Source organism: Choloepus didactylus, chromosome 1 (assembly GCF_015220235.1).
Source record: "Choloepus didactylus isolate mChoDid1 chromosome 1, mChoDid1.pri, whole genome shotgun sequence".
NCBI lineage: Eukaryota > Metazoa > Chordata > Mammalia > Pilosa > Megalonychidae > Choloepus > Choloepus didactylus.
This window is the reverse complement of record NC_051307.1, coordinates 239390474-239894435: the sequence shown is the minus strand read 5'-3', so window position 1 is coordinate 239894435 and position 503962 is coordinate 239390474. Positions and strand designations below refer to the sequence as shown.

The following is a 503962-nucleotide window of genomic DNA, read 5'->3' as shown; positions in this document are numbered from 1 at the left end:
CAATTAGAAGTTGGCCAAGTGACAGTCAGAATTCAAGTCTGACTCCAAATTGACTATTCTTTCTGCTCTATTACACTGCCTCATCACACAAAAAATTTCCTATGATCCTGTGCAGTTTATTTCTTCCCCCTAAGAAGCAACTTCCCATGATCAACATCCTCCCTGACAGAATCAGAAACCATTCTTGTGGCTGAATGTAATTAGATACATACTTCTGTCATCTTGACCTGTCCCTGTTTAATTCCCTTGAAATTACAAACAGAGATTTGCAACCCCAACTGCGTATTAGAATTACCTGGGGAGCTTTTAAAAACTAAAGATGCCCATCCTACGACCAGAGATTCAGATTCACTTGTTCTTGGATGGGGCTTAGACACTGGCATTTAGAAAGCCTCCCCAGGTATTTCTAATGTATGCAGGCAGAGCTGAGGACCAGTAATACACCAGGGTGCTGGGCCATGAAGCAAGGGAATAATAGCAAAGCTTCTCTGTGCACCTTGTTTATGTTTTGCTTTTTTAATAAAAATATCCTTATTGGTTTTTCTGATAATGCATGATCACTGTCAAAACAAACAAAAAAAGGAGAGAGACAGAGAGAGAAAATAAACACCTTCCCATAGTCTCATCCCTCAGAAACTACCATTATTCATAGTTGGGAGTATATACTTTCACATGATTTCAGACCTCTATAAAGTTAACTTTTTAAATATGGAAAAAGATTTAAAACATACATATTTTTGAAGTAATTTTCTGGAACCTGCTTTTTTCAATGAATAATGGGTAGCTTTTCATGTCAATAAATAAAGCATTAAGTTTTTCCTTTTTAATAGCTTACTTAGCACCATATTTTATTTGGACAATCCCCTATTGTGTACTTTTATTTCCAGCAAGGTGCTATTGTAAAAAATGCTGCAGCAAACCTTTATCTATACACATTTTTCATACTTGTGTTTTCTTTCTTAAGCTAAATTCCTAAAATTATATTTGTTGGATCAGAGATGAGGCCATGTATAATTCTGACGGATGTTGCCAAATTACCTACTAGAAAAACTGCATTAATTTATACTCCCAAATCAGTGGACCAAGAGAATATCCTTGGCACCTGTTCATGTCTCACTCAAGTACAGGACTCATTTAAACTCCTAATTCATCAAAAAAAAATTCATGGGCCAGTAATCATGTGGCACCAAACAGGGTAAACACAAATAGACATCTGTCCAATGTTATAATTAAACTGTGAAATGCCAAAGATAAAGAGAGAATTCTGACTGCCTCAGGAGAGAAGCAACATGTCACATACAGGGATCCTCAGTAAGATTAAATGCTGATTTCTCACTGGAAACCATGGAGGGAAGAAAGCAGTGGGATGACATATTTAAAGTGCTGAAAGCAAAAAATTGCCAACTAAGAATTCTATACCCAACAAAACTGTCTTTCAAAAATGAGGGCGGGATTAAGACATTCCCAGGCAAACAAAAACTGAGGAGCTTCGTCACCACTGGACTGCTGCTACAAAAAATTACTAGAGAGAGTTCTGCAGGTTGAAAGGAAAGGACACTAGGCAATTGGCTGAAGCCACAAGAAGAAACAAGTATCTCTGGTAAAGATAATGATGTGTGTAAATATAAATACCAGTATTAGTGTATGTTTGATTTTTATCTCCACTTTTTACTTCCGAGATGATCTAAGAGGCAAATGCATAACATGAAAAGATAATTCAATGGTTTTGGACTCAATGGATAGATATGTAATTTGTGACAAAAACTACATAAAGGTAAGGGGATGGAGGGCTATAGGAACATAGTTTGTATATGCTATTGAAGTTAAGTTGGTATCAAAGCATTTAAGCCCCATGGTGGCCACAAAGAAAATATCAGAGAATATGCAAACTCAGAGAGATAGAAAGCAGAGTAGAGTCTACCAGGGGTCCAGGGCACAGGAAATGGGGAGTTAATGCAAAATGATGTAAGGGTTTCTGTTCAGCATGAAAGGAAAGTTATCACAATGCATAGGGGTGAGGGTACTGTAACATTGTGGATGTGATTAATCCCACTGAATGGCTCATTTGAGAGGAGTTGGAACAGACATAAGAAAAAATTGGAATATAGGATGTATGCTTTAAATCAACATTAAATTTCTTGAACTTGATAACTGCACTTAAGGCGATTATATAACTGAACCTTTTTGTTCATAGGAAATGTACATGGAAGTATTCTGTGTTCAAGGAGTATGATGTGTGCAACCTGCTCTCAAATGTTTAGAAAATAGAAAGATGATGGAGAGACAGACAGATAGATAGAATGATACAGCAAAGGTGGCAGAATGTCAAAATTAGTGGATTGGAATATCTGAGAGTATGTTGGAGTTCTCCGTATGGGGTTTGCATTATTTTTGCAACTGTCCTGTAGGTTCAAAAGTATTTCAAAGTGGTTAAAAAAACAAAACAAAACAAAACAACTAATTGTAATTAAAGTATCTTTTCTGGTTACAATGCTATCACTCAATGATGTCAACTCACATAGGATCCCAGGGTGACTATCTGTCCTTCCAAACTAAGATGAGAAGGTTATTAACTAGGAGGTAGAGAAAATGCAGACTTGGCAGGTGTATTTCACAGACATATCACATCCAACAACTAGTCTCCAATCCTTTAAATCTCGGTTTAAAAGCCAGTCCCTTGGATGACCCTACTGAGGGGGTATTCTCTAAAAATTACTGTTTCCTACTTTCATTGCGTCTTTCTCATTTTGTAATTACATATTCAATGTTTTCTTTACCCATAAGCTCTGTAAGAGCAGGAAACTTGTCTGTCTGGCTCACCACTGTGTTTCCTGTACCCAGTGCCTGGGATATGGTAGGGCACTCAATAAATGCTGAACATCCATAGCACTAATTTCAAGTCCCTTGTGCCTTCAGCTGTGTCATGCAATCTTGCAATTCCATCCTATGCTCAGGATTTGGCTACCCTTCTCAGAAGGGTCAAAAAATAAGTATCTACATTTTCCTTTTTAACGGCTTATTAGGAAAACCATGCTTTATTTGGCTAATCTCCATCAATGTATATTTACTCCTAGCACTGGGATCTTTTCCATTGTTTTCTGCATCAATGGGGGGGTGGGTGGTGGGTGGGTAGGACAGTCCTAAAGGTCTGTCGAGGAAAGCCAAAAATCAGTATTTGGAAAACCACTGCCCTGGGGGCACACCAAACCACCCTCAAAATTCCTACTCCCTAAAGTTGCTCAGGGACAGAGTAATCCAACAACCCCTGCCCTTAATTTCTGTGTGATGCTTCTGAGTCCTGGATTACTGCAGCAAGGGTTCTCAAAACCATTGCCCTCCTACAGATGAAGAACTCTGTCATCTCGGATCATCCCCCATCAAGCAAACTGCTAAGCAATTCTTTGCCAAAATCAACTCTCCTTCAGAGAGTAAGATTTCTTCTGGGCACTTCAGTAATCTTAGCTCTGTTGATATTTACAAGGGCCAGTCCTAGTCCTTTAGGAGGATCTTACCTTTATTTCCCAAATTTAAACAAAACAATCTTCCATGTTTTCCACCTGAAGAATAGGGAGAGGGCATTGTCCTATCTGTTGTATAAATAAGATGTTAAGCTGACTTATAGTTTCATGTTTCAAATTCCTAAACCAGTTTTGTGGGATTTTCTCTCTCATACATCCAGGACTCTTGCCCAAGCCTTTTGATTACCATCACAAGCACATATAATTTTTCGGTGACTTGCCAATGGACAACTGGGTGTGTTTCCTGGGAGTTTTTTTGTGTTTATTGAAGGGTAATCAGGAAGCCCCGTGACTACCACGGAGCAGGATTGAGGGAGGAGAAAGGGATACAGAACCCTAATAAAGAAATACTTGAAAAGTTCACATTAATGGTCATACATCAAGAATAAAAAACATTCATATCTATTTCATATCCTTAGTGCATTGATTTCTAGCCCAGTGCCCCCTCATTTTATCACCTCAATGTAATTGTTCATAAAATACTAAACACTTAGCTTTTTTGGTTCTGTTTTCAACAGAGAAAACTTTGTTTTTAATAGAGAAACCTTTGTTCTTAATGTGAATGTTTTTCTTAATATTTTTCTGTATTACTTAAAAATTTTTACACTGATATTTCATTTTTATAATGAAACTAAAGCTAAAATAAATAACATTATTAAAAAAACATTCTGGGTACTCCTACAACTCAATAACCAAAAGACAAACAGCCCAATTTTAAAATGGGTAAATGACTTCAATAGACATTTCTCAAAGAAGACATACAAATAGCCAAAAAATACATGAAAACAGGCTCAATATCATTAGCCATGAGGGAAGTGCAAACCCAAACCACAACGAGACACCACTTCATACCCACAAGGATGGATATTATTTTAAAAATGGAAAATCTTGTTATGGAGAGTATGTACAGTAAAAGGAACCTTAGTACATTGCCAGTGGGAACGTCAAATGGTTCAAACACTGTGGAAAACAGGTTGGTAGTTCCTCAAAAAGTCAAACATAGAACTACCAATGACCCCACAATCTGACTTCTAGTATATCCAAAAGAAGTGAAAGCAGGAACTCAGACAGATATTTGTACACCAATGTCATGGAAGCATTATTCACAATAGCCAAAAGGTGGAAGCAACCAAAATGTTCATTAATAGATGAATGGATAAACAAAATGTGGACTATATAATCAATGAAATATTATTCAGTGATAAAAAGGAATGAAGTTCTAATATAAGCTACTACATGGATGAACCTTCATGATCTCATGCTGAGTGAAGTAAGTTATATACAAAGACACAGATATTGTATGATATCACTTACGAGAGCTAGAATATGCAAATTGATAGAGACAGAAAGCACATAAACACACTCTAGAACTTTTGCTGCTGGATAAGGGAGTCTCTCTGTCCAAATCCCTGCTGCCCTCCCCCACCCCCGAGCTGGAACGGTGCCTGGAACAGAACAGGTGCTCCACGACCCTTGTTGAGTAACGGGGTCTGGGGCACACCCTGTAGAAGGTAGTTGGGGGTTACTGCTGGATTGGAGGAGGATGTGGGAGAGAGCATGACGTAACCCATCATAATAGGGAAGGGAAAGTTCTGGTAACAGGTGGTGGTGAGGGTAGCTCAAGATTGTGAATATGATAAACCCACTGAATTGTGTGCTTGGGAGGATTGGGATGGGAACATTTTTAATGTCTATATGTTACCACAATTTAAGAGAGAAAGACTAAAGAGAAAATAACTAAATGCAATACATGATCCTGGACTAGAATAAGGGAGTAGAAAATGTCCAAAAGGAAATTATTTTTCCTTTTCATTCATATGGGACTGTGAAAAAATTAGAAGATAGACGTAAGCCTTATAATAATAATAAATTTCCTACACTTGATAACTATACCTGTGTTGATCTGAAGCTGTATATACCCCAGAAAACATGTTCTTAAATTTAATCCATTCCTGTGGGTGTGAACTCATTGTAGGGAGGACATTTTGATGAGGCTACTTTGGTTAAGTTGTGGCCCACTTCAATCAGGATGGGTCTGAATCCTATTACTGGAGTCCTTTATAAGAGAATGGAATTCAGACAAAGAAAGAGAAAGCCACAGAAGAAGCTGAAAGCAAAGGAACCCAGAGGAGAACAGGGAGACCAGCAGACACCGCCATGTGCCTTACCATGTGGCAGAGGAGCCAAGGATCACCAGCAGCCGGTCTTCAGGAAGAAAGCATCACCCTGATGATGCCTTGACTTGAACATTTTCCTGACCTCAAACTGTAAGTGAAAAAATTCCCACTGTTTAAGCCAACCCATTTCATGGTATTTGCTTTGAGCAGCCTTGAAATTAACAATACCTAAGGAGGTTACATAAGTGAATATCCTTGTTCTTCGCAAAAGTACGTGGAAGGGGCACAGATGCAGCTGCATCTCTTCAAGGTGAGGGACCACAGCAGCTGCTCCGGGCCCTGCATGCTGCTGATGCTGGCAAACATTACTGCATTCTAGGCTCACCATAATTCTGTGGGATGCTGATATTAGCTTATTTTTACCAAACTAAACTGCAGTTAGACTAATTTTCTTGCCCTAAATTACATACATGGAATGTGGCAAGATGGAGTGGTGAGGTATGGAATTAGTTACTCCTCTAGGGCAGCTGGTAAATAGCCAGGAACTGTATGGAACAGCCGTTCGGGGATTTCTGTGACCAGTCACGCATCCTACACCAGTCTGGAATGGGTGAAATGGCTGAGATCGCAGTGAAGACCTGTAAGTTTCCCTGGCCAGGGGACTGGCGCCCCTGCCTCCCAAGGCGTGGCAGACTGTCTTGGAGCTGGTTCCCCGAGGGAAAAGAAACAATCTGCACTGGGAGCAGGGAGGGAGTCTCAACCGGGCCCCAACTGCAGAATTAACAAATTTGGACTGCTGAAAAAAAAAATTTTCCAAGCACAGACGAAACAAGAGCAGGCACAAAAGGAACCAAGAGGAATCGGTCTGGCAGAGAGGAGGCAGGGCTAACAACAACAGCAAAAAAAAAAAAAAAAAAAAAAATAGAGAGAGAGAGAGACTTTTGGAGCTGGAGGTGTTCAGAATACTGGAAAAGGGCTGGGCTCCAAGAAAATGGGGCACATAGAAATGGGTACCAACTCGGGCTGTCATTTGCAAACCCGGGAAGCTGTGGTCCGGCTCTGAAAAGGAATTTTTTTTTCTTCTTTTCTTGCTCTCGACTCTGTATCTTTTTACTCTTCAATAGCCTGTCAGAGCTCCTGCTTCAGGACTGCCCCAGGCAAGGGTGGAATTAAAGTTGTCTGAGAGTAACTATTCAGATGAAAGAGATAATAGACAAAAGGGTGTATACTTAAATAGTCTATACTGGCACTGACAAAACTTGGGGGCTGGGGAAAGGCCTTAAAAAGGGATTTTTTTTTCTTTTTTCTTTTTCTTTTTTTGAAATAACTATTCTACGTAGCTCATTACATAAACCCTCAGATATTTGCAGTTGGCTGCTGGACCCAGGCAAGGGCCAAGCTAAGACAGGTCTGAGAGACAAAGCAATGAGTCTAGTGGAGGAGACAATTCCCTAAAGGGCATAACTTCCCCCAAAAAAGGTGGGATGGGGCCCAGCTTAAGTGGCAGCCCTCCTTCAGAGAACTCAGACCCCAGGGACTGAAAAACAGAAACCAGCTTGAGTCAGCCATGCCCCCTGCACAGACAGGGTCTGCGGAGAATTAAAGGCACCTGTGGCTCTCCTTACACTGGTGGGGAGCGGTGGGCTGACAAGCACCACCTGCTGGACAGAATTGGGAAAGCACTGAGTCTAGAGGCTTCACAGGAGGGTCTGACAACCTTCGGGGTCTCATTCTCAGGAAACTTCACACCCTCCTCTTGAGACCTGGGCCTGTATAGACTGGGAAAATCTGATTGGGATTGATCATATCTGAGGAGACCCTCTCACAAAAAGGTTACATAGATGTAGGGCAAAAACCAGAAAAGCCAGACATGAAAAGTTCTGATCAACTAAACATTAGCTATGTTAGAGGTCTAGAATAAGATGAACGGAATACCAAAGAACAGAATACAGAACAAAGCCAACCAACAAGAAAATCCTAGGCAAAAGAGTGAAAATGAGCTCCAGAATAAACTAATCACGAAAATCAGATGCCTAGACAGCTAAAAATAATGAGCCACAAAAATATGGACCAGCCAAAGGAACAAACTAACACTTCAACAGAGATATAGGAATTGAAACAACTTATTAAAGATGCTCAAACAAACATGCTAAATCAATTCAAAAATCAAATCAATGAGCTGAAGGAAGATATGGCAAAAGAGATGAAGGATATAAAGAAGACATTGGGTGAATATAAGGAAGAACTCAAAAGTCTGAAAAAACAAATGGCAGAACTTATGGGAATGAAAGGCACAATAGAAGAGATGAAAAACACAATGGAGACTTACAACAGTAGATTTGAAGAGGCAGAAGAAAGAATCAGTGAACTTGTGCCAGTTTGAATATATTATGTCCTCAGGAAAAGCCATGATCTTTTAATCCAATCTCATGGGATATTGGGATTAGGTTGTTTTCATGGAGATGTGACCCACCCAACTATGAGTGACAACTTTTGGTTAGGGTGTGACCTCTGATTGAATGTTTCCTGCCCATTCAGCCTGGGTCTTGATTAGTTCACTGGGGTCTCATAAAAATAAGCTTAGATAGAAGGAGCTCAGAGCTACAGCCAAGAGAGACATTGTGGAGACAGCCACTGAAAGCAGACTTCTGCTGACACTTTGTTCCAGAGAAGCTAAAAGAGGACAAGACACCCCAAGAGCAACATTTTGAAGAATGCACAGCAGCTGAGAGTGGAGCTGGAACACAACCTGGAATCAGCAGATGCCAGCCACGTGCCTTCCCAGCTAACAGAGGTTTTCCAGACACCATTGGCCTTCCTTCGGTGAAGGTATACATGTGTTGATACCTTAATTTGGACATTTTCATGGCCTTCAGACTGTAAATTTGTAGCCAAATAAACCCCCTTTATAAAAGCCAATCCATTTCTGGTATTTGGCAAAACGGCAGCATTAGAAGACCTACTTGAGAGTGCCAACTGCTGGTAGACAGGGAAACTGCACTCCAGCAAGCTGTACTCAAGAACATCACCTGCTGGTAGAATTGGGAAATTGCATTCCAGAAAGCTGTACCTCAGGAGCACCACCTGCTGGTAGAATTGGGAAAATGCACTGCAGCAAACCAAATTATATTTAAATGCTCAATTAATTCTACCCTTCCCAAAATAACCCTATCAATGCCCCAAAGCTAGCAGAAAATTACAAAGCACTTGAAGGATATAGAAGATATGGACAAGCCAAACGAACAAATTAAAAAGCTAGAAGAGACACAAAATTTGGATCAATTAATCAAAGAAGTACACACAGATATCAATATTATGGCTCAGGATATAAAGGACATGAAGAAGACCCTAGAAGAGAATAAAGAAGAATTCACAAGAGTAAACAAAAAAAAATAGCATATCTTATGGAAATAAAAGATACTGTTGATCAAATTAAAAATATTATTGAGACACATAACACCAGATTTGAAGGAGAGGAACAAATTAGCAACCTGGAAGATAGGTGATGGGAAGTGAAAGCACAAAAGAATGAACGGTGAAAAAAAATCGAAAACTTGAAATGGATCGCATTTGATGGACAACACGAAGCACACAAATATAAGAATCACTAGTGTCCCAGAAAGAGAAGAGAAGAGTAAAGGGCTAGGAAGAGTATTCAAATAAATTGTTGGGGAAAACTTCCCAACCCTTCTAAACAACATAAATATCCAAATTAAAGATGCCCAATGAATTCCAAATGAAGAATATATACAAACAAATCTACTCCGAGACATAAACTGATTAGATTGTCAAACGCTGAAGAGGAGAGACTACTGAAAGCGGCAAGAGAGAAGCGATTTACCACATACAAGGGAAATAACATAAGACTAAGAACTGACTACTCAGTGGATACTATGGAGGTGAGAAAGCAATGATATAATATATTTAGGATTCTGAAAGAGAAAAATTGACAGCCAAGAATTCTTTATCCAACAGAGCTCTCCTTCAAAAATTGAGGGAGAATTTAAAACTTTCACAGACAAACACTGAGAGAATTTCTTAACAAGAGAACTGCCCTGCAAGAAATACTAAGGGGATCTCTAACAGCTGAGAAAAAAAGAAAGGAGAGAGAGGTCTGGAGAAGAGCACAGAACTGAAGGGTATTACTAAGGGTAACTTAAAGGAAAAAAGAGAGGGGGTGGGAAACAGATATAACAACTAAAAACCAAAGGATAAGATGGCTGGTTCAAGAATTCCCTTCACAGTAATAACTTTGAATGTGAATGGATTAAACTCTCCAATTAAAAGATGCAGACTGGTAGAATGGATTTAAAAAAATATGACCCAGCAATATGCTATTTGCAAGAGATTCATCTTAGACCCTGTGACACAAAGAGACTGAAAGTGAAAGCATAGGAAAAAATATTCCATGCAAACTGCAACCTAAAGAAAGCTGGGGTAGCTATACTAATATTGGACAAAATAGACTTTAAATACAAAGATGTCATAAGAGATAAAGAAGGACACCATGTATTAATAAAAGGGATAATTCACCAAGAAGAAATAACAATTATAAATGTTTATGCACCCAGTCAAGGAGCTCCAAAATACATGAGACAAACAATGGCTTAACTGAAGGGAGCAACAGACATGTCTACAATAATAATGGAACACTTCAATACAACACTCTCTTCTATAGCTAGAACTAGACAGAGAACCAATAAGGAAATTGAGAACCTAAACAATATGATAGATGAATTAGACTTAATAGGCATATCTAGATTGTTACATCCCAAAGTACCAGGATACACATTCTTCTCTACTGTTCATGGAACGTTTTCCAGATAGATCATATGTTGGGGCACAAAACAAGTCTTAATAAATTTAAAAAGACTGAAATTATTCAAAGCAGATTCTCTGACCATGATGGAATGCAACTAGAAATCAACAGCCACCAAAGAAACAGATCTTTCACAAATAGATAGAGGTTAAATAATACACTCCTATACAACCAGTGGGTCAAAGAAGAAATTGCAAGAGAAATTGGTAAATATTTAGAGATGAATGCAAATGAGAATACAACATATCAAAACCTGTGGGATTCAACAAAGGCAGTGCTGAGAGGTAAATTTATAGCTCTCAATGCATATATCAAAAAGCAAGGAAGAGCTAAAACTAAAGACCTAACTGAACAACTGAAGAGGCTAGAGAATGATCAGCAAACTAACCCTAAAGCAAGTAGACAAAAAGAAATAACAAAGATTAAAGCAGAAATAAATGAGCTGGAGAACAAAAAAACAATAGAGAGAATAAATAAAACCAAAAATTGGTTCTTTGAGAAGACCAACAAGATTGACAGACCCTTAGCTAGACTGACAAAGTCAAAAAGAGAGAGGACCCGAATAAGCAGAATCAGAAATGAGAAGAGGATAGTTACTACAAATCCTTAAGAAATAAAATAAATCATAAGAGGATACTATGAACAACTGTATGCCAACAAGCTAGACAATTTAGAAGAAAAGGACAACTTCCTGGAAGCACATGAACAACCTAGACCAACCCAGAAGACCTCAACAAACCAATCACAAGAAGAGATCCAATCAGTCATCAAAAAATCTACCTTTTAGGTCTGGGCCCTGGGCCCCTCCCTCATCTCCCTGTTTTGTAAAACCAAGCTGCAGATCAGACCATGCCTTATGTTGCTGCCCCCTTCCTTCCCCCCCACTTTATATGCCACATTTTCGTGCCACTTTCTTAGTTCTTCCCCATTACTGCTCCCCTTCCTTCCCCCACTTCACGTGCCATAACTTTACTCCCTCCCTCCTCACCTCTCCTGTTTAAATGTACAAACCAGGCATTACCAAAGTTACAAGATAAACTGTGTAAACTCCTTTTGGCCAAAGCTCACATACCTTACATATCTAAGACACTGTGTAACCTCCTGATTGGCAGAAAGCCCTATAAAAAGAAATCCCACCACCTGAATGTGTGGTTTTCCCTCCAAGCAGACCTTTTCTGCTGATTAGGGTCACCCTGAGGCTTCTCTTATTAAACTTTATTGTTGCCTGCCATTTGGCTTTCTTGCCTATCTTTCAAACCAAACTACCTTACACTTTCTACAAATAAAACTTATAGGATGCAGCAAAGGTAGTGCTGAGGGGGAAATTTATTGCCCTAAATGCCTATATTAAAAGAGAAGAAAGAGCAAAAATTGAGGAATTAGCTGCTCACCTGGAGGAACTAGAGAAAGGACAGCAAACTAACCCCAGAGCAAACACAAGGAAAGAAATAACAAAGATTAGAGCAGAATCAATGAAATTGAGTACAGGAAAACAATAGAGAGAATCAACAAAACCAAAAGTTGGTTCTTTGAGAAAACGAATAAAATTGATGGATTCTTATCTGGGCTAACAGAGAGAGAGAGAGAGAGAGAGAGAGAGAGAGAGAGAGAGAGAGAGAGGGAGAGAGAGAGAAATGTAAATACAATCAGGTAGAGGCGGGGCAAGATGGTGGACTGGTGAGGTGTATGTTTTAGTTACTCCTCCAGGAAAGTAGGTAGAAAGCCAGGAACTGCGTGGACTGGACACCACAGAGCAATCTGACTTTGGGCATACTTCATACAACACTCATGAAAATGTGGAACTGCTTAGATCAGCGAAATCTGTAAGTTTTTGCGGCCAGGGGACCCGCGCCCCTCCCTGCCAGGCTCAGTCCCATGGGAGGAGGGGCTGTCAGCTCTGGGAAGGAGAAGGGAGAACTGCAGTGGCAGCCCTTATCGGAAACTCATTCTACTGATCCAAACTCCAACCATAGATAGACTGAGACCAGACACCAGAGAATCTGAGAGCAGCCAGCCCAGCAGAGAGGAGACAGGCATGGAAAAAAAAAGCACGAAAAACTCCAAAATAAAAGCGGAGGATTTTTGGAGTTCTGGTGAACATAGAAAGGGGAAGGGCAGAGCTCAGGCCCTCAGGCTCATATGCAAATCCCGAAGAAAAGCTGATCTCTCTGCCCTGTGGACCTTTCCTTAACGGCCCTAATTGCTTTGTCTCTTAGCATTTCAATAACCCATTAGATCTGTGAGGAGGGCCCTTTTTTTTTTTTTTTTTAATCCTTTTTTCTTTTACTAAAACAATTACTCTAAGAAGCCCAATACAGAAAGCTTCAAAGACTTGCAATTTGGGCAGGTCAAGACAAGAGCAGAACTAAGAGAGCTCTGAGACAAAAGGCAATAATCCAGTGGCTGAGAAATTTCACTAAACACCACAACTTCCCAAGAAAAGGGGGGTGTCCGCTCACAGCCACCATCCTGGTGGACAGGAAACACTCCTGCCCATCACCAGCCCCATAGCCCAGAGCTGCCCCACACAACCCAGTGTGACGGAAGTGCTTCAAATAACAGGCACACACCACAAAACTGGGCGTGGACATTAGCCTTCCCTGCAACCTCAGCTGATTGTCCCAGAGTTGGGAAGGTAGAGCAGTGTGAATTAACAAAGCCCCATTCAGCCATCATTTCAGCAGACTGGGAGCCTCCCTACACAGCCCAGCAGCCCAGAACCGCCCTGGGGGGACGGCACTCACCTGTGACATAGCACAGTCCTCCCTCAACAGAGGACCAGGGGGTGCACGGCCTGGAAGAGGGACCCATTTGCAAGTCTCAGGAGCCATACGCCAATACCAAGGACTTGTGGGTCAGTGGCAGAGACAAACTGTGGCAGGACTGAACTGAAGGATTAGACTATTGCAGCAGCTTTAAAACTCCAGGATCACCGGGGAGACTTGATTGTTAGAGCCACCCCCACTCCCTGACTGCCCAGAAACACGCCCCACATACAAGGCGGGCAACACCAACTACACACGCAAGCTTGGTACACCAATTAGACCCCACAAGACTCACTCCCCCACTCACCGCAAAGGCAAAGCAGGGGAGAACTGGCTTGTGGAGAACAGGTGGCTCGTGGACACCACCTGCTGGTTAGTTAGAGAAAGTGTACTCCACGAAGCTGTAGAGCTGATAAATTAGAGATAAGGACTTCAATTGGTCTACACATCCTAAAAGAACCCTATCAAGTTCAGCTAATGCCAAGAAGCCAAAAACAACAGAAAATTCTAAAGCATATGAAAAAACCAGACGATATGGATAACCCAAGCCCAAGCACCCAAATCAAAAGATCAGAGGAGACACAGCACCTAGAGCAGCTACTCAAAGTACTAAAGATGAACAATGAGACCATAGTACAGAATACAAAGGATATCAAGAAGTCCCTAGAAGAGCATAAAGAAGACATTGCAAGACTCAATAAAAAAATAGATGATCTTATGGAAATTAAAGAAACTGTTGACCAAATTAAAAAGATTCTGGACACTCATAGTACAAGACTAGAGGAAGTTGAACAACGAATCAGTGACCTGGAAGATGACAGAATGGAAAATGAAAGCATAAAAGAAAGAATGGGGAGAAAAATTGAAAAAATCGAAACGGACCTCAGGGATATGATAGATGATATAAAACATCCTAATATAAGACTCATTGGTGTTCCAGAAGGAGAAGAAAAGGGTAAAGGTCTAGGAAGAGTATTCAAAGAAATTGTTGGGGAAAACTTCCCAAATCTTCTAAACAACATAAATACACAAATCATAAATGCTCAGCGAACTCCAAATAGAATAAATCCAAATAAACCCACTCCGAGACATATTCTGATCACACTGTCAAACACAGAAGAGAAGGAGCAAGTTCTGAAAGCAGCAAGAGAAAAGCAATTCACCACATACAAAGGAAACAGCATAAGACTAAGTAGTGACGACTCAGCAGCCACCATGGAGGCAAGAACGCAGTGGCATGATATATTTAAAATTCTGAGTGAGAAAAATTTCCAGCCAAGAATACTTTATCCAGCAAAGCTCTCCTTCAAATTTGAGGGAGAGCTTAAATTTTTCACAGACAAACAAATGCTGAGAGAATTTGCTAAAAAGAGACCTGCCCTACTGGAGATACTAAAGGGAGCCCTACAGACAGAGAAACAAAGAAAGGACAGAGAGACTTGGAGAAAGGTTCAGTACTAAAGAGGTTCCGTATGGGTACAATAAAGGATATTAATAGAGAGAGGGGAAAAATATATATGACAAACATAAACCAAAGGATAAGATGGCTGATTCAAGAAATGCCTTCACGCTTATAACGTTGAATGTAAATGGATTAAACTCCCCAATTAAAAGATATAGATTCACAGAATGGATCAAAAAAAATGAACCATCAATATGTTGCATACAAGAGACTCATCTTAGACACAGGGACACAAAGAAATTGAAAGTGAAAGGATGGAAAAACATATTTCATGCAAGCTACAGCCAAAAGAAAGCAGGTGTAGCAATATTAATCTCAGATAAAATAGACTTTAAATGCAGGGATGTTTTGACAGACAAAGAAGGCCACTACATACTAATAAAAGGGGCAATTCAACAAGAAGAAATAACAATCGTAAATGTCTATGCACCCAATCAAGGGGCCACAAAATACATGAGAGAAACACTGGCAAAACTAAAGGAAGCAATTGATGTTTCCACAATAATTGTGGGAGACTTCAACACATCACTCTCTCCTATAGATAGATCAACCAGACAGAGGACCAATAAGGAAACTCAAAATCCTAAACAATCTGATAAATGAATTAGATTTAACAGACATATACAGAACATTACATCCCAAATCACCAGGATACACATACTTTTCTAGTGCTCAAAGAACTTTCTCCAGAATAGATCATATGCTGGGACATAAAACAAGCCTCAGTAAATTTAAAAAGATTGAAATAATTCAAAGCACATTCTCTGACAACGATGGAATACAATTAGAAGTCAATAACCATCAGAGACTTAGAAAATTCACAAATACCTGGAGGTTAAACAATACACTCCTAAACAATCAGTGGGTTAAAGAAGAAATAGCAAGAGAAATTGCTAAATATATAGAGATGAATGAAAATGAGAACACAACATACCAAAACCTATGGGATGCAGCAAAAGCAGTGCTGAGGGGGAAATTTATAGCACTAAACGCATGTATTAAAAAGGAAGAAAGAGCCAAAATCAAAGAACTAATGGATCAACTGAAGAAGCTAGAAAATGAACAGCAAACCAATCCTAAACCAAGTACAAGAAAAGAAATAACAAGGATTAAAGCAGAAATAAATGACATAGAGAACAAAAAAAACAATAGAGAGGATAAATATCACCAAAAGTTGGTTCTTTGAGAAGATCAACAAGATTGACAAGCCCCTAGCTAGACTGACAAAATCAAAAAGAGAGAAGACCCATATAAACAAAATAATGAATGAAAAAGGTGACATAACTGCAGATCCTGAAGAAATTTAAAAAATTATAAGAGGATACTATGAACAACTGTATGGCAACAAACTGGATAATGTAGAGGAAATGGACAATTTCCTGGAAACATATGAACAACCTAGACTGACCAGAGAAGAAACAGAAGACCTCAACCAACCCATCACAAGCAAAGAGATCCAATCAGTCATCAAAAATCTTCCCACAAATAAATGCCCAGGGCCAGATGGCTTCATAGGGGAATTCTACCAAACTTTCCAGAAAGAACTGACACCAATCTTACTCAATCTCTTTCAAAACATTGAAGAAAATGGAACACTACCTAACTCATTTTATGAAGCTATCATCAATCTAATACCAAAACCAGGCAAAGATGCTACAAAAACGGAAAACTACCGGCCAATCTCCCTAATGAATATAGATGCAAAAATCCTCAACAAAATACTTGCAAATCGAATCCAAAGACACATTAAAAAAATCATACACCATGACCAAGTGGGGTTCATTCCAGGCATGCAAGGATGGTTCAACATAAGAAAATCAATCAATGTATTACAACACATTAAAAATACAAAAGGGAAAAATCAAATGATCATCTCAATAGATGCTGAAAAAGTATTTGACAAAATCCAACATCCATTTTTGATAAAAACACTTCAAAAGGTAGGAATTGAAGGAAACTTCCTCAACATGATAAGAGCATATATGAAAAACCCACAGTCAGCATAGTACTCAATGGTGAGAGACTGAAAGCCTTCCCTCTAAGATCAGGAACAAGACAAGGATGTCCACTGTCACCACTGCTATTCAACATTGTGCTGGAAGTGCTAGCCAGGGCAATCCGGCAAGACAAAGAAATAAAAGGCATCCAAATTGGAAAAGAAGAAGTAAAACTGTCATTGTTTGCAGATGATATGATCTTATATCTGGAAAACCCTGAGAAATCGACGATACAGCTACTAGAGCTAATAAACAAATTTAGCAAAGTAGCGGGATACAAGATTAATGCACATAAGTCAGTAATGTTTCTATATGCTAGAAATGAACAAACTGAAGAGACACTCAAGAAAAAGATACCGTTTTCAATAGCAACTAAAAAAATCAAGTACCTAGGAATAAACTTAACCAAAGATGTAAAAGACCTATACAAAGAAAACTACGTAACTCTACTAAAAGAAATAGAAGGGGACCTTAAAAGATGGAAAAATATTCCATGTTCATGGATAGGAAGGCTAAATGTCATTAAGATGTCAATTCTACCCAAACTCATCTACAGATTCAATGCAATCCCAATCAAAATTCCAACAACCTACTTTGCAGACTTGGAAAAGCTAGTTATCAAATTTATTTGGAAAGGGAAGATGCCTCGAATTGCTAAAGACACTCTAAAAAGGAAAAACGAAGTGGGAGGACTTACACTCCCTGACTTTGAAGCTTATTATAAAGCCACAGTTGTCAAAACAGCATGGTACTGGCACAAAGATAGACATATAGATCAATGGAATCGAATTGAGAATTCAGAGATAGACCCTCAGATCTATGGCTGACTGATCTTTGATAAGGCCCCCAAAGTCACTGAACTGAGTCATAATGGTCTATTCAACAAATGGGGCTGGGAGAGTTGGATATCCATATCCAAAAGAATGAAAGACGACCCCTACCTCACACCCTACACAAAAATTAACTCAAAATGGACGAAAGATCTCAATATAAAAGAAAGTACCATAAAACTCCTAGAAGATAATGTAGGAAAACATCTTCAAGACCTTGTATTAGGCGGCCGCTTCCTAGACTTTACACCCAAAGCACAAGCAACAAAAGAAAAAATAGATAAATGGGAACTCCTCAAGCTTAGAAGTTTCTGCACCTCAAAGGAATTTCTCAAAAAGGTAAAGAGGCAGCCAACTGAATGGGAAAAAATTTTTGGAAACCATGTATCTGACAAAAGACTGATATCTTGCATATACAAAGAAATCCTACAACTCAATGACAATAGTACAGACAGCCCAATTATAAAATGGGCAAAAGATATGAAAAGACAGTTCTCTGAAGAGGAAATACAAATGGCCAAGAAACACATGAAAAAATGTTCAGCTTCACTAGCTATTAGAGAGATGCAAATTAAGACCACAATGAGATACCATCTAACACCGGTTAGAATGGCTGCCATTAAACAAACAGGAAACTACAAATGCTGGAGGGGATGTGGAGAAATTGGAACTCTTATTCATTGTTGGTGGGACTGTATAATGGTTCAGCCACTCTGGAAGTCAGTCTGGCAGTTCCTTAGAAAACTAGAAATACAGTTACCATTCGATCCAGCGATTGCACTTCACGGTATATACCCGGAAGATTGGAAAGCAGTGACACGAACAGATATCTGCACGCCAATGTTCATAGCAGCATTATTCACAATTGCCAAGAGATGGAAACAACCCAAATGTCCTTCAACAGATGAATGGATAAATAAAATGTGGTATATACACACGATGGAATACTACACGGCAGTAAGAAGGAACGACCTCGTGAAACATATGACAACATGGATGAACCTTGAAGACATAATGCTGAGCGAAATAAGCCAGGCACAAAAAGAGAAATATTATATGCTACCACTAATGTGAACTTTGAAAAATGTAAAACAAATGGTTTATAATGTAGAATGTAGGGGAACTAGCAATAGAGAGCAACTAAGGAAGGGGGAACAGTAATCCAAGAAGAACAGATATGCTATTTAACGTTCTGGGGATGCCCAGGAATGACTATGGTCTGTTAATTTCTGATGGATATAGTAGGAACAAGTTCACAGAAATGTTGCTATATTAGGTAACTTTCTTGGGGTAAAGTAGGAACAGGTTGGAAGTAAAGCAGTTATCTTAGGTTAGTTGTCTTTTTCTCACTCCCTTGTTATGGTCTCTTTGAAATGTTCTTTTATTGTATGTTTTTCTTTTTTGTTTTCTTTTTTTTTTTTTTCTTTTTAATTTTTTTTTCCATACAGTTGATTTAAAAAGGAAAAAAGGGTAAAAAAAAAAAAAAGAGAAGGAAAAAAGGAAAAAAAGATGTAGTGCCCCCTTGAGGAGCCTGTGGAGAATGCAGGGGTATTGGCCTATCCCACCTCAATGGTTGCTAACATGACCACAGACATAGGGAACTGGTGGTTTGATGGGTTGAGCCCTCTACCACTGGACATGCCCTTGGGAAGACGGCTGCTGCAAAGGAGAGGCTAGGCCTCCCTATAATTGTGCCTAAGAGCCTCCTCCCGAATGCCTCTTTGTTGCTCAGATGTGGCCCTCTCTCTCTAGCTAAGCCAACTTGAAAGGTGAAATCACTGCCCTGCCCCCCTACGTGGGATCAGACACCCAGGGGAGTGAATGTCCCTGGCAACGTGGAATATGACTCCCAGGGAGAAATCTAGACCTGGCATCGTGGGACGGAGAACATCTTCTTGACCAAAAGGGGGATGTGAAAGGAAATGAAATAAGCTTCAGTAGCAGAGAGATTCCAAAAGGAGCCGAGAGGTCACTCTGGTGGGCACTCTTACGCACAATTTAGACAACCCTTTTTAGGTTCTAAAGAATTGGGGTAGCTGGTGGTGGATACCTGAAACTATCAAACTACAACCCAGAACCCATGAATGTCGAAGACAATTGTATAAAAATGTAGCTTATGAGGGGTGACAATGGGATTGGGAAAACCATAAGGAGCACACTCCCCTTTGTCTAGTTTATGGATGGATGAGTAGAAAAATAGGGGAAGGAAACAAACACAGACAGACAAAGGTACCCAGTGTTCTTTTTTACTTCAATTGCTCTTTTTCACTTTAATTATTATTCTTATTATTTTTGTGTGTGTGCTAATGAAGGTGTCAGGGATTGATTTAGGTGATGAATGTACAACTACGTAATGGTACTGTGAACAATCGAATGTACGATTTGTTTTGTATGACTGCATGGTATGTGAATATATCTCAATAAAATGAAGATTAAAAAAAAAAATACAATCAGAAATGGGAAAGGGGACATAATTACTGACCCCGCAGAAATAAAGGAGATAATGAGAAGAAACTACGAGTAACTATATGCTAATAAATTACACAACTTAGAAAAAATGGACAACTTCCTAGAAAAGCATAAATAACCAACACTGACTTGAGAAGAAATAGACAACCTCAACAATGATGATGACTAAATGTACAAATATAAAAATGTTTTTACATGTGGGAGAACAAATGAATGTCAACCTTGCAAGGTGTTGAAAAATGGACTGTATTGGGGAAAAAATGTAAACAATGCAAACTGGACTCTACGGTTAACAGTAACATTGTAATATGCTTCCATTAAATGTAACAGAGGCAATATATCAAAGCTAAATGTCTATGAGAGGGGAATATAAAGGAGGGGAAGGGATTCTTGGTAGTGGTGTAGTTGTCTGACATTATTGTATCGTAAATTTTTTTATCTTTTTATTATTTAAAAAAATTTTTTTAAGTAATGAATACATTCAAGTGCTGATTGTGGTGATGAATGTTAAACTTTACGATGATACTGTGAACAACTGATTATATACTATGGATGATTGTATGGTATTTGAATGTATCTCTATAAAATTGCAGGGAAAAATATAAACAGAGACACAAGTGCTGAAGAAAACATGGAGAGAGGGATGTACCTATTTACTGTTGGTGGGGAAATAGAATGGTGTAGCCTATCCGGAAGACAGTATGGTGATTCCATAAGATGCTAAGTATGAGGGTACCATAACATACTGCAACTTCATTATGGGGTATATACTTGGAAGATCTGAGAACAGGGACATGAATGGACATTTGCATTCTGGTATTTATGGCGGCAGTATTCACAATTTGCAATGGATGGAGGTGGCCTAAAGGTACATTGACTAATGAAAAGAATGGTGAACTGTGGTGTATGCATACAATAGAATATTGAGCAGCTGCAAGAAGGAATGAAGCTGTGAGGCACGCAACTAGGTGAATGAATCTTGAGGACAGCATTTTGAGTGAAGCACACCAGAAACAAAAAGACAAACATTATAATTCCTAACTAATGTGGACTAACTATAATGTGTAAACTCTGAGAAATGAATCTTAGAGCACAGCTTACCAGGGGAACAGTTATTGTAACGGTCCCTAGATTGTAAGCTCTTACAGCAGTCACATCTATTCCTGAGTTGTAATGGCTATATCCAAATTCTGAGATGCTGAGCTCTTTGTGTATAACGTGGTCGGGCTCTGGAAATTTTGGTATCTGTATGATACCTGAAACTGAGCTAGAGCTTGGCAGCTATGAATGTCAGTATTACCTCATACAGCAACTCTTAAAAAAGCTGAAAGAGTGCAGACTTCAATTAGAGATATGAATGAAGCAGATTTGGTTAGGACTAAGCTATCAGGCCAAAGGGTAAAGGACATTACAGGCTATGTTTTCAAACTTCAAATTCTGTATGAGACCAAGGAAATAGATGTTTATTCGGTACAGGATCCATATTTTCTGCAGCACACTAAATAATTTAACTTGTACCATCAGTTTATTCAAACACCGTAATTACATGGAACTTTGAAAAGGAAGTGAGATCTGGTAGGTTTGTACAGGTTAGTGAAAAATCCCAATACATCCCAAAGTAATTTGGGCAGAGAATAAAAATGTATTTGCAGGACCCATCCCCCGCTGAAGAACTGGGGAAAAATGCAGAAATGTTGGATTTCCCCACCTGGGTTGTTACTGATATTCTCACAAACAATGAGAACTAACAACTTAGTAGGCCAAGCCCTCATCTTGGGACTTGCCCTTATGAAGCTTGTTACTGTAAAGGAGAGGCTAAGCCTACTTATAATTGTGCCTAAGAGTCAGCCCCAGAGAAACTCTTTGTCGCTCAGATGTGGCCCCCTCTCTCTCTCTAGCTAAGCCAACTCAGCAAGTGAACTCACTGCCCATCCCCCTATGTGGGACATGACTCCCAGGGGTATAAATCTTCTGGCAATGTGGGACATGACTCCTGGGGATGAGCCTGGACATGGCATTGTGGGACTGAGAAAATCTTCTTGACCAAAAGGGGGAAGAGAAATGAAACCAAATAAAGTGTCAGTGGCTGAGAGATTTCAAATGGAGTCGAAAGGTCACTCTGGAAGGCATCCTTATATACTATATAGATATCCCTTTTTAGTTTTTAGTGTATTGGAACAGCTAGAAGGAAATACCTGAAACTGTTGAACTGCAACCCAGTAGCCTTGATTCTTGAAGACAACTGCATAACTATGTAGCTTACACAGTGTGACTCTGTGACTGTGAAAACCTTGTGGCTCACACTCCCTTTATCCAGTGTATGGACAGATGAGTAGAAAAATGGGGACAAAAAGTAAACGAAAAATAGGGTGGGATGCAGGGGTAGAATGCTTTGGGTGTTCTTTTTTACTTTTATTTTTATTCTTATTTTTATTCTTTTTGGAGTATGGAAAATGTTAAAAAATTGGAGTGATGAATGAATGCACAACTATATGATGGTACTGTGAACAGCTGACTGTACACTGCGGGTGACTGTATGGTATACGTCAATATAACTCAATAAAACTGAATTTTAAAAAAAAGTACATGAAGCACTGAGTGTTTAAGGAGCATGAAATTAGTTTGAAAATATTTCAACATAAAAAGTTTAATAAAAAAAAAGAAATCCAGGGTTGAAAGAAAAGGGATTGAGAATGAAGCTAGTTGCTTGCATTTGCTACCCACCTTCCCACCTTTAAGCAAACTAGCTTTCAAAACTCTCCAAGAGACAAGATCCTGGTTAAAAGAATATCACAACACACCCTACCTATTACCTTTACTTAGCACCATTTAATGTAAGTATTAAAGAACAACTCTTTTTGTTAACTCAAAATAGGAAACATCATAGTCTCTTAAGAGCAAGACATTTAATACATTCACAGATTTCAAATAAAAACATTTAAAAACATATATTATTCATGCTACAGGTTTTCAATCTTCCTTGGACAACACACACAAAAAACACAGTACTCAAACTGAATGTTTTAACAAGAGGAACATGAAAATCTCATTTTGACACAAAGACAGGTTAAAAAAAAAGCCCAAAATTGAACTAATCAACTACCAGCAGACTTCCTTAAATTCCCCACCCTACCCCACATTGGAACCTATACAGCTGCCTTCTTCACCAACACATGAAACTCTCTGCTTCCACATTTCTTCTTCCCTACCCAACATTTCAGACCCCAAATAGATATTTAGAGGTGTGTCATGGAATGAGAACTACTTCAATATGCTTAAAAACAAAAAACAAAAACAAACAAACAAACAAACAAACACAACTTATTTGGTGAGTGTTAAAAGGGAGGGAAAAACATTAGGTAAAACTTAAAAAAAATAAAGTGTTCTGGGAAAACTTGAGGAGTTTGTTTCATTCCCTTTACTCTGATTTCAGAGCATAGGAATTATGCCTATAGGTAATACTCTATTAATTATAAAAGGAAGACTGTACTAAGGTTTATTAAGAGCTTACAATAACATGGAAAAATATTTAAGTTATGAAGTTAAATGAAAAAGTAGAATACAAAACTGTATATACAGTATGATCTCAGTTATGTAAAAACCAGCCAACCAAAGTACGCCCTAAAAAAAGGCTGTAAGAAAATAATTTGAAATGTTAATAGTGGTTGTATTTAAGTAATAGGTCTACAGTGATCTTTTTTCTTCCTTTTATTTTTCTATCTTTCCCACATTTTTCTCCACCAGGGGATTAAAAAACAAAACAAAACAAAACAAAACAAAACAAAAAAACTATTAGTTACAAAAAAGAAAGTCTGATGGAAGTATTGAATTTGAGTTAATGAATTTAAGTCCGGCCTATAAGAGAGGCCTTGCACATTTATAAAACTATAGATGATTCCAGCCTATCCCATGAATCCACTGTGTTAGGAGTAACTTGCCAGAGGTTAGAGTGCTTCAACTAAGTGTAAAGTGTCACCAGAGCCTGCCTGATGAAAAATGTTGGAACTAAATGGAAATGTCATGGTTTTACAAAAAGGAAGAGAAATAACAAACTCGATAAAAATTTATTTACAATACAGTAGCTCCTTAACACTGGAATTAAACATGAGGACTGATATGCAGATGTCACTTAACCAAAAAAAAACAAAAAGCTATTATCACAATAACTACAGAAAACTAGTCCCAGTTTAGAAACAGAAATAAAACAATGCTGTACAAAAGTGGACAGAGAAAAGCACAAAGTTTAGAAAATTATAAAAAGTGGTTTCTATAAAAATGGTTCCCTTTCAAACATTTGTTTACTGTACATACGTTAAGTCCAAAAAAAAAAGCAATACTTCCAAATACTTTCTACCAAAGCATCCACTGGTTTGTTCATTCAACCAACACTGGACAGTAGGCTCATAATATGCGAGGCACTGGGGTCTTAAGATGAAAAAGGCTTGTCCCTGCCTCAAGGACGTCTGTCTTCCCAAAGCGGTGAGGCAGACACATGTCCAACCACAATACAGGACAAAAAAGCAGATGCCACTGCTTTCTTTATAATTAAGAATTTGCTGCAATTCTCATTGAATTACTTACACACTTTCCTGACCTACTAGGAGACAAAAATGCAACTATTTTCTCTTTATAAATACTTCTAAAAAAGGCAGGTATTAAATTCATTTTGTGATATCTGCCCCTCAACATCACAATACCTAGTGAAGTCAGTTAGCTTTCTTTTAAGCAATGGAGCACACTGTACTCCAAGAATGAGACAACTTGAAACCAAGAATAAGTGACCAGTCCCATATCTAGATCAAGACTAATGAGTACCATCAAAAAAGGTGAGACTCAGGAATACAAACTTTACTTAAAATGTTCAGTATCTTCTTCCATCCGCTGATTTTCAATATGTTCCTGTGTCAGCCGCTCCAGATCTTTCCTCACGTTTGGGTGATCTTCTAGATCTTCATAGAGTGATCTGACGATGTCCAGTCTCCTATAATTCTCAGGCTTGACCAGGCTTCGGACAACCTGGAGGCATCGCTCTTTCAAGGTATATACTGTAAAGGCAGAAAACCACAAACCAGCAGCAGACTCAGGCCTTTGATGAACAAGAGGCTTTGTGAACCATGGCAATTACATTTACTACAGATGGACCTGGCTTTGGGGGAAAAAAGTGAGAGCATATGTTGTGGCAGTGTACTGTGTCAATGCCCCCAGTGGATATTCATGCCCTGGTACCAGGCTGTGGCTGTGATTTGCTTTAATTAACTGAATGTCAATGAAGAGACACTGTGGCCATTCTGGGTCAAAGCTTTAAGACAGTTTGGCGGCTTCCACTTTTACACTCTCAAGACCCTAGTGAACTCTCCTAGTTCACTAGAGGGAAAGGCCCTGAAATTACATGGAAAGAGAGGCCCAGCACCCAGCCAACCTGCCAGCAGAAGGCAGCCATACCAATGAGCACTGATGAGCAAAATAACCACCTTGCTGAGCTCAGCCCAAACTGCAAATAAAATGGCTATGGTTAGTTTGGGTGTGGTTGTCACAAGCAAGAGATAACCAAAACAGTGTGTAATTGGGTTTTGGGGGTAACTTACCTCCTCTTTAAGGGCACTGAACTTACTCTTTAAGGTCTCTTATAAGGCAAAATTTACCCAATTTAACTTACCAATGCTCCATATCCACTTCTTTATAACGGTCTCTATGTGCACATATTAGTCTGAACCCTATGAAGTTGTAGGTATTTGTAGGAGTTTTTACCCCCAAAACATCAGTCTCTTAGAGCTGAATCTAATAAAATCATTTGAGTTTCAAACAAATAGTAAACTAGGATGGTAATTTTTAATACTGCAAGTTTTTTTAAAAACCCTAATTGGTTCTGTGAGTTCAACTGGCTTAAACAACATTAAAAATCATATAAGTAAGTCATGATATCTAATTCTCTATACTTTGTTTTTTCCTGGGATTGTTTGAGCATAATTCTGTTCTAAGCCCATGGAAACAAAAAGCATTTGTAATTCTACAACCAGATATTTTAATGTAGCCCACCTCAGAAGGGGCCAAAGAGTTTTTGAGACACCACATATCTGTTCAATATAGAACATACAATTAACATTACTTCCATTTTAAAGACAGAGGAGAACAGGACACAGAAAGGTTGGATACCTTATCCGGCATTAGGCAAAAATCAGTAAGGACTTGGCTTCTTCAACTGACCTATGATTTACTTATTACAATAAAAAACCTTATCTTTTTAAATGTTAAGATTCAACATTGGTACCTGGGAGTGTGATGTTGGCAAAAATAGGCTGTCCATCAACATTGAGAGACGGCACAAATAATTCAGTTTGGTTAACCAGAAGCCCATCATATGTCCCTGCATCTCTGAAGAGCCAAAGGTGACCTGTTAAGATAAGCAGAGGCTAAGCAGCTGCATTTGTCTCTGTCAGGACATTGACTTCCTCCATCTCCCCTGACTTACATGAAATTCTTGACTCATTCTGCTTAGATATTATAGAAAACACTTCCAATAACATATCATTGTATTCCCACAACAGATTCATTTACAGATGAGAAAACAGGTCTGAAAAAACCAAGTGACTTGCTCAAGGCAACAAGACAGTTAGAAGAGCATGTACTTTTGGCTCCAAATCCCATGCCCTTTCTGTTACCATGATGGAAAAGCAAAGTCTGTGTAAAGTACATGATTACAAATAACTCCAAACATGGCAAACTACAAGACAAAAGGCCACAGACTCCTTAAGTCTGTGCTTCTCAAAAATGATGAGCTGCCAGATGTGGCCTCTCTCTCTCTCAGCCCACTCGGCACGTTAACTCATTGCCTCCCCCCTGCATGGGACATGACTTCCAGGGGTGTAAATCTCTCTGGCAACATGGAACATGACTCCTGGGGATGAGCTTAGATGTGGCATTGTGGGATTGAGAAAATCTTCTTGACCAAAAGGGGGAAGAGAAATGAAACAAAATAAGTTTCAGTGGCTGAGAGATTTCAAATGGAGTCAAGAGGTCATTCTGGAGGTTATTCTTATGCGTTATATAGATACTCCTTTTTAGTTTTTAGTGTATTGGAACAGCTAGAAGGAACTACCTGAAACTGTTGAACTGCAACCCAGTAGCATTGATTCTTGAAGATGAATGTATAACTATGTAGCTTAGAATGTATAACTATGTAGCTTACACAGTGTGACTGTGTGATTGTGAAAGCCTTGTGGCTCACACTCCCTTTAGTCAGTGTATGGAAGATGAGTAGAAAAATGGGAACAAAAATTAAATGAATAATGGGGGGGATGGGATGTTTTGGGTGTTCTTTTTTACTTTTATTTTTATTCTTTTTGGAGTACGGAAAATGTTCAAAAATTGATTGTGGTATAAGGAAATAAATGAAACTATGATACTGTAACTCATAAAATATTTGGAGATTTCCTATATAACTACTTGTTAAATCATACTTTGAAACATTTTACCTTTTTGCATATGTTATATTTCACAACAGGGAAATAACTGAAACTGTGGAAAGGTAACCTATAATATTCTTTGAAATTTGCTAACTACTTGTTAAATTGCACTTGGAAAGTTATCACTTCTATGTATATATGTTATATTCTACAAAAATATGATTAAAATTGATTGTGGTGATGAATGCACAACTACATTATGGTACTGTGGACAACTGACTGTACACTGTGGATGATTGTAGGGTATATGAAGATATCTCAATAAAACTGAATTGTGGGGGAAAAAAATGAGGAGCTGCAAAAACATCATGTTGAGAGAAAGAAGCCAGTCAGAGAAGAGTACAGGCATTCTACAGAATATAGGTATATTCTACAGTATGAGATATAAAAAAGAGTGGTCACCTCTTAACAGTGCTGAATTGTCGGTGAATGTGATGGAAAGGGGAAATTTAGAATCATTGTATGTCACTATAAGGAAAGATGGAGGTTAAAACACAGGAATGTATAACACAGTGAATCTTGTGGTGGATGATGACTGTGATTAACAGTACAAACATAAAAAGACTATTTCATGAACTAGCAAATGTACGCTATTATAAGGAGTCAATAATAGAGGGGTATATGAGAGAAAATGTATCTATTGCAAACTATGGGCTACAGTTAACAGTAATATCTGAATAGTCTTTCATCAACAGTAACAAATGTACCACATCAATACTATGGGTTAATAATAGGGAGGAATAAGGGGTATGGGATATTTTGGATTTTTTTTTTATTTCTTTTATTGGAGTAATGAAAATGTTCTAAAATTGATTGTGGTGATGAATGCACAACTATGTGATGACACTGTGAGCCACTGATTGTATACTTTGGATAGACTGTATAGCGTATGAATATATCTCAATAAAATTGCATTAAAAAAAAGCGTGGTCACCTCTGAGAGGGAGGGTATTGAGCAGAAAGGGGCAGGAGGAAACTCTCTGGGGCGAGGGAAATATCCTGATCTATAACTTGATCTAGGTGTTGCTAATTTGTCAAAACTCATCAAACCCTAAAATCTGTTCATTTTATTGTATGTAAATTATACCTGAATTTAAAAAACAAATACATCACAGCAAAAACAAAAAACAAAAAATGGAGGGGAAGAAGCAAATCCCCAGACCTAAGAAGAAGGAGGTTATCCTAGAATATAGCACATATTCCTGGCGCATAAACTTACTTGAAGATTTGGTGGGAAAATTTAAGAAACGTAAACTAATAAGTAAAGTATTTTTATATTAAATCAGTCACAGATAAATTCTCAGGTAGAATACAAAATTCACATACTTCTTAGATAAAATACAAATTGATTCCTGGAAGTATTGGGCTCCTCCTCATCTTATATTAGGGAAAGTTTGGTGTGAAAGTTTGAGAAGCATTAGCTTAAGTAAACCACCCTAAAGGAGAAAAAGTTGTGAAAATTAAATGAGACCAGGGCTACTCTCTGCCTGCAAGCCGTGGGAGGACTACCGTCTCCACCTTAGGTTAAGGCCAAGTTACCCTTCACCTGGGTTATTACAAAGCTTCCTGATTCTTTACCAGCAGTCTTCCCCCTCCAACCCACTTTGCAACCTGGGTGAGATTTTCAATGTGTAAAACTGACAATGTCATTCCCCTGTTTAAAAACTTTCAATGGCTTCAATTTCCTTAGGCGCCAAATCACCTTTGAGGCTTCCTCTCCTCCCCCTCTTCAATGCTCCAGGTCTCTGCCCACGCTGTTCCCTCCTCCTAGACAACAATTCGCTCCTATCTTGGGTTGCTAGCTCCTATTCATCCTACAGGTCTCAGCTCCCTTTCCTCCTCTAGGAAGCTTTCCTTAATTGAAACCACACACCCACACGCACACACCCCTCACTGAACCAGGTGCCTGCTCCAAGCTCCCACAGCCCGCCGCGCTTCGTCCCTATCGCAGCAATTACGACACTGTTTCGTTGTTGTCTGTTTATGCATTTGTCAGTGTCCCCACTGGGCTGTGTTCTCCTGGAAAGCAGGGACCCCATGCAGACCTGTCACTCTGGAGACATCAGAGAATGTGACATCCTCCCATTCACGGGCTGAACAAATGGGCATTAGGGATGAAGCACTTCTTTTAGGGGTAAATACGAGTGTAAGGGAAAGGTTAAAAAACAAAAAAGCCTTCAAATGCAAATTATTCAGTGTTACGATGAATGCTTACTCGCAGTGTCATCTTGGGTCTGTTGCAACCTCTCTGGGCCGCATTCCCTCATCCGTGAAATGGGAATAACCATAACAGCACCTGCCTCCCGGGACGGTGGAGATCGTGCCGGCGTTATCAGCAGGCCTAACGCGTTCAGCAGTTTGGCACAGCGCCTGGCACAGCGCTCAGCGCCGGCCCGGACAGGGCATCCTCGGCCCGCCTACCTCGGTAGCTGTGGATGCGGCGGCCCGTGCCCGGAGGCAGCGTCGGGTAGGGCTGCGGCTCGCCGTCGAAGTTGAGCCACATGGGCAGCACGACGCGGGGACTCCGGTTGCAGAAGATGACCTGGGACGGCTCGCGCGAGTTCACCGAGCGCAGCACCGGCCGCGGCCGCCCGGCCTCCATCTCTTCCTCGGCGTCGGACTCCTCCGGGTCGGACTCTTCCGGGCCGGACTCCTCGGCGCCCGACTCCTCCCGGCCGAACTCTTCAGGGCCGTACTCTTCTGCGCCCGACTCCTCGGCGCCCGCTTCGGCCTCGTCCACGTTCCCCGCCTTCCGGGGCATTACTTCAGGGAGCCTAGACAACCAGGGTCTTGTCGCCTCGGGATTCGCCGGCCTAACGCGGGGCGGGGCGGGCGGGGCGTGCGTGCGCGCCCCCGGGCATGCGTGCGTACGTATCATCGCAAGCTCCTGTGGCGGAGTGCACGCCCACGCCAGAGATGGCCGGCTTGAGACTGTGCGCTTGCGCAGGTGGGTCCACTAGCGGACGTCGGCACCAGGCCGCCCTGTACGGTGTTTTCTCGGTGAGTTTTTAGCACAGAGGTTCCTTTGCTTCGTTTACTCTCGAAAGACCCTCACGGTTTTTGCCATATTGGCTCTACCATCTGCACTATTATTTATTGAATGATTTTCTCCTTAATCAAGTTTCGTCCCCATTTTGGTTAACAAAATTCAAAATGTACAGAAGAGTATAATTAAGTAAGTTTCCATTCCACTCTAATTCCCCAGCTATCTAGTAAGAGTCACTGGAAGCAATAAATATTACGAGTATTTTGTGTCTCCTTTCAAAGGTATTCCATGCACACACAAGCAATTAAATGTTTAAAAGGAAATGTTATATCACTATCATAAATGAAGATTCAGTATCATGTGCCATAGAAGATTACGGTGGAACTAAATTTGAAAACAAACAAACAAACAAACAAAAAAACAGCCATTAAATTTTATCTACCGTCTGGTTAAGGGCTCTGATTGAGCCTGCTCTTTCTTGGCTCAAAAGGGTTTGCCTAATGTTAGATATTAAAGAACTTCTGATACCAAACAGAGATTTTCTCCTGGTCATAATCAAAAGGATTAAAGGAAACTGAACAGGGAATAACTTTACTTTTCACATTGCAGTCTATATGCCTCTGAAATTCAATCCCATAACATAGGTGAAAAACACTATTACCCCAACAATCGTGTTGAGTGCCAGCCAGCCATGAGACTAAGCTATTGGAATCACACCTGCCGGAGATCTTATCCAAGCTCTAGTTTCAGATATGTAATGTTGGGCAAGAATTCTTTAAATTCTGTCTTTATTTCCCCCTTTTTTTTTTTTAATTGACATTCAAAAAAAAAGTACTAATTGGTACCATGGATTGAGTGGAAAAGAAGAGCATTCAGTGCCTAGTATAAAAGTAAACACTCAGGAAATAGCAGCAGCTGCTACTATTACAAAAAAAAACGCAGTCCCTGCCCTCAAAATACTCACAGGTTACTGGGCAAGAATACAGGACATGTTATAGTACAGTGAGATACTGGTTGTAATAGGGCAGGTGGAAGGTGAGTACCTAGACCTGAATCCGGTAAGGCTTCCCAGGAGGGTTTCTATCTGAGAGGGACTGAGGGAAGACTAAGTTTTCCTGCCCCATCTCCCTCCATGTACATATCCAGCAAGGATATCATGTCAGGGGTCATGTCCATGAGGAGAAGGGGTGGATTCCGCAGTAGGCACTGACTACTCAATCCAGCTTGCTTCCCATTTATCTTATCCCTCTGAGATCAGGCTTCTTACAAACTGACCGCTTGCTGAAAATTCACCTGGTGGTCCATGCAAATATGCTTATCCCCACAGACCAGCATTATGACCCCAACATTTAAACAAGATGGCAGAGGAGAAGAGAGGGAATAGGTACGGTGTCAGGTACGGTGCTAAATTTGAGATTATTGCATAATTCAGTAATGGTCCCTGCCTTCATAGAGCTTAAATAAGAGGGGAATGCAATGATCAATCACACAAAGTTGCAACTGTTACTAGTACAACAAAGGAGACACACAGTGCTATGGAAGGCTGGAGATCTGGTAGTCAAGGAAGATGGTACACAATTCTGCGTAATTAAATGTTCAGTAATGTGGAATAGACTCTAAACAGGTAAGAAGCTCTGAAAAAGCAAGGTTTGGAGGGTTTCATGTTAGTCAGTGATGAACTTCAAAGAGAAAGGAAAAAATTTTTACCACAGGCCAGGCACTGCGCTAAGCATTCCACATGCATCAAGCTATATCCATTTGACAGCTAATGAAACTGAAGGGTATATAAGGGTGTGAAGAGGTCAGAGGAGTGCTGGACCTAAGAGGTTCATCATCTAGTGCCTTGGGGAAAAATGATGGTATGAGTGAAGCTAAGGAGACAGACATATCCATAAAGCACCAACACCCTGAACCTAAGTAATTTTGTTTTGGGCTTTCCTTTGAGGGTGCATGATATGAAGAGATGGAGTATCTTGGTGACCTCCAGAGGACTGAGTAACCAGCAGTGACGCTGGACCTCCAGCTACACTGAACATTGACAACATGGAACCATTTGTGATGGAATACCCCAGAAAAAGATAGGACTTCCTGTTATTCAAATTACAATGGCTCAGAGCCATCATAATTTGCAGGATTCATGCAAAAATGTCCTCATTTGCACTCCCAGGCTAGTGAAGTGAAAGATATCAGTTTAGTATTACAGAAATGTCTACATCCCTAAAATAAGACCAGTTGTTTAGAAAAACCCAAGCCTTAAGATTGACATTGCATCACTGGAAATGTTTACAAAGACCATTTAAGAGTAAGGAAAAATGTTTCCGATATACTAAGTAAAAGTAAAACCACAGTTTAGATTCTTCTTACAGTACACTTTCCACTATACAAAAATAAACATGTAGAGAGGCTAGATGAACCTGAAAGTTTTAAGACATCTGGTGATTTATTCCCCTTCTACTTTTGCCTTGTCTAAATTATCTTTAACGAGGATGTATTTGTCCTGTTTATATTTTGATCAACTATACAAAGAATAAATAATAAAAATTAATAAAGCAAACTAATGTTTTTTGCATTTTTAAAAAAAAAGAAAACAAAAATGATGAGGCTGAACTCCCCTTTAACTTCCACTCTGATCCCGTTTCCCTCCTTCCTCCCCAGAGGAAACAACTATCATGAATTTGATGTGTGTATCCAGGCCATTTTTTGTCTAACTATATTTTTAAATTTACATATAGTAGAATTGACTGTTCTTGGTGTATAGAGCTGAGTTTTCACAAATGCATGCAGTCTTGTAACCATCACAAACGAGATACAGAATATTCCATCACTCCTAAATACTCCTTTGTGGTCAAACCTTGCCCCCACCCTTAAGCCCTGACAATCACTGATCTGTGCTCTGTTCCTATAGTTTTGCCTTTTCCAGGTCATATAAATGGAATCATATAATATGTAGCCTTTTGAGTCTGGTTTCTTTCACTTAGCATAAGGCATTTGAGAATCATCCACATTGTAGTATGTATCAGTAGCTCATTCCTTTTTATTGCTAAGTAGTATTCCACTATCCACTCACCAACTAAAGGACATTTGGATTGTTACCAGTTTTCAGTGATTATGAATACTCCAATATAAACATTTGTGTACAGGTTTCTGTGTGAACATAAGGTTTCATTTCTCTTGGGTAAATACCTAGAAGTTAAGATCACTGAGTTATACGGTAAGTGTATTAAGTACATGAGAAATTGCTAAAACCTTTCCAGAGTTGCTGTATCATTTTGTATTCTCATAAGCAATGTATGAGTATTCCAGCTGCTTTACTTCCTTGTCTGCACTTGGTATTATGAGGTTCTGTTTTGTTTTTTTTTCAGGCACGCTAATAAGCGTATAATGCTATTTCATTGAGGTTTTGATTTGCATTTTCCTAATGATTAATCATGTTGAGCTTGTTTGCCAACCGTTTATCTTCTTTTAAGTGTTTGTTCAAATCTTTTGTCCATTTTTTAAATTGGGTTGTCTTATTGTTGACTTTCAGAGATCTTTATATATTTATCCAGGCCAATTTTCAATGCTTTGCAAACACGTGTGTACACATAATCTATAGGTAGTGATGTACTGCTTTTATATTTTGTAAAGAAACAAAACCCAAACAAAAAACTAGATTTCCAACTACAATAAAATTTTAGTCTGTGATAACTTTTCTTATTTAAAGCTGAAACTACATTGCTCCAGTGTGGTATGTTCTTGTGTTTTCCTGAGGTTTTGCTGTTAATGTCATTTTGGTGTCCTCTGGGTTGCTTGTAAACATAATGGCTAGACTATAAGATCCTTGAGAGTAGACACCACATGTGTTTCTCACCATTTTTTCTCTAGCACATTACACATAGTGGACATACAATGTATTTAATAAGCAAATCATTTGGCAACATGTTTGTCAAAACCAAACTGAATTATTTTTTCTTTATTAAATTGGAGCATTTTACCCTTTTAAAAGATATTAATAAAATCTGTTTTCACCCTATAATGCCCTTATTTTACATGTTTACTCTTAAAGCAAACTGGGTTTGTCACGTTTAATGAGTTCAGATTTGAGGATAAAACGTATACTCAATTCAAAACGATGTGGAAATATAGAAATTCTGTGAACTATTCTAGAAACTTTTCTATTAAGTCTGGAAATAGTTTCACAATCAAATTACTTTTTTAAAATGGTACAGTTGGGGGACAAAGATCCTTAACACTGGATGGATGCAAATCACAGTGTACCACCAACTCCTCATTTGTTCTCAGCAACCCCAAAGGTGTCAAAAGCAACTTTGCCCCAGATTTTGTTCTGATTTGTGATTTTGCCCCAAATTCTCTTCTGATCCGGGACAATGGATGCCACTTAGCTAAACCTGACAAATAATTGTCCTTTTGCTCTCTCAAGTATTCAGTGAGATCCAAGGAGAGGCAAATAGAGGACCAGTGTGTCCAGAATACAGAAAACTGACTTTGGAGACCTGGAATGGCTCTACACTGACCTGGGAATGAGATCTGGGTTTTAGTTTTGACTTTGCTACCAGCTAGCCGGGTGGCCTGGGTAGGCCACGCAACCCATTTTGGCTTGTTTCTTGACTCCTAAAATGGTAGGGGTAGACTAGATCATCTCTAAAATTCCTTCCCACCCTAAACCCTTGTGAGTTTAACTTCTAGCCAATCATAATCTTTTGACAACTTGGTGTCCAGGGTGGTTTTTCTTTAGAAAATAAACCTTTGAGCCTTCTGTCAACCTGCTTTTCTTGTATAATCCACTGACACCCACACTGACTTTAGAAATCAGCCATATTTTTGTACTGTTAGTAATGGTACCAATTGTCCGCAAACTGCCAAAGCAACTCTACTAAATCACATTTTCCAGAAGCAAGTGGGGGCAAACCTTTTTACACGCAACAGTATAAAAACTGAGAACAGATACTGATAAGGAGCCTAGCAAAAACCGACAGGCCTTTCTATTCCATTTAGTGTAGGCTGTGAAAGCATACTTTAGCTTCATGAAATAAACACGCGTAGTTCAAAGTACTAAGTAATAAGGATAAGATATAGCCAAAATGATCAGTTGTCTATTTCTTCCTGATTCTGAAATCTAGTTTAAGCTTCCTTTTTTTTTTCTTAAATTAACCAAAGTTTGTATTTTATTTAGATATCCTTAGTTTTAACTAATGTCCTTTTTCTCTTCCAAGATCTCATCCAGGATACCACATTACATTTAGTTGTCATGTCTTCTTAAGCTCCTCTTGACTGTGACAGTTTCTCAGATTTTCTTTGTTTTTGATGTCCTTGACAGTTTCAAGAAGTTTTTACCTGGTCAGATATTTTGTAGGATCCTCCTCTATTGGAATTCAAAAAAAAGAAAAACAGTTTTATTCATACTCCATACAATCCATCTAAAGTGTAGTGGCTTTCAGTATAATCACAGAGTTGTGCTTTCATCACCACAATCAATTTCAGACCATTTTCACTGCTCCAAAAATAAAATAAAAACCCTATACCCCTTATACATCTCTATCATTGACACTTAGCATTGGTATGGTACCTTTGTTACAAGTGATGAATGAATATTAAAATGTTACTGTTAACTATAGTACATAGTTTGCGTTAGGTGTATTTTTTCCCATATTCTACCCCATTATTAACACCTTTAATAGTGACGTACATTTGCTCTAGCTCATGGAAGAACATTTTTATATTTGTATTATTAACCACATTCATCATCCACAGCAGGGTTCACGGTTACACAGTGAACGTGTTTCATCCTCTAGCTTTTCTTCTAGTGACATACACAACCCTAAACTTCCATTTCCCACTCAATTCACACTCATAATTCAGTACTGTTAACTCACAATAACGTGCTGCCATCACCTCTATCCCCTTTCAAACATTTATAATCGACCTTATTAAACATTCTGCACAAATTAAGCATCTGGTCTCCATTCTCTACCCTTGTTCTATCTGGTAACCTATACTCTAGGTATTAAGTCCATGAGTTTGCTCATTATAATTAGTTCCTATCAGTGAGATCATACAAATTTGTTCTTTTGTGTGGTTTACTTCACTTAACATAATGTCCTTCACTTAACATAACATAATGTTGTCACATGCATTAGGACTCATTTCTTCTGACAACTGAATAGTATTCCATTGTACCTACATGCCACATTTTGTTTACCCATTCATTGGTTGATGGACATTTGACTTGTTTGTGGATAATAGGTTATTGTGAATAATGCCACTAAGAACATCAGTGTGCCTGCTTTCAGCTCTTCTGAGTATACACCTAGTAGCATGATTGCCAGACCATATGGCAGTTCTATACTTAGCTTCTGAGAAACCACCAAACTGTCTTCTGCAGCAGCTATACCATTTTACATTCCCACCAACAGTGAATAAGTGTTCCTATTTCTCCACATCCTCTCCAACACTTGCAGTTTTGTTAACAGTGGCCATTCTAACAGGTATGAAATGGTATCTTACTGTGGTTTTGATTTGCATTTCCCTAATAGCTAGTGATGTTGACCATCTTTTCATGTGTTTCAGTCATTTATATTCCTCTTGGAAAACTATATATTCAAGTTTTTTGCCCATTACTTAATTGAGTTGTCTTTTTATTGTTGAGTTGTAGGATTTCTTTATAAATTCTGGATATTAAACCCTTATCAGATATGTGGTTTCCAAATATTTTCTCCCATTGAGTAGGCTACCTTTTCACTTTCTTGACAAAATTCTTTGAAGCCTAAAAGTATCCAGTTTTGAGGAGGTCCTGTTTGTCTATTTTTTCTTTCATTGCTTGTGCTTTGGGTGTGAAGTCTAAGAAACCTCTGTCTACCACAAGATCTTGAAGATGCTTTCCTATATTTTCTTCTAGGAGTTTTATATTCCTGGCTCTTATATTTAGGTCTCTGATCCATTTTGAGTCAATTTTTGCATATGGTGTGAGATAAGAGTCTGCTTTCATTCTTTTGTATATGAATATCCAGTTCTCCCAGCACCATTTGTTGAAGAGACTGTTTTGTCCCAGTTGAGTAGACATAGCAGCCTTGTCAAAAATTAATTGATCAAGCTTCAGACAATTACTGCAAATTGCCATGGTTATGCCAAGCCCCAACCAACAGTATTCTCGAAAACTCTAAAGAAAACCCAGGGCTCTATCTAAGACTCTGTAAAATTTTTACTTATTATGTTTATTTTTCAGAAATTAAAACCTTCAGATTGTCCCTATGCCAGATAAGCCCTGAAAGTTAGAGGTACCAGTCTTTCCCAGAACATCAACCAGTTGCACTCCCCTACCCCGTAACGCTGATGCCCCTTTTCAACATAAAGAAGTAAGAATGGTCATTGCCCAAATATCCCTAAAGATTGAAAGAAGGATCAAATGAGAAGTTACGATTCAACAAATGACTACTGAATCATTATATAGATATTTCTTTTTAGTTTCTAACATATTAGAACAGAAGGAAAACCTGAAATTGTGGAACTGTAACCCATACTATACTTTGAAATTTGCACTATAACTACATGTCAAACTGTACTTGTTAATTTATCACTTTACTGCATATAGGTTATATTTCACATAAAAAAAATGTTTAAAAAATTGACCATAGATTTCAGGGTCTATTTCTGAACTCTCACTTTGAGTCCACTGATCAGTATGTCCATCTTTAGGCCAGTACCATGCTGTTTTGACCCACTATAGCTTTGTAATATGCTTTGAAGTCAAGAAATGTGAGTCCTCCAACTTCACTCTTCTTTTTCAAGATGTTTGTGGCTGATCAGGGCCCCTTTCCTTCCAAATACATTTGATAATTGGCTTTTCTATTTCAGTAAAGTAGGCTGTTGGAATTTTGATTGGGAATGCATTGAATTTGGGTAGAACTGTCATCTTAACACTGTTTAGTCTTCCAATCCATGAACATGGAATGCCTTCCATTTATTTAGGTCTTCTTTGATTTCTTTTAGCAATGCTTTGTAGTTTTCTGAGTACAGATCTTTTACATCCTTAGTTAAATTTATTCCTAGATATTTGATTCTTTCGGTTGCTATTATAAATGGAATTTTTTTCTAGATTTCCTTCTCAGATTGCTCATTACTAGCATAAAGGAACACTACTGATTTTGCATATTGATCTTGTCTAAGCTTACTTTTTAAAGGAGATTGAAAACTGCATCATTATCAAAAAATATGTGTAATATTAAGTATATTACTGATGCATAATAGATCACTGGTTCATACCCTTTTAAGCCTTTCAGTAGATATCTGAATTAAACTAAATTATAGGGCAGAAATATTTCCAAACATAAGGGAATGAGGAGGTTCCCTTGAAGGCTGTTATGGATGTCTGAGAGAAGATTTTTTGCTATTTAGCTCATTTTCCATTCACATTAGAAAACAGGAAGAGTCCTTCAGAATTATCCTTCACTAGACACCATTAAAATTTCATGAGGAAAAGGAAGCATAATGTGGATAATTTCCCCATGTTATCTAACTTAGAAGGAGGAAAAAGAACTCAATCCCCTTTTTCAGCTGGTGAGGTGACAGAACAATTTAAATTCCAACAATCTGGGTTCACTTAAAACCTCTCTGAAATTCAGTCTCCTGACAGCTCAACTTAAAATACCTACCCTATCAATCTCCTATCAATCTCCTTATAACAAACTCCTATAGGGTTTGTTATAAGGACTAAACATTATAAAGTTAAAGAAGAAAATGATTCAGTGAAGGTAGATTAAAATGTAAAATGTAACTTTATCCATGAGGGTGAATTGTTAGTACTTGAGAACTATAAGTAAATTCAAGAAATGACATCTCAGTGACAATATAAATGGTGGTTTAGCACAATACTATTTATGGACTGCAAAAAGCAGGGAGCAGAGATGTGTGACTTGAAAGTAAAAACTCAAATAAAGCCTTTCAGAAGGCTGCTGCTTTTGGCTCCAGAACCATCTCCAATGCAAAGATAGCTGGAGGAAGTGCTAGAGTTGAATACTTAGCGAGATTTTCAGAAAATATAAAAATCAGTGAAATCTTTAGAGAAAGAAAGCTAGGAAAAGTGAAACTAAACAGCAGAGACAATCAAGGCAAATGTTTGCCAGACACAGCAAGAAAAATCCATCAAGCAAAAGGAATGATGGTGAGGAGGCAAATAGGTATGTAATTGCTTCAAGTATCTAATGTGAGTATAGTGAAGCAACACTGGATTAGGAAGGAGAAAGTATGATTCAGGTCTAGTTATGCTGTATTCAAAAGTAGAATGATTGGAGCAGTCTGAGTCTGGTAGGTCTGGGTTCAAACCCCAGCACCTTCACTTACTTTGCCTCCCTAAAGTTGTTTCCTCACTATTACATGGAGATAATACCTAACTCATAGGACTTCTTTGAGGATTAAACGAAATAAAGTATGTAGAGCTCTTGGCACATCGTAACACTCAACAAACTATAGACAATACTAGCTACATACCCTTGAGAGAGCCAGGGCTTCATCTCACTAAAGGGTGATAACAAAGCACTCTGATATTTTAAAGCACCATGCAAGATAGTTACCACTACTAGAAGAGGCTGGGTTCACCAGCTTCCCACACCAAATGCTACCTGTTGCTCTTTACAACCAGCAGGTTAGGAAAGTGGTATTACTTAGGCTACCAATTTTTTTTTTTTTTAAGAAACATTCATTACTTTGATACCAGTGAATTAACATACTAATATCCATAGGACCATACATTTTTTTTTCAGCATTTTCACATGTAATCCCATGAAAAGAAGGGTTTTTCCTGCCTGTAAGGGTTACTTCACTTTTGCCCTATCACAGACCTTGCATAAGGCAGGAACTCAATAAGTATCTGTTAAAGTGACTAAAAAGCACCTGACAACCTAAAACTGGAACTTTAAAACCATTTATTTCCTTTGCCTCCATTGTAATGTCTTACATTTGTTAAGTGAAGACATTACTTAAAATGATCTTCCAAAAGTCTAAATAGGGGTTGTGTAAAGATATGAAATGTAAAAAGCCTGAGCTTTACAAGTCAGTTCAATTCCTATTTACTACCTGCCTTAAGCAAGGCACCCACCCACCTGAGCAGTACACGAAAAGGCTTCATGTTTATTTAGGATGTATACACTGAATCAGAGAATAATTCATGACAATCAGTCCAGAGCTAAAGTGTCGTGGTAGGACACCCCCTTTCAATGTGAACAAGTTAGGGTGCTCAGTCTAGACATTCCTGAAGATGGAGAAAGAGATTAAGTAAGAGGAAGGGAGTAGCAACAAACAAGATAAGATTTAACAAAGGTCTATGAATACTGAAACTTTATATAAATACATATATATTTTTAGATGCTGGGGTGATAGAATAGCTGGAAGGAGGTAAATGACATGGTGGAACTGTATCCTGTAACATCCTTGAAATTTGCTCTATAGCTACTCGTTGAATTGTGCTTTGAAAGTCTTCACCTTTTTGTATATACCCTATATTGCATAATAAGGAAAGAACTCAAACTGTGTAACTCTAATCCATAACAATTTTTGAAATTACTTACATAACCTCTTGTTGAGCAGTACATTGAAAGTTAACACCTTTCTGTATGCATGTTATATTTCACGATAATGGAAATAGCTGAAGTTGTGGAACTGTGACCCATGATATTCTTTAAAATTTGCTAACTACTTGTTAAATCATACTTGGAAAGTTATCACTGTTACGTATATATATTAAAGTTCACAGTAAAAAAATGCATTAGAAAAGATTAATGCTACCTGAACCTTAAAAAAAAAAAAAAAACACACACACAAAACAAAACTAAGTCTGCCATGTGTCATGGTTAAATTATGTGGATGCTGGTATTTCAATAGACTGTAAGCATGATGCGTGATTCAACTCTGTATCTTTTATTAAAATATAACATGCCTACACAGTAAGCACTTGGTAAATGTCTGCTGAATGCCCAAATGATTCCCAGGATGAATTAGTCAGCTAGAAGTCCAAACATGGGGGATTGGGCTGGATATCCACCAAAGCTTTGAATCAAACAGCTACATCTGAAAGTTTTACGTCAGAATAATAATTCCACAAGAAAGATTTCTGTGGAATAGGTGAGTTCCATCTCTGGCTCCTCCCCCACCACAATCACAGCAGTCAGGTAAGGTTGAGGAGTTTATTAGGGAAATATGAGTAGCAAAGACACCCCAGGTGACAGAAAGAAAATCCTGAAAAATTCCCTTCAAGCCAAGTGGGGGACTGACCTTGACCTCCCCAAAAGAACAAGAAACTGGCAGGTTCCCAACATTTGCCAAGGCATATCTCAGCCAGGATTGCCTCCCACTCCCCACCAAAAGTGGAGAGAAGACCAAGACTGTTTATAGGAGCAATGCAAAGGAATGGCAAGCTATAAGGAAAGTCTGAGAGCAACAGAGAGTTGGGGAGGACCTTAACAAAGAGTCCCAGGCTTTTGACTCTGAGCGCCTAAAATACCTTAACAAATAGTTCTATAAAATATCTAATGTTATTTCCAGTGGTTCCCGTGGACTTCTTCCCACATGCCACATCACTCCCCAGATGTACATGGCAAAGCCCAAAGGGCACATTTTTGAGAAAAGAAAAACAAGAATAAGCCCTGTAGCTCTGGAAGGAGAGAAGAAGTTGCTGAGGCTGCTGTGGCCTTTCCCACGTGGGCCTGTGTTCTGTAAAGCAACTTCCCAGCAGCAGCACGGCATAGCTCTAGGTGAGGGTCTCACCTTTAGTCACCTGTCAAAGGAAAGTGAAAATTTAGATAAATTAAAAGGATGAGAGGGCCTAAAAGAAATATCATTTTAAATGGTAGGCAGTGGGGAATGGTGGAAAAGAACATGGCTCTGGAGCCACAGACACCTGGTTCAAACCCAGGTGAGGTACTAAACTTCTTTAAGCCTGTTTTCATATATACCATCTCTTCCCGGGTCGTTTCAGCAATAAGTTGAAATGTGCGTTCTCCCTTGGACAGCCTTTGCCTAGCTTCATAATGAAGCATCTTACTGATCATACTCACCCGGGCTTCAATGTACTCTATTCTCCGTTCAAGGGCAGTCAATTTCTCATTTAGTGTTGCAAGTCTTGAACGACAAGACATATCTGGTAAAAGAAGACTGATGTTCAGGATTAATGTCACTCCAAACAAACAGACACACACATGCACCTTAAACCAAAGATGAAGAACTGACTTACCATGCAGAGTACAAATGGGGGGAGGGCAAAATATGGGAGAGAAGAGGAGAAGATCAGAAGTATCTTAGAAACACAGTTGTTAAGAGTGGGCCTGTTGAACTTCCTACCAAGTGTAGTAGGCAGAATAGCTGCCCCCCCCCCCCCCAAAGATGTCCACATCCTAATCCCCTAGAATCTGTGAATATGTACCTTACATGGCAAAAGGGACTTTGAAAATGGGTCCAATCCTAACACACAAGTCCTTAAAAGTGGAAGAGAAAGGCAGAGGAAGGGGATCAGAAAGATAAAATGGAAGAAGAGATTTGAGCAGGACAGGAACTCAACCTTCTTGCTAGCTTGGGAGATGGAGGAAGGGGATCATGAGACAAGGAATGCAGTGATCTTTAAAATCTGGGAGTGGTCCTCAGCTGACAGCTAGCAGGGATCTCAGTTCTTTAACTGCAATCAACTGAATTCAGTCAACATCCAAACAGCAAGGAAACAGATTCCCCCCAGAGTCTCCAGAAAGGAATGCATTCCTGCCAACACCTTGATTTTAGCCCAATGAACCCGTCAGACTTCTGACCTACAGAACTTAAAATAATAAATGAATGTTGTTTAGGCTTCTAAATTTGTGGTAATGTGCTATGACGGCAACAGAAAACTAATACACAAGGCTGTGCAGATGGCCATTTGCTAACAGGCAAACTAAGAGTTGCAAGAGAGGGAAAATGATCTTGATAGGGAGGAATAAGTAGAAACTAAGAAAGCAGCAGAAAATACACGGGGTAGGCGAGGTGTCAATGTGACTAGGCTCAGGGAAGCCATGTCATCACTGTTGCTCAAGGAGGGTACTGAATGTTTCATCAACATCTGCATAGGCCTTTTAGAACTAAAGAAAACGGAGAATGTCAAATACCCTGTGGAACCCACATTCCATCTGTGAAAAACAGCTTAAATTCCTTTTCTTCCTGTACTTTTTCCAAACTTCTTTCACCAACTCACCCAAAACAAAACCTAAAGTTCCCCTAAAAGCACCTTTCCTTGGCAAACTTCTCTAAAAGACTACCCGACTATCTTCTCCAATTACTGTCAACATACATGAGAAAAATGTGCCTAAACATGCTGTTTCCTACTACCTCCTCCAACATTGTTTTTCATTCATATCTCAATAACCTTCCCATTTTAAGTCTAAAATACTCCACTCTCCAAGACTCTCTCACTCAATGATTTAAACACTTAGCTAACAACCTTTCTTTTCATCTCTTCCCTGGCTGTTATGCAAAAGTTTTATCATCCATTTTGACAAATCTTCCTACACACCGATCTCACCTCAACTTTCATTTCAGCATCTCCAATTCTTACTCATCTCGCCTGTCTAAACATCTACCTTTCAAGACCCAGTTCAAACTGCACCTTTTCCAGATGGATAAAACTCTCCCTCTTCTGCATTTACCTCAACATTTATGGATGAATTTCTAATCTGTAAGTTATTTATGTACTTGATCTTTTGGTTATCACCAAACCCTTTGGATAAAGATTCAACAAACAAGAATGTTCATTACAATTACTTATGGTAATAAAAAACTAAAAATAAATTTCCTTCATTAGAGGAATGGTTTGATTAAATATGGCACATCAATGATGAACTATTAAAACACACCATTAAAAATTACAACTTTGAAGACTACTTAATAGAAAATGTTCTGCTACAAAATCAAGTGATATTTATCTACTTGTAAATTTTTTATAATTTATTTACATGTCCATCTACACTAGAATAAGTTAATCAAAGGCAGCTATTGCCACTTATTAATCTTCATAACTTTAGCATCTCACCTGGCACATAGATGTCTCTTGTAAAAATGATGGATTCTGGTATGTTAGTGAAACAAAATATTGTCTTTAGTGTGACTCTACTTGTTTTTAAGTGAGGCCTAGATAAGCTGAAGGGCCATCTTGGGCCACTGATAAGACAAATTAGGAGCAGAGCTGAGTGCAAAACTCAGTTCCCTCATTGCCCAGGATGGTACATTTTCCAATTACACTGTCGCACAGCACCCTTCTACCATCCATCAGTGCCTCTGGGGTCATACTTTATTCCCCACATCTCTTAGAATTTGCTTACAGCTCAACTTTTTCAATTTCCAGTTCATTTTCTTTTCATTTCCACGTTACTGATTCTTCCCCCTCATCAATCTTAACTGCTACTCTTCATTCTTTTTTAAAATAGCTTTATTGATACATAGTTTATATACTATAAAGTTCAAGTTTCTAGTATATTCACAAAGTTGCGCAACCATCATCATAATCTAATGTTAGAACATTTTCATTATCCCCCCAAAACCTGTACCCCCTTTAGTAGTCATGCCCCATTTAACCTCCCCTACCCCCTGGCAAACACTAATCTACTTTCTTTCTCTATGAACTTGCCTATTTTGGACATTCCTCATTATATTCTTTTTAATCTTATTTTCTTATCTGCTAGTGCTGCTTCCTCTAATTCCCAGGTATAGTTTAAGTATGTGCCCCTCAGCACTACTCCCCTTTCCAGGGTACACTGCCACTTTCTGCCAGGACTGCCCAATAGGAACAAATCTCTTTTTGGTTTTTAGAAACTCAAAGGCACATAGCATATATCTTAGGCTATTCATTAAGAGCTTGACTATTATCACTGTCAACCCGTCCTTTTCCATAAAAGGAGACTTGCCAAAATTATGGGCATGTATGTGTGCATGGGGGAGGAGAGTTCCTTCTTGGGTAGCTAGCTATTCTGCTATAGCTCTGTCAATCTGGTAATGAATCAGAATCCAAGGACAATACTATGCTAATGGCCTACACAGTTAGGCACTGTTGAGAAATATAAAATGTTCAACTCCAGAAACCTGGGTCATATTTCAAATCCCATTAAGTACATACTGGTTCAAATAAAACATTAGGAAAGCATTCAGCAGCTGGGAAAATCTGAAATCAGAGTGCATTTATGTGTACACTATCTCCAGACTTTAACTAAAAATACCAATCCTTGTCAGGATTCTTGATGTTGTATATACCTCATCACTGCTGACAAATGCCAGATGCAGACAGTTCCTTCTCTGAACGGCACATAACCCTGACACTACAAAAATCAAACCTTTCCCTTGAATTTTTTTTGCAGGTTTTATTTCTCCAACAAGGTTCTACATTTCTTAGGAGCAGGTACTATGACCATTTATTCTTATTTATTTCTTTCTCACATCATTTGACACACAGCTGGGGTCACAACAGGAATGCTATATTTGTTGGCTAAGTAAGTATAGACACTGATTTTTAAATAGCCATATTCTCTATTTTTTTTTCTTTATACTTCTTTGTACATTCGGAATCTTATGCAGTGAACATGTATTCACTTCAGAATCAGGAAAAAAAAAAGTATAAAAATAAGCTATATTTTGAGATGATCTACTTTTGGAAACTTCACCAATTCCAAGGCACAGAGCAGACCTATTGTTAGGGTGTTGTCACTGCATTTTAATCTGTGTGTCCTTAGGTTCAGGTGGTCTTCCAACTCTGAAAGAGAAAACCACAAAGAGATGGTAACTCTATTCTCACCAGCTGGAACCACAGCATAAAAGCTGTTCAGAAAGTCATTACATTAGCTATCTTGGGAAAAAAGTTCCATTTCCAGAGCACATGGTCTATGAAGATTCTCTGTGGTCAGGGTAGGCATTGCAGGACTGCTGCGATTTTCAAAGAGCTCCAAGTTGCCCCTCAAAAAAAACCCTTCTGAATCTTTGCACCACAAAATCATATTGTCATAAGCTCAACATAAGCCCCACAGATATATACATCAAAACTGAGGAGTCATGCTATGAGCTTGGAGTGGGAAGATACATCCCACACACCCTCATCCTCAATCATCCAATGCCAAGACAGTGCACTCAGGTCTATCTTTATGATTCATCCAAATTTTCATCCTGTTGGTCTTTGTTAAAACTCTTGTATCATGATATTGTCAATCTTCAGGAGTTTGCCTCAGTAACACCTAAACTGCTAAGTCAAATGGCTTTAACTTTTAATACTGCTTCATAATTGCTCGTATAATTAATTGTTCTTTGCTCTAAAAAAACTAAATTCACCTCCTAAAATCTTCATAAACCACCTAGTAATTTTTCCATATATTAGGCCATTATTATTACTTTAAGGGAAGCCTAAGGTAAGGGAAGCCATTTCTTCTGGCTCCTAAGGATAGGAATTCTGTGTGTCTATTTCCTCAGTCTAGGACTTATTAGAAATCCCAAATAAAAAGTCTTCTCCATCTGATCACAAAATGTGACTCACACATCTGATCTAAAAATCTCAGAGCAGGTATTTTCTTGCTTATAAAATAAGGAAAGGGACATCTATCCTGTACAATTTTCAGTTAGTCCCTAGAATTATAAACTGTAGATTTAGTGGGTGTGATATGACAAGAAGACATATGTCAAAGATAAATGTATGTGAACTAAAAATTTATTAATACAATTCTATGCTCAGAAGTGAAGTTATTACATTATCCAGGATCCAAATTTGGGGGACTGAAATGCTAACTCACTTTTAAATTTTGAAAAGCAGCCCAAGCTTTAGAAATCTTACTGATTGAAAATGGCATTCTTAATATTTTGCTTGGATATTCTGTGTGTATGTATCAGAAATTAACACCTACCAGATAAATGAAGCCTTTAAATCTGTTTTTTTTTAAAAAAGTTAAAAGCATCAGTGATTTTTCTAAGTACTTTGACTGCCTCTCTAGATTAAACCGAAGTCTAAAAGCTCTGTTCCTGTCATCAGTCCATCGTTTCCCTAGCATGGAATATTTTGGTTTCTTTTATCTAGCCCTTCCTCTGAGAGAATGTTATAAGTAAAGGATGCAGTGAAGAACTCTCTAGGAAAGTAGGAGAAACCAATGATAAGAACCAACATTAAAACCATTCGCACAGAACATAAATAAGTCAGTATTTTTTTAAATGCATTCCGTTCTTTAAAACCAATTAGTCTAATCTCTTTGAACTTGGGTCTCTGGACTCCAAACCACTTACTTTTTCCACTAAACCATACAACCTTATTATATTCCTCAAAAAAATTCTGGATACATGAGAGCCATGCTTTCTTGACTACCATTCCCTACTACAGTTCAACCTCTATAGCACTTTGTGTGTGTGCGCGTGTCTACATGTATCCCTAATATACACATCTATACTATTCTCTTCTTTAATAAAGATGGATCATTACCTTCATCCACCATTCCCTAGTAAGGAAATCTACCATACTAAGACCCATCAAGATTATAGTCCTGTACATCTTGTACATAACTATTTTTACACAAAAAACAATGGTCTGCTTTGTTCTGAAGTTGTCTTCAAGATTAGAAACTACTTGGAAGGAAATGTTTCTTATTCTGCGTCCCATACACTGCCTGAGAGAGCCTTGTAATTTCTCTTGCTGATGCCTTCCGACAACTTGTTCTGTCACCTTTATACTCCTTAGGGTTCATCAGTCTTCTAGCTAGAAAATAATTCATTTAAAAAAAATTATATATCAGTTTTCCCTATTTAATCTTAATTGTTTAATGTTCAATTAATGGAACCAAAGAATATTAGCTGGAAAAAGAAAACTAGATGTCACTCCCACACCTTGCAATTACATTTTAAAAAGTCTACTGGGAACTAAATTCTCTTAAAGAAATCCTTAGAGAACATGGAGTAGGATTCTGTTACAGGCTTGCTCTCAAGAAGGGTATTGAAAAGTGCAGAAAATCTTTACGACTGTCACAAGCAGGACATACCTAGGAAAGATTTTGGCACAGTTATCTCTATGCTCATGTCACCTGACCTGTCTTGGCTCTAAGGCACGGGCTAGAAGCAGACAAAACACCTACTTTATGCTATATGCTATACAGTAGCAATACAGAGAAGATTTCCATAGCCCTACAACGATCGGGACTTGACCTAACTCTCTCACCTCAACTCCTACCACTTTCGGCAAATTCACGGGAGACAGGAAGGAAGGAACCGACAGAAGAGTGGCTGTAGGGGCGACTAAAGGAAATGCGGAAACAACACACAGGGCGCAAAGGGGTTCCGTCTTGACCCTGAATGATATGGCAACCATCAAGAGTCTTTAAGCAAGAGAGTGACACGGTCAAGTCCGAGTTTGGAAGGCGCACTCGGAGTGCAAAGTGGGAACTGGAATGGAAGCGGGGACACAAAGGAGGTAGGAAAAGAAAGGACGCAGAGAATGGATAAGGCTGCCGCCTGAGACACCTGTCTGGGAAAAAGGAAGGAGTTGGTCGTGGATCCAGTGAGGCCGCTGAGCTCAGCTTGGGACAGGATCACCCCACCGAGACCGTCCAGAGGAGTCTAGGGATCAGGGCGGGAGGAGTAAAGTGGGGCCTGAAGGAGCAAGCGAAAAACAGCTAGAGTCGAGAGCTCCCTGAGAGCACTCGCAAAGCTTCTCCTCAGCGTCCCCGCCAAATCGCCTCGGAGGCCTCCCTTCTCCCCCGGCTCGCCCACTGACCGAACGAGTTGAGGAAGTCTGCGATTTTCTTGATACTGCTGGTGATGACCTCAATGTACTCCCGGTTTGCCCAATCCTGGTGAATCTCGCGTTGCACCGGATCCTCCTGGCCCGCCATGGCGGCCGCTTAACGGGGAATGACTGCGCAGGCGCCCCGTCCCTACAGGCCGCCAGTGCGCCTGCGCCGCCAGCCCACACCCATCCCTTGACTCCCACGGACTCCACGACCATTGTGGTGCGTCTGCGCGGTGTCATGTCCTCCTCCGCTGCGTTTTTGCTCTTCTCCCACGCTCCAGCGAACAGATGCCGCAACTCAGGCCGGGAGAGTGGAATACGAACGCGTGCGAGCCACTCGGACAGCAGCCGTTAATGTCGTTAGAAGGCGCGTGGGCTCGTGTCACCTCCTCCCTCATCTGCTCCATACTAAGGTGGCGCAATGTGTCAGCAAGGACATGGGCACAGCAGTTTAAAGCACATTAAATACAAGTCATTTTAAAAATGACTTCGATAACGCAACATGACATCCCACCTTGCATATATCAAATGAACAAAACGTGTTTTTTAAAGATAATAATCAGTGATGGAGAGGTGTGGTGAAATTGGTAGGATCATAAATGGCTGATCACACAGTCCTTTCAGAAGGAAATTTGATAACTGATAGCAAGAGCTTTAAAAAATTTCAAACCATTTGACATATCGTTAATAAAATCATTGAAAAGGAAAAAAACAAAACCTGTTTAAGCACAAAGGTGCTCTTGGTAGAATTATCAAAACAAAACAATCTCCAAAAATTGGGGGATGGCTCAACAAAGGTATAGCCACTTAAGGCAACACTATGCAGTCACTTAAATGCTAATTATGGAGAGTATGGCAATGTGAAAACATGATAAATTGAAGGGAAAAACAAAATTTTCTTTAATTGCTGCTTGAGGAAAAGATACACCAAAAATGTCAATATCTGATTTGTTAAAATAGTGGAAATACAAATAACTTTATTTTTGTTTCAAGAAATATTTACAGTCTGATTTGTGCTCTAAAAGCCTTTATAAAAAAGTCACTGAAGTGTCAGATTACTTCCAGCAGTGCCTGAGAAGAAACCATTACTAACAGCCCTTTACTTGAGTAGAAGATTTTACAACCTATAAAGATGCTTTTGTAGATGTTACCTTACTGGATCCTCACAAACCCTGTGGGGAGAAGTCAGGAAGAGGTTATGTTATCATCATTTTAGAGATGAGAAAACTGAAACTCAAGGTTACACAGCCAATCAAGTGATGGGTCTTTACTGGCTGATACCAGACCCCATTATCTTTCTCTCTCTCTCTCTCTCTCTCTGTCTCTTGCTATTAATCTTTATATGATTGTTTTCTGGAGAGCACATTCATTTCCAAAGCTAAATTCATGACCAGTACCATAAGGCCACATGAAGAGGAAACAGTTTTGTTATTTCATGAAGAGAGATTCCATACCTTGAAATCTTTTTTTCAGGGTATTAGTAAGAAGGTCTATTCATGCAGAGCAAAAATAATAATTATAAGCAAAGGCCAAAATTTTAGGGACATGAAATTTGCACATACTGTCTTCACATTTAATTTCATGTTGACATGATTAAGTAGATATATCCAGATATATCTAGCCAAGCAAGTAGTAATCCCAATATATTGAGAGAGGTGTGCTAACTTTGGGTCAAAACATTTTGTTAAGTTTGGTTTGTGGGAAGGTGGTTGAGATATTGCTTCACAGCTTGTGTTTTCTGGAAAACTTGAAGAAATAAAGCATGAAAAGGCCTAAGAATCCTCTCTTTCCTCTCCTGGTTCTTCTGCTTTTCACCTTCTTCCTCTGTTTCCTCTTCTGCTCCCTCCTCGGTATTTTCTTCAGTCTCTTTTGTCCATACCTTTCCCTCTTGTTCATTCTTCTCTTGGAATATGAGGAGATTGTCCCCATCTTCAACGTCCTCTTTTTGTGCCTTATTTTCTCCACATTCTTCACCTTTCCTCTGTTCCTTCTGAGGTGCTCTGTGCCTCTCCTGCTATATCACAACTGGGAAGGAGAGATGCTTCCTTGGGTGATTTCGCCACCTTTATCTCATAAATTGAGAGTGTTTGAGAATTTTCTTGAGAATAATAGTTTACATATCAATATCTTTTAACTGTTCAAATTATGTGTATCTTAATCCCTCATTTTATGTTTACAACAACCCAGACTCCATTACCTTTTCACTGTACCACACTGAAAATAGGTTAATGTCCGTCCAAGCTCTCCTATGTATTCACATAAATCATTTCTAAAGTAAGTAATTGATATTGACAACTATGGAGCCCTAGGCATCTTTGACGACTCCCTTCCATTTGAGACCCTGCTTTATAACAGATGCTGTTGAAGTAGGCTCACGTGCCTCAGAGAAGTCACACCTACTTTTCCTTTAAAGGAAGACCATCTTGGTTTCAAATCCCAAATCAAATCCCAAATCTACTAGAGATGAGTCATTTCACCCCTCTGAACTTCGCTTCCTTCAAGTGCATTATTAAGATAAAATATCATGGGTTAGGACCAAATGTCCTTCAACAGATGAGTGGATAAATAAAATGTGGTATATACACACGATGGAATACTATGCGGCAGTAAGAAGGAACGATCTCGTGAAACATATGACAACATGGATGAACCTTGAAGACATAATGCTGAGCGAAATAAGCCAGGCACAAAAAGAGAAATATTATATGCTACCACTAATGTGAACTTTGAAAAATGTAAAACAAATGGTTTATAATGTAGAATGTAGGGGAACTAGCAATAGACAGCAATTAAGGAAGGGGGAACAATAATCCAAGAAGAACAGATAAGCTATTTAACGTTCTGGGGATGCCCAGGAATGACTATGGTCTGTTAATTTCTGATGGATATAGTAGGAGCAAGTTCACAGAAATGTTGCTATATTAGGTAACTTTCTTGGGGTAAAGTAGGAACATGTTGGAAGTTAAGCAGTTATCTTAGGTTAGTTGTCTTTTTCTTACTCCCTTGTTATGGTCTCTTTGAGATGTTCTTTTATTGTATGTTTGTTTTCTTTTTAACTTTTTTTTCATACAGTTGATTTAAAAAAGAAGGGAAAGTGAAAAAAAAAAAAAAAGAAAGAAAAGAAAAACAAGGAAAAAAAAAAAGATGTAGTGCCCCCTTGAGGAGCCTGTGGAGAATGCAGGGGCATTCGCCTACCCCACCTCCATGGTTGCTAACATGACCACAGACATAGGGGACTGGTGGTTTGATGGGTTGAGCCCTCTACCATAAGTTTTACCCTTGGGAAGACGGTTGCTGCAAAGGAGAGGCTAGGCCTCCCTATGGTTGTGCCTAAGAGTCTCCTCCTGAATGCCTCTTTGTTGCTCAGATGTGGCCCTCTCTCTCTGGCTAAGCCAACTGGAAAGGTGAAATCACTGCCCTCCCCCCTACGTGGGATCAGACACCCAGGGGAGTGAATCTCCCTGGCAACGTGGAATATGACTCCCGGGGAGGAATGTAGACCCGGCATCGTGGGACGGAGAACATCTTCTTGACCAAAAGGGGGATGTGAAAGGAAATGAAATAAGCTTCAGTGGCAGAGAGATTCCAAAACGAGCCGAGAGATCACTCTGGTGGGCACTCTTACGCACACTTTAGACAACCCTTTTTAGGTTCTAAAGAATTGGGGTAGCTGGTGGTGGATACCTGAAACTATCAAACTACAACCCAGAACCCATGAATCTCGAAGACAGTTGTATAAAAATGTAGCTTATGAGGGGTGACAATGGGATTGGGAATGCCATAAGGACCAAACTCCACTTTGTCTAGTTTATGGATGGATGTGTAGAAAAGTTGGGGAAGGAAACAAACAGACAAAGGTACCCAGTGTTCTTTTTTACTTCAATTGCTCTTTTTCACTCTAATTATTATTCTTGTTATTTTTGTGTGTGTGCTAATGAAGGTGTCAGGGATTGATTTAGGTGATGAATGTACAACTATGTAATGGTACTGTAAACAATCGAAAGTACAATTTGTTTTGTATGACTGCATGGTATGTGAATATATCTCAATAAAATGATGATTAAAAAAAAAAAAAGAAGGGAAAGTTAAAAAAAAAAAAAAAAAAGAAAAACAAGGAAAAAAAAAGATGTAGTGCCCCCTTGAGGAGCCTGTGGAGAATGCAGGGGTATTCGCCTACCCCACCTCCATGGTTGCTAACATGACCACAGATATAGGGGACTGGTGGTTTGATGGGTTGAGCCCTCTACCACAGGTTTTACCCTTGGGAAGACGGTTGCTGCAAAGGAGAAGCTAGGCCTCCCTATGGTTGTGCCTAAGAGCCTCCTCCCGAATGCCTCTTTGTTGCTCAGATGTGGCCCTGTCTCTCTAGCTAAGCCAACTTGAAAGGTGAAATCACTGCCCTCCCCCCTACGTGGGATCAGACACCCAGGGGAGTGAATCTCCCTGGCAACGTGGAATATGACTCCCGGGGAGGAATGTAGACCTGGCATCGTGGGACGGAGAACATCTTCTTGACCAAAAGGGGGATGTGAAAGGTAATGAAATAAGCTTCAGTGGCAGAGAGATTCCAAAAGGAGCCGAGAGGTCACTCTGGTGGGCACTCTTATGCACACTATAGACAACCCTTTTTAGGTTCTAAAGAATTGGGGTAGCTGGTGGTGGATACCTGAAACTATCAAACTACAACCCAGAACCCATGAATCTCAAAGACAGTTGTATAAAAATGTAGCTTAAGAGGGGTGACAATGGGATTGGGAAAGCCATAAGGACCACACTCCACTTTGTCTAGTTTATGGATGGATGAGTAGAAAAATAGGGGAAGGAAACAAACAGACAAAGGTACCCAGTGTTCTTTTTTACTTCAATTGCTCTTTTTCACTCTAATTATTATTCTTGTTATTTTTGTGTGTGTGCTAATGAAGGTGTCAGGGATTGATTTGGGTGATGAATGTACCACTATGTAATGGTACTGTAAACAATCGAAAGTACGATTTGTTTTGTATGACTGCGTGGTATGTGAATATATCTCAATAAAATGAAGATTAAAAAAAAAATTTTAAAAAAAATATCATGGGTTAGGATTGTTGGGAGGATTATGCAAGTAAGGCTAAGTAAAAAGAACAGCACCTGGTTCCTACATAAGCATGTACTCAAGATGAGTTTACATTTTCTTCTTTGCAGAAAGAAGAAAATTAAATAAACCTATAGCTATCCAACAATTTCTAATCATACAATGTTGTTTTGGAGACTCACTAAAAAACAAAACAAAACAAAAAAACATATGCAATAAAAACTCCTGTACTGCTTGCTTTTTAAATAATAGGTATCTCTTTTATTCAAGGGGAAAATAAAAATAAACTTACTGGGTACAGAAGTTTCATAATTAAAAAATCATTTGTATCTCTTCCAAGTCTCATCATTCTGCTTCCCTCTCTCCACTTTCTGATTTCCCCTCTAACTTCTTTCCACTTACCTCTCCTTCTGCAGGGCACGCATACATGCACAGTGAGCATCTGACAATTCTTCACAAGCTCCTCAAGACTATCTGGTCTTCCAGGCCAGGATCTCAGCCAGACTCCATCCCTGGACTCCCAGTCTCTCACCTTCAGCTTCACTCAAAGAGCGAGACAAAAGGAGACGGCCCTTATTTTTGCTGTGTTCTATAGCTTGCAGAGTACAAAGCATTTCTGGGTGTATAATGGAAGAGCCGGTAAGTCATTACTTAATTCCTCCCACAAATATTGCACACTGCCAGGCACTGGGGCTACGAAGGTGAACTGGTTAAACATCCTTTCTTCCTTCGGTGAACCAGGATAATTGTTTGAAATGATGCTTAATGGGTTGTCAAATCATTCTTTCACTATGGTGAAGGTGTCACTTTTTCAACCTTTTACGGATGAGGCAGGACCGTCCTTTTTGAGATTTAATAGAAGGCAGAGTTTTTGGTCAGGAAATAAAGGTAAGATTTGTGTATTTTTCTTCTTGCTCTTGACGGCCCGGGCGTTTAAGTTCTGTCTACTTGCATTGAGATCTTTCTAAAACAGCAGCAAAACCTTCGGGGCCTGAGTAACTTGGCTGAGCATCCACTGAGCAGGGTGTAGTGTTATCTCCAGGTCTCGTGACTTTAAAATTCAGGTTCCTGACCACGGAATTTGAAGTGGGCGTGCCAGTCTTCTGTTCCATGTGTTGGAACGGATGCTGAGATTGAGATTTGATTTAAGGCACGCAGGTAGGGAGGGGTGGTAGGGAGAAAGGGGAACCGGAGGATGAGATTCGAACCCGCTCTCCTGAAGGCTGAGTCCCGGACCAGACGTTCCCGGGAGGAGGGGGTGGGGAGGCCAGCCCCGAAGCCCCTCAGCGGGGAGTCCTCGAGCCCACCCCCACCCCGCCCCCGCCGCGGCTCGGGGCTCCCCCGAGATCTGGGTCACAAAAGCGGTTGCCAGGCGCCCGGTGGAGAAAAGATGCGGCCCGGGAAGAGCGGCCGCCACTCTGGAGCGTGTGGCCCGCGGAGTTCAGGTGAGCCCCCGGCCCGGGCTCCCACCGCCACCTCCGCCTCGGCCACAGCCGTCTGGCCCCCGCCCCCGGGTAGGGATCCCCGGGGGACAAGCCCCTTTCCCGGCTGGGAGGGGGAGCCTCCCCCACTCCCGGCAGCTCCGGCCCCTCCGGCCCTCCGTTCACAGTGAGGACCTCAGCTGCACTTTGGCGCTGTCTTTCCCTTTCTCAGGTGGGGAAGTCAAGGGACGGGAATTCTTGGAACGGGAGGAACAGTGTGAAGAGGGAGCCTGTTTGGCCAGAATGAGGCGTCCCCTATCTGGGAGCTATTAGAGCAGCTTGAAAAGACTTCCTAGGTTCAACCCCTCCTGCAGTGGATGACATCTTTATTTAAACCTTGTGTGAACTGGTGGAAAGACCCTGGAGTCAGGATCCCTTTCATTTTGCGACAGTTCCGCCGGGTATGTGTGCTGGCTGGACCTTTGATAAGGCCTTTCACCTATTATGGCCCTATTTCTTCATAGGAGATGAGTTGGGAAAAGGAGCCTGGAATTAAATACTTTTTGGTCATATGCCGGAAGAGTTAAGACCGCCCCTTCCCCCCCCCAATCCATGGTGGTGTACCAGAGTAGCCCTGATCTTGGATATAAGCTCTTAGGGTCATGATATCAAGTATGAGAAACCTTTCAGTCTTTTTGGAATAGAAAACTGTCCCTTGGATGTCAGGCATTTCTCATCCTAAGGCAGCCCAGACATATCAGTATTTGAGGTGCCTGCACAGATCATGAGAAACAAAGTAGTTGGAGAAAATCCACAAACCTCCATTATACTAAAAATTGTCAGAGGAGGGCTTCTAGTTTGAAGTGTCACCAATGGTGCTTTTTTAAAAATCAACTCTAAGGTCTCACAAACTATGGTGGAGGTATCAACTTTTCATAGCATTTATGGGGCAGTTACTAGATAGGATGGGATGAGACCTGCCACTGTTACCTTCTATGGGAGAAGAGAGAAGGGGCAGAGCAATACACTTGGCTGGAAAGAAAAGGGATCTCCTATGTCCCTTAACATAATAGGTAGATGCTGAAAACATGTTAGCTTCTACTGAATTCAGAAAAATGCTTTGTATACTAGCAATTTTGAAATATAATGACAGATAAACCGAATCCTATTGGATAAATTCTACATTAGCAATATCCTCCAAGCCTCTGAAAGGTTATCTTCAAAGGAAAAATAAAATTGAGGTCTTAAAGATATGGTGGGTCTCCCATAAATAAAACAAACAAAAAAACAGAAACACCTAGAAGATAGAAAAAATAATTTAAAAGACTGGCCTTTGGAAATGTTTTTTCCCTCCCACCCTGGTGTAATTTTTCTGAGGGTGGTACATAGGTAGCCCAAGGCTCTGAAAGAGAGTTACTCCCTTGGGTCAGAAAATGAGACTTTTAGGGTCAAGAAAAAACTGTTTCCATAGTTAAGAACATTGAAAGTTACAGTCCCTTAAAAAGGGACAGCATAAGATATTCTCAAACTAGACAGTGTATAAGAATCCCCTGGAAGGCTGGATTAAATGCAGATTGTTGGACTCTACCCCCAGAGATTCTGATTTGGAAGGTCTGAGGTGAGTTACAAATATTTGCATTTCTAGCAAGTTCCCAGATGCTAATGAAGCTGTTAGTCCAGGGATCATACTTTGAGAACCACTGGTATATAAAGAAAAGTATATGGGATTTAGAGTCATAAATATTTGGTAAAGCATAGCCTTTCTGAGCTTCTAACCACAAATAATAAGTTTTCATCATGAAGTCCCAGCAGCCCCTGCCACTTGAGAGGAGTATATATTCTGTCTTCAGCAGTTAACAACACAGCATAGCTTTAAAGGTGGACTGGGATATTCCATTTCAGACAAACCCATTTCCTTATCTGTAAAATGGGTTAAAACCTACCTTCAGAGGCTTATAATAAGGTTTAATAAACTTTTAGCAGAAATAGCATCTCTTACTGCCCTTTATAGAATTACTAACACCCTAAAACCCATTGGAGTAGTCCAAGGGAACCACAGAGTAAGTTTAAGTAATTAATGAAACAAAGGTGTGAATTTGAGTGGTCATGCCCTCACTAAAAGCATGCCAGGGAAATCCCATTGTTCTGATTCTTCTTCTTTAGGACTGTCAATGGCGGGATACCAGCTCTGGTCACCATGGACCCCACTGGATGAGAGTTTCCAATGGCTGCGACACACAACACCTACACCTTCTTCCAAGCACCCCTTTAGGGCCTCCCCCGGCTTCCCACATACCCCTTCTGACCTTGAAGTGCAGCTGTGCTTTCAAGAGGTCACTCTAGTCCTAGACAGCCCATTCCTGGAAACTGGGGTGAGTCCCAAGTTACCCTGCCACACGTCAGAGCTCCGAACTTTGAACAACAAGAAAGGGCTGGTAAGGAAACCCCAGCCTGTCCGCCTCAATGGAGTGGATTCTGTCTTTGGCAGGGTTATCACGGCTCAGCCACCAAAGTGGACTGGGACCTTCAGAGTTTCAGACAAGTCAGCCTTTTGCAAAATCATTAGCCAGGAGCACCAATGGCCCACTGGACTTAAGGAGCCTCAGATTCAGATGACAGTGACTATGTGCAAACAAATGCTGCGCTCAATCCTCTTGCTATATGCAACATACAAGAAATGCACCTTTGCCTTGCAACACTCCAGGTAAAAGTCTGATTCCTAGTTCCTCATACCATGTCCTTTGGTATATACCCAAAGCTTACAGAAAAATGTTCATGTGAACGGAACTGTGACATCACCCCAACCATCTTGCTTTTCTGTCAAACAGCGACAATTCAGGAGCCCCTTCCTTTCCTTCCCCTCCAAAACAGGGCCAGTGACACAGAGCAAGGAAGAACATTTCCACTGTAAAGTTGAACAACCATTTAAAAGAGTCAAACTAGCATTTGACATGTACATGTGATAAAGAGCCATTAAATAAACCATATAAACCAATGAACCTAGTGTGACTTTTCTTAAATGCCTAAGACCACAATCATTTGGGGTTGGGGGGTGGGGGTGGGGGAGGATATGAGGGAAGGGGATATATGGATTTCTAAGTACCAGACGATAAAAATCTATATGCGAGTCAAGGATTAATTTTAAAAACAAACCAAAAAAAAACTCAAAACAACCAACATAACCAGCTATACCCTAATAACACTACAAAGTACAAGCGTGGGTATAAGTATTAACACATACTAAACAATATTCACAGCCTGGCAAGAAAGAACTTGGTAGCAGCACTGAAACTGGGCTTTCTGGCAGAAGACAGAATTTCCCATTTTAACTAAAGTATACTCCTAAATGTTCTATTTCTAATAAACTACAATTAATTTTTTAGTACTCTAATAACTACATTATAGGTATAACTCATAGAATAATGTTGAAATACACCTTATATAAACACAAAGTCAACATGAGTTTGATACTGCCTTTTTTCCCCAATACCAACATAATGACCATAAAAAAAAAAAAGGGAACCCAAACAAATATTCCTTGTTGCTTCCTTTGGGCACTGACAACAAATTCAAGTCATTCCTTCAGGAAGCTCTCAAAGAGCTTATCTCAAATAAAAATAGTCCTAACAAAAGGAAACATGATTTTAATAGGTAGAATTGATGTGTTGGCACCTGTCCCCATTATTTCCGTGCATAACTCCAAATTCAGTTCCATCTAATCCTTGAATAATGAAAGAAATACAGTAGGAGGAATGAGATAGCTGAGGCAGAACATAAAAGGGAATTTATTTGTAAAACTGGTACAAGCTTAAATTCTAGAATAATTCAAATAGTTTCGAAATTAGCTCCCAAGCCTATGTCACAGACTCAGCCAAACAGTTTCTACTCTGCAGCCTAGTGCTGCCATGTTCACCCAAGCAGATAAGTAATCCTACAGTGGAATCTTTGGCCAGGGTCTTTGATGGTTGTTAGACAATCCATGAAATCCACAATTAAGTTGACTCAATAAAACCCTCTCTTTAAAAATAAAATAGGATGCTTCCAGTCAGAAAGGCAGATAGCAGATTTTAAAGCATAAATGGTAACAAGTTGGCAGAGAGGTGGAGGTGGCGTCAAAGGTCTCTCTAAGGTCTAATCAGAGTTGTCATCACCCTCATCACTGTCTTGCTCCTTTTCTCCATCACTTTCGTCATCTTCCTCACCATCCTAAGGGCAAAGAATAACTAAGTTCAATATTCTGGATCTTGCTCTGGGTGATCCTATGAATTGTGATTCTGCTTCCATAGGATATACAACCATACTAATTATCAATGATAGGTTTTAAACAATTCATTTTTAAAATGAATCAGAGGCTCCCCATTCTTCTTGACATCATGACCTCGAAGCCAAGTCCATGAAGAGAGGCTTTTTAAAAGAAAATTCTAGTAACATATATACAACCTAAAATATCTATCATTAGTATATCTACACCAGCTCTCTTTCACATACTATCTGCATTGTGTATTTTTTTCCATCCCTCACTTTCAGTCTACTTGTATCTTTGAGTCTACTTGTAAGGTGAGTTTCTTGCAAATAGCATATAGTTGGGTTATGCTTTTTTATCCATTGTGCCAATCTCTGCTTTTTGACTGGAGTGTTTAATCCATTCACATTCACAATAACTACTGACAATGCAGGACTTTCTTCTGCCATTTTGCTTTTTGGTCTTTGTAAGTCTTATACCTTCTTTTTTGTCCCCCAATTCCTCCATTAATGCCTACATTTATATTTATTTGATTTTTTGTATGGTACCAGTTTGAGTTCTTTCTCATTTTTTTCTGTCTATATATTTTTTCCATTAGAGAAATTGTAGGTATACAGAAAAATCATGTAGAAAATAGTTTCTATATACCATCTTATTATTAACACTTTGCATGAGTGGGTACCTTTATCACAATTCATGAAAAAACATTTTTATAATTGTACTATTAACTATAGTCCATTGTTTACAATAGAGTACACTGTTTGTGTTGTTTTGATATTGACTTATGATGCCATTGTATAACTGAACTTAATTTGTATGATTTTTAAATAAGCAATGGCCCTCCGGGTCTACTGCATATGTGTGACACAGGAACAAAATAGGCATTCAATATAGAATTAAATGTTTGTTAAATTTAAAATAGCCGTGTATCTTAACAGGAAACCAGCATAAAATTCGATCTGGTCTAAAACTCTAAACTGGGAGGTTTGCTTAGGAGAAAGTACCAAACTAAGGGTATTGTCTGAGTTAAATACTTATGGGAACAAGGTGGAGGTATACTATACAAATAAAAAGAGGACATGTAACAAAAGGATTTTTCTTACTAACTGATATTTCTACATCACCTTCAAATCACATTACAGAAAGGCTCCACAGCAGGGATTCCGAAATATCAGCTTCTTAGTGTCCATAACCCACCTAAATTGTAGCAAAATTTTAAAGTACACATATTTTTCTTTAGTTTTCTTTAAATTCTCAAAAGAATCTATACCCCATAAAAGAATAAGGACCCCCAACTCTTATTATATTCCTCATTGGTGGCAGCTTTTGACTCTGTGCTTTGGTGAAAGCATTTCTATTTTTATATGTTCCAAGAAGTTCAAATGGTTTAACTTTTGATGTCTTTTTTCCTCTCTCTAAAATGGTTTCAGAAATGAATTCAGGGAAAACAGGAGACTAAATGGAAGGGAATTTTTAACTCTATAATATATGCCACAACTTGAGATACTCAAGAGTGATTAAAAGATTGTTGCTTTTTCTATGTCCCACAGAATTTATATAAGCACAGAAGCTTTTTTGGAGGGAATAGAGATGATTATAAACATAAGCAGGGTAAGTTCTGCACTTTTCATCAACTCGAATAATTAACAAAAAGTAACCATCATGACTACATCTGGTGCCTTTTGCAGATATACCTCCTTTTCTTTGCTCTTGGAAACCTGGGATGATGTATCGTCCTCACTCTCATCTGCTGTGCTCTCCTGGGAATTCTGGGACATAATCTCTTCACCCTATATGTGGACCAAGGCAAACCGTGGGTTATAATGGACACTTTTGAATCTCCAAGGGGAGAAGGAAAGAATAGTTACTTGCCATAGAAATGGGAGAGGCAAAGTAGAGAAAGGCTTGGTTTACAGGCAACCCAAAGGAAGATATACTAGTCATTCAAACTTAGCCAAACATGGACACAGACTTGTAACCCAACATCTAGAGAAGTGATACTCAGCCCAAGGTTTCTGAGATGCAATATGCAGTTCTCCAAAAGGTCCATCTTTGTATTCTAATATCAGATTTTGTAAGGTCAGATTGTTACTGGTGACTTTTTGGGTTAACGTGGGATACAGTTCTAAAATTTTCCAAATACCTTAAGGTATAAGAACACCCAGACACCACTTATGCATGGCTATATAGAGGCTGCTTGGCTCTACCACTTACTTGTTGAATGACTTTAGAAAACTTACTTAACCTCTCTGAGCTTCAATTTTCTCACGGAAACAACAGTATCTACCTTGTAAGGTTGATGTGAAGGAAGGAAGCTAATTCTCTGTGTTGCTTTTTTTGATATATAACATAACATTTTAAGCATGAATGAGAAGGGCTTGGGCCCTCCTGGAAAAACACTATACCTCCAAAGCAATATAAAAACAACATAACATTTCAGCCTAAAGTCAGACAATTGAAAGACCTTAGAAATGTTCATTTGTTGTAATTAGAGAATAATTTCAGGAAAAAGACAGACTGGTTTTCTACATGTTTGTCCATATAGAAAAATGTTGTTACGAATCTACCTTCAGTAGGACTTAAAGGCAACCCTCTGGCTATGGAGGTGGTATGGATTGATCTGGCGCCTCTACCTCTAAGGCCCTGTTTATATCAGTGGCATGCTTTGGTGTCTTCGCTGCCTAGGATGACAGATGCAGCCTATCGTAAGGGCCCATAAGCAATGCATCCAACTTTAAGGGCTAAAGGGTCAGAGCTGTTATCTTAGATCACCTAAGCCTTCTCTTACACACTGTCCAATGCTCTTACAAAGAATGATAGTGAGGCATTATCACTGACTGGGTCCAGGCTTACCTGCAAGTCCCGATTTTTGAGATTACCCAGCCAGAAAGCCTCTCGGCAATTGTTGAGGATTAGCATGGCTTTCACTCTGCAAACAAGCAGCTCCAGGGTCTTTTTGAGCAAAGGAACATGTTTGGTGAGTCTCATGTCCTGGTGAATCTGAATGGAAACAAATGAATGCAACTCATCAAAGTTTATCGTCATGCTTTTACATTTCTTGTACAGAAATTTTTGAATTCCTGACACCCTGAGCATTCATTAAGAGCTAATAAGCCTTCAGATACAAGGATGGCTCTGATTTTAAAAATGGAAACTAACAACATTGGTGAGGATATGGAAAAATAGGAACTCATACATTATTGGTGGGAATGTAAAACGGTGCTATGGAAAACAGTTTAGTGGTTCCTCAAAAAGTTAAACATATAATTACCATATGACCCAGAAATTCTACTCCTAGGTATATACTCCAAAGAATTGAAAGCAGAGACTCAAAAGTACTTGTATACAAATGTTCATACAGCATTATTCACAATAGCCAAATGGTGGAAGCAAATCAAATGCCAATCAATGGATGAATGGATAAACAAAATGTGGCATACCCATACAATGGAATACTATTCAGCCATCAAAAGAAATGAAGTTCTGATACATGCTACAATCTGGATGAATCTTAAAAACATCATGCTAAGTGAAATAAATAAGAGACAAAAGGACAACTATTGTTTGATTCCACTTATATGAAATATCTAGAATAAGCACATTCACAGAGACAGAGAATAGATGAGAGGTTACTGGGGACTGGGGGTGGGGAGTATGGACGTTATTATTTAATGGATGCAGACTTTCTGTTTTGGGTGATGAAAAGTTTTAGTAACAAATGGTGGTGATGGTAACACAACACTGTGAATATAAGTAATGCTACTAAATCATATACTTTTAAAAATGGTTAAAATGGCATGCATATATATATATATATATATATATATATATATATATCCATAATAATTTTTTTAAAAAGGGCATAAGCCCTGACAGTATGTGCCAGAGATATGTTCATCAAACTGCAGTGGTCTGGCAGAATATTCCAAGGATAATGGCAGCTGTCTTTCAAACCTAAAAAATAAAAAAGCCTACACATACTACCAACAACTCTAACTTCCTCTTTATAACCTCTTCTTGACCAATTAATTTACCTAAAATATTCTTGAATATATTTATGTTGATATTAAACAACAGAGAGTAGCCCTCTTTAGCTGCGAGAGTCCTTAAATTCCATTGTTCAGCATCTTCTAAACTTAGAACTAGGGAAGGAAGTGAACATTAGGAACTGGATAGAAAGATCATTTCTCTTGCTAATGTCTGCAGAACCTGTGGTTCTGTGTTCCTTCAGACATGACAAAGACTTTTAATTTCTCTCAACCAAGCTGCCAGTCTTACTCCTTGCATGCCTCTACCTGCTCCCTTGTCCTGACTACCTTGAAACCAATCTTGCAACTGTGGGACTAGAGAAAAACAATTCTGACTACAGAAAGAAAATGGGGAAAAAGACAACTACAGATCCTATTCTAAATATCAAACTCACCCCATTTCACCCTCTCCTGTCCTTCTCCCCTGGCTACCCACGCGTCTGACAGGTCCTAAATGGGTAGTTCCTTATCTCCCTCCTCCTCTCTCCCAGCCCTTACAGCCTCCAGGAGAACTAATTACTGCAAGGGAAAACATTCTGAACCTAATCACAACCTCAGTAAATCTCTTACCCCTCTCAGTGATCAATCCCCCATAGTACCTTCCAATGCTTCCTCGAACCCACTCCCAGCCCTTAAAAAGCTGTTATCTTTTGTTTAGACAGTGAGTTCTACTCTCTCTCCCCTACTACAGCACTCTAAAGTCATTCTTGCCTGTTTAATATCTGGGGCAGTTTTTTCTTTGACAGACAATAGTGACAATGGTTCATCAACTATAAAGCTTCAAGCAGGAAGCAGATCAAGATGATGGAGTAAGAAGCTTCAGGGCTCCATCACCCATCAGAAGCTTTGAATAACCACCAAGAACTGACAAAAATATCTTTCTTAAAGCTCCAAAAAACAGTTAAAGGACTGCAGTTAACAGTGAGAGTGCCAAGTCAAGAAAAAGGCATCTTAATATCTGGCTCCACTGACCTGGCCCATGCTTCCCATTCAGATCTCTGATCTTGGTTCTGTAGGGAACAGATAAATCCTCATACACACACTGGGAGTATGCATATTTGACCTAATCTGTCTGGTGGTCGCCTGAGGGACTTGCCACCCCAAAACTTGCCCTGTGTGTAGAAGGTGGCTCACAGAGCTCTCCTACAGAATGCTGTGGGACAGCAATCAAGTCATGCTGCCTGGTGCAAGAGATTACTGGCTGTAGGACACACAGTGCAATACCCTGGACTGTGAGGAAACTGTTTCCTCAGGAAGAGAAGACATTCATATCTGTGTAAAGGAGAGAATTCCTAGGACTGCATGCATGCCAAAGACACAATGCATATGCAGAAAGGACCAAGGAGTTCCATACACTTTGGCCTCGAGCCTATCTCTAAACCCACCGTATGAATAAACTCTGGAAAGCACTCACAACAGGTCAATCTGCAAAGACTGGGAAAGTGTTTTACTTTTTTTGTTTTGTTTTGTTTTGTTAGCTCCTGGCATTCAAGGGAAGCTCTGCTGTAAAACTAGATGGATACAAGCTTGAAGAACAGATGCCTCAGTCTAAATTCCAGTAATAACACATTAAAATATCAAAATGTCCAGGTTTCAACAAAAATTACAAAACATATAAAGAAACAGGATGCAATGGCACAGGCTAAGGAGATTAAAAGATTAGAAACCATCAATAAGGAGGATCAGACCTGGGACATTCTAGACAAAGACTTTTTTTTAAATGGTCCTAAGAATGCTCAAAGAGCTAAAGGAAAACATGGACAAAGAACTAAAGGAAATCAGGAAAAGAACAGATGAACACATAGAGACATAAGGCATGAAAATTATGAAAAGGAACCAAACAGAGCTGAAGACCATAGTAACAGCAATTAAAACTTCCCTAGAGGGGTTCAACAGCAGGTGGGAGCTGGCAGAAGCTTCAAGTGGACAAGTCCTTTAATGCTGAAGAGTTCTCACAAGAGACAGATGTGTTTCTTGACAAGTAGTAAAGTTTAAATAGCACTAAAGATAGCTCCTTTCAGAACCACTTCTTGTCTCCAGCAGAGTCATTCTTACATAATATTCCTCCCACCCAGAGTACTTCATGGCAGTAATACATCCCCCAGTATTCTGTATCTCTCACCAAAGAAGAGCTCCTATGGCTCTTCTTCCTATGGCTAAAGAGTTTGAGGCAAATTATAGATGCAGAAATTCCCCTCTAGATGATTGCCCAATCTCCATCAGCAATGAAGAATCTGACCATTCTGAATAAACTACCTTTGGACAGACTCAGCACCAGATAAAATCAAGAAGGGTTAAAAAAGGAAGAAGTAATTGGAGACTGAGCAAACAGGAGAGCTGGTGACATGACCTGCTTTCTCTCTTACCTTGGAGTGTCCACACAGGTGATGTAGGAGCCTTGTGTCCAATTGGAGGGTTTCCAGTAAGCTCAGAACATCTTCCTATAACCAACAAAATTCATAAATGATATAAGAAATGCCTTCATTTCATTTTAGATGTAAGATACCCTTGTAACCAAGGGCTTTAAAGAGGATAAATTCTGCAGGTTCTAGCCAAGTATCAATAATAATTTTAATTTGGCCTTCAAATAGGAGAAGTGCTGTCATTCTCAACCCTCCCACCTTTCTCCCTTGTACAATGAAAAAATGTAAATCTCAGTATTAAAAAAGGTCTGGAGTTTAGTTTTAACTAGGCTTTCATGCCTCAGTTTTCCCATCTGCAGTTTAGGATAAAATGTCCCCCTCCCCTTTTCTCTCTCAGGATTATGAGGGACAAATTTCACAGAATTCAACTTGCTAAATATGTGTAAGAAAGCATGGTCATCTGTTTCCATCCTATTTTACTACTCCAGCCCTGGGTCCTGCTTGGCTAAGAAATTCACAACTTTCTATTAGAACAGTTAAGAGTTCTGTGGTACAAATGAGTTCTTTTTTTGTTATTCCTGAGAGTAGACTTAGAGAAGCACAAAGGAATAAGCAAATGAGACACTGATACATGAGGCCATGGGAGTACAGCAGCACAATAAAATCCAGTTAAAAGAAAAAACCACACTCAGATTGGGAGTAGATGAAGGAAGAGTGGGTCTGAGTTCAAACCACTTTAGAATATTCAGTCCTATTTGAGCATCTCTGACTATAGCTCAAGTGGATGAGAGGAGTCCAAGTAGAACTGTGGCCTAACAGCCCCCACCCCAGCCCAGGATTCATCATGAACACATTTGCTGGGCAACGATTCAGATGATGTCCTTGCTTTCTGGCTCTCAGCTCTTACCCGGTGTTTTCTAAAGCTGAAGTCTAGGAGCGGCATACACTGCTTCAGAAATGTTTCTACAAATTGACGCCCATACTGAAAGAGAGGAGACACACTGGTCATCTCTAGCTGAGCTCTTTCAACACAGCATCACCCAACCTGGGAGGTTTATTTTCTTGTTTTATATATAAACAATAAATTATGAGGGATCCAAAAGATTAATTTGGTGAAATAATGCAAAAATCAAATGTGCCTGCTAATGAAGCCCCAGAATTTGGCAGACTTACCTACCTCAGACACAGTCAATGGACAGGGGCTGAGCTGCTTAGTTAAAAGTGACAGCACAGAGGAGCAGAGGGCAACCCTAGCTCCCAGAGGACAATTTACTCCCCAGAGGAAGGAGTGATTAAGGAGGAAGAGAGCGACCAGGAGGTAACAATAACAAGGCACCACCCACTTGGAAGGAAACATCAGGAGTGGGGAAGAAGCATTCTCCCCTAATAGTCCCTCGCTCCTAACTCATTGGCTCTACTATCAAATCTAGAACTAACTGGGGCAATCCCCATGGAAAAGAAGCTCAGCCACTATCAGGATATCAGTTCCCATATTCAGGAGGCTGCCACCAGGCTTTAAAAGAAGGATCATTCACTCTTCCTTCTTCCCGGTTGCCTGGGAAGGTATAGCAGAGACGGTGACTACTGCCCTAAAAAGTCACTCCTCCTAGTTCTAAGACTGTGGCCAAGAGTTTCAAACTCATAGGAAAATTGGCTTCTTCAGTCCTCCAATCAGTGTGGGAAAATCATATCCACTGCCTTCCCTAAATTACCACCTGAAAGTACTGATACTGGAGACTCTGCACGGTACTGAGGAATTCATCTCAGCTGAGGCACTCTCCTATATATCCACGGGAAGAATAAATAATAAAGAGGGCCCAGTAAATCTCTCACCTTCAAACATACATGCAGAACAGGCCGACTATCAAACACCTGGAGGCATGAAAGACAAGAAACTAAAGCTGAGGTCTGCTCTTTTGAGCACCCCAGCTTCTTTCCCGTTGCAAGCACAGGTCTGGGCACTGCCGAGAATTCTAAAATGAAGAAGGCAGGCACCATCCCTGTTAAAGAAGCTGAATCTACTGGAGAGAGATGTCAATAGTTAAATTAATTACCAAAATGAATAAAGTAATCACCATAACTGAAGTTCATGGAAAGGAAGAGGGGAGCAAAGGGGAAGAAGAATTGATTCCAACTGGGGATGCTGAGAAGATGCCACAGTAGGGGTCCTAAACCTTGATCTGTAGCCTCAAGAATGAGTGGATAAGAGAGGTAGTAAGAAGAGAGAATGACATTCTAGGCTGGGACAACAGGCTGAGCAAAATCATGCAGTGGGTGAGAGTGCAGAGTGTGTTTGAGGTATAAAGAAGACATTCGGGGTTGGGAAAGGGAGATAGCGGAGCAAATGCTCAGATCACAGAGGACCCAAAGAAAGGTGAGAGGATGTGGAGGAAGACACATTCAATAAGTATGTGGCACAGGTGGGAAGGAGGAAGGAAGAGAAAAAGACATTGCCTAGGGAGAGAAGAAGGGGTTATCTAGGATGGGTTAGGGGGACAAGGAAAGAAGGAGGAAAGGAGGATGGAAGGGTGAGGAGGAGGAATAGTCAATTTTAGATCCCAGGACCTTTGCTTTCTGCAGTTAGCCCATTAGATGGGACAAGAAGCCTCCATACGCACTTTTATCAGGTTGATGAGGATACTGAAGTCTCGAACAGCCATATTCCAATGGAGGAGCTTCTCTTCATGAACCTGGGGCAACCAAATATACAGACACCCCTGAATAACAGCCAAATACTCCTCTCATTGTGTTTCTCACTAATAGTTCTTGAACTGCATAGCTATTTAGAGATTTGAGCCAATTATACTTCCAAAGAGATGTGGCAACCAGTGAAAAAACAAGATGACTCGGACGACTGCAGCTGTGTGGAAATGGTAGTGTACCTTATAAAGACCTTCTAAAAAGATTATTCCTCTTCACTAATTCCAAGCAAGTAAAAGCCTCTACATCATACCCACTAGCCATTAAAACTCTGAGGCTTCTATGATTCTCTATGCTAGCCCTTGTTCTCAACAACGTAGCCCAGTTCTGGTCAGCAGGTGGCCAACATCCAGCTCCACAGCATCTCAAGCAGGCTTGCTCACTCACACCAGCTCACAAACAGCCAACTGCCAACCGTGTCAGGCTGCAACCAAAGACATTTTTCTCAGGGCTGGAATAGTCCAAGCTTTACCCTAGGCAGGAGCCTGAGAAAACAGAGCCAAATCCTCACCTCCAACTACAGGGAAGGGAAATTAAACCAGGAGCTTGCTGAAAAAATCCTGGATCTCAGTAACTCAACAGAAACAGCTTAGGAGAAACCCTGGACCCAGGAAATAGCAGAATCAGCAGCCTCCAAATAATCCAGAGTCTACTTCCTGGGATGGGAGCATTTGACCCACCTGCTGTGAGTCTGCTGCTGTGCCAGCCTGAATACTTTTCACTGTCTTCTCTAGTTCAGCCATCATCACATGGAAGAAAATGACAAACGTGTGCCTAGAAAAGGGGGAAGCATGCACGCCCACATAACAGTGAACTGGTTATAGAAAACCTCTTGGGAAGAAGCCAGGGAACCAAAAGTAATTTCCTTCCCCACCTCTCTAAATGTACTTTCACAAGGGTCCACTGTAAGAGGATCAGGGAGTGGAAAGGATTCAGAAATGAGCCCAAGAAGATGATCCGTGAAACAATGGCATTAACCCTAAAAAGGGACGTAGCATGGTGGTACAGAAAGAACAGTGAAGTGGTGGTGAGATCTGAGTGAGTCCTAGGTCCATATTTATTTTATTGCCTGTGTAAGGTTGGGCAAGTTACCTCTCTGACAATCATTTTTCCTCATCAGTAAAATAGGGGTAATGATCCCTTCCACAGGGATCAAATGAAATAAAGAATGTAAAAGTGCTTTATAAATTATAAAAACTATACAAGTGTGAGATGACTACTGATATTATGAGACTCAAAACCCAGTAAGTGAGATTCATATGATTAGATACAACAACTACCTTGTCTTCCTAAAGGTGGTTAAAATACTCGAAGAATCATTTCAAGTTTAAAGGATGATAGTTAACGAGAGAAGTTTGGTGACTAGATGGTCAATGCCTCTGAAGACTCTAATCCTGAAAACTCATTACTCAACAAGGTCCTCTCAGATGGGTTGACCGAGAGCCCCTTGGAAAGAGTGCATAGTAGGCACTCAATGAATATGTGTTGAATGAATGACTAACTATCATGTGAGGAGACTTCATGGTATTTCACAGAAATATCAGAATTAGATGAGGAGTAAAATAATTATTTGGAACCCCACACTAGACAATGTGATTCTATCTTAGGGAAAGAACTGGAAGAGAGCATTCTTTTACCTGGTCAGTGTGGGAAATGTGGAGGAAGATGCATCTTTAGGAGAATTTATCAGTTCTGGGACACCGATACCTGCAATCTCCTCTATGGCCTTCAGAACACTGTCTGTGTGCCCCAGGTAGATGCTGCAGTGACAGTCATAAGAGAATGAACACATTGCAGGATCCCCTAAGTCAAGATTTCTTTATTGAGATGCTCCCAGGCATTAAAATTTAAAACTCCTAGACTTATTTTTAATAAAATAACAAGGATTCCAAATGGAGTCAGGAGATAAAGTAAATGATTTCTTAATTGGAAAAACAGTTAAGACACCTTGGAGGGGAGGGATATGTCTTGGAATGGAAGGCAATAAATAAATATTTGATTCATTGATTAACAAGGTAGGATACAACTACAGACTCTTCCACTTCCTTTATTATTTGATTTAATAATAAGGAATAGTTGATAGTAAAAACAGAACTAGAGGATCTTAAGAACCACATATTCTATATTCTGTTCATTTCAAACCTACTTCTTTGCTTTCAAGTTCCCCCTAACCTAGGTTAGAAGATCCTGGTTAGAGGGATCCTACAGTGGCAAAATGGAAAAAGGCTATTTGGCTTCTGGGAAGAAACCAAGTATCTCACCAAAGTAAAGAACGGAGTTGGTCATTACAGATGTTACTCTTCTCTTTCTCCCCACCTCGCCATACCCGACAGAGGAACTGTCTGGCCAGGGATGCTGTTGGAGAAACAAGACGAGAGCTTATGTATGGGAAATGCATGCCACTCTTGTCTTTCAGGCTTTTGAGGATGATTACTGATCAAAATTATTAGACTTTTAAACTTACTTTGAAGTTTCTGGTCTTATGGAAAAAGTTTAAAAAGCTATCATGTGCTCCTGTTTCACTGGCCCTTCTGCCAGAAATAAACCCATCTGTCTAAGACTCAATGTATCCCACCCCCACACCACACCCCATCCTGTAACACACTAAAATCCACACAGAAAAGGAATGCTGTTGACAATGGAAAATCAATCCTGTTCCTTGTGGACAGGCCAGTAAGCAGTGGCTACCTCATAGAGACCAACCCTTCCCTTTTAATCAATAGGGAATAATAAAGGTTTGTTTTGCATTTTCTTCTTGCTTTCTATTTGTGCTGCCAACTAGTATATATAGTCAGTAAGTTGCATTCCAAGAGCTGTGACAAAAGATGGCTATAGGAAGAGGTCAGGGAAAGAGCCAGGCCTTCCTTTATACTTGCCCCTGATTTCTCCTTTTACTTCCATTTTATTAACCTTATTTAAAAAAGAGGGGGAAGGACATGAATACATTTAAGCAAAACAGAAAATTATCAGGCCAGCTGAGCTAACCAAACCCAGACTAAGTAATATCAGCTGAAATCACTTCATAACTCCTTCTGAGAAAGTGTCCTTGGTTTACACCAAGAGGGCATGTCAAAGGCTATGTGGGATTTACATGTAAAAATGCACAAAGTCCTGGGAATCCCCAAGTTTATAAGCTTGGGGTTTTAATCCTATTCACGAAGAGAAGAAAGAGGATCTGGGCTCATTACCAATTTTCTCCCTTTTCTGAGGAGCAGCAGTAGATTTCTCCGAAATGATCATCAAAAGTCTGATAAGATAAAGAGCACACTGGAAAGTGGGAATGCTAGAATGGAAATTCTGCAAGTAATGGAAGCTCTGGCTGTAAGGAAATAAGAAAAGAAAGAAAAAGAACAATAGCATGACAAGGATTATGAATATATCTATATCAACACAAATTGCTGAAAACCCCTTTAAATCTCTGATGGACTAACGACAACCCTCCTCATTTTCTGATGCTTTAATAGCCACTTTGTTTCAAATACCTTGGCAAAAGAGAGCTCAGTGGATGGCAGGCTGGCCTTAAAGCACTAGTCTAGGTCATGCCTCGTGTGTAATCCTGGAAAAATTATGTGCTTTTTAAGACCTCAGCCAACAAACTGAGAATAATACTTAAATTCTGGATTCACAGAGACACAGTGAAAGGAAAGGATAATATAAGGCAGAGAAACTTAGCAGGGTTTTTTTTCTTTTAATGCAATTTTATTGAAATATATTCACACACCATACAATCATCCAAAGTGTACAATTCTCACAGCACCATCACATAGTTGTGCACCCACCATGACAAACAATTTTTGAACATTTTCGTTACTTCAAAAAATAAAAATAAGAATAAAAATAAAAGTAAAAAATAACACCCAAAACACACCCCCCAAACACACCTATTCATCTACTCCCTGTCCCCATTTTTCCACTCATCTGTTCCTATACTGGGTAAAGGGAGTGTGAGCCACAAGGCCCTCACAATTACAGTCATACCATAAAAGCTATACAGTCACACAATCATCTTCAAGAACCAAGGATACTGGATTCAGCAGTGCTTTTAAGAAATGTAACATATATGATCAGTTGTCAATGCACTGAAGTAACAGGAAATAGGGAGTCACAATTAATCCAAAATTATAGTTGAATTAAAAAATAGAGCCAGCTGCTGATACACCAGCAAAGAGGAGGTCAAACAAATTAAAAGCACCATGTTGAAAATGCAATAAAGTCCTCCTACCTATAGGTGGTAATGATAAGCATTGATTGCTGGCCCAATAATAGCCTAGGCTACCAGGAGAGGTACAAGAAAGACCAAGTTACTCTGGCTACAGCTGGGATGGGAGACTGGGAGCTGTGTCCCTTAGACCTCTTGCCTACCACCCTCCCCCACTGCCAAGCCCTTAGACTAGGCTCCTCTTCTTCCAAGACAGGGGGAAGGAGATAGGTAATCAGTGATAACTAGCCGCTGCCTAATTATCCAACCCTGCTGGAAGGCAAAGAGATCCTGATAATCAAGAGTTGGTCAGTGTTTTCATTATCTTACCAGCAAAGGGCAGACTTCTTGGGCTGAAGGATACATGAAGATCTAGTATGATTTGTTCAAGCGTTTCTAATACTTCAGTATTTATCTAGACAAATAGGTCAGAAAGCTCATATATTGAGAAAAAGTAGCTGAAAATATAAATTTCCCTCACATCTAGTTAGACACACACAAGTTATCTCCAAGAAATCTTGCCAACCATGTTTCTAGGAGTTCCTTGGAATAACACACTGGGATGTGTGGGCTTATTCACCTGAGCATTTCCTCCAAGGGCTGTTGTTCTCCCAGCTCCAGTCTGCTAGCAAGCACCTCAAGGGCTGAAGAGAGTAAATTATGATTTTCAGGATGAAGAAATCCACTCCTAAGGGGAAGTCAGGGTGAGATGGTTTGGCTTAGTATCAGGAAGATTGCTAGGACAGCAGTTGAGGGTCCTGGCCTCCAATCTGTACCATCAGTAAGTCAAGAGAGGAAAAAAGAGAAGCAAACAAAGTACTCAAGTGCCAAATTCAGTCATAGCTCTGAGTGTCAGATTATAGGTTGAAAAGCCACCATAATAGTCTTAAGGAACTAACAGCCCTCACAGGTTTATTTTCAGGGAAAAAGAGACTCTTCTTTATTTTATATTTTAGAGACCAGCCTCAGTCTTCTCCCAAAAAGCAGGAATAATATTTAGGTCCAGTGATAATTCTGTCAAATTGCTAAATCAATGCCCAGCCAATAGGAGGTACTCAATAAAGAACTTATTCCTTTTTCTATATTAATTATTCAAGCCTTAACAATCCTATCTTTGGATTATCTTTCACACTGTCCCTTCCTTTCCAAGCCCAGGACATTACCTAGGACAGGCCCTTATCATTACATGCTTAGACCATGGCAACACCTTTTGGTCTTCTTGCATCCCTTTCCAATCTGTCTAGCACACCACTGCCAAAGGACTTTTCCTGAAAACACTGCTTTCATTACATCATGGCTGTGGTCATGAAACTCCAGAATTGCTCCCCTAGACAACATTCTAACTCTTATGCCTGGCATTCAAGGCCCAGCACAATCTGATGCCTCCTATCTTCTACTCCTCTAGAAACATATTCCACATTACCAATAACTATTACTATTACTATTAGTCTGGTTTGGGGTCTTCTCTTTTGTTTTTTTTTTTTTTGTTTTTACAGTTTTATTGAGGTATAAATGCTGTACAATAAACCACAAGTATTTCAAATGTTTGATTTGTTCTGTTTGACTTCTGTATAAACCCATGAAACCATCACTGCAATGAAGATAATGAACATATCCATTACCCCCCAAAGTTTCCTCATATCCCTTTGTATTCCATTTTATCCTCCATCCCCATACCCCCAATCCTAGGTAAACCACTGATCTGTTTTCTGTCACTACAAGATTAGTTTGCATTTTCTAGAATTTCATATAGACGGAATCAAATAATACATACTCTTTTGATCTGGCTGTTTACATAATTCTTTTCAGATTTATCTATGTTCTTGCATATAGTATCTCACAATATTGGCTATAATATAATCTGTTTATCCATTCACTGGTTGACGGTCATTTGAGTTGTTACCAGTTCGGGACTATTACAAATATAGCTGCTATAAACATTTGTGTGTGAGTCTTTGTGTGGACATATGCTTCATTTCTCTCGGATAAATAAATACCTAGAAGTAGAATGCCTTGGTCACAGGAAACTGCCAAACTGTTTTCCAAAGTGGTTATACCATTTTACAGTGCCAGCTGCAGTGTATGAGAGTTCTAATTGCTCCACATCATTGTCAACACTTGGTATGGTAAGTCTTTTTAATTTAGCCAATTTGGTGGATGTGTTGTACTATCTCATTGTGGTTTTAATTTGCCTTTCCCTATTAACTAATACTATTGAGCATCTTTTCGTGTGTTTATTTGCCCATGTATAGATCTCCTTTGATGAAATGTTGTTCTAATTTTTTATCAGGTATTGTTTTCAAGTACTGAGAATACAACACTGACCAGTCTTTGCCTTCATGGAGCTCACCATCTAGCAAGGAAGACAGATGAACAAGTAATTATGGTAAGATGAGTGTTATACAAGAGGATACAAGAGTGTTAGGAGAGAACTGGGCATCAGGGAGGCAAGAAGGAAAAAGGAAACATGGTCTACTGGTCAGAGAAGAAGACCCTGAGGAAATGAAGTTTAAATCCAGATATCAAGAATGAGTTTGAAAAGGCTAGGGATCATGCATTTTGGGGAGAAAAGGCTTTTGGAGAGTCCTTCCAAGTAGAAGGGTGAAGCCTTCCAGGTGAAGATTATATAGGATGCTGAAATTAATTCACTATGCCAGGGTGACAGAGTGCAAGTCAATGAGTAGAATAAGCAGAGACAGACAGAAGAAGGCCTTAGAAGCTATGTGAAGGGGTTTGAACTCAAGAAAAAAGTAAGGGCAACTGGAAACCAAAGTTGGGAAAGGGTAAGAATGGATTCATGTTAGGAAGCTCAATCTGACTGGTGTGTCAAGACTTGACTGAGGGAGGATCAGTGGAGGCAGAGAGACCAACTGTGAAACTAATCAGTCCAGGAGGGAGATGCTGGAAATCTGGAAGCAGTGGAGGAGAGGAACAGATGGCTATCTGGATGTTATCTAAGAGATAAAACCAACAGGATTTGGTGATTGGATGTGGCTGAGAAACTGTAGAGAGAAGAAGGAGGGGCAAACAAAGTATAACTCCTTGGTTTCTGGCTTGGACAACTGGTCGTGCCATTTACTGAGCTAGGGAAAGCTGAAGGAGCATAACAAAGATGATATGCTCTGTTTTGGATGTGATGAGTCTGGGGGTGTTAATGACACATGTAATGGGGGTGTTGAGTAGGCAGTTGAAGATAATTGCCTGTAGCTCAGAAGATAAAATTTAACATAAATTTAAGCTTGGTTAACATTGCCCAAAAAAACTGTGTAATGAGAACAGAGGGGCAAGGACCTAGCCCTGAGAAACCTGAGCATTTAAGAGACACACCTCCACATGTCTATTTTTGTCTATGTTGTGCCTGCCAATCCTGTTCTTCACCTTTCTAAAGGCCATCCAGCCTTCAAGGGCCCTAAGCAGTCCTATTGCCTCCATGAAGGTATCCCTAAATACCCCAGCTCACGCTGTGTCCAGCTCCTTATCAGTTAATCTGGAACTGATTTACAACTTGTTTGGTAATGACATCTTAAGTAACAGTTCCGCACTGTTATTATAGAAAGCTTGCTAAAGCAAAGCGGGCTAAGAATCAGATGGTCATATTTGTTACAAGTTAGCTAATACTAAGCCACCTAATTTACCAAATGAATTAATAATACCAGCTCCATGAGTCCCAGAGAGGCCAAGATCAAATGAAGCGATACAGATAAAAACACTCAAATAAATAAAGCCCCATATTTATGTAGTTTTGGGGGCTTTTTTCTTCTTTTCTAACTCTCAGTGCCTTGGTGACTAACAGTCAAGTAAAAGCAAGTACATACTCATTTATCTCTGCCTATTGTACCTCCCAAATACTTACCAAGCAAAAAGTCCATGAAAAATCTGCAGTAGCCTCTGATAGCAGGAAGACATTATATGGTACTCCCGAACTTTTGTTCCTGATCCATCAACTACACCATGATTCTCAGCAACCAGGCACTAAAAGGGAAAAATACCCTGAGGACAGCTGCTTTAGCAATTGCCCTCATTTTCCTTCAATTTCTCTTAGCCAAAAATGAAAGCTCTTGCTCACTTAGTGATTTCTAAGATTCTACAAAGAAAATAAGATAGGCTTCTGACCTGAAAATAGTTATGAATATTCTCCAGATGGTTACACATTGGGGTCAGCAGTTGAATGATACAGTGAGCAATGTCTTGGGCAGATCTCTGACGGAGATGTGAGAATCCAACATTCCGGCTCCCTTTACTCTACAATAAATTCAGAGTTACTCAGGAAGGAACTGCTGCATAGCTTCTCTGAAACTAAAAGTTTGTTATGGAGTTTAGCCTAAGGACTATATTCTGATACCAGAGAGATAAAAAGAATCTTGCTACATCTTCAAATAACAGAAAGATTGGCTTCTGTTAGAATAAGAAATGTTGGATTGAGAAATATAGACTCACAATAACTAATAAGATAAAGCTCCAACACAATCAGAAATTTAGATTGACAAGACTGTAGAGCAAATAGTACAGAGAAGAAGTGAGTAAATGGACATATTAATGTTCAAATGTTTACTCTTAGATTTTCACATTTTGGTGTTTGCCTCATCTAACTGCTTTACAGCTGCTCTGTATACGCACATCTGAGGGTCTCGCCTTTTCCCAACAGCCGACCACCATACTGAGGCTTGGGCCCAGGTTTACTTTGGCAAGCTGTTAAAACCAAAACTGAAGCAAGGAACGTGACTGAGGAATGCTCAGGGTATTTGGAAATATGTTCCTTGTTGTGGCCTTTTTGTTTTCTCTGTTACAGAGTTCCTTTCTAAAGCAAGTTAAATAGGTCTGGCAATGGTGCTGCCACTGTGTTACCCAAAGACAATGCCACAGAAAGTAACAACTTAACAACTTAAACCTTGTTTCCAAACCTTTTAAACCTAGCTTCTACGCTTCTGCCTCTACTAACCTTGAAGAAGGGGACTCTCCTGGCAGCAGAAGGTGTCAGCATATTCTCCAGCTTCTGGGAGAGATCTTCCAGCAGGAAAAGAAGCTCAGGAGGGCCAAGTTGTACAACTTCTCTGGCCTGTCCCATGAAGGAAGGAGGGAATAATTACAAGTATGACAAATCATCTCTTTTTGGGGAACAACTCATGTCCACTCTTCCCAATGGATGAAGAATCTGACCCTTAAAACAACAACAAAAAACCACAGGAAAACTTCCTCCACCTCATATAAAGGATTGCTGTTATACTCTGTCCGTTAATCAAAAAGTCAAGCATTTCCAAAGTAAAACAAATTTTCAAATATCAAGTTAGGAATCCAAGGCAGTATAGTTTTAGAAGTCATAATTTTTCTTTAGAAATAAATTTTTCTGTATGTCTTTCTAGCTGTGGAACCAAGACGCATTTTCTAAACACCCTTGGTTAAAAAGTGACCACTTCAGGAAAATTTTGCTTTTCTCTATTCATTAAATACTCCATTCATATTTTCTTTCCCCTAATGCTTTGCTACTATTAACTTTGGCAGGATCCCTGTAACTATATTACACAACCAGGCACAATGGGTCAAATACAGTTTCTTACTTCAAACTGTTCACTCAATAAACATTCTGTCTGTATTCTGAAGGAGTTTACATTTTTTTTTAAACTATCAGGTAAAAATCCATGCTGTTTCTCATTTTTTTTTTTAACTTGGAGAAATTCTACTCTCTGTTGAAATTCCATATCAAAAGTCACTTGTTCCATGAAATTCACCACCTACTTCGTTACAAATATTCTCTCATAGAGTTTCACTGTTACTTGATTTCAGAACATCAACATAGCAGGTACTGCTAGTTATATATGTTTACTTCCTCTATTGGATTCCTTTATTATTAGAAGGCAAGCATCATGCTGTATGTACTACTGAATCAACAGTGTCTAGATTAGTGGCAAAAACAAAGAAGTCCTCAGTAACTGTCTGTTGGATGCTGAACAAAAGTCACAAAAAATAGAAAATAGCATTGATCTCTATAAATCAGAACAGTACTGCTCTATAAAAGTAATCTAAATAGCTTACCTCTAGTAATTTACAGGTAAGGATTAACATAGTCTTTTATAACATCAAACACTATAAAACACATGAACTATAAACATCAAGATGATTAGGATGATTATTCATCATTACTTTCACAAAAAAGGCTTCTGAAACCAGTTTCCAACTTCTCTGTTACAGAGTTCTTTTTGAAATATGAATAGGTTTGAGGAACATTTTTAAAGAAGAATAGTTTCTGGAATTCCAGCTTTGTCACTTACTTCAGTGTGCATTTCAGTATCTAAAGTGGACTTGGTCACAAGTCCACAATGTAGAATGGAGAAAACCTCAATGTCCAGCTCCCGGAAAAAAGCATGATAATTCTGTAGTGACACAGATATCTTTTCTTCTTTCCCTGTGAACCCCTGAGGGGAAAGTAGCAGCAGTCAACAGAAAAAATAAGTATTCTATATAAGTTCTACTTTTTAATGATGATTTCAAAGTCAAAATATGCATTCATTTTATACAAAAAGTTACATTTACATCAGATCACCAAACTCTCCAAATATTCCTGAGAGAGAACACCCTAATCTAATATGGGGATATTGGTCATGAGACCCTTAGTGGGTTTTTACTTAGGGATGAACTACTAGGCAAAGGAGGGCATTAGGGTGTGGTGGAGAAAAACATTAGCTTAGAGGCCAAAAAGATCAGACATCAACTTTACACCAAAGGCACAAGCAACAAAAGAAAAAAAAGATAAATGGAACTTCATCAAAACTAAAAATGATTCTACATTCAAGGACTTTATCATTTAAAAAGACAACCAGGAGGCGGGGCAAGATGGCAGACTGGTGAGCTGTAAGTTTTAGTTACTCCTCCAGGAAAGTAGGTAAAAAGCCAGGAACTGCGTGGACTGGACACCACAGAGCAATCTGTCTTTGGGCATACTTCATACAACACTCATGAAAACGTGGAACTGCTGAGATCAGCGAAATCTGTAAGTTTTTGCGGCCAGAGGACCCGCGCCCCTCCCTGCCACGCTCAGTCCTGGGGGAGGAGGGGCTGTCAGCTCCGGGAAGGAGAAGGGAGAACTGCAGTGGCTGCTCTTATCGAAAACTCATTCTACTGATTCAAACTCCAACCATAGATAGACTGAGACCAGACACCAGAGACTCTGAGAGCAGCCAGCCCAGCATAGAGGAGCTGGCTATGAGGAGACAGGCATAGAAAAAAAACAACACGAAAAACTCCAAAATAAAAGCAGAGGATTTTTGGAGTTCTGGTGAACACAGAAAGGGGAAGGGCGGAGCTCAGGCCTTGAGGCGCATATGCAAATCCCGAAGCAAAGCTGATCTCTCTGCCCTGTGCACCTTTCCTTAATGGCCCTGGTTGCTTTGTCTATTAGCATTTCAATAACCCATTAGATCTCTGAGGAGGGCCGTTTTTTTTTTTTTTTTTTTTTAATCATTTTTGCTTTTTCTAAAACAATTACTCTAAGAAGCTCAATACAGAAAGCTTCAAAGAATTGCAATTTGGGCACGTCAAGTCAAGAGCAGAACTAGGAGAGCTCTGAGACAAAAGGCAATAATCCAGTGGCTGAGAAAATTCACTAAACAACACAACTTCCCAAGAAAAGGGGGGTGTCCGCTCACAGCCACCATCCTGGTGGACAGGAAACACTCCTGCCCATCGCCAGCCCCATAGCCCAGAGCTGACCCAGACAACCCAGTGTGACGGAAGTGCTTCAAATAACAGGCACACACCACAAAACTGGGCGTGGACATTAGCCTTCCCTGCAACCTCAGCTGAATGTCCCAGAGCTGGGAAGGTGGAGCAGTGTGAATTAACAAAGCCCCATTCACCCATCATTTGAGCAGACTGGGAGCCTCCCTACACAGCCCAGCAGCCCAGAACTGCCCTGGGGGGACGGCACTCACCTGTGACATAGCACAGTCATCCCTCAACAGAGGACCCGGGGTGCACAGCCTGGAAGAGGGGCCCACTTGCAAGTCTCAGGAGCCATACGCCAATACCAAAGACTTGTGGGTCAGTGGCAGAGACAAACTGTGGCAGGACTGAACTGAAGGATTAGACTATTGCAGCAGCTTTAAAACTCTAGAATCATCAGGGAGATTTGATTGTTAGGGCCACCCCCCCTCCCCGACTGCCCAGAAACACGCCCCACATACAGGGCAGGCAACACCAACTACACACGCAAGCTTGGTACACCAATTGGGCCCCACAAGACTCACTCCCTCACTCACCAAAAAGGCTAAGCAGGGGAGATCTGGCTTGTGGAGAACAAGTGGCTCGTGGACGCCACCTGCTGGTTAGTTAGAGAAAGTGTACTCCACGAAGCTGTAGATCTGATAAATTAGAGATAAGGACTTCAATAGGTCTACAAACCCTAAAAGAACCCTATCAAGTTCAGCAAATGCCACGAGGCCAAAAACAACAGAAAATTATAAAGCATATGAAAAAACCAGACGATATGGATAACCCAAGCCCAAGCACCCAAATCAAAAGACCAGAAGAGACACAGCACCTAGAGCAGCTACTCAAAGAACTAAAGATGAACAATGAGACCATAGTACGGGATATGAAGGAAATCAAGAAGACCCTAGAAGAGCATAAAGAAGACATTGCAAGACTAAATAAAAAAATGGATGATCTTATGGAAATTAAAAAAACTGTTGACCAAATTAAAAAGATTCTGGACACTCATAGTACAAGACTAGAGGAAGTTGAACAACGAATCAGTGACCTGGAAGATGACAGAATGGAAAATGAAAGCATAAAAGAAAGAATGGGGAAAAAAATTGAAAAACTCGAAATGGACCTCAGGGATATGATAGATAATATGAAACGTCCGAATATAAGACTCATTGGTGTCCCAGAAGGGGAAGAAAAGGGTAAAGGTCTAGGAAGAGTATTCAAAGAAATTGTTGGGGAAAACTTCCCAAATCTTCTAAACAACATAAATACACAAATCACAAATGCTCAGCGAACTCCAAATAGAATAAATCCAAAAAAACCCACTCCGAGACATATACTGATCACACTGTCAAACATAGAAGAGAAGGAGCAAGTTCTGAAAGCAGCAAGAGAAAAGCAATTCACCACATACAAAGGAAACAGCATAAGACTAAGTAGTGACTACTCAGCAGCCACCATGGAGGCAAGAAGGCAGTGGCACGATATATTTAAAATTCTGAGTGAGAGGAATTTCCAGCCAAGAATACTTTATCCAGCAAAGCTCTCCTTCAAATTTGAGGGAGAGCTTAAATTTTTCACAGACAAACAAATGCTGAGAGAATTTGCTAACAAGAGACCTGCCCTACTGGAGATACTAAAGGGAGCCCTACAGACAGAGAAACAAAGACAGGACAGAGAGACTTGGAGAAAGGTTCAGTACTAAAGAGATTCGGTACGGGTACAATAAAGGATATTAATAGAGAGAGGGAAAAATATGGCAAACATAACCCAAAGGATAAGATGGCCGATTCAAGAAATGCCTTCACAGTTTTAACGTTGAATGTAAATGGATTAAACTCCCCAATTAAAAGATATAGATTCGCAGAATGGATCAAAAAAAATGAACCATCAATATGTTGCATACAAGAGACTCATCTTAGACACAGGGACACAAAGAAACTGAAAGTGAAAGGATGGAAAAAAATATTTCATGCAAGCTACAGCCAAAAGAAAGCAGGTGTAGCAATATTAATCTCAGATAAAATAGACTTCAAATGCAGGGATGTTTTGAGAGACAAAGAAGGCCACTACATACTAATAAAAGGGGCAATTCAGCAAGAAGAAATAACAATCGTAAATGTCTACGCACCCAATCAAGGTGCCACAAAATACATGAGAGAAACACTGGCAAAACTAAAGGAAGCAATTGATGTTTCCACAATAATTGTGGGAGACTTCAACACATCACTCTCTCCTATAGATAGATCAACCAGACAGAAGACCAATAAGGAAACTGAAAACCTAAACAGTCTGATAAATGAATTAGATTTAACAGACATATACAGGACATTACATCCCAAATCACCAGGATACACATACTTTTCTAGTGCTCACGGAACTTTCTCCAGAATAGATCATATGCTGGGACATAAAACAAGCCTCAATAAATTTAAAAAGATTGAAATTATTCAAAGCACATTCTCTGACCACAATGGAATACAATTACAAGTCAATAACCATCAGAGACTTAGAAAATTCACAAATACCTGGAGGTTAAACAACACACTCCTAAACAATCAGTGGGTTAAAGAAGAAATAGCAAGAGAAATTGCTAAATATATAGAGACGAATGAAAATGAGAACACAACATACCAAAACCTATGGGATGCAGCAAAAGCAGTGCTAAGGGGGAAATTTATAGCACTAAACGCATATATTAAAAAGGAAGAAAGAGCCAAAATCAAAGAACTAATGGATCAACTGAAGAAGCTAGAAAATGAACAGCAAACCAATCCTAAACCAAGTAGAAGAAAAGAAATAACAAGGATTAAAGCAGAAATAAATGACATAGAAAACAAAAAAACAATAGAGAGGATAAATATCACCAAAAGTTGGTTCTTTGAGAAGATCAACAAGATTGACAAGCCCCTAGCTAGACTGACAAAATCAAAAAGAGAGAAGACCCATATAAACAAAATAATGAATGAAAAAGGTGACATAACTGCAGATCCTGAAGAAATTAAAAAAATTATAAGAGGATATTATGAACAACTGTATGGCAACGAACTGGATAATGTAGAAGAAATGGACAATTTCCTGGAAACATATGAACAACCTAGACTGACCAGAGAAGAAATAGAAGACCTCAACCAACCCATCACAAGCAAAGAGATCCAATCAGTCATCAAAAAGCTTCCCACAAATAAATGCCCAGGGCCAGATGGCTTCACAGGGGAATTCTACCAAACTTTCCAGAAAGAACTGACACCAATCTTACTCAAACTCTTTCAAAACATTGAAGAAAATGGAACACTACCTAACTCATTTTATGAAGCTAACATCAATCTAATACCAAAACCAGGCAAAGATGCTACAAAAAAGGAAAACTACCGGCCAATCTCCCTAATGAATATAGATGCAAAAATCCTCAACAAAATACTTGCAAATCGAATCCAAAGACACATTAAAAAAATCATACACCATGACCAAGTGGGGTTCATTCCAGGCATGCAAGGATGGTTCAACATAAGAAAATCAATCAATGTATTACAACACATTAAAAACTCGAAAGGGAAAAATCAATTGATCATCTCAATAGATGCTGAAAAAGCATTTGACAAAATCCAACATCTGTTTTTGATAAAAACACTTCAAAAGGTAGGAATTGAAGGAAACTTCCTCAACATGATAAAGAGCATATATGAAAAACCCACAGCCAGCATAGTACTCAATGGTGAGAGACTGAAAGCCTTCCCTCTAAGATCAGGAACAAGACAAGGATGCCCACTGTCACCACTGTTATTCAACATTGTGCTGGAAGTGCTAGCCAGGGCAATCCGGCAAGACAAAGAAATAAAAGGCATCCAAATTGGAAAAGAAGAAGTAAAACTGTCATTGTTTGCAGATGATATGATCTTATATCTAGAAAACCCTGAGAAATCGACGATACAGCTACTAGAGCTAATAAACAAATTTAGCAAAGTAGCAGGATACAAGATTAATGCACATAAGTCAGTAATGTTTCTATATGCTAGAAATGAACAAACTGAAGAGACACTCAAGAAAAAGATACCATTTTCAATAGCAACTAAAAAAATCAAGTACCTAGGAATAAACTTAACCAAAGATGTAAAAGACCTATACAAAGAAAACTACATAACTCTACTAAAGAAATAGAAGGGGACCTTAAAAGATGGAAAAATATTCCATGTTCATGGATAGGAAGGCTAAATGTCATTAAGATGTCAATTCTACCCAAACTCATCTACAGATTCAATGCAATCCCAATCAAAATTCCAACAACCTACTTTGCAGACTTGGAAAAGCTAGTTATCAAATTTATTTGGAAAGGGAAGATGCCTCGAATTGCTAAAGACACTCTAAAAAAGAAAAACGAAGTGGGAGGACTTACACTGCCTGACTTTGAAGCTTATTATAAAGCCACAGTTGCCAAAACAGCATGGTACTGGCACAAAGATAGACATATAGATCAATGGAATCGAATTGAGAATTCGGAGATAGATCCTCAGATCTATGGCCGACTGATCTTTGATAAGGCCCCCAAAGTCACCGAACTGAGTCATAATGGTCTTTTCAACAAATGGGGCTGGGAGAGTTGGATATCCATATCCAAAAGAATGAAAGAGGACCCCTACCTCACCCCCTACACAAAAATTAACTCAAAATGGACCAAAGATCTCAATATAAAAGAAAGTACCATAAAACTCCTAGAAGATAATGTAGGAAAACATCTTCAAGACCTTGTATTAGGCGGCCACTTCCTAGACTTTACACCCAAAGCACAAGCAACAAAAGAGAAAATAGATAAATGGGAACTCCTCAAGCTTAGAAGTTTCTGCACCTCAAAGGAATTTCTCAAAAAGGTAAAGAGGCAGCCAACTCAATGGGAAAAAATTTTTGGAAACCATGTATCTGACAAAAGACTGATATCTTGCATATATAAAGAAATCCTACAACTCAATGACAATAGTACAGTCGGCCCAATTATAAAATGGGCAAAAGATATGAAAAGACAGTTCTCTGAAGAGGAAATACAAATGGCCAAGAAACACATGAAAAAATGTTCAGCTTCACTAGCTATTAGAGAGATGCAAATTAAGACCACAATGAGATACCATCTAACACCGATTAGAATGGCTGCCATTAAACAAACAGGAAACTACAAATGCTGGAGGGGATGTGGAGAAACTGGAACTCTTATTCATTGTTGGTGGGACTGTATAATGGTTCAGCCACTCTGGAAGTCAGTCTGGCAGTTCCTTAGAAAACTAGAGATAGAGTTACCATTCGATCCAGCGATTGTACTTCTTGGTATATACCCGGAAGGTCGGAAAGCAGTGACACGAACAGATATCTGCACGCCAATGTTCATAGCAGCATTATTCACAATTGCCAAGAGATGGAAACAACCCAAATGTCCTTCAACAGATGAGTGGCTAAATAAAATGTGGTATATACACACGATGGAATACTACGCGGCAGTAAGAAGGAACGATCTCGTGAAACATATGACAACATGGATGAACCTTGAAGACATTATGCTGAGTGAAATAAGCCAGGCACTAAAAGAGAAATATTATATGCTACCACTAATGTGAACTTTGAAAAATGTAAAACAAATGGTTTATAATGTAGAATGTAGGGGAACTAGCGATAGAGAGCAATTAAGCAAGGGGGAACAATAATCCAAGAAGAACAGATAAGCTATTTAACGTTCTGGGGATGCCCAGGAATGACTATGGTCTGTTAATTTCTGATGGATATAGTAGGAGCAAGTTCACAGAAATGTTGCTATATTAGGTAACTTTCTTGGGGTAAAGTAGGAACATGTTGGAAGTTAAGCAGTTATCTTAGGTTAGTTGTCTTTTTCTTACTCCCTTGTTATGGTCTCTTTAAAATGTTCTTTTATTGTATGTTTGTTTTCTTTTTAACTTTTTTTTCATACAGTTGATTTAAAAAAGAAGGGAAAGTTAAGGAAAAAAAAAAAAAAAAACAAGGAAAAAAAAAAAAGATGCAGTGCCCCCTTGAGGAGCCTGTGGAGAATGCAGGGGTATTCGCCTACCCCACCTCCATGGTTGCTAACATGACCACAGACATAGGGGACTGGTGGTTTGATGGGCTGAGCCCTCTACCACAGGTTTTACCCTTGGGAAGATGGTTGCTGCAAAGGAGAGGCTAGGCCTCCCTATGGTTGTGCCTGAGAGCCTCCTCCCGAATGCCTCTTTGTTGCTCAGATGTGGCCCTGTCTCTCTAGCTAAGCCAACTTGAAAGGTGAAATCACTGCCCTCCCCCCTACGTGGGATCAGACACACAGGGGAGTGAATCTCCCTGGCAACGTGGAATATGACTCCCGGGGAGGAATGTAGACCTGGCATCGTGGGACGGAGAACATCTTCTTGACCAAAAGGGGGATGTGAAAGGAAATGAAATAAGCTTCAGTGGCAGAGAGAATCCAAAAGGAGCCGAGAGGTCACTCTGGTGGGCACTCTTACGCACACTTTAGACAACCCTTTTTAGGTTCTAAAGAATTGGGGTAGCTGGTGGTGGATACCTGAAACTATCAAACTACAACCCAGAACCCTTGAATCTCGAAGACAGTTGTATAAAAATGTAGCTTATGAGGGGTGACAAGGGGATTGGGAAAGCCATAAGGACCACACTCCACTTTGTCTAGTTTATGGATGGATGAGTAGAAAAATAGGGGAAGGAAACAAACAGACAAAGGTACCCAGTGTTCTTTTTTACTTCAATTGCTCTTTTTCACTCTAATTATTATTCTTGTTATTCTTGTGTGTGTGCTAATGAAGGTGTCAGGGATTGATTTGGGTGATGAATGTACAACTATGTAATGGTACTGTGAACAATCGAAAGTACGATTTGTTTTGTATGACTGCGTGGTATATGAATATATCTCAATAAAATGAAGATTAAAAAAAAAAAAAAAAAAAAAAAGACATAATGCTGAGCAAAATAAGCCAGGCACAAAAAGAGAGATATTGTATGTTACCACTAATGTGAATTCTGTGAAAAATGTACAATGTTTTATACTGTAGAATGTAGGGGACCTAGAGATACCAATTAGTGGAGGGGGAATGATAATCTAATAAGAACAGATAAACTATGGAGGGTAATCTCAATGTTATGGGAATGCTCAGGAATGATTATGGTTTGTAAACTTTCTTGGATATAGTAAGATCATGTTGGAAGCAACAGAGTTATTTTAGGTTTTTTTTTTCTCTTATTCCTTTGTTTTCTTAGGGGCTGTTAATTTTCTTGGGGTATGGTAGGAACATGTTGGAAGCAATGTAGTTATTTTAGATTATTTGTTTTTCTTACTCCTCTGTTTGGACATGGTTTATTAATTTTCTTGGGGTATGGTAGGAACATATTGGAAGCAAAGTAGTTATTTTAGGTTATTTGTTTTCCTTAATCCATTGCTTTGTTTGAAATGTTGTGGGGTTTTTTTGGTTGTTGTTTGCCTGTTTGTTTTTAATTTTTTGATAAACAAAGTTAAAAAATTGAAAAAAAATCAGTAGAAAAATGGGAGTAAAAACTAAATGACAAATAGGGTGGGATGGGGGGATGGTTTGGGTATTCTCTTTTCACTTTTATTTTTTATTCTTATTCTGATTCTTTCTGATGTAAGGAAAATGTTCAGAAATAGATTGTGGTGATGAACGCATAACTATATGATCATACTGTGAACAGTTGATTGTATACCATGGATGACTGTATGGTTTGTGAATATATTTCAATAAAACTGAATTAAAAAAAAAAAAAAAAAAAAAAAAAAGACAAACAACCCAATTAAAATTGAGCAAAGGCTTGAATAGACATTTCTCCAAAGAAGAGATACAAATGGCCAGATAGCACATGAAAAGATGCTCAACATCACTAGCTATTAGGGAAATGCAAATCAAAACCACAATGAGACATCATTTCACATCCACTAGAATGGCTACTATTAAAAAAAAAACAAAAAGTATAAGTGGTGAGAGAATGTGGAGAGATAGGAACACATACATTGCTGGTTGCAATGTAACATGGTGCAGCCGCTGTGGAAGACCAACAGTTCCTCAGGAAGCTAAGTATAGAATTCCCATATGACCCACAACCCAGCAATCCCACTACTTAGAATATATCTAGAAGAACTGAAAGCAGGGACTTCAACAGATATTTGCACATCGATGTTCACAGTGGCATCATTTACAACAACCAAAAGATGGAAGCAACACAAGTGTCCATCAACCAATGAATGAATAAACAAAATGTGGTATATACATAAAATTGAATATTATTCATCATAAAAGGGAATGAAGTACTGATGCATGTGACAACTTGGATGTATCTTGAGGATAGCATGCTGAATAAAATAAGCCAGATAGATGGAAAACATCTTCTTGATCAAAAGGAGGACATGAAATGAAATGAAATTAGTGGCTGAGAGATTCCAAAAGGAGCCGAGAGGTCACTCTGGTGGGCAGTCTTATGCACAATATAGACAACCCTTTTTAGGTTCGAATGAATTGGAATAGCTAGCAGTAAATACCTGAAACTATCAAACTACAACCCAGAACCCTTGAATCTTGAAGATGATTGTATAACAATGTAGCTTATGAGGGATGACAATGTGATTGGGAAAGCCATGTGGATCACATTCCCCTTTGTCCAGTGTATGGATGGATGAGTAGAAAAATGAGGGCCAAAAAAAGAAAAACCTAAAGGAAGAATGGGGGAACAATTTGGGTGTTCTGTTTTTACTCTTGTTTTTTTTAATTCTTGCCTTCACTTTTTATGGTACAAGGAAAATGTTAAAAAAAAATTTATCAGAATGATGAATGAACAACTATATGATGGTAATGTGATCAATGGATTATATACTTTGGATGACTGTATGGTATGTGAATAAAGCTTAATGAAAAAAAATAAGTAAGGGCTTCCCAAGATGAAGCAAACACTGCAACTTGAAATGGGGTCTATTGGTACTCAAAATAAAGGATCCTGACAAAGTAGAAATTAAAAAAAAAAAAAAGACAAATACTGTATCATCTCACTGATATGAACTAAATATAATAAGCAAATTAACAGATTCGGAATCTAGATTATAGGTTTCCAGGGGGGTAGACTGTATTTAGAGAATGGGAAGTTGATGCTTAATTTGTACTGAATTTCTGTCTAGGTTGATTGTATAGATTTGGAAATGGATGGTGGTGATGGTACCAAAATATTGTAATTAACAGCAATGAATTATATAGGTGAACGTGGTTAAAAGGGGAAGCTTTAGGTCATATATGTTACTAGAATAAAAATTAAAAGATAAAACATAGGATGGTATAACACAATGAACCCTATTATAGACAATGGAGTATAGTTAATAGTATAAGAATGTTCTTCCTTGAATTATAACAAATGGATGACACTAACACAAGGTGTTAATAAAAAGTGGCATATGCGAAAAATATACCTAACGTAAACTATGGACAATAATTAATAATATTTTAATAATCTAACATCAATTGTAACAAAGGTAATTACCATTAAAAAAAATAGTTCAAGTATAAAAACGTGCTGTTATCAGTTGTAACAAATGTTCCATATCAGTGCAAGGTGCTGGTGGTGGGGAAATGTATGGGAATCCTGTATTTTATGCATGATTGTTTTGCAGACCCACAACTTCTCAAATTAAAAAAAAAATTAATTATTCTAATATAAGGAAATAATTTTCATTTAGAGAAAATCTTTAAAAGCTGCCTACCAGAAAATAGGTTGAAACAAGACAGGTAGTCATTGCAGATGTTAGTTTTTGCCAAAAAATTATAAACACAATCTTGGGAGGACTGCAATAGCTTCAGCATTTTACATTACTCTAATAATTCTTAGTGTGATCTTGCCTTACAAAGTTGTTTCTCATTGAAGAACACAAGTTTCCTTCCACACAGGTGTGAAAAGTAACTTTTTCAATAAAGAATTATTATAAATACAATAAAAAAGAAAGTGCAAAGAAAACCTATGGGATTGGAGAAAGTATTTGGAAATCATATATCTGATAAGGGCTTAATATCCATAACATATAAAGAAATTCTACAACTCAACAACAAAAAGACAAACAACTGAATTAAAAACTGGACCAAGGATATAAAAAGACATTTCTCCAAAGAAAATATTCAAATGGCTAATAAGTATATGAAAACATCTTCAACATCATTAGCCATTAGAGTATTGCAAGGAAAAACTACGAGACACCACTTCATACCCACTAGAATGGCTATTACATTAAAAAGTGAAAATAATAATTTTGGCAAGGATGTAGAAAAACAGGAACCCTTATACATTGTTGGTGGGAATGTAAAACGGTGTAGCTGTTGTGGAAAACAGTTTGGTAGTTCTGCAAAAACTTAAACAAAGAATTACCATGTGACCTAGCAATTCTACTCCTAGGCATATACTCCAAAGAATTGAAAGCAGGGACTCAGACAGGTATTTGTATACTGATATTCATCACAGCATTATGCACAATAGCCAAAAGGTAGAAGGAACCCAAGTGTCCAAAAAAGCAAAGTGAACCACTGTTATCAAACACTAGAAACTGTAATGGGCATTTCACATATCTAGATTCATCACGAAGCTGATAATCTGGGATTGGAGGGGAAAAAAGCTAAAACAAGAGTATTTAAAACCATGCCCTAAGACAGAAATTGATAACTGCTATAAGAGAGAATTAAATGTAATGCAGGGTGCAAAAAGGTAGTAAAACAGACAAGAAAATAATTAGAGAAAACAATTAACAATGTATGGTAGTGATAAGGATGGAAACAAGAGATTTGGAGCTTAATCCCAACTTTGCTACTGACAGGCTCACTCCAACATCTAGGAGAATTCATTGGCCTCTCCATTCTCTATTTTTTCCTCTGTAAAATGAAGAAATAATGCTGCCCTCTATTCATCTCACTGGGTTGTCACACACCTTCATGGATATCCATCATCCCAATACCTTTTCCATCTGGCTTCTATCCGATGGTGTAGGGTCGCCTTCTGAACTACCTTCCTTTGAAAGTGTGTCAGGGGAGGATAATTTGCTGTCATCGGCTTTTCGTTTCCTTCCTGCTTATATTTAAAAAAGAAAAGTGACTAAAGTAAACAATAATCATGTATGCCAAATATCCCTGCCCTAACAAAACAACCTGCCAAAAACTGCCTTGAGGTCAAAGCAATAATTGTATTATTCTAAACTATAGTTCATTTATAACCATGCCAAAGAAAGGGTTTGATTATATAATTTCTCCAATTACTGATACCTTAATACATGTGGCCTTTTAAGTTAATTCACTGTGGCTCATATGGAAACAAAGAAAGAATGTACTCACCACCTTTCTTTCCTGTTTGGCTGATTTTTGCTGAAGCAGCAGTGCTGGTAGGAGGTGTTACATCTAAAGTTTCCAAGTCAAAATTTGCAAGGGGAGGAACATAGTTTGGGATGACTGAAACAGAGAGCAGACAGAAGTTCAACATATACCAACTGTATCCTACCACCAGACTAGGAATGCATTCACCCAACTGGCTAAAACATAGTTTCCAAAAACATTAAGCCTGGCTTAATCCTGTAAGAGACATTTAAGTCATTTGACACTAGTTATTTTGACATAGCAAAATGGCCAGCGATAACTTACAGGGATATCATATTAACTGATTATGATCAATCAACATAAACCATTTAAATAATGATATAAAATATTCAGGGAGATAAGGACCAAAAATAAAGTAACTTACATTTAAAATCTAAAGATACTAACAATATTTCAACACATAGCAGCTTGTTTCATACAGAATTATTTGAATCAAGCACCAGTATCTTAAAGCAACCAGTTTATTTAATGGTCAGAAGGTACTAAGAGAATTTTCATCTTTACTTGTGGTTCATAACTATGTTGAAGAACGCAAAGGTCACTGAGAATGTGACCTCCAAAGAAGTAAATTAACTTCAAAACAGCCCAACCAACACTGTATATTTTTATTTTTCTTAAGCAGCAGGATCTCTTGGAGGTAATAATAGGAGGAAAATGAACACTCTTTTTTCTTTTTTAATTTTGTTCAGTATATTTTCTTTGTTCAGTATATTTTTCTTGACTCAGATGAGGAGACAGACATCAATGAGACCAGTTTAAAAGCAAAGTTCTTTATCTCCTCACCGCTGTACTAGCAGGACCACTAGTACAGGATACTTCCCTTACCTGCCAAGTACTCTTCCAGGATCTTCTGTAGTTCCATGATGTGCTTTAACCGGGTGAGCACCTTCCCCTTCATCTCAGGCGATGTTTGCTGGCAGAAGGCATTCACAATCTGCAAAAGTACAATTACATTCTCCTATCTTGAACTGTTCAGATTTTAACTTTGTTTACATTATTCATCCATTCATCTTCTTTTAGAAGATGCCATTCAGTGGCAAGATCCCTGAGTTTAGTCCATACTGTAGAAGTGTTCTCAGCAGGGTGGTGTAGAGCTAAAAGCCCTGGACCTCAATATAGGAGAGCGGACTTTTAATCCTAGTTATCTTATTACCAGTTATATAGGCAGAATAGCACAGTGGCTAGAGAGCACACACATTGGTCAAATGAGTCCTATTCTGCTACTTATTAGTTGTGTGACCTTGGCCAAGTCTTTAACCTCTCTGGGCCTTTATTTCTTCACCTACAAAATGGGAATGTAGTTGTTGCATGGATTAAATAGTGTAAATAAAGAAATTAGCACCGCACTTGGCACAGTGTAAGTGCTTGATAAATTTTAGTGACTCTGAACTCTGTTCCTAAAATTCTGTATGTGTAAAGTAAGGATAATAATATCCATTCTGCCTATATGATAATATAATTGTGAGGATTGAATGAGATAATTCAAGAAAACAAACATTCTCTAATATACATGAGAGAATTTTCTTTTCCCCATGCATGTCTTTATTTTATTACTCATCTAATCATACACTGGATAAAGGGGGTCAGTCACAAGGTTTTCACAATCACACTGTCACAAGATAAAAACTATATCTTTATATAATCATTATCAAAGATCATGACTACTGGATTACAGTTCAACAGATTCAAGAATTTTCTTATGGCTATTCTAATACACTAAAAACCGAAAGAATATCTATGTTATACATAAGAATAAGCTCTAGAATGGCCTCTTGACTCTATTTTAAATCTCTTAGCCACTGAAACCTTGTTTTGTTTCATTTCTTTCCCCCTTCTGGTCAAGAAGGCATTCTCAATCCCACGATGCCAAGGCCAGGTTCATCCCTGGGAGTCATGCCCCACGTTACCAGGGAGACGTACACCCCTGGAAGTCATGTCCCACGTAAGCGGGAGAGTACTGAGTTTATTTGCAGAGTTTGGCTTAGAGAAAGAGAGAAGCCACATCGGAGCAACAAAAGAGGCTGTCTGTGGGTGACTCTTAGGCATAATTATAATTAGGCTTAGCTTTGCCATTACAGAAATAAGTTTCATAAGGGCAAGCCTCAAGATCAAGGGCTTGGCTTATTAAATTGGGAGTCCTTAATGCTTGAGGGAATATGAGGAATTCCCCAGGGAGAAAAGTTTAATAATTCCACATTTCTTCTCCAGTCCCTCAAGGGACATTGCAAATACTTTATATTTTCTGCCCAAGATACTCTGGAATGTATCAAGGTATAACATTAACCTGTACAGAATAACAGGATCTCATTCCCTATCCTAGGTTCCATATAATTAGGTTGTTCAAACAAACTGACCAGACAGGTTAAATTAGGTAGTGTGCTATAGAAAACTTAAAGTTTGGACAAAATAAACATCTCTTCCTTTCATTTCACACAGAAGTTGAAGTTTTAAAATACATAACATCATCCTTTACCCTGTATTCCAATTTACCTTAGTCCTAACCAGATCAGCTTAATTCATATTTCTAATTGAAGTCTGATCTCATTTTCAGCTGCGTTAACAGCTGCTGTATGGAGTAAGGTTGACTTTTAGAGCTGCAGGACTCTAACTCCGAGTCTTAGGTGTTACACAGTTACCCAAAGTTCCAGGGAACTACTAGGTTCTACACAAAGAGCACAGCACAGCATCTTGGAATTTAGAAATAACAGCTAAAGCGCAGGAACAGATGCAACTGTTGTATGAGTTTACAATCTAGGTCCTAATTTTCTTATAAGCATTTTCTAAATGAAGCTATTTTCAGAAATATAAATATTTGACCAATGACTTATATTGGGGTCATCAGCCACCAACCATAGCAGAAGTTTGGTCCTGTCTCACCTGTATACAATTACTAGGATTATGTTAATTACCAGGTAGGACATAATTTATATTCTTGCCTTGCTTCTCTCTTAAAAAATAAAAATAAAAAAGTTTTATTCACACACCATATAATCCATCTCAAGTGTACAATCAATGGCTTATTGATTTTAGTAAATTCAGTTATACATTCACTACTATAGTCAATATGAGAACATTCTCATTTCTTCCAAAGGAAAAAACCCATGCCCCTTACATCCCCCTATTTTTTATATTTAGCTTTGGAATAGTGCCTTTGTTACCATTAATGAAAGAGCATTACAATGTTACTGTTACTATAGACTTTAGTTTACATTAATTGTATTTTTTTCCATATAACATCCAATCATTAATGCCTTGTGATGGTGGCATACGTTTGTTCATGTAAGAATGCTCTTATATTTATACAATTAACCATCATCATTGTCCACTCTGGGTTTCGCTAAGTTATACGATTCCAGTTTTTATCCTCTAGCTTTCCTTCTGGTGACATACCTGACTCTAGCTTTCCTCTTTCAACCGTACTCCCACTCAGCTTTGTTAGTTATACTTACAATATTGTGCTATTCATTTCTGAACCTTTACAATGAACCTTATTAAACATTCTGTACTCCTCAATCATCAATTGCCCAATCTCTGCCATGGGAGTATTTTGAAAAGAAGTGAGATATAAAGGTAAGATGTTACCATTATTGTCATTATTATCATTAAGCACAGATATGTTTTGAAGGAAAGGGGAGACTTCCATTCACTTGATTTTACTGAATTGAAACATTAAGTATGTGTTAGGATAAGCAGTATTTCCACAGTGAAGGTGAGGAGGTTATTCCAGGTGGCAGTGAGAAAACGATGAGCAAAGGCTTGGAGGTAGTAAAGCAGGGTCAGTATAAAGTGAATAGTATTTGGATTTGGCCACTTCAAAAGGTACATATGATGGGGAAAGGCAGAATGTAGCAGCTGGAGAAACAAACAGGGGTCAGTGCTTTGTGGAGACATTTTAGGGAGTCTTATGGGAATCAAGGTAATAGCTTTTTTTCAGAGAGGAACCAAACACACCAGGTGAAATGTCTCATTAACTCTGCTGACCTCTCGGAACCAGTTGAGAGTAAGAAATATGAGTGAACACACGAACGACTGCTCTTTAACAGACATAGACTGCATTCTCTCTCCAGGCTCCAGGTCAGTGAGAAATATAGGACAATCTGAAAGAGAATAACAAACATTTCCAATTTCCTATAGTTCAAGCCAAGGGAACCTGGATACTGCCCCTGGAGTGAGCGTTCCTTGCCACTTACTTTCTCCTTTAACTAATATTTGAGGGTCAAGCTTTGATTAGTCTCAAAAATATTTCCATACTATGCAGCAGTCAACAAATATAATTAAGTTTTTGCAACAGTTTTAGTGGCAAGGACTAGAAAGCAACATGGTACTATGATAACAATGGGTTTGTTAACATGATGGCATTCTATATGTTGCTTTGTCTTTGGAATTCCCTCATTACCACTATACTACTCTCTCTGAAGTTAGAATATTCTTTCCCATGTGTAAATGTACTGGTCTGCCCCTTCCCTAAGTTAGCAAAGAAAGGTTACAAAGAAGGAAGGATCCCATACCTAATAAACCATCAATCTCCTCCAGGCTTCCATTATGCTGCTTCTCCACACAGAGTCTCAGTAGCCGGAAACAGGAAGCCAAGCACAATGGAGACACCAATCTGGGAAGGAAAAATTCATTTCTTTATACTTTATAAACATAAAAGCATATAAAGCAAATCATGTTTATAAGAAGCCTAACCTTATAGTTAAGGAGCTCTTCCCAAAATAAATACAAATGGCAGGGGATTTAATGGATGATAGACAAATAAGTAATGAAACAAATTGGAGGCAGTTCTATTACGCCTTCTAGTAAGTGGAGTTAATGTCCATATGTTAGGAGAAGTGGAAGTAAGATGGAAGGAGGGAGTGAGTGACAGAGGTAGCCAAGGATGTTCAGGGGAGGTAGAAGGTTCAACAGAAAGCAATGGGTAAGGAATAGGAAGGAAAAGAGCCTCACAGAACATGTGGGCTGTCATGAGGCAATAAAAATCGCAACCTCAGGATCCAAAAAAATCGTAAGTACTCTGCCTCATACTCTCTAACCCTTTCTTTACTCATGGTCCCCACAGATTGAAAGTACTGTGGAATTCCCTATGAATACTCCAAACAATAATAAAGGTTTTAGAAAAGAAAAACTGCACTGACTTTTGGTCTGATTCCTGTGAAGTCATTCTGCCCCCATCTTCTGCAAAGTCCTGAGAGAACAACAGTGGCAGGAGGTTGATGGCGATCCCATCACGACTATTGTATTCTTCCAGTCCATAGAGAGCTTTCACAGGAAACGGATAGTCACTGTGGAGAGAACCCAGAATCTGATGCTCCAGCTCAGGGGCAAGCAAGGCTATAGGGGAAACCATCTGAACAAAGCAATCTCATTCACTGTGGGAAGAAATTTAAAAATGGGATTTGAAAGAACAAGTGGGGAACCTTTTAGCAATCTGGAAATGGAGGTGCAGAGGCATTGGGATTGGGAAGAAAGAAGCTATGGAGCTGGGCTGGATGTGGCTGAAACCAAGACATTCTGAAGTTTGTACCAGCTACTGACATAATTGGCATAATGTCTTCACAAGTACATAAAATCAAGCCAGTGGGTAAAAAGTACTTACCCTTCTGGAATAACATCAAGGTCCACCACAAAGGCATCTTGGAAATTGTTAAACACAGTCTGCCCAACCCATTCCTTCAGGAAGCAAACACACAAAACAGGCAGTGTAGCCTAGGGTATACTTGTTGACAGGCCCTAGACAAATTACTTTTAATCTTTCTAAGCCTCAGTTTCCTCGTTTCTCAAAAGGAAAGCAGCAGTGATACATAGTTCATTATTATGAAGTGGAAATGTGATAATGCATGAAAAGTGCTTAGCACAGTGCGTGGCAAAGACTAGGCTCTCAAATGGTGGCTATCAACATCATCATCACCACCACCACCATCATCATCATCATCAACATCACTATTATTACTGTTATTATGTGAAGGAGGCCTCATAAGAGAGCCCTAAGACAGGATGGGGCAGAAGAGCCTTCTAAACTACAATTTGGGAGACTTCACAGAATGATTCCTCTATTTCTACAATGCAACAGAAGGCAAGACTTGACGAGTGTGTACTGAAGCAGCTCTTGTGCTTCACTGACTTACGAGAAAAGGTACTTGGCCTTACCTGGGCTTTTGGAGCCAGTTTTCCTCCTTGGATCAGGTTGGCAAATTCATCATAATAAAGCGCACAGGCCTGAGGAGACTGCTCGCTGCAAGAGTGAACCAACTGCAGCAAGGAGGTCACCTGGAATAATAAAAAGAAAGAATGTTTCAACTCTGGGGTGGTCATCCCTTCCTAAACTTCATTCACCCTATTTAGTAGTTTTTCCTTTTCCAACTTCACTGGCAATGCTCTTATTACCTCTCACCTGAGGTTTTCCTTAGGCTCCTGACCAGTCTATTTCCAATCTTGTTGCTTTTCCAATTCATCAGACATATGCAGCCAAATTAATTTTTTAAAATTCAGTTTTATTGAGATATATTCACATACCATACAATCATCCACAGTGTATAATCAATTGTTCACAGTACCATCATATGGTTGTGCATTCATCACCATAATTTTTAAACATTTTCATTACACCAAAAAAATACAAGTGAAAAAGAACACGGCAAACATCCCACTCCCATGACCCCTTTTATTAATTTAATTTTTGTCCCCATTTTTCTACTCATCTTTCCATACACTGGATAAAGGGAGTATGAGCCACAAGGCTTTCACAATCACATGGTCACATCATGTAAGCTACTTAGTTATACAATCGTCTTCAAGAATCAAGGCTACTGGATTGCAGTTCAATAGCTCCGAGTATTTCCTTCTAGCTATTCCAATATCCTAAGAACTACAAATGGATATTTATAGAATGCAGCCAGATTAATTCTTCTAGAGCAAATCTTTGGTTTTGCCACTTCCATGCTAAGAAACCCTTACTGACTAGCTCTGTCTATAGAATTAAATCAGGTGGACTTCTGAGAAGATGGCGTAGTAGTTGAGGCAAACAGGCCTCTCCTCTGTGAAAGTAACTAGAGAGGGGCTGGAGGACACCCAGGACATAATTTCAGAGTGTGACTGGCCATAGAGGGTCCCCCACAGTATGTGGAAGGGACATCAAAAAAATACAAGAGAGACAGAGCCTCAAGGGACGGGGTAAGTTTGTTCCGGTCAGGACCGTCCCCTGGACCAGCAGCAGCCAGATGGCTACTGGGCTAGGGAGTGAGCAGCAGCTCTACACTCCTGCACACCTACCTTGCCAATAAGCTCAGGAGGTAATCCTCCAAAGCCAGATGCCCTCCTGTAAGGGAACCCAGGAGGAGCAGCATTTGCTCTCCCCTGACTGAAGTCCAGGGGTGTACACTGGTGAGAGGCTGGGAAAATCAACAACCCAACAGTTAGGAGCCCCTCCCACATCCCAAAGACTTGCCGGCACACAGCAGGCAGGGAGTGGAGCACATTTGAGCTGTAGGGTGCCCTTGAGCAAATTCCCTGCATAACTGCTCAAGACCCACATCACAGCCCGAGGGCGGGCAGCCCACAGAGCACATGGAGAACCAGTATAGTGATTGGTTCCCCAGCCGGTATGGACTCTGCCCATGGCCCCAGAGAAGTTGGAGGAAGATGAGCTTGAGAGGTGGTAGGATTGGGAAACAGCACTCCAGCAAGCTATAGCTCTCCCAGTTATACACAAAAGCTCAAATAATCCTGCATTTCCCAAAATAATCTTATCAAGACAAGCAAATGCCCCGAGATCAACAGAAAATCACAAAGCACCTAAAGAATCTAGAAGATATGGACAAGCCAAATGAACAAATTAAAATGTGGGAAAAGACAAAATTTGGAGCAATTAATTAAATGCAAACAAATCTCCAAAATAACTTTAACAAAATGGCTAAAAACAAAAAGGAAATCAAGAAGACTCTAGAAGAGCGTAAAGAATAATTTGAAAGAGTAAATTTAAAAAACAGCAGACCTTACGGAAATAAAAGATCAAATTAAAAGTATACTAGAGACACATAACAGCAGATTTGAAGAGGCAGAAAGAATAGGTGAACTACAGGACAGGGTAATAGAATGTGAATGCACAAAAGAACAAATGGTGAAAAAAACTGAAAAATGTGAAATGGATCTCAGGGAAATGATGGCCAACATGAAGCGAACAAACATAAGAATCATTGGTGTCCCAGAAGGAGAAGAGAAGGGTAAAGGGCTAGGAAAAGAATTTTAAGACATAGTTGGGGAAAGCTTCCCAACCCTGCTAAACAACATAAATAGACAAATCAAAGATGCCCAGTGAACTCCAAATAGAATAAGTCCAAATAAACCTACTCTGAGACATATACTGGTTAGATTGCCAATGCTGAAGAGAAGGAGAAATTTCCGGAAGCAGCAAGAGAGAAGTGATTCACCACATACAAGGGAAACAACATAAGACTAAGTACTGACTACTCAGTGGGCACCATGGAGGTGAGAAGACACCAATATGACATGTTTAAGATTCTGAAGGAGAAAAATTGCCAGCCAGGAATTCTTTATCCAGCAAAGCTCTCCTTCAAAATTGAAGGAGAGTTTAAAATTTTCCGAGACAAACAAATGCTCAGAGAATCTGTTAACAAGAGACCTGCCCTGCAAGAAGTACTAAAATGGGCTCTTCCAGCTGAGAAAAAAAGAAAGGAGAAGGGCACAGAACTGAAGAGTATTAATAAGGGTAATTTAAAGAAAGAGAGGGAAAAAAAATAGCTCTAATAACTAAAAACCAAAGATAAGATGGCTGGTTCAAGAACTCCCTTCACAGTAATAAAATTGAATGTGAATGTAATAAACTCTCCAATTAAAAGATACAGACTGGTAGAATGGGTTAAAAAGTATGACCAATCAATATGCTATTTATAAGAGACTCATCTTAGACCCTGTGACACAAAGAGACTGAAAGCTAAAGGATGGAAAAAAATATTCTGTGCAAAATGCAACCAAAAGAAAGCTGGGGTAGCTATATTAATATTGGGCAAAATAGACTTTAAATGCAAAGATACCATAAGAGACACAGAAGGACACTATATATTAACAAAAGGGACAATTTACCAAGAAGAAATAACAACTATAAATGTTTATGCACCCAATCAAGGACCTCCAAAATACATGAGACAAACATTGGCTAAACTAAAGGGAGCAATAGACACATCTACAATAATAGTGGGAGACTTCAATACACCACTCTCTTCTAAAGATAAAGCAACTATACAGAGGACCAATAAGGAAACTGAGAAGCTAAACAATATGATAAATGAATTAGACTTAACAGACATATATAGATCATTACATCTCAAAGTACCAGGATACATATTCTTCTCTAGTGCCCATGGAATGTTCTCCAGGATAGATCATATGCTGGGGCACAAAACAAGTCTTAATAAATTTTTAAAAATTGAAATTATTCAAAGCACATTCTCTGACCATAATGGAATGCAACCTAGAAATCAATAACCACACAAGAACCAGATCTTTCACAAATATATGGAGGTTAAATAAAATACTCCTCAACAACGGTGGGTCAAAGAAGAAATTGCAAGAGAAATTGGTAAATATCTAGAGATGAATGAAAACGAGAACACAACATATCAAAACCTGTGAGACGCTGAAAAGGCGGTGCTGAGAGGGAAATTTATTGCTCTAAATGCATATATCAAAAAGCAAGAGAGAGCAAAAACCAAAGACCTAACTGAACAACTGAAGAGGCTAGAGAATGATCAGCAAACTAATCCTAAAGGAAGTAGAAAAAAAGAAGTAACAAAAATTAAAGCAAAAATAAATGAGCTGGAAAACAAAAAAACAATAGAGAGAATATAAATAAAACCAAAAGTTGGTTCTTTGAGAAGATCAATGAGATTAAGAGACCCTTAGCTAGACTGACAAACTCAAAAAGAGAGAAGACCGAAATAAACAGAATCAGAAATGAGAAGAGGATAATTACTATGGATCCCGAAGGAATTTTTAAAAAAATCCTAAGAGGATGCCAACAAGCTAGACAATTTATAGGAAATGGAAAATTTCCTGGAAACACATGAACAACCTAGACTGACCCAAGAAGAAACAGAAGACCTCAACAAACCAATCACAAGAGATCCAATCAGTCATCAAAAATCTACCTACAAGTAAAAGCCCAGGACCAGATTGCTTCATAGGGGAATTTTACCAAGCTTTCCAGAAAGAATTGACACCATTACTGCTCAAACTCTTTCAAAAAATTTAAGAAAACAGAACTTTACCTAACTCATTCTATGAAGCTAATATCATTCTGATACCAAAACCGGAAAAAGACATTACAAAAAAGGAAAACTATAGGTCAATGTCTGTAATGAATATAGATGCAAACATCCTAAACAAAATACTTGCCAATCAAATCCAACGGCACATTAAAAGAATTATACACCACGACCAAGTGGGGTTCATTCCTGGCATGCAAGGGTGGTTCAACATAAGAAAATCAATTAATGTAATTCAACACATTAACAAAGAGAAAGGGAAAAATCAAATGATCATTTTGATAGACACTGAAAAAGCATTTGACAAAATTCAACATCGCTTTTTGATAAAAACATTTCAAAAGGTAGAAATTGAGAGAACCTTCCCCAATATGTTAAAGGGCATATGTGTAAAACCTACAACTAACATAATACTCAACGGTGAGAGGCTGAAAGCATCCCCCTAAGATCAGGGACGAGACAAGGATGCCCACTATCATCTCTGTTATTCAACACTGTGCTAGAGGTTCTAGCCAGAGCAATTCGCAAAGACAAAGAAATAAAAGGTATCCAAACTGGAAAGGAAGAAGTTAATCTGTCATTATTTGCAGATGATATGATCTTATATTTGGAAAATTCTGACAAGTCAATGACAAAGCTACTTGAGCAAATACAAAAATTCAGCAGTGGCAGCATATAAGATTAATGCACCTAAGTCAGTAATCTTCCTTTACACTAGTAATGACCTAACTGAAGAGGCAATAAAAAAAAAAATTCCATTCACGATAGCAACTAAATAAATCAAGTACCTGGGAATAAACATAACTAAGGACATAAAAGACCTCTACACAGAAAATTACAAAATTTTACTAAAAGAAATAAAAAAGGATCTAAATAGATGGAAAAATATTCCTTGCTCATGGATAGGAAGACTATAAAATGTCAATTCTATCCAAACTGATCTACAGAGTCAATGCAATTCCAATCAAAATTCCAACAACCTACTTTGTAGACTTGCAAAAGTCAGTTATCAAATTTATTTGGAAGGGAAAGGGACCTTGAATTGCCAAAAACATCTGAAAAAGAAGAACAAAGTGGGAAGATTTTCACTTCCAGACTTTGGAGGCTACTATAAAGTCAGAGTGGTCAAAACAGCATGATATTGGCACAATGATAGACACACTGATCAATGGAATGAAATTGAGGGTTCGGAAACAGACGCCCGGATATACGGTCGCCTGATTTTTGATAAGGCCCCCAAATCCAGAACTGGGACAGAACAGTCTCTTCAAGAAATGAGGCTGGGAGAATTAGATAGCCATAACCAAAAGAATGAAAGAGGACCGCTTTCTCGGACCCGTACAAAAATTAACCCAAACTGGATCAAAGACCTCAAAATAAGAGAGAGCACAATAAAACTCTTAGAAGACAATATAGGGAAATATCTTCAAGACCTAGCAATATGAGGTAGCTTCTTACATTCTATACCCAAAGCAGAAGAAACGAAAGAAAAAATAGTTACATGGGAACTCCTCAATATCAAAAGCTTCTGTACCTCAAAAAACCTTGTCAAAATGGTAAAGAGGCAGCCAACTCAATGAGAGAAAATATTTGGAAATCATATATCTGATAAGAGACTGATATCCTGCATATATAAAGAAATCCTACAACTCAACAATAGTACAAGCAGTCCAATTATAAAATGAGCAAAAGAAATGAAAAGGTTATTTTTATGAAGAGGCAATACAAATGGCTAAAAAACACATGAAAAAATGTTCATATTCACTAGCTATTAGGGAAATGCAAATCAAAACCACAATGAGATACTATCTCACACCAATAAGAATGGCTGCCATTAAACAAACAGGAAACAATAAATGCTGGAGTGGATGCGGAGAAATTGGAACTTTTCTTCATTGCTGGTAGAAATGTATAATGGTACAGATGCTGAGGAAGACAGTTTGGCAGTTTCTCAGAAAACTAGATACTGAATTACCCTACAATCTGGCAATTTTCCACTTCTTGGTATATACCCAAAAGATTTTAAAGTGGTGACACGAACAGACATATAGACACTGATGTTCATAGCAGCACTGTTCTCAATTGCCAAGAGATGGAACAATCCAAGTGTCCTTCAACAGATGAGTGGATAAACAAAATGTGGTATTTAATATGATGGAATACTATGCAGCAGTAAGAAGGAATAAGGTCCTGAAACATATGGCAACATGGATGAACCTTGAAGATATAATTCTGAGTGAAATAAGTCAGACACAGAAGGAGAGATATTGTATGTTACCACTTCTATGAACTCCCTGAACAATGTAATATCAATGTCTTATAATGTAAAATATTAGGGACTGTTCCAGTTTGCTAATGCTGTTGTTACACAAAACACCAGAGATGGATTGCCTTTCATAAAGGGGGTTTATTTGGTTTCAAAGTTACAGTCTTATGGCCATGAAAATATCCAAACAAAGGCACCAACAGTAGGGTACCTTTACTGAAGAACACCGATGGCATCTGGAAAACCTCTGTTAGCTGGGAAGGCACGTGGCTGGTGTTTGCTTACTCCTAGGTTGTGTTTCAAAATGGCATTCTCCAAAATGTCAGCGTCAGCTTTCAATGACCATTTTCAAAACGTGTCTCTCAGCTGCAGCAGCGAGCTCCTTCTGTCTAAGCTCTTATAGGGCTCCAGTGATTTAATTAAGAACCATGCTGAATGGTTGGGGTCATACCTCCATGGAAATAATCCAAAGGTATTACCCCACAGATGGGTGGGTCACATCTCCATGGAAACAACCTAATCCAAAGATTCCAACCTAATCAACACCAATATGCCTGCCTCCACAAGACTGCATTGAAGAACATGGTGCTTTAGGGGACATAATATATCCAAACTAGCACAGGGATCTAGTAATGGACAGAAGCTAGTGATGTGGAAAGATAATCTAATATGTTCAGGTATGTTAATGATGGTGAATTCAAAGGTATGGGAAAGAATAAGGGTGATGACTGTTTGCTAATGGGATAATAAGCATCAGAGCTGTATCTAGAACGAATAGGATTGAAAGGGGTTGTCTAAAGGCATGCATCCCACAGATCAGCACTACAAATACAGATAGATAGGTGCTTGTATGCTATACTTCTAAAGTATGACGCACGTACAGAGAGTTGACAACAGAATGGTATACGGGAAAAATCTACCTATAGCATCCTAGGAACCATGATTAACAGGAATACCATACTTATACCACACATATACTAAGGACAAATAATTAAGGGCTGAAAAGAGCTACAAGGTGTTTTGGGTCATGAGAATTGTTTAAAATGGAGAATGATGAGGATTTTACAACTAAGTGATGTAATGTGAGATATGGATGGATTATCATGTACAGAATATACGCTATGAGAATTTAGGAACTCCCTTACTTTATAAGTCAAGCCCTCGATTGCGACGCTTGCTCAGGTGAAACTTATGGTTGTAAAGGGGAGGCTAAGCCCACCTATAATTATGCCTAAGGGTCACCTCCAGAGAACCTCTTTTGTTGCTCAGATGTGAACTTTCTCTCTCTAAGCCTAACTCTGCAAATAAGCCTAATTCTGCGGATGACCCTGGCATCTTTGACCAAAAAGGGGAAAAGAAAGTCAAAAAAATAAGGTTTCAGTGGCTGAGAGAATTCAAATAAAGTCAAGAGTATGTCCTGGAAGTTACAACTATGCAAGGCTTACCTAGAATTGCCAAGTGACTACAGTATGATAAGCACAAGTCAACAGTAATCCAGAAAACCCTAAAGAATACCCGGACCCCTATATGAGACTCTATAAAAGTTTCACTCACTAAATTTATTCTTCAGAAACTAAAATCCTTCAGAGAACTCCTATGCCAGGTAAGTTGCAAAACCCTAAAGCAAGAGTCTCTTCAAGAAAATCAACCAGATGTGTCCCCTTTTTGCATAAAATCAACATCCCTTTTCAACATGAACAGGTTAGGGTGGTCACTGCCTAGGCATCCCCGAAGTCTGGGAAAGTGATTAAACCAGAGGAAGGGGTAGCAACAAACAAGATGGAATTTAACAAAGGATTATGAATAGTGAATCTCTATATAATTTTCTTTTTCTTAGTTCCTCGGGTATTAGAAGAGCTAGAAGGAAAGAATTGAAATGGCGGAACATTAACCCATAGCATCCTTTGAAATTTGTTCTACAGCTACTTCTTAAATTTTAATTTGAAAATTATCACTTTTTGTATATATATTTCACAATAAGGCAATAATTGAAACTATGGTGCTGTAACTCATAACATTTTTGGAAATTTCCTATATAACTACTTGTTAAATCATACTTTGAGAGATATTATCCTCTTGTTTATATGCTATATTTCATAATAAGGAAATAACTGAAACTGTGGAACTGTAACCCATAACACTCTTAGGAATTTGCAAACTACTCATTAAATTGCACTTTGAAAATTATCACTTCTATGTGTATATATGCATATATTCTATTGTACAATAAAAAGTATGATAAAAAAAGAATTAAATCAAAATATCTTGCTTGACATTCAAGGCCCTCTGTTTCCTATCTCCAAACTAGTTTTATTGCCAACATCCAATTATGTGCCCCTATGCCCTAGCCAACCTGCTATTCTTTCAACATGGCACAGCTTTCTTGCTCTCTAGGAATTTAATTAGGGAGATTGGAAAGATACAGAAATAAATGCAACCCAAGTCAATAGGTTCTAAGTGCCAAAAGAATGTAAAAACCACAAAAGCTATGAGTTCAGGAAAACATATATTTTTTAAAAAGAAGCATTCTTTCTGGTGAACTGACAGTAAAAGCAGCAATTCCTCAGTTACTCATAAATGTACTGACTATATTGTAAGAACTCACCTGTGTACATTGTTCATTGTTCAGGTCTGTTCTCCCTTGAGTAAAACTGGAAGATCCACTACTAAAAAGAATTTTTTAGTTTCAATTATGTAATATTTTGTAATAATCAGCAACAAGTGTTAAGAATCCTGCCTTCCCTGGGGCAAGGAAATAAAAGCAGACAAAGGCATAGGGGAGTATGTATTTAGGCCATGCAAAATGCAGACTAGAGCAGATGATGGCTTTCTTACATGATTTTTAAGGGCATTTTAAATTAGTAATAATAATAACAACAAGCACTTATTTAGTGCTTAACACATGCTGGGGACTGATCTAAGCATTTAATGCTCTCATTAAACCTATGAAGTAAGTACTATTAACCTTATTTTTCAGATATGGGACTACAAAGACACAGAGAGGTAAAGTAACTTGCTAAAGGTCATTCAGCTAATAAATACGAGAGTCAGGATTTGACAGAGGCAAGAAACATGACTTCAGAGCATGAGCTCTTAACTAACACACTGTGTGGCCTCTACAGATGACTAACACTGATTCTTAGGAAGCCTCCTTAGGTCTCAGGAGTTCCAGACAAATTGATTCCAAGGAGCGTGAACTGAATTCCAATATCATTTTGCAATAGCAACATCTTATCAAGCCCCAAACCTGATGCTTCTTTAGATGCTACAACTGAGGCATCAAAGTGCAAGGAGTAAAAAAAAAAAAAACCTGTAAGGAAGACCTTATTTGTATCAAAGATAATATAACAGAAAGGAACAACAAAGCTATGGAGAAACCTGCATGGTCTAGTGCCCACGACAGGAGACGATGCAAAAAAAATGCATCCCAGGAGGGTCAGCATTCCCCTTAATGGGTATACTTCTAGAACTTCATCTCTTGACAATCTCTAGTTTTTAAACATCATACTGTACTGACTATGATCACAATTCTGTGAAAATTATATGTGGAATACAGTAAAGATTAGAGGGGAACACAGAAAAGTATCAACCCATATTTGCTCATCTCTCTTATAGTTTTAATATCTCCTATTATAATGTTGTCTATGTAACACAATACTTTTTTTTTCAAGGCAGCAACTTGATTAATTTACTGTAGCCACCAAGTCAGAACCTGCATGCTTACCTGTCTACTGCCATGATGCTCACCATGGTGACAGCACCAATAATGCCAATGAGCTTGTACTTGAATATGGTGCTTGAGAGCTGCTTTCGTATCACCAGATGCATGTCATCCTGCAGTAAGACAACAATGGAGAAAGATGAAGAGGCTGGATGGCACGGTAAAAGTGCCTAAGGATACTGGAGCCAAAAAAAACTAGAAAAGGAAGGGGTCTATCATTTACTAATTGTGCATGACTTTGGCAAGTCATTTTATTTTTCTAAGTCTCAATTTTCTCGTCTAGAAAATGGGAAAGGTTGCAAGGATTAGAGACAAATTATAAAAAAATTCCCAGTACAGTGCCTGGTAAATGGTACACATTCGACAGTAATTGCTATTATTATTATCATTATATGGTGGTTGCTTTAAAAGAATATGAGAATTATAATGCTGTTGACTGCTCAAGTTAAAATAATGAAGTAGCTGATGTGAAGTGATCTCTAAAATATACTGCTAAATGAAAAAAACAAGATGTAGAACAAAAGAGGGAGAAAAGGGAGGGGTGGAATATTGGTAAATACACATTCATAAATGCTCAGAATATCTCAGAAGGCTACAAACTAATACTATTGATTCCATGTAGGGAGTAGAACCAGAAGGGTAGAGGACTTAGAGGGAGGAAGACTTATTTTTCACTCTATACCCTTCTGTACTTTTTTACTTGGATACCATGTACCATATGTATATTACCTAGTCAAAATCTTTTTAAAAAATTAAGAAAGGATGGCTGCTGTTCAAAGTCACAGTCCAGAATGGATGACCACAGGTGGGAGTGAAGATACAAAAGAGCTGTGATTTATGATTCCAACTTAATTTCTCTTATTTTAGTTCTTTTGCCTGGCCTTTTCAGTGAATGGTATTCACATATGAAAGCAAGCCCAGATGAAGTTCACATTAGATACAGACATTCCTTGGGGAACAAGAGAATTCTCTATGTCCCCACAGCATTCAGTCCAGAACCTGAATGGCTTTTCTTACTCAGTTTTGTGGTTAGCTGATGGCAGACCCATCTCTGCCCTAATAAATAAAGCTCCTTGAGGACAGAAAAAATCAAATATACCTAGCATCCCTGTGCCTGGCCTAAAGTAAGCAATTAATAAATGTTTGTGATAAGAAAATATGAATAAATGCTGGGACTTTGGCTATGTTTTCTATTTCTACTACTACACAAGCTGCAGTGATTTTGTTCAGCAAATTTTAAGTAAAGAGGTTCAAAAAGTTCTTACCCAACATACTGCCTCTTACCTCAATGTGACTGCTAGCTGCATGCTTTTTGCTAAATGCCAGTGTGCTGAGAATATAGAAGAGTTTTCGTATTTGCTGAGGAGACAATTTATCCAGATAATCTAAAATGCCCTGGGAGAAAAAATGTCAATAATACGGTGAGCAACTAATATTTTTATCTTCAAATCAAAAAAGTAATATCCTTATAAGAAATATATACACAGATAACTGGGAATCTGTTCCCCAAAAGCTCAAGTTCCCTAAAGCTATGCTCAGAGTAGAACCTAAAGGCTTTCTGTTCTGGACAGAAGCTGAGGGGGCTCTTATACTTTCTAAATCTACCAAAGAGTAGGAACCATAACCAGGAAAGATAAAGTTTGCCCTCTTCACTCTGAATCATAATCCTGGGCTTTAATCATTTCTTGCTTAGTCATCCTAACATATCTCCCAGTTTTTCCTTTTCTTTATCTCCACCTTTCCCTTTGTCTCAGTGAAAACAATATTCCATTAAGGGTTATGTCTCTGACACCATTCCTTACCACCTCAGCCCTCCCCAGCTGCTATTCCATGAATTACTTATCCTTTCTCCACAGATCTGGAAAGAGTCACAAGTGGACTATTTGTTTTTGGACCTTGAGCAATGTACTTAGTTTTTATGAGCTTCAGCTTTCTCATTTCTAAAATGGGGATAATAGCTATATTGCCTCTCAAAATTAGACTGAAGATGAAGATATATATTTAAACTATTAGTTAATTAATTTAAATTTTTTTTCTACTTCTTACTCTCCACTGAATCCTTCCTCTCAGCCCACAAAGAATCTCAAACCTCCCTATTTAAAAAATATTTTCCTTCCAGTCTGCTTCTCCCTCAAGCTACCTTTCTCACACTCTCCTCCTCAAGGTTTCTTGACAATCCATCTACGCTCTCAAGTTTCTACTTCCTCAAGTTACTGCTCTCTGGCTTCCAACCTTATTCAATTAAAACAGTTCTGCCAGATGAACTCACTGCCCACCCTCCTACGTGGGACCTGACTCCCAGGGGTGTAAATCTCCCTGGCAATGCCGGATATGACTCCCGGGGATGAATCTGGACCCGACATCGTGGAATTGAGAACATCTTCTTAACCACAAGGGGGATGCGAAATGAAACAAAATAAAGTTTCAGCGGCTGAGAGATTCCAAATGGAGTAGAGCAGTCACTCTGGTGGGCATTCTTATGCACTATATAGATAACCCTTTTTAGGATATAATGCATTGGAATAGCTATCAAACTGCAAAGCAACGGCCTTGACTCTTGAAGATGATTGTATAGCAATGTAGCTTACAAGGGTGACAGTGTGAATATGAAAGCCTTGTGGATCACACTCCCTTTATCCAGTGTATGGGATGGATGAGTAGAAAAATGGGGACAAAAACTAAATGAAAAATAGGGTGGGATGGGGGGGATGATGTGGGTGTTCTTTTTTACTTTTATTTTTTATTCTTCTTTTCTGGTACCAGGAAAGTGTTCAAAAAATAGACTGGGGTGATGAATGCACAACTATATGACGATACTGTGGACAGCTGATTGTACACTTTGGATGACTGTATGGTATGTGAATATATCTCAATAAAATTGAATTAAAAAAAAAAAAACTGTTCTGCCAGAGGTTACCAGGGGCATACTAACTGCCAAAGCCACCAATTGCATCTTCTCCATCTTCATCCTCTATAGCATCTAACACTTTAGACAAATTCCTCATTACTGAAACTCTTTCTTAGACTGTTGCTTCCCAACATTCTTCCAATTCCTATTATTTATATTCTAGTTTTCTCATTTTCCTTCCATGGAAACTTTGCTCCTCTCTGCCTCTTCAACCTTAGTGTCCTCAACATTTCTGTGCTCTTCTAGGCTTCTGTGTTCTGCTTCAAAATCTGCCTCAGCTAAGTTCATACCTGTAATGTTTATGAACACCCAACCTAAATCTTCTATCCAATGTATCCACTGGGCTCCAAACCTAAATTCCCAACTGTCTGCTTACCATCCACACACATGGATGTCCCAAACTAAATTCATATTTCCTCCCGAAGATGCACTCCCTTCTGGTCTCCTCAGTAAATGCCCCAACCACTCACTTAGTTTCCCCAAATGGAAAACTTGGACCTAGTTTTCCTCTTCCTCACTATACTTTTATCTTGTCACTCACAAGACGTTATTTCAACACCATTTTGTCTCTTAAGTCATTATTTCCTCTCCATCCCCAATACTCTTTTAGATTCTTATCCTTACTTCCTTGGACCATTTCAGTGGTCTCCAATCCATCTACCACATGGCCGACAGAGTTATCTTTCAAAGCCCACCCTTGATTATATCAAATACCTCTTAAAATCCTGTAATAGCCCCCTACTGTCTATACAATAATGTTCAAACTCTTTAGCATAGTCTTTGAGATGCTTCACAATCTGGCACTGTTTTATGCCTCTCCAGACTATCCTCCTACCACACATCACCCGTACATCCTGCTCTCCAACCGTACATCCTGCTCTCCAACCCGTACATCTGCTTGTTATGCCTCAGGCACCCCATGGATTTGGGTGCCAATTTACTTCTGTTCAAACTGACCTCTGTCTAGAATGCAATTTCACTTTCTCTAGCCAAATCATTCCTATTCTTCAAGCATGACTCAAATGTTATCCCCTCTTTGAAGACTTCTTCAGTTCCCCAAGAAGAATTAATTATTCTTGCTTTGGTGTACCTATAGCACTTCCTTCATTAGAGAATTCATCATGTGGTATTTATAGTGACTTGCTATGTACCTTACTCTCTATCATCAAAGGCAAGGACTGGTATTCATAACCACAGAACCCAGAATAGAGCCTGGCACATAGTTAGGTATAAAGTGTTGGCAGAATGAAAATACATAGCTATAGATGAGTTATATTTTGTATTACTTGTCCATCACCTTACCTCCTTCCCATCTCCCCACCAAATATAGCACTTGATATATATAGAACACACAATAAATGATTGCTAACTAGCAGATATCAGATATTTCTCAGATATACGCAAGAAAAAAAATGATTCAATATATGTCAGTGGAGGAAACAGATACCTTCACAAAGACAGCATTCAGCCGCATAGCAGACAGGTTTAGAACTACCAATTCTAGGAGGACATCCAATGCAGTATCAACTTCAGCATCATTCCCACTGCAGATATGAGACACTAGAGCACCAACCACTTCCTACAGTAGGAAGAGTCCATAGGACAGTGTGAAGCAAAAATATGGTATGGCTATTTTACAGGGGATCAGCCTGAGGCCATTACAATCTCTATTTTGCTAAAACCACAACCAACCCTATCCATCATCTAATTCTACTATCAGGTTTTTTTCAGTAACGTTGGCTTCAGGAGGCTTGGTATTATGCCAGTGTAACTACACTAAACACTGAGTCTTGACTTATTATCAATGAATACTATCTAAGCGCTCCTGATTTTGCTCCTTGACATAGTCTTTCTCTCCCCCCGCCCCCCACATAGGTTAAATTTTACCCCTTAAATTGTGGTTGTACTTACCTGTTGAAATTTCTTGAAAAGATGATGTTCAAGGAGCTAAGGATTTTAAAGGTTTTCTCTAAATAGTACAGGTTAGAATTATACATTTCCAAGCAAACATGGGTCATGATAGTGCTGCTAAGACAGAGAGGGCTCAAAAACATGTCTTAAACACCATTCTCCCTTTCCTTTAGACTGCTGCTCCATAACAGTCATATGATCTTTCTCAATTGCAGCAGTTAGCTCATGCCAACTGTGTCTACTGCTTTGCTTTAATTTTTTTTTTTCACTTTGTCTTCATTTCTTCTGGATATGTGCTATTAAATTTTGCATCTTGTGAACATCAGATTAGGGTTGGGCCTTTGGAATAAGTCCTCAAGCATTTCTCCTTAATTTGTCTTTCCCCACACTTCTTTCTAGAGAGCAATTTCAGCAGCTGATTATTTGCAGCTATATTTCAAAACTATCATTCCTGTACTACCAAAACCACCTGATAACCCCAGCCCTTTAAGCCAGAGTTTTTGAAGTAGCCTGAATCTGGACCTTAATTAGACTCCAAGAATATTAAAGCTCAGATCACAGAGTTAGATCCTCTAATCCATTCTCTTCATTGTATCGAGGCTAGGGCTAGAAATGAGTTTTTCCAAGCCCCAGTTCAAAGCTCTTTCCATTTCAATGCCACCAACCAGTAATTCATTTCAAATTGCATTTCTTTCCTTCTCCCGTCCCCTCTTTGCCCATATTTCAACATACCTGCTGGCAGTAAGTGTCAAAAAACTTAAATGTGTATTTGTAGAGGAGACTGCCAAAAGAAATCACACTCTGGTCTAGGGAATGCAGCAAAGTCTGAGCCAACAACAGAATGGATGGACAAATATCCTTCAGAACCTATTAAGAGAAAAAGAAGAGATGGAAAAGAAGCTGAGGGAGAAACAGTACAGCACTTAAGATTTGCTCACCCTTTTGGGATGTCAGAGTTCTCCTCTCCAACTTTCATTTAATTTCAAGGACCTTAATCTCTGTTTTTGTCAGAATAATCCTACATCACTCTGAATTTTCTCTTAGGATCATTGTGATTCAATGTATGCATAAGAACTGAACTTGAACCTCAAAGAAGTTAAATTATATGCCTAATGGCACTGTTGCTATCTGCTCAAACTTGGACTAGAACCCAGATCTTCTGAATCCCAGTTTTTCACTCAATCATACTGCTTCCCTATGGACAGACTGGGCCTACTCTGCCATGGTTATAATTTGAAATCAGTATTTAAGGTTTAATCCCAACTAAAATAATTTATTTCTTAAAAAGATTGAGACAAGAACTGATCACGTTCTACCAATAATGCAACAGATGGAGGCCAATGGACCCAGGATAAACAACCAGTTATTATGTCCACCTTCTTTACTGGTATCAACATAAAAAAAAAAAAAATCTATTAAGCACTCATCTGGATATGTTTTATTGGGGAAAACACAATGGAAAATTATATATGGTTTCTGCCCTCTGGAAAATTACAGCCAAAAACATTTATCATCACCAGAGGTAAGCAAAGAAAGGACTTCAAGATTAAATAATACAAACATTAAACCTATTTCTAAATATAAAATCTTAAGCACCCAACTACATATTCTTAGTTCCTACTCCATTTTGAAATATACTAAGCTCCCTTGTCAAACATCAAACCCAGCAAAGGTATTGTCAAGATTCCCACACAGAAGAAATGGAAATGTTCTCATATCGATTGTGGTGGTGAATGCATAACTACGTGATTATACTGGGAACCATTGATTGTACACTTAGAATGGATTGTCTAGTGTGTGAATAAAACTGTTTAAAAAATAAACAAGGATATAAGTACTGGAGAAGATGTGGAGAGAGAGAAATATACTTATTCACCATTGGTGGGGAAGTAAATGGTGTAGCTCTTCAGGAGGGCGGTATGGGGGCTAAGTATGATCCTGCAACCCCATTATTAGACAAAGACTTCGAAGAATTGAAAGCAGGGACACTAACAGGCATTTGCACACTGGTGTTTATGGTGGCATTATTCACACTTTGCAATGGATAGAGGTGGCCTAAGGGTACATCGACTGATGAACGGAAGGGCAAACCATGGAGTACACACATGACTGAAAACTGAGAGGCTGCAGGAAGAAATGAAGTCATGTGGCATGCAACTAGGTGAATGAACCCTGAGGACATTATGTTGAATGAAGTAAGCCAGGAGCAAGGGGACAGATAATGTATGGTCTCACTGATGTAAACTAACTATAATAAGCAAATTCTGAGAACTGAATTTGAGTGCATAGGGTATCAGGGGATAGAAAGTGAGCAGGGATTGGGCAATCAATAATCAAGGGGTATAGAATGTTCAAATAAGGCTCATTGTAATGGTTCCTAGATCGTAAGCTCTTACAGCAGTCACATCTATTTCCGAGTTTTAACTGTTATTTCTAAATTCTGAGATGCTGTATTCTTTGCCTATAATCTAGTAATTCCCTGTAACACTAGGTATCTGTGTGACTACAGTTCTGAAAGTCAACATTATTCCATACAGCAACTGTTAAAGAAGCTGAATAAGAGATCAGACTCCAATTAGAGATATGAATGAGGAATTCCTGATATTCACTCAGGCACTAGGGACTCAGTTTAATAAGCCAAACCCAAGAACTTGAGGCTTGCCCTTATGAAACTTATTTCTGTAATGGCAAAGCTAGGTCTGCATGCAATTATACCTAAGAGTCACCCCCAGAGAGCCTCTTTTCTTGTTCAGATGTGGCCTCTCTCTTTAAGCCAACTCTGCAAATAAACTCACTACACTCTCTGCTACATGGGACTTGATTCCCAGGGATGTAACTCTCCCTGGCAATGCAGAACATGACTCCCAGGGATGAGCCTGGCCCTGGCATCGTGGGCTTGAGAATGCCTTCTTAACCAAAAGGGGAAAAAGAAATGAAACACGATAAAATTTCAGTGACAAAGAGATTTCAAATAGAGTCGAGAGGTCATTTGGGTGGTTACTCTTAAGCAAACTTTAGCCAGATATTGCAAACCAACACAGTATGCCAAGCCCCAATCAACAGTATTCTTGAAAACCCTAGGGAGTGCCCTGGGCTCTTACCTTAGTCTCTATAAAAGTTTTTCTTAGTAAATGTATTTTTTCAGAACCTTAAGGCCTCCAGATTGATCCTGAGCCAGACAGGCTCTGAAACCCAGAGGTACCAGTCTCTCTAAGAACATCAACTAGTTTCATTCCTCTACCCCATAAGGTCAACACCCCTTTCCAGCAGAAAGAAGTTAAAATAGTTTTGCCCAGATAGCTCCGAAGATTGAAAGAAAGATCAAATGAGAAGGAGGAGATGTGAGAAAATAGGATTTAAAAAATGACTTTGACTACTGATCCATTATATAACTATTTCTTTTTGGAGTCTAGTACTTTAAAATAGCCAGAAAGAAATACCTGAATTTGTTAACTGTAATTCAGTAACCCTGATCTTTGATAACGACTGTATAACTATATAGCAAAAATAAAATAAAATAAAATAAAAATGTGTTTCCCACACTTGTATGAATCCATTTCTGGATGTTTTGTTGTATTCCACTGATCTATATATCTATCTCTGACAATACTACACTGTCTCAGTTAACCTACCTCTGTTGAAAGTCTTAAAATTGTGTAGAGTATAATACTAGTGGTCAATAAGGAGGGATAAGGGCTAGGGGATGTTTGGGGTCTTCTTTTTTCTTTTCATTTCTTTTTCTGGAGCAATGAAAATGTTCTAAAAAGGATCATGTGATGAATATACAAATATGTGATGATACTGTAGCCACTGATTGTATATTTTGGATGGATTGTACAATGTGTGAACATATCTCAATAAAATTACATTTAAAAAAAAGATTCCCACAAAAGGTAGAAAATGTTAAAATGGCTTCTATCTAATTTTCAAACTAATGTTGTTTGATTTTTGGACACTTACCGAGGAAAGAATATAGAATGTACTCTGTAGTAGCTGTTCTTGAATGCAGCCGGATCGAACCTTATTTCTTAGCACCCTCTCAATGGACTTTTTTGTCTGAGTGTTGGTGCTATAGATGACGAGAAGCATTGCCACATCCAAAGTCTATTGTCAATAAAATGCCAAAAATAGGAAAATAGTTTAATGAATGAGTACATTTACTGCAACAAAACAGCAGCTCTCAACTTTTTCCCATTAAAATACAGAATGAATGATTCTCATTAGCTCAACATACTCCCATGGAAGTGACTACATTTTTTACAAAACCCAGAAATATTCTTCAGAGAAATAAGGTGCCACCACTATTAACCAGTTGTCTCTTACTCAAGAATACAAGTAAAAAATTAAATCATTACAGAAATAACTTTGAATAACGCCACATTTATTTAAAGAAATAAAAGATTAAATCACTGGGCAACTTCAGCATATTTTCATTATTATTAAGGAAAATTACTTTGTGAAAAGTTGGAGAGACTATAAATACTCATCATTATGGGAAAGTTTAAATAAAGTATGATAGAGCCAATTTTGGAGTACTATACAGCCATTAAAAAGAATGAGCTAGACCTTTACTTTCTGATAGGAAAAGGGATCCATGACATATTATTAAATGAAAAGAAAGCAACCCGCAAAACAATAATCATAGTAAGATTCAACTTTGGAAGAACAGTATACATATGTGTAGGTATAAGAATGAGCATGCCTACACACACACACATACACACAATGTGTATATGAACAGAAAAGAGCCTGGAAGAATGAATATCCCTGAGGAATGGCACAGAGAGTGGAAAGAAATTTTATCTTTTTAATTTACATATTCCTTACAGGATTTTCCCAATTAGCTTGTATTACCTATACTGGAAAAGTATAAGTTAAAAAGTCAAGCAGAACACTTGTCATCCCTTCATTAAAGGCCCTGCTCATTTAGACAACAAAATCAAGAATCACTGTAATAAAATAGAATACAGCCATTAAAAACAACATAGAAGATTATGCAAAAACATGCAAAATGTTAATGACATATGTCAAGAGAAAAAATAAAAGCACAAAATTGTATTTATGTAGTGATTACAAATCTGTAAAAACAAGTATGCAGGTAGCCAGTTGTTATGCAAATATAAAAAATTGTGTTAAGACTATTTTGATTTTTTTCTTACAAAATTTAGTGATTTTTTTGTTTTATTGAATTTCAAAAAAATTTTCAAAATAGCCATCCAACAACTGGATAGCCCAACTAATAAAAATCCTACAAAACAAATTCCAAGTAAACAAAAATTCTTAAAGGGAACCAATCAGTACATAGGAAATTCAATCACCTGGCTTCTTTACAGAAAAAGATATTTCTAAAAGCTAAAGAAGAATAGATTCCGTCCCATCCCCTCAACAGTAGACGGACTGATTCCCTCTGGTAGGTCTACATGGGCAAAGTAAAGTAAAAATGTTATTATCTTGAACATTCAGCACAGGTGGGGAAAAAGGCAAAGGGACAAAGAGAGGCATTCTGACTCATTACCAAGGTGAAGTTCTTTACTTCATCAGACCTGGTTTCTTTGACTGTGACTTGGTATAACTGTTTGGAATGTTAATATTTCCCCTGATGGATAGTTTAGGCTTATGTTATTCCAGAATAAATGAGTAAGGGCAGACCATCTGGCAAGTCACCACCTCAGATCATTTTCCCCAAATAGCTAACGTTTATTAGAGAAGCTACAGAATGAACAGGAGGGAAGACAGGAGGGAGAGAGAGAAAGCAAGCAAGAAGGCAAACTAGGAAAAATTACTAATTTCAAATCTGCAATAGTTAAAAGTTTAGTACATGAACATTACCTTGTGATCAGATCCCGAGGCAGTGTTTTCAATTGCCTGGAAAAACAAGGATCACAAAAATATTAGAACACATCATGGAACACTTTGCCTTATTGAGTATGCCCTGTTCTCTTATTTTAGAGCCAATCCGCCCATCTGGTAACCATCACCTATCATTTCTACTTGAATGATTTTCAAGAATTTTATTTCAATCTACCTTTACTTATATACCTGCCACTAATGGCCACCCATATCCTCCTTAATACTCAAAGATGCAAAAATCTCACTCACCTTAATCCATGCTTCTGAAATGGTTTTCTCGTATCTAACAGCTGACTTTATAACATCAAAGAGGAGAATAACACTGTCCAGATTGCTTTTTTCTTGATTTGAAGAACTACAAGTAGCAGGGGGAAAAATGAGTCTTCCACTTATAGAGAGAAAACTTGTAAGATCTGGGTTCCTGCTTATTAGCCACATGCCCTGGAACAAATCACCACCTCATTTGTAAAATGACTAACAAACTTGTACTCTGTGAAAAATATGAACAGCTGAGAAAATATATATTAAAAAGACTCAAAACAACTACACAGTATTATATGAATTTAATATATCCACTATTATTTGTAGTTGTCATTATTAAGCTCTAACTTTCCTGGCTTCAGAGTGAATGTCAGAAAATCTTTGTCTATTTGAAAAAGGAGTGACAACTATTAATAAGCTCTATACCTTATTTTTCCTTTACTTTTCAACTTGCTTTGGGAAGCCTGCAGCTGTGATGGCAAAATACAATGCTGCAAATCCAACTTCTCTCGAAGCTCAGATATTACCTGCAGAAAGAAAATATTAGCTACATGTTCTGTTCATTCATGATAGACAGACACAGTACATTCTCTCAAAAGCAGAACCAAAACAACTCCTGAATGACCAAGGAAGAGGAATTATTAAACATTGGATAAGGCATTTGAAAAAGAATTTGTGCAAATAGCTGATGCAAGTATAGTGTATCACACCTTTCATAATTCCAAATATTCCTTGAGATACTACACAGAAATAGCAAATGTAACCTGTAGTAGCTCATATAAAACAATAAATCTGACTAGTAGCTCCACTCTCTCTGAGTGCTATCTGGATTAGTCAGCATTATCAATTAGTCTGGAGATGGAGAAGAGCAGTTGGGACCTATTAATTTAAATAATTTATACTGATGAATCTTTAGGTTTCTCTATTTTGGGCTGCTAAGTTTCACAAGGGCACCACTGCCATCCTCTGTATGCTCTAGGATCTAATGGCCTACAAGTGTTGGTGGAAAATAACAGGATACCTCAACTGCATCTGTGGTTGTTAAGGCATGAAGGATGAACTTGATTATCACTGGTAAATCTTCCAGTCTAACAGCTGACAGCTTACCCATCACCAACTGGCGGACCTAAAAATGAGAAGAATGAAAACCTTAAATATTTCCATGTCAGTACCTCAGTCTCCTCCTGACTTGTAAGGAAAAAAATTAGAAAAATCACTTTTCTCATGTACTTTTCCCACTAGTAATTTAGAAAGAAAAACACCTCATTTTATTTTTTCCCAAATTACAAGCTTTCAACTGTTAACATCACAGCTTCTTAAAAAACTGACAGGTGATTTTTGTAAAACAGTTGTTGTTAACTTCTTTTCAAGTCTAAATTGTCCACTGGTAGAGGAAGGTATAAAAAATTGTTATTCCGATGGAGAATAGTTTGCAAATATTCAGGCATTAAAAATTTCCTCTGAAAAGTTACTACTTAAAAACAGACCAGTGAATCTATTATGGTATGGCATATGAAATTCATCAAAACAAAAAGTGCATATATCAAATATATCATTCAGTACAGATTCAAAATGAAATTTTCATTACATACAATCTCTTCCAAAGGTTTTCACTAACTGACTTTGGTTCCAAGAGGTTAGAAAGCTGGCTCTTTCTGGAGAGCACTCTTTCCTACCTTAGACAGAAGCTTTGGGTCCAGTTGGAGGCTGGAAAGGACATCCAGGATTGGGACAGTGAGTGGGGTACTCGTCATTAATAGGTCACTATGAATGGTGGAAACAGAAAAAAAGTTGTGCAAGTTTTAACAGAGCTGGGCAGATAACTCAAGAATCTTGCTTATTAGAGTAGGGGAAGGAAGGATATACTTAGTTCCCATTAAATTATTGTTTATAGTATGTTTAATTCCCAATTGTTTTGGTTGCAAAAAATAATACATGCTCATTATAAAAAATTCAAATGACAAATAAATAAAAATAAGAAGCACCTCCCAACGTTGATGGTTAGATTCATGTGTCAACTTGGCCAGGTGATGGCACCCAGTTGTCTGGTCAAGCAAGCACTGGCCTATCTGATGCTGCGAGGACACTTTGTGGACTTAAATCATCAGTACACTGGTTGCATCTACAGCTGATTACATCTAAGTCAGTTACAGGGAATGTATTCCAAAATGAGAGACATTTACTCTAATCAGTTGAAGGCTTTTAAGGGGAAGGTGACGACTTCAGCAGTCAGAAGAGAGAACTTTTCGTCTCCACTTCAGTCAAATCAGCCTCTCCTGGGAAATTCATGGAAGACTTTCATCAGAGTGTCAACTTGCAGCCCTGCCCTATGGAATTTGGGCTCAAGAGCGTCCCCACAGTTGAGACATTTTTATAAAATCTCATACTATGTACAGTAAAAAATAAATAAATAAATAAATTTGAATTAAATTCAATTTAATTGAACTAAATTAATTAAATTAATTGAAGAGAGTGGAGCCGAGAACATGGTGGTCTCCCCAAAGCTTGGAGAGAGCAGGGCCACTGCATAAGTCCTTGGAGCGGGTGGGACTGCTGCTCTCTCAAGCCCTGAGGATAAAACACCTTTCTGCAGATGACTCTCAGACTTTGAAATCTACTGAAGTTTGCCCTGCAGTTTTCCAGAACTGTTCGAGGGCTTTGACCCGTTTTCCTTCCAATTTCTCCCTATGGAAATGTGAATGTTTATCCTATGACTGTTCCTCCTTTGTATATGAGAAGCAGATAACTTGTTCTAAGTTTCAAGGTCCACAGCAGGAGAGGAATTTTGCCTTAGGAAAAACCACATATGTACCTGGTTTTGATGAAACTGTTTTTGTTACTGAACTGATTCACGGCTTTTGTGATATTGTCATGGAATGAATGTATTTGTATATGGAAAGAACATGTTTTTTGGGGTCCCAAGGGTGGAGTGTGCTAGTTTGAATCTGTTATGTACCTCATAAAAGGCCATGTTTTCTTAATCCATCCCTGTTGGGGCAGACCTATTATTGGGTAGGAGCTTTTGATTAGGTTGTTTCCATGGAGATGTGACCACCCAATTCAAAGTGGGTTTTAATGCTTTATTGGAGTCCTTTAAGAGAGCTCATGGAGAAAGAGCTTAGAAAGAAAATGCCTTTGGAGAAGCAAGAAGAACCCACAGAATCTGAGACAGCCATTTTGAAACCAGGGCCCAGAGAGAAGGATCAGCAGTCGTCACCATGTGCCTTCCCATGTGACAGAGGAACCCCAGATGCCAATAGCCTTTCCTCAAAGAATGTATCTTCTTGTTGATGGCTGAATTTAGAAATTTTCAAGTCCTTAGAATTGTAACTTGTAACTTAATAAATCCACATTCAAAAAGCTACCCCATTTCAGGTATATTGCATTTTTGCTGCTTTAGCAAACCGAAAAGATTCTGGTACCATTAGAAGTGGGGTGCTATGATTTGCAAATACCAAAAATTCTGGAACAGCTTTATAAATGGATAAGGGGAATATTCTGGAAGAACTGTACGGAGCTTGACAAGAAAGGTCTACACTGCTTTGAAGAGAATGTTGGCAGAAATTTGGTAATTCCAAATTACCCCTTTGGAATTCAGGATATGAATGAGGATAGCCTTTGACAGTAGTTCTAAATCTTAAGTGGATCATATGACCTTCTGAGAATTTAATGAAAGTTCTGAATTCTTTTTGCAGAAAAATGTATACTACACATACAATTTCAGAGGGTTATAAATCCCATGAAGCTTCAGCACACAACTGCCTACTTCGCCCATTAAAATCCTGGTACTATTGAAAAAGAAGTTCTAAAAGAATAAGGTCCCACCAACCAGTCCAAGTTTGCACACTGCCATAAGGATAAACCCTGGGCCAAAAGGTGAAACAGCGTATTTTTTAACACACAACCCCCTCCCGTCTCCCTATTCATTATATCTTCCTACTTTCATGACATCTTATTTTTCCTAACTCCAGTACCCAAAATCTTGTCAAACCTTGGGAAGGATCTGATAATAAATATCTACACTGATTTAAAAATTTAAAAAAAAAAATTTTTAATAAGGGAGGAATTAAGACATTCCCAAACAAACAAAACCTGAAGGACTTCTCACCACTAGACCACCCCTACAAGAAATGCTAAACAGAGTTCTGCAGGTTGAAAGGAAAGGACACTAAACAAGTGACAAAAGCCAAAGAAAGAAATAAAGACCTCAGTTAAGAAAATGACATGGGTAAATATAACATGAGCTATATTGTACTTTTGATTTGTAAATCCACTTTTTACTTCCTACAGAATCTAAGAGGCAAATGCATAAAATATAATGATAAATCAATGGTCATGGACTCTTAATGTTTAAACATGTAATGTGTGAAAAAAACTACATAAAGGTGGGGGACAGATGGGTACAGGAACATAGTTGATGTACTCTACTGAAGTTGTTAAGTTGGGATCAAAGCAAACAAGACTGCTGTAGACAAAGGATGTTAAATTTAACCTGCATGGTAACCACAAAGAAGATATTAGGGAACATGCAAACTCATAGACACAGAAGGTAGAATACAGGTTGCGGGGTGGGGGGGGGGGGTGGCAATAGGGAGTTAATGCAAAACGAATGTAGGGTTTCTGTTGAGAGTGAAGTGAAAATTATAATAATGGATGGTGGAAAAGGTACTGCAACACTATGAATGTTTAGTAATTAATCCCACTGAATGGTATGCTTGAGAAGAGTTGGGATGGGAAGATTTATATTGTATATGTATCCACAATTTAAAACAAAATAAAGAAACTAAATGTAATGCATGATACTGGATGGGATTTAAGAATGGAGGAGAAATGGATCAAAAGGACATTATTAGGACATATGAAAACTTTGGAATTTAGAATGTAAGCTTTATATCAATGTTAAATTTCTTGAACTTGATAACTACACTTAAGATGATTATATAAGTAAATATCTTTACTCAAAGGAAATGCACATGGAATTATTTTGTGTTCAAGGAGTATGACGTGTTCAACCTGCTCTAAAATGTTCAGAAAATAGATTGATGATAGAATGATATATCAAAGGTGGCAAAATGTTAAAATTAGTAGATCTGAGTATTTGGGGTATATGTAGGATTTCTCTGTATGGTGGAGTTTGTATACGTTTTGACATTATTTCAAAATAAAATGTTAAGAGAAAAAAAAAGGAAAAGCAGGAATTAGGCTCTACTCAAAGGGAGTAGTGTGCCCCAAAGCACAAAGGCAAGAAATCACTGGACTTTTCAGGAGATAGCTTTGCAGACAACTTTAGAAAGGGAAAATTTTTAAACTGAAGTGTTTTTTGTGTATTTTTTTTTAACTACTTCTAGGACATGTAAGAAATTGCATTTAGACAGAAACACTATTAGCTAGAGATAGAGTCCACTTCTTGATTACTGCCCTACCAATTACTAATTTTTAGGTGAATGGGAGTAAGCGATGGATCTCGGCAACAGGTCTGATACAGGGATGTGCATTAGAATCAATCATCTGGAGACCCAAAGACTGTATTTTAACAAGCTATACAAATGATTTTGAGGTGCAGCCAGAATTGAGGACCCTTACCTAGGTTGGAGGATGCACAAATGAAACAAAGGTATCATGTTCAAGTTCTCCATAAAACAAACTTATACACATAATCCTAAATCAGACTTCATGTCTACAACATGAAGAAACTAGATGGTCTAATCAAGTATCTACCCATTAATACAAAAACAAGTCAAATTCCATGACCTACTCTTATTAGGTTTTTCCACAAAATAGTCAACTACTAAGAGAGGACTGTGGGAAGGTGGAGCCTGAAGTTCAAGGAATCTATCCCTCCACCAAAACAACTACTGAACTGGCAGGAACTGTCTGAATCAACTATTTTGGAAGACTGGAGTCTAGTGGAACACTGTGCAGGATCAAGGGTAAATCAGGAGGCAGAGGCTGGCAAATTGTGTAAAATATAGATGGATTTCACCTTCCATCTGTAGCTACCACCCTCCAAACTCCAACCATTTGGCAGGCAGCAGTGGGGACTGCAGCTGATGCCTGAGTGGGCTATAAAGACATGTCAAATCCAGGGTGTGCTCTAATCACCAATCAGAGCTTTTGATCCTTTTGATCGCCTACTCCAGATCACTAGTGGGCTGACTCTGAGGGCAGCCACTGTTCCATCCTACCTAAGGCAAAAGCAGCACAGAGTCTTCACACGGCAGTACTTTTTTTTCCCCTTCCCTTTTTATCCTTTCATTTCTCCATTTGGGAGAAAAATAGTTTGGAAAAGTCACAAATTCATGGCTGCAGCCCTCAGTCCAAAGAGAATGGGATTTCCAGTTATAACAAATTATACTCAGAACGTCCAGTGCTCAACAAAAAATTACAAAAACACAATGAAATAGGAAATTATGGCCCATTAACAGGAAAAACAAATTTGCCAGAAACCATCCGTCAGGAAGCTCATACACTGGAACTATTAATCAAAGACTTTAAGTCAACTGTCTGTTCAATAAACTATAGGAACCCATATATAAAGAATAAAGGAAATAAGGAAACCATTGGCTGAAGAAAACAAAGAAATGGAAATTATAAAAAAGAACCAAACAGAAATTTTGAAGCGGCAAAGGAGAATAATTGAAATAAAAAATTCATTAGATTCAGTGGCAGAGAGATTCCAAAAGGAGCCGAGAGGTCACTCTGGTGGGCACTCTTACACAATTTAGACAATCCTTTTTAGGTTCTAATGAATTGGGGTAGCTGGTGGTAGATACCTGAAACTATCAAACTACAACCCAGAACCCATGAATCTTGAAGACAGTTATATAAAAATGTAGTTTATGAGGGGTGACAATGGAATTGGGAAAGCCATAAGGACCACACTCCCCTTTGTCTAGTTTATGGATGCATGAGTAGAAAAATAGGGGAAGGAAACAAACAAACAAACAGACAAAGGCACTCAGTGTTCTTTTTTACTTTAATTGCTCTTTTTCACTTTAATTATTATACTTGTTATTTTTGTGTGTGTGCTAATGAAGGTGTCAGGGATTGATTTAGGTGATGAATGTACAACTATGTAATGGTACTGTGAACAATCGAATGTACGATTTGTTTTGTATGACTGCATGGTATGTGAATATATCTCAATAAAATGAAGATAAAAAAAAATTATGACAAAAAAAAAATTTCATTAGACAGATTCAATACCAGATTTGAACAGGATTAAAAAATGATCATTGAACTTGAACAGAAGATAAATGAAACTATCCAGTGTGAGGAACAGAAAAAGACAGAAGAAAAATGAACAGAGCCTGATGGACCTGTGGGATATCATAAAGCATAAAAACATACGTTATCATTCAAGTCTCAGAAGGACAAGAGAGAAAAAAACAAGAAGAAAAAATATTTGAAGAAATAATGGCTGAAAACTTCCCAAATCTCATGAATGATGTGAATATACATATCCAGGAGGTTCAATTGACTCAAAGAAGGTAAACTCTAAGAAACCTATACTGAGCCACATCATAGCAAAATTGTCACAATTCAAGGACAAAGAGATAATTTTGAAAGCAGCAAGGGAGAAGCAACCTGTCACAAACAAGGGATTCCCAATAACATTAACAGAGGATTTCTCACCAAAACTCATAGAGGCCAGAAGACAGTGAAGGATGCTTAAAGAATAAACTGCCAACCAAGAATTCTGAACCCAGCAAAATTATCCTTCAAAAATGAAGGAGAGTTCCGGGAGGCGGGGCAAGATGGCGGACTGGTAAGCTGTATGTTTTAGTTACTCCTCCAGTAAAGTAGGTAGAAAGCCAGGAACTGCGTGGACTGGACACCACAGAGCAATCTGACTTTGGGCATACTTCATACAACACTCATGAAAACGTGGAACTGCTGAGATCAGCGAAATCTGTAAGTTTTTGTGGCCAGGGGACCCACACCCCTCCCTGCCAGGCTCAGTCCCGTGGGAGGAGGGGCTGTCAGCTCCAGGAAGGAGAAGGGAGAACTGCAGTGGCAGCTCTTATCGGAAACTCATTCTACTGATCCAAACTCCAACCATAGATAGACTGAGACCAGACTCCAGAGACTCTGAGAGCAACCAGCCCAGCAGAGAGGAGACAGGCATAGGAAACAAACAGCACAAAAACTCCAAAATAAAAGTGGAGGATTTTTGGAGTTCTTGCGAACATAGAAAGGGGAAGGGCAGAGCTCAGGCCCTGAGGCTCATATGCAAATCCCGAAGAAAAGCTGATCTCTCTGCCCTGTGGACCTTTCCTTAATAGCCCTAATTGCTTTGTCTCTTACCATTTCAATAACCCATTAGATCTGTGAGGAGGGCCCTTTATTTTTTTCTTTTTTAATCCTTTTTTCTTTTTCTAAAACAATTACTCTAAGAAGCCCAATAAAGAAAGCTTCAAAGACTTGCAATTTGGGCAGCTCAAGACAAGAGCAGAACTAAGAGAGCTCTGAAACAAAAGGCAATAATCCAGTGGCTGAGAAAAGTCACTAAACACCACAACTTCCCAAGAAAAGGGGGGTGTCTGCTCACAGCCATTATCCTGGTGGACAGGAAACACTCCTGCCCATCGCCAGCCCCATAGCCCAGAGCTGCCCCAGACAGCCCAGTGTGACAGAAGCGCTTCAAATAACAGGCACACACCACAAAACTGGGCGTGGACATTAGCCTTCCCTGCAACCTCAGCTGAATGTCCCAGAGTTGGGAAGGTGGAGCAGTGTGAATTAACAAAGCCCCATTTAGCCATCAGTTCAGCAGACTGGGAGCCTCCCTACACAGCCCAGCAGCCCAGAACCACCCTGGGGGGACGGCACTCACCTGTGACATAGCACAGTCATCCCTCAACAGAAGACCAGGGGGTGCACGGCCTGGAAGAGGGGCCCACTTGCAAGTCTCAGGAGCCATACTCCAATACCAAGGACTTGTGGGTCAGTGGCAGAGACAAACTGTGGCAAGATTGAACTGAAGGATTAGACTATTGCAGCAGCTTTAAAACTCCAGGATCACCAGGGAGATTTGATTGTTAGAGCCACCCCCCTCCCTGACTGCCCAGAAACACGCCCCATATACAGGGAGGGCAACACCAACTACACACGCAAGTTTGGTACAGCAATTGGACCCCACAAGGCTCACTCCCCCACTCACCACAAAGGCAAAGCAGGGGAGAACTGGCTTGTGGAGAACAGGTGGCTCGTGGACGCCACCTGCGTTAGTTAGAGAAAGTGTACTCCACGAAGCTGTAGATCTGATAAATTAGACATAAGGACTTCAATTGGTCTGCAAATCCTAAAAGAACCCTATCAAGTTCAGCAAATGCCAAGAGGCCAAAAACAACAGAAAATTCTAAAGCATATGAAAAAACCAGACGATATGGATAACCCAAGCCCAAGCACCCAAATCAAAATACCAGAAGAGACACAGCACCTAGAGCAGCTACTCAAAGAACTAAAGATGAACAATAAGACCATAGTACGGGAGATAAAGGAAATCAAGAAGACCCTAGAAGAGCATAAAGAAGACATTGCAAGACTAAATAAAAAATGGATGATCTTATGGAAATTAAAGAAACTGCTGACCAAATTAAAAAGATTCTGGACACTCATAGTACAAGACTAGAGGAAGTTGAACAACGAATCAGTGACCTGGAAGATGACAGAATGGAAAATGAAAGCATAAAAGAAAGAATGGGGAAAAAAATCGAAAAAATCGAAACGGACTTCAGGGATATGATAGATTATATAAAACGTCCGAATATAAGACTCATTGGTGTTCCAGAAGGGGAAGAAAAGGGTAAAGGTCTAGGAAGAGTATTGAAAGAAATTGTTGGGGAACACTTCCCAAATCTTCTAAACAACAAAATACACAAATCATAAATGCTCAGCGAACTCCATATAGAATAAATCCAAATAAACCCACCCCGAGACATATTCTGATCACACTTTTAAACACGGAAGAGAAATAGCAAGTTCTGAAAGCAGCAAGAGAAAAGCAATTCACCACATACAAAGGAAACAGCATAAGACTAAGTGGTGATTACTCAGCAGCCACCATGGAGGCGAGAAGGCAGTGGCATGATATATATAAAATTCTGAGAGAGAAAAATTTCCAACCAAGAATTCTTTATCCAGCAAAGCTCTCCTTCAAATTAAAGGAGAGCTTAAATTTTTCACAGACAAACAAATGCTGAGAGAATTTGCTAAAAAGAGACCTGCCCTACTGGAGATACTAAAGGGAGCCATACAGACAGAGAAACAAAGAAAGGACAGAGAGACTTGGAGAAAGGTTCAGCACTAAAGAGGTTCGGTATGGGTACAATAAAGGATATTAATAGAGAGAGGGGAAAAATATATATGACAAACATAAATCAAAGGATAAGATGGCCGATTCAAGAAATGCCTTCACGGTTATAACGTTGAATGTAAATGGATTAAATTCCCCAATTAAAAGATATAGATTTGCAGAATGGATCAAAAAAAATGAACCATCAATATGTTGCATACAAGAGACTCATCTTAGACACAGGGACACAAAGAAATTGAAAGTGAAAGGATGGAAAGAAATATTTCATGCAAGCTACAGCCAAAAGAAAGCAGGTGTAGCAATATTAAACTCAGATAAAATAGACTTTAAATGCAGGGATGTTTTGAGAGACAAAGAACGCCACTACATACTAATAAAAGGGGCAATTCAACAAGAAGAAATAACAATCATAAATGTCTATGCACCCAATCAAGGTGCCACAAAATACATGAGAGAAACACTGGCAAAACTAAAGGAAGCAATCGATGTTTCCACAATAATTGTGGGAGACCTCAACACATCACTCTCTCCTATAGATACATCAACCAGACAGAAGACCAATAAGGAAATTGAAAACCTAAACAATCTGATAAATGAATTAAATTTAACAGACATATACAGGACATTACATCCCAAATCACCAGGATACACATACTTTTCTAGTGCTCATGGACAATGGCATCAGGAAAGCCATAAGCACCACACTCCACTTTGTCTAGTTTATGGATGGAAGAGTAGAAAAATAGGGGAAGGAAACAAACAGACAAAGGTACCCAGTGTTCTTTTTTACTTCAATTGCTCTTTTTCACTCTAAATATTATTCTTGTTATTTTTGTGTGTGTGCTAATGAAGGTGTCAGGGATTGATTTAGGTGATGAATCTACAACTATGTAATGGTACTGTGAACAATCGAAAGTACGATTTGTTTTCTATGACTGTGTGGTATGTGAATATATCTCAATAAAATGAAGATTAAAAAAAAAAAAAAAAAGTACCATAAAACTCCTAGAAGATAATGTAGGAAAACATCTTCAAGACCTTGTATTAGGCGACCACTTCCTAGACTTTACACCCAAGGCACAAGCAACAAAAGAAAAGATAGATAAATGGGAACTCCTCAAGCTTAGAAGTTTCTGCACCTCAAAGGAATTTCTCAAAAAGGTAAAGAGGCAGCCAACTCAATGGGAAAAAATTTTTGGAAACCATGTATCTGACAAAAGACTGATATCTTGCATATATAAAGAAATCCTACAACTCAATGACAATAGTACAGACAGCCCAATTATAAAATGGGCAAAAGATATGAAAAGACAGTTCTCTGAAGAGGAAATACAAATGGCCAAGAAACACATGAAAAAATGTTCAGCTTCACTAGCTATTAGAGAGATGCAAATTAAGACCACAATGAGATACCATCTAACACCGATTAGAATGGCTGCCATTAAACAAACAGGAAACTACAAATGCTGGAGGGGATGTGGAGAAATTGGAACTCTTATTCATTGTTGGTGGGACTGTATAATGGTTCAGCCACTCTGGAAGTCAGTCTGGCAGTTCCTTAGAAAACTAGAGATAGAGTTACCATTCGATCCAGCGATTGTACTTCTTGGTATATACCCGGAAGGTCGGAAAGCAGTGACACGAACAGATATCTGCACGCCAATGTTCATAGCAGCATTATTCACAATTGCCAAGAGATGGAAACAACCCAAATGTCCTTCAACAGATGAGTGGCTAAATAAAATGTGGTATATACACACGATGGAATACTACGCGGCAGTAAGAAGGAATGATCTCGTGAAACATATGACAACATGGATGAACCTTGAAGACATAATGCTGAGTGAAATAAGCCAGGCACTAAAAGAGAAATATTATATGCTACCACTAATGTGAACTTTGAAAAATGTAAAACAAATGGTTTATAATGTAGAATGTAGGGGAACTAGCGATAGAGAGCAATTAAGCAAGGGGGAACAATAATCCAAGAAGAACAGATAAGCTATTTAACGTCCTGGGGATGCCCAGGAATGACTATGGTCTCTTAATTTCTGATGGATATAGTAGGAACAAGTTCACAGAAATGTTGTTATATCAGGTAACTTTCTTGGGGTAAAGTAGGAACAGGTTGGAAGTAAAGCAGTTATCTTAGGTTAGTTGTCTTTTTCTTACTCCCTTGTTATGGTCTCCTTGAAATGTTCTTTTATTCTATTTTTTTTTTCTTCATACACTTGATTTAAAAAAGAAAAAAAAAGTTAAAAAAAAAAAAGGGGGGGGGAATATGTAGTGCCCACTTGAGGAGTCTGTGGAGAATGCAGGGGTATTGGCCTACCCCACCTCAATGGTTGCTAACATTACCACAGACATAGGGGACTAGTGGTTTGATGGGTTGAGCCCTCTACCATAGGATTTACCCTTGGGAAGACGGCTGCTGCAAAGGAGAGGCTAGGCCTCCCTATAATTGTGCCTAAGAGCCTCCTCCCGAATGCCTCTTCGTTGCTCAGATGTGGCCCTCTCTCTCTAGCTAAGCCAACTTGAAAGGTGAAATCACTGCCCTCCCCCCTAAGTGGGATCAGACACCCAGGGGAGTGAATCTCCCTGGCAACGTGGAATATGACTCCCAGGGAGAAATCTAGACCTAGCATTGTGGGACGGAGAACATCTTCTTGACCAAAAGGGGGATGTGAAAGGAAATGAAATAAGCTTCAGTGGCAGAGAGATTCCAAAAGGAGCCGAGAGGTCACTCTGGTGGGCACTCTTACGCACAATTTAGACAACCCTTTATAGGTTCTAAAGAATTGGGGTAGCTGGTGGTAGATACCTGAAACTATCAAACTACAACCCAGAACCCATGAATCTCGAAGACAGTTGTATAAAAATGTAGCTTATGAGGGGTGACAATGGGATTGGGAAAGCCATAAGGACCACACTCCATTTTGTCTAGTTTATGGATGGATGAGTAGAAAAATAGGGGAAGAAAACAAACAGACAAAGGTACCCAGTGTTCTTTTTTACTTCAATTGCTCTTTTTCACTCTAATTATTATTCTTGTTATTTTTGTGTGTGTGCTAATGAAGGTGTCAGGGATTGATTTACGTGATGAATGTACAACTATGTAATGGTACTGTAAACAATCGAAAGTACGATTTGTTTTGTATGACTGCGTGGTATGTGAATATATCTCAATAAAATGATGATTAAAAAAAAAAAAAAAAAAGAATTGGGGTGGCTGGTGGTGGATACCTGAAACTATCAAACTACAACCCAGAACCCATGAATCTCGAAGACAATTGTATAAAAATGTAGCTTATGAGGGGTGACAATGGGATTGGGAAAGCCATAAGGACCACACTCCACTTTGTCTGGTTTATGGATGGATGAGTAGAAAAATAGGGGAAGGAAACAAACAAACAGACAAAGGTACCCAGTGTTCTTTTTTACTTTAATTGTTCTTTTTCATTTTAATTATTATTCTTGTTATTTTTGTGTGTGTGCTAATGAAGGTGTCAGGGATTGATTTAGGTGATGAATGTACAACTATGTAATGGTACTGTGAACAATCGAATGTACGATTTGTTTTGTATGACTGCGTGGTATGTGAATATATCTCAATAAAATGATTATTAAAAAAAAAAAAAAAATGAAGAAGACGTGGAATATGACTTCTGGGGAGGAATCTGGATCTGGCATCATGGGATGGAGAACATGTTCTTGACCAAGAGGGGGATGTGAAATGAAATGAAATAAGTTTCAGTGGCTGAGAGATTCCAAAAGGAGCCAAGAGGTCACTCTGGTGAGCACTCTTACACATAATATAGATAACCCTTTACAGGTTCTAATGAATTAGAATAGCTAGCAGTAAATACCTGAAACTATCAAACTACAACCCAGAACCCTTGAATCTTGAAGACAATTATAAATGTAGCTTCTGAGGGGTGACAATGTGATTGGGAAAGCCATGTGGATCACACTCCCCTTTGTCCAGTGTATGGATGGATGAGTAGAAAAACAGGGGCAAAAAATAAAATAAAATAAAGCACCCAGTGATCTTTTCTACTTTAATTGTTCTTTTTCACTTTAATTTTTGTTCTTATTACTTTTGTGTGTGTGGTAATGAAGTTGTTCAAAAATTGATTTTAGTGATGGACACACAGCTGTATAGTGGTGCTGTGAACAACTGATTGTGCGCTTTGACTATATGGTGTGTGAATATATCTCAATAAAATTGAATTATTAAAAAAAAAATGAAGGAGACAGGACGAGGGGCAAGATGGTGGCATGGAGAGGTGTGGAATTTAGTTAGTCCCCTGGAGCAACTAATAAACAATCAGGAACAACTAGTAAATAATCTGGAACAACTGCTGGGGGACAACTATGACTGTCCACACATCATAAACCAACCTGGAATGGGTGGAATGGCTGAGATCGCAGCATAAAAACTGTAAGTAAAAACTGCGGAACTGCACCAGGAGCCCCCTCCCCCCAGGCAGACTGACCTGCAAGACCTCACTGTAGGAGAAAGCAGCAAGAGAGAAGAGATTCACCACATACAAGGGAAACAACATAAAACTAAGTAGTGACTACTTAGCGGCCACCATGGAGACAAGAAGGCTGTGGTATGACATATTTAAAATTCTGAAAGAGAAAAATTGCCAACCAAGAATTCTTTATCCAGCAAAGCTCTCCTTCAAATTTGAGGGAGAGCTTAAAATCTTCACAGACAAACAAACGCTAAGAGAATTTGCAAACAAGAGACCTGCCCTACAAGAGATACTAAAGGGAACCTTATGGCAGAGAAACAAAGAAAGGAGAGACAGGTATGGAGAAGGGTTCAGAACTGAAGAGATTTATTTCCTTTAACGTATCCTTTAGTAAGGGTGCGTTAACGGAAATAGAGAGAGCGCAGGAAAAAATATATCTGACAAACAAAAACCAAAGGATAGGATGGTTAATTCAAGAAATGCCTTTACAGTAATAACACTGAATGTGAATGGATTACATTCTCCAATTAAAAGATACAGATTGGCAGAATGGATTAAAAAATATAAACCATCAATATGTCACTTACAAGAGACTCATCTTAGACCCAGAGACACAAAGAAATAGAAAGTAAAAAGATGGAAAAAAATATTCCACATAAGCTACAGCCAAAAGAAAGCAGGAGTAGCAATATCAATCTCAGATAAAATAGACTTTAAATGCAAGGATGTTACAAGAGATAAAGAAGGTCACTATATACTAATAAAAGGGACAATTCAACAAGAAATAACAATCGTAAATGTCTATGCACCCAATCAAGGTGCCCCAAAATACATGAGACAAACATTGGCAAAACTGAAGGAAGCAATAGATATTTCCACAATAACTGTGGGAGACTTCAATACATCACTCTCTCCTATAGATAGATCAACCAGACACAGGACCAATAAGGAAACTGAAAACCTAAACAATCTGATCAATGAATTTGAGTTAACAGACATACATAGAACATTACATCCCAAATCACCAGGATACACATTCTTCTCTAGTGATCACAGAACTTTCTCCAGAAGAGATCATATGCTGGGCCATAAAACAAGCCTCAATAAATTTACAAAGATTGAAAGTATTCAAAGCACATTTTCTGATTGCAATGGAATACAATTAGAAGTCAATAACCATCAGAGACTTAGAAAAGTCACAAATATCTGGAGGTTAAATAACACACACCTAAACAATCAGTGGGTTAAAGAAGAAATAGCAAGAGAGATTGCTAAATATATAGAGACGAATGAAAACTTATGGGATGCAGCAAAGGCAGTACTGAGGGAGAAATTTATAGCTCTAAATGCATACATTAAAAAGGAAGAAAAAATTAAAATCAAAGAACTAATGGAACAACAGAAGACACTAGAAAATGAACAGCAAACTAATCCTAAACCAATTGGAAGAAAAGAAATAACAAGGATTAAAGCAGAAATAAATGACATAGAGAACAAAAAAAAAAGAGAGAATAAATAACTCCAAAAGTTGGTTCTTTGAGAAGATCAACAAGATTGACAAGCCCCTAACAGACTGACAAAATCAAAAAGAGAGAAGACCCAAATAAACAAAATAATAAAGGAGAGAGGTGACACTACTGAGGATCTCGAAGAAATAAATAATAAGGGGATACTATGAACAACTATATGCCAACAAACTAGATAATGTAGAGGAAATGGACAATTTCCTGGAAACACATGAACAACCTAGACTGACCAGCGAAGAAACAAAAGGCCTCAACCAACCAATCACAAGCAAAGAGATCCAATCAGTCATCAGAAAGCTTCCCACAAATAAATGCCTAGGGCCAGATGGCTTCACAGGGGAATTCTACCAAACTTTCCAAAAAGAACTGACACCAATCTTACTTAAACTCTTTCAAAACATTGAAGAAAATGGAACACTTCCTAACTCATTTTATGAAGTTAACATCACTCTAATACCAAAACTAGGTAAAGATGCTACAAGAAAGGAAAACTGTAGGCCAATCTCCCTAATGAACATAGATGCAAAAATTCTCAACAAAATACTTGCAAATCTAATAAAGACACATTAAAAGAATCATACACCATGACCAAGTGAAGTCCATCCCAGGCATGCAAGGATGGTTCAACATAAGAAAATCAATCAATGTAATACAACACATTAACAAATCAAAAGGGAAAATCAAATAATCATCTCAATAGATGCTGCAAAGCATTCGACAAAATCCAGCAACCTTTTTTGATAAAAACACTTCAAAAGGTAGGAATTGAAGGAAACTTCCTCAATATGATAAAGAGCATGTATGAAAAACCCACAGCCAGCATAGTACTCAGTGGCGAGAGACTGAAAGCCTTTCCTCTAAGATCAGGAACGAGACAAGAATGCCCAAGGTCACCACTGTTATTCAGCATTGTGCTGTAAGTGCTAGCCAGAGCAATATGGCAAAACAAAGAAATAAAAAGGTATCCAAATTGGAAAGGAAGAAGTAAAACTGTCATTATGTACAGATGATATGATCTTTCGTCTGGAAAATGCTGAGAAATCAGCAACACAGCTACTTGAGCCTAATAAATTTAGCAAAGTAGCAGGATACAAGATTAATGCACAGAAGTCAGTAATGTTCCTACACACTAGAAATGACCTAACTGAAAAGACAATCAAGAAAAAGATACCATTCTCAATAGCAACTAAAAAAAATCAAGTACTTAGGAATAAACTTAACCAAGGATGTAAAAGACCTACACATAGAAAACTACATAATTTTACTAAAAGAAACAGAAGGGGACCTAAAAAGATGGAAAAAATAATCCTTGTTCATGGATAGGAAGGCTAAATGTCATTAAGATGTCAATTCTACCCAAACTCATCTACAGATTCAATGAAATTCCTACCAAAATTCCAACAATCTACTTTGTAGACTTGGAAAAGCTAGTTATCAAATTTATTTGGAAGGGGAAGATGCCTCAAATTGCTAAAAACATTCTAAAAAAGAAAAACAAAGCAGGGGGACTTACACTCCATGAGTCTGAAGCTTATTACAAAGCCACAGTAGTCAAAACAGCATGGTACTGTCACAAAGATAGACATATTGATCAATGGAATTCAATTGAGAATTCAGAGCTAGACCCCCAGATCTACGGTCAACTGGTCTTTGATAAGGCCCCCAAAATCACTGAACTGGGACATAACAGTCTATTCAACAAATGGGGCTCAGAAAGCTGGATATCTATATCCAAACGAATGAAAGAGGACCCCTACCTCACACCCTATACAAAAATTAACCCAAAATGGTTTAAAGACCTCAATATAAGAGACAGTACCATAAAACTTCTAGAAGATAATGTAAGAAAACATCTTCAAGACCTTGTATTAGGATGTCACTTCCTAGACTTTAAACCCAAAGCACAAGCAACAAAAGAAAAAATAGATAAATGGGAACTCAAACTTAAAAGCTCCTGTACCTCAAAAGAATTTGTCAAAAACGTGCAGAGGCAGCCAACTCAATGGGAAAAAATATTTGGAAACCATCTGACAAAAGACTGATATCTTGCATATATAAAGAAATCCTACAACTCAAGGACAATAGTACAGACAACCCAATTAAAAATGGGCAAAAGATATGAAAAGACAGTTCTCTGTAGAGGAAATATGAATGGCCAAAAAACACATAAAAAAATGTTCAGCTTCAGTAGCTATTAGGAAGATGTAAATTAAGTCCACAATGAGACATCATCTCACACCAGTTAGACTGGCTGCCATTAAATAAACAGAAAACTACAAATGCTGGAGAGGATGTGGAGAAATCGGAACTCTTATTCATTGTTGATGGAACTGTATAATGGTTCAGCCACTCCGGAAGACATTCTGGTGGTTCCTTAGAAAACTAGATATAGAGTTACCCTTCAATCCAGCAATTGCACTTCTTGGTATATACCCAGAAGATCTGAAAGCAGTGACATGAACAGATACCTGCACACCAATGTTCACAGCAGTAATATACACAACTGCCACGAGGTGGAAAGAAACCAAATGTCCTTCAACAATTGAGTAGATAAACAACATGTGCTATATACACATGATGGAATACTACACAGCAGTAAGAAGAAACAATATCGTGAAACATATGACAACATGGATGAACCTTGAAGATATAATGCTGAGCAAAACAAGCCAGGCACAAAAAGAGAAATACTGTATGCTACCACTAATGTGAACACTGTGAAAAATGTAAAATAAATTGTTTATATTGTAGAACATAGGGGACCTAGAGACAGATAGCAAATAGTGAAGGGGGAACGATAATCTAATAAGAACAGGTAAGTTATGGAGGGTAAACTTAATGTTCTGAGAATTTTCAGGAATGTCTATGGTTTGTTAATTTCAGGCGGGGTATGACAGGAACAAGTTTGCTGAAATGTAGTTATTTTAGGTTGTTTTTCTTATTCCTTTGTTAGGTTATAGTCTATTTTCTTGGGGTAGGGTAGGAACATGTTGGAAACAATACAGTTATTTTAGGTTATTTGTTTTTTCTTATTCCTTTATTTTGGTTTAGTTTGAAATGTTGTTTTTTTACTGTTTATTTTTTAATTTTTTGATTAAGTTAAAAAAAAACAATGAGTGTGAAAAAAAGTAAATGAACATGGGTAGAGAAGGGGAATGGAATGTTTTAGCTACTCTTTTTTATTCTAATTTTATTTTATTTTTTGGAGTAATGAAAATGTTCAAAGATTGATTGTGGTGATCAATGCATAACTATGAACAAATGATTATACACTTTGAAGGATTGCATGTTATGCAAATATATCTTCATAAAAATGCAATAAAAAAAGGAATATAGTACAGAAACATTAATTTTTTAGTACTCTCCATGGTTCCTTCCCATCGAATTCTATTTAATTAGTAACATTCGATTTCTTATGTTCCAACATGGATTCTGACAAATACCAAAAAAAAAAAGGGAGAAATTAAGAAATTTCCAGATAAACAAAAGCTGAAAAAGTTCATTACCAGAAGCCTTGTACACAAAAAATGCTAAAGAGAGTCCTTCAAGCTGAAATAAAAGGATATTTGATGCAATAAGAAGAGATAAAGAACATTGGGAAAGGTAACTTCAAAGGTAAATATAAAATCCTGTTTTATTGTATTTTTGCCTTGAAATTGCTTTCCCCCCCAGATGACATAAAAGGCAAATGTTCAAAAAAATATTTAAAATATATGTTAATGGACATACAATATATAAAGATGCAATCTGAGGAATTAACAATATAAAGGGTGAGGGATAGAGAGATATAGGAGTAGAGCATTTGTATACTACTGATACTATTGTTGGTACTAGTCAAACTAGGTTGTTATTAGTTTAAGATAATAACGGTAATCACAAAGATGACCACTAAGAACCTAACTAAGAAATACAGAGAAAAGGAAAGAAGGGTATGCTACAGAGCAACTAAATACAAAAAAAAGCAGTCATGGAGTAATTGAGGAACAAAAAACATACAAGACATACAGAAAACTAATAGCTAAATGGCGAAAGGAAATCCTGCCTTCTCAATTATTACCTTAAATGTCAATGAGTAAAAGTCCCCTGTTAAAAGGCAAAGATGGGCAGAAAGGATTAAAAAAAGCATGCTCCTAGAAGTAAATAACTGAAACTATCAAACTCCAATCCAGTAGCCTTGACTCTCAAAGACGACTGTATAAAAATGTAGTTTACAATAGTGACAGTGTGTTTGTGAAAACTTTGTGGATCACACTCCCTTTATCCAGTGTATGGATGGATGAGTAGAAAAATGGGGACAAAAACTAAATGAAAAATAGGGTGGGATGGGGGAATGATTTGGGTGTCCTTATTTACTTTTTTAAAAAATTATTATTCTTTTCTTATTCTTTCTGGTATAAGGAAAATGTTCAAAAATAGATTGGGGTGATGAATGCATGTAACTATAAGATGGTACTATGAACAGCTGATTGTACACCATGGATGATTCTATGGTATGTGAATATATCTCAATAAAACTGAATTAAATTTAAAAAATTAAAATTAAAATTAAAAATGCAAAAAAAAAAAAGCATGTTCCATCTGTGTGTTATTCTACAAGAGACTCATGTCAGGTACAAAGACACAAAAAGATTAAAAGCAAAAAGGCAGAAAAAAGTATTCCATATAAACAGTAATCAAGAAACCTGGAGTGGCTATATTATTATCAGACAAAATAGACGTTAAGTTAAGGAAGATTTCAAGAGAGAAAGAAGATTATATGTTGATAAAAGGTTCAATCCAGCAAGAAAATAACAATTATAAACTTACATGCACCTCACAACAGAGCCCCAAAATATTTGAAGCAAAAACTGATAAACTGAAGGGAGAAATAGACAGTTCTACAGTAATAGAGACTTCAACACACCACTTTTAATAATAAAATAATAAATAGAACCTCTAAATGGAAGATCAATAAGGAAATAGAGGATTCGAATGACACTATTAACCACTTAGCCCTAATGGACATAAGTAGAATATGCCACCCAACTACAGGAGAATAGATATCCTTCTCAAGTGCACATGGAACATATTCTAACATAGACCACAAATTGGGCCAGAAATCAAATCTTAATAAATCTAAAAATATTTAAATCATCAAAGTTTCTTCTTGGACTACAAGGAACAAAGCTAGAACTCAATAACAGAAGGAAAACTGGAAAATTTACAAATAAGTGGAAATTAAACAGAATACTCCTTAACAACCAATGGGTCAAAGAAGAAATCACAAAGGAAATTAAGAAATATCTTAAGACTAATGAAAACAAAAATACAACAAATTAAAACTTATGAGATGTAGCTAAGGCAGTGCATTCATCAAAGAGAAATGTATTGATCTAAATGCCTACATTAATAAAGAAGGAAGATTACAAATCAATAACTTAACTTCACACCTAAAGAAATTAGAACAAGAAAAGCAAACTAAGTCCAAAGTTAATAGAAAGAAGGAAATTGTAAGATTAGAGCAGAGATAAAAGAAACAGAGAATAGAAAAATAAGAGATGACCAATAAAACCTAAAGTCAGGTTTTTAAAAAGAACAACAAAATAGGCAAATCTTTGGGCAGACTAATAAAAGAAAAAGAGAGACAGAACACAAATAACTAAAATCAGGAATGAAAGTGGTAACATTACTACTGATCTTACAGAAATTTAAAAAATTATAAGAGGGTACCATGAACAATTATATATCAACAAATTAAAAAACCCAAATGGAAATGGACAAATTTCTAGAAACACAGAAATTACCTAATCTGTTACAAAAAGAAGTAGAAAATCTCAACAGATCTATAAAAGTAGAGACTGAATCAGTAATCAAGAATCTACCACAAAAAAAAAGACAAAGACTGAGTGATTTCACTGCTGAATTCTAACGAACATTTAAAGATTTAACACCAATCCTCAAACTCTTTCAAAAAGCAGAAGAGGAGGGATTACTTCTTAACTCATTCTACAAGGCTAGCTTTACCCTGATACCAAAACTAGACAAAGACAGCACAAGAAAAGAAAATTGTAGACCTATATCCTTTATGAATAAAGATGCTAAAAATCCCAAACAAAATACTGGTAAACGGAATCCAAAAGTATATTAAAGGATTATACATTATGAATAAATGAGATTTATTCTGGGAATGCAAGAATGGCTCAACATAGGAAAATCAATCTATGTAGTACACCACATAAATACAATGAAGGAAAAAAAACACATGGTCATCTCAATGATGCAGAAAAACCATGTGACAAAACCCAAAAGTGTTCATGATAAACACACTCAGGAAACTAAGAAGAGAAAGGAACTTTCTTAACATGATAAAGAGCATTTATGAAAAACCCACAGTAAACATCATACTCAATGGTGAAAAACTGAAAGTACCCCTGCCAAGATCAGGAACCAAACAAGGATGCCCACTGTTACTACTGCTTTTCAACATTGTACTGGAAGTTCTAGTCAGAGCAATAGGAAAGAGAAAGAAATAAAAGGCATCCAAATTGGATAGGAAAAAAGTCAAATTATCCCTACTGACAGATAACATGATCCTATATATTAGAAAATATCAAAGAATCCACAAGAAAGCTACTAGAACTAATAAGCGAATTCAGCAAAGTGGCAGGGTAGAAAATCAACAAAAGAAGTCAGCTGGGTTTCTGTAAACCAGTAATGAACAATCTGAAAAGGAAATCAAGAAAACAATTCCATTTACAACAGCATCTAAAAGAGTAAAATACCTAGGAAATAAATGTAACCAAAAAGGTGGAAGTTTGTACACTGAAGACTATAGAAGATTACTCAAAGAAATTCAAGAAGACCTAAAGAAATGGAAAGACAACTGTGTTCGTGGTTTGGAAGACTTAACATTGTTAAGATGTCAATACTGCCTAACTGATCTGCATATGCAATGTAATCGCTATCGAAATTCCAGCAGCACTTTTTTTTTTCAGAAACAGAAAAGCTGATCCTCAAATTCATACGGAATTGCAAGGGGCCCCAAATAGCCAAAACAATCTTGAAGAAGAAGAACAAAGTTAGAGAACTCAAACTTCCTGACTTCAAAACTTTCCACAAAGCTACAGTAATTAAAACAGTGTGGTACTGGCATAGACCAATGGAATAAAATCAAGAGTCCAGAGATTATTCCACACATCTGTGGCCAGCTGATTATCAATAAGGGTGCCAAAGTCCATTCAATGAGATAAATACTATCTTCAACAAATGGTGCTGGGACAACTGGAAATACACATGCAAAAGAATGGATGTGGACCCCCACTTTTCACCAAATTAAAAAAAATTAATTCAAAATGGATCAAGAACCTAAACATAGAGCTAATACTATAAAACTCTTAGAAAAAAACATAGGGAAATACCTTCAGGAACTTTTTGTAGACAATCGATTTTTAGATTTCACACCAAAAGCACAAGCAACAAAAGAAAAAGATAGATAAAATTGACTTCATCAAAATTTCAAAATTAGTGCATTGAAGGACATTATCAAGAAAGTGAAAAGACAACCTACAGAATCGGAAAAAATATTTGGAAACCATATATCTGATAAGGGTTTAATACCCAGAATATATAGAGAACTCCTACAACTCAACAACAAAAAGACAACAACCCAATTGAAAATTGTGCCGAAGATTTGAATAGACATGTCTCCAAAGAAGATATTCAAATGGCCAATAAGGATATGAAAACATGTTCAATATCAACAACCACTAGAGAAATGCAAATTAAAACTACAAACTAGCACTTCAAGCCTACTAGGGTTGCTATTATCAAAAAAATCTTTAAAAAACATGTTGACAAGATTGCAGAGAAATAGGAACCCTCGTACACTGTTGGTGGGAATGTGAAATAGTGCAGCTGCTATGGCAGTTTGGCAGTTCCTCAGAAAGTTATACACAGAATTACCATGTGACCTGGCAATTTCACTCCTAGGTATATACTCCAATGAACTGAAAGCAGGGACTCAGACAGATATTTGTATATCGATGTTCATCACAGCATTATTCAAAACATCCACAATGTGGAAGCAACACAAGTGTCCATCAACAGAATAACAGACAAACAAAATGTAGTATATACATATAATGGGAAAATTATTCAGCCGTGAAAAGAAATGAAGTGCTGCTACATGCAACAACATGGTTCAAACTTGAAGACATCATGTTAATTGAAATACGCTAGACACAAAAGGGCAAACATTATATGATTTCTTTTACATGAAATACTTAGCATAAGTAAATTTAGAGAGACAGAAAGCAGAAAGGTGGTTACCAGGGATGGGGGGAGGAGGGAGTGGGGAGTTATTACTAAATGAGTATCAGTTTTGGTTTGAGATGATGAAAATAGTTTGAAAATAGATAGCAGTGAAAGTTACACAATATTGTCAATGTCCCTTAATGTCAAAGAATTATCCCCTTAAAATGGGTAAAATAATTATGGTTATGTATATTTTACTACAGTTAAAAATTTTTTAAAAGTAAAAAAAGAATTAAAACTAAAAAAAAATAGTCAACTACTGCTATGTTTCATGCTGCAGTAACAAAGCTCCCAGGGCACAGTAGTAGTCAGGATGGCTACTGGGGGCTCACGCACCTGAGTTCTTTCCCCACCTCAGCATGCTGGGAATCCCCTAGAATCTCAGGCAGGCTGGTGATGAAGTCATGCTGCATGGGCACTGGCGCAATACTGATCAGCTGCATGAATTTGCTGGTGAGGTCCTGCAGTGGATGAAACTATGATCATTGCAGCACATTACCCAAGACAGAGACTTACTATGTGAACTATAGAGCTAAAATTATTATGTGTACAATATAACAAATAAGAGTATACTCAAGCTCAAAGCTTACATTCATAGGTAAATGGCCCAGAAAATTTCATCCATGGGATGGTATGCAGAAAAAAAATTAAGGTGGTTGTTATATTATCAGTCGGCTATATACATTATTTCATTCAGTCTTCACTACCTTATAGAGGGTTTGAAAATGTGACATGAGTTGCTCAAGAATACAGTTAATAAATGGCAGAATTTCAACACAGATGAGGCCCCAAAACTCATGTTCTTCCAAATAAAGATTGAGCCTTGAAATGTCTGCCAAAAATTAGTAGAATGATTGTAAGAAGTCCTGAAAAGAAATGGGTCTCACCAAAATTCATATTCTCCCAAATAAAGATTTAGCCTTGAAATATCTGCCAAAAATTAGTAGAATGATTATAAGAAGTCCTGAAAAGAAATGGGTCTCAAGCACTAGGCCTTAAACAAATTCAACTTTACCAAGATGCTTAATTAAAAATCACATAACTGCAAAAACTTCTTGAAATTTTCCTCAATACATAATTAAATCAAAACATTTGCACTAAATTAGAATGGCTTGGAATTTCATTGCTTTTGAAAAATAAAACATGGTAATCTCCATACTTTGAAAAACTAATAATTTCTTTCTGTTTATTTAAGAAATGATATCTAGTCATCATAATCAGATAAACTTTTTTTCAGGAAATGTGAAGGGTGAACAATCCATGATTCTCAAATTACAAAAGCTGAAAAAGCTAATGGATAGCTGGAAAAATGTGCATCTTCTGTTAGAAAAAGAAAAAAGAGAACATCTGCAAATTCCAAAAGTTTGGTTCTTAAGTATGGAGAACAAACTCTCTAAATTCAAGAGAAAGATAAAGCCACAAAGCCTACCTTGCCATCCACAATTTTGTCAAGCCATTTTAGTTGACTGATAATTAGTCGAGGCATGTTGAGTCCATCACTATTCTCGCTGAAATGTTAGGATGAGAAGGTAAGGAACTGAGTCTTTCTGACTTACATAACAGCAAGTATTAATACTGCACAAAATATTCAGCCATTAAATTAACATTTACTGAACACTTACTGTGTGTGGGACAGACCCTGTGCCAGACACACAGACAACACACACACACAAAAAAGGGCATGACATGCTTGTATATGTTGAGAAAGACGTCTGAAAGAAGACACAGTAAACAGTAGCTACATCTGGGGAAAAGGTTTAGGGAAAGAAGGAAAAGCTGGATACTTGCATTAATAAACTTAAACAATTTGAAAAAGACGAATTTTTTAAAAAAGGACTATAACTTACTAATGTGTTAAGTGCTGAAAAAGATACTCCTATGGAAACAGAGATGGTCAGATTAGATTATTTTCAGGAAAATACTGAACACCACTTGTGGATCAAGAAATGTTGGCTCAGTTATAATTATTCCCCACCAAAACAGTCTCTCCACTCCTCCCAACTTCCTGTCTAAGGTTTTGGACCACCTCCAGTTCCTTTTCTTAGTAACATTTTTAGTCCCTATCTACTGCAGCCCATTTAACTGTGGAAGAACACTTAACAAGGACATAAGCATTTAGTGTGAGCCATTCATGAATACCTAAAATAAAATATTCAAGTTTATTGTTATAAACAGGCCTGAGAAAATACATATTTAAAAGGAGAAAATAAAAATATCCTACAAAGTTCTGATCCATGCTACAACATAGACGAACCTTGAAAACATCATGTTGAGTGAAATATGCCAGGCACAAAAGGACAAATATTGCATCTCACTTACATGAAATAATTAGAATATATAAATTGAGAGAGTCAGAAATTAGAATACAGAGGCAGACATGGGGGTGGGGAACAGGGAGTTAATACTTAATTGGTAAGGAGTTTCTGTTTGGGGTGATGGGAAAGTTCTGGTAATGGATGACGGCGATGATAGCACAAAATTGTAAATGTAATTAATACCACTGAATTGAATACTTGACAGTGGTCAAAATGGGAAATTTTATGTTGCACGTTGCCAAAATAAAAATTTAAAAAAAACATAGAACTCTACAACACAAAGTGTAAAGCCTAATATACAGTATAGACCATAGTTACTAATACACAATACAGTTAATAATATTGGCTCATCAGTTGTTACAGAGGTACCACCCTAATGCAAATCTGTTAATAATAGGGAAAATTGTGTGTGTGTGTGTGTGTGTGTGTGTGTATGGGTATACGGGAACTCTATACTTTCTGCATGATTTTTCTGTAATCCTACAACTGCTCTAATAAAAAAAAAAGTAAGCTACAATCCTGGCATCCCAGAGATGTCCATTAATTAATATGCATGTTTGTATACATTTGTGCATTTTTTTAAAACAAAATACTCAGCTGAAGTGTAAATATTGATTTATAATCTGATTTTTTTCAATTACTGAATGGTATTAAATAGTCTCCTTTATAATTTTTATTGTCTACATGATATTCCATTATGTGTATGTACCTAGTTTACATAACAATCCCCTACTGTTGGACATCTGAGTTGTTTATAATTTTTTGTTATTTTAAACAGTAATTTTATAGCTCTTTCTTTTCATTCACAGTCATTACCTTAGAAAAAATTAATAAGGGACATGGCATCAAGAATTAAAGGGCATGCAAAAACATAAGGCTTTTGATTCATACAATGCATTGCCCTTCAGAATGGTTGAAACAATTTATATGTTCATCAGCAATGTATAAGCATGTCTGTTCATTACACTCTCAACAAGGGAGACCCTTAGAGAGGAAAAAATGTGTCTCATGGTTTTAAATTTGTCTTTGATTTCTAACAAAATTTTTTAATTGCCACTCATATTTCTTTGTGAATTGCCTGTGACTTGTCTATTTTTTTTTTTGACATAGCTATTTCTTAAAGTTATGTACTGTTTTCTAAAAATAGGTAGCATACATACCTTACAAAATTCAAAAAGGAAAGAACAGTATTCAGAGAATACCTGACTCCAGCCAATTGGCTCCCCTCCTTAGAGACAATTACCACTGCCAGTTTATTGTGTATCTTTGCAGGGATAGTGCATGCATATACAAGCATAAGCAATACTTACTTTGAACAACAATTCTACCTATTTATTTTTATGTAGTCTTAGCAATGAATGAGATTTCAAAGACAGATACCCCAGTAAAATTTTAATAGTCAGTCGCTTAAGAACCTGGACTCATGATAAATAAGACCTTCAGAGAAACCAATAATGTTTCAGAGTAGCCATTTGAGAGGAAAAATTAAGTATGCCAGGGTACTTTGCGCATTCCTGAATATCTCCACTTACTTTTCAAAAAGAAATTCTGGCAACTTTTCAAATAATATTTTGATAACAGCAGGCTGAAAAAGGAAACACAGGGAGTTAGGAGATAGTCTCAAAATACACAACAGAAATACATAATTACCCAGAATTCCCTCAAACAAGGGCTCTTGGAAGACTCTGCTATAATTGAAATCCTCTTATTTTTAAGCATGGCCACATGAATCTATATTTTGAATATAAGCTGTTGAACTGCAAAGAACTGCGAATAATTTATCTTCTGGAAAAATCTGCAAAATGTTCATCAAGGCAAAATTAAAATAATCAGACAATTGAAAATATTATTAAATATGATGACAACAGTTAATCCATGAAATACTAACGTTAAAAGATTATCAAATAGTTTGCAAGAGAAGTATTTCTCTTCAGAGGAAAAGAGGGCTCTCAGACTTTAACTAAACTGTATTCAAGATTTCCAGTGAAAAGAAAAAGATTAAGAGAGTTGGAAGAACTGTGGAGTGAGGCAGGGAGAAGAGGAAAAATAGAGTACAGGGGAAGAGGGAGATTTTCATCGTCTATATCTTTGTAAAAGAGATATTTAAAACAAGTTAATGTATGATATATTCAATAAGTTATAAAAGAGAAATTGGAGGAGAAAAAGGGAAAATCAAGTTACACAAACAACTAAAAAGTCAAATGGGAGGTGATTCAAATGTGAATATGGCAGAGAAATACAAAGTACTCAAAGCACACAGGATGCAGCTTTAAGAAACAGGAACCAGAATGGGAAGTTATTGCTTAATGGACATAAAGATTCTCTTGAGATGAAAAAGCTTTGGTAATAGATGGTGGTAAAGATAGCACACATGGTAAATAATTAACACCACTGAATAGTACACTTAAAAATGGTTAATATGGCAAATTTTATGTTTTTCACATATGTTTATGTTACCACAATAAAATTTAAAAAAGGAAAAGGAAAAGAAACAGATATCAGATGCCAAGGGAATAAATGGGACTATTAGATATGTTGGGTTACTCAGCACAGTTCAAAGACAAAGATATTGCCTGACCAGACTTATTTCAGCAATAGGACAAGAGGAAAGCTGTTGCAAACCCAAACTCTCCAATTAACCCAGCTCTATCCTGTGCTCCAGCCATTTATACTTGGGCATACACCACAAATCACATCCATCACGTGTTCACAGAAAACATGGTACAGTCTTACCTGTAATAGGTCAATCCCCAGAAGCAATTTGATGAGGCTCTTAGAGTAAGGTGTGCCCATGCTACAAAAAAAAAAGAGGTATTTTTTTCTATTGTGTTTTCCTTAATGTTTTTTATCTCCCCTTCTCCGTAATATTGGTTAAACATATATTCATTAAAAAGAAACTATTTTGTCAGATAAGAAATAAAGAACATGAAAAGATGGTTCCTAAACTAAGAGAGAAGTAGACGACTGAAATTCTATCAAAGTGGATGAGATACATTCTAGAAAACACTCTGGTTCTCAGCTTATTAAGCAGAATCTTAATAGTTTTAAGGTTCAGTTTGAACTCTGAGGAATAGAGAGCAATCTCTCAAAAGTGAAATTCCAAAAAATTGCATTCTACCCCCTCCCCACACCATCGCCAGCAATCCAGCAGTGTAACCGACTGAATATCAGCACAGCTCTGTGGCTCCTCTCCACACCTGGCCTCCTCATCCTGCAGCCGTTCACAAGACAAAAGGCAGTTCCTGAAACAGTCTTGGTCTTCAATGTAAGACTCCAGGCCACTAATAAATTCTTCTATTATCTTAATAAGGAGATTTAAAAAAAAAGGTCAGGGGAAGAATAAAATGTTTAACATTTGCAGCTAAAAATTGTTCTATCCCACTCAAGACTATGCCCATGTCTTTAAATTCCCAGTAACAGAGTGCTACTGGAAAAAGCAATAGTTCCAGGGAGAAAATACATACTTTGGGATAAGAAGGATGTTTCCTCAGCATCTGAAACAGCTTCTTTTGGAAAACTATCTGATCCACAGCTGTTAAGAAAGAAGAACAGGTGCTCAACAGAGACTTTAAAGTCTCCTACCATAGTTTTCTTTCCCTTATGACCTAAGTTTTTTATCTGATGAAACCAATACAGAGGTTTTCAATCTAATTTCAGAGCTGAATCTTTTAAACCCACAGCAAAAGAAACATGGCTTTGATAGAGGCTAGCCACTAAGTATTCTAAAAATGACCTTACATAACTTTAACAGGATGGAATACTCTATGCTCCAAAAAAGGGCATTATTAGGCTTTCTAACTTTTCTTCTGAAATTATTCTGATACAGATCTAATTGCTTTCTGGGTATTAATTTATTTTTTTCACAAGACAGCACAAAGGAATACTAATATAACAACATTTTTTTCCAAAGAATGAATGGAAGTACTTAACATGCATTAAACAGGACTCAAGATGGATGGTCCTTATTTCTAATCATCACTGCCTCTCTAATCCATGATTCAGTCCTGAGCCTTTTCACTAAACCCAGAGAATAGATTTAGATTAGACTATTACCTAGTTTTGGTAATGGAGAGTGGTAGTGATAGCACAATATTTTAACACCACTAAACTGTATACTTGAAAATGGTTAAAATGGGAAATCTGATGTTGCATATATTTTACCACAATAAAATTATTAAAAAAAAAAATTACCTAGTTGATTCTGACTCGCTCCTGTTTTAAGAATAATTCCTGATGTCTTAAGAAGCTCTACGAAAACACTGTCATTTTCTTCAATTTCATTATGAACATGTGATTTCTTTGTCTTTTTGGAAAGTGGTTGCTTCTTAGCTTCTAAAAAGACAAAATTTTTCTAGAATGTGACAAATAGTAAAGCAAAGATTAAAATATAAACCCAAGAATAATAACCCTAAGAGAATTGATGCTGTAATGAAATAAACAATCTCTAACAGTGGTCATCAATGACGTCTTTCAAATGAATAAATGAATGAATGAAACTATCAAGATACAGAATTATTTTCACCTATTGAGTTTTCATTTGAAGAATTCAAAATGTGCCACATGTAACAAGGATAATAATCATGGAGATGTTTTCCACCCAAATTCTAAAGCAGCCAGTGTCTCAGAAGCTGTTGTTTGCAAATCACTGCATTGGAATCCCTGGGAAGCTTATTAAAATGCATATTCCCAGGCCACATCCCAGAGCTAATGAATCAAAATCTCTGGGGTGAGGCCTGGGAGTCTAAATTTTAACAAACTCTCCAGGTAATAATGCTGATGCACACACCATAATTTGAGAACTGGTGAACTGAATGTAAGGGTAGAAAGAATGAGATTCTCCTACGTCATATCTTTGAATGCAAAGCATCATCCAAAAGCTTTCAAGCATGATAAGCGATAAAATGCAATAAAAAAAGAGATACTTCTTCTTGACCAAAAGGGGGATGCAAAATGAGATGAAATAGTTTCAGTGGCTGAGAGATTTCAAATGGAGTCGAGAGGTCACTCTGGTGGACATTCTTATGCACTATATAGATAACACGTCTTGGGTTTTAATGTATTGGAATAGCTAGAAGTAAATACCTGAAACTACCAAACTCCAACCCAGCAGTCTGGACTCCTGAAGACAATTATATAATAATGTAGATTACAAGGGGTGACAGTGTGATTGTGAAGACCTTGTGGATCACACCCCCTTTATCTAGTGTATGGATTGAGTAGAAAAATGGGGATAAAAACTAAAAGGACAAATGGGGTGGGATGGGGGGGATGATTCGGGTGTTCTTTTATCACTTTTATTTTTTATTCTTGTTCTGGTTCTTTCTGATGTAAGGAAAATGTTCAGAGATAGATTGTGGTGATGAACACATAACTATGTTATCATACTGTGGACAGTGCATTGTATACCATGGATGATTGTATGGTGTGTGAATGTATTTCAATAAAACTGAATTGAATAAAAAAAAAAAAAGAGAGAGAGAGATACTTGAAACCAAGTATGAAACCTACTCTTCTCTGTTAATGATGCAATTCTGTTTTCCCTTCTCCAATTCCTCTTCTGCTCCCTAATAAAGTCTTAAGCAGAATGAAACAAAGACCACTGCCTTCCTTTAAAAAAAAAATTCAGGCATAGCCAGAACAAAAAAATTCAATTTACCCTTCACTGTCCAAATATCCCAAATCCCTTCCAGTAAATTTAATTCAGAAGTCTTTTCTCTCTTGAGAACAGTATTTCCAAAGAATGACATTTACTTATAATGACCTCCTAATTTATTTTTCTTCAGCTTCAAAATTTCTTCCAGTTTCTCTATGTTCTACAATATCTTCAGCAATAGATTGTTAGAGCTTCAGTATTTCCTTCTCTAAATCAAGCCTATTCCAAACATGGTTTTGGCCCGGAAATTTTGATCATTCTGAAAGCTATATAAGACTCAACAAACATTTCCATCAATACCAAATGTATCTGGCCAAGAGCCAGACTCAAATTCCTAGAACCTAATAAGAACTTCAATAAATAAGATACAACTGCCTTAATAGAGTACACGAGTGCAATGGTTGGAAAGGACTACCAACCCCTTCTCTTTTGAACTATTGGGGCCCTTATCAACAAAGCACATTCTCTTGTGGTCACTGAGTTTCCATGGTTTCTTTGCTTCTGGTGTGTTTGTTTTGACAGGATGTTTCGTAATACACTATTATCATAGTACTTATATATATATATATATATATTTTTTTTTTTTTTTTTGAGCAGGTAGAGGGACCATAAATTTTTTTAAGGGGAGGGACTATTGTATCTTTATGCACTGACACCTAGATAACAGACACTAGATAAGGTGTGAATACTAATCCCTCTTATAGATGTGGAAACTGAGGCTCAGAAAAACTATTGGCATGTCCAAAGTCATACGTGGAATAAAGGACAGAAACTTAATCCCAAATCTCCTGATACTGGATTCTGTGTACCCTTTCCATTAAACAATGGTGACTCCCAGCACTTGAAAAGTAGGAAATTCATATTTCATTAAGTGCCTAAAACATTTGCTACAGGAAAGACACTAGACACTTACTGGAAGCATCTTCTACCAGGTTCTCTTTATCATCAGATTTTGACAGTCTTCTTTTGGAAACCATTTTGACCAAAGTTTTCTGCAGTCAAATTACTTCCTAGAGCAAAATCAGAGGACAGGAGTTACTCTCCAGAAACTAGATAAATTGAGAGAAGCTATAGCTCAAAGAAAACTGCTCTATCCAAAAGCAGAGGGGTTCTAGTCTTTACATTAATGCTATCTAAATCCAGGTGCTAAGCAAGTTTCAACTCATATCTGGTCAACAATCCCTTGCTTTTAAGATTTACCTGTTTTCCTAGCTGCCTCTTTAGTCAAACCACTTCCCTGTTGCCGAAGGATAAAGCCAACAGTTCTTAATCTAACATTTAAGATCCTTCATCATCTAGCCCCAATCTACCTTAATTCAATACTGTATGTCAGGGACTATGCTAGGTGCTGCGACTACAATTGTAAGCAAGAGAGACATGACCCCTGCCTTCAGGGAGTTTATAATACAGCAATGAATAGTCTCAATGTCATTACTTAACAACACTTGTGTAAGTGCTATAAAAGAAAAGTACATGGTGCTGTAAGGGCTTATATAAGGAAATTTAGTCTAAGTTAGGGTTGGAAGCAATGAAGAAAAGCAGGGACAATTTCTCAGGTATAATTTCCCTGAGGGTTGAATAGAAGTTAACAAGTAGAAGAGCAGTCCAGGTAGGGATGAATTCACACTGAAACAGGAAGGGGCTTGTAGAAGTAAAAATGAGATTGACAATGGAGCAGGTGTGGGTGATGAACCACGGGGCTTTCTAGTCTATCTTGTATGCTAGAAGTTTCCCGGTCTCAGGGCCTTTGCACAACTTTGTTCTTTTCACCTGAAATGCACTTATCTGCCTGCCTGGAAAATCCTACAGATTCTTAGTGTCTTGGTCAAATGTCATCTTCCTTCAAAAATTTACCTCCTATGCCTAAGGGAGTTTGCTACTCCAGACCCCCTGCTCCAAAGAATATATACAAAGGCCCTTATCACATCACACTAGACTGTGGAGCTCCTTGAGGGCGGGAACCAAGCCTCACTTATCTCCGTATCCCAAGTGTCCAGCACAGAATCTGGTATAAAGAAAATTTCTGATTTATGTATGATTTTTCCGTAAACCTACAAGGAAGGAAGGGAGGGAGGGAGGGAAGAAGGAAAAGAGGGAAGGAAAGGAAAGGAAATTTCCGAGAATAGTTACTGAATGTGAATGGCTGGTAGGCAGATAAAACACTAATTGCTAACACTGAGCACCTATATACACCAAGAACTGTTTTTAGTGCTTTATATTTAATAATTAATTTTTTCCTCACTAAACTTTTTGAAGTAGGTACCATTATTATTCTCATATTTAGTTGCAGAGCTGAGACTAACTCGAGCAGTCTGGCTCCAGAATCTGCACTCCCATTCATCACTTATACTCTTGATTATAATAGCTTCCAATAATAGTTAACATTTACGATGTCCCGGACACAGTGCTAGGCTTTTTCCATTGCCTCGTTTAATCTTCACAACCATTATCAGCAGCTGGAAAAACGAAGGCTCCAAAGTTACCCGATTTAAGTCTGGTCCGTTTGACTTCAGGACACTTCACCGGCCTGCTATACACTCTCGCTTAAAAGGAAACCTAAAAGCCAGGGAGATGAGGTCGACTGCCTGGACCAGGTCAGCCGGGAAGGGACTAGGGATAAAAGCCCTTCTCATTTGTAATTTTAACGACGCAGGGAGGGGACCTCAGGGGATTATCCCACGAGAGGGCAGACGAGGAAGCCCAGGTTCGGGGTGCGGAGACCCAGAGGGAAAGGCCGGGGTCAGCCCGGGCCTAGAGACCAGGCGGCAGGGACACGAAGCCTTGAGAGAACACCACTGTTGCACTCACCGGCCCCGAGGCTGCAGCCACCTCTAGCTCCCGAGTTTCCCGCCCGCAGCGACGCCGCTGTGTTGCCACCGAGGCGCGCCGCGCGGTGACGTCAAGTGCCCGCGCCGGAAGTGGGCGGCTGGGTGGCTCAGCTGGAAGGGGTGTGCGAGACTGGTGGCCGCTTCTAGGTCCCGCGCCTGCCAGGCTGGAGGGCGTGAAAAGGCGCGCAATCGGACCTAAAGAGGAGGCCCCGCATCCTGGGAAGGAGAAGTGCGGCCGATCCCCGGCCAGGGCTTTCTCTCAGGGAAGATGGCGGGGCCGGAGCTGCTGCTTGACTCCAACATCCGTCTCTGGGTGGTCCTGCCCATCGTTATCATCACCTTCTTCGTGGGCATGATCCGCCACTATGTGTCCATCCTTCTGCAGAGCGACAAGAAACTCACCCAGGAGCAAGTGTCGACAGGTCAGCGCCACTCCTCTCTCCCGCCGACCTCACTCCCCCGTGACCTTGGACAAGAAAGTGCAGAGGTTATGTCAGTTTGCCTGGGTTCGCATCTCGCTCCGCCACTGGCTGAGTTACTTGCCTCTAGTTACGCTCTCTGTTTCACTTTTGTCGTTTGTAAAATAGGGATGATAATAGGACCTGCCTCATAAAAACTGGCATGGGGATTAAAATAGATGAGGTCTGTAAAAAGCCTGTATCACAGGCCCTGGGACTAGTTAAGTGCTCAGAAAATTGTTTTTAATATTGTTAAGCTTGTCGCCAGCCCTCAGTGGGCTTATGTATGAACTATCCCGTTCCACCCTTTCGCTGGGAGGGGTACATGCTGAGCAGTACAGGTGCGTGACTTCTTTAGTCTTTGTAACATTCAGACAGGGTGACTAGAACCCCCGCCTTTTTTTTTTTTTTTTTTTTTTTTTAACCATAATGCTGTAAAGGTCAGCTCCGATGCTGTGTAACAAAGCGCTTTGCAAACTGTAAAAAAACCAAAAGGATGTGAGGAGTTGTAATTATCATTTTCACTCCTTGGACATGTTTCATTATAGTATTTATCTGAGGAGACAGGAAATTCGATATGATTTTAGGTGGCACGTAGACATAAGGCCCCCTCCCCCGCCCCGTATTAAGATAAATAACAATTTTATGTCAATCTTTTCTGAAAAGAGGCTGTCACAGGTATGTCTTTTAACACCTCCCTAACGTTTATTAATCTCCCACTTTAACAAAGCCAGAAGCCACAGGCTCATAACTTTCCGCAAGCAGCAGTTTCTAGCTAGAATTCAATAACATTTTGTTTTTATTGTATTTATTTTAACAAGTTGCTTTCTATTTGTGGCAAGTAATACTGGTTACCATTTGCTAGTAACTTCTTTTTCATCTTTTTTATTACAGAAATTGTAGGTTTGCTATTTGCTGGTAATTTGATGATTCCTTTTAAAGCTTAGATAAGTAGAAAAAGAATTGACCAAAAAAAAGTGAACAGTAGAAGTGCTAGGTGTCTAACACAAAAGTCATAACCATGGAATGAGAATGACTGAAGCTTGGGAAGAACTGCTTTATCGTTTTCAGTTGTGCTTCCCAATTATGCTGAGAATAATAATAATTTATTAAATCACTTTTAGTAATTTATTTTTATTATTTATTAAGCACTTATTTTATTAACATTTATTAAGCACTTATTCCTTGCCAATCACTATGCTAAGCACTTATATTCATTAACTTATTTAAAACTCACAGCACTGAGGAAGGCACTATTGTCTGATTTTATAGAAATTGCGACTTGAAGAGGTTCCATGACTATCCCATGTTCACATGTGGTGACATTCAAGACTTGAAGCCAAATCATCTGGTTCCCATATCCCAGGGCTTTTTCCACTACACCGCAGTGAGCATGAGTTTCAGAACTGATCTGAGCCAGCCCCCTGGAGCTAACCTTAAGAAGTCCATTCATCACAGAAAAGTAGATTATAGACTGATGCAAACTGGAGAGAGCTCAGACATTCAGCATTTATTGGCTCCAATAAATTTTCTCATTTCATCCTCACTGTAACACTGTAAGGTAGATATTCCTAAACCCATTTTTATAGGTGAAGAAAAAGAAGCCCAGAGGAAGTTAAGTAGCCTCCCTAAAGTAACTTTAATGGTAAAATACTGAGTCTATACTTGAACCAAGAATCCTCTTACCCAGAATTTTTGCTGGCATGGGTTCTCTGCCACAATTTTCTGCCCCTGGTTCACTATGTGGTTTTAGAGTAAGGGTTCTGAATGATACCAAAAGCTCCCTTTTCTAACCCAAAATGAAATTCACAGTTTGGTACAGTCTATACAGAAAAAAAAATTTTTTTAGGCAATAAAATTTTCTAGCTGCAACAATCAGGAGAAATCAAAGGAAAGTAATTTATAATAAGATAATTTGTATTTTGTAAGTACTTGTCCACAACTGTTCTAGAAGGCATAAATCAGAAGTCAGATACGTGCACCTAGATATAAAATCACCATAATTGGGACAAGTTCAGTTGTAAGAAGATACAAATGTGTTAGCTACTTAAATATCACAGAAGGCAGTACATTCATGGATGTACTTTTCCTAAATGGTGGAATACTCTTAATAAAGTTCTGGAAAAAAACCAACGTGCAATTTTCTTATTTTTACTGGAATGTCGCATGCCTAGAAATTCAGCATATATAAAAGCTGTGAAAGAGAATCAAATGGAATTAGGTTTGAGGCTCAGATAATTAAAAACAATTTGGTAGAATAGTTAAAAGTAGTATGGGGCATGGAACTATTCTTTGCATTGTGCAACTGTCCCCATCGTTGAGGGACACCCAGCATCCCTAATGCCTAACAAATGACAGTCATGGATTCTTTTTCCCTTCTCCCCATCATTTTGACAATTTAAAAAAGCTCCACAGATATACATAAGGCCCCTAGAGGGCAGTATTACCTCCAGGGAGAATCAATCCTTTAGAGAAAACATGACTAGTCATAATTGCTCCATCTCTTATGCAAGATAGTTAGATCACGTGATTTCCCTATACCCTGCTGGCTCTGGCATGGCGTGGCTCTGCCTGCATCAGTTGTTTGAGCTCTGGTAGAATGTCAATGTAGATGATTCTGAACCTACCTAAGTCCAAGACAAAAGTTTTTTGTTTTTTTTTTTTTAGTTGCAAAACATTCCTCTTACCATATAAATTCCCACTAGTCTGCATGATCACAAAATGGGACATTTGGTTTCTTAAATTATTAAGCTTTTACTGCTTCAAAACTTACTAAAATTTTTCTAGAATGTATTAAACCAAAAGTAAAAACTAAATAAAATATATTAGACCACATTTGACTAGAATGTATATTAAAGTGATTATCAAACTTGAATAATTATACTGACTCTTGGAAAGGTAAAAAACCGTTACAGATCATTAGGCATATGGAACTTGGGTTGAGAAATACTGACTTTAAAAGCTAAAGTTTTATTCTAAGCAAGTGTCTTTTAGTGGCAAATTACCACTGGCAAAGGAGCTTTCTCTTTAACCAGTACAAGGATATTTTAGATATCTGTAGGAATGAAAACACAAAATTAACAATTATCGAATACATAGGGAAAATAACAGTTACCATTGCTCTAGTACTTAGGGTATTCTGGGTATAATGGTCATTATATTAAATATCAATAAAGACCTCCACTTAAAATCCTTTAGTATTTTCTTTTTATTCTTGAGATAAAGATCAGAGTCCACTGGAGCCCATGGGGTCTTGTATAGCCTGGGCTCCTGCCTCCCTCTCAAGCCTCATTTTCCACCATCCTTTGAGTAGTTCTTTTTCTTCCATCCATGTTGGCCATTTCTCAGGTCTTCAGAGACCTAGTGCCTGGTCTTGCCATAGGCATTTTGCCATGTTCTTCCCTTCCACCACTTTGCCAAGGTAATTCCCACTCATCCCTAAGATTCCGACTTAATCATATGTCATCTTCAAAGGTTTCTCCGAGATTTTCTCACAGACTCAGTCAAATCCCCCTGATACACACTCCCATATCATCATCCATCTCTCCTTCCCAGGATGTAGTTGAATTTTACATTGACTCCTCTGGTTATTTGATTGCCATCTTTCTTCCCCACTAGACTTCAGCCTTCCTGAAATACTTTCTTTTTGGTCACTGATGTTCATACAGCACTCAGATGCTAAATTTTTTTTGTGCAGTGAAGGAATAAATCTGTTGTGCAGAATATGAATGGAGGCTTAGAGCATTTAAGCAAATTGCCCAAGACCGTGTAGCTAATAGGTAGCAGAGCCGATTTTAAGCCATCTGTCCAACTCGGAGCTTAAACTTTTACCCATTATTCTAGACTCAGTGCTTCTTAAACTGTCAGCAAAGAAGGCCTAGTTTTTTGTTTGTTTGTTTGTTTCTAATCTGTTACAGACCAGTGCTTTTGTAAAATATTTTGATCACACATTTGGATGTTGTGACAATGTCAAATTACTGTAAAAGTCTCAGCCCTTACTCTCAATGTCTGTACTCATCACAGATCAGCATATTGGTATGTAAGTCACACTTTGCCTACCTGTAGACTAGGAAGAGAACATATGACATGTCAGCCTGGTAGGCCTGTGGATATAGTACTTGGCTGTACAGCACAGTGAGGGCAGGAGGGAGATGAGAGAGAACTCTGTGAAGGCACAGGCATCAGAAAAAGTTTCATGGGGAAGGTGGGGCTTGAAGAGGGTGTTCAAGCATGATGGGTTAAAATTAGTAAAGGAGAGGGACATAGAACATTCCCAGAATATGGAGAAGCCAGAATGCACAGGGTGGCAATGGGACACTAAGTGTGCTAACTGCTTAGAGCAAGGTGGCTTGTACTGAGGAGCAGAGAGAGAGAAAAGGTAAAGCAGTTAGTTGTGTTCTTTTCTGTCTACAACTTCTTTTTTCATGTTTCAAGAAGAATTTCCATTAATTTAAGTGGATTTTTCCACCATTAAAATAACTTTTGCAAACCTAGAAAAAAATTAATATTTTGATCTCTGTTCTGTTTGACATTTATATCTTAGCAACATCCACCTGTTGGATAGCACTCTGTTGTCTTTAATGATCAGTTATGTTCTAATATCACCAAATCATTTCATTTATTAATTCAATGAATGTTTATTGAGAACTCATTAATAGTCTGAATTCTGGGTGGAATTTTTATTTGTTGCCTGTCAGAGAACAATCCTGTCAAGTCCTGTACTTATTTCTCCATGGGTTTTAAAAAGTTCCTTCTTTTACTCTCACCCTGCCCCACTCCTCTTACCCCTAAATCTCCTGCGCAGTCTCCAACTGCTACTCTTTTCACTCACAGAAAGTTCCTTCTTGGCTAATTATTATGTAAGTAAAAGCTGAACATACTGTCCCAAATGTGCCTTCCTCATAAATCTTTATTTGTTCAGAAACGTAGCCACTTATGAAAAACACACTTTTTAAAACCTGATTGTTGGGTTAAATATATTGTATGTATTAGTTTAATGGTTACCTGTATTTGGAAAAGTTTCCACACAGGCCCGTTGCCAAATAGGCCCTCTCTTGTGTTTAAATCGGTCTTCTACTTATTCTCTCATTTTCTTCTCGTGTTTCACTTTTTTTTTAAAAATCTCATTTGTCTTGGTTGTATTTTTCAGTCAAGTCCTAATTCGAAGCAGAGTCCTCAGGGAAAATGGAAAATACATTCCCAAGCAGGTACTCATTTATCTTCATTAAAAGCTCCATGATTCATCATTGAGAGCAGTAGATATCTAAATGTTTTATAAGGGGACTCTTTGGGAAAAGCTGAAGGTTGGCAACTCAGTAATTAAACTGTGGCCTGCTGGTGTTTGCTGTCATTGTGACCTTGCCCTTCTTAGAAAATTGTTTTTAAATGTGACTCAGCTAAGCCGAGAGGTCACTCTGGTGGGCACTCTTATGCGCAATTTAGACAACCCTTTTTAGGTTCTGAAGAATTGGGGTAGCTGGTGGTGGATACCTGAAACTATCAAACTACAACCCAGAACCCATGAATCTCGAAGACAATTGTATAAAAGTGTAGCTTATGAGGGGTGACAATGGGATTGGGAAAACCATAAGGACCACACTCCACTTTGTCTAGTTTATGGATGGATGAGTAGAAAAATAGGGGAAGGAAACAAACAAACAAACAGACAAAGGTACCCAGTGTTCTTTTTTACTTCAATTGCTCTTTTTCACTTTAATTATTATTCTTATTTTTGTGTGTGTGCTAATGAAGGTGTCAGAGATTGATTCAGGTGATGAATGTACAACTATGTAATAGTACTGTGAACAATCGAATGTACGATTTGTTTTGTATGACTGCGTGGTATGTGAATATATCTCAATAAAATGAAGATTAAAAAAAAAAAAATGTGACTCAGCTAGAGTGTCAGGTCAGCCGCCAAGTAGTCTGACAGTTCTGAGAGTAACAGCATATTCCAAGGGCCTTCTGACTAAATCTCTGGAGAATAATGTGATAATTTGCTATGCCACAGTTCTAAGACTTAAAAAGATTTTTTTCTTTAACTAGTCCTTCTTGACACGAAAATATTACTTCAACAACTCAGAGGATGGATTTTTCAAAAAAACTAAAAGGAAGGTAGTGCCACCTTCTCCTATGACTGGTATGTTTTTATGTTTATTCCTTTCTCTTATCATTAAGGAAAATTTTTAACATGGGTTTTGTTTGTTTGCTTTGGGGAGGTAGGCAGTGTTTTATTAAAATGTTAAGTTGTAGAAGGTAATAGTCTAAGGGACCCTAGAGATCATCTAGTACAGTAATATATGGTAGTGGATTCTCTTTTTCAAATAAATCGTCTGGGAACCCCAATATATAAAAGTGGATAAAAAGAGAGCTCTCTGGTGAGAGAGTGGTGGGGAAGCCAGATTCTTGTCCCTGGGTCGCTCCCCTTTGCTCTTCCTCAAGATCTGGGTGGAACACAGTTAGAAAAGCATTCCAGTCCCACCTTCCACCCATTGCCTGAATCCTCTTCCTGACAGATGGCCGCCCAGCTTCTTTGAATAATAAGGACATCACTCCTTCCCAAGACCAGCCAGTTCTTTGTCAGACATGATTGCTTGACCCAACCTACAACTTTTGCTCTAACAGTTTTCTTATTTCCACTGATCCCAATTGTGTGAAAAATATAGCATGCTTAAAAGTCAAACAAAATAATTTATTATTCTGTGTTGAACATCCTTTCGTTTTAGTACTCTTTTCTTTAGGTGACATAACCAGCTAATTAATAAACCCATTCAGAAGATACTGAAGTTAATTTTAAAAGTTTTTTTGTTGTTTTTTTTTTAGAAAACCTGCAAGAAGCAAAGGACAAATATGAGAGGATACTTGACTTCACTGATAATCCATAGAATGCAAATTAAAGCAAATGTTCTTTTCAGCCCATTTAAATGGCAGAGATTGAGTGATTGGTCAGAACTATTACTGGCAAGGTCATAGGAAGTTAGATCCTCTCACTGTTGGTGGAAGTGCCAACAGGGCGAGCCTTTTGAGGGACAGTCGGACAGTATCTATCAATTTTAAATGTATAAATCCTTTGATCCAGAATTCTACTTCTAGGAATTTCTCTTACAGAAAAAAACATAAACATGCAGAGATTTATATACAGGTCAGTTTTGGGCAGCATTGTTTATTGACCAAAAAAAAATTGGAAACAATCTATAGTTCCACCCAAAAATGATTGGTACAGTCTGTCTGGTGGTGGCCTGAGGGACTCCCTGCTTGGCATTTGCCCTGCACATAGAAGAGCTTTCCAACAGAACACTGTGGAAGGACAGTCAAGTCATGCTCTCTGGGGCAAGAGACATACAATGCAGTGCCTAGGACCCTGAGAAAACTGTTTCCTAAGGAAGAGGGACATTCATATCAGTGTAAATGGGGAATTCCTAGGGCCACCAGTGCATGCCCAAGATAAGGAGAAGTGAAGAAAAGAAGCGGGAGGCCCCTACACTTTGGCTTGCAGCTATTCTCTAAGCTCTTTGTATGGAGAAGCTCTGAAGAAGGGCACTCTCACACAAGTCAATCTGCAAAGATGGGAGAAAGCATTTTCTTTTTTCCTTTTTTTTTTTTTTTGGCTAGTTCCTGGCATTCAAGGAAAGCTCTGTCATAACACTAGCTGAATACAAGTTTAAGGAAAAGATGTCTCTGTCGAAATTCCAGTGATACATTAAAATATCAAAAGGTACAGGTTTCAACAAAAGGTTACAGAAGGACGTACAAAGAAACAGGAAACAATGGCCCAGGCAAAGGGGAAGATTAAAATATTAGAAACTATCAACGAGGAGGCCCAGATCTGGACATACCAGACAAAGACCTTTTTAAAATGGTCCTAATTATGCTCAAAGAGCTAAAGGAAAACATGGACGAAAAGGAAAGTGATTGGGGCAGCCACGCAGTAGAATCCTGTGCAGGCATTGAAAAGAATGAGAGAGATTTTATACTAACATAGAAATACCATCCACAGTATATTAATCTTTTTAAAAAAAACATGAAACAAAATAGTAAGCACAGTATTCCTGTATTGTGTATATATTGAAAAATGGGAAGAGATACAACAAATAGTCAAAAGTGTTTAGAGATTGGGCCCAGAAGTGGCTACGTCATATGTCGTTTGAATTTTTTACAGCAAACTTACATTACTTTAATGTTCAAATAAATTGAACATTGACAGAAAATCAGGAGGAAGTCCCTGTGCACAGAGGTAAAATCCAATGTTCTCTTGTGTTTTTGTCTTAGATCCCACTATGCTCACAGACATGATGAAAGGGAATGTAACAAATGTTCTCCCTATGATTCTTATTGGCGGTTGGATCAATATGACATTCTCAGGCTTTGTCACAAGTAAGTTACAGACCCAGCAAACTTCATGTTTTCTTCATCTGTGCTCCTTTCCTATGTCCCTATTCAGAGAAATCTGAGTGCTACTGAGGGAGTATCACAGAACCTGTGTTCTCTAGTGGACACTGATGACATTCATAGAACAAAAAAATTTCATATGCTATCATTATGAGGCTCTTACCACAAACTGATCCTAAACTCATGATTTGGGCACTTTTTGACTAATAGAGACTCAAACAATTGACCTATTTTGCATCTGAAACTAATTTGTTGAACAAGCTGAATAGGATAAAAGGAAGTTTATTTCTCTTTTGACTTCATTTGCTAGTGTTAGGATGAGTTTGTTTGCCTGTTTGTTAATAAGATTATTTAGTTTGGTTTTAATCAGTTTGGATTCTTAGTAATAATCTACATTACTGTTTCTTTGTGTATATGTATTCCACAGTGGAATAGTGAAAGTTTTTTCTAGATTTTGGGTCACAGCTGAGTTTGAGTGCCTGCTTCCTCAGCAGTAGAGCAGCTGGTATTTTTCAAGGAAACTATAATAGAGTGACATTTTGACTGTTTTTTCCTTCGGAAGTTGCCACAAATTTCCTTGTGAAAATCCTTTTCCAAAAGCTGTGTGGAATAGAGTTCCCACCTCCTCTGGGAAAGAATTTGTGCATTCACACTTAAGCTATTCTAAAAATAAAAAAGCTCAGAGCAGTTGTGAACTTTTTCTTTCTTCTCTGCAGCCAAGGTACCATTTCCACTAACCCTCCGGTTTAAGCCTATGCTACAGCAAGGAATCGAACTACTCACATTAGATGCATCCTGGTAAGAACTTTCTTTTATTTAATAAAAACATAAACCAAAATCTAAAACCAGTCTCTCTTTCCAGTTACCAAACTCCACTGGAATAGGTTTTTATTTTTTTTTTTTTCATCAAAAACCCACTCAAAATGCCACAGGTGGATTATAGCAACTTTTACATGATTCAATAGTCTTGCCAAATAAGAGAATGTGTCAGTCTCTTTTTGCTAGCTTCTTGGCACTTAGAAGTGCAGGGATGGGTATGCCAACCCCTCAAAAAAGTTAAAAGGAACTCTGGCCAGGCAAACCTTTTAGCAATACCCTGCAGCTTATGGGAGAGGATGTTTTTAATATTTTTTCCAAAATACATTACTGCTAATAGTAACTGTTCCAGTTTGCTAATGCTGCCTTTATGCAAAATACCAGAAATGTATTGGCTTTGTGTGTGTGTGTGTGTGTTTTGTATTGGCTTTTATAAAGGGGATTTATTTGGTTACAAAGTTACAGTCTTAAGGCCATAAAGTATCCAAGATAAGGCATCAACAATAGGGTACCTTCACTGGAGAGAGGCCATTGGCATCCGGAAAATCTCTGTTAACTGAGAAGGCAAGTGGCTGGCATCTGCTTGCTCCTAGGTTGCATTTCAGAATGGCATTCTCCAAAATGTCAGCTTCAACTTTCAAAGGTCGTCTTCAAAATGTCTCTCTAAGCTGCTCTCCAAAATGTCACTCACAGCTGCTCTGCGTTCCCTGTTTGTCAGCTCTTTTATAAGGCTCCAGTGATTCAGTTAAGACCCATCCTGAGTGGGTGGGGCAGTACCTACATGGAAATTATCCAATCAAAGGTCTTACCCACAGTTGATTGAGTCACATCTCCATGGAAACACTCAATCAATAGGTTCCAACCTATTCAACACTAAAATACATCTGCACCCACAAGATTGCATCAAAGAATATGACATTTTGGGGGAGATAATACATCCAGATCAGTATGGTAACATTAAACATTTTCATTGGTACTAATCACTATGCTAGGGGTTTTCAATATATCATCTCATTCTATCTTCATAGCAACCCTGTGGAGTAGGTAGAAGAATTGAGATTTGAACACAGAGCCTGTCCAAATCCAGCACTTGTGACTTATTTTCTACTCAATTTTTTTAGCAGAGTAATAAAACCCAAAATCCAAAAAGCTATTTGAAAACACTGTTCCAGTACCTGGAACCCAGTAGAGCTTCTTCATGGGGTCTCTCCAGACTGTTTAATCTATGGCTTCCCAAAGAAGGGCAGGTAAAGAAAGCCAGCCAAGAAGAGAAGATGCTAATGGGGGATGGCAGATACCAGTGGTATTCTTGACTCCCATCCTTGGTTTGAGCAGAGCAGTTTCTGGTTATTTGGGAGGGGCAAAACAGACTAGACGTTGAGAGAGTCTTGGCTGTGAACCAACTATTCCACTCAAGGAAGAGAGCTATACTTTATAAAAGTAGCATATATGTTATATCACAACCTTCCAGTAACATTCGGGTTAAACAAAAATTTCATGGGCTTAAGAAAAGCTTATTTGTCTTTTGTCACCATCTGGATAGGTACATGACTAACATGCTCTCCCTTGGACAAAAGGGAGACTGGAGCCTGAGTATACAGTTAGCGTCAGTTATATATAGATCAGCAGCCTCAGGGACAAGGAGGTCATTTTCTTCCCTGCAACCTAATGGAGTAACCAGAATAAACACCTCCTGTTCTGTGACCCAAGTATTAGAGTGAAATGTTGGTTCTTACCATTTATGGATCATTTCTCATATTCCTTTTACTTTTTATTATATTTTGTGAGGGCAGAGTGGGAAACCTAAGCTAAGAGAAGGCTGGGTGATAAAGTTCAAAACCTGAGTGACTTTCCTAATAGCCACAGATTTCAGTAGTGCAAGTATTTCCTGAGCGCTGTTTCTATTTTACACACTTCTGTATTGTTTGCATTTGTCATATCTAACAAGCATGTTTTGAAAACCCATTATGTAGAAAGGAAAATTAAAATAAACAAAGCTTACATTCCCTGATAAAAGGAAGCACACCAGTTGTGAGTTTGATTCCTGTTACTGAATGCAGAAGAATTTATTACATAGTTATAAGTGGCAGTTTGCCTACAGAGAGCCACAGCTATTTGCAAGGCTGCCTTAATAATATGTATTTCTTCTTTGGTTGTGCTTTGGAGGAACATAGCCTATCCTGGATGATTTCTTTATATATGCTGAACAACTTTGGGTGGTAGACGTGTGAACTACATTAACTTCTGAAATAATGAGCTATTCTATTTCACTTTTGTTTTGCTAGGGTGAGTTCTGCATCCTGGTACTTTCTCAATGTATTTGGCCTTCGGAGCATTTACTCTTTGATTCTGGGCCAAGATAATGGTAAGAAGCGTGTTAGATTTAATTAATGAATACCACTTGTTCTCCTCAATAAATGAGTCATCCATGCCAGGGCCAGTAAAATCATGTAGGTTGTGCAGTTTGTCAGCATACTAAAATACAATACCTCATTCCTTACAGTTATTATTATGCTTCTGGGGTATTCTGAAAGATATTAAAAATTCCTGGGTTCAACCTGAAGATCTGAATTCTTCTTTGCAATTGCTGAGACAATACTGGGTTCCCCAAAGTCTGATCCCTCATGTGAGGGTTCCAGCCCCAGCATAGTAAGCCAAACACCTGAAGCTTAAAGAAAGACGGTCTGGTTTGATCAGTTCGTTCATTGATTAGATGAAAGATGCACCCTCATCAGTTGATGAGACTTGAAAACGTGAACATTCCATGGTCCCATACCACAAAATGGGGGAGAAGTGAGTTAAAACTGGTCAAAGAAGAGGGGAAAGGGTAGAATTAGTCAGAATGGATCTCTTGTTTAGAGTTCTTGCCAGTACTGATCCCAGCCCTCTTATTTAATGGCTGGGACCTCAGACAAGTTACATAACATCTAAGCCTCTGTTTGCTTCTCTGTAAATTTGGGACCTTAATAGCTAACTTGCAGAGCTGTTCTTAGAAGTAGATGAGGTGGAATATATAAAGCACTTAATAAAGTACCTGGATTAGTAACTGGTGTCTGTTAATGTTGTTTGAAATGGAAATAAAGTTTAGAATTTCCTTTAGTTATCTTTAGTCTGCTATTATCATCCTCACTTTTCAGCAGAGGTAAAGTGACTTGCCCAGGATCTCTTAGCCAGCGAGTGACAGGTCCAGTCAGTGAATCTGTCCTAGAGCTGGGTGACTGTAAGCCTCTTTAAGGACTGTAAGCCTCTTGAAGTATCTTCCCCATGGGTACTCGGGTGCTTGCAGAGCACTGGCACTCACATAGGTCTTTCTTGTGATGCAGCCGCTGACCAGTCACGAATGATGCAGGAGCAGATGACAGGAGCGGCCATGGCCATGCCGGCTGACACCAACAAAGCTTTCAAGGTAGGCTCAGAGCTCCCTCCAGAGCTCAAGGGCAGGCTTGGAAAGGGATTATCAGAGAGCAACTTTAAACATGGGTGCCCTGAACTGAGGGATTTAAATTGAATTTCAATCATTTGAATTTAAGTTTACCAAAAAGGTATTTTAATGGACATGTCTCTTGCTTCTGTCACAGAATCATCTACTAAGTAAATTGGAGATTCTTGGTACCTTTATTGGTTTTCTAAATGCTCACCCAAATTTAATCCACACTTTAAAGGGAACTGGAAAAATAGTCTAATCAGAAAAATCAGGTAAACGTTTGGAATATTTTGAACTTTTTTGGAATGTGTAGACATCAGCCAGGAATTGCATTTCTAAAAAATCAATTCTTAGAGGCTTTTCACAAAATGCACCTGAAATTTATAAAATCCTGGGTAATTTTTTGTTGTTCAGAAAATCTCACTAATTTTTCGTGATAAAAACACTCACCAAACTAGGACTAGACAGGAACTTCCTAAAAATGTAAAGGGCGTCTATGAAAAACTCACAGGTAGTATCATACTTAATGATGGGAAGTGTCTGCTATAGAGTACAGGATTTTATTTTGTTTTTGTTTTTGTTTTTTGTGATTATAGAAGTACTCCAGAATTAGATAATGGTGATAGTTGCAAGCTTTGTGAATATACCAAAAACTACTGATTTGTACAGTTCAAAAGGGTGAATTTTATGGCACATGAATTATATCTCAAAAAAAAAAAAAAAAAATACACCCACAAACCAATAGCTGTATTGTACATGAAATTTTATAAAGTGTTTTTAAAAATTACTAATTAAAGGCAAAAGTAGACAGCCCTATTGGAATATTTGAGAAGTGTAATTTCTTTGAAAATTAGGCAGACTTATTTTTGCTTAATATATTCATAGCTTACATGCTAATGATTACATGCCAAAATAATTTTACATTGTATACTATCAAATCTTTTTCCCAGTGAGGAAATCATTAAGAATATCAAATTACGGGATGCCCACAAACTGTAATAAAATGCCCTTAGGTATTCAGGCATGAAGTTAGAGGAAATGTTCTTAGCCACCTTGAAGATATGCCTGGCCATATCCTCGTTTGACCCTCTACAACCTAAACGAGATGCCAACTCTCTTCATGAAAGGGCTCAGAATCATGAGGCACCAATTTGTCAATTGCACCTCCCTTAAGAACAGGGTCTAATGTTTGCCTTCCCAGCACTTAGCCCAGTTCCAGCACAAAGCTGGTGCCTCCTAACCATGAGCTGATTGAATGAGAGGCAATATATCAGCAATATATTATACAGCTTCAGCACTGGGACTTTGGAGCCAGAGAGACCTAAACTTAAATCTCTGGTCTATTATTGCTAGCTCAATAGCCATGAACAAATTATCTGACCAGCCTTGGCCTTTATCTCCTTATCTGTAAATTGGAGGGCCGAGAGACTGACAGGGGAATAACACACCAAACTCATAGGATTAAATGAGCTGATACACTTAAAGCGCTTAACCCAGCTCCTGGCCCAGACGAGGTGCCCACTAGAGGTCAGCCATTGATGTTAGTAACCAGCCCTCCCCTCCCTGCCCTGGTGTCCTCTTCCTTTGCAGACAGAGTGGGAAGCTTTGGAGCTGACAGATCATCAGTGGGCCCTAGACGATGTCGAAGAGGAGCTCATGGCCAAAGACCTCCACTTTGAAGGCATGTTCAAAAAGGAATTACAGACCTCTATTTTTTGAAGACCGAGCAGGGATTAGCCGTTTCAGGAACTTGGAGTAGTGCTTAACCTTGTAACTTTCATTTGGCCTGGAGCCTCCCAGAATAAAAAGGAGGATGCATGAGCTGGCGGGCGTGCGGCAAGGATCGTTCTTATCTGAGCTGGGTTCCCCTTTAATGTCTGAAGCTAGAGGAAATGAGGAGTGTGTGCTGGGAAAGAGCTACTTAAAGTTTCCTTCCGGTGACTAGTAATGAAAGTCAGGGAAAGGGGGAAAATGCAAGCTAGTGATACTATATAAAAACTTAGCAAAAATTCAATCTATGGAGGAAGAATTGTCAAGTATAACTAGTTATTTTGTGCAGTCAGCCTGACTTCTAATCACAGTAAATTTCAGTTTTCTTGGGATCCAAACACCCTGCATTTTTACCTTTAGTGTTTTGTGTGTGTTATTATTTTTATAGCTTTCTTTACAGAAGAAATTTTCATTATCAAACATTTTCATTACCAAACATTTAGAAAGTATGGATGAGCAAATTGAACCTTTCTGTATTGTTCATTTTGAGCCTGTAGAATGACATAGAAGGCAAGTATGTCAAAACTTTATTCAAATAAACTCTTTTCAGAGTGAATACCCAGGGCCAGGACAGACTTAGCAAACCTACTATATCTCTTGATACTGTCCAGTGAAAATCAGTGACCCCGAGACACTGCTGGACTCTCCTTTGCCTTTGGGATCATCAACGACAGGTTAAATAATGTAGGCTCTTGATTTGGAGTTCAGAATATATCAACTCCATTGAAAAAGCAATGGTTCCTTATATGGCTACTCAGTTGAACTAAAGAGCTCATTTCACAGTTATTCTGGATAAGGACAGAGTTTGCACATCATTGTAAAGACAGGAGAGAGAGAAGTTGCTGGCAGACACAAAGATTAGGGTTGCCCAGGAATAATTCTGTCTGGATTGTGTCCCAGGGAAGTTGCAGGGTGCCGTTTCTGTACCAAGAGGTGAATGTAATTTGCATGTTGAACACTGTAATCAAGAACAAACAACTCTTGACTCTACAGATTAAACCATCCTGTGGCCTCTTCTTTACCTGTGGAATGTTGCCTCTGTGGTCACTAAGAGTCTTATGCCAGCAATTATGAGTGTCTGTCATGGACCAGTGCTGGAGAGTCTAGGATGAAAGAGATGTGATCCCTGCCCTCAAGGAACTAGTGAGAGAGATGCACATAAAAAATTGGTGGTTCTTAACCTCTTTTTGAATCATGGCACCTCTTTGAGAATTTGTTGAAATCTCTGACCCTTCCCTCCAGGGGAAGAACCCAGATTTCCTGGATAATCCCAGGGGCATCAACAGACCCTTTAAAGCCTATTCATAGTGACCCATGGGCCTGAGTTAAGAAACTCTGTCCTTTGAAGATAATTTAAAAATAGCTGTTTAAACAAAATATTAAAGAAGCCCACAGCAGGAAATGGCAGGGGGAGAGGATTCACTGGAGAGCTAACTTTTGACTTGGTGTAGAAAGGCATTCCAAGCAGAAGGAACAGAATCAGCAAAGGCCCAAAGAGTAGAGCATCCATAATTCATTTTTCCCAGAGGAAGTGGGGAATGGTAAGGAATATACTAGAAAGGTCCACATTGGTGGTTCAGTGGCGTTACTCTTGTTCCCTCAGAGTATCCTCAGAGCACTGCAGTCTGCCTCATGAAGTTTGTCCTTTTTCCCTTGTAGCAAAGTTGGGTGGTGAAAATTTATGAGACTTTTCCAACCCATATTATTGGTAGTAAATGCGCATGTCCTTGACACCAGCAAGAAAAAGAGAAAAACCAAGTGCTCTTCCCAGAACCAGCACACAATTTCAGGGAGCAGTACCTCTAAATACAATTCTTGGAGTTCGGTTTGCACCAGGCTACTAAGTGAGCATTTTACCTTTTCCAGCAACCTGGACTTATCACCTGAAACCCATTATCTCAGTCTTAAGCGTCCACTTACTGATCATGGTATGGAAAGTACCATGCTTAAAAAGTTAAATATTGGCAGTGAACTGCACAACACAGCTCAGGGAGAAAAATAATGACAGATTTGAGGACAGTAGGTATTATCTATACATAGTGGCAAAAGCCAACATGACTCCTCTGGTCTGTGAGGAAGGTGATGGGCATGTTCGTATGTGAAAGAGATGGAGGACTACTAACTTAGGAATATTGCAGTTGCAGGTGACAGAAACTGAACTCAACCTGGCTTACACAAGAAAAGGGGGTGAAGGGGAAGAATGTCACTTTGCTCTATAATAATAGGCGTTAGGCACAGGTGGATCCAGGGCCTCAAATGATGTCATCAAGACTCAAATGCTTTCTCCAGTCGGCTTTCTTCTATTCTCAGGCAGTCTGTTTTATCATGAAGACACCAGCTTAGTTACCCCAGTGAAAAGAAAACACCTCTTTCTTAACAGTTCTTACAGAAGTCAAGATTACATCTAATCGGGTCATGTGCAAGTTTCAGGAACTGTTTACCCCACCTAAACTACAAGGACTAAAGGTGGAAGAGGATTGGGTCCCCAAAGGAAAACTGGGGTGCTATTGCCAGAAAAGAGTGGCATGGGTACCAAGCAAGAAAAAACAATGTTTTCTACCCTTTAATCACCCAGACTATTTGGAATGTTCCCAAAAGGTGGTACTGCCCCTGTCCTAGTAGGAACTCAGTCTGTAAACATCAGATTTTTTACAGTGTGTCCAGTGCCATGCTAGATATTTTCAGATCTTTCTACTCAATCAACATTTATTGACCAACTGCCTACCCTGTGCCAGGAACTGTGTACAAGTGCATTCCTAGACCTTAAAAGCTCAGCCTGGTGGTGACCCGGCAGTGACCTCAGGGTGACCTGAGGGAGGCTGAAAAATGCCTGTCCTAGTTTGCTAATGCTGCAGAATGCAAAACACCAGAGATGGATAAGCTTTTATAAAACGGGGGTTTATTTCACTACACAATTACAGTCTTAAGGCCACAAAGTGTCCAAGGTAACATATCAGCAATCGGGTACCCTCACCAGACGATGGCCAATGGCCTCCGGAAAACCTCTGCTAGCTAGGAAGGCAGCTGGCATCTGCTCCAAAGCTCCGGCCTCAAAACGGCTTTCTCCCAGGACGTTCCTCTCTAGCAAGCTTGCTCCTCTTCAAAACATCACTCCCAGCTGCACTCTCTTCCTCCCCCCGAGTCAGCTCATTTATGTAGCTCCACCGATCAAGGCCCACCCTGAATGGGCGGGGCCACACCTCCATGAGAACATCTCATCAGAATCATTGCCCACAGCTGGGTGGGGCACATTCCAAGCAAATCCAACCATCACCAAAACGCCTGCCCCACACAAAACCACAAAGATAATGGCATTTGGGGAACACAATACACTCAAACCGGCACATTCCACCCCCTGAACCCCAAAATGACATTATCTTTCCAAATACAAAATATATTCATTCCATCACAATATCACAAAAACTTAAATCATTTCAGTAACAAAAGTTAAGTACAAAATCCCATCAAAATCAGTTTAGGCTTGGTCAGTTCTAAGGCATAATTCCCCTCTAGCTGTGGATCTGTGAACCTAGAACAAGTTATGTGCTTCCAATATACAAAGGAGAGACATTCATAGGATAAACATTTCCATTGCCATAAGGAGAAACAGTAAGGAAAACAGGGTTAACAGGAGCAAAACAGTTCCTAAAACCTGCAGGACAAACTCCATTAGATTTCAAAGTCCGAGAGTCATTTACAGAACAATGTTGCATCCTTGGGGCTTGAGAGAGCGGGAGCCTAACCCTTCCTAAGGGCCTTTTCAGCAGCCCTTTCCTCTCCAAACACTTAGGTGAGTGCTCCAATATATCCACACATTGGGGAGACCACCTTCTCGGCCCCACCCTCCTCAAACATCAGGGCAGCTCCCGGATTCCCTTCCATCTCCAGGGCACACGCTCAACCCCTTCAGAACAGTGTGGTGGCAGCCAGGCTCTCCCCGATTCCCTGGGAATGTGCTCCACCCTCTTTGGGGCTTGGGGTGGCAGGACATTTCCTGAGCAACAAGGCGGAAAGCCCGCCCTCGACCTCCAGGGCAAACTCACCCTTTCCCTGTGTGTGGGCTGCTCCGCTCTCTCAGCCCTAGACCTCCTGACTCCAGACCTCAACCTCCATGGCTCTGTCTTTGAAGAGATTTTTCCTTTAATTTTTTCCTTGTCTGTCTCCTCCAGTCCAGACCGGCAATGGCGCTGTCTATAAAGATCTCGCAAAAATTCTGTTGGCTTTGCATGAAGCATGCAGGGGTCAAAGCCATCAGACAATAGGACTTTCCACAAATCCTTTCTGGATAATTCCATCTCCAATCCTGGCTTGTACTGAAATGGCGGCTGGGTTCCATGTTTGGTTACATCCTCACGTTGGGCTGTAGCTTCTGGGATTCCACCCCCTGGAAGCTCGTAATTTTCCAAGCCATCAGCTTCTGGTTTCTTGGAACCCAAGAGTTCAGTTCTAAGTTTATCTCTCTCTGCTCGCATTTTACTATAAGCTGCAAGGAGAAGCCAGGGTATATCTTCCACACATAGTCTGGAGATCTCCTCAGCTAAGTATTCCAGGTTGTCACTTTTAAATTCTTCCTTCAATCTGACACCAGGACTCAATTTTGCCAAATTCTCTGCCACTTTAAAACAAGGAACGCCTTTCTTCCAGTTTGCAACAACACATTCATCATTTCTGCTCAAGTCCTCATCAGAAGTATCTTTAGACTCCATATTTCCATAAACAGTCTCTTTAAAGCAGTTTTGGCCTTTTCTATCAAGCTCGTCCCAATTCTTCCAGAATCTTCCCCTTATCCATTTAAAAAGCTGTTCCAACATGTTTGGTATTTGCAAACTCAGCAGCAAAAGCACCCCACTCTCGGTACCAAAATCTGTCCTAGTTTGCTAATGCTGCAGAATGCAAAACACCAGAGATGGATAAGCTTTTATAAAACGGGGGTTTATTTCACTACACAATTACAGTCTTAAGGCCACAAAGTGTCCAAGGTAACACATCAGCAATCGGGTACCCTCACCGGAGGATGGCCAATGGCCTCCGGAAAACCTCTGCTAGCTAGGAAGGCAGCTGGCATCTGCTCCAAAGCTCCGGCCTCAAAACGGCTTTCTCCCAGGACGTTCCTCTCCAGCAAGCTTGCTTCTCTTCAAAACATCACTCCCAGCTGCACTCTCTTTCCTCTTTGAGTCGGCTCATTTATATAGCTCCACCTATCAAGGCCCACCCTGAATGGGCGGGGCCACACCTCCATGAGAACATCTCATCAGAATCATTGCCCACAGCTGGGTGGGGCACATTCCAAGCAAATCCAACCATCACCAAAACGCCTGCCCCACACAAAACCACAAAGATAATGGCATTTGGGGGACACAATACACTCAAACCGGCACAATGCCTAACCAGCCTGGGGGTCAGGGAAGGCTTCCTAGCAGAAGTGTCACCTCAAATGAGGGGTGAAGGATTAAAAGGAATTAGCCAGGGAGATATACAAAGAAAAACTATTCCAGGCAGAGCCTATAGTGCATATAAGATCCCAAAGCAAAGGAAGTGGTGTTTTCAAGGATCTAAAACAAGACACGCATGAAGTGTAGAGAGTAAAAATACATGATGAACATTAGGTTGTACACTTTAAACGGGTAAATGGTATGTGAACTGTATCATAATCAAGTTGTTATTCTGAAAAAAAGATATGATGAGGCATCAGGAGGGCAGAGGTGCTTGTAAGTTGTCCTTCAAGAGACTGAACTTGATCCTGACAGCCACACAGCAGGGAGCCCTTGGGAGGGACTGATGTGAAGAGATTTGCTGCTATGTGGAGAGTGGAATAGAGGAAGCAAAAGAGGGTATGGAAGTGTGGGAGTGAGAGTGAGAGATGGCAGTGAGACCAGAGGATGGAGCTGAGGGCCATTTAGATAATTAGCTCCTGCTGTATTGAACTAATTCACTGTGTGGCTTTGCATAAAACATTTCCCTTCTCTGGGCCTCTGTCTCTCCATCTGTCAAAAAGGGATTGTATGCTGCAGCCACTTTGGAAAACAGTATGACTCAGCAACTCCACTTCTAGGTATATACCCAAGAGAATTGAAAACACCCATACAAAAACTGGTACATGAATGTTCATAGCAGCATTATTCATAATAGTCCATCAGTAGACAAATGGATTAACAGAATGTGCTCTATGCATACAATGGAATATTATTCCACCATAAAAATGAAGTTCTACATGCTGCAACATGGATGAACCTTGAAGTCATTAAGCTAAGTGAAAAGAAGCCAGCCACCAAAGACCACATATTATATGATCCCATTTTTTATGATAGGTCCCAGAATAGGGACAGAATGAAGATGAGTGGTGGCCTAGGGCTGAGGGGAAGAGAAAGTGGGGAATGACTGCTAATGGGTACAGGCTTTCTTTGGAGGTCAATAAAAATTTTCCAAAGTTGAACGTGGTGATAGTTGCACAATTCTGTGAATATGCTAAAAATTATAAAAACTGAATAGTACACTTTAAATGGATAAATTTTGTGGTCTGTGAATTAATAAAGCTGTCAGGGGGTGGGGTGTTCAGACTTAAGAGTTCATGGGAGCCAGCCATGAATGTCAAGATCTGCCACATTCAAGGCTATGAGAGGCTCTTGTAGGCTGTTCAGTCTGCAGATGGAGAAGATCAAGGAGACACCTGGGACTGCTGAGTGCAGAGGAGTCTGGGAGTCAGTGATGGGTTCCTGAGCCTCTCTGTGCCTTATCTCACCCTTCCTCCCCTCCTGCTAGCCTTGCTCTCACCCTGGCCCCACCACCCCATCTCCCTTCCAGGTCCCCTGGCTCCTCTTCCTCACAGGAGCAGCCTGGGAAGATGAGCAGGGGGTCAGAAACCTGGCCTCTGGAACAGTGCCCCTTCCAAGATGGGCAAATACCTAAGAAATAAAAAACTTCATTTCTGTAATCAGCTCAACAAAATGGTTGAGCCATCCCTGTGCAAACTTTTCCTTTCTCCTGTTCCTCTGTGAATCTCTTTCATTTCTATTTGTATGGAAAACGTGTCTCCATATGAGTAGAGAGAATAGAATAATGAACTCCCATGTACCCATTGCCCTACTTCAATAATTATCAATATTTTGCCAATCTTCTTTCATAAAACTCCCAAATTCATTTTTTTTTTTTTTGGCTGGGTTATTTTAAAAGTAAGTCCAAGATATATCATTTCAAACAAATATTTCTGTAGGTATCTGTAACAAAGATTTTTTAAAACATAATTCACATTACCATTATCTCATAATAGAGACACAATTATTCTTTAATATTTTCTAAAACCCAATCCATGTTCAGATTTCCCCAGTTGTCTTAAAACGTCTTTTTACAGTTGGTTTGTTTGAATGAGGATTCCAACAAGGTCCCCACATGACATTTGGTTGCTATGTCTTCTTAAATCCCTTTAATAACAACTTCCCCTTGTTCAGTTTGCTAATGCTGCCTTATGCAAAATAAAAATTGGCTTTTATAAAGTGGGTTTATTTGGTTACAAAGTTACAGTCTTAAGAGCATGCAAACAAAAGTAGGGTACCTTCAATGAAGAACACCGATGGCGTCTGGAAAACCTCTGTTAACTGGGAAGGCACGTGGCTGGCATCTGCTTGCTCCTAGGTTGCGTTTCAAAATGGCATTCTCCAAAACTTCTCTCTGAACTACAGCTGTTCTGAAGGCCTTCTGTTTGTGAGCTTTTATAGGGCTCCAGTTAACTAATCAAGACCCACGCTGAATGGGTGGGGCCATACCTCTGTGGAAATAATCTAATCAAAGGTATTACCCACAGTTGGATGGGTCATCCTAATCCAAAGAAACAGCCTAATCCAAAGATTCCAACCTAATGGACACTAACACGTAGATACGTCTGCCCCCAAAAGATTGCATTAAGGAACATGGCTGTTTTGGGGAACATAATATATCCAAACAGGCATACCTCTCCCCCTTTTTTCTCAAGCCATATTTGTTGAAGAAACCATGTTGTTTGCCCTGTAGAATGCTGTGAATCTTTTTGAAAGTATTCTTATCTGAGGGAGGAATCAAATTTCAAATTGTTTTTCACCTCAAGAAAAGACTAAGGAAGATGAATTAGTGATAGATGCCTAGGAGACTAAGCAAATGAAAAACCAGGCAATACTTACCCCAGAAAAAACAAAATACCTAGGAAATGAATTATAATCGCAGTACACTTCATGAATCAGCTTGAATAATTGTTTCATGGTTCCAATATTATAAATCCAGAATAATGATACAAACAAAAATGGTAGAGGAAAATGTGGAAAGCAATGCAAGAACTAAATTTTCATATTCCTTAGTTGTCATCAATAGTTAATGTCTAAAACTGAAAAACAATTTCCAAATAGTATTATAAGTCTGATGCTTAGAAAATAGATGTAAATACCAGAAGAAATAGCTTAGAAGAGTTGAAAATGATTGCCTCTAGAAAGGCAGAATTGGGAGTGAGAGGAATTGGGTCAGGGACTGTTGATTTTAAAATATGTATCAGAATTATGAATGAAAAATAACTTTTTTTAAAAAAAGCTTGGTGGCTGCTAGAAGCTGAGATAGAATGGGTTAAGACTCCGGGAACACTGGAGACTCAATTTAGCGGGTTTGGTGAAAGAGTGTAATTCCACGTGCACCCGTCAGAATCCAGGGCAGCAGACAGAGCCCAGAAAAGCTTCTCCAGGCTGCACCATCTCCCACCTGTTCTGCCTTTTGTTTATTTGCTCGAGCCTGCCTGAGAGACCCGGCCAGAATGAAAATGCCAGCTAATTGTCCTGGGCATTGTCTGAACAGAATTCTTCATTGCCAGTCACATCACTTTTGCCATTTCCTCCTTTGTCCCTTTTGTTGGGAGATTCCAAAGTACTTTTCGGTATGAGTTCCTAACAATTCTCAACTATGTTGTCCTGAAGTCTCTTCAACAAAGAGATCCAAGTTGGAGGGCTTTATTTTCATAGACTCTGTTAACTCCTAACACAGCAAGGGCCACCTGAAAAGCCTGGGGTTTTCTTCTCCCCTTCCCCCCACCCCTCTCTGAGATTTTTCCAAAGGGACAGGATGGTGCCATCATTGTTAATAAGGACACTGGCTCTAGATAACACTTGTGGCTTGGCCTCTTATTTTGCTCCATGACCTTGAACAAATTACTTAACCATTTTGGTCTTCAGCTTCCCAGCTGTAAAATGGAAAGCATAAAAAAAAAAAAAAAATTGTTGCGAAGACTTAAAAAGAATAATGCATGTGAGGTATAGCATAATTCCTGGAAGACGGTGCTTGGTAAACAGGAGCTATGGACATACACTTGGAATCACTGTCCATATACCCCCACCATCCAAGAGCCTCCAGGATGATTCTGGAGCTCCTTTGGGAGCCAGGATACTCCCTACCTACACCTGGCACCCCATATTCCCCACTTACATCACTGCCTCTCCCAGCCAGTCTCCTCTTTCTGAAGGATCAGCTTTCCTCTTGGTCACTGGTCAAAGGGATCATAATCTCTCTCACCTTTATCTGGCATCTCAGAAGCCCTGCCAATCAGAGGTTTGGAAACGTGACGGGATTAGGGCTCCTGGCTCCAAAGAGGGCAGCCAGTGAGCAGCCGGGTGGCCCTGTGTGGCTGGGTGCGGAGGAATACTAGGCCAGTGAGACTTTGGGCGGGGGGAGTGGGTTGTCCTAGCACACATACGCCCGCCGTCCTCAGAGGAAACTGAGGAAGGGAACAAGACCGGTTCTGAGCAGTTCTGAAGGAATCTCAGCATCTCCAAGAGGAGGTTCACCAGAGAGTTCAGAGGAGGCAGTGAGAGGAGGGACCTGGAGTCCTCAGCTTCTGTAGTGGGTTCCTAGGCTAACCGTCCCACCAAGACTGCCCACAGGAGGAAAGAGGTGGGTTCCCCAAAGGGAGACAGGATGCTACAGGAAGGGGAATGGCTCTTGGACACCCCCCCAATCTAATTATCTATTATATATAAAATGAGGATCCAGATAACTCCCCACAAGTTTAGAACAACCAGCTAGATCTAACCAGATGAAATCAACAATAAACAAAGGTAAAATTTTACACCAAGTGTCAAGAAACCAGTTTTACAGAGAGACATGGGAAAGGCCTGGTGGATCAAGCTTGGGCAACAAAGTGATGTGGCTGCCGGAAACATTATTTCAGCATGAGGTCGTATTAATGGTGGAGTACCATTTAGGACGTGGAAGGTGAACATTCCGCTCTATTTCCAACTCTCTCAATTCCAAGAGCCATACTTTTTAAGGGGGGCACTGATGAGCTGGTAAGAAGAAAACAGGACAATAGTATGAGCCCAGAATCCTGTCCTACAGGGATAGGCTGAAAGAACTGGGAGTGTTTGGCCTGGAGGGAGAAGACTGGAGAAATGAGAGCTGTCTTTACAATTCTGAAGGGGCTCCCATGGCGAAAACATTAGAGCAGGTCAGATGATACAGTGAAATGGAAAAGCCCACACCCTCAACCCAAGTCTGAAAAGCTGAATCCAGCCCCATCATTTTCTAGCTATTAGAGACTGAGTACTTCAAACTGCAACACATCAGACAAAGCCAACGGCTGATTTTTGCTTTTCTGTGAGAACCCCTGGGAGGGAGATTGCAGTTCAACCAGAGGAAGAATTTTCTTTGTTTTTCTTTCATTTTGTTGGGGTTTTTAAATGATAGTTATCATCCTTACCTCTGGTCACAAAAGAAATACATGGCTATGTAGAATATTGGGAAACAAAAGCCAAATTAGATAAAAATCACATAATCATTATTAGCCTAATATTTATGTGTAGACTATATATATTTTTAACAAAAATGGGGGTCATTCAAATAATTATCTGAGTAAGAATATCAGCATGGAAGGATGTAAATAACTGGCATATAAAGCTATTTATCACACTATTGTTTCTTGTATGGGAAAAAAAAAAAGCAATAAACTACCTGATTATCCATCAGTTGGGGAATGTTTGAGTAAATGACGTTACAGCCACACCATGCAATCCTATGCAGCTGGTTGAAAGAAGAGGTGGAGCTACTATATATTGCCTTCAAAATGTTTCCAATATAACACTTAAAAATGATAAAAATGGAATATTTTGTTACATATATATATGCTGCCATAATAAAAATTTAAATTAAAAAATAACTAGAAAAAATGTTTTCAATGTAAATTACTTAAAAACATTATAAAAATATAATGTTATTCCATTTTCATAATAGAATCACATTTTATAGTACATGCACATGCATATTTTTATAAGCAAAGGAATGGTACATCTGAGGGGCAAAATCAGAGAGGCTAAGAGTAAGACAATAAACTTATTCTTCATACATTTCTGTGTTGTTTGAATTGGGACAATGAGTGTGTATATTCTTTTATTATACCTGGAATTCTTTTATTAAAAATTTCATTGTGATAACATATATACAACATTAAACTTTCTCATTTAACCACTTTCAAGTGTACAATCCAGAGGCATTAATTACATTCACCATGTTATGCTACCATCACCACCATCCAACACCAAAACTTTTCCATCACCCCAAACAAAAACTCTGTACCAATTAAACATTAATTAATCATTCCCCACCCCAACCCTGGTAACCTGTACACTAGGTTATGTCTTTATGAATTTGCAGCATATATTATAAGACGAATGACAAATTAAAAAAAAACTAGTAACAGTCTATCTTGGACATTTTCTCCAGGCCATTGAAGATTCTACATCATTTTTAATGACCACATGTATTTCTTAATGAACTGAACCTATTGATGGACTTTTAGTCTGTCAGGAGGAGCTTTCCAAAGGGAGCATTTTGACATTTTGTCTATGAGACCTGAAAATGTGCAACTCATAGATCTAACCGTGCCCCAGTTAGGAAATTACCTGATGGGTACACCAGTGCACAAAGATACCTTTGCAAGAAAGGTCCCTGCCCCCATTGTGCCTGCAAGCAAAAGGCTGGAAGCAACCTAAATGTCCAACCACAGGGACCTGATAAATAAAAAGTATGGTTCGCCCACACGCTGGAATTTTCTACAGAGGATGCAAGAAATGAGGCAGATCTGTACATATTGTCGTGAAAAACGTGCCAGGATATGTTGCAAAGTTGAAGGGAAAAAAAAGGCAAGTTACAGAACAGTATGATCTCATTTCTATTTAAGATGTCTCTGCGACAGTGCATTGAAGGAAAAAAAAAAAAATCCGAATGAGTATATAAGAAGCAAGCTCCCCATCCCACCAGTATGCCGAGTCTGGCTGCGCGGTTTTCGGTGATGCTGGAGAAGGGATTTCCACATCAGCTAGGAGGTGACTTTCGGTTCCTCGCTGGCCCTGAGACTGAGAGAGGAGAGGTCAGGACCGAGAGAGGCGTCCTCCTCTAAAGGGAAAGGGTTAAGCGGGGATGGCGCTCCCGTGGGCGGGCTCGGCGATCGGCAGCGCCGGGCTCTGTTAGCCAAGCCTGAGCATCTCAGGAGGATGCGGCGAGGCGAGCGGCTACAGGGACGCGCGCAAGGTGAACGCGGGGGCTGCAGGCGCGGCGCCCAGGTGAGGAGCTGGCCGGGGGAGGGGGCGATGGCGTGGCCGGGGCAGGGAGCGTGGCCTGCAGCCCCCCTCGTGGGCGCGGGCGGCAGAACCCGCACGGCGCTCACCCCCACCCGGGACACTGCGGGAAGGCGCGGAGCCAGGGGAGAGGAGACCGAGGAGGAAGGTAACCGGAGATGGGCAAGCTCGCGGAGGCTCCTGCGGAAACCCTCGCCCTGCCACCAGGTCTGCCTCTCCCCAGCCCCTGACACCGGGAGCTCCCCTCCCCCAAGTCTCTCCAGCAGTGGGGGTGCACGACTGTGCGAGCCCCTTCCTTGTCCGCAGATGCCCACATCTCTGGGGTGCCCACATCTCTTGGATTGGGGGTGGTGAGCAGATGACATACGCTCATCGTTGAAGGCCCAACTCAACTGTCTACTATGCAAAGCCTTCTGGATCCCCTGTGCAAAATGAGCTACTCTGGGCGTCCACAAGCTCTAGTATGGCTTGTGGCTGTGTGACCTTGGGCAAGTTACTCAGCCTCTCTGAACCTTGGTTTTCTCCCCTGTGAAACGGGTATAACCACACCTGCTTGTATCCAAAAGACTGAATGAGATAAAGAACATGCAGCTAAGGTTAGCACAGGAGACTAACAGGGTAAGAGCCCAACACAGGAGCGTTATTGTTAACTAATATCTGTTAGGGACCTCTCAGTCCTCTCCTCTCAGCTTGTCTCCACTCCCAACCCTGGAGCTGAGACCTCTTTATAGGTGCCCACCCCGAGCCTGGGCCAGGAGCAGAGAGTGAGGCTCAGTGAATGTTTGAGAAGTGAACTAACTATACAGAGCTTTAAGGCAGAGTCTAACCTCAGGGTTCCAGGTGGGATAAAGGGGTCTGTGTACCCCCTGAAATTGTCTACAACCTTTGGTGAGCCCAGGGATTTTCCTGGAAAGAGCATCTAGAGTTTTCACCAGATTTTCAAGGTATCTGTGAGCCACCAAGGGTTAGGAGCCAAGGAGCTCTGCTTCCCAGAGAGGAAAGGAGCAGGGCCTCTGCCCCCAAACACACCAGGGCCTCAGTTGTCACAGCTGTTGTACCCCCTCCCCTGGCTGACCAGCCCATGCCTGCCTCCCTGACCCAGCTAAGGACCCTCAGGTATAGGAAACTTTAAGGAGAATTCCACTGGGGCCAAGCACATGCAGGGGGCTGGAGATACAAAATGAAATGATACAGCCCAAGGCCGGTGGAGGAGGCAGGAGACTGTGACTGTCACAAGGGCAACCAGTGCCCAGGGGGGTTCAGGGAAGGAAGGTGTCCTGGAAGAGGTGATGTCTAAGCTGAAACAAGCCACCAGCATATCTTACCTGGTTGCCTGCACTAGCCTCTCCCCTCTTTTAAAAACTCTAATTAGGCCTTGGCACTCACATGCTTAACCTCTCCAGTGGCCTTCTGTGGCCCTTAGAATAAACTTCAAGTGTTTTATTGTCACCTTAAAGAGGCCCTCCTAGCACCCCCTGTATAAAGTAGCCCCTCATCTCTCTATTCTTAACCCTGTTTTTTTTCTTCATAGCTCACCTTATCTAAAATTATTTATTGTCCATCTCTTACCTAGATCACTAGCTCCATGAGGGCAGTTATCTTGTCAGTCTTGTTCACTGCTTTATCCCCGGTATTTGGCACTTAGTAAGTACTAAAAAAAGTATTTGTTGAAATACTTAAAGGGAATTGGCAGTGGGGGGAGCAGGGGTGGTCTGGACAAAGGGAAAAATGAAAGAGTTCTAACATTTATTAAGCTTCTGTTATGGGCCGGGCTCTATGTATCTATCTGTTTTGTTATTTAAGCCTTACAAGAGTCCTCCTTCAGTTAGGTACTCGTATAATTCCCATTTCACAGATGGGAAAAACCATGGTACAGAGAGAAAAAGTAACTCACCTAAGAAATAGGAATATTGGGATTCACATCTGAGTCCCTCCTTAAAGACAGGCACACATTCCTCTCCGTCTCCACCTCACTGATATTTGAGCTGGCTCTTCAAGAATAGGATTTCAATCCCTGAAGAAGAGAGAGGGCTGAGGGAACAGCAGAAGCAAAGGCATGGGGCATTGGATAGTCTAGTGGGTGTTAGAGGATAAGTGAGCAGCCTGGTATGATCTTGGAGGGCCGGGAGAAGAGTTATATTCTCTGCCAAGGGCAATGGAGAACCATTGAAGGTTTTGAAACAGGGCGAGTGGCATGATATGCAGTTTTAAAAGGTCACTATGTGCAGCATGGAGAGGTTGAATAGAAGGGGAGTGGGGGAACAGAGGAGAAGCTGCTGCCTTGTGTCACTCTTCTTTCTCACCAGCCCCCTTGGGGCAGCCATTGGACCACCACCACTACCTCCCCCAACCCTCACATGTCATCCCCTTCTCCTTTTTTTAGGTTCATCCAATGAGGACTGGAAGTTGAGGGCTCTAGGCCCAGGCATCGGAGTGGACCATGGCCCCCAGCCCCAGATGTGCCCTCCTGCTGCTGTTGCTGCTGCCACCCCTGGGAGCTGGCCCTGCCCTGGACAGGGGCCTTCCCATGCCACTGGAGGATGCAGAACCACATCTGATCTCAGGAGCCCACCCCAAGGGCCCTATGGGCAAAGAGCCCCAGGCCCGCGAGTTCTTCTGGGAGAACCCCAGAGATGAGAGCCCCTGGAACTCAGATGGCCCCCAGGCCCCTGCTGAAGAGCTGCCCGAGAGGCCCACAGATGCTCCCCTCGGCCCAGCCCTGCATGGGCCCAGAGCAGCCCAGGGGGCTCAGAGAGAAGGACTCCCAGTAACCGATGACCTCCAGATGGCCCAAGGGCCAAACTCCCAGGGTTGGACAGGGCCTCCTGACTCACAGGAGCCCCTGACACACAAAGCACTGGCTCCCAACCCTGTGGGCTCCCCCCAACTCACTTTTATCCCCACAACTTCTGGACTCCAACTCAGAGTAGCCACAGTTCCTCCTTCCCCAGAGGAGCCTGGAGGCCAAGTGGGGCAGAGACCACCTAGAGAAGAGTATCTTATGAGTGAGGCCAACACCAGGGTCCTAAAGACTTCCCCCTTGGACCACCAGGGCCCTCCCCACATTCTTGGGCCCCACTGGGGCATTGGCAGGAGGCCAATGCTGGGTGGGGATGAGAACTTCCAGGAGGTGGCACGAGGCCCTCTTTTCACCCAGCAGGATCCAGCAGTCCCTGGTGTTGGCTTGGTGGCCCCAGCTGAAGTGGCATCCTCTCAGGAGCCTGGGTTCCAGCCAGACCTGGCATTGGCCAGAAGCCTCCCTCCTGCTGAGGAGCTGCCACTTGAGCCCCACAAGAAGGCTGGAGCTCAGGAGACCTGGGATGTCAGCTTTCCGGGTCCCCCACCCAAGCAGACTGACCTCCCTGATGCTAGTGGATCACCAGGACCCAAGCCCTCAGGTCCTCCAGCCTCAGAGTCTCCTGAGGGGCAGCTCAAGCCAGGTGGGTATCAACATGAGAATGCTGAGCTGGGCTGGGAGGCAGCAGTGTTCCAGGGCAGCTGGATGTTCCAGTTTTCTCTGTGTGACCTCTGGTCCTTCTGGGGCCCATTTTCTTCATTCTAGCAAATGAGGGTGATTGTGCCTCCCTCCTAGGAATCAGATTTCAGGAAACTTCTGGAAGGCCAGGCAAGGTGATGACTGCTTTTGTCATTTCAGAGATAGCAGCAATGAATGAAGCAGACCCCATCTCCCCCCAGCGAGTGAGAGGGGCAGTGGAGGCCCCAGGCAGCCCCAAGTCCCCTACCCCTGGCCCCTCGGACCCTGGCCCACCTACAAACAGAACAGAGAGCCCTGTGGGGGCCCTGAAGCCAGGTGAGGGCATGGCTGGGGTGCTGGGGAGAGAGAGTACTCTGTCCAATAACTAAGAGCCTGTGTGAGGTGAATATATTTCGGGGGAGGTGAGTGAATAGGGACAAAACATCTTCTGGGAAGAATTGGCCAGGACTTCCTTCCAACAACTTGGGGTAATAAACTAAGACTGGGGACTCTGGGAGAAATCATTTGCCCTTTGGGGGATAGAATGTTCTTATATGTGACATGGGTGCATTTAATGCAGTGATTCTGCACTTCTGCTAATCACCGAGGAACTTTTTAAAAATTCCAATGCTTAGGCCCTTTCAAGAGATATTCTGATTGGTTGGTCTCCAGGTGATTCTCAAGTGCAGCCCATGTTGAGACCTGCTGGTATACCACTTTCCTATTAGCATTAATAAAAACGAAAGCTCACAGCCATTTAGCATTTAACGGGTGTGGGGCACTATGCTAAACACTCAGTCCTCACCACAACCCAAAGATGCTGGGGTTACCATCCCCATTTTGCAGATGTACTTAGAAACATGAAGTAACTTGCCCTCCACCACCACACAACTAGAAAATGATGGAAAATCAAAAGCACTTTTCAAAGGGCTATTTTAATATTGTTATTATTGCAGATGAAGTGGAGGAGTGGCCGGGGCGCCCCCAAAGCCATCCCCCAGCACCCCCAGTCCAGGCCCCCTCGACATCCCGGCGGGGCCTTATTCGGGTCACCACGCAGCGAGCCCTGGGCCAGCCGCCCCCTCCGGAGCCCTCGGCCAGCTCCATGGTGTCAGCCCCAGCTTCCAGCCCCCCTGCCAACGCTACCGCACCCCCTCTGCGGTGGGGACCCCTGCGGCGGATACTGAGCTTTTCCTGGGAGCTGCACGTCTACGGGGTGGGGGTGCTCTTCTTGCTGCCCGTGTTGTTGGCGCTGGCCACTCTGTCAGCCGCCCCGGCGGGGCCCCCGCTGGCACTGGTGGCGGCTGTGCTGGTGCTGGTGGCTTCTGGGCTGCGATCCGCCTACATGCTAGCAGACCCGTACGGCTCGCAGGCGAGGCTGGGCGTGCGTGTCGGCCTGGTGCTCTACAACCTGCCCTTCCCCTTGCTGCTCACGGCGCTGGCGGCCCTGACCCTGCTCGGCCTGGGCGCAGGGCTGCCCCAGCCACTGCAGAACCCGCTCCTATTGGGAGCGCTGGCGTCGGCGCACGGCTTGGGGCTGCTGGCAGCCGATCTGCTGTCCGCGAGGCCTGTGTTCAACCTCCTGACGCAAGGCTTATCGTGCGCCTGGGGCGCGACCGTGGCTCTGGGCACGCTCTGCCTGTGCCGTCGCCGCCTGCTGGACGGGCCGCGGGGCTGGGACATTAGTCCGGGACCGCGGCTGCTGGCTGTGGCGGGGGCGCTGGGGCTGCTGGCCAGCGGCTTGCAGCTAGCCGCCGCGCTCTGGCTGTACCCGGGTCCCGGCCGGGTGGGCCGTTTCTCGTGGGCCTGGTGGGGCGTCCACTTCTGGCTGCGCCTGCTGGAGCTGACATGGGCGCTTGCCCTGGCGCTGGCGGCTGTCACCGCCGCGCGACCCAGGCCGCCTACGGAACATGCTTGCTGGGCCAAGCTGCTGCGCTTGGCGTGCCCCGCGCCGTCGGGCAAGAGCGAGGTGCCCGAGCGCCCTAATAACTGCTATGCGGGGCCCAGCGGCGTGGGCACAGACACCTTGGACATCAGCAAGAGCCTCATCCGCAATCCCGCGGAGGGTGGGCCGCCTGCCACGCCCAATTCAGGCGCCTGGGGTTCGGCTGCGTCGTTGGGCCGCGGTCCCCAGAGTGCTCCGGGGTTGTCCTGCAGCAGCGTGGGGCCGGCGCCGTCGCTGAGCGAGTTGGATCTGCGGCCACCATCGCCCATCAACCTGAGCCGTAGCATTGACGCCGCGCTCTTCCGAGAGCACTTGGTGCAAGACAGCGTGTTCCGGCGCTGCGGCCTGCGCGGCCTGGCCTCCCCGCCGCCTGGGGATGCTCTGCGGCTGCGCCGAGGCAGCCATCCGGACGCAGAGCCCGACGGCGCGGGCTCCTCGCTACTCCGCGGCCGCTGCCGGTCGCTCAGTGACGTGCGCGTACGCGGGCCTGTCCCACAGCACGTAGTGGAAGAGCCTGACAGGGCGGCGGCCGGGGTGGCTTCGGGCAGCTCCCTGGACAGCTTCTCCCGGGGTTCGCTCAAGATCAGCTGGAACCCGTGGCGCCACGGGCTGTCGTCGGTGGACAGCCTGCCACTGGACGAGCTGCCCAGCACAGTGCAGCTACTGCCTGCCCCCTCCCCTGCCCGTCCCGGAGAACCCCAGGGCGACGTCCAGCCGCGCTGCAAGCCGGGGGACTCCCGCAGCGCCTCCAGTGATACCATCGAGCTCTGAGGACCAAGACCCCGCCTTCGCTGGCCGTTTGGACGGCCTGCTCGGCCATATGAGGGTTTGGAAAACTGGCATTCCTGGACCGCCACCTGACTGCAGCCCCTGGAAATAGGCGGCAATGAACCCATCCCCCCACCCGTTTTTTGGTTGTTTTTTTTTTTAAACATATCTCTATTTTTTTCAGCCGGTATTTTGCACAGAGGCTGCCACATGCGTGGAATACAGGGTGAATGTGCATGGATTTGGGTATGGAGGATGGGGACCAGGTGCCCCAAAACACCACTCCAGGTGGAGAGATGAGGCTCGCTTGTTCAGACTGACTGTCCTCTTTGTGCCAAAGAAATAAACCCTTAGGACTTGGCTCATGCCACCCTCTGGCCACGCCAGGATCCTGTACTCCACAGCAAGAGAAGTAGGAGCTTCCCAACCCCCCAGGAATTCTAAGTCTTGTGTATGGCGAAGGGGGAGGACGTGCAGAGGAAAGGGCACTTGAACTTTGGAGACTTTAGTAATAACGGCTACCAATACTACTGAATGTCTACCATCTGTTGTGCATTGTTTTCAGCTCTTCACATATCTCATTTAATTCTCATATTAAGGCTGAGTAGAAAGCATTATGATTCCCATTTTACAGATAAGAGTGAAATTCAGAGGTGAAAGTCATTTGTCATGGGTCCTTTGGCCAATGGCGGAGCTGGTATTGAACTCAGAAAGCTTAGCTTCTAAGCCTAGCTCCTCCTAACCCTACTTCAGGGTCAAGTCTCCTCTATCTTCCCTCTACTCCCCCATCAGGGGAGTTTTCAATTGCCTAAGGTTCTAGGAGGTTTCTACACAGCTCTCCGGGAGTGGGGAAGGGTGGGAGCCTCTCAGTAGCTTAGCCAACCCACATGGTGAGGGCAGGTATTAAGACTGAAGCATCTCCTTTTTCCAAGACCTTTATTTCCTGAGATGAATAAATAAATCCATGGCTGAGGGGAGGGTGAGTATGGAATAGGAGCTGGCAGCAAGCGGCAGGCAAGAGGGGGCTGCCATGGCCCCAACCCTACCCAGACCCCCCTCATCCTGGGCAGGGACCAAAGCTCAATAGTAGCCACCATAAGGAGAATCTTAATTTTTAAAATTTCACACATTGGGAAGCCTGCCTAATGCCCCCAGGCTGAGATCCCAGGGCATCCACCCTCAGGAATACTTTTTTACCCCAGAAGCCTTGCCTGCCCAGGCCTGGGTCCCTGGGTTGCTCTGCAGGGTGGGTGGGTGGGGTACTCACCCCACTCTCAAAAAATACATCAAGCTGCCCCTAGTGTCCAGGCAGGAAAGAAGCCCGGCCTCTGGGGGCAGCCAGGGTGGGAGGAGGTCCTGCAGGGGGCAGCAGGGATTATCTGCCCTTGATGAAGCCCTCCAGCACACGGTCGCTGCGCTCTGACAGCCAGTAGCCAGTCATAGCAGCCACGGCCCCAATGAAGATGGCAGTGAAGACCAAGTCGCCCTTTGCAGCCAGCGTGGCCAGTGCGCAGATGATGACACCAAAGAACATCTGCTGCAGCACCACCAGCTCATCCTCTGTCATCTCCGAGAAAAAGCCCGCCGACTCTGCAGAGGAGCAGAAGACGCAGCCTGTCACTCCTACTCATGTTCTTGGCAGTTCCCAAGCTTCCCCAGGGCACCCACGCATCTTGTCACCCTGGCTGCCAGGCAGCATGCCAGGCACATGATGTCCTTTACTGCACAGAACAACTCCACATGGGGCAGTTATTGCCCCTGCCTCGCCAGATGGAAACTGAGGCTCAGAGAGGTGAAGGGGCTTGCTACAGCCCCCGAGGTGAGTCAGAGGCAGGGCATGTATGACACAGATAAGTCTAGCTCCAGAGCCACAGTGCCTGGATTCAGATCCCAGCTCTGCAACCTGCTTGCAACAGGGCCCTAAGCAACTTAAGTTGCTTCACCTCTCTTAGCTTTCTCATATGTAAAATGGGGATGAGAAAACTGCCTACTGCATCGACTTGTAGGAACTCAATTAGTTAATACATATGAAGGGCCTGGAACAGTGTGTGACACAGCAGAGCCATGGAAGTGTTCACTAGTGCCACTGCTGTCATAATCATTCGTCTCACCACCCCCAGCTGCCTACGACAAGCTCAGCTGACCAGGGAAAGGACAGAGGAGACAGACTGGGAGAGGGAGAGTGATATGACACCAAGTCCAATTCTCTTTCACACCTGGGAAGGTGTGAGGCTGCCAAAAGTCGGCCTGCAGTCAGCACCCCTCATTGCAGGGCTGGGCGGGGGTGGGGCCTGTCACCTCTGCTAGCTGGAGACAGGGCTCTTCTGGCCTCCCCCTCTATGAAGACCCCCGTTTCCCAGAAGGTGTCTGGGGGCCAGGATGGGGCTCACCTGGGATCTGCTCCTTCACGCAGATGCCCTCAATCTGTTTGTAGCCCTCAGCACAGACGCAGTGATAACTGCCCTCCGTGTTCTCGCACTGCTCGTTCTCTCCCGGACACACCTCTGTCTCACACTCATCCACATCTTGAGGGAGGAGAAGGGGTCAGATCCCTGACTGTTAAGTCCCACAGCCCAGCCCCCTGACTCCATCTTGCTCACAATGTTACCCAGGCCACATTCTACCCATCCTTCCCCCACCGGGCCCACCTCACAGCCCCTTCTTGTGGTGGTGCATGCCTGTGCCCCATCTGCAGGAGACTCACCGAGACACTTGGAGCCCACCTGCTGGTAGCCAGGGCTACACTTCTTACAGCGGCCCGGCCCTGCCCCCATGCAGCCCAGGCAGGCCTTGGCACAGTCTGGAGGCAGGAGAAGGGAGAAGAGTGTGAGGGCTGCCCTAAGCCTGAAGAGCCAGGCTCCAGAAAAGGAGGTCCAGAGGTGCTCTGGAGCCTAGAGGGTAGAAGTCTGTGGGAACAGGTGTGGAGGAGTTCCTCCTGTCCTCCCCACCTCCCCTCCTGTGCAGAAACGGACACTGACCTCGACACTCATAGGAGCCCTCCGTGTTCACGCAGAACTGGTCAGCTCTGCAGTTGGCTCGCTCTGTGCCACACTCATCAATGTCTGCAGAGAGGCGGCCAGGGTGAGGATTTCAACCCCTATTTTACCAACTGGGAAGCTGAGCCCAGAGCAGAAGGGGAATGGATTTGCCCAGAATTCAGTGGTGTGGCAGAGACAGTAAACCATCCACCAACACAGAAGTAGAGTTGCAGCAGGACTCAGGGCAGCCCAGGTAGTGATTACAGTTCCAACCTGCCTTGAAGCTAAGTGGCCATGTGATTGGGCTGTGGCCAAAAGGATATAAAGAGAAATGAGGTGTTCTGCTTTTAACTTAGCCTTAAAACAATGAACTTAGACTCTTCCATGCTCTGTTTCCCTTCTCACTTCCTGAGGCCTGGAGCATGGATAGGGAGGTGCCCTTGGCCCTACCTCAACCATGCAGACAACACCCAAGGGGATGACTGAGCAGTAAGATAGAAGGAACCTGGATTCCTGTACAACTGTGGCAAGCGAAGCTTCCCTGCCAGACTGAACCACTCACTTTGGGGCTGTGATATGAGAAAAAAATAAAGCTCTATATCCTTTAAACCACAGTCTTATGGGGATCTTCTGTTACAGCAGTTTCGCCTTTACCTCAGCTTATAGAGGTGGCTAAGGAGGAAGAAAACCTACCCGTGATCTCAAAGTTCAGTATTCTCATTCCCCTGGCTAATCCTTCCTCAATTTTCAAGAGTTGGCCCAATGACACCTTCCCCAAGAAACCTTATCTGTTTCCCACCACCACCACCACCACCATTGAGCAAGATCAGGTACATCTCCCACTGTACACAGATCAGTCTGTACCATCCGTGTCTGGCTAATTTTCTGCCTTCACAATCAGAACTCTGGGAAGATGGGGACTGTGTTGGTCTGGCACAGGCTACAAGTGTTGAGTGAATGGTGGACTAAACCCAGCCCTGGCCCACCCTCCCCAGACTAGGGTAGCACCCCACTCACCTACACACTTGAGGTGATGCAGGGCCCAGCCCTTTTTGCACTGCAGACAGTTTGATTCCTCAGGTCCTGAGCAGCGGGCACAGGGGCCAAAACAGGCTGGGTGGGAAGGAAGCTACATGAGGACCGGCAGGTGGGTACCCCAGCTACCCCCACCCAGCACCACGCCTCTTAGCTACCTACCCGAACATACCAGATGGCTGGCGTTGCGCTCCGCCTCAAAGTAGCCAAGGCCACACTGGTCGCAGGCCTCACCCCCATAGCCAGCTTGGCAGTCACAGCGCCCGCTGCCCCCTCGTGTCCCTTCCCCTTCACACTGCCCGTGGCCACCACAGGGCCTCTCTGTGCCCCCAGGACAGGCTGTGGGCAGACACCACGGAGTGAGATCTTATATACAGCTTTGTTCTGAGAGAATATTTTTCCCTTATCATTAAACCTTTTGGAAAGGAAACTTCATTTTAATGACAACATAATATTGTCATAGAACTGTACAAAATTTAGTTAACCAATCCCCTATTGTGGAACAATTAGGTTATTTACAAATCTTTTCTTTCATAAAGACTGAGCTGACCATCTTTATCTGCATCTTCAGGAGAGATTTCTTCTAAATGGGGCTGGCAGTAACTTCAGCTCCTGCCTCGTCCTAGGACTGTATGTGGGGATGGGTGGTGGCAGCACCTGCCCCTTCCTAGGAAGGTTACCTTTGTCCACGGAATGGGGCCTGGTCTGATCCAGGCTTGGGAAATGAGGGGTCAGGGGTGCAGGGTGCTGTCCATCATCTCCCTAATAAAAGATAATAATCACAGCCGTATCTGACTCAATCTGCCCCTGGGTCTTTTTTCAAGGCCTTTCCCAACCTTGCTCATCTCACAAGCCTTGTGAGACACGTGAGAAGTGAGGTCCAAGGAGATTATCTGAGCAGCTGCAGTCACACAGCCAGCTAGGGGAAGACCCAAGACTGACTGATCCCTGGCCTAAGCATTCCCCTGACATCCCCCAAGAGGAACTTGGAAAACTCACGAAGGCAGGAGGGCCCAAAGGTGCCTGGGGAGCAGCAGAGCTTCAGGGAATCTGAGCAGAGCCACTGGAAGAGGTCCGGGGCTTCCTGCTGCCTGAGGCAGGGACAGGCGGGGAGGTGGGGGGAGACAGTGTCAGGACTACTATCCCTACCCTGGTCTCCCACAGAATCTGAGATTCAACCCATCTGGGGTGCACGACTCTCAAGGCCAAGGCAGAGTGGTAAACAGGTGCAGTGGGAGTTTGAGTGCCCCAGCAAGTCTTCAGAAGATCTGGGTTTTGAATAAAGAGCTAAGCCCAGATGTGATCCCCAGCAAGCAACCCCTTGCCCCTCGGCCAAGCCAAGGCCTTACCACCAGGCCCTGCCTGTGTCCCTTCCCAGGGAGGGCCCCCACACCACTCACTTGTGAAACCACCAGGTCTCCACCAGCTCCTCACTCAGCTCCAGCAGGCGGTGGCACTCGAAGTCCGACTTGCTGCACACGCCCTCCAGCACCTCTACCAGGCGGGTCTCACTGACCAGACAAGGTGGGGTAGTGGGAACCACGCTGTAGCCCCCTGCCGCCCTCCTCAAGTCTCCTCTCCCACCCCTCATTATGCCTGTGACAATGCCAAGGGAGAGGCCATGGAACATAGAGGAAGGGAGTTAGACCTGTGTTTGAATCTACTAGTGTGACCTTGGGCAAGTCACTTAACCTCTCTGAACCTCTTGTTTTCTCATCTGTAAAATGGGGACAATACCTCCTCTGCAGGTTTACTGCAAGATACCTCAGTTCCTGCATGAGCACAATGGAATATAATAGCCTTGTTGGATAGATGTGATTAAAACATATCATTCAACAAGTGTTGGCATAATGTGGAGAAATTGCAATCCTCAAGCATTGCTGGTGGGAATGTAAAATAGTGCAGCTGCTTTGGAAAAGAAGTTTGGCAGTTCCTCAATAAGTTAAACATAAAATTCCCATATGACTCAGCAATTCCACTCCTGGTTATATAGCCAAAAGATCTGAAAACAGGTGTTCAAACAAATCCTGTACACAACTGTTCATAGCAGTACTAATCACAACACCCGAAAGGTGGAAACAACCCAAATGTCCATCAACTGATGAAAGGATAAATAAAAATGTGGTCTATTCATACAATGGAATACTACTCAGTCATAAAAATGAATGAAGTTTTAATACAGATGAACCTTGAAACCATTATACCAAGTGAAATAAGCCAAACACAAAAGGCCACATATTGTATAATTCCATTTATATGAAATACCAGAGTTGGCAAATCCATCGAGACAGAAAGTAGATTAGTGGTTGCCAGGAGCTGAGGAAAGGGAAGAATGGGGGAGTGATTGCTTAATGGTACAGAGTTTCCTTTTGGGGTGACGAAAATGTACTGGAACCATATAGTGGTAATGGTTGCACAACACTGTAAATGTACTAAATGTCTCTAATGGCAAGTTTATGTTATGTGTTATTTTATAACATTAAAATAAATATATATGTATATTTCATGTATTACATTCATATATTTAAGGGGTCTGGCACAGTGCCTGACATATAGGAGGAGGTAACAAAACAAATAAACAAATGGGAGTTGTCATAAAACTAGAAGTTCCCTTAGGGTTATTTTGCTTAATGCCCTTATTCCCAAATGTGGAAACTGAGGCCCACCGAGGGAAAGGAAAATGACAGATGTCACATAATAACAAAGCCTTTTATATCTAGTGGTCATCACAGTTTAATCCTTACCACAATCCTGTGAAATAGGGAAAGAAGGTACTAAAACCCCTATTTTCTAGGTGAGAAAACTGAGGCTCAGAGAGGTTAAGTGACCTGCCTGGGGTCACAAAGCTGGTGGATGGCTGGGTTAGAAATGGCCACCAAGTCGGTGTAACTTCAAGGCTTTGCTGATTCCTTCTGCTCAACTTGACTTCTAAAAGTTGGAGGGTACAGGCCTCTTCTTGCTCAACTCTCTACATAGTCTCATCCAGCCCCACAGCTTTAAAAATCTGACTATATGCTAATGACTGACTGCCAAATTTCTATCTCCACTTTGTTGTACTTCTCCCCTGAACTCCACAATACTAAATCTAACTCCACTTGGACATATAATGGACATCTCAATCCAACATGGTCCAAACAAATTCCTGATTCTCCTCCTACCACAAGCCTTTTCCTTCCCTAGTCTTACCCAATCTCAGAAAATAGCCCCACTATTCAGCCAGTTGCTTAGGCCCAAAACCTAGAGGCATCTCTTATTCTCCTTTTTCTCTCTAATCCCATAATAAATCCATCAAGTCCTATTGGCTCTACTTGCAAAATATACTCAGAATTAGACCCCTTCTTGCCATGTCCACCACTTGCTACCAGGCTAGCTCATGCTGCCTTCATACCTAGCAACTGGTCTCCCTGTTTCCTCCACTCTGGTTCCCTATATTCCGTTGAGCACATAGTAGTAGGGGTGATCTTTTAAAGACACAAATAAGACCACATCACTCCCCTGCTCAAAACCATCCGATGGCTTCCCACTACACCCAGAAGAAGATCTAAACTCTTTTCCATGGCCTTCAAGGACAACTTGATTTGGCCTGGGCCTTTGCCTTTACCTTCTACCACTCTCCCTTTTGATCACTTGCTCTAGCCACTTCTCAAATATGCCAAGTTCAGTTTCTTTGCTTAAATCCCTTCCCTGACTGTCATACAGCTTGCTTTTTCATTTCAGGTCTCTGTTCAAATGTCATAAACTTCAGAGAGATCTTCCCTTGAATATCTTAGCTAAAACACTACACCTCCCCACCATTCTGTAGCCCCTTACCCTGATTTACTGTTCTTCACCTGATAAATCATTTATTTACTTTTTCACTGTTTGTCTCCCTACTAGAAATGTAGCTTCCATGAAGATATGATTTTGTTTACCTTGTTCACTGCTGTACAAGAGATGTTTAGTAAATATTTGCTGAATAAGTAAGTGCTCCCCAAGAGTTCCCAGCCCCCACCAGTCAAGATTGGGAGGTAGGGTATACAACAACCCCTGCACCCAACCAGCCCCCTTACCTGTCTTTGTATTTGGACAACTTCTCTTCCTCCCACGCAGTGTTTCCACCTCCAAAGTTGTCCCGGATGGTTCTCTCCAAGCCCTGGAATCATAGAAAATTAGTAATAAGCAAAAATCCAATGTCTAGCACACTGTAACAGTTCACACTCTTTACTGTCACTCCGTTACTGACCAGGAACTTGAGGCACAGAGAGGCGATCTGCCCAAGGCCATATAGCTAATAAGTAGCCAAGCTGGGTCTTGAGTCCAAGCAGATTTGCATCCCAGAATTCCCCATTCTCAACAGCTGTGCTCTAGTAGCTGGGCCCCCCTTCCCATGAGGCTGCTGGTAGACCTACCTTGTTGAAGCTGTCGACCAGCCCCCGGCAGATATGACAGGGATGAGGCTCAGGCTGAGGAGAAAACTGAGGAGGTGGAGAGGGCTGGGGCCGGACGGGGCTTGGGAGACTCAAGAAGAGGCTAAGGCCCCAGAGAACAGCTAGTACCAGGCCCGTCAGGGGCCGAGGATCCATCTTTTCCCAGGCTGCGGACCTGTGAATAGAGGGCATGGGGAGAGTTTACTGGAAAAACTGGGCCCCAGCTGAGAAATGAAAGGGTCAGTTCTTTAGTGCCATGGGCACAGAGCACAGGGCTGCGTTAGAAAAACAGGGGGGACCAGACTGGAGTGCCAGGGGTGGGGTGAGGTTGCGGGGGAGGAAAAAAGCTTAATATACAATTCCAAGAGGGAAATGCTATCTACGTTACCGTGGGGGAGGTGGCCTGGATACCTGGCTTTAGCGGGCTGGGAGTCAGCCCATGGTTTTCGGGTCTGAATATGGGTTATTAAGAGCCGGGTCAGCGGTATTAAGGAGAAAGGGTCAGATTCCAAGCGTTGAGGGAGGAGGCCGGATGGGCGGTCTTAGGGGGAGGAGCCCAGAACCCTGTTCTTGGGGGGAGGAGCCCGGATCCGGATGTGGAAAGTGGGGGTTAGGTTCGGGACCTCCGCCCGCGGGCCGACGGGGGAGCGTCCAGACCCGCGTAAGCCGCGGAGTGGAAGAGACGACCGCCCCCAGCCCGCGGGCGCCGACAGCTTCAGCCTCCTCAACGCCACCGCGGCCACCGCCTGCGTAGAACGTGCCCCCCGCCCCTCGCCAGTGCCTCTGTTCGGGGGCGGAGTCGACGTGCCAACCAATAGCAGCAAGCCATGGTGCTATTGCGTCACCCCACGCCAACCAACCAGAGGCTGAGCCGGGTTGCACCTGTCCCGGCGTTTAAAGGGTCGTGGTGGTACAGGACGCGGACGGTAAACTTGGCTGCGTCTTTGCCGAGACGTATGTAGAAGCCACGGATAGAAAAATAGTTTCTGCCTTTATTCAAGTCCCGTCCCCCGCCCCAGGTCCCATCCCGCATCCCGGCCGGAAGCAGCTGTCCAGGGCGGGCTGAAGAGCCCGGGACACGTGCTCTGCCCTCTCCCCGAGCCGCCCCGTGCGGGATGCGCGGGGCCCCTCCAGAGCTCCTAAGAAGTCGGGCAGCTGCGAGGGCAGCGAGAAAACGGGCACCGTGCGGAAGAGGGCGGGCACAGCGTCCAGCTGGAGCAGCCTGTCAAAGCAGGCCCCGACGTAGCGGCCCGGCGCCCGGCCCTGCAAGAAGTCGGGCAGCACGCAGTTGAGCGACGCGGCGAAGGCGTCGTGCGGGGCGTGCGCCCGGGGCCCGGAGCCCCAGTCCTGCAGCCACTCGCGGCATAGTGCCACTGCCCCGGGCGAGAAGAGCAGGACCACCACGCCACCCTCCTGCAAGGTTTGGCGCCGCTGTGCGTGGAACCAGGCCAGGGGCCCCTGCGCGCTCAGTTCACGACGGCTCCACAAGTCCACGGCCACGCGCAGCGGCAGCTGGCATAGCGCCGACGCCAAGGCGCCCACCAGGCACTCGAAGCCAGCGTCGTCAGCAGAGTAGAGGAGCAGAACCCGGCGGGCCCTGGCAGCCGCTGCAGGAGGAAGGGTATGGGGAAAGGTGAGATGGCCCAAGGCTCGGCCCGCTCGGGGCGGCCCCCCCTTTCAAGGCGCTCGCGCACACTCACCCCCCGAGCGGACGTCCTCCTTCAAGAGCCGCAACCACCCTGTCAGGGGAGAGGGGCGGAAGCAGCCTGTGACGGCAGCCGCCGCCCCCTCCTGGGGAACTCCCTGGCCCACTCTGGTCCTGCCCCTGGGAGTGGTGGTCCTAGGGGGAGACTACGGGGAGCCCTCACCTTTCACGTTGTCCTTGTTGAAAAGGAAAAAGAGGAGAAGCGCAGCGGCACAGAGGAGGCAGGCCAGCCACACCAGGGCCCAGCGCTGGTGGGTATCTGGGAGAACCGGGAGAAGACAAAGTTAAAGACCTCACGCTTTCATCCTACTTCAATGAGAAGAAAAATCAAGGTCAGAGCCAGGAGAGAAACACAGATCCATCTACTAGGGTTACATTGGATGAGTGACTTTACTTTCTGTCCCAGTTGCCACCTCTATAACATTGGAATAATAATGGTACCTACTTCATAGGGTTGTTGTGAGAACAAAATACATGAACGTACATAAAGCAATTCACACTGTGCCTAGCAGAGTAAGTGCTCAAATGTCAGCTGATATTATTTCCACTGCCCTGTAAGCCTAGAGTTGCTAGGCACTTGATGTCGCTCTCCATGATGACTGGAAAAGCCTCTAGCTGGTGTCCCTACTTTTTTTTTTTCTTTCCTCCAATCCATTCACCACGTGGCAGCTCCAGAAATCATTAAAAAAATATAAATTAGATTGCAGCCCTCCCTTTATCAAAGCCCTTCAGGAAGCTCTTGCTACTCTTAACATAAAATCCAAATTCCCTATGACTCCCAAGTCCCTGCATGCCCCCCCACACAAATACACACACATCATCATGTGACAGGGGACTTTCCAAACCACCACCACCCCCAGCCACATTGGCTACCCTGGAGTTCCTCAAAAATTATATCTCCGCCCATTTGACCTAGCTCAGCCTTCAGAGTTCAGCTCAAACCTTTCCCTGAACCCTTCACCCAGGTCCCCATTACACCATTCACAGTATTGGACACTCTTACTTTATAATGCTTTGATAGCTCAAGTTCAGGTACATGATTGGGTAAAGTCTCTAGGACGGGAGTAAGGGCAGGAATTGGTGATCCTTGCAATCTCTCATCCCTGTTGTTTGAATGAATGAAGGAATGACCCTCTGGTTTAATCTCAGCCTAGGGAAGGACAAGGCTATTGTGTGGGCTGCCCCCAGGGGTGGTCCCTGCCAGAAGCCCAACTTCTGCTACAGAGAGGAAGGGCAGTTCTTACAGTACTCACATTTTTCCATGGGGCAGGCCCACAGTGCTCCCTGGCCATCATCCCACAGCTGTAAGACACAGACAACAATGAACAGAGCCCCCCGCTTGGTGTTCAATATCCACCAAGTTCTGGCCAGCCTGATCTCCTAATTCCCAACCTCTACTATGCTCATTTCTCCCACAAGGCAAATTCCTGCAAGCTGCTCTGCCTTTGCTTATGCTGTACCCACTGCCTAGAATGTGCCTTCCTCCATGCCAAATCTGGCCCACCTGAAGAGACCCTTCCATGATGCTCTCCCTGGACCCCAATACTTAACACTTGTGGGTGTGATTATTTACTGGCCTCTAGCCTTCAGTGAGCTCCTTGAGGGCAGGAACTATGCTTATTCTACCCATACCTCCCCTGGGATGGACACAAAAGCAGCACAAGCAGACAGCAGGTCAATGGTGGGTAGAGGGACAGTGAGGAGGCCCCTGCCCAGAAAGAGTGAGAGTTTCCCTGGTGCCTTCCAGTGTGCCAGGTACAAGGAGAGGCTGAGAGAGGCCAAGGGCAGGGTTTTACAACTATGGCCCTTGGGCCTTAGGGCAGGACTCTCCTGCCACCTACTCACCTGCACACACTGGCCTGACTGCAGATCCTGCAGTAGCTGCTCTCCAAGGCGAGCTGCCCTCTGCCAAGCCAAGGGGGAGGGACTGTCACCTGGGGTGGCTGTCTGTAGAGACCACTGGACTCACCCCACCGCCCCCACAGACCAGCACAGGGCCTGGCACAGAGGAGGGGGAAAGTGGTATGGATATTTGAGGCCAGGTTTGAGATGGAACTAGACAGGTCTGTGGAATAGGGTCTCCAGCCCTCACCGTGGAAGCCTTGCTGGGCAGTGGGGTGCAGCCACTCAGTTCCAAGGCACACAGTGATCTGTTGTCCTGGGGGCCTCGTGTCTCCACCAGCACCATGTCATCTCTGAGGGGCCCCAGAGAGTCTGGAAGGAGAGAGAGTCCACTCTGAGTCAGTCTCAGCCTTCCCCTGAGGCTGCTGCTTGCCCACCCCCTCATGCCTTGACTTTCACCCCCAGGACCTAAACCTCCAGGGTTCAAACCTACTGCAGTGGCCCTGCCCCAGCTTTCTCTTAGGCCCCACTCACCAGCCCACAAACACTCTTGCAACTCCAACTTTTCCCAGCTGCTGACCTGCTCAGAAAGGAACCAGGGTTAGGGGTACTGGGAAAATCAAGAGCCAAGGCCAGAAAGAAGAGACAGGCAAGAGGAGGCCCTAGAGTTGGGGGTTCTGTGCTCTGGACTGACCAGGCAGATCTGGGTCAAAGGCTGGGTAAATAGGAAAGTCACTTCACCTTTCTCAGCCTTGTAAGATCATGTGTGCTAAAGGGCCTTATGTTCCTAAAGCTCTTGACATGTCCTTCAAAGCACTTTACACATTCCGGTCTCATCTAACCCCACCTTCTCAAAGAGGCCTCACCTGAACACCCCACTTAGAATTACAACCCCAATCCTCCCTTGTCCTTCCCCACCTTTACCCATAGTATCTATATGCAATTGTAACCTACTGTATAATTTACTTATTTGTTATGTTTATTGTCCATTGTCTGTCTTTCTCCATTAGAACATACACTCTGTGAAGATGGGGACATTTGTTGGTTTGTTCACTGACGTATCTAACCCCAGTGCCTAAAACAGTGCTGGCACATAATAGATGCTCAAAAAATTTTTGTTGAATAAATAAATATCTTTACAAATGCCCTTTGAAGTTGGAGAACAACCCATTCTGCTGGTGGGGAAACAGGATAATAATAGCAATAATATAAGGAGCTAACATTTATTGAGCATTTAGTCTGTGCCAGACCCTAAGGTGATGCACTTCTCTTATTCAAGCCCCACAACCATTCTGTAAGGTAATCATTATCATCTCCATTAAACAGATGAAGAGACTGATGTTTAGAGAGGTGATGTGATTTGCCCAGGATCCCTCCCATCACTGCTAAAATAAAAGGTGGAACTCGAAAAAGAGGAATCCCCTAGCCACTTTGTTCTGGGGGTCGTCAAGGGGATGAAGTAGTTCCAGAAGACAGTGACTGGTCTGGGGATCCGCGCAGGGTCCCTCTCACCTGGACACAGAGGTTGGGGTGGCCCTTCAGCAAAGGGAACTCGTGGGCCCTCTGCGGAAAGAGAGAAGGGGATGGGTGGGGTCAAGAAGGAAGGTCCCTACTCCTACCCCACCCCGAGCGCCACTTGCCGCCTCGCTCACGTTCACAGTGACGTTCTCCGAGGCCAGTGGCGGGACCAGCGGCTGGCAGGGGCCCCCGCCCGGCGCCTGCCAGCACAGCGCCGCCTCGGCGGGCAGCGGACAAGGCGCGTCCAGCCGCCAACCCTGCGGGGGAAGCAGCCGCAGCCGGGCGGCGCGCCACAGGTTCTGGTGCGCGCGCGGGTCTGCGGGGAGAGGAAGCGGGTCACTGCGAGCGGGGTAGCCGGCCGCCCGCACTGCCCACATCCCCGGGCCCCGGACCAGGACCGCTCACCCTCCTTGAAGGGGCAGATGCTCGTCCTGACGGAGTCGGTCTCCAGGGGCCACACCTGGGAAGGAAACAGGGCTCTGCTCAGGTCAGTTCAACCCAGCCACCCTCCTTGAGCATCTTCCTGCGTGCCAGGCCCTCCGCTAGGCACTAGGGAAGCATTCATTCAACCGACATTTCAAAAGCCCTTGCCAAATCGTGGGATTGAGAACATCTTGACCAAAGGGGGGGATGCGAAATGAAATGAAATAAAGCTTCAGTGGCTAAGAGATTTCAAATGGAGTCGAGAGGTCACTCTGGTGGCCATTCTTACGCACTACATAGATAACACTTTTTAGATTTTAATGTATGGGAATAGCTAGAAGTAAATACCTGAAACTACTAAATTCTAACCCAGTGCCTTGACTCTTGAAGACAATTATATAACAATATAGATTACAAGGGGTGACAGTGCAATTGAAAACCTTGTGGATAGCACTCCCTTTATCCAGTGTATGGATGGATGAATAGAAAAATGGGGACAAAAACTAAGGGAAAAATAGGGTGGGATGGGGGGGTGATTTGGGTATTCTTTCTTATTTTTATTTTTTATTCTGATTCTGATTCTTTCTGGTGTAAGGAAAATGTTCAGAAATAGATTGTGGTGATGAATGCATAACTGTGTGATGGTGCTATGAACAGTTGATTGTACCCATGGATGATTGTATGGTATGTGAATATATCTCAATAAAACTGAATTAAAAAAAAAAAAAAAAAGACCTTGCCAAGCAGTCTTTTTGCTCTTTGCAAGGCATACATGTATTCTTCCAGCAAACCCCTAATAGGCATCTATGCCAAGCCCTGGCAACTTCTTCATTCAACAAATTTTTTATGACTACCTACTATGTGTCTTAACACTATGCTAGGCACTAGGGACATTCAATAATTCATTCATTCCATAATCACTCTGTGAACACTTACTATGTGCTGCGTACTGTGCCAGGTGCCAGGGAGACATTCTTTTATTCTTTCAATAGACTTTTTAAAGAACACCTATTATATGCTGTATTAAGCACTAGAGATAATACATTAACTTATTTACCAAACCTTTAATTAAGAGCACTTACTATGTGGCACACATTGTGCTTGGCCACGAGAACATTAAAATCACAGCAAACATTTCATGAGCATCAGTCATGTGTCCTATTTCTGTCCTAGGCAGTAGAGATTCATTCATTCATTCATTCATTCACTCATTCATTCAACAAGCACTTGATTAGCACTCACTATGAGCTAGGCACTGTGCAAGGCTCTGGGAGAATTATCAAGTTTGAATTAGATATGATTTTCTTGCCCTCAAGAAACTAACAGTTGTAGTAAGGATAAAACATGTAGATAAATTAACAAATCGATCACTCATTCCAGAAATACATATTGAGCATCTGTTGTGTGAAAGAAGGAATGAGACAGGTGCCCAGATAAAAATGGAAATGATAAATGAACAAGGAAGGACAGAATAAGTGCAAGGGGAATTTGGAGATAGGAGAGGCCAGGCAGTTGGGAGAAAGTTTTGGGAAAGAGGTGACATTTGAGCTTGGAGAATTTGCTGTGAGGAGAAGAGGCAAGGGCATTCCAGGTGGTAGGAACCACCTGAACAAAGGCATAAGGTGGGTGTACCCTGGTGAGTAACTCCATTTGGGTGTAACAAAGTTGGGGTGAAGGGGAATCAAGGGGAAAACGGAAAGGAAAAGGTTCAATTAGGGGGCAGAGCATGGGGCCTGGGCCAAGGAAGCATTGAGAAAGGAGATGGGGTCAGGAGATTATCGAAACAGTCCAGAGGAGAATTTATAGAAGCTCAAACTGGACCAGGATGGAAGCGAGGGGGAAAGAGAAGGAGAGACCAATTAAATGTGCATTCCAAGGGAGAAGGAAGCACCAACATACATAAACCTGTGTGTGGCACGTTTCCTTGCAACAGCTTTAGGAGGCTGGTGCTATTAATATTCTCATTTTACAGGTGAGGAAACAGACTCAGAGAGGTGAAGTGACTTGCCCACATTCACACAGCTGGCAAATGGCAAGAGCCAGGATTCAAATCAGCCTGAGTCTAAAACAGTCTAGAACACACACTACCCTCCAGGGGAGCACAAAGAGGAGACTGGAGGAATAGGAAAAGACTTCAAGGAGGAGGTGACATCTGAACAGGGTCATGAAGCATAAGTAGGAGTCCTGTGGATGGAGAATCAGTAAGCGCATTCTAGGTATGTAACAGGCAGAGGCTGTGGGAAAGCAGGTGTCAAGAAAGGGCCAGCCACCCCAGGGAGCCAGAGTTTAAACATCAAAGAGGAGAGTGGGGAATGGTGAGACCAGGAAGGTGGGAGCCACCATCCTCACCAACTACCCGATCCCCTTTCCCTGGAGCCCAGATGGACTCTGTTCTTACCAGAATACAGAGGCAGGGTACCAAATCTGTGTGGTTCAAGGTAATAGTCTGCGGCCCAGTCTGTAAGACAAGAGGAGAAGGAAAGAAGTTGGAAAGGTTAAGGAGGAGGAGAAACAGGGCTGGCTGCCAAATTTAAAGAAACCAAGCAGGCAGAGTAATGACTTCCTGCGGCTTGTCACCCGATATCAGCAATGTCCCTATCAATATTCCTTTGCCTTGGGCATGTGTCTTTTTCAAGGATCTCTTTTGATAATGCACATAAATCCTTAGCATGGGCATCAGCCTAGAGTAAAACGAACTTGGAGAGGGAGAGGCCTCACCAGGTTTCTGTGCCACCAGGGTTTCTGGGTGTCGGAGTCCTGGTTCCAGTACATGGAGAGGCCAAAGCGCTGCTCTTCAGAGACATCCAGCACGAGGTGCACATCATCACCGTCTGCAGATACGTTGAGCCAGGGTAGGGCTGGTGGGGGAGGCAGAGGGATAGGGGGCCAACTCTGACTTCCTTCTCCTCTTCTGCACACCCAAGCGTGGGCCACACCTACTGACTGACCCTTTAGTGTTTACCCAAAACACCTGCTGAGAAGCCCTTGGAGGGCAGAGCCTGTATCCCCATCTCAGAGGAGACTTTGTCTCCAGCAGCTGGCTCTGGGTTGAGACCATTGAGGCTCCAGTATTTGGGGGGACAACTGTTCTCCCTGCTTCTCTCTCTGCAGCCAGAAGGATCTTTTTACCAGAGTGAGAAAATCATTTTCCTTCTCGGCTTAGAACCCTCAGATGGCTTTCCATATTACTCCCAGTAAAAGCCAGAGTCCTTAAAATGGCTCATAAGGTCCTACTCAAGCAGACTGGCATGATCTCTCTGACCCATCTCCTAGTACTCTTGGCCTAATTACTCTGCTGCAAACACACTGGCCTTCTTACTATTACTCAAACAGAGCAGACACACTCCAACCTCAGGCCCTTTGCACTGGCTGCTCCCTCTGCATGGAATCCTCTTCCTCCTGATACACAGATGACTCCTCCCTCACCTCCTTCAGGGCTGTGCTCACTGCAATGAGGCCATCCCTGACCCCCTGTGACCTCCAAACTCCTACCTCCCTTCCCTGCGTATTCTCCATATTGTACCTCTTACATCTCCTTGGGCTTATTATGTGTCCTCCCTCACCCAACCCCAAACCCCACACCCAGCTAGAATGTCAGCTCCATGAGAGCAGGTATTTTTGTTCATTTTGTTTATTGATTATCTCTCGTGCCTAGGGATATGCTTGGCACACAGTAATTACTCAATATTTTTTGAATAAATGAATTAATTTCTACTGAATGAAGAAATAAAAGGTATGATGTGTATCTGTGTCCTCAAAACTCTGGTGCTGAGTTAGTCTTTAATGGATTACCAAAGAAGCAAGTCAAGTTTAAGAAATCAAAATAGAAAATGAAAAAGAAATAATTTGATAGTTAAAAATCAAAATGTTTGTATCTTCTTCTGGGTGATAGCTATGCATATATATACATATGTAAAAATTAATCAAACTGGATATTTAAAATTAGTACACTTTGTACTATATGTATGTTATACCACAATAAAAATGAAAAAAGATTTTTAGGAACAAAAACAAAATCCAAATAGCGATCATGGGAAAAGTATGAGAACTTTGACTTTCTTAGCTCTTATTTTATGGTTTAAGATTATTTTTAATTTTGATATATGGGGGTACCATAATCTTGACAATGCTTTGGGCCTCTAGCTATCCTGTTATTAGGCAGTATTTGTTACAAGGAGTGAGGGATTCATCTTAATATCACCAGTGCCTGGCACAGAGTAGTGGCTACTGTAGCTCATGTCGGATGGATGGATGGATGGATGGATGGATGGATGGATGAATGTGCCCCACAAACTTCTGGGATGTGGCAGCCCAGACCTGGAGCAGACTCTAAGGGTCCCTCACACTCCAGACCCTGCCCCTCCCTCCTCCCAGCCCCGTTGGCTCTAGCCCCTACCCCAGCAGCTCTGGATGCTGTCCCGGACTTCGAGCCCCCTGCAGTCTGGAGAGAAATCACAGAAAAGCCTCCAGTGGGGCTGGGTGCCAAGAAAGGGGGAGGGGAGCAACACAACCATAGGGCTCCCTGTCCCCTAAATACCACCCTCATCTCTCCATTGCTCAAATTACATTCCCCAGAGGCTGGTAAGGATGTGCAAGGGACTGACTCTTGGGAGGTCTTGAGCCCAGACCCTTGCCTGAGAATAGATGGGACTAGGAAGGGGGTGAGAGCTGCAGGGGAGTAGCCAGAAGGGAAAGAGATTAGGGTTGCCAGGACGTGGGGCCCTGGAGGCTCTGAGGCCGCTTACCAGGCAGCTGCTGTGTGACGTTGAGCCCCTTCTGGTACCTTGGCTGAGTGTAGGACCAGATTCGCACCTCACCCCCGAGGGCAGCCTCGAAGCAGTCAAATACTATAGAACCCTGTGAGGAGAGGGGTGGGGGAAGACTGGTGGTGTGGGGCTCAGAATCCAGGCCAAAAGCTGTGGACCACTCTGCCAGCCTCTCCCATTCCCCTCAACTGGTGATATAGTTATATTGTACGGCCCAAAGTCAATCATTCAAGTTTCCTTCAAGGGTCCGCAATTCTAAAGGAAACACTCTCAATAGGGGTGTCAGCAGGGGAGGGATAAGTGTTCTAGCTATTTGAGACCCTGCCACCACTCGTGCTACCCTGGAACACCTGGCCAAAGCTAAGGTGATCAGACAGCCTAATGCAAATGCAGGGCACCCCACCTCACAGAGCTTGTTCTCACATCCTGTGCCTCAGGGGTTCTCACAAGTGCCTTGTGAGGTGCGCCAAGCAGAACTCTCCAATTTTCCAGATGAGAAGATGCTGGCTGGGGGGTTGGAGGGGAAGTCAAACGACTTGAGTGATTTGGCCCCAGTGGAGACAAACCTTCCAATTGTGTGCAGCCCCCTGAGGCAGGGAGAAGCCCCAACACCCTGAGCTGTAGGGCATCTGGTACAACCACAGTATGGTGGTATGGAAGGAAGGGCATCAGTCCAGAAGCCAGAGAAGTGGACCCAGCCCACAGACCTTCCCTCTCTGAGCCTCAGTTTCTTAATCTAGAAAATGGAGGTAATAATAATGCCTGGTTCATGGCGTAGCTTTAAGGATTACAAAAGAAAAGAAAAATTAAATTTACTGATGCTCTTTAGTGCTGGACATTATACCAGGTGTTTTACATGTATCAACTCATTTAATTCTCACAATGGCTGTAAAATGTAGGACTATTCTTACAACCCCACTTTACAGACAGGAGAACTGAGGCCCAAAGGGCTGAAAGGGCTTGCCCACAGTCACATGGCAGAAATAGGACTTAGATAATGAAGGTATCAATTTTCTGTATATATATTTCACAATAAAAAAAAATTTTAAAAAGATAATAAATGTGAAAGCACTTTAGAGATTTCATATTTAGAAGGTGGTTGTGATAATGATGATGATGATGATGATGATGATTTTGCATACCACAGGCTGACTAGGCTGTACGAGGGCAGCAGGCACTTGCACCTCCAGTAGGACACAGCGGGCCTTAGGGTAGGCCTGGAAGGAGAGCACGACTTGGGCCTGGAGAGAAGCTGTGAGCAACAGGCAAGGGTTGGGTCAGTCCCAGGGGCAGCATGGCAAGGCCCTGGCCAGGGGCAGTTGGGTCAGCCGAGTTCTCCTCACCATTCCTGGGCTCCCCAGGCTCTGAGTCAGCTGCTCCCCCAATCGTTTCTTCATCTTCAGGCTCTTTCCCGTGCCCTGGAAGGACCCAAGAGCAAGATCCCGGTCAGGCCCTCTTCTTCAGGCTGACTTTGTACTTGGCTTTCTTCAAGTACATCCAGTGCTGAGAAGCAGAGGCCAGGCCCAGGGTCTGGCAGGTGGACATGGGGACCAGACTGGCCTGGGAGGTCCTGAGGCCAGTGTCCTCCGGGAGAACACCAAGTATACCCAGTGCTGCCTGACAGGTGGTCCCCAGGCCCAACCCAGACATGCTCAGGTGCGCATACGCACAGCCACAGGATGACTTTTGCTCACCATGCACAGCCAAGCGGACAGCCACACGCACACAGAGGTCACAATCGTTCTCCTGATGGCATCTCAGGACCAGCTCTGTCTGAAGGTGCATAGGCACCAGCACGGGGCCTGGAGCGGGCACGATGCTCCCCGGCAGGCAGAACACATCGTCACCTGTGTGAGAAGGGTGGGGTGGCAGCTGAACCCAGAGTTTGGCTGCACCTGCCACCTCCATGGGGCCAAGGAGCTTTGGGCTCTTCCTGGGCTGGGGGTAGAGTGTGGTGAGAGCATGGAAGGAACTGGAATAGCTCCCCTCCCTTCAAAAACCTATTGAGAAGTTCCTTTCTCAATAAAAGTAGGGATACTCACCCCAGAGGTGGCAGGAGAGGCCCTGGGAGGAAGAAAAAGGAGAATCAGGATGTATGTCCCCAAATCCAACTATCTTTCTCTGCCTGAGACCCCCACCCATCTCCTTCCAGGGTTCCCTACTCTAAGCCCCTCCCCGAAGGCCGACCAGGCTCTCATCCTCTCCCCATTCTTCTCTTCCCCCATCAGCACCAGACAGACCAGCCAGGGCGGTTTTGGCAGTGGCGTGGCGGCAGTGACAGGAGCCAACCAAGGGCCCTGATGGGCCTCAGACTGAACCCTGAAACCTCCCCAACCCTCCCAAGGCCCCAGACTCACCGGAGAGCAGCGGGCAGTGTCCTGAGGCCCCTCAAGCCTCTCCAGAGAGAGGACCCCAGGGCTGCGGCCCAGTGCCAAGGACAGCAGGAACCAGGGCACAGGTATCTTCCAGGCGCCAGGTGGCACCCAGGCCTGAAGCCCTGTCCTGCCCCCCCCAAAGGGGGGGCAAGACACCCCAACCCTGCCCCCACTCAGCCCTGTGCCTGTGGGCAGCAGGGGCCAGAATCCCTCCCCAGCCCCGGGATCCCCGCCTTGGAGGGTTTGCGCACTCCCCACTCCCAGGAGTCCTGCCTCCCGTTCCAGTCCCAGCCAGAGTGCTTTCGTTTTGGCTCCCGGCAGGCAGCTGGCTGTTCCCGCCCCCACCCTGTCCCTCCCACCAACACTAGGCTTGGGAGCCAGCCTCCTTGGACAAGGGTGGTGGCCTCACCTCCTCCTTATTTCTCTCTCCTCCTCCTCCTTCTCTGCTGACACCTGGCTGGGAGGGGCACCTGGAGAAGGTAGCAGCAGCCTCATGGCTGAGTAAGGAAGTCCTTATACACCCTGGGAAACCCCAAGGAGGAGGGTTTGAACTGAAAGCACCCCGGGGCCTGGGCAATCTTGGGCCACTTCCACTTCCTACATGACTCCTAGACACAGGCCAAGGGATCCTGAGGCCCATCAGTCCCCCCCTTACTGAGCACTCCAGTTCCTTCCTTTCTCTCTCTCTCTCTCTCTCTCTCTCACACACACACACACACACACACATAGGACTTCAGTTAACCCTTGTGGGACAGGACTGGGAAAAGCAGGAGCAAGTGGGCTTTTTGCCACAGCCTGACCTAGGCTCAAGTGTGCTATGGAGGAAAGGAGCCCAGGTCCTGGAGCCAGGCAGACAGGCATCCCATTCGTGTTTTTGTGGTGGGCTGATGGCATGACAATGGACACTCCATCCTTCTGAACTTCGGTTTTCTCCTCTCTTCTCTTGGAAGAATAACTGTAGCATTAAAGAAGATTCCCAGGTCCTCCTGCATTTTTGGAGGCATTACTTGCAAGAATGTGAGCGGTGCAGATGTGGGTGTGGACATGGAGGAATTGAAAAGCAACAGTCATCTTTCTGGAATTAGATACAAAACAAACCCCAGAGCTGACCTGTCACCCCACTCAGTATCACAGCCGCACCAGAAAAGCACATCATGTTTCATAGGTTTATCCAGCATATTTGCTTTTATTTCATCACCCTGGCTTTTGGTCTCCACTGTCCCACCTTTGTTTCCTACATAACCAGGGTCAAAGCCTATTTTCCTGAGTTCAGAGTCCCCTCTTCTTCCCTGACTGAGCAGGGTCAGGGCCTGGGAGAGAAGGATTCCTGGCCCCCAAGGAGGATTTTTCCCAACTCTCTGATCCAAGCCCTTTTCAGAACTGATACACCTCCTGCCTCCCCTATCCCTGTCCCAACCAGTCCAGCCTGGACTGGAACTTTCGCAAACTGCTGTCTGTCTGGAATTTTGGAGAGAGAAAGTGAGATTCCCCTCTCCCCACAAGGTCTGGGGTTAGAGGAGCTCTCAGTAAAAGAGTGAATTTCTCCCAGGAGCCGTGAGAGGCACGGTCAGTGTGAGGAAGAAGTGGGACAGAAGCATAGGGACAATGTGGGGGTTCAGCTGGGATGGGGAGGGAGGTGCTCTGCTCCTGGGGTTGGAGGCAAGGAATAAGGCTTTCAATCAGTAGTCCTCAGGGGGCACGCCAAGGATTCCAGGGTAGGAAGCTCATTCCCGGGTTCCAGCGAGCGCCCTTTCGCGCTGCGGGCTCCAAACATCCGACGCTGCGGTGGAGCTCTGCTCAGCCTTGGTTTGCAGGTCTGGAGGCCTCCCGTTCCAGCTGGCGGCATAGGGCCAGGCGACCCCGAAGGCACGGCTGGGCCCCGAGGCCGCCCCAGTTCGTGGCTCCAGCCGAGGGCCGCGCATCCAGTGCCCGCAGCAGGCGCGGCAGGTCGCGCAGCAGGCGGTAGCGCGGCAGGGCGCGCAGCGACGGGGGGATGTCGCCCTTGGCGCAGAGGCTGTTGAAGTAGGCCAGGAGCAGCAGCGGGCGCGGGGCGGCGCGCAGCAGGGCGCACAGGGGAGCAGCACGGCGGTCAGGGCCGCGGGCTGGGCCGGAGCGGCTCCACAGCAGCAGCACGGTGCCCCGCTCCCGCGCCACGCGCGCCCGCGCCGCCCACAGCCAGGGCAACGGACCCACGCGCGCCACTCGCGTCCCCTCCCACAGGTCTACGATCACGTCGCGCCCGCCGCCCAGCGCGGTGCGCAGCAGTTCAGCCAGAGCTCCCACCAGGCGTCGCTGTGCTTCTGACTCCGCTGCGTGCAGGAGCAGCACCGGTCGTGCACGGTCCGCGTCTGGGGGCGGGGGCAACATATGCACAGGGTGGGGAGCCAAGGAACAGCCCAGCCCAACCCTCCCTGGCCCCGGGGCTACCTCGTAGGGTGTCCCCCAGCCCCTTTTCTGCACTGGGAGTAGGTTCCCAGGGCTGCTATAGTCCATACGGTGCAGTGCCTTTGGACTAACTAGATAAAGGTACCACTTCCTGAGGAAGGGCCAGAATGCCAGGTTGGGCAAGTGCAGTGCAGGCTAGATTTCAGCCCCACTTGCCCCTTGCCCAGAGTACTGGTACAATGAGCAACCTGCACAGAGGGATCTTTGCCCCTCCCTAACCATTTCTGCACTAGGAGGCCTGAGGCTCACCCCTTTGGGTAGCAAAGAGTGGGTACAGTGGCAGAGACATGGCCCTTTGGGAAGGGAGCCAGGTCAGGGAGGACAACTACACGAGGAGTTGGGCAGATCTGAATCCCCAGATTACCCCCAGGTGAGCTTACCTGACAGTAGGCGCCGGCGTGTGAGTACCAGAACAATACCCAGTAGGGTGGTGAGGGCAAGCAGTGCCAGGATCAAAAGCCCCAGGCGTCTATGAGTGACTGAGTCAAGCAGGGTGAGGCCAAGCCTTGCTCCTCAGTGCCCATCCTCCCTCTCACCCCTCCCACCTCCCAAGTACTCACCATCTGGACACAAGATGTGCTTCCAGGCAAACTGGACATCTGACCGCCACACCTGAGGGCACAGAGCCCCCCCAGCCCTGTGAGCCCGGGCATCCCCCACCTCCCAGGGGAGCTGAATGAGGGATGGTGATAGAGAAGGGAAGTCCCCACTGGGTGAGGAACTGTTCTAGCATAGTTTGCGTCTGTTCCAGCTCAAGACCTGGCAGAGAACAGGTCAGGGTTTGCAAACTCGGTTGTATCGAGGCCAAACTCATAAGGTAAATTCACAGACTTGGCCACGGTGACTGTGAGGACCTGGAGAACACAGGGCTGGACAGAAGCCCTCGGACACCACTGAGCTCTAGCCAATTGTCACCATGCTGGAGTGTGGGCCCAGTGCTCCAGGTTTTCTGCTTTCTCAAGAGAAGCCAGAAATCCAGTTTGTTTATTTGTTTGTTTAAAATATGTCCCAATATTTAAATGGTCACAACCGGTTCCAATTTCAGACACTGTGTTGGCTAAAGCAAACATCTTTACAGACTGGATTCACTCTGTGTATCACCTGTGGGATAGGTACTAGGAGAGTAGGTGTAGGAGGATAGGATTTCTTACCTGGACACAGCTTCCTGGCCTCAAGAAGGGAATAATGAGGTCTAGTGTCACTGGGCTCGAGCCCTGGGTCTGTAGGAGCAAAGAGCAGAATGAAAGTCCCCAAAGAGACAAATCTGGCTATGTCTGGCCTACGTCTTTGCCCATGCTGTTCCTACCACCTCACGCCTCCCTCCAAATCCTACCCAGCCTTAAGCCCAAGGGCCACTTCTGACAAGAAGCCTTCCCCGACCCCTCTAGTTCTCACAGGTCTTTTCCAGATCTCAGCTCCTGCTGCACAGCCACTCCTATTAGGCAGGCAAACAGGCACTACTCTGTGTCAAACCCTGAGAAAAACAGGCTGATACACACATCATCCCTACCCTCCAGCAGCTTCCAAATCAGGGATGATAATTACATGCTCCCTCCCTTCAGTGTTCTGCACAACTGAAGAGGTATCTTGTCCACCAGAAAGAATACAAATTATAGAGTCACGAGACCTAGGTTTATGCTTAACCATGGCTTTTGTCATTCCTAGCTGTGTGATCTTTACCGGGAGATAGATTACTTCGCCTCCCTAAGCCCCAGTTTCATTTGCATATGGGGGATAATCATCCTTATTTTACTGGGTTATTGAGAGCATCAAATGGGAATATGGACATGAAAGACTTTTATAATAAACAGTGCTCTGTATATTCATTTATTCTATTAGAAAGTGAACTCCTTAAGGGCAGATACCATGTCATATACTTTTCTATCTCCTAGGGCCTGATGCAGGGCACACACATAATAGGCACTCAATAAATGCAGACTGAATTGAACAGAATTGGCTGCCATCTGTCAACAGACAGGATGTAGTTCTGCCCTGTGTTGCGGGAGCTGGTTAGGGAGCTGACTATAGTCTCCGTCATTCGGGGACACCCCCATCCCACCCACTGTCCCTCCCATCTCCGAGCTTGTTAACAGGTACTGAGGTAGTGGTTTTCAAATTATGGCTGTCATGAGAAAAAAGGAGGTTTTCCCCCCAGCTCATAGAAACAATTAAGTAAATGGATTCAGCTTTCTCAATTTTAGGTTATCCCATATGACTTTGTCTTAAACCTGTCTGCTTGGGTGCCCTCATAGAATGCAAACAAATTTGAAAGCGACCAGTAAGCATTCAGAAAGAACTGTAAGGAGCTAGCCAGCTTGGTGCTATGGTTTTGCAGTTGTCTTTGATTGTGGTTTTTATATCAGAAACGTAGAAGAGAGTCTGCTGGTGAAATTGTTCTTAGTTCACACAACAAAGTTAAATCTGTCAATAGCTTACAGTTTTCTACAAAGAGCACTTCAGCTCCCAGAGGCTGTGCCTCCTGAGAGTCAGAAAACTTCTGCATGGTGTGTTCTGAAGACAGGAGGGTGGTGGTAGAGGACAGCTGGGTTCAAGGGAATGCATCCATATAAAATGTGGGTAGGCCAGGGAACAGCCAATGTGGGAGAGCCAGTCCCTTGTCTCTGTTTATCCCAGTAAATTCAGGAACTGAAAAATTTAGAAATCACTCCATTGAAGATCCACAACTGACAGAGAAGCCACTTGAAGAAAGGCTGATCAAATAATGTATTAATGAGATGAGAGGAGTCAGAGATTTGCTTGCCTCTACCTGCCCAAGCTCTGTCTCAATGCGGTGACAAGGATTTGGGGGCTGTGCTCTGAGCAAGAGGGCCTGGTGGGGATCAAGCTGTGGGTAGGCCATACCTGGCTAACACTGTACACGGGGGACACCACACTGTCCTGTCCCGAGCCTGGGTTACTCCAAGCAGCACTAAAGGTGGCATGTGTCCTCGAGGAGAAGTGAAGGATCAGCTGCTGGGCCTGAGTATCCATGCTCACGTTCCAGGATGTGGCTGCCAGGGGAATGGGAGAGGGCACCATGTGAGAGGCTGTTTGTGAGAGGTGACAGGAGTTGGGCTGCAGTTAACGGTGAATCAGGGCAGGGCTATGGGTTGGCTGTCACAGTTGAATGAGTGTGAAATGGTGGGAGGGGATCCCATCCAGGGTCACTTATCAGCTTACCAGTCCTGTGGGGACACTCAATATGGCTGCTGTTTCCAAAAGAGAACTGAGAAATACAGGATAGGAAGTCAGCATGAGCTGAGTAGTGGGGAAGCAAACACCAGGCATTACCCATTACCCTTTACCCATCCCTCCTCTCCCATGTTTGCACCTTGAAGCAGAGTTGGGGATGCAAGTCCACCTTCTCCAAAACGTACCACTATGGTAAGAGACAGAAGTTAATCAGAAATTCTCTGGGCCCAGGCCTGCCCACACAGATCCTGGAAAGGCCTGTCTCACCCCCTCTGACTCTCGAGCCGTGGCATTGGGGATGTCTTCGCAGAGGGAGTGCCAGCCCTGCCTCTGGCAGAGGGAGGCCTTCAGCTTCAGTGGGCAGTGTAGTTTCAGGGCCATAATCATCTGATCGTGCTGGCTGTAGTCGGTAAAGTGCATTGACTTCCAGAACTCCAAGACATCTAGGCAGGCAGCAAGGTCAGAGGGTAAGGCCCAGGGAAGCCCCCACCCTGCTTCAGCTCCACCTTGCCACCCCATCCCCAGGAGAGATGTTTGTGAATGTGCCCAGCACAGTTCCTGGTCTGTCTGGGTACTCAACAAATGAGCGCCCCTTTCCCAGCCCCCTTTTACTACCTTTTGTACCCAGCTGTCTGCTCTCATTCCTAGGTCTCCACTCTGGCCAGCTCCTTGCTGCTCCCCAAACTCAAAATCTCCACATCTCTGCTTAGGCTCCTCCTACAACCAGGAATGCCATCCTCCTTCCTTCTTTCTATCTAAATCCTGTCCATTTTCTGAGCCCCAGTTCAGGTGCCATCTCCTCTAAGAGACTTTTTTGGTTGCCCACTCAGCCTTGTGATCTCCCTTTCCTGAATTCATGTCCTAGCCCTTAATGACAACCCTGCCCTGTACCGTAGAATTTGTGCTATTCATTTTTATGTTCGAGTTTTGTGTCGTCTTTCCAACTTGAGGACAATGTGCATACAACACTGTAGAGGTTATAACCACTTTCGCATATAATATTTAATTCAAGCCTCACAAACAGTTGTAAGTAAGACAGGGCAAGTATCATTATTCCCATTTTCCAGAAGGAAACTGAGGCTCATGGAAGAATAAGTGGCAGAGCTGGGACATGAACTCAAATCTTCTAGCCCATATTCTTAAGATACCCTACTGTGCCTCATATTTCTGAACCTTTCACCAAACCTAGAACAATGTTAAGTACTCTCTGACTTATTGGCAGGCTGACTGGTAGACATGGTGGCTAAGTCATTGCTCTTTTTCCCCACTGGCTCCAGGGAAAGTGCCTGCAGGCCTTCTGGGGGCTTCCTCCAATGCTGTGTGAAGTGTATGTGTGTGTGAGAGAGAAAAGAGAGGTGGGGAAGGGGGAGAAGGGAAAGAGAGAGAGAGAGAGGGAGAGAGGGAGAAAATGAGAGAGAGAGAGAAGGGTAGGAGGAAAGGAGACAGAGAGAGAGGTGAGCATGGACAAGCATCCATCTGAGCAACACTCACAGGCTTCAGGCCAGCCATTGAAGGGGCATTTTTTGTGTCTTACAGTGTCTTCTTGCAGGTAGAATGCCTGGGGGGCGGGACAGGGAGAGTCAATGGAGTTGCTTTTCTAAATCACTCAGACCTGAACCTCATTCTGGCTTTACCTTACCCTGATGTAAGCTGTCTGAACTGGAAGGGCATTGCAAATGGGGGGAGTGGGGGGGGGGTGCAGGGTGTGGGGAAGGGTGGGTGGTTCTGGACATTTGGAGAAGGAACTCCAGAATATATGAGAGATAAGCAAGTGAGGGGCTGACAGCCCTTCTCTCTTGGGAGGAAAAACCATCCCTAGAAAGAGGGCAATCATGAGGTCCACACTTCTCACCTGTAGGCTTCTCTGGCCTCCACTCTCAGCCATTCCAGGTACCCAGTGCCTTTGTTGACCCCTCACCCTCAACTGCCCAAATCCTGCACTGCTGTCCACCCTGGAAGTTGCTCAGTGCTCCAGATCTCTGCCTATACCCTTCCTTTCCTCTCCTCCCAGGTGACAAGCTTGATCCCCACCAGGCCCTCTTGACCCTTCTGTCTAGTCCAAAGAAGTCTTAATACTAGGCATCTCAAACTTGTAAAGAAAGAAGGAGGGTTGTTATAGAGGGTTAAGGAAAGACTCTGTGGGGGGCATATGGACAAGTGGGGGCAGTGGCCATATACCCCCGCCTTGACTTCCCAGAACTCACAGTGAAGGCAGCTGTCTATTCTGCCTAGGTGAGTCAAGACCAGGTCTGGGCCAGGGAAAGCCTGGGTGTGGGTGGGGCTGAGGTTGGAGTCACCTCAGGGATGTCCTGTTCTCAGCATGACCCTTTTATCTCTGACTCAGCCACCAAACTGGTATCAGTCTTCTCAATTGTCTCAGTAATCCCCAGTCCTTTTAAAATCTGACTTACTGGAGATATGATTGTCTACCTGCAGAATCTGGGGGGTCCAAAGAGGAACGCCATTAACAGCCCATACCTCTGCTCACCTCTATGCACAGACAGGGTAGAAGGAATTCATAAGGCAGGTCTACAGTATGGCCCCCAGATACAATTTCCTGTTGATGAAGCAGCGAAAGGAGAGAAGAGATACTTAAGAAAGGGCATGGGCACCCTGGACAAAGGCAGGAGGAAGCTGGGGCCTTGGCAAATACACCTTACTTTTCTTCTTAAATGAGACTTATTTCTTCACCAAGGATTTTCCTCGCAGAGAACTCTGCTCTGTAGTCTGACCATTTGCTGCTGGTGTCTCAATAAATAGGAATGGGGGAAGGAGATAGCAGGGGAAGGAGGTATTGCCAGGCAGTGTTCTAGATCCTAGAACCATTAATTCAATTAATTAAATGGCAGCATCTCAATGATCTTGTAAGGCATGATCACCATTTTATAGATGACGAGAGCTGAGGGTCTTGGGGGTACACCATCAGTGTCTAAAAATGGCACCAGCTGTATACAGGGGCATCTGTGACAAATGGGGTTTGGGGTGGGATGTTTAGGGCCTAGGCTGGGAGAATGGGGTACATCATGAGGGGCAGGAACAAAGGCTCAAAGGGAGGGAGAGAGAAGGGTAACAGGACAACTGTGAAAACTTTGTCATTTTCCCAGGGAAGACAACCTCTTGGGGGAATGAAAAGGCTTCTTAATGTATCTTGAATCACGTAGAGGGTCCCTCTCATTGAGAATAAATACCATATTCATTTCTCTGCTAGTCATTCATGACAAGGTCTTGGACAATTACCTTCCCCATCTGGGCCTCAGTCTCCCCATCTGCATAATAGATAGGCAGCTTTTGCTCCAGCATTGTGTGGTCTGGCTTTTTGCGGGTGATGGCCTCCATACCTGGGCATCGAAGGGGCTGCTCAGGTCTTCGCACTCCAGTGCCCACTGGTGACAAAGACGCACGCTAACCTCAGGGCCTGGAGGAATGGTCACCCGAATGGTCCGGGATTCACGCAGCAAATCAAAGGAGAACTCAGGCCCTGGAGACAAGAGGGACCTGGTGGCTTTGCCTCATGCCCTCAGCACCTTAGCTTAGCACAGGCACCACTACTTGGCTGAGTCATCTCCTGTCACACTTCATACTTACCTCTGAGCCTTTGTGAGTCCAGCCTGGGGAGGTGACCTTCCACTGCCTGTAGCTCCAAAGGTTGGGTCCTTTTTGAGCGCAGCCCCGTGCGGGAGATGTCTGGGGAGGGGATGTAGATTTGATGGTCCTTCTCAGACAGGCAACGGCTACACAGTAGCTTTCTCTGTAGGCAGAGAACAAGGTTGGCCTTAGACCAGCAATCAGGAAATCTGGCTTCTATTTCTGCCTCTGGAACCCAGGACACCACAGACAAGTTGCTCGACTTCTTCTGGCTTCAGTTTCCCTAACTGAGTAATGGACAGGATAGTCTACTTCATCTCCACACTGTCCATTTCTCTCACATAGCTGAAGAACAAAATGGGAGGCCAGAAAGGGAAGGGGTATAGGGCACAGCTGGAACTGGCAAGGAGCATACCTGAGCAGATGTTGGCATCTTGTGTCTCCTACAGAACACGAGCTTGTGAGACTTTCTGGATTTCTGCAGCAGGAAGTGAAACCATCTCCACTGAAGGCCTGCGCAGGGGAGGAGAACACACTTACTATCCAGTCCCTCTTTGCCCCCTCCCCTCGCTGGAGGTGTGCCCCAATATTAGACGGTAAGTCATTTAGATTAAGGAGGGTAATGATGTCAAAGATTAAGCTTCTTTAGTTCTGAAAAATTACAATACAATTTTTAAAAAGGATTAATTTCTTGAATAGAGAAAAAGCTATATATGCATAGATGTTCACTGTAGCATTATCTGTAATAGTGCAAAACTAAGAAAATTAGAAACTGCCAGTTCTTTACCAGCATGTGGGCATACAGTTTGTAGCAGACACTGAGCTAGGAAGTGAAAATGTAGTTTGAAGGAAGGTGCTACTTTATAAAGAAAAGGTAATAATAGTAAATTCATAGAACACAAAGTTTTTAACCCCAAGAAATGTTACCAGTTTAAAAGAGAAATACCTTCACAAAATGAAACAATTGAAATCATAAATATCAGTTCTTGCATGTTTTTTAAAAATCAAATAGGATGTTCTAGGTCCCTGTTGAAGTTGACAACAGGAAGACAAACATCTGCTCCAGTCTGACGAGTCCCACTTGTCCTAGACTAGGTAGTCCCCCAACACTTACATCTCCACTGAGAACGGCCCAAAGGGCTGGTTCTCATTCCTGAAGGATCTGACACCAGTTGGAGGCATAAACAGCAGGGCCAGGGCCAGGCCAGAGTACACCAAGGCTTTGTGGAGAGGAGGACCAACCAGATACAGCAAGGAATATGGGCAGACCTTCCTGTGAAAGATGGAAGGGAAATCAAATGATAGGGTACAACGAGGTCCCTCCGTCTCAGACAAAGTTGGATTTCAGGCAGAGCTCTGCCACATACATCCTGAAAGTGTGACCTTGGGCAAATGTCAGCACCCTTCTAAGCCTCTGCTTCCTTATTCATAAAGTGGAGATGTTGTAGAGATCAAGAAAGATAATGTATGGGAAAATGCTTTGTAAAGTAGAAAGCACCATAAAATTACCACCATACATTACTGATAGAGATGAGGGACCTGTCAAGGAGGGAACAACACTTAAGGAGTGCCTGGAGATTCGAAACAAATCAGAAACAATACAGTCTTTATCATACGGTCATTTTCTATGACACTGCTATCCTTAGAAACTGAGGCTGAGGTTCAGTAAACTGCCCGAGGTCACATGTGGAGTCCTGGACAAATCCGGGTTTGTCCTGATTCCAAACCCTGTACTTTTCCTTGACACTATGCCACTTCCCAGGTTGGCATTTAAAAATTAGAATGGAAGTCTCCCTGGGGCTCTGGAACAAAGGAGGTGGGGGGTAGAGCAGGGAATGAGACTCACCAGTGAAATTATGGTCCTAAAGGTACAGGGTCCAGCAGGGAAAAAAAAGAAGAGGCATTATTAGTAAGGCCTTCCATCCATTGGGAGCATACTCCCTACGGTCTTTGCCTCAGAACACCTACTTCTGAGGTCCATAAGCTAACAGCCATCCACTTGGGCACTTTCTTCCCAGCTCCACCCTTCCCAGAACCTTGGCCACCCCATCAAGACTATTTACAGGACTCACTGAGGCTGCCACCAGAGCATGGGGACTTGGGAGGTAGGAAAGGACAGGCAGGAGAGTGAGGAACTTTAGCAGCCTGTGCCAGGTAGGCGTCCCCGCCTGGCAGCGGCACCTTACCATGTGGGAGCTCAGCAGACAGCGGGTGCTCCAGCGGGGCAGGTAGAGGCAGCCAGTACTGGCAGAGGCAGAAAAACCGATGAGCAGCAGGAGGGGAGGCAGGAGCAGAGCTGTCGGTCTGAAGCTCCCCATGGGCTTCGGTGGGATCAGGGCGCCCAGAACATGGCTGCACGTCCTGAAGGTGGGCGACAGGGCCCTGCTGTGCAGCAGCAGGGAACGCTGTGCCAGGTGCCAGTGGGAACCCTTGCCTCGGCCTGCCCCTACCCCGCCCTGCCCCAAAGCTCCTCCTCCATCCTAACCAGCCGGCCAGGTGACATTCCTTTTCCTCCAAGCAGAGGGACTGAGGGACTCTTGCTCCCCACAAAACTCTACAACTCCTAACTGAAAGTCCAGGGGCTCCTGCTATGGCAGAGAAGTAACAGGAAAGGAGTCAGCTTCAGCTTGGGGGTATGAGAGGCGGCACCCATTTCTTAACTCCTCCTATTCGTGAAACTCCTGCAGATCTGACCCACCCACTAACACACCCTTGGACTTTGATCTCTCCTGGACATGTGCTTCATCCCTTCATGTAGAGATATTAAGCACAATTCTGCCTGCACTGGGTGCTGGGGATAGAGGTAACTGAGGCATCATTTAGACGTAGACAGACATAAAACAAGCACTATAGGACATACATAAACCGCACATTTGCCCATACCCTGGCTCCCCACCTGGCTGACTCTCAGGATCATAGCCCAGTTTTCTGTCTCTACCCACTAGCCATTTCCAGCTACCCTGGACAAAAGACTCCAGGCCAAAGAAAGGCCTCCAGCTTCAAGGATGCACTAATCAGTACAGCCTGCCCAGGAGGCCCCAGAGCTCATAGCCAAGCCCTGGAGCAGAGAGGGGGCCCCACGCACTGACCTGATTTCCTGTGGTTTCCGGTGCTGGAGAAAGGCTGACGAGGCTCCAACCTTTGTGGGGACCCTCCCCATCATCACACAGCTTCCTCCTGCTTATGGAGCATTTGAGCTTCTTCAAGCCTTCACCTTGGTGACACAGTGGCAAGAAAGTTCGGGGCATACCTACTGGGTTAAGGCACCTTGAGATTGTTATTGTCCCTTTGCAGCTCAATGTGGACTACCTTTCAGTAGCCTGACCACAGCCTTCTTTAGGCCAATTCTAGTTCCTAGGTCCACTGTCTGAAGGCCCAATCCTATCCATTATTCTAAAAATACCCTCTAGCTTTTGAGTTCCTTGAAAGATAAGAACACTTTCTCAATCTTTATGTTTCCCCGATGCCTAGCAGTGCATGTCATGAAATAGGTGCTCTGTAGTTGAATAAATGCTACTTTCATCTAAGTAGCAGTTTATCTATTTCATATTTCACAAAGGACTTTTATATTTGATCCTCCTAACCACCTTGTGAGACAGGTGAGAATTACTGTTTTCATTTCATAGAGAGAGAAATAGGGAAGCAGAAAGTGATTTGGTCAAGGTCAAAGAGACATCTAAGAAGTCACTAGCCCAGGAAGCTCCATTTCTGCCAGTCCCTCCCAGTTCATCCCTCTTTCTACCACCCTTATGGTCTCCCTGCCCACTGCCTCATCTAACTTCTGCTCCTGGGAACCTAAAAGGCTCAGCTGGACAGAGTACTGCCTTTTGGCTCTGAAGCCCATCATTGTAAACAAATCAAAGAAGAAAGAGTCTGGATGGACTAAGGATGGGTTAGGGGGTTGTTCAAGTTTGCTAATGCTGCCATTACGCAAAATACCAGAAATGGATTGGCTTTTATAAAGGGGGTTTATTTGGTTACAAAGTTACAGTCCTAAGGCCATAAAAGTGTCCAAACTAGGCATGAAGAACAGTGTACTCTTCACTGAAGAACTGCCAATGACATCCAAAAAACCTCTGTCAGCTGGGAAGGCACGTGGCTGGCATCTGTTCCAGGGTTCTGGTTTCAAAATGGCTTTCTCCCAGGATATTTCTCTCTAAGCATCTGGGGGTGTTCTCTTAGTTTCTCCCAGGAAAACTCTGGAGTAACAAAAGTCTGATTTCAATGGCTGTCTCCAAAATGTCTCTCTCAGCGGCAGCACGTTCTTGGTTCTTTCTCCCAGGAAGTTTCTCTCCAAGCACCTGGGGGTCCTGTCTTAGCATATCTCCGGGCAAACTCTGGGCTTCATCTCTTAGCTAAATGTCCTTGTGTCTGCATCTCCCAGCACTTCTAAGCATCTGCATCAGCAAGCATCTGGGCCTGGAACTCTTTTTAAAGGACTCCAGTAAACTAATCAAGACCCATGATGAATGGGTGGAGCCATACCTCCATGGAAATAATCTAATCAAAAGTATCACCTACAGTAGGGTGAGTCACATCACCAAGGAAACAACCTATTCCGAATATCCCACAAGATTGGATTAAAACATGTCTTTTGGAGGGACATAATATATCCAAACCAGCACAGGGGCCTTCCCCCAAATTTTCACCTAACCTATAGTGGTTTAGATCTACATAAATAATGAGTTCTGTCTAATGACAGGGGTGTGAAATGAGAGATCTGGTTACATTCTAGAACAGTTCTCCTTCTTGACCCCTTGTATCTTCTGATCTGACTGTCACAGTGAAAATATTTGGTTACTTGCTCTCTGACCTGGCTAAGGTTGGCAGGAGAGGCAGAAAAGAAATGGAGGTGAAGAAAGAAAAGGAGAAGAGAAGAGAAAAGCAAAAAGAAGAGAAGAGAAGAGAAGAGAAGGGGAGAGGAGAGCACACAGAAAAGGAAAAGGAAAAAAGATGAAGAGAAAAGTGGGAAAGAAGAGAGAACAGACAAGAAGGCCTGCATTTTATTAATTGTCTTGCTGGTTTCCTTATTTATTGTGGAGCCTGTTCCATAAGGAATTATGGTTAAAAGCACAACTTGGGGAAGGGAAGGGGATGAGATCATTACTGAACTCCTACTATCAGGCTCTAGGCCATGTGTTTTGCCCACTATATCTCTTTTAATTAGTACACTACTTGACATCAGTCTTATTACCCCATTTTACAGACTATGAAACACACACAGCTAAGAAGTGGAGAGTTTTTCCACCATGTCTTTCTAGTTCTTATGCCAGAACACACTGCTTGGAGAGATTTGTGGGAAGTCAGAGGGTTTCTGGACCATATAGTCCAGAGAAAATACTAGATTTAGCAGTGTGATATAGTTGGCAGAGTTAATAATATAGAGAAAGAAATTGGAATCATTAGAAAGAACAAAGAAAAGTAGGTCTTCTGAGAGTGAGTTACCAGTGGCCAGACTTCTAGGAGAGCAGGGACTGTTGGGCAAGTGTCAACAAGGGAGGAGTAACTCTGTAACTGGAATAGAAGGTGGCCAACTGGAGTGAAGGGAGGGAAGGTATGTTGTAGGCCCTCAGCACCAACGTCCTGTCCTCTTTTTTTTTTTTTTTTGCTTCTGGACAAACATCTTGTCCTCTTGGAAGGAAGCTGAGGACTGTCTCCCTCGTGGTTTGTGACTGAATGAGTTGATCTAGACTTCATGCTCTAATAATCTTTAGTTGGGGATCAAGCCAGGAGCTCAGGAGGTACCTGGCAGGCCCATGCATATGTGCAGGTACAGAGTAAACAGTGGGAGAGGGGAAAGGGGTGTCTTGGGCAGTCATTTCTCTTCTATCATAGCCTTCCTCTTGCATGGATTCTGGTCAGATCATGAAGCAGCAGCTCCAGGCTCTTCCTGTAACAGCCTAAAGTCTACTGGGGCAACTATGCCCACTGTTAGGGTACCTTAGATAGGAAGCTCCACCCAATTAGACGAATGTAAACCAAGAATGGACAAGTGTCACTTCCTCACTTCTGCTCTTCCAGAAGGGATCAGCCTCCAAAAGTCTGAAGCAAGAAATTATGCCTAAAACATAGAGACCAGAGTCCCATCTGAGAGGGAAACCCAACAGCACTCATAAAGGGAAGGGATTCTGAGATTTATTAAGCATCTACTATGTACTAGACTGTTCATATAGTATAAATGATCTTAATCCTCACAACAACCCTGAGAGGTAGCTACTAAGATTCCCAAGTGGGAAATCAAAACCAGAGGCTCAAAACTCACTGCCCTCCCCCCTACATGGGACCTGACTCCCAGGGGTGAAAATCTCCCTGGCAACGCAGGATATGACTCCCAGGGATGAATCTGGACCCAGCATCCTGGGATTGAGAACATCTTCTTGACCAAAAGGGGGATGAGAAATGAAACAAAATAAAGTTTCACTGGCTGAGAGATTTCATTCTGGTGGACATTCTTACACACTATATAGATAACCCTCTTTAGGGTTTAATGTATTGAATAGCTAGAAGTAAATACCTGAAACTATCAAACTCCAACTCAGTAGCATTGACTCTTGAAGACGATTGTATAACAATGTAGATTACAAGGGGTGACAGTGTGATTGTGAAAACCTTGTGGATCACACTCCCTTTATCCAGTGTATGGATGGATGAGTAGAAAAATGGGGACAAAAAACTACATGAAAAATAAGGTGGGATGCAGGGGATGACTTGAGTGTCCTTTTTTACTTTATTTTTTATTCTTATTCTTTCTGGTGTAAGGAAAATGTTCAAAAATAGATTGCGGTGATGAATGCATAACTATATGATGGTACTGAGAACAGTTGATTATACACCGTGGATAACTGTATGGTATGTGAATATACGTCAATAAAACTGAATTAAAAAAAAAAAAAAGAGGCTCAAATATCTTGCTCAAGGCAAAAAGTAATAAAATGCCTGGTTAGAATTCCAACCTAGTCAGTCTAATTTCAGAAGCTGTGTTCATTCCACTACACCACACTGCCTTTCTCATGGACTAGATTTGATCTCTAAGGGCCCTTCCAACAACTATACTCTCTAGCACAGGAGAATAATAACCATCCCTCACATTTATATAGTGTTGCATAGTTCACAGGCACTTTCACCTTATTTGATCCTCAAAGCAATCCTGTGCAACGGGCAGAGTTGGTCTTAGCCCCATGATTAGTAGGTGGGTTGGTACTTGAACCCATCTTCTGATCTGAATACAGTGTTCTCTCCAATAAATTAAGATCCCGTTCAAAGGGGATGCTATTTGCTTCAAGAAACACTACAAACAAGAGGCAGGAAAATTTGATTGTTAAAAATCCATCTAAACAGAATACCAACAAGCCAATAAGCCAAAAACTAAAATAAACCAGTTTTTTCTGCAGTGTTGACAATAATCTCATAGTGCATTTTTGGAAGCACACTAAGACTGTGAAGTACCATTCTAATAATCAATGAAAATTTTAAGTTAATTTTTAAACAAACATTAAATATTCTGCATCCTAATTCTTTGAAAATTAGCAATCTGTGCCTGTTGCACATGGTAACCCCATTATATACACTTCCCTTCTGCTCTTCTCTCCTTCCCCAAATTCTACCCCTGCTTCAGTTTAGTTCTTTCCTCTGTGAAATACATCCTTACTTTAGCCTACAATAGAGAAAGTCACTTCATTCAATAAATACTAAGCACATACTATGTGCTAGGGATTGAACAAAAGGTGAGGAAAAGACATGCAAACTAATTCTGTCAATAAAAGGTAAAATAAAAATGCCACACGAACTCAGAGAAAGAACACTCACTCCTTGAATTTAAAGAAACATAATGCTGTAGGAAATGGGTGTAAAAGTAGAGAAGGGAAACTTTTAAGCAGCAGAAATTTGGGAAGCATAGAACCTAAGTGGGGAGCCATAAGAAGTTCAGTTGATTAAGATATTGTGTTAATGGGAGTACTGGAAGATAAGGCTGGAATGGTGGACTGGAAGTTTGCTTTGAAAAGCTCTAAAAGATTTAGGAATTCTGGTTTATCCAAAAATAATGGCACAGAGTAGGGACCCGAAGATCATGGAACAATGTTCTAGAACTGTGCTCTTGGTACACACCCTTGCATAAAGGGATGCAGGAAGAGGAATGAGAATGAGATAGGAGGTAAAGACACAAAGTAGACAGGGCAATAATAAGTTTATTAGATTCTCTTTAATTAAAATGCTTTGCAATAGAAACCACAGCCTGCAGGGGGAGCAGCCTGCCAAATGTTTCCTGCCCCATAATGGATAGACTGAAGTAGAATTTGATTTATTCCCTATTTCCTTCAGTCTTGGTGGCTAAGGGGTGATGGATGGCAGTGGAGACCAAGAGGAGACAAGGATGAGGCTCTGTCTTAAAAAAAATCCAGAAGTGCCTCAACTTCAACCAGCTGAAGGCAAACATTTGTGTCACAGCTTTTCATCAACCAGTTTCAGCCAACCCAATCCAGGAATAAATTAAATACAGTTTTGCCACTTCGGCTGATGACAACAGGAAGGGCTTGCTCGAACTTGGGCCTATTTTGCACTAGCTGCCAATATCACAGGGAAGGGAATGGAGGAGATTTTAGAATAGCTCCTCTTCCCTCTCATTCTGCTCAAGGGAGTCCCACGCTTCACCATCACAAAGCAATCCATCAGGTAAGCCTCATTTGCGCTTCTTCTCCTGCGTACTGGTAAACCAAGAGTCTAGGAGCTTCTTGCTGTAGTATAACTGCCAGGCATGCACTTGGACCACCAGTACCAACACCAGGTACATGACGGAGACAGCAGAAAAACCAAAGAGGAAGCGGTAGGCCTGGCCATGGCGGTAGAGCTGCTGTGCAGCAGGGAACATCTCCATGCTGCCATAAATAAGGGGAGCGATGGAAAAGAGTCCCATACTGATCATGGAGAGCACCAGGTAGCTAATGTTGTTGCGGGGGAAGGAGAGAAGGCCCAAGAGAGAAGGCACAATACTCAGCAAATATGGGTATTCCCACTGATAGGGCATGGCCACCTGGTCATGTGACAAGAGCCTCAGGTGTCCCACGCTCATCTTGGCAACCAGCAGCAGCCATATGACCAGATGCACGTAGATCAGCTTCTTGATTTCATACTTGAGGGTCACACTGTGGGGCAGAACAGAAGAAGAACCCTTCATTCAAATTTTTCTGACCACCAACTTTATGCCAGGCATCTGTACTGGACACCGGTATACAAATGTGAATGTGTAAAATGTGTAATTTTAGGAAGATAGTGGAGAGGGAAGTTCCAGGAATCAGTCCTTCCACCAGAACAACTATTAAACGGGCAGGAATTGTTTGAATCAACTATTTTTAAACCCCAGAGTCCAGCAGAACACTGTACAGCATCCCGGAATGCTAAGGAAGAGGCAGGTAATTTATGGTAAACACCAATGAATCACTCTCTCCATGTGGAGGTTACCGTCGCCCAGACCCCACTCTTGCAGTAGGCTATGTCAGATAGGGACATAAAAATCCACTTCCTCAAGATCTGGGGGCTGGGGAGCATGGGATGATCACTGATCGCTGCTTTTAATTAGCTACTTTGGATCACTGGCGGTCCAGCTCTGATGGCGGTCATTGTTCCAACCTGCCCTGGACAAAGTTGGCATAGGAGACTTAAAGACAGTATACTCTCTTAGAGCTGTGGAGGATAGTTGAAGTGCTGCATTTTCTGAGCAGGAGCTGAATCAAGAATGCAGTTTTGGCGAACTGTAGAAGCTCCTGGAGCCCTTCCTGACACCTCTCTCATTCCCTCCTTGAAAGAGCAGTTTGACTTGGGAAACTCCTCTCCAGCCTGCACCCCTTCCCAGAATGTGCCCTCCAGGGAAAACCAACCTGAGACAAAGAAAGCAGTGTAAGAAACAATTGAGGTGGATAGCCTGGGGCAAAGGCTTACCTGCTTTAAATCTGACACAGGGACACCAGGAAGAGGCGGGAAGAGAAGAGAGGGAGAAGGTCTGTTTACTGGGATGTAGAGGGGGCATTCAAACTCTTGTAAACAGGGAAACTCCTAAGATCACCAGCAAGCATAAGTCCAGAACAAGACACAGGACCAGAAAAGACAAAGACTTTGTCTTTGCATTTGCCTTGGGCTGGCTTTTCTGACAGGAGGGCTGAACTCTGATGGAGAACACCAGCCACCACAAAGCCAATTAGCAAAACAGTGAAAGGTTTGTTTATTTAGGTTTGTTTGGTTATGTAAGCTCCTGAAACTCAAGAAAATCTCTGTAATATCACCAGCTGTACAAACTCAAGAAACAGTCATCTCAGGGAAGAAATCCCATAGTTAACATTTTAAAACATTAAAATGTACAGTGTGCAACAAAAGATTACAAGACAAAGAAACAGGAAATGATGGCACATCCAAAGGAAGAGGATAAAAATCCAGAAAGCATCAACAAAGAAGACCAGATTGTAGCCATACCGGAAAAATGATCTTCAATATGCTCAAGGAGATGAAGGAAAATAGAGAGAACTAAAAGATATCAGGAAAATAATGAACAATCTGAGAATCTCAATGAAGAGAAATTTTAAAAAGAAACAAAACAGATTAGAGTTGAAGACCGTAATAACTGAAATGAAAAATTCCCAGGAGGATTTCAACAGCAGATTGGAGCTGGCAGTAGAAAGATCAGAGAATGTGAAGACAAGAAAATTGAAATGAGTCAAGCTGAAGAACAGAAAGAAAAAAGAATATAAAAAGCAAATAAAGCCTAAGAGATCTCCGGGACACCATCAAGCATACCAACATACACACTACGGGAGTCCCAAAAGGAGAAAAAAAGATAGAGAGGGGTAAAAGGAATATTCAAAGAAATAATAGCAGAAAACTTCCCAAACTTAGCAAAAGCTGTGAATATGCATATCCAGAAAGCCCAGAGAACTCCAAACAGGATAAATTTTAAGAAAAATATGCCCCATCACATACTGATCAAACTGCAAAGGACACGGAAACAGTTCCTAAAGCTGCAAGAAAAAAGTAATGTGTTATATACAAGGGAGCCCCAATTAGATTAAGTGCCAACTTCTCATCAGAAATCATGGAAGCAAAAAGGCAAAGGACTGAAATACTGTAAGTGCTGAAAGAAAACAATTGCCAACCAAGAACTGTATATCCAGTGAGACTTCCTTTCAAAAATAAGGAAAGATTAAGACATTCCCAGATAAACAAAAGCTAAGGGAGCTCATCACCATTAGACCAGCCCTACAACCAATGCTAAATGGAATTCTTCAAACTAAAAGAAAAGGACGCTATACAGTGGTTTGAAGCAGCATGAAGAAATAAAGCCTGCTAGTAAAGTTAACCATTTGGATAATTATAAATGCCAGTACTGTTGTATTATATTTTTTGGTATGTAACTCCACTCCTTCCTATAGATGCTGAAATGCAAATACAGAAAAAGTACTGATAAATCTATGGCTTCAGGCATACAATGTAGAAAGATATAATTTGTAACAAGTACAAAAAAAGGTGGGGGTGGAGGGGAATAGGAGGAGTGTATGTGTATGCTACTGAAGTCAAGTTGGTATCAAATCAAATATGACTGTTATAGATTTAAGATGTTAAATTTTAGCCCTATGGTGACACAAGGAAAATATATGAAAAAATATATCCTGATAGAAAGAGGAGGGACTCAATATGGTACAACATAAGAAAATCAAATATATACAAAAGTAGGCATTAATGGAAGAATTGAGGGACAAAAAAGGTATAACACTTACAAAGACTAAATAGAAAAATGGCAGAAGAAAGTCGTGCATTATCATTAGTGACTCTAAATGTAAATGGATTAAATGCTCCAGTTAAAAGGCAGAGGCTGGCAGAATGGATAAAAAAGTAAAACCTATATATGCTATTTAGAAAAGACTCACCTTAAGTTCAAAGATATAAGTAGGCTGAAAGTGAATGGATGGAAAAAAATATACCATGCAAGTAGTAACCAAGGGAGAGTGGGGGTAGCTATCCTAGTATCAGATAAAATAAGACTTTAAGTTAAAACTGTTATAAGGGACAAAGATAGTCCTAATATACTGATAAGGGGGTCAATTCAACAAGAAGAGTCAACAATTACAAATATATATGCACCTAACCACAGAATCTCAAAATACATGAATCAAATACTGACAGATTTGAAGGAAGAAATAGACAGTTCTACATTAGTAGTAAGAGACTTTAATATATCACTTTCACTAATGTACAGAACACTTAGACAGAAGATCAATAAGGAAACAGAAGACCTGAACAATACTCTAAACCAACTAGACCTAACAGACATATATAAGCCATTTCGCCAACAACCACAGAATACATATTCTTCTGAAGTGCACATGGAGCATCTTCCAGGACAGCTAATTTCTTAAGTCACAAAACAATTCTCAGTAAATTAAAAAATATTGAAAGCATACAGTGTATCTTCTTCAACCACAATGGAATGAAGCTAGAAAACAGTAACAGAAGGAGAAATGGAAAATTCACAAATATGTGGAAATTAAATAAAATACTCTTAAAACAACCAATGAGGTAAAGAGGGAATCAGAAGGGAAATCTTGGGATGAATGAAAATGAAAATACAACATACCACATCTTAAGAGGATGCAGGGAAGGCAGTGCTGAGAGGAAAATTTATAGCTCTAAATGCTTACAGTAAAAGAGAAGAAAGATTTCAAATCAGAGACCTAACTTCCAAACTGGAAGAACTAGAAAAAGGAGGGCAAACTAAACCCAAAACAAGCAGAAGGAAGTAAATAACAAAGATTAGAGCCGAGATAAATGAAATAGAAAAAAAGAGAATCAACAAAACCAAAAGTTGGTTCTTTGAAAAGATCAATAAAATTGACAAACCTTTAGCTAGAGTAACAAAGAAAAAGAGAGGACAGAAATGACTACACCAAAAAGGGAAAGGAGGACATTACTACTGACTCAACTGAAATAAAAAGGATAATAAGTGGATACTATGAACAACTGTATGCCAACAAATTCGATAACCTATATGAAATGGACAAATTCCTGGAAACACACAAACTACCTATATTGACTCAAGATGAGAGACAAAAGATGGAAGCCACCTCCATCAATCAATGAATGGATAAACAAAATGTAGTATGCACACACAATGGAATATTATTCAGCCACAAAAAGGAATGAAGTTCTAAAACATGCAACAATAAGGATGAATCTTAAAGACATCATGTTGAGTGAAATAAGCCCAAAGGACAAATATTGTATGATCTCACTGATATGAAATAATTAGAATAAGCAAGCTTAGAGTCAGTATTTAGAATACAGGTTATCAAGGGATAGGGTAGGGATAAGGACTAAAGAGTTAAAGTTTAAAAGGTACAGAGTTTCTATTTGGGATGATGGAAAAGCTTTGGTGATAGTGGTGACGATAGCACAATATTGTGAATGTAATTAACAGCACTGAATTTTATATTTGAATGTGGTTAAAAGGGGAAATGTTAGGTTGTACATATAGTTACTAGAATAAAAGTTAAAAAAAAAAAAAATCCAAGCAACTGCACAACACAAACAATGAACCCTAAGTTAAACCATGGACTATGGTTAATTGTACAATTATTAAAATGTGCTTTCATTTATTGTAGCAAATGTACCACACCCATGCAAGGTGTTAATAATAGCATGGTACTCTATATGGGAGCCTTGTATTTTATTCATGATTTTTCTGTAAACCTCCAAATTCTCCAATCAAAAAAATAATAATAATAATGCAAATAAGATAAAAGTCCCTTCCTGGAAGCTTGGCACAAGGAACAGACAAGGAAGAAATATTAGAAAAAGTGGAAAAGCCCTAGTAAATTTAGGTTCCAAGATATATGGGATCATAGATATATGGGATCTTTTCTGGGATGTGATACCAGAAAAGACCATCTAGAGGAGGGTGACATTAGAGTTAGGCTCTGTGGGATGGGTGGAGATGAGCCTTCCATGCAGAAGTCATAGCATACAGACAAAAAGGCATAAGCATTTATGCTCTAGGAAATTAAGTTATTGGGTGTGGCAGGACACAGTGTACGGGCAAGGGAAGTAGTGAGATATGAAGTTGCAAAGACTATGGAAGAGTTAGGTTAAAGGCAGAAAAATAACACTCAGAATTATGTTTAGAAAGATCATTTTGTATTTTCTATCATAGAAGTATTCTATGATACTTCTATCATAGAAGTATTGCCTAGAGGGAGAAGGTATTGGCAGCTAGGAAACCAGCTCAGGCTTTAAGGTAGAGTAGATTTTTTTCATTAAAGGAAACACGTATTTCTCTTATCCTTCTAATTCTCTCAGATCCCAAAGGTACCCTTCTCGCATTCCTAGGGATATGTTTCTCCTTTCACCAGGCATGAGAACACTTGCTTGTGTTGTGAGGAAGCTGGTGGGGCCTAAGAAGGAAAAGAAGTAAGGTCCAAAGAACTTGTCATTCTTCAAAACTCTGGAGAAGGAGGTGTGAGGACTATTCTTGGAGAATTCAATGGGTTTAAAAGGGGAAGATTATTTTTTAAATTTTATTTTAAAATATTCATTATAGAAAATGCAGAAAAGTAGAATGAAAAAAAAATCATTCGAAATCATTCAGTCATCTCTAGGCTTAAAGCTCCATGAAGGCAGGAACCAGTTCTGTTTTCTTAATAAACTTTATTACTGAAGGTATAACATGCAAACAGAGAGAACGTCTAGTTTTTGCTATTATATCCTCAGTGCCTAGCAGTGTCAGTAAGTGTTTGTTGAACGGATAACTGAATGTAGAAATAGCTCTTCCATAGAGAGGGTGTTTATAAAATTCGTTTAGGAAGGAAAGGCTCTCCCCGCCAAAAGGAAAAAAAAGCCCAAAATATAACAGCTACCATGTATTGGACATACACGTTCTATGTGTTCGGCCTTATGCTTTGTCCTCTACATGAATTATTATCTCACTAATTCTTCACCAAAACCTAAAGATAGATACGATTTTTTTCCCCTTTTGCAAATGAAGAATCTGAGGCTCAATTAGAAATTAGGTAGTTTTCCAAGGTCACACAGCTGGCACGATCGATGTGACTCCAGAGCCCACGCAGGGCTGGAGACCCTCAAGGCAGAGAGCAGCAGGTCAAGGGTTGCAGCTCGCGAAGCGACGGGGATGCCCAGAACTGGCGACCCGCCCGGGGCCATCACAGGAGGAGGGTAGTTGGCAGGTGAGCGGGGTTTGGCTGAGGAATAAGACCCTGAAGCCGGCGTAGCTTCCCAGGCCCTGAATGCTCCGGCCGGGGAGAATGTTCCTCGCCTCCCTTCATACCTCATCTGGTAGTGCATGGCGACGCGCTCCCGGTGCTGGAAGTCGCTGCCGTCCGTGCCAGCTGCTCGTGGACCCGCCCGAGACGCCATTGTCCCCGCCCAGAACCCCGGAGCCCCTCACGCCGCCGAGCCGCTGCCGCAAACACCGGACTCGTGCAGACCCGGTTCGCTCCACCGCAGCTGAACCACCCCAACAGCCCGGCGGTTCTGCAAACACAACTTCCGGCTCCTCTATCTTTGGAGGACCGACTCGGTGTTCCTTCCGCGCGCACGCGCTCTCGCTCTCTCGGCCCGGCCCGGCCCTGGCCCGCCCATCCAAAGCTGGCTCTCCTTGAACGGAGTGCGCGGGAAATTAATTCCCAGCCCTGGCGCTTTTTTGGGAAGCTGCAGGAAAGCCTCTCGAGCACTTTCATTTTCTTTAGGTTCTAATATGAGTTTAAGACGTCGCTGTCTTTATTTCACAGATAGGGATACATGCTTGAATGTTTTGTGACTTTCTCAGGAGCACATGTTCATTCCTTCACAGAGTGTCTCCCCACTGACAACTTAATAATTGCATAGAGAAAACGGTAATTTTACAGAGGAGAAAACTGACCACCCCGTTAGTGGTGGTGGTCAAGGTTAACTTGACCAATAGTGAGACAAATTGACACCTTGTGCTTTCTGAAACACTAAGGACCTATCACTTCTGTGATATCCTGCCCCCAAATACCAAATCAGAATTTTATCATGAAGATATACAAACCCAAATTGAGAGCTGGACAGCCTTCTTCAAAAATGTCAATGCCATGAAAGAAAAACAAATTATGTCAAAATAAAAAGTCACGTTAGCTGGGTGAAAAAAAAAAAAAAAGCATTGTGCTGGTTTGGATATTATGTCCCCCCAAAAGCCATGTTTTAATCCAGTCCTGTGGGATATTTGGATTCAGTTGTTTCCATGGAGATGTGAATCACCCAACTGCAGGTGAAACATTCAGGGTGGGTCTTAATTAGTTCACTGGAGTATTTAAGAGAGTTAGGAGCCAACACAGGTGCTGATGCTGACACTTGGAGACGTTTGGAGGTGCAGACAGAAGGACATTTGGAGATGCTAAGCTAAGAGATAAAGCCCAGAGTTCACCCTGGAGAAGCTAAGAGAAACCCAGAGACATTTTGGAGAATGCCATTCTGAAACACCACCTGCAAGGTGTTAAAAATAGGGTGGGATTGGGGGGAACATACAGTCAATGCAAACTAGAGACTATAATTAACAGCAAGATTGTATTATGCTTCCTTTAAGGTAACAAAGGCAATATACTAAAGCTAAATGCGTATAAGAGGGGCACATAAGGGAGGGGTAGGGGACTCTTGGCATTGGTGATGTTGTCTGACTCTTTATTCTACTTTAGTTTAATGTTATCTTTCCTTTTGTCACTTCCTAGCTGTCGTGTTGTTGTTTTTTTTTCTCTTTCTTTTTTCTTTTTCTTTTGTCTCTCCACCTTCTTTGATTCTTCCTCCTTCTTTGTGGAAGAAATGGTGATGTCCTTATATAGATAGTGGTGATGATGGTGGTGAATACATAAATACATGACTATACAGGGAACCATCGATTGTTTACTCATAGACGTGAAATATAAGTTACCAGGATATAGAACGAGGATAAAGAATGGGGGAAAGTTGCTTATTATGAGCAGAATGTTCAACTAGGGTGAACTTAAACGTTTGGAAATGAACAGAGGTGACGGTAACATGTTGTGAGAATAACTGTGTTGAATGGTTTGTGAATGTGGTAGAAAGGGTGAGCTCAGAGTCATGTATGTCACCAGAAGAAAATGGGAATGTATAAAATAGTGAATCTTGTGGTGGACAATGTCCGTGATTAACTGTATAAATATTAGAAATCTCCTTCATGAACTAGAACAAATGTATGACACTGTAACTAGAAGTTAATAATAGAGGGGCATATAGGGAAAAAAAATATACCTATTGCAAACTATATACTACAGTTAGTAGTATTTTAACTTTCTTTCATGAACAGTAACAAATTTACTATACCAATACTATGAATCAATAATGGAGGGGGGTGGTTAGGGTATGGGAGAATTTGAGTTTCCTTTTTTTTCTTTATTTCTTTTCTGGAGTAATGAAAATGTTCTAAAAATTGAACAAAAATTAATTGTGGTGATAGATGGACAGCTCTATGATAGTACACTTTGGATCTTTGGATAGTTGTATGGTATGTGAACAATCTCAATTAAAAAAAGATTAAAAAACTAGATTGAGGTGATGAATGCACAACTATATGATGGTACTGTGAACAGTTGATGGTACACCATGGATGATTGTATGATACGTGAATATATTTCAATAAAACTGAATTTTAAAAAAAGTAAAAGAATAATAGAGTGGGACGGGGGGATGGAATGTTTTAGGTGTTCTTTTTTACTTTTACTTTTTTTTTGGAGTAAGGAAAATGTTCAAAAATGGATTCTGGTGATGAATGCACAACTCTATGTTAATGCTGTGAATAATTGATTGTACACTATAGATGATCGTAGAGTATGTGAATATATTTCGATAAAACTGTATTTAAAAATAAAACAAGTGTGGTGTCCCCAGCACCCACATAGTGCCTGGCATGCAGTAAAAGCTCAAGACATGTTAGACGGAGGCAAACTTGTCGGGAGCCAAATCGCCACATCCTAAACCTGATGGCAAGGCCTCAGGTTCAACAGAAAACATTACTGTGGATGTGCCGCACGGCGGCGGGCGTGGCCCCTCGACGGATCCTGGCAAAGCCTACCACCGATGGACTATTGCAATGCTGATTCTTTTAATCTTTGTGCTTCTGCTTTCTCTTTTTCTTTGCTAATGTTATTATTTGGGATATACTCTGGATAATAATCAAAGATATGACAAAGTGTTGGGCACCTTCCGATGATTTTACCTTTCGATGAACCCCCTCCTCCACCTATGAGAAAGCAGCCACCCCGTTTAGCCGCCTGAAGCCCCCTTGCCCCTTTCCAGACATCCTCCTTTACACAAGTTCCCCCTTTTACATCCAAAAATATTTCACTGAGAAAGCGATTAGAAGGCCAAAGCAGAAGCAATGTAAACCACGTAATTCATCACCCGGTTCCTTGACAGGCCCCGTTGTTTGCCGAGGTTAGAACTGAATCAGGGTCAACACGCTCCACTAGTGCCTAATGGCTGGCCTCGGGCAGCCAGAGCATACAAGAAATTCTTTGGACACCCACCCCACGGGCTTATGGTACGAGAGTAGTTCCTCGTATGAGCCCACAGCTAATTTACTTTAGGTACAAAAACAAGCCCTTCTAAATAATTAAAATAGCCAAAACAGAGATCATTACTGAGAACAAGGAAGAATATTATGAGGAACTTGGAAGGTCTGCACCGGAATAGAGTTGTCTTAACATAGGGATGAAAACACACACTGCTCGGTCCCCCCGCCCTGTTCGGATCCCAATGTCCCCTGGAATTGAGTAACAATGGTTTTGTGATTTATATGCTGTGCTTGCCAGCTCTCACCCGCGTGATCCAGGTGCAGAGCTTATGTAACTTTGAGCTATAAAAGAAAATCACTTTTTCATTAAAATTGTCGGAGCCCTGAGCTTCGTCCCAGACACTTTGCGTGTCTGTCTCCTTCCTTGCTGCGCCGACGCCGACCCCCACTTTAGGACTCTTTCACGTTTGCTGAGGCAGGACCTCGGCACAAACTCATCCTCTCCTAAGCACTGTGAAGCATCCTCAAGTTCCTTGAACCATCCTCCAACCCCAGGCAGATGCTCTCTGGCTTTAGCTTGTGGCTCTTGTCTTTTCTGTGTCTGCTTTCCACAATGCACTGGGAGTTTCATCACAGGCCAGTCTGCTTCTGAGTCACCCATTGGCTTGTGATGGGACATCAAGCCCACATTAGACATTCAACAAATGTTTGAGGAGTGAATGTACAAGGGAGGGGCCCCAACCTTTTCCCTAGAACTTCCCCCCTGGGGCATTTTCCTTGTACCCTTCTCCTGGCTCTCGGCCTGCCTTAAAGTAGCACTACTTGTGTTCCTATCTCCACACCCTATTTCTTCTCTTTTCAGATCTTTTGCGTTGCTCTGTCTTTTGCCTTGAATGTTGTTTACCAAGAAATTCAAAAGACTGGCTTCTCACCATGCAGGATTTAGTTCAAAGCTCACCTCCTCTGAGGTCTTTCCTGTGCCCCCAGTCCAATCAAGATGCCCAGCAATTTACTAGCCCATCACCTTGTTTTATTTTCTTCCCAGAATATAAGTATCTGAAATTATTTTGTTTATTTGCCTATTGGTCCATGGTCTGAGTTCTCTCTTCCCACAGGAATGTCAGCTCCTTGAAGTGCGGGACAAGGATGTCTTGCTTCCTGCTGTATTACCAGTACCTAGGAGAACTGGCACATAGTAAGTGCTGAATAAGTACTTGTTGAATGAATTAATGATGGTTGCCTGAGAACTCCTCCAGAGAAGGATTTGGGTCTAACTTTTCATAATGATAATAATTGCTATTTATTGGGTCCTAAGGATACACTGGGCTCTATAAAAAGAACATTTCTTGATAATCTCATTTACTCTCTAAGACAACCCGAAGGGGTAGGAGTTATTTTTATCCCTATATGTCAGATGCAGAAACTGAAGCTTAGAGAAGTTAGATCACCCAGCTAGTGCTAGAGGGCTGGTTCTCAAAGTGGGATCCTCCAACCACAGCAACAGAATCACCTGGGAATCTGTTAGAGATGCAAATTGTCCAGCTTCACCCTGGACCTACTAAGTTAGAAACTCTGGGGTGGGACCCAACAACCTGAATTTTAACAAGCCCTCTAGGCAAAGCGGATGCATTAACGTTTGAAAATCCCCATGCTACAAGAAAGATGAGCGTACTTTTTTTAAAAAAAAACAGCTTCATTAAGATATAATTCACGAAAACCACATGACCATTTCAATTGGTGCAAAATATGTATTTGACAAAATCCAACATCCTTTCATGATTAAAAAAAAAAAAGGACTTAGGAAACTAGGAATAGAAGGGAACTTCCTCAACACAATAAAGGGAATTCGTAAAAAAACCCACAGCAAACATCATGTTTACTGGTGAAAGACTGAAAGCTTTCTCTTTAAGATCAGGAAAAAAGGCAAGGATGCTTGTCACCACTGTTATTAAACATTGTTCTGTTACTGAGTGTTTATATTGCAAAGCCCTTTACTTTTATTATCACTAATCCTCACCACAACCCTTTAGAACAGGAATCATTATCCCCATTAAATAGATGAGAGAAGCTGGGGCTCAGAGAGGTAAGGCCACTTGTCTAAGCTCAAACAGCCAATAAGGGGTGGAGCTGGGACCACAACTCAGACTGCCTATTTTCTGTGCTCTCTGTGCCTGATAATTTGTTCTGGGTCATACCTTTTCCAGGCTTTCGTAACATGCCCCCTCCCCTCCTTTCAGGCCTTTTCTGGAAGTCAGGCTGCCTTGAAATCCCAAGGGTGAGAACTGCAGCTGCTTTCCCCATGTTTTTTTCCCTAGCTGGGGCTGAAAGTCAGGGGAGGGGCTCCTTGGGGAGCTGGAAATAAAAGGGAGAGGGCTGGGCTGGGCTCAGCAGTACAGCGAGGAAGTTGTGAGGGGGAGGTAAGGATTTTTTTGGGGGGCGAGATGGAGGCCTTGGTGGAGTTTTGCTAGGGATAGGGAGTGAGGTTGGAGTGTAGCAGGCTTGCGTAGTGCTAAGTGAGAGAGGGCTTTCTGGCAACTTTGGGGGAGCCCCCCAGGTTATTAGAGTGATTTTTTGACCTGATTGGGGGTGAGGGGCTTTCACTTGTGACCACTTCTTGAGCCCTTTGTTTGTGCCAGCCCCACTGTGCCTGGGGCCAGGAATAAGGAGAACATCTCAGGGCTGGGCACTCAGGATTGGGGGGTGGGGGGTGGGGTGGGCTAGAACCAAAATGAACCTGAAGACACTCTTGGCTAGAAAGGACAGGTTGAAGGGGTCATTCTGGGAGCCATAGAGAAAGGCTTTCCAGAAAAGGAGCATTACATTGGGACTTTTTGAGGCTGCGAAGGATTAGCCCAGGGCTAAAGGAAGGCACTGCAGGCTGGGGGAACTCTCAGCAAAGGCTTGGAGCACAAAAGAGCTGGAGCATATAGATTTAGGAGAAAACATTTGTAATAGGTGAGACCAGGGCTATCAAGCTATACCTGTGCTGTCCAATATGGTTGCTGCTAGCCCTGAGTCACAGTGGCTTTTTAAATTTAAATTTAAATTTAAATTTAATTAAATAAAAATTCTATTTCACAGCCGTACTAGCCACATTTCAAGCGCTCAATGGTCAACATATATAGCCAGCAGCTGTGATATTGGACCATACAGATATAGAACATTTCCACCAGGAGAGAAAATTCTTTTGGCCAGTGGGAAGCCTTAGGAGGGCTTCAGATTTGCTCAAGGACTCATGGGAGAAAGCTTCTCCTGCCTGGACTCCAGGTGAGGTGAACTATAGGTGTGAGGTGTTGAGCTTCGTCTTTGCAGGAGCCACCTCCTGCCAGCGTAATGTGGACTCTGTCCCCAGGATCAGCACTGCCTGGGATTCCAGATCAGTGTGACCAGAGCTAGGGTCAGAGAAACATGGTGTGGGTGGGGCTGGGGAGATGGAGCAGCTGTTGAGAGGGGTGAGCCTGAGAACTGGGGCTGGCACCTGGCCTTCTCACAGCTGCTGTACCTGAGGGTTGTCGAGAAGGGCTGGGGAAGGGAGAACAGGGAGGAGGCTTGCCGGATGTGGGTGAGGTCTCACTGTGTCAAATGACGAGAGAGGGAACCCTCCCACCCCCACCCCAGTGAGCTGTTTCTGCTTCCTTCCCAGGTCCACACCAGCCCAGCTGTCGAGGATGGAATACGCCATGAAGTCCCTCAGCTTTCTCTACCCCAAATCCCACTCCAGGTGAGGAGAGCCATGGGTGGAAGGGAAGGGGCCCTGCCTACAAGCTGTAGACCAGACCTTAAACACAGTCACCTGGGGATCTCATAAAAATGCAGATTCTGATTCAGGAGTCGGGTGGGACCTGAGATTCTGTACTTCTGACACCTCACTGCCCCCCTTCTCCCTGGGAATGCTGAGGCTGGTCATCCTTCAACCACACACTGAGCCTAAAGGAGCTAGATTCTGTGCTTGATGCCTTCATTCTGTATCTCCTTTAAACCTCATGACAACTCTGGGAAGTGGGGATTATTATGGCAAACTAGTGGATGAGGAAAGAGGCGCAAATAGGGAGTAGAGCCAGGTTCATTCCACTTGTTTGATTCTACATTGTGTACCTGAGAACTCAAAAGGACCTTACATTGACTTCTGGTTTCACCACTTCTTCCCACTTGACAGGTGAGAAGAGTGAGGCTGAGAGAGGAAGGTGGTAATTGGAAGGATGTGGGCTGGTTCCTTTATCACCTCACTACTCCTCCATGTGGTCCCTTAGCCGGCAGCCCCAGGCTGGCTGGCAACTCCAAGAGCTTATTAGAAATGCAAACTTTCAGGCCCCACCCCAGACCTACTGAATCATAATCTACATTTTGACAAGATCCCCCAGTGTCTTCAATGCCCATTAAGATCTGAGATGCACTGATCTAGTAGCCTTCAGAATAAGAATATCTAGGGTCAGTTATCTAGGAGAGGAATACGATGAGTTCAGCCTAGACTGGTGGGGGAGTGAGTTCCCTGCAATGGAGTGAGGGCTGGGAGGCAGCAGGAGTCTCATCTCAGTGCTCCAAACCGCCCCCAGTTGTGTCACAGAGAGCACGTCGGTGGTGCCCCAGCAGCTGCTGTCGGAGCCCGGTGTGGAGGCCCCCAGAGCCCGGCCCTATCGCGTGAGCAACGCAGCCCGGAGTGTACGGAAGGGCTTTATGGCGCACAGTCTCGCGGACCTCCTGGTCAAGGTGAGGAGCAGGCCACACTAAAAACAGGCCCAGGTCACAGGGGCCTGGGCTAAGGGCAGGCTCTGTCAGTTGTCTCCATCCTCCGGGTCATGAGGGGGGATGTTTTGGTTTGGAAAAGCTGACGAAATGCAGTATACCAGAAATGGACTGGCTTTTAACAATGGGGATTTAGTAGCTTACAAGTTTACAATTCTAAGGCCGTGAAAATGTCCAAATTAAGGCCTCAACAGGATGATACCTTCTCTGAAGATCAGTTACCAGTGAGCTTGGGCTCATCTGTTAGATAGCAAGGTCCTTCTCTATCAGGTTTCATTGCTTCCAGCTTCTCTGGGGCCTTTTCTATGAGCATCTCTTAATTTCCTCTCTTAACCTCTACATGTGTTTTATCCTCTTATAAAGGACTCCAGGAAGAGGATTAAAAACCACCTTGAATGGGGTGGGTCACATCTCAATTGAAATAACCTAATCAAAAGGTCCTGCCCACAAAAGGTCTATACCCACAGGAATGGATTAACTTAATAACATACTTTTCTGGGTCCACAAAGTCTCCAAACCATCACAGGGGAGTTCAGAAGGGAGGCAGTTCTTGGTTTAGATGGTGAAAAGGTGTCCTCTCTGGTGCTGGCTCCAGTGGATTGGTGGTGATGCCTGGAGAGCTGTCCCATCAATTCGTGATGTCTGTCTGGTGACCAGGGGCAAGGCACATCCCACACTAACAGGTCAGTGGTAGTTTCAGAAGGTGGGGAAACGAACAGGATTTTAGTGATTCCCTTCCCCAGTGACCTACCTGCAACGAGCACTGTTGCCTTTAAATATGTCTTCCTTAGTGATCTTCTCTATAAGGCCAGCAGATAACTGTGCAGGACTTTGATCAAACTGTTGATGAGGTAAGTTTCCAGAGGAGGAAACCAGGGTCACATGGCTACTGAGGGTGGTCCTAATGGCCAGCAAAAAAAAAAACGCTGTCCTCCCTGTCCACTTGGGTGGGGTAACTTCTCCCTCCGCCTGTCTGGGAGCCTCATCGAATCCTGCTGTGTATTAGTCATGGGGCTATGTGCTTTGCAGCACCATCAGCTTATCAGCAATATAGGGGCGGGGACCCCACTCATCTGCAAACCCAGGTGCCTAGCACAGAAGATCAAATGTTTGGATAAGGCTTCCAATGACTACAGCCAATTTAACATATGGAAGTCATAGCTGACCTACTCTGTATGCTGGGTTTCCTCCCCAATTTCTTTGAATTGGATTTGTTCTTTGGGAACCAAATTCTGCTTGCTTGTGAGGCTCCTCTTTATGCCAGACTGTGTTTTTCCTTTGAATCAAAAGGGCTCTTGTACGCCCTAATCTGGACTCAGTGCTGTTTCTACCTTGGGGTTTGGGGACCACCTTCTGCATCAAGATGACTTTGTTATACATGGCTTCTCAGACTTTACCCCAGAGACTGATCAGGTCAGGGGTGGGGCCCAGGAATTTTCTTTTTTAGCAGGTGCTCCAAGTGATTCTTATATACACTGAGTTTGGGAGCTCCCTAATCAGAGAACTCCATAAGAAGCAAGGAGGGACAATAGTGAGGCTCCATCTTTCCAAGAAGGCGCACAGGTCAGATGTTAATGTTACTGATAGAGCCGGGAGGGCATTAGCCTATCTAGACTGCTGGTAGCAGAAGAAAGGAACAGAGGGAAGGGGAGAGTAGAAAGGGGGAGAGTAGAAGGTAACAAGCTGGGCAGGGACCAGAGAATGTAGTTCCTTATTGGCCATGGCAAAAAACAGTTGATTTTTTAAAAATTATTTTATTGTGGTAAGATATATACAATACAGAATTTTCCTTTTAGCTATTTTCAAGCATACAATTTAGTGGTATTATGCTACCATCACCACCATGCATTAAGAAAATATTTTCATTACCCCAAACAGAAACTCTGTACTGATTAAGCGTTAATTCCTATTACCTCCCACTCCCCACCCCTGCCTCTGGTAACCGGTACTCTACTTTCTGTCACCATGAATTTGCATATTCTAGTTATTTAATATAATTGAAATAAAATAATCTGACCTTTTGTGTCAGGATTATTTTGCTCACTATAATGCCTTCAAGATTCATCCATGTTGTTGCATGAGTCAGAACTCTTTTCCTTTTTATGGCTGAATAATATTCTGTTGTATTGATGTTTCACATCTTGTTTAACCATTCATCTGTCAGTGGACACTGGAGTGGTTTCCACCTTTTGGCTATTGTCAATAATGCTGTTATGAACATTGGGGTAGAAATATCGGAAAGAACAGTTGGGTTTTATTCTGAAAGGTAACAGGAAGATTTTTTTTAATGAATTTTGAAACTAACAAAATTCACAAGAATAGTATAAGACTTTTCCTGAATCACTTGAGAGTAAGTTACCTACCTGATGCCTGTCATTCTTGAGCACATTAGTGTGTCTTTTCTACAAACAAGGATATTATCCCTTGTAACTGCAATACAACCATGAATATTCAGGAAACATACAGTGTCATATTACAACCATCTAATCCTGAGACACTATTCAAGTGTTGCCAGTTGCCCCAATAATGTCCTTTGTAGCAAAAGGATCCAGGCCAGGATGCAGGGTAGTATTTAATTGTATGTATCCTTAGTCTCCTCCAAACTGGAACAGTTCTTCAGTCTTTCCTTGACTTCCATGGCCTTGACTGTTTTGAAGATTATGAATCATTTATTTTGTTTACTGTCCCTCAGTATGGAACTGTCTCCTCAATTCAGGTTGTTTATCTTTAGCAAGGATATCATAAAAGCTTGTTATCATTGCAAAATTACATACAATTTTGTCACATTACTTTTTTTATTTGAATACATGATACAGTCAGTTTTCTGTACTGTAAAGTTACTGTTTTTCCTTTTGTATTAAGTATTGTGTAGGGAGGTACTTTGAGACTAAGGAAATATCTCATTCTTCATCTAAATTTTTATTTAATTATATCAAAAGGAACTCAGGAATTCCTATTTTAATAGGACATAATGATGTCATGGAGTATTTATTGATGCTCAAATTGTCCCAGACTTGGCCAGTGGGAGTCCCTTCAGCCCAGTTTCTGTGTCCTTTTGCCATGTCCCCATCATTCTTTGGGAGCTTTCTTACTTCTATCACAAAAGGTATTGCAAGCTCATCTTGTACTTCCCCTGCCCTAGTCCTAGAATTGACCATTTTTTCTAAGGAGGTTTAGCTACTTTTAGTGGAGAATGGTATTCAGAAACCAAGATCTGGGAGCTAAATGTGTCCACTGTCATTTGAGTGTCGCCGATCCCAGGCTGTTATTAAAGGATTATAAGTAGCAAAGCATGTCCTCTAGTGAATCCAAGCAAGAAAAGTAGAGTGAGAATTTTACCATCTCATGATAACTGATAATATGGTTGTCAATATCCTAAATAGTTCATACTTATATACAACTTATTTAATGGGATTATGTGGTATGTAACCTCTTTTTCCACTCTATGACATAGCATGGGTCTCTTTTCCTTTTAATCAGCATAGTATAAAAATGTCTTAGGTGGTCATTATGAGCCATGGACTCTGTCGGGTGATTTACAACATTTTTTCTAATCATAACCTTGAGATAGTTACTACTAGCACCATTGTACAGAGGCAGAGGCCAAGTTTATTTGGTGGGATTTAAACCCAAGTAGTTAACTCCAGAACCCTTGTACTTTTGCATTTAATCATCAAGACAACTCTAAGATGGCACTTTGCCTCAAATCTTCATGAGGAAACTAGTTCAGAAAGGTGAGATAACTTGCTCAAATTGTTAATAACTAAGTGGAGGAGTTCAAATGCAAACCCGTGTCTGACTTTAGAGCTGCACTATGCCATGTAGTGGCCACTAGCCATGTGTGGTTACTGAACCCTTGAAGTGTGGCTAATCCAAATTGAGATGTCCTGAAGTATAAAATACATACAGGACTTCAAAGATTTAAGATGGAAAAAGTAAAAGCTTAATGCAGTTTTATATTTATTGGATGTAATAATATTTTAGACTGAGTTAAAATGTATTAAAAATAATTTCATCTGTTATTTATACTTTAATGTGACTACTAGAAAACTTTAAATTACATATGTGTGATACAGGGCATCTTTGAAAAACCCAGAGCTAACACCATACTCAATGGTGAAAGACTGAAAGGTTTTCCCCTAAGATCAGGAACAAGAAAAGGATGTCTGCTCTTAGCACTTTTATTCAACACTGTATGATTACATTTATATGATATGTCCACAACGGGGAAAATTCATAGAGATGGAATGTAGAATAGAAGTTGCCATGGACTACAGTGGAAGGGTGGGGTGATGGGGAGTAGCTGTTAATGAGTACAGGATTTCTTTTGGGGGTGATGAAAATGCTCTAAAATCAGATAGTGGTGATAGCAGTGGGGAATTTCACGAATATACTAAAAAACATTGAATTGTATACTTTAAAAAAGGGTAAATTTCATGGTATGTGAATTACATCTCAATGAAAAAATTACATATGTGACTTCCATTATATTTTTTATTGGACAGCACTGTCCCAGGGTATTAACCATGAAGCCAGGCACCAAGAGGTGCTGTGACATCAAGTCATCCCCCAGCAGAGATCCCCCATTCCCATTCCATAGATCCTGGCCCCCACCTCTTCCAAGGCTAGGTTACTCTGTCTTGGCAGCTGAGGTGATGTGAGCCTCCCCCATTCCAGCTCTGTAGCTGCACTGGGATGAGAGAAGCATAACTGTCCTTCTTTTCGAGGTCCGAGACACCCCGATGCTGGCAGACAAACCCTTCTCCCTGGTGCTGGAGGAAGATGGCACAACTGTAGAGACAGAAGAGTATTTCCAGGCTCTGGCAGCAGATACAGTGTTCATGGTGCTCCAGAAGGAGCAAAAATGGCAGCCCCCATCAGAGCAGGTGAGGTCCTACCTGGGTGGGGGTGTGTAGAATGTCGGGAGCCTGGGAGAAGGTCTTGGGAGGTGCCAACCACATGCTTTTCTTGATGCAGGGGAATAGATACCAACTGGCCGTCTCCCATAAGCCTGTCAAGAAGTTCGATGTGGCCCGTGTAACCTTTGATCTGTACAAGTTGAACCCGCAGGACTTCATTGGCTGCCTGAACGTAAAGGCGACTCTCTATGGCACATACTCCCTCTCCTATGATCTGCACTGCTATGGGGCCAAGCGCATGGTGAGGTGAGTGAATTGGTGTTAGCTGGGCACAGGGCTGGTCTATGGCAACAGAAGAGCCCCTGTCTGCTTGCATGCACCTCAGCCTCCTCAGCACCTGCCTGGGTCTAGCTCAGGTGCTGAAAAAGCACGACAGTTGGATTTGTCTAGCTCTTTAGCGTAACTAATGGCTTTGGTTTATACCAGTGTATGCTCCTTCTGATGTAACCTGAACCTGAATAGATTCAGTTTTTATGTTACCTTCGACTATAGCAACTCACGTTTTCCACCTAAAATAGTTTCCTAAATGGTCTTCTAATCAACTTTTTAAAAACGACCATGTGTCAAAGATTTTATTTAACTCCTTGAAGAATGGGAGAACCAGCAAGAAGTTACAGTTGGTTCAAAGAAGATTTCAAAGTTCCACACATATACAGGTCCATCAAAAGTGTTGAAATTTACAGATAAAAAACTAGCTTTTCCAGGGGGTGAAGGGGATGGAAATCAATTGTTCTTCCATAGGACAGAAGTCATTTGCAGCTCTATGTACAAGAGTCATTTTGTTGTCTAATCAATCTCAGGAAGTGTGAGAATATGTTAAATCATGAGTTAAGTACCACCATGGCAGTGTTGCCCAAATTTATCTGCTCTAGGATGCTCTAGGGCATTCTCTTTCCTCAGTGGATATAGCCACTGAGGCTGAAAGGATACAATTAATCCAAAGCCCCAAAGCTTTATCAGCACCTGAGCCAGATGCTGTAGTTGAGCATATTGCCGTTAGCCAATTTCTTCTGACAAATCCTACTCCTCCCCAGTTGTTTCATTTGGTATTTACTAAGTATCCACTGGAGCAGGGTGGGGGCTCTGTGCTGTAAACTAATGGTACAGAGATGAACAAGCTGCCAGAACATAAGCTCCCTGAGGGCAAGAATTTCTGCTGTTCTCAGCACCTTAGTGAAGCCTGGCACAATATGTCTAGAATGAATGAAGACAAGTATAATCCTTGTTCTTCAGGGGCTTCTGAGAAATCCTGCACAGGATTCTCAGAGTTCTGCCAGAATATATGAAGCTCAGAGCCTATCAGACCTTCTTGGATGTCTTAGATCATCTTCTGCATCCCAATCTGCAACTGAGGGAACTGAGACTGAGTAGTTCCATTTGCTGGAGATAACACTTAATTTAGTGGCAGGCTTGACACGGGTTCTGGGCTAAAAGTTACATTTTCCTCTCAGGGCATATCATGCCACCTCTTGGTCTGGGATGGGGGCCAGGAGTTTTGTGGATTTCAAAATCTAGAACAAGAAGCTTCAGCCTTTAAACTCATTCCATTTAAGGGAAGTAGAACTCTCAGACCTAAACACTTCAGACATGTTGTGTCAAAAACAAGCAAGCAAACAATAGAAAACTCGAGTCAGTGTAGTGACTTAATTGGTGTCAGCTAGGTTTCAAGCCTCATTTCTCTGATTTGGGAAATGGGTATAAGTCTCAGAATGTCCTCTAAAATTTTAAAGTATTAAAGTTCATGGTCCTAATTGTCTTTGTGCCACCAAACCATAACTTAAGTTAACTTCTTGAATGAAGACTAATAGGAGACTAAAGTTTTACTATCAGCCAGAAAATCTGAATACCACTGAGGTGGTAGAATTGAATATGCTTTAGAAATTGTAGAGAGATGTGAAAACAGGAACAGATGCTGCCTTGCCTTGGCAAATGGAAAGGGTCTACAGGTATTACCTGGAATGTAATTTTTTGCATTTTTGTAAAATGTTTTTCTTTTTGTTTTTGTTGTTTGTTGTTCGTTTTTCCCCTTCCCTGATCCCTGAGGACTAGACATACCTAGTGACCCTCACAGATCTCATTTGAACAGACTTGGATAAGAATTTGATTAATATAGCATTCAACCCAGCTAATCTTTTTTTTATCAGTTTTTTTTTTAAATTTTATTGTGGCAAAAATATATACGTATATATGACATAAAATTTGCCATTTCACAATTTAGTCGTGTTAATTACATTCACAAGGTTGTGCAACCATCACTACTATCTAACATTTTCATCATCCCAAGCAAAAACTCTGCACCCATTAAGCTATAATTCCCCATTCCCCCTACTTCCTGTCACCTGGTAACCTTTAATCTACTTTCTGTTTCTATGAGTCTATCTATTTTAGATATTTCACGTAAGTGGAATTGTACAACACTAGTTCTTTTGTGTATGGCTTATTTCACGTAGCATAATTTTTTCAAGATCATCTGTGTTGTCACATGGATCAGATCTTCATTCCTTTTTTATGGTTGAATAATATTCCATTGTATGGTTGTATGGATAGACCACATGTGTTGATCCATTCATTTGTTGATGGGCATTTTCAACCAGCTACTCTCAATCCAAGTTTCCCCTTCTCTTCTACACATCAGGTCCTGAGTTAAGTGCTTTATGTTATTTCAGTTTCATAGCCCCATATGGCTTGTACATTTCCATTTTGCAGATAAGGAAACCGAAGTTCAGAATTAGAGCAGTTTGCAAAGGTCATATAGCTAATAAGATGGGATGAGAACTCAGGCCTCTGTCTTATTCAAGTTCTGTTTTCACTATACTGTAACATCAGTTGTGAGGATCTGCATGTTCGGTGGCCTGAAAATTAGCTAGACTAAAAGTAACTTGGAAAGGCCTTGGGGTCTAGAGCAGAGTATCATGAAGGACACAGACATGTATATAGATCAATTTGACTGGTACAAGGTAATATTTTATATTTATATATATATATATATATATATATAAATGTATAAAATAAATATTTAAATGGGCTTGAATTTTGCATGAGAAAGTTTGGGAGATTCTAGACATCTGAATTAATATATGATTCTGGGTAATGCCTGTAGACTCTTTCCATTTGCCAAGACAAGGCAGCATCTGTTCCTGTTTTCACATCTCTCTACAATTTCTAAAGCATATGCAATTCTACCACCTCAGTGGTATTCAGAGTTCGCTGATGAAGAAAACAAGTATGGTGAGACAAATTCCTTCCAGGCCAGCATGGGAGTATGGGGTCAGGGGCGTTTAAGGGGATACAGGGAGGGGCACTCTTCAAGTTTTGACTCCAGTGCCTTCTCTTTCCAACCAGGGAAGCTCTTCGCTGGGTTCTCTTCAGCATGCAGGCCACTGGCCATGTGCTGCTTGGCACCTCCTGTTACATGCAGCAGCTCCTGGATGCCACAGAGGAAGGGCAGCCCCCCAAGGGCAAGGCCTCATCCCTCGTCCGGACCTGTCTGAAGATACCGCATTGAATCCCCAGTCCTCGGAGGCCTTTCCCGTACAAGGACTAGACTGGGAAACCCACGCTCAGCTTGGAGAGGATGCAAGCCTGCCAGCTAGAGAGCTTCTTACCTCCGTGTACCTCCCTTACTCCACAGTACCACAAATGAGGAAGCAGGAGGAAGGGCTGGAAACTTGGGGTGGGATGGACAAAGGAGAACCACAGGTTCTTGGCCTGACCCAGCTCCTTCCTGTCCAAGGTAGCAGAGCTGATCAAGAACTGGTCACTAGCAGGCTGTGGCATGAAGTCTGGCCCTCAGCAACCTGTCTTCACTTATACTTTCTTCTCACTCCCAAGTTCCTGGCTTCCCCATCCCAGAATACTCCTGTGTGGATTGTCAAGCCCATTAGTGTATGCTATTAGAGAGTTTGCAATAAATTATTTATGCTGATGCATCTTCTTTGCTTCAAGTGCTCTTTGGGGTGAGGTGGGGGTTCTATCTGAAGAGTTGGAAAGATCTGAAGGAAGAGAGGAATATATCCTCAGGGGAAACCGACATTACTTTTCCTACAAAAGCCCCGTAGTTGATTTTGGAATTAAAGTCTGCTTAATCTGAGACTTGAGCAGGCCATACAATCAATACCATAAACAACAATTCCCAATGAAATCCACCTATCAGAATTCTTAGATTAGGTGGTGGGATTAAGGCACTCTTCTAATTTTAGTATACCATTTTTGAGCAACCTTTCAAGTGCTTTCAAGTGTGAATGTGCTAATCAAGCAGTATGTAACACAATTCTCCATCAATACTTTCCTCAAGTTTGCCAGACAGCTTACTTTTGTGTGCAGAACTTTCAATCTCAGGATTTCAAAGTGAGTCATGAAGTTAGGTAGTCACAAAGATTATTACTTTCTCATCAGTGTGAGCTAGCATTTCTCGATGTTGTACAACTCAAGACAAGCATGAAAGCCTAGACTGTGGTTTAGTCTGTGATTCTCAGATTCAAAAACAGTGTCAATGGTCAAAAAGTGGAAGCAACCTAAGTGTCCATCAACAGAATAATAGCTAAACAAAATATGGTATCTCTACACTATGGAATATTATTCAGCTATAAATATGAATGAAGCTCTGATACACGGTACAACGTGGATGAACTTTCCAGACATCATGTTGAGTGAAATAAGCCAGAAACAAAAGGACAAATATTGTATGATCTCACATACCAATAACTAGAATATGCAAATTCATAGAGAGAGGAAGAAGAGTACAAGTTACCAGGGGCTAGGGGTAGGGAATGGGGAGTTATTGCTTAATGGGTACAGAGTTTCTGTTTAAGGTGATGAAAAGTTTTGGTAATGGATGGTGGTAATGGTAGCACAACACTGTGAATATAATTAATACCACTGAACAGTACACATAAGAGTGGTTACAATGGAAATTTTTCTGTTGTACATAGGATACCACAATAATTTTTTTAAAATTGTGTCATTTCATGACCCTTACTCTAAAGCCTACTTGGGTTCATTAATTATTAAAGCAAAGGCCTGGGTTACCAAAGCTAGAGTCTGGGGAGTTAGCGCTGGCAGCTGACCCCAGTACCTTGCAGCCATGTGGGAGGAGTGCCAGGCTAGCTGAATAGGGCTTTCTGTTCTGGGTTCTGTCTCCTGCTTTTGCAGTTATGACTGGAAGCCTGGCTCAGGGCCAAGCTGGCTTGGTAGGGTGGGCCTTCTGGCATGGAGGTCCAACGTTTACCTTAGCACCGAAGCTATTCCTTTCAACCCTTGGTGAAGCTGCGACCCACCTGCCCCTCATGTGAAGTTATTGACAACTGAGTTAGGGTGGGGGTGAGGATGGTGGAAGCTTAGTATTTGTCCTGAGCCCTCCTCCTCCTGAGATCCTTAATTTCACAAATAAGTCTGGAACAATTTACCACAGTCTCTTGGCACTGAGTCCTCTCAGCCAAGGGGATATTAGATCTTCGTATTCCTCCAGGAGCTTGGAGGCTAATGGAATCGTGCCAACTGCGGGGAGTGAATGCGAATGGGTAGCTGTTGATGAAGCAAGGGGGTGGAGGGGTGGGGCAGTGGAGGGAAGGTTCTAGAAAGCAAGAGAGCTGGAGCCTCAGGAGGACCAGGGCCAGTCCAAGTGGGGAAACGGCCTTTACTGGGGCCAAGCAGGGCCAGTGTAGGAAAGGTTTGCTATAGTTAAGGTAGGCTATGTCCCAGCCCTGGGCCTTAGCTTTCCATCTTTCCTCAAGCAGGTACTTATGAGCGGGAGATCTTTCGGAAGAAGGATTCTAAAATACCATGGGGCTTTATGACAAAGCACAGTCATGCTCTCATGGGTGAGCCCGAAACAAGATAAAATCACTTGCCTTCTTGCCAAATTTCTTGCCAGTGCTGTCCATATTTGTGTACGTCTTTTTTTTTTTAATGGATTTTTATTTTAACCTTTGGCTTTTTAAGAAACTTGAATGTATTGAGGTATGTTAGTTACAATAAAATTTACCCTTTAAAAGTATACGGTTCGGCTCTCTGCTCCTGCCCGCTAGCCAGACAGCCGCATCTTTTTGTGCAGTACCAGCCGCATCTCTGAGACACGATGGTGAAGGTCGGCATAAACGGCACCCCCAGATTTGGCCGTATTGGGCGCCTGGTCACCAGGGCTGCTATACTGTCCGGCAAAGTGCAGGTTGTGGCCATCAATGACCCCTTCATTGACCTCAACTACATGGTCTACATGTTCCAGTATGATTCCACCCATGGCAAATTCAAAGGCACCGTCAAGGCTGAGAACGGGAAGCTTGTCATCAATGGGAGTCCAATTACTATTTTCCAGGAGCGAGATCCCACCAACATCAAATGGGGTGATGCTGGTGCTGAGTATGTTGTGGAGTCCACTGGTGTCTTCACAACCATGGAGAAGGCTGGGGCTCACTTGAAGGGTGGCGCCAAGAGAGTCATCATCTCTGCCCCTTCGGCCGATGCCCCCATGTTTGTGATGGGTGTGAACCATGAGAAGTATGACACGTCCCTCAAGATCGTCAGCAATGCTTCCTGTACCACCAACTGCCTGGCACCCCTGGCCAAGGTCATCCATGACAACTTTGGCATCGTGGAGGGACTCATGACCACTGTCCACGCCATCACTGCCACCCAGAAGACTGTGGATGGCCCCTCTGGGAAAATGTGGCGTGACGGCCGTGGGGCTGCCCAGAACATCATCCCTGCTTCCACCGGCGCTGCCAAGGCGGTGGGCAAGGTCATCCCGGAGCTGAATGGGAAGCTCACTGGCATGGCCTTCCGTGTCCCCACCCCCAACGTGTCCGTCGTGGATCTGACCTGCCGGCTGGAGAAAGCGGCCAAATACGATGACATCAAGAAGGTGGTGAAGCAGGCATCAGAGGGCCCCCTGAAGGGCATCCTGGGCTACACTGAAGACCAGGTTGTCTCCTGCGACTTTAACAGTGACTCGCACTCTTCCACTTTTGATGCTGGGGCTGGCATTGCCCTCAATGACCACTTCGTCAAGCTCATTTCCTGGTATGACAATGAATTTGGCTACAGCAACAGAGTGGTGGACCTTATAGTCTACATGGCCTCCAAGGAGTAAGAGCCCCTGGACCACCAGCCCCAGCAACAGCATGAGAGGGAGAGAGGCCGTCAGCTGCTGGGGAGTCCTGGCCCCAAATCGATCCTGACACCAAGCGTTGCCCATCCTCCACAGCTTCCATCCCAGACCCCCCGAGGAAGGGGAGGGACTGAGAGCCCTACTCTGTCATGTACCATCAATAAAGTACACCCAGCCAAAAAAAAAAAAAAAAAAAAAAAGTATACGGTTCAATACATTTTGGCAAATTTATACAGTTATATAACCACCATTATAACCAAAGTATAGAACATTTCCATACCAGAAAGCTCCCTTTTGCCCCTTTGTAGTCAATCCCCACCCACCACCTCAGATCCCTAGCAAACACTGTTTTTCATCAGTATAGTTTTGCCTTTTCTAAAATGTTATGTAAAAATCATACAGAATTTTGTCTTTGATGTGGATTTTTAAACAAGGGGTGTGTGTGCATGCAAATGAGTATGAATGTGGTATGAAGAAATATATCAATGAGGTAAAAAATTTAAACAATTCAAAAGGATAAAAAACATGTTAGTTATCTTCCCACCTCTGTTTCCTTCACCAGAAACAACCATGATCTCATTTTGTTTGTCCTTCCAGAAGCACAGACGTATATATGCATAAACCACATGCATATGCATATTCTAGTCTTAATATACTTTACTTGGTTTATTTGATTTATTATATTCTGGAGATTGATTCACATCAGCACACATAGACCTACCCACTTCATCAAAGATTACTCATTCCTGTTCACTCTCTGCAGTTGGCACGATTCAGTTAGCCTCCAAGCTCCTGGAGCTTGAACCATGCTGCATGGTATGGATGTGCTGCAATGGGCTTAACCTCCTCTGTTGATAGATTTAGGTTATTTGCCGCGCGTCTTTTGCTAATGCAAATAATGAACTGAAAAACTACAGAGCTCTTAGTAAATAAATCAAGCAACACACATGTTGAATCTGAAGTGGGGTCCCTTTCCCTTAATCCCAAAACATCTGCAAAGCAACAGTGTTGTGTAAACAGCATTAGGCCATGAGGAGGGGGGAGTGAGACTGGGCCTGTACCAGTTAAAGAAAGCAAAACTTTACCATTTAGGGGAGGCAAAGCTGCGGTTGCACGCATCAGCCAAGCGTAACCCTTTTGACAATAACTGCTCCAGGTCCAAGTGAAACTTTTTGTAGCCCTTTAATAATCAATAGCTGCTCCAGTCCCAAGTGAAACTCTCTGTGAAATTGTTTTTGTGAAATTGTTTTTTATGATCAGTAACTGCTCCAGCTCCAAGTGAAACTCTTTGTGAAATTGTTTTTTTGTGATCAACAGCTAACTGCCAACTCTGCTGCTGTTAGAATAGCTTGCTTGCTTGCGTTTCTAGGATAGGGTTTCTGTCTATATAAGGCACCAGCCCACACAGGTCGCTGCTGCTGCTTACTGAACTCCCTGTGCAGAGTGATAGGCGGCAGTGCCCGGCCGGCTAAATAAAAGGCTCTTTAAATTCCGTTTGGCTGTCTCGTACTTTAACTCGCGGGCACCGTAACAGAATCTAACTTTTATATAGTTCTAATCACAGGATAAAATCCATTTTCTCTTTGCTTTTTTTTTTCACTTAACATCTCATTTCTCCTTGTTTCTTCCCTCTGCCTGTCCCCTCCATCCCACACACACCTTCGCCTCCTGGTGAATTTCTACTAGTTCTCCACAACCCATCTCAGACTGGCGTCTTCGCTGGGAAGCTTTCACTGATTAAATTTATTTCCCCTATAGATCCCAATATAGGACAATTCATGTTTTCCCAGTTTTGAGATTTGTTTTGTTTTTGCTTTGACAAATAAAGCTGTAGTGGCTCTTTCCTGCCACTGGCCTTTACCTCCTTTTGGGTTATGCAGCAGGCGGTTGTCTTCTGAGCAGGTTTACTGGACCGACCATAGGGTGTTCGTGCTAAGTGTTTGTGCGTGTCTGCACGTGCGCGTGCGTGCGCGCGCAAGCGCCAATTTGCCCTACAAACTCGGGAACAATGTTTTTTTTTTTAAGTCAGAAGGCTCCTAAAAACTGGAAAGGTAATTAGAAATCCTCGACGTTTCGTGCCGACTTTGCGCTGACACATTCCTCTAACTCGGAACAATTTCCTCCCATTTTACGCAAGTCTTTCCAGCAAGGCCGGAAGCCCTGCCTTTGCACTTTTCTAAGTCCTGCCTCCTTGCTCGCTATTCTGATCGACAGCCAATACGACCAATCAACGCTCTTTAGGTGAGCGGGGGAGGGGGCAGGAGGCGGTGGGGGGAGGAAGGAGGGCAGCCTTTGTGGATACACATGCGCAGTATCTTCGCACCGGAGATGCGTGGCTGCGGTGTTGTGGGCCGGGTTTTGAGTGGTCGGCGACTGGGGCAAAGGGTCCCCACAGCGCCCCAGGCCGCAGGTTTTAGCGCCGAGGCCGGGTGATTACTTCCTCCCATCGCGTAGGAGGGAGACTTGGGTAGGGGGAGGGGGTGTGTTGGATCTAGATTTAGGTAGATATGGGTTCTAATTCCTGCTCTGCTGTGTGACCCCTCGCAAGTCACTCGGCCTCTCTGAGCCAAAATTCCCTGTTTGTAAAAGGAGGCCAGTCGAATCCGAATTATCGAGAAGCTCAACCCAGACATCCTGAGGCATTTGTATGAGGCGTCAGGAATTGAAGTGAGGTGTGTGGCGATAGGAATGGGCAACACTTCGGGAAACATTCTCCTGTTGCTTCCTCATCCTTTCCTAGGAATCGTCCGCAACCTCGACGCTCCAGCAAACCGTCCGGACCTCTCCGGGACCGGTCTTTCCCGGGGCTGCTGCAGCTGGAGAACCTCAGTCGTGAGGAGCTGGTTAATGTGCTGAGGGCAGCAGTGGTGGAACAGAAAGGTGAGGGATGGGAGGGACTGCTGCACAGAGACCCGGAAAGGAGCCTGTTTCCTCCACCCCCAAGCCTTGTGGGGCATTGGCTGGGTTTCCCACCAAAGCCTAAGGGTCTGGAGTCAGAGAGACCTGGATTCAAATCCTGATTTCACCTCCCACTAGCTGCATGAGCTTGGGCGGGTCACATAAAATCTCTGGACCTCAGCATAATGGGGATAGGTTGTGTATGTGTGTTGGGGAAGGGGAAATGGAAATAACTGGAGAAACTTGCACTATACACTGAGTTAAGGGGATTACTATAATAATTTGTTTATTAATGGACAAAACACAGGCTTTGGGGACAGACATATCTAGGCTCTGTAACTGACTTTCTGTGTGGCTTTAGGAAAATCACTTAATTTCTCTGTGCCTCAATTTGTCCATTCATTTTCTCAGCTATTATTTATTGAGCACCTGCTATGTGCCAGGCACTGTTCTGGGCCTTGGCTATACAGTGCTGAACGAGGTAAATATGGTTCCTTTCTTCAGGCAGCCAGTGTTCCAGTGGGGGAAATGGATTAACCAGAAAATAAATGAACAAGTTACTAGTGATAAGTACTCTGAATAAACTAAAAACATGGTGATGTGATCATGAGGACTGAGAATGGCAAACATTAGATTGGGGATTTGGGCCTCTCTGTGGGGGTAACATTTGAGCCAAGATGATATGAAGGAGCCAGAGATGTGAAAATCTGGGACAGCAAACAACAAGTGCAAAGGTCCTGAGGCAGCAGAAAGCTTGGCATAAGTGAGGTACAGAAAGAAGTTCAGTCCAGGGTGGGATAACTTATTCTGAGGGTCATCGTGGGGCTCACATGGTAAGATGAATGAGAAAGTGCTTTGTAAACTCTTAAGTGCTGAACAGACATTAACTGCTGCTGTTTTTGATGTTGCTGCAATATGTGTTTCAGGACCTCTAGTGACACTGAACAAGCCACAGGGGCTGCCAGTGACAGGTAGGAAAAAGGGACAGAAGGTGGGTGCAGTAAAAGAGGGTTTGATGTCTACGAGGGAGGGAAGAATTAAGAGAATAGGATGGTAGGATGGAGCTTTGGGTCCTGGGAGCAACTTGTACTTTTTCTTCTTTCCCAGGGAAACCTGGAGATCTGACACTGTTTTCAGTGCTGCCAGAGCTGAACCAGTCCCTGGGGCTTGGGCAGCAGGAGCTCCAGATTGTTCAAGCTCCTGGGAAGTAAGTGGTGATGGGTAACAGGAAGGTAGGAGGACAGGGAGCCACCTGGGGAGGAGGGAGGCTGCTTGCCAAATGATGGAAGCAATCCAAGGGTCTATCAGGCAATGAATGGATAAATAAAATATGGTATATATGTACAAGGGAATATTATTCATCCATGAAAAGGAATGAAGTCCTGATGCATGTGACAATATGGATGAACCTTGAAGACATCATGTTAAGTGAAATAAGCCAGACACAAAAGGACAGATACTGTATGATCATGCTGATTTCAAATGATTAGAATAGGCCAACTCATCAAGTCAGAATCTAGAACATAGATTACCAGGCGCAGGGTAGGGATAGAGAATGGGAAGCTAAGGCTGCAAATATACAGGGTTCCTATTTGCAATGATGGAAATTTTTTGGTAATGGATGATAGTGATGATAGCACAACATTGTGAATGCAATTAACAGCACTGAATATTTGAATATGGTGAAAAGGAGAAATTTTAGGTTGTCTCTATGGTACCAGAATAGAAATTAAAAAAAAAAAAGTCTACGGAACTATACAAATCAGTGAACCCTATGTTAAGCCATGGACTATACTTAACTGTACAGTTATAAACATGTGCTTTAATCAGTTGTAACAAATGTTCCACACCAGTGCAAGGTGTTAGTAATAGGGTGGTATATGGGAAATCTGTATTTTATGCATTATTGTTTTGTAAACCACAACTTCTCTAATAAAAAAGAAAATAAATACAATACAATAAAAAATACAATACAGTACAGTACAACTTATATATAAAAACATATATATAAAATTGCTAGTGTAGGGCCTGGCACATGGTAGATACTCAGCCATTGGTGGTAATTGTTATGATAGTTGGCTCTGAGTTCCCTGGGGGCCAGGGCCTAATAAGAAACATATTAAGTTACCTAGTCTTGTTATCAAACAAAGGGAGCCCCTCTCTGTTCCTCAGGAGGAAGTCTGGTGTTACTGTTGGCCTTGAGCAGGCCTGAACCCCTTCTTAGGGGTCTCCCTTTTTTTTGTATGTGAACCCGAGGGCTTTAACTTGCGTATTTGCCCTCTTCCTCCAGGGAGAGCTCTGGACTTGTACTCCTCTCCAGTTGTCCCCAGACTGCAAGCCGCCTCCAGAAGTTCTTTGCTCACTCACGGAGAAACCAGCGACCCACAGCCACCTACTGGTGAGCGATCGTGGGAGACTCCAGGGCAGTGGGGAGGTCCCTGCAGGCCCCTCTGTGACCGCCTCCTGCCCTTTTCTTCACTCAGTGCCATCACTGATGGGATCCCAGCTCCTTTGGAGGGGAAGATCCAAGCAGCTCTGAAACTGGAACACATTGATGGGGTCAGTCTTGTGAGTGAGGGTCTGGTTGAGGAAGAGGAGGGGCCCTTCTGGACATATTACTCCTGACAGAGGAGCTGGAGTATAGACTTGGGGTGGCTGCTTTTCCTGTCCCGTAAGACAGGCAAGTGACCACTGCCTCAACTGTGGTCCTGTCCTGAGTCTGCTGACCTCCAGCAGGGAGGGTCTGGGTGTAGCTCCCCAAGCATATGTGAAGCTTGTTCATTCTTGGGGGCTGGCCCCATAGGTAGTTCCAGTGAATCCCCCATCCCGAAAGGACATCCTGGAAGGTGTCAAGAGGACCCTTAGCCACTTCTGTGTGGTGGCCACGGGCTCTGGCTGTGCCCTGGTCCACCTGCAACCACTTACAGGTGGGTGTGGAGCCCCAGCCTGCAGAACTGTATTTGGCTTGGGTGGGGTGAGCTAGGAGGGTGGGAGGAAGGTGGTGGTCCCCAGGCACAGCCTGGGGAGCATTTGGTGGACAGCAAGGTTATATATGACCAGCTCCATTTGGAGGAGGCAGTGCTCCTGCTCTTGGTCTAGTTGTCATCCTTTGTAGCTCATCTGTCTCTTCTTCATAGCTCTCAGAATCTTCTCTTTGTTTTCGGTGTTCTGCAGTTTTATTGTGCTGAATCTAGGTGTGTGGATTTAGTTTTATTCTGCCTGGGATTCACTGGGAGTCCTGAATCTGAGGATTAAGATATTTAATCCATCCTGGGAGATTCTTACTCTCTCTTAAAGTGTTGCCCCTCCTGCATTCTCTCTTCCTTTTGAATGCCTGATAAACCTATCCTTTTCATTTTACTCGCTATGCCTCTTAAGCTGTCTTTCTTTTCATTTCTTTATCTCTGCTGCACTCTGGGTAATTTCTTTAGATTTACTTTTTAGTTGAGTAATTTTTTATTCAGTTGGGCCTAATCTGTCCAGTTTAACCTGTCCATCAACTGTATTTTTCATTTCCAGAAGTTCTGTTTGGTTATTTTCCAAATAGAAAATACAGCATTTGTTATCATCTCCTATCTTTATTTGCTCTTTTATGTCTTTAATCATTTTAAACACCCTTACTTTATATTCTATTCATGATCATTCCACTGCCTGAAGTTTTGGAGGGTCTAATCCTTTTGAGTTTCTTGTTGATTCTCGCACTTGGATGGTTTATTGTTCTGTGATTACAGATTGTGGATTCATGTTCAGCTGAGCCTTTATCTGTGAGAATCCTTTGTTGCCTGGCTGGGAGGTGCGGCCTTTCCAAGAGGTTCTGTTTTTGCTTCTGCTGGATGCACCAGGGACTCTCTGAGTAGTAATGCCTTGGGGGCAGTTTAAGGATGACCCAAGTGGTGTAAATATGAGCCCCAAACGTGGGTGAGAGTAGGCTCATGGTTGCGAATTCTCAAGGGAACACTTGTTCACTCCTCCCATCCTTCCAGACCTTCACTGGTGGCTGAATTTTCCTTCTGGTCCTCCCTTTCAATTGGATTTCATTTGGGCACCAAATTCTCATCCCTGGCCTCCAGACAGCTCTTAAAACCCAAGCCCCCTGCATACCAAGCCTCTTGGCAACACCCCTGGGACAGTCGAAGCACTGGCTCTCTCTCTTGCTCTGGATTTCTTTTCTTTTTTGTGTGTTTTGGTCTCAGGGATCTTCCTTCCTTTGTGCTTAGGTATATATTTTAAAAGGTGATTGTTACATTTTACCTAGTGTTTCTAGGTGGTTTGTAGCAAGAGGGATTTTAGAATATCCATTCCACCATATTGCCAGAAATGGAAGCAGAGTAGAAGTCCTGGGTTGGATCCCAGCTGATGGTGGCAGACAAGTTACTTCTTTTGGAGCTTCAGTTTTCCTATCTGGAAGACAGAAATGACAATAAGACCTGCCTTACAGGGTTGTCATGAGGATTAAATAAGTTTAACACATATGAGAGATTTCATAGCATACCTCACACATACCTCTCCATTTCTCTATTGGCCAAGGTACTTTTGGTTGCAAGTTTCCCAAAAAACAGTTCTGATTGGTATAAACCAAAAAGAGAACTTACTGGCTCAAATAACAAATCCAGGCACAGCTGGATCCGGAGGCTCAGAGGCTGTCATCAGGAAGCTCTTTCTCCATTTCTTGGTTCTTCCTCCCTGCATGCTGGCTTCATTGTCCCACAGGTTCCCCCCTGGTGAAGGCAGAGATGGTCCCCAGCAGCTCCAGGCTTACATGCCACCAGTTTAGCAACCCCAGCAGGAAACAATTCCTTATTCCCCATAGTTTCAGCAGTAATTTCAGAATTGTGTCTCATCGTGAAGCAATCACAAGGCCCAGGTGGATTGACTTCTGTGCTTGTACTAACCTGGCCACAGACTCCTGTTTGGGGCAGGGATTGGTAGCATTAACCTCACTGAAACCACACGATGTGAGAATGGTGGGTAGTGTTTCCCCAGAGGAAAGGGGGCAGGGGGACAGATCGAGCAGCAGCCCCCCATCTGTCCTGTCTTTCTCTTGTTGCCCAGTGTTCCCCAGTCAACTGCAGGTGCACATGGTCCTACAGCTCTGCCCTGTGCTTGGGGACCACACGTTCTCTGCCCGTGTGAGCACTGTCCTGGGCCAGCGCTTTCTGTTGCCAGCTGAGAGCACCAAGCCTCAAGGACAGGTACTCGGGTGGGGGGTGGGGTGGGCAGCACCCCTAGACATTAGCCCACACCTTGCTGTGGGGCCGTGGGAAAGTGACACCCCTTCTCCTGGCTTCATTCTGCACATCTATTAAATAAGGGAGTTGAACTGGCTGATTTTTAAAGGTCCTTCTAAATCTTTCTTTTGAGTCTGTCTGGTACAGGGAGTAAAAAATAGGCTCTGTGTGTGTGTGTGTGTGTATTAAGATAACTGTTACAGCAGAGTAACTCCAAAGTACCAAACATTTTCTGCTCATGTTAAGTCCTCTAAGCAGTCACCCAGAGACCCAGGCTTTCGCCCTGAATTTTCAACTTTTGGCATCAGGCTCCCCAGGATATTGCTATGCAGCCAGCAGATGAAGTGAGACAGTGCAGGTTCGTTTGGGAGGTTTCCACGGGCCTGGCCTGGACGTGGCATACATACTTCCTCTCACATTCCACTGGTCTCTCCAAACTGCAAGAGGCTGGGAAATGAAATCTGTGTGCCTAGAAGCTTTGAAGCTGATGTAATAAACCCCTTGCCAATTTCTGCTACAATTTGTGTGTGTGTGTGTGTGTGTTTGTGAATATGTGTACGTGGAAGGAAATGAACACCACCTCCACATCAGGGCGGGAGAAAGCACTTCCCTCACCCCTAATTCAGGTAGAGCTCAGTGCTTAGCTGGTTGGAACTTGTGTGTCTGACGCTAACCTGCCTCTCCCCCCACGTAGGTCCTGGATGAAGCCCTCCTCAGACGCCTCCACCTGACCCCCTCCCAGGCTGCCCGGCTTCCCCTTCACCTCCACCTGCATCGTCTCCTCCTCCCAGGGGCCAGGCCTAGGGATGCCCCCATTGAGCTTCAGGCTCCCCTGCCCCCTTATTTCTCCAGGACCTTAGAGCTCCTGAGGCTCCACCAACAATAGTCATCTCTCATTACTGATGCCCACTGGAAAGCAGTGGGGGTCAGGGGAGAGGAGGCCTGCAGCTGAGCACAAAGGATACAAGATCAGAGCTCAGCATACAGTAAGGCCACGGTTGAAGATCCTGGGCTCTGTAGTCAGGGAAATCTCAAATCAAATCCTGGTGAGGTGACTTGCTGTGTGACATTTGGCAAGTGACTTCACCTCTCTGGACTTGAGATGATAAAAAGTACCTACCTCATGGTATTGTTTTGAGGATATGCTGGGAAATTAAATATTTTATCATGGACCCTGCTTTCTGCTGAGTTGAATATATAGTCTTTTTATTTAGCTGTTTCTGTCCCATCCTGGCTAGGAAGAGACTGGTTAGATTTTTTACTTTAAAAAACTGAAATATTTCACACATACAGAAGAGTGTATTAGACATACCTGTGGATTAAAGAATAATTATAAAGTGACATCCACATCACCACCACTCAGGGCCTTCTTTCCTGAGAGTAGCGCAGCAGCTCTCAACCCTAGGTCTACATTAGAATCCCCCCCAGCCCCTCAAGAAGCTTAAAACAATCCCTATGCCTCCCCATGAGTCTGTACCCCTCCCCACCAAAGATTATGGTTTAATTGGTCTGGGTTGGAGACCCTGGCATTGATCTCATTTGAAAACTCCCCAAGGACTTATGATGTTCAGTCCAGGTTGAAAATGACTGTTCTGACTTGGGATATAATTAATTCCTTGCTTTTTTTTTTTTTTTTTTTTAAGTTTTACTGCATACGTATGCATCTTGTTCATTTTGCCTGTTTTTTCAAATTTTCATAAATGGAACAGTGCTGCACCTATTATTTTGTGATTTGCTTTTCCATATTGTGAAATGTATCCACGTTGTATCACATATAGTTTGAATTCCAGGGTTGGGATGCTTCACAGCATTCCATTCTATTCATGGCCATTTCGGTCGTTTGGCTGTTACCAGGATGTTGCTGTGAACCTGCCTGGTTGTGTTTCCTGGTTAACTTAGGCAAGAATTTCTGCACCAGAGAACATGCATCTCCAACTTGACTAGTGGTTGTTTCCTAGCCATAACAAATTACCATAAACCTGCTGGCTTAAAAATTATTCCCTTCCAGTTCTGGAGGACAAAATCAAGGTGTGGCAGGCTCTAGGGAAGAACTTTCCCTGCGGCTTGCAGCGTCTGGTGGCTCTGGGCATTCCTTGGCTTGCATATGCATCACTAATCTCTGTCTCCACCTTCAAGTGGCCTTCTCTGAGTCTGACGTCTCCTCTTCTGTCTCTTCAAGAAACGGTCATTGGATTTAGGGCCAACCCAGATAATCCAGGATGATCTCAAAAATCTTTAACTTAATTACATCTGCAAAGGCTCTTTTTTTTTTTTTTTTTCAACCAAGCTCACATTCACAGGTTCTAGATGGATCTATCTTTTGGGGGAGGGGGAGGCACCATTCAATCCCATTATTATTTGGAAAAGCCAAACTTTTTTGGATGGGTGTGGCTTGGATATTTCATTTTTGAGTGACTTTTCCCCCTGCCAGGGAAGGGACAGAGCCACTGCCCCTAAGAAGGGCTGGGCTTTAGGCAAGTTCCACCCTTTCCTTTAAGTCTTTATGTTGCAAATGTCCCTGCGCCCACTAGATGTCATTCTGCCACCAGCCCAGCTCCGCTGGGGTTAGGGATGGGGTCTCCTGGTGGTCAGCATTCGGGCAGTGTGTTCCTGCCTCCTCCTCACTGCTTGGGATCTTAGGCAAGCCAGGTTTCAGACTCAGTGTTCCTCATCAATAAAATGAAATTTGATCCCTCTCCTGTAATCCAAGGATCAGAGGTGCCAGGGGAATGGCTGAATTGGAAGCCCTGTGGCACTAAGTGGGAATTCTGGGTCTTGCTTCATGGAGGAGTTGCTGATAGCCTCTAGCTCTCACTCTGAACCTTGGGTTGTAGGCCCCCATCCCAACCCTGCCACTTCCCCCTCAATTAGAAATGACACCGAGCTCAGAACACTTCACTTGCTCCTTTTTATTTGGTCCTGGGGCCAGGACAGGGGTAGTGGGGATCGAAGTGGGGGCTTCTCCAGCTTCACATCCCCCATGCCCCCCAGCCTCTGGGATGCATCGTTAAGGGGCAGGGGTTCAGGGGGGCTCTGCCCCTCCACGAAGCATGCCTCAGCCTTGTGTTTGTTGCAGAGTCTGGCCTTGAACTTGCCTTTGGCCTTGACCTTCCTATGGGTGCTAGGAAGAGTTCCGACTTCAAAGGGCAGAGACCACAAGGCGTTTCCAGAATAGGGGCTGCGAAGGCTCTGGGGAGCAATGGGGCTCAGTGTGAAAGGAGGGGAGAGGGGGAAGAGACAATCAGGAAATCTGTCCAAGAAGGGAGTTCTGGGGGTGGGGGGTGGGGCAGTAAATAAGCCCTTCCCTTGGGGCTCCAGCCAGCCTGGCAGCTGCCCTCTGCCTGTTTGCCATCTAAGCCCTAACCCCATGTTCAGCACCCACCAGAGTGCTGCCACAGTTTGAGACCTACCTTGCCTGGCTTCCAGCCTCTGGGCTTGACCTCAGATGTAGGCGGGAGGGCAATCAAAACCTTGGCGGTAGGTAGAGTCAGCAAGGCCTTGCCTGTGTTCGACAGGGCTCTAGGGCCCGCCAGCTTGCTGTGCTGCAGCTTGAGGACCCGCCCCTGCGGTCGGAGCACGTGGGGAGAAGGCAGCCGGGCCTTGGTGGGGAGGCTGGGGAAGCAGTAAGGAGCTGTGGGAATAAGGGAGGCTGTGAGGGCCTGAGGAGGGGCAGGGCAGGCCAACTGCCCCACAGGGGTGCACGGGGTAGGAGGGCAGGGCTGGGGGTGGGTGGATAGGGGTGAGGGCAGACACAGCCTTCCCAGTTCCTCTTCCAGAGGCAGCAGGAAGAACACGAGGTTTGGAGTCCAACAGACCTGGGTCTGCGTCCCAGCTCTGCCCCTTCTGAGCTGTGCAATCTTGGGCAACTTCCTTAAACTTCCTGATTCCTCGGCTGGAAAATGGGGATAATAGCACCTACCTTGCTAGGTGGTTATGAGAACTAAAGGAGCTGATTAGGTAGCGACACAGAGTAAACTGTTAAGTGCTGTAAAAATATTAGTTCCTTTCCCCCAGAGGCGAACTTTGCATGCAAGCAAAGGCAGAACACTGCAGCAGGAAAAGCTTGGGCTCTGGAGAGAGATGGACCTGGGATTGAGTCCTGGAATCCTTGAAAGAGACCTCCCTTGCAGGGTGAAGGGGAAAATACTCATTGGATTGTGTGTTAAAAAAAAATACTTTGTGAGTGGTGCTTTTTCTTGCAACTGGGGGGTGGAGTGGGGAGCAGATCCCAGTGGTTGGGGTTGGGAGGGGCTTCGATAGCAGAGAGAAGTTTCCTTGGGACATGCCGGGGTTTGAGGGGAGTGGTCTTACCCAGGGCCTGGGGGTTCTTCGGACTCAGTGGCAATCTGTTCAAGGGGTGGGACTGCCTGTCCCCATTAGCAAAGGTCGTGGTGAAAACGCAGCCCATTCTGGTGGCAGGGGTGTCCCACTTCTGGAGACTAGGGTGGACCAGGGCGGTGGCACTTTTCGCCTTGCCTTTCTTCCCCTTTCCGGGGGCCGAGGCGGTGGCAGTAGAGTCTGGCTTCTCAATGTGCCCCAGGCTCCTGGCCCCAGCCACTTTCCTAGAAGATGACCTGGAGGTGGGGGTCCCTGAGTCCTTGTCCTCCCCAGAACCTTGCTGGGTGAGCAGATGAGGGAGTGACGGACGGACGGCCATCCGCCGGTGACACATTGCACTGGGTTTCTTGATGGTGGAGCCCTCCACCAGGAGCCGGATGCCCACATAATGGGGCACCTCCACGACGGCCTGTGGGGAAGAAGAGGAGACAAGGCCTGCTCAGTCTGGCAGGACGCAGGGCAGAGATGGGTGCAATTAAATTTCTGGGGTACCTGGTCAGAAGACGTTCCTAGGCTGAATAACGGGAAGCCCACCTCTGCCTTCTAAGGTGTCTGGCCCTGGAGAGGCACAGGGCTGTGGGATGAGGGATCCTGGGACTGGTGACCAAGAGCTGGGGGCGGTGGTTGGCGTCCTAGCCATGCCCCCACCAGCACCCCTCCAGCCCACTGCCTTCCTAAGCTGTCCCCAGCTCCTGAAGTGTGGGTCAGCTGGCTCCATGCCATATTCCATTGTTGATGGATAGTTGTCTGAGATAAACCAATCAGATTCTCTGCAGAGAAAACTTGAGTTAAGACATCCAGACAGATGAGAGTCTTGGAATCTGTCTTGTGTGAACCCAAGTTATAGGAAGGCAGAAACTAAGAGCCCTAAAGAAGGAAGTCTGTGGAGAGAATGAAGCAGCAAATGTGCAGGAGGAGGCAGGCAACAGGGCCCAAGAGAGGTGCTCCCTTACAATTTCCAGCTCCTAGGAAGCCAAACTGTACTTCCTGCAGCTGGACTCTGGGAGAGTCCTCTGTGTCTTGCTAACATTAATCTTGAGCTAGTTTGAGGGGTTTTCCCTTGTCATCAAAGGATCCCAGTGAGAATGTAGCTAAACATCAGAATCACATGGAGCTTGTTAAAAATAGTTATCAAAAAAAAAAAAAAAAGTTCCCTTAGGAAGAGCTCATTTGTACAGCTGAACCTCAGCTAATAAATGTAGAAGGTATGATAGAATTGGAAATGTACTATTTTGTAACTCTAATAAAATAGGCAAGAATCAAAACTGGATGTCAAAACAATAAGGTGAAAAGGAGGATAGGAAAATGTGTAATTTGCACATAGCCAAAGTATCATCTTACAAATTGATAACTGCACAGAGGAGGATGTACCTTACAATGGAGAGATCTGGGAGCCACCACCTTAACCCACAGTCCAACTTAGCATCACTAATAGGGAGGCACGAGGGTGCCTCGTGATGACACACGAAGTACCCAGCATCACCTCGTGAGCATCCTTGCCAAAAATGTTTAGCCTGAACCTCGTCAAGCTTTCTGACCTAACTTCTTGTTTACAGGACATTCAAAAGACAGAAGGACAAGTTAAACACCACAAGGGAACAATCAGATAAATCCAGAATGTGGGACAGTTTTACAAAACAACCAGTCTGGTCTCTTCAAAAGAGCAAAACTATGGGGAAAAAAAAGTGGTAGGGCTGTCTCATATTAAAAGAGATTTAAGAGACAAACAACAAATGCAAGGTGTGAACCTTGATTAGATGTTGCTTAGAAAAAAAATAAAATAAAAATCAGCTATAAAAGATGTTTGGGTGACAACCAAGGGAATTTGGAAAATGCAGATGACAGACATTTTGAATCATTCTCTGGGGGTTGGGCATCCTGGTATTTCTCTTTTCAGAAAACTTTCTGGGTGACTCTAGCTTATGAACCAGCATTTGGGAACAACTGCACCTAAACATTACCTTCCCCCTTGGAGCTTTGTCTTATTTTCCTCTCCTTTTACAGCATCTCAGTTACATTTTTTTGAAACCAAAATGCCAACATATTAATTTAAAATATGATCAGAAAATGTGGCAAAGACTCAGCCACTTGGGTCATGTGATCATAACATCCTCTTTTTGCAGTCAAACTTTGAGGGAACCCTGATTGGAAGCCCTAAATTAAACTGCCACAAGAAATTATTGCCAAGAAGCTCAGAAACTCAAGAAATTGGTTTTCTGACTGTTTTATCCTATACTTTTCCACAAGTGGACTAAAATCTTTTTTTGGGAACAAGATGAGTAAAACAATTAAGATGAGTACAATCTTTTTAATAGTAATAATAGCAGTTACCAGTAATTGACTCTTACTGTGTTCTAGGTGTTTTATATGTGGTGACATGAACAATGAAACTCCTAACAACCTTTTTAGGTAATAACAATAGCTAAAGCTTGTGTTGCATTTACTAAATGCCAGGCATGGTTCTAAAGTGCTTTACTTCTATCAACGTGTTTATTTCTCACAACAATCTATGAGGTAGGTAGTATTTTCACTTCCACTTTACAGATGAGGAAACTGAGACCTGGAGGTTAGGAACTTGTCCAGAGTCACACAACTCATAGTTATTGTGCACGGATTTGAATTGAGGGAGGTTCCGAAGTCTACGCTCTTAACACTAAGCCATGCTACCTCTCTAGAAATATTATCTGTATATATCAACCCATTGCATCCTCCCAAACCCCCGGAGAAAGATGGTAATATTGTCCCCATTTTATAGATGAAGAAACTGAGGCTCAGGGAGGTGACGTGGTTGCACTAAGTCACTGTGGCAAGACTGGGACTTGAACCTGGGGCTGTGTGACTGCAGAGCCTGTGTGCTTCACTATGGGGCTCCCTGAGAGAAGGGGCAGTCATCTTGGCAGGGAGTGTGGGAAAGGGTCTGAGCGCAGGGTCCTGCCCGGGCAGGGCCACCTCACCTGCTTGTAGATGAGCTCGAAAGCCCCTGTGTCACAGTTGCGGTCCTGCTGCCGGTCGATGACCACGCGGAGGGTGTCGGCCTGCACGCCGGCACAGAGCTGGGCGGTGACAGCCGTGGAGGGTGCCATGGTGGGGCTGGCATTGATCTCGATCAGCCATGGCTGGAAGTCCTCCCCAAACACAAAGTCAGCACCGTAGAGCTCGAAGCTGGCCTTCCGGCACTGCACGGTGTCCTGGGAGGTCTGCAGCACGTGGATCACAGCGGCCTTCATGCCAGGCACAATGACAGTGGACCAAGCCTTCGGGGCCCCCATCTCCTGCAGGTGGGCCTGGAACTTCTGGCTGGACCACATGTTGTCTTGGGGCAGCAGCGGGTGCCGGTGGCACGAGTTCTCCAGGTGCTTCTGGATGGAGTTGTTGCACAGGTGCACTGAGCTGGGGCAGAAAGCAGAGAGCTGAGGTCCTGGCCCCTTGTGCCATTCCCATCCAAACTCAGAAGGCAGGCAGACCCTGGAACCAGCCCACGGCCACCCTTGACAATTAAGTTGGAGATGGGGCTCAGCTTTGGGGACAAGGGGGACTAAAGAAGTCAGAACCAGTCGTATCTCTCAGGGGCCCCTCTGAGGACACTCACAATGGGGACTGCAGTGTCAAGTGCCCTGTGCATAATCTCAGTTAACCCTCCCAGTACTTAGAAGCTAAGAAGGTGGGTAAGAGTAAGGGCCCTGGATAGTCACCAAGACATGTGTTCAAGTCCCATCTTCACCAGTGATTAGTTGGGAGCTCTTAGGCAAGTCCTTTAACCATCCTGATTCCTCATTTCACATCTGTAAAATGGGGGTAACACTCATACCCACTTCAGTGGGCTATTATGAAAAATGACTGAGATAATATTCATGAGGTGCTTAGCCCCCACCAATACACAGCACTCAACAATTGATAGCTATAATTATGTTTCCTATTACTGCCTCCATTCTTCAGATGTGGAAACTGAGGCTTAAATAGGTTTTTCACTTGAGCAAAGTCCACACAGCTTGGAAGCTGTAGAGATGGAATTTGAACCCAGGCTTCAACCAGGTTTCCTCTCACCTCTCTCTCCAATCTAAAACTGCAACTGGCCTCTCCTCTCACCTTTCTCCTGATCCCCCCCTCCTTTAGTCTCTTGACATTTTCTCCTTTCTTTCATGTATCACCTTCTAACAGGTAATTTTACTTTGATGTTCACTACTTATTGTCTGTTTTTCCCCGCTAGGATGAGAGCTTTTTGAAAGCTGTGATCTTGTTTTGTTCACTGTTGTATCCCAAGTGCCTAGACCACTGAATGGCACATGGTACACACTCACTAAGTATTTGCTGGATGGCTTGAAGGATGGTTGGTTGGATGGAGGGAGGGATGGATGGACTGGGTGGGTGGATGGATGGACAGCCTGCCTGCAGAGCCTGTGTCTGGAGCCCAGGGTTGTGAGATTCCACTGCACTGTAATTGCCTGCTTGCTTGCCATCTTCCCAACTAGACTAGGAACACATGGGAGGTGACTGGTGGGGCTCACTTGTCCAGGTTCTTCAGGGAGAAGGGCTGCGTGGAGAAGCGGATGTAGCTTTCACGGTAGAACCATACAGTAAGTGGGTTCCAGTCGGTCACCAGGAACCACTGTCTCAGGTCAAATTTGGTGCCAAAGATGAGCAGAGGCCGCTCAATATACTTCTGCACCACCCACTTGCCATCCTTTATCACCAGAGGGTTGCCATCCACCAGTTTTAGCATCTCCTCCAGGTGGTCCATGCACATAATACCTACGGGGGAAGGTGGTATAGGGGGGTCAGGGGTCAGGAGGTCAGGCTTGGGCTGAGAGGAGGGCCATGGGATCATGCACAGCTCACCACAAGCCCTCATTCTCACAAAACTGATAGGGCCAAGTGGGGAAGGCTGCCTCCCTCCATCAGAACCCTGTTCCCTTAGGGAAAGCTGAGAATCTGCCAAAGATTTTAATTTTTAAAAAATTAACCAGTTTTATTTTATTGAACAGGAATATAGACACAGATTAAAATTCAAATAGTATCTACTTCGGGGATTTAAAAAAAATCATGTGCATATATATTACTATGATTACCCCTCTCCCCCCAAAAAATTAACAGAATATAAACGACAAAAATCAGATAGTACAAAAGGGAAAAGAATAAAAAAAAGCGTCCTTCCCCTATTTCCAAGTCCTTATGGATATCTTCTCACGTGAGAATCTATATGTGCTTTTGTTTCATGGGATTATATAAATTAAAACATGTTAAGGGTTTAGAACAGAGCTTGGCACATGGTAAGCATTCAATAAATGTTAACTTATATTATTATTAGAATAAATTTCTAGCAGAATTTCATTTTATGTTGCCAAGTTGACCTCCAAAGATGTTCTACCAATTTGCATGCCCAACAAAAATGTATGAGATTTTGTGTTTCTCATATCCTATCCAACACTGTTGATTATTAATTTTCTTTTCATTTCTCCTAGGTAGAAAATATCATCTCATTTTAGTTTCATCTCTTTTATAATGAGTGAAGTTAAGTATCTAATGCATATAAGGAAAATATCAGAACCCCTTTACAAACCAAACATACACATTCACAAATTAATTTCACTCCTTCATTGTTTAGACCCAGCAACCTGATCACCTGCCAGTGGTACAAAATAATTTGTATCTGGTTCCCAAACCAGATCCTTTCTCAAACAACCAGAGAGACTACCAAGAGTCCCAAGAACATGCTGCCTCGTGTAATAGAAAACTGACTCTTCATACCCTTTGACCCAATAATCTCATCTCTAAGCTTGTATCCTAAGGAAATATAAGGCCACAAAAATATCTGTACAGGATGTTCACCACAGTGTTGCTTGCAATAGCAAAAAAAAGAAAAGAAAAGAAAAATACTGGAAATAATTTAAATATCCAACAGGAAAGGAGGTGATTCATAGATGATGGTACATCCAAACATTCTATGCAGCTGTCAAAAGGAACGAGGTAAGAGTACATACTGTACTCATATAAAATTCAAAAGTGGGTAGTACTAATCTATGGCATTATAAGTCAGGATGGCAGTTATTGCTGTGAGGAGGTAGAGATTGGGAGGAGGGATGGACAGGGGGGCCTCTGGGGTGCAGATAGTCTTATTTCCTGATCTGCATGTTGGTTACACGAGTGTGTTCACTTTATAAAAATTCATGGAGCTGTAGACTCACAATGAATGTCCTCTTCAGTGAAGTGTATCATGTGTACATTTAATTAAGCATTTTTAAAATGGAGGTGAAATGTTGAAATTTGATGATAGATATATGGTGATTCATATTATTCTCTCTACTTTTGTGTATGTTTGAAAGCGTCTTTAATAGGTTAAAAACATAAAAAAAACATAAAGCGGGTCTAGAGCTACTGAAATGGAGTGATCTCCAATATCAAGTATTAAGAAAAAAAAGAAAGATGCAAAATGCAATATGTGATGCTGGGTGGGATCTAATAATTAAGGAGAAAAGGCTCAAAAGGACATTTTTGGGATATATGAAAAAATTGGAATATAGACTGTAAGGTTTACATCAATGTTAAATTTCTTGAACTTGATAACTGCACTTAAGGTAATTACATAAGAGAGAGCCTTGTTTTTAGGAAATGCAGATGGAATTATTATGTGTTTAAGGAGCATGATATGTGCAACCTGCTCTCAGATGTTCAGAAAATAGATAAATAGTATATTAGATATAGAATGTTACACTAAATGTGGCACAATGTTAAAATTGGTGGATCTGGGTATCTGGGGAGATAGGAGTATGCTGGAGTTCTCTGTATGGGATTTGTATTATTTTTGCAACTGTCCTATAAGTTTGAAATTATTTCAAAATATAAAGTTTAAAGAAAAAAAAAGAGGTACAAAAAAGAAATGAGTTATACTATCATGGAGAGATACAATAAATAAATAAAAAAGAAGGCTTCAGAATACTACGTTCTTGTTTAAAAATTTAAGCATACATATACTTACACACACATACATATGTATACAAATGCAAAGAAGAAAGCATGAAAAGAAACACACAAAAAAGTTATCAGTAGTTATCTCTTAGTGAAATCAGGGGTCTCTTTAACTTTCTTCTTTGTACTTTTCTGTATCATCTGATTTCATATTACAAAGAAAACATAACATTTTCATAATTGGAGAAAAAAAGAATAAAACAAATTTCAAGGCAGCAAAAGAAAAGAACCTGATGCTGACTTTGAAGTGACATCCCCAAAAGGAGTTTCCCAAGTCTGCGGAGCTGAAACAGCTTCCCTGGGACATGAATAATCTCACTGAGGGCTGTATTTAGAGGGATCTGGTGCCAAAAGAATGTTTTCTACATTTCAGGAGTTGTCAAGGCCATTAGAGTCTAATAAACCATCCCAGCTTGCTGGCTTCCCTTTTGAAATTCCATTTTCACTTGGCCAAGCAACCATAATAATCCTTAACAAGAATAGCACGTAATTACATAGCAGTTCCCATGTAAAGGCACAGGCTCTAAGTACTTTACATTTGCTAACTCATTTAATCCTCTTGGGTCCGTATAGTTGGTGCCATCTGACTGATGAGGAAAATGAGGCACAGAAGAGGTTAACTGGATAGCTCAAAGTCTTACAAGGAACAGGAGGCAAAGCTGGGGTTTGATCGAGAGGTCACTCTGGTGGACATTCTTATGCACTATATAGATAACACCTCTTAGGTTTTAATGTATTGGGACAGCTAGAAGTAAATACCTGAAACTACCAAACTCCAACCCAGTAGTCTGGACTCCTGAAGACGTTATATAATAATGTAGATTACAAGGGGTGACAGTGTGATTGTGAAAGCCTTGTGGATCACACTCCCTTTATCTAGTGTATGGATGGATGAGTAGAAAAATGGGGATAAAAACTAAATGACAAATAGGGTGGGATGGGGGGATGGTTTGGGTGTTCTTTTTTTACTTTTATTTTTTATTCTTATTCTGATTCTTTCTGATGTAAGGAAAATGTTCAAAATAGATTGTGGATTAAGGAGGAGGCGGGGCAAGATGGCAGACTGGTGAGCTGTATATTTTAGTTACTCCTCCAGGAAAGTAGGTAGAAAGCCAGGAACTGCGTGGACTGGACACCACAGAACAATCTGTCTTTGGGCATACTTCATACAACACTCATGAAAATGTCGAACTGCTGAGATCAGCGAAATCTGTAAGTTTTTGCGGCCAGGGGACCTGCGCCCCTCCCTGCCAGGCTCAGTCCCGTGGGAGGAGGGGCTGTCAGCTTCGGGAAGGAGAAGGGAGAACTGCAGTGGCAGCCCTTATCGGAAACTCATTCTACTGATCCAGACTCCAACCATAGATAGACTGAGACCAGACACCAGAGAATCTGAGAGCAGCCAGCCCAGCAGAGAGGAGACAGGCATAGAAAAAAAAACAACAACACGAAAAACTCCAAAATAAAAGCAGAGGATTTTTGGAGTTCTGGTGAACACAGAAAGGGGAAGGGTGGAGCTCAGGCCTTGAGGCGCATATGCAAATCCCGAAGAAAAGCTGATCTCTCTGCCCTGTGGACCTTTCCTTAATGGCCCTGGTTGCTTTGTCTATTAGCATTTCAATAACCCATTAGATCTCTGAGGAGGGCCCTTTTTTTTTTTTTTTTAATCCTTTTTTCTTTTTCTAAAACAATTACTCTAAGAAACCCAATACAGAAAGCTTCAAAGACTTTCAATTTGGGCACGTCAAGTCAAGAGCAGAACTAAGAGAGCTCTGAGACAAAAGGCAATAATCCAGTGGCTGAGAAAATTCACTAAACACCACAACTTCCCAAGAAAAGGGGGGTGTCCGCTCACAGCCACCATCCTGGTGGACAGGAAACACTCCTGCCCATCGCCAGCCCCATAGCCCAGAGCTGCCCCAGACAACCCAGTGTGACGGAAGTGCTTCAAATAACAGGCACACACCACAAAACTGGGCGTGGACATTAGCCTTCCCTGCAACCTCAGCTGATTGTCCCAGAGTTGGGAAGGTGGAGCAGTGTGAATTAACAAAGCCCCATTCAGCCATCATTTGAGCAGACTGGGAGCCTCCCTACACAGCCCAGCAGCCCAGAACTGCCCTGGGGGGACGGCACTCACCTGTGACATAGCACAGTCATCCCTCAACAGAGGACCCGGGGTGCACAGCCTGGAAGAGGGGCCCACTTGCAAGTCTCAGGAGCCATACGCCAATACCAAGGACTTGTGGGTCAGTGGCAGAGACAAACTGTGGCAGGACTGAACTGAAGGATTAGACTATTGCAGCAGCTTTAAAACTCTAGGATCACCAGGGAGATTTGATTGTTAGGGCCACCCCCCCTCCCCGACTGCCCAGAAACACGCCTCACATACAGGGCAGGCAACACCAACTACACACGCAAGCTTGGTACACCAATTGGGCCCCACAAGACTCACTCCCCCACTCACCAAAAAGGCTAAGCAGGGGAGAACTGGCTTGTGGAGGACAGGTGGCTCGTGGACGCCACCTACTGGTTAGTTAGAGAAAGTGTACTCCACGAAGCTGTAGATCTGATAAATTAGACATAAGGAATTCAATAGGTCTACAAACCCTAAAAGAACCCTATCAAGTTCAGCAAATGCCACGAGGCCAAAAACAACAGAAAATTATAAAGCATATGAAAAAACCAGACGATATGGATAACCCAAGCCCAAGCACCCAAATCAAAAGACCAGAAGAGACACAGCACCTAGAGCAGCTACTCAAAGAACTAAAGATGAACAATGAGACCATAGTACGGGATATAAAGGAAATGAAGAAGACTCTAGAAGAGCATAAAGAAGACATGGCAAGACTAAATAAAAAAATGGATGATCTTATGGAAATTAAAGAAACTGTTGACCAAATTAAAAAGATTCTGGACACTCATAGTACAAGACTAGAGGAAGTTGAACAACGAATCAGTGACCTCGAAGATGACAGAATGGAAAATGAAAGCATAAAAGAAAGAATGGGGAAAAAAATTGAAAAAATCGAAACGGACCTCAGGGATATGATAGATAATATGAAACGTCCGAATATAAGACTCATTGGTGTCCCAGAAGGGGAAGAAAAGGGTAAAGGTCTAGGAAGAGTATTCAAAGAAATTGTTGGGGAAAACTTCCCAAATCTTCTAAACAACATAAATACACAAATCATAAATGCTCAGCGAACTCCAAATAGAATAAATCCAAATAAACCCACTCCGAGACATATACTGATCACACTGTCAAACACAGAAGAGAAGGAGCAAGTTCTGAAAGCAGCAAGAGAAAAGCAATTCACCACATACAAAGGAAACAGCATAAGACTAAGTAGTGACTACTCAGCAGCCACCATGGAGGCAAGAACGCAGTGGCATGATATATTTAAAATTCTGAGTGAGAAAAATTTCCAGCCAAGAATACTTTATCCAGCAAAGCTCTCCTTCAAATTTGAGGGAGAGCTTAAATTTTTCACTGACAAACAAATACTGAGAGAATTTGCTAACAAGAGTCCTGCCCTACTGGAGATACTAAAGGAGCCCTACAGACAGAGAAACAAAGACAGGACAGAGAGACTTGGAGAAAGAGATTCGGTATGGGTACAATAAAGGATATTAATAGAGAGAGGGGAAAAATATGGCAAACATAAACCAAAGGATAAGATGGCCGATTCAAGAAATGCCTTCACGGTTATAACGCTGAATGTAAATGGATTAAACTCCCCAATTAAAAGATATAGATTTGCAGAATGGATCAAAAAAAAATGAACCATCAATATGTTGCATACAAGAGACTCATCTTAGACACAGGGACACAAAGAAACTGAAAGTGAAAGGATGGAAAAAAATATTTCATGCAAGCTACAGCCAAAAGAAAGCAGGTGTAGCAATATTAATCTCAGATAAAATAGACTTCAAATGCAGGGATGTTTTGAGAGACAAAGAAGGCCACTACATACTAATAAAAGGGGCAATTCAGCAAGAAGAAATAACAATCGTAAATGTCTATGCACCCAATCAAGGTGCCACAAAATACATGAGAGAAACACTGGCAAAACTAAAGGAAGCAACTGATGTTTCCACAATAATTGTGGGAGACTTCAACACATCACTCTCTCCTATAGATAGATCAACCAGACAGAAGACCAATAAGGAAATTGAAAACCTAAACAATCTGATAAATGAATTAGATTTAACAGACATATACAGGACATTACATCCCAAATCACCAGGATACGCATACTTTTCTAGTGCTCACGGAACTTTCTCCAGAATAGATCATATGCTGGGACATAAAACAAGCCTCAATAAATTTAAAAAGACTGAAATTATTCAAAGCACATTCTCTGACCACAATGGAATACAATTAGAAGTCAATAACCATCAGAGACTTAGAAAATTCACAAATACCTGGAGGTTAAACAACACACTCCTAAACAATCAGTGGGTTAAAGAAGAAATAGCAAGAGAAATTGCTAAATATATAGAGACGAATGAAAATGAGAACACAACATACCAAAACCTATGGGATGCAGCAAAAGCAGTGCTAAGGGGGAAATTTATAGCACTAAACGCATATATTAAAAAGGAAGAAAGAGCCAAAATCAAAGAACTAATGGATCAACTGAAGAAGCTAGAAAATGAACAGCAAACCAATCCTAAACCAAGTACAAGAAAAGAAATAACAAGGATTAAAGCAGAAATAAATGACATAGACAACAAAAAAACAATAGAGAGGATAAATATCACCAAAAGTTGGTTCTTTGAGAAGATCAACAAGATTGACAAGCCCCTAGCTAGACTGACAAAATCAAAAAGAGAGAAGACCCATATAAACAAAATAATGAATGAAAAAGGTGACATAACTGCAGATCCTGAAGAAATTTAAAAAATTATAAGAGGACACTATGAACAACTGTATGGCAACAAACTGGACAATGTAGAAGAAATGGACAATTTCCTGGAAACATATGAACAACCTAGACTGACCAGAGAAGAAATAGAAGACCTCAACCAACCCATCACAAGCAAAGAGATCCAGTCAGTCATCAAAAAGCTTCCCACAAATAAATGCCCAGGGCCAGATGGCTTCACAGGGGAATTCTACCAAACTTTCCAGAAAGAACTGACACCAATCTTACTCAAACTCTTTCAAAACATTGAAGAAAATGGAACACTACCTAACTCATTTTATGAAGCTAACATCAATCTAATACCAAAACCAGGCAAAGATGCTACAAAAAAGGAAAACTACCGGCCAATCTCCCTAATGAATATAGATGCAAAAATCCTCAACAAAATACTTGCAAATCGAATCCAAAGACACATTAAAAAAATCATACACCATGACCAAGTGGGGTTCATTCCAGGCATGCAAGGATGGTTCAACATAAGAAAAACAATCAATGTATTACAACACATTAAAAACTCGAAAGGGAAAAATCAATTGATCGTCTCAATAGATGCTGAAAAAGCATTTGACAAAATCCAACATCCCTTTTTGATAAAAACACTTCAAAAGGTAGGAATTGAAGGAAACTTCCTCAACATGATAAAGAGCATATACGAAAAACCCACAGCCAGCATAGTACTCAATGGTGAGAGACTGAAAGCCTTCCCTCTAAGATCAGGAACAAGACAAGGATGCCCGCTGTCACCACTGTTATTCAACATTGTGCTGGAAGTGCTAGCCAGGGCAATCCGGCAAGACAAAGAAATAAAAGGCATCCAAATTGGAAAAGAAGAAGTAAAACTGTCATTGTTTGCAGACGATATGATCTTATATCTAGAAAACCCTGAGAAATCGACGATACAGCTACTAGAGCTAATAAACAAATTTAGCAAAGTAGCAGGATACAAGATTAATGCACATAAGTCAGTAATGTTTCTATATGCTAGAAATGAACAAACTGAAGAGACACTCAAGAAAAAGATACCATTTTCAATAGCAACTAAAAAAATCAAGTACCTAGGAATAAACTTAACCAAAGATGTAAAAGACCTATACAAAGAAAACTACATAACTCTACTAAAAGAAATAGAAGGGGACCTTAAAAGATGGAAAAATATTCCATGTTCATGGATAGGAAGGCTAAATGTCATTAAGATGTCAATTCTACCCAAACTCATCTACAGATTCAATGCAATCCCAATCAAATTTCCAACAACCTACTTTGCAGACTTGGAAAAGCTAGTTATCAAATTTATTTGGAAAGGGAAGATGCCTCGAATTGCTAAAGACACTCTAAAAAAGAAAAACGAAGTGGGAGGACTTACACTCCCTGACTTTGAAGCTTATTATAAAGCCACAGTTGCCAAAACAGCATGGTACTGGCACAAAGATAGACATATAGATTAATGGAATCGAATTGAGAATTCAGAGATAGACCCTCAGATCTATGGCCGACTGATCTTTGATAAGGCCCCCAAAGTCACTGAACTGAGCCATAATGGTCTTTTCAACAAATGGGGCTGGGAGAGTTGGATATCCATATCCAAAAGAATGAAAGAGGACCCCTACCTCATCCCCTACACAAAAATTAACTCAAAATGGACCAAAGATCTCAATATAAAAGAAAGTACCATAAAACTCCTAGAAGATAATGTAGGAAAACATCTTCAAGACCTTGTATTAGGCGGCCACTTCCTAGACTTTACACCCAAAGCACAAGCAACAAAAGAGAAAATAGATAAATGGGAACTCCTGAAGCTTAGAAGTTTCTGCACCTCAAAGGAATTTCTCAAAAAGGTAAAGACGCAGCCAACTCAATGGGAAAAAATGTTTGGAAACCATGTATCTGACAAAAGACTGATATCTTGCATATACAAAGAAATCCTACAACTCAATGACAATAGTACAGACAGCCCAATTATAAAATGGGCAAAAGATATGAAAAGACAGTTCTCTGAAGAGGAAATACAAATGGCCAAGAAACACATGAAAAAATGTTCAGCTTCACTAGCTATTAGAGAGATGCCAATTAAAACCACAATGAGATACCATCTAACACCGGTTAGAATGGCTGCCATTAAACAAACAGGAAACTACAAATGCTGGAGGGGATGTGGAGAAATTGGAACTCTTATTCACTGTTGGTGGGACTGTATAATGGTTCAGCCACTCTGGAAGTCAGTCTGGCAGTTCCTTAGAAAACTAGATATAGAGTTACCATTCGATCCAGCGATTGCACTTCTCGGTATATACCCGGAAGGTCGGAAAGCAGTGACACGAACAGATATCTGCACACCAATGTTCACAGCAGCATTATTCACAATTGCCAAGAGATGGAAACAACCCAAATGTCCTTCAACAGATGAGTGGATAAATAAAATGTGGTATATACACACGATGGAATACTACACGGCAGTAAGAAGGAACGATCTCGTGAAACATATGACAACATGGATGAACCTTGAAGACATAATGCTGAGCGAAATAAGCCAGGCACAAAAAGAGAAATATTATATGCTACCACTAAAGTGAACTTTGAAAAATGTAAAACAAATGGTTTATAATGTAGAATGTAGGGGAATTAGCAGTAGAGAACAATTAAGGAAGGGGGAACAATAATCCAAGAAGAACAGATAAGCTATTTAACGTTCTGGGGATGCCCAGGAATGACTATGGTCTGTTAATTTCTGATGGATATAGTAGGAACAAGTTCACAGAAATGTTGCTACATTAAGTAACTTTCTTGGGGTAAAGTAGGAACATGTTGGAAGTTAAGCAGTTATCTTAGGCTAGTTGTCTTTTTCTTACTCCCTTGTTATGGTCTCTTTGAAATGTTCTTTTATTGTATGTTTGTTTTCTTTTTAACTTTTTTTTTCATACAGTTGATTTAAAAAAGAAGGGAAAGTTAAAAAAAAAAAAAAAAGAAAAACAAGGAAAAAAAAAAAAGATGTAGTGCCCCCTTGAGGGGCCTGTGGAGAATGCAGGGGTATTCGCCTACCCCACCTCCATGGTTGCTAACATCACCACAGACATAGGGGACTGGTGGTTTGATGGGTTGAGCCCTCTACCATAAGTTTTACCCTTGGGAAGACGGTTGCTGCAAAGGAGAGGCTAGGCCTCCCTATATTTGTGCCTAAGAGTCTCCTCCTGAATGCCTCTTTGTTGCTCAGATGTGGCCCTCTCTCTCTGGCTAAGCCAACTTGAAAGGTGAAATCACTGCCCTCCCCCCTATGTGGGATCAGACACCCAGGGGAGTGAATCTCCCTGGCAACGTAGAATATGACTCCCGGGGAGGAATGTAGACCCGGCATCGTGGGACGGAGAACATCTTCTTGACCAAAAGGGGGATGTGAAAGGAAATGAAATAAGCTTCAGTGGCAGAGAGATTCCAAAAGGAGCCGAGAGATCACTCTGGTGGGCACTCTTACGCACACTTTAGACAACCCGTTTTAGGTTCTAAAGAATTGGGGTAGCTGGTGGTGGATACCTGAAACTATCAAACTACAACCCAGAACCCGTGAATCTCGAAGACAGTTGTATAAAAATGTAGCTCATGAGGGGTGACAATGGGATTGGGAAAGCCATAAGGACCACACTCCACTTTGTCTAGTTTATGGATGGATGAGTAGAAAAATAGGGGAAGGAAACAAACAGACAAAGGTACCCAGTGTTCTTTTTTACTTCAATTGCTCTTTTTCACTCTAATTATTATTCTTGTTATTTTTGTGTGCGTGCTAATGAAGGTGTCAGGGATTGATTTAGGTGATGAATGTACAACTATGTAATGGTACTGTAAACAATCGAAAGTACGATTTGTTTTGTATGACAGCGTGGTATGTGAATATATCTCAATAAAATGATGATTAAAAAAATAAAATATTAAGGCAAAAAAAAAATAGATTGTGGTGATGAATGCATAACTATATGATCGTACTGTGAACAGTTGATTGTATACCATGGATGATTGTATGGTATGTGAATATATTTCAATAAAACAGAATTAAAAAAAAAAAAAAAAAAAAAAAGCTGGGGTTTGAACCTAGGCAGTCTGGCTCCAGTATCTGTGCCCTTCACTACTGTGTTACACCTCACAAGGCTGCCCTGAGCAAGCCTCTGAGCATATCTCATACTTGACCATCACCAGACCAACCTAAAACATTAACCCAAACTCTGAGGACTGGCAAGGAAGAGCTGGCATCTTCACAGCAACAGGCAATGTTTGTGGGATGCTTACTCTGTGCTAAGCACTGTCTGAGCTTTAGATGTACTATTTCATTTAAACCTCACATCATATGAGATTGTACAGATGAGAAAACTGAGGTTCAGAGAGGTGATCTAACTTGCTTACAGTCACAGAGCATGGTAGGATCAGAGCTAGGATTGGAACCCAGGAAGTTTGGCTCCAGAGCTACATTTAAGTTCTCTGACTTCTAGTGAGGGAGGCAAGCCAAGGATGTGGGTGTAGGAAACAGGCTGACCCCCACCTCGTCCGCGGGACTTGGCTCCCGGCTTCACAATCCAGATATTGCGATCGCCTTCCATGTCGATCTGGGGCACCACGGCCCGCAGTTGCTGCAGGATGTCCTCACAGCGCTGGACCTGAGTGTCCACGTGCTTGAGTTCTGCCCCCTCACTGTGGGGAGATGGGGACTTGGGCAGGGCTGGGCCTGGGGGTGGGTGGGTGGACAGAGCAAAAGGAGACACAAGCCCCCCCTGGCCATTGTCCAACCAGCCTTAGTCATTCCCTCCCCCTAGAGATACATACCGGTTCCCCCTCCCAACTCTCCATCCCAGACCTGAAAGCTGCCCCCCAAACCCTAACCGGCCCAGGGCGCTGTCCCTGACTGCTCAAATGGGAGAGGATGGGAAAATACCACTTACTGCACCCCAACACTCCACCTTCCTTCCTATTAGGTTAAAACTGCCCTTGGCAGAATATAATCATACCAGCTCTTGCTGATGGGGTACCACCACATGCCAGGTCCCACGCCCAGGTCTTTACATCTAGAGTTACTAGTCCTCTCGATGGCCCTGCTGGGGAGGTCATTACTGGATCCACTTCAGAGAAGTGTGAACGGTAGTTTGGAGAGCTGAGGGACGGACCCCAGAACACACAGTTGGTGAAGCAGTTAAGCCAGGATTCCAACGAGTTTCTGGGTGATTCCTCCTAATCCGGACCTCACACTGATTGATGGGGGGTTCCTGCCAAACACATCTCTATCAAACATCTCCTTGCATTATTTCCCTTCCCATCACCTATCACCAACTGACACATAAGTTTATTCATTTACTGTCTGTCCCCCACCTCGCTGGAATGCCCACTTCCTAAGAGCAGGGACATTTTGTTGCTGTTGTTCTTTGCTGTATTCCCCGTACCTGGCACTTGCTAGGCACTCCCTAAGTGACTGTTCCAAGAATGAATGGCTGGGTGAGTTAAGCACTTTGGCAGGAGCTCACCTCAGCAATGGAGCTGTACAGATAGGGGTTCAAGGACAAAGAGGGGCCTGTTCCCTACAGGACACAAAATGTCCTGAGAGAAACCAAGTCACATAGTACCCCACAGGGCTGCCTCATCCAAATTCTCCCATTTCTTTTCTTCTGGCTGAATAAGAAGGACGGCTCCACTAGAGGCTAACTCCTCTTTAACATCTTAGCCTCTGGGACTGCCTCCAGCCATGGAGAATTTCTGATCTCTCTCTTAACATGTAGGCAGAGCCACTGGGGCATACAAGGATCAGGGGGAGTAGGATAGAGAGGGCTTGGCAAGGCCTCCTGGGGACATTCACATCTAAGTCCTGAGCCTTCTATTTCCAGAGAGTTTGCTGAAAACTCTTCCATGGTCCATGATATAAAGTGGTTCCTCACTAAATCTGTGATTTGACCCAGGAAAGTGTCAAATGGGGGAAGCAGGGGCATACGTAATTTGAAAACGTATATTCAGTATGACAATATGATTAACAAAAAGAAAGAAAAACCTATCAGTGTCTTTGTGGAAAGTCAAGTTTGACAAAAGCCTGGGCTGGTGAGGCATGGGTTTATTTATTTTTTTAATGTTGAGAACCATAGCAGAAAATATTGATTGGATTAACTAATGCTATTTTCTTAATTATCTGTACTGAAGAGCTCGGTATGTTACATACATTCTTTGATGCAATATTTTATGTAATCCCTACTTTTGAGAGGTTGAGAGGCTCCTATAGTCCTCGAGAGTTCATCTCCAAGCCCAGAAATAAAAAAGACTCATGTTCTTTATCCCTGACATTCTAACTCAGCCTTGATAATTCTTAGTTTAAGAAGGGTGGCTTTCGGTTTTCTGGTAGCTAAGGAAAGAGTCGGGTCACCTAGTTTTTATTTTCTGACATTTAGAAAACATACAAATGGATTATTTATCAGTGATGTGGGTTTGCACAGTGTCATTCATTCAAAGTTCACTTATTGGTTCTTCAGTCCCCTATTGGGTAATCAGATCTATCTATTCCTTTTTTTTTTTTTCTTTTTTAATACAATTTCTTTGAGATATATTCACACACCATACTATCCATTCCTTTTATTACCACCACCCCAACCTGGATCCTCAGCACTCCCACCTGGCTTACTGCCTCCCACCGTGAGCGCAGGGAGTATGCTTGCTTTCTGGAGCCTGACACAATGCTTGGCACATAGGAGGTGCTTAATAAATGCTTGCTGACTGATCTCCCTGCATACTTCCAATCCCATCTGCTCACCTCTACTGAATTTAATCTCACTAAAACAGCACCAGTCTCGTCTTGATACTTCCTTCCCCTGCTCAAGAAACTTTTCCAAAAATGTGTTCTGAAAACACTACCCCTTAGATGTTCCAATAGAGGAGGGGACAGTCTGGGGTCACAAAAGCACAAGATATCTCTGTTGGAGGTTTACACCCCCTATTACATATTAAAGGTTCTGAGAAATCCTGCACGAAGGAAACCAGTTTAAATAATTTTGTTTAACCTATTGCTTTCCAAACTTGATTGACCACAAAAGCCCTTTGTTCATTTTCATCCTATAGAACTAGCATCTGGTACAAAGCACTTTGGGAAACACTGGCCTCCAGGATAAAATCTAAGTGACTCAATAGATTCCTATTTTGTGAGTGACTTCTATGAGCCTGTGCTGAGCAAATAATATGAATTATTACCTTTGAGGCAGACGTTATTTTTAAATCTGTTTTGCATTTGAGAAAAGTAAAGCTCAAAAAGATTAGTAATGGATCTTCTTCACCAAAAGGGGGAAAAGAGATGAAGCCAAGTAAGGTTCCAGGGGCTGAGAGGTTTCAAATGGAGTAGAGAGGTCACTCTGGAGGATATTCTTATGTGCTATACAGATACCATCTTTTAGTCTTTAGTGTGTTGGAATGGCTAGAGGGAAATACCTGAAGTTGTCAACCTGCAACCCAGTGATCTTCATCCTTGAAGATGACTGTATAGCTATGTAGATTGCATAGTGTGCCTGTGTGACTGTGAAAACTTGTGGCTCACACTCCCTTTATCCAGCGTATGGACAGATGAGTGGAAAAATGGGGACAAAAATTAGATGAAGAATAGAGTGGGGTGGAGGGGATGGAAAGATTTAGGGTTCTTTTTTTGCTTTTATTTTTATTTTGGAGTAAGGAAAAGGTTCAAAACTTGACTTTGGTGATGAACACACAACTGTATGACGGTGCTGTGAATAATCGATTGCACGCTGTGGATGACTGTAGGGTGTGTGAATATGTCTCAATTAAATTGTATTAAAAAAAGTAAATGAACAATGGCGGGAGGAGGGGAATGGGATGTTTTGGATGTTCTTTTTTAATTTCCATTTTATTTTTTGGAGTAATGAAAATGTTCGAAGTTTGACTGTGGTAATGAAAGCACAACTATATGATGATACTGTGACCAAGTGATTGTACGCTTTGAATGACTGTATGTTATCTGATTTTATCTCAATAAAATTCTATTAAAAAAAAGTTTAGTGATGTTCCCAAGGTCCCAGAGCTTGGAATTCACAAGGTCTGGATTTGAACTCAGGTCTGTCTGACAGCATAAGCCACAATCTTGTTGAATGTGCTATGCCAAGAACCAGGAAGAGTAGTTTGGAGTCTACCATAAAGGCAGTGGGAGCTCTTGGGGGTTTTTGAGAAGGAGTAGTAGGGTGAACACAAGGGGAGGCTTGGGGAGGACCTAAGGGCTGCACGGGACAAAGAGAGGGTCTGTCCTTAACCATCAGGTTGGAACATGGAAGCCCCTGAGGGCAGGAGGCATCTGCCCATGTGCCATGGCCCTGGCTGCAGGGGTACTCACTGGACCACTTGGTAGTAGCGCTGGAGGAAGAGGGACCAGCCCTCGGGACTGAGGTAGAGTGGGGCCTCCAGATCCCTGTCAATGTCCAGGTGGGCCAGATTGCTGAGGTGCTCCTGACACGCACACAGAGCCTCATCCACAAACTCTGCAGACACTGTCACTGTTTTTTTGTCCTGTTTCTTTTGCTGCTTGTTTCCTGCAGAGATAGGGAGGAGCCTGTCACTATCCCTCATGCAAGGCAGGTAACCTGACTCATGCCACGGCCCCCAGTGCCCCAGGCCTGTCACTTAATTGAGGCCTTGTCCTAAATGTACCTCTAATGCTCTTATGCCCTGGGACCTGTCACCTGACCGAGGTCTTGCTCTAAATTCACCTGAGACCTTAGCAATTGTGCTCGGCCCTCGGTGCCCCAGGATCCGTCACTCACCTGAGGCCCCACCCTAAATATCCCCAAGGCCTCTAGGGCACTATGGACTCAGCACAAATCTGCAGCCTCCTCTGCCCCTGGGAACTCTAGCACACTTGAAGTGCTGCCTAAAAGGCACCTGGGAGCCTCAGCCTAAGTGAAACTCATATACACATGAATACCCCCACCCCAAATGTCACAGGGCTTCTTAAGTCTTTACCCACTCCTGACATCCTGACACATATCAGAAATCTGGACCCACCCCCTGAATCCTGATACACAACTGCAATCCTGAAGCCACAGAAGCTCTACCCCACATGGGAACTGCTACAGCACCCAAGGCCCTGACACATACCTTGAGCTCTGACACAGAGCTGAAAGTGATATACCAGAAACTGACACCTCAGAGGACCTGATGCTCATCATCTGAAAAGCTGCCATGCTTCTATAATCCTGATGCCCTCAACCCTAGACCTGAGCCCAACATCAGGGAAGCTTAAGCTCTGGGTCTGTGGTCACACCTGAGACCCTTGTGCCCTTGGTCCCAGCACAAAAGAGTCTTCCTTGTACCTGACACACACACCCAGAAGAGAGCACTGGGGAGCTAGCCTTCTGGAGGAGGGGGATTTTCCTTCTTCCAGCAGAGCTGTCCCTCACTTCTCTGAATCCCTGGTGGATGGGACCTTGGATTACATGACTGGGGACTTTGATGTAGGGGCTAATTCCAGAGGAGAAAAGGGCAAGTGGGGGGTTGGGACAACATGCAATGAGGCAACCCTTCTTCTACACCCAGCTGTTCCTTGTTTTCAGGTACAACAGGTCCTCAGGCCACATGTACACTGCCCAGTTAAACTGCTTCCTCCTCCTCAGAGGACTGAGCTGCCCACAGGGAGGGATGGACAATACCTTCTTAGTCTCTCCCCCCTAGAATGCTTGGTCACATGCCAGGCCCAAGGTGGGAAGTCTGCATGAGGCAGTGGATTGATTACCAAATGGATGGGAAGACAGGGTGGGTAGGAAAGAAGAATGGGTAAATGGAGGGTAGGTGGAGGAATGGATGAGTGGGATGGACTGGAGGATACATGGGTGATGCATAGGAGGATGCAAAAATAGGTGGATATATGGGTAGCCAGATCTGTGGAAGGACAGACAGCAATGCAGGGGAATGGATAAATGCATGGGGAGCTGATGTAAGGTAGGTGAGTGGGTAGACCAATAGTGGGTGCATAGTGGGGGGATGGATGGACAGACGGATGGATAGGTGGGGGGGAGGAGGCAGTGGATGGGTAGATGGTTGTGGATGGTATGTAGATGCGTGGATGAATAGGTGGGTGGGTGGGTGGGTAGATGGGAGGATGACTAGGGGGTTGTGTGTGGAAGGATCCACAGTACTTACCTGGGGCCTTTTCTTCTTTTGCCTGGATAGAGTACGGCTTCCATCTTGACTTCACCACCAGCTTGAGAACGTTGCGGGCAGCTGTCAGCCAGAAGTCCTCTGCTCCCGGGGCAGGGGATACCCTGCTCAGCCCCTAGACTTGAGGCCTGTCCTGGTTCCGGAACCTGATCATGACCTGCCCCATTCTGGATCCGGAACCTGACTCTACCTTTTCCGACTCTGGGACGTGGGTTAGAACCTGGTTCCTATTTCAGACCCAGAATCTGACCAGACCCAGAATCTGACCTGACATGGCTCATCTACTGCCTTCAGAAGGACCTGACTTCTGATTTCTCTCTTCTACCCTGATCTATTTTGATATTTATTCTATCTTGAGAACCAGACCTTGGCCCAAAACTGACTTCAGAATTGGAGTCTAATTTAAACCTAGCATCTAATCTGGATGCAGATTCTGACCTGAATTTAGAACATATTCTGGACTTGGAACCCAGTATGCTTTACAGCCCCAGAGTCTAGAGTCTTTTCTAGATTGGGAAACAGATGTCGCAAGCTGACCTTGACAGAGGACCAGAACCTATTCTGAACTCCAAACTCAACCAACTGGCCAACTTTTGGCACCCGCTCTAGAACCCATCTGACTAAGCTTTTCTGGAAGTCTGGGTTGACCAAGCTAGGGAGAGAGAAGGATGGGGTAGAGAAGGAAATCTGTTGAGGTAGATGAGGGCATGAGAAGTTGAGGCCTTTCTCCAACCTGAGCCAGGGCTTTAGCCCTGATCCTGCAGCCTGAGAGCTCCAGGAAGGGGGCTGGGAGTCTCCTTACCTATGAAAGCTCGTTTGTCATCCTCAGCCCCCAGGCGGTAGCAGCGTGGGAAGAAGGAATCTGCATCAGCCTCGTCAAACCAGGGCAAATTCCGGAGATTCATACACAGACCCACCTATGGAGTTCGCCACTGAGGAGCAGGCAGGCACTTGCCCAGAAGCCTCCAAGGGACCCCCCACCACTCAGTACCTTCCCAGACAGTACACGGAGGTCCTGCCCAGATACTCAGAGCCTCTGCCTCACTTGCTAGGCCTGCCTTGCTCATTTCCATCTCCACACACTTGCCCATGTAGTTCCCTGTCAAGAAGGCCCCACATTCTTCCTGTCTACCCTGTCACATTCTTAATAATCTGCCTCCTCTAGGAATTCTTCCTGGCCTACACCAGTAATAATCTATCAGGACCCAACGATAATCTTTCCCACAATTTTAGAAGGTAGGTCTTACCCATTTTAAGATGAGGAAACTGAGGCTTAACAGAGGTGAAGTCACTTGCTAATAAACCCAGGTAAGACAGAGATCCATCCTCTCTGCTTAGGAGGTAAGGGCTCCTTTACTCAGAGTCATGGGATTTGCTGTTTGTTCTGGCTCCAGCTCCTCTTTGAACCCTGGAGTCTATTTTTTCTGTTATGTCTATATGCTTTAGGGGATGGATTTGAACCCAGGCTTGTCCAATTCCAGATTCCACCGCACTATCTATCTCTGCCTCTCCCGAGAAACCTCTCCTACTGTCAAGGGGAGCAGGGAGCAGGGCTGCTGGCCCAGGGGTGAGAGGTTAGAAGCTGCCCTGGTCGCCCCCCTGGAGAGCCCACCTTTGTCGTAAAGGAGCCGGCCCGGGCATAGTGGTTTATCATTTGGTCCTTGGAGAGGAAGCGACAATCCATCACATCCCGCCGAGTGGTCCAGATGAAGTAAGGGGTCTCATTCCGCACCATGCGGGACTGGGGGGAGGTAGCAGAGACAAGGAAGGCTGGTGTGGGCAGCAAAGCCTGAAGGGGCTTCTCCCCACCCTGCTGAGCTGGGTAGGTGAAAAGGTAGGAGGTGAAGCTTCCATGGTGGCCTCCAGTCACAAGTCATCTTTGGGTCACGTAGGAAAAGACATCTCTTCCTCCAGGGCACATGTCTGGCGAGCAGAGGGCAGGGCAGCTTCCAGGCTCCTTTTGGCCGGGGGCCTCTAAGCCCTGACCCAAGCTCAACAACTGAACACTGCACCCTGTTCTGGCCTGCAGCCAACAGTGACATGCCCAAGGCCATGGAGCCACTCAGTATTAGGACAATGACTCCAAGCTGATGGGCACACAGCATGTGATAGAAGCCCTTCTCATAGACCCTGCCTCTCTCCATCCTTCCTATAACCCTAGGAAGTAGGATTATCACCAACAACACCACATGCCAGGCCCTGTCCTAAGCTCATGCCATGTCTTAACTCATTTAATTCTCATCGCAATCCACTGAGGTAGGTGTTATTATTATCCCCATTTCACAGATGAGGCAACTGAGGCACTGGGAGGGCAAAGGATTGCCCAAAGTCTCACAAGCTGTTACTAGGTTGAGCCATATGAAATTGCCAGGATTCAACCTTTCCTGAAACCCTATGGCAGTTTCATAGGGCTTGATTTAATATGTGGTGGTGCCAAGAATCGAACCCAATGTTCTTATCTCAACACACATATCCTCCATACTCTCATATCAGTTCTTTTTGGAGCTTTTGGAGCTCTTCTTTCCAGGCTTTCCTTGTCAAGGAGAGGAAGATGATGAACTATGTGAGGTTTTTATTTGGAAGGGGGAATTACCAAGGCAGGCAGGCTGGCCGTGCACAGCTTCTGATACCACCTAGCAGAGTTCCACATCCCCAGGCAACCTTGGCTGAGCCCCACTGAGTCCCTCACCAACTACTCTGCTGGCCCATCCAGCCTTTACAGAAGCAATCAGCTTTTCCCACAGATGGGGAAACTGAGGCCCAGGGAAGGGAAAAGGCCTGTTTGAAATCACCCAGCCAGACCCTAGTATGCTCCCCCTGCCCAGGCACCCCCTGCCTCCTCTTTGTCCCCAGGCCCCTCACCATCAGAGCATGTGTCCCATCCAGGTCGCCAAATTCCAGTAAACCATCCAAGTTGAGCAGCTGTGGAGGCTGGAACTCCTCGTCATCCTCCTCCTCCTCTGTGGATGCAAGAAGCCCAGGTTCAAGAAGGCCCCTGTCCCTGCCCAGTATACCCATACCAGGGCCTTGACCCCGGGACAGGGGGAGCTGGAGCAAGGGACTCAGGAAGGTGGCCTGCAGAAAGGGAGGGAACTCACCATCCTCAGTGGTGTCACTATCGCCCACCATTGAGCTATCCAGATCCTTCTGGGGCAGTGGCAGGGTGGTGTCCATGTGATGAACTATCTTCTTCTCCACCCAGCCCCTCCGCTGCAAGAGGCACCGGATCACTGGGTAGCGGCCTTGGATCATAAAGACCTTCTTCTGCTGTAAGGTGAGAGACAGACACTTGTTCAGGAAATGTTGTCTAAGTGCCAGATATAGGGGATATAGCAGTAAACCAGGCAGTCATGGTCTTTACCCTAAGGAAATCTCTATGGCAGTAGGGGACATAGATTATAATAAACAAGTAGGGAAATAAATATGCATAGTAATGATGATATGGTAACAGGTAATCCTTATTAAGCATCTACTATGTGCTAAGCCCTTAATATACATTACTAGCAATAATGCATTTTTAATTGATACTCTCCCCACCCCCATCCCCAGTTCACTGGTAATAAAAAGAGGCTAAAAGAGGTGCAGCAGCTTGCCCAAAGCTACCCAGTGGTTAAGTGAAAAAGCAGGATTTAAATCTAGGCAGGCTGACTCCAGAAACTGGATACTTAATGGGGACACAGAGAAACTGCTAGAAATATATGATCAGGGAAGTTTGAGAAGGAGCCATAAATGCACAGAGCTGGGAACCACAGAGAATAGCATGCGCAAAGGCCCTGAGGCTGCAACTGAAAGGAGGCCAGGGGAGTGCAGCATGGAAGATGAGGAGGACAGCTCCCATTGAGATAGGCAGTGACCAGCCTGTGGAGATCCTTGTAGCCCTTGGAATGGACTTGGAGATTTTATACTAAGAATTGTGTGAAGCCATAAAGTTTTAAGTGAGGGAATGAGATGTTTGGAAGCCTTGTAAGTGTGCTTAAAAGTTGCTACTGTATAGAGAATAGATGGAGGGGACAGAGATGGAAGCAGGGAGACCAGTTAGAAGGCTGTTGTGGTTTGCACAGAAGAGAAATCACAATAACTAGAATGAGGATGGTTACAGTAGAGATGGAGAAGGTGATGGAGTTGAGGTTTGTTTTGGAGGGATTAGGTGTGTGGGGTGAGGGAAGAGAAAGATCAGATTTCTGGCTTGAGTGACCAGGAGATGGGAAAGACCCGAGCCTGGGAAGGAGGACAAGCTTGGGCAGGAAAATCAAGAGTATGGTTCTGGGAAATGAGTGTAAAATGCCTGTAAGTCTTCCTGGTGGAGCTGAATCTAAACAGTGTGGAATTCAGAGTAGAGGCTGGGTTGCAAAGCGCATGGAGGGGGGAGAGATGATCTTGCGTGGGAAACAGGTGTCAGAAAAACACTTAATGTCCTGAGGAACCTTCAAAGACAACTGAAAAGCAGCAGTCAGGGAGAGAGAAAGGAACACTAGGAGTGCTGTAGCCAGACAGCCAAGAAGACAGGGCGTTCGGGTCCAGCTGTGTGGAATGACAATGGGTGACCAAGAAAGATCAGGACAGAAAAGGGGTTGCTGGATTTGGCATCTTGGATTTCACAGGCGACCGTGACTAGAGTAGGGAAGGGCAGGGAACCAGACTGGCATGGGTTGCAAAGTGAATCCTAGATAAAGAAGTGAACAGTAAGTGTAGACAATTCTGCCAAGAATTTGGCTGTGAAGGGGAAGTGAAAAATGCGGAGGTAATTGAAGATGGTCATAGGGTCAAGTTTTGGTGGTGGTTTCTTTTTAAAGGTTGGGAGAAAACAGTGCAAGGAGGTAGGCTGAGACACCCCCCGGGACCCTTTCTGGCCCCCGCCAGCCCCCTCTGACCTTGACAGCTCTCTCCACGTGGATCTTGGCGTTTCTGAGCCGGCCCATGTGGTGAGACACCTTGGAGAATCCTTGCCAGAGGACAAGGGAGCCTGCAGGGAGATGGGGGGTGGGGGTGGAGAGAGGGAGGTAGCTAGGCCTTGGCCTGGGGGTCTTTCCCAACCTCTGAATCCCACGCCCCCTTCTCTTCTTCCACCCTTCATCCGCCCACCCTGTCTGAGTCTCTTCTCCAGACCCCCATTCCTTCCACCCCAATGTCTTGTCGTCCTTCGCAGCGGCCACTGGCCAGAGTCTCCTGCTCCCTCGGGGTGGGTGGCGGGGCGGGCCCCTCTGGGCCTCACCTTCCTGTGGCGGGGGCTCATCCAGGGCGTGGATGAACGGGGAGCCGAGGGGGAGCGGAACCGCGGCTTCCGGGGCGCGGCCGCCGCAGGTGAGCTTGGTGAAGGCGTTGCCCGGGCGGCTCGAGGAGGCTGGGCTGTCCGCCCGGCGTTTGCCGCCTTCTCTGGCTTTGTCGGACCGGGCGGAGACAGGCCCCGGCCGTGGCAGCGTCCCGGGCAGCGCGAAGCCGGAGTGGCGCGCCCAGGGCCACAATACGGGGGCACTGGTGCGTAGCTCAGCCGGCTGTGGCTTCCGCGGCCAGCTGCACACCGGTTCGCCCTCCTGGCAGTACCAGGCAGCGGAGCTCCGGCTCCTGGCCCCCAGCTCCCCCGCGCCCAGGAGCAGCGCCACGCTGGGGCCCTCCATGCGTCCCTCGCCGCGCGCGCGCTCCCAGCGCCCCTGCACCCGCCACCCCTCCGCGCGCGCCCCCGCCTTTCCCCGAGGGCCCTGCGGAAGCCGGAGCCGGGCCCTCCATTCCAAGGCCCCGCCCTCTGTTTGCTGTCTCCTAAGCAACCATTCCCGGGGCACAATCAGCCATCTGGATGCGGGTTCCGGGGCAGACATGGGCCGTCAAGCGAGGGCTCCGTCCAGCGGACCGGGCTCAGGGTCTCACCTACTCCAGTCCCTTTATGCGCAGGTGGAGGCTCAGAGGACTGGGTTGCCACTTAATATGTGTTACAGTTCCCTTAGCAAGCGCTTCCTGAGTGCCAAAAGCCATGCAAGCTTTAGTCATTTCACAGTATTTATAGAGGAACACGTGCTAGTCACTGGGCTACGCCCTCCGGACTCTGGGAACAAGCAAGAGACAGTTTCTAACCTCTGCAGCTTGAGGCCCAGCGGGAGAAACAAACAAAGCAAGTAAACAAAAGAATGGAACAGCTACAGTTTTGATGAGAATAATGAACAAGCAATGAGCTGAAATCAGGAAGGAGGCCCACTTTAGATAAGGTGGGCAAGGATGACATTTCAGCTGAAGCCTACAGAGTGCAGTCAGCCAGGGGAAGAGGGAAGAAACAGTATTCCCGGCAGAAAGGAACAGTCTCAGCAACAGCCCTGAGGGTAAGAACCTTTTTGGGGAACTGAAACATGGCCAGAGTGGCTGAAGCCTGGTGAGGCAGGACCAGATTCGGCAGGGCTGGGGCTTGGGGATAGATCTGAGAGCCAGGACAGTATATAGGGGCAACATTGATAAGGTACAAACTCTACCTCTCACCCCTCCTATAACTTGGAAATAGAAAAATCACTGTCAACCATGGAATAAATACATCAAAATACAGTTATGCACAGCCCTCCAGCCGAGACTGTTAAGTATAACCCTATTGGAGGAAATAGCAAAGTATTAGCCTCAATTTACCTGTGAGAAAAACAGGATTCCAAGATGTCAAATAATTTGCCCCAAATCATACAGCAGGGCAGCACTGGAACCTAGATGTGATTCCAAAACTCCCACTTGTTTGCTGGACAGTTGTCACTCAGAAAGAGTGCACGGTGGTCATGGAAGTACCCAACAGGGCAGTTTGAGGGGCACATGCTAGCAGTAGCCATCCAAGCAGAGTCCAGGGAACACAGTACCCTGTACCCTGGTCTAAGAACCAAGCATTGCCAGTTACTGAGCAGGTGGGTCCCCCACCCAGTTGGCAAGATGAGCCCTGCCACTGAGCTCACCCTTCCTAACCCCCTTGGCTGCTGGCTGGGCTTCCCAAGAAGCAGACCACCAGGACAGGATGGGCTGATCAGCTATCACCCAGCCTGCAACTTGGAGTTTAGGGACTTCGGCCCCTGGGAAAGGGATTGGTGACAACTGAGGGTACTGGCCAGCTCACCCGGGCAATGCTGTCTTGTGGGGGTTGTTGAGTGACCCGATGCCATACCCTAGCGAACATCCAGCTTCTCTGTGAGCATCCTGTAGAGCCACAAGTTATATGCCTAAGAGGAGGGCACACCCACTTCTGCAAGGCTAGAGAGGGAGGTCACAGAGATAATGTCACAAAGGGGATGAAAGCTGTGTGAGTTGCCCCCATCCCCTTGCCCCTCCTCCCTTCAACATAACTTGCCCTCCCTTCAAAAGAGGACCGCTTTGTCCATCTGGGGAAACCTCTTTCTGAAGCTCAGTTTTTGAGGCTTTCCTGACATCCCTGACCCCATGTCTCTACAGACTCATGGGAGCATATGAAACCCTTCAGCCACACCTGCCCTTTCCCATGCCCAGCTCTCCTGTTATCCCCCAAGTCTCCTCAAGGCAGGGATGATGTCCTCCCCCATGCCTAGCATGCAGTTATCCTCAGACCCTGAGCTACTGGAAAGAACACCTATCTACTAAGTGCTTGTGAGCCAGACTTTACATTTATTAGCTCTACTTTTAAAGGAAGAAACTGAGGCACCGGATAAAAATAACTTGCTCACATTCAGCAACAAGAGCCAGGACTCAAACCCAAGTGTTGTTTTTGTTTTTCCCTTTTAGAGGCCTCACACAGGTCTTCTGCAATGATGGAAATGTTCTCTAAATGTGCTGATAGGGAAGCCTTTAGCCACTGGTGGCTTTTAAGCTTTAGAAATGTGGCTAGCAGAACTAAGGAACTGAATTTTTAACTTTATTTTAATTAGTTTAAATACCCATACTGGGCTAGTGGCTACAGTATTGAACAGCAGAGGAAGAGGAGAAGTATTGAATTTGAAGTCTAATACTTTTCTGTTCATCGGCTGGGAGATTTGGGACAAGGCACTGCATCTCACAAAACATGTTTCTTTATCCATGAAAAGGGAATGCTGTTTCTTGGAAGTCACCTTTTAGTTCAAATGAGATCATTATGTGAAAAGCATTAAAAGCCCTGTATAGACAGCAGTTTCAGGAATGAATGATGCCTGACTTCAATGAGGGTCTCTGCGATGGAGCCCTTGGCAGGGATGCCAGGGACTAATCACAAGACGGTCTCTGGTGGGCCCAAGTACTAGCCACATGGTCTTGGGGAAGAAAAAGCCCCTTCTCCCATCCATTACATGTAAACACAGAGCACAGACCTCATGCAGCCCCAAAGGGGCAAGAAGAGACTTTAATTAGGGGAGGAAGGATCCACCAGAATAAGAAAAGGTACAGCGAGAGCAGGAGCAGAGGGGCCAGAGCAGGTGGGAGGCTGCCCAGCCGCCGGAAGGACTCACCTCTCCACCTCTAGCACAGGCACTGCACTGACAGACAAGGCAAAACAGCCACCCCTCAGTCGGGAGGGCACGAAATGGCCCCTGTGGCCAGAGGCGGCCTGGCTTTCAGGCCTCAGCAACTAGGTGTGGCTGGTGCCCACTGATTCAGCCCGTCCCCAGCCAGTGCTAGGCGGCCATCTTCAGGAAGAGCTCAGGAAGCTGCAAAGGGTCCCTGCTGCTTCTACTGGGCCCAAGGAGGCATGGGGATAAGAGGGCAAGGGAGAGGAACTGGAGTCTGAAACCTCCCTCCCCACCTGGGGTGGCACCAGGGAGGAACAGTAGTCGCCTTCTGGCTCCAGGCCCGCCCAGACCCACAGCAACCAATAAGGTACAATCACTGGGACCAGTCACAGCCATTGGAGGTGGAGGCTGTTTGTTTAAAAAAAGAAAAAAAAAAAAGAAAAAGACAAAAGGTTACAGTCTCCTACAAGCACAGAGTTTAAGATTCAAGACGTTAAAAAAAATCTGTCCTGGCCCAGGGGACTGAACATCAGAAGCCAGCCTGACCACACACGTGTAGCCTTGGGGCAGGTCCACTGCTGCTTTCTTCTTGCCCAGCTAGCAAGCACACCATCCCCCTCCCGCATCTAACGCCCACCCCAACCCAGCTCCCTTCCGTCGCTGCTGCTGTCGTCGCTGCCACTCTGGGAAATAACTCCAGAACGCCTTCGCAGAGACATGGGGGAGTCTGAGGGGGAAGGTCACGAGATCCAGCCAGATGGTTTAAAACTGTTGAGAGAACCAAGAGGCAGTGAATGGTGGTTGTTATTGTATCCAGGCGTGCCTGCTCTGGGGAGCTGGGCTGTTCCGAGAATAGCCACTCAAATCTCTTGAGGGGTGAGGTTAGGTCCCAGGATACCCTGTAGATGTGCTTTCTAATTCAGTCAACATCCAGCAGGGATCTACAGGGACCTAAATCTAACACTAGCCAAGACAGAAAAAACAAGGGTGGTGTGTGCTTCTGCACAGTGGCCTTGGCCTTGGCCTGGAGGCAGCTATAAAGCCCTGTCACGGTGCCTTGTGAGCTGAGGTGAATTGAGGTTGCCTAGAGATGGGGGGGGGGGGGCAAGGATAATGTGCAAGGGGAGAGGGGACCTGGGGTTTGGTACTCTGTGTTAAACTCAGATTGATTCCCCTGAGTTTCAAGAACAGGCTCTTGAAACCCCCAAGTATTATCCCCTGTGGTGCCTAAAACAGTACTGGGCAAAAATGTGAAAATAAATCTGAAGTTGTAAACCCATACAGTGTAAGCCACAGATTGAGCCCAGTCCACAGGTGATGAACTGTTTGGCCCATAGTGTTTAAAAGCACACAGAATTTGTCTCCAACGTTTAAAATATAGATCTTAAATTCCAGATTTGGGGATTCTTTTGAAAAGGTGGAAGATATACCCAGGGCTGGAAATGTGTGGTGGCAGTCCCCTTGAGTCAAGGCATGGCTCACCCTGCCCAGCCTGCGTCCTTCATGTGCATCACCCACCCAAGCCCCCTGAACCCCCACCACAAGTTTTCCTCCAATTACTGGCTGAGGGACCTTGGACAAGTGACTTAACTTCCCCGAGTCCCAGTATACTCATCTGTAAAGTGGGGATAACACCTGACTCAAAGATTGTTTGAAGTGTTTTAAATGAGACCTTTTTTTTTTGCTGTAGCAACTCTACAGAAATATATCACCAACTACTAAATGGATGCTGAATGAATGAGCAAATATTAGACTGGGATGAAAACTATTTTTCCTCACAGCTGAATCTAAAGGTCTCCAAGTGCCTTTTGGTGCTACGATACCAGGAAAGCTTACTGTGTACCGGGTGCTATACTTTGTGCATTATCTCATTTAATGCTCAACCACTCTGAAATATAAACATCACCGCCATTTTACAGCTGAGGAAACTGAGGCTTGGTTGAGAGGTTTAGTAACATGCATGAGCAAGCGGCAGAGTCGGGACCCACACGCAGCAGTCTGACTCCCGTGTGATCTTTACCACACTGCCATGAGCACACAGCACAGCTACTTTCCCCATTGGCTGCCCTCAGTTTAGCTAAACCCCAGGGGAAGTGGGTGTAATTTCCATTTTTAGGAATCTGAGCTCCTTCTGGCCTGGGTCTGTGTGCTCTGGTAAGAGTAAACACTAAACCAACCTCTAAGTGGAACATGTCAACAAACCAAAGATTGTTTGGAAGAAGGAGTACTAAAAAAAACATAAGAAGGCATGTCCTGAATATCTAAACAAGAACAATTACATCTTTGGTTCATGGAAGTAAACAATTCCTCCTCTTCAGAAGATTGCCCTCTTTTCAGTTAGAAAGGCACAAATTATTCAAGAGGGGTATGGAGGACATAAGTCATGAAAGTGATGGAAAACTGTTTGAAGAAATCATGACCTTGTGCTTGAGAAAAAGACACTGAAGGAAAATATTTAAGTTTGGTTAAGAAGTGGAATTACACCGTGATTAAGTGTCCCTCCCATATTCCTAGAAAATTCCCATGTGGATTTAACTTGCCTCACTTCGGGTTTGAACTAGATATAGATAAGGCCTTTGTGCACATTTTGAAATTGGAAATGAGCCACACAAAGAGAGGCATCCTCTGGATACCCAGATATGGAAAGTGCCCTCCATCTCACAGAGATGAACCTCAGGTCTTCCAACCCAAAAGCACTTGGCTGATCTACCACACACCAGAGGTCCTGGAAGCCTCGGGAAATATTAACACACTGTTGGCACCCCTTTCCCACCTGAAGAGATGCTAGGTTCTCAACACGACCCATGGTTCCTTCCACTTCCGGAAAGAAACCAGGAAGGCCCCTACTTACATTCTTGAGGAACTCCTCTGCCACGATGCGTGCACGGGCATTGACCGACAGCTTCATCTCGCTGATCTCCTTGTCTATCTCTTCCATGAAGTGAATCACAAAGTCTACCAACTTGTGTTTGTACATCTGCTCTGTGTGGAAGTTGGTGATCAAAAAACTGATGTCATATCCCTAGGAAGGGAAGACAGGAGAGGGGAGGGAGAGAAGAAACAGGAGAGAATTAGTGTTTAGGGGCACTCAGTGGGCCAGGTTCTCTACTTTCCCTCATCCACATGCTTCCAGCTGGTTACAGTCTTCTCCTAAGCCACACACCCTTTCAGCCAGCAGCCTGCCTGCTCTGGTGAGGTGTCTATGCTGGATCCAAGTGACTGAACTCATTCGTGAATTCTGTGTACATCAGACATCTCTAGAAGACTATTTGTGGCACAGATATATTCAGAAGAGCCAAGGGAAAGTAAAGGGACTTGAAATCCTATCACAGAAAAATCTAATCAAACAGTTGGGAATATTTAGTCTGGAGAAGAGATGACATGGGAGAGGGATGGGATTACGGTCTTTAACTCAGCATTGTGTAACGAAGAGTAATTTTATTTATTCTGGGTGGCTCTAGAGGTTAGATCTAGGATGAGAAGAGAGGCTTTGGCTCATAAGGAAGAGCTTAGCCACATGTCTGATGTGTCTGATGCTGGCATGTGTTGCCTCTGCATGATAGCTACTCAGTCACTAGGGACACATTAAGTCAACCTGGAAGAGAATCTGTGAAGAGGATTCATGTGCAAAGCTAGACAACAACTGACAAATGTTATCTGTGGCCCTGAGAGATGACAATTCAGTTGGTGGCAGAGCACAGAAAGGACTCCTAATTCGTTGTGTTCTTTCTGTGGCTAGATGGTAGACTCTGGGAAGATGAATAATGCCTCTAATCCTTTTAGACTGACTGGTTATGGGAGAACCAGCTTATTCTAAGTTCTGGATCCACTTTCCTCCCACTCCAGCTGTCATGAAGGCCAACGCTCAGCTCAGGCAGCAGGGTGCCCTACAGCTGGAGAAGAGAGATCTAGAAACAATCCCACATCAGTGACAGTAGACTCAGAAACCATGACTGGTCCACGGGAGAATCCTGGTGTTATGAATCCATGGATCACAGGTCACAGGGAGACAGCAGTCAGCTCAGGATGAAGGTCCCAGTCCCACTGGGTCTCACCTCTACTGGTTTCCTTCGAAGGATAAAGAAGTTCTCTGCTCGCATCATCATGAAGCGCATGAACTTATGGCATAAAATCTTCTCAATCTCATCAGCCTAGTGAGAGCAAAGGAGAAACCAGGTTTCCCTAAAGCTGATCCCAGAAGACCCATAGCCTGGTCTTCGGACCCCATTTTCCCACAGGCTTGGTGGAGGCAGGGGGTTTGGTACTGGGAGCAATCACTCCCCAAACTCTGAACCAAGTGAGACCTGGTTGCAAACTGCGAAGAGGATCTACATTAAGGGGCTCTCCAACTTAAAGGGCCATTATTAGGATCTCATCTCAACACATTCCAGAGGTAATCTGGGCTCCTTCCAGATTCCATACCCACTCTCACAGAGGCCAAGCTGCCTTTCTCAGTTCACTAGTATTGCACTTCCCAACACTGGGTGACAGGGTATGCCTGGGGTATCAGAGATCAGCTTAGGTGGTCTCCATGTCAACGACACTACACAGCAATCTCCCAAGTTTCTCCCTTCTCAACTCCCTTTCAATACTGCTAAAGGAAGAATGTTGTAGCTGGGTGCTGGCATGTCTTAAATGTCTCTAAATACTATTAAATCTCCTCTTTTAACAGAGAGCAGGCCCTAGGGTGTGACCTTTCTGTAAGCAACAGTATCTAGCCTGAATTTAATAACATTCTGTTCTCACTTTAATTTTGGAGTTGCCCTCTATATGTAACAAATGGTCCTGTCTTTCCATTAATGGTAATGATATAATGTTTCTCCAAACAAATTTAAGTAAAAGAAAGTAAAAATTTGAAGAAATCTATTAAATAAACAACCATCTAGGTGGTACATAAATTTGGCAAAATATATGGGGATGCTAGGGACTGACACACATTTGTGAAATGTTGCCCAAGAAAACATATTGAAAATGGCACTTTGATCAAGTTTTTCACTCTGAATTGGTTTCAGGAGGATGGCTAACAAATTGGTACTGGTGCTGCTTATTTTTCTGAACTAGATTTACTTCTCATTCCTTAGGAAAGTTCTACGATCTGATAACAAACTGGCCTGATGGCCTTGGCTGCTATATTTCCTGCCTTCTAATCTACAGCAAGGCCTAGAAGACATGGTTGCTCTTTTTTTTTTTTCAGTTCTTCTGACCTGCTGAGTTTGGCAAAGCATTTCCTGAGCACATTTAAGGAAGCAAAACCCAAGTTTCCTGCACCCTGAATCTGGTGCAGTGGTCTCACATCTGGGGGTAGCTTGCAAGAAAACTCCTAACTCTGGGCCTCCTAGGGAGGCAGGGGATCCCTGGTGAGCTCACCTGTTTCACAGCAATGCTGACCCGGACAGAGTTGATGGAACCCTCAATCAAAACCTTTTCCTTCTCATTCCTGCTGATGGTCACAGGTTGTAAGAGGAGCTCTTTGCTACTCCTGAAAACACAAGGTCAGAGACGCCTCTGTACTACAGAGGTAAGGAACAGTCAGGGAGACCCTACAGCAGGTCCTGGAATCACAATCTGAGGACACTTACAAGCAGGTGTGCATACTCTCTAGCAGGAAGAGCACAGGCTCTGGAGTCAGAGCGAAAAGATTGTGAAATCCAGCCTCCAGGCAAGTTACCCTGTTGGAATCTCAATGGCCTCATCTGTAAAATGGCTCTGATTCCTATTTCACTAGTGAGGACTATGAGACACCAAAAAGGGCCATGTGTTTAATAGCATGCGTGGCACATGGCAGGAACTTTAAAAATGACAGTTCTTATTTTAATAACTACAAGCCAAGCCCTTACATCATTTAGGGAATGAGAAGAGCTTGCCTTCTGAGATAAGGACAAGCTGAAATGGAACATGATTTGGCCTCCTTTAATCAATCCAGAACAGTTCACTTATTCACTAGTGAGTCCTCTTTCAGTCCAGGTTCCAATGTGATGCCTCTATTTGTAACAGTAATTAACTATGGTGGTGCTGTCTGCAAGCTGTTTACCAGCATTTCAAAACACCTTGTGGAAATCATCCACATCTAGTGGCATCACACCATGCATCATAACTACATGTCAGTTTTTTTTTTTTAACTTAAATCATAGCAACATAGTGTGGTAATACTGGTTACCTTAGTTATATATATTCCAGGTTGAGTTTTTTTTTCTTTTTTTTTAAGCAGTTTTATTCACATACAATCCATCAAGCATGTCAGATTAAGTTTTAAGGAGAAAAGAGAATCATTTATGAAATGTAAACTAGATAAGAGAATCATTCAAAATATGGCGTTTATGTGGAATAGGGGGTGAGAGATAATAAATAGGGTCCAGGCTGGCAAGAATAAAAATCCTTGGTCCACAAGTTAAAGAAGTATGGAGATGGCATTTCAGGTAACTAAATCTTCCACACTTTCCTTCAACTGCCAGTGTTTCAATAATGCCATAGGAGACACTTCACAAACAGCCCCACTCTGAGAAGTCACGCCTTGTGTCAATCAACCTTGGCTCCAGAGTAGCTTCTCCCCTGGGTTTTGTCCTGCCAATCCACTGACCTTATTTTCTGAATTCCAAATCGGGAACCATTGTTCATCTGGCAGCAAGACAAAACATGTGAACCGTAGTCTGTCTGTCCAGGCAACTCCAGGACAAATGTTCAGAGCATAGGACACTCTAGACAACTGCCATCCCTGTGTGCTTCACCCCTCATCCCCACATGACCTTCTTCTTCCCTACCTGACTTCCACCTCTGGCTTATTGTGTCGTTCTACAACCTGAGAGGAGAAGTTCTCCAGGCAGAGGGCAGCCTGCAGCGTGGCCCGCACGGCACTCAGGTAGGGGCGGAGAGTGGCAGTCTGTAGGAGAAAATCCAAGAAACAGGAATGATCAGAATCCACCTTCACCTGCCTGCCCTGCCGAACCCACTGGCCACATACTCCAGCTCACACAAGAAACAGATAATACCGAGGGTAACTACGCATGGGTGCCTGGCTCACAGACACCACAGTAAACAGAAAAGACCAGGCCCTTAAGGAACTTTCAGTCTAGAGCAATGGTTCTCAAAGGGGGACTGTACTGCCCACCAGGGGATATTTGGCAATGTCAAGATGTTTTATTATGGCAGGGATGAGGGGAGTGCTGCTGCCAGCATTAAGTGATAGAGGCTAGGGAAGCCGTTAAACATCTGTGATGCTCAGGACAGCCTCTCAGAGCAAAGGATTATCCATCCCGAAATGTCCAGAGAACTGAGTAAGAGAAATTCTGATGTATAGTCATACAGGTGAGTGAGTGACCTCGATCTGTCTATGGAGCCAACAAATTTATAGGAGTTGGGAATTCAATGATGATTAAGACCATCTCTATCTTCAAATAGCTAAACTGGCTTGAGGAGATAAATAACTTATAAAAAGGAGAATGAAATATAAAATAATTAGATTTATAATTTATACTTGCAGAAGAAACTAGTTTTGTCTTGAAGATGGAGATAGGATTAGGAAGATTTTAAAATGAGATTATAAGGACATTCCTAGTAGAGGCAGCAGCTTCTGGCCTATCTTCAGTTCCTTATATTAGCCAAGTTCTTTCTCACCTCAGGGCTTCATATGTGCTGCTCTATCTAACTGCAAGCTTTTCTCCCCTCTCTTTGCCTGAGTCATCCTTCACATCTCAGCTTACTAAGGGAAGGATACTCCTTTCCTCAGAGAGGCCTTCCCTGACTTCTCCTCTAAAGTAGTACCCCCCTGTATTCTTTCTCATTCCTCAGGTTTTTCCCCCTTCATAGCATTTATTACAGTTTGCCATTGACACATCCATTGTATCTTTTGTAAAGTGAGTTCTTTTTCACTAGACTGTAAGCCTCATGAGGGAGTCCAAGTCTATTTTATTCACAGCTTTATACCCTGTACCTAGCTTAGTACCCAACATACTTAGTGTCTTATTTTCTAGAATGAAGGAATGAAAGAAATAACTTAAGTAAAGTTAGAATAACACAAAAAGGCATTAAGAGTTCCAGAAGTGGTAATGAGTACAATGTTGCTATATATGAAGCATTTTGGAATCGCAGATGAGGGCAAGGTCGTAGGGAATAGTGAACACCAAACTAGTGAGCAGGTTTTCTCTTTGGGTGGTAAGGAACTGTTGGGGCTTTCTGAGGAGGAAGTTACATAAGTGCAGCTGCATGATGGCTCTGTGGAGAATGGACTGGAGAGGGAAGTGAGGCATAAGGCAGATAGGGTTATACAAGAAGTGCTGATGAGAGCCTGGATAGGAGCATTAGAGAAGCAGAGCAGAGGCTAACACAGAGATTAGATGACATTACGTACAGAGCATACTGCAAGAGCCCAATGGAATTAAAAAACAACTCCCAACAAACTGTGGCCCATCCATACAATGGACTGCTTCCCAGTAATAAAAAGGAACTAGTGATATACACAACATGAGTGAATCTCAAAGCATAATGGTAAGTGAAAGAAGCAAGACTAAAAAGGCTACACACTGAAGAATTCCATTTATGTGACAATCTAGATAAGGCAAAAGCATAGGTACAAAAAAAATTATTTTTTCAATGGTTGCCTGGGGATAGAGGGGAAGAGGATTGAACTGATAACAAAGGGACTGGTGGGAATTTTTTGGGGTGATGAAAATGTTCTATATCTTGTTTGTGGTAGTGATACATGACTACTAGTTTGTCAAAATTCAAAGACAGTAAACGTAAGTGGTAAATCTAAAAAAGGTGAATTTTAGATGGCCAGCCCAATGATGTCTGCTCTTTTGGAAATAAAAGATATAAAGACCAGAAGTATTACTATCTCTATTAATACCACAATACACTTGATTTTTAAAAAGTCAAGAACTATGGTCTCAAAACAAAAAACAACTTCCCAGGTTTCTAGCGGAAGTAAGAGGACACAAAGTTAGCCAGTATAGAGAGACACAGGAGGAAGAGCAAGTTTAGGAGGTAAGATGAGTTTTGATGAGGAGGTCTGATCTCAAGGTGTCTTCAAGACATCCTGGTGAACCTTGAAAAAAAAGTCCTGAGATAAGGAAGGAGATTCAGGAGTCACGGGAATATACGTGGTCATTAAAGCTACAAGGCACGATAGGTACCACCAGGGTGAGCATAAACAGAAGATGGTGAGCCAGAGTCACAACTCCCAGGAACACCCACGTTTGTTAAAAGGAAGGATTTACAGGAAGGGAGGAATCAGGAGAATCAGATCCTACAGTAAGGCTGACAAGGTCCAGTTCTGACGAGGGCGGGGCCCAGTGGAGGCAACACAAAAGAGATTCTGCAATGGGATAGAAGCAGGGTTCGTATTACCAAGAAAAGTGGGATAAAGAAGTATAGACGCTTCCCTTGGGAAACGATGGGTTCAAGCGAGCGGGCGAGAAACGGGTGAATATTTAAAAAACTTCTACTCTGGGTGGGGACATGCCTCTTGCCTCTACCACATGCCTCGGCAGCTCTACTACGGGCTGAGGCCTACTACGTGCTCTCGAGGCGCTACCAGAGATCTAGAAAGCCCTACTTCCAGCCTCCTCAATGGTTCAGGAATAATTCCTATCTACTTCGAGAGTCGGACCAGGAAACCGCAAGGCCTCCTTCTTATCCCGGCGAGCCCTCAGCTCACCCGCTCCTGACTTCGGCCTCCGCCCCGCCCTCTTTCTCCCAGCCTCATCGTGTCCACCCACTCCCCAACTTCCCACGATCCCGGGCCTCTCTGCTGCAAAATCTCATCTCCCCCAGACCCAGAGCCCTGAAGCAGGACAGCGGGGGTCCCTGGCTCGGGGCCAGGGTGTCTCACCATCGCGGGCGCTGGCTGGGCCGGAAAGCGGAAGTGCGGAAGTGGCCGGCCCCGCGACGCCTGACCTTTCGCGAGCAGCGCAGCCGCAGTCTCCGCCCGGACTTCCGGACGGCACCATCTATGTCTCCGAGTGGGGAAGGGAGAGCCGAGGACCACTTGAACTATCGGGAAATTTTCCCGCTAGGATTACTTGGTACTTTTAGTCTCCAAAATCTGAAAATTGCTATTCAACCTTTTCCCAATATTTACGCAGCTCCCCTCGTGCCTTTGGCTTTCTTGTCACCTCAGCCGCCGCCTTCCCGTATAGTCAGGCAATGGTACAGCCCCGCCTCAGGTTAGACACCATATTAGGACAGATCTAGGCAGGAGAGCCTTTCCCTCCTTCCGGTTCTTCGCTCCCATTTTTTTTTCCGGGCCCCTCCTACCTGCAGCCCCCGGGGCCTGGCTGGGCTAACTGCAGCCGGGCGACATCCCGGCCGCCGAGCCCGGCCCCGTAGCCCCGCTGTTCCCTAGGGTACGTCCGAGGCGTACGCCCCCCTCCCCCCCCACTGTAGGCCCGCACCGCCTTCCCCCCCTTTCCCGCGAGCCACAATAGGTTCGCCCGCGTCTTCTCTCCGCCCCCACGGTGACTGCTGGGAGCCCGCCCATCGCCAGTTCCGGGGCGGTTGCTCTGACCAAGCGGAACTCCCCGCCCCTTCCCGCGGCCCGGGGGCCGTAGGAGGCTGCAGTGAGGAGGTAGAGGGGCGGGGGCCGCGCTAGGGCGTCCCTAGAGGACGGGGAGGACCTTGAAGGCAATGGAATGACCCACGGGTGGGGCCAGGCTTTATAACAGTCCCTCTTTTTCTGTGCCAGGCTCTGAGCTGAGCTCTTGACGGGCATCATCTCTTAATCCTCAGAACATTCCGGGGAGGTAGGTACTGTTGGTATCCCCATTTGAGAAACGGGGAAATAGAAATGCTAAAGGACTTGCTTTCTATTGTCCCTATTTTACAGATGGAAAAACTGAGATTCCCATTTTACAGATGCAAAACTGAGACTCGGAAGGGTTAAATAATATGGATAGGGTCACATCAATAAAGGCTGGGCTTGAACCCAGGTCTGTCTGGCTTCTGAGACAGAGGGGAAAAGGGTAGAGAGGGATAGGACAAGGAGAGCCTGGGAGACACAGCGAATATTTTAAGAATGGGATGCTTGGAACTGGAATTCAGGTTTAGGAGAGCCCGAGAGGAATAAGACAGAAGGGAAGAGCATCAGAAAGAGTGTAATATATCCTGGTGGTTAGAGATCCAAATTATGTCTCTGCAACTTTAGGTACACCCACTCTTACAGAGTCTCAGTTTCCCTTTCTGTGAAATGGAGATGACAGTGGTCCCTGCTAATGGGGTTGGTTGAGAAATTCAACAAGAGAAGCCTGTCAAGTGCTCTGCACCTAGCTTGGCACACAGTAGGTGCTCTGTGAGTAGCAATTTTGCCATCAACATTGTCAGTAAGGTTACTGAAACCTGGTCTCCTCCTTGAGGAGCCCTTGGGCTTTTCTCATGCCCCATTGTCCCCCACCAACAGCCCTTTGCTCTCCAGCTCCACAGGGTCCCTTATCCTGGGCCATGAGCGAGCTGAAGGACTGCCCCTTGCAGTTCCATGACTTCAAGTCTGTGGACCACCTGAAGGTCTGTCCCCGCTACACGGCAGTGCTGGCCCGCTCTGAGGATGATGGCATCGGCATCGAGGAGCTGGACACTCTGCAGCTGGAGCTTGAGACCCTGCTGTCTTCTGCCAGCCGGCGCCTTCGAGTGCTTGAGGCTGAAACTCAGGTGATACCCCACCTGCTGGATCTTGTCAGGGAGAAGGGCCAAGAGTAAGGGTGGACTGTGACAAGATATAGGTTGGGTCATTGAGTTAGCCCCATCTGCTGAGGCCTGGGGTACAGGGGCTTGTGGGGAGAAAGAGAGAGACCCAAAGTAGGCTTGTGTGATATGTGTAAAATACATAGGAAAGTGTATGAGCCTCATAAGAATTCTAATTCGCTGAGTCTGTGTTGACTTCCTTTATGTGCTAGGCATTAGAAAGAGAGGTAATTACCACAATTCTGATCTTCAGGGAGCTTGCCAATTAAAGGGAAAGGCAGGTCAGACAAGTACCAAGAAATGTGGTACTGTGGGTAGGAGTAGTAGAGGAACTGGAATATGGAGACCCAGATTTGAATCCTGGCCTAAGCACTTGCTAGTGTTGCTGCTTCCTAGGTACGTGACTTCATTTGTCTGAACATCAGTTTCCCCATCTGCAAAATGGCCTGAAAATAGGACCTTCTTAGAGTCTTTGTGAGGGTTAAAGAAAGAATTTTTGCAAAGGCTCAGCCCCATGCCTGACACTTAGTATGCATTTGAGGTATTGTATATTGATACTACGATTATTTTTATTCACTGCGTAAACATCCTCTGAGCCCTGTGTGCCAGGTGTTATGCCAGGTCCTGGGGAACAAAGATGGTGGAGGAGCTTCCTGATCTCCAGTAGCTTGTAACATACAGACAGGGTGCGCCATTAATTCCAGTATGAAGGAACAACACAATTTGGCCTATGAGTGGAGGTAGGAACTGCCAGAGACTCACCAAGGAAGGAGATGCCATTTCAACTGGGGCCTCAAAAGATGACTGGAATTAACTTGTGGCCCCTGGAAACCCACTGTAGTTTTTTGAGCAGGGCTATGGCATGATCAGAGATACAGCTGAGCATTTAAGAAGCGGGGTAACTGATGTAGAGAAGTCTTCCCAGTTGAGGTGACATTTGAAGTGAAGGTTTCTTGGGAGGTTTTCTTGCCTTCACCAAAAAGTTATCACCAGTTAACATGCCCTAGGGTATGATTGTCTATTTGTACCCTTTACTGGCTTGGGTTGTGACTGGCTTGGATTGTAAAGAAATGAATCAGAGTAGATATGTGAATGCAGTTATGAGAAGAATATAAATAAAGTCTTGTGTACATAGAAGTACATAGAAAAGGAACTGAGTTTTGAAGGATGAGGAGGAGTTTGCTAAATAAAAAAGGGAGCAAAAGATATGAAGCCTCTTTGGTTTCTAGATCCTAATTTATTCACTGGGGGAAAGAGTGGTCCTGTGTCTTCCCTTCTCCCCCTCAGTGACAGTCTTTGTGATTTCAGATCCTCACAGACTGGCAGGATAAGAAAGGTGACAGACGATTCCTGAAGCTGGGTCGAGACCATGAGCTTGGCACTCCCCCCAAACACGGAAAGCCCAAGAAGCAGAAACTGGAAGGGAAGGCAGGACATGGGCCAGGTCCTGGCCCTGGGCGGCCCAAATCCAAAAACCTTCAGCCCAAGATCCAGGAATATGAATTCACTGATGACCCTATTGATGTGCCACGGATCCCCAAGAATGACGCCCCCAACAGGTTCAGAGCCAGAGATCCTAGAGGGCAGGGGGGCTTGGGATTCTGGGAGTAGAGGCTGTGGAGGGTCCCAGGGCTGAGGTTGATTGGGTATTAAAGGGGCAGCCGCTCAGGAGGATCTGTTTCTCCCTGCAGGTTCTGGGCTTCAGTTGAGCCCTACTGTGCCGACATCACCAGTGAGGAAGTACGCACGCTAGAGGAATTATTGAAACCTCCAGATGATGAGGCTGAACATTATAAGGTAGAAACCCTGGTGGAGAATGGGAGGTCTCAGAAGGTGCTTCAGAATCAAAGATATCAAAGCCCTGTATTATCTTCCTTCCCTCATCCTGCCCAGCCTCCCGTTGGCCCTATTAACCCACCCTGATGCATGTGCTCGAACCTCAGCCCCCTTGGACATGCCTCCCTTTTGCCTAATTCACATGGCCCTGCATCCAGGCCTTCCCTGGCTCCTGTTACCCACAGGACTTAATTTAAAGCCTCTCAGTCCTTGGCACAACCCCAGCTCCCCTCACCAGCTTCCTCAGCCATGCCCCTCTTGCCTGCTACATTTACCAGCCCCACTGAGCATCCTGCCTTTGTTCCGCACTCACACGGCATCCTCGCAGGTCTCTGGGCCCCTGCACAAGCTCTTCTCCATTTGACAAACTGACTCGCCCATCAAGGCCCTGATCTCGTGTTACCTCTACTAGAATCCCTTTTCACGTTCCACTTTGTCTTCCTTTGTGCTGCCACAATACCTTGATCTACCTCTATCACTTCGCTTTTCAAGAAGTGGTCCATGTACATTCACCATTCTTTTCACCTTATATTTTGGAAATTATTCCATATCAGCTTCTCAGTATTTTTTTTTTAATATTCATTTTATTGAGATATATTCACATACCACGCAGTCATACAAAACAAATCGTACATTTGATTGTTCATGGTACCATTACATAGTTGTGCATTCATCACCAAAATCTATCCCTGACACCTTCATTACCACACACAAAAATAACATGAATAATAATTAAGAATTTTTTAATTGTTTATGTACCTATCTCCCTCCTGGACTGTGAGTGTGGAGATTTAATTTCCTTTGTCTCTTCTCACCAACACCTAGTCCTAGGCTAGTTACTGGGGAGATGAATGAATGAATGAATGAATGAATGAAGAGCTTAAGCCCAAGTGCACAGAGAGCTCTGGCAGCCCCCAGTAATGGCTGGCCAGTGTTTTCCCCCCTTGGGGCCGGGTGGGGTCTCTCCCACAGATCCCGCCCTTGGGGAAGCACTACTCCCAGCGCTGGGCACAGGAGGACCTGCTGGAGGAGCAGAAGGACGGAGCCCGGGCAGCAGCCATGGCTGACAAGAAGAAAGGCCTCATGGGGCCACTGACAGAACTGGACACTAAAGGTAGGCCCCTCACCTCCCTCCCCATCCCAGGCCAGGACTTAAGGACCATCTCTGCTGATTCCCAGAACTTCAGCCACCCGCCCTTGGCTTCTCTGCCCACCCCAGATGTGGATGCCTTGCTGAAGAAGTCGGAGGCCCAGCACGAGCAGCCTGAAGATGGCTGCCCCTTTGGCGCCCTGACGCAGCGTCTCCTGCAGGCCCTGGTGGAGGTGAGCACCCCAGCCCAAAACAGGAGCCTCGTTTACTTTGTGTTCTAATGTTGTTTTTTAGTAATTCAGGTATCTTATACATTTAGAAAAATGCATGGATCATAAACATATAGCTTGACAGATTTTCACAAATGATGAGCACATGAAGTAAAATGTTAGTATCTTAGAAGCCCCTTCATGGCCTTCCCATGAAGGTACCTAACCTCCCCCAAAAGTAACCACTGTTCTACAGTGACTTTTGCTGAGCATCGGCTAAGGGCTGAGCCCTGTGCAAGGGGCTTTCCACACGTCCTCTCGTTGGAGACGGGAACACTGGTGTTACATGTGAAAAGATTGAGGCTCAAAAAAGGAAATTATTGGCTTGAGGTCACACAGCTTGTTGATAATAGAGGCAGGATTCAGACCTCCTGCTGTGACCTTAGGCAAATGCTTTCACCTCAGTGAGCTTCAGCTTCCTCTTCTGGCTCAAACATAACTGAAATTTCTTTCTTTCTCTTGTAACAGCCTGGGGCACATGTTCCAGGTTGGCTGAGGTAGGGGGTGGGAGAAGGACTCTTCTCTCCACCAGCTTACAGACAAGGACCACAGCTGATGGTGGCTTTGCCATCTTAAACATGTAACTTCCAAAGTCACTCTGGGTATGGAGGCCACTTTGAGACCACAGAAAAAGAGCACTGAGGTATATGTGAGGGAAGCTTTCTGGGCCTGACTGGCAGTGGCTTTTATCTCTTCTGATCATTTTCCACTGGAGAAAATTTGTCACATGACTACTCTCAACTGCAAGGGAGGCTGGGAAATGTGTTGCTGGGCAGCCAGAAGCCCAGTTACTACGGGAGAAAGGAAAGAAGTGTTTGGACAGCTAGCAGCCTCTGCCATAGCGTGCCTGGTGCATTGTAAATGCTTAACAAACCTTAGCTCTTCTCTTTACTATTGTTGATTGTCATCATTGCTCTTCTGTGCTCCCTTTGTAAGTACAAAATAAACCAGATTTTTAGAATGATCAAAGTGCTTTGGAGTCAGTTTAGAAAGGCTTCTCGGAGGAGGTGGGATGGGATAGATGAAAGGATATTTCTGGTCTATGAAGATTGTCCATGTAGGTTGGAGAGGAGTGAGAGAATGGAAATTCTACAGCTCTTTATCCCCCCACCCCCACCCCTTTTCTGTTGTCTTCCAGGAAAATATTATTTCCCCTATGGAGGACTCTCCTATCCCTGACATGTCTGGGAAAGAATCGGGGGCTGATGGGGCCAGCACCTCTCCCCGCAATCAGAACAAGCCCTTCAGGTGAGTGGTGTCCCACCCACACTCCCAAACGCTAGCCCCTGCTTCTGTTGGCTTCTGTCCATTTCGACATTGGGGCCACCCTATAACAGTTTCAAATGTGAGCACTGCCCAGCATCCCGACATATCCAGACTTGGTGCAGGGCTCTTCATAGCCCTGTGCACACTGTAAACAACCCACATGCCCAATGGCAGGGGCTTGGGTGGCTGAACCGTAGCAACTCCATACGATGAAATAACTTGCAGCCATTAATCCTATTAGAGAAATATACTTAATTGAGATGAAAAGATCTAAACAATAGAGTGCATAGTGGGGGAGACATCCATTATAGCACAGTACAGACAGTATAATCCTGTTTTTACTTAAAACATACACTTAGGGAGAAAAAGCCTGGAATGATATGTAACAAAGAATTGACAATAATATAAAACAAAACTTGGAATATATATATATTATATATAACACATAACATATATATATAACAAAATAATAATGATAAATGATAGGGCTTTTCTCTGGGTTGTGGTATTTCTGAGTTTTTCTGTATTTTCTGATTTTTTGACAGTGGATATATGTTACTTGTATTTAAAAACAAGACCAGATGTGTCTGTCTCTCTTTTGACATCTGATGGATATGGGGGGGGAAGGCAAAGAAAAAGGGTGTTCACTGACCTCAGGAAACCCTGGGAACCTCTGAGGTGGACACCCCCACACACACACACTAGCCCTTGAGCTGAGGGGGCTGCTCCCCAGAGTCTGAGGGGGCTGCCTTCTGTAGTGTGCCACATACGAAATCCCTGGAGAGCCGCATCAAGGAGGAGCTGATCGCCCAGGGCCTCCTGGAGTCTGAGGACCGCCCCGCAGAAGACTCAGAGGATGAGGTCCTTGCTGAGCTGCGCAAACGTCAGGCCGAGCTGAAGGCGCTGAGCGCTCACAACCGCACCAAGAAGCACGACCTGCTGAGGTGAGTGTGAGCGTGACGTGTGGTCACTGGTGTGGCTGGGGAGGCCTTGGACACTCCTGGTCGCCTGCCAGGAGCTTTCTGAAACCTGGCTGGGCCTTAAAATCACCTGGATGCCCAGGCACCACCTCAGTTGGTGTAAGTCTCACTCAGATTCTCATTCCACAGATTAGAGACTCAGGCATTGGGATTTATTTTATTTATTGTTTTTTGTTTTTTTATTTTTTTTAAACTTTTTTGTGTTTTGAAATAATTATGAATTTACAGGACAGTTGCAAAAATAAAACAAACCTCATACAGAGAACTCTAACATACCCGTACCCCCCAGATTCCCAGATCCACCAATTTTAATATTTTGCCACCTTTGCCGTATCATTTTATCATCCATCCATGTATCTATCTTCTGAACATTAGAGAGCAGGTTGCATATATCATATTTCTTGAACACATAAAACTTCCATGTATGTTTCCTACAAACAAGGATATTCTCTTATATAACTACCTTAAGTGCAGTAATGAAGTTTAAGAAATTTAACGTTGATATAAAACTTACATTCTATGTTCCATTTTTTTCTTATGTCCCAATAATGTCCTTTTGAGCCTTTTCTCCAACATTTTTAGATCCCACACATTATCATTTCTTACCATCTTTAAAGTATATCTTTTTTTTCTTAATTGTAAACATCCATACAACATAAATTCTCCATACCCCAACCCCTCCCAAGCATACCATTCAGTGGGATTAATCATATTCATAATGTTGCAGTGTCCTCACCACCATCCATTACCAGAACTTTCCCTTCACCCCCAGCAGAAACACTACACCCATTATGCATTAACTACTCATTGCCCCTGCCCCCCACCCCTCGTAACCTATACTTCACCTTCTGTCTCTATGAGTTTGCATATTCTCTGATATTTTCTTTGTGGTTATCATGGGGCTTAAATTTAACATCTTAAGTCTATAACAGTCTTGTTTGCTTTGATACCAACTTAACAACTTTAACAGCATATATTAACTATATTCCTATACCCCTCTGTCCCCTGCTTTACATACTTGTCACGAATTACACATTTATACTTTATGAGTCAAACCACTGATTTATCATTATGTTTTATGCATTTACCTTGTAGATCCTGTGGAAGTAGAAAATGTAGTTACAAATAAAAAATACAATTCTACTGGAATTTATATTTACCCATGTCATTATCTTTACCGGAGATCTTTATATGTCTTCATGTGGCTTTAGTCAATTGTCTACTATCCTTTCTTTCAACCTACAGAACTCCCTTTAGCATTTCTTGTAGGGCCAGTCTAGTGGTGAGAAGGCCCTCAGTTTTTGTTTAGCTGGGAATGTCTTAATCCCTCTCTCATTTCTGAAAGACAGTTTTGCCAAATATAGAATTATTGTTTGGCAGTTTTTTGCTTTCAGCACTTCAAATATGTCTCCCAACTGCTTTCTTCCCTCCATGGCTCCCAATGAGAAATTGGAAATTAATCTTACTGAGTCTCCCTTGTGTGTGACACATTGTTTCTCTCTTGCAGTTTTCAGAATTCTCTTTATCTTTGGCATTCGACAGTTTGATTATAACATAGTGTGGTGTAAGTCTATTTGGGTTTATCCTGTTTGGATTTCATCGAGTGTCTTGGATGTGCATATTCAGGTCTTTTGTTAACTTTGGGAAGTTTTCAGCCATATTCCCTTGAATAGTCTCTCTGCCCCTTTCTCTCTTTCTTCTCCTTCTGGGACTCCCACAATGCATGTATTGGTACACTTGATGGTGTCCTACAGTTTTCTCAGGCTCTGTTCACTTTTCTTCATTCTTTCTTCTTTCTGCTCCTTAGACTTAATGATTTCAGTGTTCTTACCTTTGAGGTCACTGATTCTTTCTTCTTGTGATGCCAATCTGCTGTTTGAACCCCTCTAAATTTTTGTTAGTGTGGTCTTGAACTCTGTTTCGTTCCTTTTCATAATTTCCATCTCTCTGTTGATATTCTCTTTATGTTCATCTGTTGTTTCTTTTAGTTCTTTGTCCATGTTCTCCTTTAGCTCTTTGAGCATATTTAGGACCTTTTTTTAAGGTTTTGCCTGGAATGTCCCAGGTCTGATCCTCCTCACTGAGGGTTTCTAATGTTTTAGTCTCCTTTGCCTGGGCCGTCACTTCCTGTTTTGTAGTATGTTTTGTAATCTTTTGTTGAAACCTGGACATTTTGATATTTTAATTTGTTATTGCTGGAATTTAGACTGAGGCATCTTTTCCTTAGTCTTGTATCCAGCTAGTGTTATGACAGAGCTTTCTTTGAATGCCAAGAGCTAAATAAAGGGAAAAAAAGAAAATACCTTTCCCAATGTTTGCAGATTGATCTGTGCAAATGTTCTCCTTCAGGGCTTATCTACACAGTGAGTTTGGAGAATAGCTTCAGGCCAAAGCATAGGGGCCTCCCTGGTCTTTTTGCACTTGTCTTGGGTATGCGTGCACCTGTCTTGTCTTGGGTATACGGGTGTGCCTCTAGGAATTTTCCTGTTTACATAGATAAGTGTCCTCTTTTCCCTAGGAAACAGTTTCCTCACGGTCCTGGGCACTGTGCCGTATGTCCTACAGCAGTAGTCCCTTACTCCCCAGCAGCCACTTGACTGCTCTCCTGCAGTGTTCTGTAGGAGAGCTCTGTGAGCCGCCTTCTACATACAAGGAAAATTCCGTGACAGTGAATCCCTCAGGCCACCAGAAGACAGATTGAGCCAAACATACATGCTCCCAGGAATCCACACTGGGAGCACAGGCCAGCCCTGCACCAAGATGGTGAGGGGTGGGGGAAGTGCTAGCTAGGGTGCTATAAGATCCTGCCACTTTTAAGTGGCTTTTTTTTTTTAATACAGTTTTACTGAGATCTATTCACATACCCTACAATCATCCACAGTGTACAATCACCTTATTCACAGTATCATCATATAGTTGTGCATTAATCACCAGAACCAATTTTTGAACATTTTCCTTACTCCAAAAAAATAAAAATAAAGGTAAAAAAGAACACTTAAAACATTCCATCCCACCCTATTTTTCATTTAGTGTTTGTCCCCATATTTCTCATCTGTCCATACACTGGATAAAGGGAATGTGAGTTAAGTGACTTTTTCCTTGACTCAGCGCATGACCTGTTACTACAGTCCTTTACCTGTTTGGTACTTTGAGAAAGATGTTTCTGCTGGTTCTTGCTGGTTGGTCCAAGCTTCTGTGTGAGGGACAGAGCCCTGAAGCTTCTTACTATGCTGTCTTGATCAGGGAGGGCTGTGATTTATTTTTTAAGTGATTTTCATGCTTATTTTCTTTTTTCCTCAAAGTTTTATTATGAACACTGTCAAACTTGGAAATATGAAAGAATAGTACAATAAATACCAGTAGGCTCTCCATCTAGATTTATCAACTGTCAAAATTTTGTTGGATGTCTGTGATTTTTATTGGCCTACCCAGCACCAGAAATTGACCAGTATTTTAGGACAAGATCTTTAGGGAATTGGTATCAGTATCGTTCATTTTTTATCGACTCCATCATCCATCTAGCAGTGTATTATCACAACAAGGGTATAAATGACATTTTGAGGGAGACCGTGGTAATAGCTGCCTTTTTACTAGGAAGAGAGAGAGAAGCAACCCAACTAAGTCTCCTGGCTTCTCAGGGGCAGGTGAGAGCCCCAAGAGGGCAGGGCACATTCTTTCATTTGTCCAACTCTTACTGTGTCTTAGTCAGACACTGTACTAAGGCCTAGGGAGAGAGGCAGTGCTTGGAGTCTACAAATGGATTATCAATAAAGACATGCAACATTAAAAGGAGAGATAGTTGTTGACAAGCGGCTATGATATTTAAGGATAAGGGAGTCTAATGTGTACCAGATATCTCCTGTGTGCCAGGGGCTTTGGTACACCAACTCATTCAATCTCAGCCTCCACCCAAGGAGTAGGTGGCACTTCTGCTGTTAACAAGATGAAGCAATAAAGGCCCAGAGAAGCCTGAAGGTCACACAGGCAGTAAACAGCCAAGATAAGACTTGAGCCCAAGGCTAAATACAAAACCTCTGTCTAGTTCAGGAGAAGAAGAAAATGTAGGTGAAGGAGGCTCACCAAGAGTGGGAGAGGGACACAAGCATGGGCAGGTGAAATAATGGGCAGGAAGTTTTGGTGACCGATGGTGGGGATGGTAGCCCAGTGTTGTGAACGTAATTAACCACCACTGAATTATGCACATGAAAGGGGTTAAAATGGGAACTTTTTTTGTTGTGTTTATATATATATATATATATAAAACCACAAAGTTTTTTTTAAAAAAAGGTAGTAGTAATGGCAGTGAAGGAAGTAGCTCAGGGCTATCAGAAGGCCAGAGTGCAGCCCTCAGCCCTGCCACAGGCCAGTTGCGGGGACTTAAGCAAGTTACATCCTGCCCCAAGCAGCAGCTTCCTCTTTTGAAAAATTAACAAGTTGGACTAGATTTCCGAGTGACCTTCCGCCTCCACCATTAATGGAATTTATAGGGTGGAACCTATTTAGAGGGGGTTGGTTTGGCATTCTCACCAACCTCCCAAAAGCCTTAGAACTGCCTAAACTAAACACTGTAGACTGCTCTGGAATTTGCTTGAAATAAGCAGGTCTTCTGTTGGCACCAGAACACCTTTTTAAAGAATATTGTTTGAAAACACTGAGTTTGGGGCTTCCTGCCTTGGTCCAGATCTTCCACTCACTAGCTGGGGTATCTTGGGGCATCCCTTATCCTTCTTGAGCCTTGGTTTTTCCTTATTGGCAATGTAGGAATAATAGTATCTACCTGACAGTGTTGTTATGAGGTTTAACTGAGTAGATATTTTTAAAGAGCTAAAAATTGTACTGTCTAAATGTGGTTGCATAAGCATGATCCACAGGAGTGGCAGCCTGGGGCGGTGAGTGGGCTCAGTCTGGAAGATAGAGGGGCTGCGCTCTGGCAGTGGCCTGATGTGGCATCTCATCCTCTGGTCCCCGCAGGCTGGCAAAGGAGGAGGTGAGCCGGCAGGAGCTGAGGCAGCGGGTTCGCATGGCAGACAACGAGGTCATGGACGCCTTCCGCAAGATCATGGCAGCCCGGCAGAAGAAGCGGACCCCTACCAAGAAGGAGAAGGACCAGGCCTGGAAGACTCTGAAGGAACGTGAGAGCATCCTGAAGCTGCTGGATGGGTAGCCCGCACCCATGTCTCAGGCTGCCTGCCCCTGGCCTGAAGGAGGGAGGGGAGGGAGGCCCACTTCTGGCCTTGGGCTGCCGGAAGCCACAGCTTGTGGCTGCCCGTCCAATGGCGAGTCTTTAGAGGACTGTGGCTCTTCCCCAAGGTCTTTTGGCCGAGCTCTGTAGAGCCAGGACATGGAAGGTCTTGCTGGGCTGGGCCAGGGCCCAGTCTCTGCTTGGTCCCCAAGATGAGGGGAACATCTTTTCTGGGCCTCCCTCTTCCCATTTTACACCATCCCCCACTCACCCATCCCCCACTCACCCATCCCCCATCATTCTCTCCTCCTCCAGGAGTTCTCCCTTGTGGTTTTGTAAAGTGCAAGCTTAAGATTAAAGTGACTGCTGTGGTTTTTTAAAAACACCCAGAGTCTTTGAGTGTCTATTATTGTGGGGTAGAAAGGAACCGGTGTGGGTGGCAAAGGTTCAGGAGGGCACGTCTGGTGGCTCTCAGCCTGTGACCACTCACCCATGTCGTTCATTCAGGGAGAACTTTCTGAGTACCTCTTTCTGAGGATACTTGTGACTGACTGCAGATAAAAAAACACCCCAGCTCAAAATGGATTAGCAATAAGGAAATGTGTAGGCTTGGCTGTCCTGGGGCAGAGAAGCCTTCAGGGTTGGCTAATCTAGCAACTCAACAAGACCATCAAGGGCCCAGGGTCTTTAGGTGTCCCCACACTGCCTCCATGTCAGCTTCCACCTAAAGTGGGTTTCCCCTGCCTGTACGGTGGTAGCCAGTATGGGTCAAGGCAAAATGCTTCCTCGTTCATGTTCAGCAAGACTACCCACGGCCCACCCAGAAGAACAGGAAGAGTTCTTTCCCAGACACTGATGTCTCATTAGTCCAAACTAGGTCTCACATGCCCATTCCTGAAACAATCACTGTGGCAAGAGATGACACTAACAGGTTTAAATTTGTCAGGGTGGTGTGTGCTGTCCCACTAAGCCCAAGGCAGGGGGAGAGAGGGCAAAACCCAATAAAGATCTGTATAGGGAGGGGTAAGTGGGCACTGGACAGGCTACCAGCAACGTCCCTTCCACAGCCCAGACCGGAAGCTAGGCCTGAGAGATACAGATGGATAATTAATGCTCTAATCCTTGCCTTAAATTGTTCCCAGTCTAGCCTGAAGGAGTCAGGGAATAATTTGCAATTTACTGTGGGAAGGTTGAGATCCACATAGGGGAGTCAGGGAAAGTAAGGTTCGCTGAGGAAGTAACCTTTGAAAGGAGCCATGAAGGATGACAAGGACAGCCAACATTTGTGTATCCCCAGCGCCACTCTTCCCATTCGGAGAACTGCTCCTTGCCCATCCCATATGGCTCTCATGAGACTATCAATATGGGTAGACACCTGACCACAGCTTGGCCAATCACAGTACTTCATCCCTCTAGCCACATGATTGGTCCAAGGCATGTGACCCAAGCTGAGCCAATCAGAGGACTTCCATAAGATTTGCTCTATGGTTTCTCTTCCCTTTAGATTAAAAGCCATAGAATGCAAGCTTGAACCATCCAGTGGCCTGGTTTCCTGTCATGTGGAAGAACTGCCCAAGAATAAAGCCAACTCAGGCAGAAGTGGCGCCTAGAGATGGAGACAATCCTAATGATGCAGCTTGAACCCCTGGATCCATCTATGCCTGAATCCACTGGATCCTCCATTGTAAATCCCAGTTACATAAGCCCACAAATGTTGCTTTTGGCTTAAGCTAGTTTGCTTCGGAGTTTTGTTATTTGTAGCTAAAAGAGGCCTGACTATAAAATTGGATTTTGGCAAACAGAAGGATGGAGTAGAGATAGAGGATAGTATGAGGACCTGCCTCCCACGGGTGCAGGGCCCAGCTGCTGTAATGTTTCAGTGACTCATCATCCCAGTTTGCTTGAAGCCTTCTCAGAGAGAAAAGACACCCACACATGAGATAAGAACGTTGTTATAATAATGATAATAATATTAAGTGCTCAGTAAATATGTACCAAGGCACTGTTCTAAACTTGTTAAACTACTCAATATTCTCAACCGCTCCATATGGTAACTACTAACAACATCCCCATTCACATGGGGAAGAAATTGAGGCTTAGGAGGCTACATACTCATTGGTCATACAATTAACAAGTGGTCAAGCCAGAATTCAGACTCAGATCCTTTGCTTGTTCGTTGCACAATTCACTGGGGCCCCATTCCCATTACAGAAAATGGAACAGCACTCCCTAGATTTGGGCAGTGCACAGCCCATGCAGCCATACATGGCAATCCCACTGGCAGATCGCCTGCTCTTAATTAACCACTGGCTTCTATGTTTTTTAGGCTAGACCATAAGTACCGTAGGCGTGAGAGAGTTCCAGGAACAGAGACAGAGACAGGTGGGATGAGAGCTGAGCTTCCAAAAATGGGTGGAATTGTAACAGAGGAGGAAGGTAGATATAAATGGGAAGAACCCTAGAAGACAGAGTCAGCCTGGTTCACTAGGGAAAAGACTTAATTTTCAAGGATCAGTCGTAAGAACCACCGTTACTTTATTGCACACCTACCATCTGCTCGGTACTGTGCTGGCCCATTTACCCACATGTCTTATTTGATCCTCACCACAAACCTAAGAGGATGATAATGCTCAAAGAGGTGCAATGCCTTGCCAAGCCTACAAAGCCTTGGTGCAGGAACAGATGCCACCCCAGATAGCACCATTCCTGATAGCTCACAACCATGGCAGAACAGAGAGTCCCTTCTTACAGCATATCAGTGCTTGCCAGAGCCAAGGAAGACCTCTTTTATGGGGTTCAGAGGAAGCTGAGATCCCACTGAGAAGGGAGAGATTTGTTCTGGAATCTCAAGGCTCCAGTTTTAATTTGAAACACCACTGACTCTGCATCTGTAGTTTGGTGAAAATATCTTTCGTGGCATGACCCTAGAAGGCATCTGCCATGTATAGCCTTGTTTCTCCAGAGTCCCAAATGTCTTACAATGAACTTTTAGAAACACTAGGGTGAGTAAGAACAGGGAGGATTGGGTGGAAGTTCACACCTGAGATCGGGAACCTGATCTCACCACGGGCTCCCAGCCCCTGCCAGCTCTAGCATACTCAGTGGATTCTGGATCCCAGTTGACTCCTGCCGAGAAGAAATTGATAGTTGGGACTTTGTGGAACTTTCCTTTCCTGGACCAGGGTGCAATGACTCAATGGAGAGAACCAAGCATAAATGGAGCATAACTCACTTGTTCATGTATTAACTCATTTATCTTCTTCATTCACCCAATTGCTTCTTTCACTTTTGCCATGGCTGAGAGCTCCAGAAGTGACAAAGACTCCAGTGATGGGGAGACAACTGGACAGACAATCACAATGCAAGGCGATAAGAGCAATAGTAGAAGAATGTACTAAGTCTGCAAGGACCTGGGGGAGAGAATGCCCTAACAACAGCTTAGAGGACCAGGAAAGGCTTCAGGGAGGAATTGGAAAGGAAGTTGCCAGGCAAAAGGAGACAATCAAGACAAAAGGGACAACAAGGCACAGAGGTGTGAAGAGCTGGCCTGCTTGGGGATAGGTGAGAACTTCAGTGTGACTGGAGCCTCGGGTGTGTGGAGGGGGAAGAGAAGGATAAGAGATGAAGCTGGAAAGTAGGTTGAGACTAAGCTGAGCCAGGCTTTGAATAGCAGGTGAAGGAGCATGTGTTTATTCTCTAGGTCAATGGTTGCCAAAGTGTGGAACCTCCACCAGTAGCAGAATACTCTGGGAACTTGATAAAAATGCAAATGGGCCCAGCTATCTCTGGTTCTACTTGCCCTTCACCGGATTCCTGATGCTAGGAACTTTTCTGGGCGGTGGGGAGCCAGGGGTGATTTGTGAGCAGAGGGGTACCATAATAGCACTCTGAATCAGAAATTTCTCTGACAGCAGCATAAAGGCTGGAGTGATCAGCAGGACTCAGGGTAGATAGCAGCACACTCGTGAGCAAAGAAAACCACGAGACGGTGGACGTGGCAGAGACTGGTAGATGTCCTCTAATATTTATTCTTCCTCTCTTCTGTAGTAATGGAACCCTAATTTTAGTTGGATATATGACTGTGAAAGACTAAATATCCCAGTTTCTCTTGCAGTTAGGTGTGACTAAATTTTGGCCAGTGGATTCTGAGTGAAACGATGTGTGTAACTATGTCATGAATACCAAGAGGTGAGCCCTCTGCGTTCCCCTTTACCACTGGTTATGATGCAGACAGGGTGGCAAGCCATCTTGAAACGTGGTCAAAGACAACACCACCGGAACAGTGGAGCTACAAGCTAGAAGCAGCCAGGGTCACTCTTACCTTGAGGTCATCGTACCAGCCTGCGACTGCTTATGACCAGCTTGTTATACTCTTCCATTTTGTTTAAGTCACAATTATATTGGGTCTCTGTTAAAGAAGCCAAACCTATACCCTAGCTGAGACAGTGGGCATGTGACATGCCAAACACTATTTTCAAACTTTACTTGCTTGCTCCCTTCTTCCCTTCCTCCCTTCATTCCATCCTTCCTTTCTTCCTTCCTTCCTTCCTTTCTTTTCTTTCTTTCTTTCCTTCCTTTCTTTCCTTCCTTCCTTTCTTTCTTTCTTTTTTTCTTTCTTTCTTTCCTTCCTTCCTTTCTTTCTTTCCTTCCTTCCTTCCTTCCTTCCTTTCTTTCTTTTTCTTTCCTTTCCCCCTCTATCAAAAGGATTTGAGGCAGCTTATAATTGAGGACGTGTACAATGAGCTTTAGAAAATACAGATATAATGGTAAGCCCTTGAGGTTTAAGGGAGCTGCTGTCATTAAGCATCAGATCTATCTCTAAGCTTCCTGGAAGCCAAGACAAAAATGAAAACAAGATGAGTCAGTCACAGAACTTTTTTTTTTTTAATTAGAGAAGTTGTAGGTTTATAGAAAAATCATGCAGAAAATACAGAGTTCCCATAAATCACAGAATTTTAGATATCAGAGGACAGGCATCTCCCAGTTTTCCTGACAAAAATTCTAATTATTTCTCATGTGGAAAATGGGGTCATGCATGAAAATATTCTCCATAAATTTGACAGCAAATGGAGATTGAGTTCTACACATGGTGATTTCTTATCACACCTTTGAACAATGCCCCGAGTATATTGTTAAAACACAACTCTAAGAGAATGATTCTGCAAGGGATCAGGCTAGGGTGGTGCCAAGCACTTTACATGTATTATCTCATTTGTTCTTTCAACAACCCTATGACAGAGCAGTTGATACTGTTACCCTTACTTTAAAGATGAGGAAACTGGGATTCAGAAAGGGGAAGGACCAGATCAGATAGCCGGTGGGGAGCCAGTTTTGTAAGCCAGGTCTTAAGACTCTAGAAGCCCTACTCAAACTATTTTCCTCCAGGCCTGCCAGCACCACCACACCAAAATTATAGGCATTGTGGGTTGAAGATCAGAGGGAAAACAAAAGGATAATTGCCCCCTGCATATGCCTATGTTAGCTCAGAGAACTCAGTGGGACCTGGTAATTATTGGAGGCACCACTGAACCCCTTAAGAAGGTCTGCTTCTGATGGGTTGAGATAGAAAGGGTGGAAGGGAAACTGCAAATTTGGAGCTTGAATGGAATATGTGGGGCTTCAAGAATGGAAGAAGTGATCATTGACAGCTGCCTCGTTACTTCCTGAGCACCTACTATGCATCAGGTATATGCTGTGGCCCCAAGTGGCGACAAGGGATCTAGCCTACTTAGCAAAAGGCATGTTCTATGTTGTTTATGTATGTATGATTATCCATATGATTATGCCATGTTATAGAAGAGGCTCAGAGCAGTGAAATGACTGACTCCAAAACTTTTAATGCGCCATCACTGTTGAATAGCAAGAGAGAAAAGCTTTGATGGATACACCATTAAGATCCATTCTACTTCTTTGATTTTCATAAAACTTTAATGATTGAACACCGAATTGGCATATGCCCATCAACTTTTGGCATAACTTCTTAAAAAATAACTTTTTGATTATAAAGTTTACAATACTCAACAGAGAAAATTTGGAGGATACAAGACACACAGAGAGAAGCGAAAAATAAAACAAAATCAGATCATTTTCTGACCATTCGTTAACATTTGTGGTGTTCCTCTCCACTCTTTTTGCTATGAATAAATTTGTGGTGTGTATTTTACACGGGAGTTATCGTACAGCATATACATATTTGTATTCTAACTGTTTAACCTTATAAGCATTTTTCCCTTTTTAAAAATAGGTTGCATTGCCATGGGTTTACAGGTTGTGAAACAGTCCATCCTGTAGGTGTACTTTATGTTTTTAAATCATTTCCTTCTTGGTGATTTCTTCTACATTTTGCTGTTATAAAAATATTTCTTCAAACACTTTGTCCTAATTTAGGATTATGTCCCTGAAATAGATTCCCAGAAGAGGAATTCCCAGGTCAAAAGGTCTGGATATTTTTCAAGCCTTTGATGTGTATTGCCAAGTTGCTTTCGAAAAGATTTTTAGCAAGTCATTTTCCCACCAGAAATGTATGAGTTCCCATTCTTCACTGCACCATCAGCCGTCGTTGTTACCAATTTTTTAAACTTCAAATTTGAAAGGCTGCAAGTGATTATGTTTTTTAATTTGTATGTCTTTGATTATTAGTGAGGTAGAAAATGACCCTTGTTTACTGTGCTGCTTCTTTCATGAACAGTCCATGTCCTTGCCAATTTGTGTGTGCTTTTTACGTAATAAAATTGTGAACCCATTGTTTGTAAAACATTTCCCCAGTCTGAAGTTTGCCTTTTATTGTTGATCATGATTTTGGAGTAGGGTAGCTATTTTTCTTCAGCAACAGAAGTTAAAGAGTGTCTTTTATGCTTTATAAACAAACCTGTCCATCTTCTCCTTTGTGATTTCTTCCATTTTCTCCAATCTTTTAAAACCTCTGATTCCTCCAATGGTTTATTTTCTTCCAGGATCACGAATTGACGGTGATGCAAGGGAGAAGAGAGGGCTATCTCTTTTTTTTATGCATAAAACTGACTTTCCCTGACTCACTTTCTGATTAGTACTTTATAATATGCTCACTGGGGATACAGAGGCTGCAGGAAGAAGTGTATATATGTTCATGCATCCAAAAAAGTCCGGAAGAAGATGTTAACAGTGGTGTATTAGTCCCCTGGCTGCTAAAACAAATACCACACAATGGGTTGGCTTAAACAACAGGAATTTATTGGCTCACAATTTTGAGGCTAGGAGAAGTCTAACTTGAGATGCCAGCAACACGATGTTTTCTCCCTGAAGACCTGGTGTTCTGGGGCTGGCTGCCCTTGATCCTTGATCCTTGGCTTTTCTGTCACATGGCAAGGCACATGGTGATGTCTTCTCCTTTCTCCTTCAAGTTCCGTTGACTTCCAGCTTCTTCTTTGATTTCTCCTTGTGGCTGCTTCCCCCATGTCCAATTTCCTTTGCTTATAAGGACTTCAGCCATATTGGATTGAGGCCACACTAATTCAGTTTGGTCTTGAAAGGTCTTATTTACAAATGGGCTCACACCCACTGGACTAGGGGTAGGACCTGAACATGCCTTTTGTAGAGGACAATCCCCAACCAGTGGTTATATCCCTGATTGGTGGGAGCAGGGCTGAGGTGGACTTGTTATATTTGCCTGCCCCACATTCCTATGTCCTTTGGGCAGGATGCCCCAATTCCATTCCTTATGACTCTGCTCTGGCTGCTTATCACAGTACACTTAACCAAACAGTATCTCATCGCTCTGGTAACAGCTTTGCGGGCTAAAAGGTAGGCATGCTGCTCAAGCAGAGCCAATTGGAATCCTTCCCTGAGATTGACATATGAAATTGGAGGTAGCTCTCCTTCTGCTGTGTTTAGCTGAAAAGCTGGGGCTGCCTCAGGCCATATTTCCTGCCAGGTAGAGAAGATCACTCTGCAGAGGAAAGGAGGCCAATGCTCAAAGAGAAATCAAAGCAAGGAGAGAAAGCAAATCCTATGAGTACTGCACCCCCAGTTCTAGTCTCCAAGAACCTGGTCTATGGTGCTTTTCCTTCAATCTTGTGTCAGCTTCTGTAAGCCGTAGGTTCTTCTTTGGTGAAGCTGGTGTGGGTTGGGATTCTGTCACCTGGCAAATGAAAGAATGTGACTAGTGGCAAGGATGGGCTTTGTGTGTTTTTAATATTTCATGTGATTATCCTGCAATGACCATATATTAGTTATTTAATAGAAACACTGAAGGGGGGGTTGGGAGAGAGAGAATGTGTGTGTTTGTTAAAAAAAAGAAAGCATAACTATTCTCACACTTGCTCAAAAGCAAACAAAATATAAAACAAAGTAAAAAGTTGTACAGGTCCTCAGAAGGGCCAAGACCACTTCATCACCCCGGGAATGTTGTCAGTGGGATAAACAGAATCTGTGGTGAAACAATCCCCTGCTCAGTGCATATACGGAATGGATGGTTGGGTGGACGGGAGAAGTAGAGGCTCAGCCCTGGGCTTGAGCTGTGTTTTTTTTCCCCATCAGCTGGGAAGTCTGAGATCCTGAGATTTGGGGAAGGGAAATTATCCCTTAGTGTCCCATCACTGGACAAATCAGGCCCCTTCTCTGATCCTCAGTTTACACAAAGTCTAACTCATGTTTTGTGCTTGCACAGTGTTCTAGGCACTTCACATCCCTTATCATATTCATATTGTTAAAAGAAATAAGGCAAAACAGAGTTTTTGTCTAAGAGATTTCAAATGGAGTCAGGAGGTCATTTTGGAGGTTATTCTTACGCAGGTCTCAGCCAGATACTACAAACTGCCACAGTATGCAAAGCATCAAAAAGCATCAAGCAACAATGTTCCTCAACCCTAAGGACATCTGGACACAGTAAACAAACCATAAGATAAAGAACTCGGTTAACTATCTAAACTGAAGGACAACTGGAGTACCCCAAATATCCACCAATTCAGGTTGCTACCTGAATCTGTGCTCCCAGAATTGCAATTTTATGACCCTAAATAAATACCTTTATTGCCTTGAAGCTTAGTTTGTTATTTCGCGGTTGACAACATATTCCAGATAAAGAAACTGAGGCTCAGAGAGGTAAAGGGTGACTCGGGTCAGTAAGACTCCAAAGCCTTTCTAAGAATCTCAGCCTTCTTCCTCTCTCATCCATAAAATGGGCATAATAAATTGACCACCCTTTGCCCAAATCCCAGTGATAAGGAAGGAAAAAGCGAGCTGGAAATGAGCTGGGGTAAACATTGTCTTCTCTCCATTCCCAGATGGAAGACGCAGGGATTCAGGAGTGGAAGGTCAATGGAGGCGGCGTGGGGGTTGGGCAGCAAAGGGGAACTCTTCCCCCGGTTCCTGCTAGCTGCTTATACACACCCCCCTCCCAACCCGAGCAGCATTTGTTCCCATGGAAGGAAGGCCTGGCCCAAGCGGACCTCCGTCAGGCCCCTTGGCCCCCTTCCAGCCGCCCCATGAGCAGGCTCGGTACAATTCCCTCCCCAAACTGGCCCCTAGCCATCGGTCCCTGGCGCCTGCTCTGTCACGTGGCACTTCGGTTCTCTTCGGGCTGCATCCTCCCGGATCCTGATTTAACCCCCACCCCTCTGCCCTTCGCTCCCTGCTCCAGTCCCTCTGGACACCACATCCGCCCGAGGGGCAGGTGTCGGGGTGGGGTTTTCTCACCTGTCAAGCGGTGGTGCTTGGGCGGAGCTCCCACTCTTAACGACTGCCTCGACTGTCTCGACTCTCCATTGCCAGCTTGCGTCCGTCTTTTCCCTATTCTTTTGCTCCCCTCCCCCCTAAAGTTTCCTGAGCCCTTCCGAGGGCCTCATTCTCTACTGGGTACTGGAGGGAGGGGAGACAGAGCACGCGGAAGCCTCAGGGAGCTCCCAAAACTAGTCTGGAAGAGGCGGCAAGGTGAAACTGGCCGGTCTCTGGCGTCAGAGCTCGGTTCGAACCCGGCTCCCCGAGCGTTCAAGTCTGATTTTTAACCCTTCATTTCTCTGGGCCTCAGTTGTTCCGTCTGTGAAATGGGGGCCCTGCCGCAGACGAGAGCCCGGAAGCGTCCAGCAGGGGGTTCTGACCAGGGTCAAGGGGTCCCTCGGCGCCCCTTCCCCAGCCCGGGGGCGGCGCCTCGCCTCCCAGTGGCGGTCTCGGGGCCGCAGGCTCCTCCCCCGCTGACATCAGAGCCGCGGGCGGGCGGGGGGAGCAGCGGAGGCCGAGCCGAGCCCCAGCGAGAGAGCGGCCGGGCGGGCCAGGCGCGCAGCGGCGGCGGACGGCGGCGGGAGCTCGGCGCTAGCCACCTCGGGCCTCCCAGCCAGCCCCGCGGCGGGGCAGCCGCAGGTACCGCCGGGGGCGGGGAGCAGCCCCGCCTGTGCCCCTGGGCGCTGAGGAGGGGCGGCGGGATCCCCGTGCCGCTGGATGCCCTCCCCCGGGGATGGGAGGGGGTGCCCGGGGCGGGCTAGACCCTGGATGGGCAGGGCTGGGCCTTTCCCCCTCACCTCTGTGCCCGGGCCGGGCAGGTGCCAGGCAGCCGGGTGGGAAGCTGAGTGGGTAATAGGGGAGGGTCAGGACGGGGTCTGTCAGAGTGTGCGTGTGTGCGTATTCTCCCGCGCCTGAATGTGGAAGGGCTTGGGCACTTGGAGGTATATATGCGTGGGGGCCGTGTTGGAGTGTACTAATGTCACAGCACAGGTGTGTGGATCAGACATGGGGGTGCGGTGTATTAGTATGTGAGGGAACCCTTATAGGTGGGGATGTCTGGGAATTGGTATGGTTTCTGGTGTATAGACTTGTGTCCAGGCGCTGAGTGTGCTGGGGAGTAAGGATATCTGGCTCTAAGGGTAGTGATTCAGAGGTGGGGCGGGGGTGTGCAGTTGTGTTCTGAGGATGTTTAGAGCTGGGGTTCCATTTGGGCTATAGGAGCTTCTCGGGTGTGGGGTAGAGAAGCTGGAGGGTGTAGGTGAACTGGGGGTGTCTGGTGTCCAGGTGTCATTTTGACTAGGTGTATGTGTATGTGAGTTTTGGGGTGTGAGAAGGGGATATGGGTGAGGAATGTTTGGACGGACAGGCGGGTGTTCAGGTGTAAGAATGCCTAGGGGGCTGTGTGTGTGATGTGTGCTGATGTCTGGGTGTACATGTATGTGTATGATCAGGTGCCGGGGAGTTTGGGGGCAGGGTGCTGGGTCTGGGGCAGGTGTTTGGGTTCAGGGGTGTGAGTGGGGCTTTGTGTTGGGAGTCTGGGTGTAGGGATGTGTGTGGAACTGTGAATGTCTTATTTTCCAGGCCTCCAGGTGGGCTTAAGATTCTGTCTTAAGAGCTCATCATCAAGTTTCTTTTCCTAGAGAAGTTTCTGCACCTGGGATGAGTGACCAGGGCCTCCTGAGAACAGGTCCCACCCAAGGCTGGGATTTCACACCAGGGGAACAGAGCAGAACAGAGAGGGAAAGTGCCCTCCCTGAGATCTCACAACACACTGGTCTCTGCAGGCCTGGGATAGGGTTGGGAGGCTGTATTCTCCAAATGGGCCCCAGCCAGGCTGCAAATTGGAAGGACCAGATGAGGACACTCCCTCTCCTTGTCCTTTGCCCTCAGCATTCTGAGCTGGGGTCCCAACTGGGTATCATTTGGATAACTTTGGACCCTGCCCCTACCCATTCTCCAAACTTAGTCTTCCTATTTTCCATCTGATAAATGGGGAGAAAACTTCCACACTCTACTGCTGGATGAGAAATGGGCCTCAGTGAGGGAAGGTCCAGGTTACATCAGGGTGAGACAGGCCTAGAAGAAGACAAGTTGGGTGGGACCATTTCTTAGGCTGCTGGGGCCCAGATGGGGAGTCAAGAGGGAGAGGGGGGTAGTCAGAGCTCCAGCTGCGGCTGCTGTTGCCGTGGTAACGGTGCAGAAGGAGCTATTTAAAAACGTGGCTGAGATATTGCTGGAAGCCCAGGCTGGCGGAAACCTGATTTCTGAGAGGCCAGGGTGGGGGAGAAGGGAGAGGAGGGAGAGGAGACACCCCAGCAATTCCCAGGGTGGAGCTGGGACGTCATTGTCTCTGGGAACAGGAGGGTCCTCCAGGGCCGAGCACTTCCACACACACCTCTGGAGTCTTCTCTGCTGTCTTTCCAGAGGTCAGGGTCCCCTGGGTGTTTGCATTTGGAGAGGAAGAAACTGGGAGGTGGGCTGAATAAATGAATGAATGGATGACTTTTTTGAGTGAAGAATTTGCTGCCCTGAAGATTTTCCTCTAGGCATGAGGATTTGCTGAGTGGATGTTGTTGAATGAACAAATGACCGGGGAATGAACAAATGCATGTTGAATGACTGAGTGGGGCCCCCAGTAAGTTCCCAGAGAGAAGACTCGCCCCGCTGAGCCTCCTTTCTCCATTTTCCTTCCCAGGAGCCCTGGCTGTGGCTAGGGGGCAGTGGGCCATGCCAGGGGCAGTGGAAGGCCCCAGCTGGAAGCAGGCAGAGGACATTAGGGACATTTATGACTTCCGCGATGTTCTGGGCACGTGAGTGACCCCTCAATTCTCAGGGCGGGAAAGAAGGGGAGGTGCTGTCCCTGAGCTGGCCTGGAGGGAGGGGCTGGGGAGGTCCCTACTCCTGAGTCTGGATGGGTCCAGTGCTTCCTCTGGTCACTTGATCACTGCTTCCTGTTTTCTACAGCCCAGGCTGGTCCCTGCTTTTCACTTCTGGCTATCAGTGGATGGGACAGGGGCTGCTCTTGCAGAAGTTCTAGGTTCCTGCTGGAGAGAAGGAAGTGAAGGAGAATGAAGGGGCCAGCTTATCTGACTTGCCACCCACAGCTGGGGGTCCCCAGCCTTGACTTAGGAACTGAGGCTGGGCATGGCTCCGTTCTTGATGCTGGGAATCCAGGAATAGCTCAAACCTGGTCTCTGCTCCTCAACTTGATCCCAGATGTGTGGGAGAGACAGACCCAGGGACAATAACAACAGGGTGTGTGCTGTGCTCCAGTTAAGATTGGGACTGAGGGCTTTTTAGACACCAGAGAGAGCTGTGACTTCTGCCTTGAGGAAAACTTTCTGGGGAGGGGGCATTGTTGCTGGGCACTGAGGGATGGGTAGGAGTGCACCTGTCAGAGAGGGAGGAGGCATTCCAGGGAGAAAGAATAGTATAAGCAAAGGCTTGGAGGCATGTTTGTGTGGAAAGAGGTAAGGAGTCTGATGGGACTTAAAATCAGAGGCTGGGGAAGGGAAGAGAATGGGTCATGCATGGCCTTGAAAGGCAGGCTACGGAGCCTGGACTTTATCCCATGGACCACAGGAAGACATTTAGGACTTTTTGACAGGTTTGCAATTCAGGACAGTCACTCTGGCCACAGTATGGAGAGTACATTGGACAGGGATAAGACTGGAAACCAGTGATGAGTCGTCTGTAGTCACTAGTTATTCCTGGTGATTGAAATCTCATCATGAGAGATGCAAACAGCAACAAATAGCTGTAGAAAGAAAACCCTAGTAAATCCTCCTTAACTGGTGAACTTCAGTGAAAATGGGTTTATTTGTTCTTTTCTAAGAGCCTGTTCTACAGCACTGCTTCTCAAACTTTAATGTGTATACAGATCACCTGAGGATCTTGTTAAACTTCATAATGATTTAGTAGTCCTGGGGGATGGGATTTAGTAGTTCTGCATTCCTAAAAGGCTTCCAAGTTGTGCTGATGGTTCTTCAAAGTTCTAAAGGGTGTTAAATTAGCCAGGACTCAAACTGGCTCTAGCAGAAAAGGGAATGAATCAATCTCAGGAGTAGACTTCAGGCATGGCTGGATCCAGAGTCTTACATGATGTTATGAGGAAATTGTCTTTGGCTGTTTATCAGTCTGATATCCTTTGGGTTGGCCTCATTCTCATGTAGGTTTTCCCCAAGTGGTTAGCTCCCAGCTTACAGCCTACCACCTTAGCGGGAAAGAGTGCCTCACTCTCAAAGTGCCAGTAACCTTGTTTTCGTCATGTGACCCAACTGCTGTGGCCTGGGAATAGACTACTCTGATGGGCCAGGCCTGGGTCCTGTAACCAACTTTGGAGCCAGGGGTTGGATGAGCAATTGGTCCAGAGGTGGTCACATAACCCATAGTGGATGGAGGAGAAGTTGGAAGGTAACTGGGGTTCTGATTCTCCACCTTGTGAATCCCTTCTCTCTGCAGGGGGGCCTTCTCTGAGGTAATCCTGGCAGAAGATAAGAGAACTCAGAAGCTGGTGGCCATCAAATGCATCGCCAAGAAGGCCCTGGAGGGGAAGGAGGGCAGCATGGAGAATGAGATTGCTGTCCTGCACAAGTGCGTGGGCCACAGTCTGTCCCTGCCCTGGGTTGACCCTGCTCTGACCCTCCCACTCTTCTCCTACCCCGCCTCAAATCACTAATTTCTAAAATGCGGGGTAATAATACCCACTTGGTATGGTTATGGGGAGTCTTAGAGGTCCTTTATTTCACGTGCCTGGCATGATAGCTAATGTAGCAGATGTGATTGAGATATAAGTGCTTATCTCCAGTGGTTTAGTTTGTACGATCAGGTCTGAAGGTCAATTCTTGAACATGGCTTGAACCACATATCTCAGCTGGTGTTATCTCTAGACCTACCTCAATTTCCCACGCCCATATTAAAGCCACTCAGCAAGTTCAGACATACCTGTCTGCTAACCCCGACTAAATCAGCAACCAACTGGCATAGGAAATGCTCGTGCTGATGTAAAAACCTCCTGGCCTTCACTGGCACCCTTACAATCTTCATTTCCAGTCTCCCCCTTGAACCTTCCAGCCACCCTGGGCAGAGAGATGAGCAAGGAAGAAATGATCATTTCCACTTCCCAGGGGAGGAGACTGAGGCCCAAAGAGGGCAAGGGATGTGCCCAAGTTCGTGCCTCATCAAGATCAATCACCATCATTGGTTCATTTAATGGGTGTTTACCGTGTGGTAGGCACGGTGCCATGCACCTTTAACCTGATTTATGTCACGGGATCTTCACCCTAACTCTTCCAGGGAAGTACCATCACTGGCTTCAGTTTATAGGAGAAGAAACTGAAACTTAGGGAGGTTACATTCAATTCAGCACCCACTCTGCATCAGGTGCTGGAGGAGCAGTGGTGAGCAAGACAAAGTCCCTGGCCTTGTGGAGCTGACGTTCTGGTGGGGGAAGCTGACAAACTTGTAAACGCACAACATTTTTAAAATTCACACATTGAACAGTGCTATGAAGCAAAGAGACTTTGCTGCCAAATGGTGTGTGGTACAGCAGCCTTTGGACCAAGTCTGTCTCATGCCAGAGCCCAGTGTTTACCCCTCTGCTCTCCTGCCTTTCAGTAAATTATAACAAATCACAGTAAATCAGCTTTTCCCTTTAGGGCCCAGATCCTTGGTTTGTCCTGCCCAGGTTTGCAGGCGGTGGGAGGTGAGGGTGGGGAGGTGGCTGAGCTATCGTCAGTTCCGAACCACCTCGTTTCTGCTTCCAGGATCAAACACCCCAACATTGTAGCCCTGGACGACATCTATGAGAGTGGGGGCCACCTTTACCTCATCATGCAGCTGTGAGTGGCCCAGCCTCTGCCCCACCTCTGCCCCTTCCTCACCCCTCTCCCTACTGCCCCCCACCCCCAGACTGGGGAACCTGTTCCCTCCAGCCCCACTCCTTTGACCTGTGTGCCCTGTCCCCTGCTGCAGGGTTTCAGGCGGGGAGCTGTTTGACCGCATTGTAGAAAAAGGCTTCTACACAGAGCGGGATGCCAGCCGCCTTATCTTCCAGGTGCTGGATGCTGTCAAGTACCTGCATGACCTGGGCATCGTACACCGGGATCTCAAGGTGGGGCACCCAGGGGTGAAGCCGCAGAAAACTTACTCTGTGACCTTGGGCAGCTCGTGGCCTCTTGCTGAGCCTCGACTTATCTACAAAACGGACTTTGTAATCTCTAAAACTGCCTCCTCCCATCTCAGTTAAGACACTCAAATAGACACAGAAGTGAAGTGTGCTGTTATGTTATCCAAATAATGTTTTGCGTCCTTTTCTGATAGTAAGAGTTCCTTTTGCTTTTTGGAAAAACTTGGATGGGACAGCAAAGCATAAAGAAGAAAGCCAGAAGTCCCTGAAATCCTACTACTCAGATAATGATGGGGTTCACATTTTGTAGTACATCTCATTCTGGTCCAGAAGACTGATGGGGTCAAACAGATCTGGGTTTGAATTCTGGCCCTCCTGCCTCCTGACTGTGGGTTCTTGAGTAAGTCACTTTACCTCAGTTTCCGTATCTGTAAAATGGGATTATTCACACTGGCCTGCAGGGATGTGGTAAGGGTGAAATGAAATTAAGCACCACCATAGGGTCTGGCACAGGTGTTCAAAAATTATTTCTTTAGGGCTTCACAATACACACCTGAGGTTTATGGAAAATTCCCTCCCCCACCCCCTCAGCCCTTGTCCTTTCTGGAACATTTAACCTTCTTGAGAACTTCCTTGAGTTTCTTGTGCCTCTAGCCAAGATGGCAGCTGTGAAGCCACAGTGGCTTTTGGAGAGTCCATTGTGTCTGCAGAAATGCTTGGGAAGGCAGATGTTTTTGTTGACCTCTGGCCACCTCTGACTGCCCCTTTCTCTCCCTCCCACCCGTCAAGCCCGAGAATCTACTGTACTACAGCCTGGATGAAGACTCTAAGATCATGATCTCTGACTTTGGCCTGTCCAAGATGGAGGACCCAGGCAGCGTGCTCTCCACGGCCTGTGGGACCCCGGGATACGTGGGTGCGGAGGGCCCTGGGCTGGGAGCGGGGGCGGGCCCAGACACTGCAGGGCAGAGGTTTGTCACCACCATGTCCCCCTCCCTTCGTAGCTCCCGAGGTCCTGGCCCAGAAGCCCTACAGCAAGGCAGTAGATTGCTGGTCCATCGGGGTCATCGCCTACATCCTGTGAGTGGGGGCTTCATCCCTGGGGAATGACTCCAGACTTGTCCTCACCCCCTCTGTCCTCTCTTCCTTCCCTCTGCCCTTTCTTCCTCTCCTCCAGATTTATATCTACCAATTAATTACTTAGCTACTTGGTTCAACAGATATTTACTGAGCACCTACTATGTTGCAAGCACTGTGCCAAGCACTGGGGATTAGCAGAGAACAAAACAGGCAAAGTGCCTGACCTCGGGGAGCTGATATTCTAGTAGGGGAGACAGACAGTAAACAAGTAAATAAATCTGTATCATGTTAGGTAGTAAAAAATGCTATGAAGAAAAATCGAGCAGGGGATGGATGCCATTTTAGATAAGGAGTTCAGAGAAGGCCTCTCTGAGGAGGTAACATTTGAATGGCATCCTGAATGAAATGAGCGAGCCAGCCATTTGAGGTCTGGGGGAAGCAGAGTTTAGGCAGAGGGAACAGTAAGTGCAAAGGCCCTGGGGTGGGAAAAATTGTGGCACGTTCAAGGAACAGAAAGAAGGCCACCGTAGCCAGTCAGGAGTGAGCAAGGCAGAGAGGGGTAGTTTCCCTCTTTATGAAAGGAGGATATTCCTTCCTGTGGGTCCTGCCTGACCCTGGGGATTGCCCCAAAGCTCCATCCTGGAGCTGGTGGCTGCACTGGAAGTGAAATGAGGATGAGTTTCTCCCTGCCCAGGCTCTGCGGTTACCCCCCCTTCTATGACGAGAATGATGCCAAACTCTTTGAACAGATTTTGAAGGCCGAGTACGAGTTTGACTCTCCTTACTGGGACGACATCTCTGACTCTGGTATCTTGGGCTTTGCCTTCTTCCCCTGTGCCTTCCTCATCTGCCTTGGGGGGTTTCCCTACTGCCTTCTACCTGTCAGACCCCCTAGCCTGATAAAGAGCTGTCTTCAGGTCCAGACACCCCTCCATCCCTCCCTCCCCATGCTTCCCTCTGCCTCTGCCCCAGTCTGAGCAATTGCAGGTATTTGTTCTTTTATTTAAACATGTTTTGTTTCTGTTTTTTAAATACCTACCCCTACTGACTTCCTAATGCCACCACAAAATCTTCCCCCTTCCTTTTGTGCCTCTTATTAGGAAGCAAACCTGTGCAACTATAGCAGTCATTTACATTTCAGTGTGAATATTCTGAGTAGATAGATCCTTCTCACAGGAGAGAGTTTGAAGGCTTGGGGTGGGGGGTGGGGGCTTAGAGAAGAAGTGCAGAGGGGAGCACATGAACAAATTCGTGTTGCTTTGATGCCAGGCCAGACCCAATGGGGTGGGTTGTCTTGTGGGTGCCCAGAGGCACCGGCACCCTGTCTCTGTCTTCTTTTGGGGGTCCAGCCAAAGACTTCATTCGGCACTTGATGGAGAAGGATCCAGAGAAGAGGTTTACCTCTGAGCAGGCCTTGCAGCATCCATGGTGAGAGCTCCCACAAGCTGTGGGCTGGAGTGGGGTCTGGGACCCCCCAGCCTGCCTCTGCCTCTCATAGGCAACCCTCCACACACCCCTTCCCAGGATTGCAGGGGATACGGCTCTAGATAAGAATATCCACCAGTCGGTGAGCGAGCAGATCAAGAAGAACTTTGCCAAGAGCAAGTGGAAGGTGAGACTACATCCCTAGTCTTGGGTCCCAGCTTCCCTAGACACCCCCATCCAGGCCTCAGCTCACACAGCACCAAGCTGGGCCCACAGTAACTGCTCAGTGATGTGTCCTCAAAGATCTCATTCATTCATTCATCAAATGCTCCTTGACACCTACTCTTTTCTAGAGAGTGTCCATGACCTCCAAGTTTAGAGGGAGAACAGATATCTTAAGGAGGTATCTAGTCCAGCCTCACAGATCCAGGAAGGGTCATGGGATCAGACCTGACAGCTGAACAGGGATTAGCTGGGCAAAAGGGAATAAGGGCTGAGGCAGAGGGAACAGGTGTGCAAATGGCAAGAGAGTGCGGCCATTCAGGGAAGTGCAAGTGCTAAGCCTGGTGTGACTGGAGTGGCTTAGTGGGGGGAAGGACGGGAGCCAAGACTGAAGAGGCTGGCAGGGCCAGGCCATTCAGGGCTTCGAATGCCAACAGTAGAGCACTGACTTGATCCTAGGGGTGCTGAGGAGGCCAGGAGGATTTTAAGCCCTTTAGAAGGGCTCTTAGGATGCAGAATAGCATGGAGTGGGGGACTGAAAGGCCCATCAGAAGGCAATGGCAGAGATTAAGGCAGGGGATGGTGAGGGTCAGAGCCGTAGCAACAGGACAGAGAACAGTGGTGGATGCAGGAGTCATTTGGGAGGAAGAATTGATAAGATGTGATGATGGAATGGATGGAAAGGAGAGACAAGATGTCAAAGGCTGGCCCAAGCGTCTGGCTGGGGAAAGGATGGTAGTATGCAGAAACAGGTTGTGGGGGGGATGATTTAATTCTGGACATGGTGAATTTGAGCAGCTGGAAGGACAACAGTTGGCTGTGTTGAATAGAGAATGATACACACACACACACACACACACACACACCGGGTAAGTTACTTAACCTCTCTGTGCCTCAGTTTCCTCCTCTGAAATTGAAATATGCCTACCATAAAGTTTTGTGAGGGTTAAATTAATTATTAACCAAAGTGCTTAGAATTGTGCCTGAGACCTAATGCTATACAAATGTTTCTTTTATATATAAATATGAATTAATTTTATATAAAGTTATACATATCTCTTTATATACACATTTTTATGTATGTGCGTATATGTGTGTACATATGTAATAGGACTGAATAGAATTTAATGGCACCTTGGTTACAGTTTTAGGGGATCAAGAAATAGCACCTGAATAAAAATAACAGCACCACTGCAAGAAGCCCACCACTAGCCCCTGTCCCATGACTACCACCCCCGTCTGCTCCCTCAAAATCCCCCCTCTGCTCTCTCCCCACAGCAAGCCTTCAATGCCACAGCTGTGGTGCGGCACATGAGGAAGCTGCATCTGGGCACCAGCCAGGAGGGGCAGGGACAGATGGCGAGCCACGGGGAGCTGCTCACACCGGAAGCTGGGGGTGAGGACTGTGGCTCTGTAGGGTGGCAGGGGTGGTCCATGCAGAGGCTCCCAGGCCAAAGTGGAGGGTCTGTGCCTTCAGCTAACACTGTCCTCTCTTCCCATGCTAGGGCCGGCGGCTGGCTGCTGCTGTCGGGACTGCTGTGTGGAGCCGGGCCCGGACCTGCCCTCCACACTGCCCCCCCAGCTCTAAAGACCTGGAGCGAGCATCAGGATCTCCGGCATGGGAGGGGTTGGGGGGGGATAACCTGCTCTCCGTCCCTCCCTGAACTGGGGTTACTCTGTCCCACCCCCTTCACAAACCCTTCCCTACCTCTCCTCCAATGCATTTTCCATACAAATGTTTCTATTTTATTGTTCCTTCTTGTAATAAAGGGAAGAGGATAAAACCACAGGTAGTTCTGTTTCCGGATACCCCCCCATCCCACCTTGTTGTACAAACTGCTTGATTTGGTGGTGCCTGACCGCCAAGGTAGCTGCAGGGAGCCCAGTCCCCAGCATGAGACTGGGCGGGGAAAAGGGGGGATTGGGGGCAGGAATCCTTTGCCCAGTGCCCCCACCTAGCCTTCCGACCCTTTGGACCTCTTTCTGCGCTTTGCTGGTGGCTCCCGAGTGTGGTGGGGTTGGCGCAGGTCCGCAATGAACAGCACCTGTGGGGAGAGTGGGCAGGGAGTTTGTATGGGGAGGAGGGTGCTCTGGGCTCAGGGCTGGTGGAGGTAAGGGCAGTGTGGGGAGGTAGAGGAGTCCAGGGGAAGCAGGGCTTAGGGCAACAAGAATCCACTGGAGGTAGGTACCGAGTCCTGGGGGTCAGGGCTGGAGGGGTTTGGAGAGTCCTTTAGCATCACCTGATGTGGTGGTGGTGGTGGAAGAGTCCACTGAGTCAGAGCTGGGGGAGATATCCTATGGGGTCTGGGTTAATGGCCGGAGGATGAGGAACAGCCTGGGTATACTCACCGCTTGTGCCCAGCCGGCATAAGGTCCCCACAGGCTCCGGAAAAAGTTTCCTAAACCAGATATGATAAGGCTAAACGAATTGGGCCCCCTGATTCCCAGCCACAGGGGACATGAGGTTTAGGGAGAGGTGACCGAGAGGGTGAGAACCCTGGCACCCCGCGCTCTCTCCTCACCCAGTTCCTTGTTGGCCTGGGGGCTCGGACTCTTGGCCTGGGTCATGGTAGGGTGCCAGCCGTAGTCACGTTGGGCAATCTGCCACACATGGACGTCCACGGGCACAGCCTGGGGCTTGTCTAGTGTCATCAGGCAGATGCAGTCAGCCACCTTTGACAGACACAGAGTGAACTATCGCGGTGGAATGGCAGATCCAGCCAGCAACCTGCTTCTAGCCCCAAGGCCCAGCATGCTTCCTCCTCCCCTTTGAGGTTATTATTATTCTATATTCTCAATCTATATCAACTATCAATAATTTTAAAAATAGCTATGATAAGCGCTGCCTTTGAGTGAACACCTATGCGGCACCATATCCTAGGAAGAGATATTACCAAATCTACAGATAAGAAAATTGAGGTTCTGAAAGGTGGAGTGAATGGACCAAAGCCGTATGGCTAGGAAGTTGCAGAACTAAGATTTCATGTTAGGCTGGTGTCCAGAGCCCATTAAAAAAAAAAAAAAAAAAATGCTTTGAACAAAAATTCATTGTTTAAACTACAGAAAATTATGAAGAAGAAAATAACAAATGCCAATTCCCCAATCATCTTACTGCTAGATAACCCTGTTGCCATTAAACAAAAAGTTTTATAAGTACACGTTAATTCTAAGAAATGAACAAAATGAAAAGGAGAAACATCGCCCATTTGTCTCTCAAAGGTAACCACTATTAGGTTTCCTGTGATTCCTTCTGGAACTTTCTGCATACATACAGCAGCAGACATATGCACCTGAACAGATGGTCTTTCTGAAAATGCATTCAAAGGGGAATGTCCTTTATACCCTCTGCTTGTTTCTCTAATAAAACATTGACTTCTATCCTCACCTTGGTGCCCACCCCCGGCAGGGCACACAGGGCCTTATGGGCCTCCTCATAGGAGGCCTCACGTAGCTGCTGCAGCCAGGATGGCCCACCCCGTTCTTCTAGGATGGCTCGGGCACTGGCACTCACGTATCGGGCACGGTACCCCAGGCCTAGCTTCCTGAGGTGGGCCTCCACCTCGGGCCCTATGGGGAGCGGGGAAGAGAGCAGGAGTCAGGCACCCTCATGTCCTCCCCCCGTCCTCAGGCTAGTGTGTGAGGCCTCCACCCCACCAGAAGCCCTTTTCTAAGAGCGTCTCCTCCCACCCCACCACCCTCTGGGAGACAGAAGACACTTGTTTGTGCAAAGGAAAGGACGAAAGCTTGGGATCTGCCACTCTACAAATACTTCTGAGCATTGCAATGTGTTGGGCTCAGAGCTGGGACTGAGGAGGTCGTACTGCTCTGGAACAGCCCCTTGGTTGAGATCCTTCCCCTTTAAGAAGTTTTCACATCCACAATCTAATATAATAACCCTACTAACAGCAACAGCTTCTATGATTAAGAGCTGGGTGGCAATGTGCTTAGGTGCATTATCATGCTCACTTTTCTCATGGACCCTCAGATCAGTACTGCTGTTTTTCCTATTTTATAGGTGGAGAAAAGGAGGGCTTAGAAGTGGTTAAGTAACCTGCTTCAGAAAGGACATGTGGGGATTTGCACACAGGCCTGGGACACCAATGCCTGTGCTTTGGGCCCATTATACTATACTGCCTCATGACTGCTCAATTCTCCCTTCTAGGTAGAAACTCTTATCCCCAATTCTACAAACAACTTAAGAGAAGCTTGGGAAGGTGAATAAATTCCTTGAGGTCTTATGACTACTAAGCTGGCAGCGAACTCAAGACTCAGTTTCTAGGCACCAAAACTTTCTCTTTTCTTGAGGCAGGCTGTCTCCTTGCTATGCAGCCCCAAGCACTTCCTCTTGCTTGGTTCTCACCTCTGTCAACTGGTATACTTGCCCCTGTACAATAATTGCCTCACAGGGCTGCTGTGAAGAACAGGAGTGTTCTTGGATGCAAAATCGTTGAGTTCATTACAGAGAATTTTCTGCTTACTCCTAGTGTGCCAAATACTGTGCAAGGTGCAGTGTTCATCCCTTTCCTCAACCTTCATGACAACTCTGATAAGAAGGTGCCATTATTATCCCATTTCAAAGGTAAAGAAATCCAAGGGCACATAGCTGGAGGTCAAATGGCAAAGGTGGAATTCAAACCTAGATAATCTGTCTCCAGTGCCCATGTGCTTAACCCTTACACTACTGTGAACCGTATACAGATGCTGGCAGTTGTTTTTCTGGGAAGACATTGAATGCATGGGGCAAAAAGCACAGAGGAATAAGGTGCTGACGTTTCAGAGATGGATAGTGAGGATGAAGTGTAATTGGGGCTGTTCAGAGGAGGCAGGGAGACTGTGGTTGGGGGCAGTGTTCAGGAAGGCACGAAACTTTGAGAGGGGAGATGGTGACCAGGGAAGAATTGAACAGAACCTGAAAGCTGTTGGCGGTCCTGGGGGCAACAGACCCACCCACTCACCAGCCAGGGCCTGCAGGCTGGGGAAGCCATGGTAGGTGACCTCATCGAGCTGGATGAGCCGAGGTCCGAGGGCCTGGCAGAGCCGCTCTACCATGCCGGTGATGCGGGTGATGTTGTTGTTGGAGGAGCAGATAAAGGAGAAAAGGCACTCGATGGGGTCCTGTCGTAGGAGACGAACACCTGGGGCCAGAAGGCAGAGGGTAGGAGAAACACCCGCTGTCAGTAGTGGCGTCCTCCTATCCTCAGATCCTAGGCACCAAGGCTCCAGGGGGATCTCAGGAGAATGAGAGACAGCTTTGTTAGAGAAAGCAAAACCAGGCCTCTCATTCCTCACAGCATCTTGTGGGGTCGGGTTATCCTCCCATTTTGTATCCCCATTCACACAGCAGATGTTCTGTAAATATCTGCAGGATAGGTGAGATACCTGTCCCAGGTCACACAGCCAGGTTTTGGCTCAATATCATTGTCACTCCACTACGGTGATCAGTATATAGTAACAGTAGTAATAGCATTATTACTATTACTAGTAATAGTATTAATAATAGTTACTCTCATTAGACACTATGAAGTAGGTATAATCCTGACTTTACAGATGGGAAAACCAAGTCACAAAAGTAACTTAACCAAAGAACAAGAACCTTAACCCTTGCCCCCAGACCCTGTACTCACCTTGGAAGTTTTGGGCCACCTTTTGGAAATGGGGGTCCACAGAACCCCAATGGTGATACAGTTGTGCCAGGCGGATATCCAGCTGGAAGTACTGGCGTAGGGCTTGCAGCTCGTCTACTGTGGGCCTGCCAGCCGGGCCCTTGTCCCCTCGGTACACAGTGCAGTAGAGCTGCTCCTCGGTCTGGGTCAGCGTCCATACTTGGTCTGCCAGCACGCCACTCCAGTGTGCAGGGTTTTGCTCCCTCCACCTGAGCCCCAAGGTACATGGCAGCCCTAGTACTCCATTTCCCTTCCTGCACCCTTTGAAGTCCCTCCCATCCTACATCTGATCCCTTTCAAAATTAATTTACTCACTGCAAAATAAAAGTGCTTTCTTTTACATCAGTTATGTTGCTTGATCCTCACAACACTGCACAGAAGGCCTATTACCTGTCCTTAGTAAAAGAGGTACAGGCCATCTGGGCTTCGGTTTCCTCTTTGGTACCCTGAGGTTTCTTTCATCACCCCAATAGGCCATCGCACCCCAGGCAGGCAGTGCTGAGGAGCCAGGATCGAGGGTCCCAGGGCAGGGGCCTCCGAGGTGCGGTCACTCACCGGAAGGATTGTCCAGAAGCCAGAACCAGGTCCAGGCGCAGCTCAGAGCGTGGGCAGGGGATGGAGGCCCAGAGGGCCGGGCTGGAGGCCAGAGTACGATGCCCCATGCTACAGGGCAGAGAGAAGCGGGCTTATATTTCCATACAAGATCCCGCCCCCAAATGGCCAAGCCCATTCAGTGCTAGAGCCTCTCACCACCCAAAATCCTAGCTCGTACAAGACCACGCCTCTCATGGCCTCGCACACCGACACTTGGCCAGTTTATTCAGAGACCTGACCAATTTCATTTAATTCCTCCACTCCCTGCATGCCCCGCCCCTCCCACTCTGTCCCCACCTCCTGCCCCAAGGCCTCCGGCATCTCTAGTGGGGTAGGTCCCGCTCCCTTCACCTTATGTTTCGGTTCCCCCGCCCCCCGGGTGCGCGCCACGGTCCCCGGAGCTGTCGGGACTTTTGCAAGCGCGCGCAGGAGTGTTCTTCCGGCTTCTGCGGCGGCCGACCTCACCATTACCGGAAGTAGGTCTCAAGACCCGCCTATTTGGCTCAGAGGCAGCCAATCCGAGGAGGACGTACGACGCGCCTGAGTCATCGGGCGTGGAGGTGGATTGGCCGGCCTCTTCGAGGCGCAGAAGCGGTTGGTGCGATTTGGGCTGACGGCCAGCGCTTGGCCTTTCCTTCTCAGGGATTGTCTTCACTCGTCGAGGGGGTCCCGCCTCAGCGGCCCCGCGGTTCGGCAGCAGGTCGTCCGCCCTCAGCCTTGGTCCCTGTGCCGGTTCTCCTCAGAGCCCTTCGATTCTTCAGGGACTGTCCGCCCTCACAGAGCCTTCCCTCACGAGACTCCTCAAAAAAATCTCAAGATATTTGCCCTCCTCTGTCCGCCTCTCATGAACCTCTTCACCAAGAATCGGGCCCGAACGCAGCTGCGTCCCCTCCGAGCCTTCGTGAACTGTCTCCACAGAGTTTGTCTCTGAGGATTTTCAGTCCTCAGCGCTCTCCCGCTAAGCTGCTTCCTTCCAAGGTCTCCTCACAGACTGTCTTTTAGAGGCCTGACCAGGGCTATCAAGCTGCCAGAGCTGCTCTCTCCATTCTCAGGGCATCCTTCAACAAGACTCCCACCATTTCACACTCCCACAAAATGGGGCTGTGTAGGGGCTGCCTCCAAGGCTGGGCCCAGAGGCCCAGAACAGCAGCTCATTAAATTGACGCTTGGGTTTTAAAGTCCCCAAGGACAAATGTGTGGTCCTGAGGCGGCCCGCCTAGTCGAGTTGCCAGTGTCTGATTTCTTCCCTTCTTGAAGAAAGGCACAAAAGGCAGGGAGACATGAACTTTATATGGGCCTTTTTCACTTTCTAGCATAGTGATTTTTAATTACTATATCCGAATGATTAGACTGCAAGTTTTTTGACGGCAAGATCTTTTGTGTCCCACCCACAATACCTAGCACGATGTACCAAGAGCACGGGTCAACACGAGACAAATGCAGTCTGTCTCAGTTCCACTCCTTAATAGCTGCAAGGCCTTGGGCAATTACTTCTCCCTGAGACTGGCTCTTCCTCTGTAGGCATAGACCTGACAGGTACCTAGCACTTGGAAGGCGTTCTTTCAATAAATATTGGTTGAATCGTATAGAAGATGCCAAGGTTGGGAATGAATGAAAAGCAACCCTTTACATCCTGTTCTGTCCCCAGCAAAGCAGGGGGGACAGGGAAGATCACATTTATAGTGAACGCTGAAGCATTTGGACCATTCTAATGGCAAAGGAGTTGAAGCATCTGAAGTCCAAGGGGGAATCAGCAATTGACTCCTCCAGCAGTTGGCATCCTGGTTTAAGAGCCAGCTTTGCAGACAAGCAGACCTAAATTCAAATCCTAACTCTGCAACTTCCTAGATGTGGGACCTTAGGCAAGTTACTCAATTTTTCTAAACCAATGTCTTTGTGGGGATGACCACCCTATTACCCTACTCCATAGTTATTGCAAGGATTTCATGAAACCATGTATCTAAAGGTGTTTAGCACAGGACCTGCCGCTCAATAAGTGCAAGGGAAATGGAAGCTATCATGTTATCTTTCTCATTGTCTCACAAATGCGGCATGCACAGCAGCCAGCAACCACTTGGGTCCAATTATTCACCATCCCTGGGAGACAAATCCTTCCTTTTTTAACCCCTCCACCCTAGCAGAAGGCAAGAACCAAGAATTCCAAATAGACCATTTATTTTCTAAGAATCAATATATTTTCTTCCTTTGAAATAAATACAAACCAGTTTGAAAGGTAAGGGATCTATGGGAAGGGGAAGGAGAGTGGGGACAAGCCCCAGTCTTTTTTTCTTTTTTTTAGTACCAAATGACTCTGGCGCGACCCGGAAACGCAGTTACAAATGAGAATAATTTAAATTCTCCGTTAATTACAGTATTTACAATAGCAGGGGAGGGGATCACCTAGTGTCCCTCTTCTAGGCTGGACAGACATCAGTCCCACTGCTAGGGCTGGGTAGATGCCCGCTCACCTCACCACCTGCAGGGGCCCCAGGCCTCTAGCGGTTATAGATTCTCCTGGCATGAGCAGGCAGAGGTGGTGGGATGGCCTGTTTTATGCAGTGTCCTAACCTTGGTCCACCACCATGCCCTACAATGCCATCAGGTCTCTGGGGCTCTTTCTGACCTGTGGGACTGCCTTTATCCTTGCCCAAAGCCACCATGGGCCCATGGAGTGTTCTGTACAGTCCAGCTGCACTCAGGATGGGAGGGACCTACCCCACCCAGCTTCCCCTGAGACTGGCCCCAAGACCAGGAATGAGTCAGTGCAGAGGCCAGTGCCACTCCAGGACAGTGAGCAGAGGGGAGAGAGGTCACAGGGCACTGTAGCTTGGGCTGTGCTGGACAGTATCAGTCACTGTCGCTGGTCTCACTGCTCTGCTCACCCTGCACCTTGCTGCGATGCTGCAGAGCCCTGTGGTAGGCGATCTGCACTGATTTGCGGATATTGGACTTCCGGCCCTCCAGCATCTTCTCCTTGTCTAGGTCCTGGTTCACACCCAGAGGAACCAGCTTAGTCCTGGGCAGCCACTGCCTGTAGGATGAGGTGAGGTTCAAATAAATGATCTCAGGGAGAGCAACAAGTTAACAGCCTTCCTCACTCCTTCATTCATTCAGAAACACCCCCTGAGCACTCTCTCTGGGCCAAGCTCCATGGTGGGCACTAGGGTTACAGAGATCAATAGACATAGTCCCTACCCCCAAGGAACTGCTCAGTCTAGTAATGAAGAGTCGAATCAACAGTCATTCTAGGGAGTAACCACAGGGTATTTATGCACAAGAAGAAGTAGCCCTAACCTAACCTGAAATAGCTATGCTGTCCCATAGGCTCGAGGCAGATTTCACGGACACTAAATATATCCTTAGACAATTAACAAAAAGACTACATATATAAATGTGACAGAACACTGACTCAAAGCCTGAAGTTGATGCCTCCTTTATCCCCATCTTGTCACCATGGAGGCAGAGGTGAGAAAACTAAGTCTAGAAGCCATCTGAGTCAGAGTGGGGAACTATCCCCGTATTTGTTACAGTCACTGATGGTCCTCAGGTTCCTAGCTACAGCTGTTTGTCAGCTGCTGCCCACTCACTCTCTTAGCCTCATGGTCAACATAACCCTTTTGCTCAAAGACTTAAGTCCCTCTCCCACTGGTTTGTGATAGTGTGATAGCTCGGTCTATCTGTTGCTTTGAGATGTCTGGCAGCCTGCCCCCATACCGCACAAGGTTGCATCTGGCTATGAGTCACACCAAATGCTCCCCTCTTCCCTTACCAGGTTCGCTTGTTGTCAAAGAAGAGGACGAGGTAGAGATGCTCTCGGGCTTCCTGGGTCATCTGCTCCCCAAGTTTCAGCACCTCCAGTGGGGGTACAGGGATGGGAACCCCATGGTGGAACATACCCTCCCTGGGCATCTTTGGATCAATGATCTGAAGGTGTAATAAGAGCCTGGTTTTGTTCAGTCCACTTTCTCCCCAGAGCCTGCCCAGCCCAAGAATTTGGAGACTATCTCTGAAATAGGGACAGAAAAAGCTTATCATGCTGCTAAGACTGCAGTGCTTCTTCCCAAATTTCCTTGGCTTTTTCCCATACTGAATTATTTCAGAGCTCAGGGAGTAATGGAAAGAGGGAGATAGAGAAAGTGAGTGGGGGCCTCTGAGTGCACTCAAGCTGCATCTGCCTCTAGCCTATCTGCCAAGGAACCAACCCTGTTCTCTGCAGCTCGGCAGTGTGTAGGAAAAACCTGCATTTTGGGGTTGGAAGGCAAGGGGCATGACAGAGGAAGTGGAAGCCTACCAGAGCTGGGTACGATGGATACCCTCGGCATTTGGCCCATACAAGGTCGAGAGCATCCAGGGGGGAGTCCTCATCCTCCGACAGCCAGCCAGTTCCCCGACCCAGACTCTTCCTCACCACTTCACAGGAATGGGAGAGAGGGGATGGATCAGCAGCTGGAGGGCTGGTGAGGCCCTGATGCTGGGTCCTGGGGATCCCTGGCCTTGGGTGAGGATACTTACTGCTGTGGCCCACGCCGCGGCCAGTACCCACGGAGTAGGCCTCGTTCTCAGTGCCTGAGGTATCCTCACTGCTGTCCTCAGGGAATGTGCCCCGAGAGAAGGAGGGCTTGCCCCGACCTTGTTTTGAGGGCGTTGTGCTGTAAGCAAAACACCAGAGGCTCAGCTCAAGGGAAGGGGAGGGGTGAGGAATGGCATGGTGGGTGTCTCCTCTTTAAGCCCCCAGGGTCCTAGACATTTGGAAAGCAGGGTTACGTAAGTTTCAAACTCAAATGCCTTCAGGGGCCAGCTGATGATATGACTGATGGAAGTGGATTGTGTGTAACAATGGTAGGGACATGTGCATGCTCTACCTGAAGTAGCGGCCTGTACCCAGTTCCATCCTGTTATCATGGTGCCACTTGGCAACACTGGCCCAATTTGCCAGACCTTCTGCTTTTTAAAGAGAATCAGAAACTGGGAATTTTTCTTGACATTTCTGGGTTCATTTTTTTAAAAACACCATGCTAGCCAAACAAAATGTCTGCAGGCCAAATCCAGACCACAGGCCACTTTACACCTTCTGTTCTAAACTGGCAGCTCAACCCTGGATGGTTCCCTCAGTTCCATTATGGTGACACCCTGATCTATCCCTTTTATTTTGCAGAGAACCTTGGATTTGAGCAATCTTAATCTAGGCTGATATGGCTGCCACCTGTTTCCAATAAGGAAATCCAGAAAGGCCCATGAGTCCTGGAAGGACATCCCTGGAGCCTAGCCTTGATCTGGAGAGATGGTACCTGGTCCGGTCTGAGGCTGCGCTGCTGCTGCTACTGCTGCTGGACTCAGAGTCTGAGCTGCTCCGGGGAAGGCTGCAGTCATTACGATACACCAAGAAACTCTTCTTCACTGGCTGGTTTCCACTGCTGAAGCCATTGGCTGGTAAGTCTTGGTTGAGGGGAGGATGAGGAAGAAAGGGAACAGTCAGGAAGATGTAGATCAGAGAGGGCATGGGGGTGGTAGGGACTTAGGACTTGGGCTCCCCTTCTGTGCTGGAAAACTCCTCCCACCTTGGCCAGCAGAGCTAGTTCTGGGAAGTGTCCACTATAGTTGGCCACAGCCCTGCCCCACCCCTCACAGCTCCCTTGGCAGTTACTGGCCTCAGGACACAAATGGCTTAAAGGGCAGGAGATGCCCAAAGAGGATGAAAAGAGAAAAGGTGAAGTGATACAATGGAGGGGGTCCTGGAAGGGAATTTGGCAGGGCCATTGTCTTTGGGCCTCAAGTTACCCATCTGTAACATGAGAGGGTAGAATTAAAGGATTCCTAAGCGTCCTTCTAGTTCTGACATTTAATGGGCAAATGAAGGGATGGCTGGGAGTTATGCTGGGAAGAATGGCAGCTTTGCTCACTCTCTTGGGGGGCTGGGTGATGGTGAGGCTCACCCATTGGGGGGTCTTCTGTGGACTTATCACTGTCGCTGTCTGAGCTCGAACTGGGTCGGGGGCTCCTACCCCGCTTGCGCTGACGCAGGGAGCCCATGATGGGGAGCTGGGGGGGCCCCACAGGACTGCCTCCATGGCTGGGGGTCATCTGGCTCTCCCGGTTTTTTGGGGGCCGACCCGGCCTCTTGGGCGGTCCAGCTGTCTTCGGGTTCTTTTTGGAGAACAGAACTGAGGTTCTCCTGCCCACTTCATGTGCGGGGGTTGAGGACATGTTGGGACCCAGGCCTGGAGTAGAGAAAGAGAGAAGGAAGAGTTGGTGAGGGGCCTGATGTGGGAAAGGTGTATGTCCAGGGTCTTGCCCTGGGTGTACAAGACGATAACTCCAGCTATAATTGGGGAGATGATCTCAGAGACATGGAAATGGAAACACTGTCCTCTTGTAAACATATCAGAGAGGCAGCTAACAGGCCCCTGACTGGGAAGCGAGGGAAAAAGCACAGCTAGCTGTGCAGGAGGGACCTCTGCCTGGGGGATGGCAGCAGACAGTGTGTGCTGCAGAGCCAAAGTCTGGCTTCTATGGGGTCCATCTGGCCAAGGGGTTCAGACCTTTGCTTGTCTCCTGGCTGCTGCTCTCTTCAGCGGCACTGTCTGTCTGCCCATCCTTGTCACAGGCTGCTGGGTGGGGTGTCATACTGCCCCGGCTTGAGGGGCCATACCGCTCAGGCCCATCCCGGCCAGTCTCCCGCTGGTGGGCAAGCTTCCGCCGCAACGCCGTCATTTCTTTCTTGATCATCTTTGCACGCCTTGAGCGGCCAACGCTCTGCTTGCTGGCATTCACCTCGTTCAGTCGCTCCAGCAGCAATTTCAGCTGCTCTTCCACTGGCAGGTGCTTCTGGTTTTCTAGCAGGCAAAGCCGCTCTTCCTCTGCTGCTAGGGAGGGGGTAAGGAGGGAAAAGGTCAGACTGAGGGCAGTGCTCTGGGCCCCTGGAACCTGGGAAGGCAGCAAGAAACCCATACTCTTCCCACCTCAGCTTCTCACCAGGAATGGTTGTAAAATGGCAGGACCAATACATGGAATGGTGGGCACTGCTATTCATCCACCCAGTCTGGATTCTCAGGGAGCATTCTTAGGGCTAGCTCGCCACTGCTCAGCCTGGCTGCTTCCTGCCTACACTGCCTGCTCCCAGGAGGGGACTTCGGGAAAGCTGTCCATCCCTGGCATTGGCCTCTATGTATGTGACTTATCACCCACCATCTTCGGTGTGGTGTGGGGCCTCGTCTCCAGTCAGACTGTGGGGGATATGCATGCCCGTCTCAAAGTCAATGCCCATTTTTTCTGCCTGACGCCGGGCCTGGCGGAGCACAGCACCACCCTGCTCACGGAGCCGCACTGCTGCCCGGTAGAAGATGGTGTCCTTGGCATTGTACTTGAGGCAGTTGCTGACGATGAGGTTGAAGTCCTCCTCGAAATCATCAAAGTTCAGGTAGCGGTAAGCCTCCAAGTTTTGCTTCATGGTGAAAAAGTCCATGGGCTTTTTGATGTGATCTAGGTAGTCAGGAACCTGGGAGAGCAGGGCAGGTGTGGCTAAATGGAGATATGACCCTTGCTCCCTCTGAACCCCCGATCCTAACAAACCCCAGAAATGCATCTAGTAACCTCCTCCCACCACAGGCAGACATATCGCATAGGGGCAAGGAGAGCTGGATTTTAGTCCCGACTTTACCAGTCACTAACTGTGTGACCTTGGCAAGTCTCTTAACCTCTCTGGACCTTCTTTTCTTCTCCTGGAAAATGGTGATAAAAATACTAGATCTCCCTCCTAGAGCCACGTGAGGTTTCAATAAGAAAATGGCTAGAAGACTCCTCTGAAAATAACACCACCTTGCATTCCTCTATCTCTTTTTACTTATCATTAAGACTTAAAAAGAGGCTATTGCTTTTAGGCCTCTCATTTTATACCTTTTAGAAAGAAGAGTCTGCCAGTCAGGACCTAGGGCTTCAGAGTTGGTTCTTTAGGTGCTGAGCCTTCTAAAGTCTCCGTTCTAGGGTTCAGCACCCCGAAAGTGTCTTCCTGCCCTGGGATTATTCATTTGGCAGACTCAGTCCCTGCCTCTGGGGAAGGAGTGCAGATTGCCTCCCATTCTGGGCCCTTGGGGTATAACAGGGACAAGACAGAGTCCAGGTGATGCATGTGGCTCCAGTTCATCCTGCCCCAGAGCCACCAACCCCTTTCTTCAGGGTCCCCTCCTAGTCCCTGGCCCAGACCTTTAGCAGGGGTCCAACTGGGAGAGGAACAAAAAGGTGGAGTGAGGGGAAGGGATTCTTACTTCGTCCAATTCGGTTACCTCAGACAGAGGGACCGGCTCGCTAAAGATGTTGCCTGTGTCCTTCTCTTGGAGCTGCTCCAAGGTTTTGCGAAGGAGGATGAGGAAAGGCGTCAGCTGCATCTCCATGGCGATCTGTTGGACCTTGATCTGACACACATAAAGGCCCTATCAGCCAGGCCCAGGCCAGTCTCCTGGCAGAGAGGTCTGAGGAGTTGATCCCAAAGCTGGCTTGGGAACTCATCTTCTTTCCCACTCCCACAGCATGCTGAGATTCACTCAGGTCTACCAACTCTTCAAGGCTTCACCCAGTGAAACTTTTCCCAACTACTCTGGCCTTCCCCTTCCTTGAATTTCTTCCACAGCTACTTGTATCACCGAATTTGGGGTTCCATTCGTGCTCCCTTGTGATATTCTGCTTCCAGTAGGTCTGAGAGTACACTGACAGCATCAGTGTGACTCCAGCATCAGCCCTGTTGCTTCCTGGCTATGGGATACATGCTTTGTCTTCTCTTGGGTGTTTTCTCCTCTGTAAAATAGGGCTGGTCCAGTAGTACTTACCGTCTCCCTTTTGAGCTTCTCCCGCTTGCGGATCAGTTCCACCAGCAGACGAGCTCGCTCCAGGTCATGCCGGAGCCGCTGCCAGGACTTGAGCTGTTCTTTGAGGGCCCAGTTCTTATCTTCACAGTCCCTCTGTAGAGTCAAAGGGGGGAATAGGAGATAGTGAGGGGGAGGAGAGAGCTCAAGGGAACTTGGGTCTGCCAACTGAGACAAAGGAGGGAGCACAGTGTCTTACTGGCAGGCATACCAGCTAAAGTGGGAACCATTCAATCTTTATGTCCCCAGGGCCTGGCACAAAGCATATCCTTAGTAAATGTTTGTTGAGTGAATGAATGAACATATGGGAACTATGCTCTTCCATCAAGCTCATAACCTGTAAAGATTTCATCCTGAGCTTGGTTTGAGAGCAGCTTAAAGGAGGAAACAGCCTAAGCCTTCTGATAATAGAAACCACAGTTGCAAATCTCTCTCTGTCCTCTTCCCTCTATCACCAGTATCCAGAACCCACAGGGAATCTGACACAGTACCCCAACTTGGTCACAGTTCCTCTGAGATTGCAGATGTGTCTGCAGGCGACGTAGCAGTGGAACACCGTTCCGTGACTGCCTCTTCAGTGTCCAGTAGCTGTGCAGCCTCTGCATGAACTGGCTCTTTCTCTGGATAGTTAGGCGGTTGGTGATTTTGCTGAGCCTGGGAAGCAGGAGAATGAAGAGAATAACCTGCTAGGCCCTGCTTCTCTTAAGCAGAACTGGGTCTCTGGCTAGAAAGAGTTCCTGAATGCAGCAGAACGGGGAATAAATATCTTGTCAAAAAGGCCTGAGACACTGGGCTGAAGGTAAAGAGGAGCAAAGGGTCCTACACATGGCACCTCAGCAGGCAGGAAGCCAAGCTCCCAGCACTAAAGCAGCATCTTTACCCAATCCTGTAAACCAGAGGGTCAGGGAGCTCTGCCCCTAAAATTGCTCTTGTCACTGCAGCCCAGAGAAATTTCTAGCCCTGGGATACCCTAGAAGATTTAAGATCAAGTTCAAGTGTATGGCACAGTAAACTATAGTAAATCAACTAAATAGCACAAGAAGGAGTTGAAAATATCTGGTGATCACAGCCCAAATGAGTGGCAGTAACCACTTCTCTCCTTTTCATTCCATCTCTCCTTGGTGGCTAGTGGCTATCCCATCCTCTTTCCTCTTCACTTAACAAATTCCACCATCAAAATGAATGGCAGTGTAAAACATCCGTTAGGTCTGCCAGATTACGGTGGCTTGCCAGAGATAGCTCTTTCTGGAATTCTGTTGTTTTTACTTTTGTGCAGTTACTAACTGTAAGGTAACTCAGCCCTGCCACTCCACTCTGGGGCCCATCCATTCCTCCCCAGGAGGGTGCTTCTTCCCTTACACGCCTGCCCACCTGCACTCCGCATACCTGTGTGGCGGGATGCAGGGCACTGAAACAACAGGTGCTGCTGCCCGCTTCTCTGCCAGGATCTTCCGTGCCTTCTTCATCTTGATCCGGGACTTGGCCTTGGCCTTCTTGACCTTCTCTGAGCTCCAGCCCTTACCCTCATCCTCCTCTTCGTCCTCGTCCTCCTCACCTTCACTGTGGGACAGGGCAGGCAGACGGCGCGCTGAGCCTGGGGGTGTGTGGATGTCGCAGTAGGCTGTCTTGCGGACGCTGAAGGAAGTTCCATTGGCACCCGTCTCCCTCACAGGCTCCATCTTCATGTAAAGGCCGGCTTGCTGGGCGCATGTCACATGGAAGGCAGTGTAGCAGTTGGCCTTGTGACATTGGATGCAGGCTCCTGAACCCCGCTGTTTGCAAATGTAGCAGGTGAGCTTCCAGCGAGCCGGTGGGATGTGCTCAATGCTGTCAATAGGCTCTAGGAAGACCGTGTTGGCAAAGCAGACCTCAGGGATCCACAGGGCACACACCACATGGGCCCAGTGCCCGTCATCTGTCTGCTTGAAGGCACCACCCTTGTTGGGGCACAAGGCGCAGTCCACGGCACGGGAGGGTGACTGCAGGCAGCGGCGGCACAGCCACTGGCCCTCAGGGATGTAAGGAACACCGTAGCACTCCTGGTGCACGGCCAGGTTGCACATGTCACAGAAAAGGATGACATTGCTGTTCTGGCACTCACCATCATTGCAGATACAGCACACAGCATCCTCGTCCACTAGTGCATTAGGGTCACCTTTATTGTGGCTTTCAAAGTATGACTCCTTCTCCAGCCGGTCCATTAGATACTCAAAGATCTCCTGTGGGATGGGACTCACGCCCTCTGTCTTCCGCCGCTCATTCATGATGTCTAGCCAGATGTAATCCTCCTCATCCATGTCATACTCTACCTCCTCATCCAGCTCCTCTGCTGACTTCTCGATATACCTACAGTGCACACACATGCAGCTCAGCATTATATAGTTGAGATTTCCTTCCTTCAAAGACAATTAGTTACATTTGCTAAGCACTTACTGTGCCAGGTCTGTGACTGCACGTGTTGTGTCATTTCACCCTCACCTTAACCCCAGGTAGGTATTATAGGTACCTGTGACCACTGTCACATTTTATAGAGAAGGAAACCTAAGGCCTGGAAAGGTTAATTTGCTTGTCCCAGCTCAGTAGTGAGAAAGTGGAAGAGCGGGATGTGAACCGAGGTTGGCCAATTCCAAAGCTCACGTCCTAGCTGCCAGATGACACCACCTCCCTTGGGGTGCAGAGGTTCAGCTAGACTCATGAAGTGAGGTGGGTGGGCAGCTATGACCCACTAGGGTGATCTGGATGACAGTGAAGAGTCAGGGGAAAGAAGGTCCTTGGGCGTCACTTGTAAATTAAATACAAGTCGATTTAGCATCAGCTGGCAGGGCCCTGACTGTAAGAAGGACCACAGGTCTTTCAGTCAAAGCATCAACTTAGGGCTCCCTCAAACTCTAGGTACTTAATTTGCTATGTTTGTTCTCTGGTTAGCCTTGGGAGATAACAGTCATTATAGCTAAGATATACTGAGCATTTACTACAAACCAGGCATTGTGCTGAGCTGTTACATTTAATTCTCACCATAGCTATAGGGTCAATATTCTTATTACGCCCATTTTACAAATGAGGAAACTGAAGTTTCAAGAGGTTAATTAACTGTTCAACAAAATTACGTCACACAACCAGGAAGTGGCAGAGCTGGTATTCAAATTTCAGCCCAAGAGCTCTTACCTCTGCTACACACTCAGTGGGACAATAGGCCTGGAGCTGAGGGCCACTCCAGGTGCCTGTGATACAGAGCAGGCTCCCCACACCCCCGCCATGCTGAGTGGCGTGGATGCTGGTACTGTGAAGCTAAAGGAGTCAATGGAAAGAACAGGACTTTGGCTCCAAACAAACCCAGATTTAAATCCTGTCTCTGCTACTTTGTGGCTGTTAGGACATTAGTGTTCTTTTCTGGACCTCAGTTTCATTGATGATAGAATGAAGACAATACCACCTACTCACAAAGATGCTGTCAGGATTAAATGGAATTACAAAAATGATTGGGCTAAATCAAGTGGTACACAGCAGAGCCCAGATAAATGTCAATTCTTGTCCCTCCCCTCCCCTCTTCACATGGGAAACAGGGTTCTGGCTGCCACAGCAGGCCAGGCAAGCCTAAGCCCTGGATCCAAACTGCCTGGGCTCTGGATGATGGTAAGCAAGTGACCTAATCCCCCCTGGGCCTCAGTCTCCTCATGATGGTACTTTGAACCTATTTCACACAGCTGTCATGAGCATTAAATGAGTTAATACAAGTAAAATGCTTAGAACAGTGCCTGGCAAGGAGCAAATACTCAATAAATGTTAGCTTTGTTATTAGCTTTTGTGTAGCCCTTACCCCCCTTGCCTTGTACTGTAGCTATTTATGTATCTAACTCCTCCAGTACTGGAAAGAGGCAAGAACACTGTCTGATTCACCACACATTTTTGAGGTAGAAGGGAGGAAAGAGACTAAAACACTGTGTCTAGAGGGAGCCACTTCTTAGCTCTTTACCTCTTCCCTAAGGTTACTGCAGTGTCTTCATCTTTGAATGAGGGTGGGTCACAGGACTAGTGTGAACCATCCAGTCCCTTCCAGGCCTTGGGAGCAGCTTTCTTGAGCACCAGTTCTTAACCTTTTCTCTGCCATTACACACCTGACATAATGTGATGATGTATAACCCACTCACACAGAGCACCCAGATTACAGACTGTGGTGCATACAAGGTAGTCTGCATGTTACATACAATTCCTTACTACCAGATGACATGCCACTCCCTCCCTGTGCCATACCCCACCCCAAGAAAGGATATCAGAATGCAAGCAAGAAAACGTGATGTTATTAGAGAGAGGACCTCAGATCTTCTCTGATTTATAAAAAAAGTAAGTCATTTCCAAAACTTGGGCAGTTCTGCTAACAGTAGTAACAAATGCAACATAATACATCTCCCCAACTGGATTGCAACACACCAGGTAAGAGCTGCTGCCCTGGAGGGAAGGTCTGATCCTCAGGAGGCAGAGTGATTTGAGCAGGAGGAAGTGAAGGAGCTGAATAAGCTGGGCTTGGGCTGCCTATCAGAACAGAGAGAGCTGAAGAGCTGTTAGGAGTGAGGGGTGGCTCAGAGAGGAGTCTGGGGGATAGGGAGTGGGGGTTGGCAAAGCAGTCAGTGCTAACAGAAAGAGAGATCGTGGCAAGTCAGAAGTGGAGCTGGGCTGAACAGATACAAGATCAGAAAAGAGGAAGAGGGACACTGGCTATAAATCAAACGGGAGAGGAAAGTGACATACTGGGCCATATCACTTGGGTTCTCACAGATCTGCTTTTTAAAAACTATGATTTAACATATATCATGTAGATGGCACTTTTGGTAAAATCTGCCTTTCATATAATAACCTTTATGACAAATCCTCAGAGATCAGGCCTTCTGGTTAATTGACAACAAGGATTGCTACTTAACTCCTCATCATAATGCCTTCTTTGCCTTGGATGGCAAGACTCTCAGAGCTAAGTTTCACATTTAGTTTTTGTACCATCCTTCAGCTAGGGTTTCTGAATGCATCTTCACTAGCCCTTCCTCATGTTTTACCTCACGTTAAAGGAATTTAGTTTTATTCTACCTGTGTCTTTAATTAAGAGCCACTGTGACTAATGTTTGGAAGGAAGGGGGGGTACAAAGAAACAATTAAATGAAATAAATAAAAGGGACATTGGAGGAGTACAAAACACAAGGCAACGGAAATTATGCTTAAGATCCTAAAGGATGGATGACAACAGCAGAAGAAATAATGGGAAAATTACCTCTGCAAATTTATAAACCTTATGAAATCAGTGTACCTAGCTTTTTACCAAAGTAAAAAGGGGTTTACTAGATGGGATTACTAGAAAACCAGAAGTTGGATGAGTTGCCCAAGATCACAGAGTGAGTGAGTAGAGAGGTTCAGGGATAAGGAACAGGATCTTTGATACAGGGAAAATACCGCAGCTCTGGGTGTGAATCCTAGTTCAGCTCTACTGGCATGTGATTTGTGACAAGCCTGGTCTCCTTTCTAGATGGTGGTTTCCTCATCTGTGCAAAGAGAACAATATCTACCTGAAAGAGCTGTTTTGAGAATAAAATGAGGGAATGACTATAAAGCATGTGGCAGTGTACAGTAAGTGCCATTATTGTTAGCTGGAGCACATTTCCTTTCCCTGCCCTGGCAGGACCAGTACACTTGATCCATTTTCCAGAGCTGGGGGATGGTGTGGCCTTACCGGTAATAGGAAGTTGGACGGGGCGGGGCATCAGGGGTGTCCTGCTCTAGCTCCCGGTATACCACCTCTGGCAGCTTAGGAGTGGTGCTTGCAGAAGCATTATGGTGATGGTGATGGTTGGAGTCCTTGCGCTTCTCCTTGTTCTTATGCTTGCCTGACTTAGGAGTAGCAGCTGGTGTCTCAGTGTTCTCCTTGTTGCTGCCATTCTCGGGGGCCTCCTCAGGAGCCTCTTCATCTTCTGACACCACATCCAGGTTGTCAAAGATGCTGATGCGATGGACCCGGCCATGCAGGTCCACCTCTACCATGCGCTGGGCCTGTGCGTAGCTCATCACCTCATGGCCCGGTGACTGTGACACCTCCGACGGGCTGGGCGACTGCTTATTGGCTGGGCGTGACTGGCGCCCCTTCTTCTTGTGCTTGCGGAGCGGAGTCTGCTGAGGGGGTGGTGGGTTGTCATGGTCATAGTGATATAGGTGGTATTCGATGCCACTGTAGCTCTTGTAGACCTTGCGGCAGGTCTCCACGGGACACTCATATGGAGGCTTAGTTGCCCGCAAGTTGTGGCAGAAAGTCTTCACGTCGAAGTCCACCCCCATGCTGTCACATCTAGAATGCAGAGATCAGTTAGCGTAAGACTGGGATGGGATTCCTGGCTACCTGCACCAGAGACCCCACTCCCTCTAGGCCTCCCTCTCCCCAAGGGTCACTACGCCCTGGCCATCCCTCTACAGCATTTGCAAATGCCATCTCTTCCACCATGGCTCTAGTCTAGGCCCTCATCTCTTCTTGCCTAGTCATCCTGGCCTAGGTTTCAAATCCTCTAGCCTTACTTCACATGATGCAGAATGATCTTTCTACCATATAACAAAGATCATATCAATCTCTTGATGAAATGTCTCCAGATGCTCCCTACTTCCTTCAGGATAATATTCAAATTCGCTAGGATGGCATTCAAGGCCCTTCTTTCACTGTCTGGTTCTAGTTCTCCTTTCCAGACTCCTTTCACCAGGTACACCTGGGCTTCTGTCTACACTCAGCAACTTGACATTCCTCTCATTTCTGCAAGATGATCTCAATTTGGTATGGCTCCTACTCATTCTTCAAAACCCAGCCCAAATGTCACTTCCGTTATAACTTCTTTGACTTTCCCATGGGGAGTTGTGTGTCCATAGCATTCCATTCTCACCTCTACCACGGCTTTACCACACTGGAAGTTCTTTGTTTCCTCCCACTAGTCTGGGGGCTTGCATAGTGCAGACACCACAGCCTATCCATCTCTACATCCCCAGTACCTGACATATATTGAATACTCAGTTTTGGTGAAGGAATAAATAACCTGTTGAATGAGGGGACCACCGGATTTGGAGCTAAAAGAGATGAGATAAAGGCTTGTGTTAGCCCATATAGAAGCTCAGATGGGTAGCCAAAGACTTGGTCATGGACTCTAGCAGAAATCACAGGATTACAGAATGAATCATTTTGTTTCTGAGGCCTTTAGGGGGAACCCATGCCCTGGCTGGCTTGGGGGGAGCAAATAAAAACTGAGGTCATTTAGTCAGGGACAGTAAGTGGCATGTTTTACATTTGAGTTCTTAATTCACTCATTCATGCAACATTTACTGAGTGCCTACGAAGTGCCAGGCCAGAAGGGTACAAACATGAACATGACAACCAGACACACTCAGCTCCATGCTGGCCATGAGGGCCCACACCCCACACCTCCTCCCCGATGTTCCTGGGTGAATGCAGACAGTAGATGGTACCAGCCCCCATGACGCCCAGCTTGGTCAGAGACTGCCCAATTTCTCTTGGCCTAGTTGGGTTCAACAGTTCAGCTTGGCACCCTCCCAGGCAAAGCCACTCTGAGCTCCCTGACAAACAGTGACCCCTCTTGGCCTCTCTCCTCCTACAGGTTACCCCAGGCAAGTGGACTGCTTCCGCCCCTCTTGTCAACAGCCCCTGACTTCCACATTGAGTCAGCTACACATTTCAACTCCACCTCGCTTCCACTTCCTACCTGCAGCTGTGTCTTTAAACGCAAACCAACCAAAGGAACAAACAAGCTCTCCTCTTTCGATGCTGGGTCCCCGGTGAACGCTGCGTTTTGCCGCCCTGGCTCCCAAAGTAGCAGAGCACCCCTGGCAGACGTCCCGCCGGGACGCAGCGGCAAAGGCACAGGGGAGGGAGACGAGAACTTAGACCTGAAGGCCCGCGGGGAGGACCCGGGGCCCAGGAGTAGGACAGCCGCACCTGCCCCTTAACTCGGGGGTCCGGAGGAAGTGGGGGGCGGGGGCCGGAGGGACCAACCCTGGCCCCGGCGATGCCCGCAGCCCTCTCCCGGATGCGGCGACGTTTCCCCTTTGCCGAAGTGTAACAAGTTAAACAAAGCTCCCTTCCGGCCATTGGCCCAGGCAGCCGAAGCAAGATACACTGTTGCCCGGGAATGCCGGCGAGAAGCGAACGCACTCTCAGTTCTCCCACTGGAGTGGCCCGAGGGGGTCAGGCGACTCAGTGCGCGCTCCGCGAAAGTAGCTTACCCATTCCCCGGCGGCCACTCCCGTCCCCAGCTTGCACTCACCGGCCACCTCGAGTCCGGGCTCATCGCCGAGGGCGCCCGCCGGGGCTCCGACCCCTCTTGGGGAGGCCGGCGGGTAAAGACGGGCCGGGAAGGGGGAACCCCAACTCCAGGGACCGCAGACCTCGCCACCGCGGCCCCCCGCCACCCAGCGCTCTGGCCCCGGGTTCCCGGGATTCCCGCGCTGACCCCTGCCGCTCCGGGTCCTGCCGGCACCCGGGTGTTTCGACTCCTTCGGCCGCGGCTGGCCGCCACCCGTTTCGTGGGCCCGGCCCCGGGACACGATGCCGCTTGAACAATAGAGGCTCCTGAAGGCAGCGCGGGGACCGCGGCGGCACAGACGGTGGCGGCAAAGGTAGTGGCAGCGGCGGCAGCAGCGGCGGCGGCGACGGCGTCTGCGCAGGGTAAACGCGGCGTCGCGGCACTGTCGAGCTGCACTTTCGTTATGGACCCCCGCCCGCCCGCTGAGGCACAAGGGGCCATTCTCCGGGATTCGGAAGGCCTGCTGAATACCCCAAAGAGCTTCTCTGGCACCCTCCATCTCCGAGTTGAGTTTCTGGGGACTGAAATCACGGTACTCGGGGCCCAGGGGCGCCGGGCCGTTTGTGGCGAATCTGCGGCCACGTAAGGTGAGCGCGGGGCTGGGCGTGAGAAGCCCGCCCTTCTCCCCTCCCCCTCCGCCTTCCTTTTTCTCCTGCTCCTCCTTCCTCCCTCCTCCCGCTGGCGCCGAGGCTGCGGTAGGGATCTGGCGTCGGTCTCCGAGGAAGGGGGCGAGGCGGGGCCGGAACCACGGGGCGGGGATGGGGCAGGGCTTGGAGCTAGAGGGACGCGGGCTGGAGCCTAAGGGGGGCCCGGGGTTATGGGTAAGGGCGGGCGGGGCTGGAAGAGAATAGACTAGTCTATGGGGCGGAGTTTACGAGGAGTGGGCGGGCTTTCTCTAAAGCGGGGTCCAATAAGGAGGAAAATAGGGGCAAAGCTGGGGTAAAGGGTGGGGCTAAACAGAGGGGTGGGCCTCTGTAAAATAAAGGGGCGGGGGCCTTGGTTGGGCCTGAAGGGCGGGGCGGGGCTGGGGATAAGAGAGCGGGGAACAGTGCTAGGCCGCAAGGAAAGGGCGGGGCTTGGGAAAGTTGAGGGGCGGGGCTGGAGGAAAAGGGCGGGACCTGGTTTGGGGAAACGAGTGTGACTGCAGGAAAGGGGAGGAGCTTGGGAAAGAAGGGATCGGGGCTGGAGGGAAGGTGTGGCTCTGAAGGAAGGGGCCGGGTTTGGGGAGGAGTATAGAACTGGTGGGGTGTGAAAGCGCTTGTGTTTGGTTAATTGGTGGGATTCAGGTGCTGGGAGCCCTGGGGTTTGGCGGTGAAATGCCGCTTGTCTACGGTTGCTAGTTGAAAGATGTCAAAACAGAACTGGTTTGAATATGGCTGGGTCACTTTCCTAGCTATGTGAACTTGGGCAATAAGGAACTCAAGTTCTTTATAAAACTGAGCTCGAAAACTGAATTGTCAATTTTTGAGGGCTTCAAAGGAGTTGGATGCTGGGGAGAATCTATTTGTTACACAACGCTTGTTACTGAGCCTCTCCAGTTTTGCCATCAAAGAGGAATGTGAAAGTATCTTCCAGGGGTCTGGGGCAAAGCCCAAAGCATCTGGAAGTTTCTGTTTTATCTTAAAATTAACGCAACCCTTGCATTTGGTACACCATAATATATGTGTTTTCACATACAATGTCTTCCCAAAAACATTCTAATAAAATTGACACTCGGGAAGTTGTTTGCTGGTTTAGATCCTGGGCTCTGGAGTCAAAACGATTTGTTCTCTTCAACAAGTGAGTTAACCTTTCTGTACCTCAGTTTCCTTGGGTGAAAAAGGGGGATAATATATAGTACCTACCTCACAGGATTGTTGTGAGGATTAAAAGAGATGATGCTTGTAAGTTGCCAAGCACAGTGTTTAATATTTTGTGAGTGCTCAAAGAAAATATTAGCTTTTATTACCCTAATTAAAAAACTAAGAATAAATGGAACACAGGGGAGTTATATAGAGTAATCTTCAAGCCCTCCCCACTGTGGTCAGGAATCCCTTTGAAAATCTGATGAACACTATGAGAAACACACACACACTCACACACACACACACACACACACACAATTTCATGTATTATTTTTGCAAGTGCTTGAAGAATGTATGAGAAGTGATTGGATGAATACGTGTTAGGATGAGGACAAGTCCTAACCACAGCCGTCTTTGCTCCCTTCCTCTCTTGATGTGGCCCCAGGCCCTGGGTCCCCTAGTTTTCTTCCCCAAGACCCATGAGACAGAGATGAAGTAAAGATCAGCTTTATTATTGGCATAAGACAGGGAGGTGGTGGTAGTACCAGGCCCTTCTGTGAGTGAGGGTGCAGAGGGCTCGGCCAGCCAGCACTGATCCTCCAAGGTAGCCCTCCCAGGGAGGTCCAGGGCTTCAGGTGCCTCTGACTTAAAGCAGAAGCAGTGGGTGAGCAGGAAGGCAGACTGCTAGACAGTGGATATGTGGGCTTCTCAGGGCTGCTTTGGAGCCGGGGTAGGGCTAGGGTTGGCAGAGGGTGGAGTCCGAGGCTGGATGTCCCTGGTGCGCATGTAGGATAGCAGCTGCTCTGGGATCTCGGCCAGTACATCCTTGGCCAGACGGGCCATGCTCAGCACTTGGTTCCCTGACCGGTCGACATAGTCTCGGAACGGGACGAACTGGACAGGCACAGATAGCCAGTGTGGGTGGTGGATACGAGAGAGGGGAGTGGAGGTGGGGACAGCAAGGAGGCTCCTTAGATCTTCAATATCTCTTTCCAATTCCTACTATGCTATCTCTCTCCCTCCATCTTGACAGTTTTCTATATTTGCTGTCGTCCTCTTTTTTTTTTTTTTAAATCTTCTATTCACCCTCCACCACTCCAATATGGCCTCACACACTCCACTGAAACTGCTCTTGCTAATGTCGTCAACAGTTCCATGTTGCCAAATCAATTCAATGGACAACAATTATCAGTCCTTATCTTGCTTGACTTCTCTTCAGCATCCTGTTATATTTAACCATAATGCTTCTTGACAAATCATATTCTTGACACCACAGTCTTCTGGTTTTTCTCCTACCCTTCTGGATGCTTCACCTCTGCCCTCCACCCATCATTTCTAGGTGATTTTATATACTTATATGACTTCAAAATCTGTTCCCTGATGATTCCCAAACTCATATATGCATCCTTGGTCTCTCTTTTAAGTCCAGAACCACATATTCAATTGTCCATATATCTTCATTCAGCTACCTCACAGATCCCTCAAACCCAATGTGTTCAGCACTGAATTCTAGCTCTTTCCTCCTCCAGCTTTCCTCTTCACAGTAAATGGGACCATCACTCACCCAGTGCTCAACTAGAAAATGAGTCATCCTTTAAGCATCCCTCACTCTCCTACCACCGTCTAATCAAATCGTCAACTCATGTAAAAATTTCTTCTTAAATATCTGTTGAACCTGCTATTTCTTTCCATCCCTCTGTCTCTGCCTTAGTTCAGATCCCTACTTTCTTACCTCTCCTACTCCAAAGGCTTCCTCACGAATGGTTCTACCTGCCTTCTCTCTTGCCCTGCTTGAATATCCCTGCTAGGCAGCAACCAGAGAGATCCTCTTAAAATGCCAGCCTGACTATCTCACTCCTCTATGTAAAATCCTTCAAGAGCTTTCCAATGCTTTTACAACAAAACCCCAAATCTTCCCCATGGCTTGCAAGGCCTTGGCTCCTACTCTTCTTCACTCACTGTAATCCTGTTACCCAGGCCTCTGGCCTTTTCCTTGATTAGGTCCATTCTTCTGTGCCTCAGGGCTTGCTCACCTGCTGTTCCTCTACCTGCATTGGTTGTACCCTCCTACTCATCCTTCAGGTCTCAGCCTGCCCTGGCTCCCAATCTAAGTCAGGTCCCCTCTATAGGCTCTCATAGTGGCATTTGCTATTCTTCTGGAGCAATATTCCAATCTAATGAAATATTTATCTGTGCAAGTATTTGTTTATTATTTGTTGCCACTGGTGAGGACCACAGCTATAGGGACCTCCTTTGCCATGGATCCACATGGCTGCAATAACCCGACTATTTCTCAGAAAGAATTTGTTTAACAAAAGCAAGAAGGATAGAAGGGTGAGAGAGAGAAAACTAGGTGATTGAGAAGACAGTAAAAGAGTGTGGCTCCCAACTTAGCCTTTCCTGACCACTGTGCCTCTCAGATCCATGACCTCCTTTCCTGGTCAGGTCTACCTGAACGATGTCCCGCTCCGCGTAGCGACCCCTATAGGACACGCGCACATCGTCACCATCCAGCTCTTCCATTGCTGCAGATAAGACACCCCTCAGCTGTTTGGCCTCTCCCTCCTCAACCCATGCCACCCCTCTCCCCTTTGGAGTCATTATGAGAATGCCTAATGGTTGCAACAAAATCCTACAAATTTTAGGTATTGTTATGATGTTATTTTTATGCCTTCTTACGCATACCATTCTTCCAGAAACCCCGGGGAGAAGTATTGGTATCATCAGATTTGAATATGATAAGGAAACTGAAGTTCAGAGAAGTCTCTGACTTGGCCAAAGTCCCACAGGACATCCACCCTTTCTTTTCAATGAAGCAGGCCTGGGTGCCCAGAGCCTCTCCTATTATCCACAGTCTTTGGCTCCACTCATGAATACTACCCCCAACTTACTCACCCTCAAACATGGCTGGTCCCACGCCAACAATGATGATTGACATAGGCAATGAGGAGGCCTGTGGGGAGAGAAGGTGAATGATCGTCGCGAACAGCTATAGCAAGGAAGGTGCATGCTGGAAGACAATTCTCCATGGGTCTCTCAAACTTTCTGCACATTTTGTTAGCAGAAGCACCAATTCCCTTTGTTCCAGACTTTCTTTTCAAGGTTGTTTGTGTAGCAAACAGCCTTGAAAGATACAGAGTCTTCCTTTAAAGTGAAAGGCTGACTTATTCACTGTTCAGTATAATAGAGAAGTCCTCTTTGGGAACAAAGGGCAGGCATGCTTATTGCCCTTTATAAATGGTTTGGGTTCCCTAAGCTTAGGATTCCTCACCATAAAGCAACCACTGCATGTGCAGGTGTTATCTGGCCCTTGTCACATCATCCTGTGGGAGTTGGCACTTAGAGAATTGGAGCAAATGTTGATTCTCTGGCTACCGCTATTCTGTCTCTGACCCAGGAGTCTCATGTCTTCTGCCAACATCTTTGAAACTGTGACACTAACTTGTTAGCATGCAAATAGGGTAAAATCTCAGACCTTTCACACTTCTTGACAGTGAACCCCTCCCTGTCAAACCCTCCTCCTCAGACTCACACTGACTATGGCCTCCTTGGTCTGCGTCATGTCAGAGATGACCCCGTCAGTGATGATGAGCAGGACATAGTACTGAGAACCATCAGAGATCTTGGCTGCAGCCCTGGGTAAGAGGCCAAGATTGGAATCCAGCTGAAAGCCCAGAATGACCAACATCCCCCCTGTTCCCAGCGTCCACTGCCAGCATGTGAGAAATATTAGAGACAGGGGCCTCTGAAGCCCATGCTCCATCACAGGCTTGACTGCTGCCCTTGCTGGCCATCCCTCCAGTAATAGTTATTGGGCACATACTATATGGCAGATACTGTGTTAGGCACTGGAGAATCACCTTGAGGAGAAAGATCCACTCAGCCCTCTAGGGGGAGGCAGACATTAATCCAAGAATCACACAAATAAGAGTAAAATTGTGGTTGTGATGAGTGCAATGATAGGAAGGGACACAGTGCTATGACAGTGACCTAGTCCAGGAGATCAGTGAAGGCTTCTTTAAGGAAGTGATGTTCAAGATGAAGGAGAGGGAGCTAAGTGAAGGGGGATCCTCCCAGGCAGAGGGAACAGCACATACAAAGGCCCTGTGATGGGTATGAAAGAAGCCCACACTGTCTGGACCCCAGAAAGTAAGGGAAGAAGAGCAGACCATGAAGCTGAGGGGTGGGCAGGGGCCAGACCACGCAGGGTTTTGTTGGCTCTTTTAAAGATTTTGATATTTATACAACAGTAAGAGCAAAGGCTGAAGGTTTCCTTCTTTCCCTCTTCCTCCTATTTCTTCTCTTTCTCTTCTCCCTCCTGCTGACCACATCCCCCTGCCTGTACTTCTTGGTCTCCTGCATTCTTTCCTTGGCTGGTCTAACAGCTGCTCCCAGAGCTCCTTTTCCTTCCTTCATCACCAATGTTTAAATCCAAGATTTTCCCATGTGAGAAAGGACTTCAGAAGTCATTGATTCCGGTCCCCTTATTTTACATGTAAGAAGAGCGAGACCTGGAGAGGGCATGAAGGTAGTGGCAGACCTGTCTCATGATTCCCTCTGTGGATTGGAAAGGTAGAGCTGTGCTGCCCAGTAAGGTAATCACTAATCTCATGAGGCTATTTAAGTTTAAATTAACTAAAATTAAATAAAACTAAACATTTAGTTCCTCGGTCATACTAACTATATTCCAGAGGCTTGATATCCCTATGTGGTAGTGGCTACCATATTGAACAACACAGATAGAAAACATTTCTATCATTGCAGAAAGTTCTGCCAGACAACATTGGGATGGAGTGAGTAGTACCTTGCTGGTATTTAACCTTAATATCAAAAAATTCAGAGGAAATGCCTGGCGAGAGGAGAGAATTCAAATAGCTATGGCTCAGTTGGCCCAGGGCCCAGGGTGGGAGTGGGTCATGATCCTCCTTAGCAGACCTTGCTCCCTTCCTGAATTCTGGCCTCAGTCTCCCCATAGGCCTGGCTGGTACCTTCTCCTGTCACTCACTCATTTCACAAATAGTCAGGCATTACACACCTAGGTATCAGGCACTGAGCTTGGTGCTGAACATGCAGCAGAGATTGGATGTTGTCATTGGAGAGACAGATGCTCACACCATTAAAATACATATAGATTAGAGTTTTGAGGAAGTGACATCTAACCCAAGACCTAAAAAATGAGATGAGAAGGAGTTAGCCAGGTGACATGGTGGTGCTGGGGGCAGCGCAGGGGAAGGAAAAATATTCCAGAGAGAGGGAATGGCATGTGAGAACCAAGAGAGAGTATGTTCTAGGAACTGCATTTAGAACTACAGAAGAAAGATGAGGCTGGAGTGGTGGGCGAGGCCTGCCATGAGGGGATTTGTGAGCTGGCAGCAGTGGGGAAGGGGCGTGGGAGGTACACCTTTCGCTCCTGGGCACTTAGACCTGAAAGTGGGATGAGGAGACAGGTGATTGGCTGGGGAGGACCAGTCTGCACCCCACTTGGTTGTTGGGTGGGAAACAGTGAAGAGTCCTTTGTGATCATCAGAATCATAGCACTGCAGTTAACGTATGTGATCTAATTTAATCCTCACCAAAATTCTATGAGGTAGGAACTTTTTTATTCCAGTTCTTTAAATGAGAAAACTAAGGTCCAAAGAAGTTGAATAGCATCCACAAGTGATGGTGAAACTGTGACTCAAGCCCAAGCCTGATCAACGGAGTCTAAGGCAAGAGCTCTTGGTCCTATCACACTCCATCCCCAGCCTGCTCTCTGGTCTTCCTCCATATGCACCCACTTTCTGGGTACATTAATCTGTTCACTGGTTCCTGACTTTGCCCCTGCATGCCTGGGTGCTTTTCACACGCAGTTCCTTCCACCAGGCCTACTCCGCCCCTCTTTCTCTGGTAAAGTCCAAATCTCCCTCAAGATCCAGCTAAGAAGCCCCCTCTATGGGGCCCTGCCTTGGGTCTCTTAGGCTAGGTTATACCCTCACTCCTTTTCTCTCTCTGCCCCTTAGGATACCACCCACCAAGATGGGCTGTGTGCCCCTCCAAATGGGTTCTCATACCACTCATACACACTGTAGCTGCGTGCATGCCAAGGGGGACCCAAAGCCACAGGATAAACTGGGAGCATCCATCCTACTCCGTGATATGATCTGGTGGATAAAGCTAGATGACTGTAAGTACACTTCAAACTTTGTTTTCAATTAAAGGAAACGTGGATGCAGTGTGAGAAGAATGTAGAATCTACATGAATTTTTAAGATAAAATATGAAGAAATCAAGACATTTTTGGGCTTTGCTTTGGTCTGTGCCCCCAGATTCACCCAGGGGAATGTAGTCGTTTGCCTTGTTGATGGGCGACTTGCTGGGAAAGTGTGGGAAGCTCTAGCCTACAGAAGGTAATGATTTATTTATATTTCTGCCTTCTGCACCAAGTTGGGAGCTCCCAAGGGCAGGGACTAGATCTGATTCATCTGTGAGTCTCCAGTGCCCCAGCAGAGAACTGAGTATACAGCAGATGCCCTTTGAATAGTAATAGCGATAATAATAGTAACAGGAAGAGCTAACATCTATAGCACTTATGATCTGCCAGGCACTGATCTAAGTGCTTGATGTATATTAATTCCTTAGTCCTCACAACAACCTTATGATATATACATTAGTATTATCTCCATTTTAAAAATGAGGAAACTGAGGCATAGAGAGTTTAAGAACCTTTTTACCAAAAGTCACACAGTTAGTCAGTGGTAGAATTGGGGTATCAACTTAGCTAGTCTGGCTCCAGAGCCCACACTCATGCTGCACTGCCCCTTTACTGAATGCTTACTGAATGAATGAATACATTAATAAGTGTACTTGCCCAAGATAATAGTTAAGAAGTCTGTGTAATAACAACAAAAAAAAAGCTCAGGTGCCAACATTAGCTATGAAAAAAAAAAAGCAGTGGTGAAATGTTACATGTAATTTGACTGCAATTATGGATGCATAAAAAAAGACTGCCAGAAACTATAAATATCCACATTCCCACAGGCAGTATTCTGGTGATTTATTTCATTTTTCTATTCTTGAAATTTTCTACAGGAATGTTATGTTACTTTTATAATTAAAGAAACTATCATCCTGGGTATGAATTAGAAAATGAACAAATATTTATTAGGGAATAAGGAAGTTTATGGACATATAAATTTCTCTGTAATCCCTCAAATACTGTTTTCTTTTTTTTGTCTCATCTTTTTACTTTCAAGCGTTCTGAGCTACTTTGTCTTAGTTGGATGTCTTCTATTCAGAATATAGTGGGGTTATTTTTTGACACATCAGAGAATCTTTTTCTTTTAACAGGTGAACTTATCCCATTTAGACATTTACGTCTATTAATACTTGTTTGGTTTTTAGTTCTGTCATTTTTATGTCACATTCTGTTTTTAATACCTTTTCAAACATCATTTGAAATATGATCTGGGTTTTCTTTGCTTTGTATATTTTTCTTCTGAGTATCTGGAAAGTTACTTTTCTATTTTGTAATCTCCCACTTACTGAGCACTTACTATGAGCCAGACAGTGTGCTAAGAACTCTTATATCCTTATCTAATTTTAACTGCCTAATACTCCTATAAATCAGAGCTCCATTGTTATTCATTATTACACCCATTTTATGGGGGTGAAATGGAGGCTTAGAGAGGTTAAGTTACTTAAGGGCTCCTTGTTAGTAGTGTGGAGCCGGATCACACCCAAATCTGTGCTACACTGTGCTTTTAGGCTCTTCTGTCTCTCACCCAAACTCGAGGCCTGAGCTTTCATTTCCAGGGAGTGGGGTTGGTACAATCTGTTGTCATCCTTTCTGCTCCAGAATGAGGCATTTTATAACCTCTTTGACCAGAGCCTGGCCAACACTGTACCTTTTGCTCCCTGCCCAGAGCCCAAGTTCACCCAAGAGTGGTTCTGACTACCTTTGGAGAGTCAGCCCACTGTGGGAGTTCCCTCATTCCCCCAGCCCCCACCCAGTTCCCTTACCTGGCCACCTGGTTGATGACAGGAGCAAAATAGGTGGGCCCGTATAGCTGCACAGTGCGCAGGCTTTGGAAGTAGCTCTCCAGCACGCCCTCAATGCCCGCACAGTTGGGGTCCTCATCATTGTTGTTCTGTTAGGGAAGATGCCCTGCCAGGCCAGGCCCATGCGGGCTACACCCACGAGTGCTCTGATCCCAGTTCACTCCTTCCTTTTTCCATTACCCCCTTTCATGCTCCCCTCCAAACTCCAGCCCGGCTGCCCTCCCTGCTCTGCCACTGTCTCATAGCTTCCTGCTCCTTTGCAGGTCCTTGACCCTTAGAAAAAATATAAATAGAGGCAATTCGTCAACCTAGATGGGTCAGATGCCATGGCATGGAGTGTAGACTCTGGCCCATCCCATACCAGGGGGAACTGGTGGGAGATCCGTCCCTCTGGGGGCAGCTTGGCCCCAAAGCCGTAAGCTGGAAAGAGCTTGTCACTGTCATAGTCCTGGATGATCTCTCCCACTGCCTTCAGGGCCATGGCATAGGCGCTGAGCTGGTAGGGACTCATGTAGTGCAAGGAGGTGGGCTGCAGGGGATTCCCTGTAGGGATACAGGAACCCAAGCCCCGTGGGTCACCTGGCTCATCCATCTATCTGCCTATCCTCATATGCATATATCCACCTATCCTTTCATGCACCCTCTACCTAACTACTCCCACATTATTTCACCTACTCATCCATCTGTTTTTATCCATCTATCCACCCACCCATCCAGTTATCTATTTACCCATTTATCCACCTACCCACATATCCATACACCCATCTACCTAGCCACATATATCCCTCTTTCAGTCTACTTATTCCTCTCTACCATCCACCTCTCCATTCTCTTGTTGAGCTATGTACTCACCTATCCATCCATCCATCCATGCACTTGCCCACCTGCCAATTTTATTCTTTTCATTTATCCATCCCTATCTGTTCCCTTCATTCACTTGCTTGAATATCCTCATACAGATCCATCTACCTGTCTATTCATCCATCTTCCCCCCATCTACTTACCCATTATTTCACCAACTTAAACATCTGTTCATTTGTCCATACACCCACATCGGAGAATCCATTTGTTCAACCTGTGATACTCACCCACCCAGATTGTTCATCGTTCTACCCATCCACCATCCATTTACTCTTCGATCTGTTGAGCCATCTGTCCTTTCAGCATTCTTTTATCCATCTACCTATTTTCCTGTACTCCCTGCCACCCTTCCCCCCATCATCCCCACCCAACACCCCTACCCAGCACCAGTCTGGATGGGCTTTGCCTTTAGCCTCAGCTTCCTGGATAGGTGAACTCTTTTCCCCAGGCAGAGATCCAGGCCAATCCCTAATGACTTCCTTACAATTCTTCATTCCCCCCACCCTTTTCCCCCATCCATGCCTCACCATTGGAAGCTGTGAAGTCAATAGCTACTGTGAAGTTCAGCTGTGTCCTGTTAGGGAAGTAGGCAGGTTGAGAAGTGAGGGACTAATACTATTTAAACGAATATTTCTCAAATACTAATGTGCATACAGATCACCTGAGGATCTTGTTAAAATGCAGATTCTGATCCAGAAGTTCTGGGTAGAGTCTAAAATTCTGCATTTCTAACAAATTCCCAAGTGGTACTGATGTTGCTGGTCCATAAGCCACACCGTGGGTAGCAGAGTATTGAATGCCTATGGTGGGCCAAGTGTATTAGATGTAATGTAATCTAACCCTCACTATAGCCCTGAATTAGCAATTAATATCTCCACTATATGGAGGAAGAAACTGAGGTCTAGGGAAGTGCTGGTCCAGGTCTTTCCGTCTCCCCTGAACCAAGCAGAATGTCCCCTATTTTCTGGCTTGGTTTATCCTGCTCTTTAGGCCTCTCCCTCTTGCCTGGCCATAGCTTTTGTCTGGGCTGCAGTCAGGTTACCGGTGCTACTGTTGAAGACCACTGCTCTGGCATCTTCCAGGGAGAGCTGGAAGCTAGAAGTATAAGGCAACCCCATGAAGAGAACTAAGAGGGGCAACTACTTTGTAGGTTACATAGCACTTCATAGTTTGCCAAGTGTTTTAAAGTTTACTTCTGTGTTCTCACTGAATTCTCACCATTCATAAATAAGAAAACTGAGGCTCAGAACTGGGAGTAACTCATTGCTGGGCTTCCATCCCAGAGCTTGGCCTCTGACTCACCCGCCCTTGATGTAATCGACAAAAGTGAATTCAGAGTCCACAGAGAAGGAGAGCAGTGTCACCTATGGGACAGGAGAGGCAGCGCTGGCACTTTGAATAGGACAGTTGGGGCGCCAGAAGGGAGAGCAGCCAGGTAGAGCTTTGGAGAGAGGCACATGATTTCACCCACCACCCTGTGCCACCCCTTGCAATTTTGGAGAAGGATAAAAGGGGAACCTGGAAGAAACATATTTGGATTTTCAAAAGCATATTATATTGGGGAATACAAGTTAGGGTTATTTTTATTTCTGTAAGAGTAAAGTTTGCAAAGTTTTCATCAGGTGAGAAGACAAAACCAAAGAGAAGCCTAAATGGTGCCACCTTGTGCCCAGCTCTACTGTATCCAAGTAATCTGTGCCCATTGCCTTCCTCCACTTTTAACATTTGTCATGCTTTGTCGGTGGGGATGGAAATAGAAGGGTCTGGGGAGAGCACTCACAGTTCCCGAGTTGACATATTTCTTCTTCTTACATTTCTTCCGAGGGTTAAGCACCTAAGTGGAGGAAATAACTGGTGGTGGAAACAGAAAGGGAGCATCACACTGAGCACACTGGGATGGAGGGTCTGGGCAACCTGGGCAGGGTTGAGCTCTCACCTCATACACTGTAAACTGGTTCTGGGCCCTGCTCAGCTCTCGGTAGCTGGTGGTGAACTCACCAATGAAATCGTGGCTGCAACAAGGCCAGGGATAGGTGAGCAGCAGCTGCTGCTGGTTGGGAGCCAGACCTGAACCCAGTACTTATTTCCCTGATCCCCTCCCTGTACCTACTCTGCTGTAGGGCATTGAGGCTGAGGCCAGAAAGTGGGGGTGGGCAAGAGGGAAACATGGTAGAAGGGAAAGAAAAGAGGAGAGTGTATCAGTATACCAGTGTATCAGAAAGACAGCTGAGGGGATCAGGTATACCTGAGGTCCTGGCATCTGGAAAATGGGGATAACTACCATCACCCTTCCTGGCTCCTGAGGTTGCTTGGGGTTCCTAGTAAATGTACTATATATTACAGAGAACTGTTTGGGTTAAGTACAAGTACAGGCCTATGTGGGCCAGTTCTACCTTCCATCCCGGTCCCAGTCGTATACGTCAATCTTCACAGTTCTGAAATGCAGGAGATAAATGTAGGCTGAGAGTGTGTACAGTAAATCCCCAAGACACCTCACCCACTTAGTTACAGACAGGTTATCTTCCATCCATCCATCTGTCCTTCCATCAGCCTATTCATTTCCCAACCTACCTCCCATCTGTCCATCCATTCTATGCATTCACTTATCAATCCATGGACATACCCAACCATCTCCTACCACTATCACTATCACCACTACTATTGATATTACTGCCCCTATTACTACTGCTTTTGCTGATTATTGAGTCTTGTCTTAACACCAGGCATTGTTCTCAGCACTTTACACATATTGTCTCACTTAACAACCACCCTATAAAGTAAGTTCTACTACAATTCTTATTTTTGGAAAAGCAAACTTAGGTACAAAAAAAGATAATTTGGCTAAGGTCCCATAGCTAGTAAATTATTGAGGTGAGATTTAAACTCAGACAGCCTGGTTCCAAAGTCCCAGTTCTTAACTACTATGCATCAGTCATCTCACATGTCCATCCATTCAATCATCTATCTATTCATCTACCTACCCATTTACCCATATACTTGCCATACTAATAGGTAATTACCTATTAATCCATTTAGTTATTTACCCATCAAATTATACATCCAGCTATTCACTGACTTACTGATGCATGCAGGCATCCATCTGTCTGTCCATCCATCTACCCCAACCAACCCCCAACCATCTGACATCTGTTCATCTTACGATCCATTCATCTGCCTAGCCATCCATCCACTCATCCATCTGTATGCCCATCCATCTTTCCACCCATGCACCTATCCATTCATCTACATACCACCCATTTATAGGCTTAAATGGTTAGCTTATGAAGCTACTTTTACCCACCCATTATGTCATTCTCTACAAATCCTTCCATACGTCTACCATCCATTCATCTGTCCATCCAACAGTCTACCTATCATTCCATCTGTTCATCAGTCTGCTCTTCCATTCATCCATCTGCCCCTCCAGCCATATACCAAACTTTCGTATACCACTCCATATACTCATTTATCCACCCATCCATCAACTCATCCATTTACTTATTCATCCATTCATTATCAGTCTGTCCACTAATCCACCCTTCAGTTCACTTATCCATTCATGTTATCCATTCATTCATCTCCCCCTCTCCCTACCCACCAATCCTCTTATATACCCATCTACATACCCATCTATCTATTCACCAGTATCCATCCAACTGCCCATCCATCCATCCATCCATCCACCCACCCACCCATGTATCTGACCATTTCTGTGTTCATATGCCCATCCATCCATCCATTCATCCAGTCAGCCAGCCAACAACCAATCATACATCCATCCACATGGCTATCCATCTGCTTCCTGATCCACCCATCTCCATGCCTAGAACTCTGTCTCATTGAAGAGTTCCCTCCAATGCTGTTTTGACACTGCTGCCATAATTCTGGGACCCAGGAACTCGAGTCTCATGCCCTTGTCCCTTCCCCCCCAGCTTATTCTGAAACAGACCTATCGTAGTCTCCATTGCACAGTGCCCGCACAGGGATGCTGAAGGGCTGCCACACAGGATTCAGTGTGTTTTTCACAACCTCTGTCTTGTGACAGATGGTGAATCTGGAGGGAAGCAAGAGGATTGGGATCCGCCATGGGGTAGGACTGAGCCCAGAGACAGGACCTGCCATTTGTCAGGACTCCTGGGATTCCCCCACTTGTTAAGCACATATTTTGTGCCTCCTTGAGTGAATTCTGGATTCAGGCCCTGGTGAAATCCAAAGTGCCCCCAACTCAGTCTCAGAGCCAACTCACGTGCCATCCTCATTGCTCCTGTAGAACACAAGGAAGGGGTCTGATTTCCCAAAGAAGTCCTTTTTGTCCAGTTTGTTGGCACACAGCTGCATGGTGGCAATGTCCTGGGGATGGGTGAGGTTGGGCTGTTGGAACCCAAATTGCATATCGCCTTCAGTCAGCCCACTAAAGGGAGTTCTGGGAGAGAAGGGAGCCTCCTAGGTCTACTAACCCGACAGTTGCTAAGCTCCTCTGCAGTCAGCAAGATGGTCCCACACTTCTTGCCTGGTACACCCCTGGAAGCAGAAACAGCCTCTTGATAAGAGCAGGGAGGGTAGACAACAAGCTTTGAGTGATCAGTCTGGGACTGGGTCGGCCAGGGCTTTCTCTGGGCATTCAATTCTTTATTTACTGAAAGGTCCTGAGTGTGTCCTTGTCTGTCCTTGGTGGTTCCTGGTGAGGAGGGGGCTATAGTCTGGAAGGAAGGGGTTAGACATGATGAGGTAGACATATCCTAGTAGCAGTGAGGAAATGTCATGGGATTTAGAGTCAGTGGACACAGTGTAGATTTGGTGATTTCTAAGTTGTGTGGCCCTGGGCAAGTTGCTTCCCTTTCCTGGGCTTTAGTTTTCTTCTCCATGAAATAGGAATCATGTCCACCACTCAGGGATGTAAAGGATGTCTAAATGAAGGCCTGGAAGGAAAAGAAATTTGTAAGCTTTATAGATATGAAGGTGTTTATATTCCTCCAAGCAGACCCTGGCATCGACTCATGCCAGGTGCTATACTAGACTCAGAGGACACAATTTTGAATTGGCCTTCAGGGAACTTCCAGGGGAAGGTGGGATGTCAAAGCCACTAGCAAGTGGAATGTGATGTAGTAGTGAATAAGGGAGGGGCATTTCAATCCAGACCCAGGGGCAAAAGGACTGGTTTGTTAGGTAGAAGCTGCTGTGCTTCTGGAAGACTGAGAAGAGTGAGATAAAAAGGACAAGGGAACCTTATTCTCTCTTGACTCTAGAAGGGACACTTCTTCCCTAGAAGGGTGGATTACAAGGACCACCACCCCAATTTGCCTTGGGTCTCCCAAGTGGTCAGGGACCTTGTTGATAGGATCTACGGGTTCTGAATCCCAAAGGGATCTAAAGTGTGGCAGAGAGAAAGCTAGGTCAAGAGGGTCCTGGGTTCAAGTCCTGACTCTAACTCACTATGTGATCTTCCCCATCTTTATAATGAGAATGTTGGACTATTTCTTTGGCTCCTTCAATCTCTTACTCTCTGTGTTTTAAAAAGACAGATTATGATGAGAATGGAGACTGTTCACCTGTCCACCTGTCCACTCATTGACCCCGAACTCATTGATCCTCTCATGGTCCTTCACCTCCTTGATGTTTTCCCTCACCTCCTTATGCAGTCTGAATTCCAGTCAATGATTATAATAATCACCCCCTTTCATCCTGCCTTTTTTGCCTTGCTCTTGTCTCACTTGGACATTCTTATTTGGTAGAACCACAGCCCTAGTTAAATCTCATTCTCTGACTTGTCCATACCACACCCATGCAGTTGACCATGGCCAGACAGGAAAACACAATCCTACTGACAGATTTCATTTTAAATGCATAACCACAAATCTCAAGAGGGTCCTTAATGCTGTCTGGTAATCATACTATACATACATTCCTAGTCTGTTCCCTCTCCAGCTCTGCTAGATGATGGGTTCAGTCCTCTCCCTCTCTCCTTAAAGCCCCAACTCCTCCTCCTCCATCCTCACTTTCAGCAGATAACCTTCTGTCTCCTACTTCACTGAGAAAATTGAAGCACACAGAAGAGAGTGTCCACAGACCCCAGCACCACACTTACCCTTCCACCAGCATCTTCACCCACATACTCTGCTTCCTAGCTGTCGCTACAGATGAGCCGTCTGCATCCCTATGTATCCCTCCATTTGTGCACGACATTCCATCCTCTCTTGACTGCTCAAGGACATCACGGCAACAATTATCCTCTTTTTATTATGCCAAATATTTCAGTTTCTACCGGGTCATTACCATCAGCATACAAACATGGTATACATTTTTTCATATTAAAAAATTAAAGACCTATGTTTGACCTCACTTGCTCCTCCAGCCACCACTCCATTTTTCTTCTTCCATTTTGCAGCAAAACTCCTTGAAAGATTCCCTGACTCCAATTCCTCTCCTCCTCTCCTCTTCTAAACCTCTCCAGTCAGGTTCCCAACCTCACCTCTCCTTCAAAACTGTGCTTGTCAGAGTCACCAGTGACCTCCATCTTGCTAAATCCCATGGACAATCCTCAGTCCTTACTTTGCTTGATCTGCAGCAGCATTTGGCACGTTGGTTATCCTCTCCTCCTTGATAGACTTCCTTCACTTTGCTTCCAGGACACCACCACTTTTTCTTGGTCCTCCTCCTACTTCATTAATTGCTCCTTTTCAGTCTCCTTCTCTACTTTTTCCTTTAGGAGTCTCAGTCTTTGGTCTCTCTTCTCTCTCCTCACTCCCTTCGTGATCTCATTTAGTCTAATGGCCTTAAAGAGCATCTAGGACTCACGTATCTTATTGCCTTTTGACATCTCCCCTTGCATGTCGAATAAGACGTGAAGTTCAACATGACAGATTTGGCCTCTGTATCAAATTCTGCCCTAACCTGCTCCTCCCTCAGTTTTTTACGATCTCAGTTGATGGCAACTCCATTCTTCTACTTGTTCATGCCAAAGGCCTTGATATCATCCTTGCCTCTTCCTTTCACATCTATATTCAATGTGTCAGGAAATTTGTTGGCTTCACCTTCAAATCCATGCTGAATCTGACCATTTCTCCCCTCCTGCATTGCTGTGACCCTGATCAAAGTCACCATTCTCCCTCACCTGGATGACTGTCATGGCCTAGTTATCTTCTCGCTTCTGCCTTTTGTCCAGCCAAGGTTTATTCTCAACCTGGCAGCCAGCATCATCCTTTGAAAGCATGTCAGATAGTGTCACTCCTCTTCTCTGAACCCTCCTGTGGCTCCCACCTCAGAGGAAAATGCTAATCCTTACAGCAACCCGCAAGGCTCTTCCTGACTTGGGCCCCTGTGAATTTTCCAACTTCACCTCCTTCTGTTCTCCCTCTTGCTTGCTTTGCTCCAGCTATACTGGCCTCCTTGCTCTTTGACTATACCAGGTTTTTGTACTGATATTTCCTCTGCTGGGAGCACTCTTCCTCCAGATAGCTGCACGGCTCACTCCCCTCTTCCTTCAGACTTTTGCTCAGAAGTTACCTCTCCATGAGGCCTACTTGACCACTCTGTTGAATATTGCACCTGCCACCCACTCAGCATTTCCAGTCCCCTTATGCTGCTCTACATTGCCTTTTTCCCATATGGATTTAACCATTTTCTAATATATTATGTCTCTCTCCCCCTGCTAGAGTATAAGCTCCCTGAGGGCAGGAACCTTTGTTTTGTTCACCATTGCAACCCTAGACTCTTGAGCAGTGGCTGAAACACAGTATATGCCCTGTGGTGTTTGTAGACCGGACGGATACCTGGTGCCTAACACAGGGAATGGCATACAAAACATGCTAATAAATATTTAGTGAGTGACTGTGATGGAAATTCCTGAACATTTGATTTAGCCAAGGAAAGCTTCTGGGAGGAGAGGGGCTTGGAAGAGAACCTTAAATGTTGAATCAGTCTTAGAGGAGAGGGAGGACATGTCAGGCCTGGGGCAGACTCGTGCAAAGTCCCAGAGATTGGATTTCTCATCGGGTGGTGGGCCCAGCAAAGGCCCCTGTCCAGGGGAAATCCCAGCCTCCACCACTATCAGACCTCCCGAAGTGGAGGGAGAATTTGGAGGCGCCCCTCCCTCCCCATGCACCCCTTCCTATTTGACTCACGTGAGGGATCGCTCTACACGGCTGCCCTGGCCTCCGATCACCTCTCCCAGAGTCAGAAACGCTTGTCCCAGGAAATCCTGTGCGGGGACACAGAGTCAGCAAGGGCCAGGAGAGACTGGGAGCGCAGAGACCCAAGGCTGGCCCGGTGATGCCAGGGGGGTACCAAGGCGACGGGATGTCGCTAGAGCCACCGCCCGGCCTGTGCTCTAGTGGGGGAGGGGCGGGGCATGGGCCAGGCGAGCTCCGTCCCTTGGTGCCGCCATCAGTCCAAGGCCCGCTCTCAAAATACCATCCTCTCCCCATTCCCGCCCAGCCCCGCCCAGCCTCACCTTCTGCAGGTCCGGCGGCGGCCGAGAAAGGAAGAGGAGCAGTGAATAAGGGGCGCAGATGGGAAACTGAGGCTGGGGTGGGCGTGGAGGGCCGGGAGGGTGGGTTCGGGTCACGGGGCAGGAAGGGTTCTAAGGAGAGTCGTTTAGCACATCTGAGCTCCTGCTGTGTGCCCGGTCGGCTCGCAGGGGGACGCTCGCTCACCAGTTTGGAGATGTTGGTTTTGGAGTCGACGTTGTACCTGGGAAGAGAGTGAACGGGCTGGGTGTGGGGCGGGATTGGGGTCGGGGCGCGAATGGGCTGGGTGGGAGGCTGGAAAATGGTCGAGCTCTGAGTCTTCTTTAAGATTGTGGGTGGAAGAAGGAGCGGACTTGAACCCGAGTTTCAGCTTGGATCTCGTTTGGGGCAGGGGTCAGTGTCGGAGATGGTCAGCCCTGGGATGAGGCCAACTTTGGGGCAGGGCTGGGGGCGGGGCCTAGAGGGGCGGAGCTAAACTAGGAAGCAGGGGCAGGCCGGGGGAGTGAACTGGATAGGGTCTGGTCTAGGGGTGGGGCCAAGGCTTGGACCCGCTGAGCCTAGGGGCGGAGCCAGACGCGATGCGAGGCAGGGGCGGGCCATGCCAGGAGTCCTGGCGGATCCAGGTCGCAGGGCGGGCCAAGCCAGAATGCTGGGCGGGGCCTCACACATCGAAGCGCAGGTTTTGCTTTTCTTCAAAGAAATAGTCGAGGACGAATTTGCGCACGAAGTCTGGGTTCAGCGTGTTGTCGATCACCTCGGTCCGTCCGAACTGGGCGGGGAGGCGGTGGTTCAGCGCGGGGCCTGCAAGAGGGCAGGTGATTCCCCGGGGGCGGCTCTGGGCTGGGAGGGGGCTCTTGGACTCACCTCCTGCCACTCCTGGCTGGCCCGGCTTTGCGTGTAAAGAACCACCACTGCGGGAGGGGGGCGGAAGTCAGGTTGTCCTGCACCACTTTATCGTCCCTCCCTCCCAACCCCGGCTCCTCAGCCGCGCCCGGACTCTAAGTTCCCATTCCTGGCCCTTGCGCCGCCTACTGGGGTCAGACTTGGAGAAGGTATCGAGGTCCAGCAGGTTCCTAGAGAAAGCGACAGACAGAGGTGGGTCATCCCGGGGCACACCTCTTCGACTGTGCCCTGAGTATGGTACTGGGGAGGGGTAGGTCACAAGTCGCACCCCTCTCCCCCGTTAGTACTCCCTGCTTGGGGTCCGTGCTGTCAGCACCCTGGAAAGCACCGGAAATAGCCTTATTATCAGTACAAAAACCTGGTATAATCAAAGAGCAAGATCGGCGGACCCGACGCATCCGCGCCCACACCGTCTCCAGGAACCCCGGAAAGAGGGGTCGCCCAAGAACTTTGTCTTCCTGGTGTCCTGTTCCTACTGGATCTCCGCGACCCACCCCTTGAGCCTGTAGCCTGAGCCCTCTTTTGCGGCTCCCCTGAGTCCTCAGCCGAGATTTTACGGCCCCGGATGCCTCCCCCTCTGGGTCTAGCACCTGTCCGCGCCGAGCCCCATAGCGGCTGGGGTTGGGGCAGTGCCTAAGCCCTCCCTGGCGCGGCCCGCTCACCGACAGGACACGGTAATTTCAATCTTGGTGGCCGGTACACTGCGCTCGGAGGCTCCGCCGAAAGACATGGCTGGTCCTGAGGCTGCGAGACCCGAGCCGCCGGGGGCTAGAGGCGGCGGGGCCGGCCCATGTGCCGCGGCGGCTGCGGCGGCGGCTGCGCTCCCTCCAGCCCTGCGTGCGCTCCTGCTGCTCGCGCCCTGAGTGTGCCCGGCGGCGGCGGCGGCGGCTCCAGATCGCAGCACAGCCCCGCCCGGCCTGGCGGGCGGCCCCCGCCCCATTGGAACAGCCAAGGGCCGGCCGGGAACCTTACCCACACCCGCAGTACAAGCCACACCTTGGGAGATACGCCCCGCGCAACTCTCCCAGGTGCTGAAATCCAAGCCCTGGAGCTGTCCGCGGTTCTGAAGCATTGGGGGCTCCTGGTGGGCGTCGGGGTCCTCCGTTTTCCTGAGTCACCTCAACAATCTGCTTCCCCCTTCCCTCTCCAGACCTGCCTGGGTCTTTCAATAGGAAGAGTTTCATCATGTGTTCTTAATAGCTCTGTGACCTTGGGCAAGTTACTCAACGTCTCTGTGGGTCCTCTTGGTGGAAAGGCTGTATAGCAGTTATTCAAGGTGGTGTAAAATTTTATCAAGATAATCCATGGAGATGGCTCAGCATAGGGGAGAGTACACAGAATTTGTTCTCTCAGCATTCACACTCATGACCTCTTTTGTGTTAAAAACCCAGTAAATGGCAGCTGTTATAACAGATCCAGCACTGTGCAACTTTATGGTGTTAGAAATGCAGACATACCGTGATGTCTACCCCAGGTCACCCTGTGGACAAGGATGGTGGTAGAGTGTGGTGGTCAAACAGGAAATACCCCCCATCCCCAACAGGGTAACAGTTGCCTCAAAAGCTCCAGAAGCGAGTCCCTCCACTATAGGAAGGGGTCCTTAAGGTGGGGCCTGTAAGTCATCTGCTCTGTTGCCTGCAGAAAATGTTAAAAATGAATTCCCCACCTCCCGAAAGGAAGATCCCAGCAACCTGAAGGCTAAATCTCAGGCAGCCCTGGGAATCTGCACACTCTGCCCAGGTGATGGGCTGGCTCAGGCCTCAGAACCACTGTTCCCTCCTTAACAGCCTTGGGAGTACAGGTCACCTTCTCACTGAGGGGACAGCCACGGTTCAGGAGTTAGGGGGCACACCCAAGTCTCTGGTTCTCCATGCTTAATCCCTTCTTCCAACCCAAGGGAGGACACTGAGAACCTCCCAAATAGCTTCATAAAGTCAGCCACCAAATGAGGATGCAAGAAAGTGACTGTTCACAAATACTTTTATTTTGTTTTGTGATCTGTGTCAAACTACCTCATTCTCATTGTAGATCCCTCTTCCCCAGCAAACAAGAGTGAGGTGTGTGGGTGTGAGGGGTGTCTTCTGTGAAATCATGGCCTTCACAAGGCCTCAAGGAAACCCCACACAGTTCTAAGAGTTGCTGGGGTATCCTGGCAAAGGGTGGGGTGGGTGGGAGGCAGTGCAAAAGGGAAGAGCGGACACCAGTCCTCACTCCTGCACTGGCTTTAGGGCTGCTGCCATGTGGATGATGGCAGAAGGGGATGAGGAGATCCACACCCCCTCCTTGAAGCCCCCACCTTGGCCGTGCATGGCTTTGATTCCACTCAGGGCTCAGCTGGGAGAAGAGCAGGAACTGTCATGGACTGGCTGCTTCACAAGGTGCTGCTGCTGGTGCCCCGGAGCCCAACACCGCGAGCAAACTGCTCCAGCAGGCCCCCAATGGCCCCTGAGGGACTGGGAGCTGCTGCCCGAAGCCCCACCGTGCTGCTGTAGGTAGACAAGAAGGCTGAGCGCACCTCCTGCAGCCGAGTCTCCCGATCACTCAGGGCAGCAAGCCTGTTGTGGGGAGGGGGAGAGACTGAATGCGCTACCCTCGGATAGGACCCAGCCTCTGCCCCCTCAGCCTGGAGGAGCCCTCCTCCCTCCATACTGCCTTTCCACCCTGTGGCCCTCTTCCTGTTACCCCCTTAAACCTTTTTTTTTTTTTTCCCCAGTTCTCAGGCTGCTGTTCCTACCTAGAAGCAGCAACTTTTACTGGGCATTGACCTGACTTTCCATTTGAAAATAGCTCTGATGGATGGGGTGGGGTGGGATAGGGGGATGCATAGCAGGGGTCCGCCCCAATAGCTATCCACTCCTGTTCCTCAGTGAGAATAAGCTGAGACACAAATCTTACAACTACCAGTGAGAAGGGGCCCTCAGATCAGCAATCAGGTCTTGACTGAAGGCCTCACCTTTTTAGGGCCAGGACTCTGACGGAGCACCCTGGCAGGAAGCTCTTGGCAGTGCCCTGGGAGAACCTGCAGGTCAGGGGCTGCCAGAGGAACCCCTGAGCTCTAGCTACACATCGGTCACTATGGTCCCAAGTAAGCAGCTGGGAGAGATCTGGCTTTCTCAAAGAATTCCTGCTCTGATGCTTTTATCTCCTTCTCCCCTGGCCTCTACTGGTTCTGATCACAGATAGAGGAGGGTAGGAAGGCCCTCTTCTCTGACTGGCTTGAGCTACAAGTCAAAAGGAGGAACAAGAGCATGCAAACCCAGGCCTATTTTGAAGATTCTCTGTCAGAAAAGACCTAAGCTATCAGAGCCATACCAAACCTCTGGACTCAAGGATGTGCAGTCTCTGTCTGGGACAGACAGAAAAGGTCAGGTTCCCTCTACCTGTCTCCTGGAAAGCCCTCTCCAGGGATCACAGACCTCCCGAGACGAGTCTTCATGTTCCCATCCACCCCAAGCACTAAGAGTGTCCCTGACCACCAACTTCACTCTCAATTTCTTCCCAAGAAACCAATTTCTGGGAACTAGTCAGAGGCAGCAACAATATACTAAATTTCCAAGCCAAACTTAACTTGTATCCCAGGACCTGGAGGAGCATATGGAAGTCAGAGGATAAATGACAACCCTGGGGTGAGAAAGGGGAGGACAGACCTGGTTTGAGGCTAGACAGAACTGTGGGGAAAGATTGGCAAAGGTGAGAGGTGTGGAGTGGGGGCACAACAGGTCTGGGGTGAAGGAAAGCCAGTTGCTCTCACAGCAGCACTAAGAAAAGGGAGCTGATCCTAAATCACCAGGACACCAAGAACAGCCCTGAAGTCTCTCCTGAGATGGGAGGAAATCTGTGGCCCTAGATCTCTACTCCCTGATTAGGTTTCATAGATTAGGGGCCACATGTGATTCCTCAGCTTTTCCTTATGTCATACACTGGAGAAAATGAGATTAGTAGTTTGCATTCACAGGGGAACACCCAAAGGCACACACATGTGCACCCTCTCTGCCCTCCATTTCCTGAGAGAAACAGGGGCAGAGACTATTTATTTAAAGACAAGAAAACTGGGGCCTACAGAGAATACAGGATTCACCTGAGGACACACAGCCAGGCAACAGACAGACAGGGACTAGAACCACCACAAGTGCCATTCACTTTCGTGACATGAGCAAACAGGCTCAGAGAGGTCAAGGCTGATATCCTGAGACACAGGTGGGGCACAGACAAACTAAGATTTGGATCGGGTTTCTCTGATAACAGTCTAAGCACTGAACTCACATACTGTACGACCTCACCAGGATGCACGCTTCCCCACCCCCAAATCCTGGGAGGCCATGAGATCATGCAGGACCTCGCCCTCCTCTAGGAACCACCCAGAAGCCTGAGGGTGGCCTAGAAGCTCAGAGCTGCCCACAGCCTAAACTGCAGGTTCCAGGCTGGGTGGTTTAGGGCCAGAGTTACCTGGCTTTAGCCACCAAAACAGGCAAGTGGTACCAAGGAGGGACAGAGAAGTCTGTGCTTCCCCCAGAGAATGGCTCTTAGGCCAGTTACGCTAAACTAGAAAATCCCTATCAAGAGGCACAGAAAACTTTTTTTTTCTCAACGCTTCAGAAATCTAAGCTAGAGATCTTGTTTGTGTAGCACTTGTGGCCTCTGAAGCCTTCAATGCCTCTCTAGCTGCAGGGCCAGGCTTGTCAGCACCATCCTGGGAGCTCCAAGGTACAGTCCCTGGCTGCCCTCAAGCAGGGTTCCAGGGGCCCTTTTCTTGCCAACTCTCTCGGAGGCAAGCAGCCCCCAACCTGGCAGCTTTGTTGGACATGAGCTGGATTCTGGTGGTAGGGGGTGCCTCCCAGCATTTGAGGTTCATCCAGCCCATGGGGTGGGGGTGAAGGACACTGGCTGAAGGGCCCTGAGGCAGCCACATCTGAGGAGCAGGTCCTGCCTGACATACATGCAGGAAGCAGGTGGCTTTCACAGAGGAAGCCACACAGGTGGCTGTGCTGTTAAGAGCTAGAAGCCCAGTTCTGGAGTCTTGGAGGGAGAGAATCTTATGGGTTTGGTATCTGGTGTTCCCATCCGATTCCCTTTCCTGCCCAGAAGCAAAAGCAGAAGACAAGAGGGGGGAAGGGAACCCTGGTCCTGCTCAGGAAGGACCACAGTCCTTGGACTAACCCAGCTCCTTTCTGACTCTGTTCTCTACCATACTCCTACCTCTTCCACTACCCCCCCTGTTCTGCTTTCAAAGGATTCTCATGTCAGGCAAAGCCTTGAACAGAAATAGAATCTTCTATAGTTACAGTCCAGCCAGCTTTCCCTTGGGAACGCCCCCAGACACCCATGGATGGGTTTTAGAGGCTGGGGAGAGTGAACACACCTCCCCCTGCCCAGTGTACTTCCTGAGCAGTCCATGAGGCCTCTCTCATACCTCAGGGCTCTGGGGGCAGTGAAGAATGCTTTGCTGAGAGGCTGACGAGGTGCACAGAGGCCAGGCCAGCTCCCTGGAGCCAGCTTCTGCCTGATTTCTATCCAGCATTTTTGATGGCTCACCAGCTTTCAACTTGGGCCAGGGAGCATCCTGCCTTCTCAAGCAAGACACTTACAAACTGTTAGGGAGCTCATCCGGGAAGCTGAAAGGGAGAGAGGAGTCTGTGTGCAGGACAGCCCGTTCCTGAATACTGCCACAGCCCGAGACCATCTGCCAGCTGCCAAAGTCTGTGGAGAGAGAGGATCCGGGCAGGGGATGGTCCACTGATCTGGGGCAGAGAGGAGAGAGAGGGGAGATGGTGCACAGTCAGTCATATGCCTGACAGAGGAGGGCCTGGAGGGGACAGGGGAGACAATAGTGGCCCTGGGTGATGGTCACAAGTTTCCACTGGTGGAACATCTGTAAAGTCAGCCACTTTCTCCAAAACTGCAAAAAAAGCTAGACAGGTAGTGACAGAAGAGCAGACTGTAAGGCAGGCTGAGCTGTGAGGACTGTGCTTCATGCAGAGACTTATGGCAGCAATAAGAACAAGAGCAAGGCATGGAGGCAGAAGGTAAGCCAGCAACCAAAGCCTGGGGCAGGGTGTGCCTGCCCTGGTTGCTGACACTGCAAGTTTGACTTCAACAGTACCAGAAGGAAGGGCGCCAAGGCCAGATGCCCCAAGAGCAAGGGTCACTTGGCACCCTGGGGATGCAGATTTGCCGAGTGGGCAATGTAGCACCCAGGGGCCACTGGGTCCTATCAGAGAGGTGGGAGAACAAGCATCTTGGGGACTGTGGATGGTGGTGACCTAGATTGAAGAATGGGGTGTTGGTGGCCCAGAGATTCCCCCTTCCTCTGCAGCTGCCCTTCCAGGAGCCATAGTTTGTATTCATAGGCATCAACCCAGCAAACTCACTGGCTGTGCCCAGAGGGAAGGGATGAATTAGGCAGGCAACTTGACAGCTTCATCAGGCCTTTTTTGGATGGAGGTTTGGGAGTAGGGAGAAGAGAGAAAGAATTGTGCTGGGAATCTGCTGCTGCCACCTCCTCCCCACTCAAGGTCAAGCCCTCCTCCCCAGCCTTCTCTGTCTCTGGGCAGTAGCCCAGCCACTGAAGGGAGGAGGGATGATGGGGAGACATCAAATGAGGCTCTTCCACTGGCTACCCCAGGTCCCAGTCCTCAGAGGTGCACCATCTTTGATGCACGACCCTTTATTCTTTAGTTCAAGAATGGCAGAATGTGCTTCCATAAGGACAAGGAAACAGGGCAGAAGCATGAGTAGTGGTGGGGGTGGGGGACAGAGAAAAAAACACTCACTGACCTTGGCTCACCCAGCTGGCTGGGGTCAAGGGCACCTTGTCTGAGGCAACAGCCCAATGGGCCACAGACTAGCATTATCCTCACAACTGCCACCTGACTGCGATGCTGGCAGGCACTGCACACATCATCTCTGGCGATCTTGGACCATCCCGTCTTAAGAAATGGGGAAGCACCACCCAGATATGTTAATACACTTGCCCAAGGTCCCACAACTAGTGAGCACAAGAAGAAACTTTCAAACCTGTCTCGCCCAGCACTGCATATCTGTCCTGAAAGAAAACCACCTCACCTTGAGACCCTGGAAAACACATGGCTTTCTGTGTTTAAACTGCCAGAAATCAGAACCCCGCAACAGGCTTGCCGCAGTCATCATTTCTCCTATACTCTAGAAAGTGTACACTGCTACATTTGGGAGGAGAACAGGACATGCTTTATTGCCTGATAGAAGCCCTAGGGCCCAACAAAGCAGGATTTCCTTATTTCTATACACAGACGTTCAGTAGGGCTAAGGCGGTCAATTAATCAAAGAGAGAGCTTTCCCAAGAGAGGGTGCGCCATATGCCACAAGTTTGGAGTCTGCCCTGGACTTCCTCCAGGTCATGCTGGGGCTTCAGTCAGCTCAACCCCTCTCCAAGGTACAGCCTGGCTCCACAAATCTTGTCTACTGTTCAAACTTTATGGCAGAGTTTCTTTTCTAATATCAGGAGTTTGTGGGAACAGAAGGGATGCTGACCGAAGGAGGCAGGCAGGCTGAGGAGCTCTTGGGGCCTGGAACACAAGGCAGTTTCTTATGCCCCGCCCCACACCACCAGGGCTATCAAAGAATCACACTGCCAAGGGGAAAACAACAAATCGAATGCGGTTACATACAGTGTCCTTAAGGATTCCTGGTCCCCTAGGCTAGTCAGCTTACTTCCTCCAGTATCCCATCAGACAGCACCACCAGGCCAGAACTGTGCCTGGAAAAGCCAGGAGCCAGAAGCTGGAGTGAGCCAGGCAGCACAAAGGCAGCAGGTGTCCGATCCTAGGGGAACATCTGTCTCACAGTGAGTGGCTTCTGTAGACCCTTGAGCTTTTCAAGATGGAACACATGGGCTCCAGACAAATCCTTCTACTTGAGACTTTTGTCAGAGAAAGGGTTGTAAAGGACAGCTCCATTCAGGTTTGAGAGCAGGGGCTGTGTCACAGATGCCAGTCTGGATCAAGTTGCTAGAGGGAGACTGAAAGATGAAAGGACCTGCACCTGCACCTTGTGTAGAATGGAAGAAACACCTGCAAGCCTGCTACAGTATCCTGGCAAGGGACTCAGCCAGCATCAATAAGACCTGAGACTCTTCCTCCCTGTGCTTGCTCATTCAAGTGCAAACAAGAGCAGCAAATAAATAAATACATAGATAGATAGATAGATAATAAAAAAAATTAAATATATATATGAGCTCCTCTTTCCATCAATCCTCAAACCAGAAGACCAGCCTGGTCTCAGACCAGACTGCAGGGCTGATGGTGATTTCAGAGATCATCTGTGTAAACCTCCAGGATCTCGGGGCTCAGACATCTGCCCAGGAGGGTGGCTTCTTAGCAAAAATACTTGTCCTCTTCACAGCCCTGAGAGAACAGCAACTCCATCTCCTCTACCTCCCTGCCAGATGCCCTGCCACAGGCCAACACTGTGAGCAATTGTCTTTTACCTGGAAGGGGGTATAAGAATAGTGATACAAACAGAGCTGGCCCAAGCAATACACCTGAGACAATGAGAAAGAAGCCCGGGGTGGGGCACCTGCCTGTCATTCTACCCAGCTGCCACTGCCCTGATATGACCCAAAGGCTCTCAGATACACGACTGACTGAGACAGGTCCTTAATCACAGCTGGTTTACTGAGCATTTATGGAAAGGAAGAGTATTTACTGTGTGCAAGGTACTTCACTCCATCATCTCACTTAAACCCAAACCTCTGAAGGCCATCTGTATTCCCACTCTAAAGAGGGGATGAAAAAAATTGAGCTCAGAGAGAAGTGATTTTTCTAAGCCACACAGTTTTAACAACAGTGGCAAAGTTGGAATTAAAACCCAGGACTGACCAAAGTCCTTGCTATCCCTGTAATCCACTGAGTTTTCCTTCCTGGTCAGGGGTGGTGGGGAACTTAGGGACTGGCTCAGGGATAGGCACATAACCAACTGGAGTAAAGCTAAGAACTTCAAATCTATGGCTGGAAAACAGAGGCCCCCACGTTACCTCTGGATACCAGGAAAGAAGCAGGCTGTCCTAGGAACTGCTAAAATCTATTTTACCACCATTAGAGAAACTGGCAAGAGGAAAGAACCACAGAGAAATGAAGATGGAGCCCTCATCAGGCTGTGCCCGAAGGCCACCTTTCTACCAGATTTTTCCTTAAGAGCTGACAGGTTTCCTTTATTGTTTAAACCAGTTTGAGATGGATTTACTGTAACTTGGATCTGAAAGTATATGAATTGGCATAACCTGACAGAAGCTTGAAGGTACACTTAGTTAGGAAGGGCTCTGGAGTTGCTAGTCTAAGTCTCTGATTATACAAATGAGAAAACAGAAGCCCAAAGACAACAAGTGACTCGTGTCAAGTTATACAGGGAATACGTGGCTTTGAGGGGACCTGGGATGTCAGCTGATCAAAACTACACCTCACCCCACCCCCAGCTGACCCCCTCCCTCTGATACTGCCAGTTGATGGCCCTACCCAAGTGAATGCCTCCAGGAACTAGGCCTCAGGGCCTGAACAAGCAGAGCAGCTGACTTCAGAGATGGCTAGGACAGGATTGCTTATCACATTTGAAAAAGAAACCTCACTCTTCACCCAGCCTGGCTTTTAAACACCTCACAGGGATGGGGGATGGTCACATAAAGCCAGGACCTGTGGGGCTCCTGCAGCAGCCTGAGAAATCTAATGGGAACTCAAGGCTTCATCTCTGGGTTTTCAGCTGGGAATGCCCTCAGATTTCCCATCGCTCATTCCTGATCTGGAGCTGTGGCCCCACGTGAGAACACATCAAACACAGGACAGGAACCGAGGTGTTGCAGAAAGCAGCCTAGAATGGGGTTCATTGCTTATAAGAAGGGAGCAGGTGGTGGCTGGGGGAGGGAGCAGCTAACTGGGCAGAGAACAGTTCCTATGTTGCTACTTAGCTATTCCAACAGGCTGCTGGGCGTCCCTCAGTCGAGCTCATCCGCTCTTCAGGCAGCCTGGCTTCTTGCTGGGCTCAGTGGTGGCCTCATCCCTCCTCAGGCATGGACAGTGCTGTGTTGGCAACTCCCCTACCCATAATGGGTGTCTGACTCCACAGCAGAGACAAAGGCCATGCAGGGCAGAAGTGGCACATAGCTCAGAGCACTGGTCCTGCCCCTTCCCAGCTCCCAGCCCCGTAACTGCTGAGAGACTTAATTATGGTACTGAAATGCAGCCTCATCAGATGCTGCTGCAGTGGTAGCTAATAATTCAAAAAAGCCATAAGTCTTCCCAGCAAGGGCTTGGGCTGGATAAGAATCACCAAACTTTCTTCCCAACCTGGCCGCAGCTATTACTTAATCTAGAACAAACTTTCACTGTTTCCTTTCACAGGTGAGTTCTCCTTTAAATGACATACATAGTGGTAGCCAATAAATACATGAAAGATGCTCAACATCATTAGCCATCAGGGAAATGTAGATCAAAAACCACAATGAGATACCATTTCACACCTAACAAAATGGCTACTATTTAAATGGGAGACAAGTATTGGTGAGGATGTGGAGAAATAGGAACCTTTGTGCACTGTTGGTGGAAGGTAAAATCGTGCAGCTGCTATGGAAGATAGTTTGGCAGTTTCTCAGAAAGTGAAGTACAGAACTACCGTATAAGTGGGCAATCCCACTTCTAGACACATACCCAAGAGAACTGAAAGCAGGGACCTGAACAGGTATTTGCACAGCAATATTCACAGCATTATTCACAACTGCCATAAGGTAAAAACAACCCAAATGTCCATAAACAGATGAATGGATAAACAAAACATGGTACAGATGCACAGTGAAACAGTATTCAGCCATAAAAAAGAAGGAAATTCTGATGTATGCTACAATATGGATGAACCTTGAAGACATCATGCTAAGTGAAATAAACCAGACACAAATGGGCAAATACTCTATGATCGCATATGAAATAAGCAGAATATGCAAATTCATGAAGTCAGAAACTATAAAAAAGGTTACCAGGGGCTAAGTGGGGGAGGGGAACAGGGAGTTCATGTTTAGTTGGTATGTAGTTTCTGTCCAGGGTGATGGAAAAGTTTTGGGAAAGGATGATGGTGATGGAGACATAATTTTGTGAATATAATTAACACCACTGAATTGTATATTTGAAAAGGGACAAAAGGGGAAGTTTTAGGTTGTGTACAAGTTACCATATACATATACACATACACAAAACAACCCATAGAACTGCACAATACAAAGAGTGAACCCTAATGTGAACATTAGGCTAAAGTTAATGGCATAATTATAATATTGTTTCACCAACTGTAATAAAAGTACCACACTAACTCACAATGTTAATAGAGAAAAGTGAATGTGTGTGAGAGAGGGGTTATGTATGGGAACTCTACTTTCTGCATGTTTTTTCTGTAAATTACAGCTGTTCTAATTAAATAAGATAAAAAAAGAGATGCATGTAGAATTAGGAAATATAAAACCCAGACATTTGTATTTTGAGGGGTTTTTCAGCTGTCCCATAGCTTTACTGAAGGATTTCTTTCTCCACAATTCCCCCTACTGCATTTTAAATTGTCACCTAAGAGAATCAGGAAAGCTAATGACAGGATCCCTCAGGCACTTTAAGACTAAAGAGACTAAATTAATTTTAATGTTAATGGAAACATAATTAGAATGCTCTGAATCTGAATAATCTAGTCTTTCAACCCCTATGGCAAACCGGCATCCAATCCAGAAGGACTGTGTTGTATGGCCGGCCCAGGCAGGCTCCAAAGGGGGCCCTCCCGGAATAGACCAGCAGAAGGATCAAACAGCTCGCAGCAGCCCCCCCAAAGCCTCTCAAAGGCCTTGTGCTCCACTTTGGTCCCACTCTCCAAGCTCTGCCAGGCCTCAGCACACAGAGCTGGAGGCCAGGACACCTGTAACCCTCCTCAGCCCTGAGGGAAGGGCCTTGGTGGCCATCCTGGACTGACCTGAAAGTGGGCCACCCAGTGCAGCTAGAGAAACACAGGGGAGACTAAGGGTGGGGATATGGGAAGCCTTCTCTCTCCTCCCCACCCCCCGAACCATCAAGAGATCAGAGAGCAGAATCTTTTGGTAGGAAGAAAGGGATGATAAAAAGCTAGGAGTGTGGGAAAGGTTGTGGGTGCTGCCTCAGCTGAGAATCTCCCAGCAGTTTGGACAGTTAAGACGGGCAGGACCTAGAAGCAAGAGGCTTCCTGGTTTCCTCCCCAGTTCCAGGCAGAAAAGGAGACAGGGACCATGAGCAGGGGCTCCAGCCCAGAACAGCAAGGGGCATGCAGGGCCACAGCAGCCCTGGAGAAGCCCTGAGGAAAGCTGGGCATGCACCACCAGCCCCATGCAGAGGGTGTGAGTGAGCACAGGCCACATGGGCTTGTCTGCCGGGCACCACCCCTCTGGCTCAGCCATGTCCAAACCTCCCAGGGGCTGGGGCCTCACAGTCTTCACTGAACAGACTTGCTACAGCCTTGAGAGTTCTAAGTGAAAGGGCACACCTCTTAGAGGTAAGCAAGGTCACCTCTGGACAGGGGAGTCCAGAGTCCCTATTCACCTTGCAGCTTATTTGCTCTGCCTAAGTGGGGAGGGTCCTCTTCTCCATCTTCCTCCATTGCCTGCTTTTGTCCCAAATAACAGTAAACAGAAAAACCAAAGAGGGTGGTAATGGCAGGAGAGTTCCAGAAATTTCAGAAAGTCCTTCCTTTTTTACCAGCCTGTTACCAAGGAAGAAACTGAGTCCCAAAGTCAAACAGCCATCATATGGCAGAGCCGGACTCAAACCTGAGATGGATTCCAGAACCCATGCTCTTTCTGCTAAATCTCTTTCTCCCTGGGCTTGACTAGGGACTCCTACATCCCACAATGCTATGTACACTCCTGTGCTAGACAACCTCATAACTTTACAAAGCAGAAAACAATCCATAGGATTCTTTCCCTGGGGGCACAAAACAGAAAAAGTTATATGCGGTCAGCTAGAAAATGTGTTCTCCAAGTGCTTCCCCATCCCTCAATTCCAAGCCTCTGGTTCAGTGCTGTTTTTAACCAAATCCAGGGAAAATACTTCCTGCAACACAGCCCAGCCTTGCCTCTGGTGCATCCATCCTGCCTGAGCTGCTCCCTTTCTAGGTGCATAGGCTCCTCTGGTTTGCCCCAGCCACACACATCTAGCCAGTTCCCTAGCAGTTATTTTCTTTTCTCCTCACTGACCCCACCAATCCAGACATGGAAAGTCAGAAAAGGGACTCAGACCATCTAAATCCATCCTCTTCAATCAGAATGTGAGGTCTACGGGGGAACTGGGACATGCAAAGAAGACAGGCTGAAGCAGACAAACTCTCTACCCAGCATGTCACACCACTGCATCTGGATTCCCCATCTGCCAGAGCTCCAGGAAGGATCTTAAACCACTCTACAAACTAGCCCCTGCTTTGTGCCGAAACACTAGCCCATCCTCCAAATAGCATCTTGTACTGGAATCTCGTCAACCTCCTCTGGCCTCCTGGGCACTACTGCCTACCAGGCCACGAAGGCAGCTTAGGCACAGGAACACCCACCCTCCAGCCTTGTGAGGAGGGAGGACTGGCCGCCTCCACCAGCAGGGGCTTTGGAGCTCCTCACCTGGGTTTGGGAACCTCTAGGGGACTGCTACCCATCCTGAAAAAGTTGTCAGAATGGTTCGAGGATGAGGAGCTGGAAGACTTGGCTTCCACCAGCCCCTGGTGGGAAGGCAGGCGGTCCTCTGAAGGCTGCGGCCGGTTCCAGAGCACACTCTGTGGAGAGGATGAGTGACTCTTCCTCCTGTGGTGGAAGGAGGAGGGCTGTCAGGCCGAAGCACCATCTAGGCAAGGCTTCTGCCGCTCCTGAGGACTCTAAGGGCCTAGCCTCTCTCCACTGGAAAAAGGCCACATGGAAGTGGGCGCATGCTTGGCACTGCCTGCTTCCAGGGCTCAGGGCCACAGGCAACAAGGACAGGGTCTTCACAGGGGGGTGTAACAGCCAAACAACACTGGCCTGCTGGCTTGAGTCCATGTCAGAAAAGGACTCTTCGCTAACCAGTCAGGAACTCTTCTTACCTTCAAATGTTATAAAAAATTTTCAACCACTGTCCAGGGAGAAAGTCCCTAGCTTCCATCAGCTTCTCAGAGGTGACCCTCAAACAAGTTTCCAAGTCCCAGTCATCATCCTGCCCTCACTTTTTGTGGTTTTCTCCTGTCTTTTCTCTAACCTGGCTCCCACCTCCCAGGGAAATGAAACAAGGGAGCATGCCCAGGGAGTTCCTCTGCCCAGCCCAGCCCAGCCCGTCCTGCCTTCATGCTACAGGGAGCTCCTGCCCTTTATGCTCCTGGTCCAGCAGCATCTCTCCCCAACCAGGTGGCTGGCCCCTGAAGCCCAGGACAGGCAGCAGGAACATGAGCTGTGCTCTCTAGCCTACTACAGGAGGTCCCCTTTGTTGCTCGAACTCCTGCGTGGCTCCCTGGAGCTGGTAGCCCTTGACCATAGCTGTGAGCAAGTGTGGTTCCAGCCAGGCCCCTCACCAAGCTGCCTGAGTCTGTGCTCCTGCCGGGGCCAGCTCCACGGCCTCATAGCTGAAGCTCCCAGCTGCTCCTGGGGAGCTCTCCATGACCAGGGAGAAATCACTGCCAAGGCTGGTGGTGCTGCCACGGTCCCTCCGTCCTGAAAGAGGCCAGTGCCTTCCATCAATGCATTATCTTTACCCACGCCTGGTCCCCCACCTCTTCCATACTATACAGCTGGAAAGAGAAGCTTCTAGAACCAACAGTTCCTGCATGGTCTGTACTCAAAGATGTGCAGAGGAAGGAAAGTCTGCTGGGGTCCAGGACTCACTCAGCATGCAGATATCTTCCAACGTGAAGCCCAAATCCCGGGCTGGCAAACTCTTCCTCCTGTAGAGATACCCACAGAGCAGTGAACTGCAGATCTGGCTGGGGTGTCCCATGGCTGACCCCCACCACCCCTTCCCAAGAAAGAAGCTCCAAGCTACTGACAGCTCATGAAGACAGGTTCGAAGTAAAGAGTGCTGCAAAATGCCAGGCCCACTTCTGGGATCCACGCTGCCTGGTTATGACTATCACCTGGGTGCAGATTTGAGGCCACAAGGTGTGCTCCCCACCATCCGCTTAGCTTCTGAGAGCTCAAGTCTGGCCCAGAATACACTGGGAACTTGGGTTAGGAAGGCAAGGGGTCCCAGAAAGGACACCAACTCGTGGAGGGATCCTAAGGCAATGGTCAGCCAAGACTCTCATATTTCCCAAGTGGACTTACGTGCCACTTTGGAGAGCTGTGGCACGTATGTGGGTATGTGTGTGTGTGTAGGGGTGAGGGGGCAGGCATGCCTGCTGCAGTAGTCCAGGGAGGGCAGCAATCAGCTGCTTCTATGGGGCAGGGAACTTTGGGAAGGGGCAGAGAATATGGCAATTTGGAAGTCTTCCCATCCTTGGGCGGGCTTTTCTCTGCAGTGACACGCCCCAGTCTCCAAGTCACCAAAGACCACTCTTCTCTCCCCTAGCCTCTGCTACTGTGACTCCAGGCTGTCCCCAACACTCTGCCTCACCTGCAGAGGAACCTCACTCACCTACCGGCCTCACCAGGGCCCCTACCCTCCCCCAGCATCAAGGAGGCCACCTGCCAATTGGGCAGTGACTTACGGCAGGTATAAGGTGGCCGGGCCCTGCCTGCTCCTGGAGCAACCCTCCCAGGGCACTGTGGGCCCAGACTGAGAACGGCAGGCCTACCTTACCTCTGTGACTTCAAAGCAGAGAATTCCTCAGAGGTGATATGCTTCAAAAAATTGAAGCAGAAGAAGAAAATCTGAGAAAGCAAACAAAAGCCCACAATGAACAGATGGCCTGCTCCCAGGAAAAGGATCACAGGCATGACTCCCAGGAGAGGATGAATGGCAAGTCGGCCGCTCCTATAGGATGGCAGCCCTACCCGGGCCCCACGCTGGATATTCTGGTCTGTGAATAGTGTGGGTCATGGAGGAGGCTCAGCAGGGCCTGGCAGATGCAGCTGGCTGGGGGTAGGAAGGGATGGTGTTTCCTTCCTGGGAATGCAAGAGATTAAGCCAGCAGTATTTCAAACTAGTTCAAACTCCACACACATGTTCTCTTGCTGTTGAGAAGGATAAAGAGAACAATAGTTTCTTCCCTCACCCCTTCTAAGAACCCCAGGGAGAGGCTGACAGGGAAGGACAACTGTGAGGGAGAGATAATTGGGGGGCAGGGAGATTAATAGACAGAGCAGGAACATGATGGAAGGGAAAGGGATCAAATTTGGGAAGGGGCAGCCAGAAATTGTGGGCCAGAAGAACTGGGCATGGGGGCAGCACTGCCTGGCCCAGAGCCTGTAGTGCTCTGGAGCTGAGGGTCAGGTCTGAAGCGTGAGGCAGGTGCAGGCAGAAGGAAAGTCCTGAGCTCCAGGGGCACTCCTAGCTGTGGGGGCAAGTTGTTCTCCCTGCCAGCCTGCCCTCCAGGCCCGTGGCTCTCCAGCCTCCTGCCACTGTTCACAAGACTTCACTTCTCCAAGTTATTTTGATATGGGTGGCCCAGTCACCCCTCACTCAGAAATACCTACATGGTATGCCCCAGAAGATTTTTCTTTTTAAGTAACTAAATAAAAGGGTGTCCAGGTCCATATGGAAAATGTGTTACATAAACTTAAACAGATGTACTAGCTGCAGACTTTAGTCTTTCATGTGCTAATGTGCTCTGCGAACCTCAAAGGTGGGGGAAGGGGACAGAGCAAGCAGTGTTTCGTTAACAGGGCACCTGGTTTGTTAGTTAATTTTTTAGAAGCAGTGTCTGAGTCTGGTGGGGTAAGAGAAAAAGACTGTATCCTGAAGACTAACTCTCCCACCTAAGGAGACCTGGCTTATGCTGAGAGATATCAAGGGTTGAACTCAGCTCGAGCTCATTTAGCCTCATCCTCTGCCCCCTTCTCTGTGGGTGGAATCTGGCCTGCTCTGGGGGAAGTGGCATATGGAGGGCACAATGTCCCGGAGCACCAGCAGGCCGCCAAGCGAGAGGCCACAACGGGGCTTCAGGCGCTGACTGCAATGTCAAAGGGGCCGCTTCTGACAGTTTGTGGAGGCCTCTGAGGAGGCGGCTTATGAGTACCATGGCCCTGGCAGATGTGGTAAGTGCTCCAGAGAAGCACCTAGAAAAGGGTGAGCAGTAGGTGAGAGGGAGGAATAAGAGGCAGTGGCACAAAAGAAGATGCCTGGGGAAGAAAGCACTCTCAGGAGAGCTGCATGAGAAAGAGGCTGCAGGAAAATAAGGGGGCGGTGGGTAGAAGAGAAGCACTGCTGGGGGAAGACCCTTGCTGGGCATCTGGACGCATTCTCTTAGCAAGGCAGCACAAGGAATCAGAGGCTTGGCAGGAAGTGGGACAAGGAGAATTCAAACCCAGGGCTGACACCAGGTCTGTGAGTGGGGAGAAGAGGATGGAAAACAAGCTTGCTCAAGTAAAAAGGACAGGATGTGAGAGGCAGGGAGGAACAGGAAGATGATGCTGACCACATCTGAAGAACAAGGAGCAGCACGGTCCAGAGAGGAGGAAGACCCTGGAGCTGGGTCAGCAGTGCCAGGTTGGCCCAGTGGCTGTGGAGGAGCATGGCTGCACATGGGGTTTTAAAGTTTTGTGATGGGGGAAAAGGGGATGTGGAAGACCCTCTGTGTTTCAGATGTAAGGACAGGGGGCACATAAAAAGGACTCATAAACTGGTTTCAGAGTTTAGTGCAGAAAACAAGGCACTCATAAGAAGGATGGCAATCAAAGGAAGGGGCAAGAACTGACATGCAGAGGCCCCAGGCAGCCGTGGAACTCCCCACACGGGTGTGGACCAGTATCTTCTCTGTGGCAAAGGGGAGGGTGGAGGCTCCAGGGGAGGAGCACTGGTGCCCTGGGCTTTTCCCACCATGCTGCCCAGGAAGGCGAGGGAACTGGCATTGACAGAGCATGGAAAGCGGGTATCCTTCCTGACAGCAGCGGAGCCTGAGGCTCAGGAAATCCTGAGCTGTGTTTACAGACCACGGGCAGCACTTACCTCCTCTCCTTTGCTGAGCCGGTCTACCAACATGTGTCTGAAAAAAGGGAAAGGAAGTTGGAATGACCAGCACTGAGACAAGAGGGTCAAAAAAAAGCACTTGAACCTGGGGGCAGCGGGGGTCAATCAGCTTCTCCAGCCCAGCTCAAGGGTCAGGGAAGCCACCATGCCACTCAGACAGAAACCCAGGTGCCCAGGCATTGGCTCCATCCCCCTGCAACTCCCATCCCCAAACCTGGCCTTCCTCTCAGGCTTACCCAAAAAGGAACCAGTCATAGGCCACAGTCAGGTAGAGGATCTCGGCAGGCTGAAGGGCTGTGTGCACCAGCCCATCCTGCAGTGGAACAGGAAAGATGAGATCCGAAGGCTGCCTTCCCACAAGGATGGTCCCCTGCCTCCTCCTTCCCTCCTCAGCCAAGACCTGGTGACAACTCAGGGCCCTGGGAGAGACGGGTGTAGTGACTAACCACCCCAGGGTCAGGTTTAAACCAAACACCTGCTCTGAGTCATTGGGGTCCCTTGCCTCAAGTCTTCCCTACTTTCTGGAGGCAATCTAACACTCCCAGGGGTAGATCCTGGCAGGGGCCAGTGAATGCTCACTGACCCACACCCCAGCCCATGCATACTCACAGCCCACAAGGAAAGGCGGAGGAGCGAGATGAAGAGGGGGGTCCGATCCCAGCCTGAGATACAGTGGACCAGCAGCCCACTGTCGTCTGCTCGGGAGCCACAGAATTGGAGGTCCAGGAGAGAAACAGAGTGGACTGATGAGAAGGAGTATGAGGGGGGCCAGCCTAGCACCCTAGTCTCTCTTACCCAAGATCCTTCTCCAACCTAGTACAAAAAGGGGTGTGAGGCAGGCATCTGTCTTGTCTGCAGCATTCCTTCTTCTTTCTTTTGGGGAAGGTTTCCAGCCTGGACTGCCTACTCTATCCAGACTGGATATGCAGGGTTGACCTGCATCTCCCAGCCCAATGTTTCCCTGGGGGCACTACAGAACTGGGGTGGGGACAGTTCTTCACTATGCAGGGCACTTAGTACCCCTGGCCCCCACCCACCAAATGCCAGCAGTCCCCCAACATCCAACTCTCCAGACACACATTTTCAAAAACCCTCTTGAGGGGTGGTGCTGTCCCAGGTAGAGAATGACTGGCTTGTTCCAGGGACAGGCACTGACTTGTCTTTGCACTCCAGGCCATAGTGACTGGTTCAAGGATGGACACTTCCCACACCAGACCCACAAGCATGAGCTCTGGTCCTTATACTGGGACAGTGGCCCTCTTTCTTCTTGGGAAGCTACAATGGTAGGAAATAAGCATGGAATGGTTGCCAGCCATGAAGCTAACAAAAAGCAGTGAGTACGAGAAATGCAGAAAAGGTTCTGTATGATCTTTTTTAAATACCGGGATGGTTCCATTAGACAATACATTTGCATTTGTCCAAGGAAGTCCAACTCCAAAGAAATTCTGGTTGACACTGATGAGTTAGAACCAGCCTGCCCTGGAGACAATGAGTGGGACACAGGCCCGATTCAACAGGAAGAGAAAACTGCCTTGGGCATCCTCCAGAGAAAAGGCCTTCTCAAGACTTTGGTCTGTGCCTGCTGAGGGAAGCCAGGGCTTGTCCTCTTGATCTCAAGCCTTATCTTTCTAAGGTAGAGGCCCATCCTGGCCCCCCACAAAATGCTCAACGCTTAGAGGCTGTCTGATCTAGTGCAGAAACACACTGTGAGTAGTTTAGATGTAAGGAGTTCCTAATTTGTTTTCCAGGGTTTTGAAGTCAGGGAAGAGAGCTGCCAAAAGTTAAGTCCCACACAGCTGTGGGATTCTAAGGCACCCCCAAATCCCTCTCCCACAGAACAGGAGAGAGGTGTGTGGCCCCAATGAGTAGGCAGCTGGAGTGTTATGAAATGGAAACTCCCAGAAGACAGAACAGCTGAGAGCTCAGAAGAGACAGACTCACCATCACTGTTAACTATGGAGAGCAGCAGTTTCAGGTAGTTTTGTGTCTGTTGCACCAGGTCCCAACTCTATTAGAGAAGATAAAAAAAGGGATATAGAAATAGATTGGCTCAACTTGGGAATTTAAAGTATTTAGAAAAACAAAATGCTAAGATTTATTCTGGGGCAGAAGTTCATGTAATAAAGAATCTTAGATAATGAAAGACCTTTGCACCCCTGCTCTGACAGCTCCCTTGGATCTCTCCCAATGCCCCAAACCCCACGGCCTCCCTTCTCTGTCATCTGATGTGCAGAGGGGAGAAAGGAAAAGGGATGCAGAGGCCTGGGCATCTCATACCCCACTCCCTGCAGCAGCAGCTACCCAGCAACTGCATGTCTATGTCCTCTAACTCCTGACCTGCCAGCACAGCTGTCAAGGGAGTTGATAAAGGTAGAGAAAGAGCCTCAAGCTAGTGGCCAATGTCTCAGGCCACATGCAAAAGCCATTCCTTCCATTGCCATCACACTGCAGAAACCAACTAAAGCATCAACCTTCTCATCAAACACATCACATTTGCATTTCACTGCTGTTCACTGCATACTCTCATCTGATGAATAATAAGTGCAGTTTGTTTGGCAGACAAAGTCTTTTCAGATATGAGGCCCCTGAGCTGGGAGATGGAAAATAAGCAAAACCTGTAAAGAGGTTGGGAGCCCCTGTTCTCGTCTCCGTAAAAGGCCCAGACAAGACTGAGAAGCAGCCCACCCAGAATATGGAGCTGCACAGAGGGGCCTGACCCAATTCTGCAGCTGCCTTCTGTGGTGGTGGCAGCTGCTCCACACAACTGCAGCTCGGGGTTCTGGGCTGCGCAGACAGGGCAGTAAATGCCAGAGAGCACTTCCCAGGGAAGGGGGGCAGGTTGGTAAACATGGCACCTGTAATTGGAATGGTTTTCCCAGGAATTTAAAACAAGCTCATAACCTGACCCTCCCACGGGCCCTGGAGAGTTCCGACCCACTTTCTGAGGCTCCAGAGACAGCTACTGCAGCGCTGTGCTAATAAAGTCATTACCCAGAGCAGCACGAGGGGTCTCTCAACTCATCTGGCTCAATGTGCCCACTGCCAAACGATTTCCCGAGCTCGCAGGGTGAGGACAAGGAAGAGAGGGAGGTGGAAGCTAGGCAGAACAAAGGGAGGGGGGAAGGTTGTGGGGAGACTGCAGCAGCAGCAAGGAGAGGACAAGAAGTGACCAAGGCCTGGCAAGCTTCACAGGTCTAACAGCCAGAGCAACTATCTGAAGGTGACACTGATGGCCAGAGAGAGGCAGACAGCTCATAATGCTCCCAGGACTGCAGAAGGAGTCACAGCCGTAGGGGAGTAGGGGGTGGGGTGGGGGAGGGTTGCTGGGCCAATGGAGTCCAACATCACACAGCTCAGCTGAGTGGGTGGATGGGGGCTGGGTGGGGACCTCTGCCCCTGCTAGACTCGGAAGTTCATGTTCTTAGTCACTGTTCTGTCCTGCAGGGACTTCCACAACCTCAGAGTTAGCGATACAAGTTGGGGGTGACTGCTGACCTGGGGAAGACCTAGGCCACTGAACTCCAGGTTCGACTTCATTGTCCTTCTCATCCTCTGTGCTCTGACAGCAGCCCCAGGGGCAGAGCAGAGAACTAGGTCTTTTGTGTGGGTCTAAGGCCAGCAGATCCTATTCATCCTTCCAAGGTTTGTCTCAGGATCTCCTCCATTGAGTCGTACGCCATGGCCACTTGTCAAGAACTCTATCACCTGTGTGAGGCTCATATTTTTGCTTCCTCCTGACTGAACCCTTTGGGTCAGAGGCTGTTTTTGCATCTCTAAGGCTTGGTGCTTGGGACTAACTAGTAGGCTGTAGATGAACAATCCCTCACTGAGGGGTTGTGGTCTCAGGCCACCTAAAGGAATAGCAGACCTTGGAAGGGGTCCTGGGCATAGCAAAGAATGTGTGTGCCTCTGAAAAGTGATACAGTCCGTGGAAGGCAGCACAATCCGCCCCCACCATGATGCCATACCATTCCTCCCTGCTCAGTCAGTGGGCATCAGCACATGGCTCCTGAGGGCCTGGCACTGGGGACCTGAGGGCAAGCACAGCAACTCCAGCCCTCAGGGGTCACAGGCAAGGGAAGACAGTGAACCATGCAGGCATGCTGACTGAAAAGGAGTATGTAACTGGAGAATATGCTATGGTCCATGGGGACTATCAGGGAATGCTTCTTGGAGGAGGCAACATCAAAGACTGTGAGTAAAAAAGCTGAGGGAAAGGAGTGTTTCTGGCAGAAAGAACAGCACCTGCAGGCTGGAGAGGCACCTTCAGCTGAAAGGAGGCCAGTGTGGTGCAGGGAGAAATGGGAGAGAAGAAACAGGTAGTCACAAGAACAGGCAGAGCCGGATGGCAGAGAGCTGGGTAAGCCCCGTAAGGGTCTCTGAACTATATCCTGAGGAACAAGGGTTTCAAGGCAGGAAGTGACAATGAGAACCCTTGCCTTATCATCTGAGCACACACTATCTGCCAAGTGCCATCCAAGTGCTTTGCATTTGCTATTCCATTACTCCCCCAAAGGGCTTTAGTCAAAGTGAGAAGCAGAGCTACAACGGTGGCCTAGTCTAGCTAGAGAAAAGGGAGATGGAGGCAAGAATTCAATAGTTTCAGAAAGGGCTTTTAAAGAACTAATGAAATACAGGGAAATTAGAGAAATTCAATTAACATTCATTAAAATTAAGAGAAATTGAGAGAACTGATGAGATTTAGTGATGGATGTAGGGGCTGAGCAGCTGGGTGACGGTGGCTGGGGTCACTGTGGTTTCAGCCAGCCCCGTTTTAGACACTTTGAGCTTGAGGTGGCCACATGCAGGGACCCTTGGGGCCCAGAGAGGCCTGGCCCAGAGCCCCAGGGCTGGGAGGCTTGGCAGCTTGGTGTGGATGGGCTTACTCAGGACGATGGTGGGGAGGAAGAGGCCCCCAGGACCCTCACAGAGAGGCCTGAGGAGGCGCTGAACCCACTGGCTGAACCCACACCTTCCTCCACTCCCTGGCCTGGCCCTCCCACCTTGGTGCCTGTAATCTTACTAGTGTTATCAGCCAACAAGCCTGCTTCCTAATTTTCATCTTTAAAACTGGTCTGGTATTTTAGAGAACATTTTCACACAGAGATGTTTGAGCCTTACCACAACTTTGAAACAGCTGACAAACTTCACTTGACAGAGGCAGTGAGGCTGTTTGCTCAAGGCCATCGAGCCTTGAGGGAGGGGCCAAGCAAGCCTGGATCTGATCTGGGGCCTCCACCTACCAAGCAGAACCCTCCCTCATATACAACAGGGCCTCCTTCCAAGGATGTCAACATCCTTGGCAGGATCAACACACCAAAATCTTCGAATTGCAACTGATTTGGTGAGTAGTTTATCAGATCCAGTTTGTGCCTGCATGAGGAAAAAACAGAGGCCAGAGGGGTCAGAAGATACTTGAGTTTTCCGCATGCAACAACTTAAGAAGGGAGCCTAGTTGTTCAGATGTGGCCCTCTCACTAGCTAAGCCAACTGGGTGGGTGAACTCGCTGCCCTCCCCAGTACGTGGGACCTGACTCCCAGGGTTGTAAATCTCCCTGGCAATGCAGGATATGACTCCCGGGGATGAATTTGGACCCGGCAGCATGGGATTGAGAACATCTTCTTGACCAAAAAGGGTATGAGAAATGAAATGAAATAAAGCTTCAGTGGCTGAGAGATTTCAAATGGAGTTGAGAGGTCACTCTGGTGGACATTCTTATACACTACACAGATAACACCTCTTAGGTTTTAATGTATTAGAATAGCTAGAAGTAGTTACCTGAAACTAACAAACTCCAACCCAGTAGCCTTGACTCTTGAAGACAATTGTGTAACAATGTAGATTACAAGGGGTGACAGTGTGATTGTGAAAACTTGTGGATCCCACTCCCTTTATCCAGTGTATGGATGGATGAGTAGAAAAATGGGGACAAAAACTAAATGAAAAACAGGGTGGGATGGGGGGGACGATCTGGGTGTTCTTTTTTACTTTTATTTTTTATTCTTATTATTTCTGGTGTAAGGAAAATGTTCAAAAATAGATTGGGGTGATGAATGCACAACTAGATGGTGGTACTGTGAACAGCTGGTTATACTGTTGGATGATTGTATGGTATGTAAATATATCTCAATAAAACTGAATTAAAAAAAAAAGGGAGGGAGCCTATAGGATTCTTTTGGCCACTCAGTTTGTCCAGGCACAGCCTGGGACATGAGACCAGGGGACAAGGTTGCCCCCAAATCTGTTCCTCCTCCTGGCTACAACGACCAACCCATGGCCTGCTCTCTTCCCTAAAGCCCCTTCTCTAGGGGAAGCACTGCACAGGAAGACCTGACATCACCCTAACTCATTCATTCAAATAGTTATTGAGAATCTACCTTGGGACCAGCTGCTATGTATACAGAGAAAATGGGAAAAACAGGATCCCTGCAATCAGGAGAAGGTACAGGGGGCTGTGAGAGTGAACAGTCACTGGCATGGGCTGGGCCAGACCTCCCTGAGAAAGGGAGGCCTTGGGGACAGATGGGAGTGACTGACACCTGGCGACAGAGGAAAGGAACAGGGAAACAGGATGTTTTCTAGCCATCCACTGGCTCAGTCTTTGAAACTCTCAGTGCTGTACCAGTTTGTGTTGGGGATGCACCCATCATGGATCCCCAACCTCTTGGAGCTCAGTCTGCCAGGGATGGGGAAGCAGCTCTGTCAATCAGTGATCGCAGCTCAGTGGGAAACTCAACAACAGCTATGCTGGGGGTTCAGGGGAAAGCAGGGAGCAGCAGCCAGCCTGCAATCCAGGGAAGTCTTCCTGGAGCCAAGTCAGCTAGAGGAGAGGTAGGTGAGTAGGGACAGCTGGGCAGAGGGATGAGGATGTGGGGAAGGTGGAGGTAAAAACAAGGCTACTCTGTCCTGGCTGAAGCAGGTGGTACACGAGCCTTTGGGCCTGTGTGGGTTAAACAAGGTACAGAGACAGACAGCCAGTCAGACCGTGAGCCCTTCCACAGGAGACTGTGACGGGAGAAACACAATGGAAGTCATTTTAAGGTTTCTGTAGTCAAATGAGGTCAGGCAGTTCTATGCTTCCTCTGGCAGAGCACAGTTAAAAGAAAGCAAGAGAAAATGAAAAAAGCCCGTAAAGCCCAGATCTGGAGAAGCACACTCCATGAGGTCTCTGGAAACAGAACCCCCTGGTGGATGCAAGTCTTTGAATGAGGCCCGTTCAAAAAGCTTTGATTATCTGGGCCAACAGCAAATCAGGAGGGGCAGAGTTAAATAGCTAAGCTATTCCTCCCTTTCCTGGAGAGTGAGAAGTCAGCAGTCAGAGGGGGCTGAGGGCAGAGACACGTCCATACGAGGAACCCAGGATCTACCCCCACCCCACCCCAGTCCCCAACATTCTCCTGCCCATCTTGATTCAGGCCTCTCACCTGATACTGGCTCCAGTCAATGTTCAGAGAATGAGTGAGGGAATCAGGGATGCTCAGGGGGGCATCAACGTAGTCCTGGGGACAGAGAGATACCCGTGAGGCACAGAGTGGCCACTAGAAGCGGCTGTGGCCACAGGGCAGGTTGCACCCGATGCTGTGGCTCAGGGGCTGTGAGAGAGCCCCAGGCAGGAAATCCTCCACAGCTCTTGCCTTCTTTGGGCAAGACCCCTGTGCCAGCCTGGGAGTGACAGCTTCAACATCAAAGTGGACAGACCACCGCTGCTGAATGGAGTTTTCCTCAGACATTTGAGTGTTTGCTGTTGAAACAGACACGATAACTGTATTAAGCCTCCAGCGCATTTCCTGGGGCCTGCTCCTACCAACTGGGCAAGAACTAGGATACTTCTCCCAATCTGTAGTCAGACAGCTAAGGAAAGAGGAAGGGCTTTTCCCAGCTTGCCCCTGAACGATAACTTAAAAGAAAGGAAGAGATTAATTGAGGGAGAGGAAAGTATATATGGTAAAAATTTAAACATATATATAACAGGGAAGAGGGAGAGAAAAAGAAATGGGTTGTTCAGGGAAGAGAAAAGAAAGGAAAAGGGTGGCAGTTTTCCCCCAAAGGATTCGTAGCTGTTCTCCTTGGTCTCCTTTTACAAACAAACCTAAGACCCAAGTTGATGAATGTTATTGCTCATACCTGCTTCCAGTTAAAAATGAGTCCTTCTGCCATGTAATCCCGATCTTTATATTCCTTGAAAAATTCACAGCCTGGAAAAGGAGAGCAGAGTCATGACACTTCCCTTCTGAGCCCATAGTCTCCTGAGACATCTGGGGCTAAACCAGGGCCCTGAGGGCTGATGGGCCGCAGATTAGGCCAAGGCCAATTCGGGTGGGGGTGAGACAGGGCAGGCGAGAGCTCCAGGTTCTAGTCACAGCCCTGCCCGGTGAGGCATGCCGCCCTCACACCTCTGCATCCCTCTCCACCTCCTCACTAGTTGATGGTCCCTTCCCCTCATTTCAGGTCCCTTTATGCCAACAGCCTGCAACAAAAGTATGGCTCCCAATCTGAGCCCCAGCGCCAGTTTTTCAGCAATCCCTCTATTTACAGGAGATCACATTCTTCCCCAACTCTAAAAGGAGGGGGTGGAGGGTGGGGGTAATAACAACCTCACAGGCTTCTAGTGAGGAACCAAAGTTAGAACATACTGGAAAGGAGACCATGGACAGTGCCTAAAATGTAAGAGGTGCTCTAGAGACTCTCCCATCTCCCAACAAAGCTGGCAAAGAGGTGCTTTTCTGTACCATTCACTACAAAAATCCCAAGAAACTCCACTAGATAAACCCCCAGGAATAGAGAGAACAGTGGAGAGAGCAGGGTGTTGGCAACATTCCCAGCTTCCAATTCAGTTTTTCACTTAGCTCTGTGCCTGTGAACAGGTGGTTTAACCTTTCTAAGGCTTGATTTCCTCATGGGTAAAATGGTGGCTTAAGGACAAGCTGAATTAATACATATAAAGCACCTAGCATGGCCCCGGGACCAGGGGCCTGGATGGTGGTATCCCACTCCTCCCACTGCGCTGCTGCAACAAGAGTCCATCAGCTGTCTCATGGCTCAAAGACAACCGCTTTCCTCCACCGCGGCGGTCACCTCCCTGTAGTCAGAAAGCGAGTTTTGCCCCCAGGACCAGGGTTTTCACTTGCTGATTCTGGGGGCACCATTGCACAATAAGTGCCCATGGACCTACGAAGGTACTTTGAGCCACAGGGGTGGGAGGAGGTATTTTGAGAGCAGCTTCTAGTAGTTACTCTCGGTTCCTCTGCCAGGGCCAATGCAAACTTAAGAGGTCATGTGGCTTTGACCACAAGTCTGATGAGGTCCCTGAAGGCAACAAGTGTTGTCTGAATTAAGTAAGAGGCCACAGGCCAAAAAAATTCATGTAGACCTCTCTAGCAACTCTTGGGCCCAGTTCTTGTCTGAGGCCAGCTCCTTTGGAGAGGAAGGTCCACAGAGCAGGGCCTAGGGAACCTCATCTTAGGCTGGAGACCCACTCTGTGTCATTTCCAAACTCAGATCTCATTACACACACACTTTGGCAATCTAATCCTCCCAGGCCTCAGGGCTGATGGAGAAGTCAGTGAACAATCTTCAGCTGTAACATTTCAGCCAATTCTTGGGTGTCTCACAGGGAAAAACAAATACCAGACAGGCCCGAGCTTATGAGCCCAGGTAGAGAAGAGACACCAATTATCTCTCAGAGCTCAAGTGCTCTGTTTCTCAAATTCTAGATGCTCAAATCAACAAACACCACAGGCTCTCGGCTGAGCTCAGACCAGCCTAAAATGCAGAAGTGATTTTCTGTGAGAAACTGAAAGGATTAAGAAAGACTCGGTGCCTGTTCTTGAACAGGCCTCCCAGCCCACAGAGAGTCTTCTCTAAAGCAGGGTGAGAGCAGCAACTCACTCCAGAAGGAAACAAATTACACTTGTTCTGCAGAATTTTAAGCCCAGTCTATTTTGGTGCCCAGAAGGAAATGTTCACGGAACACTTCTCATTTTCAAGAGCCAGTTTAAGCCCTACTTAGTTCGATATAATGGACACCATTGTATTCCTGCCTGGGCTTCAAAGGCATTACAAGGCTCAACTGAGACCCCTTAAATGACATCAGAGTGAATTTCATGATTTGGTTTGGATAACAGTAATTTTCTTCTCCTTATTATGTAACAAACAAAGGCATGTTTAAAAAAACAAAACAAAACAAAACAAAAAACTCAAGAACTTCAGTCTGTCAAGTGCTTCTCCTGCCCCCTCCTAGTACACAATGGCACCCCACCCTGTCCACTGTTGGATGGGGGTTCTTCCCCTCATCCCTGATGTGGCCCCGCCCCCAAAACACAGCTGTCAAATGCAGAACAAAAATTTTTGGGAATAGGGAAAAAAATTCAAACAGATCTCATCTTACCATTTCAGCACATTTCCTTCCTTTTTTATGTGAGTACTTTCCCTTAACATTAATTGAGACTACTACAGATATAATTTTGTTTAATTTTGCTTATCATCTTCAGCATTTTTCCAAGTCACAAATTTTAAGCATTTTTCTGTGACTGTGAAATATTTCATTCTACTCATGGATGCCCCATCACTTAATCTTTATTCTGATCAGTGAAAACACTTCCCATGCTTTGCAATTATAAATAAACATAATGAACCACAAACCAACTGGATTATGACCTAATGACATTACTGTAAGAACTGGGTCAAAAGGTGTTGAACATTTTGGGGTTCTTGTAATAAACTGCCAAATTATAGCAGAAAGGGCATTGTGCTAATATTCTAGAGCAGTTAGTTGTATTCAAACTTCAAGCAAAACTATTTTTTCTAAACCAAGTCCTACTTGGAACCTAAATGATAAAGTATGTGCTGTCCAGTTCCTCAGGCAACCCAAACGCTCACTGTTTGGCAAAGAGAACTTCATGGTCTGCAGAAACCCCCAAGTGTCTCCTGGGAGTCAGGAGCACAGTCTGAAAACCGGCTGTATAGCTAACCTGATGGTGCCAGCGCAGACACCCAGGAGAAGCTCCTATTACAATGTGGCTCAGACACTATCAAGTGTACTGGAGTTATATTTTTGCATCATCATTACAATCTGCATATGCCCAAAGTTGCTTTTAGAGAAGAGGCGGTTCCTTGAGACTTTCTCCTCATCCACTCATCCTCAGGCCCCAATTCTTTAAACCTGTTATCTGCCAGGCACCTATTTTGGACAGGTCTGGTGCTGTATTCTGAAATAAGCACCATTACGCTCATTTTATGGAGGGTGAAACTGATATTTAGATGGGTTAAAGGACTTGTTCAAGAACACATTGTGCTAGAGCTGGGATTCATGCCCAGCTCTGTATGGTACCAGACATTAAGCTGGCACAGAAGAGTGAAGACGGACTCAGGAGGAGGGCAAAGAAAGCTGGAGGCCCTGTAAGGGAGCCAGGTTATCCAGACTGAAGTTTGAATACCACCAGCTCATCTTATGAGGATACCCTCTTCCAAAGCACTAGATGAGCTTGCAGTTTTAACAAGTTAGAGGCCCCCTGGCTACACAGCAACCTGCCGTTACCAAACATGCCTACCCCTACCCAGGCTACCAGCTTCTCCTTCAAGATGAGGAGACAAGACCTAATGAAGGATTGAAGGCAGAAGTTGGTGCCAAGAAACAGGAGAGAGGTTTCAAGGAGAAAGAGGGTACTCCCTAGTCTGTTGACAAAGTCTTGTATTGTTGTTAAGGCTCCCTGCCTCCCTTGCTGAACAGGCAGGTATTGCCAGGGAGACAGTGTTACTACCTAGTGCAGAGAATACTGCTCTGACCACAGATTGTATGTATGTTTGAATGCCGGAGTCATGCAGTTCTGTGGACCCTCAAGTGCTCTGCAACAAGGTAAGACCACTGTACAGTTACTGGACACAGAGCAGTTATGTTCTTTCATCACCAGATCTGGGGCAGCTTCCAAAAAGAACTCAATCGTGGCAAGATGAACACACAAAGTTTCAAATCCACAAAGGTGAGAGCACCATGGCTAGATGCTGGCACAGAGTGCTAACAAGGCCATTTTACACTTCCATAGTACTTTACCTGCACAGAGCACCTGGAGATCCATGAGCTCATCTCACCTTCACCACAAAACCCTGAGCTAAACCTCTCTAAGTTCCAACTGACACCTGAGAAAACCCGAAGCTCAGAGAGGTGAAATGACTATGGCTCCAGGATGTAGCTAGCGAGGACAAGTATAGGCCTCACTCCCAGGACCCCTCCAGGTAGCAAGCCCCTTCCAGTACACTGTCCTAACCCAAGAGTGGGAGCCTGTGCTGGAGGACAAACTGCCCTATGCTGACTGACTTGCTGCCCGCAGGAAAGCTTTTGGGGTGTCTCTTAAGTGCAGAAGGCCCACTGGTGGCCTCCTAGGGTCCCCCAGTCCCAGGAAGCCTGGCATGACTATACCCTGCAAAGAGCTCCCTACCTGGATACGGGATGGAGAGGAGAGTGAAGTCAGCATAGCGCTGGGCTTTGTCCACCTTCTCGGAGGAGGTTACACTACAAGACAGGGACACAACCTGTTATGGCACCACAACACACACCATTCCTCAATGAGTATTACAGTAACTTAAAATGAACCTCCTGCTAAGAACTGTTCTTCTTCCGATTTAAGAATGATTCCCTTCAGTGGCACTTACTTTGAACATTTAAGAAATCTAACTTCTTTGCCCCCATCCTCCCTTGTCGAGTAAGAGAAGTTAATGTCTAACAGTGCAGCAAACCTCAGCCAAGACCTTAAGTTGAAGGACAACCGTTCATTTAAGCCTCACAAATGAAGGGCGGTGCAGCTATCAGGATCCAGGAGAACAGAGAACCCCTCCCTCTCTCTTTCCTATCATTTTCTACCAATACTCACTGAGACCACCTTTTAAGCTTGGTGAACAAACAGATCTACAAAGGAAAAAAATGAGAACTACTCTGACAGGCGAAGGGAGGAAAGAGGATAAGAGAATATTCCAATAACTACAAATAGCATAGCTTTAACTTTTGCCTCAGTAGACCCTGTTTTCTAAGATAACCTCTTACGATAACTAAAAGACAATGTTAAAATATATATATGTATTTTGGTAAAAGCTCCTATAACTTCTCAACCTAAAGCAGGTCTTATTTTAAAAATTTTTTCCTTATATGAAGATTTGGTCCATCCATATGTGTATTCTTTAACATAATGGCAGTCATTAAAGTAAAAACTGGGTATAAAATGTTGTTTTTTTTTTTTCCATTTTTAGAGAGATTCTAATCTGCCTGAGCTGGTTTAGAACTTGGAGTCTGAAAAAACACTGTGGTTGAAGACTCCATGGCTCCTTCGGTTACTTTGTGTGTGACCCTGAGTACGTGACAACCTCTCTCTGCTTCAGTTTCTCATCCTGTCCCAGGGAGCTCGTACCTACCTTGCAGGGCTATTTGAAGACAGGAGGAGAGGATGCACATAAAGCACTGGCATGGTGCCTGCTGTGTGCTCAGGACCTGGGATTTACTGTCTCCCTATATCTATACATCTGTGGACATATCGCTTGCACCCATTTCTTGGTGGGTGTCCTGTACTTACTTCATGCCAAACTTCACCTTCTTGTTTTCCACCATTAGGTCACAGATGTATTTGACTGACAGGTACCGAAGCAACTTGATGTCATGGCCTCTGACCTTATCAAAAAGGTGCATGTCAGCACTTCTGAAACAAAGACAAATTAGAGGAAGAAGTCACATAAGCAGATTCACTCAGAGAAGCTCGCAGGGTGCTCACGGGAATGTGGTCATCGCTGGCAAGAATTTCTCCAGAAGCTGCAGGGAGGGCTGAGAAAGACCAGCTGGTTTCAGGGAGAATGTGGACAAGGTGACTTTCTAAGAGATTACCCAGCTTTCTGGGACATATTTCAAAGAGGAATAATTTGCAGTGGGGAGATGGGAAAGGGCTTGACATTATGCCAGGAGACTCAAGATAATCTCAGAGTTCTAAAGAGCAGCAAGCTGGTGGCTGATAAGGTCTTTTAACTTCCATTAGTAGTTTATCTCCCTCCACCCTGCACCCTTTCTCTCACTTATGACCATTTTCAGCCACATGACTTGCTCATAATGTAACAGATTGGAATTCTTATAGGGAGATGGACTTTTAGAGCAATTTTATCAATCGATTGTGAGATACTAACAAGTACATTCCCTCTACATAGCAGGCCTTGTGAAGCAGGAGTTTTCTGATCTCCAGGCTGCCTTCTGATCAACTATGCAAACACAGGCAAAAGAAAAACTCAACAGTCACCAATTTTTTTTTTTTTTTAATGCCCACTGCTGTTGTCCCCAGCAGTGTCCTCGCCCAGAGCTGTGTGTGCTAATGAAGCCCTGGCTGAGGCAGAAGTCCACTGATCTCAGAGAAGCCAAACATTCTGGAGGTCAGCCAGAATGCTCTAGGAGCTAACAGGCAGGACCCTGGCCCAGCCCCCCTCGTCCACCGAGCCATGATTTGGGGCAGCTCATTTCACTAGGGTGTTCCTGTGCATTCTCAAGACACTTTGCAGTTAAAGTGCAGTTAAAGACTTTCCATGTGGTACAACCATGCAAAGCAGCTTTTCCAAAATACCCTCTAGTGTTATTTCTAAAAGACATTTAGAAAGGGGCTAGGTAGAGTATGAATTAGGCCATTTCTTCCCTTCCCAGGGGCTCAAAATATTTCTTTGTATCAAACTCTTAATTATGGCACCAATCACGCAGCTGTGAAATCTAGTCTCTACATGTGTCTTCTGGGGCAGACTACAAGTCTGGCAGGTGGAGATGGAATCTGTGCCCTGTGCAGCACCTAGCAGGGGAGCAGTCCACACCCTGGCTGCACAGTGAAACCCGGCAGAGCTTTAAAACAAGCACACATTTCTGAGCCCTGTCTCAGCCCTTCTGCATCAGGAACCCCAGGGGTGAGACCTCCTGAGGGCCTGCTGCATAGCCAGGATGGATTCAGACTGCCACAAGCATTCAATGAAGTCAGCTTTGGCATGAAACTACCAGATGAGTTTGTCAATCCTATTTCCGGGGCATGGACATGGTAGACAAGAGAAAAGGACCAATCCTCTCACCTGGGACCACCATCAGTATGAAAATGGCAACCACCGGTCAGCCAGCCTAGCCCCAACACAACCCCCTGCCCCCAGTGACCCAGACTGACCGAAGAGCACAGTCCTCCTCCGTGACATCATCTGCAGCTGCCCAGGCATCATCCACACCCCCTGTTGGAGAGACACATCTATCAGCACCCTGAGGCTGGTGGCACAGAGCTCTGTCAAGTTCCCCAACCAGCCTTTTCCCCACGGTACCATGGGTGGGCTGGGCTGACGTGGCTCCACCTCAAGGGGCCACCCTTGCACTTCTCAGTACCACATGCCCAGCAGCCTTCTCACCCCACACATCTCCTCACACAGATCACATCTGCCTCCCAGTCTCTGACGAAAGGGGCAGCCCCTGAGCCCCAGCACTCTTCTTCCCCTCCACCGATGCCACTGGATAGGTGTTCCCTATGTCTGGGTTTTTGTTCTTACTCACACAGGAAGTCAAACAATTCTCACCTGAGAAGATGTAGTTGTAGCCAGTACGTCCATACAGCTCCCCCCAACCAGCCAGTGTGGCTGACCTGCAAATATGCTGGGAGAGAAACAGCGTTTTCAGTGTCCGAAGGTTTTCTAAAGTACATGCAGCTGAAGGAGCAGCTAGGACTCCCAATTCTTCTAGGCCAGATGGGCCCAGGAGCATGCCCCCAAGTTTGTCAGCATCAAGGAGGCAACAGTCAGTCTGAAGTGCTCCTAGTCTCTATGGAAGGGAGGGAGAGCTTCTCCCAAATGAGAGGCACCAGGGGGTCACTAATAGCAGTGGATAAGGCTGTGCGGTTATTGCATGTGTACTGAAAGTGCCACACCCATCTTCTCACCAAATTTGTACAAGCCTATGAGGTGGATATGGCAGGGGCACTGTTGACATTTCACAGATGAAGGAAACCAGGAATAGGGAAGTCAAGTCATGTGCAAGGTCACACAAGGAGGGGGCAGGCTGGAGGTTGGACCCAAACCCATCTACCTCCAAAGCCTGGGTGAGCAACAGGGGTGAGCAACCTTTGTAGCTTGTAGCAGGAGGGTCAATTAAGGGAAAAATGCTTGGGGGCTTTTTTTTTAGAAATTTAATCTTCTCTCTCTTCGTTATCAAAGCTATGAACTGGCTGTAACTCTGCTTATTCTTTTGTTATTTTCCTCATCCCTGAAAGGATCATTTTGAGGGCTAGCAATCCAGAAACTAGCCAACTGGCATAAACTTCAATATCTAATTGTAAGGCTTCACTTTGAAATAAATCATGTTTGATGAGATCCAGTAAGGTTGGGTGATTGGGAGCAGTTATCTAGCAATGGGGAAGCAAACTATCAACAGCACTGAGCTAAAGAATGAGGTGGCAGTGAGGGTGGGTGAGGAGAATACAGGCCCATGGGATTGCTAGATAGTGGGGAAGTGGTAAGGAGACAGAGGTTGAGGGAGGTGAAGTTCATTTCTGAATGGATCACACAGCCTGGTAATATCATCTGGGTCCCTGGAAGGTAAAGTGTTACCTGTAGGCTCTGCCTTCTCTACCTGTAAGATAAGGAATCAGAAGGCAACAGTTTTCCTGCTTTGGTTCCCTTGAAGAAAAGGGGTGTGGGTGGGAACCACTAGATTGTCTCTGGCTGTCTCTGAGGTAGTAGCAGCTTGGGGGTGGGAAGGAGTGGGCAACAGAAAAGTGACCTGCAGGGGTGGGGAGCTTTCCAGTGCTGGGGGAAAGAACTGGTTTGTGGAAAGATTGTCCTGGTTTGTGGAAAGATTTGGCTTAAGTAGAAAGACTAGCATTGGGATTCCTGATGGGCTAAGCAGTATGCACCAAGGTGGGGGCCACTTCACTTTCCCTGGGCTCAAGAGCACTTTGAAAATCTGATGAAAACTAAATTGTCTCCAGAATAAAAGAATGTAGAGACCATAGCTTACCTTGGACTTTTTCCTGGATGCTCTCGAGTGTGTCCATGGGCCCTCTCCCAACCTCTGTGAAGAGCCCTTCCTGTCCATGTAGCTAGAGGCAGTGAAGGGGAGGATTTTAACAGGAAAGTGTCACTCCCCAGGCTGAGGACCACTAAGATGCCAATAGGAAGGGAGAGTTCTGATGCCCAAAAGCAAAACAGTAATAGGAGGGCATCCAATTTGGTTTGATTTTCATGAGTATCGTGCCCACCCACTGCCATTCATCTAAGCTCCAGGCACCCAAACCTCATTTTCCTTTGCATTTTTTTTTCCTTTTAAATCTTTTCAGAGCACAGAGGTCCCCCTCTTTGGCTGCTGAACTTCAAGACAGTTTCTGGAATTCTTTTCAAGGTTTGGAAACTTCTTTCTGCTTCCAGTTCTTCTCTCACAACCCTTCTATCTGTGCTTTTCTTTTTGGTAACCAAGGCAGCCAGGCCTGGGCCCAGTAGGAAGTGTCCAGAGTCAGAGAGCAAGAAGAGAAGCAAGGCTGCCACCACCCCAAATGGGGCTTCACAGCCCTGCAGGAAAGTCCCAAGTTCACCCACCTTCACCGGGTGAAGGGCTGGTCAAAAAGCAGATTCAAACACTCCATACCTGTTCCTTAGCCTCATGGCTCCAACTTGTAATTCACCAATTTGGCACTTCAGGCTTTAGCTTAGTTCTAAATGCTAAATGAATTCTCTAAGTACGGACAGACTCTAATTCTTCATGCAGAATATTGTTCTGCAGGATTTGCTAGTACAGTAACTAACTTTAGCATGTAGAACAAAAGTAGTAGTTTCTTCTTAAGGGAGTAAACAAAGAGAAAGATCAATTGCTCCAATTTTAATTCTCTAAAAGCCCAATACAAGTGTTGGGGAAGAAAATGGTATGAGGGAACATCTTATCCTTCAATGCCTGACCTGAGTTTTGAAGAAACAAAGAAGACTTCATAAGCATTTCTTAACTTCCCTTCCACCTCCAACCTGCCAGAGGTCAGGGCCTCCAAAGAAGGGTTGGTAATACACATGGCCACCATCACATGAAACGCCAAGTGCCCACTGTGTGCCACAAAACCTCTGAAGGAGATGGCTCCACTCCCTGGCCCTTCTCAACCACCCTCTCAATTGCTCCTTTAAGTTTGCCTTTCCCATGGAGCTCCAGGAGCACAAGGATCATCTTACTCATCTCTGTATCCCTACAGTCCAGCCCAGGGCCCAGGTTTATATCCAAGACTAGCTGAGCAGGCACCTATAAGCCAGGAACTTGGCTAAGTGATGGAAGTACAGCAATGAGACAATGCTGCTACTCTCAAAGGATCACAGCAGAGAGGAAAGGACAGATATTTAAACACACAATTAGAATAAAAGGTATGCAAGTAGATATTAAGTAAATTAACACTGAATCACAGGAAGCTAAGGGGTATGAATCATGTATCAATGCCTGGAAGAGTAGGAGCAAAGGAAGAAAACTAGATTACTGCAAAGCCCTCATGAACATTTAAATGCCAGAAACTTCTCAGTGCTCCAGACAGCAATGGTCTAAACTGGGTTCCTATAACTTGCAGGAACATAAGAACTTTTCAAAGGTGAAGTGGAACAAAGAGCTCTAAGAGGATCATTGTCAGGGACCTAACACCCATACGCACTCTTTCTTAAGATCCAGGTGCCTGAAAAGTCTTCAGCATAGTCTCCTTTTGTACCTCCCCATTCCCCATTGCCCTTCTTCCATTTTACAAAAGAAAGGAACACCTAGGATCTGAACTAATGCTCAAATCTGCCCCTCTACTGTCCTGCTCTGGATCCTCAACACTAGCCCTGGGGGACTGCAGTTGCAGTCTGCAAACCACTGTTAACTACAGCTCCGTGACCAGTTCCCAGCACATGAGAGGCACTGGTTTCTGCTCAGTGGATAAATGGACTGCATCCTAGCTCACCTCCCCTCCTCCAGCCTTTCTCTACTTTAGTTTACTGCTGTACTAACCTACCCTAAAATACTAACTTAATTCTGTTCTCCCCTGCTCAGAAACCATGGTGGCTCTCCAGGCAAATGCAACACCTCAGTTGGCTTGCTGCCTCCTTCATTCAGCCCCCTACATACTCTGCTTCAGCATGTACCACCTACTCCCGCCAGGCAGGTCTCCTGGCCATTTCCCACTCCTGCCCTTTCCAATGCTGTGTGCCTGGAATAGCACCTAGCACATGATAAGCAAGAACTCAACACACACTTGGTGAATTATAGGATTGAAAGAATATGCAAACAGCAATGTATGAACTCAATTTAATACATACCTCTGACACATGCATGACGATTATTCCCAATTATAGAGGAAGAAAAACAGAGGCCTTGAGAGACTTAGTAACTTGCCCAAAGTCATGTAGCCAGGAAGGAACAGAGCCAGGATCTGACCCTGGCTGCCTGGCTCCAGAACACACAGTGGGTACTCTGATGTGAACTTCCTTTTCCCACCTAGACTCATCTTGAAGGCACTGTCAGAATTAGCCTGTTTCTCTGGTCTGCTTCCCATAGCACCTTACACCAGTAGCTACCTGGCACTCAGCTGCCAAACGTGGAGAACAAAAAGACCCTAAACTTGACAGTAAGCCAGTTAGTCCAGTAAGCCCAGGGTCTCAGGGAGCGTGAGGATATGGTGTGGCCTTACCTTGCCCCTGAAAAGGATTACTGGGCAGACAAACCGTCCTCTGCATCTGGCCATCTTGCTGCGGTTGATGAGGTCTTGCAATTTGCTCACTTGCACGGTGCTCTCAAACCTAATGCACAGAGAAGAGAGGCTGATCAGCCTGTCTTCTTGGTGGGCATGGTGTGTGTGTTGATACACACCTTTTTGTAACACGGTCTGTATATGTGTGTGTGAATACTAGTTTGAAATTTAATAGATCATTGCTATATTATGTTTTTCAGGGAAAGAAAAAGTGCTATATTTTGGGTATTAATTTATGCCATCCGAATTTCAGAATCTTTAAGATGAAAAAATAAAACAAACTAAACTGAAGACATGGTAAATGAAAGACAGAAACATACATAGCAAATGGAATGTTAATGATGACTGCAGTGTATAGTTTTTTACTCCTGGGTAAGACAAGGGTTACTCTGGGGATCTCTGGAAGTTGCAGGCCATTTTTGTAATCTTTTAGGGGGCAAGATGAGCTGAAGGCTCTCATTTCATATGGCTCTATGAGCTCTGATATCACAAAAATATTCTAACCATCTTTAACAGGCCAAACAGCCAACAGGGCAGGGAATGCTGGGGCAAAGAAAATGAAAGAGAAGCCATTTGTGGCATCGAGAAGCTTAGCAGTTAATGCACCAGGTTTGGTAAGGGAACTGCTAGAAGACGGAGCTAATGAGCTCCCACAAGTCACATCCATATCAAATCATACTTTCCCCAAACAAGGATTCACCCACCAACTTGGGAGCAAAGCTCCACCCAGCCAGTCATAGCCTTTGGTAGCAAGATCAATAAGAGGTAAGGAAAGTTCAAGAGTGAAAAGTGATCCCAGCTATGAAGAGTAACCTAGTGGAAAGGAGGGAAGGCATGTTCCCTCCTCAAAAGTGTTGAGATTTCAGGCCAAGTCCTAGCTGGAGTTTAATTCCTTCCGCACTCTAATCCTCCTAGGGATGTGTGCTACTGCACAGCTCTGTATGTACACATGCACCCAAATACTGTTTCAGAATGAAAAAGTAAGCAAGTCCCACACACTTGTGGTACCTTTTAAAGTGTACCTGGATGCTCTTGGGGGGGGTGGGGTAGTGGTTAATAAAAATTCAAAGTCTTTCAAATGAACTGCTGAATTCTTAGTAGCCTTCACAGGTAGATATACTCTCAAGCCACAGATACTAAAAATGCAACTATCAGGCAGGCATCTGAAATTGAAGATAAAAGGGGGTCTTCAAATATAAACCAAAATTAACAGATTGATGATCTTGGAAAGAGAAGGAGGGAGTAGAAGAGGACTGACTTAGTATATATTTCTGTAAGGTCTGATTTCAGATGTTATCTTTGTAACTAATTTTGCTTTTCTTTCTTTCTTGAAGGAAGAAAGAACAGCAAACTTGAAGAGGCAGGGGTGCACAGGCCCACCAGTCAGCCCCTGAAACAACCATGGCTTCCTGGGACCCAGCGTTCTATCACCCTCCCCTCACTCAGCTTCTCTAGGAAATAAAGAGGCACCCCAGCACAAAATCATTACCTAATTAAACAAAGACTCCACAAGGTTATAAAATAGAGAGCACATTTCTGATCACAGTAGTCTTCCTGCCCAGAACACTAGGGCTCCTCCTCATACCTACTGGTAGTCCCAGGCCATTTTCACAGATTCCAGTCTGTACATCTGTTACAACTTACTCTCACTTAGCAACTCCTAGCAGCTCCGTCTGAGCTCTAAAGGCCTTAAAGCTACCTTTGATTCTCCCAGGTTAAGTCTTTCCATTCAACAAACAGGATCCACAACACCAAGGTGGACACTACCACCTCTACCCTCTAACGGGCTCATGGCTGTCTATGAGTGTACAAACAAGCCTTTTCTTGTTAGGCTAGTATTTTGTTGTACTGGTTCCCTACCCAAAGAAACAATTGTTTCTGTTCTCTTACTTCCTGTTTTTATTTTTATTATCTCCCGTCCTTAGGGTCTTTTAATAGCAGGGCTAAGCATTGAGCTATGTGTGGCACATGATACTCACATTTGAATGAATAAGTATAGACTTATGTTATTTGTAATATATGCACCAAAATTTCTGACAAGATTTTACCAGGTGGTGAGATTTCTTTTGATTTTTATTTAATTGAATTACTTGACTGAATTTCCTTTCTCATGAGTATAATTTAGAGACGATTAAAAGTATTTTCAAATAAATAAGAAAATGCCATAGTCAGGTAACTTCCAATGGGAAGCTTTCCAAGACCACTGTCATACTCCCCAAACTAGGTTAGTTGCTCTCACCATATACCCCCAAACTTCCTGAAATAAATGTTATTATTGTTAGTATTTAATAAACACCCAGGCATGGCACAGGGTTTACACCTACATGATCTCAGTCAGTCCTCATGAACACCATGTTACAGATGAAGAATCTGAGGCTTGCTAAGATTAGATCATTCAACCAAAGTCTCACAGCAGATAAGGTCTTGGCCATCATTCCCCATTACCTCACCTCTACATCTAATTCCAGCCCTTGTTAGACTTTGTTGTTGCTTGTTTATTGGTCTGTGGTACCCACTAAAACTATAGGCAGGGACTTCATCTATCTGGCTTCTACTTGTTGAAGGAACACATGCCCTGGCTGTTCAGATACCCCAGACCAGGCTTCTATGCCCAGATCATGGGCCCAACAGGGTTAACAGGACCAAACCACTTCCTGAATCCAGTGCTACCCTCTTTAACTCATCTAACTAGTGTCATATTAATATCAAAACCAGATATGTAAAGAAGCAAAAAATGCTAGTTCTCTGCACCAGAACATACACAAGCTCCCTTCCCTTCAACAAATAAGCATCACCCACTCAATATCACTTCAAGGGCTTGCAAAGATGGAAAGGTAAAAAGAGACCTCTAGGGTTAAGGTTATGCAGAGACCCTGTCCTGGAAGGCGAGTCCCTGCTAAATAGTGTTGGTGATGAAAGAATAAAAAATAATGAAAAAAAAAAAAAAAAAAAAGAAAAGAAACAGATGGACTTAGTACTGAGTCAGAAAGACCTGGCTTTTAACCCTGCTCTGCTTATTACTTCTGTGATCTTGGGCAAAGGCAAGCTACTTCTTTGACTCTCAACTTCCTTTGTCTGTAAAATGGGGATGATACCAAATTCTTCACTGGGTGGTTGCAGGACTTAAATGTACTAGCATATGTGAACACCTAATGTCAGACAAAAAAAGACACTTAAAACAGTTTCCTTTAAGGACTAGAGAGAATCAGCATGGAACTTGTTTCTTCTCAGAAAAGCTTCTGTGAGGCAATGAAGACTGAGATCCTTAAAATATTATTACTCAACGTGTAGTTGGCCTTCACTGGGGAGTTTGCTAGAAAATGCAGAATCTCTAGGCCCACCCAGAGCTACTGAATCAAATTCTTCATTTTAACAAGATGCTCAGGCGATTCACTCAGAAGGTCAAGTTTTAGAAGAGCCACCTTGAGCACAGCTGAGGTTAATATCAGAATGCCCCAGGGGTGCAGAGGTAGAACCACCAGCCAGCACCGAAAAACGGTGGAAAGGTGGGGAAGGGCACGGAAAAAGAGCTCTTGTACAAAAACGTTAGCTTAAGGACTTATGGAATATAAGTTTGCCTACCTCAGGAATGAGTCAGGAAGAGATAACCATAAATAACTGATCTATCACAAAGCCCAATTCTTTAGCCTTGAAGATTTTGGGAGTTCTTAGATTACCTAATGGAGGATGTGATAATTTCTGTGCTCGACATACAAGAATCCTTAATATATGAATTTTCTCAGTGAACCCCACAACAGCCTTGTGAAATGGGCACTCTTGAAGGTATCCCTATTTGAGAGATGAAGAAACTAAGGCTTAGCCCTTAAACTCCTCTGACCTGGTTGTTCCTCTCATGAAAGCCTTCACTGCCTCCCTGTGGTTGTTCTCAGGCTTCAGCATATGTAAGACTTATCTAGGGAGCTCTCTGAAAATGTACACTCTGGAAGTTCTGAGTCAAAGGGCCATCCAGGGGATACTAATTACAATAAAACCACTCTTAAGACCCACACACAATCCACATGTACACTCCATGGCCTGATCAACACCTTATATGAGTTGATTCCTAAGGACATTTCAGGAGACTCCTCATTCTTCCAAGTCCAGCTCTAAAGGCATCCAAACACCTACAAACATGCAGAATTAACCACCCTTCCCAGTTTGCCTACAGCTGTGCTTCTCCAACCTTAATGTGCACATAAATTATTTGCTGTGATTCTGATTCAGTAGTTATGAAGCCCATGATTACATTTCTACCAAGTTCCAGGGGCCTCTAATGGCCACACTTTCAGTGGCAAGGCCTCCTTGACTTCCCAGCATGCCTCTACTGTAGCATTTATCACATTACATCTATAAGGCCAGGGTTTCAATAAATACTGTTGACAACAGCTGCTGGAAAATCAGCAGTGAGCAGGACAATTAGGTGAACAAAATCTGAGATAAACGGAAGGCATTACCTGGAACTTCACTACTTGTGATTATTTGTTTATGTCAAACAACTGTTACTATTTATTGACTACATATGGACAAATCCTGTGGCCAGGGGCTTTATGTCTACTCTGGTATTAACTGTTATCCCACATTAAGCACTCAGTCCACATAAAACTCTCAATAAATGGTTGCTCTTATTTCTAATTCTTACAATAACCACATTGGGCTTGTATTAGTTCCATTTATCATCAGGGACTGCAGTAGCTGCTTTTCCAGAAGTCTAATTGCTTCTTAATTACTTCTTATAAGAATCACATGAGGTAGACTAAGTAATGAGAAAACTAAAGACCAAAAGGTTAAACAGCGTGCTTCAGGTTAATTACCCAGCCAAACTATAGCAGTCAGGGTGTTAACTCAAGCAGTCTGACTTCAGACCTGAGGCTCTTAAGCACTACACACAAGTAAAGTGCTCTTAAGTGTGTCTTGACACAGCACATCCTCCACTTCCACACTATCCAGAAAAGGACACCAAGATTTAGGGAGGTAAGGTGTGAAGTCAACTGTCTGTGGTCAGTGAGCTCCAGGGTGGAGCAAAGATAGAAACCCAGGGCTGCGAATCCAAAGCCTTTATTCTACGCCATGCAACCTAGCCAATTTAACTCATCAAACACTGAGGTAAAGGCTTAATAGCAGGGAAAGTGAGTCTGCACCCGCGCAGTTCCCGCCCAACAGCAGTTGAATTCCCTGGCCCTGGCACGAGCTGTCAGGGCTTCTCCAGACATGCACACCATAGTCACATGATGCTCACGTGTCTTTATCCTTCTCAGAACTCTCGTACTCCAGGAACACGATGTGCCGGGGGTAATGGCCACAGATCTCCCCATTCACATTTTGGATCACGCTGTAACAGTAATCTCGGCCAAACAGCTCCAGACATCTCTTCTCAATGCGCTCAACCTGCACAGAGGAGGAGACCTGAGCATGAAGATAATTCTGGGGTTCTGAGTCTGAGAACTATGTAGTCCGTCACCTGAAGAGGTCACTGGGAATGGTATATGCCTCTGTGATTGTTACTTAATGCTAGGAAGACATTATGTTGCTGGATCACAGACCCTAAACATGCAGTGCAGTAACCCATATGTGGTATGCTTTGGGAGGGGCTCTGAACACTCAATATTGCAAGTGAAATCAGGTGTGTTAATTATTTGGGGAGGATTATAGCTTTCAGTAACTTCTCAAAGTGGTCCACAATCCGCAAAATACTAAGAAGTCTTGCTCTAGGTTACTTTAACTCACACTAATCCATTATCTTCCCTTGGCTCCAGATTTTTCCACATTCTAAAGCTACAGACCAGTACCCAGACGTTCTAATCAGTTTAAGGAGTACAAAGAACAGACAAAGGTGTCTCCTTACACACCATTTGCTTATCAAACAGAAGGAACAGCTCTCCCTAAAACTGCTCACAGTTCAGAGAAAGGTTCACTAAAGAAACACATAAGGCCATACATCTCAAAGAGTTTGCAAGAGATCAACAACCCTGAGTTTGTGTTGAGAGAGGCATTCAGGCTAGCTGCAAAAAAAAAAAAAAAAAAAAAATCAGGGGTAACTTATGATAACCTTAATCTTCAGAGGCCTGTAAGACAGAAGAGTGGTCCAACCAAACCACTAACCTTCAACAGCCACTCAAAAGATCCTCCTTAAAGAACGTTCAGATGAGCAAGATCATTGGTGAGGAAAAAAAGTTACAGTGGCTTAAGCCAGAGATTCTCAAATCTTCAAGTGCCCGAGACTCATTAAGAAGCCTGTTTGAAAATATGAATTCTTGGTTTCCCAGAAATATGGACTCAGTAGGACTCAGGTAATGCCAAGGTTATCTTTATTTTAACAAGTATCCCAACTGATTCTGAAACAGGTGGCCCTTAGTCTACACTTTAGAAAATACTTGGTTGTTTGAAGAGTGGGGAACCCTTATCCTCACTGGAGTCTTCCCTGGGATACTTCAGAGACTAGGAGATACTACCACAGCATGTCCCAGGCTAGAACCATACCTGAGTTTGGTGGCACAGTATGGAATGGAATCTGATTCTGATGCTAACCCTGTAAAAACCAGGCGGGGAAGGAGAGATGGTAGGGTAATAAAGATTCCCATCTCACTACCATGTAGTGCCTAGGTTAGGGATGGTCTGACCAGACTGGAAGTCTTCCAAGTGTGATGATAAAAAGGCCAAGGGGAATCCCAAGGGGGGAGGAAAAGAGAAGAACTGAGACTTGCTTTTGATAAAGAAACAGAGAGGAAGTGTGGACTGCACTGTGTTCCTGACATGTAGAGAAGAAAGGGACAGACAGGCTTAAACTATCCTGGGACTGTGTAAGGAGCTAATAACCCCAGTTCATCTTTTAGATCCGTCCTGCCCTACTACCATAGCTCCTTCATTCCGACCTCTGACCCTGAGGAATCCTCTCTATTTTTATTTAGATTTGGAGGCTTTTGCTCCAAAACCCATCCCTCCTAAGGTACCTGACGCAGGGGAGTAAACTTTCTTAGCTACTCTTCTCTGACATTTGAACCTGGTCCCTCAGCTCTGATCCTTGATACTCAAATCCCTGGTCTGCAACCAGAACAACCTTCTTCTTCCTTGGCTCATTCTGACCCTAGTTCCTCCTTTTTTAAATTTTCGAACACAACCCTCTTTCTCTGGGTCTAGACCTCGGGAACTCTCCTCCTCCTCAGCCGGGGACAGGATAAGTAGTGGGTGGGTCCCTCTTGCACTCCTCTGACTCGGGACCACAGTCTTTCCTCTGTTAACTCCCGTAACCAGGGACCTCATCCTTCTGCTCCTTCTGCCTCCGGGCTCACCTTAGTGCCGCCCGACCCGCTACCATCCTTGGCCCGGTACTGAGTCCGGGAGAACTCCTCCAGCAGCTCCCCGAGTCCCGGTTCCTGCGGCGACGAGCTGTCTGAACAGGCCGATGACGCTGCCGAAGCGGCAGCGGCGGCGGCCCGAGCACCAGCCATGACCAGCCCCACCTCCCCTTCAACGCCCCCGCGTTCCCCTCAGCGCCTCTCGCCCCGGCCCATGGCACCCAGCGACACAGACTCAGAGCTCGGAACCTCTCGAATCGCCTCAGCTGCCGCCGCCTTCTTCAATTTCCGGCCCCGCCCCACCCTACCGGATGTTGACTCCTGCCCTGGCCAATCAGCACCCGCGATTCGCGCCCTGCCTCACGACTACCGGCCCATCCCTACGCGGAGCGATCCAAGTGGTCTCTGGGAGGGAGGAGCGGCCGCTCGCAGACGCCTAGTGCCCCGCCCCAGGGGGTTTCCCCTGGGGAAGCCGGACCAAACCATTGGGGCTACAGAGTTGGGGGGGGGAGAAGTTGGAGGAAGGAACCTTTGGGGAAAAACAGGAAGAGTGGAATAAACCATTACAGTGGGGGGAAGGGAAAGAGAGAAGGAAGCCCTTGGAAGGCAGCAAGTTAGTGTTGGCAACCGTAGTAATGAAGTAACTAATAATTAAACGACATTTCATGAAGCATCTTTTCTTCCGCTGTTTCATTAGCTCCTCACAACGTCCCTGTGATGCCAGTATCCTCAAGCCCATTTTACGGAGGAAGAAACCAAGAGCCAGAAGGTAGTGACTAGCTTGACATTCTACGATTCAAAAACCCGTATTTAAATTTTTTTCTTAGTAGTATATTTAGAACCTTCACGAAAGTGGAGATAAGAGTATAAAGAACACTCATGGACCCATTAACCTGTTCCTACAATAGTCAACACATGCCAACCTTATTTAGTCAATCCTTCTCAGCCAGCGGAATTATTTTAAAGCAAATCCCAGCCATTTTAATATCATTTCACCTGAGGATACTTCAATATTTGTTTCTAAGAGAATAGAACTTAAACGAGTGTGTGTTTGTGCGTGTATCTCAGTCAAACCCACTCCAGGCAACCCCTGATTTCCTTTATGTCACTCGAGTTTCGTATAAATGAAATCATACAGTGTGTTCTCTTGTTTATCTGACTTCTTGTAGCATAGCTAATGTTGGCTTTAATTTGCATTTTCCTGATGACTAATGAAGCTGATTGCCTTTTCATACGTTTACCGACAATTTGTATATACTCTTTGGAGACATTTCGCTAAGTCTTTTGCCCATTTTTTTATTGGACTGTCTGAATTTTTCTTACTGATTTGTAGAAGTGGATATGAGTTCTTTGATAAAATATATATAACAAATATCTTCTCCCACTATGGTGCTTGTCTTTTCACTTTCCTGATGTGCCTTTTGAGCAACAGAAATAATTTTAATGTAATTTATCCAGTTTCATTCTTTAGGGTGAGCACTTTTTGTGTCAAGTTTGAGAAATTTTTGCCTATCCCAAGATCCTTGAAGATCTTTTCCTGTGCTTTTCTTCTAGAACGTTTTAGTGTCATTCCATTTATACTTAGGTCTATGATCCATCTGGAATTGATTTTTTTTTCTTGTTACCCATGTTTTTTGTGTTTTTCAAGTTTATTTTTGTATATAGTGTAAAGTAGGAGTAAAGAGTAGTTTATTTTCACATGGATGTCCAATTGACCCAATGCCATTTATTGAAAAGGTCCTCCTTTTCCCTCTCACTGTAGTGTCAACTTTGTCATAAATCAAGAATTGGCATTCTAACTCTATCATTTCCTCTGTATTCACTAGCTGGAATGTTCCTTTAAAAAAGAATTTCCCCTTATAAACTATTACCCTGAAATACAATATGCACAAAAGGCAGCTAAAGGCTTGATTCTTTGCCTTTATTTACTAGTTTTCACAATCTTTAAGTATCACAATGAAGTCATAGATTTTAAAGTATTTTATGTGTTTTGATCCATTGTAGTCATTATTCTTTTTGAAGTGTAAATTGTCTGAGATTTGCTTCAAACTGATGCAGGAGGTAGGGATATGAGTGGGGGGTAGTTTCCATTATACTACTTTACTTTTGTGTGTATTAAAATGTTTTTCTCTAATAAAATGCTAAACAAATAAAATTGTCCCATCTGCTGATGAAAATGTTCTGGAATTAGATAGCGGTGATGGTTGCTTTGTGAATATACTAAAAGCAATTCAACTGTACACGTTAAAAGGGTGAATCTTATAGTAGGTCAATTATATATCAATTTAAATGTTTTTAAAAATTGCCCCATCAATTTGGCTTGGGTTCCTTTGACCTCACCTCTGCAGTCTCTGATAGCTTTCTTTTCTTCTTGTATGACAAGATGCTCCAAGTTCATCTTCTTCATTTCCTCTTCCAGATCTGATTCAAGGAGGCCTTATACCTTTTAACGGGAAAAGGTATGTGGAGACCACAAAATTGGTGCTAAAGGTACTCGTTGCTACTGGGTTGGTCCTTGTTTCTAGGCCTTTTCAGAGGACAGATATGGGAAATATGTTTTCATTACTTTTGTTTTTGAAAGAGAAAAATGCATCATGGATTTATACTAATATTTACAAATCAAGATTAAAACAAGAGTTTTTAATGACGGCTTGTATACTTTCATGCTTATGCTGAAAACCTCAGGTTCTAATGTCATTAACATAATTTCTTATTTACTTTATCTTAGTATATATAATAAATCCAAAATAACAAAGCTAAGATTATAACTAATAATATGATTACCAAAGTCAATTTGTTTGCTTTGTAGTTCTTTTTTTCTTAAGATATATCTCACAATGGATGCACTCATAAACATCTGTTTTAAAATAATTTGAAATAATTCTATTTGGTTGGGACTCCAACTTCATCTACAATTAGGTTCATTTGTTTAAATTTTTTTTTCTATGTTTAGGGAATGAACAGCCTGGTGGGTCTCCCAAATTTGGGGAACTGTAAATTATTCGGTTTGGCAGGGCATTACGCTCACAGTCCTGTAACACAGTGGTTCTCAGTCTTGATTTTGTATCAGAATCACCTCAGGGCTTGTTAAAGCAAAGCCTGCCGGGCCAGGCCACACCCTCAGAGTTTCTGATTCACTAGGTCAGGGGTGTGGCCTAAAAATTTGTATTTCTAAGTTTCCAGGCCATACTGAAGCTGCTGGCCTCTGGAGACCCTCTGCTCCAGCAAAGCCCATGAGCAGATTTCTGGCTCCATTGATATATGAACCTGGGCAAGTTATTTCTCCTCTCTGAGTCTGTTTTCCTCTCCTGTCAATGGGTACAGTGATCCCTACTAGAAAGTAGGTTGTCATGAGGATGCAATGCAATAATGTCTGTCAAGCATTTAGCAGGGAACCTGGAAAATAACAGGTGCTCAATATATGGAGGTGGCCACAATTACCAACAAGGTACTCATAGTAATAATTAATATAGGGGGACAAAGACAAGCCAGTCCCAGTGTCATTGTTAATGGAGCTCTGTTTCACTCTTAAAAATGCCCTGCTTAGTATGACAAATTATATCATCAACCCACTTATGTACCTTAGTATTATATAATTGCATTGCCTTGTCAAAAGTAAATAAAATATAAACTAAATAAAATGCAGTGCATTTTGATAGCAATGTAAAAAATATATATGTGAATAGCAAGGTCTATATAGTCAGAGAAACCCCAAAATGTAATTTCTACTAAAAGCCCCCCTTCCATTACACAGATGAAACTAAACCTCTTTCAATTCATGACCATCCTCCTCCCTTTTACATAGGGTTGTGTCTGAGCCCCAGGGGGCTTATGCCAGGGAGCCAAGGCATGTGGGGGTGGGGTGGGGAGATAGCCACGCACTCTGGCATCCACTGAGCCATCCTCATTCATTGTGGCCTCAGTCTCTGAGCCATGTTGCCCACACTGTGCCCTCCTTCTCATGACCTCCAGGCCTCCCCAGATGGGCTGGATCTGCAACCCACATCCCACAGGTGGCTACCCACTCACACACACCCCCAAGCCAAGGAGGGGGCTTCAAAAGAACTGCTTGGAATACTGGAAAAGAACATTCGGATGCTGGAAAGTAGGGGAGAAGTCCATCCCATTTTTCGTTGGGCATCTTCTTATGTAGCAGACTTGCTGATCTGTATTCTAGCCTACTTGAGTGGGAGAAAAACAGGAAGCAAGGGGACAGTGCAGGGCAGAGAGAACAGCAGCAATAGGGCAGTCTGCTTTGCCTGTCTGCATGGTTTGCATAATAAGGAAACAGGAGTTTCCTGTGAGCCATGTGGACAGTGCAGAAGGGGGCTCGACTTGAGTCATCTTCTGGGTCCTCTGTCCAAAAGGCTTCTTTGCCAGTTAAGAGGACTCTAGCAGCAAGAGGCTATGGGTGTGGTCCATGAGGGATCAGAGCTGAGGAGAGGGTCAGAAGAGGTTCTTTTGGATTTTATCTCCCACCTTTGGAAGATGTGTGTACAAATGAATGTGTCTGTGGGGGGTGGGCCCCTACAAGAGCTCCAAAAGAACCCACACATGGCCCCAAGAGAACCAGCATTTGGTTTTAGCAGCCAAGGAGGGATTCCTACTGTCCTTTAGCCCCTTGTCTTTAATCCTTTCTTCCCACCCCAATCCTGGAGGAATTAAAAGCAGAAAAAATAAGAGTTAGAAAGACTACCTGGCTGGTATAGTTGGGAGGGAAGGATATTAGCCCTAAGCTGGATATGCCATAGAAGATTTAAGCTGGTTTAGACTGGACTGGACTTGTATGATTTTTTGAGCATCTAAGTTTTCCCCAACCTCTTATTTGGAAAAATTTCAAACATATAGAAAAGTTGAAATAATATACAACAAACATTAGCATACTCTCAACCTAGACACAATAATTGTTAACATTTTATCACTTGTGCTTTATCTCTACCTCTATCTATAACCCTCCTGAACCATTTATAAGTAAGTTGCAGCTATGACACTTTACTCCCAAATACTTCAGCATATGCCTCCTAAGAATAAAGATGTTTTCCTACACAACCACAATAACAATGTCACATCTATGAAAAGGAACAATAATTCTGTAGTATCATAATGGACTGGACATGTTAACACCAAAGAGTTGTGAGATCTGCCCTCAATGCATCAAGTGACAGGAAAGAAAAATTTGACAAGGAGTGTTTGAAAGCTGTGATTACCAAAATATAAATATAAATCTAACCTACTCAGACAACATTACAAAAACATAAACACCTTAAATTAACTTTTTTTTTGAAGTTCCACTATGGAACAAGTCCTTTGCATGCTTTATCTCAATGAATCCTCTCAACTTTTTGAGATGGGTACTATTATATTAAATTTCCAGTTGAGGAAATGGGAAATCAGAAAATGGAGTCACTTGTCAAAATTCACAAAGCTAGTAAGTGGGGGTATAGATCTCAGCTCTGTTGGCCTCTAACCATCATCTCACAAGGTCTTACTCTTCCAACTTAGCAACCTTGTTACTCACCAGTTCACCTAATTACTCTGTCCTTTAAGCCATCTACTTCTCTGAGCCTTTTGACCTTAACTGTATTTACTGTAGACCATTGCTGTCTCCAAATTTTCAGGAATCATTCCAGCAGAATATTAGGATATGCTTCAGGCATCATTGCCTGGATGTTGAATCCTAAGTAATAGGATAGTGCCCCCATGTCAATATTCTCTCTCCTGTATAGTTAGTACCCTCAAGATCCATTCCTAGACTAGAACTCCTTGTTCCTGCTGCTACATATTAGCCAGATCCCATAGTCCTTTTGTGAATAATCCCGTTCCTCCCAAAGCACAGAAAGTACTTCCCTGCTTGGGCCACGTTGAGACTTGACCTCAGCAGTTATTGGTTATTGGAGGAAGGGAAATGGGGGCAGATTGTGAGGAGGACAAACCTCATCTTACAAGGTCTCTCTCTGCATGGTGTCTAGGCAATAGAAGGCTGTTTTCCCATAAGTAGGAGCAGCCACTGTTGGCCCAGAGCGCTCCAGAGAATTTGAAGGTTCAAGATTTTCAAGTGCATCTACTCCCAAATGTCTTGATCTCGAGTGTCAACATGTTACCCCTGTCCTATAGAAATCTTGACTTTAGTGGAAGAGAATTGCCAGAGATATGAATTCTGCTTCCTTTGTAACTCTCTCATGCTAACTATCAAATCTTGGGACTGGTTTTCAGCTCCATCTGCCTTCCAGCTGCAGAAGACAAAACCATGCAGGCCTTCTGACTTTTACACAGTTTAGAAGTTCGCTGACTTAAGTTTGTTATTTTCTTTCTTTGGGGCTGTTGTAGAAGTAAATAGCCAACCAACTCTTTGGTCCTTATAATTACATTTGCCCCTGCATCTTGCAAGTACTGGAGCTGTTGCATATGCCAGAACATTACCTTCCACCTGAACTCCATCTCGGTTCACCACCGGGAAGTATAATTGTGATGCCACAGCATGCTGGGATTATCGTTCATCCTCTCAAACCAGCAGTGGGACATTTGTTGCCATCTAATTCCATAGCACCATCCTCAAGGACCATTAACAGGGGCAACTGGCATAATTACTGTTCCACCAGGAGCTAGAGATCCCAAGGAGAACCTATAGAGGAGTGGAGAAGTGAGATAATTAAAGGAAGAATGCCATTACAGAATACATTAATGGGCAAGTTGCTGCTGTGGGAAACAGGCTCAGTTCTTTGGGGGATTTCTGGGAGATCATGTCAGAATTGTCCCACTGTCACTGCATGAGGGTTGCTTCCAGAGGCACTGACTCCCTAGAACATCAGCCTTCTGGACAATACAAGACCTGATTCTGTATCCAGAGAAAGACCCTGGGCTTTCAGTAGGAAGCTGTTGACATGAATAGGAATAATGAGTGCTTAGAGGATATTTGCAGTGCACTGACAGTTGCTGCTATGCCAACATTTCACAACTCCAGTTTTGAAGTTCCAGATCATCCATGATGGAGTAGCTGCTATCAGCTTTAGCCTTTCACCACAAATAAAACCAGTTGTGGACGATGAACTGGGGTTAATAGTACAAGTATAAGAATGTTCTTTCATGAATTATAACAAATTTGTGACACTAATACTAAAACAAGGATGCTAATAATAGGGTGGTATATGGGAAAAATACACTTAGTGTAAACTATGGACTATGGTTACTAGTGCTATTTTAATATTTTCATCAATTGTAACAAGGGTACCACACTATTGCAAAATGTCAATAATGGGGGTATATGAGAATGCTGTATTTTTTCCATTATTTTTCTGTAAACCTACAACTTCTCTAATTAGAAAAAAATAATAGGATGTTAAAAAGATGTAATTTACGACAAAAACCACTTGGGGGGGATGGAGTGGTATAGGAGCAGAATTTTCCTATGCTATTGAAGCTAACTTGGTATGAATCCAAACTATATTGTTATAAATTTAGGATGGTAAATGTAATCCCCATGACAACCACAAAGAAAATACCTAAAACAAATATATACAAAAGAAAATGAGAAGAGATTCAAATGTTTTGCTATAAAAGAACAAATAAATGCAAAAGAAGACAGTAATGAGGGAATGAAGGACAAAAAACATATAAAACATAAAAAAATACAAACATGACAGAAGTATGTCCTGCCTTATCAGTAATTACTTTAAAAGTAAATAGATTAATCTCTCCAATCGAAAGGCAAAGATTGGGCAGTATACCTGGTGCTCCCAAGGATCTGTCTCTTGTGTCAACAGTGTTTGGATGTAACAGATCTGGGGATTATTCATCCCCCCACCTCCATTTCAGCCTCAGACCACCCTCCAACCTCTTCTCCAGGTTCAATCTCCAAGATCATCTTCTTGTCTATCCCCTGTGTCTGGAACCAGCTAACACTGTTTTATGAGGTTAACCCCTCATTGTCAACCAAGTTTAAGCTCCCAGATCCATCAAAATCATTCCACAAAAATGGAGGCCTCCATCAACCACCTGGTCAACCTGCACCTACGGGCCTCCTACACTTACCTTTCTGGGCTTCTATTTAGACGGCAACATGTAGTCCTGGAGGGTGTGAACCACTTCTGTGAGTTGGCAAAGGAGAAGTGTGAAGGTGCCAAGCATTTCTTGAAGAGGCAAAGCCAACATGGCAGACACACCATCTGCAGAAGCCATCCTAAGATGAGTGGGGTAAAACCATGGGTGGCATGTGAGCTGCCATGGTCCTGGAGAAGAACTGGAACCAGGCCCTTTTGGATCTGCATGTCCTGTGTTCTTCCAACACAGACTCTCATCTCTGTAATTTCTTGGAGAGCCATTTCCTAGATGAGGAGGTGAAACGTATCAAGAAGATGGGTGACCACTTGACCAACTTCCATAGGCGGGCAAGCCTACAGGCTGGGCTGTGTGAGTATCTCTTTGAAAGACTCATCCTCAAGCACAACTAGGAGCTTCCAGAGCCCAGAGGTCTTGGGGGGTGTGGGGAGCTCTACATTCTTCTGCCTCAGCCCCTCCCACCAGCCAGTAGGCATCTTTTTAAACTAACTACCTTGTAACCCTCTAACGAGCTGTTAACCAAGTGTAAAAAATAAAGCTTTTTTTTTTTTTTTTTTTTCAGGAAAAAGGCAAGGATTGCCAGATTGGATATAGAAGTAGGATCCAAGTATAGGCTGTCCTCAAGAGAATCACTTTAGATCCAGACACAAGTCGGCTGAAAGTGAAAGGATGGAAAAAATATTCCATGCAAAAATAGTAACCAAAAGAGAGCTTGGTTGGCTATACTAACATCAGACAGAATAGACTTTAAGTAAAAAATACTTACAAGGGATGAAGAAGGACATTATATATCAAAAAAAAAGGGTCAGCTCACCAAGAAGATATAAAAATTATAAACATATATGCCCCTAAAAACAGAGCCCCAAAATATATAGCACAAACACAGACACAATTGAAGGGGCAAATAGAGTATCTTATAATAATAGCTGAAGAGTTCAACATGCTACTTTCAATAATGGGTAGAACATCTAGACAGAAGTTCAGTAAGGAAGAAGGAGATTTAATCCTACAAACCAACTACACCTAAAAGACTTATGCAGAACACTGCATTCAACAATAGGAGAATGCAAATTATTTTCCAGTGTACATGAATCGTTCTCCAGGATAGACCATATGTTAGGCCACGAATAAATCTTAATACATTTAAAAAGATTGAACTCATGTGGAGTATCTTCTCTGATCAGAATGGAATGAAGCTAGAAATCAATAATAGAAGGAAAAGTGGAAAATTCAAGAATATGTGGAAATTAAACAACACACTCTTAACAACCATGAGTCAAAGAAGAAATCACAAGGGGAATTAGAAAATACTTAGACCCAAACGAAAAGGAAAACACAACATAGAACTACTTGGGAAAACACAACATAGAACTACTTGTGTGGTGCAGTGAAGGCAGTGCTGAGGGAAAATTATATCTGTAAATACTTACATTAAAAAAAAAAGATGTCAAATCAGGAATGACCCCTTAAGGAACTAGAAAAAGAAGAGCAAACTAAACCCAAAGTTAGCAAAAGGAAGGAAATAATAAATATTATAACTGAGATAAATGAAATAGAGAGTAAGAAACAATAGAATCAACAAAACCGAAAGTTGTTTTTTTTTTAAAGATCAACAAAATTAGCAAACCTTTAGCCAGATTATCAAAGAAAGAGAGGAGTCACAAATAACTAAAATCAGAAATGAAAGTGGGGACAGTAATACTGATAATAAGGCAATGCTATGAGCAATTGTAGACCAACAAATTAGATATTATAGAGACAAATTTATTATAGACAAATTCCTAGAAACACAAAATAACAAAACTTTCTCAAGAGGACACAGAAAATTGGAAAAGAGAGCAAATCAGCCAGGACAAAATGGCTTCACTGGTAAATTCTACCAAGCATTTAAAGAAGAATTAATACCAATCCTTCTCAAATTCTTCCAAATAATAGAAGAGAAGGAAACACTTCCTAACTCATTCTATGAAGTCAATATTACCCTTATAAGAAAGCCAGATAAAGAAGTCACAAGAAAAGAAAACTATAGCCCAATTTTCCTTATGCATATGGATTCAGAAATCCTCAACAAAACACTAGAAACTAAATCCAGCAGCAGATGAAAATGATGATACACCATGACCAAGTGGGATTTATCCCAGGAATGCAAAGGTAGTTCAATATATGAAAATCAATCAGTGTAATACAACGCATTATTAGGATGAAGGAAAAAACTATATGATCATCTAGATTCATGCAGCAAAAAAAATTTTTTTTACAAAATTCAACCCCCTTTCAGGATAAAAACACTCATACAGCTGGGAATAGAAGGTAATTTCCACCACATGATAAAGGCCTTTTTGAATAACACAAGGCTAACATCATACTTGGTGGTGAAAGACTGAAAGATTTCTCCCTAAGATCGGGGATAAGACAACGATGCCCACTGTCACCACTGTTATTCAGCATTGTATTGGAAGTTCCAGCTAGCATAATTTCCCAAGAAAAATAAATAAAAGGCATCTAAATTGCAAATGAAGAAGCAAAATTATTTCTATTTCACAGATATGATCCTATGTATAAAAAATTCCCAAGAAATCCACAAGAAAGCTACTAGAGCTGATAATGAGTTCAGCAAAGTTGTGGGGTTCAAGATCAACACACAAAAATAAGGTGTATTTCTATATACCACCGATAGGCAATGTGAAAAGAAAGTTAGTAAAACAACTCCATTTACAAAAACATCTGAAAGGATAAAATATCTAGGAACAAATTTCAACAAGGAGGTGAAAGACACGTACTCTGAAAACTACAAAGCATTGCTGAAAGAAATTAAAGAAGACCTAAATAAATGGCAAGACATCCTGTGTTCATGCAATAGAAGACTTAATATGGTAAAGACATCACTAATGCCCAAATCATCTACAGATTTAATTCAGTCCCTGTCAAAATTCCAGCAGCCTTCTTTACAGAAATGGAAAATCCAATCCTCAAATTCCCATGGAATTGCAAAGGGCCGTGAATAGCCAAAATAATCTTAAAAAAAAGAACAAAGTTGGGGGACTCACTTTCCTATTTTGAAACTTACTACAAAGCAACAATATTCAGGAGAGTGTAGTAGTATTATAAGGATAGACATTAGACCATTGGAATAGAATTGAGAATCCAGAAATAACTACATAGATGTGTGGCCTATTGATTTTCAGTAAGGGTGTCAATGGGGAAAGAATGGTCCCTTTAACAAATGATTCAGGAAAACAATTTCCACACTCAAAAGAATGAAGTCGGACTCCTGCCTCTGACCATATACACACATTAACTCAAAATAGATAAAGCATCTAAATAGAAGAGCTAAAATCATATAACTCTTAGAAGATAAGGTAGTGGAAAATCTTCGTGATCTTGGGTTTGGCGAAGGATTCTTAGATATGATACCAAAAGCACAGGCAACAAAAGAGAAATAGATAAATTGGACTTTGTCAAGATGAAAATCTTTTATGCATCAAATGATATCAGGAAAGTGGAAAGACAATCTACATAATTGGAGAAAATAGTTGCAAGTCATATAAATGGAAATTGGAAATTTAATGTAATATATAGTCAATCAAAATATAAATTGTAATAAATGAATACTAAATTTAAAAATCAATATTATTTAAATAAGCCTGAAAACATTTTTGAAGTTTTAATTAAATATTATTAAATATTTTTATAAAGGTAAAAGCATTTGCAAGTCTAGTGTTTACTGTCTATCTAGTTGCCAATGTGAAGAACTGATATCATGCATCCCTCATGTTACATTTAGACAAACATGTATGCAAATTGAAGAGTAATAAAATTGTCAATATTACAAAATGGTCGTCAGTTACCATGTAGAACTCTTGTGAATACAGAAGTAATTTTTGAGTACTTCTGGAACCACAAATTGGAACAGCAAGATATTGTACACTGGGCACCACTGGGAAAACATACTTTGTTGTGCAAGAATCTGTTGCATTCATGCTGTCTGAGGGGAAGGATTTGACAAGTTAGTTGATTTGTCTCTTCTCTTACCCAAGTGTTTCCTCCCCTCAAATCCTCCCCACACCCTGTAGCAGTGTCATCTTGAATATAACCAGTGGCACAATCCATGGAAAACCATTTGGATGCAGTTGTCTTTTGTTTGCAGGACATAGACAAGTGATGTGGAGAAGCACTGTCTAAACAGAGTTAGTCACATGAGTGGGTGTTTAGGGTTATGGGTTGCACAATGCCAGTGCTGAACCTCAGATCCCAAATGGCAGACGTGCCTAGGTATTCTATGTAAAAATTTTGTGCGTGAGTTTGTGATATATAGAGCTCTTTAAAGCACAAGGTCAAAATGAGGGTCCCTCTTTCCTGGTTCTAAGGATGTACTGCCACTTAGGAGGCTTTGGTGGTCTCCCAGGACTGGATGGAAGCCTGAGCTCTTGTAGAGGGAACCAGCAACTAGGCCACAACCTTAGAGCTGGGGCACAGGAAGACCATGAGGAGCAGAAGTGAAAGGTGGAATGTCCATGAAGACTGTCAGACGCCACCGAGGACAATTCCCTGATTGATTCTAACCCAATAATCTGGCACTTTACAAACCGTGAGCACAGATTATCTTATAATAACTTGGGAGCATCTGCATGCTAATGAGTCAATGTTTTGTTAACAAATCAATGAACTAATTAAACAAGGATTTATGGAGCTACTATGTTCCAAGTACTGTGCAGGGCCTGGAAATCACTGTTGAGCAAGAAAGGGAGATACTTCAGCTCTTACCCTTCACAGTCTTGCGCGGAAGGCAGAGGCTGAACAACAAATCCGGTGGGTGGAGTACTGAGGAACAGAAAGCAGTTTGCTAAGTGCAGGCATTAAAGGAAATGTCTGGCTCTTCTGGAACCTCATCGACAGAAAATCTGAACTAGGAGGATGATTTCCCCAGTGGACATTTCTTCCAGAACAGATCAGAGAGGGAACTAACTTTTTGGCCAGATTAATTTATGTCCTCAACTTAATATTTCTAAATGGCCTCCTGTGCCAGTTTGGATATATTATGCCCCCCCCCCAAAGACATATTCTTTAATGCAATCTTGTGGGAGCAGATGTGTTAGTGTTGATTAGGTTGGAAGCTTCTGATTGAGTGTTTCCGTGGAGATGTGACTCAGTCAACTGTAGGTGAAACATTTGATTAAATTATTTCCATGGAGATATGGACACTGCCAATTCAGGGTGGGTCTTGATGTAATCACTGGAGTCCTATAAAAGAGACCAAAAGCAGAAGGAGCTCAGAGGAGCTGCGAGGGACATTTTGGTGAGAAGCTAAAAGCTGACACTGACACTGACCCTTGGAGATGCTTGGAGACGTTTAGAGATGCTAACCCAGAGTTTGCTCTGGAGAAGCTAAGAGAGGACCCTGATGCTTAGATGCACAGGAGCTGAAGAAGGTAAAAGAAACCCAGAGACATTTTAGAGAAAGCCATTTTGAAATGCAACCTGGGAGCAAAGAGACAGCAGACACCAGCCATGTGCCTTCCCAGCTGACAGAGGTGTTCCAGATGCCATCGACCATTCTTCAGTGAAGGTATCATCCTGTTGATGCCTTAGTTTTGACACTTTTATGGCCTCAGAACTGTAAATTTGTAACTTAATAAATCCCCTTTATAAAAGCCAATCCGTTTCTGGTATTTTGCATAACAGCAGCATTAGCAAACCAAACACCTCCCCAAAGATAGTCTGGTGAAATTTCACTTTTATTGCTAATCAAGGGACTGTCTGGAAGATTATTTAATAACAAGCCCCACACTGTTTATTTCTGACCACAGGATGGATGCACTAGACCCAGTTGAAGACCAGGAAATGGCTTTCCTGATCCTCAAGCCTGATTCTTACAAATAACCAGAATGGGGAGATAGGAGACAGAATATTCCAAAGAAAAGGGTATGGGCTTTGGATCCAGGTAGACTTGGCCATGCTGGGCTTCCAGGCTGTGTGACCTTGAGCCGTCTGTTTCCTTACCCATAAAATGGGGATGTTGGCATATATCTCACTGGGTTGTGGAAAGGATTAGAGGCAATAATGTATTGTTCAGACCCAAAACATCTCAGGCAAGAACAAATGTTAATTGTTTATGTTGTTCTTTCAGTTTCACAAAATGACATTAAAATAAGTTTGATTGTTGAAATAGGTTGTTTTCTTTTGTTTTGTTTTGTTTTTTTTTTGCTAGAGGTAATGATGGGAGGCTACTTAAAATGGCTGGGATTCTTGAGACATATTTTTAAAAAATAAATTAGCCCCATTTTATTCTAATTAAAGAAAGCAATACTGAATGTCAGTCAATAAGGTGGACTGAGTTGGTGACAAAATATCTTTTCTCCTGGTCCACACTCATAGAAATGGTTGGAAATGTTGCATATCCAAAAGTGACTTCCCACCCTTATCCATCCCTTCTTCACCATTGGAAGAGCCCACCTCCCACCCTAGAGGTTGAAAAGTCATGGACTCATTTTTCCAAGTTCTCTCTCTCAAGGATAGAAGAGGGCAGGTTATCCAGTACTGGTCAATGGGACTGGAGGGAAAGTCTGTGAAAGTTCTCCTGGGAAAATTTTTCCTCCCTAATAGAAAGAGATGAATGGGCATGGCCATCTTTCCTGCAGCCATCCCATGACCATGATAAAGAATAGTACAGATGGATTGCAGAGTGGAAAAATGGAAAGTTCTTGGGTCCTTGACATCATTGTGGAGCTACTCATGCAGGTATATGATCAGAATTCATCTCACCCCCTTAGATAAGCATTCAGGCAGAGAAATTATCTTAAAAGTTGGTCCAGAAGGTTAAAAGATGGGAATGTATGAAACAGTGGACCTTGTGGTGGGCAGTGTCCGGGATTAACTGTACAAATATTAGAAATCTCTTCCATGAACCAGAACAAATGTATGATACTACAACTAGAAGTTAATAATAGAGGGGCATATAGGAAAAAATATATACCTATTGCAAACTGTGTACCTCAGTTAGTAGCATTTCAACATTCTTTCACGAACAGCAACAAATGTACTATACCAATACTACAATGGAGGGGGGGGGTGGTTGGGGATATGGGAGGATTTGAGTTTCCTTTTTTCTTTTGTCTTTGTTTCTCTTCTGGAGTAGTAAAAATGTTCTAAAAACTGAACAAAAATTAATTGTGGTGATGGATACACAGCTGTATGATGGTACCAGGGGCATTTGATTGTACACTTTGGATCTTTGGATAATTGTATGGTATGTGAACAATCAAAACAACAAAAAAAAAAACAGCAAAAAAAAAAAAAGTTGGTCCAAAATTGATGATACCCATAAGGCCCTGCCAGAGAAAATGTGACATATCTCTGTGGAATCTTTCTACAATCCAGGGTACCTGGGTTTCTGTGGGAAGGAGCCCTTGCTGAAGAGGATTCTGTGGTAAAAATTATAAACCACACATGGAAATGAACCATTCTTGGGCAGATTCAGCAAATATCACAAATGAGGGAATTTTACTCCAAGAATCAGAGATTAAAAATATGAAAGGGCCTTGTGCTGATTTGGATATATTATGACCCCCAAAATGACATGTTCTTTGATGCAGTCTTATAGGAGCAGACATATTAGTGTTGATTAGGTTGGAACCTATTGGTTGAGTGTTTCCATGGAGATATGACTCAATCAACTGTGGGCAAGACCTTTGATTGGATAATTTCCATGGAGGTGTTACCCTATCCATTCAGGGTGGGTCTGAATTAAATCACTGGAGCCATATAAAAGAGCTGACAGACAGAAGGAACTTAGAGCAGCTGTGAGTGACATTTTGGAGAGCAACTGAGAGTGACATTTTGAAGAGGAGCTGCAGCTAAGAGAGGATAAAACGTCCCAAGAGCAACATTTTGGAGAACGCCATTTTGAAACGCAACCTGGGAGCAAGGAGACACCAGCCATATGCCTTCCCAGCTAACAGAGGTTTTCCAGACACCAATGGCCATCCTTCAGTGAAGGTACCCTATTGCTGATGCCTTACCTTGGACATTTTATGGCCTTAAGACTATAACTTTGTGACCAGATAAACCTGCTTTATAAAAGCCAATCCATTTCTGGTGTTTTGCAAAACGGCAGCATTAGCAAACCAGGAACAGGCCTTTAAGATAAATGTGTACAGAATGTTCAAAGAGCTAAAAGAAGACTGGAAACCATAAGGTTACAACAGGAAGACATGAAAAAAAGTTCTCAAATCAAATCAATAATCTAAGCATTCAACTTAAGAAACTACAAAAGGAATAACAAATCAAATCTAAAGCTAGCAGAGGGAAGGAAATAATAAAGATTAGAACAGAAATCACTGAAATTGAAAAATCAGACAGTAGAGATCATTAATGAAACCATAATTCTGCTTCTTTGAAAAAATAAATAAAGTTGATAAATTTTACCTAAACTGACTGAGAAAACACCAGAAGACATTCATTACCAATTACAGATTGTACATACTTTAAAAGGTAATAAGGAAATATTAAAAAAAGTTACACTCATAAATTTGAGAATATAAATGAAATGCACAAATTCCTTAAAAAACACAAGCTATCAAAGTTAATTTAAGAAGAAATAGATAAACTGAATAGTCCTGTATCTGTTAAAGAAATTGGAGTCATAGTTAAAAATCTTCCAAAAACGAAAACTCCAGGCTTCGATAGCTTCACTGGCAAATTCTGTCAAATAGTAAAGAAAGAAATAATACCACTTCTATACAAACTCTCCCAAAAAATAGAAGAGGACATTTCTCAATTCATTTCATGAGGCCGGAATTACCCTTGTATAAAAACCAAATAAATATATTACAAGAGGAAAAAAAAAAGACAGACTAGTATTCTTCATGAACATAGACACAAAAACATCAACAAAATATTTGCAAATCAAATCCAGCAAGATATAAAAAGTATAATATGCCATGACCACATGGGGTTTAGCATGAGAAAGAAGAGGTGGTTTTGTCAGTGTAATTCATCATATCAAGCTTCTAAATAAGAAAAACATGATATCTCAAAAATACAAAAAAAAAAGCATTTGAAAAAAATCCTGCATTGTTCATGATTACAAAAGACTCTCAGGAAACTAGGAAAAGGATGGACCATCCTCAACACAATAAAGGACATCAGCAAATAAAACCTACGCCGAACATCATTAATGGTAAAAGACTGAATGCTATTTTTCTAACAAGGAGGATAAGGCAAGGATCTTCATTCTCACCACTCCTATTAAACATTGTAGTGGATGTCCCAGATATTGCAACGGGCCCCCCTTCCCCCCCAAGAGCATATAGATTGGAAAGGAAGAAATAAAAGATGAACCACACGATATACAACAATTAACTCAAAATGAATTATAGACTTATTTAAAAAGTCTTACACTATAAAACTCATAAAAGAAGATATAGAGGCACATTTTTGTGAACTAGATTATGCAAGATTTTCTCACAGAGATCAGATAGAACACCTTAAGGGGCTGAGGAACTTTGGACAGGTCAATGTAAGGGTTCTGTTGCACTACCACTTGTTAGCTATACCATCCCAGACCAGACAGTAACACTGGCAAATAGCTCTTGAAGGTTTTCCAAGTGCTCATAACTTTATGTGCACAATATCTCATTCAATCTTCATGAAAACTCTTGGAGAAAGATGCTATTATCACCATGCCTACTTTACAGATGTGGAAACTGAGGCTTAAAAGAGGTTGAATAACATGCCCAGCATCACCTAACTAGTAATTTGCAGAAATGAGATTTGAACCCAGATGGTCTGAAGCCAGTGCATGTGCTCATAACCAAAAGATATGGGTATTTAAAGGACAGCCATGGTAACTGAAGAACAAAAGAACTGAATCCACTCTATAGGGTGATTTATAAATGGCATCGTAAATTAAGAATGCTAGCTCTGCTAGTAGTCTGCCTGGGTACAAATCCTAGCACTTTTCACTTGCTAGAGGCGTGACTTTGGGCAGGTCATTTACCCACAGTGCCCTCTTATGTAAAACAGTAGCTACCTCATTATGAATATTAATTTATTAAGAATATTAAATGAGACAATACATGCAAAGCAATGATCCGGAGGCCTAGAATGTAGTAGGAGCTTAGTAATTGTTAGCTGTTACTGAATGCTTAGCTTAAACATAAGGGTTTCCGGCAAGTGATGAATCTTTCCTCGCTAGGGTATTGGCTGGAAGTGTCCTGGAGGCATCTCTGTCCAGGTGCCCATTTCAGCTTCATCCCTGCCTTTGACCTGAAGTCCCCATCTTGACCTCTTGGCTGTTCCATCTTGGTCTGGGCCCTCCCTGGGGTCAATTAGAAGCACTTCCTGTAGAGAGTTCTCAAGCTTTCTTTCTGTAATTGCCCCAAGGTTAGCTTTTAAAATGAGGAGACATCCTGTCCCAGCTACCCGTAGCTGAGCAAGTGAATTTCCAATGTTACTGCTATTTCTATACCTTGGCCAAGCCACTTATTATTAAAATTTAATGACAATCTCTGGCATTTCTATAGCCTTTTTCAGTTTACAAAGCTTTTTTCCATCCATTATCTCTTTTAATCCACACAGCATTTGTGGGAAGGGAAGTATATTTTTCTCTGTTTTATAAATGAAGAAAATAAGGCCCTGAGGAGTAGCATGATTATGCCTGAGGTCACAAAGTAAGTGCAGAGATGGGCCTCAACTTCTAGTCTTTTGGCTCCAATATGTTGGGAGTAGCTCATCTGTTCAGATACCCTTCTATAATGTAAATAGTCCAGTGTATCAACCCGGTTTTTTTGGGGGGTGGTGGTGCAGATTGTAGGTAAGTTATTTAGGTCTATTTTTATTGAAAGTGACAAAAACTCAATTCAAACTAGCTTAAGCAAAAAAAGGCATGTATTGGCTCACCTAACAGAACAATCCAGACATAAGTCTTCAGGCATGGATGGATCCAAATGCACAAACCATATCATCTGGACTTTCTCCATTTCTTAGCTCAGATTCCCTCTGTATAAACTTATTCTTTTTTTTTCTCTCTGACCATACAGTATAGAATCCTCCTTCTGTCATTTAGATATCTTTTTTTAAATTCAATTTTATTGTTATATATTCACATTCCATGCAGTCATACAAGGCATACAATCAGTTGTTCACAGTACAATTACATAGTTGTGCATTCATCACCAAAATTAATTTTTGAACATTTTCATTACCACACACACAAAATAATAAGAATTAAAATTAAAGTGAAAAAGAACAATTAAAGTAAAAAAGAACATTGGGTGCCCCCTTTATTTTTTTTTTGTCCTCATTTTTCTACTCATCCAGCCATATACTGGACAAAGGGGAGTGTGGTCTATACGGCTTTCCCAATCACATTGTCACTCCTGATAAGCTACATTGTTATACAATCGTTTTCAAGATTCAAGGGTTCTGGGTTGTAGTTTGATAGTTTCCAGTATTTACTGCTAGCTATTCCATTCATTAGAACCTAAAAAGGGTTATCTATATTGTGTGTAAGAGTGCCCACCAGAGTGACCTCTCGGGTCCTTTTGGAATCTCTCTGCTACTGAAGCTTATTTCATTTCATTTCACATCCCCCTTTTGTGTTAACCTTATTCTTAAACAAACTCTCTGCTTGGGGTGAGAAAGAAAGCCCCCTAGGAGCTGCAACTTACAATCTCCCCAACTCTACAAACTCTGTAGAAAGAGAGCACCTCTTTCTTAGAAGCCCCAGGAAATGAGCTGGGTATCATTTGCAACTACTTGGCCTGGGTCATGAGGCCACCCCAGAACCAATCACTCTGGTCAGGTCAGTGGAGTACTCGCATCTTCCAGGCCTGGTGAGTTGCCCCCTCTGAGAGGAGTATGGTGATGAGGGGTGAGTCCCATCAAACCCAGGGACAGAGTGAGGGGAAAAGGAGGTTCTATAAAGAAAAAGTACTATTATTAGAAGTGGTGTGGATGGTGGGCAAATCGATACAGGATGCTTTTGTCCTACATTGCTAGAATAGAGCAGCTGGGATAGGATTTGGAGAGAGGACCTGGGGGTGAGAGGTCCCATCTTAGCAGGAACTCTCAGCTCTTGCCTTGAGGGAAAGTGCTGTTCTGTGTGTGTGTGTGTTTCTGGACTGCCTAACTTGGCTCAGCAGGATAGGGGAAAAAGGGCAATAGTTGATGGCAGAATAAACAATAAAGATGGGACTTCTGGCTCCAGTAACTTGTTATGTTCAGAACACCACCCAAAAGAGGAGCACTCGGAGAAAGAGACTTTGACCTCTTGCTTGCTTCCTCCTCTCAGAACCTTCTGTCTCCCCACCAAGCTGTGAGCTCCATGAGAGCAGGGACCATGTCTGTTTTACCCACCACTATACCCCCAGTGCCTTGCATGGTGCCTGACATAAAGCAGGGGCTTGCTTAACACATACTTCTTGGATGGATGGACAAATTAGTGAGTCGCATTGGTCAGTCTGATTGGCAGGACTGATCCATCTCTTTGCATGAGTCAGTCCACTTCTCTGGCCTCGGTTTTCCATCTGTAGGGTAAGAGAAGGTGTAGAATGAGACTCTTTCCGCAGCCTCTTCCGGCTCATGATGCCAGTATCATATGACCTCTTCCAGGATCATAATGCCCTCTCCAAGGAACCAATGGAAGAGGAAACCAAAGATATCGAGCACTGTGTGCCCAGGCCCTGGGCAAGACAAATTAATATGGGTCTGAGGTTCCCAAATTTTGAGTTTGTATAGACCCATAATTTTTAAAATTTTTTATATAAGCCTGACTATTTTTTTTTCTTTTGCACAATGAGGACATGAAAAAAAATTCCACTAGCTGTCACCACCATTCTTAAGAGAAAGGGATTTTTACACTAAAAAAGCAGGAAGTACATAATCTCAGAAAAAAAGAACAGTTCTCCCTTCCAATACTCCCCCCCCATAAGACTGTTGGCAACCTTATGTGTTTTGTTTTTTTTTACTGCAGATAAATGTAAATTTCAACACACCCACCCCTGAGTGGGGTCAGTATTTGGGATGATTATTTTGCACACACACACACAACTTACATACACACGTATACCTGTGATGTGGGGCTTAATCTATCCATATATAGAGTGGAAAACAGAGTTTCAGAGAGGGCAAGTGCAAGGCACAGAGATAAATGGTAGTCAGGGTCCGTTTGGGTGCTAGCCAAGATCATCTTGACACATGGTAAGCCAAAAGCTATTTTACTGCAGGAAAAGAAATGACCCAAACTGGCTCCCATGGAGTCCCCGGGTGTGTTCTTGGGCCTAACCATGTGCCTTGCTTTGAAGCTTTGTTTAACACATCTTCACGGTATGCTCGCTTCCTGCCAGGCAGTGGGCTGGGCCCTGGGGAGCGCGTGGAGAAGGAAACCAGTGCGTTCCCAGTCTTCTCTCCTGTTCCCCTGAGGCTCACTGGGTCTTGTTCCCTAGGTGCAGCTCCTTGCGCCGGCAGCCAACGAATCCCCAAACTAGACGTGGGCTGATAGCACTTTAGGGGGTTCCCTCTCCCAGGGGTGTTGGCAGTTTCCTAGGAGACTCTGGAAACCTGCAACGCCTCCAAGACCCAAAGGACTGGAAGTGTAATGGTGGAGCTTCTGGCATTGTGATAGGTTGTAGAAGAGGTAATCTGGGGGCAAGTGATCCAGTTCAAACCCTGTCAGATAACAGCCCCTTTCCCCATTCCCACGGGCTTTGCGGGTCCCACAGCCCCACAGTTTAGGCTGGAAGGAGAAGTCCCCCAAATCAGAGGGTCTGCTGTGGAGGGGGCTTGCTCCTCTGGCTGGGGAACCCCGGGGACCGTGCCCAGCCCTCCCCCTGACTGCTCGAACCAGGAGCGCCCCTCCCCCGTTCCTCCCCGCCTCGCCAGCTCGCGGCGAGAGCGCGCCTCCGCCGGGCCGCGCCAGTGCACGAGAGCGCGCGCTTCGGCGCGGGAGCGCGCCCTGGGGAGAGCCCGAGCAAGATGGAGGCCGCGCCGAGGCCGCCGCCTGGGCCCAGGCAGCTGCTTCTGGGAGCGCCGAGCCGCGGCGCCTAGGCCGTGCCAGTGCAGGACCCGTTGTCCCCGACCCGGCCCAGGTTGGTCTCCCCGCACCTCCTCCGGGTTGTTGCAGGCTCCGCGCGGGTCCGGCCTGGGCGCGGGGCAGCAGTCCCCCCACCCTCGGCCCTACTCGGGCCCGTCCTCTCCCCGGCGCCCCGGGGGACAGCTCCTGCCCATCTTCAGCCCCTTGCAGCCCAGTCTGCCCGCCGGCCCCAGTATCTCATCCCCTTGGCCTGGAAAGTCCCTCTTTCAGCCCCGACCCGCCAAGCCTAGGCTCCCTCAGTCTATATCCAGCCTTACCTTCTAAGGATCTCCCTCCAGACCCTGCAGTCCCAGCCCCCGACTTTCCTATACCTATTCCACCGCTTCGCCCTCTTAGACCCGCATACCAGCCCTGTCCGTGTCCCAGTCCCCATATCACCTTCCTGGTCCCCCAGTATTAGTTCTTATGTTCTCTTCTTACCCCCTCATGGAACCGTCCACCCCCTTCCCCATAGCCCCTTTATAGTCACCTTCCCTCTACTGATACCAGTCCCCCAAATTTCCTTCTGAGCGACATATATACAGCTCCTCTACTAAGAATCCAAAACCAGTCCCCAGCCTCCGTTCCATCTCCCCCATGACCCCCTCCTGTTCCCCCACTACCGGCTCCCAAGCCCTCTCCTCGACTCTCCCATAACTGCTTTCAAGCCTCCTACCGATTCTAGCTACCATAGCCTCATCCCTGCCGCCTCATACCAGCTCCCCAACTTTCACATGGCCCCTTCCTAGGCCCCCCAAATCTTTGCCAGTGCCCTCAGACACCGCCCCAACACTCTCACGAACCCCTTCTAGCCGCCCCCCCCATACAAGTCCCTAGACCCCCCAGCTCCGCCCCAGGCCCCGCCTCGCGAGTTCCTTGGCTCAGGGCACCTCTCGCGTGCGTCCCCAGCTCCCGCCCCGCAACCCGGCGGTCGGTCCCGGGCCGGCGGCCCCAGCCAGCCCCCGCCGCCGGCCCCGCCCCCGGGCACCATGCTGCCCTCGCAGGAGGCCTCCAAGCTCTACCACGAGCACTACATGCGGAACTCGCGGGCCATCGGCGTGCTGTGGGCCATCTTCACCATCTGCTTCGCCATCATCAACGTGGTGGTCTTCATCCAACCCTACTGGGTGGGCGACAGCGTGAGCACCCCCAAGCCCGGCTACTTCGGCCTCTTCCACTACTGCGTGGGCAGCGGGCTGGCGGGCCGCGAGCTCACCTGCCGCGGCTCCTTCACCGACTTCAGCACCATTCCGTCCGGCGCTTTCAAGGCGGCCGCCTTCTTCGTGTTGCTCTCCATGGTGCTGATCCTCGGCTGCATCACCTGCTTTGCGCTTTTCTTCTTCTGCAACACGGCCACAGTCTACAAGATCTGCGCCTGGATGCAGCTCTTGGCAGGTAGGGGAAGGGGCGGGGCCGGACCCCCAAACGAGGCGCCAGGGACGGGGGCTCCTTCCTCCTGCCAGGTCCCCTTCTTGGAGGAGTCAGAGGTAGGTTCTTCTCCTCTGTCTTAAGATACTCATCTCCTTGAATGACCCTTAGCAGCCAGCGGGAGTGAGGATTCAATGAGACAACTTGGGGCATAGGGCAGAGCCTTATAACTGGGGCCTAGGATATGTGTACCCTGATATGGGCAGACTGCATTTATAGGTGGGTTAGCATTATGTTAGCGTCTCTGAGGATCTCTGTCTAGGGGAGCATCTCTAAGGGAGATATTTATCTGAGTGAGGGGTTACTCCAAGGGTGATCAATTTCTGTTGTATTGCAAAGAGAATTTGATGGGGAGTCAAGAGATCTGACTTTGACCTTTCACTTGCTAACATTATCAACTTGGTTGTCTGAGTTTCACTTTGAGCCTGTTTCCTCAGCTGTGTAACACTGGAGAGCATTCTAAGAGGACAGATGAAAGAGTATCTTGTGAACTGTAAAGTGCTGTGAATAGCTAAGGGAGGAGGAGGAGGATGTCTATGGTGTGCAGCCAATGGCTGAGATTCAGTTCGTTGACAGCACTTGGCAACATGAGTCTCTGAAGGGCAGGTCTCCACTCCCCCCTACTCTCACCCCCTACCCCCACAATGCATGAAAGGCTCTTTTGCCATGCCCAATGGGAATGAGTCCCTGAGACCCTCAAAATGTTTGGCTAGGATAGCATTCTTGTCCAACAACAGGAGAAAGTCCTTTTGGGAATAAGAAATGCTGAGACAGTTTTCCAGGATCCATTAGAGTGAACTCCACCCCCATCTTTCTTGATCAAAGACAAATTTTGAAGACTCAATAACTTGGGTAATTGCCTAATTGCAGGCAGGGATGAGATGGGCTGGGGAAAGTGAGGCCAGGAGAGAGCAGGGTTGGAGGAGGAGGGCTAGTGAAAATTAGGAAAAAGCTTGGGGTCCTCCAGCAGTGAGAAAGAGAAAGAAGAATGTGATACTCATGTGGTAGAGATCACTTTTTTAAATAAGCACCTCAGGACAGACATTCAACAAATGTCAGCCCCTTCAGAAGAAACTTGTTATGTATTATGTCACTCGATGATTCCACCATTCAAAGCCTTGTAAGGGCTTTTCATTAGAGGGTGCAGTGTATCCTCTTGAACATTTTCATCAAGGGAAAACCTTCATCTTTTAAAGGGAATGGATATGATTTTGGCTGGAAGTCACTCAGGGCCAAGTATGGAGAATAAGGTGGTCAAATTTAGTATTGTTAATTGGGTTAAAAGCCAAGGGGTGAAGACAAAGTCATGAGGCTGATTTTCTTCTCCAAGAGAACTTTTACAAATGCAGGGAGTAATTGCTGCTCCATTGGAGTCATTTCCCAAGCTCACAAAAGTAGGGCAGGGTTTATTCAGATGTGGACACACTAATGGGCTTGTTTCAATCCCTCTCACCACCCTCAACTTAGATGTAGGTCTGAATCTTCAAAGAGGGTGTGAAAGGAGAATTGTAGGATATAGGGGATATCTCTCCAGAATTTCTCAGTGACACCAAGAAAGGTGGATTTTATGTATTTCTATTCTATTCTTACAAAGGCAAGCTGGAAAGAATATATGCTGTACTCGAAACCCCAATTCTTCAACTTTAATTTGGAGTCTGCAGATGGGTAGCTGACCTCTTGGCCTTCAAATTCTCTGTAATCCATGTAGGTTTAATCTTGGGGATTTGATGAACTGTCCAATAACTCCATGTAATCATAGGATTTCAGAATTCTTAGAGAATCTCCTTCCAATTTCACACACACACACACACACACACACACACACACACACACACCATTTTGGAAAGAAGAAAGTGAGCCAAGAGAAGTGAAATGTTTGCCTAAAGTCATGCAGTCAGCAAGACAGTAAGCTAGGACTAAGGCCTGGGTTTCTTGACTCCTGGCCCAGTGCTTTTTCCCTGGTGTTACTGCCCCACCCCCGAGGGCTGAGGGGGCAGTTGTCAGAGTTGAGCAATTTGTACCACTTTGCTAAGAGATTTCTGAGTTCTCTGGGTAAGTGACTGATTCACTTTTCTTAATAAAGTTCCACCAGGCCAGAGGCCAGAGCACTGGACTACAAGTCATAGGAAGGGGGAACTTGGCCGACTCTACCTGTGGCTCACCATGCAGTGTTAAGCAAGTCTTTTTAGCCTAAATCTCAGTTTTCTTATCTGTACAATAGAGGATGAGGGGGAGTAGTTAGATTGGTTGATTTAAAGTATCTCTTTGAGCCCCATGAGGCTCCTATAAAAACTTTCACCAAGATAATTCCATTCAGAAAGTGAGAAATCCTTCATCCTCAGAGGAACTGCAGAGGAGCAAAGGGCTTGGTTTGTGTCAGATAAGAATTAGAATGCCTGTCTTAGGATTCTTGTTCCAGGGAACTTTTACTCAAGTATACTAGGGTCTTCTAAGTACAGAGCATTGGACCATTGGGAAAATGTAGAGGTATTCATTGCCTTGTTTATTTCTCACCTGCTTGGTGATCATCCTTATGCTAGGTGCTGCAACATGGAGATTCATAAGACACCGTCCTTGAGCCCAAGGAGCTCAGGTCTATAAAATGTAATCTCTGCCTTCAGGAGCTTACCATCTAGTTGGGTCGCTGTATTGACCAACAGCCATTCAGTGACAAGTGATAGAAACCCAGCTCAAACTGGCTTAAACAGATAGAAGTAAAATAAAGATGGTAGGGTTTATTGATGCACATAACCTAAAATCAAAAGTATCTGGTTTAAAAAAAAGAGGATCTGGCTTCAGGCAGGGATGGATCCAACTGCTCAAATAATACCACTGAGAATCAATCTCCATTTTTTTTTAAATTTCTTTATGTTGGCTTTATTTTAAGTCCATTTCTATCTTTAAGATGACAAATAAGGTCTCTGGCAGCTCTGAATTTACATTGCCTCAGCTTAGCAATACCTGTGGAAAAAGAACACCTGTTTCCCAATGATTCCAGCAAAAGTTCCAGGTCTGATTCTCATTGGCCTAGGTTTGAACAAGTATTCACCTCTTAGTTAATTATGGTGATTTTGTCTGCGGCCTGGGGCACATTCCCATCCCTAGACTACATAGGCTGATAGCAGAGAAAGGTCAAGTCCCACAAAGGGAAATCAAGTGCAAATACTGGAAGGAGGGGGAGTGAGGTAAGACGAGTGCAGACAGAAGCTTTCCTCTGAGTGGTCTGAATGCCAATGTGTGTTGGGCTGTACGTGCTGTGGAAACCTGGAGAAATAGAGGGGGCTGCTGGCTTAGTTGGGAAGTGAGGCTTGAGCTGAGCAGGGTGTTGACAGGGATGAGGTGTGGGAGAGCATTTTGAATGGAGGGCAAGACCATGGGCAGAAAGGCAAAGGTGAGAAAGCTACATGTGATTTGAGTGTGTCACCCATAGAGGGGAGCCGTGGGAGGAGAGGCTGGGAAGGAATGATGAGGCCACGTGGCATGCACGGCTCTGAATGTCAGGGCCAGGAACGTGGACTTTAATCAGCAGGCAGTTGGAAGCTGCTACTACTGTACTACCATTATTATTTTTTGTTAATGTGATTTTATTGAAGTATATTCATATACCATACAATCATCCAAAGTGTACAATTGTTCACAGTTTCATATTATTATTATCATTATTCAAGAAAATAATTACCTTATTCTGAGCCTTTTGTGTGTACTAGACCATGTGCTAAGCATTTTGCTTGCATAATATTATTTAATCCTCACAACAATCCTGTGGAGTAGGTACTAATATTATTTTTTACATGAACAAACTGAGTCTTAAAGAGCATGGCATATGTCCAAGGTCATACAGGTGGTAAGTGATGGAGCCGGGATTGTAACTCCATCTCTCTGACTCCAAAGCCCAAGCTCTTGGTTAAAGGAGGAATAATGGTGGGGATAGCTGCTGGATGTTGTCAGCCAAAAGAGTTGTAGAGAGTCTGGGAGACCTAGGTGGCTCTTTAAGGAATTAGGGATCAGCTTTTCAGAGCCTCTTGGGATATTTCTGCTCTTCTTTCTTAACGAGCACATACAAGGTGGTAACTTCAGGCTAAACATTTTCATATTCATTATGTCATTTAATCTTCATCTGTTAAAAAATGCTGGTGCGGGCACTGAGGCTCAGAGAGGCCACCTTGACTTCCTAAGGCCATCTAGTTGGTTAAGTGGCTGGCCTGGAATTTTAACCCAGGTCTCCTGACTCTGAGGACTGTGGTTTCTTGGCTGAACTCCAGTAACCTCTCCAGAACTCCTCTGCCACTGCCTGGCACTGTCATCTTGTATGTTTTTGGTTCAACTATAGTGGAAACTCCTGGAGGGCTAGTATCTGTTTGATATTTCAGTGCATACATAAAGTAAGTGCTCAGCCATTGTTGAACAAATGAATGAATGAATGGACAAACACACTAGGAGTAAAGGAGGCACATATTTTAGAGGTAGCATTTTCTGATGTGATGCTTTTCAAACTTCAGTGTGCACCCTTGGGAAGCTTGTTAAAAATGCAAATTCCAAAGCTCTACCCACCTCCTTCCCACTCTGATTCTATATGTCTAGGGTGGATCCAAGAATCCGTATATTTGTCAAGCAACCCTAAGTCATTCTGATGTAGGTGGCCAGTGGGACAAGTTTTTTGTTGTTGTTGTTGTTTAAATTAAATTCAGTTTTATTGAGGTATATTCACATATCTTACAGTCATCCATGGTGTACAATCAACTGTTCACAGCACCATCACATAGCTATGCATTCATCACCCCAATCCATCCTTCAACATTTTCCTTACATCAGAAAGAATCAGAGTAAGAATAAAAAAGAAAAGTGAAAAAGAACACCCAAATCATCCTCCCATCCCACCCTATTTTTCATTTAGTTTTTGTCCCCATTCTTCTACTCATCCATCCATACACTAGATAAAGGGAGTGTGGTCTACAAGTTTCTTACAATCACACTGTCACCCCTTGTAAGCTACATTGTTATACAATCGTCTTCAGGAGTTCAGACTACTGGGTTGGAGTTTGATAGTTTCAGGTATTTACTTCTAGCTATTCCAATACATTAAAACCTAAAAAGTGTTATCTATATAGTGCATAAGAATGTCCACCAGAATGACCTGTCAACTCCATTTGAAATCTCTCAGCCACCGAAACTTTATTTCGTTTCATTTCGCATTTCCCTTTTGGTCAAGAAGATGTTCTCAGTCCCATGATGCCCGGTCCAGATTCATCCAGTGGGACAAGTTTTGAGAGGTATTAGTCAATTGGATTAAGGAGGTGAAGAGGAAGGGAACTGAAAATTACTGAGAAGTGCATGTAGCTGTTGGCTGGAGACCTCATTTCCTCACCACATAGGCCTCCCTAGGGCAGCTTGGGCATCCTTTCAACATGGCTTCTGGCTTTCCCCAGAAAGAGTGATCCAAGAGAAAAATAACCAGGAAGAAGCCACACCGCCTTTTACTGCCTAATCTGACACTATATACCATCACTTAGATCATACCCTATTTGTTAGAAGCAAGTTACTAATGCAGTCCCTATTCGAGGGTAGGAGAGTTAAGTTCCTCCTCTTGAAGGGAGGAGTATAGAAGGATTTGGGTATGTACTTTAAAAACCACCACAAGTGGTAACATACTGAACACTCGGTCGGTGTCTTGCTTATTTAATCCGAAAATACCTCTTGGAGATTGTTCCATGTCAGAACAGAAAGAGCCACCTCTTTCTTGATATCGGCGTCATATGCTTTTGTATAGCTGTGCCATAATTTATTTAACCAATCTATTGATGAGCATTTAAGTTGTTTAGGATATTTTGATATAACTATATTGCAATGAATAACTTATATTGTATATAAGCAATTTGATGCATATGTAAGTATGAGAATAGAATAAATCCCTAGAAGTGAAATTGCTGGATTAAATGGTATATATATTTTTACAGTTCTGATAGATGTAACCATTGTACCCTTCATAGAGGTTTTACCAAGTTACACTCCCACTAGCAATGTATGAAAGTACTTATTGCCCTACATCCTTGCCAACTCAATATGTTACCAAATATTTTATCTTTAATAATCTGATGGGTAAAAAGTGCTCTTATTATGAATAAAATTGACCACCTTATACATTTTTTTCTGTACACTGAGTTCGTACACATTTTTCTCTCAAGTTAATGGTATTTTTCCTCACTGATTTGTAAGAACTCTTTATATATTAAGAAAATTTAGCCCTTTGTCTGTGATACAGGTTAAAAATATTGTTTCCCAGTTTGTTATCATTTGACTTTGTCTATGATTTTTCCCCCCTGGACAGAAATTAGATTTTTCTTAATATAAGCAAAAAATCAGTACCCTCTCTTATGGCCCCTGGATTTAGGGTAATACCTAGAAAGATCTTGAAGTGTTTTAAGAAAAACACAATCAGATCTGATTGTCGATGGAGAGGATGGGTTGGAGGTATCAGGAGGGTGAGGGCTTGACTCTTCTTATTCTGAAAATCTCTTATTTTTGTCTTTTTCTTTGAATTCCCATTTCATATGATTTATCATTATCAACCTTTTGTCCCAGAGCAGCTTAATGGCATAAATGAGAGTCTGTGTCTGGGACATAGTTGGTGCTTAGTATTTATTGAATGAATGAATGATGATGTCTGATTCAAATTCTGTCTTCACCACTCACACCTATGGAAGAAGCAGAGTTCAGTGACCAGATGACCTCCTTTTGAATCCTGACTGTGCCAATACTAGCTGTGTGTTCTTGGTAGAGTTGCTTAATTTCTGGTCTCAGTTCCCTCAACTAAAAAATGGGGACAATAATAGTAACCATCTCATGGGGATGTTGAAGGATTAATTGTGAATATGCATACAGACCCTGGCATGAAGTAATTATTATTTATTGTTATTAATTATTAATAATTATTAGTTAATAATGATTATTATTAGTTATATGACCTGGGTCAAATCACCTTGGCTTCGACATTCCATGGTCTGTGCTACAACAAGGGAGGAAAGGGTGAAAAGTGGGAGAGTTGGGAGATGAGCTTGGAAAAGTAGGTAGGGCTGGCTTACAGAGGGCCTTGAAAGTTGGGCCTTGGAGTCTGAGTCTCGTCCCTAGGCAAGGAGCAGCTGCTTTCAGGCATGGGAGTGGCCAGGACCAGATGTGGGTTTCGAAATATAACTAGGGTGGGTAATGGACCTGTCCTGATGGAAGCCTGGTGGGAGAAGGCTGTGTGGTCCAGGTGGAATGCTGATGAGGCTGGGGGAGGACGAGCGGGAGAAGGACCGGAAACCTGTTTAGGAGATCAGCTGCCTGTATGGGGGCAGAGAGGAGGAGGCAGGTGTTGCAGGTGATCCCCGGTTTCCGCCATGGATGACTGGGTCTCTGGAATGCTGTTCACAAAGGATGCAGGAAGAAGGGTAGGTTTGGGGTGAGGGAAGATAAGATCAGTTTGGGAAATGTTGAATGTGAGTTCCCTATTGGGATGCAGAAGAGGAAAGGTTCAACAAGCAATTGGATATGCAGGTCCAGGGCTTAGGAGACGGGTATCTGCTGGAAATGGAGATCTGTGCGTCATCAAAGGAATCTGAGTGTGGACTAAATCACCCAGGAAGAATGGGTGGAGGGAGAAGAGGAGGCAGCCTGGGAAACCCCAAGCTTTAAAGGGGCAGGTGGAAAAGGAGGAGCCACTGAAGGAAACTGGGAATGAGGAGACAGTGAGCAGAAGGAAGCAAAGTAGCAATTGAGAAACTGAGAATGATGGCTTTGAGAAAGGGCACCTGTCTGGAGGAGCAAGTGTAGGCTGGGAATTGATGGAGTCATCTAGAGGGTCCTCATGGAGAACTGCAGGGAATGAGAGTAGGAGGCTGATGAAACCTAGAGATGGGTGTGGCAGAACTGAGCTAAGGCCAGGGTCCTGGGCCTGGAGAGGAGAGGCTGATTCAAAGTTACACCAACAGACTGTGGGCTAAGAGAAGCCTGACCCTAGGGGTGGTGGCCAAGAGTCAATAATTCCTTCCAAGTAATTACCAGGCAAAGGGATAGAAGTCCCTTATCTCTGTAACATCGGTGATATCAGATACAATTATTTGTGTTTAACAACCTTCCCTAACCATGACCTGAGAACTGAATGACTTCAGGGAACAGGGTCCCAGGCAAAGGAAAGGGTTGGTGCAAAGGCCTAGAGGCAGGAATGAACTCGACATATTTTAAGGGACAGAAAGGAGGCCGCTGTGGCTGGACTGAGTGAGTGAGGGGCCATAGTGGTGTGAGAGGAAGGCAGAGCCAGAGTGTGGGGCCATGACCAGGGGTCAGGATCGTATTCTAAGTGCCATGGGAAGTTTTTGGAGGGTGGGAAGCCGGGGAGTCATGGGATTTTTGTTTTTGAAAGATCACTCTGGATGCTGCATGGAGAACAGACTATGTTGTAGCGTGGGTGGATGCACAGAAACAAGTTCGGAGGCTACTGCAGACAGCCAGGGGAGAGATCGTGGTGGCTTGGAGCAAGGTGACAGCAGTGGGGATGGGCAGAAGAGGTCAGATTCCGGTTAGTTTTTGGAGGCTGAGCCAATCAGCCTTGCAGATGGATTGGATATGGGAGGTGAGGGAAAGGGACGTGTTCTAGGTTTTAGACCCAGCATGTGGGTGTTTGGATGGTGGGTGGGGAGCCCAGCCACAGGAGTCTCTGTGCTGATGGGGACATTATGATAGGCCCTGGATCTCTCAGATCTGGTGGGTCATCGGTTAACTGTTAGCATAGGCCCAGCCTCTCGTGTAAGCGGAGCAGAGCCGAATGCCTGGACTTGTTCAGGAGGGTCATGTGCACAAGCAGCTTTAACCGGCCCCCCTGACCCTCTTTCTCCTGGGGGTCTCTCTGTCAGCTGGTCATTACAGCCCTCCATGGTACCAGGCCTGGGAAGCCTTTCCCTTTGGAAGCTGTTGTCCCAGTGCAAATGCCCTTCCCTGGCTCTCCTCGGCCCCAAAGTCAGCCCAGTCATTTCCAGGAAAACCTTCCTCAAGGTGAGGGAGGGAGTCCCAGGGAATACAGAGGAGCCCATTGTGTGTTCTATACTCTCCTGATTCTCTGTAAAGCTTCCCTTTTCTAAGACTGTTTTTTTTTTTTTTTTTTTAATTATCATTGTTCTTAAAAAAATACTAGAAAATACAGATGACCAAAATTATACCCATAATCTCACTCTCTCATAAACAGTCATTCTTAACTGCTTGGTTTATTCTCATAACAGTACAGAGTACTAGTTAGAAGCAGGCTCTGGAGGCAGAGTGTCTGAGTTCAAATGCTCATTCTGAAACTTACTAGCTATGTGACCTTGGATAACTTGCTTAACCTCTCTGTTACTCAGCATCCTCAACTGTAAAAAGGAGATAATAACAATGCCATAGAGTTGTTGTGTGGGTCTTAAATGAGTTGATGTGCATACTGCCTGGCATGGTAAATTCTATATAACTATTTGCTTTAACTATATATGTAATTTTTTTCCAAAATGAAATTACATTGTATGTTATTTTTCATAGCCTCTTTTTCCACCTATCATGAGTATCTGCTGTGTCATTAAATCTAACTCAATATAATCTTGATAGAGTAGTATTCCATGGCATGATAGAGCTATATCCCCATATTGTTGAATATTTGTTTTTTCTTTCTTTGCTTCCTTTTTTTTGTCTATGCCTCCTCTCTCTTATAAATAACAATGTAGTGGACATCCTCGTAGCTAAATCTTAGAGCATATCTATGACATTTTCTTAAGATAAATTTCTAGAAATGGGCAAACTCAGACAATGGGGTATAGCAATTTTCATTTTTATGTTTTTGAGATCAGTCCCTTATTTCTGAGTTATATTTGACCAGTGCATTGCCATTCTTTGTCGATTTGTTTCCTTCCTACTGGATGAAAATCTCTGGGAATTGTCACTTATTAGTACTTGACTACCTGCCCACCTTCTACTATATTAATGTGGTTCAAAATCCAAAAGGTGCAACAGGCTATCAGTGAAAATCTCCCTCTTACCCTGTCCGCCAGTCACCCAGTTCTTCCTAGAAGTAACCGGTGTTATCAGTGTCTTATAAATCCTTCCAGAAGTATTTTATCTGCATGTAAGAAAATACACACACACACATCTTTCCCCCCTCTTTAGAGAAATGGTAGCCCCCATATGATATATATTGCTTTGGACCTTGCCTTTCACATAGCAGTGTCTCCAGAGAGCTCTTCACATCAGCAAGTACAGAGCTTTCTCAGTTGCTTTTATGACTGTGTAGTATGCCATTGCACTGTCCTACTATACATATATATTTTTAATCATTTACCTATTGGTGGGCATTTAGGTTATTTCCACTGCTTACTTATTACATGCAATGGTGTGCAGCCTTTTTAAAAGGGTCAACTTTTATTGAAGTCTGACATACTTAGAGAAAAGCGCAGAACTCACAAGTCTACAGCTCCGAGAATTTTCCCAAGGTGAACCTACCTACGTAAACAGCACCCAGATAAAGAACCTCACACGCCCTTCCAGTTACATACCTGCAGAGGTAATCACTATCTTGACTTTAAATCCTATAGATGAGTTTTTCCCGTTTTTGAACTTTATATAAACAAAATCATACTTTCACTCAACATTAAGATTGTTAGATTCATCCAAGTCGTTGCACATAGCAATGGTTTGTTCATCCTCCTAGCTCTATAGTATTCCACTGAATTAAAATGCCACAATTTATTTATCCATTCTGCTGTTAATAGACATTCGGGTTGTTTCCAGTTAGGGGCTATGAATAAAGCTTCTGTGAGCCTTCTAGTACACATTTTTTGGTGAACACATCTACACATCTCATCTGGATGTACACTGAGAAGAGGATGGCTGGTTTCTGGGGATGGCTGAGTAGGTCTCAGATAGATACTTAGGCCCAGCAGCTTCTTGAGGGTTGTGATGCACCGGGCTGAGTTCCTCTCTATCGTTGCCCCCTCTTAATTTGTAGGCTTTTTTCTTCCCTTGCTGAAGACTGGCAGGTGGTGAGAAGGGCTGATGGGCAGGCCTCCTTTAGCAGCTAGTAGCTGGCCCTTCTGCCCCACTGAGGCCCATCTCTCAGGTGACCGAGTCTTGCTGAGCTTCCGTCTGCAAGGCTTGGGTGACAGGGACCCAGGCTAAAAAGCAGGCGATGGCAGATCAGAAAAGCCCCATCAGGAGAGAGGGGAGTGGGGGCCTCTTTGGAGTCTGCTGGGGGACAGAAAGCCCTGGGGCATCGAGTGTGACCCCGGTAATGGGTGGCGCCTGTGGCATGTCAGGCAGGGAGCCGGACAGCTGAGGGAAAACAGGCCTTCTGGGAGAGCCCAGCTCAGCAGATGTCTCTTGGGGATGGCGTAACAGTATTTTAATGCAACTATTAAAATAGCTGAGCATAAAATGTATCATTAGAAAGCTTTATATAAAGGCACATTTATAGCACAAGCTTTAAAGGAAACAAACACGTAAGTATAAAGTATTTTTTCTCTTACTTATTTTTTACCACCTCTTAGTCTCAGTTGCAAGCCCCAAACTAAAGTATTCTTCCTTTAAACTCCCCCTTAGTTTCTTAATTATTTCTTAAACGCTTACGGAGATCCCATGCCCTGAAATAGGAAGAGGAGAACTGGGCCTAATAATATAGTTTTTATTATTAAAGGAATATGTGTGGATGGTAAACACTTTCAACTGTATAGGAGGATATGGAATAAAGAGTAAGTGCCCTCCCTTCCCTCCCTCCCTCCCCCTTCCCATCCACCTTTCAGATGTAACCATCACTAAGCTGCTTCTGTATCATTCCAGAAATGTTTCTAGATATGCAGACTTACATATGTATTTATGTGTATTCTTCAAAAAAATTTATGTTTTAAATTATGTTTTAAAATTTCACAAGTAACATATGAATGCATTCGATCTGCGAGAAGCTGAAGCCCCCACTGCCTCCCTGGCCAGAGGCAGCCGTTCTTATCGATGAAGTTTCTGTTTTTCCCCAAATTTTTCTGCACTTTTGCATACATGCCTGTTATCTATGTGCCCTCCCACCCCCAACCTTTTTAGAGCACAAGGAGAATCACACCTGCATGTCCTCTTTCTCCCTGCTTATCAAGCCCCAGTGGGCTGGGGGTGAATCCTGCTCTATTACTTCTAGCTGTGTGACCTTGTGCAGATCACTTAACTTTCTTGGCCATTCTCTACACGTAAAATGTTAGAGCCCTAGCCATCACATCTACGTTCCAGGCAACAGGATGGAGGGAGGAAGGAAGAAAAAGAGGGCACAGAACACATTCTAGCATCCATATAAATCTGTTTATATAAAGCGATATCCTTGAAGCCACACAACACACCTACATCCAGTTTTGCTTAGTCATTTGGCCACATCTAGCTGCAAGGGAGGCTGGTAAAATGTGGTCTTTATTCTGAACAGCAAAGAGCTCAACTAAAAATTAGGGGTTCTAGTATTAAAGAGGAAGGGGTGAACAGATATTGGAATGGTTAACTATCTGTCTCTGTCCTGATTTAGGTGAAAATTAATCTTACCTCCTTCCCCAGGCAGCCACTGTTAACATTTCCTAAGTCTTTGGAACAAGGCTTCTTTGTCCAAGATTTATTCCACTCTGCTAAAAGTGGTCCTAACCCACCCCTGCTCCATCCCTAATAATTTTCCATGCATCTTCCTATCTGTCATGTCATTTGTTTCTCATAAAAACTCTGTGGACAGGGCAGGTGTCATGACATCCCCTACTCTTTTTCCTGAAGGGCTTCTACATCATTTTTTTGTTTTGTTCTTTTAAAATAAAGTTTTATTAAGATATATTCTCACACCATACAAACCATCTGAAGCATACAATCTTTGGCTCACAGTATCATGACATAGTTGTGCATACAACCCTATGATCAATTTTAGAACATTTTCATTATTCCAGAAAAGAAATAAAGATAAAAAATAAAATCCAAATCTTCCCATCTCCTTATCCCCCCCCATTATTGATGCCTACTATTGGTGATGTACATTTGTTATTGTTGATGAAAGAGTATTAAAATATTACTGTTAACTGTAGTCCATAGTTTGCAATAGGTACATTTTTTCCCCATATACCCCTCTGTTATTAACGCCTTGTAATAGTGTCATACATTTGTTCTAGTTCATGAAGGAACTTTTTTTACATTTGTAAGTTAATCATGGATGCTATACATTCCTGTGTTTAACCTCCAACTTTCCTTCTGGTGACATACATGACTTGAAACTTCCCCTTTCCATCACATTCACACACCATTCAGCACTGTTTATGATTCTCACAATAATGTGCTACCGTCACCTCTGTCCATTTCCAAACGTTTAAGTTCATTCTGCACATATTAAGCAACTGCTTTCCATTCTTTAGCCTCAGATGAACACCCCCCCCTTTTTTAAAAATTCAGTTTTATTGAAATATATTCACATACCATACAATCATCCATGGTATACAATCAATTGTTCACAGTACGATCATATAGTTATGCATTCATCACCACAATCGATTTCTGAACATTTTCCTTACATCAGAAAGAATCAGAATAAGAATAAAAAATAAAAGTAAAAAAAGAACACCCAAACCATCCCCCGCCCATCCCACCCTATTTGTCATTTAGTTTTTGTCCCCACTTTTCTACCCATCCATCCACACACTAGACAAAGGGAGTGTGATCCACAAGGCCTTCACAATCACACCTTGTAATCTACATTATTATTCAATCGTCTTCAGGAGTCCAGACTACTAGGTTGGGGTTTGGTAGTTTCAGGTATTTACTTCTAGCTATTCTAATACATTAAAACCTAAGAGGTGTTATCTATATAGTGCATAAGAATGTCCACCAGAGTGACCTCTTGACTCCATTTGAAATCTCTCAGCCACTGAAACTATTTCGTCTCATTTTGCATCCCCCTTTTGGTCAAGAAGATATTCTCAATCCCATGATGCCAGGTCCAGATTCATCCCCGGGAATCATATCCTGCATTGCCAGGGAGATTTACACCCCTGGGAGTTGGGTCCCACGTAGGGGGGAGGGCAGTGAGTTTACCTGCTGAGGTGGCTCAGTTAGAGAGAGAGAGGCCACATGTGAGCAACAAAGAGGTACTCAGGGGGAGACTCTTAGGCACAATTATATCCAAGTTTAGCCTCTCCTTTGCAGTAACAAGACCCACAGGGGCAAGTCCCATGATAGAGGGCTCGGCACATCAAACCACCAGTCCCAGTGTTTGTGACATCAACACCAGTCTAGGTGAGGAAGTCCAACACTTCTGCACCTTCCCTAGCTCCTCGGGGTGAGGGTGGGAGGTGACCCCCTTTTAACAGATGAAGAAACCAAAGCCCAGAGAGGTAAACTGACTTCCCCTAAAATTGCACAGTAAGGAACAGAGCTGAGCCTCCTGCTGAGGCCGTACCAGTTGAGCATCGTCTCCCAAATGTGGGACACGTGCAGGGTATCATTACGCAGCCAGTGGTGAGCCTGTTATACCCTTTACAACTTCTTTTAGAACTCCAAGGAGAAAGTCTCAGTTTAGTGCTAATTGTCTTTAACTCCTGTCACACTTACTAATAGGTCTTTTGAATAAAGAGAGAGCAACCCTCAGGCACAGAGCGTTTGGCAGGCAAAAGTATCTAACTAGAATTTAATAACATTGTTTCGACTTCACTGTGCTTATTTTTTTAGTTTCCTCCTATTTATGGCAAATGATCTTTATTTCCTTTTCTTTGATACTAATATAAATTTCACTTTTAAATTAAATATCTCAGTTAAAAAGTGAGTTTATTCAAAGAAAAATATTAAGCAAAGACATGTCTTGGTTTGAATCAGATCCCACCACTTGTCAGCTGTATGACATTGGATAAGATAGATACTTGATTCCTCTGAGCCTCAGTTTTCTTGTTCACAAAATGAGGATAATTTATACCACCTGATAAATTTGTTATAGGATTAAATGAGATAAAGAAGTGTCAGGAGTCTGGCACCCTAGCACCTAGTTAAGGTGAAACACTATGTTTTTACATTATTATTACATTATTAATAGCATTAATATTATTGTTCTTAATTTTATCACAATACCTCCTGGCTGCCTGGAAGAGGGAAAGACAGTGGACTGGGGGGTAAATGGAAACATGCCTTATCCTAAAGTCCCTGCCCCTACCCCAGAGGTTTTCAACCAGGCACAACTTAGCCAACCAGGGGACATTTAGCAATTTATGGAAACACTTTTTAATTTTATTTAAGCATTTTTTATTGTGAACTGTAATAAATATACAGAAGAGTGATAACTTTCAAAGTACAGTTTAACAACTAGTTATAGAGCAAATTTCAAAGTATGGTATGGGTTACAGTTCCACCATGTCAGTTTTTTCCTTCAAGCTGCTCTGTTACCCTAGAGACTAAAAAAAAAAAATTATATAAAGATTCAGTAGTCATAATCCTTTGTTAAATCCTATCTTGTCTGTTGCTACACCTCCCTTTCATTTGCTCATTTTCTCAATCTTCAGGGATATCTGGGCAGTGACCACCTAACCTGTTCATATTGAATAGGGGTGTTGACATTATGGGGAAGGGGGATGCAGCTGGTTGATATTCATGAAGAGACTGGTGCCTCTGGGTTTTGGGACTTATCTGGCATAGGGACAAACTGGAGGTTTTAAGTTTCTGAAAAATAAACTTAGTGAGTGAGACTTTTTTAGAATCTCAGATGGAGACCTGGTTATTCGTTAGGGTTTTAAGAATACTGTTGGTTGGGGCTTGGCATACTGTGGCATTTGCAATATCTAGCTGAAGCATGCATAAGGTAACCTCCAGGATAGCCTCTCGATCTCAACTCTATTTGAAATCTCTTAGCCACTGAAACCTTTTTTTTTTTGGTATTTCCTTTCCCCTTTTTGGTCAAGAAGGCATTCTCAATCCCATGATGCCAGGGCCAGGCTCATTCCTGGAAGTCATATCCCATGTCTACAGAGAGACTCATACCCCTGGGAGTCATGTTCTACGTAGTGGGTAGGGTGATGAATTTATTTGCCGAGTTTGGCTTAGAGAGAGAGAGACCACATCTGAGCAACAAAAGAGGTTCTCTGGGGGTGACTCTCAGGCATAATTATAGGTAGGCTTAGCCTCACCTTTACAGAAGTAAGTTTCATAACAGCAAGGCTCAAGGTTGAGGGCTTGACTTATTAAGTGGGGTGGGGTCCCTAATTTCACATAGCAAATATTCTGTCCAAAATAAACACTCACTGTCTCACATTATCCTCACTTAGTTGTACAACCTTCATCACTCTCAATTTTAGACTATTATCATAACACCAAACACTCCATAACTCTTATCACCCTCCAATATTTATACAACTCTGTTGTTAACTCTTTTTAATAGTGTCATACATTTGAAGTAGATAATGCAAGAACTTATTTATATTTGTAGTGCTGATCTGTGGGATCCATGACTTTAAAAAAACCCTTTCAATCATGTTTGCCTTCAATACTGGAAACACTTTTTATTATCATTATGGGGAGGTCATTGTCACTGGTGTCCAGTAGGTAGAGGCTGAGGACACTGCTAAACATCCTATGATGTGCAGGACAGCCCCCACCACAACAAAGAATCATCCAATCCAAATGTCAAAAATGTGAAGTGAGAAACCCTGCCCTACTCTGAAGTCTCTGTTCCTGCACCGAGGTCATTGCCTCCTCCATTGCTGGTTCTTCAGCCAGCTCATTCTTTCCAAAAGAGACTTGAACTTGGAATCCAAAGACCTGTCTCATTTCTTCATCCAGCAAACAGGGATGCTGAAGCCTGCCTTGCCTGTAGTCAGTCCATTGCCTGATGGCTGAGCCACTTGGTCACTTTGCTGGTGTTTCTTTCTCACTTTCTCCAGGTGTCCAGAAACCCACATATGTCTTGCCTCCATCTGTTTGCCTTCTGGGCATTCCCTATTCTCCGAGCAGCCCATGGGGCATCATATGCACCATCTAGGACACTGCAGAGCAAGGAGACAGAGAGTGGTGAATGAGAGATGGAGAAAGAGCCCCCACCCCATCAAACCCCAGCCTTCTCTGACCACCCCTGTCATTCTGGGTCTCAGCCCCTAGCCTGCTTCCTCTGAAGCACTCCTTGATGTGTATCACTGCTCTATTTGTGTACTGACATTAATTTCACAGTGTCTCCTGAGGCCAGACACTGCCTGCCTGTGTTCCTAGCAGCACCCTGCACCCGGCACAGTGGAATGTAAGAAGAGTGAGGCAGAGAGAGGGAACAGTAAGAGGACAGATAATGGAGAAGGAAGAGAAGAGAAGGGGGTGTTGAATGAATGTTAAATGCTGAGAGATCTAAACTGAAAGGGAAAAGGAGGATGGAGCCTGAGACTTGAGGGTGTGGGAGATATGAAGAAACAGATGGAAACAAAGATAGATGAATTGGGTGGAGAAGAGCAAGGAATCGAGACAGGCAACTAGAGAGGGGCGGAAAGCCTCACTGAGGTCGCGGTGGGCGCCCGAGGTGCAGAGGGGAGGAGGACAGCCCGCAGGAACCCGGAGCCTCACTGCCGGTTTCCATGGAGACGGGGATGCTCCCGGCAGTAGAGGAAACTGACTGAGGTGGGTCCTGCTCCGCTGGCACCGTGGGAGAGGAGAACTGGAGGGGAAGCCGAGGGGCAGTGTGGATCTGCTCCTTCCCTGTGCTCTTCTTCGCCCCTCTCTTCCGCAGGGGGATCAGAGCCCGAGGATGGGGAAGGCCCTGGGAACACCGAGGGTGGAATGAGGGCCTGTGGCAGAGGCTGCTCCTTCTCTCCCATGCCCCCGCCCTTGGAGTTTCACCCTCCTCCCCTCCCGGATAGAGTCTTGGAGGGTCTTGCAAAGTGTCAGGGATATGTGGGGGGAGGGACTGGTCAAATCTTCTCCTGAGGCGGCTCCTGCTCTTCCCCCCAGGATTCAGTCGTGAGCGTTCTCTCCGATTTCCATAATGTCCAGTCCTAGGGATTTAAATACCCACACATGCGTTATATCTCCAGGTCTGATTTCTCCCTTGTTTCGGTGTCTAACAGGCATCTCAGACTTAACTTCTACAATTCATAAACTCACCAAACTCATTCCTGCTGTAGGGCATTTGCAATTGCCATTCCCTTTACCTGGAACTCTGTTCCGAGCCCTTAGACGGGGGTGTGCAACCCTAGAGCTGGGAAGGATTATCTTGGAGGATGCCAGCGTTGGAGAGCGGAGGGAGCACCGCTTACAATGTGTGTGTGTGTGTGTGTGTGTGTGTGTGTGTGTGTGTAATGTGTGTCCTCTGTTGGAGCGGGTAGCTGGGCTTCAGGAAAGGGTGTGTTGCTTTAGCTCTGGATCACAGTGCTGTGGGGCAGGAGGGTGGGAGAGAGTAGTTGAGGCGGAACTGGAATCGGGGCAGCTTCACTCAGGGAGGGAGGGGCCACCACCCCGTTGGCAGGCCGGAGGAGTCTGTGCCTAGGGAGCACTCCTTCGCACTGTAGACGTGGGAGGGAGCTGTCAAGGCTGAGGGACCCTGTCCCCACCCTGAGGACCAGACAGGACTGATGGACAGTGGGCAGAACTGACCAACACCCCACTTTGTCTTCTAAAACCCAGTTAAGCGCCTCCCCCACCCCGTCGTGGGCTTGTTGCGGCGTCTGAGGCCCCACAGCTCCCCTTTGGAACTTCTAGGTCTCAGACACAGTAACCCAGACAAGGGCGTTGGAACTGATAGACAATACGAGGGCAACGTCAAGCTAGCCGGAATTCCGAGGGCTGCCTCCTACCGGGTCTCCCGCCCATACTGAAGTGGCGCTCGCGTCTCCGCAGGAGAGGCTAAATCCAGGAGATCTAGGCGCCCGCTTGGTGCTGATTGGGCTGTGCCGGGGCATGAGCCCCTGTGGGAGCCAATCACTGTTATCAGGGGGATGCAATGTGCTGATTGGCTCAGACTAGGAATCCACCCGCTACCGGGAGGAGGCCACCCAGACCTCAGGGCTGGAATTGGGGGAGGTGGGTCTAGGAGGAACCAGCAGCATCCATTTGGAAGGCCTGCCCTTCTTTTCCCCACCCCCTCCCTCTCCCTCTATCCCTCTCCCTTTTTCTCTATTTGTCTCCTCATCTGAACCATCAACTACCCCATTATTTCCTTATCTGCGTGATGCTTTTTATCATTATGACCGTTTTTGATACTAACCGCTAACATTTATTGGGGACTTACTGTGCCAAGCACTTTACATTTGTTGTCTTGCAAAATCTTTACATCATTTGTAAACATCAGTTATTGTTATCCTTATTTTATAGATGAGGAAATAGCGCAAAGGTGATAGGAACTCGTGCAAAGTCGCATAGCTAGTAACTAGCCGGCAGGGATGTGAACCCCAGCACTGTTAGCCACTTTGGGATAATGCAGCGCGGGGATCCATGTCCCCCACCACACTGGCCCTTGGTCAGTACTACCTGAGTGAGGGAATGCCTGGCCCCGTGCTAAGTGGGTTTACAGGCATTACCTCGTTTAATCTTCAAGGCAACCTGTGAGGTAAGAGCTATGATTTTCATTATATAGACAAAAGGGCCCAGAAAGGCCCCGTGGCTCCCCCAAAGGCATATAGCTAGGCAAGTGGAAGAACTAAGTTCAAATCTTATCCTTCTCATTCTGCAGTCCATTCCCCTAGAACGGTGCTCAACTGCGTGAATGAGAACTAATTTCCAGCATCTTGAAGGGACTGAAAATGGTACTCGGTTAATGAATGTATGAAAAGAACATCCTCAACAAAAAGATGAGGCAGATGGGAGAGGCTAAGCATGGCTAGGAATGCTAGAGAGGGCTGAAGGAGGTGGCTGTGATTTTCTATGTTCTCATATTTCCAGGAAGCCTTCCTGGAAGAGGAAGTGATTTAATGGAGGAGAGAGAGGAATTCGGAGGGCTTCCTGGAGGAGGAGCTGATTTGATGGGGGTGTGGAGGGCATTGAGACTTGGGCAAAGTTTCTGCTCCTCAAGGCGGGAGGCGCATCCCAGACCCTTCTATGTCTAGGAAACCTACAGAAAGTGGTTAATGGGCTCTTTGGTTGATGGGTGCAACAGGATGCTGGGGGTGGTCCTTGGCTCTGGGGAGTAATGAACACATTCTCTCTTCCTCCCTGACTATGCGGTGGCGCCGGTGCTCGCTCCCCTCAGCTCTGTGCCTGGTCCTGGGCTGCATGATCTTCCCCGACGGCTGGGACGCCGAGACCATCCGGGACATGTGCGGGACCAAGACGGGGAAGTACTCCTTGGGGGACTGTTCAGTGCGCTGGGCGTACATCCTGGCCATCATCGGCATCCTCAACGCCCTCATTCTCTCCTTCCTCGCCTTCGTGCTGGGCAACCGGCAAACAGACCTGCTGCAGGAGGAGCTCAAGCAGGAGAACAAAGGCGAGTGTGCCGGGCTGCGGGGCTGGGCGGCTGGCATCGGCACGGCCTGCTCCTCGAGGGTCGGGACAACTTAAAATAAAAGTAGTAAAAGGGATGCATTCCAAACAATACAAGCACTTTGAAAACAGTTTGACATGATCCATCAGAGCTGAACATGTGCACGCCCTATGACCCAGCAAACCCACTTCTGGGTCTAAACCCACATCTGGGTCTAAACTCAAGAGAAATGTACAAAAATGCTCATGGAAGCAGTTTTCAAAATTGCAAACATCTGAAAACAACCTAAATGGCCCATCAACAAGAGAATGGATAAATAAAAGGTGGTACATTCACATCACAGTAAATAGTACCCAACAATGAAAATGAATGAACTTCTGTTATGTGTAACAGAATGGATGTGGCTTGGAAACGTGATACTGAGAAAAAATACAAGTTCCAGAAGATGACAGAGTGATATTTTTTATTGAGTTCAAAACCAAGCAAAACTAAGCAATCCATGACTGTATGTGTATATATATATTTTTAAAGCAAAGAAATGGTAACAACTACAAGAGGTAGAATGGTGATCATCTCTAGTTGGGATGGAAGGGGAGAAAACCAGGGCCATCAATGGGGGACACATAGGTATATGCAAATTATTGGTAAAATTATAGTTCTCATATGGTTTATTCACAGGTATTTATTACAATATGTTTTATAATTAGTTTATTAGGTATAAACTTTTGTACATATCAAATAACATATTTAAATACAATGAGGAAAAAAATTACACATAAGGCCAGAGTCCCCCTCTTCACCTTCCTTATGGGTGACCTCGGTTATCAGACCCTTTTCTATGCATCTACATACATTATAGGTCCCTTTATAAAATATATAGTGTTATGTGCTAACATAAATGTCATCATCCTAAATGAATCCCTCTTAAGATTGCTTTTAATGCTCCACTCTAGAGCATGTCTTAAAGAACCTTGTCATTTCAGAGAGATCCCTTTTTATCCAATGCTTAGTGTTACATAAGATGAATGAACTGTAGTTTATTTAACCATTCTCCTTTTGGGAGATTTTTTCCAGTTTTTCACTATAATTGACAATGCTACAATGGTCAGTGCATGCTACAATCTTGGTACATGTCTTTTTATGCACACGGGCAAGTGTTTTCTTGGTATCTTTCAATAAGTGGAGGTGCACACATAAAATTGTACGATGGTGCCAGACTGCTTTCCAAAGGAGTGGTGCTGATTTGCACTCCCTGAAGCTGGTTTCACAAGTAGAGTCTTCTGCCACGCTGCCTCTGGATCAAAGAGAGACACTGCAGAGGTGGACAGAGCAGCTCTGTAGGTGTGTATGCTTTACCCTGAGAAACAGGAGTAGTAATTTTCAGTCTCACCCTTCGTTGAGCTTTTACCATGTGCTAGGTTTATATTTAGCTCTTTCCATTAGCTATATTCATCTCCTGGAGTCTCTCTTTTCCTGTAAAATGGGGATAATGGTAGGGAGGATGAAAGGGGATAATGTACACAAGGTGTTATCTCATGTTGACAGGAGATAGTTTAGCAGTGTGGTTGAAAATCTTGGATTGTGGAGGCAGACTGTATTTGGGAGACGGCTCAGCTATGAAGTTCCTTAACCTTTTTGAGCTTCAGTTTCCTCATTCAGGAAATGATAAGAAAAGTACCACCTCACAGGGCTGTTATGTGAGGAAGAAACGAGAGTAGGCCTGTAAAGTGGCAAGCACATTGTCTGGCAGGCAGTGAATACTCAGTAAAAGCTTTGAATCCTCCCAGCTACCCAGTCAGGTCGGCATCAGGGCCACCATTTTATGCATGAGAAAGCTGAGGTTTAGAGAGTTGAGTGACCTGTCCAAGGTCACCTAAGTGGGGGAGCCAGGATTTCAGCCCTGGTCCAGGTCCAAAGCCCAGGCTCTTCCCCACGATGTCACGCTGCCTGGCTCAGCCTGCCGGGGCTAGAGACTTCCTGCCCCTCTTTGTGCCCTCCTGGGCTGATGGCCAGCTGACCCACCCTTCTCTGGGGCTCCTTCCAATAAAGACCCTCAGACCAGGTGGTGTCTGAGGTCTTGGAATGAGGCCAGAGCCCGCCCTCTGGTGGCAGCTTCCGGAAGTGCAGGCCCAAGACAGCCTTCTGGCCTTTCTGAAAAGGGCTTGGCATGACTAGGACCCAAGGCACCCAAGGTGGGTCGATGCACTGCCTTCTCCTCCCTCCGTAAAGCTCCTCAGCCTCCAGTGTTAAAAGTGTCTGGAGGCGAGGACTCAAGGGTTCAAGATAAGTCTCACAGTTCAGTTCTGGGTCAAAGACCTCTGGAACAAGAGTAAAAAATAAAACAAACTGCTACCATTTCCAGCATTTGCTATGTGCCAGACAGTGTGCAAAGCCCTTTACTAACATTATCCTTCTCATTTTGACCCCTCAGAGATACCCCGTGAAGGTTATTAGCCCCATTTTACAGGTTAGGAAATTGGGGTCTCAAAGAGGGTGAATGGCTGGCTCAAGGCCACCAGATAGCCAGAGGCTTGGCTGGGATTTCAGTTTTGCCCCAGGGAGTGGATAAGGGAAGCCCTGATGCCCTGCAGGTTTCTGACTTTCTCCACTTCTCTCTCTCTTGGTCTTAGATTTTGTGAGCTCTACAATAAGCTCTGTGCTGAGGCCAGGAGGCGATGTCTCCGGATGGGGCGTCCTCCCCTGTCCCGTGGCTCACTCGCAGGGACCCTGAAGGCCAGGACCACGGCCCAGGAATTGAGCGCACCTCAGCTTGTCCTGTCTCCTGCCTTTCATCCCTTCTTTCAAGCTCCGATGGAAGGCTCCAGCCTCAGACTTACTTCTTACCTGCTTACTACTCACCTGCAGTTTCCAGGCTCTGAAGAGAGGATAGGGCTGGGATGTAGCCTGGGGTAGGGGAGAGTCCTTTCAGGCCCTTGGAGGGTCTCATTCTGGCTCCTCCCTCCACCTGACCTAAGGGAGCCCCAATCCTACCATCCCCTGGGCTTCTCCTCTGTGCTCTCAACTGGCCTGGAGGCCCCTGCAGAATCCCAGGGGAAGGAGGCACTGTGACCAGCTCCCCAGGCTCCCTCAGTGGGGACGGGGCAGCAGGGCTGTTGCCGGGCTGTATCCTTGCCTCCTCTGGCCCCTGCCTCCCACAGGAATTTAATCAAGACACTGCCCTGAGGAGACTCTTTCCTACTTTTTTTTCTTCCCTGATGATGGGTCCACCTCATCTGTCATAGAGCTCCAGGTGCCACCAGCCTCCCCAGGGCCTCTGCCCCTGCTCTAGCCTGCTCCCAGTTCTCCCCAAGGAATCTTAGCTGCAACGAGGGAGAAAGCATGGGGCCTCCCTGTCACCTGATGACTGGGGCCCCGTTCAGCCCAGTCTGAGAAAAGACAGAAAGGCCCCGGAGGCTGTGAGGGGAGATGCTCCGACTCCTGTCTTGGTGGTGCCTGACCTCGGAAGCTGGAGCTCTGTCGCTGCTCAGCCTGGGGCTGGCCTGGCCTCCTGTCTGCTGGGATGACTCGCCAATGACTGGACCCTTGAACCTGGCCTGTTTTATACAGCAGACTTCTTGGCCCTGTTGTCAGGGTTGGAGGTTGGGGAGGGGGTTGAGAAGTTAGGGGATGTGTCACCCTTCCCGTCTCTTCTTATGCCTCCCACCCTGGGCATCTGCCAAGGGCAAAGACTCTTGCCTCTTTGATACTTTTCTGCATAACTTGAACATGCAGGTCACCTCTGAACAGGGTACCCCCTGACCCCACCCCCAGGCCTTGTTACCCAGCCCCTGCCTCTTCCTCCTCCTTGCCCACCTTCTCGCCTTGTGATATGCCCAGGGTCCACAGCCTGATGGGCAGTGCTTGGAGTCGAGGCATGAGTGTGTGTGTGTGTGCAAGTGTGTGTGCGTGTGTGTGTGTGTGGAGGGGGGCAGATGAGAAGTCTTCTCTCCCCCTCCCCTCTCACCATGGGGGTATCTCCCAACCCCCTTCGCAGGGAGCAAGTGAGAGGGACCCCAGGTGTTTTTTAAACACCCCTCAACACCTTGTGGATTTGGGAGCAGAGCCATCTAGCCATGGCAGTGCCCCACCCTGGGGCTTGGATAACTGCTTTCAGCATCTACTTCAGGGTGGCAAATTGGCTTCAACTAGTGGGCCTGCTCCTATCTGTGGGTTCTGGTTGAGGAGTGAGGCCCCCTGCAGGCTCATTGGGGAAGCGTGCGGTTATCATTTAGTTATGTCTGCCTCAGCCAAAGGAAGGGGAACAAACCAGTTTGAGTGCCATGTATTTGCCAACTCTGTGTTCATCTCCAAAGGACTTGGATCAGAGGTTTAGGATTTCCAGGAAAGACCCCAGAAATGCTCTGCCTCTCTTGTCTCATCTGGACCATAAATGGAATCAGACACGGGCCTGGTAGGATTCCTGAAACTTGGAACTTACCAAGTCCTGACCCCACCTTCTTAACTCACTTCTCTGGACAAATATCCTCCCTCCCCCATTCTCTGGCCCCAGCACTGTGCTCCCCTCTATCCTGCTCCCACAAAGCCCCTCACTGCAGCCACATAGCCAGGCTGCCTGGGGAGTGGGGCTGTCACACCTGGGTCTCCAAGTTAAATGAGAGGGTGAGGGGAGTCTCATGGGAGGAGTGGGGAGCAGGAGCTTCTCAAAGATACAAACCAAAGCCCAATGTTGAAAGGCTGTAGGTGCAGAGGTGGAGAGAGTGAGAGGGGCAGCCAGGAGCAAGTGAGTAGGAATGGGGGGGGGGGGAGGGAGCAGACAGAGGTAGGGAGAAAAGAGAGGAGGTAGTGCAGAGACAGAATGAGATAGAGGGGGAGGAGACATGGAGACAGGTAGAGAAAGAGATGGAGAGCTACAGAGATAGAGTGAGGAACCAAGAGAGAGACAGGAACAGAAATGAAGAAAGGAGAGATGAGGAGACTGAGATAGCTGATTAGTCACACAAAGAAAAGAGAATTGAGATGGACAAAGAACTTGGGATGGGGAGGAGAGAAGGATGGAAAGAAAAAGGAATAGGATTGGGGTAAGTGGCAAATGGTGAGAGGACACTGAGGTGCATTGTGGGAGAACAGACCAAGATGGAGGGAACAAGGAGGGAATGGGGAAAGGGGCTGTTGTCTTGGGGCTGAGTGAGGGGAGAGGGTACCTTCTACCCCAGGGGACCACCAGACTCCTGTGAGGCCAAGGGTCTGGAGGCTCAGGGGCCAGGCAGCCAAGGCCCTAACCCTTCGTGGAATGGAGGATTGGGGTAGGGTGAATCCACATCAGAGGGCAGGGCCCTTACCTCAGAGGGCAGAGGGGAATAGCCCAGTTGACTGTAGGAGTGGGTTAGTGCCAGGTGGTACAGAAGAGGGAGGTCAAGTCCCTTTTGGGACAGTCTGATAAAGTTTCCACATCACCATTTGCCCAGCCAGCTGCGGCCCTGGTAGAAGGAGGGGCAGCCTGGAGATGCATGAAGTGAGTTTGGGGTTAGGAAAGGGGTTGATTGGGGTGTAGCCTAAGGAACCCAGGGTAACAGGGAAGGGCTAGAGGTTGGGGGGGGGGGCAACTCATGGCCCTGTCCCTGAGGATTCAGCAGAGGTGGGAGCAGAGCGTGCAGCAGATACTTTAGCTAGGGGAGGCTGAAGCCTTGTCAAGACCCCTACTTGGATAGCTTCCCTTTGGCTGAAGCAAAGATCAGTGCCTGTTTCTGACCCCATGAAGCCCCTTTGGACTTCTTGCTTTAGGTTCCTCAGAGAAGCTGAGGTTTGAGCAGCCCACTGAGGCATTCCCCCAGCTGTGGCTGGATCAATGGGCTGTGCCCTGGTCTGGGGATTCTTTTAGGATAGGCCCAAACAGACACAACCTAGAGGTGGTTCAATCTCTGGCCCATTGTGTTGGTCAGTCAAGTCCTTCTAGGTCTAGGGGTTGTGAAAACTCCTCTTTGGGGACCAGCATACATGGAGGAAAACATTGTTCTCCTAAGGAGGTGAGGGCAGTGGGTAGGCCCAGAAGTGCCAAGATGAGAGCTTTAAGACAAGGATGTGGGGAGAGATTCCGTGGGCCTTGAGATTCCTGCTTGGGCACAGAGGGGAAATTGCCCATCTCCAGCTTTCAGTGTGAACTGGGAAAGGGAAATTCTCTCTTTGGAAAAGCTGGGATCTTCCCAGCACAAGGGACTTCTGCAGGCCCCTAACTGGCTCAGGGCTAGCCTTTGGGGTGGGACTAGAGTTTCGCAGAAAGGGAATAAAGGAGCCACAGTCCTTCCCTGAAGCTCTGACCAGCAGATGTCAGAGGGCCTGTGCTGTATGTCATTAGGATAGCTTGGTGTTCTCAACACGCCATTAGTAAGTTCTGTCTGAACGTGTCCTCACTCTTCATTGTCCAATTTGGCAACATTTATTTCGGTCTTGACCCCTTCTGCTGCAGCTGGATTTGAGTTTCAGTGCAGGTGGAATGACGTTCAAATAAAGAAACACTTTATATCACCTACGCTGGCTTCTCCTTCTCTGAGTCAGCCTCCAGGGGACCAGGTGGGTGAGTCAACTTGATTTCTTATATCAGGTTTGGCTGCGTAGTAAGAGCCTTACTGCTGTGGCTTACCAAGACAGTTTACCATCACATATTAAGTGTGGAAGTACCAGACCATGGCTGATATGGCCCACAGTGTCATCAAGATCTCAGGCTCTTGTCTTTCTGCACTAACACATTTCTATCCTCAAGGGCATCTCATAGCCCAAGATGGCTGCTGGAGCTGCAGTCACCTGGTCAACATTCATTTTGAAAGAGACTTCTGGAAATCCCATAGGAGTAAGTTACATAGCCACATCTCACTATAAGGGAGGCCAAAATTATAGTCTGTTAACTGGGCACATTGCCATCCTAAATAAAATCAGGGTTCTGTAACTAAGAAGAAAGTTAAGACTAGATGGAATGGGCACTCATGGACTATATGGTTTGACTCTGAACTTAAGACTCTGACTAGAGCAAACAAGGCTATGCCCTTTACTGGCTGTGTAGACTTGGACAAGTCACTTAGCCTGTCTAAATCCCTAATGAAAAAATGTGAATTGCTTAGCTGTGCGTGGCATATTGTGATATGCCCCAAATGGTAGCTATGGTGACAATTTTGGCACTTGGGAATTGAATCTTCATTCAACACATTTTCAGCACTCACTATATGCTAAGGACATAAGCTAGAAAAACGCACAAAACAGAGTCCCTGTCTTAAAGGGACTTCATCTGCTTGAGGAGACGTGAATGAAAATGAAGCGAAAGTATAATTTGGTAGGTGCAAGGTATTGTGGGTACTCTGGGTAGGGATCCTTACATCGCTTTTGGTGGGGTGGTAAGTAGGGTAAGGCTTACTGGAGGATGAAGGAGTTATGCAGGCAAGGGTTTGAAAGGCCACAAACTTTTCATGAAAGAGAAGGCAGCTTGAGAAAGAGACTGAGGTAAAGGAATGGTACATGTGGAGAACTAAAAGCAATTTAAAAATGTGTAAGTGGGCAGGCAAGGTCTAGAACATGAAAAACCTGAGGCTGTGTATAGGAGTTTGGACTAAAGAATAATGGGGTATCATAGAAGGATTTGAAGCAGGAGGACACAATTAGATTTACACTGTAGAGCGATCACTCTGGTTGTAGTGTTAAGGGAAGGGAGACAATTTCAGAGAAAGGGAAATCAGTTAAAAGTCTGTCCTGACGCAAGATGATGGCAGTGGGTGGGAGAGAGGTAAAGGAAGAGAAATTCAGTATTTAGGAAGTAGAACTGAGGTACTTGGTAAAAGAATGATTGTGGGATAAAAGTGGCATCATAGAGGACAGCTTATGTCTTTGCCTGAAGGACTAGAAAGATTTGCAGATACGGCAGGTAAGCAGGTTGATCAGTTCAGTTTGGCACAACAGAAAGGTTGGCCAGTTCAGTCTACACAACTCCATCTCCGTGGAGCTGTCCAGTAGTCAGTTGACATGAGGATTAGGATGCTTAAGGGAGATAGAGTCAGAAACATGAGCATACAGGTAATAGTTGAAATCAGAAGCATAGGTGAGCTTGCTCAGGGTGACTGTATAGTGTGAAAACAGCATGGGGCGATGAAATGCTGGAAAACACCAACATGTAAGGGTCAGCCAGGGGAAAAGATGTCCACCAAGAGGGCAATGGAAGAATCAGAGGACTATAAAAGGAACTACGAGTGTGGTGTCTTGGAAACCAGGGATTTAGTTTAGGTGGAAGGTTAAATGCAGCAGAAGTACAGTATAAGGGACTACAAATACATCCACTGGTTTTGAGAAAAAGTAGGCCACTGTTGAATTTGGTGAGAGCATTCTCAGAAGTGTGTGGAGAGAGCCAAACTGAGGTCTGTGCGGGGAGAGAATAAGAGAATAAGAATAAGAGGTGACTGGGTAAGATTACTTTTTGAAGCAATTTGGAACAGAAGGGGAAATGAGTGACTGGAATATTATCAAGAAACATTAAGTACACACAGTGAATTAGCATTTTATCTAGAATATCCTTTGTTATGGGGGAGCTTGGAACATTCACAGGTCATAGGTTAAAGATCAAGAAGAGGGACAGACTTATGGAACAAGGTCCTGAGGGAGGTGGGAGTGAGCAGGCCCAGGGTGCAGAGGTTGGTCTTTAAGATGAAAGAGATATCTAATTCTGTAACACTGGAGAAGAGGTAAGGAAGTGTAAAGATGCAAGTCACTTTTGGAGTAGAGGGAAGTGCAATGTTTAGGGGGCGGCTCTTGCCTGATGGCATCTAAGTTACTTTACCAGAGCTGCGATCACAAATATCTCAAAATGGGTTGGCCTAAACAATGGGAATTTATTATCTCAGTTTTGGAGGCTAGAAGGTTTGCACCCACCAGGGTTTGGTAGTGTTCTAGTGCTGGCTTGCTGCAATCCTTGGGGTTCTTTATCTCTGCTTCCCATTACATGGCAATGTCTTCTTTTTCTTCCAAATTCCTGCTGATTTCCTGGTTCTCCCTTTTTATAAGGCCCCCAGTAATCCTAATTGAGGCCATCCTGCTTCAGTTGGCCATACTTTAACTAAAAACATCTCCAAAAGATCTTATTTACAATGGGTTCCATTTAACAGGAAGAGATCAATAATTCAACCTACCACAGCATCTATTTTCTCAGTGAAGCAGGAGGCAAACTCTTTACTGAAAGAGAAGGGGATGGACTAGGGGTTTTGAGAAGAGTGGTGAAAGTTTGCAACACTTGCTAAAAGAGCTAAGGATGAATAAAAGGATATTAGATGACTGAATTTGTGGTGGTACTAATCAACATGAGTGTAAGCAGAGAAGGTTAGGCTGTAGGTTGATAGACAGGTGGGTGCAAGGAAGTCAAGCATACTGAAAGAGTATTTCAGGAGATTCACCAGAGATCCAGGATGGGTACCGAAAAAGGAGAGCCTAGAATGGGGTTGATAGATGGAGAAAATGGAGGGACTAAGGAAGCACTAAAGTTTATGTGAAAGAGCTGTAAGGATTGGAAATTGTGTTAGAGAGCTATTCGAGTGATTTCTGAAGACTCTGAGATGAGTGGTCAAGGAACTGAGAGGCACCCTGGTTAGGATGTTCACCCAAATGATGATGATAATGGCAGACATTGGGGTGGAGGGAAAGACCAGTCAGCTTTCCTAGAATCAGAGTATTTGGAAGGCTAAAAGATGACAGCAATGAAAAGGGCTAGAGGATGCAACAACCAGATGTTGTACCAGTGGAGTGGGGACTTTTACCTGAGGGACAAGATGTTATTTGTCTGGAAACATCTGAGGAGAACCTCCATGCAATAGGTATGGGAGAACCTGGGAAGGAAGGAAGGAGGGAAAGGCTGGTAGATAAGATGAAGCATATGGAGTTTGTTGATAAAGGAAAAGAGAAGGTGTTCAGAGGGCACAACAGAAAGGTTGGGAGATAAGGACTGGACAGGGAAAGGAAAGGGAACCACATGATAGGAATGAGAAGAGTTTTTGGGATGACAGAGAAAATTTTCATCATGGGAGGCAGCCAAGGGTGGCAGGAACATAAAGTTGGTAGAATTAATTAGACTCAAAGTTCCAATAATAAAGCTACAGTTTGAAACTCCTTTCAAGTCCACTAAGATGATGCTGGTGGCTGAAATGCTGGAAAGCTCATTTAGGTGCCAAGGGAAGGTGCAGGAATTCAACCTGAATGGGTTGGAGGTTTCTTCAAGTTCATTTCATCATTAAACAAACATTTATTGAGCACCTATTCTGGTTAGGTACTGTGAGGCTCTAGAAATCCAGAAGTAAATCAGACATGGTGCCTGGGCTCAATAAATTATCTCAGGCTTGCCAGCAGCAGGGTTGTTTGCGTATCGGTTTATAGTTATCAGGGAAGGTGTTTTTTTTCTTTTTGGTTAATTATAACACAAATACAGAAAACAGCAGAGAACAAATGTACAGCTTAATTATTAAAAAATATTTTTCTAACCACTGTCCATGACAGGAGATAGAATCTTTCCAGCTATCGCAGAAGTGCTCTGTGTGTTCCTTTCCAAACACAATCCCCTTCTTCCCGCCTAAGAGTAACCACTATCTTGAGTTTTTTGGTAATCACTTTCCAATTTTTATTTATATGTTTATTACCCAAGAAAGAGTTTCTATTAAACAATTCAGTTTAGCTTTGCCATTAAAAAAAAAAAAATGCCTTCCCCTTTCATCTCGTGCAATTAAATTGTTGGAGAAATGGGTCATTTGTTAGGTAGTATTCCAGTTGAAACATTGTTGGCTTCATTCTTGTGGTGTAATTTAACATGTCCCACTGTTCTCTGTATTTCCAGCTTATTAATAATTGAATCTAGAAGCTTAGCTGCTTTTTTTCACCAAGAGCCACATAGTGTCCACTTGTTTTTGTGTCACTAGGAGCTGTTGTTGCTCAATACTTTATCTTTAATCTCAGGGTTGCAAAATAGTGATGTTCCAATTCTATTATTCTTTCTTCATTTATTTGTGGGAATACTTCCATAAAGGGAAACAGACCCTCATTTGCTACCCGGTTATGAGTGGTACAATGTATATAGGAAAGACAGTACATATGCTGGAATCTTCCCATTTATCCGGTTTTTAAAAATAAAGAGTGGGTTCCCTAACATCCTCCAGAGGGGAACAATTATATTTTGGTACCGTTATGAACTCATGGATTTAAACATATTTGATGTATCTGCTTCCCTTGCATTATCCTAATTAATGCTCAACATGTCCTATCTTTGGACAGCAGAAGCCTCAAGTTGGCTCGAGTCCTTTTAACATAACTTTAATTATCTGTGATAGTATCTTTGCTCTGTATTGACAAGATGTTCTAGTCTGATCTTGTACATACATATTCCTCCCCCAGAACTGGAATCAGCTATTTCTCTACGACTTCCTATTTCTAGGGCTTTCCAGTTGACAGGGCTGACACACCCATGCATACCCACACCCATGCATACACACTCACTCTTGCTCTCTCTGGGACTGATCTATCTCCCTCTCCCCCTGACCTCCTTCCACTTTGTTTCTGATAAAATACCTTGAGTTCATATTGCTGATATTTGCTGGGTTTTGGCTTAACTTCTATCTTGCATCTGTATTTCCTTTCTCCTGCACTATGATTTCTGCTCCACAATGCTAGGGGTGAAAGAATTAGGATATCATGTAATTATTATTAAATGTAATTATTTGCTTATCCCAAATTACAATCAAAGCACTTAGAATAACTACCAATCAAGACTACCTCTAATATGATTACTGAAAACATATTCTCTTCCCATTGTTTTGAAGTTTTACTATCTACATTGCTCAGAACATATAAATCATTTTATACGATTCTCTCTTTATATCCTTCATTTAATGTAGACTCTGCATGTAAATGTATATATTTAATGTGTCCTACCAGACTTGAGTGTTGATTTTCTCAAGTCAGTTTGGTTGTCTGAAGCTCAGTTTCTAATAGATTCCTAAAAAGAGTACAAGGAAATAAGATTCCCTGACTTCTTGCAACTTGATGACAGTTTACTATTACTCTTTAAAGTTGGTTCAGTTGGTATGAAATTCTTGGCTTATAGTCCCTTTCCTCAAGTATTTTAAAGCTTTAATTCCATTTTCTTTTGCCATCAAGTACTGCTGTCAAAAAGTCTGATACACCCCAATTTTCTTCCTGTGGGTTTGGATGTCCCACTATTTCCCTTTAAAATCCAACAATTTTACCAGAATGTCTTGATATTGGTAATTCTGGATTGAATTTACTAGGAATACTTCAGGAAAGTTATTATTTTTTTTTCTTTACTTAGTTTTTGCTATTTGTTCTATTCCCTGGGTTTGATTTTTTTGGGATAACTCCTATTATACATATGTTGTGCCTTATTTGCCTAACTTCTATATTTGTCCCTTTTACTTCAAATTGTTTTCTTCTATTATTTCTCTTAATATACATATATGTTTATTCAGTCTTGTGTTCCTTTAGTTAAACTTTATTTCTGAAATGACTTTTAAACATTTAAAAAATTCTTTACTGAGTTCTAGCAACCTCATTTGAGTTTTTTCTAATTCTTTGTTGTTTCATCTCTTATATAATTTTGTTAATATATTAGCCTACTTTGGACTATTAGATGATAATTTTTGTCTCTTTTATATGTATTTCTTTCTGGTACACTTTTACTGTCTATAGGGATGTTATTCTGCTTATTTTTTTTGTAACTCTGGGATGGGACCTTGATCCTTTTCTGTTGCTCATTTTTACATGAAGTTAGTTTTCTTGAATTTTTAGAAAAAAGGCATGATTTATGATAGTTTACCTAGTTTCATGGTTCTAGTGTACCTCCTCTTTGTTTTGTTGTGAAATATTATAATACAGGCTGTGCAAACTATAGCTGTTGTTCAAATTCAGCAGAGAATATGCTTAGAATTTTATGGCCATTCGTTTCTCTCAGAAGTTAAAGAACAAGAGAAGTTATTTACTGTCCTCATCCTCATATTATTCCCCAAAAGACAATACTTCCTGGAGTTTTAGGGAAGATCTTAATTTCATTTAATTTTATTCTTTCTCATAATACATGATTTAATGTGATCATTTTTCATTCATCTCTGACTGTCTTTCTCAATTTACATTCTATTCTCTGGAGCTCCTTTTTAGTGTGGAACTTTGTCTTAGAAAGGAACTTTGCCGGTAAGAGCTAAGTTTCTTGGGCCCAAACTGTTCCAGCACCTTCAGAACCAAGGACCCTTTGCACTCACTGTAAATACCTCCCAGTTTCAGATGCTCTTCTCAAATTGGCTTGCTGGGCTTTCAAGTGAATACTTGTTATTTGGAGTTCTGAGAGCCATAAAATGCCCCATTGTTTCCCTCTGCTTCCTCCAGAACAGAAGGTGATACCATGGAGGTCTTGTAGCTACTGGTGGTTTATCTCTACCCACTTTTTGTTTTGGGTTCACAGGAATACCTTTTCATTTAGTTTTGTTGTAAAGTTGTCCAAGGCTTTTGGTTTGCTCTGTGTGCTATCAAGGGGGGAGGGGGACGGGGCTGGAGAAATACTCAAAACTATGATTTCTAGAATCTTCTTTGCCAGGAAAGTTTTGACTATAGGAGTGACCATAGGAGTGAAATTATGGAAACTCCCCCCTTTCTCTGCCCTTGTCATAAGCTGCTTTAACTTCCCCTGTCTAATAAATTACCACAATCCCTTAACCACAAACTGCCCGACACAGGCAGACTGGCCCTAACAGGTCTGTAAAAACTTCCCAGCCAAAAGCATGCGCACTTGCTGCCAAGTATAACCTAAACTAACCCTTCCTCCCAAAACCCCCTGGGAACCAAGATTTCAGGGATGAGAAGTCAATGGAAGCAAATAAAATGCAAGGGGTCCCTCAAAAAGATGAGAAGTGGCCTGCTGGCATATTTCTACAAACAGCCAATCAGAATATGCCAGCCAGAATCCTATCACTACCCCCACCTCCCTCAGTTTCCACCTTATAAATCTCCCTTACTTCTTGGATTACGAAGACAGATTTGAGTCTTGTCATCTTGCAATCTCCTTTCCTCAAACTCTTGGTGTCACAGTGTCGGCTTCTGTGAACAGTGAGCAGCAAGCCCATTGTTTGGTAACAGGAGAGGTAAAAGTTATAGGAAGACCGTTTCCTTCAATAACTATGCTTTTCTCCAAGCTATTTTCTCTTAGTTGATCTATAGCAAAGAGTATCTTGAGATATCCTGGCAAACACCTTTACATCTCTGATCTTTGTATCAGGTTACAGCGACTGTCTCAGCACTGGCTAATGAATTGATAATCGGTGCAGTTTAAAAGCAAATAGCCTACTCCATTTGGAGTGCATTTTTAATTCGAGGTAAGCTCTGTTCGTTTTCACCGTCTTATTCAAGGTGAGAATCCTGCACTATCAAACTGATGCCTGAGGGCCAAAAATACCAGAATGCTATTGTTAGGACAGGATAAGGTATGATACATTTTTTTCAGCAGGTAAGTTATTTCCAGCCGTGGTTTCCCGGCATCTCTAGTTGTCTCTATTTGCTTCCAGGGTTACTGCAAACTTACCAAAACCATTGGTTTACGTCTGCCACTTGGTAGAGAGAAATCTTGGACACATTTTATTCTCTAAATTTCATTTGTCTTTAAATTATAAACTAGGAATAATACCTATGTTACACATTGTTAAGTGTGAACAAGAGAGCCAATGACATAAATGGAAGAGGCTGGTAAACTTTTAAGTGATATATAAGGCACCACCTTTGCAAAGACTTACTTTCTTAATACCGGTCAGCTTCTTATATTTATTTATACCACATAAAAAGTATCTGGTGACAGAGAAGGTACTGGATAATAATAGGTAATAGACTACTAAATTCCTAACAGGCAGGAATTAGGACTGTTTTACTCACCTTTATATTCCCAGCATCTCACATACAGCTTTGGACACAGTAGGTATCCAGTAAATGATTATGGAACAGAATCTTCTAATACTGGCAGAAATCAGATAGACTTGTATGATCAAAAGCTCTGTGGTATAGTTGAAATACAGGACTAGCTAGAAATTAAAGATGAGAAATTGAAGCCATCTGGCTTGCTTTTTTCATGGAATTAGCAGACCAAATTAGATGTTATATATGAAACTGCTTAAAAAAAAAAAAAAAAAAAAAAAAAGGCGCACCATTTTCCTATTAAACTGTTTTCCTATTCCAGGCAGAATTAGGTTGTGGTGGTTGTTTACCTAGGTATTCCGAGGGCATTTTGAAGGAGTTTTCTAAGAAAGTAGGCATTTTTGTTACCTTCCCCATCTCTGAATCCTTTATGTACTTAGTAAAATGCAGTCCCACCATAGGAACTCAGTATCTGTCAAACAAATGTTAGAGCAAAACACTGCCAATCCAATCCACCATCTAGTTCTGCTGTTTTCTTGCCAAACACATCCTGACTCCAATATTTCTCCTTATCTCCATTATTACCATCTTAATACAAGCCACCATTATTGCTTGCCTGATAAAGTGCTATAGCTTTCCAAACTGACTTCCTGGCTTATACTCATCTCTCCTTCAACAAGATCAAAACAAGCAGAATAATTTTTTAAAAACAACCAACCAAACAATAAATCACAGTGTCACTTCTCTGTTTAAGAGTCTCCAATGGCTCCCCTACTACACTTAAGACTCCAAAGTCTTTAAACCAAACTCTACATCAGAGATCAGTAAACTACAGCCTGCAAACCAAATCTGACTTGCCCACCTGTTTCTGTAAATAAACTTTTGTTGGAACACAGATGCACACAGTCTATGGCTGCTTCTGCACTACAATGGCAGAATTGAATTGTTGCAACAGAGACCATGTGGCCTGCAAAACCTAAATATTTACTATCTGGTCATTTACAGAAAAAAGTTTGCTGATCCCTGCTCTACATGATCCAACCTCTATCTTATTCCTCTCTTACTGGATCTTCCTACCCCCGACATGTGTTCATTTACTACATCCCAACCAAGCTTTCTCTACCACAGTCTTTGAAATTGCTGTTCCACATATGCAGGAATGTTCTTCACATACATGATCCTATGATGCCTCCTTATCACTCAAGTTTCAGCTCAAATGACAACTCCCCAGAGACCTTTCCTGACCAACCAATCTAGAGTAGTCCCTTTGTCCGCTCTTAGTCACATGACTCCTATGCAACAATAACATGATAATGACTATTTGCAATTATATTCCTGTTTAGTTCTCCCTGCCCTGCCCCTAGAATGTAAGCTTCACAAGGGCAGGACAGTCCACCACCCCATAAGCCCATCACAAAAACAATGCCTGGCACATAAAAGAGGGCTGATAAATAGCTGCTGAATGAATGAGGCCAACGCTAGGAACTCTAGTCCTGTTCAAGTCACTTTTCAACGTTCAGTGCCACTGTCGCAGACTTGCCTTAAGGCTGGCCTGACCTTAATCATGAAAGGCTGAAGGGGGATAAATCAGTATTGCTGGTCCCATTATGGGGAAAACAACTCCAAGAGCACATTCTCTTGGATGTGGGTCCATCTTGCTCTCTTCAGGTAAAAACGGCATTAGGAAAACTAGGCAAGGTAAAGTCGCAGAATTCAACAAAGAAGTTCTCAACTTTCTGATTATTATGGTTAAGAATTTTATTATCAAAATTATTACATCTCTTGTGAAAGTTCAAATGTTACAGCAAGGTGTAAACACTCCACTTGAGGAAGAAGTGATACTTCTTCCCTTCCAAGAGTTCCCCCCACCCCCCCACCCCCCCCAAGAGGTCTGGTCTTGACAGCACCCTGCCCACACAGAGTGGCTGGGGTCTCTGCACGTGCCAGGCAGGGTGAGGGCCGCCTGCCCGCTGGCCTCTCCCCTTGGTTAATAACAAGGGGAGAATGCAAACCCCAGCCCAAATGGAGAGACATTTACATACGTTTTATATAATATACAAAGAAACCAGCATCCCAGGCAACATGATTTCCACTCCCAATGCTCTCCCAGACTGATGGGTTTGTGGGGGAAACAAAAAGAAAAGTTCTCTGCTGAGGACTCAGCATTAAAAAAAAAAAAAAATCTCCCCTTGTTTGAGCAAACACCTGATTTCAATTTTGAAAAAGTGAAATTTTGTAACAGTCACACACAAAGAGAGAAGACTGTGCATATATGATAGTTGTAGAGGAGGGCAGAAAAGAAGAGGATGTTAAGAGACCAGGGAAAAAAAGAGAAAAAACATTAGAGGAAGGGAAGGAAGAAGGGAGACTCACAGTATTATCTTGTCCAAAAGAAAAGAAGTAAGGTCCACTGCAGCACCAGGGATTACACCTGTCATATATTCACTACCCCTACCATGGTTATAACTGAATACAAAATTAGATAAATAAAAACACACCGGATATTACAGTAAACAAGTGAAAGAAATAAGCTGGCAACCATATGGAATTTTAAAAGATTGTGTACTCCACCTGGGCTGGCTCCAGGGCTCCTCCAGGGGTGTACAACAGGCACAATGCACTGATGGGGAGAAGCCAGTCTGTTCTCATCTCATCCAGACCAGTGTCAGGTGTGTGGGTGGCTTTGTAGCTCTCACCTTGCCCACTCTCAAATAAGAGTAAACATCCCCCAAAGAACTGTGGGACATGCCCACACACAATCACAGTCCTGTCGGTGCCACTCCACAAAAAACATATCCTTCTACTCTTTACCCTGCAGTCACAAGTGCATGCTCCCCAATCATGGAGGCCAGTCCTACTCATATGGAATCATCAACTCCAGATTAATAGGGTGCAGAAAAAATCAAGTTCAAATAATTCCCAAATCACTTGGGATCCTTCCCAATCAAATAATTGTCAAAATCAAATTATTGCCAAAAGCTAAGTAGCAATGCAATTGGCCCATCTCACTTACCACTCCTCTTTTATTTGCCTACCAACTTTATGGGATACTGAGCCATGAAATAGCTTGAGGAGTGGGGATTGGGATGTGAACAGGTCGGGGCTCAGACAAACTACTAGATATTCCGCTCCTGAGGAACTGAGAGCTGAACATGAGCTCTTCGTCACAGCCAGGCACCCCTCTGTCAGAGCACATTCCAAGCTTCACCATTTCTGCCTATTTCTTGGTGACCTTAAGATAAAAGTAGGGAGTATTCGTGGTGGACACACCTTGGCCAGATATCTGTTTTTGAAATGGTTCTCTTAAGAGTGAACATTTACATACCTACCTTTTTTCTTAAGAGCATAAAACCCTAATATACTACTCAGATGGTTTGGGGCTTTGAGATTGGTGCTTTTCACTTTTCTTCCTTTGAAAAGATTTTTTTTTACCCAAAATTTAAAAAGATGTTCTCACTGCACAAGTGACTACAGGCTACAGGCAAGGATGGGAGACAAGAGGCTTCAACACAACTCATTGCACTTAGAACCGTTACTAACCAAAACACCATTTGCTTGTCAACAATGTACCCTTAACAGCAGGGAGAAACTTCTTTATAGTCTCTGCTTCAGACAAGATTTACATCTTTCTCCAAGGCCAGAGGCCAGTCGCGACCACAAGTCTTATTTCTTGTCAACCAGACCCAATCCTCTGGCACCTTTTACCCCCCTTCCCCAGCAATATGCTCGGCCTAGGATCCAGAGGCAGCTGGAAGGAAGCAGCTTTGGGCTCAATGAGTTCTGTTTGCCCAAATCCAGAAGCCCTAGGAAAGTCCTGTCTGAGTCTTGACTCCTGACCCTTGCAGAGGCTGGAGTCGATACTGGTGCACACCCCCACTCCCGCGGTGTGGGTAGTGCTGTGAATTGGAAACCGCGGATACCCTGGAGGCCTGGTAGGCAGCTGGCTGTCCAGCATTGGGTAGACTGATAGTCCGTAAGTCTGATGGCAATGATGACCTAGAGTTCTGAGGAAAGGAGGTGGAACTCAGAGTTCCTGTGCTGGACTGAGAAACCGAGTCTGAGGTTGGCGAGTCTGAGGGGCCCTGTGGGGTAGGGCTAGCAGCACTAGAAGGGCAGCTCCTCCTTGGAAGACTGCTGCCGGTGCTGTTTCCAGAATGTGGCTGGCTGCTGTAATACCCTGGTGTCCCCGTAAATGGGGCCAATGAGTCTGTGGACACAGGGTGGGCGGGGCTGGAATAGGAAGTAGAAGAGAGGGATGATTCTGAAGAACCGTGAGAGGGGGGGTTTCCAGGTCTCAGTGCAGTAGTTCGATAACTGTATCCTGGAGATTGGGTGGGATGTCCTCTAAAGGGGGAGGAACTCTGCTGAAGGAGGCTTTGTGATTCTGTCCGTGGACTATCACACTGCAGGAGCTAGAAAGAGGTGGGAGGAAAAGCAGAAGGAGGTGAACAAGTCCCTTAAATGGTGTGTGAATATTTAAAATACCCTCTTTTTCTTCTTTTTAATCATTTTTTCTTTTGTGGATACCAACGACAGTGCAATGGCTGTCTTTGGTCATCTCATTCATGTATTTAACTGGCATGATTTATTACCTGAAGTTGAGCAGATGATGACTTACTTCCAAGGCTGCTGAAACTATATGCAAAGACTCTTCATATAAAGGCATCTCAACTGCAAAGGATGGCCAGGATCACACAATATTTGGAATCCAGAACATATTTGTATGCCCAGAGATCAGTATTTCTTGTCTTACCTGGTAGCTGTATCTGGAAGGGCTGTAAACGGTTACTCCTTTAGAGAGTGCTGAGCTCAACGTCTCTGAGCCTTCTCCATCTGCCAGGTCTGGAATGTAATACAAAATGAACTTAAAACTTGCCTTCTTAGAATAAGTGAGAAACACCCATTATTCAAATTACCAACACCATCACCAACCCGTGCTTCTCTCTTTGTGACAAATAGGGCGAGTGTAGCATGCCAGAAGGGCAAAAGGAGTGGCTAATTATGGGCTATTTTTAAAATGCCTGATCTGATTTCCGTCTCCTCCTTTCTCTTCATCCTTCATCAAGGTGGATTTCCAAGCCTTTGGAGAGATAAGAGTTACAGAAAAGTGTCCCTTGGGAAAAAAAGAGCAGAAAGAGAGCAAGCAATGCTAGACCTTAAGAACACTGCAGCCCAAAAGAATAGATGCAAGGAAGAACTAGAATCTAACATACAATAGAGACCAACTGCATAAGAAACTGTCTTGCCTCATCCCAGTATTTGGTGTGAACTGTGTGGAGCCTGGCTCATGGGTCCCTGAACTCAGTAGGGAGGAGAAAGCTATGGCTCACCAGAGTCTTTTTCTGTGGTGTTATTCTCCCATGTGGGAGAGGGCTCTCCTTTTTGGGCCACTCGCACACTGCTTCGGAGGACCTTGGGAATGCTCCCACCTTCTCGGAGTCGTTCCACTGAAGTGGGAACCATCCTGTGGAAGCAAGATGGTTCACGTTTGAATCCCAAGATTTTAGATTCAAGAGTCTGGTATAAATGAAGCCCCAACAAAGGTTGTACAAGGTGTTCTCTTAAAACATGCTCAAACATTGTTTTCGTCAGGACTGATTTAAAACAAGGTTATATCCTCTGCCTCAAACTATGTCAGGCACAGAAGTAAAAAAACAATTTTAAAGGAAAAAAAATAAAGGAAAAAGTGAATAAAAAAGGCCAAAATTTTTTAACCCCTATTTTGAAATGGCAAATTTTTCTCCTCTGTGAAATCATGTGTCTGGCACATAATAGTTTCATAAATGTTTCATGGATTAAATAAATATTATTCATTGGAACCATGTCTCATCTTTCCTAGACTTTGTTTCTTCAGTTAAAGATACCTAAACTCCTGTGCTTCTTTTTCTAGTTCACTCATTCGGTTCTCAGTACTTCCCATCAGTATTATTTAGCCTTTGAACTGTGGTTTCCCCTAAAGCAAACTACATGTCTTTTCAGAATATACGTCTTATCTCATTTATGCTAGTGGAGTAGAGACATCTGTTGTTAATTCAAGTGGAAATGGGCTGAACTTACCTTTGACAGAAAATGAGAAAATAGAAGAGGCAGTATTATTACCCACGAAATAAAATACCTCATCTGATTTCACAACTATATGATGTCCAAGTATTACTCCACAGTCTCGGTAGCAATTCTTTGCTTCTGCAAGGCTGGGGGGAGGGGAGGTTGTGGCTGACACTATTAAATCAGCTGAACAGGATATACACCACTGTCTGCTGCCTCTCTCAGATTAGTGTTCCCATTCGGTTTGTGTAAAATCGGGAATCTTAAACGTGTACTTCCTTCCTGAATTTAATTATAGAGCATCAAATAAAAACTTACCACCTACTGCTGATATTCTCTTGAGGTCTGCAGTGAGATGAAGAAGTGCCTCTGGAATCTGATGGGCTTACCGCCTCCAAATGGGACATAGAGGAATGAGTTGGGGAGAATTTTCTGTGAGGGGAGGATGGGGTTCGGGCTGAGGATCCCTGCGCACCATGGGCAGCAGTGTCAGATAGTGAGTTGCTGCTGCCTTGCCCAGCTCCTACAGATTTGCTTTTGCTCTGTGCTGAGTCCGCTCCCCCACCAGAGTTCTCCTTGGCTTCTTGTTTACGTTTGCGGTACTCCAGCAGCGATACCTAGAAAGCAAAAAAGGAACAGGACTCTAGGTCAGCTAGACATTGTTACTGGATCATGAGCAATGGAGAAGGAAAAGAAGATGGAATTCTAGTAAACCACCAACCAAGCCATGTAAACAAAGCAGACAACAACCCTGGCAATTTTTTCCAGGTGAGAGACGTGAGCACAGTTACACTTTTAAGCCAGTCATATGTTGGTAAGATGAAGAAAATAAACTAGATGACATTTTTGGAGAATGATGTTCAACCAGTTGCTCTCAAAGTTTTTACTGTCTTTAGAAAAACCCATGAGATTACACCATTCCCTACCAGTAACAGAAGGTACTATCCTAGTAATTTGCAACAATGGGTGCACCTAGAAAAGGGAGGTGGAAAGTTGGAGGCTTGTGTAGTTTAAAAAAGCCTCCCAGGCGATTCTGATAGCTCTTCCTCACTCACTAAGGATCCCTAGTTAATTGCTATTAAAAGAGAAGAAAAAGGAAGATAAGGAAAAAGCAATGCTTCAGGATTTCCAAGGTGGACCTAGAGATTTGTTACCGCTTCTTACACATGAGAAACTTGTGTTAAAGGAGAAGCAATGACTTCTAGTTTTTATTTTAGTAAGGCAGCTCCAGAAAATTTATACTTGGAAACTTCTCCCCGACTCCTCCTTCATCTGCCTAATCCTTACTCATTCTTTTCTGACTGCTACAGCAGGACACCCTCCTCCCGCCAATGCCTAGAGACCCTCCTCTGTTTTTACAGTGCACTGCACTTACACTGGCTTTACTATCTGTTACAGTGTCTTGCTTGTTCCTATAAAACTAGGAGTTCTATGAGGGCAAAGACCAAGTTTATTTGGCTTTTTACCTTAAACATTAGCACAGAACATGGCAGACAGTGGTACTCAACAAATGTTTCTGAAATAATAAATCATATTTCAATCACTTTTGTACATAATAATTAAATGAAATCAGAAATCCAAAGATTGTTTCCATTTCTTTTTCCCAATAGTCCATGCTGTTTGTACAAGTCTTCTACACCTATTACTATCTTACTCCAAATTATCTGACAGTGTTTCTTCCTCCTCCTATCCACTTTGGACTCTTATTTTTCTGTCCAAATGTAAAAGATAACAAAAATATGAAAAGACAATTCTGTGTATTTTCTATGCAACAATTTTGGAAGGGGGTTTATAATAAGTTCTGGTCGTGTATTTTATTGAAATGCAAATATAAAAAGCTACTAGGCTATACTGTCAATGAAGGTACTAAAGACATTTTGCCATTACATTAAGAATGTCCCACACATAGGACATTTAGTATCCCTTGCCTAGCCCTGCCCAATAAATGGAAGTCACTGTGACACCCCCAAAAGCCCCTAGATGAGAACCACTGATATAAAAAGCACACTTTGGGCTTTTGATTTCTAGGAATAGTCCCAACTCGTTAGGGATCTCTCTATGGTCTGGCCTGTCTTTCTCTTTCTTTCTTCCTCCATACTCTTCTTCTGACTCTTCCTGCCCCTTTAATTGACACAATAACATTCAACTGTTTGCAACCACACTGTATCCTTGCTGCCCACCCAGTGGAGTTCCACATATTTACTGCTTTGCCCCCGCACTGGAACATCCTTACCTACCTACTGTTTATAGTTCAGCTACACTGGGAACCTGTCACTTCTCATTCCATCCCCACCCCTCAAACTGGCTAAGTGCCTCTTGTTTGTTCTCAAAATGCACTCCACATATCTGACTAGGTCAGGTTCCCCTGTTAAGATGCTTTTGCCACATCTGAACAATTCCTTTGGAGCATCCGTCACTACTGTAATGAATTATTTATGTAACTACCTGCTAAATCTCAGTCTCACTTGCTATACACTCCATTAGGGTAGAACCTAGGAGGCAATAATATATAGCATGCGATCTGGAATCAAAAAGACCTGGTTAGTAAGCACCCCAGTTCTCCCATTTACTAGCAGTGTGACCATGGGCAAATTACCTAACTTGCCTTGGTTTCCTCATCTCATGGTATTATTGTAAAGATTAATACAGATAAAGAGTCTAGCACAGTGCCTATAACATGGGAAGTGCTAAATAACCTAAGCTATTACTCTGCTGTATCCTCGGAATTGCCTAGCAATGCATGACACATAATAAGCATTTAAATTTGCTGAATATTTATAGTACTCATCAAACTCTTTTCACTGGACATTGCAGAAACTCAGCAAATTTTTTGGTTAATGTTCTTCAAAAGGGCCTATATAATATGTGACATTTACCTTTTTCCTCTGTGGTGGGTTCTGGGGGGCAGATGGGATTCCTTCACAGGCTCTCTCACTACCAGGTGACATGGATCCACGAGAGAGGTCTTTTATAAAGCCATGTTCATATCTGCTGGAAAACCCTTCTGCAGGGGAACAATATCCACCATCCAAATGTAAAGGCTTCCTATCCCCCACCAGGGGAGATCCTCGGTATAACCCATCTGCTCGAGGCATAGCGTTCAAAGGCGAGTAGGCATACATTAAGTTAAACTCTGTCCGAAATGCCTGGTCCGAGTTTCTTACAAAGGTCTGATGTCCATCTCCACTCCTGCTTGGGAAGCCAGTTTCAGAAGTGGGTCCAATGGAGGGATGAGGAGTCAGGTCAGAATGACCTGAGTTGAGCAGAGAAGGTTTGTCAGCACAACTGTTAGTGTTGGAGTCAAGGTATCCTACTTTTGCCAAATCCACGTCTTTCCGGTGACAAAGCTGGAAGAATAAAAACCAACGAAGACATGGGGTAGGGGAGAAAGGATAAAGTCAGAGGGCAGAAAGGAAGGGAAGTGAGAAGGTACAGGTGAACAAGGAAAAGAGGGATGGAAGTAGAGGAAAGAAAGCCATTAACATCTGTAAGAGTCCCAAGTAACAACAGTGTAAATAGGCCAGATTCCTAAAAAAAATCCCGGCCTTTCCCAATTTTTTAAAAAGTTTTCTGGATAATACTGGGTCAGTCAGAATTAGGTAACTGGCCAAATGTGACTATTTTGCCTGCTTAGCCTTTCATCGTGTTTGCTGAATCATCTTGTGCTATATTAAGGGTCTGGCAGTATCATTAGGAATTTACCTGAGCCCCATGCACACACTACAGAGGTGAGACTGGTGTCTTAAGATAACTGGCTTCCGATGTTATTCATCTCTAAATTAATATTGATGGAAGGTGGGGGAGGGAGGAAGGTGAAAGAAAAGTAGAAAGACACGGAAAGGCGAGTACTTAAGTTACTGGTTCAGTAAAGGAGAGTAGTATTAAAGACATCAACCAACCAGTACTTCATTCATTTTTACTATTAAGTAGGTATGTTTCTCGTATGTTCTGGCCACTCAATTCTTTATCCTCAAATGCATGTCAACATACAATAAAACCACTAAGGTCCATAACTGCAGAGAATCTGAAATCCTGAAACACACCAAAAATAAATCCTACCTACTACCTCCCAACACTAAGATTTTTCCACCAACTGGTTAACTCTCTACAAAGAATGGTACTGTTTCTTACCTTATAACACCAAGATGGTCTACTAATAGGTCTCAACTAACTCTCTACAAAGAAGGGAATCACACCAGATACCACATTATGTCAGCCTCTCAATTATGTTATCTTAGAATCTTTAACTGAGGACAGAGAGCTTTCCTTTCCTTTCCTTATTAGAGTAAAAATACCCGGAGCACCTCTAGTACACTAGTAGACTACAACCTTTTTCAGTTTGACACTGATTTACAAAATCCTACTGATTCAGAATTTGGTCAAATGTCACTGAGTTCAGCCCCAATTCTTGACCAGAAAGGAGGGAGTGTTAACGGTTCAGTTAATTTTGGAAAGTTTGTTAGAAATATAACTTTCTCTTCAAGAGGAAAAAAGTTTCATTTGTCAAAATCTTATAAGTTAAGAAACTCTTAACACTAAAATCTGCATTTAACATCTCCACAACAGTAGTTGTTTCTGAGAAAAGCACTCAACTGACATCCTAAGAGATGCCACTTTTGTACAACCACTGTATCACAACCATGACAGGAGTGGAGGCCTGTGACACAGAAGCAAGCCATGGACTGACTAAAGAGCTATATAGAGAAAAAGGTACAGATCCAAGAAGCAGAATGACTCTTCTTTCCTCAAGAAGCTTTTCAAAGCTTTTCAAGCTATCGACCAAAGCTTACAACATCAGGTTGCAAAGAGATGTTGTATTAACTGGAGAAAGTCATAAATTGCTGCCTAACTTTTCCGATATAAACTTCTTCTGCTGATGTAAACTGCTCCTTTTTTCAGCCACAAATAATAAACAACAAAAGCTAGCTCCTACAAACTTTTGGTTCAACTTCCCTTCTTAACAAAACAGACCTTATTTGTAATTAGACTTTAACAAGGCTCCTCCCACATCTTTGGCCTCCTTTAAACTTGACTTCTATATTCTACTCTTCTTTAATAGAACTCTTTAGCCACCCCCTCCCTCAAATAACAAGAAAAACAAACCCCATCATACTCCCGCTACTTCATTTTCCTCCATCTATAATGATAGTCCTGAGTAGTCACAGTCACACATGGGAAGATTCATTCAACTTACTGTGACCGATCAGCCGCCCTCCAGCCCATTACCCCATTCTGATCCCCCAACCCTCCCCACACATTCAGGTACACACTCTTGCACACTCACTCTCAGCTTCCAAGTGTGATTGAGATGGTGTGATAACTACCTCGGGTGACAGGGACTCGGGCCTATGCGCAGGGGAACTCTCAGGGGAGGATATGTTCTAGAGGAGGGAAAAGCATCTTGTTATTCATCTACTCGAAGTTAAGAAGCAAAACAAAACAAACAAAAAATAAAGTAAAAAGCAAGCATAGATGTTAGCCACAATGTTTTTTGGGGTGGGGTGGGGGTGGGAATTAGAATGCACAGGGAAAATGTTTAACTGCAGAACTCATCTCAAAGGACAAATGACTTGTTAAAATGCTTCCTGGTGTTTCTGAAAGCATTTAAGGGTAAATTGGTTATAATGTTTCATGCTATAATTAAACAACCCAAGCAGATACCAGAAAAGAGATTGATGAGTGAAACTTTACAGTATATTTCTTTGTATTTAAATAAGACTTCAGCAACCTAAATTAACTGCTATTGTCTGGCACTCTACCACTTATTCCTCTTTAGAGGAACCTCTGTCCTTGTCCCCACACCCGCTTCTTCTGATCTTCATATCTCCTTATTCTTTTATATGCCTCATGTCCACCACTGTCATTCAGGGGGACTGCTTAGCATGCTGGGGATGACAGAATTAGGGAAAGGGCCAATTCCTCTTGAATGATAGTTATAGGAAACGCATCTGATGGAATTTTTAGCTCATAGGGTAAATTGGTTCTTGACATAATCTAATTGGAACTAAGTGCTCCTACAGATGTTTGCTCAAGTAAAATCCATTGTACATGTGAGAATACAGCAAAAAAAAAAAAAAAAAAGGCGGGGGGAGGGGGAGAAGCACAAGTGTGCACATTTCAAGTCTCCATGTCCTAAACAAGGTTACCTATGGCTTTTACCTGAAGCAACACTCAAATATCACACAGGAAAGGGGTTTGTGTGTGAGTATGTGTACTCCTGATGGAAAGATGTGAACAGTAAAATGTGGAGAGTGACAGTGGTGGTGGTTGTGATGAGGTTTCAGGGTGTCATGACTGGGGTAAGGGGAGTTTTCCTAATATAGAGTCTGGACAACTGTGACCTGGGTAGCAGATCTACACTGTGGTAGTGGAATCAAGTCTGCTTTAGCAGTGAAGGATATCTTGGCTGTGGATTTGTTCAGGGGATGGTTGAGTGGTATATATGCATGCCTGTCTGTGAGATGGACAGTGGGATATGGACTTTAAGGTAGGAAGAGAAGGGAAGGGTTATTCTGATAGACAGGAGAGCCTAATTAACCTTGCCCTCCCAATGTTCCTTTCACTCCTTCTTCATGCTTTCCTCCTTAACATCTTGTTTTCTTCCACTACATGCCTCTTCACCTCTTTTTCTAGCACTGAAGAGATGTCTCATCCTTCTCTTGGAATTAACTCTATTTCCCTTCTCAAAAATATTCTTCCCCAAATTAAATTGGTCTTTACTTGTGAAACCTATTTGATATTTCTCTAGGTGTCGTAGGTCTTTAAAGGAAAAAAGGCTCCCCATCTCTGAACTAGAACATAGAAGAGAATGGCAATTAGAATGGTGATAAGGATAGGTCAGGATGGTAAAGTTTTTTTCTGTTTTTTTTTTTTAATTGAGGAGAAAATCTAAATTTCCTGAGTTGAGTTCAAAACAGTGGAAATAGGTATTGGATTTTTTTTGAAAGGAAGGGCTATTGAATGTATTACAAAACATTTTCTTTCCCTTCTGGTATTCCAACATTATGCTCTGACCATCTATCACTAAACTGAATCTTTGACTTTTTTTAACATTAAAATGAGCTTTCAGTTGCACAGTGATTCATAGTTACAAAAAATGATACAAGGATAGGGAATGTACTGAATGCAAAACTTGGCTGTTTTGGAAGGTGATTCACTTGCATTAGTAATAAAACCTGCATTGATAAAATAACAAAGTAAGAAAATAAAGTATAAAACTTCATTCTTATAATCTACTGCCCTCCAGGAAGAATTTCCACACATAAAATTTTATATAAAACTCTAGTTGCTAACTGAAAAGTCAACTTCAAGTAGACAAAGTAAAGCTAGAAAGGCCTGAATCAGTGGTTTTAATATCTGGCAAAGAATGCCATGGGGATTTGGTAAAGAATAAATGTAGTTTTGGGCAAATCCCCTAGAAAAATCAAAAGTAACGAGGAGGTCCCCCCCCGCCCCCAAAAGAGGTCTGCTCTAACAGAAAGTTAATATGACGTAGAGTTAGGTATAGAATATAGCTTACTTTCAAGGTTACTAGCTACTCTTTTCTGAGTTACCCTATTAAAATCCAGGTAGTTTTAATCCTTATGCTCTCACCAAAGAGATGATGGGATAGGTTAGGACATTCACCTTTATCAAAGAACACATCTAGAGAAGTGCAAACTATGGGCAAAGTTGAGTGTGTTTAGTGGTAGGGACAAGTTTTTCTGAGAAGCAGGAGGAGATAGCATCTGTTTAATTTAATTACAAATCAAAGCAACATGCAATAGATGAGTGTTTTATATACATGGATTCTATTTGGAAAAACCTGCTGCCACCCAACTTGAACACTAAAGTGATTCAGAACTACTTTTTGAAATAGGTTAATCAGTGAATGTAATAAATTTGTATCTGATAAATGCATGTTGTTAACCTCTTGTTTACTTCTCATTCTTAACACACAGCAATAAGGAAGGAAAATAACCTGGAGTAGGGGGAAAAAAAACTCATTTGCCATAAACCATAACCAAATGCTTTCTAAATCCTTGTACACAAAGGCCACAATGAAAATACCAACAACAGTGGAAAGATACTTCACTGACTAAAAGGCCTAGAAGTGGAGACACACTCAATCAGTATAATCTGAACTCTCAGGCTGGTGTCACTATGGTTACTATAGGCACCTAGAGGCCCATTTTAACCGAAGTACGAAATAAAGATAAAGATGGAGAGCTAGCATGCTTACTACCTGAAGTTCTAGAGACTGATGAACTACATGCAAAACAGATGAATGTGATCTGTGGTAGCAGTGGTCCTATATGGGAAGGATGGGGGCTGCCAAGATGAGAGGCTACCAGGTAATAGGTCACACTGACCCTGTGGTTTCCCATTCTCTTGTTGAGGTGGGGAAGGAACACGGTAAAGAAACATTTGGAATGATACTGTATTTCAAATGGGGAGGTGCAAATGATGATTCTCATAACCAGCACTCCCAACAACCAAATCCAAATCACCTCAAACTGCAGAGGAGTATTGCAGCGACTAGCAGTAGTAAGAGACGGGATAGGTGAGAACATGAGGTTGTATCCATTCCGACACTCATCTTCTCCGGGGTGAGATGGGCCAGGTGTGGTCAGCTGGGGACTCTTTGAGCCTGGATTGGGAGGGGGTGGTGTGACTGGAGACAGAGGACGCAGTAACTTGGTAACATTCTGCTCCATCAGATAGCGAGACTTCCATTTCTTTAATGGGCTCAACAAGTCTGTGAAATACAAAGTTTAGATTAGAACACAGAATCACAGCTTAAAAGGAGGCTCTGTAGCAAAGTCATTGAGCTCTAAGACACATTGGCTCTTAATTCTTCCTTTGTATCATCATTAAATTTTCTTCCCCAGTCAAACCAAAAGCTCACAGAAACACTTTAATCTGACACTTTTAATGATTGTTGGCTAAGGTTAAATCAACTAATTTAATTTCTTCCAGTTCAAAACGTAAATTTATCTTTTGTGCTCTGAGTGTCTGAAAATCTCAAATGTGCATCCCTTTGTTAAAATCACCCTCTGCCTAACTGCCACATCATGAACTCAAGCTACTAGGATGCGGAATACATACTACTTTTATCTTCTTTTATAAATTTTTGCTGCTTCCAGCAACTCTTACTATGATGTTCTGTTTTAGGAGACAAGAATTACGTATTTCCTGATTCATATCTAGGCATTAGTTTTAGAGTGCTTCAAAGTGTGCAATGATTTCTACAAAAACTTCTAACCATTTTACAAAACTAGGCTCATATTCCTTTTCTAAGCGTAACAATACTACTTTCTAAAACCCTTCCACAATATAAGGAGGGCCACTTAAAAAGCAATTTACTACTACACTATATATTCTGGTTACTGTTCAGGCCAAAGCACCCATCTCACTTTCCTGGGGAAAAATCTATTTTTAATTATTTACAGTTAATGAATACCTACTATATACAAACCACTGAACTAGGTAACTGGGGGGAAATGGCCACCCTATATTCTATTTTCAAGGGATTTAAAAATTTAAGAAAGAGAAAACATATTAAAAGATGTTTAAAGTAAGTTTTAAGAATCTCAAGACAGGGGCATACTTCTGTTAGTAAAAATAGTAACTATGATATATATCTTTTATCAGTTTTATTTACAAACACACCATTACCCAAACATATACTTCCCCTCCCCCGCTGTAACCTCTAATCTATTTAATAGCTATAATTTCTAAGTCCTTACAATATACCAGGCACTGCTATGTGGTTTATGTGAATTACCTGATTTAATTTTAGTAACAACTCTATAAATCTGGCACTACTATTATTATTGTCCCCATTTAAAAGATGAGGAATTTGATGTGCAGAGGGGTAAAGACTAGATAATCTGGCTCCATTTACATTCTTAATCACCATGTTAAATCATACCTCCAAGGCTCATTTGAAGGACTGACATTTATCCCAGGCCATCAAGGAAAAGCTTTGGGACAGTACATCACAATCAGAACTATGCTTCAGGAAGAATAAATCAGACAGCAATGGGTAGGATGAAATCGGAAAGTGGGAAACTATTTAAAGTTAACAGAATAGTTTACTATTCATAAGGAGTTATCCAGGACTGAACTAGGGTATTTAGTATATGTTGAAATGGAGAGGGAAGAATAAATGCAAAAAAAAACAAAAAACAAAAAAACAAAACAATACTGGAGACGCATATTTTCCCTTCTGATATCTGAGAATGCTTTATTTTCCTAGAAGTATATTTGTATTTTCCTTTTGTTCCAGAAGTCTCTTAAAGTAATAAGCATTTTCTCCTTTTCTTATTAATTGCCTAGGTATAAAAAACAAACTTATACAAGCATCTCATAACTTATATTTTGAATAATTTTTATGTATTTCAAGAGTCTTAAGCATTGGATCTTTTAAAAGATTGCTATACTGCTAGATCCAGCATTTTAACTACCAAAGGCAATTATGTAAGTGATGAAAATATAGCAAATGAAAAGATGAACTAATCCTCCCTACCCTAGAAATCAATTTATAGAGTATTCACTCAGCAAATATTTACTGAGCACTAATTTTGATACTGTACTGAATAAAACAGAGCTGACATCTATTTGCCTTCAAGTTTATGGGCCCCTGGTTATTTGCCTACTTTTATTCTATTCACAGCATTATACTGACAAACACATTTTTCCCCCAAGTTTTCATTTTCCCTTTAGTTTAACAATTTATTTATTTATTTTTGCCATACACAGCTTTCAAATGGTATGTGGTTAAAATCTATTCACTTTTATGGTTTTCTATCTTTGCTCAAATAATTTCCAAGATTATATGAACAAATATTCATATACTTAAACACACACACAATTTCAAGTCATACCCACAAACAAAATAACTGCTAATATTCTCATGTATTTACACCTAGACCTCTCGTTTATGGGATGGTCTCAATGACTCGTCTTACCATACTGTTCCAAAACCTACTATTTGCACACTCAGAAATACATGGCAAAAATCTTTCCACAATAAATACCTACAACTCAAATTCTAATGGCTGCATGCCATTCATATTGTCAACGTTAAACCAATTTAAGTGTTTTCCTCTACTTCTATTTTTCTTTTTTTAATTTAAACTTTAATTCAAATAGAACATACTTTAGTATAAGGTAGCATTAATCTATCTTTGTTCCCTATCCAAAATAGATAAGGCCTTCTCACAAAATCTTTTATGATAGAATAATTTTAATCTTCCCATTGATCTGAAATATCACACTTACTCTTGACTGGGGTTACATTAAATTCATGACTTATTTGGGCAGAATTCTCATTCATGAACATAGCATGATCTTTCAGTTATCTGAGCCTTCATTTACATCCCTCGTCATAAAGATATGCCACATTTCTAATTAAGCGTCTCGATTCCTCGTTACTGTGAATAGGACACATTTCTCCCTTTGTATTATGTGTCACTGTTAACATATAAGAAAATGTTTATATATTTACTTTGTAGCCAGCAACCTTATTGATCTCTACCAGTTTTTCAGTTAATTCTCTTAGTTACTCCAGGTAGATGACCATATCATTTGTATGCAATAACACATAAATCTTCTCTGCCAATATTTCTATCTTACAGTTCAATTCTAGAACATGTTAAATAATCATGGGATACTTTGATAACCGCTTTTAAGGTTCAATGTAACTGGTTTTCACCATGAAGCACAATTTGCAACTGGTTTCAAATGCATTTACAGAGGTATTATTTCCCCTCCCCCATTCAACCTTCTAATGAATGAATTATACTAATAAAATTTCAAATACTGAACCACTCATATTCCTGGGGGAGGCCTTATTTGGCCACATATCTTATTCAGATTACTCTTTTAATATTCTCACAGAATGTGTTAATTAAGATTGCAAAAATTTATTTCAAAAGTGGTAGTTTGTTGATTTTTGGGGAGGGGCATTATTAAGTTAATTGGATAAAATGAATCAGGAGTAATCTTTTTAATGAATATAGCATACTACTCCATCAAAATTATGTGCATTTAGCAGATAAACAACAAATTCTACCATTACTTTATTGGCTGAAATTCAGGTTATTTTTACCCTACATTTTTTTTACTATGACCAATAATTCCATGAATAACATCTATGCACATTAATTTTGGTCCAACACATATTTTTATAGAACAGATACCTAAAAGAACTACTACTAGGTTAAGGTCTATGATTGCTATTAAAACACATGACAAATCTTACCAATTGCTAGTGGAGATCTTATTCTCCTGTCATTTTTATTGTAAATATATTTTATTGCAAATATATTCATCCTTCATTCAGAGAAAATGCAGACACAGAAACTTACTTTATTCAGTTTGATTTAAAACAAAACAAAACAATGTGCTGTAATTTGTTTTGACAAGGATCAATTTTTTTTTCATCCTCCCAACTAAGTAAAAATTCCAAAACAACTTAACAAATTTTTCATTTATATTAAGGCTTGTTTCTGGCTATTCTGTTCCATATATACATCCATTTTGCAGTAATACTGTACTAATTTAATCATTAGTTTCACACTAGAAGCTGGTTTTA

At 43.8% G+C, this 503962-nt stretch overlaps 23 protein-coding genes, 1 long non-coding RNA gene and 1 pseudogene across 97 annotated transcripts in view; 11 read left to right on the top strand and 14 right to left on the bottom strand.

Moving 5' to 3' along the window:
* Positions 1–22868: 22868 nt before the first annotated feature.
* Positions 22869–30245, bottom strand: VHL (von Hippel-Lindau tumor suppressor). The gene is made up of 3 exons (XM_037829529.1): positions 29862–30245; positions 26246–26368; positions 22869–25022 (listed from the first exon to the last, which is right to left on the bottom strand). Exons 1-3 carry the CDS (start codon positions 30199–30201, stop codon positions 24826–24828), a joined length of 660 nt encoding a protein of 219 aa, XP_037685457.1. The 5' UTR covers positions 30202–30245; the 3' UTR covers positions 22869–24825.
* A 72-nt stretch (positions 30246–30317) lies between these two features.
* Positions 30318–58661, top strand: FANCD2OS (FANCD2 opposite strand). Of its 6 annotated transcripts, none has more exons than XM_037801717.1 (3): positions 30321–30440; positions 54662–54884; positions 57830–58661. In XM_037801717.1, the coding sequence occupies exon 3, from the start codon at positions 57838–57840 to the stop codon at positions 58372–58374; it is 537 nt and encodes a 178-aa protein (XP_037657645.1). In that variant the 5' UTR covers positions 30321–30440; positions 54662–54884; positions 57830–57837; the 3' UTR covers positions 58375–58661. The 6 variants fall into 6 exon arrangements, 5 of the variants coding, with proteins under 5 accessions (XP_037657645.1, XP_037657637.1, XP_037657630.1 ...); XM_037801709.1 differs by lacking the exon at positions 30321–30440 and adding an exon at positions 53650–53709; XM_037801725.1 differs by lacking the exons at positions 30321–30440; positions 54662–54884 and adding exons at positions 55585–55690; positions 55899–56127.
* BRK1 (BRICK1 subunit of SCAR/WAVE actin nucleating complex) lies at positions 41314–49315 on the bottom strand. The gene is made up of 3 exons (XM_037801744.1): positions 49160–49315; positions 42471–42553; positions 41314–42190 (listed from the first exon to the last, which is right to left on the bottom strand). The coding sequence occupies exons 1-3, from the start codon at positions 49275–49277 to the stop codon at positions 42164–42166; spliced, it is 228 nt and encodes a 75-aa protein (XP_037657672.1). The 5' UTR covers positions 49278–49315; the 3' UTR covers positions 41314–42163.
* A 757-nt stretch (positions 58662–59418) lies between the features above and the next one.
* On the bottom strand, positions 59419–155200 carry FANCD2 (FA complementation group D2). 8 transcript variants are annotated; one of them, XM_037801663.1, is made up of 44 exons: positions 154895–155193; positions 153000–153096; positions 150625–150765; positions 149898–149965; positions 149595–149734; positions 149167–149227; positions 147966–148018; positions 145548–145626; positions 144455–144579; positions 121178–121265; positions 120523–120627; positions 119928–120028; positions 119490–119595; positions 119220–119255; positions 117351–117494; positions 114123–114257; positions 112927–113058; positions 109856–109966; positions 108575–108684; positions 107456–107516; positions 98452–98571; positions 97901–97974; positions 97440–97586; positions 96813–96913; positions 96286–96401; positions 93130–93238; positions 92266–92379; positions 91893–92005; positions 79465–79608; positions 78138–78254; positions 77312–77440; positions 77052–77170; positions 73779–73886; positions 72189–72247; positions 71262–71355; positions 70638–70760; positions 69681–69774; positions 68919–68990; positions 68134–68172; positions 67208–67282; positions 66304–66378; positions 62763–62909; positions 61604–61699; positions 59419–59872 (listed from the first exon to the last, which is right to left on the bottom strand). In XM_037801663.1, the coding sequence occupies exons 2-44, from the start codon at positions 153061–153063 to the stop codon at positions 59798–59800; spliced, it is 4320 nt and encodes a 1439-aa protein (XP_037657591.1). In that variant the 5' UTR covers positions 153064–153096; positions 154895–155193; the 3' UTR covers positions 59419–59797. The 8 variants fall into 8 exon arrangements, 7 of the variants coding, with proteins under 7 accessions (XP_037657591.1, XP_037657564.1, XP_037657576.1 ...); XM_037801636.1 differs by having other exon boundaries at positions 72189–72319; positions 154895–155192; XM_037801648.1 differs by having other exon boundaries at positions 72189–72319; positions 107456–107513; positions 154895–155192.
* EMC3 (ER membrane protein complex subunit 3) lies at positions 154994–170769 on the top strand. Its single transcript, XM_037801756.1, has 8 exons — positions 154994–155342; positions 160527–160579; positions 161418–161511; positions 163641–163745; positions 164477–164558; positions 166862–166941; positions 167900–167982; positions 169591–170769. Exons 1-8 carry the CDS (start codon positions 155183–155185, stop codon positions 169717–169719), a joined length of 786 nt encoding a protein of 261 aa, XP_037657684.1. The 5' UTR covers positions 154994–155182; the 3' UTR covers positions 169720–170769.
* Positions 170770–182036: 11267 nt separating this feature from the next.
* Positions 182037–189760, top strand: PRRT3 (proline rich transmembrane protein 3). Of its 7 annotated transcripts, XM_037801540.1 has the most exons (6): positions 182037–182330; positions 182459–182552; positions 183919–183989; positions 184729–185785; positions 186001–186156; positions 186777–189760. In XM_037801540.1, exons 4-6 carry the CDS (start codon positions 184786–184788, stop codon positions 188534–188536), a joined length of 2916 nt encoding a protein of 971 aa, XP_037657468.1. In that variant the 5' UTR covers positions 182037–182330; positions 182459–182552; positions 183919–183989; positions 184729–184785; the 3' UTR covers positions 188537–189760. The 7 variants fall into 7 exon arrangements, with proteins under 7 accessions (XP_037657468.1, XP_037657477.1, XP_037657501.1 ...); XM_037801549.1 differs by lacking the exon at positions 182459–182552; XM_037801573.1 differs by lacking the exon at positions 183919–183989.
* Positions 189453–197773, bottom strand: CRELD1 (cysteine rich with EGF like domains 1). Of its 3 annotated transcripts, none has more exons than XM_037801625.1 (11): positions 197610–197773; positions 196935–197127; positions 196596–196678; positions 193947–194057; positions 193546–193637; positions 192709–192885; positions 192529–192624; positions 191512–191595; positions 191238–191333; positions 190924–191058; positions 189453–190123 (listed from the first exon to the last, which is right to left on the bottom strand). In XM_037801625.1, exons 2-11 carry the CDS (start codon positions 197106–197108, stop codon positions 189909–189911), a joined length of 1263 nt encoding a protein of 420 aa, XP_037657553.1. In that variant the 5' UTR covers positions 197109–197127; positions 197610–197773; the 3' UTR covers positions 189453–189908. The 3 variants fall into 3 exon arrangements, with proteins under 3 accessions (XP_037657553.1, XP_037657545.1, XP_037657536.1); XM_037801617.1 differs by lacking the exon at positions 197610–197773 and adding an exon at positions 197341–197598; XM_037801608.1 differs by lacking the exon at positions 197610–197773 and adding an exon at positions 197364–197598.
* A 151-nt stretch (positions 197774–197924) lies between these two features.
* Positions 197925–210076, bottom strand: IL17RC (interleukin 17 receptor C). The gene is made up of 20 exons (XM_037826814.1): positions 209991–210076; positions 209564–209708; positions 209249–209270; positions 208901–209053; positions 208550–208624; positions 208349–208458; positions 207186–207297; positions 206837–206881; positions 205159–205271; positions 204839–204898; positions 202423–202477; positions 202152–202333; positions 202012–202062; positions 201034–201079; positions 200750–200871; positions 200503–200562; positions 199911–199959; positions 198821–198916; positions 198653–198691; positions 197925–198559 (listed from the first exon to the last, which is right to left on the bottom strand). Exons 1-20 carry the CDS (start codon positions 210074–210076, stop codon positions 197949–197951), a joined length of 2232 nt encoding a protein of 743 aa, XP_037682742.1. The 3' UTR covers positions 197925–197948.
* A 667-nt stretch (positions 210077–210743) lies between these two features.
* On the bottom strand, positions 210744–234224 carry IL17RE (interleukin 17 receptor E). 7 transcript variants are annotated; one of them, XM_037801484.1, is made up of 18 exons: positions 234123–234224; positions 221893–222017; positions 220990–221185; positions 220650–220665; positions 219918–220076; positions 219219–219316; positions 218804–218966; positions 218557–218696; positions 217707–217775; positions 216710–216776; positions 215486–215661; positions 215358–215405; positions 215207–215252; positions 214889–215037; positions 213178–213246; positions 212587–212638; positions 212407–212505; positions 210744–211929 (listed from the first exon to the last, which is right to left on the bottom strand). In XM_037801484.1, the coding sequence occupies exons 2-18, from the start codon at positions 221964–221966 to the stop codon at positions 211379–211381; spliced, it is 2172 nt and encodes a 723-aa protein (XP_037657412.1). In that variant the 5' UTR covers positions 221967–222017; positions 234123–234224; the 3' UTR covers positions 210744–211378. The 7 variants fall into 7 exon arrangements, with proteins under 7 accessions (XP_037657412.1, XP_037657405.1, XP_037657399.1 ...); XM_037801477.1 differs by having other exon boundaries at positions 221893–222053; positions 234123–234137; XM_037801471.1 differs by lacking the exon at positions 234123–234224 and adding an exon at positions 233796–234115 and having other exon boundaries at positions 221893–222053.
* On the top strand, positions 219302–250927 carry CIDEC (cell death inducing DFFA like effector c). The gene is made up of 7 exons (XM_037801522.1): positions 219302–219399; positions 238460–238539; positions 240988–241065; positions 241898–242051; positions 246815–246973; positions 247065–247252; positions 250349–250927. Exons 3-7 carry the CDS (start codon positions 241013–241015, stop codon positions 250509–250511), a joined length of 717 nt encoding a protein of 238 aa, XP_037657450.1. The 5' UTR covers positions 219302–219399; positions 238460–238539; positions 240988–241012; the 3' UTR covers positions 250512–250927.
* Positions 226972–234312, bottom strand: JAGN1 (jagunal homolog 1). The gene is made up of 2 exons (XM_037801532.1): positions 234123–234312; positions 226972–227943 (listed from the first exon to the last, which is right to left on the bottom strand). The coding sequence occupies exons 1-2, from the start codon at positions 234209–234211 to the stop codon at positions 227481–227483; spliced, it is 552 nt and encodes a 183-aa protein (XP_037657460.1). The 5' UTR covers positions 234212–234312; the 3' UTR covers positions 226972–227480.
* A 2155-nt stretch (positions 250928–253082) lies between the features above and the next one.
* LOC119529275 (glyceraldehyde-3-phosphate dehydrogenase-like) lies at positions 253083–254236 on the top strand. Its single transcript, XM_037829518.1, has one exon. The coding sequence runs from the start codon at positions 253083–253085 to the stop codon at positions 254091–254093; it is 1011 nt and encodes a 336-aa protein (XP_037685446.1). The 3' UTR covers positions 254094–254236.
* A 2179-nt stretch (positions 254237–256415) lies between these two features.
* RPUSD3 (RNA pseudouridine synthase D3) lies at positions 256416–263414 on the top strand. Of its 3 annotated transcripts, none has more exons than XM_037801424.1 (9): positions 256416–256540; positions 256852–256991; positions 257936–257980; positions 258117–258216; positions 259300–259407; positions 259493–259568; positions 259813–259936; positions 262062–262201; positions 262932–263414. In XM_037801424.1, exons 1-9 carry the CDS (start codon positions 256416–256418, stop codon positions 263121–263123), a joined length of 1050 nt encoding a protein of 349 aa, XP_037657352.1. In that variant the 3' UTR covers positions 263124–263414. The 3 variants fall into 3 exon arrangements, with proteins under 3 accessions (XP_037657352.1, XP_037657344.1, XP_037657362.1); XM_037801416.1 differs by having other exon boundaries at positions 259493–259577; XM_037801434.1 differs by lacking the exons at positions 262062–262201; positions 262932–263414 and adding an exon at positions 260741–262053 and having other exon boundaries at positions 259493–259577.
* LOC119507947 (tubulin monoglycylase TTLL3-like) lies at positions 258943–297547 on the bottom strand. 9 transcript variants are annotated; one of them, XR_005211369.1, is made up of 15 exons: positions 293502–297547; positions 291729–291897; positions 291493–291590; positions 290243–290371; positions 289433–289547; positions 288613–288711; positions 286811–287006; positions 282992–283140; positions 271081–271324; positions 269530–269965; positions 266549–266984; positions 265648–265868; positions 261602–261727; positions 261261–261410; positions 258943–259550 (listed from the first exon to the last, which is right to left on the bottom strand). XR_005211369.1 is itself a non-coding variant. In XM_037801325.1 (14 exons), the coding sequence occupies exons 1-14, from the start codon at positions 294441–294443 to the stop codon at positions 265133–265135; spliced, it is 3276 nt and encodes a 1091-aa protein (XP_037657253.1). In that variant the 5' UTR covers positions 294444–297543; the 3' UTR covers positions 265123–265132. The 9 variants fall into 9 exon arrangements, 5 of the variants coding, with proteins under 5 accessions (XP_037657253.1, XP_037657246.1, XP_037657232.1 ...); XR_005211371.1 differs by lacking the exons at positions 258943–259550; positions 261261–261410 and adding an exon at positions 266053–266129 and having other exon boundaries at positions 261605–261727; XM_037801325.1 differs by lacking the exons at positions 258943–259550; positions 261261–261410; positions 261602–261727 and adding an exon at positions 265123–265426 and having other exon boundaries at positions 291729–291894; positions 293502–293593; positions 293843–297543.
* A 121-nt stretch (positions 297548–297668) lies between these two features.
* Positions 297669–307359, bottom strand: ARPC4 (actin related protein 2/3 complex subunit 4). Its single transcript, XM_037801464.1, has 6 exons — positions 306862–307359; positions 303794–303912; positions 302403–302514; positions 301091–301186; positions 299887–300057; positions 297669–297803 (listed from the first exon to the last, which is right to left on the bottom strand). The coding sequence occupies exons 1-6, from the start codon at positions 306862–306864 to the stop codon at positions 297798–297800; spliced, it is 507 nt and encodes a 168-aa protein (XP_037657392.1). The 5' UTR covers positions 306865–307359; the 3' UTR covers positions 297669–297797.
* A 76-nt stretch (positions 307360–307435) lies between these two features.
* Positions 307436–319713, top strand: TADA3 (transcriptional adaptor 3). Of its 5 annotated transcripts, none has more exons than XM_037801396.1 (11): positions 307438–307596; positions 307714–307771; positions 308191–308316; positions 308440–308672; positions 310014–310264; positions 310397–310502; positions 311514–311655; positions 311761–311864; positions 313039–313148; positions 313925–314110; positions 319118–319713. In XM_037801396.1, exons 4-11 carry the CDS (start codon positions 308466–308468, stop codon positions 319308–319310), a joined length of 1299 nt encoding a protein of 432 aa, XP_037657324.1. In that variant the 5' UTR covers positions 307438–307596; positions 307714–307771; positions 308191–308316; positions 308440–308465; the 3' UTR covers positions 319311–319713. The 5 variants fall into 5 exon arrangements, with proteins under 5 accessions (XP_037657331.1, XP_037657324.1, XP_037657314.1 ...); XM_037801386.1 differs by having other exon boundaries at positions 308173–308316; XM_037801370.1 differs by lacking the exon at positions 308191–308316.
* A 9796-nt stretch (positions 319714–329509) lies between these two features.
* On the top strand, positions 329510–339664 carry CAMK1 (calcium/calmodulin dependent protein kinase I). 2 transcript variants are annotated; one of them, XM_037801347.1, is made up of 12 exons: positions 329510–329660; positions 331717–331831; positions 333483–333614; positions 334787–334861; positions 334995–335133; positions 335938–336064; positions 336153–336228; positions 336923–337035; positions 337578–337656; positions 337753–337840; positions 339154–339271; positions 339381–339664. In XM_037801347.1, exons 2-12 carry the CDS (start codon positions 331749–331751, stop codon positions 339461–339463), a joined length of 1113 nt encoding a protein of 370 aa, XP_037657275.1. In that variant the 5' UTR covers positions 329510–329660; positions 331717–331748; the 3' UTR covers positions 339464–339664. The 2 variants fall into 2 exon arrangements, with proteins under 2 accessions (XP_037657275.1, XP_037657286.1); XM_037801358.1 differs by lacking the exon at positions 329510–329660 and having other exon boundaries at positions 331734–331827.
* Positions 339599–344593, bottom strand: OGG1 (8-oxoguanine DNA glycosylase). Of its 2 annotated transcripts, XM_037801444.1 has the most exons (8): positions 344484–344593; positions 344094–344201; positions 343500–343747; positions 342831–343010; positions 341261–341442; positions 340398–340548; positions 340225–340274; positions 339599–339920 (listed from the first exon to the last, which is right to left on the bottom strand). In XM_037801444.1, exons 2-8 carry the CDS (start codon positions 344198–344200, stop codon positions 339831–339833), a joined length of 1008 nt encoding a protein of 335 aa, XP_037657372.1. In that variant the 5' UTR covers position 344201; positions 344484–344593; the 3' UTR covers positions 339599–339830. The 2 variants fall into 2 exon arrangements, with proteins under 2 accessions (XP_037657372.1, XP_037657380.1); XM_037801452.1 differs by lacking the exons at positions 339599–339920; positions 340225–340274; positions 341261–341442 and having other exon boundaries at positions 340405–340548.
* Positions 344594–346290: 1697 nt separating this feature from the next.
* On the bottom strand, positions 346291–361676 carry BRPF1 (bromodomain and PHD finger containing 1). Of its 10 annotated transcripts, none has more exons than XM_037801161.1 (14): positions 361282–361670; positions 358701–359309; positions 354374–355333; positions 353479–353641; positions 352952–353083; positions 352394–352540; positions 351318–351627; positions 350672–350995; positions 350066–350350; positions 349421–349568; positions 348645–348781; positions 348424–348542; positions 347902–348056; positions 346291–347163 (listed from the first exon to the last, which is right to left on the bottom strand). In XM_037801161.1, exons 2-14 carry the CDS (start codon positions 359297–359299, stop codon positions 346980–346982), a joined length of 3663 nt encoding a protein of 1220 aa, XP_037657089.1. In that variant the 5' UTR covers positions 359300–359309; positions 361282–361670; the 3' UTR covers positions 346291–346979. The 10 variants fall into 10 exon arrangements, with proteins under 10 accessions (XP_037657089.1, XP_037657094.1, XP_037657104.1 ...); XM_037801166.1 differs by having other exon boundaries at positions 350672–350992; positions 361282–361669; XM_037801176.1 differs by having other exon boundaries at positions 352412–352540; positions 361282–361669.
* Positions 361677–363595: 1919 nt separating this feature from the next.
* CPNE9 (copine family member 9) lies at positions 363596–382248 on the bottom strand. 2 transcript variants are annotated; one of them, XM_037801213.1, is made up of 21 exons: positions 382032–382245; positions 381499–381539; positions 381331–381377; positions 381132–381235; positions 380653–380689; positions 380451–380453; positions 380122–380198; positions 376459–376522; positions 376248–376351; positions 375951–376055; positions 374395–374436; positions 373938–374013; positions 373782–373835; positions 373304–373365; positions 372529–372575; positions 371502–371683; positions 371102–371229; positions 366637–366739; positions 366000–366057; positions 365556–365629; positions 363596–363998 (listed from the first exon to the last, which is right to left on the bottom strand). In XM_037801213.1, exons 1-21 carry the CDS (start codon positions 382097–382099, stop codon positions 363813–363815), a joined length of 1662 nt encoding a protein of 553 aa, XP_037657141.1. In that variant the 5' UTR covers positions 382100–382245; the 3' UTR covers positions 363596–363812. The 2 variants fall into 2 exon arrangements, 1 of the variants encoding a protein (XP_037657141.1); XR_005211362.1 differs by lacking the exon at positions 363596–363998 and having other exon boundaries at positions 371102–371246; positions 382032–382248.
* A 1084-nt stretch (positions 382249–383332) lies between these two features.
* On the bottom strand, positions 383333–426646 carry MTMR14 (myotubularin related protein 14). 4 transcript variants are annotated; one of them, XM_037801230.1, is made up of 19 exons: positions 426476–426646; positions 424426–424574; positions 419130–419238; positions 415024–415099; positions 414627–414687; positions 413025–413147; positions 411900–411973; positions 407590–407660; positions 406890–406964; positions 401406–401472; positions 400074–400159; positions 399701–399777; positions 399444–399480; positions 397137–397207; positions 396224–396282; positions 395914–396052; positions 394997–395176; positions 386955–387107; positions 383335–383924 (listed from the first exon to the last, which is right to left on the bottom strand). In XM_037801230.1, the coding sequence occupies exons 1-19, from the start codon at positions 426632–426634 to the stop codon at positions 383741–383743; spliced, it is 1950 nt and encodes a 649-aa protein (XP_037657158.1). In that variant the 5' UTR covers positions 426635–426646; the 3' UTR covers positions 383335–383740. The 4 variants fall into 4 exon arrangements, with proteins under 4 accessions (XP_037657183.1, XP_037657158.1, XP_037657166.1 ...); XM_037801247.1 differs by having other exon boundaries at positions 383786–383924; positions 386955–387066; XM_037801238.1 differs by lacking the exon at positions 386955–387107 and having other exon boundaries at positions 383337–383924.
* A 414-nt stretch (positions 426647–427060) lies between these two features.
* On the top strand, positions 427061–436032 carry LOC119507941. Its single transcript, XR_005211366.1, has 3 exons — positions 427061–427250; positions 428901–428940; positions 435099–436032. It is a non-coding gene; the product is annotated as an uncharacterized LOC119507941 (long non-coding RNA).
* LOC119507934 lies at positions 433823–434928 on the top strand (annotated as a pseudogene).
* A 12468-nt stretch (positions 436033–448500) lies between the features above and the next one.
* LHFPL4 (LHFPL tetraspan subfamily member 4) lies at positions 448501–475235 on the top strand. Of its 2 annotated transcripts, XM_037801105.1 has the most exons (4): positions 448577–448623; positions 449517–450002; positions 470227–470463; positions 473091–475235. In XM_037801105.1, the coding sequence occupies exons 2-4, from the start codon at positions 449597–449599 to the stop codon at positions 473189–473191; spliced, it is 744 nt and encodes a 247-aa protein (XP_037657033.1). In that variant the 5' UTR covers positions 448577–448623; positions 449517–449596; the 3' UTR covers positions 473192–475235. The 2 variants fall into 2 exon arrangements, 1 of the variants encoding a protein (XP_037657033.1); XR_005211351.1 differs by having other exon boundaries at positions 448501–450002; positions 470227–471801; positions 473091–473193.
* An 11985-nt stretch (positions 475236–487220) lies between these two features.
* SETD5 (SET domain containing 5) overlaps positions 487221–503962 on the bottom strand; it is a 75883-nt gene continuing 59141 nt past the window's right edge. For 10 of the 18 annotated variants that reach the window (XM_037800996.1, XM_037800970.1, XM_037800955.1 and 7 more), the window contains 7 exons: positions 499872–500119; positions 496707–496763; positions 494259–494729; positions 491701–491999; positions 490668–490801; positions 490091–490179; positions 487221–489749 (listed from right to left, as the gene is read on the bottom strand). In XM_037800996.1, coding sequence (XP_037656924.1) covers positions 489141–489749; positions 490091–490179; positions 490668–490801; positions 491701–491999; positions 494259–494729; positions 496707–496763; positions 499872–500119 — 1907 coding nt within the window. In that variant the 3' untranslated portion in view covers positions 487221–489140. Of the gene's footprint in view, positions 490009–490090; positions 490180–490667; positions 490802–491700; positions 492000–494258; positions 494730–496706; positions 496764–499871; positions 500120–503962 lie in introns of all 18 variants that reach the window. The other 8 variants (XM_037801013.1, XM_037801027.1, XM_037801049.1 and 5 more) reach the window with 3 other exon arrangements.

What these genes read in the sequence shown, in the direction of transcription:
- VHL (XM_037829529.1), bottom strand. Translation starts at nt 30,201, where the DNA reads ATGCCCCGGAAGGCGGGGAACGTGGACGAGGCCGAAGCGGGCGCCGAG. An exon ending in CCGCATCCACAGCTACCGAG is followed by an intron (nt 26,369 to 29,861) that starts GTAGGCGGGCCG and finishes TTATCTTAACAG; the next exon opens with GTCACCTTTGGCTCTTCAGA. An exon ending in TGCCAACATCACACTCCCAG is followed by an intron (nt 25,023 to 26,245) that starts GTACCAATGTTG and finishes CTGCCTTTACAG; the next exon opens with TATATACCTTGAAAGAGCGA.
- BRK1 (XM_037801744.1), bottom strand. Translation starts at nt 49,277, where the DNA reads ATGGCGGGCCAGGAGGATCCGGTGCAACGCGAGATTCACCAGGATTGG. An exon ending in AGACTTCCTCAACTCGTTCG is followed by an intron (nt 42,554 to 49,159) that starts GTCAGTGGGCGA and finishes TTCTTTTACCAG; the next exon opens with ATATGTCTTGTCGTTCAAGA. An exon ending in TAGAGTACATTGAAGCCCGG is followed by an intron (nt 42,191 to 42,470) that starts GTGAGTATGATC and finishes TTCCTTTGACAG; the next exon opens with GTGACTAAAGGTGAGACCCT.
- FANCD2OS (XM_037801695.1), top strand. Translation starts at nt 55,441, where the DNA reads ATGAGATTCGAACCCGCTCTCCTGAAGGCTGAGTCCCGGACCAGACGT. An exon ending in GTGTGGCCCGCGGAGTTCAG is followed by an intron (nt 55,691 to 57,829) that starts GTGAGCCCCCGG and finishes CTTCTTCTTTAG; the next exon opens with GACTGTCAATGGCGGGATAC.
- FANCD2 (XM_037801636.1), bottom strand. Translation starts at nt 153,063, where the DNA reads ATGGTTTCCAAAAGAAGACTGTCAAAATCTGATGATAAAGAGAACCTG. An exon ending in TGGGGATTGACCTATTACAG is followed by an intron (nt 148,019 to 149,166) that starts GTAAGACTGTAC and finishes TTCCTTTTTCAG; the next exon opens with CCTGCTGTTATCAAAATATT. An exon ending in GGAGAGTCCCCTTCTTCAAG is followed by an intron (nt 77,441 to 78,137) that starts GTTAGTAGAGGC and finishes AATTTATTGTAG; the next exon opens with AGTAAAGGGAGCCGGAATGT.
- EMC3 (XM_037801756.1), top strand. Translation starts at nt 155,183, where the DNA reads ATGGCGGGGCCGGAGCTGCTGCTTGACTCCAACATCCGTCTCTGGGTG. An exon ending in ATTCTCAGGCTTTGTCACAA is followed by an intron (nt 163,746 to 164,476) that starts GTAAGTTACAGA and finishes TCTTCTCTGCAG; the next exon opens with CCAAGGTACCATTTCCACTA. An exon ending in GATTCTGGGCCAAGATAATG is followed by an intron (nt 166,942 to 167,899) that starts GTAAGAAGCGTG and finishes CTTGTGATGCAG; the next exon opens with CCGCTGACCAGTCACGAATG.
- PRRT3 (XM_037801565.1), top strand. Translation starts at nt 184,786, where the DNA reads ATGGCCCCCAGCCCCAGATGTGCCCTCCTGCTGCTGTTGCTGCTGCCA. An exon ending in TGAGGGGCAGCTCAAGCCAG is followed by an intron (nt 185,786 to 186,000) that starts GTGGGTATCAAC and finishes TTGTCATTTCAG; the next exon opens with AGATAGCAGCAATGAATGAA. An exon ending in TGTGGGGGCCCTGAAGCCAG is followed by an intron (nt 186,157 to 186,776) that starts GTGAGGGCATGG and finishes TTATTATTGCAG; the next exon opens with ATGAAGTGGAGGAGTGGCCG.
- CRELD1 (XM_037801625.1), bottom strand. Translation starts at nt 197,108, where the DNA reads ATGGATCCTCGGCCCCTGACGGGCCTGGTACTAGCTGTTCTCTGGGGC. An exon ending in GAGACCTGGTGGTTTCACAA is followed by an intron (nt 193,638 to 193,946) that starts GTGAGTGGTGTG and finishes TCCCTGCCTCAG; the next exon opens with GCAGCAGGAAGCCCCGGACC. An exon ending in CGTGAAGGAGCAGATCCCAG is followed by an intron (nt 190,124 to 190,923) that starts GTGAGCCCCATC and finishes GCTCCTCTGCAG; the next exon opens with AGTCGGCGGGCTTTTTCTCG.
- IL17RC (XM_037826814.1), bottom strand. Translation starts at nt 210,076, where the DNA reads ATGAGGCTGCTGCTACCTTCTCCAGGTGCCCCTCCCAGCCAGGTGTCA. An exon ending in TGTCCGCTTGGCTGTGCATG is followed by an intron (nt 208,625 to 208,900) that starts GTGAGCAAAAGT and finishes GGGTCCTTCCAG; the next exon opens with GGCACGGGAAAGAGCCTGAA. An exon ending in TACCCTGCCTCTGTATTCTG is followed by an intron (nt 202,478 to 204,838) that starts GTAAGAACAGAG and finishes TTTCCTTCCCAG; the next exon opens with GTGTGGCCCCTGGAGACCGA.
- IL17RE (XM_037801484.1), bottom strand. Translation starts at nt 221,966, where the DNA reads ATGATGGGGAGGGTCCCCACAAAGGTTGGAGCCTCGTCAGCCTTTCTC. An exon ending in ATCCCCAACTCTGCTTCAAG is followed by an intron (nt 215,253 to 215,357) that starts GTGCAAACATGG and finishes TGTATTTCTCAG; the next exon opens with TTCTCTTTTGGAAACAGCAG. An exon ending in ACGCCGGCGCCTACTGTCAG is followed by an intron (nt 211,930 to 212,406) that starts GTAAGCTCACCT and finishes CCCCGCCCCCAG; the next exon opens with ACGCGGACCGTGCACGACCG.
- JAGN1 (XM_037801532.1), bottom strand. Translation starts at nt 234,211, where the DNA reads ATGGCGTCTCGGGCGGGTCCACGAGCAGCTGGCACGGACGGCAGCGAC. An exon ending in GCCATGCACTACCAGATGAG is followed by an intron (nt 227,944 to 234,122) that starts GTATGAAGGGAG and finishes TCTGCCCCACAG; the next exon opens with TGTGACCCTCAAGTATGAAA.
- CIDEC (XM_037801522.1), top strand. Translation starts at nt 241,013, where the DNA reads ATGGAATACGCCATGAAGTCCCTCAGCTTTCTCTACCCCAAATCCCAC. An exon ending in GGCAGCCCCCATCAGAGCAG is followed by an intron (nt 246,974 to 247,064) that starts GTGAGGTCCTAC and finishes TTCTTGATGCAG; the next exon opens with GGGAATAGATACCAACTGGC. An exon ending in GGGGCCAAGCGCATGGTGAG is followed by an intron (nt 247,253 to 250,348) that starts GTGAGTGAATTG and finishes CTTTCCAACCAG; the next exon opens with GGAAGCTCTTCGCTGGGTTC.
- LOC119529275 (XM_037829518.1), top strand. Translation starts at nt 253,083, where the DNA reads ATGGTGAAGGTCGGCATAAACGGCACCCCCAGATTTGGCCGTATTGGG.
- RPUSD3 (XM_037801416.1), top strand. Translation starts at nt 256,416, where the DNA reads ATGCGCAGTATCTTCGCACCGGAGATGCGTGGCTGCGGTGTTGTGGGC. An exon ending in AGCAGTGGTGGAACAGAAAG is followed by an intron (nt 256,992 to 257,935) that starts GTGAGGGATGGG and finishes TATGTGTTTCAG; the next exon opens with GACCTCTAGTGACACTGAAC. An exon ending in CGACCCACAGCCACCTACTG is followed by an intron (nt 259,408 to 259,492) that starts GTGAGCGATCGT and finishes TTCTTCACTCAG; the next exon opens with TGCCATCACTGATGGGATCC.
- LOC119507947 (XM_037801287.1), bottom strand. Translation starts at nt 294,443, where the DNA reads ATGTCTGCCCCGGAACCCGCATCCAGATGGCTGATTGTGCCCCGGGAA. An exon ending in CCGGCTCCTTTACGACAAAG is followed by an intron (nt 289,548 to 290,242) that starts GTGGGCTCTCCA and finishes CGAACTCCATAG; the next exon opens with GTGGGTCTGTGTATGAATCT. An exon ending in TGACAAACGAGCTTTCATAG is followed by an intron (nt 288,712 to 289,432) that starts GTAAGGAGACTC and finishes CCCCGGGAGCAG; the next exon opens with AGGACTTCTGGCTGACAGCT.
- ARPC4 (XM_037801464.1), bottom strand. An exon ending in AAGCCAGAGGTGGAAGTCAG is followed by an intron (nt 302,515 to 303,793) that starts GTAGGGAAGAAG and finishes TTGTGTTTTCAG; the next exon opens with GAGTAGCAAAGAGCTCCTCT. An exon ending in TCAGCATTGCTGTGAAACAG is followed by an intron (nt 301,187 to 302,402) that starts GTGAGCTCACCA and finishes TGCTCTCACTAG; the next exon opens with GCTGATGAGATTGAGAAGAT.
- TADA3 (XM_037801403.1), top strand. Translation starts at nt 308,466, where the DNA reads ATGAGCGAGCTGAAGGACTGCCCCTTGCAGTTCCATGACTTCAAGTCT. An exon ending in ATGAGGCTGAACATTATAAG is followed by an intron (nt 310,503 to 311,513) that starts GTAGAAACCCTG and finishes TCTCTCCCACAG; the next exon opens with ATCCCGCCCTTGGGGAAGCA. An exon ending in TCCTGCAGGCCCTGGTGGAG is followed by an intron (nt 311,865 to 313,038) that starts GTGAGCACCCCA and finishes GTTGTCTTCCAG; the next exon opens with GAAAATATTATTTCCCCTAT.
- CAMK1 (XM_037801347.1), top strand. Translation starts at nt 331,749, where the DNA reads ATGCCAGGGGCAGTGGAAGGCCCCAGCTGGAAGCAGGCAGAGGACATT. An exon ending in TGGGACCCCGGGATACGTGG is followed by an intron (nt 336,065 to 336,152) that starts GTGCGGAGGGCC and finishes CTCCCTTCGTAG; the next exon opens with CTCCCGAGGTCCTGGCCCAG. An exon ending in CAGGCCTTGCAGCATCCATG is followed by an intron (nt 337,657 to 337,752) that starts GTGAGAGCTCCC and finishes ACCCCTTCCCAG; the next exon opens with GATTGCAGGGGATACGGCTC.
- OGG1 (XM_037801444.1), bottom strand. Translation starts at nt 344,200, where the DNA reads ATGGGGCATCGTACTCTGGCCTCCAGCCCGGCCCTCTGGGCCTCCATC. An exon ending in GCTTCTGGACAATCCTTCCG is followed by an intron (nt 343,748 to 344,093) that starts GTGAGTGACCGC and finishes CTTGGGGCTCAG; the next exon opens with GTGGAGGGAGCAAAACCCTG. An exon ending in CAGCCTGCAGGCCCTGGCTG is followed by an intron (nt 341,443 to 342,830) that starts GTGAGTGGGTGG and finishes CGCTCCCCATAG; the next exon opens with GGCCCGAGGTGGAGGCCCAC.
- BRPF1 (XM_037801124.1), bottom strand. Translation starts at nt 359,299, where the DNA reads ATGGGGGTGGACTTCGACGTGAAGACTTTCTGCCACAACTTGCGGGCA. An exon ending in AGAAGCTCAAAAGGGAGACG is followed by an intron (nt 352,541 to 352,951) that starts GTAAGTACTACT and finishes TATGTGTGTCAG; the next exon opens with ATCAAGGTCCAACAGATCGC. An exon ending in ATCCATCGTACCCAGCTCTG is followed by an intron (nt 348,057 to 348,423) that starts GTAGGCTTCCAC and finishes TTACACCTTCAG; the next exon opens with ATCATTGATCCAAAGATGCC.
- CPNE9 (XM_037801213.1), bottom strand. Translation starts at nt 382,099, where the DNA reads ATGTCTTTCGGCGGAGCCTCCGAGCGCAGTGTACCGGCCACCAAGATT. An exon ending in CTTCTCCAAGTCTGACCCCA is followed by an intron (nt 381,378 to 381,498) that starts GTAGGCGGCGCA and finishes CCCCTCCCGCAG; the next exon opens with TGGTGGTTCTTTACACGCAA. An exon ending in GACTGGGACCGGGATGGAAG is followed by an intron (nt 374,014 to 374,394) that starts GTAGAACTGGCC and finishes GCCTTGTTGCAG; the next exon opens with CCACGATTTCATTGGTGAGT.
- MTMR14 (XM_037801230.1), bottom strand. Translation starts at nt 426,634, where the DNA reads ATGGCTGGTGCTCGGGCCGCCGCCGCTGCCGCTTCGGCAGCGTCATCG. An exon ending in TCCGCCTTTCCTTGTGGGCT is followed by an intron (nt 399,778 to 400,073) that starts GTGAGTATGCAT and finishes GTTCCACTGCAG; the next exon opens with GATGGGCTGGTGCACACAGC. An exon ending in GCACAGACTCAGGCAGCTTG is followed by an intron (nt 395,177 to 395,913) that starts GTGAGGGGCCTG and finishes CTTCCACCACAG; the next exon opens with GAGGAAGAGTCACTCATCCT.
- LHFPL4 (XM_037801105.1), top strand. Translation starts at nt 449,597, where the DNA reads ATGCTGCCCTCGCAGGAGGCCTCCAAGCTCTACCACGAGCACTACATG. An exon ending in CTGGATGCAGCTCTTGGCAG is followed by an intron (nt 450,003 to 470,226) that starts GTAGGGGAAGGG and finishes CGCTCCCCTCAG; the next exon opens with CTCTGTGCCTGGTCCTGGGC. An exon ending in GCTCAAGCAGGAGAACAAAG is followed by an intron (nt 470,464 to 473,090) that starts GCGAGTGTGCCG and finishes TCTTGGTCTTAG; the next exon opens with ATTTTGTGAGCTCTACAATA.